Raw genomic sequence first — 576716 nt, 5'->3', positions numbered from 1 at the left:
GAAGTTAGAGACCTGCATGGAACCAAAGGAGAAATGTCCCTGCAGGATCAAGAGGTCCATCAGTTTCAGTTGCCAGTCACAGCAACATGACCATAAGAAGATGGTCAAACCGGTATGTTAGAAGATTTCCCAATCATGAGGTTGGGATGGATGTCATGTGCTACTATAGCACTGCTTTCGGGTTTGACGTAAAATCCAAAAATGTAAGGACCAATCTGTAGAAGAAAGTAAGACATGCTCCCAAGACTGAAAATGGGAAGACGAATGTGACCAAGCAGGACTAGAGGAAGAAGCAAGAAGATGCAACCATGGACCGACACTATGCATTCAATGCACAGGTGATATCTCCTAAGGCTTAAAGGAGATATAGGACCTTAGGGGGATAGTACACTGGACTTATCATTCACCCCCTCAGTGGAAAAGGACAAATGGAAGAACATGATGCTACCGATATAAAGGAAGAAAATGAGATGACAAGTGTGTGTAGTGGCGGCCTTGGCTACACACCTACAAATCAGAGTTGGATCACTACTGCATGTGTCAATAGAAGGAGATTAACAATCAGAATCAGATGCAAAGTGACACAAAATGTTAGGAGTTACAGGAAGGTGCTCCGGTAGTGATGATGGATCGGTATGTACAGGATGTTACCGGTATATATACTAACAGGTACTTGCAGGTTAAGTAAGACAATGAGGTTGGAGATCATTGCATTAGCCCCAGTAGCATGGAATGTGGAGTTTACGTCTCAGGTAGTATTGGAAAATACTTGAATGACATATGTTGGCCCGACTGTTGATCATGCATGCATGCATGCGTTTGGGCTAACCGGTTTGACTCATGGCATGATGATGACATTGTATGGCATTGTGTACATCCAGGATCATGTCATAGGCAGTGGAGGATATAATGGAGCTGAAAGATCTCCAGATAATCACATATGCACAGCCCAATCGGTATATGGAGATGATTGGAGCCCCGATATTGGACCTGACTCGAATTGAGAACCTGAGATTTATGAATCAGGGGGAGTTCAAGGGTTCATATACCGAGCCAACATGCTTGAACTTGTGAGTGTATCGACTGCCTAAATTGCAGATGATGAAAATTGTTGTAGGAATACCTAGGGGAATTTCATGGTTAAGGGTATCTACTTTTCATTTGGTTGGTTCTATCCATAGTACAACCACACTTGATTCTAACGAAATTTTGGATCAGACAAGGGAGGATGCAGTTTGACCAGCAGGTAAGTAGTATTCATTGACACATCCTTCTGCAATTGAGTGCTTTAACAATTAGTATCATATTTGCATGCTCAATTGGTGTTAGTTGATGGTTGAGTCCTCCATCTCAAGTGTTGTGACTTGAGAAGATGTAACAAATGATGGTTGAAGGAGGAGAAGAATCCGGTAGAGCAAAAAGGGGAGAAAAATATTTAAAAGTGATCGGTAAATACAAGGAGGTGAGAGACCCCGACAGTGTCGTTTTCCATTGTTGTCAAAGGGGGAGAAATATTTTGTAGTATATCGCATACTACATGTGTGAGAATCCATTGATTATACAAAGGGGGAGAGTTGGATCACACAAAGGGGGAGAGAGATTATGTAGTATGCCAAATACTACATGTGTTGACATCAATGCCAAAGGGCAAGATTATTAGCATTGTGTTGTCATTGATGTCAACCGGTATAGAAGGACGACTGGTATGGGAGTATTGTTGATGTGCAGTCATTGATGTCAACTAGTGTTGTAGGTCACCGATAAGGAAGAGAATGTCATTCAGATGAATGACCACTGGAGTCGCCGATACACAAGTTAGTGTTTGATTTGTGTGGATGAAATGGATAGGTTATTGGTATAGTCTATCACTGGTAAGGAAAGGGTGTCAACTGGTAAGAGTTGTGTTGACAGTGAGTAGTTGCCAACTGGAAAGCATATGACTAGTGTACAAGAAGGATGAGAAAGATGTTGGCGGTTGACTATGATGAAGAGGCAAAATGTTACCTAAATCACATCAACACAGGAGGAAAATGATGTACAGGTCACCGGTATACTATGTGGATGCAAAATAATAGGACTCCCACCGGATCACATGTGCCTATTTGAAAATATGTTGCACAAATAGGGAAGCCACATGAGTGCATTGCAAGATGCAGATGACAAGGATCCACTACCACTAGTAAGTAGAGCTTATCTCCCATTATCCATAGTGTGCATCATAGTTATGTGAGATAAGGAAGAAGAGGTAAAGGTAGGTGTTTGAAGGCTCACACCAGATCTACCAGTAAAACAAAAGCATGCCTCAAGTGCATGAAATTAGGGTTATGCACTGGATCGACAAAGTAGGCATGATATGTTGCCGGAACAAATAAAGAGTGATGGGTTTCTCTCCTTCACAAACTGGTTGAGATGATGTCCGGTCTGATGATGAAGAGGGCAAGGGTGAGCAACTACAGATAGAGAGTGCAACCAGTATGAAGACACCTCAGATGGAAACAGTTGAAGGTTGATGACATGGTGTCATCAAGGTGTTTATCGGTATGTATGTCCACAGGTAATATGGACAAGGTGCAGATGCAAAAGACTCCCATCTAATGAGGATGTGCATAAGGAAGGTTAGTAAGAGTGTTGACTGGTTGAGTATTCCACCAGAAGAGAATCAAAGTGCAAGGTTGATGATAGACCGGTTAAGGGTTTAACCGATAGGGTTAGTAAACTGGTAGATGAACCCGGTAATGGAGTTGGTCGGTGATCCCATCCATACCGACACAGGGACCACGTGGAGGTGAAGTGGCATGCATGCATAGGTTAGTGTGTTGAGTCGGCGAAGTGTCACACGATGAGTTAGCCAGCGACAAGTCGAATTTTATGTTGACTATATGATTCACGGGATGTGCAATAGGGGTTTGCGGCTCGAGTTCAGATGGACAATAGAGATCCAACATAGGTTGTTTGAGCAGATCAAGGAAGGTTAAGGAAAATGCAAAACCACTCTTGGTGATTGACCAAGAATCCGCTGACAACTTAAAAGTAGATTGCTAAAAATAGAAGGCATGATCAAGAAGGCACGACAATGGCGAGACTGATTGATGAGTTATAGTTCATCAATCTAGGTGATCAGATTGGATGAAATTTGATTGGATTTGATTTGCCTTGAGGACAATGAGAAAACCCTAACTGCTCAAAGTTTGAATTGGTTTTTGGCGGGAAAACAAGTTTATAAATATGGAAGCCAAAATCAGAGAGGGTTGCCGCTAGATGAGAGAGTATTGATGCTGAAGGAGTGAAATTAGTCAAGTGCTCATCAAGAAGAAGAAGAAGAAGAAGAAGAAGAAGAGACTGAGTGTGAGGAAGAACAAGGTTGAAGTGTTCAACCGACATTAGTGAGGCAACTAGTAGTCAGCCACTGGGTTTGACAGAGGAGAGAACTGATAGTGACCATATCAACAGAGGAGAGTTGCAGAAGATTGCAGAGAAGGCAAACAAAGAATCGACAAAAGATAGTACCGGTGGAGAGAAGCAATGTTGCAAAGAGGACCGACAAAGAGAAGAACTGACAATGAACTGAATAGAAGATCTAGTAGAGAGATTTGCAGAAGTGTTACAAAATCCATTTGTAACAAGATTATTACTTTTGTATTTGAATATACTCATTGTAGATCACTAAGTTGAAGCTCGGTGCAGGGGTTGTAGCTGCTTGGGTTGGTGCCCTAAATCAAGGGTTGGTGCCCTAAATCAGGGGTTGGTGCTCCTTGGGTTGGTGCCCTAAACATTGTAATCAGAGATTCATTGTGAGGATGGATTGGAGCAGTAGACTCCAACAACATTTCTCATCAAGGTTTTTCCCATCTTAGGTTTTGCACGTGTATGTTGGTGTTATGTGATGTCCCCTTTATGTGTGAGTTCATTGTATAATCTCTCCTTAGCATACTGGTAGGTTATCTTAGGCTTAGTATGATTACTGATACATATACTTAGGAGTTCAAAAGAGAAGAATCTGAGAACTACTGATTCACCCCCCTCTTAGTGGTACATTGTGTCTAGCACTATACATGTCATAGTCTTCTAATCTTGAGTATCATTAGCCATTTATGCTATTTGAATTATGGAACAACTACTATTTTGTTGTAGACTACTCAAAAAGAACTATATTTGCATGGTCGTGATAGTCACGTATTTGTAGTGTCATTGTATTTCCTCGTTGTACATTGCCCTTTGTTGATTTCATCCTTTTTATTTTCATATCCCTTGCAATAATGCACTATCCTTCCATATTCATCCATAGAGTATGTAAAAAATGGTGATGCTAAGGATAGTCACTACCAACTAACATAAACCAAGAAGTCTACAAGATATAACAATGAATGCATATGTAAAGTTTGCCTTGGTGAATGAGAACAAAACAATATTATGCACCTAATGACTTTGTCAATGTCATGATCTATCTATTGTTGTGGATCTTCTCAAAGAAATATTGTGACCTCTATTGTCATTGTTATCCCTATTTCTCCAAAGGTTATCCCTTGTTGTCTATGAATCTTGATTAGATAAAATCTCTCAAAAAGAACCTCACTAGTTTCATTCCGGCTCTTTGTTGGTGTTAGTAAGACATAACCCCTTGTAATATCAAACTCTTACTCCTTAACCTCGACAAAAAGACAACTACTACCATATCCAAGTATGAAGCTATCATCATAGACAAATCTACCATACTGTCTCTTATAATCCTTAGTTGTCGTAGTATCTGTAAAAGGCTATCATGCATCTTTGCTCCATTCACTAATGTCTAAAAACACTGATGCTCTGCAAAAAGGATTAGAAAATCTGTTTGATGGCAACACACACAAGAGCACAAGAAACAAACGTTAGTGTTAGAAACAAAATATTATCCTAAACAGGCATATCAAGAGAGATATTAAGCATGAAATAGAAAGCATATAAACATAAAATAAAATAGCTAATCAAGATGCTCATAGTTGCTCCTCCCTTGTTCCTCTCCTCTCCAAGTCCCAAATGAGTGTAGCTCTCAGCTTTTAGCACTAGCCATGGATGCCATATGGAGATTCAAGATAGCTGAATATGATAAGCAAATGCTATGCAAGTGTAGATAGTGATGCTATGAGAAAGCTCTATGCTAATGCTAGTATAACAACAATACTCTAATGCTTCCTTCTTTGCTTGAGGAGAAGGGTTCTATTTATAGAAGAAATGGGGAAATGAAGGGTTAAGATTGAATGGTTTAATCAAGGGCCAAGTTTGAAAGTTGGGGATCCATGTGCACAATTGGCACCAATAAAATGGTGACAAGTGTCAACATAGGATTGGGTTGAGAGAAGAGGTTGGAGGCATTAAAGGTCTGAGAAGACCTCATGGTTATCTAGAGGCTAAGGGTCAAGTCCAAATTAAGATTACCCACTGGATTAAGAGTTAATCCAAGGATAAACCTTTGTGCAAATGTTTAAGAGATAATCATGGTCAAAGCATTAATGGCCTGATGAGACCTTTGGGTTGGGTAGAGGTTGAGTCAAAACAAATGTTTTAACCATGTGGGAGGGTTTGAGGTAACCATTAATGGTTATTGGAGACTTTGGGGATTAAGTGGTTGAAGGTTGAAAGCCTTCAATGGTTATCAAAGACTTTGAGCCATTTAGTGGTTGAAGGTTGAAAGCCTTCAATGGTTATCAAAGACTTTGAGGGTTTGAGAAGTGACTTCCCTTTTGCTTAGGAATGTGACAAAGTTTAGAGAAGGGGTTAGGTTATTTAGAAGTGATTAGAAAATTCTAGAAGGGGTTTAGGCATGCAAGTGGATTTTGTAGGAAATGCAAGTGGGAGAAATTTTGGTATTTTCAATTAAAATAAAATCATTTATTTCAATTAAATGGTGTAATTTGCATTTGGATAAATATTCAAATAAATATTAATTTATTTAAATGAGAAAAATGAAGATAAACCATTAAAGGCTTGAAGACTTTAAGGAAAACCATTAAAGTCTTAAGAAGACTATAGAAGGAAGCCATCAAGTTTGAAGACTTTAAAGCCATCAAGTTTGAATACTTTAAGGGAAACCATTAAAGGTTTCAAGTGGGTGAGGATAAATAGGATTTTAAATAAATAATTTATTTAAAATAGTTGTGCAACTTGCTTTTGTAGGAAAATACAAGTGGGTGGAGGATAAAGGTGATTTAAATAAATGTTAATTTATTTAAATGTGAGAGGTGGGATTTTGGGGGATTTAAATAAATACTAATTTATTTAAATGTGAGAGAATATTTAATTAAATAAATATGATTTATTTATTTAATTAATGGTCTGAATTTGGTTAAGTGAATTAAATCAAATAAATTGAATAATTTATTTAATTAATAGGAGAAGAGGGTTAAGATGAATTAATTAAATATTAATTTAATTAATTCATTAATTGATGGTTAAATAATCAAATAAATACTAAGTATTCATTTAATTAAGTGGACAGATTTATGTGACTACAAACACCATTGTTAAGTTTGAGTGTTGTCCATTTCTTCTTCAAAATGGCATACTCCAAAGGAGGACTGGCATTATTGTTCTTCGAATTAGGACTATTTTGATTCATTTGGTCACTGTTGTATATGACTATAGCATCTCACAATCTTATTGGATAGTCTTTATGTGATTGTGATAGCACCATTTCACTTGGAATTTAGGAACCCTGTGGCATTGTGAGAGCTAAAACTCTCAAGGATTATCCTTATCCACTTGTGGGATGCCACAAGTCTTATCAAGTCTTTAATTAATCATTAGACCTTTGTTATGCAAGTTATGGAATGCGATAAGTAGTCTTTCACAAATTTACATATCAACATTACAAAGAGAGTGACTAATTGCAGAACTAACAAGCTTGACATGAACTTCTTGAAATGACAAATTATACTTGATACTGAGCTTCTAACAATATTTATTCAAGTCGAATACAAATTCAGATCTGTGTTTTGACTTTTTTACCATGTTTGGTGGTTCATTATGTGCATGCATATTTGCCGGCCCCTACTTGCAAGACTATCATAATTTCATTTCTTCTTGAAAAGATATCTTTTAGGACTACTATTGTTCATCATTCATTTTTCAACTACCATTGCATTGTCATTGTCTTTAAACCATTGTCTTTAACAATCCATATAGCCTATCAAAATTCACTTCATGTCTTTCATGGTTCAATACTCGAAACAACTTCATGGCATGTGAAAAAAACCTCTAAGATACTAGCCATATGACTATGCATGCTCAAAGGCAATCAATATTCTATGCTACTCTAATTTTAATTTCTCATTCAAACCCCCTCCTCTTTAAATAACTTCAAACAATATCTTTCAAAACACATCATGTTTTAATGATACTTGGATAGTTATGCAATGTGTAAGACATCCCTGGCATAAAATGTGGAAACATACACAAGTTTTACAATATGGGTTGGGCCTAAATGGAACCTTGGAAGCATTTTGATACCAAAATATGTGTCAAATATCCTTTGAAATATTTTCAAAGTGCCTAAAAATCAAATGACCCTTTTTTGGTCTTACACTATTTGTAGAGGACTCCTCCAAATATCTATAGCATGGTTCATAAATGGCAAAACTACTGATTCAAAACCATGTTCTTCTCTTAGCGGCTGCAATGTGGTTTGAGTAGAAACCCCCATTTATTGTTCCTTCACCAAGGATGGAGTTCTTCTCTTTGTCTGAAAACCTACCTCCTTTGGCTATGTTGGTGCAAGCCTCTTTGTGAGGAAACTAGAAAGCAACAATTTCCTCCTTCACGTGTTGCAAATGAGAAAAGGTAGATTAACATATGCAAACACACAAAAAAATTCTTGCTCAAGGATGAACCAAAAAACTCAATACTTTGACCAAAACCTATAAACCAAGCTTTTAAATAAAAACTTCCTTTTAGCGTTGTGTTTTAAGGCTTCTTTAAGACATCTTTAAAAAAAAAAGGCAAAATGAATATATAAAAAAAAAATCAGACCCATACTGGCTCAAAATTGCAAAAATGAGTAACGCCGCCTCCATTGTCTATTCACCTGTCTCGATTCTCTCCTTTAGTTCTCTTTGATGGGTTTGTTGTTTTGACTCTACCTCACTTTTAGGCTCAACCTTTATATATATCTTTATTTGTATTGTATCCTATGACAGCTCTTGGGATGAAGGTTCTATAGATGAAGATGACAGTATGGTGAAATAATAAGTATCTGATAGAATACTGAGAGGGGGGGGGGGGGTGAATCAATATACTGAAAAAATGATACAAATTTCTCAAACTCAAATTCAATCACACAAAGTAAACATATCACAGTCAAGATCAATATTCATAAGAATACTTGACATCAACCGGTTTGACTGTTATGACAACTTAACAGTAAACAACTCCAATCTTATAAACATCAACAATGCTTAATCATATCTCAACATATTCATCTCTCAATGCTTCTAGTTATCACGCCTTATCAAAAGTTAATCAAATCAACAAATAAGATCATAACCACAAAAACATTCACCACATGACACAAATGTTTATACATGGAAAACACAAATAGGTAAAAACCACGGTGAGATGAGACTCACAAGGATAGCTATTTGAACTCTTTTGAAGTTTGCCCTATTAGGAGCCAAGATTGTTAACACTTTACAATAAGTTATGTTAAGAACTAATTCCGGTTAGGAATCACCCGCTTAAGGGATTTACAAATATGCCTTGATGAAAAGCACAATACCCTATTTAGGAATAACCTCGCTGAAGGATTTAAGAATCCAAGCTAATGGACCACCTTGTTAGAGGATTTAATAAGTAACCAAGCTTGTTAGAGCTTACCCGATTAAGGGATTTCACTTCTATTGTAATTGTTAGAAAACAAGATATTTTCTTGATTTGTTTGAATAACACTATATTTGCTTGATCAGATCCTTTTAAGCTTCAATCTACCTTTACTCAAAGTGCAGATCCATTCACCGATTAGGCTACTACACACTCAACAGGTTTCTACCAATCTTGCCAACAACTTCATCGACCTTAAATACAAATCAATTAGGTCGGTAACACAACAAAAACCTAATTCTCATAATTGAGATTACAAACAAGTCGGTACAATCTTGACTGTTAGAAATCATAACAATCTCTTCACATTCTTCAAGAAAATTCCAACCGCTCCATGATCACTGCTTCATCGGACTTTGTAACTCATCACATGCTATGCATTAGATGCAATCCACTTTGCTCCTTCCCTGGACAACAAATAAACACACCAAAACAATCTGAACTTATCCTCATACAATGATCACACGTGTCTCCATCATTACCGCTCATCAGATAATAAACCAACAAACTTGATCAGTTAGGGTTTAACAACTGATAGGGTTTACCAGTTACATTGCATAGAAAGGTTTAACCCTTTACACCAATTTACCAATTCAACTCACAAACTTAACATACCGGTTTACAACATCTTCCACAAAGCTCTTCCTACCGGTTACTAGCCAATATCAAAAACAACAATATCAGCAATAACATGAATACCATTACCGAGTCAATTGACATCAATGACAACATATCATTAATGCAATTTATATGCAAAATGCCAACAATCTCCCCATTTGGCATTGATGGCAATATAAATATCAATGCCTCTGATTGCTGCTGAGATTGGTGAATAGGAATCCTGGTTTACAGTACCAAGTATTAACCTTGCTCTATCTGTCTTCAGCCTACCACTAGTTCACCTAATCAAACACATAATTCTTCTCCTCAATCACATAATTCTTCTCCCCTTTTGACAGCAATGCCAAAGTGAAAGTAAAAATATGTAATTCTACTCTCACTGTGCATGAACAACATACTACAACTTGATGCTCCCAATGTGGAATACATCTACTTATTTATCAATCCATGTAAGATTCTACAAGTAATTCAGGGACTAATGCAATCAACATCATGCTCAACTAACTTCATGAAGAGGGACAACCCCCAATTGACTTTTAAGATACCCAAAAGTGGTCTTAGGCAGAGGTTTGGTAAAGATATCTGCAAGCTATTCTTTGGTAGAAACATGCTCCAAGATAACATCTTTACGTTGAACTTTTTCCCTCAAGAAGTGATGCTTCAATTCAATGTGCTTAGTCCTCACATGCAAAACAAGATTTTTAGAAATGTTTTTTGCACTTGTATTATCACACAAAATCTTTATTGGTTCTAAAATTTTCATCTTAAAACCTTCCAAAATGTACCTCATCCAAACAGCTTGTGTGCAATTCATATAAGCTGCTACATACTCAGCTTCAACAGTAGATTGTGAAGTACAACTCTGCTTTTTACTACTCCATGAAACTATCCTTCCTCCTAGAAAGAATGCTCCACCAGTAGTACTCTTCCGATCATCAATATTTCCTGCTCAATCAGTATCCGTGTATGCCTTCAAATCAAAATTTCCACCATATGGATACCATAACCCATAGTTGATAGTACCTTTTAGATATCTAAAAATTCTCTTGGTTGCCATCAGATGTGATTCCTTTGGATTCTTCTGAAATCTAGCAACAATACCAACTGCATGGGCAATATCCGGTCGACTGTGAACAACATAGTGTAATTTGCCAATCGTTGACCTATATTCCTTTTCATCTATAGACTTAGATGCATCTTCCTTAGACAACTTACAACCTCTAACCAATGGGGTTCCAATTGGTTTACAGTCACTCATACCAAAAGTCTTCAAAACCTCTTTCACATACTTAGATTGAGTAATGAAAATACCATTCTTCATTTGTTGTATCTGCAAGCCTATGAAAAAAATTATTTCTCCTACTAATGACATCTCAAACTCATTCTTCATTTCATCTGCAAAACAATTACTCATGTCATCATTGCCTCCAAATATAATGTCATCAACAAATACTTCACTGACCAGTATTTCATCTCCTTCAGACTTGAGATAAATTTTGTTATCATCACTGGTTCTAGAAAATCCTATCTTCATCATATGTGTATGAAGCCATTCATACCATGCTCTGGGTGCCTACTTCAATCCATACAAAGCTTTATACAATCTGCATACCATGTCTTTCTCATCCGTTAATGCATAACCATCAGGTTGCTCTATGTATACCTCTTCTTTCAATATCCCATTCAAAAATGCAGACTTAACATCCATATGGTATACCTTGAACTTGCTGCAAATGCAAGTAAATTTCTGACACCTTCTAGTCTTGCTACTAGTACAAAAGTTTCTCAATAATCTTCTCCTTCTTCTTGCACATAACCTTTGCAGACTAATCTTCCTTGTTGCGAACTACAACACCATCTTCATTTAACTTGTTTGTAAACACCCATTTAGTACCTATAACATTCTTGTTTACCGGTTGGGGTACAAGGGTCCAAGTGTTGTTCTTCTCAATTTGATCCAATTCCTCCTCCATAGCTTTAACCCAATGATCATCACCAAATGCCTCCTTAGTACTTCTAGGTTCAAAGGTGGAGATCATGCAAGAGTTCTCTCTTATTCTCCTTCTAGTTAGTACTCCAACATCCTTATCCCCAATAATCTATTCAGGACCATGATTTAGTCTAACATACCTAGGAATAACATGATCATTCTCTTCAAGTTCAACTTCTTCATTATATCTTCTTCTGAATTTATTTGTTCTGGTTGAACAAGTACATCAAGATTTTCTTTATCGGTTTTTGATTTAACAATTTCAGGTTCCAAAAGAAGAATGCAAGGATCTTCATCCTCTTTCTCTGAATTAGTTCCTTCTGAAACTTCAAGACATTCATCTACACGAACATCAACACTCTCAACAATTTTTTTTGTCCGACTGTTGAAGCATTTATAGGTTTTAATCTTCGTGGAACGGCCAAGAAATATGCCTTCATCACTCTTAGCTTCAAACTTGCTTATTTAATCACCTCTTTTAATAAAACATTTGCTTCCAAATATCTTAAAATAGCTAACATCAGGTGATCTCCCATACCAGTATTCATAAGGGGTCTTTTCCTTACCTCTTTTCACCAAAACTCGGTTCATTGTGTAGACAATTTTACTTATAGATTCTTTCCAAAATGTTTTCGTTACACCTCCTTGTATCAACATAGTCTTAGCAACTTCAACCACTGACCGATTGTTTCTCTTTGCTATACCATTATGTTGTGGTGTCCTTGGTGCAGAAAGCTACCACTTGATACCTTTCTCATCACAGTACTTAGTGAATTCCTCAGAAGTAAATTCACCGCCTTGATATGTTCTCAAACATTTTATCTTTTTGCCACTCTCTTTCTCAGCTAAGGCCCTGAATGCCTTGAATTTACCAAAAGCTTCATTCTTATCCTTCAAGAATGTGACCCACATCATCCTTGAACAATCATCAGTGAAGATCATGAAATATTTGTCACCTTGAATGCTTCTTTTTCTTATTGGTCCACATAGAGTTGTATGAACCAAATCTAACAAGTGCTCTACTGAGAAGAACTTGCTCTTGAAATTTGAAGAAGTCATCTTTCGTAACTGACATTCTTTACAAAGAGCATTAAGCGATTTCTCTAGTTGAGGCAAACCTCTTACTGTTTTAGACTTTCTCACTTTAACAATATTGTCAAAATTCATATGACAAAATATCCTATGCCAAGCCAGCTATCATCTATTTTTGCAATCAAATAGTTGCTAACTTTAGGATTAAGATGAAATAGATTACTTCTAGTTTGTTTTCTGATTGCAATCAATTCACCTTTGTTGTCAAATGTTTTGCACATACCATTTTTAAACTCCAGTGGGTATCCTCTGTCATTAAGTTGTGCCACACTCAAAAGATTATGATTTAGGCCTTCAACCCAATAGACATCATCAACACTACTCCTCCAACTAAGAGAAATAACTACCTTACCTTTAACCATACAAGGTGAGTCATTGCCAAATCTGACAACGCCGCCATCAAATTCCTTCAAGGAAAGAAATTTTCTCCGATCACCGATCATGTGATGTGAACAACCACTATCAATGATCCAATCATCAGAGTTATCCATCCTGGATACTAGTGCCATCTGATCTGATATTTCTTCCTTAATAGCTACAAACACAATATCTTCACTAGCATCATCATTAGATTCTTCATCAGTAATACCATTGTCAATAGCTACAAGACAATCTCTCTTGCCTTTACCCTAATACTTCTTAAATTTGTCTCTCTTGTATTCATTTTCACCATTAGGGAAATTAGCTACTATATGACTAATCTTGTTGAATGCAAAACATTTTAAAGGTAGCTTACCTCTATATTTATCAGTGCCTCTAGGCAGTCATTTTGCCAACAATGCTTCAAGTTCCACTAAGTTGTCTTCATCATCAACATCCCTGCTAGATCTAGATTCATAGCTATGGCCGATATCTTTACTTCTTCTCACAGATGGGTTAGAGACAGAAGCTCTGAATGCAGTTTCTAGTTTTTGTACACTACCATCATAGTCATTTAATTCAAAAGCAGTAAGTTTGCCAATAATAGAGTCAAGAGATACCTTTGTCTTGTCAATGGATTTCACCTCCTGAATAGCTGCAACTCGGATAGCATAGACCAGTAGCAGGGTTCTCAGTACCTTACAGATCACTATGGCATCTTCCATTCTCCCTCCTGCACTCTTTATTTCACCAACTATCTCTTTTATCCTTTGACCATACTACTGGATATTCTCACCTTCAAACATTCTCATGTCATCAAACTTTCCTCTTAGACTCTCTTCTTTAGCAATCTTAACATGTTCATCATCGCTATAAATCTCTTCAAAAACATTTCATACTTCATATGCAGTTTCAAGACCATGAACATCTACATATTCAACATCACATAGGGAACTGATAATAGCCTCTAATGCTTGGTGATTTTCTTGTTGTTCTTTCTTCTAATCATGAGTCAGGGTTCCAGTCAGTGCAATATACTTAGTTTCTATATGATCCCAATATTGACTACCAAGACTCTTAATGTAAATCTTCATTTTGTCGCTCCATATTCTATAGTTATCTTTGTTGAACTTCGGACCTTCTTTCTTCATCGTGATCTACAAGATCTTTTCCTCAAGCTGTTTGGCTTTTAGATTAAAGAGGACCTGAGATGCTCTGATACCAATTGATGGTATGATAAAAGAATAAGTATCTGGTATAATACTAAGAGGGGGGGTGAATCAACATTCTGAAAAACTGATACAAAGTTCCCAAACTCAAATTCAATCACACAAAGTAAACATATCACAGTCAAGATCAATATTCATAAGAATACTTTATATCAATTGGTTTGACTGTTATGACAACTTAACAGTAAAAAACTCCAATCTTATAAACATCAACAATGCTTAATCATATCTCAACATATTCATCTCTCAATGCTTCTAGTTATCATGCCTTATCAGAAGTTAATCAAATCAACAAATAAGATCATAACCACCAAAACATTCACCACTTGACACAAATGTTTATACGTGGAAAACCCAAATAGGTAAAAACCACGATGAGATGAGACTCACAAGGATAGCTATCTAAACTCTTCTGATGTTATCCCTGTTAGGAGCCAAGCTTGTTAAAGCTTTACAATAAGTCATGTTAAGAACTAATTCCAGTTAGGAATCACCCGGTTAAGGGATTTACAAATATGCCTTGATGAAAAGCACAATACCCTGTTACGAGTAACCTCACTGGAGGAATTAAGAATCCAAGCTAATGGACCACCTTGTTAGAGGATTTAATAAGTAACCAATCTTGTTAGAGCTTACCCGGTTAAGGGATTTCACTTCTGTTGTAATTGTTAGAAAACAACAGGTTTTCTTGATCTGTCTGAATAGCACTATATTTGCTTGATCATATCCTTTTAAGCTTCAATTTGCCTTTACTCAAAGTGGAGATCCATTCATCGGTTAGGCAACTACACACTCAACAAGTTTTTGCCAATCTTGCCAACAACTTTTACAAACAACTTCATCAACCTTAAATACAAATCAATTAGGTCGATAACACAACAAAAACCTAATTCTCATCATCGAGATTACAAACAAGTCGGTACAATCTTGATTGTTAGAAATCATAACAATCTCTTCACATTCTTCAAGAAAATTCCAACAACTCCATGATCACCGCTTCATCGGACTTTGTAACTCATCACGCACTATGCATTAGATGTAATCCACTTTGCTCCTTCCCTAGACAACAAAAAAATGCGCCAAAATAATATGAACCTATCCTCATACAATGATCACACGTGTCTCCGTCATTACCACTCATCAGATAATAAACCAACAAACTTGATCGGTTAGGGTTTAACAATGGATAGGGTTTACCGGTTACATTGCATAGAAAGGTTTAAACCTTTACACCGGTTTACCGGTTCAACTCATAAACTTAACATACCGATTTACAACATCTTCCACAAAGCTCTTCCTACTGGTTACTAGCCAATATCAAAAACAACAACATCAACAATAACATGAATACCATTACCGGTTTAATTGACATCAATGACAACATATCATTAATGCAATCTTTATACAAAACGCCAACAAACTAAAAATGCCAACAAAAGATGTTAAGAGACCTTCTTCTTCGAGGGTGGAGACTTGTGGGGCACTAGGAGTTTGGAGGTAGGAGCCTTTTGCTCCTATTTTTTGTTGTTGATTTCAGCTAAACTAAATTGTGGGACAACCCCTATGAAACTTGTTTGTTTCATAGCTCACGTCCTCCAAGATCAGTCGACATACCTCGTAATTCATGCCATTTTCAATCTTCACTTTGCGTCTTTTCATGTTTTGGACTTATGCTTTTACATCCTCTTACTAATGCACTTCAGGTTTTAAAACTTGAAACACATTGTTTTGAGTATTGAACTGCACATCGGGTTTTAAAACCCGACTTGCAGGTCTTCCCCAGCCTATATGCAGATCGGGTTTTAAAACCCGACCTGCAGGTGACTTTCCAATGAAGGTCGGGTTTTAAAACCTGACCTGCATAGCACACCATGCGAAGTTAAGTGTTTTTAATGCATTTAAAATTAGCTTATAAAGTTGTTTTTAGTCCTTAATTAGCATTTTGATCTTCGATTTGATATTTTTGAGCTCTGCAAGTGCATTTTTGGTAGAAGGAAAGCACACATTCATTTTCCTTGCTCGTCTTCTTCCATTTTGGGGCATTTTTGTGTATTGTCCGCATTTCCTTTTCATGTTTGCACTATTATTTCTTTTGACCAGGGTTTATGGAGTTGTTTTTGTTTTTGAAATGGCATGTCAAGCCATTGAAACCCGACATACCATTTCCTTAAGGACATTCACCTTCGGGTTTTAAACCCCGATGTGCAACCTTGGACATACCTTAGGGCACATCGGACTTGTTTCCCACTGTAGATAGCATGCATGTCAAGTTTTATACCTCGACATGCACGTTGTTGTTTTTTCCCTTTAGCAAGTTGGGTTTTAAACCCTGACCTGCTAGTGGTTTTACCCCTTTCAACATGTCAATTTTTAAGACCCGACATGCTCTATTTTTCATTCTACCCTTTGGGCATATCAGGTTTTAAAACTATCCCAAAAGGCATGTCATGTCCATTGAATTTTGTTAAGGTGCAAGTCAGGTTTTAAAAGCCGACCTGCATCCTTTTGCTCAACCATTTGCAGATCGGGTTTTAAACCCCGACATACAAGTTTTTTCTGCTTTTTGCCTAAGTCTATTTTGGACCTTCAAACTTTATTTTTATCAATGAAGTCATTAATATGATGATGATATTGGTTCATGAACTGATCCATGATGCAAAATTGTAGATCTTTGCAGATGTATGATCCTTCTCCAATCAAATCCGGAGGAAAAAAGATGAAGTACAAGTATCAGAAATACTTGAACATGTTCCTCAAGAGTTCTATAAATTCTAACATGGAACACATTAGGGATACTAAGATCGAACACATCAACATGGATGAGTTTCTGGAGTGGGTTGAGAAGGCACCATCAAAAATGAAAAACCTCATTGCAAGTGGTTTGCACAAGTATGCATCTTTCCCAGCGGCAACTCACGATCCTAAATTTTGTGCTAGCAGTTGTCGACCACTTTGATGCAAACACATGATAGGTTAAGGATGTTGATGGAAATGTAGTCATTCATTTAGATAGTAAATTCTTCAATAGTTGTAGACATTACACCTGCCTCCGCTCAAGATCGCTATGAAAAGAATATGAGTAAGTGTAAGCAAACAATTAACATTGTTTTCTTGCAAATTGCCAGAGCTTCCACAACATTCAGATGGCCTAATTTTTTCCATAGAAGTGATTTCAATGAGGATTAAATGGTTACGCTACTTGCAATAATCAAAGGCATTCTAGATTCACCTCACTTTTAGACCTGGATATTCTTATACATGAACATCATTAGGAAGGGGACTGACAAGATAGATTGGGGAGAACAAATTATTGATGCAATATGTTCTCAGTTAAAGGAGGTCATAACTACTCTCAAATTCTACATGATCTCTTACCTGGTGTATGCAGTTGCCTCCATGAGGCACTTTCTAGGATTGTCTACAAGAGGAGATAGGAGACAGACACCTGTCTCAGATATTACTACCAATTGACCATTCACAAGTGGAGAAGCCATTTCAGAAGAATCAATGATGCATTTTTCGATATATGGAAGTGTCTATTTGATAAGGAACTTCAAAAGAAGAGGCTTTCACAAGTAGCCTATGACAAATTCAATGAGTATGGTTGTGTCTTTCTTCAATTCCCAACCTTCACCTACATCTGTGTTGGTTGTTATTCTGGTGCTTTGTTTATTTTTCCAAGATATCCATTAGATAAAATCATTGTGATGGAGCTTTGCAAATAGTTGATACATGTGCATGAAAGACAATCTGTGTCACATAAGGCCGGTCTTAAATTTCCTCAAGCAATAGGTATGTATTCAGTGTTGACGTCCCCTAAAGACAAAAATATGGAGGATGAGATGCATTGGGTCACAATGAGGAGATTCAAAGCTCATGATAATTTTCATTCTCACAGGATGAAGAACAAATTTAGAGAAGCTATGTGCATATACATAGGTTGGAAGATGTATGGGCAGATTGCAAAGATAAAGAGGATGTGAGAAGATTGGATTTCAGTCATCTACATTGGAACAAAAAGAGAACCTAGATTTGGCTAGGATCCCGAACACAATGGAGGGTACAGATGATATTGTTGATCCTAGGTATTATGAAAGTAATATTGCTAACACTCCTTTGCTTGCTATTCAATGGTCATAGAAGGAAAACAAGTCAGTCTCTACAAGGTTTGCTTCCATTATGGAAAACACAAATGCATGGCTATTGAAGAAAGGAATAAGGATGAAGCAACTTCCAACAAGTTTTGGTGATGAAGGTCTTGTAGGGAAGAGGTTAGAATAAAGAACTAAGAATAAGAAAGACCCATAGGAATCAATACCAATTTCATCTCCTAAGTCAAAAGGGGAGGCTCCAAAATATAGATTCATTGTAAAGGGTCCTAAGGGAGGAGAATCTTCCTCTGCATTTCAAACAACACAATGACCTGCCACTGAAGAACTTGCATCAGAAGAACCAGAAATAGAGAAGGAAGAAGGAGAATTCCAACTTCAAGAAGAGATGCATGATGTGGAGGAGTCAATACCACCACTAGTTAGTGCTTCTTCAGTAACACCACAAGTTACTGTTTCTAGCTCTCAAGTTTCAATCTCATCAGCACATGTCACCAATCATTCTATAGACTGATTTAGATGAAAATGATAATGATGAACAAGATGATGAGGAATTAGCATATGTAGTATCTCGAGGAGAAGGTGAAACTGAATTTGTTTCATTGTCAAGCCTTCCTAGGTTTGATGATGTTCCAACATCAATAATTGAATCTTCCATTTTGGATTTCAAAGAGGCAATGGCACAAATGTCTCAGGGTGAACAATCAGTTTTAGTTCCTACCACCGCCATCACCACAAAGATTTTACCTCTTGTTACTACTATTGTTGTGACAACTTCTCCTACACAAACATCTCAGGTTGAGGTGCTTGCATCAACTAGTCAGAGTACATCACAGGTTCTTGCCTCTACTCAAGCGAAAACCACAACTCTGCCACCATGACCAAATCTTCCACCATGGCTAGATATTTCAGCTTTGAAGAGAAAGAAAGAAATAATTTCTCCCGATGAGTTTGGTTTTGGTTAGTTGGCTCTTGTTAAACCCAAGATGTCCAAGAAAGCCAAGCTTGTGTCTAGGGTATTGGTTGACCCCATTAGTAACGGGAAATATGTCGAGGTTCTAGTGCCTCCTCCATATAAAAATAAGGATGAAGTTCAACCTTCGGACTGTGTAATGCAAACTCTAGAGCTGGGAACAAAGACACATGAGAGTGTTAAGAAAGATACTCAAGCTTCAGTAGATTCTCTCATGCAAAAGTTTGACGAAGAGAGGGAGGAGAAAATAGCATGGAAACAAAAGTGCGAGGATATAACCAATGTTCTCCTCAAAGTTACTCAATCATCAAAAGAAGTAGAACCTTTGACTTCTTATGTGGATGAAGTAGCTCTCAAGAAGGTAGAAGATGTAGGTATGAAGGCCAGAGTGGTTGATGAGTGGATTAATCATCTAAGGTTAGAAGGTTCACATCTTTTGGGTTATGCAGTTGAACTCATGCATGATTTTGAGCTTGTATGAACTCAGGTTCAAGATGTACAATTATTGTTATCCCAAGAAGTAGAAGAACTTGAAAAGGATTTAGCACTTTGGGATAAGATGAAGGAATTCAGGATGGACATCCTTGTGGGAAATAATGTTGTGTTGTCTCAAGGTGAGTACATCCAAACTTGAGAAATGTTGAAGCACAAAGAAGAATTGACAAGACTACTGGTTAAGGATCTAGATCAAAAGATTTTACCCCTTGATACTATTATGTAGGAATTGTTTTCAATGGTGGATCAGTTAGTGGGTGGTGAGTTTTCTTTGACATCACTTGATAATTTGATTGAAATTCAATTCAACTTGGATGATCGTGTATCTGTGTTGAAGAAAGCTAAGAGAGGATATGTCAAAGTCGGAGACTCAATTTCCCACATTCATGCAATCTCCAGCTCAATATCAGCACCAGACAAGTCTGAGATGCAATCTACACTGGCCAGATTTGAAGAATTCCAAAAGACAAATGATGAGGAGAATGGAGAATAAAGTGTCCTCTTGACACTAAGTAATTTAGATTCATGTAGTTGCACTTTTATTTTATGCATAAGTTATTAGCATTTTGGACTCTGCAGTTGAATTAGTCAAGTGTGCCCATATTTTTCTCAACTCCTTCCCTATAAACAGAGGAGCCTCATTTGTAATATTTATCTATTATACGCTTAGAAAAACTCTACCAAACTTTTGTCTCAAGTGAAACTTTGAATTCTCTTGTTTTGAATTTAATTGAGCAAATAAAGAAAGCAATTAGGGGATTCCAAACTTTGAGTTGGATAAGGAATTGTTGCCTATAAGTGGATGTTATTATGTCATTTACTTATATGTGTTCTAGATTTACTTGATGGTATTTGCACATGTTATGTGAGTAAAAGTTCTTTCTAGATGTGAGTATAAACTTTGAGTTATATTACATGTTTGGAGATTTTATTGTAATACAATGATTAAATAGGAGACTTTGAGCTACTTCTAGTTGCTTTCTGTGGTTAATGGTTATATTTATCTTCAATACTTTGGGCTACAAGATACTTTAGTTGTTAGGTTGGAGATAGTATCTTTCTTCACATAAGACTTTGTGCTTATGTTAATTTAGAGGAAAATTTTAATTGTTGTATGCAAGTATAGTTAGTTCTGTAAGAAGATTGTATCAAGCAAAAGGATTAATGTTAGTTCTGAAAAAAGAAAACTATACACCTTGAGCTTAACCCCAGAATTTACATTTCAAGATATTTGAAGTATCAAATTTTACCAGGGAACCTCCCCTTGATGAGAGGAGAGACTTTGTCTCAACATAGCTATGTGTGAAACATATATTTTGTCTTCAGTACACTGGTGAGAAAATATTCACCCAACACTATTGTAGAGGTTTTATCCTTCTCCTCTTCCTTCTTATCAATTATGGGCCAAGATCTTCTTTTGTTTTCTCCTTTGACCAATCTCTAATTATATTAACAAGAGGCACTTCTTTGCTTTTCTTCGACCTCTTATAGACCCTAGATGCTTCTTTTGAGACTCCCTTGTCTTTTTCCTTTTCTTTGGCCTTCACGGTGGCAAATCTTATCCTTTGATGTACTAAAGAAGGAGTGGGAGTAGTAGGGGTGCTAGGAGGATACTTCTTGTTACCAAACTAGGGAGGATTAGTTGGATAAGGTGCCTCTTGATATGTTTTCTTGTACTTTATTTGCTCGTGCACCTTTGAGGGAAGCTACTGCACATGAGGTCTCACTTGTCCCATTGGATTTCGTGGAGCTGAAGGCTTTCTCGAAGAATATGGTATTGAACATTTCTTCCCTTTTATTGTAATAGTTGGTTTTTGTTGTGACTAACTCTCAACTGATAGGATAGGATGCATGGGATAAGGATTGCCCATCCATTGCTTTGTCTAATGCAACACATCCTTCATGCTCAATTCAATATCCCCCTTTACTAGATAGGTATCAACATTATGAATTGGGATATCATAAATATTTTTCTTTTCATGTAAAAAATTTCCATCACCAACTGCCTTGATTTCATCAAAGACCCATAAATTAGTTGCTCGGGATGCCAACTCCAAGCTCAACTTGCAGTAGTACTTAATATGGATTCCATGGTCATCTATACAATCAACCCAATGATCTTCAATGTGTGGCACGTGTTTAAAGTAAGAACCCAAAACTTTATTGAATGTGCCCACATAATCAAATTTATCCTAGTCAATTTGTGGCAAGTCCAAAGAGAAATCAAGTAATTATACTTCTACATTCTTAGCAGTCTTCATATATTAACATGAGTGTGCTCCTACTTACTAGAAGTTGAAAACATGGCTTATGTTTGTTTTGCATGAATTGATGGGTGTCTACTATTTGTTTAGACAACTTAAGCACAATTAATCTATTGCAAGAGGATCAAGGTGAATTGTATGGTGGTACGGTGTGACCAACAACCCTTATATAGGTGAAAGTTTTAAACTAAATGAAAAATCTTCCAAAACAAAAAATTTCCTTGGCATTTTCAAGGGCTAACCTTTTACTGAAATCTCCCTTTTGATCTAATCACTATAAACATGAATAATTCATTGACAACACGATGATATTTCCTATTTTCATCCAGTTGTAGCTAAGGGTAATCACGATAAACAAGTGTATTTGCAAGAGATCGCTCTCTTCTGAATCTAGGGTAAGTGGCCTCGATAGCTAATAGGTATACCACATATGAGTTTGTATAAAAATTTGGATCCGTTTTGACTCTCTATAGGTGCTCATCAAAATTTTCACTGATCATTCTTCCCCAATTAATGTATTCAGTCCTTGCAAGGATGGTTTTAATAAACAACAACATCCATGGGCAAAATTCATTAGCGTCAAGTAATCTTGCCACTCTACTAAGGAGAGTAACATAATCTATGGAATCCAAGTGAAAACAAGATGAATAATCTTAATTTGTTCGAGTTGACTTGGCTTCTTTGTATACTTCATTAATTATAATTAATATAGCTCATTGGGTCCTTTTCTTTATGATAGTAATGCTCTCCCCAAGTAACTATAACATGTGCATATGTATCCTACTTTTGAATATGAAATACATATTCCATAGTACCAAGGGAGATATCTAGGATCACATTATCAAGCAGGCCATAGACCCTTTTTTCATCTGGATTAATTTTAGAAGCACAAGCTATAATCAAGTCTAGAGGTCCTGTAAATCTATCGAGAATCCTATAGATTTAACCAATCTTGATCTAACCAATGAGGTGACCCAAATTAGTTTTCCCATTTAGCCCTGTCATCCTTTGTAGGAACTCATTTAGGTCCACATGTCCTATGTATGTGTTAGTATCATCCCTATCCAAAGAATTCAATTTGGTCAGAGGAAGATAGGAATCAAAATTGTACTTCATTGTGACCAATCTTGATTCAAAACATCACCAAATATGCAATACAAGAAACTAATATTAGGAGCCTTATTACTAAACCCAAAGAAAAAAAAACTAGTAAGACATTGCAAACAGTCGAGTGTTGAGAGTGATGGCATCTTCGATCCTCGCTTGAAACAAGCCTTAGGAACCTTCAAGGGTTGGAGGTGTCATCACCCTCGATGCCCACTTGCATTGAATAGTAGAAACATGTGAGGTTTAGGGATTTCACTATCCTTAATCCTTGCTAACAAAGGTATCGAGGGTCAAGGAAATCACCATCCCTAATCCTCACTTGGATTGTGAACTAGCATAACATCAAGGATTAGGGTTGCACAACCCCTAATTCCTAATAATGGGAATCAGGGATTGAACATACCAAATCTCCAATAGGATTGAACAAAACAAAAGGGTCCAAGGTGAGAATTAAGGATACCCTAGCTTGGGTTTCGAATTTCACCGATCCTTGACTAGTGCATCAATCAACCCAAACAACTTGCAAGAATTAACTAAGACAACAAAAGATACAAACAAAACCCTAAATAATCCAACTGGTAAAAATAAACAAACCAACACTGGGAATTGGGGGCATGCACCCAACTCTTCAGTGTCGTGGAGCAAACCCAAAATAAAATCTTAAAATACAAACCTGAGGAGTAGGTAGAATGATGAGGTTTTGGAGAAACCCAAACACAAAACCATAGGCAAAAGAGATGAAAAGGGAAGAGAAGGGAGAACAAAACCAACCTAAGTTAAGACACTCAAATCTACCACCATGCTCTTCACATTCTCAAACTCACAAGGAGATCACAAACAACTCACAAAAACACTGTAAAGCACAAAGAAAAGTGTAGAAACCTCGAGCAAAAGTGAGAAAATGAGCACGGGATGCAACCTATATATGCCCAAAAGGCTGATTAAATGCACGTAGGAGGGTAGGTGGGACCATTAGAGGTCAAGGGTTGGGGTTCTCAAGGGTTACCTTGGTAGTGGTCCCTAGGAACACTGATCCCCGCTCTCTGACTGAAAAGAAGTGGGGGGTTGGAGATGGATCGACCTCCAATCCCCGATGACCCAAATGGAAATCGCACTAACAAGAGGCAGGAGTTGGGGATTGGGGTTTCTACTCCCTAGAGGAGAAAATGGATATGGAATCCCTAATCTCCAATTCCTAAATGCACATAGAAACAAAGATACAAAAGGAAAAGAAAGGAAAAAGAAGAAAGAGAAAAGAAAAATAAAGAGGGGATGAGAAAGACAACACAAATCAAGAAAAGGGAAAAGGAAAACAGAACAAAAAAACAAAAAATGGGGGGAGGGGGTGGAATTTTTCTCAAACAGAGAAAAAAAGGGGTGTAAGTTGTGGAGGCACAACACATAATAATTTGATCTCTGAAGTATTAAAAGTTATAGTTGATCCATTTGTGTTTTTATTGGTGTTGTTACATTCAACCATTGCAAGAAAAATTTATATAGACTGACCAGGTCTTCCTCTCTATTCTCCATTGTACTAATATGATTCTCCAAAGTAGAGTGTGTGGTAGCACATTTCTTCATTTCTTCATCCATTCTAACTTTTTGGAATTGTAATGTCAGTTATTGTTTCATTACTTTGTTTTGCAATTTGGTATCTTTTACTATGCCATTGATTATAATTCCAAATTGTTGTGATAGTCATTGCGATGAATCCCCTTTGCTCTAAGGGAATTTTCTTTGTATCTCCTTCACCAAATATTTTATCTACTCATAGATCTCCATATGTTGATTTAACATTTCCTACCTTTTTGTTTGATGCATATGTCCCCCAACTAAAATTTATGGAGGGGTGAAACAATCTCGAGATCTACTTGAGACCCTACTAAAGGTAAGTGTAATAACTGTGGAGAGATTGTTGGTCAACTTTATTATTTTTTTGGCTAATAAGTACTTGATGGAATACATAGGAGAGGTAGAAAGGAAAAAGGTGTGTTTGATTGTGGTCCTTGACCTTGTCAGAGGTGACTAGATTTTGAAGAGATAACTTTATACTTTTCTTCCTACTTGTTGAGTTGGTGATATGCCTTTGTAGTTGCCTCCCTAATTTTTGTTTGTGTATTCTCTATTATTCGTGGCTTCTCCAACCTTGGATTGGATTGGAACTCCTTTACCTGAATCTCCATTACTCATTAATTTTGTGATGGTGTGATTACAGGGGATACTTCACCAATTGTCAATTCCTTCAACCTTTCCTCTTCCTTTGTTGATTTTTATCTCCACAACTTAAGTGTGGTGTTCAAGGTGTGCAAGGTTCCCACTCAAACTATATCATGAAATAAAATAATTCTTAGATTTACATAAATATGAAATTTAAATTATATAATTATTGTCGTGTTGGACCCTCAACCCTTCCCAACACCCTACCTCTCTAGTGATCCTCTCATTAATAGTTATAGCTTTTGTTATAGTGTCGGTGATGACACATTCTTACACTCACAAAATTTGATACCAAATTGTTGGTTACATGAAACACATTCATAAACATTAATCTAATCATTAGCTCCTTTTTTATTGTCAAAATAGCCCACTTTAGAACTTGTTGAAGTTCAAGAATGGAACATGAACCATTACTAAGTACCCTCACTTCTAACCTCGTATGAGAAGTCCCTAGTTTAGGTGATAGGAACCTACACAAAGATATACTCACTTTATAAACTAAATACAAACTCTTGATAAGAACTGAGACACATATGTCTCTTAAACAATTTTTGCCAAAAAAAAACAATAATCAATGACATGCATACAAAAACAAAACAATCTTCTTGAACATTTATTTCTGCAAAATTTCATTACAATTTGTGGTTGATCCTTCAAATATTTGATTCTCTCTCACATATTTGACTCACTTCTTAACGTCTCTTCTTTTATTTCCTTCCAAATTGTTCTTGACACTGCCCACTTTGTTTCTTCATAACAGTCAACTTTGTATTGTTTTCTTCCAACCCAATTTGTTTACCTTTCTTTGTTCCTCCGATTAGTCTCGTATTGAATTCGATTTCACTATCTTCATAGCCCATCCATCAAATTTTTCCTTCTTCCTCAATCGACCTCTTCCTTTAGGCTTTACTCTTTTTTTGATCCTCCATGAGATCATTTTTCTTCTTATTCCTTTTTGGCCTTAGGAACTATTTCCTATGAAGGTCAATCTTCAACCATCGACTTATTTGTCCCCCTCTCTTCTTATTGACCAACCATCCACAATCCTTTGTTTCTCCCTACTTTGTTTTCTTACACACAAACGAGCCTCTCTTGTTCTTCAACTCGACATGTCTCTTCACCAATTTGGCCTTCTCCAGTTTTGGGCCTCCCTCCTTCCATTTTTTCATCCCCTTCCGTTCAATTTCCTCTTTCTTTCCTTATTTTTTTCATGCAACTATCATAACCAAGTCTTGCATAAGACCAACACATCTACAATGGAAGATTTTTCATTCAACTAGCACACTTGATTGCCACATGTCTGAATATGATAATAAAAGAAGATCCTACTTTCTGACGAATCAACCTAAAACTAAGAACCAAAACACAAAACTGAACCACACCAACTAAAAAAACCAAAAAAATGACTCTATGCTCCTCCATTGAGCAGCTTGTCTATATCAACAAAAGTAGTGACTCTAATGGGGAGGGTTTAACTCCCACCCTCGACGATTTACTCACGTCGTGGTCAATTATGTTCGATACAAACCTCTTGACTCAAGGGCTAAACTATTGTTGCATGGGAGCCTCAACCATTCTTGGAACCCTAACCTCTTTAGTGGTGTTCTCACTAATAGTTCTAGCTTTTGGTGTAGTGGTAACTAGTTTGTGTTATAAAAACTGGCAAATTTTATGGGGATGGTTTGACTCTCACATGAAATTGCTTACTCACCTTGTGGTCTAATGTGTCCACTATGAACCTCTTGGTTTGGGGTCTAAACTATTGTCACATGGGGCCCTCAACCCTTCCAGACACCCTAACCTCTTCGGTGATGCTCTCACCAAGAGTTCGATCTTTTGGTGTAGTGGTAGCTAGTCTGTGTTAACATGTACTTCATTATTTTTTATTAGAACTATGGGGATTTTTAATATATTTCTTCTATAATTTGAAGAGCTTGGGAGATCTATGGAGACTAGTGGCGAGAGAGTTGGTTTGTAGGTTTTTAGATCATTATTTATGTTCTTTGATACTATGATATTTATGATATTAGTTGTTCCATTATGTGTGATTATTGTTGGTGGATTTTTAGATGCTTTGATTGGTTTCAAAATTTACATTACCCATGCATTGGAAACTCCAAGATGTATATGTATACTTTGTTGGATGTTCTCATTATATTATAGTGTTGAAGGTCTTCAAGTTTTTGGTGAATGTCTATGTGTTGTTACCTTGAAGGAATCCTTGATGCACAATAGTGTATATACATGGAATGGGTTGGATATGTTTGTGGTATAAGGTTTTCTTGTGATGATTAGTATATCCTATTCTTTGAGATATGGTTGGTTGGACACATTAGCAACTAGTTAAGGTTTCTTACAACTATATAAGCTAGTTCTTGTCAGCTAATCATGCCTATTTTTACTATTGGATTTGGAGTTTGTGTTTGGATATAAAGTTGATGAAGGTTTCATTCTTCTATGTGATACTTATTATGACATCTCTTTTGGATTGAATCTTATCTTTTATTTAATGGAATGATAAAGGATGAAATGGTTCTTGATGAGATGGTGGTCATCTTGGTTGTTGTTAATGCATTCATCTTGATAGATTACATAGTATAATTGGATACTTTAATGGTACATGTTGACTATAAGGTCTATTTAATTGATGTTTGTGTTTATTTTTTAGCCTTTATGTGATGTATGCAATAGTTGCGAGAATGTTGTGAAAGTTAGTTGTGCACCTTATATAACATAAAATACTAGTGCTAAAATATTTTATATAATAATATTTAATTGTGGTGCATCTTAGATATGTACACACCACAATAGGTTAGACATTCTTGGGGATACTTTGACTATTCTATGTGACATTAGGATACATATTTAATGTTGTAAGATTATTATTATTACAAAAAATATAGTACCTAATATTTATTTTGGGGTCATGTTTAAATGAACACATAGTTTAAGGAGCTTTCTTCATGTAAATACCACTTTGTGAGTTTTGTACAAACATGTCGTTATAAAATCAAGAGCATGAATGGTTGTTAAGGTTGGCTTGTGTAGCCTTTGATTTTTTGGTTGAGATAGGATTGATCATATCTTGTAGATTGGATATGGGAGTAGAGGAAGCATGGTTTGGAACATGTAACTACATAATTCTCATTTGCTTGTTCATGTGGAGGAAAGAAACTAGGATTTTCAGTGTTTTAGAAGCCAAGTGTGCAGACTCTATAGGTGCATTCTAATTTTGTTCTTGAGATAATATATTAATTGTGTGTTGTTAGGACTCATCTAATAGTGTCAAATGTTCGTTGATGTTAGAAATATTATGGGCTCATCCCCCCAATGGGGGTTTTGGGGGTAGTGCCACTGAAAGCCACATTTTATGTATATATTATTATTGTAAATCTCAATGATTCATCATGAGGTCTTAGATATGATAGTAGAGATTATGTTGGCTTTTTTTTCCCTAAATGGAAACCCTATTTTATGAGGGAATTGTATTATGGTTGTGCATTATAATGTATTGTGATATTTTGATAGCTTTTGAGTTACCTTTAGATCTTTGGTTGGTGTTACTCTTGTGAAAAGCTTGCTCTGCAACTACATTATAATCTTCATGATTTTTAAATAACTTATTAGGTAGTTTTTGGAGTGTGGGGTTTTTATCTCGAAAGGTTTTTCCCCATGTAAATCAATTTGTTATGGTATGAATGTCATTTATGTCTATTTATATAATTGTTATAAGATTTGAAAAGTTTTCCATTACCCTCCTCTAAAGATTAGTGTAGGAATTTGTTCTACTACCTTAACTTCCTTACACCTAAGTCCCAAATTCTTTATGCATTTAGGCCTCATTTTACTCATATGGGTAATTTATCTAAGAATTATTTCAATTCTTTGTCAAGTTTACTTAAGCTCCTTCATCCCCATATGCCTCTAATAAGTTAGAAGCTGCAATACCCTAATAAAATTTTAGGTCAACATGTGTTTTGATCATTTTTCATGTTTTAGTGGAGGTTTAGAGTTTCCCTTCATAGCAAGTGTTTCAAAATTTCTCTTATTGACATGCTATTCTTCCAACTCTTGCATTTTAAAACTTTACATTTTATTATATTTCAAACCTATAGTTTTGATCATCCTCTTATTTGCATGCCCTGTGGTATTATTTTCTTGGTATCCTTGATCCCCAAATCCCAACAAATCACTTCATTCTTCCTTTTTCCTTTGCTTACTCTCTTTTTGTTGGATCTTTATTAGGATTTGGATTATCCTATTTTCTCTCATCCCCTTATCAACTTCTAGTGCACCAATCCTTGTAAACCTTTGTTTCCTCTAACCTCTCCATTTTGTGAAATTCAAAGGAGGATTTAGATATTTTCCACTTTCCATTTCATCCAAATTCTCTATCTAGTTCCATAATATTTCCCTATAAATTCCCTTGGTTCTCTCTTATAGATTTCCAAGATTGACCCAAGCATCTCCCATTCCTTCTTACCTCTGAACCTTATATTACTACAAGTCTTCCCTTTTCTTTTTTTTGTGGGATTTTCCAGCATAATTAGATATTTAGAATCCTTCCAAGTATCTTAATTTATATCCACTTCCATCACCTACTTCTACACCTTTTTTTTAAAGCATGCTAAGGCCTTTTTCTTGCTTATTCTTTCTTACGTGGAATTTATACTTGCATCCAATAGCTTGCATTCCACTTAGACATCTTGTCTTGATGTGCACTCCAACAAATTTCCTTCACACATCCTCAAAATATTCCATTCTTCCCCACTTTATGTGGTCTCTCTTTGGGGCTTCAATATGTTTTCTCCTTATCCACTCCTATATTTGTTTCAAACCTAAAATCCTACACATTTTTCTCATGCCCTATTTCTCGTTGATTTTTCACAAATATTCCATGTCACTCACAATTGCTTAAACTACTTCCACACATACCTAAAACTATCACTAATGCCTTGTTTAACCCCTTCAACTACCAATGGGCTCTTTCCTACCCAAAAAATATTTCTCATCCTAAGGGTGCAAACCTAGGATTCAAAATCAATGGTGTATGATAAAGAGAACCATCCTAACATGAATATAATGGTTCTAAATGCAAGTATTCTTATGTTATCTTAGGCTACCATTTTTAGTGGTTTTCACAAGATTTTGACTTTAAAAATTAATGACACTTGACATTGACTCAAATTGATGTGCGTTAGTGAATAAAACAAGTATTATAAATATCATTTTGTTTCTCATTCAAATGGTTGGTCATTCTTTTATTGCAATATGACTACAATGTCAAGAAAGATCTATATTTTCAATCCCTGTATGTGTATTTTCCATTATACTACCTCATATTACAAACCATGACAATGTATCTATCTTCTAGTAGGTGTGTCTTCTTGGTTAGTTGCAAATATTCATAAAGAATTCCAAGAAATGAAGTGTGATATGTTCTTTTTTGAACAAACTCTGGGACTGAGAGGTGGGGGGGGGGGGGAATTAGTCCCGAGTAAGTACTTAAAATTTATTATGGGTTAATTATACAACCCATGATAAATTTAACCCCTCTTATTATCAGTAATGAAAGATAAAACAATGAAATATAGTGCACAAAAGAACATCAAATTTTAATGGAAAACTCAAACAAACAAAAAAACCATGGTGAGAGTCAACTCATAATATAAGAAATGATTATAATTTTATTTTAGGCTCAGTGCTAAGGAAGCACACTACTTGGAGGACTTGTAGGTTGAGATGAACTATCTCGGGGCAATATGCAATGAACTTGAGAGTTGCGACTCAGTATCTTAGGGCAAGATATATAGCTTGTAGTGAAGACACACTATCTTCAAGAAATGTACATGAATAAATGAATCAAGAATGAATAGGCCTTTGGTAACACAAACTCTAACAATCTCCAAATATAGAGTTGTCCTTGAATCTCTATCTCAAGCAACCAACTTCACAACAAGCACCACACACTTTCTCTATCACAACTTCACATCACTAACTTATGCAAATAACATAACCATGTATGTGCAACAAACATATTGATCCACTCACTCATCACTCCATCAACATGAATTTGATCTTCTATATATACCATCTTCTTGATTGCATACATGAATTAGGTCAATCGAAGTAGAGGACAAACATAGGTCCTATTAAAATAGGCATAAAAATATAAATGTGGTGAATGTATTCCAATGTAGGGGATAGAGAGGATCAAAATACATCATATCACTTCTTTCTAATTAGTTCAAAACAATTCACACACTATCACACATCCTTCAAAGTCAACAATAATGTAACGTGTAGATATACCAAACAACACACCATAAGTCAAACCAAAACATACTTTCAAAATGAACATGCTTAATGTAGATCCCCACATGCAAAGGTAGGACCCACAATCAATGCAACATAGTCTTCAAAGCAAGTAGAGACACCCAAACTTTTGTCGCAAGCAAAAGATATACATATGTAGGCTGAATCAAAGTAGCTAGCTTAAAATACCTATTACAATCACAATACAACATCAAACAGGGCATCTTACATGATGCAGAGCACACTAGAACATTCTTTGAACATTAGACAACATTCTCAAATCTTTCTTTCATCTTTCCATAACAAGATCATACTGACACAACACAATTGATATATAGTATCTCATTCTAGAGAGCTAATCAAACAAAAAAACACATTACCACTAATTTCAGACCATATTAGCACCTAATAATTGAACTAAGATACAACACAAATGTTATAAATATGTCCTCCAAGCTTGAAGACACGAGACATTAATGTGAAGAAATGCAAAGCATTTTCATGGATCAATATTGATAGACAACCGGGTTGTCAACCAACTGCAAACACCAACCATATTAGTTGCAACACCAAGGAATGAAAAAATAGAAGTGAAATGTCTGTAGAGCATAAAAATTGCATTCAAGTCCACAAGGTTATATTAAAATATATGAAGGAATGAAAAGCATTTTTTAAGGCACATATCAATACATAATTCTGCACTAACTCACTTTATCAAACTTCTAAGGACCAAAATGTCCTGAAAACATTATCTTCGCATACAATACAATATCTTAATTCTAATGTCATGCATCTAATCCTCATCTTAATATCCCAAATCATCCACATAGACATCAATGTATATAGACATCAAAAAGGTGGACATCCACATATCATCTCCTTATATACTGGCAATCAACTTTATCATTACTTCTACAATTATCATTGCTTCTCAATACATTAAACTAATTATAGTTGTTAACTAAGAATATTATTAACAACGTATATACACCACTACATATCTAATAGAACAAGCATTAGTGTCACGCAAGACCAAGTATCTTTATCAATTATCTCCAACTGTTACAACAACATCCACATTTTGCAACACTCACCATATCAGTAACAGTCTACACTACCCATAATTATCTATAGTAAACTAGCAGCCTCCATTAAATTACACCATGTGCTGTCATCAGGAAAGATATCAACAATAACCAGACAAAGAACCATCCAAACACCTTCTGAAAATCTATCATGATCTTCCATATTTATTTCAGTCCTATCATACCATATTCATACGATCAACTTCATCACTTCCTCAACAATTGTAGTGGTTCTTTATCTAACCAATAATTAATGACAACACGGCCGAGGACAACATATATTGTCAGACATTAGGTTGACATCATGACAACACACTTTCACATTATGGTGAGCATATGTACTTAGGTTTCCAAAAAAATATGTGTGCTTCTCCTTTCCTCTCACTAGTTTCCTCATCCTTGCACAATCATTATGTGTTACATCTAGCTTGTGTATATTTTAGTCATATTGTATGCTTATTTTAGCGATAATTATGTTTTGATCATAACAATTTTGTATGCACCATGATTGGCATGTGTATAATACTTACTCCCATTTTTGGTGTGAGTGTGTTTGTGGCCCTTTCAATAATCTACTAGTGTTGTGGAGTGGAACTAAGTGTACCACCTAGTTAGGTGGCATGGAACCACCATGTGGATTAGAGGATGTGTTGAATAGATTTGGAAACAAGATCAAGGTTGGAAAATCTTCAAGTTTTAATTATTATATTATTGTTTATAGTGTTCAAAAACATACGATGCAAGATATGTAATTATTAGAACCTTCTAAGTGGAAGGATTGCAAATTGACCATATTAGTGGTATTGATTCTATATTTATTTTATGACGTATCAATATTGGTATTGAGAATTGATAGACATCTTGGAGTGAATGCAATGTGTTTGAAACCTCTTCCCCTAATCTCCCACATGCTTTCTTTTTGTTTTAGAATCCCTTATTGACTTCCTATTCATTTCAAGTTATCTCATTTGTGGGTTATTTTCTTTTTTTTTAGTCTAGATAGTGTCGTGACCCTTTCCCTACCCATCTTGAGTGTTATGATTTGCATATTAGTCTGTATGGGGATTTGATTAGCTCATTGGCCAAGATGTCAGTGCTAGGATAGGTCACCAACATTAAAAAGGAATACAACACATTATTAGGAGATGAAAATATGATCATTGCATACTCTAATACTATACATTGCATTATCTAATAGAGATGAAATTATGATCATTGCATACTCTAATACTTTACATTGCATTATCTATTAGAGATGAAATTATGAGCATTATCCCATTTTCCTTATGCCACAAGTTCTATTTATTGAAGTTAGAGATGTTGGAATACCCTTACCTTGGGCATGAGTTATGAAGTATCCTTGAATCTAAAGCCCTAAATTTTCTCAACGTGTTACCTTATTGTGTTTGTGAGTTTAGAATTATTCTTATTTGCATGCCTTGTGGGATGGATTCCTTGGAATCTTGAATACTTCACTCTCGGTAATTTAATTCATATATCTTTGTAGATTCGGTGATGTAGAGATTTTTTTTTTCTTTTGGAATAAGATGTGAATCATCCTTAATCCCTAACAAGCATTATGTGTTATGAGGTATCATCAACCTTGATCCCCATAAAATATGAAACTCTTGTTCTTGGAATTTTTTACTCCCACTGACCTCCCTACATGACCTACAGTGCCATTAGTGACCTAATTTAACCTACAAATCAATCTAAAGATATTTTAACACCCAAAAATAGATATCCATTTTAGGAGCATAAATTGAAAGGAAATTTTAGTAGTAGAAGGTAAAGACATCCAAATTGTCATTAATATGAAATTTTAAGTTTAACTTCTAATATTTTTTATGCTATCTCTCATATACCATTTTAGTAGATGTCATGGGCTATTCCTTGACATTCACACTAAGAGTTAATGACACCATTAATGTGTGGGATCGTTGTGATACAAAGAAGATTTTTGCAAACCTAAAATACCTTTGGATATCTTGAAAAATTAATTTTAATACAAAGAAATTAAGGATGGAGATGTCAAAGGCATGTATAACCTCTATAACGATATATAAATTTGTCCCTTTTCCCAATGATGCATGAATATTCTAGGTAATATATCATCATATTTTCATTTAGAAAGGATGGTAAATGTATATTACAATGTACGAACTAGAGAAAAACTACTATAAACCACTAGAGTTTTATTTCCTAACAAAGATGATATACATCTAAAATCAAAGCATTCATTTTCTTATACATATAGGCATGAATGCAATAATGTAAAACAAGGTATGCAATTTATTTTTCCTTTCAAACCATTCAAAGAAACATGATGAAGATGATACTAATAGATATCATTAAATAATTCAAAAAGAATCTACCAAGTCATTTAAAATGCAAATTTACATGAGACTAAGTGGTTTATGAAATGGGTTTCCCATCATGACACTTCTTTACCAAGTGGCTACATCACTTTTCCTCAATCATGTCCCCGCCTTCAACACATACTTGTACTTAGTTGTGCATCAATAGGTTAGCCTTCAAAGGCATAGCCAAAGCATATACATGATATGACTCACAATAATATCACAAAAAATTCATTATCTTTTTCATTTGCATTTAAAAAAATAATACTAATTCTAACATATTTATCCATAATAAATAAATCATGAAATAATTAACCAATTATATAATCTAATTTATTGCATTATTAAATCAAGTAAAAATATGGGACGTGACATCCTTCCTCACTAGGAAGAGACATCGTCTTGATGTCGTAATAACTCTCACGAACACAATATAAGTATATAACACTAAATCATAGTAATGGTGTTTATCGTTAGCCTTCTCTCATGTGGTACTATCCCATAAATACACTTTCATCAAAATTAATCTTTTTAATTATCAAATCCTAAAATAGTAGGTGAATTTCATTTTTATCCTTCAATTTCACAAAATATGTTACCTATTTTTGACAACGTTCTCTTCCTCATGATGGTGTTGACCTATCTATAGAACTTCTGGAAATAACACCAAAACCTTGATGTATGTTGGCAACCATGATTTAAAATTTTAAAACATAGATTCCTCAAACTTTTCTCCTTGTCAGAATTTACTTATCCCAATCTTTATAAAAACAAAAATAGTTTTTTCCATGTCTTTTCATAACTTAAGATCATATTCACGCACATATATACTGATGCTTACTATTCCTTAGTGGTTCATTGAGTTGACCATATTCCTCATCAATGTTCTTGACATATCTATGAACACACTTGTACTATTTTTAGTTCATTTAGAAATATATATATGAATAAATTATTTTTACATACCTTTTCACAGGTGATACTTAGGTGTGGCCATAGATCATCCATTCATACTCACAAATAATTAGCAAGGTTAGTATATCCATATTGCTAATTTTTGTGACCTATGCATCATCTCCATCTCGTCACTATCCAATCATGCAATGTAGGCATCATGCCTATCTAGTTGCATCATTCTTATAGCATAAATTCCTCAATATTGACATTGTATTCATACAAAGACTCAAATCTGACCTAGAAACATTGATATATTGAATTCAAGATATAAGTAATTTTCATTTAATGTCTACCACTATAATATTCACATCATCTTATGCATATCGTGACAACACATCACACAACATATCAAACATTTACATCAATGCACGTTCTAATATATAGATCAAACATTTCATAAGAATTTAAGACATAATTCAATCATGATATTATATACAAATATAGGATTAGTATGTTCTCCACAATCTACTCCCTGAAACATTCTATCAGGGTTCATAGTGAGCTTGATATAGTATAACACTTGACAAAAAATACTACTGATGATATATCATGCATTTGGAATAGCCTATGTGAGATTTAAAAGAAAAATCAAGAGGAAGAATTATAAAATTCAACACTAAATTGAATAAAAGCCAACATCTTGAATGATAACTCAAGCGTGACAAGTGCCAAAAAATGAATGGATAGAAGAGTTTGGTGACTAAACCATGCATAAGAAAATTCAAACATATACTATGCTAGTCCTTACATCACAAGGAACATTTCATTCTGTAGCGTCCTAAAATTGTGACACTTGCAATTTCGACTGCATTTCGGTCTTCACGATGGCGACGCAACACGCAACCTGAATGGAGACCCCGAAACCTGATTATGACACTGAAAACTGCATTTTCTTGCACCCTGGCCTGAACCTCCTTTGCACCCTGCTGTCCCGGGAGGTGGGACCAGAGCGCCCAGCGCCCTGGTCCCTGGGTCCTATTTTGGGCCCGGTCTCTTTTGGACTTCGGGTCTTTACGTTTGCAAATTGGAAAATTATCTTTCCTGGTCGGCCTAAGGTCGGGAAAATCAGTCTATCAGCCCTAAATGACAAGTATATAAACTACATTTTCCTCTCCCATTTGGGTAAGAAGAAGGACATATGTGTACAAGCGTGGAAACTATACTCAAGCATTCAAACATTCAAGCATTCAAGCATTCAAGCATTCCTTCTAAGTCTCCATTCAAGGCTAAGTGTTGCATTCAAGACAAGGATTCAACCATTGAAGAGGAGATCACTTACTACATACTACTACAACATACAACATACAACATCTATACCTTCGCACATAAGGATACAAACATCCTTACAACAAGGTATTAGTACTTGTTTTACATTACAGACATTTATATTTACAGCACCTGCTCATTTCTTGGTTAATTCCAAAACCGGGGTTTGACCTAAAGGCAAACCCCTAATCCCTAACCCCCCAATCGTCTTCACTTTTCTGTGTGTAGGTTGCAGGTACGCGGCTGAAATTGAAGATATGGAATCCTTGTGCAGAGACGAACAAATCCCCCTTCGTTTCGCGGATTTTTCGGAGGACCGTGGCGCTCGGGCGCCATCGTCCCGACAACTTTCGCTCAAATTTGCAGGACAGCGTCGTATCGACATTTTACTGCTAATTCCAGGTCCGCAGCTTCATCTTATATCCCGAACTCAGTTTATAAGCGAATCTTTGTCACTTTCTATGCATTCCTAGCTTAATTCTTCTATGCACATTCTTTACAAAAGAGGGTAGCCGTGCTTTCTTAACCCTTGAAACACACTTAGCATCCAATCTTGCATTGCGTGGGTTGGATCTTGTGGGTTTCAACCCCTCTTTTGAATGTAAAGTCTCTCCCCTAAGTGAAAACCATCAACCCTAGTGAATCTCCCTTCTCTCTCCTTGGAGTTGGAAGAGGGCAGAGCAACTAGGGTTCGATCGCGATTTTCCGCTTTACATTTTGGTGAACCCGACGTGAACATCCTTTCTGGTTATTCATGGTTAGATCTGAAAATTGGATTCCTTGATTACATTTCCATGTTTGATCTTTTGCAAAATTTTAGAGGTTAATTGCATAAAAACCCTAAATTTTCTTTTTAAGTAATTAAACTTGTGAAATGTTTAATTGTTAATGCTTGTTTCAGATCTGCCCTTCTATTACAAATTATCAATTCATATCTATGCTTTAATTTTGAAAATTAAGTGGTTAAGTGTCAAAACCCTAATTTTTGAAACCCTCTTGATTCAACCTTTGACTGATAATTTCACTAATCAAAACATTTCCAAATCAGTTGTAACTTTGGATTCCGCAATAAAATCACAATATCTTTCATCCCTGAAAATTTGGAAAAAAGTTGCGAGGACCGTGTGCACTCCGAGCGCCATCGTCCCCGACATTTTTTTCGAAATTTCGGGAGCGAGATCTTACTGTATTTGCCTGCTAAAATCTAGAATTTTGGCTAATTTTATCAAATCTAACACTTTCAAAATTACAGTCAAAGTTGGTCTTGTGATTGCTTGGATTAAGGCTTCTAAACATTCAAAAATCATCGAAATTGAAATTTTGTGTCAAAATTGTGTTCTTACTATCCTAAATCTGAAAAGTGTGTTTGCATTCATTCGAAATTTCAGTGCTTTATTCAAATTCTTGCAATTTGTGACTTTTGAAATTAAGTGCTTAATTACAACAACTTTGATTTCCGCTTTCAAATTGAATTTTGTGTGAAATTCAGTCAATTTTTAAATTTCAAAATTTGCATTGCTCTTGGCATTCCCTCTAAAATCATAACATTCAAAATTTCAGTTTCCCTTTCTTTTTCAAAATTCAAATTTTTGCATTTTTCGACAGTCTTGGTAGGGTTCAATTTTGAGATTGCAACTTTAATTTGGCCTATCTACAGATCGTAAAACCACTCAATTTTTTCAGATTAGCTCTAAAATCATCATAACTTTCATCCCTGCGAATTTCGAAAAAAGTTGCTGGGACCGTGTGCACTCCGAAGCGCCACGGTCCCTGACATTTTTTCTGAAATTTCTGGAGATTGTCCTGATTGTATTTAACAGCTTAAATCCAGAAGATTGGCTGATTTTACTGAAAATTCTCTAAATTCAAGACTTTCTCTCTCTCTCTAGTGCATGAGTTTTACAACAATAAGCCCTACTTACACTATTCCCGTTAGACGAAGCCGTAGAATTAAGTCTTTCCGAGGTTTAACTACTGAGGAGATGGAACCTAATTTGAATAGACTTTTTAACAAGGACATGGGTAATTCCTCTAATCCTCCTAATGATGAAGAAGCTCTCCATTAGGTTTCTGTAGAACAACTTTCGAAATTGGATAACCAATTTGACGATTTTCGACAATGGATGTCTCAAGAATACCCTGATAGTCAAGCTCTTCCTTTAATTGAGGGTCTAAAACGTATGCTTCAAAGTGATAAGAATGGAATTGATATTTTGCGTGGTATTGCACACATTGTGGATTCGAATGTGATGCCTATGAAGAGTTGTGCTGAAAATTTGGGTTATACACAACCTCCTACTCAAGTCAATCATTCTATTCCTTTGATGACTTCTATTGCTAGCATACCTACCTTTACATCAAACATAATGGCTACTTCTACACAAGACATTCCTCCTGTGATCACCAGTCATGGGGGCAACCCTTCTTCTTCAATTAACCCTCTTCCTTCATTTAATCCGACTTCTTCATTCATTCCTTCAATGAGTGTCCCTATTATATCTCCACAAATGAACATGACGCAAGGGGGCAATTCGTTTAACCATTCCATTCCTCCTTGTAGTGTTCCTCCCTTCCAATCATCTCCTATGACTAATTATCATAGAGTCCCACCACCTTACTCTTTACCTTCTTTCAATAACATAACACCTCCATCACAATCCAACACATCTAATATGAATTCTTCGACCGAAGCGACCATTAACAATCTTGCACAAACTGTCTCTTCTTTACAGCAACAAATTGCCTCTATGAATCAATCTAAGTTTAGTGTGCCCACATTTGATGTTGCGAGCCCACTTTCTCTTGATATTGTTCAAGCTATTCCCCCTAAACATGTTGAAATTCCACATTTGGAGCTTTATAATGGTAAAGGTGATCCTCTAACACATGTTAAGACTTTTCAAACAATATGTACTGATTTTGCTTATGACCAAAGGTTGCTTGCAAAATTGTTCACTAGAACATTAGGAGACAAAGCCCTACAATGGTATTGCTCGTTGCCTTCCTATTCTATTACTTCTTTCGAACAACTTGCAAATGCTTTCATTCAACAATTTCAAAACAATATAAGTCCTAAAGTTACTTTGATTGATTTAATGCATTGTAAACAAGGTGTTAAAGAAAAAGTGACTGATTTCATTGGTAGATATAAGCATTTGTATGCTCAAATTTATTTTCCAGTGCCTGACAATGATATTCAAAGAATCTTTATTTCTAATTTACAAAAAGATATTCGAGACAAACTTCTGTTTTCTGAGTTTACTTCTTTCCAACAGTTGTGTGCAACTCTTCACAATTATCAACTGACTGTGAGTCAAATGGAACAATCACATCCTATGGCTCCGAGTGATAAGGGTGATAGCAGTCAACAACCATTTGGGAAGTTTAAACTGAACAGAGATTCCATCAAATTCAATGAAAACATCATCAACAACAATGTGAATGCAGCATCAGGTGTGCCTCCTATTTCTAAATTTTTCAAGAAAGAAAGAAAGTATACTCCTTTGAATGAATCATTGCATAGTATTATGAATAAGTTATTGGAACAAAATGTGCTTACTCTTCCTCCTATAAGACAAATTGATCCTGCAAAGATTACTTCACCTTATTTTGATAACAAATCTTTTTGTCAATTTCATCGTCAGCCTGGGCATGATACTGAAAAATGTTTTTCCTTAAAGGGTAAAATTCAAGATTTGATTGATAATAATACTATCTCTGTTTCTGGAGTGAATGATAAAGGCAACACATCTTTAGCTCCTCCTAACCAAAATCTTCAGATTTTTACTGATCCATTGCCTTCTCATACCTCTAATGCGATTGATACTACTGATTCCTCTATCTCACCTGATGATCTCGTGTCTATGACTCCGAATGTGATTAACTTTGTAGAGCAGCAAGAAAACCCTAAAGAACCTTCCATCACATTTGATTCTAGTGAGACCATTAGGGCACCTGATGGTCCTTTATATATAGTTGCAAAAGTCAAAAATACACCTTGCCGTGGAGTGCTTATTGATCCTTCGTGCATGATTAATGTTATTACTGAAGAATTTCTTTTTACTTTGCAATTGAATCAAGTGATATATGACAAAACAGATGTGATTGTGAAACTATTTGATGCATTTTCTTCTCCTGCAATTGGTTCTATTACATTGCCTATTGAGGTCCATAACAAATCCCTTGATGTGAACTTTGCTATTATTCCTTCATCCGAACAATTTCGTGTGAAGCTTGGCTATCCTTGGCTATCTTCCATGAAAGCTATTGCTTCTCCTATTCATAAATGTTTGAAATTTCCCCATAATGGTGAAGTTGTTACTGTCAATCATAGTCTCTTTAAACCAGCTGAAAGAACTTCTAGCGTTCCTATTGATTACTTTTGGCCTAAACAATTCCAATCTCTTCCTCCGCGAAGTGATCATCTTTTCAAATCTTATCAAAAGTGGAAAAAAGATATGATCCTTTCTCTAAGTGAACCTAGAACACCTAAACTTGATATTCCTGTCATTCTTGAGAAGGAAATTCTTCCTTTGAAAGATAAAACTAATGTCTTTCCTCAAGAAGATTCCCAACCCATTCCTATGGATGTGACTATGCTTATATCTAATAAACTTCCTAAGAGTAGACCTATCCCTCCTCGTCATGATGGACTTGGTCTCCTTCCTAAACCAAATATTCCTCCTTTGTATGGAGCAGTCCCTCCTCCTTCTTTTTATAGAGAGAAGAGACCTTCTTCTTCTCCTATTATCCAACCTAAGAGACCACAACCTAAACACCCAAGTGCTAAGGATGAGAACATTCCTCCTCCTCAATCTTCTCAACTTCCTACTAAGACTAGATGAAATCGTTCTGCACGTGAACGCCGACGAAAGCATCGTCTTAGGGCTCAAGCAGCTGCTTCTCAAACTTTGTAATCTCCAAAAACACCTTCAACAAGCATTATTCCATTTTCTCCAAAATCTCCAAAACATAAGATGCATGATGGTCTTGATCCTGTGCGAGTTAAAGATCCTATTTTTATAAATCTTGATGATGATATAGATGAAAATGTTATTCATGATGAAAATGTTACTTCTCTTGCTTCTGATAGTGAATATGAACTTGTTGATATTGATAACCATTTATCTAATGAATTTTCTAAAGCACTTATCCTAGCTCCTAGACAAGAACAACGTGGCTTGGAACATGAACATAGCCCTTGTTTGGATCTTGTGATAGCTCCATCTGCTGTGTTGGATGTTCCTCCTCTAGCATGTTCCCTACCTTCCCGAAACATTGATCAGCAAGATCGGGGGGTAGATGACGTGCTAGACTAGCTTCATTAGCATAGTAGATTCTCTCCTCCTCTATCGTTACTTCCTCTATATGTTATTCTCATTCTTCTATTTGTTGTCCTTAGTGTTGTCTACTTGAGGACGATGCAAAGCATTGAGATCTCTCAATCTCTCTCATGTTGACTCAAAAGACACATGTGTTCCCTTCTTCTAGGTGACCTTCCTTGATTGGGGAATGAAGAACAATTATGCATACATACATATGATATACATGAATTATCATACAGCATACTGACCCCGAGGAAAGCGAAGTCACCTCGTGCTTTGTGTTTTGTGTCTATTATCCTTGGGTTTATCTCACACTTGGGGGCTAAATCCTTGCGATAACGTGCTCCTTTCCTTTCTCATTTCTTATATGTATCACTACCTTAAAGCAATCACCCTCGGTGAGGCGTGTGCGATCGCTTTAACGTAGGGGGGCATACATCCCGTTCATATCTTTTCAAGATACTTGAAAATTTCTTGGCAAATTTAACCTTGCCTTGAAAATTTTTGATATCTTTCTTGCATGACTCATAGTGAGGGAACCTTACTACTGACAGTCATGGTTCTCCCTCGTGATCTTCCCTTTTACTTTGTCAATCGAAGTTGTAAGATCCTTAGTCCACTGGGGGCTTGGTGTGTCTTGCCTCCTTGACGTGGTGAAAGTCTTTCAATATTGTTTCCTTGTACTTTACTGGAAGTATGAGCATACATACTCCCGCTAAAGTGGGGGCTAAATGTAGCGTCCTAAAATTGTGACACTTGCAATTTTGACTGCATTTCGGTCTTCACGATGGCGACGCAACATGCAACCTGAATGGAGACCCCGAAACCTGATTATGACACTGAAAACTGCATTTTCTTGCACCCTGGCCTAAACCTCCTTTGCACCCTGTTGTCCCAGGAGGTGAGACCAGAGCGCCCAGCGCCCTGGTCCCCCAGAACCATGGCGCCCAGCGCCCTGGTCCCTGGGTCCTATTTTGGGCTCGGTCTCTTTTGGACTTCGGGTCTTTATGTTTGCAAATTGGAAAATTATCTTTCCTAGTCGGCCGAAGGTCGGGAAAATCAGTCTATCAGCCCTAAATGACAAGTATATAAACTACATTTGCCTCTCCCATTTGGGTAAGAAGAAGGACATATGTGTACAAGCGTGGAAACTATACTCAAGCATTCAAACATTCAAGCATTCAAGCATTCAAGCATTCAAGCATTCCTTCTAAGTCTCCATTCAAGGCTAAGTGTTGCATTCAAGACAAGGATTCAACCATTGAAGAGGAGATCACTTACTACATACTACTACAACATACAACATACAACATCTATACCTTCGCACATAAGGATACAAACATCCTTACAACAAGGTATTAGTACTTGTTTTACATTACAGACATTTATATTTACAGCACTTGCTCATTTCTTGGTTAATTCCAAAACTGGGGTTTGACCTAAAGGCAAACCCCTAATCCCTAACCCCCCAATTGTCTTCGCTTTTCTGTGTGTAGGTTGCAGGTACGCGGCTGAAATTGAAGATCTGGAATCCTTGTGCAGAGACGAACAGATCCCCCTTCGTTTCGCGGATTTTTCGGAGGACCGTGGCGCTCGGGCGCCATCGTCCCGACAACTTTCGCTCAAATTTGCAGGACAGCGCCGTATCGACATTTTACTGCTAATTCCAGGTCCGCAGCTTCATCCTATATCCCGAACTCAGTTTATAAGCGAATCTTTGTCACTTTCTATGCATTCCTAGCTTAATTCTTCTATGCACATTCTTTACAAAAGAGGGTAGCCGTGCTTTCTTAACCCTCGAAACACACTTAGCATCCAATCTTGCATTGCGTGGGATTGGATCTTGTGGGTTTCAACCCCTCTTTTGAATGTAAAGTCTCTCCCCTAAGTGAAAACCATCAACCCTAGTGAATCTCCCTTCTCTCTCCTTGGAGTTGGAAGAGGGGAGAGCAACTAGGGTTCGATCGCGATTTTCCGCTTTACACATTCAATAAGCCAAAACAAGTCATCAAATTTGTAACACTTTCACATAACGAAGTGACTAACACTAGTCACATAGAGGGAGTAAAAAGATAGATGACACCCAATAATACAACATTAGAGGTGTGTTAGAGAACACGCCCAAACACAACATAGAAATGAGTCATCTATGACTCTGGTAATATACAACAATTCAAGTACCATTACATGCAACTATGTACTCACTCAACTTGTAAGAATTTTCAATTTTGATTCAACACAAGAAGACATATGCAAAGAGGAAATACATATTTAATGTGAGGGTTAGATTGACTTAGAGCATTGCATTCACTAGGAAGTTGTGAGTACGTGGATATGACATGCAATATCACCTTTACCACATGCTCAAAAAAATAAGGTCAACTATAATTTCAAATATAAGAGCACTATACACATTCATGGAAGATTATGTGGATGATCTGTTAGCCAAATCATTCACAAGAGGACATCTGGATATTCTTGACAAAATATTCCAAAGGCTAGAACAATTTAATGTGCGACTAAATCCAAAAATTTGTGTGTTCGGAGTAACATCAGGAAAACTCTTGGGATACATGGTGTCAGAAAAAGGCATCAGATCCCACAAAAGTACAAGCAATTATCGAGATTCCACCTAGAACTATCATCCAGTTAAGATCTCTCCACGGACGGCTACAATCCATCAGAAGATTCATCGCTCAACCAGTCAACAAGTGTCTCCCTTTCACTCATCTACTCCACAAAAATGTTCCTTTTAGATGGGAAGATAGATGTGAGGAATCATTCAACCAATTAAAGCAGTATCTAATGAATCCACCCATATTGGTGCCAACAATGGTTGTACAACCACTTTTACTATACATATGAGTTACAAAAGTATTTTTAAGAGCTTTGCTGGCACAAGATGACTCTATCGGTAAAGAAAGGGCCATTTACTACATCAATAGAACATTAAATAGATATGAGCTCAACTACACGTTCATCAAAAAATGTTGTTTAATGGTGGTGTTTGTTTCCCAAAACTTGTGGTACTACATGCTTGCTCATACAATCAAGCTAATAGCAAAATCAAACAAGACTACTTTAACAAGAAGACTAGTTAAATGGGTAATGATTTTGAGCGACTTTGACATCCAATACATAGATCGAAGGGCAATCAAAGGTCAAGCAATGGCATATTAGTTGGTTGAGGCACCATTACAAGACAATCATTTGCTGCATGTTGAATTTCCAGACATGGATGTCCTAATAGTCACAACACAACCATAGGTCTTGTACTTTGATGGATCATACACACAACATGGATCAGGTGTCGACATCTTATTCGTCACCCCACAATGGCACACCATCCCAAGATCTTACCGATTAATGTTCCCTTGCATGAACAACATAGTTGAGTATGAAGCTCTGGTCACAGGAATCAAAGTCGCAGTAGAGTGGAAGCTCACTAAGTTACAGGTCTATGGAGACTCCCAATTGGTCATCAATCAGGTAAATAATGACTATAAAACCAAGGATGACAAGTTGATGCCATACAAAAGGATGGTGGACGACTTCAAGAAATACTTTATGGATATCAAATTCGAGCATATTCCCAGGCTGGATAACAAAGTTGCAGATGTCGTGGCAACCATTGCCTCACTCCTACAAATATTGGAAAAATAGAATCGTTATGGGTTCCTAGTGGAGCAATTGTTTTCCCCTACCCACGACAATCTTGAATCCCAAGTCATATGCCACCTAGTCGGTTCTGAGTCCCTACTCTATGGAAAGATCTATACCTACCTAAAAGATAATACCCTTCTGCCAGATCTATCCAAAAACCAGAAACACAACTTTATATGTCAAACAACTTGTTATACCCTAACCACTAATACGCTTTATTGACGAGGTCTTGATGGTACTCTCCTTCGGTGTCTTGATAGTAACAAATCTGAAATCGCCTTGCAAGAACTTCATGAAGGTATTTGTGGAACACATTCAAGTGGTCCTACTCTAGACAAGAAAAATCTAAGAATGGGGTACTATTGGCCAACTATGGAAAAGGAATCCCACCAATTTGTTAGAAAGTGTCCAAAATTCCAAATCCATGGCAATATTTTGCATCCACTGGCACAGGAATTGCATTCATTCACTACATCATGGCCATTCTGTTAGTGGGGACTTGACCTTGTGGGTAAGATCCATCCCTCCTCATCAAATGGACACAAGTTTATAATCACAACCACTGAATATTTTATAAAATGGATTGAAGCTGTTCCATTGACTATTGTTATTGGCAAGCAAATATCTTCGTTCATCATGAACTATATCATTTGTCGGTATGACATCCCAATTCCATTATCACTAATGATGGTAGACCTTTCAAAAATCAAGATGTGCAAGAACTTTGCGAAAGATTTCATATCCAGCATTGCTTCTCCACACCTTATTATCCTCAAGGGAATGGCCAAGTGAAGGCTTCAAACAAAACTATCTTGAAAATCCTAAAGAAGACAATGAACGATGTTGGTCGTGATCGGCATGTCTAATTAAATCCTGACTTCAGGGCATACCGCACTAGCATCTACACACCTACAGGAGCCACACCATATGCACTTGTATATGGATCAGAAGTTATCTTACCCCTTGAGGTCAAAATACCTTAACTCAAAGTATCATTGAAAGGAATCATCCCAGATGAGGAGTACCAAATAAACAGATTGCAAGAATTGGAGTTGCTAGATGAACGTTGTCAACATGCTTTTGATCATCTAAAAGTATATTAGCAAAGAATGTCCAAAATTTATAACCATGGAGTGAAGCCAAGAATATTTCAGGTTGGTGATTTGGTACTAAAAGAAAATCCCTACAATCAATAGGATCGGGAAAAGAAAGGCAAGTTTGAACAAAAATAGCTAGGTCCTTTCGTCATCATATCGGCATATGGATCGAGGGCATATCAACTATCTACATCAGAAGGAGACTTGTTTGATGAACCTATCAACAACATCAATACCAAAAGGTTTTATACATGAGTTATCCAATGCACAAAAGAGAGAGAGCGAGAGAGAGAGAGAGAGAGAGAGAGAGAGAGAGAGAGAGAGAAATCAAGAAAAATACAAAAGAAATCATAAAAATAAAAAGGTGTAATAAAAACTAGTGAAAACTTGGAAACAGACGCTATTTGTGATAGATTGGCTCTCCTATCTATTGATACATATGTCATACATTTTGCATCCATTTCATCTAAGCCATCAACAAGTATTCACAACTCAAGAAGCTTTTTAATGAAGTACAATTTTGGACACACTTAGCGTAGTCACTGTCCTTAATTGTCAAAATAGTCAGCCGCATAATAGCTCACCATGGCTTGGTAATCAAGTATGTATATTCGTATTGAAAGTTGTGTCGAAGACTGGGGGCCAAATCCTAAACTCAATGGGAGCAACTTACTTTTTTGAGCTTAAACAAGCAGACAATCTAACAAACAAAGACATATCTTGCAAAACCAAGATCATAAAATCAATGGTGAACTTCCAAACAAGATCCAAACACACGGGTGATATCTGAAGCAAAACCAAACAAAGATCCATTAGCAAGATGTTTTTATTTGATAAGTGGCTAGAATAAGCGTGAATGTTCATCTTTGGTAGTTTGATTTTTGGTTATCATATCTCCTAAGTGACTCAAGGATGTCTTGAAACTAGAGACACAATGAGGGAGTTTGATATTTTTATTGTCTACCATTTTTGAGTGAATCCTTAATACTATGCAAATTTGTCTCAAGAAGTGATCGGTAACATATCATAGAGGATATTTTAGATTTGCATACGATGAAGGTTAACTCTTGTTTGTTTTAGACAAACAACACTCAGGTTGTCTTGGTTCAATTATACCTTGATGCCGGTGTCATCTTGCAATATCAAAACACATGTAAATTATACTCAGGTCATCATGGTTTAATTATACCATCGATATTTGTACTAAATTTCAACATTTTAAAAGCTCAATGATGATAAAAAGGGCACAAATAATTGACCGACAGAATGATAACGTGGCACAATTAGACTTGCATAGATCATTTTCATCATTCTCATTAGTGCATTTATTTGAATTCATCATCATTATCATTATCATTAGTGCATATAGTTGCATTCATCATCAATATCATTATCATAAGTGCATTTATCATAATTACATTTCATTGCATTCATTATCATAATTGCATTTAGTTGCATTCATTATCATCATTTACATTCATTATCATCATTGTCATCATCATCATCATCATTGCATATTAGTTACATATTGATGAGCTGAAATAATAGCTCTTTTTGTGTTTATGTCTGTTATGTTTTTCATGGTTTAAGTTGCATAATTAGACAATGTTGATGGTATAGGATGTGTTAGAGGTTTTGATCTTGTGCATGATGAACATTAACCGAACCTATCAAACTTTGTATTGTTTTGGCTAAATATATTCATGCAGCTATGTGAATTATTATGATAATTTTATATATGGATGAATGAATGTTATGGTTGACAGAAAATGGATACGTATGTGTTTGTGTGCTTTAACTCGTGATGCGGGAATACTTGGGTAGCTGCAAAAGCGATTGAACCATGCCAGAAAGGCGGATCGTTTCATTCAAGTTGTTAAAGCCAGAGTCAAGGTGGTTGGAAGCATTAAAAGAAATGAGCAAGGCAATAACTGAGCAGCTGAAGAATAGAAAAGCGGTTCAAAACTTATTTATGACTATCTCCAGTAAGCGGAAATCTAGCAGGAACCGTTGTGCTATATTCTTGGATATGAATTGATCAATATCCCACAATCTTTATGGTTGTCTCTTTCTTTTTGTAATAAAAATTTTGCCTATTCTCATAGGCATGGTTTAGGTAGTTAATAGTTTGTTGTAACCTTCTTATAAATAAAGATTTGGACCTCCTCACAGAGGTTAGACAGAGTTTTTGGAGTTAGACAGTATTCTCTTTGTTTTCATAGAATGTAATAGCTCTTGAGATGATGAATAAAGTTATGCTATTTTGAACATATGAGGTAATTTGAATTCTAGACGCACTCATCCAAGGGGGCCCACTTGATGAGCAATCATGTATATCTATTAAGTTAGTTTTCCTTTGTTGTAGTTGTTGTTTTGGCAATTGACTGTTCCTGCAGCCACTGGAACCAAAACCTGTGAATATTCCTGCAGCCAAAGGCAAACAATGTAGTTCCTATTTGTTAGCGTTGAATATTCATGATAATTAGTTGTTTAAGTTACCTTTCAACATTAAGATTTGTTGTGGCATTTTAATCATTATACTTTCACATGTTTATTTTAGTCATTTCATTTGCTACAGTAGAATAGAAAGGCTTTTATTGGAGCTTAGTGCACAAATTGTGCTAGCCCATTTCAAGTAATGCATCCCTGGGTTGACAAGTAAATGGAACCTCAACCATAGAAATGATAGCTATTCAAGATAGATGCCCAATCCCTGAGTTCAAGTTTTAAGCCGATTTATTGTTTAAATTGGGAAGGTCAACATTTTTGGTATCATTGTGGGGGATGGTGCCAAACTAGCAACCTGTCACAGCCATGAGCTTTCAATTTTCAGTTATCTAGTGTTTTGGTAGTCTAAGATAAGTCAAATAATGTTTTTTGAATCTACATGCATAGAAGAAGAAGAGATGCCCGTGACAAATTTCTTCCTAATCACCTCGATATTAGAGGACTCAACCCTTATGAAGCACCAGATGTAAATCCTTTTGCTGCACTTTATCAAGCCCCAAATAGTTTGGACTATCCTTTATTTGAACTTCCAGAAAATGACCTTCATTTTCTTTTTGGACCACCTAAAGAGGATCACTACCCTTTAGTTGCTTACCAAGGACCAATGATGGGATGTGGAGGTGGAGATAATCCTCCCCCTCTAGGAGTGGCAATCCACTTGTTAAACCAACATTTGGATTTCCCATCTCTAATCTGCATGATAATGCTAACCTCAAGAAAATTCCAGCTTCCTCCTTGCCTAAGTTCTATGGGCTAGTTATAGAGGATCCAAAAACTTTTTTGTTCGAATTTGATGTCCTCTATAGGAGCTATGATTACACTACAGATGCCCACAGACTTAAGATATTCCAAGCCACCTTGAAAGAGTCTGCTCTAAGATGGTTTACAAGCCTAGGGAATAGCTCAATAGACACATAGGATGAGATGAAACAATTGTTTCTTGATAAAGATAAGAATTATTGTAGGGGAACCGATTGCCATGGAGATGATATCTTCAGGATGACACAGAAGGAGGATGATATTCTAGAAGACTATCTTGAGAGATTTCTATATTGTGTTAAGAAGTCTAAACACAGTACTTTAAATGAAGAATCTCTCAAGTTAATATTTCTGAGGGGTAATAGTGATGAATGAATTCATGCTCTAGATCTTATGGGAGGACGATATATAACTCAATCACCATGGAATGAGATCAGCCAAATTTGTAAAAAATATTCCAAGGCCACTACCAAGAAGAATAGGCGTTATAGGCCTGAAATATCTTCATCAACAACAAACAATGGAGTTTCCCATATGGAATTAAGCCATCTTTTGAAGGATTTCAAGGAAGATATTATAAACAATATGGCCACTCAATTGGACACATGTCAAGCCAAGAAGAAGCATGAAGAAGCTAAAGTGATGCTTGCAGAATTTTGTCCTCACCGTAGGCAAAAGAAGAAGGACTACAGATGTAAGTTAGTTGCCAATCTTGATAATCATCATGTCCCTGTGTTTAAACTAGTACATGGAGATGATGAACAATTCTTCTATGTTGCTCACAAAAGGCCACAGGCCCCAAGACAAGGTATGACTCCTGATCCATTATCTTTTGTTAGTTCTTATTTGAATCCTTATGCACTAAATAATCAATGGCAACTTCCATATGCCCAAAAAATTGGAAATTTTTCACCTAAATCTTGGTATAACCCCCAAATTTTGTGGTCACATTATTCCAATCCTTCATCCCAATGGAAACAGCCATAGGGAAATTAGTCTTAACCTCAATAGTCATGTCAACCTCCACATGGAAATTGGCAACCCACTTCCCAATGGAGAGGGGGCCAGTAGTGGTCAAATCAACCTTTTGGCTACCTAAAACCACCACAACAACCACAAAAACCTACCATTATGCCACCCCCTACTCCTAATAGTACTCCACCTAAAGCCACTCAGCTGCCATCTGAACCAGTATGAAATCCAAATAGTAAACCCTAGCCACAACAACAAGTATATTCTGCTGATTCTAACCAATACCCTACATATTCTCTTAATATAAGTGATATTCATCTTAGGCCAGGGACTACATTGCCTAATCCATCTTCTCGAGTCATTACTGAAGTACCATCAGAGAAAACAGTATCAGAAAACCCACCAGATCAACCAGTTCAATCTACCCAAGCTCAACAATCTATAAGTTCACCTTCAGTGAATAAAATACCTCAATTTCCTCAGAGGTTACAAGCTAAGGAGACTAAACAAAGTGAAGATGTCAGTTTTAATCTCATTGATCAATTGAAACATATGTGTTAATATTCTATTGTTTCAAGCTATCAAGGATGTTCCCATCTATAGTAAGGTCATTAAGGAAGCATGTTTGAAGAAACCTGGTAGGAAAAAGAAGGATCCACAAACAGTCCATGTGATGGGACAACTAGTTGATATTATGTTAGGTAAGGTTACGATACCTAAATACTCTTATCCAAGTAGCCCTGTTGTGGGAATAGTCATTAATGGTACTCTGATTAAGAATGCTTTAATAGATCTAGGAGTCGCCATTAATGTCATGACTAAGGACATCATGAAGCAACTTAAAATAGCTAGTCTTTGACCTACTCCCACAGTCCTGCAGCTTGTTGATAGCTCTACTGTCCGACCATATGGTATGGTAGAAGATGTTGTAGTTACTTTGGATTCTTGGGAATATCCAACAGATTTCATTATATTATCTCCTAAGGCCATGTTGGGAGGATATCCAATCATTTTAGTAAGGCCTTCTCTTGCTACAACTGATACATACATTGGTTGCCGGTCAGGAGATACGACCATTTCAGATGGGAATTCCACTAAGAAATTAGCTCTTTATTCACCTACACAACCTCATCTTGACCAAGAATAGGTCATGTGGCCTGATGTAGGGGAAGAGACAAAAGAAGAAGTTAACTCTATTCGTCACCTCATGATGATAAATAGAGAACCATTTATACATCTCCAAGATGAAGATCAAGTGCTTTCCAATATTATAGAAAATCAGTATAGCTCAGAACACCAACCAGAGGAGTTAACTTCACGTGTCTTGCTCTAAATTTTCTTTCCTCCCTCCTCATCATAACTTCTTGCAGCGATGGATATATTTCACACTTTGTTACCGCAGGAGGTCCACACTTCTTCTCTCATCGAAGCGGCTCAAATCAACCTAACCACCAAGGTAGAGGTTGCTCCAGACTGATATTTAAATATTAATAATTAGCTTACAGAGGTACAAAAGGCAACCTTGGTTGATCTACTTAAGTGTGATAAGTAAGCTTTTGCATGGGATTATCGAGATATGAGGGGGTTGGATCCTAAGTTGTGTACCCATAGGATATATATCAAAGAAGAATGCAAACTGATTAGACAGCCGCAAAGAAGAATTAATCCAGCTTTAAGGGAAATCATTAAAGAGGAGCTGAAAAAATTGTTAAATGTTGCATTCATCTATCCTATATCAGATAGCCAATGGGTGTCCCCTCTAGTTATAGTTCCTAAAAAGGAGAAAAATGGTGAGTTTGTATGGATTACAAGGAACTCAACTCAGCAAAAAATATCATTTTCCATTACCCATTGTGGATCAAGTGTTAGATTCCCTAGCTGGAAAACAATACTTTTCATTCTTGAATGGATTAAGTGGTTACAATTAGATTCATATTGCCCCAGAAAACTAGGAGAAGATAACATTTACTTGCCCTTGGGGGACATATGCTTACTCAGTTCTTCCATTTGGGCTATGCAATGCTCCAGCTACCTTTCAAACAACTGTCATTAGCATTTTCTCAGACATTTCAAATGATTGCATGGAGATATATGGATGATTTTACCACTTATGGCTAAGAGTTTGAGGAGGCATTGGATAATTTGAAGAAAGTGTACTACAAAGATGTGAAGATTGCAGTTTATCCCTGAATAGTGATAAATGTTTCGTCATGATGCAAGAAGGAACAGTCTTGGGGCATCATATTTCTAAGGTTGGTATTCAGGTTGATCCAGCTAAGATAGAGGTCATTCTTCACCTTCCGTTCCAACCGAGCAAAGGGATATTTGAAGTTTTATTGGACATGTTGGGTATTATAGAAGGTTTATCAAGGACTTTAGTAAGATAGCAAGGCCTTTATATTATCCCTTGTCCAAAGATGCTAAATTTGATTGGACCCCAGCATGTGATGAAAATTTCTTGAAATTGAAAAAAGCATTAACTCAAGCACCAGTCCTCAAGGGCCCAAATTGGTCATTTCCCTTCCGCATTCACACAGATGCATCCGACTATGCTATAGGTGCAGTTTTGGAACAAAAAGAAGCTAATTTAGAAAATGCAATTTATTTCATCAACAAGAATTTATAGGGACCAGAATTCAATTACACTATTATAGAAAAGGAGATGTTGGCATTGATATATGCACTTAATAAATTCAGGCATTATAAAATAGGATATCAAATTTTTGTTCATACAGATCATACAACAATATGATATCTTATGAATAAGTTTTCCATTATAGGAAGATTGGCCAGATAGTTGTCGTTGATGCAGGAGTTCGATATCACGGTTTTTGATAAACTAGGGAAAGCCAATGTAGTAGCAGATTATCTTTCTAGGCTTTAGCTATAGGACATTCTTGTAGCAATAGATGATTCCTTCCTAGATGAACACCTATTATTGATAAATGTACAAACTCCCTAGTATGCTAATATAGCAAATTATTTGGCTGCTAACAAGATTCCTTCTCACTTCTCTCCAAAAGAGAAAAGACTCTTAGTTGATAAAAGTTTCAATTTCTCTTGGATTTCAAACTATCTATTTTATACAGGACCAGATAAAATGCTAAGAAGGTGTGTTAGAGAGGATGAAACCTATGATATTATTCACTCTTGCCATGATGAGCCATGTGGAGGGCATTTTTCTACCAAGAGGACAATAATCAAAATTCTTAATGCAGGATACTATTGGCCAGCCTTACATAAAGATGCAGCTAAATACACTAGGAAATGTGATAGGTGTCAAAGGATGGGTAGGCCTAACAAATATGATGAGATGCCATTGTATCCACAAGTAGTAGTTACACCATTTGACAAATGGGGATTAGACTTTGTAGGACCAATTGACCCCCCTTCCAATGGAAGATCCTACATCTTAGTGTGCACTGATTATCTCACAAAATGGATGCAAGAAAAACAAATGAAGCATGCTAGAGATAACATGGTAGTTGAATTTCTCTATGAAGAAATCTTTACAAGATATGGAGTGCATTAATAAATTGTTACAAATCAAGGGCAACAATTGACCTCCACCTTAATCACAACTTTGGTCAATGAGTATAATATCAAGCATAGGAAGTCTACCCCATACCATCCTCAAGCGAATGGTCAGGTAGAAGTCACTAATAGGGAGTTGGAGGCTATTCTAAGAAAGATAGTAGCTCTACATAGGAAAGATTGGTCAAGCCGACTAGAAAAAGCTATTTGGGCATACAGAGCTATGTGGAAAACAACTACTGGTTTTACTCCTTTTGAAATGATATATGGGAAACTGGCAATGCCGCCCATTGAATTTGAGCATAAAACTCTTAGAACTCTGCACTTGAATATGAATCTATCTGAGACACAAAGAGCTCGAATCATGCAACTAAATGCTCTAGATGAAGTAAGGAAAATGACTCTTCAACACACAGAAGTTGTTCAAAATCAATGTACTCGATGACATGACAAGTACATTAAAGAAAGAAAATCAAAATATGGAGATTGGGCACTTTTATATGATTCTAGGTATAAAGATTCCTTGGGCAAGCTAAAAACTCATTGGCTGGGTCCATATGAAGTTGTTGAAGTTTTTCAGAATGGAGTAGTACAATTAGCAACTATAGATCCTGTTAAGTTTAAACTTCTAGTCAATGGTCACAAATTGCACTTGTATCACAAACCTGTCACCAAAGAGGAATTCCTATAGCAAATTGACATGCAGCCACACGCCACAGTTTTTGCAGCTCATGCAGGGGAACTCTCTGTCCCACAATCTTGAACCACTCTTTGCATGCAACCATAATAAATATTTCCACCTCTCATGGGAATACTTTTATCCATCAATAAATTATCCATCTTCATGCCATCCCATATCTTTTGCACCTCATTTCACTTCCTTTCACCTCACTCCACTCCACTTTATCATTAACTAACTATTCTATTGCTGCATTAATTCACATGTTTCTAGGTATGCATATCATCCATTCTTCTTAACACATGCATTTATTTATTCATAATGAAGATTATCATGTGTGATTCACATAATAAATTTTGTAGAGTAAAGGTCCGTTTCCACGTGTGGACACATGTGTCACCTTAGGTTGGGAGGATATGTTATTATTAAATTTGCAAGTTTTAATGATTGCACATCTTGTCCATGTCATTCAAGCCTGTCACTCAGAGTTTGTGTAGTGAATTTTAAACTTTTTGAAAACATTTTAAAGAGTGTGTAGGATTTATATGACGGCTCGCAGCAGTTGCCACCTGAAATATTTTTCAAGTATACGTTCTTGCTGCCATTTTTATTGTATGGTACCGTGAAATATCTTGTAATAAAGATTTTTAATGAATATAAAGAAGGGCGAAGCAAGAGATATAATATGGTAATGTGAATTGAGAGAAAGTTCACAGTTTTATGTTGAAGTCTCGTAGTGCTCCAACATTCTACGTTTTTGGTGTTGTAGGAATTTATTTGCTTAAGCAACCATGGGAGGTGCACCTATCCACCATGAACCTATTATTCATGATGCTTTGTTGAATGATTAATTATGTGAACCTTATTTCCGGAATTGCAAGTGGATAGATTATTTCTTGAAATTAACAAATTTTAATGAAGAAATTGTGCAAGAATTCACACATACATTCAACAATGGTGAAGCTACAACTAAGAGGCTTCGAGTAGTGGCCATGGAAGAGAAAATATCAGAAGTTATAGGTTTGCCAAGAGATGGGGAATTATTTATTGAGACTAAAGATGCTCGAAGCGCACGCACAAAATTTAATCATCTAGAAGATGGACCTATTATTGTGAACAAGCAAGGGGTGAAGAGAATGTCTCTTCTAGAGATATGGTAGCTAGCAGCACTTCATTTGATGAAGTATCTGTCATGCGAGGGAAGATATTCTAATTTGCACTCCATTTATTTCAAGTTATTAAGTCACTTATGGCATGGGCGGAGAATGAATGTGCCAAATATTTTGTATAACCTTCTCTCCATCAGTGTTGAAGAAACACAGAGAGGTAGCTCACAGTCTGTAAGTCATCATGGTTTGATTAAATTGTTGGTAGAATAGTCCTTAAGGGATGTTTCTCAAATGATTTGGGGAGAATTTGAGGACATTAGAAGGTTCGGGGAATATGATGCCCCTGTTACAGGAGAAGTTCCAACTCAAGAAGGGACCGTCAAAGGAGCCTCGACATCTAGGGCTTCCACGACTGCAGACCCTCCTGTTACCGAATATATTCCACCAGGCATAGGAGAAACCTCGCTTGAACCAAGCACTAAGCCTTCATCAACCCCAATGCAAACTAGGGATTCTACCCATCAAAGGAAGGGCAAATCAAAGCAAATTGTAGTGGAAGGAATTGTTGAGCAACCAAATCTTGCACAGGTTGCTCTTGCAGCCAAGAAGAGGAAAGTAGAAAAAGATGAATCTCCTGCAGCTGACTCTCATACAGTTGATGCTCCTGCAACCACACAGGAACCATCACTAAGGAGAATTTGTAGGATTGGATAGATTTTTCCAATAAAGAGAAGTGTAGAGGTGGTTGTTTCTATTGAGTCACCTGAGCGAGAGCATGGTAGTCCATCGGAAAATTAGCCGCAGAGGAGTCATGGTTCTGAAGGATTGAAAAACCTAGCTAGTATTGCAGAGCAATTAACAAAGACAAGCGATAAGGGTCTGAAACCCCAAGTAACTGCTCACAGTGCTCTCTCTTCTATTACCAGTCTGTTTGTTGCTCTTTCATTTTATAGGGAATGAGAGATAGAGATATAGAATTCAGGTGATAATTGATAAACAATAAAAGGAGATTGAGAAGAAAGATAAACAGATTGTTGAATTGCAGACTAAGGTAGATATTGTGGTAGAAATGATTCTTGAATTAATGCAATGTAGGGCTCCACAAAGGGTTTATGTTTTGTATTTGAAAGAATAACACATGTGTTTTAAGTTGACATGCATTGTTAGAGTTTTAAGTCCCTCCTTGGCAACCCCATGGGAGTTTTATCATGCTTATCAGAATTTGCCTACAACCATTAAATATTACTCTGTGAATTGTATTTACATAATTATGTTGTTTCTTCTGATACTGAATGGAATCCCATGTCATACATTGGAGATATTCATTTGAAGGCGTTAATGTCTTGGATACAAAATGAGATCAGCATGGGGGAACAGTCTAGGACACACAGGGACATGGAGCTTAACCTTCCACTACCGCTTAGGGTTGAGGCCAAAATTCCATGAATCTTGTGCTATAATTGGCAAAATTTGTTGAATAAATCCAAAAATAAGAGTCGAATTATGCCACTCGGTGATGGATTAGCCTTCCTAAAGAACTTAAACATGATGAACCCTATTCCTTACCTAATTATTATGCAACAATACAAAGAGCTCCCAAATATATCCACTTGGGCAGAACAAAAGAGAACAATTGGTTACCCTTAATCTTTCAGCTGCCCATTCTCATGTGGTCACTCATAGGATGTAGGGCTACTGATAAGCCCTATGATGAATTAGTAGAAGAAGTTAGGTGGGCCAGGTTGGATAAATCAAAGGGATTCTACTGGAACCTAGCTATAGGAGGCACATGACAGGGTACCATTGGTGATTTCAGAGTTAGTGCTCAAGTGAGGAATTTTCCTATTGCTGGAGGACTAGCAAGAAGTTAGGTTGGGGAGAAAAATGATGAGCTTGAATAATACCTCTATTTGTGTTCATGCATGTTATGTTTTTCACGGTTTAAGTTGCATAATTAGACAATGTTGAGGGTATAGGATATGTTAGAGGTTTTGATCCTATGCATGATGAACATTAACCGAACCTATCAAATTGTGTATTGTTTTGGCTAAATATATTCCTGGAGCTATGCGAATTACTATGATAATTTTATATGTGGATGAATGAATGTCATGGTTGATAGAAAATGGATACGTATGTGTTTGTGTGCTTTAACTCATGATGCATGAATACTTGGGTAGTTGTAGAACTGGTCGAACCATGCAAGAAAGGAGGATCATGCCATTCAAGTTGTTAAAGCCAGAGTCAAGGTGGTTGGAAGCATTAAAAGAAATAAGAAAGGCGGTAACCAAGTAGATGAAGAATAGAGAAGCAATTCAAAACTTATTTATGACTATCTTCAGTAAGCAACATTCTAGCGGGAACCATTGTACTATATTCTTGGTTATGAATTAATGAATGTCCCACAATATTTGTGGTTGATTCTTTCTTTGTTGTAATAAAAATTTCACCTATTCTCCTGGGCGTGGCTTAGGTAGTTAATAGTTTGTTGTAACCTTCTTATAAATAAGGCTTTGGACCTCCTCACGGAGGTTAGACAAAGTTTTTGGAGTTAGACAGTATTCTCTCTATTTTCATAGAATGTAATAGCTCTTGAGATGATGAATAAAGTTATGTTATTCTAAACATATAAGGTTATTTAAATTCTGGACATGCTCATCCAAGGGGGGCCACTTGGTGAGCAATCTTGTATATTTGTTAAGTTAGTTTTCCTTTGTCGTAGTTATTGTTCTAGCAATTGACTGTTTCTGTAGCCACTGAAACCAGAACGTGTGATTGTTCTTGTAGCCAAAGGCAGACAACGTAGTTCCTGTTTGTTGGATTTGAACATTGATGATAATAAGTTGTTTATGTTACCTTTCAACATTAATATTTCATGTAGAATTTTAATCATTTTACTTATGCATGTTTATTTTAGTCATTTCATTTGCTACAGTAGAATAGAATGTCTTTTATTGGAACTTAGTGCACAGACTGTGTTGGCCCATTTCAAGTAATACATCCTTGGGTTGACAAGTAAATAGAACCTCAACCATAGAAATGATATCTATTCAGGATAGATTTCTAATCCCTAAGTTCAAGCTTTAAGCCAAGTTATTGTTTACATTGGGAAGGTCGACACACATCATCATACATAAGCACATCAAATCACCCTGCTACTCCCCCGGATGCACCAACATCATCACATCTAAATCTACCTACAATGTGATATCAATCGATCAAATATCAATTATCTATCAAATAGTTATCCTATCAACTCCCTCGTGTTTTTAATAAATCTCTTTGAGAACCTATTAGTGACTCTCATCAATCATGAGGTCATGCAATCAATCAACCTCAAACTTATCCTATCAGTGATACAGTCACAAAATCATCAAAATTAGAGTTTCTATCATAAACTCTTATCAATCAAAGGTTCATCAAACCTATCCTATCAGTGGCGTAGTCATGAAATCATCAAAATTGGAGTTTGAAGAGACCTCGATAATAAAAAAGGTCTCAATTTCTAATATCATTATTGGAATGCTATTACAGGAGCACAAGTGGTCACATGGAAAGAGCACGAGCATGCATTGAGTGATAAACCATGATCCGACGACTATAGAAAAGTATGTTATGCTATGGGTTTATAGGGAATGAGAAAGGAAACATGGATTCCATAGGCTAGTAATTTGTGTTATGCTAGGTGATCCATGGAAGAGAAAGAGGGAAAGAACATGGATTCCATAGAATAAAAAGGTGTGTTATGCCAAGTGATCCATGAAAGCATGGATTCTCATGGGACAACAAGTTGTGTTATGTTGTATGATCCACGTGGAAAGAGAAAGGAAGAGTCAAAATAGTCTACAAAGCTATGTTATGCTAATTCCACTCATCTTGAAAAAGGAAAAGGAAGAGTCAAATAGTCTAGCAAGTTGTGTAATGCTAATCAACTCATCTTACAAAAAGGGGTGCCAAGAAAATGTTTCTTATTGCAAGGTGATTGATTTGTACAAATTGAAAGGAAATATTTTTCCAAGTGAAGATTTATAATCACAAGACAACCAATTGCAAAGGTGTTACTGGGACACCACAATAAGGTTAACCAAACAAAGCATTGTATGTGTTGAATCCCATAAAATAAATTGAAAAAGGATAACCAAACAAAACATTTAATGCAAGAAAATCCACCACATGAATTAAAAGAGGATAACCAAGCAAATCACTATATGCAAGGAAATCCATCATATGATTTGAAATATGATCACCTTGAGCAAAGCATTGTATGCAAGAAAATTTGCAACATCAATTGAAAGAAAGATAAGCAAATAATGAATTGTATGCAAGGAAATCCTCCATATGAATTGAAAAGGGATAACCAAGCAAAGCATTGTATGCAAGGAAATTCACAACATGAATTGAAAAAGGATAACTAAGAAAATCATTGTATGCAAATAAATCCGCAACATGAATTAACAATGAGAAAAAAGGAGGCCACATATATGCCCCCCCTTTAGATGTCAACATAGCCTTATGTTGATGTCTAAAGGTGTAAATGAGAGAGAAGCATACACACCTTCAACACCAAGGAGATTTCCTTTAAGCAACAATGTGCACTACTTCCAAGCTAAAGAGGTGCAACTCTTATAAAGAAAGGAAGAGATACCTTTAAAAGAATATCTTGCAACAAGTATAAGGGATCCTTTCAAGGGATGCATAGTGCAATGAGGGAGATATATTTGACTAAATATTTATACCCCAAAAAATAGAGGAGATCTTTAATAAAAATAATCTTTTGAAAGGGAGAGGATACTAAGAAAGCACATTTTCCCCATCATTAAAAAAAGTGGATTCTCAGTGACGGATTACACATAATAAATAAAGAGATATTAATCATAAACAATGAATCAGTTTGAGCAAGTAATAGATCCTAACCAAGGGACACATGTGTATACACATGGAGGACAATTATATGCAACAAAGGAAATAAAGTTATGAAAGATGCAACTCAACAAAGGAAAAGGAAATCCTCAAAGAGAGAGCGAGAGAAATGAAACATTATTCTTGCCCCCCAAGCATGGAAACAAGAATAAGAAAGATTAGGAGAGATTTTTTATAAAGGCTTATACTTATAAAGCAAGGAAAATATCCTCATCGAGAATACTCTTTCCAATAATTGGAATGAGATCCTCGACAGGGATATGCACCCCCACAATCAAGAAGAGGTGATTATTAAAGAGACAACTCCACAAAGAAAAAGAAGGAATGAATGATTGAACAAACTATTCTCTCCCCCCTACATAGAGACAAGAACAACAAGGCTATTATGTTGCTACCCAAGTATGATTTCACATTCAAAATTGTACCACCACAAATGACAAAGAGCCCCTAATAGATAAGCTACTAAGATCACATAGTGAGGAGAAACACAATAGGTGAAAGGAGTGTTATTGACCTATTATTTTAAGAGTAAAATTATCAATGAGTCTTTGCATTTAATTTTGGAAATCAAGACATATTTGTGAGATGGTCATGAACTTGATGATTGTACAAAAAGGGTTATTTTCTTGACCAGGTATACAAATTCTTATCTTTCTTTCACAAAATAACAAGTATTTGAACTTTAAGAAGATCATCCATAGATTTTAAGGTGATAGATTAGAGTATCCTATACCTTTGTGAGGTTGAATTGAATACCAGAATATGAAAATGAACACTAAATTTGGGGATAAAGATGGATAATTAAAATAAATAAACATAAACAGGTAATTGCATATCAGATATGAAGTTGTAATCACATAGTAGATATGAGGGAGGTGGTTAGAACTTATGACTATAAATTGGGCTTGAAAACTTGGGACAAAGTAGCTCAACACAAATCTATTATGGGAATGTTAGATGTTGATGAAATCAACTATTTCAAAAGAAAAATGCTGCTCAAAATCTACCTTAGAAATTTCGTAGGAAATTCGTCACACTATCACTTGGAGTAAATATATCCTCTATTTTTTATGCCTAAAAAAGCTGGATCTAATTGTCTTTGTCTATAATGTCTAATTCCATATTTATAGCTCATGAACCTGTCACCTGCACACATAAAGAGAAGAAAGATGTTCAAAATAGGGGTTTGCCTAAGTCAAACCTTGGGTTTGGAATTAACCCTTTAAATGAATTGAAATATTGAAGTAAAATGATATATAATATACCTTAGATCTACTATAGATGATTGTAGATTGATGATACAATGATCTTTGAATATGATCACAAGTATTGATGCAATAACATGACATGACAAGACAAAACATGAATGACCTCATCAAACATACATGCTTGCATGAAGATCGAAATAATTTTCTTATTACATGATGTAAAGATCTGGAAGAATACTTGAAGGATATGGTGGGATGAAATGTCACCTTGATATTCTATAAAAGCCTGATGATCGAAATGTTTGATAACAAATTATTGTGATAATGAATTGTGAATGTGAAAATGAACTAGATTAATGCTCTTATATAGGGTTCTTGAGGTATTTCCCAAATTAGGTTGACCTCCAACATTCAAAGAGAGAAACCATGTTCCAACGGTTGGAAATGTGCACCGACCTGTTCAAATTTGGGCCCAATTTGGGAGGAAAATATTGTCCACCCCAAAAATAGTGAACAAGTTGGAAAGGATGTGCATATAGCCCATGAGAGAGGTTTGAACCATCATGTGAACAAATGACATCAATAAGGTAAAAGGCTAAAAATAGGCTTGGATGAGAGAAAAAATGGGTCACACTAAGGCACGGGCACACAAAGTGGTGTAAATTGTATAGGTTTAGAATTTACAACACTACAATATGTCATTAATCATTCTACCATTATCACACTGTAATTAAGAAAATTATCCTCTCGATCTTCTCTCTTATGGAAGGCTATTTTTTTTTTTTGTAGGTGATTCTTGGGTATTAGACCTCACTATTAACTCTTACACGGTATCAAAACTCTAGATCTATAATATCCTTATTAAATATAAGAGTGAATTAAGGAGATTTTACTAGGTGCATTTTGGGACAAAAAGTACCTCACCATCGAGTCCATAAGGGCTCAAAACCCTTATTTTAATATAAAACACTTCATATTTTGGTGACAAGAAATTTTTGGCTATTTTTGTGGGAGTTTTAGGTTTGTTCTTGAAAGTTCTGTAAAATTGTATGGTATAGGTCTATACATCATCACATATGATAATAGGTGCAGTTAATAGTCACCAAAGGTATATCCAGTAGAATATTTTGTGTCGATTATGGGTTATTCCAGGTCCACATCATCATTGCTACTATAAGTAAATTTTGTTTTTTTAGTTTAGAATTTTTGAATGCTAAGTGTGCAAAATTATCCTTCTGATGGTTGTGATTTCACCTAGCAAGTGATTCCTGGCAATTTAATGCTCACAAGTAATGTGATGCAATTTGTCACTTTCACTAGGCTCTGTGACAAAAATAATGCAAGATTATTGTTGAAGTGGCTATATTTTGTATCACCACTTAGCTATAGCATGCCACCTAGAGTAGCTAAATCTAGTTGTGTCACTCTCTAATCATCTACCGACCACTAGGGGTCTACTAGAACCATATTTGATGCTCTGATTGGATACTTTTATTTTGGGGCCATGAACTTTCTACTCGAGTATCATATTTTTTACTTCTCATAGTCATTTGAAAGTTAGTTATTTGTACTTTCTAGTGACGTGGTTCTCATTATCATGTTTTTTTTTAACTTAAATATTGTTTTTGTTGACTGAAGTTAATCTCCCATTTTAAACTCGAGTTTCATAATGCTTTACCTATTTATCCAATTTTCACAATTCTCATGGAATTGAAAATGCATTAAAGAGATATTTATATCTATCTATGCACTTTTTAAATCTAATTTTAAATATAGTTTATTCATTTCATTGCAAATATCACATTCTAATCGATCACTTGGATATCTTGACATCTAGAGAAGTTCTATCTTTTTGGAAATGCTTTATTTTGTATAGTACTCATATCTAGGAGTTTATAATTGTTGTTGAGGGTTAATATATTTATAAATTTGGAGATATTTCTTAGTTCGTTATGTTTTGTTTTTTAAATTTCATCTTTCTATGATCATCTTGAAAGAAGGCAAACTACAAGCAATGGATAGATGATATTATTGGAAAGAAAATTGGAATTGCAAAACAAATCATGCCTAGGAATGATTTTTTCCATGTTGATGATGACACTTTGAATTCCATTACAAAAATTGTGTTTCCTCATTCTATTTGGACCAAAATTTGGGAGATATATGGAGGTCGTGATACATCGTCGATAATATGATTCTATTTTAGATTGTCTTGCAACTTTTGATGATTCGATAATAGACCATATGACTATTATGTTATTCAATAGTTTACTTCTTCGAAGATATTTACATATTCAAATGATCAGATGAGTTTTCTTTAGATTCTCCTTCTCATCTTACAAAGATAGTTGTTGATTCTTCACCTTCAATGATTCCTTGTGTAGAATCATTGATTGAGACTCCCCTCATTTTTGTTCAGTAGGACCATCATAGTGTTTCAAATTCATATTTGTGGATGCTTTCTTGAAACGTACGTTATATTTTTTTGTCTCATATTGTAGAGTTTGAAGACACACTTGAGAATATTCATCTCCTCTCCAAGTCCAGTTATTGCATAATTATTGTCAAACCATAATTGTATTTGAAAATTGTTGTTCATGAGTTTCTATATTGTATTAATTTGTTATCTTCATTGAAAAGGGTAGCACCTAATTTTATTTGCAAGCATTGTATTATAGTTTATCTTCAAGCATTTACCATTTATAGTATCTCATTCTTTGCCTCTTTTGGGATCTCCATAATGTGTATCATCTTCTTCTCTTTTTGTAGCTTGACCTCCTTTATAGACAATGACATGGTGTTGTATTATAGATCAATTTTAATTTTGTCACCTATTGAAGTTACACATTTTATTGACAACAACATACCACATTTCATTAGACTAGCAATAATGCTTATGTGTTTCTACTATTATATATATTTCTAGTTCCTTCACTGTGAACACCATTAGTTATCATAATGAATGTCATATGATTGAGGAGGAAGAAATTGATGCTACTATTTGGTAGGAGGATGACTTCTTGGATGGTAATATCTCTATTTTGTTTTGTTTGAGGTCTTGAGAATTCTTATAATTCAGTTACTTACATAGTTATATGAGCATTTAATTTCTTTTTTTATGTGTCCAATATATTATAGGATTTTGGTAATGTCATACTTGTTGTACATCTTTTATTCTTATTTCACCTTCTATTTTTGCCACTTTGAGGAACCTTTCATTTTCCATGTTTAGATTCTATGATTTCCTATGATTAGCTATTGTGCTTTCTTATATTCCATATGTTTCTTTTTTGCTTTCTTATGTATTTAATTTTTTTTATCTGTAATAGCTTGATATTTTTATTAATAATAATAAAGAGTTTACACATATTTAATCAAAATTGGGCTAGAGCCAAACAAAACCGTCTATGTCATGCACCTACCCGTAACTAACTAATAAAGCCACACAAACCAAAAACCACCCCAAACCCAGGACCAAAACACCTTATCCCACATTATCGATAATACATATAAGATTATACAAAACCCTAACCCTGACTATAGAGCCACCACCCCAAAACACTGCAAAACCCAGCCATCCCCCGGAATACCCCACATTTGTTGAGAAGAATGGTGTCTCAACCTTGCATTTACATGAGGTTACTATTTATAGTAATTATAAATTTGATCATGAAATGGTGCAAAATTCACCCTAAAGCTTCTAGTTGGCTAGATAAGCATTTTGGTAAAGTTTCGTTGCAAGATCACAGCTAGTTTTGAAGATACAAAAGTTTTTGTTTTGGAGGGGTGTAATGAAACGTTTAAATATAATTTTGAGGAATTTAGAGGCTCCAAAACACCCTAAAAAGTGGGAATAAACAACATATAAATTTATGAGTTGATAGAGCACTTCGTGAGCTTTCCGACACTTCAAACAATTTGTCAATCGGACACACGGTTCACAAGTTATGGCCTTCGGAAGATTGTACTCCTGAAATAGGAAATATAAAATGCATCAAACTTATAAATAAGATATAAAAGGGAGGGACACATGTGGATGTGTTTTTTGACACATCATAGGGCATTTAGATAGGAGATAAGGTTGGCTCCACTTTATTGGGTGGTTTTAGCCCATGGTTTTGTAATACCGTTTGATGGCTTCTTGCATTGTATCTCCTATATATGAGGTGCGGGAGATAGAGGTTGTGTGAAAGAGTCTTTTGGCGATTGAGTTACCTATGAGTCTCTGATTAGTGGTACTCCTGTGAAGAGATTTCTCTACAATTATATTGTAATCTGTTATTGATTGTTGAATAATATATTGAGCTACTTTTGGAGTGTGGGGTTTTTCTCCCGAAAGGGTTTTCCCCACGTAAATCACTGTGGTAGTGTGTTGTGGTATGCATGATATTTTGTTTATTTCTGTTAAATTTTTGTAACTATTGTAACAATCTGTAAAAAAGTTTGCATTACCGTCTGCTCAAGGTTAGTGTAGGAAGTTGTTCCTCTACTTAACTTCCTTACAAGTGGTATTAGAGTCCAACCACCTTTGGTTCCAATTGTGGGTTGTTGGATTTTTTGAAGTAATTTAGACTTGAGTGGGAGCTTGTGTAGAAGACAATTTTGTATCTTGTTGTAGGAATTTTCAAGTGGCAAGTTCATCAGGGAGAATAGAGGTGGCAAAATTTAATGGTAGTAATTTTGAGATGTGGAAGTTGAAGATGGAAGATTTGCTAATAGATCAAGATCTGTGGGATGTTGTTGATGTAAATGTCTCAAGACCTGCAGATCCTACTGCGGCTGCTTAGTATGATGTTATGGACCAAAAAACTAATGGTCTAATTAGATTGTGCTTGATAGAATTTGTTCTGATTGATGTGCACAAAGAGAACACCGCAAAGAAGTTATGGACTAAGCTTGGTGAAATGTATCTAGTGAAATCCTTATAAAATCAAATTTTCTTGGAAGGAATTATATTCCTTGAAGATGGAAGAGGTTGGAAAAATTGTAGATCACTTGGAAGCATTTAATATGTTGGTGGCTCAATTGGTATCTATTGGTGTTAAGATGGATGTGGAGGAGAAATTTCGGATCTTGCTTTGTTCTTTTCCTGATTCGTGGGATTCTCTTGTTATGGCTATTGATGGTACTTTTGTTGTTTTGAATTCTAAAGATATGGTGGGTGCCCTACTTGGTGAAGAGATGTGGAGGAAGGTATCTATCAATTTGAAGGAAGCCCTAACTGTTTGAGGAAGATCTAAGGAAAAAGACAAGAAGAATGAGAAGCATAATATGTCCAAATCAAAAGGGAGATCATAATCTCCTGGAAAGTCCAAAGTCATATGCTGGAATTGAAGTAAACTAGGTCACATCCGTAAGGACTGCAAAGAAGAAAAGAAGAAGTTTGATTCTGATTCTGAGTCCGAGAAGGAAGATGGTGATGCATTCATTATAGCTATGGCTACTCATGTAGGTAATGATGCACAGTTAATTGACTCAGGTGCATCTTTTCATATGACTTCCAATAAAGATTGGTTTTTTGAATATGAAGAACTTAATGGAGGCAAGGTGTTCTTGGGTGATGATTCACATTTAGACATTTTTGGTCAAGGTAAAGTTAGAATCATATATCCTATTGGTAGAATAAAAAGGATTAGTATTTTGTTGCATATCCCTGGGTTAAAATGAACTTTATTATGTATGAACAAACTAATAGATGCAGGTGTACAGGTAGTCTTTTCTGATGTAGGATGTAAGATAATTAAGGGTGCTATGGTGATTTCTAGAGGTCTCAAGTTCGACACTTTGTACAAGCTAGAGGCATACATTGTTGAGTATAATAGCACTTCTGTAAAAATTAAATCTGTGGATACTTTGTCAGAAGATTTGAGGGTTTCACCTTCAACAGATGGAGATGGATTTTGCGTACCTAAGGTGGCTCTTTCTTCTAAAGCAAAGTTACCTGCAGAAAAGACAATATTATGGCACCAAAGACTTGGCCACACTGGAGAAAAGGGTCTGAGGACCTTGAAAAAAAAAACTTGTTGAAGGTTTGATTGATTGTAATCTCAACTTTTATTTCTGTGAGCATTGCATTTATGGAAAAAAAACCGCGTTCAGTTTTACTTGAGTTCTCATAAATCTTGTGGTATTTTGGATCTTATTCATTCTGATGTGTTTGGTCCTGTAGGTGCTCCTTCGATTGGAAAATCCACATATTATGTTTCATTTATTGATGATTTTAGTAGAAGGACATGGACATACTTTTTAAAGAGTAAATCTAAAGTTTTCAGCTATTTTAAAGAATTTAAAGCAATGATTGAGTTGTAGAATAGAAAGAAAATTAAATGTTTTGTTGGCAACAACAATGAAAGAAAACTAAGGGGGGGAGGGGGGGGGGTTGAATCAATTTTCACCAAAAATAAACAAATTAACCTCAACCTAAGATTTGATCGAGAACAACAATAACAAAGATAAACACCACATCAACAACACACATAACACAAATTTTGACGTGGAAAACCCGACTACGGGAAAAATCACGATGGGAACCTACCCAGAATATGATGATAATTTGCAGTAGTATTTGTAAATATTACAATGGGGAATGCACATGCATTCAGACACATTACATAGAGCTCACTGCTCAAAAACAACAAAGGAATACAACCCAGGGAAGACTCACTACCTTACAAAGATCAGACACCAATCCAGATTACATGAACTGAAAGAATAGCATCTCCAAATGCCTGATCATTGTCCCAGTTAAGCACATTGTTTGCTTTGCAACTCTCTTCTTCACTTTTTCACTCTTTTGAAAGATCAAATGCTTGTTTGCACATACAATATCCTCTAAGAATGCAAACACCCACCTTGCATGATTATTACTCTTATTTATACAAATCATCAACCTTAATTTCAAGGTAGGCTCAACTCATAAGACCTAATTATAAAATTATATCACACGATACATAAATCAATATGCGGACCAATACAATGTCAGTAAGGAAATAAAATGGACCTAAATCAAAACCTCAAACATGCAACACTGCCGAATATCTCACCAAGATCATCCGCAACACACAAGAATCATCAAGTCGACCAAAAAGTCGTATAACATGAAGAATACTACTAGACCAATAAAATATTCAATAACGTGCACAACGATCAATGTGGACCAACAACATGGTTAGAACATGATTGAAAAACATCAACAAGCAACGTGAATTCCATTGCAACAACTTAGATTACAAGAATCATCATCATCTCCCTTCCGAAGCTCAAGAAGACCAACATAACTTACTGACAAACTGAAAGATACACTTGTGAAGTTTTAAATCATGAACCACTTGGAATGAGGACACACATGAATGCCCCAAACACTCTCTTAAATCTGCTCAACATAATGAATCGATTCCAGAGCAATACAAACCAAAAATCACAACTTTGTAATATAAAACCAACAAAAAAACCAGTCATCACACCGAACCTCATAACTTGCTCAAATCACCTTGCTGAGCACTGAAAGTCATGCTAAATCAACTAAAGTATTAATCTGTGAATCCTTAAATCTGTATCAGCATATCTGCAATATACCAACCAAACTGACTCTCTGCAACATCGAAGCACAAGAACACATGATTATGTTGACATCGATGACGACTACACATTCCAACAACTCTAATATCCAAAAACCTCCCCATTTAGTATTGATGGTAACATATGAATGTAAAAAACAATGAATGCAAAGAAATAAATCAACTCTAGCAATCGCCCCCTGAGATCATGCACACTTAGCTCTCTACCTTAGATAGATAAGACATTTTTTCACATGCTTCTCTCCCCCTTTGACATCAATGCAAAAGACATTATTCTTTCTTCCATAGGAAGATAATCTCTCCCTAATCTGAACAACTGAAACACACCACTGATTACTCCATTTGATTAGTATCCCCACTCATCAATCCGAATATTAGGATAAGACTATGAAGTCCACCAGATTGATGCATCTCAATGCATCTAGTTCACATCAAGAGAGGCAATCACCCCTAACTTTTCTCTCAGATATACAAATATATCTATAGGCAAAGGCTTAGTGAAAAATCTGTGATTTGTTCCTTTGTAGACACATACTCCAATGTGACTTCCATGTCACTGACTTTCTCTCTCAAAAAATGAAACTTAATTGATATATGCTTTGTTTTAGAATTCAACACCGAATTCTTAGAAATATTGATAACACTTGTGTTGGCATATGTGTCAAGTATGTTGACATGATGATATTGTGTTGTCATTGATGTCAATATGCTGAAGAGAGAACTGGTAATATGTTGAAGAGTGAACCGATAATATGTTGAAGAGTGAACCGGTTTATTGAAGTTAAGCAAATGGCAAAGTGAACCGGTATATGTGCAAAAGGTGAAGCGGTACGTTTGTCCAAGTGAACCGGTATATGGAATGTTCTCTATTAAGGTTTAATATGGTATGACTACCAGTCGGTAGTCCCAACCTCAGGGTTTCCGGTTGAAGTGTTTCGAGCCTGTGTGATTCAACCGATGGCATTGTGTGATGAGTTAGCATTATAATGGAGATCAGATCATGTTGCCACGTAAGCCTCATGCGCGTGAAGGATCTTGCATGAAGGGGATTGATCCTATCTACCTTAGGAATGTGCGAAGTCCCTGCAAACAATGAAGAATGCGTGATGGGTTATCGCCTCCAAGAAGTGGTGAAGAACGAACAATGGAGAATGTCTTGAGATCTATTCAAGACCGTTGTATTCAAATGCAAAGTGTTTAATGGTCAGGATTGAACCGACTGAATTGCTCAACCTAAATGTTTAGGGTTTAGGGTTTATGCTACTGGCCTATCTGCTTCCTATAAGGTCGATGTTGTGTTTCATGTTGAGGTTGTTGGCAAATGTTGTGCGTGTATCTAAGTGCAGAGATACATGATTCTTGCCAGACCAAATAAGAGAATTGATACCTGCAAAGTGTGTGTGCAGAAGGAAGAAACTAAAACGGATCTGCATTGGCATTGAGTGTTATTACCATATCATTGTAATACCTGTTGATCTCTAATCACTTCAACAGTTGGAAAATCCCTTAATAGGGTAGCTTTAACCAGCTTGCTGTAAATCCTTTAACAGGGTGACTCAAAGCCATTGAGTTCATAAAATCCTCTAACAAGGTAACCTTTAATAGGGTTTAACCCTTAATCGAGTATTCTAGCCATCCCTTAACCGGATGATCTCTAACAGGATCAGTTCCTAACAGAACCTGTTGTAACAGTCTTTAACCGGACTAGTCTCCTAACAGAGCGGACTTCTAAAGAGTTCAAAAATAGCTTGTGGGTATTCATCCCCACCATGGTTTTTCCCAGTTGGGTTTCCATGTGAAAAATATGTGTGTCATGTGTGATGCCTCTTTCATGTGATGTTTTGTTATTTCTCGTTTAGTGGTGAATCATGTTGTTCTAGTAAATTATTGTATCTCTGATGATAGATTATTTGTTTATGCATAAGGATGAAGTGGAAATGAGGGAGTAGATTGTATGGAAAGCTAAGTGTTGCCGGTTTATGTCTTTCACAGTCTCATTATGTTTAACTGGTAGTAATCTGGTTTAGACCGGTATTAGTGTTTGTCTGTCAAGTACACTGTTTGCAGTCAAACCGGTTCAGGAAAAGTTTTTTGTGTCTGTATTGATTCACCCCCCCCCCTTCTCAGTATAGGTTTGGTACTCATTGTTCATCATTGAGTTATCAACTTGAATTATCATAATATATAACAATAGGCTCATTATAAACAACTCTAATATCCTTCAACATCTGCTTCATCCATATTACCTGCGAACAATATTAGCAACAACAATGTATTCAAATTCAACAATAGATAATGATATAGCATTTTGCTTCTTTCTCATCCATGAAACCAACTTCTTCCCTAGAAACCATGCACCACCACTTGTACTCTTCCGATCATCAACATCACCTGCCCAATCAACATCTGTATAAGCACTTTAAATGAAATCATCATTCTTCGGATACCTCAAATCATAATCAACTATTCCCTTCAAATATCTGAATATAATTTTCACAGTAGTAACATGACTTTCCTTAGGATCGACCTGGAATCTTACAACAAGACATACAACATTCATAATGTCTCGTTTAGTCCGAGTCAAATATAATAGTCCACCAATCAGAGATCTATACAAAGTTTGATTAACCTTCAGAAATTCATCATCTTTTTTCATCTTGCATCCAGTTACCATAGGAGTTCCAATCGGTTTGGAATCACCTAGCCCAAACTTCTTCAGCAATTCCTTCACATACTTTGATTGAGATATGAAAATACCTTTATCAATCTGTGTAATTTGCAGGCCTGAGAATAATTTCATCTCACCTATCATAGACATCTCAAACTCTTTTTGCATATCATCAACAAACTTCTTACTCAAAACATTATCTCCTCCAAAAATAATGTCATCAACAAAAACTTCAACAATCAAAATGTTATCATTATCAATCTTGAAGTATAAATTACTATCAACAGTACCTTTATAGAATCCCAAATTCATCAAATACCTATCCAATTTGGCATACCAACCTCTAGGGGCTTTTTTAAGTCCATACAATGCTTTCTTCAATCTGCATACCATGTCTCCTCATTTGTCAATGAAAATCCATCTGGTTGTTCAATGCAGACTTCTTCTTTCAACTCACAATTCAAAAAGGTCGACTTCACATCCATCTGGTATACCTTGACATTCTTATAAGCAACATATGCAAGAAATAATCTAACAACTTCAATTATAGCTACTGGAGCAAAAGTCTCTTCAAAATCAATTCCTTCCATCTGTGAATATCCTTTACATACTAGTCTTGCCTTATTTCTAACAACTTCTCCAACTTTATTCAATTTATTCTTGAATACCCATTTAGTACCAATTACATTCTTGTCTTTGGGTCTTGGAACAAGTTCCCATGTATTGTTCTTCTTAATCTAATTTAGTTCTTCTTCCATAGCTTTTACCCAATTTTCATCTTTACAAGCTTCAACAACATCTTTAGGCTCAATCTTGGAAATCAGACTTGTCTCTTCAGCAACAATTCTTCTCCTAGTCATCACACCTTTGTTTTTATCACCAATAATCTGATTCTCTAAATGATTTAATCTTACATACCTGGGGGTCTTCTGATTGTTCTGATTTTCAGTCTCTTGAACTTCTTCATCGCCAATGACATCTAGATTTATTGACTCTTCCAGATCACTTTGTTTTATGCTTTGAGTTTGTACTTGCTTTGAACTAACATCCTAATCATCAAATTCATATCCACATGCTCTAATTTGTTTCTCATGGCTCCCATCAACCTTCACATTTGTACTTTCCACTATTTTTATTAGTCTTTTGTTTTAACACCGGTAGGCCTTGCTCTTAGTAGAATATCCCAAAAAGATTCCTTCATCACATCTTGCAACAAATTTTCTTATATCCTCGTCTCTTTTGATATAATATTTACTTCCAAAGATTCTTAAATATCTAACTGTAGGAACATGACCAAACCATAACTCATATGGGGACTTACCAGAATCACCTTTTATATGCACCCGGTTGAATGTGTACACAATAGTGCTAACAACTTCTCTCCAATAGATATGCAGAACATTACCTTCAATCATCATAGTCCTAGCAACATCAAAAATAGTTTTGTTCTTCCTTTCAACAACTCCATTATGCTGAGGGGTTTGTGAAGTAGATAATTGTCTCCTAATTCCATGCTATTCACAAAAAGAATTAAACTCACTGGAAGTAAATTCTCCTCCTCTGTCAGATCTTAAACAATCCAGCTTCAATCCTATCTCTATCTCCACCCTAGCTTTGAATATTTTAAATTTCTCAAGTGCTTCAGATTTCTCCCTTGGAAAAGTGACCCACATCATTGTAGAATAGTCATCAATCAACAACATAAAGTATCTGTCACCCTACAAGCTTCTCACCCTAGAAGGACCACATAAATCAGTATGCACAAGATCTAATATCCCATTAAATGTATATTGTTTTCTCTTGAATGAAATTATTGTTTGCTTTCCCAATTGACATTCTTTACACACTGGATTAGTAGGCTTCACTATTTTAGGGTTCACTTATCTTAACCATGCAGTCAAAATTAACATGACACATCCTCCTATGCCACAACCAACTTTCATCAATCCAAGCAATCAAACAACTTTTCTCACCAGCATTTAGATGAAAGATATTACCTTTAGTTTTAGTTCCTAATACAATTTCTATACTAGAGCAATTCAAGATTTTACATTTCCCATTCTTGAATTGTAAATCATATCCCTTATCAACCATTTGTGCAACACTGAAAAGATTATGCTTGAAAACCTCAACATATAAAACATCATCAGTATTATGCTTACCATCAAGAGAAATAGAACCTCTACCACATATTACACAAGCTTTGTTGTCTCTAAATCTTAGTGTAGTGCCATCATACTTCTCTATATTCACAAATTTATCTTTATCACTTGTCATGTGATGTGAACAACCATTGTCAATCATAATTCATCTTTCTCTTCAATCTTAGCAGTGAAGGCTTTCTCTTCAACATTGCATCTTGTAGAATCAACAAGTACCAGATCATCTTCCTTGATAGCAATGAATACAAATTCATCTTCTGAATTCCCTTTCTCAGACTCATCATCTATTACACCTTCAACAATAGCATAATAACACTTCTTCCGATATCTACACTTGTGATTAGGCTTGTGAGGCTTATCATACTTTGACAATCTTTATGAACATCTATAAGAAAAATGTCCTATCTTATTGCATGAAAAATATTTCAAAGGTAACTTCCCTTCATACTTACCGGATCCCTTAGACAATCTTCTGGCAATAAGTGCTTCAAGCTCTTCCAATTGTCTTTCTCGTTCTTCCATTTCTCTTATTTTCCTTTCATATCTGGAAACCCTAGTTGAACTCCCTCCCAGCTCATACTTCTACTTCCTGGATATAGGAGATTTAAATGCAGTCTTAGTTTTATTATGTGATTCTCCAAGTTCACTCAATTCAAAACAACAAGCTGACCAACCAACATGTCTCTTGTCGCAGCTGTCACAATCCAAATATCATCAATAGCAAAAAAATTGTGTTTGTAAGGAGGAGGCAAGGATCTCAACACTTTAGCTACAATATCATCTTCTTCAATGATTCCACCGACACATCTGATGTTCAACATAAGATCATTCACTTTAGCCATAAAGGATGAAATATTTTCATCTTCTCCCATTCTCAGCAACTCATACTTTCCTTTCAAGCTCTGCAATTTAACAAATTTCACATGTTTGTCTCCTCCATACAAGGTTTCTAACTTCTCCCAAATCTCATGAATAGTCTGCAATCCCATCACACAAGTCATTTTTGAATCAGTCGGGGCACTCAACAATGCTTCTTTGGCTCTTATGTTATGTTCAACATCCTTGATCTCATTTGCAGTAACATGACTATTCTGAGGAACATTGTAGACATTCTTTGTGATCTTCCAATAATCTTCTCCAAGACATTTCAAGTGACACTCCATCTGATTCTTCCATATGGTGTAATTAGTTCCATCAAATCTCAGACTCTCCTTCTTGAAAACAACAATCACCATCCCGGATCTCCTCAAGCGGTCAAGCCTCTTCCAGAGGATCTAGCTCTCATACCAATTGTTGGCAACAACAATGAAGGAAAACTGAGAGGGGGGGTGAATCAATTTTCACCAAACTTAAAACAAATTAACCTCAACTTAGGATCTGATAAAGAACAACAATAACAAAGATAAAGACCACATCAACAAGAGACAAATTTTTGACGTGGAAAACCTAGTTAAGGGAAAAACCATGGTGGGAACCTACCCACAATATGATGATACGCTGCAATAGTATGTGTAAATATTACAATGGGAAATCCACATGCATTCAGGCACACTACCTAAAGCTCACTGCTCAAAAAAAACAAAGGGATATAACCAAGGGAAGGCTCATTGCCTTACAAATATCGAACACCATTCCAGATTACATGAACTGAAAGAATAGCATCTCTAAATGCTTGATCACAGTTCTGGTTAAGCATACTATCTGCTTTGCAACTATTTTCTTCACTTTTTCACTCTTTCGAAAGATCAAATGCTTGTTTGCACGTACAATACCCTCAAAGAATGCAAACACCCACCTTACATGATTATTACTCTTATTTATACAAATCATCAACCTTAATTTCAAGGTCGGCTCAACTCATAAGATCTAATTACAAAATTACATCACATGATACATAAATCAATATGCTGACCAATACAATGTCAGAAAGGACATAACATGGACCTAAATCAAAACCTCGAACACACAACACCCCTGAATATCTCACCAATATCATTCGTAGCATGCAAGAATCATCAGGTCGGCCAGAAAGTTATATAACACAAAGAATACTACTAGACTAATAAAATCTTTAATAACGTGCACAACAATCAATGCAAACCAACAACACAAATAGAACATGATCAAAAAACATCAACACACAACATGAATTCCACCGCAACAACTCAGATTACTAGAATCATCATCATCTCCCTTTCGGAGCTCAAGAACACCAACATAGCTTACTAACAAATTGAAAGATACACTTATGAAGTTTCAAATCATGAACCACTTGAACTGAGGATATAAATGAATGTCCCAAAGACCCTCCAAAATCCGATCAACATAATGAATCAATTCCAAAGCAATACAAACCAAAAATCACAATTGTGCTATAAAAAACCAATAGAAAAACCAGTCATCACACCGTACCTCATAACTTGATTAAATCACCTTCTGGGGCACTAAAACTTATGATGAATCAACTGAAGATATTAATCTATGAATCTTTAAATCTGCATCAGTATATGTATAATAAAATAACCAAACCAACTCTCTGCAACACTGAAGCACACGAACAAAAGAATATGTTGACATCAATGACAACAACACATTCCAACAACTCTAATATCCAACATGTTTGAGGACTGATAATGGAAGTGAATTTTGGTCTAATGATTTTGGTAGATTTTGTAAAGACTGTGTTATTAATAGACATAAGACAACTTCGTATTCTCCACATAATGGAGTTGCAGAAAGAATGAAGAGGACACTGATGGAGAAGACTAAGAGTGTGTTGAGTGGTGTTTGTCTAGAACAAAAGTTTTGGGCTGAAGCTATTGCCACTTCTTGCTACCTGATTAACAGGTCTCCTACATTAGCTCTTGTTGATAAAATTCCTATTGAAGCATGGTCAGGTCACAAGCCTTAATTGAGACATATTAGAGTTTTGGTTGTGAGGCATATGCACATGTGCCAAAGGAGAAGCAAACAAAGTTGGAGAACAAGGTAGTGACATGTATCTTTATCGGTTACAATTATCGTGTGAAAGGATACAAGATTTGTGACCTTGTTGCACCAAAGGTAATTCATAGTAGAAGTGTTATTTTTAGAGAAATTAAGTCTCCTTATTTTACATTATAGTCAGAAAAAACTAATCTTGAGAAGATGTGATTCAATTCCCTTCTATGCCTAAGAGAGTTCAATCGAGGCCCCTTGATAGGCAAGAAGTTGATGAGATCTCATCTAGCTCTGAATCTTTAGACGAGGAGAAAGAACCTCCAACTCAGCTTGTTCAAAGGTCTACAAGACATAGACAACCACCTCAAAGATATTAACCTGATGATTTGAGATATATTTTTACTTTGAATACTAATATGGATGAACCCATAGATATAGAAGAGGCATTAGGTATGAATGATGCATAATCCTGAAAAATTGCTATGGAAGAAGAAATGATGGCTTTGAAAAAGAGTGATACATGGAAACTTGTACCATCACCTTAAAGATGAAAGCATGTTGGTTGTAAATGGGTGTTCAAGAAAAATATTGCTTCAAATGGAAGCATTGAGAAGTATAAAGCAAGGTTGGTTGCGAAAGGCTACTCTCAGGTTGAGGGTGTTGATTATAGATATTTTCTCTTGTTGCAAAAATGACATCCATTATATTTTTGCTTTCTATTACTATTGCTTATGATTTAGAAGTTGAGAAAATGGATGTGAAAACTACTTTCCTTCATGATGATTTGGAGGATATTTATATGACATAGCCAGAGCACTATGTGGTGAAAGGTAAAAGTAATTTGGTCTGTAAATTGAAGAAATCTTTGTATGGCCTCAAACAAAGTCCTAGGATGCGGTATCAAAAATTTGATATTTATGTGTTGTGTTTGGAATTTGAGCATTCTAAATCAGATCATTGTGTTTATTATAAATTTGATGGTGATCATTTCTTGTACATTGTATTATATGTTGATGATTTGTTATTCATTGGTAGAGGGAAAGGTATGATTTCAGAATTAAAGTCTCAGCTTGCTGCTAAATTTGAAATGAAAGATCTTGGTGCAGCTAAACACATTCTTGGGATGGAAATTAAAAGAGATAGAATGAACAAAAAGCTATGGCTAGGCTAGAGTAAGTATGTGAATTCGGTATTGTAGAGGTTCAACATGCAGGGTTGTTGACCATTATGTGTTCCCTTCATAGTTGGAACAAAATTATTTGTTTGAGATTGTCCTACATCTCCATCAGAGATGGAAGTAATGAGCAAAGTGCCTTATCAGAGTGCAGTTGGAAGTTTGATGTATGCTATGGTCTGTACTAGACCATATATTGCCCAAGCAGTGGGAGTTCTTTCCACATGTATGTCTAATCCTGGTAGAGTTCATTGGGATGCAGTTAAAATAGTTTTCAGATATTTGAAGGGTACCTCAGAGTATTCTTTGTGTTATCATGGTGTAGTCACACAAATCTGTCCAGCTTAATTAAATAAATATTTGCTATTTATTTGATTAAAAATCCACTAGCTAGGAGTTAATTAGTTAATATTTAATTAATTCATCTTCAAAAATTCTCCTATTAATTAAAGTAAATTATTCAATTTATTTTAATTAATTCATTAAAACCAAGTTCACAAATCAATTAAATAAATAAAATCCCCCTATTCTTCTTTTAAATAAATTAAATTAAACATTTATTTAAATCATTATCCCCCCCCCCCACTTGCATTTTCCTACAAATGCAACTTGCACACATTTATTGAAATAAATGAATTTTTCTTTTAATAAAATCTTATTTTCCCTCACCCACCAAATCCACTTGCAAATTTAATCCCCTTCTAGATTCTTCTAACCCCTTCCTAATTAGCCTAACCCATCCCCTAATTATTGTCACATTCCTAAGCAAAATGAAGTCACTTCTCAAAGACTTTAAAAGTCTTTAAAAAGTCTTTAATGCTTTGTGTGTTCAACAATTTAACCTCCAAAGTCTTCCAAAACCAGTAATGGCTCTTACATGACCATTAATGGCTCTTACATAACCATTTATGGTTATTTCAAACTTGTCTCCCCAAACATTTATTGCTTTGACCATGTTTATCCCTCTTGCCTTTTGCACAAGAGTTTATCCATTGGATAAAAAAGTTTATTCATTCTACTAACCTTGACCTTAACTCCCAAGGTCATGTCAAGCATTTAATGTTTATTCCCTCTCCTCTCAACCCATCTCACATTGACACTTGTCATCCTGGGATTGGGTTGAAAGCCCTCACATGGATTGAATATCATTCAATCCAGGCCCTTGTTGAGATTGCTCAATCTCAACCATCCATTGCTCCATTTTCCCTATAAGTAGAGCCCATTTCTTCATAATCCAGATCTTGAAAACTTGTATGCATTTAATCTATATGCATTTTAGAGAGCATTTAGTATAGCAAACTAATATCTTGTTATTTTGGTTAAAATTAATCATTTTTAATAGCATCTAGTATTTTAGCTTTTCATTTTACATTTGGAGCAAAATACTCAAATCTCAATCCTCCATAAGCATCCATAGTGCAAAAAGCTGCTGAGAGCTACACTATTTTGGAACTTGGAGAGGAGAGGAACAAAGGAGAAGGAGCCAAGAGCATGTTAGGAGGCATTTGGAGATGCCTCATCATATTTGCTTATTTAGTTAAATATTTTTTCATGTTCTTAGTATCTCTTTTGATATGCCTGTTTAGATTAGCTTTTGGTTAACTAACACTAACGATTTCTTGTGTCTTGTGTTGTTTGTTATTTGCTAACCTTGTCCATTTTGCAAAGCATCATTTGGTAAACCCGATGTGAATCGAACACCCAAGAGATCATTTTTTTTTTAACCAATAACATGTTTGAATGTTGAAATTGTCACACAGGTTGCGCTTTAGCGCTATTGATCACGTTATAGCGCTATTGATACTTGTTGTTATAGTGCTATTGTTTACAATAGCACTATTGTATCAAGTTTAGTGCTATTGACATGGTTTGAGCACTTTTGACCCTATTTTGGCGCTTTTGACTCTGTTTGAGTGCTTTTGCCTTCTCTGTCTTTCTTTTTCTTTTAGTGCGTTTGTGTTAAATAGCGCTTCTGTTCAAACACAGACTAGCGCTATTATAACAGAACGTTGTAAAAAAAGACCTTGTAACCGAAAAGGTGAAAAAATTTAGGCTTGTGGAAGGCCCCCCTTAGATATGGATTTTACTAACCGGTTGTTGTTTGTGCAGGTTTAAAAACTCACCTTTTTTAAAATTTAAAAAAAAAAACAAAAAAAAAACAAAACTTTATTTTGGTGTTTTAAAACTTGAACAAACAAACTTTCCCTTGCTTTCTAGTTAGGATCACTTGTTTCTTTGGTGCATTAAAACTGAACAAAACAACATTTGTTTTCTTGCAAGTTAGGAAACACACTTTATTTGGTGCTTAAAATCAACAATTCCATTTTATTGCATCAAACTAAAGAATTTACAATCCACACTTCAATTTTTGGTGCACATTAAATACACAATCAAACTTTTTTTAAAATTTTTTGCAAAGCGATTTTTCTTCATGCATACGTGCTTCAATTTCAGTTGACCAGGATTTCCAAAATTCTAGTTTACTCAAAATCTTTGCATTTGAAGTTAAAAAGAACACCATGAATGTTGGAGCAACATCTCCAAATAGTTAGAACACGTTGCAATAACAGATTAAAAAGAACAAGTGTTTTTCATGCTTGGCACACTTGTGCAAAAAGTTGGTCGAGTGGTCCCACCTCTAACACACACTATCCTCTCCCTTGGCTTTCGTGGTCCTAGGTGCAAGAGAAAAGTGTTAGTAACACTCAAAAAAATTTATCTTTTTAAGAGAGGCCTGCCAAGAGACACATCACTCTTGGGAATGATCTCGCACAGTAAATCCTTTGAGCCGCTATAAAAATCAGGTGAGAGCGAAAGCTGTAGCCTTAGGTATAGTTGTTCCTACAGTGTAACTGGCTGAAAGGACAAATGGGCCCCACCACTAGTTACAAGGCTCTTAAGTGAGTCACTGCAGAATGAACTTATGTCCAAAAACATCGAACATGACTAAACACCTTTAAATAGTAGCCCACCTGTTCTATTGATTGAGGATATTTGCGATATAATTTAGTGCAAGAGCATAGATGGTTTTGCTCCCAAGATACTCACCATACATATTTCCTTTAGTAGAAACATAGCTTTTTGATAAGTCACTTGTGGCTTGATAAAAGTGGTGACTCCCCCATCATAGGGATCATCTATTTGTTATACTCGTGCGAGACTTAGTATATCACATCCTTACCTGCCACGGCAGGATTCATAAGGTATGTAGTACCAAAGTCAAAGAAATATCAAGATGTGGGCTAAATTTATCACAACTGGCCATTTGACCTGAGGGATAAAAAGTGTTTGAAGTGTGTTCATTTTAGTCAAGACCAAGTGCAAATTGAGTCAACTTTAGGCTTTGGAAATACACCTTAAAATACATCTAAAGGAAGGGTCATATAAAAGTCCAAGGATTGGGTTGATCTAGACCCATACTCATTTGTGCCTTTTAGGCAACTTTCTTGTGTTTGTGTGCTTGCTTTGTTTTCTTATCAAAGAAACATCAAAAGAAAAATCACTTCAAAAAACAAAGTATTCATCCAACCAAACATCTTTCAAAACAACCAAAAATACCAAAAACAAAGTGCAAACAAAAAAGAACCAAACTTTATGACCATTCTTCACATCTTGCGAAAGAAGAAGCGTCATCAGAATATCAACTTGAAAAGAAGACCATTGAGCTCAAAGGATTTGATCAATTGGAGGAAATTATTCTATATAAATAGACAAATCTTTGTCTCCCATAGAGTTTTTTTGCGTCACATGTGTCTCTACCTTCACGGCAAAACAAACGAATTTGATTCAGAGTCATTGAACCGCAGAGCTTTTATGCAATATAGAGTTCTGAGTTATCACAAAAAAACCAAGGAGGTAAGATTAATCCCAACTTTTTCCCAAACGTCTATATCACATACAACGTAGCTCGAGAAATACCACCAACACCTGAAAGGGAAGAGGTAGAATTTGTCCCATTTGTGACACAAAGCTTTTATTAAAGTTAAACACATTTTCATCCACTATCTTACTCATACATCATTGCTTCATCATCAATCCGTTCCAACTCTCAAAAACATCAAGAGGTTCTTATCCCAAGTTCTCTTTTAGATATTGCTTGAATCAAACGCATCACATCACTTTTTAGATTGTTTCTACATCTAGGATAAGCTCATCCTAAGAGACACATCTATGTAGGTTAAAACTAGTTCATGAGTGAATCCTCTCATTACTAGGTAGTCAAATCTGTAACACATCTCAGATTTCTCTACACCTTATCACATCCAACCTTATCAAAAACAAACAAGCAATTCAAAAAAAGTAATTTTGGTTACATCTACCTTTAAGTGCTAGAGATCCACATGCAACGCAATTCACCAACCATCAATCTCTCATTTCATCAAAAATTCATCATCATTTTCACACAACTTCAACAAAAGCTTGTAAACAAAATGGCCCAAACCTGATCACAGTCAAGGCAACGAGAAATAGAAATGGAAGAAGAAGGAGAGGAAAATCTCAATGAATTTCAAGAAGCACTTGGAGGAAATGCAAATGACGAAAACCCAAGTACTCCACTCCTGCAACAATAGAAAGGGCCCAGCATAACCCTCTCTTTAACAGACTTTTTGACGAAATACTCAGGAGCAATGCAGATGCTCACTTTTTAAAGCTCGCTCAAGAAGGAGCAAAACTCCCCTTTGACTTTGATCTTGCCCAATTAAGACAAGCATCAGAATGACAAAGTCGCCATGAAGAGGAAAGAGGTAGAGATCCCATCAGATATAACATTCCTCGAGGTAACCCACCACCTCCTCCTCCAAATGAAATAGAGATGTTGTGGCAACAAGTTGAGAATCTCACCCAACAACTTCATAGTGGTGTCAAAACTAACCAATTCTCACTCAATGACATCCGTCCCTATCCTTTAGATAGGAATCTTTATATGCCACCCTTTCCACGAGGATTCGAAACACCCAAATTCAAAAAATATAGAGGAAAGGGAGATCCTCATAATCATGTCAGAGAATTTCATTCTGCTTGTCTCAAAGTGGCATATGAAGACACATATCTAATGTGCCTTTTTCTCCAAATCTTGGGAGGAACAACCACATCATGGTTTTCCCGACTATCAGGTGGCATTAGAACATTTGAGGAACTCATTCAGAAATTCCTCGCTCATTACTCTCATAACATTGAACGCGACATCACCATGGCTGATCTGTGCAACACTAAACAAAAACCAGGTGAACTATTCTCAGTATTCCTGCAACGATGGTGTCAAATGTTTAGCAGACGTTCTCTTCAATTACCTGAACGAGAACTAGTGGAAATATTCATTTCCAACTTAAACGAAGAAATGGAATTTCACCTGGATATTAAAGATACAGACTCTTTTAATGATATGATCACCAAGGGTTTGAAATGTGAATGGGCACTCATCAAGAAAGGACTTATCAAAATCTATAATGAACCAAAGGATGGTCCTCGCCCACGCTTCAATAGTGATAAACCAAGCTTTTGGAACAAAAAAAAGAATATCGTCAACGATGGGGTTGTGGATGCCAGGACTATAAAAAGTGCACAACCTGTGGTTCGGTTTGCAGGACAGAATCCTCCACCTCAGAATAACACAAATGTTCCTTCAAATCAAGGTCGTATCACATCTCACGATGAACCTAGACCTCGTCAGCAAAAACAATAATGAACATACACTCCCTTAGGGGAACCCATTGAAATAGTATTGCGACAACTCATTTCTCAAAATTTGGTCACTCTACCTAAAACATCAAACTATGAACCTCAGGTCAAACCTGCATGGTGGAGAGATACCGAACACTATGATTTCCACCAAGGGAGAGGACACAAGACAAGTAATAGTCACCGATTGAAAGATCTTATTCAGGATCTTATTGACCGAGGAGAAATTGAAATAGAAGGACATGACCCAAAAACAACAAATAATGATCATCTGATGTTCAAAAATCCACTTCCATCACAAGATCAAAGGGGTCCTTCCACTTCCAGGCGAGGCACTGATACCACAGATTATATGCAGGCTGCATATAATTACACTGTAAATCATCTGTATGATGCCAGTGAACAAGTTGCAACTATAACCATCAAAAATCCCAACTCCAATTGCAATGTTGTTACACGACATGGCAAGGTCACCATAAAAGCAGCTCCACAAGGCACCACCTCCATCCCAAGGCAGTACAATCTTGTGGAACAATTAGACAAAATGTCTGCGCTTATATCCATTTTAGAGCTATTGCGCCTATCGCCATCTCATAAAACAATCTTGGATCAAGCACTCCAAGAGGCGTCAGTCCCTGCAAACCTGAATACAAACCAATTTCAAGCCATGGTTGGAAGTCTAAAGTCATCACCTTGTCTCACTTTTTCCGAAAGTGACAACTCTTCCTTCCAGCAACCTCATAACACTTCGCTACACATTGAAGGCTTTATCAACCAACACAGGATCAAGTGAGTCTTGATCGATAATGGAGCAGGTTTAAATATTTGTACACTACAGTTGGTCACAACATTGGGATATGCCATAGAATCAGTGGATCCTCGCAAGAAGATCACGATCAAAGCCTATGACGATGCGGAACATTCATCCAAAGGAGCAGTGGTACTACCAATCCGAGTGGGCCCTGTGGTAAAACACATCATCTGTCAGGTTCTGGACCTTCCTCTGCCATACAATCTATTGTTAGGAAGACCTTGGATACATGCCATGCAAGCCGTTCCATCTACCTACCATCAATGTATCAAGTTCCCCCATAACGGTGTAGAGATCACAATCTTGGGTGATGCAAATCCCTTTGCATATTGCCATAATATCAGCCATCAACCAGAGATTACCGTTCCTAATAATAGAGAAGCCATTTCCTCCACATCATATATAAGTCCCGCCTCTCTTGCTGGTTTGAACACCACTATACCAAAGCAAGAAAAGCTTAAAATGAAAATAGCAGAGGAAGGTCCTAGGGAATACAACTTGAGTCAACTCTTTTGTGTAGGACAAATGCCCACTTCTCCTAGAACACATGGTAAACCACGATAGTTACTCTAGCAACCACTAATCATGCCAGCATGTGCTTTGACGCCTTTCATCTTTGGAAAGAGTCAAGAAGAAGAACCCAAGATGAGGACTTAGCGAAATGGATCTATAAAGATTCCATCACCACTGATATACCGCAAGTTAAGCTTCCTACGGATCAATATGGCAAAGGTCTCCTCATTATGCAAAGAATGGGGTATGATGGTCAAAGTGCTTTGGGATATTGCAAACAAGGACGACATGAACCTCTATTGCCGGAATTCAAGCCCAAAGGTAATACAGGCCTAGGCTTTGAAGAAGAGATCTTTCCTAAACTCAAATTCAAAGGAAAACCCAGCAAACCCTTATGTCAGCCTACTACAAAAAGGACACCTTTCATTATCAAAGCAGCATCAAGCACCATCACAACTGCCCCACCAAGGCTCAAAATCCCAACACCACCATCTACAATACCAATCATCCCACCAATCAAACCAGTAATCCCATCAGCAACAACCATCACATCAATAGTACCATTAGCAGCAGCAACTGTATTAGAACCCGTAGCAGCATCTATGGCACCAGCAGTTCCAGCAGAAGCAACTGAGTCAACACTACCAATACTCCCCATATTGGATTCCTTAATCCCCATCGACCTTCCTGCAGCACCGATCATTTTATCTAAAAAGGTACATCAACCAATCACACCTGCAGTATTTAACTCAAAAGACATCCCAGTATGGTATAGTAATCAGATGCTGGAAAGTGACTTAGAGACCGACTCACATGAATGTTAATTTGATTCCATACACCTTAACACTTCAGATGAGGAAGGCACATCGATACCTCCACCCCGCAAAGACATCCCTGTTTACGGAGAAGCACAGATAAAGACTTCTTGGGTTCCTAAGATGGAAACTTCTTCCATAGACCCTATGTCACATCCTACGCCTGATTCTGACAGGGAGAGTACCATCAATGACCTTCACCATAACGTCTTAACCCTCACTGATACATCTACCACACTTAACCTAATTGATAAAGTAATGCCCATTATTCACCCTGAACTCATTGAATGGAACCAACCAAATGCCCCATGTCTTGACTTCTTCCAAAACGATGAGGCTATCATTGACTTTTTGGAATTAAGGGATAACCTACCAATTGGGGATCACAAAGCTGGATTCGCCATAGAACTAAATAGCGTAGCATACTTCGGGGCAGATGCCAAACCTTTCAGCTGCAAAAATATAACAATAAAACATGGATCTTCCAGTGAAAACCACACTGTGGCACTGTTTGATCCAACAAAAGTAAAAAGAAAGAGTGTATCCAACGGTGAAAACCTCTCTGAGGCGCTTGAGGATGAAGGGTTTGACATCCTCCCTGCTAGTACACAACAGGAATGATCAATGATTCTCATCAAGGAAACCAAAGAATACAATGTGGGGACTCCTGAAAATCCTCATCTCATACATCTGGCATCTCTTCTCACTCTAGAGGAATAGCCTAAATTTATAGAGTTCTTTCAATAGTGTCAGATCAACTTTGCATGGTCATATGCAGACATGCCTGGGCTTGATCCTGATTTAGTCATGCATCACCTCATCGTAGCAGAAGGAGCCAAGCCTGTCAAGCAGAAGCTTCGTAAGATGCATCCTCAAATTGTAGTGCTAGTCAAAACAGAACTCAAGAAAGTCCTAGATGTTGGATTCATTAGATCAATTGATTATGCAGAATGGATCTCCAACATTGTGCCTGTCGGCAAACCAAAAGGGGGCATCCACATTTGTACTGACTTCAGAGATCTGAATAAGGCATGTCCTAAGGATGACTTCCCCCTACCAAATATCGACATCATAGTGGATCTAACAGCGGGACATGCCATGCTTTCACTCATGGATGACTTTTCAGGATACAATCAGATAAAGATCGCACCAGAAGATCAACATAAGACAACCTTCACATGTCCATGGGGCACATATTGCTAGAATGTAATGCCTTTCGGTCTCAAGAATGTAGGAGCAACCTATCAACGAGTAATGACCACCATCTTCCATGACATGATGCATACTATGATGGAAGATTATGTTGATGACTTACTAGCAAAATCACTCACCAGAGAAGGGCATCTCCACATCTTAGATAAAATCTTTGATAGACTCGAACAATACCATGTTCGACTCAACCCAAAGAAATGTGTCTTTGGAGTAACCTCCGGGAAGCTTCTAGGATACATTGTCTCAAGCAAAGGTATTGAGGTCGACCCAACAAAGGTAAAAGCAATCATGGACATACCCCCACCAAAGAATATCAGTCAGCTAAGGACATTACAAGGGTGGCTTCAATCCATCTAAAGATTCATTGCACAACTGGCTGATAAGTGTCACCCATTCACACACCTACTACACAAGAACATCCGCTTTCAATGGGATGCCAAATGCCAGCAAGCATTCCAGATGCTCAAAGACTATCTCATGAATACACCGTTGCTAATCCCACCAGATCCAAATAGACCGTTATTACTCTATATCTCAGCAACAAGTACAACATTGGGTGTACTACTGGCACAGCATAATGCAGAAGGAAAAGAGTGTGTTGTTTACTACATCTCTCGAACACTGGTTGGCTATGAACTCAATTACACACCTATTGAGCGAGCTTGCCTAGCAGTAATCTTAGCAGCCACTAAACTAAGACATTATCTGTTAACACACAAAGTACAACTCATTGCAAAGATTGATCCACTCAAGTATTTACTCAGCAAAGCAGCATTGATAGGTTGCTTGGCCAAATGGGTGGTGATTCTAAGTGAATTTGACATTGAGTATGTAGACCGTAAAGCTATCAAACGACAAGTCATTGTAGATCGGTTGGCCGATGCACCCCTCATAGGCGATCATCCTCTCATTTCCAGTTTTCCAGATGAAGAGATATTCATGATCACAACAACACAACCATGTAAAGTATACTTTGATGGTTCATACACTAGGCATGGCTCGGGGGCAGGCATTCTGTTTATCACACCTCAAGGTGATAGCATCCTGAAGTCTTACAGGCTCACATTTCCATGTACCAACAACATAGTAGAGTATGAGGCCTTGATCACAGGACTCAGGCTAGCCGTACAATGGAAATTACAAGAACTGCAAGTATATGGCGACTCACAACTGGTCATTCGACAAGCAACTGATGAATATCAGACCAAGGATGATAAACTCATGCCATATAAGCAAATGGTGGACAAACTAAAAGCATCATTTACTACAATTACCTTTGAGTAGATACCGAGAGATCAAAATCGAGCTGCTGATGCTATGGCTACCATCGCATCTCTCCTAGATCTTCCACATAATTCAACACGCTACGAGTTCTTGGTAGAACAGCTATGGATTCCCGCTTATGATATCCCTGAATCCGAAATGATATGTCACCTAGTCAGTTCTGAATCCCCATTGTACGGTGAATTCTACACCTATCTCTGCGATCACACCCTTCCTCCCAACCAATCGAATAACCAACGTAAAACCTTCATTCGCCAAACTGCTCGATATACCATTATTGCTGAAACCCTATACCGACACAGTCTTGATGGTACTCTCCTTTGATGTCTAGAACAAGATGAGATAACAAAGACCTTGGAAGAGGTACATGAAGGAATTTGTGGAACCCATGCAAGTGGTCCGTCACTAGCTAAGAAACTCCTGCGCAATGGATACTATTGGCCATCTATGGAAAAAGACTCCTACTATTTTGTCAGGAAATGCAAGAAATGCCAAGTTCATGGCGACCTGATACATGCACCAGCACAGGAACTGCAACCAATCACGACACCATGGCCTTTTTGTCAATGGGGCCTTGACCTTGTGGGTAAAATCCATCCATCTTCATCCAACGGTCACAAATTCATTATTACCGCCACCAGATATTTCACAAAGTGGATCGAAGCTGTTCCACTTACCCAAGTCACCGACAAGCAGATCACCTCATTCATCCTCAATTACATCATCTGCCAGTATGGTGTACCCATGTCCATCATCACAGATAACGATCTTCCTTTCAAAAATCAGGATGTTCGTGAACTTTGTGAGAAATTTCATATCCAACACCGCTTTTCCACTCCCTATTACCCATAAGGCAATGGTCAGGCCGAAGCATCAAATAAAAACATATTAAGAATCCTCAAGAAGACAGTCAATGATGCTGGCTGTGATTGGCATGTTCAACTAAATCCAGCACTATGGGCATATCGAACTAGCATTCGAACCCCTACAGGTGCAACTCCTTATTCATTAGTCTATGGTGTAGAAGCTATCTTGCCTATTGAGGTCGAGATACCATCACTACGGGTTTCCTTGCATAATCTCATTGATGATGAAGCCTATAGAGTATCCCATCTTCAGGACTTAGAGTTACTTGATGAGAAGCCACAAGCTGCATACAACCATCTCAAAGCCTATCAGCAGTGCATGAGCATAAGTTATAATCATCGAGTTAGACCTCGTACATTTGAGGTAGGTAATCTTGTTCTCTGAGAGAATCCTCACAACCAACCAAACAGAGAACATCAGGGCAAGTTTGAATCAAACTGGCTAGGCCCATATGTTGTCACTGCTGTATTTGGGTTCGGGGCATATCAGTTGGCTACAACAAAAGGAGAACCACTCGCAGATCCAATCAACACCATGCACCTCAAACGGTTTTATACCTAAGCTGTACATCAGGCTCCCCTACATACCGATGAAAATACCAAAAACATCTAGATAAATGTCCTGAAGAAAATATAAAAACATCAAAATAGTAAAGAAAAATCATGCATCCAAACGGTGAACAAACACTTCGGTGGCACCTTGGGTAAGTGTGATGGTGAAAACTTGGCAAACAGGCGCCACTCGTAAAAGACTATGGCTCCAGTATCTTTCAGGCTCGTTGCGATCACATTCATGCATACACACATCCATTCATCTAAACCATGGCTTTTTATTTGATCTGTAATCAAAGAAAGTACTCCATGCATCTTGCATCCCGCTTTTTCATATTCATGTCTAAACTTGGGGGCAATGCCCTTAAATCTAGTTGATGGAAGTGGATTCTACATTACCGGTGATTCATTGGGTAAAACATTCAAAAACGTCTCACAAAATCCAAAAACATTCAAAATTGTTTCACAAAATCCAAAAAACATTCAAAAACGTCTCACAAAATCCAAAAACATTCAAAACAATACAAAATCCAAAAACAACGGAAAACATCGGAAATCACACAAAAACATGGCAACACCTTGTACATACTCATCCAAGTAGACACCAAAACAAACATTGACAAATACTCGCACGATGATCACTTATCAAAAATTGACCAACAAACTGTCTTCAACAAGGATGCATCCTTCCTTACCAAAACAAAGACAAAAATGACGTTTTCTTTGACAAGAAAATTATGTTAAGCTATCAAATACTTGGTTGATTTGTGAGTAATTCATTCGTTTATCTATATCAGGATCTTTCAACATTATTTTGTAGTGTTTGCGCATTATTTTCGATGAAGTACTGGGGCATGTACTAATGGTGTCTACGTGGGAAGTTCACCAAGCTACGTGATCTTATGCAAAATGCAGTCATAGATCATTACGGCTTGCTGACTACAGCGTATACCTCGACCATATGAGCATGAACCATTACCAAGGATCCCTATTCTTTATTCTTTATGCATATACTATTTGTTTGCAGGTACATTGCTCTTCCTTTGGTTCCTTTCTCCTCATCCAATTTAGATAAAGGTTTTTATCTCTTATTATGGTATGCACTTGTCTCAGGATATGATCAGCCTAAGATCAACGAGGACGATCCAAGTCATGAATGAACGGAGATAATCCTTGTCTATTCCGCAAGCAATACTCTAGTCGACTTGACCCTTATATCAAGTTGTTTGTATTAACTTGCTATATAAAATCCATGTAAGAAATACTCAGGTCATCTTGAACCATTATGTCAAGATGCTTGTATTCTCTTGCAACATTTTAAAAGCTCAATGATGAAAATAGAGAACTATGGATCATCATTTCCTCTCATCTGTTTATATATTGCATTCCGTTGCATATCACCCATCCATTCACCCATTCATATGTAGGATTTATATGCAAATGTGACCATTAAGCTGGTCTTGGATACAATCACGACCGAGTACTCTGATACATCATCAATTCATCATGCAAAGTCTCAAAAACCTTGCATTCCTCATGGTCATATCATCGTCACATTTAGTTGCATTTTTGCATTAAGTACATTCATGTCATTTTTTTTAACATTAACATTGCATATAGTTCGTTTGGTTTATTGACATTAGTTTTCATTACACATTTGCATCATTGCATAATCATAAATAATTAGATTCATTCATGGGATCAAATTATCCTTGATTATATTAAAACCATTTACTATGCATTCATTTATTATCATTTATCCATCATCATTTCATTTTTATTTATCATTTATCATTTCATACATTCCTTTATCTATTCATTAGTTAAAAGGTGCATTAATTCATCCATTATTAAGTATCTTATTATGTTCATATTTAGGATTCATTCACATTGCATTCATTATCCTTTTTTTAAATTGCATTAAGGTGCAGTTCTTAAAACCATGAGTTGCATTATCATCACATTATCATTTTTACTAAAGCATATTTAAGCATTTAGAATCATAAAAACATTTGTTTCTAAAACATTGGTTCATACCATTTTATATATCCATTATACATATGCATTCATTTAGACATTATCATATAAACATTTTGTTTATCCATATTACATTCATCTAAAAACATCTAGATACATATCCATACATAACATCATTCATTCACACATTGCATTAACATCATCGCATAAATTATCTCATCCTTTTATCAAAATAGGAAACACCAAAATCCTATTCCTAACTCATCATAAACATACATCATCATCATCATGGCATTACATACATAAAGCATTACATCGAAATAAAACATGCACACATGTATAAACCTGCATTCATATGTCAATATCCAACATCATAAATCATCATTAAAACATGCATATAAGAAACATCTCATCAAATGCATACATATACACATATCCATCTAAGCAATAACTCATCATCCTACATAAACATCCATATAAATCAAATGCATATCATCAAAATAGGGGATCTCCTCATATATATCATCTCATATATCAGAGTACAATGAAGTCTACAAAATTGGCTACTAAGAGCCATCAAAGATACAGTCCAAAAATAAACAATGATACAATACATATATGCAAAAATGCTCTCTCAGATGCCACTCTGACCAGATGTTGTACCACCATCGCCACCTGATCTATCTCTCTGTGGAGGCCCCATCAAACCCCCACTCACTCTTGCATCCCCTGATCTCTCCCTCCGTAGAGGACCCATCACACCCCCACTACTCTGCACCCTCTATGATCGCTCTGATCTGGCCTGCCGCATCTATGAATAACTAAGTGCTCGCTGACTAGCCGACACCACCTGCTCATATAAACCGTGCCAGTAGTCTATCTCAGCCTGTGCTCGCCGCATCTCCCTCATCACCTCCCTGTAGGCCCCTGTGTTCCTACTCCAACCTGGACTCTCTCCTGCAGCTCTGCTAATCTCTCCACCACACTATCCCTCTCCTACAGCACTACTGCCAGCTCTGACTCCCGTGCAAATAGCTGCACATCTCTAGCCCCCACCTCCGCCTCCAAATCCTCTACCCGGGTCTGCAAATGTGCTATCATATGATCCCTAAGATCTCCAGTGGCTCCCTCCTCGGTATCCATAGCAGCCTCACCTGTACCACCCTCTCCAGTAGCTCTCTCCCCTCTATCCATCGGGATCTCCCTCTCCATACCCCTACCACCCAGTCTAACTCCTCCCTGTATCAGAGGTCCCTGTGATATCCGTAGTGGCAGTCCACCTCTCCCTCTCCGCTGAATCCGAATCCCCAACCCACCACCTCCTCCATCACCACCTCCTCCACCACCGCCTCCTCCGCCACCTCCTCCTCCGTCTCCACCATCTCCTCTCCCTCCGCCACCTACCCTCGATCCTCGACCTCCTGCCCTCCTCCATCTCCGTCCCCTCTCATCCTCAAAATCGGGCACTGGCTCTGCTGAATCGGATATCCGTAGAATCGGATGCGTCGCCCTATACTACGTGTACTCATCTGATACTCCTGCATCCACAACCCTCGATCATATGTCCCACGGTCTCACCTGCAGCGTCCGAAACTCTGCCAGTGCCTGGTCATACGGCAGCACTGGCCCCCATGCATATCTCTCTCGAATCACCCACGCATACTCCCCTGATCCACTAGGCAGTCCCTGCTGTCGTCCAAACTGCCTCATCACTCTCCCCAATACCTGTCTCTCTACATGATACGAGGTCCTCCCAATGAGGAATCAGGTCATGAATACATAGGGCAGTGCCTCTGCATCATCATCCCAGGGGTCGTACTCCAGGTATGGTTGCCATATGACTGCATCTAGATCATCTAATGCCCGCCGCCACCACTCTAACTTCCCCAGGTGGGGCTGACTCATCATACCGCTATACATAAACATATACGGCTGATCCACTGCGCAGAACCTAAGACTCACTGGTCGAGTCACTAGTAGGTGCTCCCAGACCCAAATATGAAGCAGCGTCACTCCCACTGCTAAGGAACCCCTCCCCCAATAAACCACCTCATGAAGCTCTTGATACAAGTGCGCCAACACGCACGACCCCCAAGCAAATCGGGTCCCCTCAGTAATCATCATCTCGATCACCTACCCCCACCCCATGGCCAAACCATGTGATCGCCTGTCTGGACACAAAAGTCCTCCCACAATGCCTGATTGAACTGCTGGTAGAGGCTCGTATAATGCAGCTATCTCCTCCCACGTAATGGAGCCATCATCAATAAACACATCCTCATCGAAGAACCTTTGTACTACAAGGGTCCCCCAGGATCTGTCATATGTCACCAGCTCCCCCCGAATTGGAATACGTAGGATGCGCCACACATCCTCCAGGGTCACTGTCATCTCCCTCTATGCCAGATGAAAGGTGCATGTCTCGCTATGCCACCGCTCTACTAATGCCGTAATCAATCTGTGATTCATCTGAATCACGTGCATGTGCATCACCTCATATAATCCAGTCGCGACAATACAATCGATCTCCGCCTCTGTCAATCGATCCCGCAACCCTTGTGTTGTCAGATGTCTCTCGCGTAACTGCAACACGCCTAGATCCTCCTACACATCGACATCCATCAATCATCATTAATTGTTTTATTTCAAACTTTCTTAAAGTTTAAACCTAGACTATCAACAGATACTTTGATCAAGTATCTTCAAGTCTCAACAGATAAGCAATCATGGCAACCTAGACTTCAAACAAACATTTATCCTAGAAATAACCTAAGTCTCATCAAGCTGCTATGGTTCGAAACAACTCCCACTTCACATCGCCATCCATCCATCATTGGCATCGAGAGATTTTATTCATACAAACTGGGGCATCTATTTATCCTAAAACAAAAGCGCTACTTTACCAACAAAAGCGTTAGTTTATTAACAATAGCGCTAATCAGCTACCCAATAGCGCTAATCAGCTACCCAATAGCACTCAATCAGCTACCCAATAGCTCTCAAACTCCAAACGCGCTAGAACAACCTCGCAATAGTGCTAATTCAAAGCTATAGCGCTCAATTAAACACTCAATAGCACTTATTAATCAATAGCGCCTAAATTTGCATGCAATGGCGCTAAAACATTTTAATAGCGCTCAAACAATAAGCCAATAGCGCCATTGCGGCACAGTAGTGCTAGTTAATTGGGCAATAGTGCCAAAACCATAATTTCAACGCTATTGCTCTGACTCAACTTGGACTCGGCAAGAAGCGTATCAAAAATGCATAAAAATTCAAATTTCAAATTTGCATACCGCTGGTCCGTAGTCGTCTGGCCGCTAGAACCGACAAACTCGCTCAAATCGGTGCTCTGTAATAGATACCGGCATCCTGACTGCTGCTTGCTCCTCCAAAATGTCACTATCAGAGCTTTGGTTTCACACTGGTCGCGGTCACAAATGATCCTATTTTCACCCCTTTCCCCCCATTTAAACCCTTTGTCGTCACCTTAACTTCCCCCGCCCCCCCCCCCCCCCCGCTCACCGCCGTGGTCCTCGTAAACTTCCCGAGCCTCCCATTTTTCCATTTTACCCCCGATTTCTTCTATTTTTCACCTATTTTCCTAACTTCTTCTCTGCTAACACCCTGCCAATTTTCATTCTTTTTCGAGAGATCGCTCGCTTTTTTTGAAATTTTTTCGGCCCATCTCTTGAGGGGGCATACCACCCATTAAATTAATATTTTATGGGGCATTTCTTTACACCAATTTTTTCTTTCTTTGAAACGACGCGATAAACCGCACCGTGTCAAAGAGGGGCAAATGTAGTCACACAAATCTGTCCAGCTTAATTAAATAAATATTTGTTATTTATTTGATTAAAAATCCACTAGCCAGGAGTTAATTAATTAATATTTAATTAATTCATCTTCAAACATTCTCCTATTAATTAAAGTAAATTATTCAATTTATTTTAATTAATTCATTAAAACCAAGTTCACAAATCAATTAAATAAATAAAATCTATTTATTTAATTAAATCCCCCTATTCCTCTTTTAAATAAATTAAATTAAACATTTATTTAAATCATTATCCCCCCCCACTTGCATTTTCCTACAAATGCAACTTGCACACATTTATTGAAATAAATGAATTTTTCTTTTAATAAAATCCTATTTTCCCTCACCCACCAAATCCACTTGCAAATCTAATCCCCTTCTAGATTCTTCTAACCCCTTCCTAATTAGCCTAACCCATCCCCTAATTATTGTGACATTCCTAAGCAAAATGGAGTCACTTCTCAAAGACTTTAAAAGCCTTTAAAAAACATTTAATGCTTTGTGTGTTCAACAATTTAACCTCCAAAGTCTTCCAAAACCACTAATGGCTCTTACATGACCATTAATGGCTCTTACATAACCATTTATGGTTATTTCAAACTTGTCTCCTCAAACATTTATTGCTTTGACCATGTTTATCACTCTTGCCTTTTGCACAAGAGTTTATCCATTGGATAAAAACTTTATTCTTTGAATAAATTTTTTATTCATTCCACTAACCTTGACCTTAACTCCCAAGGTCATGTCAAGCATTTAATGCTTATTCCCTCTCCTCTCAACTTATCTCACATTGACACTTGTCATCTTGGGATTGGGTTGAAAACCCTCACATGGATTGAATATCATTCAATCATGGCCCTTGTTGAGATTGCTCAATCTCAACCATCAATTGCTCCATTTTCCCTATAAATAGAGCCCATTTCTTCATAATCCAGATCCTGAAAACTTGTATACATTTAATCTATAGGCATTTTAGAGAGCATTTAGCATAGCAAACTAATATCTTGTTATTTTGGTTAAAATCAATCATTTTTAATAGCATCTAGTACTTTAGCTTTTCATTTTACATTTGGAGCAAAATATTCAAATCTCAATCCTCCATAAGCATCCATAGTGCAAAAAGCTGCTGAGAGCTACACTATTTTGGAACTTGGAGAGGAGAGGAACAAAGGAGAAGGAGCCAAGAGCATGTTAGGAGGCATTTGGAGATGCCTCATCATATTTGCTTATTTAGTTAAATATTTTTTCATGTTCTTAGTATCTCTTTTGATATGCCTGTTTAGATTAGCTTTTGGTTAACTAACACTAATGATTTCTTGTGTCTTGTGTTGTTTGTCATTTGCTAACCTTGTCCATTTTGCAGAGCATCACATGGTAATTAGTTTGGAGACATGACTTCCCTTGATATTCATGGTTATGTGGATTAACACTTGGTAGGTGATATTGATAGCAAAAGATCCACCAATGCTTATGTATTTACTTTATTCGGTGGTGCAATTAGTTGGATGAGTAAGTGATAGGCTACGGTTGCTTTGTCCACTACAAAAGGAAAGTATATGGAAGCTACTCATGCTTGTAAAGAAGCCATTTGGCTTAAGAGACTATGTTCAGATGTTGGAATAAAATAAGGTACAATGGTAGTTTATTGTGATAGTTAGAGTGTGATCTACGTAGCTGAGAACTTGACATTTCATGCCCGGACCAAACACATTGATGTTCAGTATCATTTTGTTAGAGATATGGTTGAAGATGACAGGGTGAAGTTGGTTAAGGTAGAAACTTTTATTAATGTTGCACATGCTTTAATTAAGATTGTGAGCATAAAGAAGTTCAGATGGTGTTCGGAGTCTATGGGCCTCACGACCCCTAGCAATTGATTTATTGTGTTGATACTCCCTTTGCTCTTGCAAGGTGTTCGGCAAGTGGGAGAATGTTGGGAAAAATGGTGTCTCAACCTTGCATTTACATGAGGTTATTATTTATAGTAATTTTTTGTTTGAACATGAAATGGTGCAAAATTCTCCTCGAAGCTTCTGGTTGGCTAGATAAGCATTCCGGTAAAGTTTCGTCACAAGATCACAACTAGTTTTGAAGATATGAAAGTTTATGTTTTGAAGGGTTGCGATGAAAGGTTTAAATTTAATTTTGAGGAATTTAGAGGCTCCAAAACACCCTAAAAAGTGGATGTAAATGGCATAGTGGTTTTTGACGCTTCAAATGGTTCGTGAATCGGACATAGTTGACAAGTTATGGCCTCTAGAAGTTTGTACTCCTGAAATAGGAAATATAAAAAATGCATCGAACACATAAATGAGTTGTAAAAGGGAGGGACACGTGTTGATGTGTGTTTTGACACGTCATAGGGCATCTAGATAGGAGATAAGGTCAGCTCCACTTTATTGGGTGGTTTTAGCCCATAGTTTTGTAATATCATTTGACAGTTTCTTGTATTGTATCTCCTATATACGAGGTGCGTGAGATAAAGGTTGTGTGTAAGAGTCTTATGGAGATTGAGTTACCTCTGAGTCTCTGATTAGTGGTACTCATGTGAAGAGATTTATTTGCAAGTATATTGTAATCTATTATTGATTGTTGAATAATATATTGAGCTACTTTTGGAGTGTAGGGTTTTTCTCTGGAAAGGGTTTTCCCCACATAAATCACTATGAAACTGTGTTGTGGTATGCATAATATTTTGTTTATTTTTGTTAAGTTTCTATAACTATTGTAACGATCTATAAAAGTTTTTGCATTACCCTACTCTCAAGGTTAGTGTAGGAAGTTGTTCCACTACTTAACTTCCTTACAAGATTCGGCTAAATTCGGCTAAAGACCCATCAATAGCCATAACAATAACAAAACATAAAAAATCCACCATGTATGAGCCAATCTCCCTATCAAGATCCTTGCACCGTCCGCTGAGCACTCCCGCATGACGAAACCACCTTTCCATCTCGAGTCCTCCCCACCCACATGAAACGCCTGCGCCCATATGCACTTACCACATCGTTCATCACCGCCACCACCATTTCTCGTTGGGCCTCCCAATTCTATATACAATTTTTGATGGTATCCTAGCCAATGAGAGCTTCCACCCTCCTCTCTTGTAATGCCCCGCCACGAAACCCTGAAGGGATTTAAACTAAAACACAAGAAAATAGTGATTTTTAAAAAAAAACTTTAAATAGTATAATGATACATTGAGTTAACATTAAGTTCAGATTACACAACAGAAGACTTAACTAACACCTAAAGGGTTTCCCAACGTGGTTACTTGGTTTACCACTAACTCAACTTACGTTAATTAATCCAATTAAGTTGATTAAACTTAATAACATAATTATACTTAGTCAATGGTTAAATTTATTCAATAGGTTAAAATATAGATAACACGATTAGGTTCATTCATTACAATTTAACCATACATTACATCCACTATTAAATTAAAGCATATGCCATGTATTTAATTTCCATACATACTTTGTTTGCATTATAAGATAAAAAATACATTGCATTTCACTAAACCTACATTCATCATAATCCATATTATTGCATTTAATAACTTCATACATGCATTTAAGATTAATATCATCTAAACTACATTATACATTTTATCTATAATGTCATTCATACATCCAAAATAAATAAAAAACTTGATGAACACATATACCATACAACACCAAATTGATATCGGAGTTCACCCCTAATGGGCTACATCTTCGGGTCTGCTTCAACTGCAAGACCCTTCTAATAAATAATAGGTGCAAAATACATAAGGTTCACATCAATTACATCCTGCCATCAAGGCGTACACAAACAATAATACATATGACCACATGGGGTCCAAGAGATACATGAATGATCCAAGAAGAAGAAAGAGGATCCATTTGAAACATGGTACAAAGTAAATACAAAAGGACAAGTAGAGCACCAATGAAACTAAATCCTCATAATCCATCATAAGTATCCCATGGTCTAACACGAATATCAGGTACTCTCAAAGGCATAAACAACTAGATATGACTCCCAACATAGTGGTCTAAGCGAAAACAACATAAACTACACACAGGTGAACAGAAGGGAAGAGTGTCATCACATAGCTTGGTATGGTTACCCTGATAGGCCTCCATAGGTCCCAACCCCCATCCAATGGGTTATCCTGGCAACCTCTCCCGAACCTCCAACCCCATCCAAGTCTCATGTGGACCCAACACATCCTTTTGTGAAGACAAGGTTGTTGGTTTTCCATTTTAGGCCTTCTCACTGCATCTTGAGTCTATACTAGCACTCATCCCATGTGTGAGACACAATTATCTTACTTAGTGTTTTCTTCTTTCAAACCCCCTAATAATCTTTTAAGTTATCAATTGTTTAGACAAAATTTTGATGGGTTACCTTGCTACCACTTTGGGCGCGACCCCCACTCGAAAGCCACTCTCCCATATGACACTTAACCACAACTCAGACAGACTCCCAAAACCAAGGTATACATAAGAAATAGTACATGGAGTTCAATACGATAGGAAAACCCACTTGGCCAAACAAGTCCTCACATGAGGTGTACTAACTGACGATTCTTTGACTAGAGACATGACCAGTTACAATCAACCACATGACAACATCCAACACTCGCAATTAAGGACTTGCCTTTTTTGAAATCAAATGCGAATACAGAGATTAAACATGCATTTTCATTAATCTATAATGATAATCATTTTTCCATTTCTTTTAAGATACTAATCGATCAAAGTTTCCTAATTCAACTATAATTCAATTTACATCATAAAATAAATATCAATACTTCACAATAAATTTCAACCCAAAATCTCATTTGTATAATTATATATATACTATGTATAAAATATAAATTAAAAACTACAATTGATATTTATTTTTCCAAAATAAATTAATCATTTCCATTCCTCTTTCAAAATCAAATATCTAATCTAATTTATCCAAATCACATATATTTTGAAATATATCAAAATATAAATTTAAAAACTAATATTGATAATTAATTTTCCAAAATGAAATCGAAACAGACAATCTTTTCTTTCATGCAAGACCTCTTGTGAAACACTTACTACTCCTAATTAATACGAAATACATCGTTATCTACAACCTTTCATTGAAATCAAAGTATTAGAAGAAGGCGGAAGAGGAGCTATCAGCTAAATAATACATAATTATGCATGCACATCAAACATGGTTTTCATTTGCACCTTCTTATTCATACTAAGTCAATTATATATATCCAAAAGCAAGTACAAAATTGCATTGTTCAAATAGGTCATTATTTAAGTCTGTATTATGAAACACATTATGAAATCTTTAATGAAAACACATCAACACACTCGTAGCCACTATAACATGATCCCTTTTACACATCTTATTACAAACAAATCAGTTTCACATATCAACTGTATGTACATTATCGCACATGACCTAAAATAAAAATTCATTATGTTACTCCTACAATACACATGGTGAATTCCTTTATGAAAAACATACAATTTCCTCTCAATATCCATCATGATCTTTATAACCCATAGCCTTCTTATTATCTAAATGCACAATAGAATCATTAGGCTCACACAAGGGTTCATGAAGTCACAAACATTCACTGGTAATTAGAAAACATACATGAGTGATAATTACACACATAACAGACATTTTAATTTCTAGAGAGAAAGAGGAGGAAGGATGATATACATTCAACTCACTACATCATATGCACTCAACATCTACCATACAAGTCCTTCAAGTTCACAACACTAAGCCATATCATAATCATAATACAAGCACATTTCATACTTCCAGATTCAAGACAAGCACTGTCCAACCCAATGGGTTAGTCTAAAGAGTACAACAATCAATAAGAGAGGTAAATATGACTCTCTCTGTAATAAGAGTAATCATAGACCAAGATATCTAATAAGAAATCAGAGCACATATAATCACTCAAATGCAGCAATATCAAGAAGGTGAAATCAAGTTGTGAATACCCATGTTACACACAATTAAGGTTTCCAGAAAGAATATGCAAAAAGAACAGAGCACGAGTCCTCAAGATCTTCAAGATCCTATGCCTCAATCACATGCATACAATAGGAGGACAAGCATACAACATAAGGTCTATACACCTCACACCAAATAAGGGTACAAGCTACACTAGAGATCCCAGTGTTTGCAACCTTGGCTCTGATATCAAATGTAATGCCCCACCAAGAAACCCAAGAGGATCACACTAAAACAAGGGAATAAAAGCGGAAATAGTTTTTTATTTTATGGTTTTTTTTTAAAACAAAAAAATCTATATATTAAAGGATTCTGGAAAATTTTTATTTCTCATAATTTTCTCAAAGAAATCTCTGAGTCTTTATATATTCTGTTTTGGGGGAAATTGTCTTAAAGTTAAAAAAATAAAAATAAAAAATAAAATTATTTCCGCTTTTATTCCCTTGCTTTAGTGTGATCCTCTTGGGTTTCTTGGCATGGCATTACATCTCTTCCTTGTCACACTCCGGAGGCCACCGTATAAACGGGATGGCCTCAAACACCACCTTTGCATTCGCATTCTCAACACCTTCGCTCATGTCAAAGCCCTCCCCTGGCACAACCCACTCCAACAGAGAATCCAACCCTTCCAACAATACTTTTCCACAATTGAATTCATAACCCATTTGATGGTGTCAATGGGTTCGCCCAGGTCGAGTCCTCTCGCAATCACCATGTAGACAATGTCCATATTTATTTTATTTTTATGTTTGAGGGAAATAAAGGTGTCCCCTAACAAAATCTCCACTGCATGTATGAACTCGACATTATGAAACAAAAAAAGCCACTTCAGCCTTCAGGTAGTTACCTTCCCATGAAAGACAACCAGAACATGAGAAGTGACCAAAGTAAATTTGGATTCCATCCTTCTCACACCACCTTAAATGCTACTACATTCAACCACATATGTCGCCACCAAGCAATCCTTCCTTTATTTAATGCCACCTCGCACACTTCCTGTCCCATCACCTTAACTCCCCTTCCATGATATTTTCGTACACTTTACATGGCAATGTCATTAATCATTCGGCCATGCAATCTCTTTGAAATCCTCGATATGTATCTCTCCCACTTTAGACAACGATGATGCCCACTTCGACAAGATATTCGCCTCCTTGTTTCCCGTGCATCTAACGTGGCTCAGCGTACATCTTGTTAGGGACTCCATCTCAACTCTGATGGACATAATGTGATTTTGTAGGTGCCACGCCTATATCTCCCCCTGATTATATCATTTAATATAATCAAAGAATCACCCTCCAAGTGGATTGATTCCAGACCAAGTTGTTTCCCCAATCTTATGCCAAAAAGAGCCCCTTCAGCTTCTGCCACATTATTCGTACCATCTTCAATTCGCTTACTTCCCATAGCCACAATGTCACCCATCCAGTCTCTCACCACACATCCAATACCAGATGGTCCCAGATTACCTTTTGAGGCCCTGTCAAAGTTCACTTTAAACTAGCCCTCCCGAGGTTTTATCCATACCACGTCTTTTTGAGAAATAACATCCGAATGAGCTCGGTACTACCCCTTAATAGGCCTATATATTTAAATGTTACGTCCAAATACATTCCATGTTTATCTCTCATGTTTTCACACTTTCTTTGCCATTCATATGCCACATGGTTTTTTATTGAGCTTATGTTTCTCATGTTTACAACTTATGTTATTCACATTTATCTGTTTACGATATTTAAAGGTTTCTAGATAACTATCATAATCATTTCTTATGCTATCATGCTTATACCTACATGTCTCTTATGTTTAAGTGTTTACATGTTAATGATCCTTATTGTGCTTATATCTTACCTCTTACTTATTCTTATGTGATACTTAAATAGTAATATGGCTATCATTATGCAATCATTCATCTTCATTGGGGAACACTTTACTTTTTCTTTATTATATGAACTTTTGTGATCACATCTTGCTTATAGTATTACATGTGTACTATATGATGATATCTTTCACCATGATTTCATGCTTTGTCATGATCATATATTTTTTACTTGTTCGCTTTCTTGCATCTTTTATATACAACTAATTGGAGGGATCATATATGTCACTATCACTCCCTTTGTGAGTTGTGTTTACAATGAGAGACTAATAATCATTCTTGTGTCAAAGGGAGCTTGATCAATTTTTTGATATTATAAAAATCTTTAGTTTAGTTAGAGGCTTTCCATTTTTTACTTAGTTAGAGCTTCATCGTTTTAGCTTAGATGATATCTCTTACCCTTATTTTTATTTTTGCTATTTTCAAAGATTATTTTTCAAGCAAATTATGGTTAGTAGCTATTTTAAAATATATGACATATGCTACTCATTGCACATATTGTTGTTTTGTAGGTTTTGGATAGAGCATTCATTATGAGGAGAATTCAAGAATGATCAACCATATCCATATCATTTTTGAGCATATTCATATCTTAAAGTACATTGCTTGTTTTAATTTGATATGCGTCCCCATGGTAGTTGATAGGTACATCAAAGAGGGTAATATATAATGGTGAAAAATGTATATCCATGCCCTTTTCTCTTATATTTTGGGCCCACTTTGATTAGAGTATCTTTTTGCAATAATAAGTATACAAGTGACATAATCTTGCATAAGTTTGGCTCACGACATTATCATTTCTTGATTCCATCATTACTCACCTCTAGAAACTAGTCTAAATCCCTTGATCCCCCATTCACAACCTTGGATTAAATTGATAGGTGTATAAGTAGCCTAGGTTATTTCCACAATCATAGAGATGAATGTATAATTTTTAAAATTTAACATTCAAATTTAAACCTTGTTGACCTTCTCATTAGTCATTGTGAGCCAAACTAGCTCATAATTGTGTCCTATATTATTGTATTTAAAAGTATTAATTTACTCATTTGAAATCATGCTAAGAACCTAAACAAGATAGATGAATACTAAAGAACATCTATAAGAGAGCATTGCAGTACCATTTACTAAAGTGTACATCAACACACATCATCTGAGGCATCCTTGCATTTTAGCTTACTATCTTTGATCTTGTTTTATGATTGTTGAATTATTTTTTTAGTGGTCCAATGAACAAGAACATGACCCTTATGATCCAACAAATTTCACAAAATTATTTGCAAATATTGTCAATTTCTTAATGTAATTCATACATATAAAAATCAAGATAAATAAATTCTACAAATCAAATTATTTATACGTATACTTATTCATTTCCCACATAGATTAAGTTTACAATTACATATCTAAACCATAACAAAACATAATAAACTTGAAATTAAGATCTAATTAAACTTTAAAATTTAAAACATCTCCAATATCATTTTCCTCTAAACAAATGCCAAAATTAATATATTTAATATTAGCATTTAACTTGAATATCTTTTGCTCTCATTATTTTATTAGCCGAGATATTTTATGTAACTGGTATATTTTCCCATTTTAAAAATTATAATAAAAAAAATCGTGCTCATAAAATGTCATCCATATATTTTTCAGGTGGGAAATTCAGGTGCTTCACTCGTGTTGCTGAAAAGGATGGCAGTGTGCAGGTTATAATGGCATGAAGCGATGCTAACGCCTTCCACCAATTCCAATGGCTCTTCCTCTTTCAATTCCTTCCTTTTCTCTTCTCAGGCCGCTTCACATTTCTGCAACTCCAGCAACGAAATTAACTACCGCAGTTTTCCCTCTCATTTCTCTGTCAATAAGAAAAACTCTTTTAGCCTTCGCGCGCGGGAAATTTGAACAGCACAATAAAAATTGTAGCAAATATATTTATTATGGTTGTGATCACAATTTTGTAGCCAAGACTCGCGCTAATTTTTCCGATGGGACACCCAAACTTACTGAAGAGCAATCTGGTTCTCAACATGAATACGAAGGTGAAAGCGACGTTTCCACCAATTCTTCGATCTCCGACACCCTTTCTCTTGGCATCAAAGAGCCAATTTACGAGGTATTTTTTTTTTCGATCAAATATTTGCCGTGCTTATGTTTTATTATGAACAAGAGAGCTTAAGTCTTTAAAGGATACCTAAATAATCTTACTAAATAATTACTGTACTTTCATTTTTTATATCATTTTGAGGAAGATAGGATAAAGCCTTATATCTTTAAAAAATAAATACCGTGCTTAAAGTAGTAATATTGTCTTCAGTTTTAGTTTTTCTGAATCATCCAGATAACTGTAACGTTTGCAGTTTTAGAAAGTATAAAGCGACAAATCTTGAATATACAATTAAAAAATATTTAGTTTTATTAAATGTTTGAATTTGCAAATTTTTAAATAGTGGTGTAAGGAAATAAAACACTCTCTACATTAATAAAAACAATTAAGGCAATTATATTATTAATTAGACTAGATAAAGAATTTGAGTCTAGATAGGTATCTAAATTTGATAAATTAAACATTGAAACACATAATGGGATTGAAATAAATGTATACTTTGCTATCAAATAGAGGGAGACTCATTCTAACCAAAGATAAATACCTAGAATTTGAGATTGAATTTGGACTTTGAAGGCTTTGACAAATGTGCTTTGTGAAAATTGAAATTGTGAAAACTTACATTTAAGCCATGAGGGCGATCATGATCCTCGAGAGGGCTAGCTTGATCCCTGAATCTTAAAAACCTAAATACTTGTTGAAAAGGATTTGCTTGTTTTTGTTTTTGCAAATAGAAGACTTCATGGTGTTGAGGAATACCATTAGGTCTTGTTATGGCTGTAATGTCCCCTTTTTAGCGCAACATGATATGGGGTGTTGTTAGCCTATTCTGACACGGTCCCGAAGGCTAACAAGGACATTGGTGGGATCCTGAGGTGTTTTGGTCTAGGTTTTTTCAGTTTCAAGCCAATCGGTGCTGCTCTGACAGGGTTTCTAGACACTTACTATTTATAGTAAGTTAGTCTCCAAGCAGTGACTTGAAATTTTTAGTGTTTCCCTGGTTGGCATAATTATCAGTAAAAAATATTTGAAGGCGACAATGATTTAAAGCGATTATCAACAATGTTTTAATATTTAACGATAAAGTGTAAAGTTAAATTAAATATTTAACTTTATCGTTATATTATAAGGTTGGGAATATAAAGTAATGTTTAAAATATTAAAAGTTCCCTTTAATGTGTACATTGTGGGAAATAATATTTTATTCTAAAATGTATTATCCCACTTTTAGGAAATGAAGTGTTTGCATCCAGGAAGAAGATATAAATTGAGGTTGAGAGCTCTCTTTTGGGGTATGCTTGGATGAGATTAATGTTATGCTGTTGGATTTCGTAGAGATCTGATTATTGGGCTTGGAGGACGGAATCCCTCTTTGCTAGCATTCTCTTCGCTGTTGAAAGACACAGTCAGGAGGATTAATGGTGTTTTCATTTAGGAAACACATTGGGCTTCATCTGGTGCTCTCGCATGAAGTTTTTACAGGGGTTTGAAAATGCAGATTTGAAGATAGTGATTTTGCTACAGTACCGCATGAATAGTGTTTTTGTTACAGTAGTGCATGAATAGTGTTTTGCTACAGTACTGCGTGAATAGTGTTTTTGCTACAGTGCCACGTGAATAGTATTTTTGCTACAGTGAGTGTGAATAGTAAAAATGCTACAGTGCCATGAACAGTGCTGCTATAGTGCATGAACAATGTTGGTATGAAGTTTACTTGTTTTTCCTGTTGATTAGAAGTTTGGAAGGCTACCATTACATCTGCAGACCACTACAACATTCAATTCCAGGTTTTTTCTATCATATTTTCATAACTAAGCATTGTAATTGCTGAATACAAACCTGAATAATTGTCGCAGCCCATAAGGCAGTTGAATGTGCACATTTATATTGCAAATCAGTATTTAACAACAAATAAGAAGTTTCGGGTTTTGCATATATTGTTGTATGTTTGTCAAGTGTTTGATAAAATGCCATGTTGATTATTAAGCAATTTAATTGATATCACATAGTAGTTTGCAAGTTTCTTTCAAAATGAAAATAGGGGTGGTCATTACAGTGGTATCAAAGCTATAAGTCCTGCCATCTTGTGGAGGTCTTACAGAGACTTTGGAACAGCCGGATAGAGGGAAAAGTGTTTGACGAAATATCAAAACACTAAAATCAGAAATTAATGAATTAAAAAAACATGCTAAGCATGCATGTTTAAGCATGCAACAGGGGCCTTATAACTTCCGCTATACCAAAGCAAGACAAAATAGAAATTTGAACTCACAGAGTGAGCAGTCTAGTTCATCCGTGTAGGTGGACATAGAATCCAGTCATACAGACATAGAGGAGATATTCTTTGATCAGGACAGTAGTATGGGTGACTGAGATGATAGGAATACCGGTCCAGATCAGGGGGAGGTAATGTTCAGACAGTTACTGGGTACGTTAGAGCAAGGGCAGCGTATGCAGCAGGAGCAGAATAGGCGAATGGACATGATGTTGCAGCTTATGGCTAGACAGATGGGCGTCAATATTTATCCAGGTGATGCCAACAATGGAAACAATAACAATGGGGGAAACGATAACAATAGGGGCAATGATAATAATGGAGGCCGAGACAACAACAATGGCCCTGAGAATAACATTAATGGTAATAATGGACATGGCAACAATGGGAATGAGGCGGATAACTTTAGACACCTTGCACGCCCAGCTCGAACAGCGAGCTCGAGACCTCTTCTACCCACCTTCCCACCTAGGGATCTGGTTCAACCAGTGAACGAACCGCAGATTACTGAGTTACAAGGTCAGTTCAGGAGGGACTGGGAGGCCAGTGGACCCGAGTTTCAGGTAGATATTTCCCTCAGAGATTATATGGACTTGAGGATGAGACATATGCCTAGAGCAAGAGGGAGGAATCAGAATTTTGAGCTGAGAAAGAAAGTTGGAAAACTTTCCTTGCCTTATTATGATGCTTCAGGGAAGATGATCGCACGAGCTTGGGTGCAGAGCATGTTATTGAGCTCTAGGAGGGAGCCAAACCAGTGATGATCACTCCCTATCGTCATCCTAAGAAACATAAAGATGAGATAGAGAAGGCAATTAAGGAGTTGTTGGAAATGGGGCACATCAGGCCTAGCAAAAGCCCCTTTGCTTCATCTGTAGTTCTGGTAAAGAAGAAGGATGGGACAGTGCGCATGTGCATCGATTATAGGGCATTGAATAAGAAAACAATAAAAAACAGATATCCCATTCCTCGGATTGATGAGTTGATTGATGAATTGCATGGAGCATGCTTTTTCACCAAAATAGACTTACGGTCTGGATACCATCAGATCAGGATGAGGGCAGAGGACATTGAGAAAACTGCTTTCCGGTGTCATTATGGTCATTTTGAGTTTCTGGTTATGCCATTTGGGCTAACCAATGCACCTGCTACTTTTCAGAGTTGTATGAATCAGGCATTCCGGGGACAGTTGAGAAGATTCGTCTTGATTTTCTTTGATGACATCTTGATCTTCAGTAGGACTTGGGAAGAGCATCTGCAGCATCTTGAGGAGGTGTTGTTCATTCTAGAGAGGGAGTCATTGTATGCCAAGGAATCGAAACGCGAGTTTGGCATGACCGAGCTTCTCTACCTTGGGCATATCATTAGTACAGATGGTGTTTGGGTTGATCCCGAAAAGATTAGAGCTATAGTAGATTGGCCTACTCCCACGAACCTCACACAGCTTAAGGGGTTCTTTGGTTTATGCGGGTTTTATAGGAGGTTTGTTAAGAGGTTTTCACAGACTGCAGCACCTTTGACAGACCTCACTAAAAAGGGAGCCTTCATATGGACAGAAGCAGCGCAGCGATGTTTTGACCACTTCAAACAAGTGATGTCATCTTGTCCGGTTTTAGCTCTACCAGATTTCATGAAGCCATATGAACTTCAGTGTGATGCTTCGGGTGATGGGATAGGGGCAGTATTGATGCAGGAGAAACATCCCATTGCATTCGAGAGTAGGAAGCTCCGAGGTGTTGAGAGGAGCTATTCTATCTATGACAGGGAGATGTTGGCCATAATGCATGCATTGGCCAAATTCCGATCATACTTAGTAGGTGGACGGTTTGTGATCAAAACTGATCTCAATAGCATAAAATATTTCATGAGCCAGCGTGATCTTAATGACAGGCAGCAAAAATGGATCACTAAATTGCAGGCTTATGATTTTGACATAGAGTTTGTCAAAGGGAAGAAGAATGTGGTGGCCAATGCTTTATCCAGGAGACCGCATGTTTGCGCTCTAGTTGAGATTTCAGGGGATTGGAGAGATCGGATTATAGCAGAGTATGCAGGGGATACTTGGGCTTCTGGGATAGTTGCAGGTACCATACAGGATGATAGGTATATGGTGTTGGATGGGTTGATCAGATTTCAGGATAGGATTTATTTGATTCCTACATCACTGTTCAAGGGGGAAATTTTAAGGGCGTTCCATGATGCGCCTACAGCTGGACATCCTGGGATTTTCAAAACTTACAGGCAGATCCGTGAAAGGTTTACTTGGAGGGGACTTAAGGATGATGTGCAGAGATATGTGAAGGAGTGTGCAGTATGTCAGTAGAATAAGGGAGAGCACACTTTCCCTGCAGGGTTGCTTCAGCCTTTGCCCATTCCAGATAGGAAGTGGGAAAGCATATCCATGGACTTCATCACCGGACTACCTAGAGTACAAGGGCGAGATTGTATATATGTTGTGGTAGACCGCTTGACAAAGTTTGCCCATTTTTTCGCTATACCATCTACTTACACAGCAGCGCAGGTGGCAGACCTCTTTTACAAGGAGATATTCAGATTGCATGGGTTGCCCAGGTTTATAGTGAGTGATCGGGATAACAAATTTTTGAGTGCTTTTTGGCAGGAGCTCTTTCGGTTGTGTGGTACGGAGCTCACACCCAGCACTAGTTATCATCCACAGACGGATGGTCAGACAGAGATTGTGAATAAGTGGGTTGAGGATTATCTGCGAAATTATGTGACTGCACAACAGAGGGCCTGGGTGAGATGGTTACACATGGGGGAATATTGTTACAACACGACATATCATATGTCTATCAGGATGACACCCTTCATGGCACTTTATGGCTATGAGGCGCCGAGCTTTGTTGACATAGTCTTGGGGGATAGCAGAGTACCCAAAGCCCGAGACTCATTGCAGGATAGTCAGGACATCCTGAGGGTGCTCAAGGAGAATATATAGCAGGCACAGAATCAACAAAAGTTGTATGCTGATCAACATAGGGTGGAGCGCAGTTTTGAGGTTGGTGACATGGTGTATTTGAGGTTACAGCCATATAGATAGTCATCGCTCAAGAAGAGCGGAGCAGAGAAGTTGAGACCCCGGTTTTATGGCCCCTATAGAGTCATTCGCAGGGTAGGCGAGGTTGCCTACGAGATAGAGTTCCAGAGGGTAGCCGTGTGCACAATGTGTTCCATGTATCGAGGCTTAAGAAAGCCATTGGTCAGGGTGTGGTGCCTTCAGCAGATTTACCTCCGTTAGACGAGGAAGGGAGACTAGTGCTGATCCCTGCAGCTATTCTGGATGTCAGGGAAAGGACACTGAGGAACAAAATCGTTAAGGAATACTTGGTGAAATGGAGAGACCTGCCAGATGAGGATGCTACATGGGAGAATGAGCAGGTATTGCAACATTCAGGACCGAATTTGCTCGAGGACAAGCAATTTCAAGGGGGGCGGACTGTAATGTCCTCTTTTTAGCGCAACATGATATGGGGTGTCGTTAGCCTATTCTAACACGGTCCCGAAGGCTAACAAGGACATTGGTGGGATCCTGAGGTGTTTTGGCCTAGGTGTTTTCAGTTTCAAGCCAATCGGTGCTGCTCTGACAGGGTTTCTAGACACTTACTATTTATAGTAAGTTAGTCTCCAAGCAGTGACTTGAAATTTTTAGTGTTTCCTTGGTTGGCATAATTATCAGTAAAAAATATTTGAAGGCGACAATGATTTAAAGGGATTATCAACAATGTTTTAATATTTAACGATAAAGTGTAAAGTTAAATTAAATATTTAACTTTATCGTTATATTATAAGGTTGGGAATATAAAGTAATGTTTAAAATATTAAAAGTTCCCTTTAATGTGTACATTGTGGGAAATAATATTTTATTCTAAAATGTATTATCCCACATTTAGGAAATGAAGTGTTTGCATCCAGGAAGAAGATATAAATTGAGGTTGAGAGCTCTCTTTTGGGGTATGCTTGGATGAGATTAATGTTATGCTGTTGGATTTCGTAGAGATCTGATTATTGGGCTTGGAGGACGGAATCCCTCTTTGCTAGCATTCTCTTTGCTGTTGAAAGACACAGTCAGGAGGATTAGTGGTGTTTTCATTCAGGAAACACATTGGGCTTCATCTGGTGCTCTCGCATGAAGTTTTTACAGGGGTTTGAAAGTGCAGATTTGAAGATAGTGATTTTGCTACAGTACCACGTGAATAGTGTTTTTGCTACAGTACTGCGTGAATAGTGTTTTGCTACAATACCACGTGAATAGTGTTTTTGCTACAGTGCCACGTGAATAGTGTTTTTGCTACAATGCCACGTGAATAGTGTTTTGCTACAGTGAGCGTGAATAGTAAAAAATGCTACAGTGCCATGAATAGTGCTGCTATAGTGCATGAACAATGTTGGTATGAAGTTTACTTGTTTTTCCTGCTGATTAGAAGTTTGGAAGGCTACCATTACATCTGCAGACCACTACAACATTCAATTCCAGGTTTTTTCTATCATATTTTCATAACTAAGCATTGTAATTGCTGAATACAAACCTGAATAATTGTCGCAGCCCATAAGGCAGTTGAATGTGCACATTTATATTGCAAATCAGTATTTAACAACAAATAAGAAGTTTCGGGTTTTGCATATATTGTTGTATGTTTGTCAAGTGTTTGATAAAATGCTATGTTGATTATTAAGCAATTTAATTGATATCACATAGTAGTTTGCAAGTTTCTTTCAAAATGAAAATAGGGGTGGTCATTACAATGGCAATAAGGAGTCTTTGAGATTTGCTATAATGTCCCCACTTTGAAATATAATTTAATAAAAAATAATAATAAAATTTAAAATATAAAAGAATAAAAATTAAAAATAAAAATAAAATAGAAAGGAATATAATTAAATTTTGATTAAAGTTAATGAATTGTCAAAAGGCATGAAACGATAAGTTGTGACTCCCCCAAATATGAGGTATAAAAGGGGAAGAGAACTCATTTAAAGGGGGGATAATTTGCGATTCAGAAGTGCAGATGTGATTCAAATAAGAAGTACAGATCTGATTGTGAAAGGTTGTGTCCCTTTCAAAGGGCAGAAATAATGAAGAGTTGCACTCCTTCAAAGGGTGCTAATGGTGAAAGGGTGTGTCTCTTGCCAAAGGGCATACATAATGAAGAGGTGTGACCTCTCCCTCACATTGAGAGATATAAAGGAAAGGAATCAAAAGTATCCAGTGACATCACCATCGATCAGATCAGATCAGAACTGTTATTAAGTTACAAGCAGTAACATCCTTGTTCTTGGTGGTATGCATGGGGATGTGCTTAATATGTATGATTGATTTATGAAGCCTGATAATGTTCTTATGCAGAATTTAATATTAATATTAATATAGACTGCAATATGTATGACAGTCATACTTAATTCTATATACATTCATAATACATTGAAGTTAGTACACTCCTAGCTCATTCCTTAATCACTCGCTATTGCCCCTTAAGAGGATAGGTTGGTTTTGTTAGGGAGAGGCAGAGTAATTCTTCACAAGGTAGGTAAATCCCAAGATGCGGTATGGACAGGTGTTATGGAAACCTTGAGGGAGAAGTCCCAAGATGGGGTATGGACCTATGTTCCTGAAACCTTGAGGGAGCCTACTTATAGATTGGTTTCCAAGCGCCTTATGACAAGTAATTCCCCATCCTCCTTAGGGTTGATGATTAAGAGAGAAGTAAGGAATTGGGGCTTAAGAATAATAACTGTCAAATGTATTATGAATCCTAAATGTTCATTAGTTGCAATAATTGAATCTAAGCATAATAGTTATGTTGAAATATGTTGATCTTCGTAGTAAGAAGTATCATAAACCTTATTTAGTTAAGAGTAACCTAATGCTAATTTGTTATAATTATAATTCTAGGACAAAAATTGGAAGGGGACATTACATTTGCTCAATGGCAATCAAGATCCATTGTTTGACTCAACTTTTTTTGTGATAGAATTGAAAGATGCAACAAGCAACATAAATAGTAGATATATAAGTAGTTGACTAAGTGTAGTAGAATTGAAATGAATGCCTAAGATCTAACTAAATTGGTGGTGTGAGTATGAAAGGTTGAATATAGGGCATTATGAGGAGGATTGGTAGTTGTCTCAATATTGTCTACATGTGCAAGGTTCTTCAAGAAACATCGTTTTCAGATGGCAATTCAAGATTTCCATATAATTGCTTGACTATGGTCCCAGTTGTGAAAAGGCATTCTTTGTACTCTATGATATAGAATATCCTCAGAAATAGAAAGACATATTTGTTCTTAGACCATGCCATTCTTGTTTAACCATGCAGCCATCTATTCGATAACACTTGGCTTAGGAATGTGTCTAAAGAAACAAGGTAATAGGTTTTGCTCATGGCATCGATTCTTGATCCCTTGTTTCTAGGACAAATAGTTCTCTTAATCCCATGTTATAACAGAAGAGCAAACATATCTACTAGAAAGCATGTTGAGATCCCACCTTAGTAGTTAATCAAAGGACCAATCAAAAGGACCCCTAACAAACATGGAGGCACTTTTTACCTAGTGAGAGTTCAATTACTACTTGCCGAAATTTGCAAAGCGGGTTGATTTTGATGTTTTATAGTTGTCAAACAAGGCCAAAATTTTGAAACTATAGATCTGCAGAAAAGAAGTAACAAATAGAGTGCACATTGCAAAGTATGCGAAAAAATTCTGCACATTTAAAAAATTACACTCAAAATGGAGTTTGTATGAGCAAGAACAAATCTTTGGAAGCTTCCAAAACAAGAATTACTCAACAAAACCTTTGAGTAACTATAATTTTTGAAAATCCTTCCACCAACATTAGAAAAATAACCTTACCACTACATAACCACTAAAAAATAGTAAAGTAAAATAATCATGCCAAAAATGGAGTCTGATTGGCTGAGAATGAAGCCTTTGAAGTTGAGCTATTAAATCAAAATGCCAATGCTGAGGGGTAGGGTTTGGGGTCACCAATGGATGAAAAACTGCCAATAGGTACTAAAAAATTGCTTGTAGAAATCCCAAAAGTGCTAGAACAAGGTCAATATTGTGGAAATCGCTTAGAGGTTGTGAAGGTGGCATGACAATTAGGTTTAAATGCTTGATGGATATTTGAAATGGTTGAAAGGGGGAAATATTCTTTGGCTGCTAGTGTTGGTAAAGACAACAACCAACAAGTGTCCTTGGTATGGGGCTGTTGCACATAGGGTATGAAGAATTCTACAGATTTGTCCCCTGCATGTTATGTTCCCTTTTCACAGTTAGTATCATTAATAATAATCCCCTAGCCTTTTTTCTCATTTCCTATAGGCTAGGAGATTAAATGAGGGAAATGATTAAAAATAATATTCTATGTTGGGTCCAGTTACTTTATTTTTAAAAAAGGGCAACTGAAATATTATTATTATTTTTATTTAAAAAAGTGATTTGAAAGGTTTTGGAAGGAGTTTTTAGTAGGGAAAAGGTAATTCAAATTAAGGGGTACAAAATAAATTTATAAAAGGAGTGTGAATTGATCAAGGGCATCATCTATTTTGTTATTGCTATCAAAGTTTTGAAGCTTGAGTGCTTGTGCTTATCTTCTCATTTGAGGATAGAAACCCTTGGTTTGTGGGAATTTGGAGGATAGAACCCCTCTTGGTATCCAATTGGGATTGGAGAATGAAAGCCCTCTTGTCCATTTCAGTGATTCTACCCAAGGATCACATTGATGACTACTTAGCTAGGAGCAATAAGGAGAAAGAGCCTAAGAGAGCTGAGATTTTGTCACACATAGCTAGAGATGAGACAAAAATGCGGATTGCGGATTGCGCAGGTGGCTATTCCCATTGCAGGTGTGACGACAGACATTGCTACTCCCATGGATTTCCAGATTACTTCAGTTTCCCTTGGCCGTACTATAAGAGAGCAGGAATTTCAGGAGGTTGGTGTTAACCTTAGGGAATCAGTTGGAGATTGGATAAGAGATTGAAGAAAAAGAGAAATACAAAGAAGAGAATATCAAACTTAGAGAGTACATTGCAGGGATAAGGCGTGAGAATCCCACCCTTATTTCCCCTATTGCAATTGATCGTGGACTACATTCACATTTTGAGGCAACAAGAGATACACTCTCGAAGGTGGAGAGATGGATTGAGAATACAAAGAGACAGGTGGATGATTTCCTTACTCAGTTTGTCCAGGCATTTGACAGGACAACATGGCTCATGTTTAGAATGCAGTATTTTGGAGGAGTTTGGGAAGAATTTAGACCTATTCAGGAGAAGACTATTCCATGCCTCAGAGCTTTGAAGAAGGTTCCTAAGTCCACATTGGTTAGGGAGAATGTTGTGCACAGTGGAAATAGATACGATTTCCATGGCTGGTATTGTTCATTGGCCATGATGAAATCAACTTATGAGAGCGCACAACTGAGTTGTATAGAGATGGAAGGATCAATTCATGATATTCAGTTGAAGATCCTTGCCTCAAATGAGGAGTTATTGGGGGTTGATGTCAGTGAGGCTAGTGGTTTACACTTAGCAGAATTAAGAGACAAAATGAAATTCATGTATTTTAATCAGTTGGACTCTTTTGAAGAAGAGTCAAATAGATGAAGAGTCAAATAGATGATTTGGTCTCTTTGTTGATTCACGTTCATAGTTCGTAGAAGCTCATGCCAGATTGGGAGAACACTTTGGATGCTTGCTCAGATGCATTGGACATGATTGATTTACAGTAGGATACCTTACCCAACATTTCCATGGAGGGGTTAGATTTTGTATTGGCTAGATTCTTGGAGTATGCTAGGAGAGAGAGAGAGATGTAGGGAGGAATCTTCTAAAAGATTCCCTATTTGATGACTAGGTATCTTTCTATTGGGCCATATGTTGGTGGCTCCATTTTTGATGTAAACCCTAATTAGGGAAATTCTAAGGTTCTGTTGGCATGATCTTGGCCCTTGATTTAGTTTTAATCTTGGCCATCCATTTTGTATGAGACTCTATATATACCTCATTGTATCTCATTTGTAAGAGAGAGTTTTTCTAGAATTGTTGGTATATGCTGCAGCTATTTGAATATAAATCATTGTTCGACTTGATGGTGATTTTGTTTTTTCAAGTGTTGTTTTTGCATTCAAGGTTCTCAATTCCTCCAAGTTCGATTAGAATTTTAGATTAGAATTTGCTTTTATGTTTGTTAGATTGAGTGAAAGATTTGTTGAATATATTTGTGTGGAATCCTTAATCCATACCACTAGCCTCTTGCTGATTGTAAGTGCGTTGTGCATGGTCCATTGGAAATTTATGCAAGCTTAACTTCAAATGCGTCCATTGATATGCATCAACTTGGGAGGTGAATGGCCTAGATGACCAAGAATATTGGCTGAAGGAATTTCCCGCCACCCTTCGAGGAATTGCCATGGTTTGGTACACGCACCTTGATGCCAAGTGCAAGGCGGGATGGACTAATCTAAAAGAAGGCATTCGAAGAAGAGTTCAAACTCTTGAGGGATGACAACGAGATTGTAGCGGAAATCTATAATACCAAGCAGGGTAAAAATGAGAGTGTACACGCTTACAACCGTAGGCTCAAAGAATTGCTTAATAAGATGGAGAACCAGCTAGCCGATAGGTTGAAGAAGAGGTGGTTCACTAAGGGATTGATACCCTCGCTGCACAAGAAGATGAAAGTAGTGCCTCTGTTCTCGTATGCTGATACTTACAATTGGGTGATGGACATTGATGGCACAAGAAGTAATGATTGGGACATAACAATTTTTCTTGGATTTTGTAGTCATCCCGTTGTAGAAGAAGGCGTACGATGCACTACTTGGGAGGGGATGGTTGATTACTGCCAAGGAAAATCATAATTGGAAGCAGAACACACTCTTGATTGAGAGTGATGGGAGGAAGCACGCTATCGACTTGAGGAACCAAGCGGTGAGTGAACAATTGGCATCCTCCGACTCAGAGTCCGAGGGTGGAGATTTTGGGATGGAGGGAGGACAAGAAACAATGGAACCTAATGCCAAAGGGGTGCTCAAACTGGAAGATTGCTCTAAAGATAAGATGATTTCTTTGAACGGATTATTTTACTGGTAGATTGAGAATTACGAAGTCTTCCACCTCGATTGTAACATGTTATAGATTGGCGAAATTGAGGAAGTGCAATGTCTGTATATAGGCCAAGTCCGAACATCATGGATAGGAACAAGCTCGAGGGAATTGTATGGGGCTAGGCTGTATGAGAGGGAGAAGAGAAGTTGGAGGAAGCTATACGAGAGTGGAGGTGAGTTGTACAAACGAGGGAAGGGAAGACCATACATAAGCAACATCAAAATGCCGTCTGATGGGAAACCGTATGAGTTGAAGTTGTATGCCACAAATGTCCATAGGGTAACTTGCACTTCATACAAAGAATGGCTGTATAGGATGGGTGAGGAATCGTCAAGACAGTATGGGGAATAAGTGTCAAGACTGTATGGGAGCATTACACCATACGAGGAGCAGATTGGAAGGTTGTACGACAAGAAGAGAATGAAACCGTACAAGGAGAGGAGGAAGTCGTACGAACGAGGACAAGTTGAGGCCAGAACATACGTTGAAGGGATCAACTTGCCAAACCTGCCAAACCGTGCAAAGGGATACAAAAGTTTGAATCAACATAAGTGTCAAAGACTCCATACGTAAGGAAGTCATATAGGAGAAGGGTATTGTATGGAGGGGTGACACCCTACATAAGGAAAAGCTTTCAGTCGTTCGACAAGAACACCAATATGTCATACGAACAGGAATATACCCAAGCCGTATGTGGGACCAAATGTGCTGTGTCTACATCCTACCAGACCGTACGGAAGACAACTATATGAAATACAAGGTGGGAGAACTTGTATAGGATGAGGAGTGGGTGGCCGTACGTGAGTACCATCAACCTGTACATGAGCATAGCTGTACGGACACAGGCACGGGTGGAAGGTGGTCCTTACGTTGAAGGGATAAAGCCGTACAAAACTGTATGTGAGAGCATCAAACCCTGTGAAGAGTGCATCCAGATTTGGCCGTACATAAGGACAAACCAAGGTTGTACGAGTCAACCATTGAACCGTACAGGCACATAGTTGTGCAGGCCGTACGTGGCGAAGAGCAGATTGTACGTGTTATGTTCCAGACAGTACCTAATTTGTATTAGACCATACGTGACGCATCTGAGGCCGTACTTGAGGTGAAGGGAGTTGTACGTGGTCAAAAGCATGTGGTAGGAGCAAAATCTCTATTTTTTGGTTTCATCAACAATGTTTTTGGTGTCTTAAAAAATCCCGAAAATCGTGTGCCATGGAGTTCCATGTGGTTTTGAAGGTCTTAATTTGTACGCTGCCCCAAGATCCTGCGAGGGGGCGCTGCCCTTCGACCCCGCTAGGGGCGCTACCACTCGAACCTTGTTGGGGGCGTTGCCCCCAAACCCCCATTTAAATCTCTATTTTTTGGCTTGATCAACAATGTTTTTGGTGTCTAAAAAAATCCCGAAAATCATGTGTGCCATGGAGTTCCATGTGGTTTTGAAGGTCTTAATTTGTACACTGCCCCAAGACCCTGTGAGGGGCGCTGCCCCTTGAACCTTGTTGGCGGCGTTGCCCCCAAATCCCCATTTGATTTGGCAGGTACACTACAAGTTGGGGTCGTCCAATCCAAGTCATTGTCTGTCATTAGTGTTCCCAAATATTACTTGATGTTTGCTTGTCGTTTGGAAGACGACTTTTTCTTTTGCGGGGGATGATGTAGTTGGCATAAAATGCTTATTATGTCTGATAATTTTGGTTACCCGACAATGCATTATTTAATTGTATTAAGTGGGTTGTTACTCTCAAGTAGTTATGTGTCGGTTGGTTGACAGTTGTGTTCCTCTCGGCAACTGTCGGGTTCTTTAAATATGTTGTGTATCACCAAGGAAGGTAGTACAGTATAGTCGAGCGAGTTGTAATCCTTGGCCGACCATCTCCGGTCTTCTCAACAATAATTGTATGTGCAAATAAAGATATATTTCATTGCTGTGTCTAGTATGCATTGTCATGTATATTATTATTTCTTGTATTTAATTTATCAGTTCTAGCGGTAAACACGGCTCATGCTTCTAAGCCTGTATTAGCTCGCTGCGAGCAAAAATCGGTTGTAGGAGTCTAAGCATTGAACCTGTAGAGGTAGTCTATTCACCTAAACCATTATTTTGTCTATTTCCACCTTGGGTACCACTTGTCTCACCATTGCGAATAGTATGCGCAGACGTGATGTTTTGGCTCATCCGAGCTAGGAGCTACGACATCATATCCATTATTGTGTCAAATTTCCACTTTGCTCTGGTATTAGGACTGTTTGACCTACCACATCCTTTTTCTTTCTCTGCCATGGTATTTGTAAAATTCTCACTGTCACTGGAAGAACTCCTATGGGTGCCAATAATTCTTGAAACTATTTCACCCTCTGGAACCTATTATGGCTGCCACTAAGAGGGTTTCTTGGTGTAAGTCTGATACTCTTTTTCACTCATAAATCTCTTGGTACATAGGCTGGTAGGAAAACTCTTCTTTGATACCACTGAAAGATCCCACCGCTTTTTGACATGTATTTTTTGGTTTTCGGATTTTTCTTTTTTTTTGTGTTTTTTGCAATATTTTTTTTTTTTGTGTTTTGCATTTATTGAAATTAAAATACAGGGAAAACAAAGGGATAACATAGGAAACAACTTCTACTCACTAAATAAACCAACTCCACAATACCCAAAAAGTTATATTGCATTAATGGCAAATATTGAACATACCCCTTTTGTTGATATGATAAACAATACTCATTTTTCTGTTATGGCAGCAATAAAAAATGAAAGCCAGGCTGATATCAATCTGAAAACACTTTCTTCCAAGCCCATACACCTCTCCAATGGATTGCAGCAATCAAATGCCTATCTCCACAATTTCCTATGCACACAAAAGGGAGTGCTTAACTCTCAACACTCCCATGTCACAGTTAGGAAGGTACAGCTGCAAGGAAAATGGTATGGCCTGCTCTAGAAAGGTACGGCCAGCCAAATTAATACCCAAAAGACTCGTCAACTCTGCAAGCAAGTTCGCTCCTTCAATCTACATTGGATCTTCATCAAATTTTTGATCCTAATCAGCCCCAAACTGAAATTGTTAAGAATAGTTGTAACCCTTAAATGAGATTACCAAATAATAATACCCTAGAGAAATCTTTCCTACCCAATCCTGTGAAGGTTTTCGTCTCCACAAGTTGCTGGTTCAAATCTTTGCTCAGCTCCAAAGCCAAACTCTTCAAATGTATTTGCACATGAATGAATAGAAATGAGCACTCAAGTTCTATTCATTTCTTCTTCCCAAAAAATCCCGCCAAAATGAAAATATACTTTAGCTTCAATCTTTTAATATTTCACTTTATTATTTATTTAACATATTTCTCTAAATTGGGCACCCAACTTTATTATTTAAGTGAAATATGACAAAGTCAATCTATCTTCCTCACTTAGGCGTCCACCATAAAGTGCCTTTTAATTTATTAAAATAACATTAAAGTTAAACTTTATATTTAACTTTAATAATAATGTTATTTTAATATTAACGCTCTTGGACTAATATAACTGTAATTGAATATCAATTCTGGCATCCAACTGACCTTCCAAAAATAGAAAGTTTGTCACTTGACCATGTCAGCAATCCTCCTATGACTTAATAAAAATAGTATGGTCCTGTGACTTACTAAAAATAGTATGGATAAAACACATCTGAGTGCTCCAACAAACTCCCTGCAAGGACATCCAATCTCCGGATGGGTTCCCTAACCATTGAATTAGCCTATGGGAACCAAGGTTAATAGGCTAACCACACGAATCATGCTGATCCTTAGGAAGGGGACATCACAGTGCATTCTGAACTAAAAATCTTTAGGCATTGTACCATGGAGGGGAAAGATCTTTGAGCACAACATAGACTTCATCCTTCTTAAATCTTAATGGCTCTTCTCTTACAACAAGCCTGACCACATCAGATCCTTAATCATCGACTTGCAGGGTAGACATTTATACTTGGATAGAAAGTAGATCAAATGATCTTCAACAACATTCACATTTATTCTACAACATCCAAAAGATTGTATTGCTCCAAATGACAAGTCCAATTGCAATTGGTTTTACCAATAACATTGATAAGCTCCACAACTATGCAATGCCACATTTGACAGCCATCACATGCCACCCATTAAATCTCCGTGACATTAATTCTTTTTTGACATCAATGAAAATGTGACATCAATGATAAACTATCTTGTTCATGTCCTTTTGACATCAATGATCGCAAACCTTGCCAACAATCTCATCCATACCTTTTGAAATCAATGATGACATTGTCATCCATACCTTTTGACATCAATGACAACTTCCAACAATCTCATCCATACATCAATGATACTACGCTTAGACAATAAAACCCTTCGTGACATGACCTTGACATCAATGACAACTAATCCAACAAAATGGAACAAGAAATTGCAAGAAATAGAGAAAACAATCAGCAAAAAAGAAAATTGATATACCCTAGAGAAACGTGCTCGAGGATGAAATCTCAACAAATGATGAGTGTACTCACATAAATCTACTCGAGTATGGAAAATGCAATAGGCTAAGTCACCTAGGCTTGTAATAACAACATAAACCAGTCTTATGTAGACAAGCATCCCATAACTTATAAGAGTAGGAAACTTAGGGAGTTTGAGAGACACTATTCCACTATGACAAAGAGATGCTCACCATAGTGCATGCCTTAGCCTAATTTAGACAATACTTTGTGGGAGGAAATTTGTGGTGAGGATTGTAATGTCCCCATTTTTATGCCACCTTGTTGTGTGAGCATTAGCTAGTTTTTGGGGTCTTCCTTAGGTTCTCAGGTGTGTAGGAAGTGTTCCAATGTTCTTGGAGAGCTCAAGTTACAGTTTCTTGGTTGATGACTACAATGCAAGCATAGAAGAGGATCCCAAAGGTCTGATTTTGGACAGTGATGTTCTTCTTCCTCATTCTTATGAGATTGCTACCCTTACATTTGGAAAAACTTGCGAAGAAGAGTCCCTAAGTGCTGGAACACAAGATGCATGCATTGGTCATGATAATTTATATGATGCATCTCATCATAAGACTGATTTCAGACACTTTCGAGCAGCTTATAGAGTAGTCCCAAAAATTGAATGAAGGATGGTTAGAAAAGGCAAAGAAAGCTAAGATTGTGGCTCAACAAGCCAAGCTTCACCTTCAACATGTTTGTGATATTAACCATTCTTTTGATGATGAGAAACATGAGTTGCTTAATCCAAAGTTTCCATTTGAAATAGTCGATCATTCTCATGATGGTGATAATGATTTGGTTGATGACTCTCTTAGTGGGCCAGCCACTCAAGAGTTGTCTGTGTTGAGTAGTGTTGGCATCCATACTTCATTTTTGAGTTTGTCACCTATTTCACTTGATATGGCAGCAATATCTTTGTTGATTGGTGACTTCATATTCTTCGATTCCTTATGGACTAGTGGCTGTCCTAGTTGGAATCATATGGCATATCTAGACTTCTCATTGTCTACATCAGTTTCCCAACAATACGGGAGTGTTTGGAGGTATACCTTTGGGATAGAGATGGAGTGTGGAGTGATTTTCGTTGATTGGCATTGGTTTGTTGACATGTTTGATATCACATATATTGCTGATCATAGTTATAACAGCGAAGTTGGGTGGCCATTTATGTTGGTTCATTGGCATGTGGGGGTTTGCTTTCACATTGTTTTGATATTCTACATGCTTGTATGGTTACTTCATGGTGATCATTTGACATTCCCCTACTTCATCTCCAACAATAAATTCTTCATTATGATATAGGATCCAGGTATTGATTTGCTTGGCACATTATTCCACACGGATTCCAATATGTTGCTTCATGGTTTGTGGTGCTTGAACATTTTAATCAGAGTGGAGTAGCGGGTTGTTTGGTGTTTGCTTGAGGGCAAGCAATCCCGGGAAGGGAGGACTGTAATGTCCCTTCCTTAGGCATCTCAGACTTTAGTGGAGGTTGGCCTACTCTTAGGGTCCCGTAGGTCAGCAGTGTGGTTTGGGGACCCAACCGGGGGTTGTGGAGCTCAACAGGGAGCTTTATGGGCCTTTTAGATTGAGTTTTGGGGTTGAATCCATGATTAAAATTGAAATCTTAAAGTTGGCCTTAAGGGAATAGTTAAAAGTGAATAGTAACAGAGAAACATAAGAGGAATAGTGAAAAGTTCCCCCCATCCTAGTAACTTAAGTTGTTTTTAAAAGGGGGTCAAGTTCACAATGAGGAATTAGACCTTCAATGTTATTTTATGATTTTTAGGCCAAATTAGTAACCCCAAAATAGATAAAAAGGCATTTTGTCTATTATTTGGATTCGTTCTTATGCTTCTAATTTTCAGATCAGCAGCAAGCTTGAGGGTTTCTGTAATGTCCCTTGGGTGGAGGTTGTCTATTCGAATTTTAAGACCTGCAAACCAACGTTAGTATACAAACAATATGAAAGATAAGTAACATGTATATTTATTTGTGCAATTATAAAAGAATGCCATACGTTCTCCTACATATTTAACAAATAATATTAACTAATTTGTTGTTATCTACAAAAAAGGATGCAATACTTAGTTGGACCTTACCTGGATTGACCCAACCCTCTATTGAGAAATATTTCTCAGTTAGGAGTGTTGGCGGCATTATTGTGCACGGGAATAACATTAGTTAATTACGTGTAATTGTTTTGGTTAGTTGGCAACCGAGGGGTGGAAGTTGCGGTGCGACGGTTGGCACTCGCACCCCCTCGGTACCCTTTTATACTCCGGAATGTAACTTGTAAAACACACTTATTATGAATAGAACATCTGATACACCTTGTCTGATTTTTACAGCATTATTCTGCGTTATGTCCTTTATGTCTTAAGTTATTCACCCGAGAGGGCAAACAAGGAGCAACCCAGGATTTCGTCCCCCTAAGGTCTCTATTCGGGATCTCTATTAATGAGTAAAAATCATTAATGTTCTCAAGCTTGGCAGAGATCCTACCCCTGCTCAGGCTTCTCTATCTCTACATATGCATATGGTTAGCCTCTACAAAATATATAATGTCTCTAAGAGATTCTCCATGAATCTCTCTTTGGATCCCCCTTGGAATCTTGGCATTCACTTATGCCCTCTGGTCTCTATGGCTCCTTTAAAAAGGAACAATTATCTTAGATATTGTCAAGGACTTAAATATGCTTCTATCCTGGAATATCTCAATGGTTTATTTAAGGGTTGATGCAATCACTTCGGAAGAAAATGTAGATGGTTCCTCTCTCCTCATCATATGAAAAATCATACAATCGGGTCATGAACATAGCAAGTGAAGGTAAGATGTCATGTAGTTTGAAAACAAGCAGAATAGGATACATAATGAAGTATTGGCTACTATGTGAGCCCGAGTAGAGAAGGTTGTGAACCCAGAGCCACATACTGAACAAGAGAGACTTTATAAAGCAAGTGTTGAAGCAATACAAGCTATGGATAAGAAACATCACAACTCAAATGCACCTTTGATATATACATTAATTAAAAGGGTATCTCTGTTTACTTATCGACTATGTAGTTTCAATTCGCAGTATTAACCACAGTTTAGGGTAATCTACTTACCGATGCCTTGCTGGTGGTGAATCCTGGAGGTGCTAGTGCGCGTTCCTCTCCATCGGCGATTCCGTTTCCAACGCGGCTTCGTTCCTCCTATCTATGTGCCTGTACGCGGGAGCTACAGGTTATATGCGTTTGGGCGTATATGGGCGTGGTCTCTTTCTGCGGTATCCTTCCTTCGCACCGTCTCCTTTTCTCCCTTTCTTCCTCGCGTGTTTGGCCTGGCGATAAATATGTCCTCTACGGCCATGTTCTTTGGACGGGACTTTTGGAATGGCGTGGTTTGGGGATTATTTTGCCATGTTTGTTATGTTTAATCTAACTTTATTTAATAATTCGATGTATTTGTTAATGTATATGCTACCTCTTTTATTTTTTTAACTTAATTTTATATTTTAATGATTTTTTCCCTATTTATTATTGGTTACTAGTTACTCTTATTAAAATAAGCATGATTTATTATTTGATTTATAATAATCATTATTATTTATCATTTAGTTTACTTACAAATATTAATGATTTAGTATTTACACGATTTGTAATAATAATTACTCTTTATTACTTATTATTACCTAATAATCTATGATTAATGATTTATCATTTATTAATATAACAATTCATGCTTAATGATTTATTATTTTTAATTGATAATGATCAATGTGTCCTTGGTATTTTTATTAATCGGGGGTCATTGCAGTTTCAGCAACTTGGAGCTTCCAGGAACGCAAACTTCTGGAAGAATTTGGAGATTTGGATGAAAACCTATCTCTCCTGGTGATAGATTAAATTAGTATTTAGCTTCAGTGTGCATTTGACAGCCTTCATTGGGGATTTTAGTGCAGATTTATCAGTTTGAGGGCAGGTTTCTATCAATTAATTGCAGGGCAGACCTTCTAGAGGTCATCACCACTCTTTTCCTGCCTATTCTCAACCAGCCGCTCCATTTTGGACATAAGGGTATCAAACCCTAGGGTGTATTTGGGGTGTAGCTAATACTAGAGCTGATTTCTTATATTCTATCTGTTGGAAATTTGTGTCAGACTTTTATGCTCAGTAAAAGGTATGTACATCAGTCCTTTTAAGTGAAAGAAAGTTATCTTAATTGCCTTCTTAATGTGTTATGCATTATTCTATATTGTATCAGCTATTTCTTTCACTTAGCATTCAAAACATTGTTCAAAATTTTTCAAAAACCCAAACAAAACAAAGAAATTAGTCAAACCCCCACTTAACATATGCTGGCCAAAGACTTTATCAGCAAAACAAATAGTTGGTTTGGATCAGATTTGGTTAGAATTGGGTTGGGGATCTTTCATCGACCCTGTTGGTAATTGCCATTCCTAATTGCGACATAGTTTGAAGAAGGTCTATCACCTTGATGGTTATGGTTGTTTGTAACACCTACTAAACTATGTTCTTCTTTGACTATGATCGCAATGATGTACTTGCGGTTTTGTTGGAGTTTATTCGTTCCTTTGCTAGCACTTGTTCTACTTCTGCTCGGGCTTCTTGAAGCCATTGCTTCTCTATACATGGGTCCAAGTACACCGCCTTCTTCATTTGTCCTCTCATGATTGCTAGAACTGCTTCGTCTTGTTCCTCCACATCTAGCATATTAATACCTTTTTGCTTTGGGCAATTAGTGTCTTCATTTTCACCCGGCCACACTATTTGCACAATAATTGTACGTTGTCCTTATTTTGGCAGTCTCTCACAAAATGTCCCCATTCACTACATTATTTGCATTGTATGATAGGACGTCCTTTGGAGTTGTGCTGTATTTGATTTTGCCCTCATTAATTTCCATAACCGCTTGGCAATACATTCTGTGGTTTTGATGGGCTAGACTCTCCTTGTATGAAGAGTACTTGCATACTTCTAGTCTTCAAATTATATGGACACTCCTTTATTGAATGACCCATCACCTGACAAATCTCACAAAACATCTTTTTAGGACATAACCTTTTGTGTGTCCCTTAATTTTGCACTTAGTACACCATAGTTCATTACTTTTTTATTGGTTCCTTTCTCGGCCTTCAATTCTTTCATCATTCTCAACATATCCCATTGAAATGCCTGAAACGTTTTGAATTCTTCATCGTTACTACCTTTGAGGCTTTCATCATTGTTGGTCTTCCTCTTCCCTTGGGAGGATGTTTTGTTTTCACTCTTGATGTCCATCACCTGATTGTAAGCATCGACGTACAAGGATGGAGGCACTATTTTCATCTTCTTGCACAGGGAGGGGTCTATCCCTCAATGAACCACCTCTTCTTCAACCCGTTGGTTGGCTAGTTCTCCATCTTACTTAGCAACTCCTTGAGCCTACGATTGTAAGCTTTTACATTCTTATTTTTACCCTGCTTGGTATTGTAGATTTCTGCCACAATCTTGTTGTCATTCCTTCGCAATTTGAATTCCTCCTTGAATGCCTTCCTCAGTCTGCCCCATGACTCCTTGTGTGTATTTGTCAAATCTATATACCAGTCAATGGCAATTCCCGTAATGTGGCTGGAAATGACCTCAACCAATAGTCTTTGTCAGTGTGATCACTTGCTAGCCATATTGTCATGCATGTCTTGCAGTGTCGTGTAGGATTCTCAGACCCATTCCTCGTGAACTTTGACTGTTTTTTGTCGATACACATTCGGACTTGTCAAAAAAGTCACCATCTTTCTCGCCTGCTTACTCCCTTGTGGGCCAAACCTAGGTGGACTATTCCGATTGATACGTTTTGGTGATTTCCCAACACTCTCGACCATGTGCACGTCCTCTACACGTCCACTTCCAACATCCCCAACACTTCGAGTACTTGCAAGCTCTAACTCATTCCTGTGCTCCCTTCATCCGTGGGTTGGTGGTTGAAATTCTCCAATTCTTGGTTGATAGTTAGCGGAATGCGTTTGTGAGTTCAAGATTTTCCTCTTCATACTCCTTTGATGTTGGTTGTACGGATGGGTTATTTGATTGTCTGACTGGATTTTCCTCAAATGTTTCTTGTAATCTTCTTCTTCCTTCTCTTTGTTCTACAATCCTTAAAGATTGCTTGATCACTTGGTCTTGACCACCCTGTGGCCTCTTCTTGCTTTTATTGGGATCTAAGGGCATGAGTCACGCAAGGTTGACCCAATTTATTTTAAGGCAATGGTGCCAAACGTTTACTGCTATATTTGGTAATTAAAGAGGGAAGTAATATTACAGATGACAATGCATACTAGACACGAGTAAAATATTTCTTTATTTGCACATGAAATTATTATAGAGAAGAAGACCAGAGATGGTCAACCAAGGATTACAATTAATCTGACTCTATCATACTACCTTCCTTAGCGGTACACAACATATTTAAAGGACCCAACGGTTGCCAAAAGGAACACAATCGTCAATGTAATGTCCCCATTTTGCGAGCATCAGAGTTTGTAAGAATTAGCCTATCATTTGACCCTCGTAGGCTAATAATTATTGATAGAGGGCCTCGTGTGGCAGTTACTTGGTGTTTAGAGACATTACTCTTCAGCTGGATTCAGGTTTTGGCCTTTGCACAGGTTTTTTGACTCAGATTGGCACACTTACTATTTATAGTAAGTTACTATTTTGGGAGAGTCAGGGTTCCTATTAATAGAAAGACACCTGAGCAGAGCTTATTGGCAGTGTCGACCTTGATTGGGCCTTTGTAGCTATTTCTAGACTCAGTTCCACATACTTACTATTTATAGTAAGTCACTATTCAGGGTTTCTATTTTTAGACAGGCATCCAATCACATGGAGAAACAGGGAGAGTCGACTCCTGGCTCAGACGGTTTAGCAATCAGACGAGTACATCAAGAGATATTAAAGTTTAAGTGACTTAAGTGATTTATTTAATATTTTAATATTATTATAAAATTCTAAAGTAACTTTATAATAATAAAGTCACTTTAATATAATAAAGTGCGTTAAGTGAATAATTTAATGTGGGAATAAATCTTTTATCCCACATTGGCCAGGAAGGTGTTTGAGCTCTCTCAAGGAAAGAATAAAAGGAAAGGCAGGAGTTCATTCTCGGGATCCAGTTGATGAATAGTATTTTGATTGATTTTTATTGTGGAGCCTAGGGCTTTCGCAATTTTCTTCTTTGATCATAGGAAACGAAAACTTCCTATTGATAGCAATTTTGAAGGTGTGAAATAACACCTGAATTATTGTAGTTGTGGGAAAGAATACTTCAGTTCTTTCATTTGTGCAAATTGGTGAAGTTTTCTACAAGGGTTTGAAGTTTATTGTTGAAGAACATTTATAGTTGGTTGTGAATCATCCTTCTTTGGCACATGGAGTTTGCAAGTTTGTTCTTGCTGCTACAGTGCGCATGAACAGTGCGCGTGAACAGTGCGCATGAACAGTGCCGTGAACAGTGCGCTACAGTGCCATGAACAGTGCGCATGAACAGTGCCGTGAATAGTGCGCTATAGTGCCATGAACAGTGCACATGAACAGTGCGCTACAGTAGTTGGAGTTCTATAGAAGGGGATTTAGAGAGGTTGAACAACTATATATATGTGACAAGGGATTTGCATATGAGGAGAATCAAACCAATATATCAAGGCAGCCATTGAAATACCAGGTTTTCTATCTATGGTCACTGTATTAGAAAATCATTACTTCATTGCATCATTTTCTATTATGATTATATCATGAAATATTTGGAGGTTGCATATGTTTAATGGAGATATAATTTGCATATTCCACATTCAACATTGATCAGCCATTTAGCTTTCATGCCAATTGTTTGATTAAATGCCTAATGGCTGTAGGTGTACTTTGGGATGCATGACAAGTGTTTGTCTTAATGTCAACTAGCTGTACTAGTTAATTTCAGTCATTACATATGTGTGGAAAGGTCTAAAACAGCTAGTATATCATTTCTATAACAACTTTGCATTGTTAGAAGCTTTCCATAACTTCATTTGCAGCCTACAAACCCAAAGAAGACAAAGAAAGAACTCACTACAGCGGCTTCAAACATTGTATGCCAAATGTTTGACAATATTCCTTGGTGTTCAAATAAGCAAAAACAGGGTCAGATTAGCCAAGGGATATTACAGTCAACCAACGGACACATAACTACCTGAGAGTGACAACCCACTTAATACGAATAATTAATACATTGCCGGATAACCAATATTATCAAACATAACAATAGGCGTTTTATGCCAACTACATCTATATATGCTGTTAAGGTCAGAAAACCATTTTATTATATGTTTCAGTCATTGTAAACAGTAAACTGTTAAGTTTCTATTGTTATTTCAGTTATACGGTTGCATGTATTGAATGTCCATTACTTGATGTAAGTTATTAAGCTTTATGAATGATAGGAATGATTAAGTATTGCAAATGCTTTCCAAACCATTAAGATCAGAAATCATTACAGTCAAAAACTCCTCACCAGAGATTGCATTCAAACTGTTTGCCAAATTTTTATTGATTAAACATTGGTAGAATTTGTGGAAAATTGGTTTAGAAATTGGGTCAGATCATTACAATGTTTACCATGATGTTCAATTTAGAATGCAATCGACTATAAATATTATTATAATGGTTTAGGAAGTTGAAAATGCCAAGAGAAACCTACCAAAAATGAAGAGACGTAAAAACTAGAACATTGCAAGAGGCCAAACTGATGTGTAATGAAATAGGCTCTTTCAGAAAATTGGAAAAAATGTTTTCTCTCCAGTGGATTTGTAATAACCCTTGCAAAATTTGTTGTTGGCAAAATTATATTAGCCACCTAGGAAAGTCCTTTCAAAAGCCTGAACTTTTGCATATGAACTTGAAATGAGGTGTCATTTTTTTGAAATTGCATAAATTTTCAAGAGGAGTCAAAACATACGATAATATTCAAAGTTTGATGCTATTAAAGACCTGTTTTTTAATTTATACCATAAATGCTTAATTTGGAACTAAGTGGTAGTGCTCACCCTATGTAAACAAGCCATAAAAACGTGGAAAGTGGCACTGGAGTGAACATGTTTAGGAGATGGAAGCCAATGTTTGAACTTCATGCTCCTTGATCTCTGGATCCATGTAAGGTAAGTGTGCCACAAATAGATATCTAGCGATTTTTACCAATACGTAACCAAAAAAATCAGCTATATAAGATAGTACATGCTTCCAAACAAGAAGATAGAACAAACCTTAAGGACTAGAAAAGTAGGTCTCTGGTAGATTTAACATATTCTGTAACTGATACATTAACAAAACCACTGAGAGAATATATTTAACCTGGATGATTACTCCTGTATTATATGTTCTTTTTATTTATTTTTTTCTTCCATTTGTCTGTTTCCACTTTTTTTGAATAGGATAAACACTGTTTCTGTAGCTTGCCTCAAATTTTTTAGAAATTTTTTAAGATTGCAGTTGTTTTATATCTTCTCTAATTAAGTACATCATATATTGCATCATATTCAATTTATAGCTGATATATTAAAATTATATATTCTGTACCGCTCTTTGTATAGCACCTCTAGTCTTAGTTTCTCCCTAATAGTGTTTACCCTGAAGATACCCTGCACTGAAACATATTTTATGCTAACATGTTGACAGGTCATTGAAGTTAAGCCTAGTGGGGTAGCCTCGAAGAAAAATGTTAGCAGACGACAGTTGCTGAAGTCAAGTAGTATGTGGTTATAATTTTAAACATTTGTAGTTGTTAATTTGCCAGATAAATGCTGTTTTATTATATTGTAATATATATTTCAATTCATTCCTTTGTCTAATTAGGTATCTTGAATTGTTCTATCAAAACATGTACATGGAATGAATACCTATTTGACTGTGGAAAACGAGTAAGGAATTTTTTATGTTAAGAAATTAAAACATGAAAGGTCTAGTCTGAGGTCTGCTTTGTGATGGGTCCTCAACCGGCTTGAGGAGCCTCTTCCAGGAGAGTTTTTATGGATTAGAGTATCATGTGCCTTTCCCTGACCATGTGAAGTTGCCCTTCTCAAAATTACAAAGCAATATAGCTCTTATAATTATGGAAATAATCCCAAAACAAGGAAGAGTGATGATGAATCAAGAGGATTGTTTTCAACAAGGTTTTGTATCCTTCTTAAATATCAATTCAATGATTAAGATGCATTTTTTATATTTTGTTGAGTAGGGAAATGGTGAGACCCTACACACGTCATTGTTGTACATTTCACTGATTGCCTCTTTCTCCAGCAGTCTATTTCTTATTTTTTTGGAGCCTAATTTGTAAATTTTGATATCACTATTAATGTCAAATCATGAATAGCTTTGGATTGTTAATGTGACTATGGAATTTGTAATGAACACTGGATTTTACCAAATCTGAATGAAATACAGAAATTTGAAGTTACCTTCCATTTGCGGGTTCAATTGTGAATTTGGGTATCAAGGTCAGCGTGTGAATGTAAAAGAAATTTGGAGTTTTTACAATTTTGGGCTAGGTATTTAAATCAAAGAAACATTTTCTGAAGCCTGAAGGTGATAAAATATTTTGCCCTATTATTTTGGCTCGGGTTGTTATAGTTGCAAGTAGGTGGTTAAAAATGTAAACCTGTCTTAATGGCTCAAAATATTAAATAATTGCACAAGGTAAATAAGAATATTTCCTTAATTATTGAGCCCAAGATATTACAATGGTACTAGAGTTGGTTTTCCTCCCAAACTGTGAATCATGGGAGGATTCCTCAAATTTTCGTGTGGTGGAATGAACTCTTTGGAAGCCAATGGCAACAAGGACAAAGACTTAGTTTGAGAGGAAGAATATAGTATGATTGCATCTAGTGTAGTCGTGACCAGGGCCCCTTACCAGGTAGCCTAGTCACACAACCAACAATTCATACATAAAACAAATCTAAAAAACACAACGTACTTTCTTTCATTCATTCAAATATCATTTACAATGATTATCTGAAATTTGCTACATTCCATCTTCCTCCATCAATATTTTCCATCAGCAATATCTCCCATTCTTTGGTGTTTTCCTATTAATGTTGTACATGGTGGCTTCTTTGATCATGGTGGTTGTATCCCTTCAATATTTTCCCTTTGTTTTCTTGCCTCTCCTTGCTTCAAAACTCCAATCCTCGTTGGGTAGAAGACCTTGATCGGCCAAAAGATCTCTCAAGTTGACAACTCTTCCATATTTATACTCCTTCGTAGGAAGTTCAACCAGCATTTGCAGTTTGGTCCAATGCCCATGTGCTATGTGGTGTCACTTGATTGATTGTCTGATCATTTCATCTTTCATCGTTGACATTCAACACTTTTGTGTTATCACTCCTTCGCTTGGTCAGATATTGGGGATCATTGAAAACCCACATCAACATTCCCTTTAGTCATTGGGGTTTGGGGGATTGTTAAGCATCCAAACATCTTTTCCTTCAAGTCATTGGGTTATTATGCTAGCTGATAACTCGATAGATAAGCTTGCTATCGGGGTTTCAAGAATCTTAAAGAACCCATGCCTTCACAATTGTTGGGGGTAAGGCATTTCTTGAGAACTTGACACATATTCATGCTTATTAGGGTGTTGGGGTTTATTGGGAACCCAAGTAGTCGCCTTTATTGGTTAGGGTTTCGGATGCCAACAAGAACCTGTTCTCTTTTCCTTGTTGATTGGAGCTATAGGCTTCTTTAGGAACTTGTTGATCCTTTATTGTGTTTTGGGAACTACTTTTTGTTCCAATTTCTAAGCAAGCTCCTTTGGACTTTTGTTGGGACTCTACGCTTCCTTAGGAACAACTACACTCTTTCTTTGTCGGCGATTCCCTACTCTACAAGAACTCCAACAACCCTTTGGCATCAACGATTTCTTCATGAAGTGGAACAACCTTTGAAAATGATTGTCTTCCATATTTAGAGCTTTCTGAGGGATCAAGAACTTATCAAAAAGTTCTATTGTGCCAAGAACCATAAATAACTCTAACCCAAAAATCTTTGGAAGAAAGAATGAAGTCATTCATGTTGATGATCGGAAGTTCCAAGGAACTTGGAACTCTCTCGCAGGTTCCAGGTGTTCTTGGAAATTCTACTTGTTTGTTCTTGGTCTTGTCCTAACCTTTGGCTCATCCTAACTTTGCCCAAACTTGTGCAATTTCCGCCAAATCTTAGACAGAGACATCCTTTAGGCTTTCTAACATGATGGACATTTTATTTAGCCATAAAACCCAAGAATGAGCTTGTTGGCAATTCCATGAGGACCTTCTTGGTGGTTCCAGGGGTTCTTAGAACCAATTGAATCTCCGACCAATTCTTAAGGAAGGCAAAACTGCCAATCAGCTATAACTTAGCCATTTTTGCTTTCTTTTCCACAAAATTCAAACCATGGGAACACTTTAGTGCCTTCCTCAAGATTGAACCCTTACTTGGTTGAAGTTATCTTGAAAATTCCTCAAGGAGCAGGCTTGCCAAAAACTAATAGAAAACCAATCAAAAACTGAACCAAAAACTGAAATCTAACTTGAACTTTTTTATGGGTGATAAATGATCTATTGATGAGGAAGTTTGCACTTCAGTCAACATAGAATAAAATATATTAAGTATATCTTATCCTCTCTTGAATAAGGAAATCTCATATGCTATTTGGGATGATCAAATGAGATGACTTCAAGGTTCTGAATGTCAGGTCTAGATTGTACTTGGATAAACTTAGTGAATGATGTGATTTGATGATAATCACAAAGGGACTTATGCATTTGACAAGTTGGTTAACATCTGATATGGCAATTTGAGTGATGCTTTCTTCTCAAATTGATTGAAATAAAAGTCAAAAGTTAGGGTTCATAGGATCTAAACTAAACCTATTTACTATGACAGTAATGGCTGATGCTATAGATAGATGTATTTCATATGATATCTGCTTACCAAATAACCCACAACGCCACATAAATAGTGCAATCTTCAAAGGAAACAAAAGATTTTCAGATCGTAAACATATATTCAAGTACCCAATACCAGTGCAACTCAAATAAACATTCACAATTGAACTAAGGTCATTGTCAGGTTCAAACTAACCATGCACTGTAACTTACAATCAGTAAATTACAAATGGTATGAACTTGAAATCCATCAAATATCCTTGCATTTCACCATTAAAATCATTGAACTTTATTTAAATTGATGAAAGGAACCATGAAAACAAGAGAAGATAATTGGTAAAACACCACACTTCAATGCTTTATTCATTTGCCTCAAATGTTAGTACGACAATATGTCAATAGCCTATTCTACTCTATTGATTATTGCTATCGAACTACTAACTTTACAATGAGAGAGGCACTGGTCTTTTATAGATAGTATATTTTGAATCAATGGCCAGGATTAAATCCATTCAATGGCCTAGATCTACCTTCTAGAAATCCTAACTTTTATTAAATGATTTTAACCATTTTTAACCACTTTAATTGCCCCCACTACAGGACGAAAGTTTACATGTTCAGTGATAGAAAAAGACAAAAAGTAGCTTTTTGCCACAAAAGGACGAAATAGCCAGTTGGATAAATAACTAACTTTTGGCTTTTATTGTATTACATTAAATTTAGCCAAAAAGTTATTAGTTTAATAATAAATCAATTCCCTTTTTACAATAAATCATTTTCATTTCACGTCTAGCTGTCTTTTTTTGTTTTTGTAAGTTCTTTGTAGCGTTTTTTTAACATTCTTCTGGTAATTAGTAACTAGTTTCTAGATTTCTAGAAATGACAATTCTCTGGATTTCTGCACTGTGATAGTGGTCCTCAATCTTCATACATTCTCTCCAGCTCTGTAGCACATTCTTTATTGGCACAAGTCTGCTGATATTTCCAGATTTTATAGGATGCTTCATTAGAACACCTCATAGAGCCATTTCTCTGAGCATGTTACTTTTGATCTTCTTTAGAAAGGGCCTTATCTTCAAAATTTTGATCTTGTGTTTCCCATTTCTTCTTGGAAACCATGTAGCACATTTGGAAACAACAACCTAAAGTCTTCAAATCATTAGCTTCTTCAAATGATCCTCCTCCATGTAACTCTTCTGCAAACTGCTTTTCACTTTGATCATATCTTCAAGCTTTGCTCTGGATCCTTCATCTTTTGGCTCCTTCTTAGTGGCATTGACCTCCAAGGACAAGTAGCTCTTATTACCCTTAAGGTACTTAAGGGTTTCTAGGGTTAGTATTTCAAAGATTGTTGTATAAAGCAAGGGTCATGATTAAACAATACGCAATATTATGAGAAACATCAATATCAACACCTCAATTCACTTTGCACTTGATCAAAAATCATATCTATTTCACATATTCCTCCTGAAGAATACATCATGAAATTCCATCACTCGGCTTCATGTTGTTGAAGGATTTGTCATCTCTTATAGCTATCTCACTTTGATGGTGTTTGGTTGACATACTCCTCTTAGGAATCTTGATTTGCATACATAAATTGTGGAAGACAAACTAAGGCTTTTAAGGACATCAAGGAAACTTTATTTTAGGAACATCTATTAGATGCTTGGCATTTGGGATTTGGAACTTGGCACTCTATCTTGGAACTCAAGCCTTGGCATAGTAGTAGGAATTTTGAGCACTTGAAACTTGGTTCCAGGAATGAACTTTGGATCTTAGCTTGAGAAACTCAGATTGTGGGAACTATATGGATCTCTGCTCAAACTCATCATGTTTACTTTGCACCTTGTGGTTCCATAAGCTTGGCCATTGGACTGTATTTTGGAAGTCATGTTTGAAGAGGGCCTCTAGGAAACTTGAACTCGGATTTAGGAACATGGTTAGGATCTTTACCCAAGGAAGCAGCTCAGACGTTTACCCCTCACAAGGACATTTGGTCATTGGATTACTCATAGGAAATTTGGTGCTTGGTAGGCCATTGAGTGTTACTTGGATTTGAAAATTTGGAATTTGGCTGTTATGATCTCCACTTATAGAGCAGCTGTAATGTCCCCTTTCTAGCACATGTTGTATGAGGTTGTCATTAGCCTATTTCTCCATGATCTCGTAGGCTAACCAGGACATTTAAGGGATCTTGAGGATATTTGGCCTAGGCAATTTCAGCTGCAGTTTTTGAGATACTATTTATAGTAAGTCAGTTGGGCCAGGTTTGGATTGACAGTGAACTCATAAATAATATCCTCATGATGATAGTTGTTTTTGACTGGAGTTTTAATAATTGTTTCCGATTATTAATTTATTTATCAATAAAGTTAAATTAAAGATTTAACTTTATTAAAGTGGGACTTAAGTAAAGGGAAAACCAAATTGCTGCGGGATGGCAATGGGATCATGGCAGAGATTTGCAACACCAAGCAAGGGAAACATGAGAACACATGAGCTTACAATTATAGGCTCAAAGAATTGTTGGTGAAGTTGGAGAACTAGTTAATGAATGGATTGAAGAAATGATGGTTCATTGAGAGATTAATAAAACTTCACCAGGAATTCATGCATGCTTTAAACTTCATGACTTGATTGAAATCGACAACCTCTTCTCAACTCTTCAGTAAGACGGCTCCACATCTCCATATACTTGTTTTATTTTTTGATTTTCCCATTATGAAACTCAGCCAAATTATAGTAAAATTGGAATGGAGCAGTGATATCAATGGAACTTACGATTTCCTCCTAATGAGAGCCAGCCAATATGAAAGGGAATCTGCTTGCATTTATTTTTACGTAGCTATCAATTATAGATAGTAAACTACACAAAAAATCCCAATAAGAATGAAGTCTGATACCAACCAAACCCTTGATATTCACCTCCTTAACACCATTAGCACATCTCCAATTCTGACACCATGAAATCATGAAGTTACTTTCAAGAGGAATGTTCGTGCATGCTTCATATAGTCCACCATATTATTTGAAGGCAATGACAAATATTGGCAAAATGACTCCATGATTTATTTAATATGCATATACTCAAAGCCCACAACTAGAGAGAAAGATATCTTTAATTTGATAATAGTTCTCTAATAGAAATTCTAAATAACCACTTTACATCCAAAAGAAATCTCCCATAGTGATAATTTGCCCCCCTCTTTAATATTTTGTTCACCCATCAATGTAAACTTTGAATAATAAAAAATCAATATGCCTGAAAATGCATCTTTATTTTTGAACAATTAATCACAGAGAGTACCTTATTCTGAATATCTGGAACAAATCCTTATTCTGAAAATGTGATGAATATCTTGAATATTAATCTCTGAAATTTGTCTTTGAAGAAGACTTTACGAATTTCACCATTGAAAGACCAAATGTGAACTCCGTTGCGAATTTACCACCACTATTAGGTTGGGTTTTCGTCCAACCCTACAAGTGTGAGGGTTTCCGTCCTCCCACTCTTTGAAAGGCATAGCTCTCCAATACTCTCTGATAAAATTTTTCCCGAATGATTCCATCACCTTTCTTCCATCACTTTTTATATTAATTTTTTGGGTAACCGCTCCAATAATAAATATTAAATTAAAATAATTTAATATTAATATGTTACTATAAGTATGATTTTATTTTTTAATTTTATAAGCCACTTTATATTAAATAATTAATTAAATATTAACTGCCTTAAAACAAACTTGAGACAAAATAATAATTTGATTAATTAATTATTTATTTTCAGAACTAGCAAAAACGGTACATTACAACAATTACCAAAGCAAAATGAGATTGAACTACCTCTGGATTAGCCAAGAATTTTGCCACCTTATAGTATTCCTCAAGATAGTGGGTGAACTGGAAATCATCAAAAAACTTGCAAGAAACTACAACTTGCAAAATCCTGTCTGTCTTTCAACCAGGTCTGAATTTTTAGAAACCCTAGCAATGACTACCATCGAACCTCCTTCTACAACGAGGTTCTTGCATCTGACATACTTAGCAAGACCAAGACCTTCAAAAAATGCTTTGCATTGAGCTTCATTGTTGGTATTGGAACTCAAGAAAAAAGAGCCACTGTTAGGGGTAAATAACTTATGTTAGTAAGAATGATTATAATTGTGTTTATGTTGTGTTTATGGTTATGTTGCGTCACCGAGAGGTTCCCGTCGGGTAGTTGGGAGTTAGTGACGGTTGGCAACTTGGCCAACCATCAGGTCTATATATTGTTTGGATGGAACCTCGGCAAGGGAGATTATGTATGGATATATTTTGGATAAATCAATAAAGATATAACTCTTCTGGTCTAAATTGTTATCATTATTACTTATGCTCTGACATATGAATGTACTGGTACATGAATAATTGGTACGTGTGGAAAACACTGTGTTATCCATGAGTTTTACCAACCTACATTAAGGACTAAACATTTTGGCACCGTTGCCTGAACGAACTTGGAGATAACTATGGCGGTAGGCGGAAGGAATTAATGGGTCGGCCATTCAACCAACAATTAATTGTCGTGGACAACGACACACACGAAGAGAGTACCGCGGAAGAGGCACGAGAGGATCAGTTGACGACAAACTTGGTGGAGTTGTGGGACGTGATGGTCACGCAGTACATGCAGAGAGAGGCTCGGGAGAGAGCCGTCTCGGAAGGCATGGTACGTGGTGAACTCATTGTCAGCACTCCCGTCTTTGACCTGCTCGGAAGTATTCCAAGCTTACTCGCCAGAAATTTGATTGCACTTCAAGACTGAAGGGAGGAAACTGCATGAGAACTTCGTTGGCAACAAGTACTCCGAAGGTATGAGGAGCGGAGCTGTATGGAGGAAGAGGAGAGGGAGGCTAGCCGATGCTGTACCTCTGGCACTTGATGCCCCTATGGCCAAACAAGGACAAACATACCACTGCCACCGAAGGAGTAGACGAGGGAACTGTACAAAGATCCCTCCGCATAAAAGAATAGGCCGACCGGGGACGACGGCTAAGGGAGGTTGCTGACTCGAAGAGCCTGGAGAAACGTAGCAGAAGTCGGAGTGTGAGCCGGAGTTGTAGTCGAGAGAGACAAAGGCCGTGTACGTGGAAGGAGTTGGTCGAGGTCGCCAGGAACCTGCCACTTCCAGACGTAGTGGAGGAAGATCTTGCTGACCAGGCCCCACACTCGACATCAAGTGAAGAGGACTCCGGAGCCGAGTCGCAGAGCAACCCGTCGGAATATTCTAAACAAGGAGAGGAGGCGGTACGGGACCTGCACGAAGAGATCGCCACTATTTTTGAAGCAACATTATCTGGCATCAGGAATTTGTCCTTGTCAGAGGGCATCAAAATAGGAGGGTCAGATCCAGAAACCCCGAGAAGGAGGGACTATAGGAGCGAGGGTGACCAAAGCCCTACGGACAGGGGCCCAACCAGACCAAGAGCGTACGGTACCTCCCGGACACACAATACCTTTCCGGCATATAGTCACTTCCAAGCGCTACATAAAACCCTCCAGGCAAGAACAATGGCACACACCTCGGAGAAACAAAAGCTTCCAAAATTCATGGGCGACAGGTCGGAGGACTCCGTACGACATTGTAAGACATGTGTGACCATTTGGGAGGCAAATGGCCAGAACGACTGGGATTATTGGTTGAAGGCATTTCCGGCCACTCTGCGAGGAATAGCCATTTACTGGTATACGGACCTAGATGCCCAATATAAAACGTCCTGGAACAGTCTGAAGAAGGCTTTCGAAGAGGAGTTCAAACTCCTACGGGACGACAATGAAATTGTGGCGAAGATTTGCAATTACCAAGTAGGGAAAAAGTGAAAGTGTGCGGGCATATAGTAGAAGGCTGAGGGAACTGCTCAATAAAATGGAGAACCAGCTGGCTGATGGCCTCAAGAAGAGATGTTTTGTTGAAGGATTGGTACCATCCCTTAGACAGAAGATGAAGGTGGTCCCCCCGCCCTTGTATGATGAGGCGTACAATCGTGTGATGGATATTGAAAGCGAAAATAAGACATCCCGAGGGAAGTGCCGGGTGAGCGATGGTGATAGTACGGATGAAGACAGTGATGGGGAGTCCAAAACCGTGCAAGCACTCCGAAGGATATGATGAGAATGATGAAAGAACTAAAGGCTGACAAAGAAGGTGGCAGGGAAGGAAAGGAGCTATGGTGCACCGATTGCAAGACGGAAGGACACACTAAGGGGAGTTGTCCCCGCAAAGCCTTCTGTGACATCTGCCAAGTAATGGGACATTCCATTAAGGAATGCCCATACAACTTGAAAACACGGAGCACACAAGTGCTCTACGCCCAACCCGACCAAGTCACATCGCCAGCGACACCTCCGAAGCTGACAACAAACTCTGACGCCTCTCCTGGAGGGTACATGAACAATTGGAGGGGTAACGACAGGTCCAATAATAACACGCCAAGGAGTAGAATTCAATATGATGTGAAGGGACGATCCATGATTCAATGCAAAAAGTGCAACGAATGGGGTCACTTTGCACGGGAATGTCAAAACGGGGGTGACGCAGGAAGTTTGCTGTGCAAATGGTGCGGTCCAGGGAATCATGTGGACATAGATTGTCCAAGGCAAAAAGGGGTGAATATGCTGGAGGTGGAAGGACCGAGGGAAGGCGTATTGACAATCACAAGATTGCAAAACAAAAAAGCCATGTATCCTGACCCTCGCACGGAGAAGGAAAGACTACAGGAAGTCAGGGCGGATATCGAGCGGGCGATGGCAGAAGAGCGGAGGGCCTCGCACTCGGCTGCCAGTACACCACTCCGGTCAGGACCGGAAAAAATTATCATTAAGCAGATGTTACAGACCACAATACCCGTACGGGTATCCAACCTTCTACAGACCATGCCACAGTTGAGGATGGCCCTAACGAATGCAGTCGGTGACACCACTGTCGGCCAGGAACACTGGACAATGACAAAACCACATAGTACAGCTCCGATGAAGGAACATGGTACAGATGCCATGGACCCTATGCTACTCACAGTAAGCATTGGACGGAAACCTGTCGTGGTGGAGATGGACATAATGGGACAAAAGCTCACAAACACCATTGTGGATGGTGGGTTCGGAGTCAACGTACTACCGGAGGAAACATGGAGAAGCCTTGGCAAGCCTACTCTTTGGCCACCAACATTCCATCTCGTCGGTGCAGACCAACATGGTATCAAACCTCTCCGTACTCTCATGGCACAAAAGGTAGTGATCGGGACACAGCAATTCATTTTGGATTTCATAGTCATTCCACTGGAAAGAAAAGCGTACGACGCCCTCCTGGGAAGGGGGTGGTTGATCATGGCTAGAGCTAATCATAATTGGAAGAAGAATACACTCTCAATCGAAAGTGAAGGCCATAAGTATGTGATTGACCTGAGGAATCAGTCCGTCAGTGAAGAGCTTGCGTCGTCTGACTCCGACTCGGACGACTCAAACAGATGGGAGTGGGGTTCCGAAGGAGATAGAGGAGGGAGGGAACCCAACGAGGAAGGAGTGCTGGAATTGGATAGACTCTAAAGATGGAACTAGTTCATTGGCCGAACTCTTCCATTGGCAGATGGAGGACTACGAGGTCTTCCACCCGAAGTGCCACATGTTGCAAATATGCAAGACTGGGGAATCAAGCGGCGTTACGAAAGAGGAGTCATTTCCCTCGGAGTACGGTAGGTACCAGGAAGGGATGGCATGGGTGGATGTCACACCAGCACACCGGTTTGAACGAGATAAACCTACTGCAAAGAGGAAGTTAAGGGGGCACCTTAGTAAATTGAAGAGAAGAAATTGAAGCAGACTTGGCAGCAGGACGAAATCGAGAAGAAGAAGACAAGGATCCGCACGACCAGGCACAAAGGAGAGATTAAATTGGTACAATGTATGGACTAACCGTACGGACGAGTGCGGGGAGGCATGGAGGGAACCCGTGGTTGATCCGTACGGCGTACGGATTGCCCGAACAGAGGCGCGTGAAGACCAAGCATCGAATCCGTATGGTGTATAGATTGTGCGTACAAACGCATCAGAAGTCGAGGGGAGCAAGGTACAACGAAACATCTTGTACGGTGTGGCGATGACACCTAACTCGTACGGTTTGTGCCGATCACAACGAACCAGTCCGTACAACATACGAAATTTACAGCACAGTGTACGACAATCACAACAAAATAGTTCGTACGGGGTACATTGCAGACCGTACAATGAGTTGAGAAGTATGTACAGCAGCGTACGGCTGCCGATGCAGAGGAGAAGACTGTACGAACATGAAGAAGAAGACCGTACGGAGGCTGACACAGGGAAGTCCGTACACGCAGGGACTAGGCACATATAAAAATTGAAAGCATTTGTTGGAAAATTCGTGCCATCCGTACAGAGTTCTCTAGCAGAGTTTGCGAAAGTTGAAGAGGTTGTACGGTCATGAGAGGGAAGTGTACGGATCAATCTGTACGGTGGAGAGGCAGCGGCTAGTATAATGGTCCGTACCAATTGGCGAGTCACACTGGTAGACCGTTATAATAACGCCAAGGACGGGAGAAAGACAGGGAAACAGGGCAAAACAGTTGCAGCGCAACCATGACAACTACAGATCCAGCCAGCAACAGGAAGGCCAAAATTAGGCCAAAAGTGGAGAAGGATCCAGAAGGAATCACGACGGAGAATGTAGCCTTTGAAAGTGTGACTGGCAGTGAATGTCGCACTTGGTGGGAGGAAACTTTCCCCGACCATGTGATAAAGGATTCCCTCAGAAAAGCTCAGGTGAACCATGCCATCCAGATGTCCACATTTAACATCAAGGATTTTGAGCCAGTGCTGCGGACTATGGTATCCGGATACAACTCGCAGGAAAGGGCTTCCATTATTCAGTTCCTGGGATGCATGGTACGAGTTTCATTCAAACCATAGGACTTCAGGAGGGTATTTGGCATACCGGAGAAGGGGGCATCTGCAGCGAAACCAACCAAGAAGCTCACCAAGGAAAAAAAGAAATGGCTGATGGATTTGGTATGCAGGGATGACCTCACAGAGGAACAATGGAAGAGTATGAGGGTAAAGTTCACACCTCCAAAATTATCCTCGACACACTTGGTACCGTAGGAAGTGCTTACGGTGGCTAGCCCCGTGGGGGACGTATGACTAGTAGGGGTGCTGTTCCAAAAAATCAAGAAAGGGGAACCACCAGCACAGCGGCGGGTATCATTACCACAAATTAGCTTGGGTATACTTGCAGCAGAAGCCCCAGAGGGTACTAGTACGGTAGACCAGACAGTGGCAGGAAAGGCCGTACCAGGAAAAGACATAACGACGAAGCAGGGAATTGGTACGTGTTGTGTGTATTGCACACACACCCCGTTAGTTGACAGGGGACCCCCCCCTAAATTTTGTCTGCCTGTGCGGGAGAAATAAGACCAAGTCTTGTGAAATTTGCTGGTAATGGGTAATTTGCAAAAGGCCCAAAAGGTCCGAAATTGGCAAAAGGCCGAAAAGGTCCGAAATTGGCAAAAGGCCTAAAAGGTCCAAAATTGGCAAAAGGCCCAAAAGGTTTGAAATTGGCAAAAGGCTTAAAAGGTCCGAAATTGGCAAAAGGCCTAAAAGGTCCGAAATTGGCAAAATGCCTCAAAGGGTCGAAAATTTGGACCGTTAAGTGAAAATGTGGAAAAGTGAAAGTTGGCAAAATGCCTCAAAGGGCCGAAATTTGGACCTTTAAGTGAAAATGTGAAAAAAGGTAAAGTTTGCAAAAGTGCCCAAAATCCTGAAATTCACCATAAGGGGTGAAAATGTCAAAGTTTTTAAAACTTTTCGAACACCCCTCTTGCCCAAAATTGCCAGGAACAACTAAATTCGCGAAACGAGTAAAAGCGTTAAAACTTGGGAAATTTTCAAATGGCCCTCTAGGCGTTAAAATTTGTTAAATTAAATTAATTAATTTTTCAAATTGATTTATTGAAATGAAGTTGATCGTTCGTAGGTCACAGGACGTCATTAGAGAACCAGGAGAAAGACCTGAAACGCAAATCGAAGAAGGATCGCAATCAAGGCCAGGCGCTGAAGACTGGAAAAAGAAAAAGATGTGGGAACACGCTGTAGGAGCGCGAGAGCAACCAAACATTGGGAACCGTCCCGTTGAACAAAGATGAAGTCCACCACCGTGACCAAAGACCAAAGAACACTCTGAATGCTGCAAGTTTATGCCATCTCGAGAAAAAGCACATAGCTGGATTTAATTCCAGGAATTCAATTTCTAAAAAGCTGAAATTGTTTTATTGTAAAACTGCTTGTAGGTCCCACTCAGATATTTTGAAAGAAAGGGGAAACAAGTCAGTTGTGGACAGTTATGTCCAACTACCGAATAGACTCAAATTGAAGCCAAATAGTGGCAGGTAGTTGAAATTGTGGTTGAATGGATGAGTGAGAATTTAATGGGCATGGGCTAGGGCTGCTAGTTTCTGGAGGGCAGATCAGGACCCTTGGATGCAGTTAATCCTAGCCTTTGGTTCGTATTGTAAAATCTATAAAAGGCAAAGGCCTTTCGTTTGTAAAGGTTTAGATAGTTAGAGATTGTTAGATAGTTAGACTCTGGTGATAGAGTTAGAATAGGTTAGATTTTAAGCAGTAACATAGAGATGCTGTAGAAATTGTTGTAATAGGCAGCTGAAATCAATATATAGACATTGATTTGTTTTTTATTGTCTTGTTTTCATCCTGTTTGCATGGTTTCTCTCAGCATTTTAGATAGATCTTTCTATTTTGGGTGTGCAGGTATTTGATAGATTCAGGCTCATACCATTGAGGATATACTGATTGTGTATCCTTTTGTATGGTTAACCTGAGCCTTTAATTGTGCTTAGTTCAATTGCAGGTGTCCGTCTGAGCTGCGTCAGAATTGGGTGCTTAGCCGTGCGTCTCCAGTTTGAAAATCTTCTAAGTCCCTTTGAATATTGCACCGTTCCTGGAAGGTTGTGAGCTATTCTGGCCAAGCGGGAATTGGTTATGTTGAATCCGTCTACCTGCATACCCGTGTTGTTAGTTTTAGATCTCCTAACCCTTTCCTTTTGCTCTTTATTACGTAAGTCGCCTTGTGTTTCCAGCAAAAACACATCAAACCATTGAGTAATCCTGCAGTCAAGACCTGACAAACGAAACCTTGAGGTTATCCCCTTTGATCAAATGTAGAAAATAGCACTAGGGATTTCCTTATCTCAAGAGAGGATAGGATACTCAGCAGGTTTATTCTATTCTGCGTTGGCCGTATGGAGTTTGCAGCAATGCGACTTTAGACACGTCAACAGTACGACAGACTCAGGTTCTGGTATGACATGCATTGGTACGGTACCAGCAGGTACTTGCACAACATCAACAAGTACTGGTACGATACCAACATGTACTAGTACGATACAAGCTGGTATGAGTACGACGTCAACAAGTATTGGTACGGTTCTAGTAGGTACTGGTACGGTTCCGATAGGTATTGGTACAGTCCCAACATGAATTGGTACAGTGCCAACATGAACTGGTACGATGCCAACAGGTGCGGGTACACTATCAGCAGGTACTGGTACGGTTCCAATAGGTACTGGTATGATACTAGTAGGAACTGGTACGATACCAGTAGGTGCTAGTACGGTACCAACAAGAACTGGTACGGGTACTAGTAGGCACATGTATTGGTATGGTACTAGCAAGAACTGGTACAGTACCAACAGGTATTGGTACGGTACCAACAAGAACTGGTACGATACCAATAGGTATTGGTACGGTACCAACAAGTACTGGTACGCCAGGTGCCAGTACGGTACCAGGGGAGAAAGATGAGGTAGGGGATGTGAGGTGCTAGTACGGTACCTCACAGATGGAGCAAAATGATAAGAAACTGTTGGAAGCTGCCCACATGGTAAAGAAGGCAGCTGGTGGCAGAAAAGAACCTAAGACTTCACACCGGACATCAACCTTCTTCTCCGGCCACTACAAGGACGCCTTCTCCCTCTTCTCGGTCCTAGTTTATGTTTTATATTTCAGCTCTTATTGTCTTAGTCGTCTGGAAGACGACTACGTTTTTGGGGGGGCTAATGTTAGGGGTAAATAACTTATGTTAGTAAGAATAATTATAATTGTGTTTATGTTGTGTTTATGGTTATGTTGCGTCGCCGAGAGGTTCCTGTCGGGTAGTTGGGAGTTGGTGACGGTTGGCAACTTGGCCAACCGTCAGGTCTATATATTGTTTGGATGGAACCTTGGCAAGGGAGATTATGCATGGATATATTTTGGATAAATCAATAAAGATATAACTCTTCTGGTCTAAGTTGTTATCATTATTACTTATGCTGTGACATATGAATGTACTGGTACATGAATAATTGGTACGTGTGGAAAACACTGTGTTATCTATGAGTTTTACCAACCTACATTAAGGACTAAACAGCCACCTTCCACCTTTCACAAATTGACCTCCATCATTGTGAATGGATGCTCCAACACCAACGCCTTAGGATTGCCCATAGATGCACCATCAAATTTTGGCTTGAAAAAACAAGGGGGGGGAGGGGTGTAGGGGGGGCATCTCCACAGCCTTTAATGGAGGAATAACATTCCTTAAAATTATGATTGATTATTTATTTTACTTGACAGAGTATTTTATAATTTATCTTCTACAATTCACAAATTTTCCAAATAAGGACAACTTCATGAAATATTTAGCATTTGCCATTGATATTATTTTGAGGTTGGCCTATATTTTTCTTTTTTTTTAGTTTGTGAGATTTTCTATAGCTTATGGGGATCTTTAACTCAAAATTGAATTTATTTTGCATAATAATTTTTGTAACACAAGTTTGGATTTATGCTAGAAAATTACATTTTCATTTTACTCACTAGTTAAAGTTGGTGCATTTCATTTGTATATTAGAAGCTGACATTAATTATAAATGCATCTAAGATTGTAACTATTCACTTTAACATTATAGGCCAAAATAAATGCAATTAGATACATTTTTATAAAGAGCATTAAATAGCACTCTACAATAATGCCTTTTCCAATGGCAGGTTTAAGGTTGCGAGATATTCGGAGTGTAGATCCATCATTATGGGTGACCAACTCCACACCTTCAATATTGGTAAGGGAGTTGGAAATGAAAAGGCTCTATAGATTCCTTTAGTCCCTTTTTGTTTTATGCATAATAAGTACTTGCTAATGTAATCTAAAAAAACTGTACACGTAAAATAAAAATGGTTGCTGCAATGCTGTCTAGCACTTCAAACATTTGCCTTTATATGACACTGGCTCATATTTTTCCATCTTTTCTAGTTCACATTGTTTACGGCTCTGTCAATCATGGTAGTATTTCTATTTGCATTCAAGAGAGTTGTCTTCTCTTCTTAACATGTTAAAACATAAGCATATAGCAGGGATATAACATACTCTTAATAGGTTATTGATACTTTCTAGGATCCACTGCTAAAGGATTATGAACTAAAATGCCTTCGGGATTTCTGGAAATCGCAGTCTTCTCATGGTAAAAATAGCGAATTAAACTTTGACAGGGCCTTCACCAGTAATCTTGGGGCTGCATGAGGTGGGGTCTAATAAGAGACACTAATGTGGAGGTATTAAATTTCTATGCTTTGGATCTGTGTACAAACTCTAATAGTGTGGGGACCATTTAATACATGACAATAGGCTGCTATTAATCTCAACGTTGTTGATGCTAATGATATGGAAACGGACATGGGCTTATATTGTCATTGATGCTGTGATCATTGGATCTTATAACACTTGTATACTTTCTAGACTACAAGAAGAGATAATTTGTCTTTTTGAAAGTGTTACTGAAATCCTCATTTCTCTCTATTACAAGACTTTAAACAAGGCAGCTGATTATCTTGCTAAAAAAGGGCCAGGCCTTGGTAGTAATACATTGGAGTAGAGTCAATCGGTCAAAGGAAACTACTCTAAATGATGAGCAATACAAATTATGTTCAAAACGCATCATAATATTATTTAGATTGACAAAACGAAGTCAGAGATGAGACACAATGTTTAAAAATGGCATTAATCTCATTACAAATTTTTCTGATTTACTATATCTTTGAATTACATGAGCAGTGCAATGCCTGGAGAATTGGAGAGATTGATCAATAGATGACACAAGATGAAAATATAGGATTGTGCAAAACAAATGTGCCAGTTAAAGTCAGCTGTGCAGGCTTCTTAATGTAACCATTGATGACTCAAAATTAAAAGTATCCTATGTACATACATACATAGAAAATAATCATAGACATGAAATAAAATTCCATATATTTATCAATGTATTAAATATTTATATCACAATAACAGAAATCTTATTTCTTGCCTACATGTAGCCTCCCTTTAAGGGTGCTCAACATCGCTCTTGATGATAAGATGTGGTGGCTGGCTTAGAGGATAAGATTGGAGCAGCAATGGGGGAAAGTGAAACACAAGAAACTATAACAGTAAGGATAAATGAAAGTGATGGTGGTGGATTGCGTTGTTGCTCTGGAAAATTCTAGTGCAGATGGAGCCTGCCACATGTATGATACGGGAAATATAGACCAAACTATTCTAACAGTAACACCAACTAAATATACACAATAAAATCCATTCGTATTGAATGTAGAAACACTAATAGAAATGGGGATATAACAAGGATGGAATCAACTCACAAAACCTAGGATAAAATCATTTCATTTATTCTAATTATCATCACTTATGCAATGTAAAATTTTGTAGATATGAACGACAATATGACTCCTTTAATGCTATCTCCATGCTTGTCAAGACTTAAATATATAGGTGAGGCACTGTTGGGAATATTGGTTAGACAATTGTTATTGCCCTAGACACAACCACCTGATTCTAAACGCAATGATTAGAAACATAGTTGCATTATACTAAAGAAACCTGCCATTAATCCTGTTTGATAATGACTTGTAGCATTTTCTGGGCTGTTTTTCGAGTTTTTCCAAAAGTGGTTTTGCTATTGCTCTCTCTTCATATATATATCCTTTTTTGACTCATTTTTGCAGAGAGACCGAAAATACAGAGCAAGGCAGACTCAACATTTTTGGAGTAGATTTCTTTTAGAAGTTAAACTTAACTTTTGGAATTGAATGTTGATGGTGTTAGGTTGATCTCTGCTGATTTCAACTTGAAAATTGTGTAGGATAAAAAACATCAAACTTACATTTGAAGACGACATTGCTTAATAATGTCTGGGCAGGTTGATGATGTCATTGTTGATTGTGTGTTGCTTGATAACATCTTTTGAATTTATGATCTGGTTTCTCCAAAGTATTTCTTGCTTCTTGCAAAGCACTTCCATATCTATGCAAAATGGTATGGTGGAGTTATCTGGGAGAAATTCAAAACCTGGAAAAATATCGATCTCACTCATGTTATATGAATGGTAATTGCAGTTGGTTGCTTAGCTGAATGGAAATTGAAAAATTGAATATGTTCTATTTTTTTTCCCACTTCCCAGTCCATGGGACTAAAATTGAACCTCAAGCATTGTGTTTTGTGCAACAAAATCATATAGTGTCAAACTTTGTCTTTTCTGTTTCCAGAGTCCAAGTATGTTTGTATGGTTTCTTGTTCCCAAAAAATAGCTGGCAATTTGATAATCTTCAAGTGATTTGTATTCACATCATTCTTCCTTGAAACTTGTAGTAGGGTTTACAGATCATCATATTCACCTTCCAATTCTTGTTCCTAGGTGGTCTCTAGCTACCTTTTAGCAATGCCAATGATCCTGAAAGAGTTCAAGCCCGCCTTCCCCTCAGGCTAGTGATCCTCTTTCTTTTTATCAGTTTGGGCTATATAAAACTTGACAATTGAAATATCATCTATCTCCGTTGTGGTATCAGGGACAACTTGCTCTTATTGTGGTTTAGTTTGCTGCTTATGGTCTTGCCTCTTTTGCTCATTTGTCTCCAATAAAAATATCACTATATCAACAATTTGATCTTCCTCCTTGCTTCATTTAATATAGTGGTATCCCTCTTTGGTCCTAGACTTTATTGTTATTATTTCTCTTTGTATTGTGGCATTATGTTAACATCTGGAGTAGGGTGTGTTGTTTGACTAGCAACATTTGACATCATAACTATTTACTTGAGTGTTCTACTTGAATGATTCACATTTAATAAATGGAAGTGACAAAATAACATAATATAACAATAACAATTACTTGCAATAATGTCTTTTTGTTCATTCATTTATCGGATGTGCAATAGATATAGGAACTTCACGCGTGGGCTCGCCAACTACAAGTACAATAAGAAATATATAGCTCAGCCAACATTTGTTGAGAACACCAACTATTGGCAACTATCAACTAACAACCAACTATTGGTGGTGTAGGAGCACCTAGTTCTTGTTCAAATTTTGATTTAATTTTGGGCTAAATGGATAGGGTCTAGGCATAAGCAAGCCATTTTGTGATGCAATAAGGTCCATGTGGACTTCTTTTAATGTATCTGAGTCATTTGGAGTCAACTAGGTTCATGTTGTTAAGTTTTGTCAAAAATGCAAAAAAAATGTGAAGTCGTCATTGTAAAAGTGCAAAATGGGAAGTTGAAAAGACAAAGTTGTAAAGGGGTAGTTGGAGAAGTTAGAAAAGGTGTAGAAGTTATAAATAGGTCCCTTGTGAATCATTTGTACGTGGTTAAGTGTGGAGGAAGGTGGTGAGGATGATTTTGAAGATGAAATGAATAAGAAACCTCATTTTTCTCTGTTTTTCCAGAAATTTGCTGCTGTTTTGTTTAGTACGGCCTGTATGGACGTGATGAGGGTCGGAATATTCTATGGTTGGAAAGATAATTGAATTAAATAAATTATTCATTCTTACCAGGTCAAAAGAAAAGGTCGTTTAAGTGGTCTAATGGTCGAATATTTCCAGTTACCCAGTTCAGAAACTAGGTTTTTCTAGCGTATCAGTCCATTTTTGAGGGTTATGTTCTGAATAAACCCTATCCAATTTTGACATATGTTGTATAAAGCCCAAATGGGTATCTAAAAATGGTTTTAGGTTACTGATATGAGCCATGTACTGAAAATTATGCCCAAAAAACCCCTTTTGCTGTACTTTTTAGACCTAGGCTATGTAAAATCAGTCCAAAGTTGAGTCAAACGTTCCAAAGGAGTTGTATGATCAGATTGGATATGTGTTGTGTCTCCCAAAAGGGTATTCAAAACCATTCCCCTTTGATGGATATCAAGAGTGTGACTAAAGATATGGCAGATTTTGTCTCTGGATAGGGCTACTAGAAACTAGGACAGGTTATGTGGAAATTATGACAGTTAGAGAAATCAGTGTTTGTGGGAGTTGCTAAGGTGTTGAAATGTTGTGTTTGTGTGGATCTAAGGTGATCTTAGTGTTGGTTGAGTCTTGTGAACATTAAATCCTTATTTGCTACTTGTAACCTATAAGGCAAGGTGTCCTTGTGAAGGGAAAGCATGGAGTTTGGGAAGTGTCATTGTGACGGGGTGTTTTGAAACACACCTTATGAGAATCCTTATTCATTCTGAGACATTCAAGTGTCAAGAAGGTTGTCATGGAAAGTAGAAGTGTTCTACATGGTTACATGATTGAGTCTTTGAGTCCATTGTTGTGAAATATGCCTACTTAGTATTGATATGCTTCCATGGTTATGACCTTTGAACCCCACCTACTGCATCAGTTGGGGACTAATTACTTAATTACAAAAAACATTTATTTATTGCCGAACTACATCAATCCCTCCAAAAAAGAAAGTCATCTTCTAGACAACGATTGCCAAATTGGGGATTGAACAATACCAAAACACAAACTATTGAGAAGTGGGATGAGAAGATGTCCTTGAATGTACAGACTATGTAGGAGTGGATGTAGTGGATTGGAGTTGCCAAAGTCGATGGACCTCCTCTGTCTATATGCTTCAAATGGTCTTCCCATGTTTTGCTGTAGATCAATATATCATCGAAGAAAACCAACAAGAATTTTCTTAGCTGTCCTCTGAAAATGTGGTTCATGCAAGATTGGAAAGTGGTTGAGGCATTAGTTAACTCGAAAGGTAGGACAAGAAACTCAAAATGTCCATAGTGGCACCGAAAAGCTGTATTTGGCATGTCCTCCACCCTTAGCCTGCTTTGGTGGTAACCCGATCTTAGATCAACTTTTGAGAAGTAGACTGCTCCGTGAAGTTCATCAATAAGTTCATCTACTTGAGGAATGAGATATCTATTCTTAATTGTTTTTTTGTTTAGTGCTCTGTAGTTGATACACATCCTCATGGTGCCATCCTTCTTTTTTGAAAGTACAACTGATGACGCAAAGGCGCTAGAGATGGGTTGAATGTGCCCCATCTTTAACAATTCTTTTATGGTTTTCTCAATTTCTTCTTTATACTTACGAGGATGATGGTAAGGAGTGGTAACAACTGGCTTTGTTTCCTCTTCTAGTTCAATGGAATGCTCAAAGCCCCTTTTTGGGGGAAGTCCGGGTGGGATATCATTGAAGAACTGTTTATGTTTCCTTAATATTGGTTGTATGTCTATGTGGGCTGCTTTCCCCTTGGGAGTTGTTCTATCCAGAATTAGACACTGAGCCACCCATTCAACTTGGTCATGTCTGAGGGCCTTCTCCATTTTTTTTTGATGAAATCACTCTAGGTGATTCGTCAGATATTCCATGTAAAGTAACCTTCTTTCCTTCATGTACAAAGCACATTTCTAGTTTTGGGTGGTAAAAAATAAAGCGCCCCAAGGAATGTATCCATGGAGTTCCTAAGATTACATCTGTGTCACCCATATCTACAATGTAAAATTTGTCTTTAATTGGATGCCTTACCAAAGTGATTTTGATTTGGGAAATCTTCTTCCTGTTAGAAGTGGTGGATTTGTCAGCCAATGTCACATTAAATCCCTTGTAATCTTCAGTTTTGAGACCCAATTTTACAACTAAGTTTTGATCAATAAAATTATGAGTTGCCCCATTGTCAACCAGGGCTGTTACCTTTTGTCCTTTAATTGTTCCTCGGATCCTAAAAGGATATGTTTGGATGCTTTTGAAATGCAAGCTTCTTTTTCATCATCTTCATCCATCCTTGTCCTTTTGCGTGGATTCACCTCTTCTCCTGTTTCTTGGAGCATGGCTTCAATAATGTGAGCTTGACTTCTTTTCTCACTTGTGTCTTGCTTCCCATTTTTCTTTGCACCGGAAGCATAAGTTTCTCTTCCTAAGATCCTTTTGATTACAAAGATGTCCCAGACCCCATGGTTCCTTGCACTTAAAACATCTTTCCCTCTCTTGTCCTTCCTTTTGCTTACACAAATGACTTGTTTCCCACTTTTCTTTGCAGTCAAAACATAGACCCTTTCTTTGTAGTTCCTCCCGATCTTTTATGGGAAGGTATGGCTTTTTACGTTTGTCCTTCTCTTGGAAGTGTTTGTTCTTTGTTGATGTCTTACTTGAGTGAGATTTCTCATTTGCATGGGCGACATCTATGTTGATGATTTATAGCTTCGGTCGGAGTAATCTCATAAAATCATATGTATAAGTAATGCTGATTATATCATCAATATGATTAATGATTTGTTGATATGAATATATACATATTAATATATGTAATAATAATGAGTGTTCTTATTATTATTATATATATGAATATTTATATATACATAATTTATGATTGAAATATTAAATCATTAATCATGTTGTTGATAAATCATTGAGATTAAATTCATGTTAAATCGATAAGTAATATCGATTTATATTAATCACATTGTTAATACCAAATCGATTATGAGTACCGTATCTATATGATCATAAGTATCGATTATATTGATCAAATGGAATGATCAATATAAATCGATTCTCCACAGTAATAGTTCGATATCATTTATTGTTGTGTATATCGACTATAGTCGATCTCCTTCCAAAAACGATTATGTGAATCGTTACTTGCAGATAACAATGATGACCAACGATTATGAGAATCGTTAACTATTGTTAATCGAATACAAACGATTATGAGAATCGTTGTCTTGCAAATCGGTTAATTGTTTCGGTATGTTGAGAGGCATCTCAATGAAGAGACATGTCTCCACGTACGTGGAGGCATGTCTATTCATCGACATGTCTCCACATACGTAGAGGCATGTCTGTTCATTGACATGCCTATACCGTAAGATATATATTATGATGGAGTTCGATTCTAATACAAAAGTACAGTAATCGAAAGTCCAAGCCATTAGATATCGATCTCCTTCATTTGCAGTCCTGCAAATACTTTATGAATTAAATTGTGTTTTCGTCATATAAGCAGTAGCTTGCACAAAGAGTTCATTGTCATATAGTTTAGTTGTGAACCAAGTATTAGAAATAAATTAAAACTACTCACATATCTAATCTGATCCAAACTTTAATATGGTATTAGAGCTAGTTTGAAGAAAAGATCCGATCAGATTTGTAAAAGGGAAACAACCAATCTCCATTAAAGGTTCTAGAATTCTATATTTGACAAAATGGTGAATGGAGTTAGACTCGAGGACCGACTTGAAGGAGCTGCAAATTTTGTATCATGAAGTTTAGAATGATGCTCACATTAAAGGAACATGAATTGAACACTCTTGTGGAAAAGGCCTTACCCATGCTCGATGAAGAAGACGAAAAACTCCTATGGACAAGAAATAATAATAAAGCTATGAAACTATTGGTGGATGGAGTAAAAGATCATGTTGTCCCTATTATCTCAAAATTAGATACTGCTTATCTAATGTTTTCAACACTAGAGAACATGTTTGAGATAAATAACACTAGTAGGGTTCTTGCTCTAAAACAACAACTCCACCACATCAAGATGAACCAAAGTGAAACTATCACTTCATATTTCATGAGGATAACGAAGCTAAGAAACCAATTATCTACAATTGGTCACACATTCGATAGCAAGGAGTTGACTATGCCGACACTCAACAGACTTCCTACTTCTTGGGAATCGTTTATTCAAGGAATTAGTGCTCGATCCAAACTCCCCAAATTTGATCGGTTGAAGACTGATTGTATACAAGAAGAATCTAGATTGATCACTAGAGGGACTGGAATTAACTCCCAAAATGAAGAGATGCAAGCCCTAAACTCCCAGTCTCACAAAAGAGGAAAGAGGAATAACTCCAAGAAGAGGAGAGGTAAGGACTCAAGTAGGAAGCAATCATTCAAAAGGTAGAGGGACCTATCTAAAGTACAATGCTTTAGATGTGATAAATATGGTCACATTGCTGTAAGGTGTCCTGACAAACCTAAGCCTCAAGTCTCGATCGATTGCTGAAGTCAGTGAGGTCGACATAGACTCTGAAAGACTTGTATTCTACTAAGCTCTATCCAGTCAAGTATCAACCAGCCTTAACATCTGGGTAATAGACAGTGGGGCATCTCGGGATATAATAGGATTCAAAGAGCACTTAGACACTATGATAGAAAAATCTGATGAGGAAGTCACAATTGGGGATGATTCAAACTACCTAGTGAATGGGATTGGAACCTGTACTATTCAACTAAAATCATGCATCGCCCTTCAATTAACAGGTGTACTATTTGTGCTAGGCATCAAACACAACCTGATTTCCATATCAGCTCTTGAAGACAAAGGATATAGAATCATCTTCATGGATGGAAAAGTCTTAGCCTGGCGTAAGAACTCAAACATCAAGAAGGCACACACCATTGGAATTCGACATGGGTGCCTGTATAAACTTTGCACCTCTCCCTCACAAGCACTTATTCATGAATCTTCTAACACTTGTGAATTATGCCATAGAAGATTAGGGCATCTTCATTTTCGTGCTTTACCCTCTATAGAGAAAATGGTGACAGGGATACCTAAGCTGACTCAAGAACATGAAGGAATCTGCAAAGGGTGTGCCTTAGGGAAGAATACCAAGGGCACATTTCATAATAGTGAAAGTAAATCCAAAAATGTATTAGAAATTGTTCATTCTGATTTATGTGTACCTATGTTAGTACCCTCCTTAGGAGGATTTTGGTATTATGTTATTTTTGTAGATGATTATTCTAGGAAGACATGGATATATTTTCTGAAGTGTATAGAGTCTGATGAAGTCCTTAAAAGGTTTAAGGAATTCAAGGCTTTAGTAGAAAATATATCAAGTAAAAGTATAAAGACCTTTAGATCAGATAATGGGGGGGAATACATCTCCGAAAACTTAAAATTTTTTTGTAATAATGTTGGGATTAAGAGGGAGTTCACTGTTCCTTACAAGCCTCAACAAAAGGGGGTAGCAGAAAGGAAAAACAAAACTATAGTAGAAGCAGCCAAAGCCATGATGAATGACCAAAACCTTCATACCTCATTCTGTGTTGAAGCCTCTAGTGCTGCTGTGTATATCCAAAACAGATGTTCACATTCCTTTCTTGATAACAAAACTTCTGAAGAAGCATTCACAGGAATCAAACCCGACATAGGTCACTTAAGAATTTTTGGCTGTCCTGTTTACATTCACATCCCTAAGGAGAAAAGATCTAAATTAGAACTCTCTGGGAAAAAAGGAATCTTTGTTGGGTATAGTGAAACTTCTAAAGCCTATAGGGTCTATATTCCAGGTCAAAAACAAATTGAACTAAGCAGGGATGTAATATTTGAAGAGGATGTTGCATTCAAAAGATCTAAGGATGTTAATGAAACAGATGATTAATCCCCTCAATACAGTGAAAAAGATCACTCCTCTGAGATTCAGAGTGAGACTCACGAATCAATTGAAGGCAACAATCACATTGAACCCATGGACTATATGGATGAACCTAGGGACACTAATGTGACTAAGAAAAGACCACTATGGGCCAAGAAGATGATTGAGGAGGCTGAAAATTATGCAGCTCCAAAAGGAACTTTCAAGGAAAGTAAATGACCTAATAGATTCTCCAGCTATATTGCACTAATGAGTGAAATCATAAATTCAGAGCCTTCTACTGTTGAGGAAGCCTTCCAACATCAAGCCTGGAAAGAAGCCATGACAAAAGAGTATAAGTATATTCTCAAGAACGATGTTTGGGACATTGTGCGTAGGCCTAAGGACAAATCAGTAGTGTCTTCTAAGTGGCTTTTCAAAATCAAACATGCTGCAGATGGAAGTATTGAAAAATACAAAGAAAGGTTTGTCGCTAGAGGTTTCTCTTAGAAAGAGGGAATTGATTATAAAGAGACATTTGCTCCTGTTGCCCGATACACTTCTGTCAGAGATGTGATTGCTATTGTTGCATCAAAGGGATGGAAAGTCCATCAAATGGATGTAATAACTACATTTCTAAACGGTATAATTTAGGAGGAAGTCTATATGGAACAACCTGAAGGATTTGTAGTGCATGGACAACATTCTCATGTTTGTAAATTGAAGAAAGCCTTATATGGGCTCAAACAGGCTCCTCGGGCCTGATATGAAAGGATAGTAACCCTATCTATTAGGACTTGGCTTCTCAAAGAATGATGTAGATCCGAACCTTTACTTCAAGGTAATAAATAGAGATATGTTAATTCTTATCCTTTATGTTGATGACTTGTTAATAACAGGCGAAGATCATCTCATCATCAAGTGTAAACAAGACCTTGCAGCCGAATTTGACATGAAGGACTTAGGGCTTCTACAATATTTTCTCGGTTTAGAAGTATGGCAGCAGATTGATGGGATTATCCTAAATCAAGGTAAATACACTATTGACATTCTAAAAAGGTTTGGAATGATGGATTGTAAGCCTATGTCCACTTCCATGGAAACAAACTTACACAAGTTAAGAGAGGCAACTGCAATTTCTGAATCAGCAGATTCCACCCTCTACCGATAGATGATTGGATCATTGATTTATTTGGTCAATAATAGACCAGATATTTGTTATGCTATGAATGCACTCAGTCAGTTCATGTGTGAACCGAAGCAGTTACATACAGTTGCAGCAAAACACATCTTGAGATATCTTCGTGGAACAGTTGGATATGGCTTAAAGTATAAAGATGTAGATCTAAACTTATATGGATATACAGACTCAGACTGGGCTGGAAGTGTGGTGGATCGTAAAAGCACATCAGGGTGCTGCTTCAGTTTAGGATCAGCTATGATATCCTGGTTTAGCAGAAAGCAATCTTTAGTTGCTCAAAACTCTACAGAAGCAGAGTACATTGCGACATCTATGGGAGCACGAGAAGCAGTATGGTTGAGAAAACTCCTTGTAGGATTGTTTGGACAATCCTTAGATCCTACTATCATCCACTGTGACAACCAGAGTTGTATAATGTTGTCAGTAAACCTAGTATTTCATGACAGATCCAAACATATTGAAATACCTTATCACTATGTTAGAGACATGGTGGAGAGAAAGGTAATTCAGTTGAGGTATATTAGTACTGAAGATCAAACAACAGACATTCTAACCAAGCCTCTCACCAAAACAAAGGTAGAACACTTCAGAGGTAAGCTTGGTATGATTGAAATGTAAATTCCGAGTTTGAGTCTTAGCATTATTATTGTACTAATATATTCTAAAGATGTTTTATATAAACTCTTTTTGGCATTACATGAATTTATGGGCACTTGTGTGCATCATTAAGAAGTGACGACTTCTGAATGATAATCACTTGTACTTCTAGTAGTTATTGGAAGGTGACGACTTTACAATAACTCTACAGTCTATCATGATAGATATCATATGGTTGATATCTGTGAACATGTCATGATAGTTCATATCTCTTAAAACAATTTCAACTGTATATCATAAGGTTGATATCTTGGATTGTTGAGATATGTCATGGTGGATATTAAGTGCTTAATATCTGTGGGTATGCCATGATCTTCTATATCCCTTTGGTAGGCATCATATGGTTGATGCTAGTGCACATACCATAATGGATATGGTGAGTTTTTGGTGAGTATCATAAGTGTTGATATTTGTAGACCATTGCTCCTGATATCATATAATGATATCTACTACACTATGCGTAGTTCTTCTATGAGTACCTTGTGATCCTCCTCCCTAGCTAAGAGGGAGTGTTGATGATTTATAGCTTCGGTCAGAGTAATCTCATAAAATCACATGTATAAGTAATGCTGATTATATCATCAGTATGATTAATGATTTGTTGATTTGAATATATACATATTAATATATGTAATAATAATAAGTGTTCTTATTATTATTATATATATGAATATTTATATATACATAATTTATGATTGAAATATTAAATCATTAATCATGCTGTTGATAAATCACTGAGATTAAATTCATGTTAAATGGATAAGTAATATCGATTTATATTAATCGACTATAGTTGATCGCCTTCCAAAAATGCATGTCTGTTCATTGACATGCGTATACCGTAAGATATATATTATGATGGAGTTCGATTCTATTACAAAAGTATAGTAATCGAAAGTGCAAGCCATTAGATATCGATCTCCTTCATTTGCAGTCCTGCAAATACTTTATGAATTAAATTGTGTTCTCTTCATATAAGCAGCAACCTGCACATAGAGTTCATTGTCATATAATTTAGTTGTGAACCAAGTATTAGAAATAAATTAAAACTACTCACATATCTAATCTGATCCAAACTTTAACAATCTAGGCGGGTGGCTTTTAGGATTGCCTCTTGGAGTGTGGAAGGATCTAAGGCACTTAGTAGGCCACGAGTGCTATCGGATAAACCTTCTACAAAGAGGTAGGTAAGTCTTTCCTCCAATATTCCTGGAACCATAACTGCTAGTTTTTGAAATTCGAAAATATACTCTTGAAGAGTCCCCCTTTGCTTTATTTTGGTCAGCTCCCTAAAATATTTTTTGGGGTTTGTTTGATCAAACCTTTCAATAATCTTCCTTTTGAAGGCCTCGTAGGTTTTTTTGTTTTTATGATCTTGTGTGATCAACCCATGATGCCACTGTGTAATATCCCAGTAATTTTTTTTTTTGATTTTTTAACAATAAGAAATACAAGCAATCACCACAACCCGTTAAGGTTAGCGAAATAATCCAAACTGTTCTATGGATCGTTAGCAACAACAATCAACTGAAATTACAATGCCTGGGCGGCAAGCCAGCCCCTTCTGCTTATCCAGTAGGATAGAAACCAAACTCTTGGCGGTAAACCGACCAAGGGAAAAATGACAAGAAACTGAGATTCAATCACTCTACCGCATATTTCAGTGGGAGGACATTACATTAAGACATCACTCAACCACATATTTCAGCAGGAGGACAATTGCATTAACTTATCACTCGACCACTTATTCAGTGGGAGGACTGAAAATTACAAATTTGCTGAATACCAGGCGGCAAGCCAGCCTCTTCCACTTATTTAGTGGGATGAGAGTTACAAAGATAGAACTGGTTAGTAGTACTACTACCTAACCTTACAATAATAGAGATGAAAGAAGGAGAGTAATGCAGTTTTCTACAATAAGGATATAAATTTCTGTAACAACCAATCTGCAGGCTGAAAGTACAAACCAGCAGCCTATAGAAATACCAAAATACTGATAACTCCCTCATTTTACATCCAAATCAACTCAAACCAGTCCCAAACCCACTGTACATCATAAGCAATGACAACCAATCAAAACCACACCCCAAACAAACCATTATTTATTTTGCACGCATCCCAATGCAACACAGAAAACCCACGCCTAGCCTAAGAATTTCGATTTGGCATAATAAATTCAAAACTCAAACAAACGTTCTATAAACTTACAAAGTTTATTGCCAGTGTCGGGAAGGAAGATAGAGCTGATACCCATAACCGTCAGTCGCTTCAGTAGAGAGGCGTGATCGAAAATATGCTTCAGCCACAGGCAAAACCAGCGAATCTCCAGAATCACTTCAACACCAAAAATGTCTATGGTAAACTCTGAGAATGGAGGAGAATACAATGCACATCTAGGTACTGTATTTCAAGTATGAAACCGGGTAGCACTAGGGAGACGCACTCCGAAGCCTCAAGTTCTGTCGCCAAACCGGCAGCATAACATTACAAATTTTCAAGATGTCTCAAATGAGAGCCCAAGGCTCTTATTTATAACTCTTCAACACCCAAAATCAAATGCAAATTCCTCCAAACGCCACTCCTTCATTTGCATTTCATTTCACCCAAGTGTAGCGCCACTTCTCCCAAGTCAAACCTCACGCCAAAGGGGAAGGGACCCACATTAATTACTTGGCAAATAATGGAGATGCAATATAACATAATATTCCTTTAAAATATTTCGCCATTCCATAGTACACATGAGTTTCGCCAAACAATTAGGATAAAATAGCATTAATCCCAATTTTAATAAATCAGTCGCAAATAATCAGATTAATTAAATATTAAACCTTAGGATAAGGAAATAATATTTAATTATGTTGCATATGACTCCCGTACTGATTATTAACACAACTAGGATGAAACTGAGCCCGGACGACCACAAAACTGTTGCAGAATCAGAACCCTGTCTACTGCCAAAAATAGAATTGTGCCACACTGCCACTTACTAAAAATAGTAAGTCAAGAACTAATGCTCAGAAAAGCATGATCATCGCGTCCAGAGGCAAAACATGGAGAGCTCAGTAGGAGAGTAACACCAGAATGGCCATTCCTTGACTTACTAAAAATAGTAAGTCCTTGTCTCATCAACGCTGGACCCCTCATTCTTCATTCCACCTAGCCTACGGGTCTCAAGAATAGGCTAATGGACCACTGGAAGGTCATCAATGAGAAGGGGACATTACAGTCCGCCCTCCCCAAAATTGTTTGTCCTCAAGCAACTCTAAGGCTAGATGCAATAAAATCTCCTCATTTTCCTACATAGCATCCTTTGCTGGTAGATTCTTGCATTTGATTAAGTATTCTCTGATCACTCTTCTCCTCAAAGATCATTCCTTGAATTCAAGGATAGCTTCCGGAACCAAAACCAACTCTCCCTCCTCATCAAGCGGAGGCAACTCAGTTGAAGCAACAACATTATGTCCCAGAGCCTTCTTAAGGCGAGACACATGAAAAAAATTATGGATCCTGCTGCTTGCTGGCAATTCCAACTCGTAAGCCACTTCTCCAACCCTTCTGTTGACTCTAAAAGGTCCATAGAATTGTGGCTTCAACTTCTCAACCCCACTCTTCTTGAGAGTAGATTGCCTGTAGGGCTGGAGCCTCAGATAAACCATGTCGCCCACCTCAAAGGTGCACTCAATTCCCTGCTGATCAGCATACAACTTCTGCTGATTCTGTGCATGGTGGAGATTGTCCCTCAAAATCCTCAGAATATCCTGACTCTGTGTCATGTCCCCTCTTTAGCTCTGTCTAGCAGAGACATGTGAGTCAGCTTATTATGGGGTCTTGTAGGCTGACAGCGATGGATAGAGACTCAATGTGGTTATACAGTGTTTGGGACTTGGTGTTCTGGCAGTAGTTGATCAGTTTGGAGCAGTTCCTTATTTTTAGGAGACAGTTCCTACATTTATGGAGGATATCCCTACTATTTAGGAGGTTATGACCATACCCAAGGTTGGGTCTCCTTGTGATTATTCTTTGGGTTCAGTTTCAAAGGATTTGGGTTTGTTTCCTAGTTTCTAGGAGCATCCCTAGATTTTAGGGATGAGGTTGCCAGTGGATCCTTGATTTCCGACTTCAGTTACAGACAGGTGGCAGGTTGACTTTCTGGTTTGTGGTGTCATTTGAGCATTTTGCAGCTATTTGGGTTATATTTTTAATATTTCCTAAGTTAGGGTTTATTATTTAAATAAGGCTATGTTTATAGCCATTTTGGAGTAATAAGGGGTTTTTGGCCTCATCTGGATGCGTATCCCTTGGTGTAATAGCTCGTTGGAAAGGTCTTGGACTTTTCTAAATATTTCTCTTTTGACTCAGATCCTTTCGGTGAACGGATTTCTTTATATTTGAAAAAAGGTCGTTTTTCTATACATTTGGCAACTTAAAATGAGAAATATAACTCTTTAACCCTAAACGCCCCATTGAGTCACTTTTAGGGTTCGAGCTAAGTGGGAAGGTGTTAGAAGGAAGTTGTGACCTAACTCTTGGATATCTTGTACACATTCAAAACTTGCTTCTTGCGAATTTGCTCTGGTAGAGCGATTCTTCATCTAGGACGCAAACCCCGGGTTGGATACTGGCTGGGACGTAGCCCCCAACAGTAGTTTGTCAGTAGATACTTCAGGGTGTTGGGCATTGGTTGACAGAGGTTGGGTGCGCTATTGATTGCAGAGGATTCAGATTGCATTCAGAGGGTTTCATCAAGGCAGCTAACCTTATTCAACTGACACATGACTACAGCTGCAGCCCATTGGGAGTTGTGGTGGCGTCATTCTTCCTTGCTGTCCACGTTTGGTTTGTTGCTGATGTGAAGAGCTGGAAATCTGCGTATTGTATCTTGCTTATTCATTGCTGGTCAATTCATTTTGTAGCAGCTCCAAATTGGTAAATGATAATTGCTGGAATACAAGGAAATCAGATTATTGTCCTGGTACGAGTTGTAGTATTTTAGATTTTAAGTGTTCTAATTTATGAACATTGTTTCCATTCTTATTTCGCACTCTTATTGTTTACTGTTTCTTTATATATATATCTTCAAAACTCCAAAACAAAAAGAAACAAACCCCCTTTTTGCACTTCTGTCTATTCTATAAGATCACCAGAAAATTACAAAAAACCTAGTTTATTAAATAAAAATTACAGCAGATCAGAAAAGGGATCCATCAGGGATCTTTCAGTGGTATCAGAGCTACCATCCTGCCAGCCTGTAGGGTTTGTGTGGAATTTTCACACTAGGGTTACATTTTATTCTATGCATCCGGGTAGAGAGGAGATACACAGGTATTATACACGCAGGGTAGTTCAACAGGTGCGTGAGATTAGAATTGAACAGGTACCCAGTATGGCAGATGAACAAGGGGGTGCTAGACAGAACCGGATTGAGGATGAAGAACGGGAGATGATGAGAACTCTCATCACTACACGGCCTAGGATAGTCCAGACACTTGACAGATTACAGGAAACCTTGGCACGAATGGAGTTGGATAGAAATAGGGGCAGACATGGGTGAAGCAGATCAGTTTCAGTGGCAGGCAGTCAGCATAGCCATCAGTCCCATTCATCAGTGGGGAGCTCCCTTCATTCCTCTAGGCGGGAACGCCATCGTACACCTGCTACGGATAGACCTTTGCTTCCTCAGTTTGTACCAGGTGCACAGCCAGCACAGGAAGATCCACCAGAGGTTGGGTTCCAGGACTCAGTTTTGGCAGCCACAACTGAGTGGAGAGCCCTACCCCCAGAGGTTAGGGATGTTTTCCCTCTTCCCCAGTATTGTGCACAACGTAGAGATACAACTAGGTTCAGAGGAGATCGTGGTTATAGACCACCACAGCAGCAGAACTATGACCTCAATAGAGCTACTGGGAAGATCACATTGGCTACATATGATGGCTCTGGTGATACGAGTGCACGAGCTTGGGTGCACAAGCAAGACATATATCTATCCTTGAGGCCCATGCCTGAGCGTGAGGCTATTCAGTTTGCTGTGTTGCATTTAGACGGGATTGCCTATGATTGGTGGCACCATGGATTGGTCACCCAGGATCACGCCTTGGTACGTTCCTATGCCGAGTTCATTGAACGACTTATTACACGGTTTGACTGTAAGGATACAGAGCTCTACTATAGAGAGTTGGCACATCTTAGACAGACTGGGCTTGCAGAAGCTTATATTAATGAGTTCCAGCGTATCGCGGTTATGGTACCTGATATGCCCCAAAGGCGGAGTGTGATGTTATTTATTTAGGGATTGCAGGATAGACTTAAGGGATTGGTACGTGCTTTCTAGCCGACCACTCTTAAGCAGGCCATTGATGTGACATTGAGACTGGATATCGTTCCCACTTCTTATCAGGCAAATAAGAAGCAATTCAGGGACTCTCGGCCTGCACAGAAGTCCAATACTTCACAGAATAAAGGAGGGTCATCATCTAGACCCCCTTGGATGAATCAAGAGACGAGGAACGAATTGAGAAGGAAAAAGTTATGCTTTTCTTGGAAGGAACCTTGGGAACTAGGACACTGTTGTATGGGTAAAGGAAAGGTTTATTTGATTGAGGTGACATCTGAGTTAGGGGATGAGGAGGTACCCGACACTGACACTGAGGATAGCATGGAGGATGTTGAGCAGGTGCAGACACAGTTGGAGTTAGATACCCCCGAGCCTTTGGCGACAGCCAAAGTAACTATGGCTACCCTCTCCAGTTATCCTAAATTTCATGCCTTTAGGTTGAAAGGTACACTGAAGGGCAAGCGGGTCATGAGCTTGGTAGACACAGGTGCCACGCATAACTTTGTTGATCAGAAGTTAGTGGAGAGGCGTGGATTACAGTATGAGGAGTTTGGTGGTTTTGGAGTGAAGGTGGCAGATGGTGCAGTTTTGGGCTGTACTAAACGGATTCCACAGCTTAGTATTCAGATGGGGGATTGTTTGCCCTCTCGGGTAAACGGTTAAATGCAGAAAGTAAATGCACAAAACATAATGGAAATATATTAAATAACCAGCCTCTATATTAATTCCACAGTCCATGTACAATAAGTGCTTATAACATTAATCTGACACGACTAACATGATCCTACTTCGAAGAAAAGGTACACAATATATAATACCCAAAGGGGTGCGACACAACGGTCGCAACTCCAACTACCTACCCGTCGGCTAACTAACTAACCGCTGTAACTCATATTACCGACGACAACATAAACATAATATAACAACATAACATAATGATTATTCCCGGCAACATCATCCCCCCCAAGAAAAGAAGTCGACTCCGATGACTTGATACAAAATAGAGATGAACGGCAAGAACTACTGACGCCAGTCGGGCCCGGATCTTATACACTTGCTGCGTCCTCGCCTGAAAACCCTTTTCTGCTACCATCCGATGCTCAAGTGCGGATTTCACCAATATTGCTTCCTTTGCCATCACAGTCCTCCTGTGCCTAACCCAAACTTGTCTGCAAAACACGTTTTTCAGTCTCAGCTTCCACCAACTGCTACTCAATTGATACTATCTCCCTAGCCAATTTGTCCTCGATAGCCACCCGTGCTGCTCTCCCGGCATCCAACTCCTGGGTACGCTGAACTAAGTCTCACGCGACTATTGCCTCCAACTTGGTGGTCAGCTCCTCCCGAGCCCTCTATGCATCCACCAAGGCAATCTCACGTCCAGCCGAGACATACTCCGAGTTCCTCAAAGCGTACCAGTCATGCCTGGAGGTGGCCACAATCCGCTGGCACAAATGCTAGGAGGCACCTCAAATCCTCCATCACACTCCCCAAAGGCTAAAAACTGAACTGAATAACTCCCTGGTGTCATACAACTGCGCGGACCTGCAATGCCTTCCCTCGAACTCTGTTTGTTCGCAACCTCCAAATCCGTCTCCCTCTACGGCTTATGGCTTCCCCGCCAATGCTTAGCTGCAGGCTTCTTTCTCACAATACGGAAAACCACAACACTTCCCGTGGCCTTCTGTAGCTCAAAATAAACTGGGGGTCTGGGGGCAACGCCCCTAGCGGGGTCGAGGGGCAGCGCCCCTAGCGGGGTCTGGGGCAGCGCCCCAGAAGGGTCGAGGGGCAGCGCCCCCGCAGGGTCGAGGGGCAGCGCCCCAGGTGCGGTCCCTGTCGCAGTACATGGCGGGGTCGAGGGGCAGCGCCCCCGCCGCCAACACCAATTTACAACCCTCAGAACCATACAAAAGTCCATGGCGCATAGCATTTCTGTGATATTTTAAGATGCCAAAAACCCTTCTTTTCCACTCTGAATTTTCAGTGTCCTGGCTTCAAACTCCAGCGAATCATTTTTCAATCCCTTGTCGTCGTTTTTTTTCTTTTTTTTTTTTTTAGGCACTGTAATGTCCCTGATGGCACCCCGGCCATACAACCTCCCTGTACGGTCAACAACAGCACTGGCACCTCCAATCGTGCGGCCACTTTCCCGTGCGGTCGACACCCTTTTTATCGTACGGACACACCTCCGGTCAACAACAGCACTGGCACCTCCAATCGTGCGGCTGCTTGGTCTACCTGTGGCGGTCGTTTTGCCCTTACGTGGCTGTGTGGATTGTGCGGACTTGTTCTCTTTTTTTCTTTTTCCTATTGCGGCTGCTGCGCGTTGGTGTGCGTAACCCTTGCTGTGTGTGTTGATAGGGCCGTGCGGTGCGTGGTCGGGCCGTGCGGTGCGTCTTCCTCCTCCTTTATCCCTTGTTGTGCGGTGGTGTTCGGTGTTGTGTGGTTTGCAGTGGTGGGTTCATGTCTCGGCAACAACCTTCGGTGGCTCCCACCGCACGGTGTGACCGCCGCACGATGGTGTCACCGTTGGTGGTTCCACCGCACGGTGGTGTCACCGTCGGTGATTCCACCGCACGGTGGTTCCACCACACGGTGGTGTCACCGTCAGTGGTTCCACTGCACGGTGGTGTCACCGTCCACCGCATGGTGGTGTCACCTTGGTGGTTTCACCGCACGGTGGTGTCACCTTGGTCCCATCGTACGGTGGCCATTTTCCCTTTTTCTTTCTTTTTTTTTTTTGACCGTACGATCGCTGTCGTTCGACCGTGTGATTTTTTTCAATTTTTTTTTTAAAATAAATTTTTGATCGTATAGTCGCCTGTCATATGACCATACGTTTCTTTCTTTCTTTCTTCCAACCGTACAGTCATCTGCCGTACAGCCTCGTACGATCATCTGCCGTACGACCCCGTGCGGTGGTGTTTTTTTTTCACAATTTTTTTTTTCCCCTTGCCGTGCAGTTAACTGTCTCGTACGACCGTACGGTGCTTTTTTTTTTTAAAGTTGTCTAGAGAGTCTTCGGCTCGAGTCCCCTGTCTCTAGGATCGCTCTTCATCCTTCTCGGTTTTCCTCGCCCAAAAGTCTCCTGCTTTTGTCCCGTGCCTCTCGAGTCGCTTGCCCGGCCTCTTAGGTCCCCTTCCATCCTCTCGGGTCCCCCTTTGGGCTCTCGGGTGTCCGTCTGGCCTCTCGGGTCCCCTGCACGCTTCGCGTGGTAGGGTTTCAATTTGGGCCCGTTGGTGGCAAGTCGATTTTTAATGGCCATCGGGAGACCTGGAACCACAAATTCTATAGGGACCACGGTCTCCTTCCCGTACATAAGAAGAAGAAGGATAATAAAGATTTTGAAGGCTGCGGCCTTCCACACAGGGTTCCAATCGTTGCCGACACTCTTCAGATTATTTACGTCGCCAGGGTTTGGGGCATCTCCCTTCCAATATTGTTTGTATTCCGGCAGATACACCTCTGTTGGTTGCTCTGTTTCCTCTACTTCGAGCCTGTAGCTTTGGAACATTTCGTAATCCTCCATTTGCCAATGGAAGAGCCCGTTAAATGAGCATACCTCATCTTCAGAACATCCCTCCAATTCAAGCACCCCTTCACTGTTCGGCTCCATCGCGTTCTTGCCCTTGCTTTCATCGGGACCCCCTTCCCCTTTATTAAAGTCCTCTGAGTCTGAGTCGGAAGAGGCGAGCTCTTCGCCAACATCTTGGGTGTGTAGGTCCATGGTATATTTCCGCCCTCCCTTCTCCATGGAAAGTGTATTTTTCTTCCAGTTGTGGTTTACCCTCGCGTTGATCAACCACGCTCTCCCCAGGATGGCGTCATAGCCTTTCTTCTTTGAGGGAATAACCATGAAATCTAACAAGAATGGTTGCGTACCAATTGTCACTTGCTGGGCCATCAACAGGCCGAGTGGCTTAATGCCGTGTTGGTCCGCTCCCACCAGGTTGAATGTGGGTGGCCACAGTGTGGGCTTCCCCAGCCGCTTCCATGTTTCTTCTGGTAGTATATTCACCCCAGATCCCCCGTCTACAATGGTGTCCTTCAGAATGGTCCCACAGATACCCATTTCTACCATAGCTGGGTGTCTACCACTGCTCAAGGCTAGTAACATTGGGTCAGTCGAAGGGCTAACGGAAACCTCCACCTGTGGTGTACTCTTCGTAGCGGTGGCGGGAACCCCTATCTGTGGTGCACTCGACGATGCGGTGGCGGGAACCCGTACTTGTGGTGCACTCGATAATGCGGTGCTTTGCACATTGGTGAGGATGGCAGTCCTCAATTGTGGCATAGAGTCTAGAAGGTCTTTTACCTTTATCGGCACCTGTATCTGCAAGATTTGCCCAATGATGTTATTTTCCGCTTCCGTACGGGATGATGTACTCGCCACCTCGTTGTCCCGTCGTTCGGTCGTCATCTCACGTTCAATATTGGCCTTTGCCTCCCGTAATCTCTCCTTCTCCGTACGGGGGTCAGGATAAGTGGCTTTTTTCATCTGGGCGCGGGTGATCGCCAGTACTTCTTTCTCACTAGTCTTCTCAGCCTTCTCAATGTTGAGGAGATTAACCCCTGCCTGCGGGGCAATTTGCATCCTCATGGTCGCCTGGCCCACACCAACGACAGAGGTGCTGAGGGGTGGCTTCCTTCGTGCAATCACGGGCGAAGTGCCCCCACTGATTACAGGCCCTACATTGGATAATTGGCCGGCCCTTGGCGTCATACTGGATATGGCTTCCGTTATTGTTATTGTTGCTATTCCTTCCGCCGCCGCGTCTGTTGTCCCGGTAACCTCCAGATGATGTCGTTGTGTTGGTTTGCGAAGTTCCGACGACCATCTGCTCTTGCGTGAAGAGAACTTGTTGGCTCCTGGTTTTCATATTGTAGGGACATTCCTTTGTCAAATGTCCCGCAATCTGACAAATGTCGCAGAAAGCCTTCTTGGGACAAGACCCCTTGGTGTGTCCGTCACTCCTACAGTCGGTACACCACACGTCGTTTTCTTCAGTCTTACTTGTATTACCCTTCATGGCTTTGAATTCTTTCAACATTCGTTCCATGTCCTTTTGGAGAGCGTGCACCTTTTTACTCGATTCGCCACTGCTGCTGCTTTCCCCGTCAGAGTCTTCATCATCGTCAGATGAATATTTATTAGTTTTCTTCTTCTTTGACGTTTTGTATTCGCTCTCTAGGTCCATCGCCCTATTATAAGCGTCGTCATATGACGTCGGGGGTACAATTTTCATCTTCCTCCGTAGGGAGGATTTCAACCCTTCAATGAAGCATCGTTTCTTCAATCCATCTGCGGGTTGGCTTTCCATTTTACCCAAGAATTCTTTCAGCCTCCGACTGTATGCCCATACTGTCTCCTTGGTACCTTGTTTGGTACTGTATATCTCCGTTACAATTTCATTGTCATCACGGAGCAACCGAAACTCCCCCGTGAATTGCTTCTGGAGATTGGCCCACGTGGCCACTTTTTGCTTGTCCACATCGGAGTACCAATCTATGGCAACTCCTCGTAACGTGGCTGGGAATTGCTGTACCTAGTCATCCTGGTCTATTACTTTGTTGGCGGACCAAATGGTTTCACATGTACGGCAGTGCCGTAAGGGGTCTTCCTTGCCCTCCCCTGTGAACTTTGGCAATTTTTGTTTACTCGCCATCCCTCCACTGGGTCTCGCTCCTCTAATTCCTTGTGTGCTTGTACCTGGCGATCCTCCGCCTCCTGCAACTGAACCTCCACTTGTGGGTCCTCCGGAAAAAGTTGCTGACACCGAACCAAACAAATTGCCTCCCGTATGGTACCCTTGTGCTCCCTCGGCACCTTCGGTCGTACCGTCACCCTCCGTTGTCTCCCTCCGGTTGGTTGTCTCCCTCCGGTTGTCCTCTGAAATGGACAAATTCTTTAGCAAGTCTCTGGTAGCGTCGATCAGGTTTAGACTTCGCCTTGTTTGTTCCACCAACTCTTCGCGGGTTGTTACCCTACGGTGGTATTCTGGCGAACTGTAGAGTTCTCCTTCGGCACCCTCCGTGACTCCTTCTGGCAGCCCTACAACAGTGTAGACAGTGTAGTTCTCTCCGTCTATCTCTGCCTCCGCAACCTCCGTGACACCTCTTGGGTTCGCTTCGGGCAACCCCTCGACCGGTCGTCCCTCGGCAAGCTGCCTTAGCCTATGCCTTCGTTCTATCTGTTGTCTGAGATGCAACGCAGTTTGTGCCACTTCCCATTCGTCACTCTGTATCTTTTTATTTTTGTCCTTATTTAGTCTATTGGGCATAAGTCACTTCCATACACAGCAAACACACGCCATGTACACAAAAAACTTTTATTATTTTTATTTTTATTTTGCCTTTCGGCCACAATTTATATCAGCAGTGTGTCGGGATTATTACAAGGTTCAATTTCCTCCTGGCTTGGCGCCATCTCGTTCCGTTTCCCGTCGGCTGTTCTCTTTGTAGCGTTGCAAGATTTGTTGTCGTCGCTCTTCTTGGGCAATCTCCTCCAGGTGGGCCTGTTGTGCCAGCGATGCCTGTGCAAGCAACCGGGGGAGGTGGTTCATCAACCGGTTTACTGCCGGGCTAACCTCCAGCGCTGTCCACAAGGCACTTGGTGGGATTTCTGCCTCCGCCGCCTCTTGTCGGACGTAGGTCTGAATGGCTACCTGGAGCAAAATTGAAAATTCTCGCGTTGCCGTGTCTTCTCTTGTGCAAAGTTCTGTTCGGGCGTCGTCGGCCTTCGGGTTTACTTCACCAACGGGTAGGCCCATTGTGTCTATGCGCCATCCGTGTCTTCCGTTCCCGAGTACGTCTAGGCAGCGGCGCCAAATGTTTGCCCTCTTGGGTAAACGGTTAAATGCAGAAAGTAAATGCACAGAACATAATGGAAATATATTAAATAACCAGCCTCTATATTAATTCCACAGTCCATGTACAATAAGTGCTTATAACATTACATCTGACACGACTAACATGATCCTACTTCGAAGAAAAGGTACACAATATATAATACCCGAAGGGGTGCGACACAACCGTCGCAACTCCAACTACCTACCCGTCGGCTAACTAACTGACCGCCGTAACTCATATTACCGACAACAACATAAACATAATATAACAACATAACATAATGATTATTTCCGGCAACAGGGATTATACTCTGACCGATGTTTTTTATGTGCTTCCATTAGAGGATTATGATGTGGTCTTGGGCATGATGTGGTTACAGGGTATTGGGCGTTACATTATTGATCACCACCGTATGCAATTAGAGTTCCTTTCTGGGGGGAAGAAGACTCTCTTAAGGGCAGCGTCAGATGGTGGACCTAAGGAGGTGTCTTCTCGCAGGATGGAGACTATTATTAGACATAATGATGTGATCTGGGCTACACATTGTTTGGTGAAGTCCAAAACACCTACACCTCAGGATGGCAGGGTATTTCATGTTGATATTCAGTCAGTGATGGACCGTCATGGGAGAGTATTTGGTGACATACCTTCTGGAGTGCCTCCAGATAGAGGTTTTGAGCATGGTATAGAGATGGAGGATGGAGCGAAGCTAGTGATTACTACCCCATATCGTCATCCTCGAGCCTATAAGGATGAAATTGAGAAGACTATTCATGAGTTGTTAGATATGGGTTTCATTCGGCCTAGTTCTAGCCCCTTTGCTTCTTCTGTAGTGCTTGTTAAGAAGAAGGATGGGACTCTACGGATGTGTATAGATTACAGAGCCTTGAACAAGAAGACAATCAAGAACAGATACCCTATTCCACGCATTGATGAGTTGTTGGATGAGCTTCATGGAGCTATCTACTTCTCTAAGATTGATCTTTGTTCAGGTTACCATCAGATACGTGTACGAGCAGAGGATGTACACAAGATTGCCTTCCGTTGTCACTATGGGCACTATGAGTTTCTGGTAATGCCTTTTGGCCTTACCAATGCACCAGCCACTTTCCAGTCTTGTATGAACCATATCTTCAACAAGCAGTTGAGGAAGTCGGTTCTAGTGTTCTTTGACGACATATTGATTTACAGTCGTACTCGGGAGGACCATCTCAGACATGTTGAGGAGGTACTTAGCATTATGGAGAGCCAGTCTCTATTTGCTAAGTTATCCAAATGTGAGTTTGGACTTAGGGAGGTTTTATATTTGGGCCATGTGATCAATGTTGATGGGGTGAAGGTGCATGAGGAGAAGATTTAGGCGATTCGGGATTGGCCCTGCCCTCAAAACATTACTGAGTTACGTGGGTTCCTTGGTTTATGTGCTTATTACAGAAGATTTGTGAGAGGTTTTTCTCAGTTGGTAGCACCTTTGACAGACCTCACAAAGAAAGGGGCGTTCAGATGGACAGAATAGGCATAGGGAGTCTTTGATAGACTCAAGGAGGTTATGAGCACTTGTCCAGTTTTGGCATTACCTGATTTCTTGCAGCCATTTGTCCTAGAGTGTGATGCTTCAAGTCTGGGCATAGGAGCTGTGTTGATGTAGAACAGACATCCCATTGCCTATGAGAGCCGAAAGCTGCGAGATAATGAGAGGTTGTACTCTACCTATGATAAGGAAATGTTGGCTATTATGCATGCTTTAGCCAAATTCAGACAGTATCTTGTTGGCAGCAAATTTGTGGTAAGAACCGACCACAACAGTTTGAAATATTTCCTTGATCAGATAGAGCTCAATGATCGACAACATAAATGGGTGAGCAAGATTCAGGCTTATAATTTCGATATCGAATTCATAAAGGGGAAGAATAATACTGTGGTTGATGAACTCTCTAGGAAACCATCACTTGCTGCCCTATGTTCGTTGAGCGAGATTTCAGCAGATTGGAAGGCTCAACTTTTGGTTGAGTATTCCAAAAATCAGCATGCTTGTGAGGTCATGGATGGTTTGATAGTGGACGACAGATACAGTGTGGTAGATGATATTATCTATTACAAGGGCAGGGTTTATCTTGTTCCGGGTTCATAGTTGAAGAAACAAATTTTGCATGCTTTCCATGATACTCATACAGCGGGACATCCAGGGTATGTTAAGATTTACAGAGCGGTTCGAGAGAGATTCTGTTGGAAGGGTCTCAAAGATGATGTTTTGCGGCATGTCCGTGAGTGTATGACTTGTCAGCAGAACAAGTCGGAGCATACTTATCCTGCTGGGTTGTTACAGCCCTTGCCTATACCGGAACAGAAGTGGACTGGGATTTCTATGGACTTCATTACAGGTCTTCCTCGGGTGCAAGGGAAGAATTGTATCTATGTGGTCGTGGATAGGCTAACAAAATATGCCCAGTTCTTTCCCATTGCAGTTGATTTTACAACATCTCAGGTGGCTGAGCTATTTTTCAGAGAGGTGTTTAGACTCCATGGTCTTCCCAAGACCATAGTGAGTGACAGGGACAGCAGATTCATGACTTCCTTTTGGTAGGAACTTTTCAGGCTAGCAGGCACTGAGTTGACACCTAGTACTAGTTACCACCCTCAAACAGATGGACAGACCGAAATAGTCAATAAGTGGGTTGAGGGATATTTGCGTAACTATGTGTCAGGGTAGCAAAAAGCATGGGTACGTTGGTTGTATTTGGGCGAGTATTGTTATAATACTACGCACCATATGTCCATTGGTATGACGCCTTTTAGAGCTCTCTATGGCTATGAGGCATTATCCTTCATTGATTTAGCTCTGAGTGACAGTAGAGTTCCTTTGGCTTGGGATTGGTTACAGGAGAATCAGGATATCATGAGATCTCTCAGGGAGAATTTACAGCATGCACAAAATCAGCAAAAGATATACACTGATCGGCATAGGATTGAGAGAGCATTTGCGGTGGATGACATGGTTTTCTTGCGCTTACAGCCATACCGGCAAAGCACCCTTAAAGGGGGGGGGGGAGCTGAGAAGCTCAAACCACGTTTTTATGGACCATATAGGGTACTTAGGCGAGTTGGAGAGGTTGCTTATGAGGTTGAGTTACCACTAGGCAGTAAAATTCATAATGTGTTTCATGTATCTTGCTTGAAAAAGGCCCTTGGACAACATATTACAGTTTCACCCAATTTGCCCCCCATGGATGAGGAAGGTAAATTGACTTTGGTTCCTGAGGAGATTCTTGAGGTGAGGGAACGGCGGTTGAGAAGCAGGGTGATTCGTGAGTATTTGGTACGTTGGAGAAATCTTCCCATAGAGGATGCCACTTGGGAGGGTGAGGCCATTTTACAACATCCAGCATTACAGTTGCTTGTGGGCAAGCATCTCCGAGAGGGGAGGACTGTCATGTCCCCTCTTTAGCTTTGTCTAGCAGAGACATGTGAGTCATCTTATTATGGGGTCTTGTAGGCTGACTGCGATGGATAGAGACTCAGTGTGGTTATACAGTTTCTGGGACTTGGTGTTCTGGCAGTAGTTGATCAGTTTGGAGCAGTTCCTTATTTTTAGGAGACAGTTCCTACATTTATGGAGGATATCCCTACTATTTAGGAGGTTATGACCATACCCAGGGTTGGGTCTCCTTGAGATTATTCTTTGGGTTCAATTTCAGAGGATTTGGGTTTGTTTCCTAGTTTCTATGAGTATCCCTAGATTTTAGGGATGAGACTGCCAGTGGATCCTTGATTTCCGACTTTAGTCACAGACAGGTGGCAGGTTGACTTTCTGGTTTGTGGTGTCATTTGAGCATTTTGCAGCTATTTGGGTTATATTTTTAATATTTCCTAAGTTAGCGTTTATTATTTAAATAAGGCTATGTTTATAGCCATTTTGGAGTAATAAGGGGTTTTTGGCCTCATCTGGATGCGTATCCCTTGGTGTAATAGCTCGTTGGAAAGATCTTGGACTTTTCTAAATATTTCTCTTTTGACTCAGATCCTTTCGGTGAACGGATTTCTTTATATTTGAAAAAAGGTCGTTTTTCTATACACTTGGCAACTTAAAATGAGAAATATAACTTTTTAACCATAAACGCCCCATTGAGTCACTTTTAGGGTTCGAGCTAAGTGGGAAGGTGTTACAAGGAAGTTGTGACCTAACTCTTGGATATCTTTTACACATTCAAAACTTGCTTCTTGCGAATTTGCTCTGGTAGAGCGATTCTTCATCTAGGACGCAAACCCTAGGTTGGATACTGGCTGGGACGTAGCCCCCAACAGTAGTTTGTCAGTAGATACTTCAGGGTGTTGGGCATTGGTTGACAGAGATTGGGTGCTCTATTGATTGCAGAGGATTCAGATTGCATTCAGAGGGTTTCATCAAGGCAGCTAACCTTATTCAGCTGGCACATGACTACAGCTGCAGCCCATTGGGAGTTGTGGTGGCGTCATTCTTCCTTGCTGTCCACGTTTGGTTTGTTGCTGGTGTGAAGAGCTGGAAATCCGCATATTGTATCTTGCTTATTCATTGCTGGTCAATTCATTTTGTAGCAGCTCCAAATTGGTAAATGATAATTGCTGGAATACAAGGAAATCAGATTATTGTCCTGGTACGAGTTGTAGTATTTTAGATTGTAAGTGTTCTAATTTATGAACATTGTTTCCATTCTTATTTCGCACTCTTATTGTTTACTGTTTCTTTGTATATATATCTTCAAAACTCCAAAACAAAAAGAAACAAACCCCCTTTCTGCACTTCTGTCTATTCTATAAGATCACCAGAAAATTACAAAAAACCTAGTTTATTAAATAAAAATTACAGCAGATCAGAAAAGAGATCCATCAGGGATCTTTCACTCTGCTGCATCATATCCTTTGCCTGAGGTGTTATGCTATCACCAAATACCAAATCTACGAAGTTAGGAGCTTCATAACCATATAGTGCCATGAATGGTGACATCCGGATGGACATGTGATAGGAGGAATTGTTACAATATTCCCCTAGGTGAAGCCATCTTACTCAAGTATTTTGCTGCTCCGAGACATAGTTTCTAAGATAACCTTCCAACGACTTATTCACTATCTCGGTCTGCCCATCAGTTTGAGGGTGGTAACTAGTGCTTGGAGTGAGCACAGTACCACACAATCTGAAAATCCCCTGCCAAAAAGCATTTAGGAACTTGCTGCCCTTATCACTCACAATGTTCTTCGGTAAACCATGCAATCTGAACACCTCCCGAAAGAACACTTCAACAACTTGTGCTGCTGTAAAAGAGCTGGTGATGGCGAAGAAATGAGCAAACTTTGTAAGTCTGTCCACCACCACATAGATACTATCTTTCCCTTGAGTCTGTGGCAACCCCGTGATGAAATCCATGGAGATACTCTCCCATTTTTGACCGGGAATAGGCAAGGGTTGTAACAAACCAGTCGGTAGAGTGTGCTCATCTTTGTTCCTCTGACATGTATGACACTCCTTGATGTACTTCAGAACATCACTTTTAAGTCCCTTCCAAGAGAATCTCTCCCGGATCTACCTGTATGTTTTGAAATAACCTTGGTGACCAGAAAGGGGGATGTCATAGAAAGTCTTTAGAATCTTCTCTTTTAGCCTAGATTCAGCTACTATGAAGATTCTTCCTTTGTACAGGATCAATCCCTCAACCATTTTGTACCTTTCATCATGAAAAGCACCTTCTATAAGGCTGGTTGCAAACTGATTTTGGCATAATCAGCAAGCAACAACTCTCTCCAATCAGCAGTAAGCTCGCAAAGTGAGCTTAAATGGGATCTTCTGGATAAGACATCCGCCACAACATTGTTTTTACCCTTAACATACTCAATATCGAAATCGTAAGCCTGTAGCTTACTCACCCATTTCTGCTGTCTCTCATTCAGATCCTTCTCATGCATGAAGTGTTTAAGACTATTGTGATCAGTCTTAACAATGAATTTACTCCCTACCAGATACTGTCTGAACTTTGCAAGGGCATGCATTATGGCAAGCATTTCCTTGTCATAAATGGAATACAGTCTCTCAGGACCGCTCAATTTTCTGCTCTCAAAGACTATAGGATGCTTATCCTGCATGAGGACCGCACCAACACCTTCCTTTGATGCATCACACTGTAGTTCAAATGGCTTGGTGAAATCAGGCAATGCTAAAACAGGGGAGGAACTCATGATCCCTTTAAACTGCTCAAATGTTGTTTGTGCCTTGTTGGACCATTCAAAAGCTCCTTTCTTTGTGAGATCTGTAAGGGGGGCAGCCAACTGAGAATACCCCTTCACGAACCTCCGATAGAATCCACACAATCCCAAAAATCTCCTCAAATGTGTTATGTTTTCGAGAGTAGGCCAATCAAGGATGGCTCTAATCTTTTCGGGATCCACCTTCACACCACCCACACTGATAATGTGACCGAGGTAGAGCAACTCTTCCATCCCAAACTCACATTTGGACTCCTTGGCAAACAGGGACTTAGATTCTAATATGCCCAACACTTCATCCAACTGCTGTAAATGTTCTTTCCAAGATTTGCTGAATATTAGGATGTCATCAAAAAATATCAAAACAAACTTCCTTAATTGTTCTTGGAAGATTCTGTTCATGTATGACTGGAATGTAGCAGGAGCATTAGTCAAACCAAAAGGCATGACTAGGAACTCAAAATGCCCAAAGTGGCATCTGAAAGCAGTCTTCTCCACATCTGAAGCTCTCATTTTGATCTGATGGTACCCCGATCTGAAGTCAATCTTGGAAAGGAACACTACCCCATGTAGCTCGTCAATGAGCTCATCGATTCTCGGAAAAGGATACCTATTCTTGATGGTTTTCTGATTTAGGGCTCGGTAATCCACACACATGTGCATGGTCCCATCCTTCTTTCTCACCAAAACAACAGCCGAAGCAAAGGGGCTTTTGCTAGGCCGTATGTAACCCATGTCAAGCAATTCTTGAATTGCTTTCTCAATCTCATCCTTCTGCTTCTTCGGATATCGGTAAGGAGTAGTCATGACTGGCTTAGCTCCTTCCTCAAGCTCAATAATGTGTTCGGCACCTCTTTCAGGAGGCCTGCGAGGAGGTGGATTTTCGAACACCTTGCTTCTCTTGGTTATCAAAGCTTGAATGTCTTAAGGGTAATCTCTGTGCTCCTTTTGTGGTTCGGAAGGCATGACCATGATCTTGCTTCTATCTTTGATCATTGCTGAAATATCTGAGGAATAGCTGCCCTTATCTACCAATGGATTGGAAGGCATCATCAAACACTCTGCCGCCCACTCCACCTGATTATGGCGGATTAGCCTTTCCATTCTTTTCAAGGATACAACTTTAAGTCCCCCATGCGACATTCCCCTCAAAACTACCTTCTTCCCTTCAGACATGAATTTCAGCTCCATGGTTTGTAGGTTTAGTGTGATCTTACCAAGAGATCTCAGCCATTGAATCCTGAGGACTGCATCATCAGTCCCTCCAATACTCACCACAAAGAAATCATCTCTGATTTCATGATTTCCCAACTTCAGAGACATGTTGGAAATCATTCGGTTACAGGATATAGTGGAGCCATCTGCTACCATGACTTTGAAGCCCTCAACTTCCTCTGCCACTAGTCCCCTTTTTGCAACAATCCTTTCATCAATGAAGTTGTGTGTTGCACCTGTGTCAATTAGAGCTATGACACGATGCTCTCCAATCACACCCCGAACTCTGAAGGATTCATTTTTGTGAATGCTCGAGAGTTGAGCAACCACTCCTCATCTTCTGACCCAAATTCAGGCCCTTCAGGAGCCTCTTCATACTCGCTGTCCTCAACTTCAGTTTGCTGTTCTGAGATTTCAGAATTTGATCCATCTTCTGAATAGCATTCCATCTGATGCAAATTCCCTTTTCCATGGCACCTATGTCCTGAAACCCAAGGTTCTGTGCAAGAACAACATAGATTCTTTCTCCGGAGCTGTTGATGGAGCCCATCATCCATACGTGGAGGGAACCTCTTGGTCTGATTCGTGAACTTCTTCTTGTCCTTTCTGAAGGGGAAAGGCTTGGACTGAATTTTACTCTTTGGGGCAGCCAACTCCATACTTCTAGATTTTTTTATAGCTTCTGCCAGGATGGGCGGATCAAAAGCTTTGTCCCATCCTCTCAAAGGTTCTTCAAGTCCCTTAGTGAAATGGACAACCAACCGCTTCTCTGAGATGCTACTCACCATGACTGACAGGTTTTGAAATTTAGTCACGTAAGTATCCAATGAACCTTGCTGCCTGAGTTGTGCAAGTTCTCTGAACTTCACCTCTGGATCCTTGGTGTCGAATCTCTCAATCAGCTTGTTGGTGAAATCAGCATAGGTGGTGATTAAGTTATGACTAAGGGTGACCAACCCATGGTACCACAATTCGTGGGCCACTCCATCCAAGTGCAAGGTAGCAAACTTGATGGCATCCTCCTCCGGCATCAGCCTCAAGGACAAGTAATTGTCCGACTTTTGGACCAATGCTCTAGTTGTACTATTAGCACTTCCATCAAAGTGTGCTAAGGTCACTCTTCCAAGAGCTTGATGATAATCTCTTGGGGCAGCAGACTTATAGTCATTCCTCCTTCCTCTCTTCATTTTCTGATTCATAAATTGATCCAGAGTTAGGATATCTCGGATCTCAACAGGAAGAGAAGCATGCTCCGTGTAGCTATTTCTTGTTTCATCAGCTGTGGGTATCTCCGTTTCGGCTTGTTGTACTTCTCTTGGCAGAAATACAAGTTGTAAAGGCCTTAGGGCTGAACCTCCATGGTTACTCCCATTGTTACTCTTATTTCCATTGCCTACAGGAGTGTTAGAAGTGCTGGCTTCCGGTCCATTGTTGGGCTGATTAGGGACCCCAACAATGTTCTGGTTGAGCTTTGCCAGCAGTAAAGACATCATGTCCATCATGGCATTGAATTGCCTCTCTGCCTTCTTGTTGGGTGCCTCATTTGTTTCTGTAGTCTTATCTGCCATTGAATCCACTGAATCTGAGGTATCTAGATCCTTCCCTCTGTTTCTCAGTACTTCTGAAAATGTGTCCTCTTCGGGCACTATAGGAATCTGAAACTGTTGTCTCTTCTGCTCTCTGTTGTAGTATCTGACGTCTCTGTCACTCATGGAGACTTCTGAACCCATTGACTCTCACAGGCTGGCAAGAAGACCATCTCTGATACCATTGTAATATCCCAGTAATTTTTTTTTTGATTTTTTAACAATAAGAAATACAAGCAATCACCACAACCTGTTAAGGTTAGAGAAATAATCCAAACTGCTGAAAGGGAACCCTTCCACCTTTTGTTCACCGAGAGGCCAAGCTGGGAAAGTGAGAGCATACGGTGTTCCGGGGATCGTTAGCAACAACAATCAACTGAAATTACAATGCCTAGGCAGCAAGCCAGCCCCTTCTGCTTATCCAGCAGGATAGAAACCAAACTCTTGGCAGTAAACCGACCAAGGGAAAAATGACAAGAAACTGAGATTCAATCACTCTACCGCATATTTCAGCGGGAGGACATTACATTAAGACATCACTCAACCGCATATTTCAGCGGGAGGACAATTGCATTAACTTATCATTCGACGACTTATTCAGTGGGAGGACTGAAAATTACAAATTTGTTGAATACCAGGCGGCAAGCCAGTCTCTTCCACTTATTCAGTGGGATGAGAGTTACAAAGATAGAACTGGTTAGTAGTACTACTACCTAACCTTACAATAGTAGAGATGAAAGAAGGAGAGTAATGCAGATTTCTACAATAAGGATATAAATTTCTGTTACAACCAATCTACAGGCTGAAAGTACAAACCAGCAGCCTATAGAAATACCAAAATACTGATAACTCCCTCATTTTACATCCAAATTAACTCAAACCAGTCCCAAACCCACCGTACATCATAAGCAATGACAACCAATCAAAACCACACCCCAAACAAACCATTATTTATTTTGCACGCATCCCAATGCAACACAGAAAACCCACGCCTAGCCTAAGAATTTCGATTTGGCATAATAAATTCAAAACTCAAACAAACGTGCTATAAACTTACAAAGTTTATCACCAGTGCCGGGAAGGAAGATAGAGTTGATACCCATAACCGTCAGTCGCTTTAGCAGAGAGGCGTGATCGAAAATATGCTTCAGCCACAGGCAAAACCAGCGAGTCTCCAGAATCACTTCAACACCAAAAATGTCTATGGTAAACTCTGAGAATGTAGGAGAATACAATGCACAACTAGGTACTATATTTCAAGTATGAAACCGGGTAGCACTAGGGAGACACACTCCGAAGCCTCAAGTTCTGTCGCCAAACCGGCAGCATAACATTACAAATTTTCAAGATGTCTCAAATGAGAGCCCAAGGCTCTTATTTATAACTTTTCAGCACCCAAAATCAAATGCAAATTCTTCCAAACGCCACTCCTTCATTTGCATTTCATTTCACCCAAGTGTAGCGCCACTTCTCCCAAGTCAAACCTCACGCCAAAGGGGAAGGGACTCACTTTAATTACTTGGCAAATAATGGAGATGCAATATAACATAATATTCCTCTAAAATATTTCACCATTCCATAGAACACATGAGTTTCGCCAAACAATTAGGATAAAATAGCATTAATCCCAATTTTAATAAATCAGTCGCAAATAATCAGATTAATTAATTATTAAACCTTAGGATAAAGAAATAATATTTAATTATGTCACAGATGACTCCCGTACTGATTATTAACACAACTAGGATGAAACTGAGCCCGGACGACCACAAAACAGTTGTAGATTCAGAACCCTGTCTACTGCCAAAATAGAATTGTGCGACACTGCCACTTACTAAAAATGGTAAGTCAAGAACTAATGCTCAGAAAAGCACGATCATCACGTCCAGAGGCAAAACATGGAGAGCTCAGTAGGACAGTAACACTAGAATGGCCATTCCTTGACTTACTAAAAATAGTAAGTCCTCGTTTCATCAATGTTGGACCCCTCATTCTTCATTCCACCTAGCCTACGGGTCTCAAGAATAGGCTAATGGAGCACCAGAAGGTCATTAGTGAGAAGGGGACATTACACACTGATCATGGACAACCCCATCTAAGTGCAATATGGCAAATGTTATGGCATCTTTTTCTGTCACGGGACTAAGGGTTAAATAGGTTTTCAATTTCTGGATCCATGCATGTGCTGTGGTTTTCCCCGACCCATCAAAATTTGGAATGCTTGTTGGTGGCAATATTGTACACGAAAATAAAACTAGTTAATTAAGTTGTAATTGTGTTGGTTAGTTGGCAACCGAGGGGTGGCAGTTGCGGTGCGACGGTTGGCGCTCGCACCCCCTCGGCATCTTTATATACTTCCAAATGTAACTTGTAACGGGGACAATGATGAATGGAATAAGATCTGATATATTGCATCTGATATCTATGGCATTATTGTTCTGCATTACGTGTTTTATCTGTGTGCTTTAAGTTATTCACCCAAGAGGGCAAACATTTGGCGCCGCTGCCTAGACGTACTCGGGAACGGAAGACACGGATGGCGCACAGATGCGATGGGCCTACCCGTTGGTGAAATAAACCTAGAGGCCAACGACGCGCGAACAAAACTTTACACAGGAGAAGACACGACAACGAGTGAATTTTCAATTTTGCTCCAGGTAGCCATCCAGACCTACGTTCAACGAGAGGCGGCGGAGGCGGAAATCCCACCAAGTGCCGTGTGGACAGCGCTGGATGTTAGCCCAACAGTAAACCGGTTGATGAACCACCTCCCTTGGTTGCTTGCACAGGCATCGCTGGCACAACAGGCTCGCCTGGAGGAGATTGCCCAGGAAGAGCGATGCCAACAAATTCTGCAACACTACGAAAAAAACAGTTGATGGGAAACGGAACAAGATGGCCCCAGGCTAGGAGGGAATTGAACCTTGAACTTTTTATATTCAAATAAAAGTGTCATTGACACGAGTTGTATTGGAGGAAATGAATTAATAAAGACGTGTTTTGATTTATGTATTGTGAGTTATGGAAATGTGCGACAATTAATGCCCGACCTATTGAATAAAGATAGAAATAAAAAAGTAGAAATGGACGAGTGGGAGGTCGCGCAGAGGGTCTTGATTCTGGAGCAGCAAGTAGAACAAAGGCGTAGGCTAAGGCAGCTTGCCGAGGGACGACCGGCCGAGGGGTTGCTCGAAGGGAACCCAGGAGGTGTCACGGAGGTTGCGGAGACAGAGATAGATGGAGAGAAGTACACTCTCTACACTGTCGTAGGGTTGCTCGAAGGGAACCTAGGAGTCACTGAGGGTGCCGAAGGCAACCTCTACAGTTCGCCTGAATACCACCACCGAAGGGTAAGAAGTCGCGAAGAGTTGGTGAAACAAACAAGGCGAAATCTAAACTTGATCGATGCTACTAGAGATCTACTAAAGAATTTATCCATTTCGGAGGACAACTGGAGGGAGACGACCGAAGGTGACGGTACGGTTGAGGGTGACGAGGGAGCACAAGGGTACCGTAGGAGAGGCAATTTGTTCAGTTCGGGGTCAGGTGCAGGAGGCGGAGGATCACCAGGTACAAGCACACAAGGCACCAGAGGAGTGAGACCGCGCGGTGGGATGGCCAGTAAACAGAAGTTGCCGAAGTTCAACGGCGAGGGGAAGGAAGATCCCGTCCGCCATTGTCGAACGTGCGAAACCATATGGTCAGCGAACGGTGTTACTGACCAAAATGAATGGGTAACGCAGTTCCCAACCACGTTACGTGGAGTTGCCATAGATTGGTACTTTGATGTGGACAAGCAAAAAGTGGCCACGTGGGCCAACCTACAGAAGGAATTCACGGAGGAGTTTCGGTTGCTCCGTGATGACAATGAAATTGTAACGGAGATATACAGTACCAAACAAGGTACCAAGGAGACAGTATGGGTATACAACAGGAGGCTGAAGGAATTGCTGGGTAAAATGGAAAGCCAACCAGCAGAGGGATTGAAGAAACGATGGTTCGTTGAAGGATTGAAATCCTCCCTACGAAAAAAGATGAAAATTGTACCCCCGACGTCATATGACGACGCCTATAATAGGGCGATGGATCTAGAGAGCGAATACAAAACGTCAAAGAAGAAAAAAAGTAATAAATATTCATCTGACGATGATGAAGACTCTGACGGGGAAAGCAGCAGCAGTGGCGAATCGAGTAAAAAGGTGCACGCTCTCCAAAAGGACATGGAATGAATGCTGAAAGAATTCAAAGCCATGAAGGGGAGTACAAGTAAGACTGAAGAAAATGACGTGTGGTGTATCGACTGTAGGAGTGACGGACACACCAAGGGGTCATGCCCCAAGAAGGCTTTCTACGACATTTGTCAGATTGCGGGACATTTGACAAAGGAATGTCCCTACAATATGAAAACCAGGAGCCAAGAAGTTCTCTTCACGCAAGAGCAACCGGTCGTCGGAACTTCGCAAACCAACACAACGGCATCATCTGGAGGTTACCGGGACAACAGACGCGGTGGCGGAAGGAATAGCAACAATAACAATAACAGAAGCCGTATCCAGTATGACGCCAAGGGCCGGCCAATTATCCAATGTAGGGCCTGTAATTAGTGGGGGCACTTCGCCCGTGATTGCACGAAGGAAGCCACCCCTCAGCACCTCTGCCGATGGTGTGGGCCAGGCGACCATGAGGACGCAAATTGCCCACAGGCAGGGGTTAATCTCCTCAACATTGAGAAGACTGGTGAGAAAGAAGTACTGGTAATCACCCGCGCCCAAATGAAAAAGGCCACTTATCCCGAACCCCGTACGGAGAAGGAAAGATTACGGGAGGCAAAGGCCAATATTGAACGTGAGATGACGACCGAACGATGGGACAACGAGGTGGCGAGTACATCATCCCATACGGAAGCAGAAAATAACATCATTGGGTAAGTACTGCAGATGGAAGTACCTATAAGGGTAAAGGACCTTCTAGAAACAATGCCACAATTAAGAACCGCCATTTTTAATTCCATACAAACCACTGCGCAGGCACCTTTGCGTGCACACGAGCGGAAGTTCCGGTCAGCCCCTCGGCTGACCCAATGTTGTTGGCCTTGAATAGTGGTTAGCATCCTGTTGTAGTAGAGATGGGAATTCTCGGGGCTATCCTCAAAGACACCATCGTGGACAGAGGTTCGGGGGTGAATGTACTGCCAGAGGATACGTGGAAGAGGTTGGGGAAGCCAAAACTATGGCCACCCACGTTCAACTTGGTAGGTGCAGACCAACACGGCATCAAGCCACTCGACACCCTGATGGCCCAGCCGGTCACTATCGGCACGCAACCTTTCATACTAGATTTTGTGGTAATCCCACTCAAGAAGAAGGGGTACGACGCCATCTTAGGCAAAGGGTGGCTGGTTACAGCAAAGGTGAACCACGATTGGAAAAAGAACACCCTTTCTATGGAGAAAGGGGGGCGGAAGTACCCCATTGATCTGAGGACCCAGGTTGTTGATGAGGAACTGACATCATCTTCGGAATCGGAGGGTGAAGGAAAAGGCTACCTGAGGGACGAAGGACGAGGCTACAGGGAGCCCAACGACAAAGGGATTCTCAAACTAGGAGAATGCTCCAAGGATGAGACAGGGTTATTGAACGGGCTCTTCCACTGGCAGATGGAGGATTATGAAATGTTCCAGAGCTACAGGCTCGAAGTAGAGGAACCAAAGCAAGTAACAGAGGAGGTGTACCTGCCAGAATACATAGAATATTGGAAGGGAGACGCCCCAAACCTCGGTGACGTAGATAATCCGAAGATCAATTGTGTCGGCAACGATTGGAACCCTGTGAGGAAGGCCGCAACCTTCAAAATCTTTATTATTCTTCTTCTTCTTATGTACGGGAAGGAGAGTGTGGTCCCTGTAGAATTTGTGGTTCCAGGTCTTTGGATGGACATTGAAAATAGATTGGCCACCAACAGGTACAAATTGAAACCCTACCAAGCGAAGCGCGCAGGGGACCCAAGAGGCCGGCCGGACACTCAAGAGCCCGGAGGGGAACCCGAGAGGATGGAAGGGGACTCGAGAGGCCAGGCAGGCGACTCAAGAGGCACAAGATCACAACAGGAGACTCTCAGGCGAGGAAAACTGAGAAGGATGAAGGGCGATCCTAGCGGCATGGGACCCAAGCCGAAGACTCTTGATAATTAGATTATATATTAAAAAAAAAAAACAAAAAACACCTCACGACAGTTGACCGTATGGTTGATTAAAAAAAAAAAAAAAACCTCATACGCCAGCTGGCTATACGGCATGGGAAAAAAAAAAGAAAAAGTCGTGGGGCCACCGTACGGTGACCACACCGGCGGTGGAACCACCGCACGGTGGTTCCACCTTTGATGGTTCCACTGCCGGTGTGGTCACCATACGGTGGCCCCATGACTTTTTCTTTTTTCTTTTTTCCATGCCGTACAGCCACCGTATGGTGACCACACCGGTGGTGGAACCACTGTGCAGTGGTCACATCGATGGTGGGGCCACCGGCGGTGGATGCCACCGTGCGGTGGACACCCGCATGCCTCACTTAAAACAAACCCCCGCACCACGCAGCCCATGCAAGGAAAAAGAAGAAGGAAACCCCGCACCATGCCAAACAAAAAACGGACGAAGAGAAAAAAAAAAAGGAGAGACGAGCACAGCAACGCAGCACCGCACAAACAAACACAGACATAGTCGTACGGTGGAGGGGTGTTGACCGCATGGGAAGGTGGCCGTACGATTGGAGGTGTCAGTGCTGTTGTTGACCGTACGAGGAGGTTGTATGGCCGGGGTGCCATCGGGGATAGAGGAAACTTAAAAAAAAAAAACGACGACGACCAGATTGAAAAATCATTTGATGACATATGGAGCCAGGACGTTGAAAATATTAGAGTGGAGAAGAAGGGTTTTGAAAAATCATTCGATGACATATGGAGCCACGGCGCTGCCCTTGGACCTCGCGAGGGGCGCTGCCCCTTGACCCCGCTGGGGCGCTGCCCCTCGACCCCGCTGGGGTGCTGCCCCAGACCCCGCGGGGGTGCTGCCCCTCGACCCCGCTGGGGCGCTACCCCAGACCCTGTTGGGGGCACTGCCCCCAGACCCCAGTTTATTTTTGAGCTAAAGTACACTTGTTGGAGTTGGACGGAGGGCATTAGAGATGTCACGGTAAGTGTTGTGGTTTTCCGTACTGTGAGAAAGAAGCTTGCAGCTAAGCATTGGCGGGGAAGCCATAAGCCGTAGAGGGAGACGGATTTGGAGATTGCAAACAAACAGAGTTTGAGGGAAGGCATTGCAAGTCCGCGCAGTTGTATGACACTAGGGAGTTATTCAGTTGTTAGCCTTTGGGGAGTGTAATGGAGGATTTGAGGTGCCTCCTAGCCTTTGTGCCAGCGGGTTGTGGCCACCTCTTGGCAGGAATGGTACGCTTTGAGGAACTTGGAGTATGTCTCGGTTGGACGTGAGGTTGCCTTGGTGGATGCAGAGAGGGCTCGGGAGGAGCTGACCACCAGGTTGGAGGTAGTCCTAGCGTGAGACGTAGCTTAGCGTACCCAGGAGTTGGATGCCGAGAGGGCAATGCCGGTGGCTATCGAGGACAAATTGGCTAGGGAGACAGTATCATTTGAGTAGCAGTTGGTGGAGGTTGAGACTGAAAGCATGTTTTGCAGACAAGTTTGGTTTAGGCACAGGAGGGTTGTGATGTCAAAGGAAGCACTAATGGTGAAATCCGCACTTGAGCATCGGATGGTAGCAGAAAAGGGTTTTCAGGCGAGGACGCAGCAAGTGTATAAGTTTCGGGCTCGACTGGCGTCAGCAGTTCTGTTTAATGTCATCTCTATTTTGTATTAAGTCGTCCGGAGATGACTTCTTTTCTTTTGGGGGGGATGATGTTGGCGGCAATATTGTACACAGAAATAAAACTAGTTAATTAAGTTGTAATTGTGTTGGTTAGTTGGCAACCAAGGGGTGGCAGTTGCGGTGTGACGGTTGGCGCTCGCACCCCTGCGGCATCTTTATATACTTCCAAATGTAACTTGTAACGGGGACAATGATGAATGGAATGACATCTGATATATTGCATCTGATATCTATGGCATTATTGTTCTGCATTACGTGTTTTATCTGTGTGCTTTAAGTTATTCACCCGAGAGGGCAAACAATGCTCAATTTCCCTATCTTGTTTGGATATCCCGGTTTGGGCGGTGGTTCCTTACCCTTTGGGTAGTCTTCATTTTAGCCTCACAATAGGCTGGGAAGGGGATGCTCCCTTTGATTTCTGGTTCAAGCCTAGCATATTCTACGACAAGTGTTTCCAAACTTGGGTTATTAATCTGTTCATATTCTCTTGAGAATCTTTCGCCAACTATAAAGGGAGGCAAGGTTGTCTTGGGGGTGGTTCCATTGTCACTTACTGATTGGTTGGAGTTTTCATCCCTATTGTTTTCTTGATTTGGTCTTAAGTTACGCATGGTATTACTTATGTTTTGCAAGGCTTGGAGCATGGCTTGGTTTGTTTGTTCATTTTTCTCCATAAATGTTCTTAATTCTTGCTCCATAATCCTCTTTCTTTCTCTTTCAAGGGCCCTTAAGGTTCTTTGACTTGGTTGCATCAACTATTGACCCCATAGGCTGGCAGGATGATGCTTTGATACCACTGTAATGCCCCCTAATCAGTTATACTCTAACTTAACTTAAATTGGCCCAAATCTAAAATAGGTAACTAAGTTTATGGGAGTACCTTTGTATACTGTTGTCCTGCAACACAAAATTAGAGAATATATATATGAAGTAACATTTATAATTGAAACATATGCTAATGAAAATGATATAAATTTTAATGTATTAATTACCGTTAGTATTATATTTGTTAGATAAAATCAGATTGTAGGTTAGTTGCTATTCTTTATTATCCAATTTCTTAGTGCACTAGGGTAGGCTAGTTGGATAGGGTGTCCAAGAGATCCTCCATCCTAGGCCCAAGAGCAGATGCTACATCCCTCTTGGCTCCACGTGATAGGTGTTAAGCATCCATCATGGAGTGGCGTACCTAGTGAGGTAACCTATTGTCGCTCCTCCTCATCACAACCACTTCCTTTCTTAAGCCCAAGAGCAGATGCTACACCCCTCTTGGCCCCATGTGGCAGGGTTTAGGCATCCACTATGGAGTGAGTGGCGTACTTAAGAGAGGGTCCCTAATATACCATGAACCATTTGTGATATCCTAATGAAGTTATATTTGTTATTCAATTCATCTCATTATGATAATTAATTATATCTGACATAGTTCTCACATTTCATTGGATTACATTAGTGCCTTTAGATTGTCATCAATGCTTTCTGTTAGTATTACTTTGTATCAGTATTAATCATTATTGCCATTATTCCATTACAATCATTACATTATTCCTTGTATTATTATCATCATATGAATTTACAGTATTATAACAATTTGTGCAAAACTGAATTCAATTACTTTATTTATTCTTGGATTCATTAACAGATGTGTATATATATATATTAAGTCTCACAGTAATGTAGTTTAAATGCTGTTTGAGTAATTGTATGTTATTTGCCTTTCAACTAAATATCATATTAATGTCACCAATTTGATTAAGATCATACACAACTGTTTATATTTAATGATATACAGATAAGATTTTAATATATATATAAGTTACTGGCTGTTATATTCTGATATTAAATCAGAAGTTATTCTTATACATACCTGTCACTGCTGGCTCCTATTTCTTATCCCTGCTGGCAGCCTTGATAATCCCTTTAGCGTATTTCCCAATTGGTATGGGGGGAGGTATTTATCCTACCCCTATCATGGTGGAAAGCCGCGATACTTCCATTAGGTAGCGCCCCTTTTTGAAGGGTCGCTACCCTCTCACCTGATGGAATTAATACCCAGCCACCATTTCATGAATGGTTATTGGGCCTTGGGGAATATAAGGATTAACTGGTCAAACAAACATATGTTTTAATACTAACGCATCATTCAATATTTGTTAATGTATATAATATAATGTATATTGTTGATATATATTGTTAATGCATGTAATGTACCCGACAGCACCCCAGCCGTACGACACCTTCCCGACGACACTCCCAGCCGTACAACACCCCCAACTCTCACCCCGTACAGTGGCTAATAACTCAATGTACGGTACTATACTGTACCGTACAACAAACACAGGCTGTGCTATTCCATACGAAGGCAGTCCGTACGGTGACTACACTAGCATACAGGTCCGTACCAAAGAAGATGAAATATAAATATGACAAATACCAGAATGACGTTTCTCCTACACAGGTTTCCTCTCCTATGGATCATATCAAGGATACAGAAATTGGGCATGTTGACATGTCAGAATTCATCAAAAGGGTGGAGGATCCGCAGGATAGTAATATGCAGCGTTTGTTGGACAGCCACATTCATCATGCATCTTCTTTTCTGGTGGCTGCTCTAGAACCTGAATTTGTTCTTGCTTGCGCTCACCATTTCGACAAGGAGACAAGAACCATTAGAAATGATGATGGTGAGGCAATAATTCGCCTTGATGCGGATACTATTGAGAAAGTGTTCAGAATACCGTTAGCACCTATGTATATGGAGATTTCCAAGGATAGTGCAGCTGAGTACTATGTCAAGAGGGAAAAGAACTGCAAACGTCACATTAATAGATGGATCCATGAGCCACGAGCTGCTTTCACAAGGTGGGCTAAGTTATAACGTTGTGACTTCAAGTGGGAAATTGGAGACATCGTTACTCTCTTCAGTAGAATGTTAGGTCTTGAGCATTCTAATGTTTTTGAGCTTTGGATGTATCAGTTTATCATGTTCACAAGGCAGTCCCACCACATCTCATGGGAGAAATTATCAGTGACGCTTTGTGTGAACAACTTGCAGCAGTCCCTACCACTATGACATTTTACATGAACTCATACTTAGTGTATTTGGCAGCGTCAATTAGACATTTCCCTGGTCTTTCTACCAAGGGTGATCGCTCGCTTATACCGGTGTGGGAGTACTACGATCAACTGCCCTTGAGATCCAGTAGGTTACATTTCAGAAGGGTTCAGGATGCATTCTTTGGTTATTTCATGTGTCAGTTTGACAAGACTCTAAAGAAAAGAATATCAAATGACGCATGGGAAAGAGTGAATGAGTATGGTTGCTTGTTCCTTCAATTCCCGACTTTCACTTATATGAGAGCTGGATGTTACAGTGGGCAGCCATACATGCTCCCTAGATACTCAACTAATAAGATTATTCTTATGGAGTTGGGAAGACAAATCATGGCGGTTCATTCACATCAATCTGTCAAGCATAAGGTTGGAATGGGGATTTCTACAACTAACCCATTGAAGATTGGTCGGTATTGCCTCATCACATCCACCAAAGCCAAAGCTATGGAGACCGAGATGCAGGAGATAAAACTCAAAAGGTTTAAGTCAAGGGCAGATTTTGACTACTGAAGTATGAAGGAGAGAATAAAAAAGTCCTTCATACATGTGCATCGCATAGAAGATATCTGGGTGGAACTCCGTACAGAAAAGGAGGTTCTTAAGATGGATTACTGCAGGCTCACCCTTGAGAAGGTTATTGAGTTGAACCTGGTGGACATTCCGCAAGGGATGATTGATGATGGGAATGTGCTTGATCCAGAGTACGTCTCACGGAGGGTTGATGAAGCCCCACTTCCTTTAATCAAGTGGTCACACAAAGAATGCACTTCCATTCTTGAGAGATTTCAACCCATCTTAGCTAACACCAACACTTGGCTCAAAGGTAACGGTGTTAGGCTCATCAAGATCAAGGTTGGAAAAGAAGATGATTCTACGGGGCCTCTTGGATGTAAGTCTGAGATTCAAATTGACAACAAGGAAGGTGCATCATCTTTAGGCACGAGGATCAAATTGCGGGTTAGTCGGGCAATGGTGCCTCCTCTTGAGGAGGTGACAGTTCGTGGGAAAGAAAAGTCCCAGATTCACATTCATGTGATTGATCCTGATGATCCAGAGGAAGGACAACAATCAGATGATGTTCCTAAGTCATTGGCTTCGGAGTCACCTCATGAGATTCCCTCAGTTTCCATGGAGCTACCTCTATCTCGTCTTGACACAGTAGCATATGACTTCCCTCAGAATGTTACTCCCTTCCAGCAGTTGAGCCACCTCTTGACCATCAACAAGAGAGTTTGCTGGAAATCTTTGAGGATACTCCTGCATCTATTCATTTGTCAGAGATTGATACCTCTACTTCCAGCTTTGAGGAGTTTATGAAACAATCTTCATACCCTTTGGTTACCGAACAAGCCATGGTTGCCATCCAGACAGATACTTCCCCCAAGATGACCACGACCGTTGAAACAGAAACTGCTTCTCCTTTGCTTTCAGCTTCTACTGAAGGAGAACTAATGGCTTTACCTCCATGGCTTAGTTCTTTCACTCCCAAGAGGAAGAAGCAAGAAATTTCTCCTGATGTCTTTGATTATCAGCAACTTATGCACTCTAGGCCCAAGGTTGCTAAAAGAGCCAAAACGATCTCAAGGGGAACAGTTGACAACAACAAGATGAAAGTGGCAGAAATTTTTGAGCCCCTTATAGATAAGCCACACGAGGAAATGCAAGTTGCTGATCAAACGCATGAAGTGGTCAAGCATGATGCCCAACAATCTGTAGCTTCACTAGTACAACGGTATGATGAACTTCTGGCGAAGAAAGACAAGCTAGAAGAGGAGAATAGGCAACTTGTTGTAGTTGTTCATAAAATCACAAAACCTCCTTGTGAAGGGAGTAATCCTTCAAGTTCTTCTGGTTCACAAAAATCAATTCAGGGAGTTGAGAGAGTTGCTCAAAATGTACAAGCATTGGAATCTTAGGTAGATCAACTTCATGATTTATGTGCACAAGTTTTGAGGGAGGTTTCCAAATGATGGTCTAATTGAAGACCATTGAAGAACAATTGAACCAAGTTTCTAATACTTTCAAACAGAACTTGGAAAGGGTGGAAGATAGCTTGACTACTTGGCTCAAATTCCTCAACAAAAGTTGAGTGTTCTTCTAGAACATCAGGTTATTCCTTCGAGAGTTGTGTATCTAGAATATCAGGAGATCTTGGAGAACAAAGCCCTTGTTCTCAAGTCACTTGTTGAAGACATTGATGATACCATGAGACTTCGATTGGAAGTAGTTCAAGATATGGTTTCTTGTTGTGAGAAAGCTTCTTGCAACATCATGGATCATAATGGGGATTTATTGGCAGAAGAAAGGGTTCTCTTAGATCTACAGTTGAAGATTCATCATGAGTGGAAGAGTGAACCGTTTTCAGTTACATCTATTCAAGCCTTGGTTGCCTATCAAGTCTTCTTGCAGGAAATTCTATCTTCCTTTGAGAAGAATAATGCCACAATCCTTCGTTGCAGCGACGTTATTGTGAAAACCATGATCGTGGCAAATAATACCCATGAACCGAATCTTGATGAGTTGCAAATGATCATCCAGAAGTTCGAACGATTCATGTCTTCACATGCTGCAACTTAAGTGTTTTTCAACACTTAGTTGCATTTTTTCAGAATTGTAATCTCTTAGTTGTAGTTTTTCTTTTGACATGTTTACTTGTAAAAACATTTTGTAAATTGCAAGTCAAATCATTACTTGCACTTCTGTAATTAGAAGTAGATGATTAACAAGTTCAATTTAGAATAGGCCTTGTAACTTTGAATAAGTCATAGTTAGTTATTTAATAAGTCTTGGTGGTTGAGATAATTTCTCAAGTTAGTTAGGATCCTCCCACTTTTTTCTCATGACTCCTCTCCTATAAATATTTGAGGGGGTCTATTGTAATTTCTATCTTTGAGAAAGCAAGCAAAAACTCTGCTAAATTTGCAGCAAAGAAGTCTTTGAGCTTTTATGTGTAAATCAAAGAATTGAAAGGAATAGAAGAAAATTACTCAAGGATTGAGACTTTGTGCTACATTCTTGAGTTTGTGTTCAATATTGTCTTTCTTGCAAGTGTTTCTTAAAGGGCTTAATCAAATTTGATTTGCAGACTTTGTGCTGCAAGTATTGGAGATTAATTTTAGTTAGAATGGAAGTTCTATTGAGAAAAGTTGTAAGACTTTGTGCTTACACTCGTTCTTGAGAGATATTAGAAGTAGATTTTATAATAGGAAATAGCTGTGAAACTTTGAGCTCACACTAGTTCTTGCTGTCTTGTGTCGAAAAAAATAAGTTATTTCAGACTTTGTGCTGTCATAATTTGTTCTCGATATCATTAGTATAGAAAAGGGTAGATAGGACTTCACATATTCAAGACTTTGAGCTTGATATTGCTGTCCCGTCCCGAAGGAAGTGACCGAAGTCTTTGAGCTTTCAGGAAACTTCATTTCTTTTCTCTCATTTCATTTCAAAAAGTTGTTACTGTAATGTCCCCGATATAATTAAATGATATTAATTATTGTATGGCCCTAAATTTAATAATAAAATTTGTCGGGCCCCTTTTTTATTTTATTAGTCAAGTTATCTTTGTGTCGGCCCGTTTGTAACCCTTCGGGAACTTTTCGAGAGCCCATATTTATGGCCGAGTCTGTCATTGTTGTAGATATGCGAATTTGGTATTTTTCTTTGTTTGTGTGAATTCCAGTTGGAGTTCTGTGGTCAGCCATTTCGGAGGTGGAAGACACTCCCTACTTGGTATCCGCAGTTTCGGTGGGATTCATACCTCACCCTATTCTGCTCTGTGTACTTGTTCCGGATCTGATAAATCTGGAACCTCATCATTATTCAACCAAATTTTACTTCTAGTTTCATATCTGGTAATCTGGTATACATGCCTGTTAATTAGGAGCTCACTACTTGATATGCATGCGGAAGATCAACCCTTGAAACCGAAGGCAGTCCACTGAACCACCATACGGCTACCATCTCCTTCACCACACGGCGACTAAAGTCCATAGTACCGTTACACCACTGTACAACTTCTCCTCCGTACGACCTTTCCCCTTTACACCACTGTACAACCTCTCCACCGTATGACCATTCCCTCTTCACACCATCGTACAACCTCTCCACCGTACGACCATTCCCTCTTTACACCACCGTATGACCTCTTCACCGTACAACCACCCCCTCCTATGGTTGTTACACTACCGTACGGTCAGGGAACATTTCAGTGGTATCAAAGCTAGGTTATTGTACCAGCCTGTTGGGAGAATCATGGCACCGAGTGATGGATTGATAGATGCGTTGAGGGAGTTAAGAAGTGGTGAGCTGAAGCTCTCTTAGACCCTCGTGAGAAGGCCTGCCATATGTTCTCTATCCCAGATTTCGGTGGATTGGAAGGAACATTTGTTGGTTGAATACTCCAAGAATACTTTTGCTTGCAAACTGATGGATGGTCAAGTGCAAGATGACAGATACAAGGTGGTTGACGACATAATTTGCTACAAGGATAGAATCTATTTGGTGCCTGAGTCCAAGATGAAGGAGAAGATTCTGAAGGAAATGCATGACTCTCCCTTGGCCGGACACCCGGGATACTTGAAGACCTACAAACAGGTCCAGGAGAGGTTTTCTTGGAAGGGACTTAAGAACGACGTTCCGTAGTACGTGCATGAATGCTCCACTTGTTAGCACAACAAATCTGAGCACACCTTACCCGTTGGATTGCTGCAACCATTGCCAATCCCCGACCAGAAATAGGATAGCATCTTGATGGATTTCATTACCGGGCTTCCCAAAGTGCAAAGAAAGGATTGTATCTTCGTTGTGGCAGATCGTTTGACCAGGTATGCCCATTTCTTTGCAATCTCCACCGGATACCGGTCAGCTCAAGTGGCTGAGTGGTTCTTCTGTGGGGTATTCTGCCTGCATGGTATTCCGCAGAACATAGTGAGTGTCAGGGATTCCGGAACATCACAGTGGTATGAAGAACATGCGACAGACATGAGTGTTGCTTTTCAGGAAGAGCGGCATCTACATGAGAAGAATCTGTTGCAGATGAGTTTTGAGATTCTAGACCATCATGGGAAAATGACTGATTGGCATGATGACATGATAGCTTGGGATCCGGGCATCGATGTGTTTGATGATTGGTTTCAGTGGGATCTTGACGACTCCAGGCATGGCAATGTTTATATCAGAGTAGAGCAGTGGAAGCTGGAGGGAGGTTTACTCTTCTCACTTACTTCCATGTGTGGGCATGTGGTCATGTTGTGGCATGGAGATTTCAGATATGGCTATCCATGTCCGTGCTTGGTTTGGGACCCTGGATCTTTGTGGTGGGCAAATCGTTTGATAATGGATTGCTTGAGGGCAAGCAATCTTTGGGTGGAGAGGATTTGTAATGTCCCCGATATAATTAAATAATATTAATTATTGTATGGCCCTAAATTTAATAATAAAATCTGTCGGGCCCCCTTTTTATTTTATTAGTTAAGTTATGTTTGTGTCGGCTCGTTTGTAACCCTTCAGAAACTTTCCGGGAGCCCATATTTATGGCCGAGTCTGTCATTGTTGTAGATATGCGAATTTGGTATTTTTCTTTGTTTGTGTGAATTCCAGTTGGAGTTCCGTGGTCAGCCATTTCGAAGGTGGAAGACCCTCCCTACTTGGTATCTGTAGTTTCGGTGGGATTCATACCTCACCCTATTCTACTTTGTGTACTTGTTCCGAATCTAGCAAATCTGGAACCTCATCATTATTGAATTAAATTTTACTTCTAGTTTCATATCTGGTAATCTGGTATACATACCTGTTAATTAGGAGCTCACTACTTGATATACATGCAGAAGATCAACCCTTGAAACCGAAGGCAGTCCACTGAACCATCGTACGGCTACCATCTCCTTCACCACACGGCGACTGAAGTCCACAGTACGGTTACACCACCGTACAACTTCTCCTCCGTATGACCTTTTTCCTTTACACCACCGTACAATCTCTCCACCGTATGGCCATTTCCTCTTCTCACCACCGTACAACCTCTCCACCGTATGGCCATTCCCTCTTCGCACCACCGTATGGCCTCTTCACCGTATGACCACCCCCTCCTACGGTTGTTACACTACCGCATGGTCAGGGAACATTACAGTTACTGCTGTTTTACGTTAAATTGCTATCATTTTTCTGTGGAGAGAAAAGGATATTGGCTTTCTTGAAAAAAGAAGAAAGACTGCTGTTCCATCCTATTTTAGTTTTAGTATTAGATAGATAGGGGGAGCCTTCCCTTAATTAAGAGAGTTTTACTCACACACTGTGGTTGAAGCCACAATTTTGTATATTTCTCCAAGTGTACAAAATTTTCAACCAACAGTGTCAAGTGTTAGACCTGGTAGAGTTCTTACAAACAATCATATTATCATATCAATTTCAAGAAAATTCACAGTAGAGAGGAGCAGGAGTGGATCACGACAGCAGATAGGTATGAATTTGGAAAAGAGAAATCACTTCCAAGCAAGTGTTGAAGGATAAAGAGAAAGGAGCAGAATTGTATCAGGCCTGAGAAAGACAAATCGGACCTGAGAAAGAGAAAACAGACCTGAGGAAGACAAATCACATGATCATAGAGCAAGATTAAAACAATCACATTATCATATCAATTTCAAGAAAATTCACAATAGAGAGGAATAGAAGTGGATCATGGCAGCAGATAGGTATGAATTTGGAAAAGACAAATCAATCACATTAAAACAAGATTAAAACAACACTTGAGCGCCTATAAAGCAAGATTAAAACAATCACATTATCATGTCAATTTCAAGAAAATTCATAGTAGAGAGGAGTAGAAGTGGATCATGGCAGCAGATAGGTATGAATTTGGAGAAGAGAAATCAGGTCCAAGCAAGTGTTGAAGGATAAAGAGAAAGGAGCAGAATTGTTTCAGACCTGAGAAAGACAAATCGGACCTGAGAAAGACAAAACAGACCTGAGGAAGACTAATCAGACCTGAAGAAAGTGAATCAGATCCACAAGAGAGCGAATTGAGAAGAAGAAAACCAATGATTTACAGGCAGATCTGATCAATTTCTCCACCAAATTCATGAATTTCCAGTTCCGAAAAGGATCATTTCCAGAAAATATTCTAAGATGAAAGTGTCATTTCCAGGTCTTTAGAAGGGTTTGTGAAACGTTTCTTACAAATTATTGATGTTATTTTAGGATGCAATCTGTTTCACAACCTTTGATTGTAGTGAAAACTCTTTCAAGTTCTTCAAAGTGAATTTGGAATGCAGGATTTTCTTACATTAACTTTCCTTTATTTATCATTATTTCTTGCATTCCACTTAAAATGTTCCTAAATTTAACCTAGGGTTTCATTCACAATCATTATTTAAGCTAAGTTCTCTTTTCAGGACTCATGGAAGGAAGCGGATGGAGGTGGATGGAAAAATAACTCAACAATGTGAAGGAGGACAAGATCAAGATATTCAAGAGGATGGCAAAAAGGGAGCTTATTGTGATATGCTTTTGAATTCAACTTTGTGTATTTTATTTGCATCAATGTTTCAAATCACACTCCATGATCCATCATCAAGATGAGAGAGCTGTTCTCATTGTCATGGACCTAAGCTATGTATACTAAAAACCAAAAATAATAAAATCATAAATTGTAAATACAATGGTTCAAATTCCAATCCATAAATCTTTTGTGTACATTTATATTGATGTATTATTTACTAATTATTATACTGATGTATTATATTGATGAATTATTATATTGATTATTCTAATACATTTATATTGATGTATTATTTAGTGATTAATAATCAGTAGTTAATTATATGATACACCAATTTTTTTAAAAAAAATACTAAGTAAATATCCTCTATGTTAATTAACAAAGAAATACTAACAAAGCAACGAAAAATAATAATGAAAGCTAAACTAGAAGTATCGGGCTTTTTTAAGGCAAGCAACTGTTAGAGGGAGACGTGACCTTTATTAAAGCTATGTCTCTCCCCAAAGAGACATCGAACCACTATAAGTAAAGGTCGATATTGCACACGAGGGAGGGAGGAGTATAGAACAATAAAAAGAAGGCACGGCAGATAAGAAGGAAGGGGAATACGGAGTGAAACCAAAAGGAACAGAAGTCACTTGGACTGGGCAGCACTATGGGTATGACAATTGTTGCTCACATGCTGTTGTTTACATTAGGAATACGGTCTAGCAATTTAATACAAGTAAGACTATGAATACAATTTAATATGGTTAATATAACTTGATATTGTTAGACTAATTAATACTAATACAATTCAATATGGTTAGCACAACTAATACATGATAATACTATTGAATGGGTATAACTTAATGGTGCCAAAATAATATAATAATTTGAGGCTACTACTGTTAAATACAATCTGATATGGTATGGCCAATTAGCACAATACTGTTAATATGAATTTAATATTGTTAAAGTAAGACAAACTGATAACATTAAGAACTGTCAATACTAATAACATTCACCGCATTAATAATAAGGTGATATGAAATAATATAAACAATATCCAATACAATAAATCACTTAAAGGATCTAACAAATACAGATATATATGTATCTTGATTCTTTGTTTTTCTCCAGTACTTGCAAGATAGGGATTGTGTGGGGGAAAGGCAGAGTAAATCAGTCACATGGCGAAAATGTCCCAAGACAGGTAGAAAACCTTGAGGGAGTCACATGTAGACTTTGTTATGCGCCCTTGGCACAATAAATCTTCCATCTTATAACGATTAGCAAAATAGGAGAGAGGAGTCTCATACAATCCATAGGAAGCAAATCATACAACAAATTAACAATCTATTCATCTTAATTGAAAATATTTTAACATTTCATTATTGGCATAAGTAAATGATTGATAGGTATGCATAATGTTGATGTGTTTTTTATGCACATGCGAACACAAAATAAAATACCCAAAAGTGTCTTATCCTCTCTTGATCAAAGTCTCTCAAATGCTGAAGATTCGCATAAGGATCACTTGAGACAACTCCAAGGTTCTTCAATCTCGGGTCCCGACGTGTGGATAAGCTCATTGGTTTGATGTGATTATGTTGGAATCACAAGGGGACTTACGTTGAATTGTTGAATTCTTGAATTGTTGGAACTTAGATTCTATCTACTCACTTGGAGAATAAAAAAGGGCAATAGGCATAGGGTTTAGGGAGTCTATTCTAAACCTAAGAATGCAAGAGAAGAGTGAATGATTCGATGGAATCCTACTGGGCAAGGTCTCACCATCAAACTGAACAATTTGACACAAGCTCAGTGCAATCTTCTAAGGGATAATTCAAAAATGTTCGAATCATTATCATCAAACATTGATCACCATTCAAGTTAATGCATAAACAATGGACGTATAACAATTTGAAGCTAAGCTCATATCATTCGAGTTGACCACACAAGGCACACTTACAATCAGCAAGAGGCTATTGGTATGGACTAAACGGATTCCATATAAATGCATTCAACAAATTACTCTATTCAATATAATCAGAATAAGAGCAAATGAATTGAGAAGTAGAGACCATGCAACTTGTTGAAATGACACATTAATTCACCATAACTTCAATGAAATCATCTGTCCTTTACAACAAGGTTTTGGCAACAATCCTTGCCTTCTCCTAATCTAACTTCTACTCAAATTGTTATCTATTATTGACTATTCACTATTGCGAACTATTCTATTCCTTCTTCTATTCTTTTTACTATTAACCTTTACAAATGAAGAGCTTGAGCTTTATATAGAGAGCTCATTACAATGAATGGCTTGGATTGATTTGAGATCAATGGCCGAGATTTTACAATGAAAATCCTAACTAGGGTTTGTTACAACAAACTCTATTTTGGCCAATGAATTATTTACAACATTTTGACACATGTCATCTTTGGAAAACTCAACCAATAGATAGTGGGACTAAGTGCATTGGAGTTTGTGCTTCCATATGATGAGCTTGGTTCATTGAATCTGGACGTGCTTTTGTGGAACTCCTCTGATTGGTGAGTGGTGACTGGGATGACACTTCAACTTGCCCTTGTAGACTTGGTAGATCATCAAGAATGAGTATTGAATAACATTTCTTGATACTCAACATTATCCAGCTTCAACAGTGATGGTGATGATTTAATAACTTTGATTAACTCTTCTAAAACTATCCTCTTGAATGTCTCAATCATGGAGGTGCAAGGTGTAGATATTGACTTCCTCTTAGTTCTGGATCTTGATACCGCCTTGGACTGAACTCGTGATCTGCCTTGAAGTGATTGTATGACTTCTCCTTTTATGAAATGTTTTGAATATCTTGGAGTCCTCTCTTCCTTGATTCTCTTGTGTTTGCTGATGAAGCTTTCCTCTTTTGAAGACATCTTCCTTCTATCTTAACCTTGATGTTGAAATTTCCTCTTTAAGACACTTGTTCCAATCTTCCTCCAACCTGGTTCTTTTAATTTCTTTCTTCACCTCGTGCAAAACAAACAAATGGGCATCAAACACACATGATATATAACCTTTATAATCTCTTAGTTTAGCATGATTCCCCCTTTTATGTGTTGCAGATCTAATATGTGTTTCTATAGGGGAGGTCGCTCCTCTTGATAATTGAATTTGCTGTCTTTTTGATGAATTCGCTTCTTCCTTTGTGAATTTTGCTGTCACTATTGATTGGAGCCGCTGCTTATGTATCAGATTTGATGTTGATGCTAACTGAATTCGCTGTTGATGCTGATGATATGCTTCCTGAATCAAATTTGCTGTTGATATTGATCAGATTCCTTGCCTTGCTGATCAAATTCGCTAGTGAAGTTGATGGGGACTGCTGATCTGCTGATCAAGTTTGCTCTAGGAGAAAGGATTGCTTTGAATTGGTTACTAAATGATTGCTTCAAGTCTCCTTATATAGGTGTCTTAATGAGGAGATGTGTCCTTTTAGGGTGAAGCTGACTTGATCTTGAGCAAATAAAATTGAATTTTCTCCCTAAAGAAGGCCGACCTACCACTTAAAAATATTGTTTTTGGTGCCAAATGTGCTTGGATTGCGCTTGCAAAGGCCAAAACAAGGAATTCACTCCCAAAAGGGGGCAAAGGAAGGACTTTTCACTCCAAGAAAGGAGCAATTGAAGCATAATTTACTCCTAGAGAGGAGCAAAGGAAATTTTTCGATACTTAAACCAAATTTTCATACTCCTCTTCGTTCCATCAACTCACTCCATACGTTTTTAGTCATCCATATGTGAAAAATATGCCAAATTAACCTCAAGAATTGTCTTAAAATCAACTTCGTTCCTATTCATGAGCAAAGGAAGGCATTTTCGCTCTCAATGAGGAGCAAAGGAACAAGAATTCGCTCCTAACAAGGAGCAATGGAAATTTTTGGGTACTTAGTCAATTTTTGCTCTCTGACCATCAAATCTTCTCTTGTATTTAAGTCTTCACATGCAATATTTGTCAAATTCTCTTCACCAAACTTCTTGTAGATGACTTTGCTCCAAGGTAGAGGCAATAGAAGTGAAATTCGCTCCAATCAAGAAGAAATGGAAGGACATTTCGCTCCAATCAAGGAGCAAAGGAAGTCATTGCAATTTGAATACTTAGCTCAATATCAATCACTTACCTTCATTTCCCTGACTCAAACCTTTAGTATTTTAGCCACCCATATGTGAGAACATGTCAAATTGACCCCAAAGGAGGCTCTAGAATCAATTTCGCTCTCAACCAAGAGCAAAGGAAGCAAAATTCGTTCCTGAGAAGGAGCAAAGGAAGTAAATTTCGCTCCAATTAGGAAGCAAAGGAAATGGTTTCAAACTTGTCTTTCATCACTTCATATTTGAGTACTTCGCCATTTATTCACTTGAAGGAGTCAATCCACCCTTGAAGAAGGCTTTGAGATCAATTTCGCTCCCTATCTCAAGAAAAGGAAGGCATTTTTGCTCCTATTGAGGAGCAAAGGAAGTGTTTTTCGCTCCAAAAAGGGAGCAATGGAAATAATCTCACACTTAATGAAATTTTGCCCTTCTTTGACTCAAGCTTGGGTGTTTTGCTATCTATGCAAGTGGAGGCATCAAATCAACTTAGAGGAAGGCTCTTATAAGCAATTTCGCTCTCAAATTCAGGCAAAGGAAGAAAATTTCGCTCCCAACAAGGAGCAATGGAAGAGATTTTCGCTCCTGTGAGATAGCAAAGGAAGTAGGCTTCAAACTCACTTAGCTAGGTTCCATCAATTCCTTGCCTTTGCATTAACTTAGACCTTTCAATTTTGCCTTACTAGTGTGTAGAATCGTAGATGAGTCAAATTAGCTTTAAGAAAAGATTTAGAGAGAATTTCGCTCCTATGTAAGGGCAAAGGAAGTGAAATTCGCTCCCACTGAGGAGCAATGGAAGTGAATTTCGTTCCTAACAAGGAGCAAAGGAAGTCATCTCCAAGTTGACACCCAACTCACTTTTGCTCACTTACATTTACTTTCTCAACTCAAATGCATCAAACCATGCTCAATGTGAGGTCTAGAAGCAAATTCGCTCTCAATCAAGGGCAAAGGAAGTCACCTCGAAATGCATCCTCTCGAGTCTTATCATCTCACACCATAGGTTTAGCTTTCATTCATCAAACGACCTCAATGCTTGCTTTGGATAGGATTTCACTCTCACCCCAAGGCAATGGAAGGGAAATTTGCTCTCAAAGGAGAGCAAAGGAAGTGTTTTACACTCCTAGAGAGGAGCAAAGGAAGTGATCTTAATTTTTCATCTTCCTTCCATTCCCTAGCCAAAATCATGATGAACTTCGCCTCTTCTATGATCAAAATGGTGTCAAAGGCATTAAAACTCACTCCTTTTCCTCAAATGTGCTCAAGAAAGCAATTTCATTCCAAGATGAGGGCAAAGGAAGTGTTTTTCGCTCCTAATGAGGAGCAATGGAAATGACCTCCACACTTGACCTCATTCAAGGTTCCTGATCAAGGATTGAATCCTTTGCTCAAACTAAGGTGTCACATGATGATTAGAGGCAACTTTAGGTGATTTGGAAAGTCTAGAGAGGGATTTATCTCCCAAAGAGGAGCAATGGAAGCAAAATTCGCTCGTAGAGAGGAGGAAAGGAAATTTTTTGACACAACCAAATTTTGCTCTTAGGTCTCACCTCTCATTGAAGTGTTATGGGTCACTCGGAGGATCAAGAAAACGCCTGCATAGTCTACCAGGCTTGGCCTAAGGGGCTCCTCTATCAAACTCTTGACTTGACTCCTCATCTCACATTACTTCATTTCACACCTCACAAAAGGGCTATTCACCTGACTCCTGGCTTCTTGACCAACTATACCTCTCCAATGCAAAGGCTAATAGCAAAAGACTCCAACTACTACCCTAGAAAGCAAAAAAAAAGTAGGGTCCCCATTTGCAATGGGGTGATGTGTGAATACATCACAACACATAATATTAGCTATGGTTGGATAATATGGAAAAAAGTCATTTTGTATTAAGGATGAGCTCCTATTCCTAAATCCTAAAATTATTGCTAATTTATGTTTTTTAGGGTAAATTTAGGAAGGGGTCATTACAATTATCTTGATGATGGACCATGGAGTTTGATCCAAAACGTTGATGCAAATAAAATATGTGCAGTTGAATCCAAATGCATATCACAATATTCATCATGAACTGTGGATTCAAAAGGTCTCTCATCTTGATGATGGATCATTGAGTGTGATCCAAAATGTTGATGCAAATAAAATACATGCAGTTGAATCCAAAAGCATATTGCAATATTCATTATGCAGTGTGGAAATTTAATATCTTTGAAAGAGGGATCTTTTCAAGGATTGCTCTATGATGATGGAATAGGATGAAAGACATCACAATGTGGAGGTGCTTAAAGTCAAGGACATCAAGGAGCAAGACATTGATGGAGGAAGATAGCAAAATAATTTCAAAGATAGAGAAGAAAATGCTCAATGAAGCCTAAGGACAAGGAAGACAGTTTCAAAAGAGTTAATTAGAGTTAGAAACTCATTTGATGGAGATATTAAAGAATGATAAAGATGATGATGTTGAGTATCAATGTTTGCCACATACGGGTAAACGATTAAATGCAAAAAGTAAATGCATAGAACATAATGGAAATATTTTAAAGAGCCAGTTTCTATATTAATTCAACAGTCCATGTACATCAAGTGCTTATAACATTACACCCAAATACGACTATGATGATGCCACTACGAAGGAAAGGTATGCAATATATAATACCTGAAGGGGTGTGACCAACCGTCGCGTCCAACTGCCCTTCGAGACAACTAACTAACTGTCGAAACTCATAATTACCGACGACAACATAACATAATACGACAACATGACAATGATTATTCCCAGCAACATCATCCCCCACAAGAAAAGAAGTCGTCTCCAGACGACTTAATACAAAATAGAGATGACATTAAACAGAACCAAGGTAGAGAACTGCAGGAACTGCTGATGCCAGTTGAGCCCGAAACTTATACACTTGCTGCGTCCTCGCCTGAAAACCATTTTCTGCTACCATCAAACTTGTTTGCAAAACACCCTTTTTAGTCTCAGCCTCCACCAATTGCTACTCAAGTCATACTGTCTCCCTAGCCAATTTGTCCTCGATAGCCACCTGTGCTGCCCTCTCGGCATCCAACTCCTGGGTACGTTGAGCTAAGTCTCACACTACTACTACCTCCAACCTGGTGGTCAGCTCCTCCCGAGCCCTATGTGCATCCACCAAGGCAACCTCACATCCAATCGAGACATACTCCGAGTTCCTCAAAGCGTGCCATTCATGCTTGGAAGTGGCCACAACCTTCTGGCACAAAGGCTAGGAGACGCCTCGAATCCTCCATCACACTCCCCAAAGGCTGATAACTAAACTGAATAACTCCCTGGTGCCATACGACTTCGTGTTCCTACAATGCCTTCCTTCAAACTTTGTTTGTTCGCAACCTCCAAATCCGTCTCTCTCTACGGCTTATGGCTTCCCCACCAATGCTTAGCTTCAGGCTTCTTTCTCACAGTACAGAACAACCCCAACACTTACTGTGACTTCTCGGATGCCCTTCGCCCAACTCCAAAAAGTGTATTGTAGCTCAAAAATAAGTAGGGGGTCTGGGGGCAGTGCCCCCAGGAGGGTCGAGGGGCAGCGCCCCTCGCGGGGTCCGGGGGCAGCGCCCACACCAATTTAACACCTTCAGAACCACACGGAAGTCCATGGCGCACATCATTTTTGTGATATTTTAAGATGCCAAAAACTTGCTTCTCCACTCTAATTTTTCAGTGTCTTGGCTCCAGACTCCATTGAATGATTTTAAATCTGGTCGTCGTTTTTTTTTTTTTTCACGTCACCACCTTTATCCCTCCGTGCCGTGGTATTTTTCCCTTCACGCTCTTTTAAATCGCCGTCGCTGTGGCCGTGCTCCTTCAGGTCTACGAACTGTAATGTCTCAAGCCCGTACAAAGGTTATCTGTCGTACGGTGGCTAAGCTGTATGGCGACTGGGGTCACTCGAAGCTTGGTGTCGTATGGTGATTGGTCTCTTGTACGGTGTCTGGGAAGGTCGAATGGTGGATGCTGTTTGGCTGTGCGGGTGTACGGTAGATGAACACCCTCCGAGGCCGGTGACCTTCGTCGACGGTGGTCCACCGTACGGTGTCCCACCGCACCGCGGTGCTTCGTACCGTGTCCCACCGCACGGTGGTTCGCCATACAGTGTCTCGCCGCACGGTGTCCCGCTGTACGGTGTCCCACCACCACTTTTTTTTTTTTTTTTCCTAATTTAATTGTCGAGAGTCTTCGGCTCGAGTCCCATGCCTCTGGGATCGCCCTTCATTCTTTTCGGTTTGCCTTGCCCGAGAGTCTCCCGCTTTGGTCCTATTCCTCTCGAGTCCCCTTCCATCCTCTCGGGTCCCCTTTTAGACTCTCGGGTGTCGTTCCGGCCGCTCAGGTCCCCTGCGCGCTTCTCGTGGTAGGGTTTCCGTTTGGACCCGTTGATGGCAAGTCTATTTTCAATGGCCATTCGAAGACCTGGAACCACAAATTCTACAGGAACCATAGTCTCCTTCCCGTACATAAGGAGAAGAAGAATAAAGATTTTGAAGGCTGTGGCCTTCCACACAGGGTTCCAATCGTTGCCAACACGAATGATCTTGAGATTTTCTACGTCACCGAGGGTTGGGGCGTCTCCCTTCCAATATTCTATGTATTCCGACAGGTACACCTCCTCTGTTACTTGCTCTGGTTCCTCTACTTCGAGCCTGTAGCTCTGGAACATTTTGTAATCCTCCATCTGCTAGTGGAAGAGCCCGTTCAATGACCCCGTCTCATCCTCGGGGCACTTTCCTATTTTTAGAATCCCTTCATCGTTGGGCTCCATGCAACCTCGTCCTTCGTCCCTCAGGTCGCCTTCTCCTTCACCCTTTGATTCCGAAGATGATGTCAGTTTCTCACTAACCAACTGCTTCCCAAGGTCTATGATAAACTTCCTTCCTCTATTCTGCATAGACAGAGTGTTCTTCTTCCAGTTGTGGGTGGCCTTGGCTGCCACCAGCCACCCTCTCCCTAAGATCGCATCATGCCCTTTTTTCTTTAGTGGGATTACCACGAAGTCTAGTATGAAGGGTTGCGTCCTGATGGTAGCTTGTTGGCCCATCAGTGTCTCGATCGGTTTGATTCCATGTTGATCTGCTCCCAGCAGATTGAATGTAGATAGCCATAGCGTCGGCTTACCCAGCTTCCACTAGGTTTCTTTTGGAAGAACATTCACTCCCGATCCACCGTCGACGATGGTATCGGTTAGAATGGTGCCAAGGATACCCATCTCCACAATGGTCGGGTTCCTTCTAGTGTTAACTGCCAGCAGCATGGGGTCTATTGCAGACCCCCCAGGAACATCTGTGCAGTGGTTGGTATTGGTGTGTGGTTGGGAGAGATTATTCAGCAACGCCGTTCGTAATTGAGGCATCGTCTGGGGGAGGTCGTGTACCTTCACAGGCACCTCCAGTTTTAAAATTTGATTTAGTATAGCCTCCTTTGCCTCCGATCGGCTGGAAGTACCCGTCGTACCCTTCGCCTTCGCCCCCTCTCATATCTCTTTCTCCATTTCTTCCCGTACTCTTCGCTTCTCCGTCTTTGGGTCTAGGCACATTGCTTGTTTAGCTTGGGCGCGGGTTACGGCTGGCACTTCCTCTTCTTTGGTTTCCTCGATATTGAGCAAGTTGACGCTCCTCTTCGGGCAAGTGTCGTCTTCGTGGTCTCCAGGTCCTCACCATTTGCACAAATATTGTGTTGCCTCTCCCTTGGGGCTGTCTTGGGCGAAGTGCCCCCACTGGCTGCATGCTCTGCATTGTATCATCGGTCGGCCTTTGGAGTCGTATTGGATTTGGCTCCTTGTGTTGTTATTGTTGTTTCCTCCTCCCCACCGATTATCTCGATAGCCTCCCAATGTTGCATTGTCGTTTGCCTGGGAGCTGCCGGTACCGCCCGATGTAGTTGGTTGTTCCTGCATAAGCAATACTTGTTGGTTTCGTGTTTTCATGTTGTAGGGGCATTCCCTGGTGGGATGCCCCCATCAACTGGCATATATAACAATAGGCCTTCTTTGGGTAGGAGCCTTTCGTGTGGCCGTCCGTCTTACTTTCCGTGCACGAAATCTCCCCTTCGTCAGTCTTGCTCGGACCTCCCTTCATAACCTTCAGCTCTTTCATCATCCTCAACATGTCCTTCTACAGGGCTTGCACCTTTTTGCTGAACTCGCCATCACTGCTACTTCCCTCGGAAGAGTCATCATCCTCGGACGAGCTATCCTTCTTCTTTTTCTTCTTGGATGTCTTGGTCTTGCTCTCGAGATCCATCGCTCTATTATATGCATCGTCGTACGAGGTTGGTGGAACAATTTTCATCTTCTTCCGGATGGAGTGTTTCAGTCCCTCCACGAACCATCTCTTTTTCAACCCATCCGCTAGTTGACTCTCCATTTTCCCCAACAGTTCCTTGAGCCGTCGACTATAGGCTCGGATTGTCTCGTTCCTGTTCTTCTTTGTGCCATAGATTTCGGCTACTATTTCATTGTTGTCTCTGAGGAGTCGAAACTCTATCTCGAACTCCTTCTTTAGGTTGGGCCATGTGCCGACTTTGGTCTTATCCGTATTGGAGTACCAGTCGATGGCCACTCCCCTTAAGGTTTCTGGAAATTTTGTTACCCATTTGTCCTAGTTGGTAACACCGTTAGCTGACCATATGGTTTCGCAAGTGCGGCAATGGCGGATGGGATCTTCCTTCCCTTCGCTGTTGAACTTCGACAACTTCTGCTTACTTGCCATCCCACTGCTGGGTCTCGCTCCTTTGGTGCTTTGTGTGCTTGTATCTGGTGATCCTCCGCCTCTGCCTCCTGCACCTGACCCTCCACTCGTGGGTCCTCCGGAGAAGGTTGTTGACCCCGAACCGAACAAATTGCCTCCCGTACGGTACCCTTGTGCCCCCCAGCACCGTCGGCCGTACCGTCACCTTCGGTCGTCTCCCTCCGGTTGTCCTTCGAAATGGACAAGTTCTTTAGTAGGTCTTTGGTAGCGTCGATGAGGTTTAGACTTCGCCTTGTTTGTTCCACCAACTCTTCACGACTTCTTACCCTACGGTGGTATTCTTGTGAATTGTAGAGTTCTCCTTCGGCACCCTCCGTGACTCCTAGTTTCCCTTCGGGCAACCCTACGATAGTGTAGAGAGTGTAATTCTCTTCATCTATCTCTGCCTCCACAACCTCCGTGACACCTCCTGGGTTCCCTTCGAGCAACCCCTCGGCCGGTCGTCCCTTGGCAAGCTGCCTTAGCCTACGCCTTCATTCTATTTGTTGTCTGAGATTCAACGCTCTTTGTGCCACTTCCCATTCGTCACTTTGTATCTTTTTATTTTTGTCCTTATTTAGTATATTGGGCATAAATCACTTCCGTACATAGCAAGCACACACCATGTACACAAAAAAAACTTTAATTATTTTCCCTTTCGGCCACAATTTATGTCAACATTGTGCCGGGATTATTACAAGGTTCAATTTCCACTTCGCCTCTTGCCATCACGCTCTGCGTCCCAACGACGATTGTTTTCTTCGTACTGTGGGAGGACCTGTTGGCGTCGCTCTGCACGGGCAATCTCCTCTAGGCGGCTTCGTTGTGCCAGTGATGCCTGTGCAAGCAACCAGGGGAGGTGGTTCATCAACCGATTCATTGCAGGGCTAACTTCCAGTGCGGTCCACACTGCACTTGTTGGGACTTTAGCCTCCGTGGCCTCTCGTCGGACGTAGGTCTCGATGGCCGCCTGAAGCAGGATTGAGAATTCCCTCGTTGCAGTGTCTTCTCCGTCGTAGAGCTCCGTTTGTGCGTCGTCAGCCTCTGGGTTGATCTCACCAATGGGTAGGCCCATCGTGTCTCTACAGCATCCGCTCCTTCCTTTCTCGAGTATGTCTAGGCAATGACGCCAAATGTTTGCCACATACGGGTAAACGATTAAATGCAGAAAGTAAATGCACAGAACATAATGGAAATATTTTAAAGAGCCAATTTCTGTATTAATTCAACAGTCCATGTACATCAAGTGCTTATAACATTACACCCAGATACGACTATGATGATGCCACTACGAAGGAAAGGTATGCAATATATAATACCCGAAGGGGTGCGACCAACCGTCGCATCCAACTGCCCTTCGGGACGACTAACTAACTGCCGAAACTCATAATTACCGACGACAACATAACATAATACGACAACATGACATAATGATTATTCCTAGCAACAATCAAGAGATATTGCCAGAAATGCAAGGAGAATAAAGTTTACAAGATATCAAAGCTGATGTGGCAGCTACTCATCTCAACCAATCAAATAATGGCAAGGCGACATGTTCGGATTCATTGAATCTAACTCATCAACAAGTGTACGTGTGGATGCATTTAATGAAGTGTCATCATCTAATCCTTGTAAATTGTGCCATTAAGGCTATATCATTTTTCCATTGATCCTTTTCCTCAAAAGGATATGAACTCAAGGACTTGCAATTTTCTCATTAGACAACATTAAATGGAAGAGGTGGTAGTTATAACTACCCTCACTTTAGGGTTTCAATGAATTATCTTGGCCATTGATTTAGAATCAATTTGGGCCCTTCATTTTGTAACTCAGTCTATATAAGGTTTGGCCTTTTCATTTGTAAGGTTAATAGTTAAAAATGCAAGAGGAAGCAAGAACAATAGTAGCAGCAGTAGGAGGAGATAATTTTTTTTTGCCAAGACTATGATGGAATAAATACATAATTTTCATTGAAGATATGGTGGATCTTTATGTGTTGTTTCATCATTTTGCATGGTTTCTACTTATCGAGTTTTAGTTGAAGTTCATTGATTGTAATGGAGAAATGTGAAGATATGTGATGAGTTCCTTGTTTCATACTATTTGTAGTTTGTTGATTGCAAATTGTAGTGTATGGTTAGTGTGAACCTCATTTGACAATATTTCGATTGTGGATATTCATTTGGATTGCACCAGCATTTGGTATTTGGACGAATGTTTGTAGTATGAAAATCTTTCACTACCTTAGAAGATGGCGCTCTTTGTATGGCGTTGTGAGCTATCTTTGGTTAATTAGAAAGTAGTTCCATAAGGTATCCGTCCATCTAAAGCACTATCCATCATCTTCATTGTCCTTAGGTTTAGCTTAGATTTCTTAAACCTTATCCCTATTGTCTTTTATTTTCAAATCAGTTTATTATTCTAGTTCTAGTAAAAAGCATAAGTCACTTTGTGATGACAGCAAATCACATCATTCACTGAGTCCATCCATTGCAATGTCGCATTGTAAATCTTGGGGTTGCCTTGATTGATCATTTTGTTTCGCATTCGAGGTTACCTTGTTCAAGAAGAGGATAGAATACTTGATATTTTATTCTGTGTTGGCGAGTGTCACAAAACAAGTATCAACACCTCCCCCCTTGAGTCACTTAGCTCCAGTTTGCGTTTTACACCAAGCATTTCTTACAAATAGTGGATAGTATTATTTATTTCTCTCGCTATCTCCAATGCTAGTAGTCTTAAGGCTTAATGTTTCCCCTTGGTCAATTGTGAGTGTGCTCTCACCAGTTATAGGTTGAAATTAATTGTGACATCCCTTGTTAGGATTGAGTTTTTGTCTTTGTTCTCTTAAGTAGGTGGAGACCAAGGAACACTTCATTTTCAAATTCTCATTCTCAATGAGATTTGGGGAAGATATCATTTCCTCTACAAGGATTGAGGAGACATTCTATTTATCTTTGTATATTTAGATCAATGGTGATTGGCTCTTTTTCTTCGTGAGTCCATCATCCTCTAGTGTAGATCCCTATGGAGGGAAGTTTAGAGGCTCTAGAGTTCCTGCGTTAGTCACCTCCTTTGCCTAGCCCTGTAATGACCCTTACTATAAAGGCCACTAATAAACCCCAAATCTGAACTGAGACAATTTGTCAAACACTTGGCATGCACTGAATTGTTTTGTTTGTGATGTAGTGTTTCAATATGATAGTTGTTTTGAGCATCAAGTACAATTGAGATAACAATACCAATATTGAAATGTAACACAATAAACAATAATGAAACTCTAAATATTCATGCAAGGACTTCAATGCTAACATATCATGAATTTCCCAAATTCTGATTGCATTGTTCAGTAGACTAATTTTCTAAAAATGTATGACTGTTACAAACTCTTACACATGAGCACTGAATTTATGACAAGAGAATGTATAAACTATCACACATGAACAATGACCTTGCAATGCACCTTCTCTACTATATCAATCCAACTACAAGATAGCAATGTCTGATTACAATGGACTGTTTTCTGAATACATATATGACTGTTACAACTGTGCACTTCTATCATAAAAATTGACAACAAAAACCATGCAATGGAACCTGGAAATCGCTCCTTGAACTCCGATTATGAAATGCTGATGAAAGGAGGACTGGATTGTCCCAAGAATGCCCTGCTGTCACTACAGTACTGTCCCTGCTGCAGGCCGTACCTGGGTCGTACTGTGCGGCTGCAGTACCAAATTTTGAGCTGGGATGAATTCAAAACCCTTATTCACCAAATACAAGCCCTCAAATTAACCTTCAATTGAAATCCAACATGAAATGGCTGAGTACCATCTCCAATAACGCAACCCTTCAGAAGATATTTCACTTCCTCAGTTATGCTAATCTAAGGGAGTTATCGTTCCCAAAGATCAATGATATTTGCAGACCTTCAAGCTCCACAAATGCTCAAGTAGATGCATTAGAGAAAATAGACTTCGATACCAAATGAGAGACCCACGGGGTCTATTTATACACATAATAGAATCTTCTAGAAGCCTCTTAGTCTTTCTAGAAGTATCCATAATAGAATCTTCTAGAAGCCTCTTAGTCTTTCTAGAAGTATCCATGACTTTCTAGAAGTATCCATAATAGAATCTTCTAGAAGCCTCATTGCACTTTTTAGATAAAAAGTTACTTCATAAAATAAAAAGTGCACCTCAATAACATTTTGGCCCCAAATAAAAAGTAATAATAAATATAATGTCTCCAAGAGCATAATGCACCATCCAATCACCAAATAAACGCCAAAATGACTCTCTCATCACAACCATCTGCCTACGAGAGTCTGGAATAGGCAAATCCACGTAAAGTGTCATGTCATACTAAAGAGGGGACATGACAGTCCGCCCTTCCTGAAATTGCTTGGCCTCAAGCAATCTCAATGCAGGATGCTGCAGAATGGCTTCAGTCTCCCAAGTGGCATCCTCAACAGGAAGATCTCTCCACTTCACCAAATACTCCCTGATAACTCTCCTGCGGAGCTGTTTCTCCCTACTATCCAAAATAGACTCTGGCACCAATATCAACTTCCCCTCATCATCCAGGGGTGGTAGCACTATGGAAGGCACAACATGCTGTCCTAATGCCTTCTTGAGGCGCGACACATGGAACACATTGTGCACCCTGCTATCTGCTGGAAGCTCAAGCTCATAAGCCAACTCTCCTACCCGCCTAATAATCCTGAAAGGCCCATAATAGCGTAGCTTAAGCTTTTTTGACCCACTCTTCTTAAGAGTAGACTGTCTGTAGGGCTGAAGCATGAGGTAAATCATATCACCAACCTCAAAACTCCTCTCAATCCGCTTCTAATCTGCGTACTGCTTGTACTGATTCTGTGCCCTGGCCATATTATCCTTGAGAGCATCAACAATGTCCTTGCTCTCCTGAAGCAAATCCCTGGCACGTGGAACTCTAACATCAGACATCAGCAAATCAATGAAGTTAGGCGCATCATACCCATATAGAGCTCTGAAAGGTGTCATCTGAATCGACATGTGGAATGTGGTATTGTAACAATACTCACACGAATGAATCCATCTCACCCATGCCCTCTGCTGACCAACCACGTAATTCCTCAAATAACCTTCCACCCACTTGTTCACTATCTCCGTCTGTCCATCTGTCTGTGGGTGATAACTAGTGCTAGGTGTAAGCTCAGTGCCACAAAGTCTGAATACCTCTTGCCAAAAGTGACTCAAAAATCTACTGTCCCTGTCACTCACTATGCTGCGAGGTATCCCATGCAATCTGAAGACCTCTCTGAAGAAGACCTCAGCCACCTGTACTGCTGTGTAAGTAGTAGTGATGGGAAAGAAGTGTGCATACTTCGTCAGTCTATCCACTACTACGTAGATGCAATCATGCCCTTGAGCCTTGGGCAAGCCCGTAATGAAGTCCATAGATATGCATTCCCACTTCTGATCTGGAATGGGAAGTGGCTGTAGGAGCCCAGCTGGAAAGGTGTGCTCTTGTTTGTTCTGCTGACAAACAGGGCACTCACGAACATACTGCAAAACATCTGACTTAAGCCCTTTCCAAGTGAACCGCTCCCGAACCTGTCTATATGTCTTGAAGTACCCGGGGTGACCAACTGTAGGTGAATCATGAAGAGCCCTCAATATAGATTGCTTCACCTTCGATTCTGGGACTAGAAAAATCCTGCTCTTGTAGATAATCAAATCATCTACAAGTGTATACCGGGTATCAATAACTGACCCATCAACTATCCCTGACGCCCATGGGTCTCTAGCATACTCTGCCACTATCATATGTCTCCAATCCTCTGATATTTCAATCAATGCACTGAGATGTGGTCTACGTGACAATGCATCCGCTACCACATTCTGAGTCCCTCTCACATATGATATGTCAAAATCGTAAGCTTGTAGCTTACTCACCCACTTCTGCTGTCTATCGTTGAGATCTCTCTGACTAAGGAAATGCCTCAAACTGTTGTGGTCAGTTTTAATACAAAACTTACCACCCACTAGATACTGTCTAAACTTAGCCAATGCGTGCATGATGGCTAACATCTCCTTGTCATAGATGCTGAAAGATCTCTCTGGACCACGGAGTTTCCTGCTCTCATATGCAATAGGGTGCTTGTCCTGCATCAACACAGCACCTATACCATCGCCGGATGCATCACATTGAAGCTCAAATGGCTTCGAGAAATCAGGCAAGGCTAACACCGGGCATGAGGTCATGATCTCCTTGAACCTGTCAAAGCAAGTCTGTGCCTCCGGTGTCCAATCAAAGGCCCCCTTCTTCAGCAAATCTGTCATAGGGGCTGCATGTCGTGAGTATCCACTAACGAATCTGCGGTAGAAGCCACATAGGCCCAGGAACCCTCTCAACTGTGTCAAGTTCTCAGGAATAGGCCACTCTACTATAGCACGGATCTTATCAGGATCCATCCTTACTCCCTCTGCACTGATAATATGTCCTAAATACAAGAGCTCAGTCATACCCAAATCACACTTGGACTCCTTGGCATACAAGGACTCCTTCTGCAATATGCTTAATACTGTCTCCAGATGCTCAAGATGTTCCTGCCATGATCTGCTGTATACCAAAATGTCATCGAAGAAAACCAATACAAATCTCCTCAACTGATGATGGAAGACCTTATTCATCGTAGACTGAAAAGTAGCTGGTGCATTGGTCAACCCAAATGGCATGACCACAAACTCAAAGTGTCCACAATGACATCTAAATGCCGTCTTCTCCACATCCTGCTCTCTAACTTTGATCTGATGATATCCTGATCTCAAATCTATCTTGCTGAAGTAGCATGCCCCATGAAGCTCATCTATCAGCTCATCAATCCGTGGGATAGGGTATCTATTCTTAATAGTCCTCTTGTTCAACACCCGATAGTCAATGCACATACGTAACGAGCCATCCTTCTTCTTCACCAACACTACTGAAGAAGCAAAAGGAGACTTGCTCGGTCTAATATGCCCCATCTCAAGCAGCTCCTTGATGGTTTTCTCAATCTCATCCTTGAGTCTCTTAGGATGCCTGTATGGTGTGATCATCACGGGTTTAGCACCCTCCTCTAACTCAATGATGTGCTCTATTCCCCTGTCAGGTGGTGCACCAGGTGGAATGTCACTGAACACCCTATCATACCGTTCTCTCAATCTCTGAATGTTAGGGTGATACTCTGCCTTCTGATGCTCCTCCTATGTAGGCATGAGAGTACACATGGCTGCCCATCCAATCCCATCGTGTCTAACCAACCTCTCCATGCGCCTGAAAGAAATAGTTCTAACATCACTATTTCTGATAGCCCTTAATACATGTTGTCTCCCATCAACCTCAAACTTAATCTCCATGTCTCTGAGTCTGAGAGTGACCTCACCCAATGAATGTAACCAAGTCATCCCCAATATAATGTCTAGGTCACCCATGTTAACTACATGGTAATCCGCTGTGAACTCATAATTGTTCAAGCGTAGAGGCATGTTTCTAATCATCCTGTTACACTTAAGAGTGTAACCATCAACAACCTGTACTCGGAGACCCTCAAACTCCTCTGTCTCAATGCCACGGCGCTCAACCAATCGTGCATCAATGAAATTGTGCGTAGCACCTGTGTAAACTAGGGTAATCACCTTCTGTCCTGCTAGAACTCCACGCAATCTAAAGGACCCCTCCTGCTGGATACTGGACAAGCGTGCCTGCTGCAAATGTAACTCTAGCTCATCCTTAGGCTCTGTAGCCTCTGCCTCTACCTCTGGCTCTATGTCACTGTGCTCATCCTCATGTACTGCGCTATCTGAATCTGAGTCCTCATAGTATGCCCACATAACTCTATTGGCCTTCCCTTTAGGCTTCAACGGACAGTCATGTTCCCTGTCATAAGGACCTTTGCAATAGAAGCATAGCTTCTTCCTGCGTAGGTCATTAAGTGCCTCAGTATCCAAGGGTGTGGTGGATTTCCCCTTGGTATCAACCTTCCTCCCCTTCTCCTTATCAAACTTCTTATTATCTCTGAAAGAAGTAGAACTCCTAGGGGTGAATTTGCTAGAAGGTGCTGTAAGCTCCATACTGCGAGCTTTCCTCATGGCCTCCTGTAATGTCGATGGTTCAAATGCCTTGATCCAACCCTTGAGGGGTTCAGACAATCCCTCAGTGAATAGTATGACCAACCGTCTTTCTGATACATCCTGTACCATAACTGACAACCGTTGAAACTCACTGATATACATCTCCAAGCTGCCTATCTGTCTCAACTGTGCAAGATCACGAAAGAATATCTCAGGATCCTTCCTATCAAAACGCTCCACCAATCTGTCTACAAAATCCTGGTATGAAGTCACCTGGTTGTGCTGTAAAGTAACCATACCATGTGACCACCAGTCATGAGCTGCGCCCTCCAAATGCAAGGTGGCGTATCTGATGGCATCTATCTCCGACATGGGCCTCAATGCTAAGAAGGTATCCAACTTATGTATCCATGCCTGTGCTGTCATCCGTCCACTACCATCAAAGGAAGGTAAAGTGAGCTTGCTAGCAGCTCGCTGCAACTCACTGTCATGGCCTCTAGGTCTCCTGTTCTGCTGAGTACTCCTCATGTGCTCTCTCCTCTGATTCAGGTAACGATCAAAATTAAGTAACTCACGTACATGTGGTGGTAATGCCTGCCACTCTGCAGTAGCAGCTCTAAGATCATCCTGAAACTCATCTTGTACATCGCCCTCTCCTGCTTCTTGAGCCTCCTCTCTAAGGAAAGTAGGATGAGTAGGTCTATCCGCTGTCCAAGACCTGTGCCTAGGAGTACCCTGTGAACCTGCTACACTCCTATTGTCATGATCAAGTGTAACTCTACCCTGCTCCTGAACTCTAGGCTGAACCACTCTCTCCATCATAGTGGTCAAAGCACGCAATGACTGGACTATCTCCTACTGTCCAGTAGCCATGGTTCTGAAAAAGTCCCTAGCCTCATCATCCTCATTCCTGGGAACTCTAGGTGGACTCTGTGACTGTCTCTCACCCATGGTAAGAATGTTTTTGTACTCCTGTTCACCCTCTAGTGCTGCTCTTCTGTGTGTGTAGTACCTGTGATGCCCCAATGCTGATGGATGCATAAATGTTTCTTACCCAATAGGATGGCAAGAACACCGCTCTGATACCACTGTAATGACCCTTACTATAAAGGCCACTAATAAACCCCAAATCTGAACTGAGACAATTTATCAAACACTTGGCATGCACTGAATTGTTTTGTTTGTGATGTAGTGTTTCAATATGATAGTTGTTTTGAGCATCAAGTACAATTGAGATAACAATACCAATATTGAAATGTAACACAATAAACAATAATGAAACTCTAAATATTCATGCAAGGACTTCAATGCTAACATATCATGAATTTCCCAAATTCTGATTGCATTGTTCAGTAGACTAATTTTCTAAAAATGTATGACTGTTACAAACTCTTACACATGAGCACTGAATTTATGACAAGAGAATGTATAAACTATCACACATGAACAATGACCTTGCAATGCACCTTCTCTACTATATCAATCCAACTACAAGATAGCAATGTCTGATTACAATGGACTGTTTTCTGAATACATATATGACTGTTACAACTGTGCACTTCTATCATAAAAATTGACAACAAAAACCATGCAATGGAACCTGGAAATCGCTCCTTGAACTCCGATTATGAAATGCTGATGAAAGGAGGACTGGATTGTCCCAAGAATGCCCTGCTGTCACTACCGTACTGTCCCTGCTGCAGGCCGTACCTGGGTCGTACTGTGCGGCTGCAGTACCAAATTTTGAGCTGGGATGAATTCAAAACCCTTATTCACCAAATACAAGCCCTCAAATTAACCTTCAATTGAAATCCAACATGAAATGGCTGAGTACCATCTCCAATAACGCAACCCTTCAGAAGATATTTCATTTCCTCAGTTATGCTAATCTAAGGGAGTTATCGTTCCCAAAGATCAATGATATTTGCAGACCTTCAAGCTCCACAAATGCTCAAGTAGATGCACTAGAGAAAATAGACTTCGATACCAAATGAGAGACCCACGGGGTCTATTTATACACATAATAGAATCTTCTAGAAGCCTCTTAGTCTTTCTAGAAGTATCCATAACTTTCTAGAAGTATCCATAATAGAATCTTCTAGAAGCCTCTTAGTCTTTCTAGAAGTATCCATGACTTTCTAGAAGTATCCATAATAGAATCTTCTAGAAGCCTCATTGCACTTTTTAGATAAAAAGTTACTTCATAAAATAAAAAGTGCACCTCAATAACATTTTGGCCCCAAATAAAAAGTAATAATAAATATAATGTCTCCAAGAGCATAATGCGCCATCCAATCACCAAATAAACGCCAAAATGACTCTCTCATCACAACCATCTGCCTACGAGAGTCTGGAATAGGCAAATCCATGTAAAGTGTCATGTCATACTAAAGAGGAGACATGACAAGCCAACCTAGGCAACATGCAACACAAAATGGCCTTTAGAAGCTAGTACTTCACATATCAGAGTTGAAGATTGGTTAGCAAACACTTATCTTAGCACACCATTTATATTGAGATTGCTTAGTTACCCCAGCTTGTTCTCCCTGAGCATTGTGGTGGTGCTCATTCTTGTCAGCACAACTCAATCTCATAATGGTGATATGGATTTACTACTTGTTGGATGCCCCCTAGATTATAGGTGTAGACTTTATAATGAGTTTCTTTTCTACTATATGAGTTACATTGGCCTTCGATGTTAGGGGAATTTCTAGAGAAGTGCTTTGATTTTTCCCAAGATCTCCTAGTGTGACCTCTTTGACCTTAGACACCCCTTTGACCTTAGACACCCCTCATAGGAATTATTATATCTTTCATAGAGATTGATGCTGGTTTAGATGACTCCTCCATTTTAAACAAAAAATAGGATATTCAATGATCTTTCCTTCCAATCTTCATTGACACATGCACTTGGGGCTCTTGTTCACCCTCATTGCTATTTGTATTTCTTTTTGTTAATGGCACAATGCTTTATATTATGTCTTATGTACTTTAATTGTGTTGCTTCTAGGGTTCTCTCTTCCTAGAGCTTTGTGTTGTTTACTACTATATCCTCTAGTCTCATTGACATTAATATAATATAATTTTATTTTCATTTTTTCATTTTTTTCGTTTCTTTTCTTTTTATAGTATATAATGTGATATGTTGTATGACTTACAAACACAGATTCTGTTAGTGGATATAATAATAATTTTCCTTTTCTTTTACTGCTAAAGCTATTGTTGCATTGTCTGAAGCATCTTATTGCGGATTCTCATTTTAGTTAAGGTTTTTGAGCTGCATTCCTGTTACAATTGATGCCTACTTGCAAACATTGTTCATATATTCACTACATGCATTATTTATTATCCACTCATCCATTCTTGCCCACTCAAATGCAGGTTCGAGAGCAAGCCATTTTGTTGAACCTGGGTTCTTTGCGGGCAATTGCAATGGCTGATAATGTCCTTGTGTTTGATCATAGGAGGTTAGACCTGATCAATTAATTGGATATTTTTCTCTTCATATGTGGTTACTTTCTAAGTTAGTTCTTAATGCTTTTGATTCTTTGAAGGTGATCGCTTTAGTTTTTTTCTTGTAATAAAGGTGAATATGATTAAAACTTCCCGATACTTGAGATCTACTTTCATCATATGTTTGATACTAGATTCAATGTTTCTGCCATATAACCAATCTTTTTTTTCTAATTTTGTATTTGTATCTTTGTTTTTATCTGGTATATTCTATGATAATTTAATAATAAGCATATTTGCTGCTTTTTGATGTTTAGTGGAATATCAATAAACCTTTTGGCTAATAAAATAAATGATTTTGTAGTATATTTTTTTGTTTTTTAAGCTGCATAGTTCAAAGTAACTCGAGAAAAACATAAAGGGAAGGAAACATAAGACACTAAAATTTATTTTGTGTAAAACAAAATCAACTGAAGATGTAATGTAATATGTGTTTATTATTCCAAATGGCATACATTGTAGTAATTAATAATTACCAATGTGTAATGTCCCTAGCAGGAGTGTTAGCTGGATTTCACCAAATTTTAATATCAACACAAACCCATGTTCTTTTTGATCACTAAGATCCCAATGAGGGAAAGTGACCATAAAAAAACCAGGATGTGATCATTAAGCAATTAATTTCAAAACTTATTGGCGGTAAGCTATCTAATTTACAATCAAAGATAAATATGTAGATATAATCAATACCATTGATAGATAATAAGCATATCTAATCAATGCCAAATTGATAGGTAACAAGCAGATCCGATCAATACCAAATTGATATGTAACAAGTGGATCTTGGATAAATGCCAAAATCAATATATAATAATATGCAATTTAAAATTGATCTTGTTGTAAACTGTCCAAGATCTTCTTACAACATCTAGAGAAATCTCTAATTAGTGTTAACCATCTAGTTTTATGAAGAGTTATTATAATATAGATGCTGAATGATATAAATATCAATAATCACAAGGTATACTAGAAATGACAATGCATGATCTATATAATTAGCATCAAATCAAATGATAGGGCTGTCATATAGGGATGCAAACCTTTGAATGATGAATCATTGTGGAAAACCCAACATGCAACTGCTGAAACTAACTTGCCACCATTGAACACTGACATGCAACTACTGATCAGTAACGTGCAACTGTTGAAAACTGATGTGCTGTTAGTTTGTTGTCACTGATGTTAAAGGGCAATTCAGTGGCCAAATTATTAGAGGTTAGATTGTGCCATATTCATGGCACTATTATTGACATATCATTGGGTAAGCAGGAGATAATTAATTTGCAAAAATGATGGTTTATTTCCCACATGGGCCAACTCATGTCTAGCACCCTTTGGGGGAGTTTAAAAATGCACAATAAAGTTAGAAAAATTGGCAGGACCCTCCTCATAGAGTTGCCCCATTTGTGGGTGTTTAAATTGCAAATAAATTAATTACCAAAGGGGCAGACCCCTCCTTGTTTTGGTGCCCACGTTTGAAAGGGGGTTCAAATAAAATAAAATTCATTTATTGCTGTTTTGGCTGCCCCTGTGGGAGAGTCATCCCGCTTGGGTGAAAAGGCACTTTGGCAAGGTATAAATATAGGTTTGATTGAGAGTTAGAAAGCAAGAAATTACTGAATATCATTTGTATTTTAGAGCAGATCTAAAAGAGAAAAAAATCAGAGCTTTGGAGCAAATTATTGAAGACTATAATGCAGATTTGTGAGCAGCTCTATGGAGATTTATGAGCAACTTGTTGAAGATTTTATTGCAGATTTATGAGTAGATATTTTGCAGATCTGTGAGCAGATATTAAGACAGTTTTGATGAAGACTATAAGCAGATTTGTGAAGGTAAACTAGAGCTGATCGAAGAAGAAGTTCCAAATAATTATCATATTGTAGGTTTGTGCCTTGTATCTAAGGAGATTAGGAGGTTGGTGGGTCTCATTGAAAGAGAGTGGTGTCTTTTACTGTGTTGGTGGCTAGTTATAGGGTATTGGTGTCTTTTGTGTGTTGGTGCCTACAAAGCTTTGTAAAAAAGAAAAGTCATCACCAACCAATCAAGTTATTCAGAGTCAAGGCGTCCAATTTCAATGTACTTGACTCATCCTACGAGAGGACAACTATACATATGACATGTGGCACTACATCGAATATTGTTCAATATACCTAACCTCTTTTTTCATTGGTCCACATTCAAGGAGGGACATGTGTCCTAAAGGTTGTAATTTTCTCATTGGTCGAAATAAAAGTTGGTTATAACTAACCCTAATTAGGGTTACATCATGTAATCTTGTCCATTGATCTTAAATTAATACGGTCCATTGAATTGTAATTGGTATGTTTGTATAGGACATTGCCTTCTTGTTTGTAGTGGTTAATAGTTAGAAATTTGTAAGTAGGAAGTAAGTAGAAGTAGAGTAGGAGAAAAAGATAGAAATTGTTGCCAAGATTGTGGTGAAATAAATACTTGATTTCATTGAAGATATTGTGGATCATTGTATGAGTTTTAACATGTTGCATGGTTTCTATTTCTCATAGTTTAGATGTGTTTATATGAAGTTGATTAGTTGAATGGAAGAACCTATTGTTGATTAATGGTGAAGCCTATATTTTCATACCATTTAGAATTTGTTGATTGCAAGTTGCAGTGTATGGTTAGGCTGAACTAAATTAAAAGCTTAACTTCAGTTGCTTCATGCTCATTGTTCATGGTGTTGGTGTACATAAGTGATAAGAAAATCATCCGCTTATCCTTAGGAGATTGACCATCTTTGTGTAGTTGTTTCCTCGTGGTGAAGCAAAGCTTGGTTTGGTTTCAAGTTAGCAATCGTTTCTTACATTGCTAGGTTTAGATTCAATTTCCTATCGCTTTATTCCTTTTATCTTTTATTTTCCAAATTAGTTAAGTTAGATTCCATGTTCCAGTTGTGACTCAAAACATAAGTCCCTTTGTGATTACCAACATTTTCACATCACATACATTGAGTCTATCTAGAATATAAAGTAGATTGTTTGCATTGTAAACCTTAGAGTTGCCTTATTTGATCATATTCTTTAGCATATGAAGTTTCTTTGTTCAAGAGAGGAACCGCCAATAAGATGCTACATCCAAGACGGGATGGGAATCGAATTGTCCATCGACTTCCCTGGTAAGGCTTGGAACAATAATTGATTCCAAGAAGACGGTCATTACAAACTACCTAAGGACATATCCCAATACCTCACCCGTATCCTTTTTATTACTTAAGAATTAAGATTTGTTTAATTAAGTAAATGAAGTTTAATTACAAATTAGATTAGTAAATATATATTTTTGTTGCATTCTAACAGTCTGTTTAGCAGGAAAGGGATCTATAACTAGTAGGGACATTACAAGGCACACCCTCCAGGTCCTTGTAAGTCCATGCAAAAACATCCTTGTACTCTAGGAAAATTTTGAAGGCTGCGACTTTCAACACTGGGTTCCAGTCATCTCCGACCAGGATGACCTTGGGATCACTTGCCTTTCCCAGATTTGTCTCCTTCAACTTGGCTTCTTGGTATTTAATAGGTGCGCCCTTTGGGAACTGGTGTGCGGGAGTGTCATTCACACAGGCCTCCCCTTCCTTGTATTCCCCGTATTCGGGAGGGAATGTATCTGGTTCCTCCTCGATACTCAATACATTGCATGACAGTGTAAACAAGTCATAATCTTCCATTTGCCAATGGAAGAGGCCATTCATGGAGTCCCCGTCATCCCCCGAGCATGCTTCCAACTCTAATACCCCTTCGTCATTGGGCTCCATTCCGCGTCTGTCTTCATCCCCACCCAACTAGTCTCCTTCAGATTCAGACTCGGAGGAGGATGCCAACTCCTCACTCACCATCTGCGTACGAAGATCGATCACGTACTTCCTCCCCACGCTTTCTAGGGAGAGCGTATTCCGCTTCCAATTATGGTTTGCCTTTGCCGCAATTAGCCACCCACGTCCTAGAATGGCGTCGTACCCTTTCTGCTTCACTGGAATCACTACAAAATCCAGCACGAATGGCTGCGTGCCGCTCATCACCCGCTAGCCGATGAGGGTACCCAGGGGTTTAATCCCGTGTTGATCTACCCCTAGCAGATTGAACATGGGGAGCCACAATGTAGGCTTTCCCAGTTTTTTCCATGTCTCCTCTGGAAGCACATTTACTCCTGACCCTCCGTCCACAATGGTGTCAGTCAAGGTAGTTCCCTGGATGCCCATTTCTACCACCGCAGGGTGGCATCCGCTGTTGACTACTAGCAACATAGGGTCGACCATGGGGCTTATGACCTCCTTCGTTTTAGCTTGTGTGGGTACGGAGTTCAAGATAGCCGTTTTCAACCACGGTATGGTTTCAAGGAGGTCTTGAACCCTCACGGGTACCTCTATTTGCAATTTTTGCCGTAGGATCCTCTCTTCTCCCTTCATCCATGACGGGCTTGTGGCCTCGTGGCTGTTTTGCCCTTGTGCGGCCATTTCCTTTGTGATCTCGACCCTTGCTTCCCGCACTCTCTCGGTCTTTGTGCAAGGATCTGGGTATGTGGCCTTTTTGGCCTGTGCCCTTGTGATTGCCAACGCTTCTGCCTTCGTAGGTTCGATGTTCAAAAGGTTTACTCTTGGCTTTGGGCAATTTGCATCCTCATGGTCGCTTGGCCCACACCATCGGCAAAGGTGCTGAGGGGTGGCTTCCTTCGTGCAATCCCGGGCGAAGTGCCCCCATTGATTGCAGGCCCTACATTGGATCACTGGTTGGCCCTTGGCGTCATACTGGATACGGCTTCGGGTATAGTTATTGTTGTTGTTATTCCTTTGACCGCCGCGTCTGTTGTCCTGGTAACCTCCAGATGATGCCGTTGTGTTGGTTTGTTGGGCCGTACCCGCTGGTGCGGATGTTGTGGCCTGCTCAGTGAACAACACTTGTGTATTTCGGGTCTTCATATTGTATGGGCACTCGTTGATGGAGTGTCCCATTACTTGGCAAATTTCGCAAAAGGCCTTCTTCGGGCATGTACCCTTCGTATGTCCTTCCTCCTTGCACTCCGTGCACCACACGTCTCCTTCGGTCCGGCTAGTAGAGCCTTTCATTGCTTTAAATTCCCTCATCATATGCTCCATGTCCCTCTGCAGGACCGTCACTTTCGTTTTCGACTCCTCGTTACCGCTCTCATCAGAGGAAGAGTCATTTTCCTCGGAGGAGGACTTCCCCTTTTTCTTGGACGTTTTGTATTCACTTTCTAAGTCCATAGCCCTATTGTATGCATCATTGTATGACAAAGGAGGGACTATCTTCATTTTCTACTTCGAACTGGGTTTTAGGCCTTCTACGAACCACCTCTTCTTGAGTCCGTCGGCCGACTGACTCTCCATTTTCCCAATTAGCTCCTTCAGGTGCCTTCCGTAGGCACGAACTGATTCCTTTTGTCCTTGTTTCATACTGTTTATCTCTGCCACTATTTCATTATCATCCCGGAGTAGGCGGAACTCCTTCTCGAAGGCTTTCCGCAGCGTGTCCCTGTGGCCACTGCAGTTTTATCAATATCCGAGTACCAGTCGATGGCAACTCCCCGTAATGTCGTTGGAAATTGCGTCGTCCATTCGTCCTGGTTCGTGACACCATTGGCCGTCCATATGGTTTCGCAGGTTCTGTAGTGCCTCAAGGGATCCTCCTTCCCGTCGCCGGTGAATTTGGGCAGCTTCTGCCTATTGGCCATTGATGGGGGTCGTGTCCCCGAGGTGGCTGTTTCTGTCGTGCACCCGCGCCACTCCTCCCCGCACCGGTGGTGTTTCCTATTTGAGTGACTGGGGCTACAGTGTTTTGTACCTGCGTGCTTGGTGTGATGGATCCCAAGAGGGGCTCCTGTCTGCCGTGTGCCTGTGCCTCTTCCCCACCTACGGTCGTACGGTTGCCCTCTCCTTTGTTCTCACCCTCGTCCTCTGTTCGCTCCCTTCAGTGGTCCTCCGTGCGCGGTGTAAGGGATAAATTCTTGAACTAATCCCAGGTCTCTTCGACCAAATTTCTTCGTAGCCTTGTTTCTCCAAAAATTCCTCGTAGTTTCTCACCCTACGGTGTTTTGGCGACACGTAGAAATCTCCTTCGGCTTCTGCTCTTGTACTCTCCGTGACACCTCCTTGGTTCCCTTTGGGCAACCCTTCGGTAGGTCGTCCTTCGGCAAGTTGCCTCAGCCTCCGTCTACGTTCTACTTGTTCCAGAATCAAGGCTCTCTGTGCGGCCTCCCACTCCTCACTTTGTGCCTTCTTATTTCTATCCTTATTTAATATGTTGGGCATTAATTCCCGTACATCTTCATAAATAGCAGCAACACATAAAAAATAGAACACTTGTTTATTAATTCATCCCGTCGGATACAATTTATGTCAATAGTACGACACCATTATTATAGTATAGAATGTTCTTTATTCCTCCTGGAGGTTCAGGGTTCAATTTCCCCTTCGCCTCTTGCCATCACGCTCCGCTTCCCAGCGACGATTGTTTTCTTCGTACTGTCGGAGGACCTGTTGGCATCGCTCCTCACAGGCAATCTCCTCCAGGCGGGTTCGTTGTGCCAGGGATGCCTGTGCAAGCCACCGGGGGAGGTGGTTCATCAACTGATTCACTGCGGGGCTAACTTCCAGTGCAGTCCAAACGACACTTGTTGGGACTTCAGCCTCCGTGGCCTCTCTTCGGATGTAGGGCTCGATGGCCGTTTGAAGCAGGATTGAGAATTCCCTCGTTGCAGTGTCTTCTCCGTCGTAGAGCTCCGTTTGTGCGTCGTCGGCCTCTGGGTTGATCTCACCAACGGGTAGGCCCATCGTGTCCGTATGCCATCTGCTCCTTCCTGTCCCGAGGATGTCTAGGCAACGACGCCAGATGTTTACCCCGTGGGGTGTGTTAGTAATATTGCATATCAACAGTTAGGTAATAACCATAGGATAGAATAGTAACCAGAAACTCAGAGCAATGCTTTCATTAATGCCAAAATGTCTAGTACAATAATCATTCTCCGCATTCCTGTCCCCAACAACAAGTACAAGAGCATATATAAAGACACGGTCGAGGGTTGCGGTTACCACCTGTGGGGAACCATCGTGCAATGGACAACTACCCTCGACGACGCTAACATACTTAACCAATGTAGCTTAACAAGTAATACAAAGCCCATTTTACGACAAACAGTCTCCACAGACAAATGATGGGGTTAGGAGATGTTTGGTTCACTAGGAGGAGCTATACTTAGCCAGTTTTGGAGCTTGGTGAAGAATTATTCAATAAAGTTTATAATAAAAAGCTTATAAAAGCTTATAAGAGTTTATAAGTTACTTTTTTCTATTATTAGAAATTTTTAATAAAAGTAACTTTATAATATTATAACTTTATTTACCCCTTGGCTCAATTCTCTAGGCAAGTGTTATAACTTAAAAAGTGGTCAATTAATCACGAGAGAGCAACCCTCAAGGTGGGCGAACTTTTATGAGGAGAAAGATTCCAAGGAATCTTTTGTTGATGCGTTTAGGGGTTCGATTTGCTTAAGGAGGCATAGTACACACATTTTGGGGCATTCTTTGGTGATTATTTTATTTCAATTTTCTATGCAACAGTCTGCCATTGCAGATACAGCAGCTTGGAGGCCCAAATTAAGGACGAAAACCCTTGGTTCAGGCAGGTTGGATGATACCCCAGCCAATATTCTTACTTCAGCACTCAAAGAAGACAAGTTACAGGCCAATTGAGGGTCGATTTATGCAGATTTGTGAATCAGAATTGCAAGATAGACAAGGAAGATCAGATCTGAGCACTTGGAGTGGTTTTAACAGCAAGAAATAACACATTTATGCCAGCCATACTGTTTCCAGGCCCAGCTGTACCATTCCTTCTTGCTTGGGGTTTTACAGAAAATAAATTGGAGGGTTTTACACCTGGTTTTTTGTGCAAATTTCATTGTCAGCATTAGGAAATAAGAATAAAATCATTCTTTCAGGGTTTTGAGGTCATTGGAGAGAGAGATGAGCAAATCAGTGGGGAAAATTGACCAAATTTGGTGAAGTCTCCTGGGAACTTGAAGGAAATAGCATCAGATTGGTCTATTTGTGCTAGATTTGTTTTTGGTAATTATGAGTTAGAGGAATAAAACTCTTTGGAGCAGTTAGAAATCATTGGTAGCTCTTGTAGCAGCATTTGGACTCATTTCAGCTAATAAAGAAGCCCTTCAGGCAAGGATTGGACTAGTGGTAGGCCAATTCTGGCTTCTGGTGTTTCTATATCTGATTGTAGATGTTTGATAATTTGCTGTAATTTTCTGTCAATAAACCAGTCATCTCTAAGTTCCTATTTCAGTATTAGTTCTTTCCTGCACTACAATTATATTTCATTTTGGATTCCAGATTTCAAGCATAAAACGCAATAAAAAAGTATAAAACCTCACAATTGTCAAAAAAAAACTTCAAACAAATTCTCGCTGTCAAAGATTCAAATTTGCAACAAACCAATCAGATTTGAGCACAGTCCTAAACGGTATCTTTTAGAATTCCACATTGGGCAACAAATTCAGACTTCATCACTAAATTGAAGGCCTATAGCAGCAAATCATTCACCTGAATGAAGCATTTAGAGGCAGAAATAACCTTCTTTAGCTCCCACGTGGCTTCCTAGGGCAGGCCATACACTTTGGAGACCCCTGGGATGCCAAATAAATAAATCAGCAATAATTAGGGTTTGAAACTGGTTTGAAATTCATTGTTAGCAGAAGGAAGCAGCAAATAAATTTCCTTTTCAGGATTATCACAGCACAGGTGGATGATATGAGCAAATCAGTGATAATTGTAGTTGATAAGAATAAATCACTTTGGAGCAGTTGAAACCCTCTAGAAGCTCCTATATTGAATTATTCATCCATTTAGTCAAATAAAAGTACACCTCCAGGTCAGCGTTGGACTCCTGGTATGCCCATTTTGACTCTAGATGTTAAAAATTGTTCATTTCTTGTTACTGGAGTTTGCTGCAATAAAAATCAGAATTCTGATTCCCTAATCGGTCTATTATTTTATAGTAGAAAAGTCCAAATAAGTGTCATTGTTGTGTTTACATTCCATTTCCAGCATTTTATTACTGTTTGGCATCATAAAACTCAAAAATACAAACCAAATCAAAACACTCTCTTTCGCTGGTCAAAGAAAATCAGACAGGAAAACAAACCAAAAATCAGATAATTTCAGGTCAGGGTAGAAAGGGAATTACATGACAATAATAAGAAAGTCTAATACCATATCAAGAATTTTGTAGTTTGATTCTTATTTGAATAATGCATTCAGAATTCCAAATTATTGTTGTTAATATTACTATTAGATCATTAACTATGAATCTGAATCATGATATATTTATTTCTATTCTAATATAGTTGTTGCTATCACTGTTGTCATGATTAACCTAATTGCTGTTATAGTGCTGTCATACTGTATTTATTGTTGCTGTTATAATGCTGCCATGTTGTATTGCTATTATAATGTTCTCATGATATATCTAACAATCCTTTTTTTAATGTTACAAACAATCTTTAATTATATTATAATCATAGATGGCACACTTGCCAAAAACTCGGCGAGTGACAAAAACTCGCTGAGTTTTTGGACCTGGCGAGTAGTAATGACTTCTACTCGCCAAAAAAACTTGCTGAGTTTTTGGCGAATTTTTGCCAAAAGAAAAACTCGCCTGCGTTAGCATAACAGCCGAAAACGGCAAAAAATACATGCATTTTTTGTTTTTCGATATGGTTTTGGGCTGAGAAGGGGGAAACTCACTTGGAAGGGCCACGCCAAGAGCCCACTATGCCCTCAAGTAATCGCCAAGTTTTTTGGTTTTTCTGTCAGGATTCATATATGGAATATAACATTTAAGTATAAGTTATATTCCATATATACTGTCAGGATGTTTGAGAGTGGTTTCGGACCTCTAGGAGTTATAATGCAAAATCTAGTTTTTGGAGGATTCTTCAATTTTCCAGACTTAGTCAAATTTCAGGATCCTTCGGCGATGCCCCTTGACCCCAACTTGGGGGCGCTGCCCCCAAACCCCCGTCAAAAAATATAGGGGGAAACTGCGCTGATGGAAGTAGGGAAAATTTAACCTCCGAGTCTGATTAGGCTCCATATAACAACATAATTAGCATTGAAGAAATCCTGGTATTATACATTTTAGAGTTGATAGTTTGAAAGTATGAGTATGAATGATGAAATTTCAAATATGATGAAAGTTTGAAACTAGTTTTAGCTAGAGTTGGGAAGAGGAAGTTGTATTTACTTTTGGTTTTACATAAACTATTTACTATTTTGCTTCCAGCCATCAGTATTTCTCATGAGGATGCGATTTTGTAGACACTTTTCATTTAAATATATCTAGAATTAGCTTGTTTCTTTTGTGTTATCATTTATTGACTCATTGGATGCATCTTCTCATTAAATTTTGCAAAAAAATGCATTTTTTATTAAAATTAAGCGTGTTTTTATGTTGCCAAGTTTTTTTGAGTTTTTCCCGAGTTTTCGTCGAGTTTTTTTCTCAGGGGCTTGGCGAGTCGGGCCGAGTCGTGAGTAGTTCAACTATGATTTAAACAACCATTATTTACAATTGCTTTGCAATAGGGGGTGCTTGGTGATCCTTGGGATGGTCAAGGGATATTTGTGACGGCCTTGACCACTTTGGGGACGCCTAGGTATCCCTTATGTGTTTCTTGCCGTCCTTGATTTTGGGAATGTGTTTCGGGATGTTTTTGCATTTTCTCAGCTGGAGGGGACAGCCAGGGGATCTCCCCTAAACTACCCTTGTCCTTGAAACGCCGTAGGGAATGGGAATGGAGGTTTGAGGAGTGGGGACGTGTCCTTGTGTAACATAGGTTGCAACCCAAACTTGGGTGCCCAAATGCCACGCCTCATTTTGGAGGGAAAACAAATTAAATTAACTTTTCAAAATTGTTGGCTTAATCCTAAATGGACACCTAGGCCCAAAATTTAAAAATTAGAAATTACATAACAAGGTCCACCCTAAAGGTCTTATAAGAAATAAATTATCTTATTTGAATTGATTTATCCATGAAGTTGAACTAATTAAAAATTGAACATGACAACAAAAGCCAACTTTATTTCTTATTCTTAGGCCGCATAAATGGGGCAACATAAGGTGCTTCTAACTCTTAGTGTTATTTTGATTATTTTTAGATAGAGTTACTGAAACCAGTTTAAAATAAGATTTTTATCACAAATTTTTTTTCCCTCTTAAATAAATTCATGTAGCAAATCAAAGTTCATTGCATTTCATTTGGTAAGCTAAGTTTAATCATTTTTAGTCTCTTTGGTCTCAATTTTTTCTCAATATTGAGGATTTTATGTATGAGTTTCTATGCATGACCCTTTTGTCAAGATTTTGGATTTGGCATTCCTGGCATAACTTTCTATTGAACCTTGCTCCTTCCTTTCCTCTTATCGAAGTTTTGGGCTTTCCGTGCCAACATACCTCTCCTTGCTTCCTTGACCTTTGAACTTCAATATTTTTGCCTTTTTGTTTTATATCACCTCACCTACTTCTCTACACAACTTGATTTTCATCAATGGCTGGTTTTGAAGCGACAACTCTTCAAAGGGTGATTTTCTTGCCAAAAGAAACTCTACTAGATTGGAATATTTAACACCCTTGTAGTTTATTAGAGTTGTGTTTAAAGAACATAGGGTTGTGGCATCAAAATTCTGTGAAGTATTCATTGTTGACAAAATGGAACATTCAACACCTTTGCAATCTAGTTGAGATTGTGTGTCCATGAACTCAAAATTATTGGAAATTGGTTTACCAAATAATGAACTCCTAAGCCCAATTGAGATCAATCTTGTTGATAATATTATTATTCTTAAAAATATAATATTTATATTTATATTATAATTATTATAATATTATATTATTAATATTTCTATAATATTATAGTTATATATTATAAATTATAATGTGATATTTATATGAAATTATTAATAATTAAATAATTATAATAATATATCTATATTTTATTGCAATATTTATAGTATTATTATCTTATATTATTTAAAATGAAAATACTATTATAATGTTTACTATTACATCTGATAAATTAAATATAGGAACTAATAAATAAGATGACAATGCATACCAGATGCAGGAGTAAAACATATCTTTATTCGCACATGAAATTATTATAGAGAAGAAGACTAGAGATGGTCGGACAAGGATTACAATTGATCCAACTCTATCATGCTACCTTCCTTGATGATAGACAACATATTTAAAGGGCCTGACGGTTGCCAAGAGGAACACAATCGTCAACCAACCGACACATATAACTACCCGAGAGTGACAACAACTTAATTTGGACAATTAATACATTGTCCGATAACCAATATCATCAAACATAACAATAGGCATTGTATGTCGACTACATCATCGCCCCCCAACAGAAAAAGTTATCTTCCAAATGACAAGTATAAAGTAATATTTTGGAAAACTAATGACAAGAGTGTAGACAATGAGTTGTATTGGGCAACCCCAACTTGTAGTGTAGTTGACAATCAAATGGGGGTCTGGGGGCAATGCACATGATTTTTGTGATTTTTAAAGATGCCAAAAACAATGCAGATGAAGCCAAAAAATAGCGATTTCATGTCAAAATTTTGATCAATTCGTACTCCACTTCAAAATTGATGGTCGAACTTTCAAAGGATGTAGTATTGTAAGTTGCCGCGCAATAGAGAATGGTCATACGATAGCATCAATGAGATGTACGTTGCAAATTTTTTGTTGTAGAAAGTAAGACGCAACTTGTTTTCTGAAGATAGTATGTTGCACGTTATGAATGCTTCATTGTATGTTGAAAGAGATTTGTCCATAAGTCGTTCCCAGGAGATTAATGCCACTGACAACCACATGATGCACAAAAAGGATGACCGTATGTCCCAAGCAAAGTAAAAATGTCGCCTTATTCCAAAATGAGGGTTGTATGTTGTACAAGTGAGGTCGTACACAAAGAAAGAGGTGCAAATATTGTACGCGAAACAGTTGTGGCTGTACGGTATGAATGCCTTGTTTCTGTCGCCGTATGATACAATCCAAGAAGGGCCTTATTAGGAGCAAGGTCTGTATGGGCTGCTGTATAGGCTATAGTAGGAACAATGGCCATACAAGATGAGTTGGAGACTGTTGTGCACTATAGAAAACATGCCAAAGCCATATGTTTTGTGCAAGGGGAAGCTATACGAATGTTTGAGAGTGTCATACGATCAAGTTGTGTGCAAGCCATATAGATGTATGAGGGTGTTGTACATAAAGATGATGTTATCATATGAAATAGTAAGGTGGTTGTATGGTTGCAAAGTGGAAATGTTGTACACAATGATTATATCGCTGTACAATGTGTCTTTAGTGGGTGCACTCCATTTTTCTCCCGTACCGAACACTTGAAGGGACTGTCGTACATTGCAAAATGATGTCGGCGAGAGTTGCCAAGGCCGTACGAGGAAGTTGGGAGTATTATAATTAGTCTTATAATTTTCCCCAACATTTGATATTTTATTGTCATTTCTCATCTTTTCACCCATACACATTTTTTTATTTTCCTTTTTCTTCCCCATACATTGATTTTCCTTAACAAGTATATGTACACCATGTTAGATATTTTGCTCTTAGTAATGTCAAATGTATCGCACATAACTTTACATGCTTTCCATGGTTGCTCTTCACCAAGATTTGGAGCTTCAAGAAAATTACACATTGACGGGAATACCTCATAGTCTTCCATTTGCTAGTGAAATAATCCATTTAGGGAACTTGTCTTATCTTTAAAACAATCTTCCAATTCGAGCACTCCTTCATCATTAGGTTCCATGCCTTTCCTTCCTTCGTCCAAACCCAACTCTCCGTCTACAGACTCTGATTCGGAGGATGCCAACTCCTCACTCACCACTTGATTTCTCAGGTTGAGGACATACTTCCTTTAATCTTGATTGAGAGCGTGTTTTGCTTCCAATTGTGATCCGCCTTGGTAGCAATCAGCCATACCCTCTCAAGGAGTGTGTCGTATGCCTTCTTCTACAATGGGATGACTATGAAGTCCAAAATGAAATTGTGTCCCAATCGTTACTTTCTGTGCCATCAGCATCCTCGACGGCTTGATTTCGTGTTGGTTGGCACCTACCAAGTCAAAGTTTGGCGGCTAGAGTGTTGGTCTTCTAAGGCATTTCTAGGTGTCTTTTGGTAGTACGTTTGTTGAAGTCCTAGGTATTGCTTGTATTTTTTTCATTTTTTATTATTATTATCTTCTTCACTCAATGAGATCACACATCTCATAATATATATGCAAGAGGTGCCCTTTCACCAAGGGACACCATACTTTATTAAATAATTAAATATTAATGATTATATATATATTAATATATTATTATATTATTATATTATTAATAATTATAAATATAATTATATTATCACAATTAATAATATAATAATTATATTATAACATAATATAATTATATTATCTCACAACTAATAATATAATAATTATATTATCAATATAATCACAAGCTTTGTGTTATTTATGTAGGCCTGTGGATTCCGACCACAACTACAATAAAATCAACACTCCCTCTTAGCTAGGGAGGAATCCTACTTGACATCTTCAATAAGTAATAACACCTTTTTTTTTCAAGGGGTAAACGCTTTTAACCCGGAGCTATGAACCGGTGGGATTTGAACCTTGATGGCAAGAACAACAACACAACAACTTAACCATCACAACATGCCACTATTGGCAATAAGTAATAACACCTTATAGTAAACACAATAGCTCCATTTATTGTGTGAGAGAAAGATATCACCTCACCGTGATATTAGAGGTTATGGCATATCGATGGATATCACGTCACATGATATCCACCATAACCACATAATTTAATATCCACCATTATGGCTTGTCCATATATATCACCTCTCATGATATCCACCATTATGGCATTTAAGGATATTACTTCATGGCATGTCCATGGATATCACGTCACATAATATCCAACATGAATATCTCTTTATGTAATATCAACCATTATGGCTTATCCACAAATATCACGTCTCATGATATCCATCATGATGGTTTGGTCAATCAATATTGCAAGATCGCCACCTTACAATAATGATCAAAAGTACAAGTGTTCATCATTGTGAGATCTTCACCTCTCAATAATGTTCATAGGGGCTCAACAAGCACTGAACCAATGAAGTCATGGAGTCACACACATGACATCCACCATGAACCATATTAGAGGATGGAGATAAGTGTTGCCGGGAATAATCATTATGTTATGTTGTTATATTATGTTTATGTTGTCGTCGGTAATAATGAGTTATGGCGGTCAGTTAGTTAGCCGACAGGTAGGTAGTTGGAGTCGCGACAGTTGTGTCGCACCCCTTCAGGTATTATATATTGTGTACCTTTTCTTCGAAGTAGGATCATGTTAGTCATGTCAGATGTAATGTTATAAGCACTTATTGTACATGGACTGTTGAATTAATATAGAGGCTGGTTATTTAATATTTTTCCATTATGTTCTGTGCATTTACGTTCTGCATTTAACCGTTTACCCGAGAGGGCAAACAATAAGGACTTTCACCTCAAGTCTCTCTCAAAGAGAAATGTAATATCAAATCACAGAAGATCACTAATGTTGAGCCTCCCTCTTAATTAGAGCTTCATTTTTCCATATCTCCAAGCTTGTCTCGAAGGTTTGCATCACCCTTGGTGAATCCCAAGCCCACCAAGTATCCATCCATCCAGGGATATCACATGGAACTCTATCTCATGAATCATAGATTCCTCTAACTGCTACAATTTCTTGATCACTAGAGAAACCATCTTGACATGGTCTACTCCCTCTAAATCAATATGATCAATATCCTTGGAAATCAAATAAAGTAGATCCTCTAGCCACTCCCTTTGAAGCTTGAAGTACTAACCTCAACCTCCTGACCTGCTCGTCCAAGGTTGCTTTTGTAGGTTTGTGAGACTCCCTCTGAATGCTGATTCTTCCTCTTTGAAGAAATGCAAGTAATTATCAAGATTTCCCTTCTTTGAATGCAATCTTTCATCATCCTTATGCTCCCTAGTCCGCCCTGAAAGCATTAAGAGAGATTACTAATAGTTCAAGACTATCTCGAAGAGAAATATCAATGCCAGAATCATACATGATTCACTATCCCAATATCATGAATTAATAATTGCATGAAAAATTCATGAACATTATTCAACCATAAAAAATACTTATCTCTTATAAGTTAGTCTTCAACATTCTTTCCTAATTTCGCTCAGCAACGAAATTTCTGTCCATACGAAAGCATCTAGCGATGATCTAATGGCTGCGTGGCCTTTGGCCCTTGCCATCACACATCATCTATCTTCAACTTAGTGATGACATATTCATGATATCGGCTCCGTGCATAGCTTAAGCATCATCTGAAGATCTGCCTCATCTCGATTGTCAAGAATATGATGTTCTTCAGCACATAGATTGCACAACATCCTTCAATATCATCCACAGCCCTCCGATGGAAGGTTACACACAATCTCTGAACTCGCACTCCTTGCCAGTAGGTAGTCTGGACCTTCTTAGTAATTGTTCAGAAGAATTGTTCCATGTTTTTGCTAACTATGGAGCACATATGTCAAGTCTTAGCCAACTTTCAATACCATCACAATAAGGAAGAACCGCCACTGTGCTAGAACATTGTTATTGACTTGGGGCGAGCCATTCTCTTCTTCAAATTCCTGCGTATTTTTTTCAGTGGTCTCAATAGATGCGTGAACACGTGTCTATGTGCTTTATCCCATTGTATAGTGATCACTTCAGGAATGCTCATTGCTGAAATGATATGAACAACATGAATAACCAATTGTAACCTGATTCAATACACAAGTTGGTGCTCAGAGAATATTGCAAACTGAAAAACGAGTACTCAAGAATGAAGACCAACATTTAAGATTGGAAGATCATCCAAGAACAGACCACTGCCATAAAGTAGTCTCCTTGCCACAATTTAGAGAAATCGCACCAATACTAAAAACATTCCACGAACCCAAATAAGTTGGGCGCTTAGTAGAAGAGAAGTCGCTCACAGTCAAAAGCTCACAAATACCTATTCACACTTTGCTGCGAGAGCCAAGAGGAGTGCAGACTTGCTCGGAGTAGGAGGTCCAAGAAGGAGCGTAAGCGTGCTAGGCTTCACCACAGCATTGACGACGTGAAGAATAGTCATGGTTGTTATGTTGCCCTTGTATAAACCAAGCAATCCCAACAATCCTTCCAATATATCGAGGGTATAGTTAAGGTGCGTAGGTAATGCCCTGCCTTCGATATGGACGTTGGCGTCGACATTTAAGTGCTCATAACGGATTTCGACCTCGGGCAATTGAATGCCGACTCCGTCGATTCTTGTACGTTGGCGATGGAGACAAACGTTGGTTGTCCTCCTCTGCAACTTTGTTATAAGACTCCTTATATGTGATATAAGTTGCTCATAAATCTGCCCGTAGTTACAGATGATCAAGAAAATTGATTCATCTTTCTATTGACAACAACATCCACTCTATTCTAAAGCAGGAATCGAAATAATATATAATCTCTGTTCACTCAATGTGCATTCGAACTAATGAAATCGAGACTTGTTATCCTCACTTCAAACTGTACAAATGCAACACTACCATCTTCCTCGTATCTATAGCCTATGTGATTCTTCTCAGGAAGGTTCCCCATAACTAGACGCATGCTGGAAGGATAATTACTTGTATGTTCATGTGTCTACATCAATATGTCTAGCGATATAAATGGTTAGCAGAATAGAATATATATTCTCTGTCTGTCTGAATAATGATCAGCAACAACTTATAGGAATGTGGTTTCCTGATGTATAAGAGTTTGATGGCAGCCCCAAACAAGCTACAAAACGATTTTCACAATTTCAGTGAATTTAGGCACTATGATTTAAGTGTCCACTATTTCTATTATATTATTATTCTTCCTCCTCTTACTCGAATACACTCTTTGATATGTTTCTCCATTTTTTAATACAGGCCTGGTAGAGAACCCATTCTGAGACCATGTTAAAGTCCTAGGTATTGCCTGTATTTATTTTTATTTTTATTATTATTATCTTCTTCACTCAATGAGATCACACATCTCATAATATATATGCAAGAGGTGCCCTTTCACCAAGGGACACCATACTTTATTAAATAATTAAATATTAATGATTATATATATATTAATATAATATTAATATATTATTATATTAATATAATATTAATATATTATTATATTACTAATAATTATAAAAAATTATATTATCACAATTAATAATATAATAATTATAATATAATTATATTATCTCACAACTAATAATATAATAATTATATTATCAATATAATCACAAGCTTTGTGTTATTTTTTGTAGGCCTGTGGATTCCGACCATAGCTACAATAAAATCAGCAACGTTTACTCCTGAGCCTCCATCGATGATGGTGTTTGTTAGCTTCTTCCCCATTATTTCCATCTCAACGACAATCAGCTTCCTTTCGATTCTCACCGTGAAGAACATAGTATCAATGGCTCGGTTGCTTTAGGGTGGTCATTTGTAATGTCCCTACTAGTTAGAGATCATTGTCCTGCAAAACAGATTGTTAGAATACAACAAATATATATATATATATAATTTAACTTGCAATTTAACTTTAAAATGCTTAATTAACACTAATCACAATTCTTATCTAATAAAAAGGATACGAATGCCATACGGAGATATGTCCTTAGGTGGCTGTGAAGCTTGCCTTCTTGGTACCCATCTTGGTTCCAAGCCATCCAAGAAATCGAAGGTGAATTCGATTCCTGTCTTGGATGTAATTTCTTACACCCAAGCCATCCAGGAAATCGAAGGTTAATTCGATTCTTGTCTTGGATGTAACTTCTTACACCCAAGCCATCCAGGAAATCGAAGGTTAATTCGATTCCTGTCTTGGGTGTAATTTCTTACACCCAAGCCATCCAAGGAAGACCATATGTCAATTCCTTGCCTTGGATGATGCATCTCATCATCCAAGTCCATTAGAGGGGACCGGCCAGATCCGTCTCTTCTTGGATGAACTTTGTCAACCAAGGCATACATATATGCATATAGATATTCAGTATATATACTACCTACCAGGGATTATCATAATCCCTCCATTAGACTAAGGTAGTTTCCTCCCTATAGCCTCCATCATGTAATCACATTTATATGACATTTTACAATTTATTACTATTTTCCATTCCATAATCCACATTTACATATTCCTAATTTAACATGTATTCCCTAACATATATTCAGAATATGTCCATTATCCAATATTCACATTTATTTATTAACATATATTCCTAACTATTCATTAACTTATGTTTATACATATTCATTAACATCTAAGAACCATTCATTAACATATGTATTAAAATGTTCATTATTTATATTCATTAATATATATATTAAACTATTCATTATTTATATTCATTAATATGTATATTAAAATATTTATTACTTATATTCATTTACATATACATTCTGTGACATCCCTTACCTGTCTGCACCCGCAGTAGTAGCTTCCAATCTGTAGTTCCTTTTGCTGTTCGGAGTTTTCCCTTATACCTCACGCTGCCTCCCTTTTTTCCTTTTCCTAATTTACGTCTATATTTACCTTTTCTTTAACCTTATTTCATTCATAATATACTAGTAATGTATTATTTAGCTGTGTTGCCTTAGTTTATATTAATCCACTTATCCTAATCTGACATATGTTTTATTAAATATTGTATTAATATTATTTTACGTTCTTAAATTATATCAACTGTATTATTATTACCAGCACTAACATTATTGATAAATTAACCATGTATGAATGCTTTGTATTAGTTTATTAATTGTCATGAATGCTTGCCTTAGCTGTATTAATCGTAATAACTAAATTAATTTAATTTATTCCTGTTAATTATATTGAATTATATTAATGGTATTAGTTGTATTCAGAATATTGATTGGATTAATCATATTAAAATTATATTAACAGCAAATCATATTATTAATCATTCCCTTACCTGCTGTTGCCCCTTTCCTCTTATCCGTATGCTCCTATTCCTCCTTCCCCTGTCTGTCTCGCAGTAAGCCCCCCCTTATACCCCGTGAAGGGTTGCATCCCTCCATGGGTCCCTTCCGCATGAAGGGATGCGACGGTGGTCGCAGCCCAGGCTGCGATTACTGTCGCACCACTTTGTCCGGGGGGGGGGGGGGGTGTAATCGTGGGGCCTCCTTTTGTATTTTACATAGCTTAGTCTATAGTGTATTAATATTTTAATTTAATAATACTTTTTTCTTAATTATTTAATACATTAACATTTTAATCATTCATTTAATAATATTTTTCTTTATTATTTTATTTAATTAAATACATTAACTTATTTATTTATTTATATTATTATAGTTTTATTATTTATTTTTATTTGAATATTTTTGGAATATTATTAGTAATAAATATTAATAGATATTAATTAAATAATACATTTAATAAATAAATAAATTTCAATTAGAAATTTGTTGTTATTATTATATTAATTAATAATAATTACTTCCTTAGGATATATATATATATATATATATATATATATATATAACGATCAAGGAGGGGACATGACATCATTTCACTGTCAGTTCCTCGTGGCTTAGATTGTTTCTAGCCAACTATGTTGTCACTGGTTGTGTTGGTAATTGCCACTCTTAGTTGCAGCAAAGTTTGAAGAAGGTTTGTCACCTTGATGGGTACGGTTGTCTGTAGCACCTGCTAAACTATGTTCTTCTTTGACTTTGATCACAATGGAGTACTAGCAGCTTCATTGGAGGTTCTTTTCTCATTTGCCATCGCTCGTTCCATGTTAGCTTTGGCTTCTCGAAGTCTCTCCATCTTTGTATGGGGATTTTGATATATTGCTTTCTTTGTTTGCAGCCTGGTGATAGCCAAGACTTCCTTGTTTGGTTCTTCCACAATAAGCATATTAACCCCTTTTTGCTTCGGACAGTCGATGTCTTCATGATTCCTTGGTCCACACCATTTGCATAGTAATTGTACGTCGTCTTTCTTATTTTGGTAGTCTTTCGCAAAGTGTCCTCATTTGCTACATTGTCGGCACTGTGTGATAGGACGTCCTCTAGATTCATGCTATATTTGATTTTGGCCTCGTTAATTTCCACAACCGCCTGGTGATACATTTTGTGGTTTTGATTGAGTATACTCTCCTTGCGTGAAGAGTAGTTGCATACTTCTAGTCTTCAAATTATATGGACACTACTTTATTGAATGACCCATTAGTTAGCAAATCTCATATGGCATCTTTTTAGGACAATCACCTTTTGTGTGCCCCTCAATTTTTCTATTCGTAAACCATAGTTCATCACTTTATTGATTCCTTTTTGGGCCTTGAATTCTTTCATCATTCTCATCATATCCCGTCGTAGGGCCTGAACCATTTTGGTTTCTTTCTCGCTACTACCTTCGGTGCTCTCGTCAATGTAAGTCTTCCTCTACCCTTAAGAGGATGTTTTGTTTTCACTCTCAATGTCCATTGGCTGATTGTAACCATTGACATATGGGGATGAAGGCACTATTTTCATCTTCCTACATAGCAAGGTGATTAGTCCCTTGATAAACCACCTCTTCTTCAACTCGTCGGCTAACTGGTTCTATATCTTACTCAGCAACTTCTTGAGCCTACGATTGTATGCCCATATGTTCTCTGTTGGCATTGTGTTGTCATTGATGTCAACCGGTATAGGATGACTATCGGTATAAGAGATGTATGTGCAACACTGTCATGGATGAGTACAGGATGAGATATTTTTGATATCACCTTGTGTTGCAGAATACCAATAAGGTAAGGAAGAGAATGTCATTCAGAGGAATGATCACTGGAGTCACCGGTACACAAGTTAGTGTTTGACTTGTGTGGATGAAATGGACAAGTTATCGGTAAGGAGAGTATGTCAACTGGTAAGTGATGTGTTGACAATGAGTAGGATGCTTGGATGTTGTTTGTGATGAAGAGGCAGAATGTTACCTAAATCACATCAATACAGGAGAAGAAGGAAGTACAGGTCACCGGTATGCTATGTGGATGTAGAACAACAGGACTCCCACCGGATAGAGATGCAGTCACCATGTGAAGAGATGACTGACAATGAATGTGCCCACACTGGATCACATGTGCCTGTTTGAAGATATGCTGCACAAATAGGGAAGCCACATGAGTGCATTACAGGATGCAGATGACAAGGAATCACTACCACCGGTAAGTGGAGCTTATCTCCTATTACGCATAGTGTGCATCATAGTTCTGTGAGATAAGGAAGAAGAGGTAAAGGCAGGTGTTTGAAGGTCACACCGGATCTACCAGTGAATCAAAGGAATGCCTCAAGTGCATAAGATCAGGGATATGCATTGGACCGACAGAGAAGGCATGTTGAGTTGCTGGTACAGATGAAGAGTGATGAGTTTGTCACTTTGACAAACCGGTTGAGATATGGTCCGAGCTGATAAGAAAGAAGGCAAGGCTGAGGAGATGCAAACAAAGGAAAATGGCCGGATTGAAGATGGAGTCTGTTGGAGGTTGATAACATGGTGTGATCAAGAGTGTTTACCGGTATGTAAATCCACTGGTAATATAGACAAGGTGCAGATGTAGAAGACTTCCCATCTGGTGAAGATGTGCATAAGGTAGGTTAGCAAGAGTGCTGACCGGTTGAGTGTTCCACAGGAAGAGAAGTAGAGTGCAAGGTTGATGACATACCGGTTTGAGGGTTTAACTAGCAGGGTAGGTAAGCCGGTAGATGAACCCGGTAATGGAGTTGGTCGGTGATCCAATCCATACTGACACAGTTGTTCAAGCAGAGGTGGATGCCGACATGGATGCCACGTGGAGATGAAGTGGCAAACTCGCAGAGGTCGGTGAAGTGCTGTGTAGGGATAGGTGTTTCTACAGGTGTGCATTTAATATGGATCCCGTGATTTGTGGATTGGATCAGAAGAGTGCGGCTCGAGGAAGAGTGAACGACAGAGAAAGATGAGGGAGTAGTTGGCACCTGAATCGATGCAAGGAAATCAGATTGCAGGAGGATCTTGAGAAGGAAATAGTTGAGATACTTATGGCATTTTGACAGATGCAGGTCGAGATAGAGGACCATGTTTGCTAAGTTTAGAAAACGTGTATTCGAAGGCATGTTAATGGCGGTGATGTGCAAACAGATGTCTTGGAGATCGGATCGAATAAGATCTGATTGGATTTGGTTTGCCTCGAGGTTGATGAGGAAACCCTAACCCCCTGTGATTTGAATTGGCTTTTGGCGGGAAAACCAGGTTATAAATAAGGAGTCCAAAATCATTGAAGGTTGCTGCTGAAGGGGAGAGTGTTGCTTCTGGATGTGAGAGCAAATCAGTCAAGTACTCAACGAGTATCTGAAAAGAGACTGAGGGTGTGCGAGTGAGAATTAAGTTGAGAGGATCAACCGACAATAGTGAGAAAACCGGTAGTGTCCATACCGACAGAGCTTAAGTGAAGGAAACTGCAGAGAAGGCAAGCATAGAACCGACAGAGTGTAGTACCGGTGAAGAGTAGTAGAGAGAAGAGGCAACCAAAAGAGAGAACCGACAGAGTGAAAGCCGACAGTGAATTGGATAGAAGATCCAGCAAAGAGATTTGAAGAAGAGTTACACAATCCATTTGTAACAAGAAGATAACTTTGGTATCAAGATATGCTTTTGTATTCACTGAGTTGTAGCTTGATGCAGGGGTTGTAGCTCCTTGGGTTGGTACCCTAAATCAGGGGTTGATGCTCCTTTGGGTTGGTGCCCATAAACTGTAGGAGTGGTACTCCTTGGGTTGGTGCCTTAAATGTTGTAACCAAAGTGTTTCATTGTGAGGTTGGATTGGAGCAGTAGACTCCAGCAACATTTCTCACTGAGGTTTTTTCCATCTTGGGTTTTCCTCGTATATGCTGGTGTTATCCGATTTCCTTCTTGTGTGAATGCATTTGTGTTTAGTCTCCTCACTAACCAGTATGTCTTCTTTGAGTTAGATCTTATAACCGGTATACTCACATAGGCTTGTTAAAGGGAAAAGTTTGAGAACCACTGATTCACCCCCCTATCAATGGTGCATTGTGTTTAACATTCTCATGCTTCCCTTGTTTAGTATTGTAGATTTCAGGAACAATTTCATTGTCATCCCTCAAGAGTTAATATTCCTCCATGAATGCCTTCTTCAGGCTATCCCACGAACCCATGTGTTTCTGTAATGTCCCTACTAGTTAGAGATCACTTTCCTGCAAAACAGATTGTTAGCATACAACAAATATATATATATATATATATGACTAATCTAATTTGCAATCAAACTTTAAAATACTTAATTAACACTAATCACAATTCTTATCTAATAAAAAGGATATGAATGCCATACGGAGATATGTCCTTAGGTGGCTGTGAAGCTCGCCTTCTTGGAACCCATCTTGGCTCAAAGCCATCCAGGAAATCGAAGATGAATTCGATTCCTGTCTTGGATTTAATTTCTTACACCCAAGCCATCCAGGAAATCAAAGGTTACTTTGATTCGTGTCTTGGATGTAACTACGTACACCCAAGCCATCCAGGAGATCGAAGGTTAATTCGATTCCTGTCTTGAGTGTAATTTCTTATACGCAAGCCATCCAAGGAAGACCATATGTCAATTCCTTGCCTTGGATGATGCATCTCATCATCCAAGTCCATTAGAGGGGACCGGCCAGATCTGTCTCTTCTTGGTTGAACTTAGTCAACCAAGCCATACATATGCATATAGATGTTCAGTATATATACTACCCTAGGGATTATCATAATCCCTCCATTAGACTAAGGGAGCTTCCTCTCTATAGCCTCCATCATGTAATCACATTTATATTACATTTTACAATTTATATCTTTTTTCCATTCCATAATCCACATTACATATTCCTAATTTAACATGTATTTCCTAACATATATTCAACAAAATATCCATTATCCAAAATTCATATTTATTTATTAATGTATATTCCTAACTATTCATTGAGATGTATTTATTAACATCTTAGAACCATTCATTAACATATGTAATAAAATGTTCATTACTTATATTCATCAACATATGTATTAAAATATTCATTAATATACGTATTAAAATATTCATTATTAATATTCATTAATATTCATTATTAACATTCATTAATATACGTATTACAATATTCATGGGCCACGCAGCCTATTTCGTTTCGTTCGGGTGGCCCCTACTATTCTAAGGGAAGGTGCAGGTGTTCATAAACCGGAATGGACTATTCATTGAGATGTATTTATTAACATCTAAGAACCATTAATTAACATATGTAATAAAATGTTCATTATTTATATTCATCAACATATGTATTAAAATATTCATTAATATACGTATTAAAATATTCATTATCAATATTCATTAATATTCATTATTAACATTCATTAATATACGTATTAAAATATTCATTGATATATATATTAAAATATTCATTATTAATATTCATTAATATATATATAAAAATATTCATTATTAATATTCATTAATATATATATTAAAATATTTATTTTTAATATTCATTAATATATATATTAAAATATTTATTAACTATGTTCATTTACATATACATTTGTGACATCCCTTATCTATCTATACCCACTATAGCAATTTCCAATCTGCAGTTCCTAATTGCTTGCACACAATGATGGACTGCTGTTCCAAATATGACAATAAATATATGCAAGGTCTGGTTGCCTTTACTGATTTCTACCTTTATCTTTTATGCAGCTTCCATGTGCCTTAATGGAAATCTGCTCCTTAGAGCAAACCGAACCGGATTATGAAGAAGAAAATACCAATTCCCCCCCGAATTGAATGATAGCCTTGCCTTCTTATATCTTCTGCTTGGCATGAGGAATCACGTGTAAAGGACATGACTCGTGTCCCTTCTTAATGGCATCATTCTATAATACTTCTAATCGCTGCATTAATCCATATCGGGTTTGTATATAATAGTTAACACACCCATTCATTATTACTAATCTCTGACAATGGATTGTCTTCGCGTCTTTTTGCAAAGACATTAGTTTATGTTTAACATAGATAGTCATTGTTAATCTTATTGATCACTGTGTATTCCTATTCCATGCTGTATTTCTTCTTATGATACCGATTATGGATGATAATCGATCAGTAATGCTGTTTAAATATCGATCCCATCATTATCTTATATTATATTCAGTCCATGCCTTAGCCGATTAGATCTTTGAAATATCGATGATCGATGATCATCTTATTAAATTAATATTGGCATATCTTATAGTTTAATGGTCAATATGTATTTTAGGTAGGATAGATTCTTTCTATTTTTACTTTCAGTTATCAATTGTTTCTTTAGGAAACATCATCTGTATAATTGTCTATATGTACATTCAATTATTTTAATAAAATTATTTTATTATTTATTTTTATTTGAATATTTCAGGAATATTATTAGTAATAAATATTAATAGATATTATTTAAATACTATATTTAATAAATAAATAAATTCCAAATAGAAATTCGTTCTTATTAATAATAATAATTACTTCATTTAGGATGTATATAACGATCAAGGAGGGGACATGGCAGTTTCTATTCTAGTTCTAAGAACTAGTCGATGGCTATTCCCCATAACATTGTAGGAAATGCTATCAATCGATAGTATTTATCTAACTGTCCACTAGCCAACCAAATGGTTTCGCATGTCTTGCGGTGTTGCATAGGATCCTCTGACCCATTCCCCGTGAACTTCGGCAATTTCTGCCAATCCACATTTAGACCTGTTGGAGGAGTCACCATTTTTCTTGGCTGCTTATTCCCTTGTGTGTCGGACTTAGTTGGACTGTTTTGATTGCTACGTTCCAATTTTTTCCTTGCACTCTCAACCATGTGCGTGTCCTCTACACATCCGCCTATAACATCTCCAACACTTCGTGTATTGTTTGCTAGTACAACTAGTAAATTAAATATAGAAAATAAGAATGTACATGACAATGCATACCAGACATGGCAGTAAAATATATCTTTATTCGCACATGCAATCTTTTTCGAGAAGAAGACCACAGATGGTCGGCCAAGGATTACAACAAATCCGGCAATACCATTCCCCTTCCTTGACAGTACACGTTATATTTAAAGGACTCAACAATTGCCGAGAGGTACACAACCGTCAACCAACCGACACATAACTACCTGAGACTGATAACCCACTCAATACAATTAATTAATACCTTGTCGGATAACAAATATTATCAAACATAACAATAGGCAATTTATGCCGACAACATCATACCCCCTAAAGAAAAAGTCGTCTTCCAGACGACAATCAAACATCAAGTAATATTTGGGAAGACTAACGACAGACAGTGACTTCGACTAGACAACCCCAACTTGTAGTGTACCTGCCAAATCAAATGGGGGTTTAGGGGCACTCCATACGGATTTCTCCTTTAGTCAGTTCCGTACGGATTCCTCCTAGCAATTCTGTATTACTCGTACGAATTTCTCTATGCGGTTCTGCACACCCCATACGGATATGGTACAGATGGCCTGATCTGGCTTGTACGGATATGTACAACCCACTTCCCTGTTGCTGTACGACCCTGTATGACCTTGTACAGACTACTTCCTCTGCCTTTATTGCCTTCTCTGCGTTGATTTCCTCTTGCTTCCTGGTTGCGTAATGTGCTTAGAGTGGCCAATTCTGCTTCGTTCTCATGTAGTGTATGGGCTAGGTTCTGCGCGTATCTCTGTGGGTCGTATGGTCTCCTTGCTATGCAATCCCTTACTCTGTAGGGTGTATGGCCGACGTCGTACGACTAAGATGGAATTCGTTGTGGCTTGTACGGTTCCTTCTGTTTGATTTTTCCTCTTAATTCCATATTCTTCGACAGTACGCTTGCATATGATCTGAGTCTGTATGGGTATGATTTCCTTTCGTGCAAGCTCTTTTGTTTGTACGAACCCTATCCTTCGCCGGTGGGCTTTTTCTGTCCACTTTCCATCTTTGTACTACCAAATGTATCATTCATAACTTTACATGCTTCCATCAGTTGCTTTTCACCAGGAGTTGTAGCTTCAAGAAAATTACATGTTGGTGAAAATACCTCATAGTCCTCCATTTGCCAGTGGAATAGTCCATCTTCAGAGCAATCTTCCAGTTCGAGCACCCCTTCATCGTTGGGTTTTATACCATTCCTCCCTCCGTCCATACCTAACTCTCCACCCTCAGACTCAGTCTGAGGGTGCCAGTTCTTCACTCACCGCCTGGTTCCTCAAGTCAATGACTTGCTTCCTCCCGTCACTCTCGATCGAGAGTGTCTTTCGCTTCCAGTTGTGATTCGCCTTGGCAGTAACCAACCATCCCCTCTCGAGGAGTGTATCGTACGCCTTCTTTTGTAACCGGATGACTACAAAGTCCAAGAATTTTTTTTTGTCCCAATCATTACTTTTTTTGCCATCAATGTTCCCAACGGCTGGATGCCGTGTTGGTCGACACCTACCAAGTGGAAGCTTGGCGGCCAAAGATTCGGCTTCCCCAGATATTTCCACGTGTGTTCTGGTAGTACGTTTACTCCCGAGCCTCCATAGACAGTGGTGTTTGTCAACTTCTTCCCCATTATTTCCATCTTGATGACCGCCGACTTCCTCCCGATGCTGACCGTCAGCAACATTGGATCATTGGACTCATTCTCTTTGGGTGATGGTTTTCCTGTCAATTCCTCCTCGTGTGGCTTACATTGTTTCTGGATGACTATGTTGTCACTAATTGTGTTGGCAATTGCCATTCTCAGTTGTGACATAGTTTGGAGAAGGTCTGCCACCTTGATGGGTACGGTTGTTCGTAGCACATGCCGAACTATGTTCTTCCTTGACTCTCGCAATGACATACTTGCAGTTCCATTGGAAGTTACTCGTTCCTTCGCCAACACTTGTTCTACTTCGGCTTGTTCCTTTTCCGTACCAGAGTTTGAATACATCGCCTTCTTTGTTTGTGCTCTTGTGATTGCTAAAATTGTGTCCTCTTGTTCCTCCACGTCCAACATATTAATACCCTTCTGATTCGGGCACTTGGTGTCTTCATGGTCACCTGGTCCACACCATTTGCACAATAATTGTATGTTGTCTTTCTTGTTATGGCAATCTCTCGCAAAGTGTCCCCATTCACTACATTGTTGACATTGTATGATAGGACGTCCTCTGGAGTCGTACTGTATTTGGTTTCGCCCTCGTTGATTTCTATAACCACTTGGCGATACATTCTGTGATTTCGATGGGCTAGACTCTCCCTGTGTGAAGCGTACTTGTGCACTTCTCATCTTCAAATTGTACAAGCACTCCTTGATTGAATGCCCGAGTACTCGACAAATTTCACAAAACATATTTCTAGGACAATTACCTTTCGGGTGCCACTCCCTTTTGCACTCAGTACACCATGGTTCATTACCTTCTTTGCCAGTTCCTCTCTTAGCCTTCAATTCTTTCATCATTCTCAACATATCCCGTCGAAGGGTTCGTACGGTTTTGGATTCTTCGTCACTGCTACCTTCTATGCTATCATCATCGTCAATCTTCCTCTTCTCTTTGGGAAGAGATTTTGTTTTCACTCTCAATGTCCATTGCCCGATTGTAAGCATCAGCGTACGAGGACGGATGCACTACTTTCATCTTCTTGCGCAGTGAGGGTATCAATCCCTCCGTGTACCACCTCTTCTTCAACCCGTCGGCTGGCTGGTTTTCCATCTTGTTCAACAGTTCTTTGAGCTTACTGTTGTAAGTGCGTACACTCATTTTTCCCTTGGTTAGTATTATAGATTTCGGCCACGATCTCATTATCATCCCTCAAGAGTTTGAATTGATCCTGGAACACCCTCTTCAGATCACTCCATCTTGTATTGTGCTGGGCGTCGAGGTCTGATCCCCCTAAGGGTGGCGGGAAATGCCTTTAGCCAGAAGTCCTGTCATCTTGGCCATTTGCCTCCCAAGTGGTTATGCATGTTTTGCAATGTCGTACCGGGTACTCCGACCTGTCTCCCGTGAACTTCAGCAGTTTCTGCTTCTCCTCGGTGTTCAACATTGTTTTCACTCGGAAGGTACGTGTGTATTCGCCTTGTGTGCCAGACCTGGGTGGACTGTTTTGACCGCTACGTTCCGGTGCTCTCACTGCACTCTCGGACACGCAGGCGTTCTAGACACGTCCACCTTTAGCGTCTACAACACTTCGAGTACTTCCAGGTGTGTTGGACCTAAGTGAACTGTTTCGACCGCTACGTTCCGGTGCTTTCCTTGCACTCTCGGACACGCGTGCGTCCTGTACACGTCCAGCTCCAGCATCCCAACACTTTGAGTACTTCTAGGCTTCGACCCGTCTTTGTGCTCCCTCTGGCCGAGGGTCGGCGGATCACCTAATAGCTTGGTCTTGACCACCCTATGGCCTCTTCTCACCTTTGATGCGATCTATGGACATGAATCACTCAAGGCTGACCCGATTTCTTTTAAGGCAACGACGCCAAAATTTTACTGGTACAACTGGGAAATTAAATATAGAAAATAACAATGTACATGACAATGCATACCAGGCTCGGTTGTAAAATATATCTTTATTTGCACATGCAATCATTATAGAGAAGAAGACCAGAGATGGTTGGCCAAGGATTACAACAGATCCGGCAATACCGTTCCCCTTCCTTGACAGTACATGACATATTTAAAGGACCCAACGATTGCCAAGAGGTGCACAACCGTCAACCAACCGACACATAACTGCCCGAGACTGACAACCCACTCAATACAATTAATTAATACCTTGTCGAATAACAAATATTATCAAACATAACAATAGGCAATTTTTGCCGACAATAGGTACTTACAGGTTTTTACTCGTCCCTACTCTCCCTCTGTTTAGGGGTTTGTGGTTTAGATTCTCCAATTCTCGTTTCCCCTAAGATGGATAGATGGTGGAATGTCTATTTGTTCAAGATTTCCCTCTTCGCACTCCTTGTTCGACGTTTACTGTATGGATGGATTGTCTAATTGTTGATTGGATTTTCCTCAAATGTTTCTCATAATCTTCTTCGTTCTCTTTGTTCTATGATTCTTAGAAATCACCTGATTACTTGGTATTGACCATACCGTGGCCTCTTCTCGCCTTTATTAGGATCTAAGAGCATGAATTGCTCAAATCTGTCCCAATTTCTTTTAAGGCAACTGCAGGAAATGTTTATTGCTAAATTTGATAAATTAAATACAGGAAGTAATAAATAATTTGACAATGCATGCTAGATACAGTAGTAAAATATATCTTTATTTGCACATGAAACTATTATAGAGAAGAATACTATAGATGGTTGGCCAAGGATTATAATGGATCCGACTCTACCATACTACCTTCCTTGACGATACACAACATATTTAAAGGACTTGACATTTGCCAAGAGTAACACAACCGTCAACCAATTGACACAATAACTACCCGAGAGTGACAACAACTTAATTTGGACGATTAATACATTGTTGGATAACCAATATTATTTAAACATAACGATAGGCATTGTATGCCAACTACATATAATTAATTATATATCAATTTTATTAACATTTTATAAGGCTTATAAATATTTCTGTAAATATTGAGACTATGTATGTTGTTTCTGCTGTATACACATATGCTTATAATTCTTTTTTTTTTTTTGTACGGACAAACCTAGCCTCACAAAATTTTTTGCTAGATGCAATAGCCAAATTCGCAAACCCAAACTGGGATTGGAACTAGAATTGGTAACATAGCACTAGAATAATAAACAAGATACAAAAATAAAATAATGTACCAACCTTTCATTATAAAATCTATTCTTCTTAGTTAAGTTGTTGTCGATGACTATTATTTAAATCCAGTTCGGTTTATATAGTTTTGGTTATTTGTGGACATCAGTATATTTTCTTTCTTTCCTTCTATTTTTTTACTTTTATTTCATTATATATATTTTTACACTTTGACTTTCTTAATATGCTCAATATAGGTTTCTTCTAAAACTCTTTCCTTGTAAAAATATGGATCAATAATTGTAAAATTTTCTTTTATAATTTCTTGCAGTAAAGGTGGACAAGCCTTCCTTAAAGCTCTCTTGCCTCGTTTGAATCCACGAAATAGTAATGAAGCTCCTAAAATGGCATTTGAACTTGAGGTGTGTTTTATTCTTCGCTTTTCATTAATTTAATGCACTTTAGTTAGAGGCACTTGAATATTCTTATATTTTTAATGATTTTAGTATCATGTTTTTGCTCAATGAATTTTAGATTCCGAATTTTTTTTCTCTAGTTACAAACAGAAGTTGTAATGCCTCTCCCATTTTCTCTTTTGCATTGCATATCTCTTGATGGGGATTTGGCATTGTGCTTATATTTTTACCATTCGCAGTTTGATGATGCAGACATTTGTCTTGCTTTTGGGTTTTTATTCTATGTATCACTTTTAAATGTATTGTGTTCTGTTATGGCCCAGTGATGTATTAGATTGCTTTGTGGTGATCATGATAGTGTTGTTGCATTGAGATGCTTTCTTGCCTTCTTGTGCCTAGGTGTGAGAACTTATGCTCTGTGGCTGATTATGTTCTTGAGAGTGATTGTGGTGTGACATGTTATCTGATTTGGATTGTGAACTTGCTGATGTTGGTGTGTTGGCTTAATGTGCAATAATTGTTCTTTTGACCTTGAGATTCATGTTGAGATAGATTTACAAGTGATCTTTCAAATTGTCAAATTTCAAAATATTGATGTTGTGATTGGAGATTATCATATTCGAGATGTTGATAAAAATGTTGAAATGTAATGATGATTCGATTGAGTATCGGAATGTAACAAGATGCTAATGTTTATCCATGCAATTGATGATATACAGGTTAGATTTGGTAGTTATTAACTTATTATATTCAGTTTGATATGGTCATTATGATGTATTGACGATGCTAATTATGTTTATGGTGATGGATTATGTACTGACCATGTTATTATTTTGACCCTAATTGGGGAATATTTATATATTTGTACATGTGCTTCGGCTATGATGAACATACACAGGCCCGTAATGTTGTTTGAGTGATACAAGTACAGGGAATTGACTCCACTTGGCTTCACAGGTCTAAGCATGTCCATTTCACCAGTGGTGGTTAATAGGAGATAACACATTGGCCAAAATATCTTTGAGGCAAAACTTGATGTTCTTTAAAAAGGACCATTTACTTATGTTTTAATATTTGAGTCTCGATACCTTTCCCCCCTAAGCAACAATTCCACAACATAAAGATGTAAAAAAAAATGGAGAGCTGAGGCAACTTCCAACGGTCGAATTTCTCTAGTCAAAATCGCAGATGGCAATGAGGACGATGGCTTCCATGGAGGCCTCTGCAACGGGCTTGGGAGGATCATAAAGCATGGATAGAGGGAAGCAAAGGTCGTAGAGGAAGGACTAATCCCCAAAACCGAAGTTGGTCTCTGCTAGGAAAATGGGGTTTTGCAGAAGTATTGAAAGGCCGAAACGAGGGTTTCAGTCAAATAGAGAAGAAGTTTTGTCAACCAAAGCAACCAAATAGAGTTATTTCTCAGGAAAAAATACCAGGTGTAGCCAAAAAGAATAATCATTATGAATAGACGATGAAGGATGGAAGGATTCAGTGAAGACTTTGAAAGAAAGTGGCTTCATTAAATGGGCAAGAGAATGGCTAGCACTCCCAAAAATGAGGAAATGGTGTGAGGAAGAATGTGAGAAAGGTATGCTTATTAAATCCTTACCTAATGGTTTTTTTCCTAGTTATTTGTCTAGATCCAAAATAGAAAGATGCTATCTTGAATGGAGGACCTTATATGATCGACGGGATGGGGATATATATAAAAGATTGGGTGCCAAACTTTGATCCATTATAGGCCAAGATTGAGGAAGTCCCCATCTGGATTAGGCTCTATAACTTCCAAGGGAATATTGGGAGACCAAAACCCTTCAACAGATTGGAAATAAACTGGGTCGGTTTGTGAAAGAGGACGAGGCAGTAGATGCAAAAGATGGCAGTTTATACAAGAATTTGTATTTTGTGGTGACCGCTTCCAAAAGAAATCACGATAATAACAAACAAAGGTATCTGGCACCAAAAGATTGAAGTAAAATCAATCGTAGATAGCTGCAAAATCTGTATAGTATATAGACACAAAGCTGAGGACTGCATGAAGAGTAATAGGGGTAAAGAGAAAGTTGGGGAGGATGAAACTAATGTGTTGCCAACAGAGAACATTATATTCCATGGAGACGAGGAGGTACAAACTTTGGGAGGGGAATAGAGGAACTGGAGTAGTGAAATAGGAAATGAGGATAAAGAAATTACAATGGGACTGGAGACTCCACATTTGGATGAGGAAGAGGAGCGAGGTGTGGATAGTGCCCAGTCAAAAGGGGAGGAGAGAGATGAGACGACGACGGTCAACCTAAGCCCTTTGGAAGCCACAAATGACCAAGGTCTGTTTACTGATAATGCTTTGATTGGGAGAATGCCTCTTTAGGAGGTAAGGAGCACGAGAAACTTGAATTAGGAGATTACTATAGGGCAAACATACTAGAGAAGAACACCATCTCAATACAAAAAGAGAGGAAGAAAGGAGGAGAATCCAATCATAGGAGGATAGAGCAATAATACCAATCAATCTCAAAAGGGGATAGAATTGATAGATACTACCCTTGCGGTAATTACCCCTCAGAAGATTTGTTTTGATGGGACCGATGAGGAGAACCAGGGGGGTGATGATTTATTAGATATGGATGAAGAGGAAGATATATGTGAAAAAAGAACCATCGAACAGATGGAAGCAACGACTAAGAGAATCACATTGGGAGAGAATAAGAGTAGAGGAAAGAAGTCAAGAAGGACCCAACTAGAGATGGCGGGGAGTGTGTTGACGTGTCTGAAATCGCATTGCTGCAAACTCCATACGGCCAACGCAGAATAGAATAGCCGACTGATTATCCTACTCTCTCTTGAGATAAGGAAGTCTCTAATGCTGTTTTCTAAGTTTGATCAAAGGAGACTACCTCAAGGTTTCTTTCGTCAGGTCTTGACTGCGGGATCTCTCAGTGGCTTTATGTGTTTATGCTGGAAACACAAGGGGGCTTACGTTTGGTTAGTAATTTCATATGCGAATTCCCAGGGACCTCTTTTGGTTTTCTTTCAGGTGATGTTGATTTATTTGAAGCTGATTTAGCAAGACTAGATTTCTAAAAAAAGGGATAAAATTGGGAGGAGAGAAAGGAAGGGTAGAGAGAGAGAACAGTAAATATTAACTAGGACAACAGATTTACCCAAGCAGACAGACACCTCCAGGAAACCAGGTTAAGCATCATCAGTCATTCAGACACAATGTTTGCATAAACTTAGTGCAATCTTCAAAGGAGAAACCAGATTTTCATATTACCAAATACAATATTAGAACTTCTATATTCATGATATGTGTACTTTTGATAATCGAACTGAATCATAAAATAGCCCAGATTAACCATGCAGAAAGGAAAAAAAGCAATCAGCTATCCTCTAATGGTATGGACTGTGGAGATTCTATCAGATGCTTGGTAAGAACTGCTGTGTAAAATGAACGGACATAATTTAAAAGCTTTCTAATTTAAATGAAGAAGGAGACCATGCACTCACAAGGAAATTTGAAGGTAATTTCAATCCATTGTATTAATTCCTGCAAAATTTCTTCAGAGCTTTCGCAACAATTCAAGAACTTCCTCCTAAATGAGGGAAAACCAGTCCCCTTAAATAGGTTTCCAAAAATGGATGAATGGCCAAGATCTAATCTAAACAAGTGGCCCAGATTCATCCTTACAAAAGAGGGACCCACACTCATAAATAGGGAGATAAATATCTACAACTACTCAAAAAGGAGCAATAACTACCAAAGGATAATTACAACTTTGAAATAATCCAAAAAGGGGAGGTGCACAAAAAAAACTTTACAATATGTTGACCAAAAGTCAACTGTCACCCTTTTGGGACAAAAGTGCACTTTTAAGACTTGGAGGGAAAAAAGCATTTTTGAGAAACTACTTTCTCTATCCTGGTTTCACATTCCTTTTGCAGAAATTGGTCTTCGCCATGCAGGTATTCTCGCCATAAATCACGACCTGCTGCTCGTTCCTCGCGGACATATTCCTGAAACTTGATGCATAATTGGAAGAGGGGATTAAAAGGTGGCATGGGAGGGTGGCGAATTTTGTATTGCATGCCTTCGAGATACTGGTCCACGTGCCTTAAACCGTCCTTCCAGCTGGAGCGATTACGCTCGAAGCATAATATGTCTGAATGGAACTGACCAGCAAAACTCAAGTCTTCAATGGAATAAGAAGCCTTATCTGCTCCCAATCTTCCCTCCCAATCCGGCCGGATTACACTGTCGGACAGGTCATTTATCCACCCCGAAACCATTGATCGGAGGATGGTCTTGCCTAGTTCTTGCATGTTCCCCAGAATCGCCTCACACGCGTCATTTTCTTTGTCAATAATTTCCTGGGCGTCGTTCTTCATGGTGACGGTCCAATACCATTCCTTGAGAACACTGATGCTATGGGGATTCAAGATGTCAGGCAGTGTGGGAATTTGTGTATGTGTCCAGAAAAGAGCTCTTAGGAGTGGAAGGGTAGAGGCCGCTACTTCATGCATGTGAAGGGATTCTCTCTTTACTTCCAACAACCTGACGAGAGTGAGCTCTCGATGGAGAGCCATTTCCTTTACTTCTTTGAGGATCTGTTCTCCTTTTTCTTGATGCCTTGCACCCATTCCTTAACGGCCTTTGCGGTATCCCGGATTCCTTCAAATTCAGTTGTGGTCCTTTGCGCCAATGCCATTGGGGGAATATGGGATTCAGAGGGGTTGTGTAGTGGCCGTAGGAGCTTATCGATGTATCCCTCGGCTTGTTCAGCACGAGCCCGATACATGTCCTTTTCAGCCGTGATTTCCTCGAGCTGTCTGAGTATGTTTTGCACCGAGTCCTTAAATTCCTCCTTTTCTTGCTCTTTTGTAGCTCGTCCGATGGGGACAGTCGTAATGCTATAATCTGCCAGGGTTATTTGATCTGCTAGCTTGTTTACGGGCGGGGTAGCAATATGAAGAGTGCGGTTCCTTTGCCCATCCTTGGTTATCTTAGAGTATGTTCTCGGTTTCTTCTTCCCTTTTGCTTTTGTTTGATCCATTCGTGAGAAGATGTCTTCAAGGTCGATGGGCGCCTTGGTGGCGGCCCTGCGCTGAGCTCTGGCGATCAGCCACTCTTGAGGCACCGTCTGGGTTGAGGATAGGGTTAAGTTAGCACCTTGTGCTCCCATACTTCCAACTGGCTGATCACAAATTAACAGCTGTCCCGCCATCGGAGGGGTGGAAGAAGGAGGAAGCTCTTTGTTTGCATCTGAGTTCTCCCCTATCTCACTGAATAATTGTCTGACATCTTCCTGTGATGGTGGCTCCTTGGTTCCCTCGAGCTCATGGATCTCGTCTGTTCTTTGTTCCCCTTCGACAGTTGAGTCGTCCTTGACTGCATGGAGGAGTAGTAATTCATGGCGGCTCTGCTGGGTAGGTTCATGCACTACGATCCCCTGGGTGGATGGGATTTCTCCTTCCTCTATCTGGTCACCCGGCTTAGTCGGATTGGGGCCCTTTTGCTCGGTGTCCGGCATATCTGGAGCAGGAGGATCATTGGCTTGGAATGCCTCTATGTCGCTCTGGGAAGGCGGAGCAGGTATGCAATCCAAATCTATGGCATCATCGGGCGAACTGGGGTCTGAAGATGAAGTGGTCTCTGGCCTTCTTATGGGAATCTTCTCCCTCCTTGTTCTCTTGGACGTCCGAGTCCCTCTGCAAGCCTTTGTTTTCTTCCTTTTCTCTGGTTTTTCAGCTGATGTCCTTTCATCTTCGGAAGACTGAGAGTCGAAATTGCCCATCAGATGGTAAGTAAACTGGACCCCTTCATGGACTAGCCTCTCGATCTGGTGTTGTAACCATTGATCTGTGTATCTTGCCGGGGCTGCCATGACTGCTTCGAAATCCGTGATTGGGTCTTGAGACCAATCAACGCCTGGCAAGAGATGCCTCATTGCTTCGAAATCCCGGACTTGGAGACAGTTCCCCGAGTCTGTGAGCTGATCCGGGACCCGACGGTACTCAAAGAGTCGCATTTGCTGCACACTCAATCTAGAATATTCCCGTCGCCTGACTTCGTAGTCATCGGAGCAATTTTTCCAGTAATCTTCAATTGACTCCTTTGCTCTGTAGCGCCTACCGTAAGCTCTCTTTGCCAAATTGTCATGATCAAAACATTTTCTTGGGAAATGTTCCTGTAGGCCATAAGAGGCTAGCTCTGCAAGGGACTCTTCTGCTAGGGTGGGAGTTCTCAATTGGACATCATGGTTGCCTATGATCATTGGAAATGCGAATCCAGCCTGCTTGCTTTCTCGTAATAATATGCCGGCAGGGCGTGATTGCCTTGCCACTTCCATGAGGACTACTTTATCGGTTGGGTACCGCGGAAGTCGAAGGGGGGCACCTTCAAAGCCAACAATTCGGATGTAGGAGAATCTTGGGAACTGAATAAACCAGGCCCCATACCTCTGCACTAAAATGGTAGCTTGCTCCGAGAGCCTTATGTGTAACCCTCCCTGCATTAGCCTGACTAGACGCATTGTGAAGGCGTCGTTGACACGTTCGTACTGTCCAACCGCGTAAGCCGGGCTGCTCTTTTCCCTTTGAGCTATATCCTGGTAGTGCAGCTGCGGGTAGCAATCATAAACCTTTACCTGACCAGGCCCATTCCCGATCTCACCTTTCATTATTAATCCTGGCAGTGGCTGGTTCTTTGCGAACATATAGACCAAATAGGAGGTCATGGTGAAATACTTCTTTGTCTCTAGCTCAATCAGCTGAGCGTGGATGTTATCACTTATGATCTGAGCCTAGTCAAACTTAGACTTTCCGGCAAAGACCTGTTCTGTAAAATAGAACATCCATTCTTCAAAGTAGTTGGACTTAGGGAGTCCCATGACTCGGCTAAGTAAGGTGACCATATCGCCATGTTCATTATGAAAGTCACTTCTGGGGGTCTTTTTCACAATCCTGGTGCTTGAAGGCCTTTTTTCTTTGAACCATTCTTCGTTAATTAGTGCCCTGCATCGAGCTGGGTTCATATCATATGCCCCCTGTGCCTCGTCCATTGTTGTAGCTATGGGATTATTTGGAAAGGGGATATCAAATGCATCGCCGATAGCCTCAGGGGAGAAGTCGGCAATAGTGATATCTTCCAGAAGCACTAATCTGGACTTTGGCTCGTAATGCCGAGCAGCTTCCACTACTAATTCATAGTTCTGGATTGCTGGAGGAAAACCTGCTGCTTGGGCGATGCCACTTTCCAGCATTTGCCTAGGTCTGCCATATGCATTGGGTGAGAAGACCCGATCCCTGAAATCCTGAATATCAATGTGGCCAAGGTCGGTGTCACCAATGTTGTCCCAGATACTCTGGACCTTTGACTCTCTTAGCCCTCCCCTCTGATTTCGATACTTCATTCTTTCAACTTTCCGTGGGATGTCTGATTTGGATGCTCGTGAGGTTTCTGCTACAGCGGGTGTTTTTGATGATTCTGCCGCTGATTTAGGCATTTATCCTGCACAGCCAGACACGGATTACAAGGTGACACGAGAATGACGATGCGGGTTAGATAATAACAGAAGTGTTTCAACAGACCGAGATTAGTTTAAATATCACTCTGGGCTAACAATCTGATTAACTTCTACAGCATCATATTCCTGAAGATTTATGACTAAGCATTCTTACTCTCGAATTTTTTTGGATTAATTTTAACAAAGGCAAAACATGAGAATTTTGAAAAGAGATGCAGTTTTCGGCCAAACTCCGGGAATAAGTCCTAAATTTTGGATGCTCGAATGATGGAGATGCAGACTCTAAGCATTTCAAATTTTGCGTATTTGCGTATTTGATCCACACATTTTAAATGACCGTACGCGATAAGGCGTACTTACCTGATCGGAGCGAATGATGGGTGATTGCTCGACCTTGCGGGGGGGGGCGAGCGGATGACCCTGCAAAATTTGAATCCCAACGGTTATCCTCCCTGTTTAAATTTTTGCAGTTTGGAAGATGAAAGAGGATTTATTAATTTCACATGGTTCTGTGTCTAGCAACCTGAATTTTAAATGGTCGATGGGAGGATGATGCAGTGTCTTACCTCCTTGCTTTCGGATTTAAGAGTTCCTTTCGAATTTTGAATTAGAGGTTTTCGAATCTAACCTTCGCGGGTGTGCTCGTCCTGACCTCCGCGTTACACACTGTGCCTTCTGCGTTTAATGTTTTGCTTGCTTTTGGACTTCGTTTTTAAACTTTCACCTTGGAATTTCGGACGCTTAGGGTTCGAAAACGCTGTTTGCCCGATGATGTTGAAGCTCGAACGCGGGGGGCCGAAGTGCGTCTCGATGTTGTTTTAGAAGCTTATACTGTCTTTGTTATTCGGACGCGGGGGTCCGAAGTGCGTCTCGATGTTGCTTTTGAAACACCACACTTTCCCTTTCGGAGCTTAGGGTCCGAAGAATTTTATTTGATATGTTTTAAAACTTACACTTCGCCTTTTTCATTCAGACGCGGGGGTCCGAAGTGTGCCATGCGCTGCGTTTTTAAAACCTCAGTTCGCCCTTTTCATTCGGAGCTTAGGGCCCGAAGTATGCATTTCGACTCTGCTGGAGGAATGCCTTTAAAAACTTACTTCGCCCTTGGTCATTCGGACGCGGGGGTCCGAAGTGCGTCTCGATGTTGTTTTTGAAACACCACACTTTCCTTTTCGGAGCTTAAGGTCCGAAGTGTGTTATTTGATATGCGTTTTTGTTTTTTTTAAAACTTCGCCCTTTTCGGAGCTTAGGGTCCGAAGTATGTATGATGTGCGTTTTGTTTTAAAACTTACTTCGCCCTTTTCGGAGCTTAGGGTCCGAAGTATGTATGATGTGCGTTTTTGTTTTAAAACTTACTTCGCCCTTTTCGGAGCTTAGGGTCCGAAGTATGTATGATGCGCGTTTTGTTTTAAAACTTACTTCGCCCTTTTCGGAGCTTAGGGTCCGAAGTATGTATGATGCGCGTTTTGTTTTAAAACTTACTTCGCCCTTTTCGGAGCTTAGGGTCCGAAGTATGTATGATGTGCGTTTTTGTTTTAAAACTTACTTCGCCCTTTTCGGAGCTTAGGGTCCAAAGTATGTATGATGCGCGTTTTGTTTTAAAACTTACTTCGCCCTTTTCGGAGCTTAGGGTCCGAAGTATGTATGATGCGCGTTTTGTTTTAAAACTTACTTCGCCCTTTTCGGAGCTTAGGGTCCGAAGTATGTATGATGTGCGTTTTGTTTTAAAACTTACTTCGCCCTTTTCGGAGCTTAGGGTTCGAAGTATGTATGATGTGCATTTTTTTTTTTTTTAAAACTTACTTCGCCCTTTTCGGAGCTTAGGGTCCGAAACGTGGTTTTTTGACGTTGCTTAAAAAAACTATAACTTTGTCTCTTTTCGGATCCTAGGGTCCGAAGACGCTGTTTGATATGTTTTTTTTTTTAGAACTTAACAGCTTGTGTTATTCGGACACGGGGGTCCGAAGTATGCTATTGCACTATGTTTTAAACTTAACCTTCACTAAAATTCGGACCTAAGGTCCGAAAACGTTGTTGGGCAGTGTTATGTTTTGAAACTTTAATTTTTTGGAAATTTCGGACCTAGGGTCCGGAATGCGATTGCCACCTTATGCTTTCAAATTTTGAATTTTCACCTTCGGACGCTTACATCCAAAAGGGGGGGGAGCGCACAACGTTTTAAACTTAACGGCTCATCTTGACTTTTGCCAAGTTCGGACCTGGAGTCCGAAAAGATGCTCGCATTGCGTTAAGTTTTGAAATTTTGGAACAAACTCTCGGTATTTACGCCCGAAAGCCAGATCAGTCAAAAGGGCTCATTGGTTCATTACTCCAACGTTGATCAGCTTACGGACTGATCACGAACTCGCTCGAGGAGACACGAGAAACTCTGATTCGATTCTCGGGATGACGATCAAAAAACTCAAAACTGGAAAAGGGGGACCCTGTCGGCGACAGGGGGGGCGTGTGCAACGCACAACAGAGTGCCAAAGGCTAGAGCAAATTGAGATCCGGGAAGGACTTTTCCCTTCCTAGAGGACAATGAAGATCCTATCGTGGAATGTTAGGGGTTGCAATGCCCCTGACAAGTTATGCTTGATCAAAAGAGGTTTTGATCAGGTGAAGCCAGACATAATCATGGTACAGGAGACTGCTATTAAACAGGAGGATAAAGTAATGTTTTTACAAAAATGGAAAGCGTGGCGAGGAGCTCTAGTGGGTGCGGAAGGAGAGTCGGGTGGATTAGGCATCCTCTAGAAACCCTTGCAAAACACAGTCGAAGAACTTTGCCAATATCGACATTGGATGGCAGTTTTGATAAAGAACCACGTGGACAATAAGGAACTCATTCTAATTAATGTGTATGGGCCGACTTTGTGCAGAGCCAAATTGGAGGTATGGGATCAACTTTCGAATTTTTTGTAAACTGTTAGTCATAGGAATGTTGTTTTGGGAGGAGACTTCAATGCAATCAAAAACCCCACAGAGACGTTAGGTGGAGTTGATGGGATTGATATGCAACATATGCATTTCCAGAATTTCATCATGGGGAACTCATTCATTGATCCCAAATTCAAAAATGGGAGTTTCACATGGATAAATAGGCAACTGGGGACTCATAGCATAGCTTAGAAACTTGAATGTTTCCTTGTATCAGATAATTGGAATAATTCATTTGCCGTGTGGGAGGCTTCCATCCTGCCATTAACTGGATTGGACCATTTTCCGATCGTCTTACTAATCCACGAAGATTTAGTTCCAATACGCTGCCCTTTCAAATTTGAGAAAATGTGGCTAAGGGATGACAACTTGAAGGAGAATATTGCTCAGTGGTGGTGTTTAGCATCTATGGGGTATGGAAAAAATGCTATCAAGGTGCTCAGGGAAATTGCAATTTCTTAAGGAAAAACTAAAGGAATGGAACTGTCTTTATTTTGGCAATATTTTTGAGGAAAAGATCAATATTGAAAAGGGAATTGTAGAAATAAATGAAAGGGTGATCCACAGAGGAATGACAGCCCCAGATTACCAAGAAGAGAAACAGTTACATTCAAAATTGGCAGAGATTCTAGCACGAGGAGATATTTTGGTGGCAGAAATCAAGAGAAAATTGGCTTAGGGAAGGAGACAGGAATACCAAGTTCTTTCACAATTCGGTAAAGACAAGGAGAAGCAACAATAGAATCTTAGAAATAAGAAATAGGGAGGGAGTAGTTCTTGATAATGCAAAGGATATAAACAAATCGGCGATTGACTTCTTCCAGAGTCTCTTGTCTGTAGAGGAGAATCCCCAAAGTGAGTACATAGGTGAAATTCTTGGCAATGTCCCGAAGATCATCAGTGACCAACAAAATTGATTTCTCACTCAGGATATTTCTTTGGAGGAAGTTCAGTATGCTGTTATCTCAATGGAAGGAGATAAGGCTCCAGGCTCGTGTAGAAACCCCCTGGTGGTTCTGACTGAAATTTTCAGTTTTAAACACTTAGGAATTTTGTCAAACACTTTGCAAACAACCCCTTCACTTGCTGTTTCTATGTTTCAGTCTGATTTGTTTGCTTAAATGGACATTGAATATAGTTTGAATGCTTGCAATTAACACTACAATGATCAGGTAATGAGCTAGATGCAAAAGCAACATTCCTTTGAATTCTTTAATGCATGTGAATGGATTTTACAAGTAAAATGCACACCTACAGCCAATGGACATTTTGTCGAATAATTGGCATGCATACTGTCATTCTATTCTAGATGAAGATTTGAACAAGCATTTGGCATGTAACTTATAGATCCTAAAAAGAATGACAATTTGAGTTCAATGCTAATATGATGTCTTGAAACAATGCCAAAGTCTGATATGAACTCCTACAGTAGAAAACCTGGAAGTGATGGCTGTGAAGACATATAAGTTTAATTCTTTTTGTTCACAATGAAATTGCCATCCCTGTCTCTGGAAATCAGATCTCTGATATTAAGATAGCAGCCTGTAACCTCCGTCAATTTGTACAGTGATGCACTGCAAGGGCCTTCTGAAGTCGATGCGAAATGAGTAGTCTACAAACAAAATCGTGGCTTCTAATGGCAACATATATGACTGTAATTTAAAAATCGGACTTATAATTTATTCTCCAATCTGCAAATATACTTTTCAATAAAACTCCAATCGAATCTTCTCAAATATGTACAATCTGGACCTCTATATGAAGCCCACAGATAAGCAATAATTCTGTTGGTATTTCACAGCATCAAAATTGCAAACAGATTGAAGAGTTGACATTCTCCAATGGCGGGAAGGAGGCGTAAACCCTTGCCCTCCTCTTTTCAGAACTCAAATGTCATAAACAATCCTCAAGAATGAATTGTATGATTTCATGAAGGAGTATTTATATTTCCTTCTTGGCTCGATTTCCATTTAAAAAAACACATTAATAACATTTAAAATGTTATTTCATTGAGACTTAGGGAATACTTGTAATATCTCATTAAAATTCTCCTTTATAATTAATTCTTCAAATGGCCCCCTTTTCATGATGAACACGACCCTTTCTTTATGAAATAATAATAAGTTATAATATAACATTAAATGGCCTGATAATAAAATTTATTAATAAAGTTATCACTTTATTAATAATCAAATAAGCATAACTCCATGATTAATCAATATTTCTTCATTCTGTCTGCACCGGGGAGTTGACCATTTTATCCTCTGTCCAACCCACTGACTTACTAAAAATAGAAAGGATCCCTCTCAATTGTCTCCTGACTTACTATAAATAGCAAGTATATGAAACTAAGCCCAAACGAAGTCCAATCTGAGCCAAACAAAACCTAAACTGGAACATACTGAATTCTTGAGAAGACAAGAACCTCCATTAACCAAGCCTCTGCCTTAGAAGATCCCCTATCCACAAATATTACCCTACGAGGGTTAGAATGATAGGCTAATCACTCAAGAATAGGAACGAGCTAAAAAGGGGACATTATAGTCCGCCCCTCCTGAAATTGTTTCTCTCGAAGCAATCTCGACGACAAATAAACTCCTCCACTTGGATCCCAAGTGAAGACCTGTGCAATGCTCTTGCTGTTACCAAACAACTTCTGTAACATTGGCACATCGAACCGAATTTGCTGAATCAACTCATCCTCACCATTAGTTGTCACTGGAGTAAGAGTCTCGAGTGGAAGCACCTCAAAACACTGATCTTCTTTGCTTCCCAAAATTGTGCAAGATAAGCTGCCATACATATTATCTAACACATGCACAACTGAACTATGCATCTGAAACAAATTAGGTACATGAGAACTTGGAATGAGACTACCAACGATCCACACCATGTACATGCAGTAATACTCCCTAGTGAACGCAAACCGGAACCCTGATGCACACAAAGGATCCCTCAACATACTGGTGGGTATCCAACATAATATACCGGGATCCTAAATCCAGGAAAGAAGTCTGCCATGTAAACCTCCCTCAAACTTTTGCTGCTCAACATTGATCCCCACTTCACCATGCTAGATGTGGTGAAGCCAACCCATGGGACCTATCCAAACTGCAACACTAACTTTGTCGCGACCTAGATCACGGTGTAATATATTCACACATCCATCCGTATTGTGGAGATAGGAATACCTGGAAACAACTGGTACGCAACATCTCTCCTCAATGTTTGCTAAACTCTCATGGTTGTGATATCCAACTAAACCATCATGCCCATTGTTACCATAATCTCTCTGAAGCCATGTATTTGAAGATAGTCTCTGTGTCATAGGAGTAACAATCTCCATCGGATACACATCAACATGATGGGAAATTGCACACTGCTCCAACAAGTACCCCCTAGCAATCAACTGAGTCAGGTACTTGCAACTGCTAATTCCATGTACTGAAGATGGTAACTCTCCATCCCACAATGGATGGTTTAACCATGAAGCCAATCCACACCGATGCATCATCAAGTCCTCCACGTATGGATCAAAAGAAAAATGATGAGCGCTCCTCACTGTATACTGGCGGTAAAACGCTCCAACCTCAGTCAATGGCTCATCACTAAGCACAATTTGCCTACCTAATGTAGATGAATCATACTCATCCCGCTCTACCCTTGTGTTATCATCGTGGACATCCTCAATGATAGAGGAACTACTGGCATCATTGGATAATGTATCATCACTCTCAGATTCATTGGTCACAATATAGTATGCTTCATCCTGTTCATCACATGAAGAGGCATGATCTATGACAGGAAGTAACATCGAGATATCTGCTTTAACCCTTCATAATGCATGCCTGATGGTCTGTAAGCTTGTCATTGAAACTCCATCCTGAGACCAATGCTGTATGAGATAATCAACGAGTGTGCCAATCCTATCAACTTGGCCCACGGCTTGTGCTACCGCCTCCAGTTCTGGGTACACATTTTCAAAAACTACAACAAGAGTTTCAATCTTTTGAAACTGATTTGCATTTCCTATTAAAGTCTTAACCTCAAGCCTGCAAGTTGTATCATTATGTGGTTTCTTGTCTTCCATAGCTGATTTACAATCAGCATCATGCTCACCTACAACAACCTCGTCGTTGCAAACTGAATGTTCCTGTACCAACTCACCCACTCTAAGTTCATCAACTTCGGTTACTTGTTAGTCCTCCTCACCTGTTATGTCTGAATGTTAGCTGAAGAAGAATGTGACAAAGTTAATATTTGACCAAGCTGAACCACCTGATTTTCAACTTCATGGAGTGCCACTAAGGTAGCCTCTAGTTTGTCCTTAGTATTCTCGAGCTCAAAGTTAAGTGTGTCTACTTCTTCTTCCTTATTTAATGCCTTTGAATTGATTTTTGCAAGATCTATGTAATGTCCTGTTCCAGCCAGTGATCATTTTCTGTGAAGAATAGCCTATTCAGGAGGCCCGTAGGCTATTTTTGGCAAAAATAGTGTTTCCATCTTCCGGGAGGATTTTGAGTGGGAAGCAGTTGGAGTTTGGGACTTCTGATTGTGGAGTTTTTTTGGGTTTTTCAGGAGTTTTCCGACAGCATGACATGCAACTTCTTCCGACTATTCTTTAGCGGGCTTACTATTTATAGTAAGTAACAGTTGGTCCTGGTTTGTGCCCTAATGGAGCTGCGAGTCACTTACTATTTTTAGTAAGTATGATTTTTTAGGGTTTCAGTTGAGCCCGACAGCATCGGCTATTTTTGGCAGTCTTATGGGATGACTCAGCGACTTAGTTCTATTTCTGGCAGGTAGAATTGAGTTCAGAATGCAGTTTATTGGACTTAGTCATTTATCATTTAAATGACAAGTTAATATTTTATTTTGGTTTCATATTCTATTGTTGATGTTGGTGTAAATAATTATTCATATTGGATATTATTAGACTTTACTTAAGTTTACTTAGGTACACTCATTTCATAGTAGTTTGGGTATGAGACACTTGGGTGTTTGTGCCACATTGGGATAGTGTGTGTAGGAGAATTTCCACCTTTTATGGTGTGATCTTGTTACTACTCTATCATATCCACTTATTGTGGAATGATAATTCTACCTTCGGTGGGTGATCCACCTCATGAGGAATATTTTATTGTTTCTCCTACCTACCCACACCTATTTCCTACCTACCCTTGTTTCTTATTGAGCCACATGTCATGTTTGTGTGCTCACATATCCATTTAGCTTTGCCTATATAAGAAGACTCATCTACATTGTACGGACAATCATTGAACATCTTGTAATGATCCAGTTGATCATATTTTGCATCTTGATAGAATACAGTTTATTCCTATCAATATTTTGTTCTCTCTTATTTGTTCTTTCCATTGCCTCTAGATCTTGGCAAAATCTCACATGGTATCAGAGCCATTGGAGTGTCATTGGTTTGTCAATTGAGAGAAATTTGGGGTTGTGTATTTTGGAGCTTTCTATTGCAGGTTATTATTGGAGCTTGTTGGGTCAAATCTGAGGTCACCATTGGATTGAGGAGGTTTGAGAAATTAAGAATCGCCTTTTGTTTCGTCCAAATCCGACATCCGAGGCCAAATCTAGAGCCGTTTAATGGTGGAGGGTGGTGACTTGTCCCGACATCGATCTGCAATTTTGGAGTATTTTTGGCCAAATCCATCAGTGCCATTGCGCGCTTAGAAGGCCTAAAAACCTCAAGATCGATTGTCAATTTGTCGAAATCGGCCTCCGTTACCCCAAGTTGAAAAAAATTCCCCTCTTGGCGCGCCGTACGGACTTGCTGGTACAGGTTTGAAATTTTTATTTCTTATTTTTTCCGTTTTAATTTTTTTTCGGAAAAATAATTTGTTTTTTTTTAATTGTTGGGGTGGTGTTTTTGTTGGTTTCGTTTTTTTTAAAAAAAGGGATCGGAAAAAAATTTATTTTGGGGGGCTTTGTCCGTAGTGTACCTGCAGGTCACTGCAGGCACTATGGCCCCGCAGTGTACTTGCGAGTGTCTGCAGGCACTGCGGCCCCGCAGTGTATCTGCAGTGGTCTCGCAGTACTTTGTGGGTCCCTCCCCGCATGGGGGGGGTACATTGTCTTTAATTTTTTAAAAAGTTTTTTAATAAATAAAAAAAATAACTTTTTCTTATTTTTTTTAAAATAAGTTTTTTAAATAATTAAAAAATAAACTTTTTTTATGAAGTTTTTTTTTTCTTTAATAAATTATTATTAAAGTTTTCTTTCAAAAAAAAAAAACATTGCCTTTTTTTATGTTTTTCTTTATTTTTAGTAAAGTTTTTTTTTGGGGCATAATAAATTGTTGTTTTTTTTTTAGATTTTTAAAATCTTTTAAAACACAAATTTCATTTAGTAAGTCAAATTGGGAACACTTTTTTTCTTGTCACTTTTTACCTGTCTTGCAGTGCTTCTAGCCGACAGTGAAGGGGGGGGGGGTTGATCTGTTCCTTTATATCTCTTGGCCACATCCCAATCAGAGGCGTCTTTTTCTGCAGTATTCTACAGGGCTTCTTGGTGGCATCATTTTCATGTTTCCAGATTTGCACTATCATGTTGTATGCTCTTGCATGAGCAATGTTGTACTCGCACTATCATAAAGTGCCACACCTCTTTGTATCTTGTCATTGTTGACTATTTGATGTAATCCTCTTGTACACGTAGATTAGGAATATCTTGTGAGACTTGGTGCATGGCTCCACTTGAGACTTAGATTGTACACATTTGTGCATGACTCCCGTGAGACTTGGATTGTACCAGTATTTCTGCCATTTACGAGTATCCAGATGATGCTCAAAGCAGGTTGTTTCCATGCCTGATCTTCATTTTTGTTGCAGCGAGTGATTCATCGTCATCGACTTGGTACTTGGTTTTGTCACACTTTGACATTATTGGTGCAGCATTGGCTCTCTTTCTTCCTTATGGGGAGGTATTTTGGTCAACATCTTGGACCATCCTTGCAGGAGATTCGACATTGAGGGGGGGGCTTCATGGTCTCTTCTTCTCATCATTGAGAGCATTGTGTGCTTTCATCATCTCTCTTTTGGGGGAGGGTTTTTTCCCATTGGGTTTTTCTCTCTTTCCTCGTTTGTGGGAGATTGCATTTGCATTTGTACATGGGTACCTAACATGGCCTCGTAGCTGGGACCCATCTTGCATTGCTTAGTTGCATTGTAGACTTAAGTGCATTCCCCTAAGTTGCACTTAAGGGGGGGTGTTGGTGTAAATAATTATTCATCTTGGATATTATTACACTTTACTTAAGTTTACTTAGGTACATGAATTTCATAGTAGTTTGGGTATGAGACACTTGGGTGTTTGTGCCACATTGGGATAGTGTGTAGGAGAATTTCCACCTTTTATGGTGTGATCTTGTTACTACTCTATCATATCCACTTATTGTGGAGTAATAATTCCACCTTCATGTTGATGATATAGCATCAGAAGCAATCCTTCAGGACCATTAAATAGATATCAAATATGAGAATGGCCTATAGTCCTTACATATTTAATAAACCGATTTACTTATGCATTAATATTGAACATATCGATTCATTGGGTTTGTATAATTAATCATTAAAGTTGGTTATCGGGTTTGTTATATAAACATTAGACAATCAATTTAATTAACAGATTGTGTTATTAATCGGTTTGTTGAAAGGCAATTATGAAGAGTCACGTCTTTTATTGGAAAGACATCGGATTCATTATATATGGAGAATACATCCTTCTTATTGATATATCGTGGAAGATAGAAATTAATACTCAGATCGGAAATATATAAGGGGTAGATTTAAAATGATATTTAGTAAGCACACTACATATTCTCTAGCAAACCAACATGTTCTTCTGAAGCAGTCCGACTTATCCTTCTGCAGTTTGTGTTCAGTGAATCTGACAAGTTAAAGAGTTTCCATTCTGCAGCAATAAGAATATGATCCAACATACCTTCGGCAGATTGAGTTTTTGACAGTTCAATTTCTATATTACCTTGTGTGGGTAATTGTTGTGTACATAAAGATTCAAGCAGTGAAGCCATTACTTGTATATCATACTTAGACCTGATTATATAAATAACAATTAATTTTTGTGGCTAGGTTTTTTCACCTTCATAAGGTTTTCCCAAGGTAACATAGTGTTCATACTGTTCGTTTGAGGTAATTTTTTGTTTTCTGATATAATCTGATCATAAATTTAACACTTCGGTGGGTGATCCACCTCATGAGGAATATTTTATTGTTTCTCCTACCTACCCACACCTATTTCCTACCCACCCTTGTTTCTTATTGAGCCACATGTCATGTTTGTGTGCTCACATATCCATTTAGCCTTGCCTATATAAGCAGACTCATCTACATTGTACGGACAATCATTGAACATCTTGTAATGATCCAGTTGATCATATTTTGCATCTTGATAGAATACAGTTTATTCCTATCAATATTTTGTTCTCTCTTATTTGTGCTTTCCATTGCCTTGGCAAAATCTCACAGTTGAAATAATTGTGTTAATTTGGCAACATATTTGGGAAATATTTAGCAAGGACTTTAGCCTATTCTTAGAGTATTTTGACGCCACATTGGAGAGGAAAGAGGGGTTGAATTAAAAGATAAATTTATCTTACATTTTGCCTTCACTAGAGTTGGACGCCCACTTTGGGAATAGACTAATGTTTTATTTAAAAAATTTGTAAGTGTCTTTTTGCTTTAGGTGCCCATACATGAAATGAAGTTTCATTTCATTTGGAAATGAATTTGAAGTGAATTTGGTGAGTTTAATTCTAGAAATACAAGGCGTGGGGCTTCATTTTGATATCTCAGACAATTTACACCATTATGCTGTCGGATTGACTCCAGACAATCTGCGAGGGTGAATACCTCCTAGGGCTTTTGACAGACTTCGAGTGTGAGACATCACTCCTAGCTGTGGTTGGATCTTTTGAATGCATGGTTCGATTTTTGTGGGCATTGTCTAGTTTGGAATCTGTGTGTGGGGTGACTTCTTCCTCAAAAGGGCTCGATTTTTGGTGTGGTGTGTGATTTTTCAAGGAGGTCGTACCATCTTGTTGGCCGTACCCTCCTTCCTGGCCGTATTTCTTGGTTTGTTTGCTGCTGGGCGTGTTTGGTGTGTTGTATGGGCGATTGCTAGTGTGAGTTCAGTGTTTGCTTGCTTCTTTGGGTATTGTGCAAGTCTTCGGTGTTGCTGAAGCTTTGTTGGAGAGTTCTTCAGTGTGTTTGTTGTGGTTCGTGGTGGCTGTTGTGAAGTTGCAGCAGGCTGTTTTTTGTAACAGCAGATTGGTATAGTGGTTTCTTATATTTTGTGTTGTACTTCTCTCTTAGTTCAGTGTTTGTATTAGCTTGTATCTTCTTATTCTATTCCATCTTATGTGATGATTATCGTAAAGCTAAATGGTAGTACCATTAGCTATTTCAGTTTGCTTTCCTCTATGTAAATCTCACTGCACAAGTGGAGGAGGCTGGCCTAGCCGTATTCAGTGATTCTAATTTTTCTTTGTAACTGTCCTTGTGCTGAATAAGCGATTCAGTTGATTGTATGGTGTCATAACCCCTCTTTGGGCATAGGATTAAATAAAGACGATAATTAAAACATTTATTAATTAACATTTAATAATATTGAAAAATTGTCTCATTTATGAGACTTCACGATTTTCCTTTAATATACAATTATTAATATTTATTATTTATGATGATTATTATTTATTATTATCGTTTTACTTTAATATAACGTTCATATTTCAATTACTAATATTATATTAACTATTAAAAGGAGTTTTACCATTAAACACATAAAATAGATATATTGAAAATATGATATAATATTACACTTACCATATAAAATAAATATAAAATATAACAAATATTGTCAAAAATACATTATATTTATTATTTGGACTAATATCGTATTAATACGATATCATTGATAGAAACCTATCTACAAAATAAACAATTTATGACTACAAACTAAACGCTCTCCTTAACCACACTAAGGTTATATTTAAGTATTGCATTATTTATTACTTTTTCATTTATTATTACAAATTACACAAACGATAAATTATATCTTTCCTTGATAATTGAAGGAAGCAGGTTAAGTTGAAAAATAACAATTAATTCAATTTAAAGAAGCAAGCATCGATGGCCAAGGGACTTATGGTAAACATCGATTAGTTTGTTTAAGACATAAGCCCAATCTATTAAGGCAATGAATGACGAATATGGTTTACACAACGGGAATAATGATTAGTTGGTGATCTAATATAAAAAAGAAAGAGATATAATCTTATATCAAGGTATTGGATATGATCACGAGAAGTGATTTAAGAGAGCGATGAAGAACTTGAGTAAGGTCGACTAAGTTTAAGAGAAGTTACATCGATCTAAGTGATAGCCATCACAGAAAGATAAGGATTGCGAGATCGGCTAAGAATAGATAGCAATAAAAGTCATCGACTAATGTTATACTCGATCATATCGGTGGGGATTGGATAGATATCTAAGACTAACGCAAACTAAATAGTGTTAATATTGATTACAATTTAAAGATTAATTATCATGGAATGGTGTGATTAGAAAGTAATTATGAAGACATGAGTTGCGCCTCTACATTGTGACTTATCTTTTCAAATGTAAGTGTATAATAAGGCATTTCTAACAATTCACCAAGGGGGGAGCTCAGAGCAGGTAGTTCTCATTGGAGTCTTTGAACAATAAAGTGGAGATGGTATACGTTCTGCCATATGCAAGGCTAAGACACACACGCACATGGAGTCTATTAATCAGGACTTACGTCAAATGAACCTAGGATTATAAAGCATATATACAGAATGAGCGAACAAAAAGAAAAGATCTTATGGTCTTCATATATATGATCAAATCTTTATTTATTCAACACAGAATTATAAGATTACAGTTATATTGCATTGAGGAGATCCTATTGTTGCATAACCAAAGATATATCAGATTGATATTCTTATCCGACGTCCCTTTTGGGAGAAAAGTTTCAGAATTTCTATCAAAACCATAACTATCGAATGCATGGCTATCAAGACCATATTCAAGAAGGACGAACAGACTAATACTTGTTCCATTTATCTATGCATCGATATCTATCTATAGTTGCAAATGGAGATCTATTACCTCGTCCACATTATTATAAACCAAGTGGATATATTGCTCTGTATAAGCGATATTGTGGATCGAGATAATTCCCATCATATAGCAAATATATTATCAGTGACTTAAAGAATCATTTCAGCACTGTTGTTTTGTAACATAATTCGTGTAGAATTATATTCATTAACTTAAAATAGAAAATAACCTCTTGCAATTGATCTTTGCAAGATAAATGTCCCTATTTCCTAAGCCATAAAATAAGGGGACATTACATATGGTGTCCTCCCGCTGAATAAGCAGTGGAGTTGATAATAATTTTCATTACTAGTCGTCTCGCTGCATAAACGGTAGAGTGATTGTCATTTTTAGTGTTTTGGTTTGTTCCTGGCAGATTGCTGCTAGGAAGTTTCTGAGTTTCCATCTCCCGCTGAATAAGCGGAAGGGGCTGGCTTGCCGCACAAATTTGTAATCAATTTCAGTTTTCAAGCATCTAACGATCCCCTCAATACTATATGCTCTCACCGTCCCAGATTGGGCTTTCGGTGATCAAAAGGTGGAAAGGGTTACTTTCAACAGCATTGAGATTATCTTTCCCAACCTTAACGAGTGCTTGAAGTCTTTGTTGTGTTTAAAAATAAAAATAAAAATTGTTGGGGATATTGCAATCTAGGACATGATCACGATCTGAGAGGAGATGTAGATAATCCGATTTCATTGTTTTCAGCCCTTCTTGGATCACTAGCAAATGTGAGAATTCCTCTTTGAGCCCCTGTTGTCTCGCCTCCAATTGTTTCTTCTAAAGGTGTTTTCCATCATTCAATAGATGTCATCAAAATGTGATAGAGCTGCAACAATTTTATCTTCAGTCACTTTCATTTGACTCTCCAAATTAGGTGAACTAGCAGGTGTATGAGAGAAATCAAATACACATGAAGTAACAGAGTGCCCTTCATCACCCATATCAATGCTATGAATGTCCTCTTTCATGTCCAACAGTGAATAGGAAGTGAGAGCATTACTATGGTCAAAAGTAGATCCGTCCCAAGGAGAAGTCGCACCATAAGTAGGGACCAATTCACCCGATCCAAGATAAGCATCAACACTGACATATGATGTGGAGTCATCATCATCATTGGCTGATTGGAAGCCATTTTCATATGGGCTGTCAAACATAATCTCTATGTCGCCCACCAAGAGAATAGTATAACCTGTACTTGTTGCATCATTGGATTCTTGGTCACGATCTCTAATTGTGAATTGACACAACATTTGATCCATCATCCCTGTTGTAGGCCAAAACATTTATAGAATCAATCTCTGTAATCAGCTGCACATTATAGAATAGACTGCTAGTAGACTTCTCATCTAGAGAAGCAGGTGCTTGATCGATAACAACAACTGGTTCCTCACACAATTGTGTCTCATGAGGAGCAACACAACCATCCCAAACAACTCCTTGAACCTGTGCCTCTTCACTGTCCACCTGATGCAAAGTTTTACTACTGCTGTCATGTAAATCAGAACGGTTATGGGTCAACCTTTGCATGCGATCTTCATTCTTGGCACTAGTATCATGAGTGCCAACACCCAATGTCACTTCCATAACATCTTCTGGACCTGCCACGACTTTCAACTCATCTTCATGCTCAAGTGGACAACTGCTGTCATCAAAATTAGACTTGTTATCATAACTAATAACAACTTCTTGAGCGCTAAAAATGTCCACTTTCTCCTCAAGTTTCACCTTCTTATCCTTTTTCTCTGCATTGATAGGATTATTTTTCTTTTTCTTTGCAAACAAGGGATCCAAAATTTCTGGATGTTGTCAAAACCTTGTTAAATTCCTATCATAGTCTTGAAAGGCCTGCATGAATTCTACCATAATTTCTTCAATTGACTTTGTCTTTCCCATGACTGAAACAATGCAAGAGTGCTGGTCACTCAAATGTCAACCGTGTGAGCTCAATGATTTCCAACCCCAATAGGATGGCAGGAAATCGCTCTCATACCACTGTAGAAACCCCCTAGTGGTTCTAACCTAAATTTTCAGTTTTAAACACTTAGGAATTTTGTCAAAGACTTTGCAAACAACCCCTTCACTTGCTGTTTCTATGTTTCAGTCTGATTTATTTGCTTAAATGGACATTGAATATAATTCGAATGCTTGCAATTAACACTACAATGATCAAGTAATGAGCCAGATGCAAAAGCAACTTTCCTTTGACTTCTTTAATGCATGTGAATTAATTTTACAAGTAAAATGCACACCTCCAGCCAATAGACATTTTGTCGAACAATTAACATGCATATTGTCATTCTATTCAACATGAAGATTTGAACAAGCATTTGGCATGTAACTTATAGATCCTAAAAAGAATGACAATTTGAGTTCAATGCTAATATGATGTCTTGAAACAATGCCAAAGTCTGATATGAACTCCTACAGTAGCAAACCTGGAAGTGATGGCTGTGAAGACATATAAGTTCAATTCTTTTTGTTCACAATGAAATTGCCGCCCTTGTATCTTGAAATCAGATTTCTGATATTAAGATAGCAGCCTGTAACCTCTGTCAATTTGTATTTAAATCATTGCTTGGCTGCTTAAAATGATGCGCTGCAAGGGCCTTGTGAAGTCGATGCCAAATGAGTAGGCTACAAACAAAATCGTGGCTTCTAATGGCAACATATATGACTGTAATTTAAAAATCAGACTTTTAATTTACTCTCCAATCTGCAAATATACTTTTCAATCAAACTCCAATCGAATCTTCTCAAATATGCACAATCTGGATCTCTATATGAAGCCCACAGATAAGCAATAATTCTGCTGGTATTTCACAGCATCAAAATTGCAAACACATTGAAGAGTTGACATTCTCCAATGGTTGGAAGCAGGCAGAAACTCTTGCCCTCCTCTTTTCAGAACTCAAATGTCATAAACAATCCTCAAGAATTAATTGTACGATTTCATGCAGGAGTATTTATATATCCTTCTTGGCTCGATTTCCATTAAAAAAAACACATTAATAACATTTAAAATGTTATTTCATTGAGACTTAGGGAATACTTTTAATATTTCATTAAAATTCTACTTTATAATTAATTCCTCAAATGGCTTCCTTTTCATGATGAACACAACCTTTTCTTTATGAAATAATAATAAGTTATACTATAACATTAAATGGCCTCATAATAAAATTTACTAATAAAGTTATCACTTTATTAATAATTAAATAAGCATAACTCCATGATTAATCAATATTTCTTCATTCTGTCTGCACCGGAGAGTTGACCATTTTATCCTCTGTCCAACCCATTGACTTAACTAAAAATAGAAAGGGTCCATCTCGATTGTCTCCTGACTTACTATAAATAGCAAGTATATGAAACTGAGCCCAAACAAAGTCTAATCTGAGCCAAAGAAAAATCAAACTGAAACATACTGAATTCTAGAGAAGACAAGAACCTCCATTAACAAAGCCCCTCCCTCAGAAGACCCTCTATCCACAATTATTAGCCTATGAGGGTTGGAATGCTAATAGGCTAATCACTCAAGAATAGGAATGAGCTAAAAAGGGGACATTACAGCTCGGATCGATTTCCACCCTCTTTTTTTTCAGAAATTCTAGGAGGTAGTGAAGGCGAACCTTTGCGAGATGGTAAAAGGAAACAAAGGAGAAACGATACATTTCTAAATCCTTGAATAATATCTTCATAACGTTGATTCCAAAAAGTGAGCAGGTGCAGACTTTTGATGATCTACGCCCAATTTCATCTAAGTTACCGGTTCCGGTTCGGATTCAGGTTCGGATTCGGGTTTGGATTCGGGTACGGATTTGCGGATTCGTTAAATTTTTTTTTTTTGGGTACAGGTACGGGTTCATCCGTACATATATATATATATATTTTTAATTTTTTTTTTTATATATATATATATATATGTTCAAACTTCAAATATCAAAATTATATATGTTCACAGTTCAAACATACAAATATGAAACATACAATGTAACTTTCCCATACAATGATACATAAATGATAACAGATAAATCATAAATCATAAATCCATAATTGCCAATGCCAATAAATATTCTGATATTGATATATCGTAAATCATAAATGTAATATCATATTCATAATTTGCAAAAAAGATAATATTCAAGTTTCAAGTTTCAAAATGTGAAAATGTCATCACACAATAAAGTATAAAGTTAAACATTCAAATTACAAGCCATCTATGGGATTTAAATTCCATATTCATCTTCATTTGAAGCATCCAACCCAAGCCCAAGGTCATGAAGTGGTTCAAATTCAGCATCAATTGAACCAATATCAAATGGAATGCCACTCCCACTAGCTATGTCTCTCTTAAATTCCATAACTGCCTCGTCTATAGAGAGTTGGCAAAGTTTTGCAATTGTAGCATCTAAATCAGCACACTTAGGTGCTAGATCCGAATTCCTTGTTACACCCTCACTATATCCAGGGTCCTTATGTGACAACAAACGAAGGTTGGAGTGTACGTAGACCAAATCCTCAGCTTTCTTTGCACCCAAACGATTACGTTTGACTGAGTGGATGAAGGAGTATGTACTCCAATTCCGCTCAGCTGAAGAAGAACTTGCAACTTGTTAAAAGTTAAAACATAATTAGAAATTTATAAATTAAAATTATAAAATAAAAATGTGATAGCAATAAATGGAATTGGAAAACTATAAAAATAAAAAATGAAAAGATACATACTTGGGAGTTAAGTTAAAATTGCAAGAGGCTGCAAGTAAACGGAGCCTTGACCATGTACATACCACCACTCATCAGCATCCATCCCATATCTAGCATTGAGACCTACAACATTATGATTTTTTGCAGATACAAATTGGCCAAACTCCCTCATGACAATATTTCTTGTCTCCTCATCTTGATATATCTTTTTAAAGGCAGCCCTATAGCCAGAAGCAACCTCTGCATCTCTATATGGTGGCACCCTCCTTGGTGTTGCAAGCATCTCTGCACTATAAAATTTTGGCGTCAAAGCAAATGCTAAGAGATGTAAGGGGGTGGTCATCTTGTTCCAACGGTCAACAACAATTTTCTGCACAACTTTGAAAAATGTTTCCGTTGGGTCATTTTCTTTTCTATTTATTACTTCTTTTATTTTTTCCACCATGCAATCCATGCCATCATAAATCTCACCCAAACATGGGTGATCAGTATCAGAATACTAATCATGCTCATGATGGGCTCAGTGAAATTCAAAACATATTCCACACCATCCCACCATTTCTCACTAAGGATCAATGCTCTTACTTTTAGAGCTCTTTCTGTGTGGAACTGCTTCCATACACTCCGCAAGCTGTTGATGACCATAGAACTCAAGGCGTCTCGCACCTTCAGAAGTCGTTTTAAGACGAGCGTGTGAGATGCAAATCGTGTTTCAGCAACCTAACATGACATAACAAAATACACAACATATATCAAATGTAAGTCTATAAAAAATACAAATTTACAACTAAAAAATTAAAAAATAAAATTTAAAATTAGTAATTATAAATTACCTTCAACAACTCCAACTTGGAGAAGGTCTTGAAAATGGCTTGTGAAGAAGGTCTTGAAAATGGCTTGTGACATATGATGATTAGTCACAAACATTTGAATCTCCTCGCCCTCCGCATACAGTTTTTTCACCCAATCAATTTGTGTGCCAAGCTTTTGCATGATTAAATTGAGTGAGTGTACTGTGCATGGTGTCCAAAAGATGTGACCATATGTAGCCTCCACTATAGTCCCTGCTGCCCTACAATTTTTAGCATTTTCAGTTACAACTTGGACAACATTTTGAGGCCCCACCATGTCAATGCATTCTATCAAGATATTGGCAATGAAACTTGCATCTTTCACTTGCCCCTCACAATCCATTGCTTTCAAAAACATTGCTCCTTTAGGACACATTGCTATAACATTGATCAATGGCCTATTTTTACAATCTTTCCATCCATCAGAAACAATGGTCACACCTGTTTGCTGCCATGTATCTTTGATGACCTTCAACTGTGACTCTATGGATGCTTTCTCCTTTGCCAATAAGGTGGTTCTCACCTTTTCATACCCTGGACAAACATAATCAGAAGGTGTATTGCAAAGAGTATGCACCATGTCCCGAAAGTAAGGTGATCTAACAAGGTTGAAAGGAAGCCCATTGCCATAAAGGCAACGTCCAATTTTGGAATCTGCAATCTCTCTCAGTTCATTTTTGAAGGCAAAATCCAATGGGCCTCTTTTCCGTGAAGCCACAACATTCTGATTCTCTACTGCATCAACTGGTGGGTTTTGCATGAAAGGATGTGAACCAGTTGGTCTTGTGGAGCCAATGCTACTAGAAGGCCTCTGAGACATTGAGCTTGGATGGACAAGAGGATGATTAGTCTTTGCTTTGCTACTTCTCGTATCAGCTTCCTCTCGTTCTCTAATATATCCCAAAACTAGAGCTTTTAACAGCCCCCTGCTAGCTGATTCCTTACAAAATTTTATTCCACGCCCAGGGATGAAACAAAGATGGCCTTTCACTCGAAAGTATGAGCTGGTATACTCAGTGCCACAATGGTTGCACTGCCAAACAAAACCCCCACCACCAGACACTGGCTTGATCATTTTTGTATAATGCCGAAGTGGTGAATCTTGATCAATTTTAAAGGGGCTATTTTCAGTTCGGACATTTGCAACTGAACTAGAGCTTGCACTTGCACTTCCAGTTCTAGCCATTATGTATGATTATATGAATAATGCACCTAAAATGAAAAGAAAAAGCACAACATTATTGAAAAAATTTATTAAAATTTCAGCATTATAACCCCATACTATGCATACAAAGTGTAAAAAAATATACAAGACTTCTTTAAAAAAACTTAAAAAAACTTAAAAAAACTTAAAAAAACTTAAAAAAAAAATTAAAAAATTTGAAAAAAACTTGGAAAAATTCTTGAAAACTTGAAAAAAATTCAGATTCACTTACCTTTAATGGCTAAATCTTCCTTCTCCAGTGATTCCTATGCCTTTGATGCGTGTCTCACACCTTCGTAGTCGTCACCTTCGAAGAAAAATACAAAAACTAAGAAACCTGATTGTGGAGAAAAAATCTTCAAAAATGCAAGTAGAACGGGTTGAATGCATGTTTTGATGCATGAAATGCATCATAAAGGGGCGGATTAGGGTTTAGATGTTAAAATAAGATTAAAATTTTTGTTTTTTAATTGTTTTTATTTGTTTTCTAACTCATGGGCCCCGTTTTTGGGAACCCACGGGCTTGGGTTCACCTGGGTCCTCTTGGGTTTGACCTAGGTCCCACCCAGGTCCTGCAGGACCCACAGGGAACCCAGCCACCTGGGCAGGACCCGGGTGGGACCCAGGTCGAACTAGGCTCGGACCAAGACCGGGCACGAACCAGGACCAGGCCATTTTTGGCAAGAACCGGTAACTTAGAATTTCATTATGCAATACTACCTACAAGATCATTGCCAAAGTGATGGCAAACAGGTTAAAGAAGGTGATGCCCGACTTCATTTCAGAAGAGCAAAGCGGTTTCACCCCAAATAGATCCGTAGTGTTGGTTGAATTTTTTTTTCACTTGGGGGATGTGCAAAATTGTGGTTTCAGCCACGGTGTGTGAGTATGATACTCTCCTAATTTAGGGAAGGCTCCCCCTATCTACAAACTAAACTAATCTAATATGGGTGAGACAACAGTCTTTCTTCTTCTTTTAAGAAAAAATTATACTCTTTTCTCTTCACAAAAAAGTAATAGCAACTGGAAATAAATAACAACAAATATAGAAATGAGACATTTTTGTAGGATTTTTGGAACATAAAGGGAAGCAAAGTTTCCATGAAAGCACAAAGACCTCCGTCACTTCCGTGGGACGAGAAAACTGAAATGGCACAAAGTCTACAACACTTGTACTGTCCTATCAACCTTCTCAAAATGATAACAATGTACAACACACAACAACTCAATTTTCTGTCTATATGATGCACTTCACCTTTCATGTACAAGTCTTAAAAATAGAAGCAACACAAAGTCTAGAAGCTATCTTCCCACTTGAGCTTTTTACACTAGCTTCAAACGTGATAAACAACTCAAAGTCTACAAGACCAAGTTTGAAAACCAAACATATAACTCCAAATACAATTAGCAGCTCAAAGTTTGCAAGATTGAATTTAAATCCCTCTTGAACAATAGAACAAAAATCACAATCAACTCCAGAAAATGTCGTCACATAACTTGAATTGGTACAAAGTCTCAACACAACTTGCCTCTTTTATTGAAAGCAATTTCATTTACATCTAAGTTCAAAGTCTTAGAGTGGTCATACAAACTGACAAAATTTTGTTGCCTTGCCAAAAGATATCTATTACATTAGACCCCCTCAAGTATTTGTAAGAGAGGAGCCTTGAGAAAAAGGTGGGAGGATCCCAATTAACTTGAGAAATTCTCTCAACCACCATGACTTATTCCAACTACTAACTAAGACTTATTCAAAATTACAAGTCCTATTCTAAATTGATCTGTAATCAACTTACTTGTAATTATAAAAGTGCAAGTGATAAACTTGCAATTACAAAATTGTTTTTTTACAAGTAAGTTTGTCAAAAAAATATTACAAATACACAATTGAAACTATTCTATGTGTCCAAAGACACGACTATAACTACATCATCCTTTGTTTTGAAAATCTTCATGCTGCTTCAGGATGCTAGAACTTTAAGTATTCAGGATTGGTGAAGACATCTCGAACCAGAACGAGAATTTGCATCCTTAATGATCTTTGTGTCTTTCGCCAACGAACTTCAATCTTATCTTCTTGCTTGGGGTAGTACTGGCTTTTTCAGGAGGAAATTTCTTTGCAAAGCTGAAGTAAGAAGCCTATCTCTCTCTTGAAAACATTCTATACTTTCAACCATTCATATCACTTATTCATCTCCTTGTGTGGAAAAACAACAACATTAACTTGCAATTATGGAGGAAAAACATGCAACTTCATATGTGTAATGGGAAAACACAAGTTTGCACTTGTAATTGCATGCTAGAGACTCATTTTCAAGTGTTTTTGAGTGCATTTTGGACCAATTTCGGGTTCTGGAAGGTTGACTGCAAGTAAGAGAACAACTGCAATTGGGTTTTAAAATTCCAATTGCAAGTAGACTCATAATGGGAAAAATGAATGAAAATGAAATGAATGGATGAAATGGTGAGAAAGGGATTTTGACATGAAGGAGAAGATTGCAAATTTGGATGACCATGTACATGTATGTAAAGGAATTTTTTTAGCTTGACAACTTGGAAAAAGGGAAAAACTTCAACTTGTAATCAGATTTGTAAAACTCGAAATCAAATGAATGAGTCTCATGGCAATTCTTCAACATTTGTAAATTTTGTAAAAAGAAGATTAACTCTTTTCACGAAAGGGGGAAGGTCAACATTACCACAGTTACTTGTAATCGGGTTTTGAAAACCCAACTACAAGTAAATAGGAAAAATGAAAGAGGGGAAAATCTTTCACATTTACAACTTGCATTCAAAGAACTTATTCATTTGGGAAGATCACTTAGAAACCCGAATCCTTGCTTGGTCAAATGCCCTAGACCAAAACAAAGGAGCTTGGGAAGAACCGAAATGCTCCATAAATAGAAGATGGAATAAAAACGTTGAAACCCTTCTTGCATCCAAAACAAACTCGGGCTCAAACTTCTTGCACCAAAAACGACATGCAAAAGAAGGATAAAAAGGCGTTCAAACTCCATGCAAGAGAGAGTAAGAGACACGCCCAACAATGGAGGTAAAAAACGTGGCAAAGAGAACCACCACATGCTGCAAAAATGCAGAAGAAAAGGGTGAATACGTGGCCCGACAACCAGCAAAAGTGGAACAATAACGCCCCATGCCTCCTTTCCTCAACGCAAGACTCCCACAAAAACAGATTCAAAGGAAGAAATCCACAAAACTCGGACCCTTGGAATGAAGAATGCAGGTGGGGTTCTTCATTTGCAAATGCAAGTGAAAAATGCTTTCAAAAAGATGTAATTGGGTTTTAGAAACCCCTTTACAAGTTTTAATTACTTCACTTTTCTCATCACTTAGGCAAATTCGGGTTTTAGAGGAAGAATAGCAAAACGAAATAACAAAACAACTTGTAATAGGGAAATAAAATCCCCATTACAAGTTTAAAAAACATAAAGGAACAAAAAGACTTGTAATAGGGAAATAAAATCCCTGTTACAAGTTTAAAAGGAATAAAAACATAAAAACTTGTAATAGGGAAATAAAATTCCCATTACAAGTAAGACATGACATAAAAAGTTGCAATAACTTAAAAGACTTGTAATAGGGAAATGAAATCCCTATTACAAGTTCTCATTAAACTTGTATTTTAAATTCACTTGTAATTTGTCCGAAATTTCCTAGAACAACTTAAAAGACATAAAAAGAAAGGGGGAAATAAAAAGTAAGTTACATGTTACAAGTTTTAAATACAGTGCATTTGTAATTGTTTTAAAATTTCCTTACAACACAAAAACAGAAGAAAACTCGTAACTTGCAATAGAAGGAAAATTTCCCACCTACAGTCAGGAAGAAAAAAACCCAAAATTGAAGGAAAGACATAGCAAACGAACTCGAAATGCGATGAAATTTGAAACGTGAATCGAGGGTGGACAGAAGATCAGTCCAGCTCACCAAAGAGCAAATTTTTTTTCCCTCGGGAAGTGTGCCTTAAGAGTAAAATCTTCAACTTGCAGTGACTGCTCTGAAACCCGAAATTGCACAAAAAGCTAGGAAAATGAAGACCAAAATTCAGCAAAACGTGGACAATGATGGCAAAGATACCCACCAATTATTTGACACTAACAAATGTGAGTTTTGCACCTTGTAAAACGTGCCATGGAGACAAAAATGGCACATTTTAAGCAAAAATTTGTAGGGGTTGTCACATTTTTGAAAATTAAAAAATGAGGACAACACATAGTAGAGGGGACCATTATCACACATGAGGCGATACACTCAGTTAGTAAGGCTAAAATAAACAGGATGCTGATAAAGTCAGATGTAAAGAAGGCATATGATCATGTAAATAGACCTTTTCTATTAAGCATTCTTTGTCAATTTGGTTTCCATGAAAATTGGATTGAATGGGTGAATAGCTGTATTTCAGCGCTAAGGATGTCTGTTCTAGTTAATGGTAGTCCACAGGGCCTTTTTTCAATGTCTAGAGGTTTAAGGCAAGGGGACTCTTTATCCCCGTCCCTATTTGTAATAATGGCGGAAGCTTTGGGTCGGTTGATCAACAAGTATAGGACAACGAAATGGTGGAAGGGGATAAAGATTGCTAGTGGGGTGGAATTGCTAACACATACTCAATTTGTAGATGATACTTTGTTGATGGGGGAAGCAACAATTAGAGAGGCAAGAGTTATTCGAAACACCTTGGACAAGTATTGTTCAGTGTCAGGTCAAGCGGTGAATTGGAACAAATCTGAAATATATTACTTCAATACCAACGGAGACATTCAAAGAGAAATTGCAAGAGTTTCGGGTATTAGGTTGGGTTGACTACCGAGAAAATTTCTGGGCATTCCCCTGTTTGAGGGAGCTAGTAGATCAAATTTGTGGAACAAGTTAGTGGAGAAAAATGCTATAGCAATAGCAGGATGGTAGGCAAGTGGCTTACTTCACTAGGCATGATTCTAATGTTAAAAGCAGTGATATTTGCTATCCCTGTTTACTCAATGTCATGTTTGAAATTCCTAGCCAAGATTAATAAAGTGATTGAAAAAGGAATGAAGAAATTTCTCTGGAATGGAAATGAGGACAAAGACAAGATTCCCCTTCTAGCATGGGACAAAGTATGCAAACAGAAACAAGGTGGGGGAGCATGATTGAGAAGATGGCATCTGATCAATGATGTGCTGGGGGCTAAATTAGTCTGGAGTATGTATGAAAATCCAAATTAGAAATGGGTAAGGATTCTGAAAAGAAAGTATCTAGATGATCAAAGTCGGGAGAGAATTTTGATAGTTCATAGTTAATCAATAATCAACCAGTTTATATGCAATATACAGATTTATAACATGTTATCACTTCCTAATGTTGTGAGTTGGTACACATATGCAATTTGCTGATGTAGAGGCTTAAACTGGGCAGCTGGATATACACTGCTGATATTTAACAAATACTTTGCACTCAGTGTCACACTTATATCTCCCATGATTTCACCCCAAATCAATATAACAACACGAAGTGGCAGCTATAATGATAAACTTCAATGATGGCAACAAGGATAATGGAAACCTCCAAATTTTTTGTGGCTTACCCATCCTATGAGAATCACCCAACTTACCAATGCAACTTTTTGACTGCAACTTGTGTTTCTGTCTGTTAGCATGCCCTCAAAGTATCTTCATGACCCCACAACTTCCCTTGGTGATATCTCATATGGCCTCACGACCAGCAGATAGGAGCTCTTGACATAGCATAGAAATTCAAATATAGTGCCCAAAATCAATGACTGGTATTGTTTTGATGAAAGATTTTGGACATTATCACTCAAAGAGGGTTCAAGGAGCCTTATTCTAGGGCTTTATATGGCCTTTGGCATAGCTCCTCCAATTCGTTTGCTCTCTATAGTGAAACAAATAACTTGATAAGAATCATAGATAACCTTAATGCCCTGATGTTTGTTTTCTACTTTGTTGTTAAAACATTTTTTTTGAATGAGAACTTCCTTATATAACTAATTATTTTTATTTGTACAGGTGATGGAAGCTGCATTGATATCAAGAACACAAAGATTAGAGCGAAAGTTGATGGAAGTTGAACCTAATGTGAGTATGGAAACATAGTGAGTATATCAATATTTAATAGTTTTGGGATATGCTTTCTTTCTTTTAACTATGGAGGATATAACAATTTTAACTTTAGGTATATTCTCTTTACCCTTGTCATTTAATACATTATATGCATAAAACAAAATTTGAAGGTATAAAGAATGATAGAATAATGAATTTCAAATTTTGTGTAAATAGACATTTTCAAATATGTCTCACCCTATTTAAAATTCACCATTATAATTGGGTGCAAATCCAAAAGAAAGAGATATACAGTGCTTTAAATACTCTTGTAACATCCGTATCACTGATAAGGATCAAAATTTTGTACCGATGAAGGGTTTGGACTATTGAACATTCTGTAGTCGTAGTCTTTTAGTTGTTTTCATTTTAACTTTATTTTATCTACTCGTATTGATATTTGTATTTTTGTGACCCTTCAATGGATCTAGCAATGTGAAAATTACAGTACTTATGCTACAGTCCAATCTAATTGATTAGTTTGTGATCCAAGCTTTCAATGCATATACAAACTTAGAATTCAGAGTGATATGCTGAGATATTAACTCCAACAATTAGGAGTATCAAAATTAAATAACTCATCAGATATTTTCAGTTTTCTAATGAATTTGTCTTTATCCAACAGCCTATTTCAAATTCTAAGGGCATGGGTTAAAACCAAGTTTGGTTACTCATTAGTTCTGACCACAGATCTTAATTACAAATTCTTGTAGGTTTTCTTTTTCTTTTAAAGCTATATAATAGCTAATTTCTAAGCATGGAATCAAAATTCTACTTTGTTCAACTATCCAATATTCCTCAATCTTTTTCTGTTTTGAATTTTTCTTGACTGCTGCCTATAAAATATTACTTCAATGAGCATTGCCTCCTGAATTACTCGTTTAATTCAGATCAATGACAGTAAGAATAAATATATTTATATTTATTGAGAACTCCTTAGCATTGGATAAAGATGCAAAGGGAAATAATCCTGAGAATTGACTTGATGTTAATAACTAAAGCTTCCCTAGGTGATTTTTGTGGAATGCACTTGTTTTCATCTGCAGAACCAATTTGACTGTGTATCTGTAAAATTTAAAGATAGTCATAGTTGACCATATACCAAACTTGCTATTGTTCGAAGCTGAAGAGATGAGTGAACTGGGATACTTATCATAAAAATAACTATTTGATTAACAAGTCTTTTGGGTACAGCATTGATAATTACCAAACTTTGTCACCAGATAAAATGATAATGATCTATGCATTCCTATCAGTTGGCCTTGAATACAAACATAGTTATCACAATGTGGATAAAATTGTAAATAACAAGGAAAGAAATAAATCTCATTATCAGTCATTGGTGGTGGGCTATGGGTAATGATGGTAAATTGACAACTTGAATATTTGGTATCAACAATTTGTAACTTTCCAAAAACAAGAACATGTGTTTCAGTTAATAAAATAAAACTCCATTAAGAGGGGGATATTTGGTTGCGAATCCCTGATGCTAGTGTGTCAAGTGAAAAATTGGAGTGTAATTTTAGTGTTAATCAATGACATCCACGATATGGAAAAATCTTGAAAATCACCAGATGTATAATAACTTTAATTAACAAATGACACTTATATAACAGCAATTGATATTTACTTTACAGTCTATCAAATTTGAATCTTGCAGAATTTTTATCAAAGTCAAAAGTTAGTGATGATTGATGCCAACAGTTGAGATAGGATTTTGTTTGATGTCAGCATTCATAATCGTTTTAATCTGTTGAACTACGGGTCTTGAGGCTTTGAGGCACTGTGTATTATACATGCCACCAATTGTACTTCTCTAAAGCAAATTTTATGATTGAAATTAATCTAATGAAGATAATCTAAGAACACAATACAAAGAATTGAACTGCAGAAAACAAAAACTAATAAATGCATCAAGATTCTTTTTGTGTGGACGAGGGGGCACCACCTCTCAACATCAATTAAGTGTGATGTCTCCATCCAAATTCTAATACAAACCAAGACTTCGTTAGGTATACTGTGGCTAACTTGAGAAAGCTCCTTTTATTATCTTTATAGATGATACAATACATTGTTGGTTGAAAATTTTGTACACTTGGGGAAATATACAAAATTGTGGTTTCAACTATAGTGTGCGAGTAAAACTCTCCTAATTAAGGGAAGGTTCCCCCTATCTATCTACAACTTAAAATTAAAATAGGATGAGACAACAGTCTTTCTTCTTCTTTCAAGAAAGCCAATATCCTTTTCTCTTCACAGAAAAGTGATAGCAATTTAACATAAAACAACAGTAACAACTTTTTGAAATGAAATGAGAGAAAGGAAATGAAGTTTCCTGAAAGCTCAAAGACTTTCGTCACTTCCTTTAAGACGGGACAACAATATGAAGCTCAAAGTCTAGATTATGTGAAGTCCTATCCACCCTTTTCTATACTAATGCTATCAAGAACAAATTATAACAACACAAAGACTGAAATATCTTATTCTTTTCTACATAAAACAGTAGGAACTAGTACAAGCTCAGAGACTCACAGCTATTTCTTACAAAATCTACTTCTAAACCCTCTTAAGAACAGGTGCAAGCACAAAGTCTTACAGCTCCTCACAAAAGAATATTTACTCTAATTTATATTAACCTCCAATACTTGCAACACAAAGACTGCAAATCAAATTCGATTAAGCTCTTAAAGAAACACTTGCAAGAAAGATAATATAGAACACAAACTCAAGAATGTAGCAGAAAGACTCAAAGCTTGAGCAAATTTTCTTCTATTTCTGTCAATTCTTGAATTCACACATGAAAGCTCAAAGACTTCTTTGCTGTAAATTTGGCAGATTTTTTGCTTGCTTTCTAAAAGAGGAAGATTACAATAGACTCCTCGAGTATTTATAGAAGAGGAGTCTTGAGAAAAAGGTGGGAGGATCCTAACTAACTTGAGAGATTCTTTCAACCACCAAGACTTATTCAATAACTAACCATGACTTATTCCAACTTCAGTCCTAACTGAACACAACTTTTAGTTGCTTTACATGTAATTACAAAAGTGCAAGTAAAGACTTGACTTGCAATTTACAAAAAGTTTTTACATGTAATTTGTCAAAAGAAAAACTACAACTAAGAGATTACAATTCTGGAAAAAACGCAACTAAGTGTTGAAAAACACTTAAGTTGTAGCATGTGAAGACATGAATCCTTCGAACTTTTGGATGATCGTTCGTAGCTCAGCAGGATTCGGTTCGTGGGTGTTCTTGGCAACAACCATGGTCTTCATGATGGTATCATGGCATCGAAGAAGCATAGAGTCGTTCTTCTCCAAAGTGGACTGGATTTCATGCAAAAAGATTTGATGTTTCATCAAAACCTGAATTGAGGCAGCTAAAAATTGTTCGCTCCTCCACTCATTATGAATCCTCATCTGTAGGTCTGCGAGCACTTCTTCTGGTATCAACTCTCCATTCTAACTCATCATATTGCAAGAGGCCTTCTCACAATGAGAAACCACACCTTGAAATACTTCAACTCGCAATCTCATTGCATCATCAATCTTCTCAATGAGGGATTTGAGAACAAGGGCTTTATTCTCTAGAAGTTCTTCAAATTCCAAGTACATGACCCTGGAAGGAATAATGGCATGCTCCTGAAGAACACCCAACTGTTGTCGAGGCATTGTGCGCCAAATTGTCAAGCTACCTTTAACCCTTTCCAAATTCTATTTGAAAGTCTCGGAGGTATGATTTTGGTATCAACTCTCCATTCTGACTCATCATATTGCAAGAGGCCTTCTCACAATGAGAAACAACACCTTGAAATACTTAAGCTCACAATCTCATTGCATCATCAATCTCCTCAATGAGGGATTTGAGAACAAGGGCTTTATTCTCTAGAAGTTCTTCAAATTCCAAGTACATGACCCTGGAAGGAATAATGGCATGCTCTTGAAGAACACCCAACTGTTGTCGAGGCATTGTGCGCCAAATTGTCAAGCTACCTTCAACCCTTTCCAAATTCTATTTGAAAGTCTCGGAGGTATGATTCAATTTTTCTTCAATGGTCTCCAACTTAGGCATCATTTGGAAAATGTCTTTCAGCACTTGTGCACATAGATCATGAAGTTGATCTACCCAAGAATCCAATGCTTGTACTTTCTGAGCAGCTCTTTCAACTCCCCGAATTGATTCTTGCGAACTGGAAGAACTTGTAGGATTACTCCCTTCACTAGCAGGTTTTGTAATTTTATGAACAGCTGCAACAAGTTGCCTATTCTGCTCTTCTAGCTTGTCTTTCTTTGCTAGAAGTTGATCATACCGCTGAACTAGTGAAGCTATGGATTGCTGGGCATCATGCTTGACCACTTCATGCGTTTGTTTACCCAATTCTATCCTTGTAACCCTGTAATCAGCAGCTTGCATTTCCTCACATGTCTTATCCGCAAGGGGCTCAACAATTTCTGCTAGTTTCATCTTGTTGTTGTCAACAGTTACTCTTGAGATTGTCTTGGCTTTTTTAGCAACCTTGAGTCTAGATTGCTTGAGTTGCTGATAATCAAAGACATCAAGATAGATTTCCTGCTTCTTCCTCTTTGGGGTAAAAAAACTAAGCCATGGAGGTAAAACGACTAGTTCTCCTCTAGTAGCTGTTGAAGGCGAAGGAGAAGCAGTTTCTGTTTGAACAGTCGTGGTCACCTTGGGAGGAGTATCTATTTGGATGGCGACCATGGTTATCTTGATAACAAAAGGGCATGAAGATTGCCTCATAAATTCTTCAAAGCCAGAAGTAGAGGTGTGAATCTTTGACAAATGGATACATGCATGAGTATCCTCAGGAATTTCCAGCAAACTCTCTTGTTGATGATCAAGAGGTGGCTGAATTGCTGAAATAGGAATGACATTCTGAGGAGACTCCTCCACTATTATGTTAGGAGGAGATAGAGGTAGCTCCATAGAAACTGAGGAGGGAATCTCATGAGGTGAGTCCGAAGCTAGTGACTTGGGAGCATCATCTGATTGTTGTTCTTCTTTTGGATTATCAGGATCGATCACATGAACATGAAACCGGGACTTTTCTTTCCCACGAACTGTCGCCTCCTTAGGAGGAAGCACTATTGCCTGACTAACACGCAATTTGATCCTAGTACTTGAAGATGATGCACCTTCCTTGTTGTCAACCCGAATCTTGGACTTACGTCCAAGAGGCCCTGTAGAGTCATCTTCTTTTCCAACCTTGATCTTGATGAGTCGAACACCATTACCTTTGAGCCAAGTGTTGGTGTTAGCTAAGATAGGCTGAAATCTTTCAAGAATGGAAGTGCATTCTTTATGTGACCATTGGATTAAAGGAAGTGGGGCTTCCTCAACCCTTAGTGAGACAAACTTTGGATCAAGCACATTCCCATCATCAATCATTCCCTTCGGAATGTCCACCAGGTTCAACCTGCTCAACAGTAAGCTTGCAGTAGTCCATCTTGAGAACCTCCATTTCTGTACGAAGATCTACCCAGATATGCTCAATACGATGCACATGTACGAAGGACTTTTTGATCTTTTCCTTCATACCGGGGTAGTCAAAATCTGCCCTTGATTTAAACCTTCTGAGTTTAATCTCTTGCATCTCAGTCTCCATAGCTTTGGCTTTGACGGATGTGACAAGAGAATACCGGCCAATCTTCAACGGGTTTGTTGTAGAAATCCCCATTCCGACTTTATGTCTGACAGATTGATGAGCGTGCACACCCATGATTTGTCTTCCCAACTCCATTTGAATGATCTTATCGGTCGGGTATCTAGGAAGCATGTATGGTTGCCCACTGTAGCATCCGACTCTTACATAAGCGAAAGTTGGGAATTGAAGAAACAAGCACCCATACTCATCCACTCTTTCTCATGCTTCATCTGACACCCTTTTATTCTTTAGAGTCTTGTCAAACTGGCACATGAAGTAACCAAAGAATGCATCTTGAATCCTTCTGAAATGTAATCTGCTGGGCCTGAAAGGCAGCTAATCATAATATTCCTACATAGGTATAAGCGAGCGATTAGCCTTGGTAGAAAGACCAGGGAAATGTCTGAGTGATGCTGCCAAATAGACTAAGTATGAATTCATGTAGAAAGTCATGGTAGTAGGGACTGCTGCAAGTTGCTCGCACAAAGCATCACTGATAATCTCTCCCCATGATATATGATGGGACTGCCTTATGAACATGGTAAATTGATACATCCAAGGTAGAAAAACATTAGAGTGTTCAAGACCCATCATTTTGCTGAAGAGAGTAATGATGTTTCCAATTTCCCACGTAAAGTCACAACGGTACAACTTAGCCCATCTTGTGAAGGTGGCTCGTGGCTCATGAATCCACCTATTAATATGACTTTTGTAGTCCTTTTCCCTCTTGACATAGTACTTAGCTGCACTATCCTTTGAAATTTCCATATAAACAGGTGTTGGTGGTTTTCTTGTTAAGTTTATTCAAATTCTATGATCAAGAGGATAGATGGGATGAATATATAATCTGAAATCAAACTTGAACTACTATAGTGTAATTGGAAGGATGCACAACACTTATCGATTTTGGTATTGTGTTCTTCCTCATTGTATGCGTGTTATATATATGTGAATGAGGGGGTACGTAGTGAAGAGATGTCTTCCCACGTGGGAAGACACATCTCTCCCCTACACACCACTCATGATAACCCAGCACGTTAACACCATTAAGATCATCGTTGATCGTGAGGAAAGCGATTATGAATCGCTTAATCATAGCCTGTTAACATGAAAGGGTGTGACCGGTGGCAAACACCATAATTCGATTTAGATTTTATTTATTATTTGTTGTTAGCGTATATGCTAATAGTTTATCTATTAACATATATGTTAACATGTAATTAATCCATGCATTGGAATTATGAAATTGTACGACTGACATTTCAAGAATTAACAATTCTGAAGACATTCTCAATAGTATCTGCATCAAGGCGGAGTATTGCCTCACCATCACCATTTCTAATGGTTCTCGTCTCTTTGTCAAAGTGATGGGCGCAAGCAAGAACAAATTTAGGTTCTAGGGCAGCCACTGGAAAAGAAGATGCATGATGAATGTGGCTGTCCAACAACCGTTGCATATTACTATCCTGCGGATCCTCCACCCTCTTAATGAATTCTGACATGTCCACATGCCCTATCTCCGTATCCTTGATGTGATCCAAAGGAGAGGAAACTTGCGAAAGTGAAATTTCATTCTGGTACTTGTCATATTTATACTTCAACTTCTTCGGAATGGGAGAGGATGGTAAATCTGACATTGGAGGACAACTTGGTATACTGCGATGAAGACTTAAAAGTGTTAAGGCAACATCATAATCAACTGCAACTAACATTTTTCCTTCTTCAAATGGGAAGAACTTCAGCCCTTGCACTTCACAACTTTGTGAGAGAAAGATGGGAAATAAATGGGAATGTTGGAAATTTGACTTTGACCAATTTCGGATCTTGGGGAAAGTTTCACAAGTATACAAGTGGGGAAGAACGAACATGCAATTGGATTTTTAAAACCCGAATGCAAGTATACTTGTAAAACGGAAAATGGAGAAATGAGTGAAAAATGAGATTTAGACTTGTGGAAAATGACGTAAATGGAAAGTACGGATATAGGCAATATGGAATGATGAAAATGGGAAGATTTTGGGAATGTCATTTTCAAGAAAATGGGAAGAACTTTTAACATGCAATCCAGTTCTAAAAACCCGATTTTGGAAGATGGGTGTTTTTGATCTTTGCAACTTGGAATTCTACCAAAAGATGGTTAAAGTCTTATAACCATAAGGGAAGATCCATTATTTTCATCCAACTTGTAATCGGGATTTAAAATCCCGAATACAAGTAAAGAGGGAAAATGGGGAAGAACAATGCAATTCACAAATTGCTTTGCAAAGGGAAAAATCTCTCTCACAAAACCGATTTTGGGGCAAAACCAACATATATACAAATTTATAACTAGAATGGAAAACAAGAAAACAAGAAAATGAAACAAGAAGAAAAGAAAACATACCTTGCCTCGATCCGAAATGCCTCTTCAAAAGATGAAACAATGTTTGAATGAAGAAGACAATCCCTTAAATAAGCAATAAATCGAACTCAGAAAACCCTAGCCACGTTTTCCAAACTCGGATTTGGAGACTAAACAGCAAAAACGTGGCACAAAATGCAAGTATAATGGTACAAGAACTGGTCAAATCTTCCTTTAACCTCAATGCCTAAGTGAAGGAAGCATAAACGACTTTGAAGAGAAAGGATTCGTGGCATTTTGTGGAAGAAAATCGTGGAGTTTATAAAACAAGTGTTTGCTGTCAAATACCATGAAACCAGCATTCATGATCTCCAAATGGCCTGAAGAGAGTCTAAAAATGCATGAAAGTAGCAATGGATTAACAACGCCTTCTTCCTCCTAGAAAATCTCCATAAAAATTAGTGGAAACTTTTAAGAAAATTGCCTAAGAAGCTGGTCGGGTTCTTGGATGAATGCAATAAGTTTTATTTTTGCATGTAAAAATGAAAATCGGGTTTCTCTTTTCATTTTACAAGTTTAAAAATGTCACTTTTCTTTCCATAAGGCAAAATCGGGTTTTAAGAACCCTTTAGCAAGTTCAAAATGCCTTTATTTTCATTCTAGGAGCAAATTGGGTTTCTAAAACTCAATTGCAAGTTTAAAATGGCACTTTATTTTCATTCTAGGCAAAATCAGGTTATTGAGAGAGAAATCCTTGTTGGGCCTTTGTGCTTGCAAGGCCTTGTGCCTTCGCTGGGCCGTTGTGCTCGCTGATTTGAACAAGTTATGTGTGGGGATGAGGTCCCCCGTTTGTGGCCTCACTGGTTCATAGCTCCAAGTTAAAAGCATTTACCCCTTAATTAAAAAAAACAAAAAAACTTTAAACATGTAATAGGGGAATAAAATCCCCATTACAAGTAAAAAGACTAAAATAAGAACTTTATAAAAGAATTACAAGTGACTTTTTAAATTTGCAATTTAAAATTAACTTGTAACTTATCTAAAAAATCTCTATTATGACTTAAAAAGACAAAAAACATCAAGGGGGAAATAAAAAGTAAGTTACAAGTTCTTTTTCAATAAAGTGCACTTGTAATTAGCTAAAAATTTCCTTACAAAGAGTAAAACAAAGGAAAACATCAAAACTTGCAATTTAAGGAAAATTTCCCACCTGCAGTTAGGGAGAAAAAACCCGAAATTGAAGGAAAGACATAGCAAACGAATCCAGAATGCGATGAAATTGAAATTTGGTTGTAGGATGGATTGAGCAAAATCTTGCCTCGAGAAGCGTGCCATAGAGTAAAATTTTCATTTTTTGACAAAATTTTTATGTAATGGTCCATCATTTTTGAAAACAAAAATGAGGACAACATACATGAATAAGCTACTACAAGGAAATTTAAGCTACTAGAGTAATTGTGCATTTACTTGCAACTTTTGCAGATGAATTACCACCGAATCTAACTTTGCCTCCATTGATTTTCTTAAGAGTCAGAAACTTGCTTTTATCTCTAGTGATATGTCTGGAGCAACCACTATCAACAAACCAAATGTCCTTTTCATTTTGTGGAAGATAGGTTATTTGCACGATCAAGGACTCCAGTGGCACTTGTTTCTCCTTCTTCCTCCAAACTTTGATACTCTCCTTAGCTTTGTCCTTTGAATCAACCTTTTTGGAGAAATCTGCCACACATTTTTTATAAACATTCTCAATGTGTCCAAAGCTATTACACTTATAACATATAATAATGTAATTTCTCAAAGGAGTAAAATAATTTCTATTCATGAGACTGAAATCTCTTCTAGCAAACACTCTACAATTGATTGCCTTGTGTCCAAAATAATTACAAATGTAACAATAACCATAAAAGAAAGAATTGTTGAACCTAGTCATATGTGCTTGTCTGAAGATGGGAGACTGTTGTGTGTATTGCACATCCCACCCAAGAATTGTTGAACCTAGTCATATGTGCTTGTCTGAAGATGGGAGACTGTTGTGTGTATTGCACATCCCACCCCGTTGTTGATAGGGGACCCCCATTTTGTGTTTGGTTTGCCCGCGTGAGGGAGAGGAGGTCCTGACTGTGCAGAGTAATTGTTGCTAAGCATCCTTTGTAAGCCATCAAAATTCGCTGAAGAAAGCCCCCAAATGCCAATGCGAAAGGAAGGAAGAAGAAATCTCGGGCATTTTGCTTGTAAAATCCGAAATAAATCCTCCCAAATCATGCCTTCCAAATGCCGAGGACGGCCCTGGACTTCGTGCAGAGATGATAGGGCGGGAATCTAAAATGAAAGCACGGACATTTTCCTCAATAAGCTCGAAAATCATTAGTGAAGAGGGCGAAATGTCATCCAAAATCGCACATCTTTTCCAAAAGGCCCAAAGTCTGCTAAACTTGCATTTTTGGCTAGATGGCCGAATTCTACAAACTCGCATGTTTCCTCCAAAGTTCGGTATTTTATTAGTTTTGGTTGAATATGTTAGAGAAGAAAGGGCATTTAAACCCATCCAAGGCAAACTTGCATATTTTTCCCTAAAATAGCGAATTTCGTAAAGATTAAAATTTGGCGATTTCCATCCTTTTGCAAGAAAACAATTAAAAGGGAAATTCGCGCATTTCTTGTAAAATGTCCAAATTTTATTGAAGCTAGTGTTTGAAAAGTTTAGAAGTTTCTTGAAATAAAGTTGCCCATTTTAGACAAATAGCTCGAAATTCCTCAGTTAAAAGGGTCGTTTAAAAACCAAGCTAAAATTGCACAAAACCTCCTAAATGGCCGAATTTCGTTAAACAAGCAAGTTAGGCATTTAAATTAAAATCTCTCAAAAGGCTCCTTAGGCCCGAAATTCAAATGAGAGCCTTTAACTTGAAAAGTCGAAATCTTTCAAAAGGCCCTCTACGGCCTGAATTGGCAATGAGCAAGCATTGTGATTTAAAATAAATCTTGAATTTCACCTATCTCGCACGAAGAGATGAAGGACATTTAAACTTAAAACGAAATCTCTCAAATTTGCCAAAAGGTCCGAATTTGGCAAACGAAGGAATTGAGATTAAAAAGATGATCTCCCATTTCATCTAAACAATCCAAAAATCAAAGCAAGGCGTCCAAAAGGTGAAAAGGAAATTCTCACAAAAGGCCTCTCAAGCCCGAAAATTGAAACAAAGGCTTTCTAACTAGAAGTAAAAATCTCACATTGTGGTGAGAAAGTCCAAATTTGCCCAACAAAGGATTATAGCTTGAAAAGGTAAATCTCTTAAAGCCTCCAGTATACTCGAAATTCCAAGACTCAGGTGATTAAAAGGTAAAATCGCGTGTTTTGATCCAAGGGTGCAAATTTCAGAAGTAAAAGTGGTGTTAAAATGGAAAGCCAAAATCTCTCAAAGCATGTAGAAGTCCCGAATTTTGTCCAAGTAAGAGAATGAATCAAGAGCAGGGACCGAACTTCATATTGGAGAAGAGGGGCATTTAAAGATAAAATTTAAAATGATTGTTAAATTAATTTATTTAATTTTTTCAAAATGATTATTAAAAGTGGAATTCATTGTTTGGAGATTGACGACAACCTGAAGCGCAAAGAGAAGCCAGGATTACGATCAACGCCGAGAAGCGAAAATGCAAATAGCAAGATCAAAATGACAAAGACAGGTGCTGATAATGAAGAGCGCATTGCAGAGGATTAAAATCAAGCATGGGGAAGCGCGCCACCATGGACCACAAAAACGAAGTCCACCCTCGAGACCAAAGACAAGGAACACTCAAAATGCTACCAAATATGCATTCTCAGAAGGATACATAGCTGGATTTAATTCCAGAAATTCAGTTTCTGAAAATTGAACTTGTTTAATGTAAACAACTGCTTGTGGGCCCCACCTAATGTATTTTTAATGTCTTAGCTACCTGATTGACTTGAATTTATGTCAAACAGTTGTAGGTAGTTGAGAATATGGTTGGGAGGATAACTGAGGATTAAATGGGCATGGGTTAAAGGTGCCAGGCTTCTAGAAGGCAGATTAGGGCCCTTGGATGCAGTCAATCCTGGCCATCGATTCAAATTGTAAAATCTATAAAAGGCAGGATGCCTCTCATTGTAAAGGGTTAGATTTTGGTTAGATTTTTTTTAGTTAGACAGTTAGAACAAGTTAGAGTTTTTGTAGACAGTTAGAGCAGGTTAGATTGTTAGAAGGTTAGAATTTAGTAGTTAGGAATATAGTAGAACTGCTGCCAAAATTGTTGTAATGACAACCAAAATCAATAAATGAACATTGAAGTATGGTGTTTGTTATCGTGGTTTTCTTTTGTTTGCATGGTTTCCTTCAGCATGTTTAGATAGATCCTTTTTGTGTGTAGGTATTTGTTGGATTCGAGTTCATACCATTGGGGATATGCTGATTGTGTATCCCTGTGTATGCCTTTAAAATTGTGTTTAGTTCAATTGCAAGTGTCCGTCTGAGCTGCACTAGAATTGGGTGCTTAGACATGCACTTGCAGTCTGAAAATCTTCTAAGTCCCTTTGAAGATTGCACTGTTCTTGTGAGGTTGTGAGTTATCCTGGACAAGCAGGGATTGGTTATGTTGAATCCGTCTATTCACACACCAGTCTTGTTAATTTTAGGTCTCCTAAACCCTTCTCCTTTGCTTTTATTTCCTAGTTTGAGAATCGCAGTAGACCAGCTTGTTGCAAACGTAAGGTCCCTTGTGCTCCCAATAAAACACATCAACCATTGAGCTATCCCACAGTCATGAACTGACATTTGGAACCTTGAGGTTGTCCCCTTTGATCAATTAAAACAGCATTAGGGATTTCCTTATACAAGAGAGGATAGGATACTCAACGAGAACACTCTATTTTGCATTGGCCGGAGAGAGTTGTAGTGATACGATTTTAGCCACGTCAACAGAGACCTTTTGAAGGTATCATTTCTGATCTTCAAAGATGAATCCCTTGTATTATTAGCATTGGTCTTTTGCTGTTCTTCTTAAGGAACATTGACCTTCTTCAAGGCCAACTCCGCTCTTATTAGTAGACTGTTTTTGTGAGCCTAAGATGTCATTGAAAGACTGTTTACCACTACAACTAATAAATTAAATATAGGAAATAATAATGTACATGACAATGCATACCAGACACAAGTAAAATATATATTTATTCGCACATGCAATTATTACAGAAAATAAGACAAGAGATAGTCGGCCAAGGATTACAATAGATCCAAGTATACCGTACTACCTTGGTGATACTCGATATATTTAAAGGACCTGACAACTGTCGAGAGTGACAACCCACTTAATACAATTAATTAATACATTGTTGGATAATAAATATTATCAAACATAACAATAGGCAATTTATGTCGACGACATCTTCCCCCCCCCAAAAGAAAAAGTTGTCTTCTAGACGACAAGTAAACATAAGGTAATATTTGGAAAGACCAATGACAAGAGTGTAGGCAATGACTTGTACTGGACAACCTCAAGTTGTAGTGTACCTGCCAAATCAAATGGGGGTTTGGAGGCAACATCCCTAATGGGATCAAGGGGCAGTGCCCCCAACGGGCACCCCTCGCGGGGTCATGGGGGACATCATTTTTTTGATTTTTTGAGATACCAAAAGCAATACTGATGAATTCAGAAAGTTGAGACTTGTAATATCCCTTGTTCGTAAAGGCTTGAAATCAATGGGATATTTTCTTTTGTGACTGCGTATGAGCTGTTTGATACTATCTCAAATTTGTTTCAGATTGATATAGTTCTTCCACACTAACATTATTTCAATAAAAGAACATCTTATATTGCTTATCCTATACATATGATATTTCAGAAAGCATCTATTAACAATTTAATGACAATCCAACACAATTTTGTACTCAGAAATAAGATCATAGACTTGTAGACATTACGTCAGATACTTGGCATGCAACCTCAGTAAAAAATGCAACAAGGTAATAGACTCCAAGGCAAACCTTTAACTCCTTTATTATTGTGATGGGCAAATTGTTACACAAACCATGAACTGTCATAGATGGTCAAATCTCAGACTTCTGAGAACTCCAAACCCGCATCTAATTCTGTTCATTCATACTGAAATTTCACAATGGGAGTTTGGGAAAGAACCTGGACCAATCGTCTTATATGTATAAGCAAGGAATGATGTCAAAAGACACTACCAAGACCAAATCGAAACTTCACACAACCGTCCTTACTGCTGCAGTACTCAGATCTAAGGCCACGATTGTAGACAGCTGATATCACCACGGCTTGTCACAAAAATGATCACTTAGGTTGCATCAATGTAGCTCCATCCTTAATGTTGAATTTGGAGGCTGAATTGGATAGATATGTGCAAAATCGAAGGTGAGGATAGCAGACCTGGTTCGATTTTTCTGACAGCATACATTGGGTCGAATGCACCCCAATCCTCCTTAAATTTACCCAAGAGTGAATCGCCTCAGTCTTTCAAATAACACACTGCCTTTTTAATGAGCCTTTGATGCTTTAGTAATGAGATATGAATAAATAGGGGTTATGGCCTTGAACCTCGAACTTGCTTCAGACTTCAAAATTGGCCTCTCCTTGAATGAGTTTGATTAATAATGATGATCCATTTGCCAACTCTGAAAATTCTTCAAGATAATCACTATGGCTGCAATCAACTTCCTTAATAAGCTCAAATTGGAAGACTGAAAATGTCTCCCACTCTTATGCAAATTTTTCTTCGAAGAAGACTTTACAAATTAGGCACCAATGTAGATTCCGTCATGAACCTACTCCAAAAAGAAGAAACTAGGGTTTCGTCCAGCCCTTCCTCAATCTGCTGAAGGTTTGCGTCTTCAGAGATTCTACTAGTGCCACGCATCAGTCATTTCATCATGTCTAATCTCCAATCTTAGTCTGCTTTCCTTTTCTTACGCTCTTCTATTTAACCTTTTCCATAACCCATCATGAGACACCTTCTAGAAGGGGGTAGGTACACTTTATTTATTTTTGTTAAGTGACTATTAATTATTTTTTTATTATTTATACTTTAGTCACTTATAATTAAATTAATTAAATTTAATGTCACTTTTTAATAAATAATTTATTTGAATGACTTTATAAGAAATTAATTTAATTAATTCCTCCTTATATCACCTATTAGCCTAGCGGCTAAAATTGGGGACATTACAAGACTTTAGAGTGTTAAACCATGGCTCAAGTGGCATTTCCACGTACAGCTTGGAACTTTTTTTCACTTGCGACCTTGACTCATTCCTCACATCATGTCCAGTAGAGGTTGTACGATTAGACTCTCCCGACGTACGGATTCTTCAGCTTGTTTCTTCATATGGTGTTCTTGTTCGTACGATATATTTCCGTACGGCTTGTTGACCTCTTGCATGTACGATTTTTCTTCCTACCTTGGTCCTGCAGTATATGGATGGTGATCCTATACGGTGTGTTTCTCTCTTCTCTGTACAGTATCCTGACAAACTTCCTTTCATGCATCGCACTGTGCCAAGTGTGCAACGCGTACGAACTTATTGCTTCCATGTACGACCAAGTCTTCACCACGTACGGATTCCCTTGTGCCTTGTACGGTTTATTTCCATTGTATGGATTTTTTGTGTATGACCTCTGCTTCTGGATCGTACATTGAAACATTTTCCTTCCTGTGTAGGCCTCTATTTATTTCGTATGAACTCCTCCCTAGTTGCCTGTATGATGTACTCATGTACGTAGTTCTTCTCTTTGTTCCGTATGGCTTTCTCACATGCGACTCACCTAGCACCTCATCTTCTCCCACATACGACTTGTTCTTTCCACATTTTCCACCTCTGTACAGACTGCTCACATGCACTTTCTGTTTGTCCTACATATTACTTGTTCTGATGCTTTGTTGGTTGCTTCTTAGTACATACAGTCTATGCCTGTACGGTATATTCCTTACGTATGTTGTTCTTCACTCCTATGGCTCCCTTGCATATGACTTGCTGAGCTTGGATGGTACTTTATTTCCTCTGTATGGCTTACTTCTTTCCACTCCCCCATATGGCATGTCATCCTTTCTTCTGTATGGCTCTATTGCCTTGCTCATGTACGACCACCCACTTAGCCTGTATGGGTTCCTCCTCCCCCTTGTCTTCTTGTACTACGTATTTCCCACGTACAGCTTGGACACTTCTTCCTCGTAGAGTCTTGACACTTCTTCGTCGTACGATCTTGAAACTTCTTCCCTGTATGATTTTTCACCCACCCCGTACCACCATTCTCCATGTAGCCACTTTCTCTCTCTAGACAACTTGGGACATATGTTCGAACTTACCCTCCGAATGTCCGTGGCATTCAACTTCAGCTCGTGCAGTTCCTTCGAATTTACTTTCCCCCTTTGTACAGTTCTTGTACATAGCTCGTGTGTGATCCTTCCCTCAACCCCGTAAGGTTCCCCAATACTGCTTTGGCCCACATGTGGGTCCATGTACAAATTTTACACTTCCTTGATTTTGCTGATCTATACCATGTTGCACTCAGGGTGGAAGACTTCGTAATCCTCCATTTGCCAGTGAAATAATCCATTCAGAGAATTTGTCTCATCTTCAGAGCAATCTTCCAGTTCGAGTACCCCTTCGTCATTAGGTTCCATCGTTTCCCATCCTCCGTTCATCCCAAAATCTCCACCCTCGGACTTTGAGTCAGAGGCTGCCAATTCTTCACTCATTGCCTGGTTCCTCAAGTTGATGACGTACTTCCTCCCGTCACTCTCGATTGAGACTGTGTTTCGCTTCCAATTATGATTTGCTTTGGCAATAATCAACCATCCTCTCCCAAGGAGTACGTTGTACGTCTTCTTCTGCAACAGGATGACTACAAATTCCAAGAAAAAATGTTGTGTCCCAATCATTACCTTTTGTGCCACCAATGTTCCCAACGGCTCGATGCCATGTTGGTCGGTGCCTACCAAGTGGAAGGTCGGCAGCCATAGTGTTTGCTTTCCCAGACATTTCCAAGTGTCCTCCGGTAGCACATTAACTCCCGAGCCCCCATCGAGGATGGTGTTTGGCAACTTTTGGTGCATTATTTTCGTCTCGACAATAGCCAGCTTTCTCCTGATGCTCACCGTTAGCAACATTGGATCACTGGCCTCATTTCCTTCGGGTGGTGGTTTTCCCATCAATTCCTCCTCTTCTGGCTTACATTGTTTCTGGATGACTGTGTCATTTGTGTTGGTAATTGCCATTCTCAGTTGCAACTTGTGGCATAGTTTGAAGAAGGTCTGCCACCTTGATGGGTATGGTTGTTTGTAGCACCTGCTGAACTGTGTTCTTCTCTAACTCCCGCAATGACGTACCTGCAATTCCATTGGAGGTTACTCGTTCCTTTTTCAGCCCTTGTTCTACTTTGGCTCTAGCTTTTCGGAGTCGTTCCTTCTCCGTACAAGAATTTGAATACATCCTTCTTTTTCTGTGCTCTAATGATTGCCAAAACTGCATCCTCATGTTCCTCCACGTCCAACATATTAATACCCTTCTGCTTCGGAAAGTTGGTGTCTTCATGGTCATTTGGTCCACACCATTTGCACAATAATTGTACATTGTCTTTCTTGTTATGGCAGTCTATTGCAAAGTGTCCTCATTCACTACATTGTCGGCACTGTATGATAGAACGTCCTCTGAAATCATACTGTATTTGGTTTGGCCCTCGTTGATTTCCGTGACCACCTGGCGATACATTCTATGATTTCGATGGGTTAGACTCTCCTTGTGTGAAGAGTACTTGCGTACTTCTAGTCTTCAAATTATATGGGTACTCCTTGATTTAATGACCTAGCATTTGGCAAATCTCACAAAACATATTTCTAGGACAATTACCTTTCATGTGCCCCTCAATTTTACACCCAGTATACCATTGTTCATTAATTTCTTTATTGGTTCCTTTCTCGACCTTCAATTCTTTCATCATTCTTAACATATCCCATCGAAGGGTCTATACGGTTTTGGATTCTTTATCACCGCTACCTTTGGTGCTCTCATCGTTGTCGGCCTTCCTCTTCAATCAGGAGGAGGTTTTTGTTTTCACTCTCGATGTTCATTGCCTGATTGTAAGCATGGGCATACGAGGACGGAGGCACTACTTTCATCTTCTTGCATAGCGAAGGGATCAATCTCTCAGTGAACCACCTGTGATAAACCTGCATTAGCCCCTGATATAAAGTTATGTAAATAATATTAAGGATATGGATCGAGTAAATAAGATTATTGTAAATACATGACTAATACGATAAAATAAGTATTCTATTAAAAAGAGGAAATACATTTAATATAAGTAATATATTAAATAGAGGAAATACATTTAATATAAGTATTATATTAAAGAGGAAATACATTTATATAATAAGGAAAGAATTAATTAACATATCATATATTAACATAATGAAAGAAGTGTTATTTTAATATTTAACAAATAAAACAAAAAGTATTACAGCAAATATAACAAAAGTATTACGTTTAACTTAGTATCATTATATTTAATTTTAAGCCCCCCCCTTGATTCCCCCCTCACCAAAAGGTGCGATGGAATCGCAGCATGGGCTGTGATTGCCACCGCACCCCTTGGTGTGGAAGGGGGATCGTGGAGAGTCACAACCCTTCACAAAGATATAAAGGGAACAGCCACCGCAAGGAAAGGGGAAGAAAACACGGGAGGGCAGCCAGGAGAAGACTTCGTGACCAGTAGGTAAGAGGTAAGGTATAATATATTATAAATTAATATATTAGTATGAATTAATATATGGAAAATAGTAACTAATGTATATTTCATTGAATATTAATTAGGTATGATAATTAATAGATGTTAATGTTAATTACTATATGTTTCATTGTGCATTAATTAAGGATGATAATTAATATGTTAATATTAATTAAAGTACCTTTCATTGAGCAGTAGTAAGATTATATTAAGGCTAAAACATGTGTACATTAAGGAATACAATTAATTAATATACTAATCTGCTCATAAGGAATGATTAAGGAATATAGAAGTTATCAAGGAAGGTGTAATGCACATGTCAACAATGATAGGGTATATTTAATATGAATATATGCTAAAGAATACATTAGGAATGCATGTTAATATAAAATGTAGATTAGGAAATAAAATAGTACTAAATCATCAAAGTGCATTATAAATACAAATGTAAACCCATGTTGGAGGCTATAGAGAGGAAACTCCCTTAGTCTAAGGAAGGGATTATGAAATCCCTAGGGCAGTATATATACTGATTATTGATATGCATATGTAGGGCTTGGTTGATTAAGTTCAACCAAGAGGAGATGGATCTGGCCGGTCCACTCCGAGGACTTGGGTGATGGGATGCATCACCCAAGGCAAGGAATGACACATGGTCTTCCTTGGAGGGCTTGGGTGTAAGAGGTTGCACCCAAGACAAGAATCGAAATAACCTTCGATTTCCTGGAGGGCTTGAATGTAAGAAATTACATTCAAGACAGGAGTCGAATTCACCTTCGACTTCCTGGAGGGCTTGGAACCAAGATGGGTTCCAAGAAGGCGAGCTTCACGGCCGCCTAAGGACATACTTTGTATGGCATTCGTATCCTTTTTTAGATTAAAATTAAGATTATGTTAATTAAGTAATTTAAAATTCGGTGGCAATTTAGATTATATATATATATTTATATGTCTGTTGTATTCTAACAATTTGTTTTTGCAAGATAGTGACCCCTAACTAGCAGGGACATTATAGTGGTATCAGAGCATAATCTTGCCAACCTGTGGGAAGGGTTCTTAGTTTATGATCACGTATCAGAGAAAGAAAGGAGCAAAGGCAATGGCCGATCAATTGGCCAAACAACTTCAGACCTTCATGGAACAGACCAATGAGAAATTCAAAAGAATGAGCCAATTAATCCTCCAAAGTACAAACAGCAACAATAGAGATATGCAAAACAATAGGAGAGAGATATACTCTAATCACGCTGATAACAAACGGTCTCCTCAGAGTTCTAGACAAACAATGCCCGAATTTCTACCTAGAAAGGAACATGTAAGGGAAGAAGAGGAACCAGCCACACTTGGGGTGGAAGAAATTGCCCAAATTTATGCTAGGTTAGAGCTAGAAGTTCAAAGGGTAGTGTCCTTCAGGGACTTCTGTGAATCCAAAGCTAGTGAAGGTAGAAGGAGAAAACCTATGGGTAATGACCTTAAAGCTAAAGTCAACAAAATGTCCCTACCATGCTTTGATGGGACAGGGAAGGATGTCGCCCAAGCTTGGGTACAAAAACTAGACACCTATCTTTCATACAGTCCCATGATTGAAGGAGATGCTATTAAATTTACCATACTACATTTAACCGGAACCGCCCATAATTGGTGGCATAGCGGTCTCATTACCCTAGGACACAAAAATGTCGCCACCTACAATGAGTTCACCCAAAGGCTCATTAGCTGATTCGACCAGAAGGACTCCGAATGGTACTTCCAAGAGTTAACACACCTTAAACAAGTAGGAACCATTGAAGACTATATAGACCAATTCCAAAACTTGTCATTAATGGTTCTCGACCTATCCCAGAAGAGGCTCACCTACATGTTCTTAGAAGGCCTAAAAGACTCTATTAAGAATTTTGTGAAACCCCTGGAATCACAGAACTTAGGAGAAGCCATCAAGAAAACTAGAATTGTTGAATTTAGCGGTCCCAAGAATACCTCAACCAAAACACCATATAGGAATGAAGGACACCAGAATGACCGCAGAGAAAAACCCTGCCGCTTGTGCAAAAAACCTTGGAGTTACAATCACCAATGTAAGGAGAGAGACAACTTGGTGGAGAAGGGGTTATGTTTCAAATGCAAGGCCCCATGGGGGAGAGGCCATGAATGTAAAAGAGGACAGCTAAATAACACAGAAGAAATATAGGTTGAGGAAAGACCATACAAAAGAGCCAGATTTGAAAACAACGAACCAAGTACCTTGGCAGTCATCACTCAAGGGAGTGAAAACAGGTGCTTCAAGCTCAAAGGAACTATCAGAGGACAGAAAGTAATTGCGTTAGTGGACATAGGAGCATCACATGACTTCATTAGCAAACACTTGGCAGCAAAGAGAAGGTTAAAAACTCAAGAATTTGAAAGATTTGAAGTGATTATGGGCAACGGAGTCATAGACAAATGCACTAAAGTTATCCCTCAATTGGAAGTCACCCTAGGGGGACATACAATTATGAGGAACTTCTTCGTGGTGAACCTAGAGAATGACATCATTTTGGGAATGCCATTGATAAATTCATTGGGACGATTCACCATGGATAGTCCAAATCGAGAGATATGTTTCCAACATGAAGGGAGGGAGATAACATTAAAAGGAATTCCCGACGGTTCTCCAAAAATAGTATCTTGCAATAAAATGGAAAAAATTCTTCGACATGATCAAGGAGAGTGGATCGCTCAATGTATGATCTTGGATAAATCTCAATCCGAAGGTCAAAACATTCAGAGTGATATACAACCCATCCTTAGAAGACACAAAAAGGTCTTCGAAGACATCCCTCTAGGACTACCACCAAAAAGGTTATTTGAGCATTCCATTGAATTAGAAGGAGCAAAACCAGTAATTACCACTCCTTACTGCCACCCACACAAATTCAAAGAAGAGATCGAAAACACCATAAAAGAATTATTAGAAATGGACACATCCAACCAAGCAGCAGCCCTTTTGCTTCTTTAGTAGTATTGGTCAAGAAAAAAGACGGGACGTTGAGGATGTGCATAGATTACCGAGCCCTGAATAAAAAGACTATAAAGAACAGATACCCTATCCCAAGAATTGATGAACTAATGGATGAAATTCACGGGGCAAAATATTTCTCTAAAATCAATCTAAGGTCGGGGTACCATTAGATCAGAAAGAGGAAGGAAGACATCCCCAAGACCGCATTCAGATGTCACTATGGACATTTCGAATTTTTGGTTCTACCATTTGGCCTCACTAACGCACCAGCCACCTTCCAGTCATGCATGAATCATACATTCAGGCAACAGTTGAGGAAGTTTCTACTAATCTTCTTCGATGATATACTCATTTACAGCAAGACATGGGAAGAACATCTCCTGCACATCGAAGAGGTATTAAATATTCTTGAAACTGAATCCTTATATGCTAAAGAATCCAAGTGTGAATTTGGGATGAAAGAAATCATATTCCTAGGACACAAAATTAGTGAAGTAGGAGTAAGTGTGGATGAGGAAAAAATCAAAGCCATCAAGGAATGGCCCATCCCTAGAACCTTAACACAATTAAGAGGGTTTGTGGGACTATGCAGCTACTATAGACATTTTGTAAAAGGTTTCTCCAAAAAAGCAGCACCCCTCACCGACCTAACAAAGAAAGGAGCCTTCACAAGGAATGACCAAGCCCAACAAGCCTTCGAACAACTTAAGATAACCATGAGCTCATGTCCCGTATTGGCCATTCCCGACTTTTCTATACCTTTTGAACTACAATGTGATGCATCCGGGGAGGGAATTGGGGCAGTCCTCATGCAAAAGAAACACCCCCTAGCTTTTGAGAGCCGTAAACTCTCCGAAGCAGAGAGACACTACTCTATCTATGACAAAGAGATGCTAGCCATAATGCATGCCTTAGCCAAATTTCGCCAATACCTCGCCTGTGGGAAATTCAGTGTGAAAACCGATCATAACAGTCTACGCTTCTTCCTGAGCCAAAGAGACCTCAATGATAGGCAACAAAAATGGGTGAGCAAAATACAAGCCTATGACTTCGATATAGAATATGTGAAAGGGGTGAATAACAAGGCAGCAGATGCATTGTCTCCCAGAGCCCACCTCAATGCCCTTACCAGCATCTCAAGGGATTGGAAGGAAGAAATCCTTAATGAATACAACCAAGATCCACAAACAAAGGGAATCTTAGAGGGAAACCTTCCCAACAAAGACTTCCAAGTTAAAGGAGGCCTCATATTGTATAAGGGAAGGATATACTTGACCCCTCAAACCGAGTTCAAAAACAAGCTCCTAAAAGAACTCCATGATAACCCCTTGGCGAGACACCAAGGATATTATAAAACTTATAAACACATCAGGGAGAAATATGCATGGAAAGACCAGAAGAGAGACATCCAAAAATATGTACAAGAGTGCCTAACATGTCAACGCAATAAAACAGAGCTCACTCACCCAGCCAGATTACTTCAACCATTACCTATTCCCAAACAGAAGTGGGAGAGCATCTCGATGGACTTCATAACAGGATTGCCAAGGACACAAGGTAAAGATAGCATCTTTGTGGTAGTAGATAGACTCACAAAATATGCCCATTTCTTTGTGGTCTCCACCGAATACAAAGCCCACCAAATAGCCGATTTATTCTTCAAGGAGATTTTCAGACTTCATGGGCTCCCCCTGAATATTGTCAGTGACAGAGATAGCAAGTTTATTAGTCAATTCTGGCAGGAACTCTTCAGAATGGCAGGAACGATTTTGACCCCTAGTACCAGTTACCACCCTCAAACTGATGGGCAAACGGAAATAGTGAACAAATGGATAGAGGGCTACCTAAGGAATTATGTTACAGGGCAACAGACCGCTTGGATCAAGTGGTTACACCTAGGAGAACATTGCTACAACACGACGCACCACATGTCAATCGGGATGAGCCCTTTCCAGGCCTTGTACGGCTATGAGGCCACAAGTTTTGGTGAACTAATAAACCAAGAAAGCAAAGTACCAAAAGCACAAGATTTCATTCAACAAAGTAGGGATATCATGAAGACCTTGAAAGAGAATTTACAGCAAGCCCAAAACCAACAAAAGATCTACGCAGACAAGAAGCGTTCATAAAGGACTTTTGAGGCCGGAGACTTCTTGTTTTTAAGGCTACAACCATATAAGCAATCCTCCCTCAAGAAGAATGGGGCTGAAAAATTGAAACCACGGTTCTACGGACCCTATGAGGTAATTCGAAGGGTTGGGGAAGTAGCTTATGAAATAAAACTTCCCAAAGACAGTAAAATACATAATGTGTTCTACGTCTCCCGACTCAAAAGGGTTCTCGGGCAACACTTGGCTCCTTGCAAGGAACTACCACCCCTAGATGACGAAGGGAAACTCACCTTGTACCTCGAGATCATTCTAGATACACGGCAGAAAGAGCTCAGGAACATAACCGTTACCGAACACCTGATTAAATGGAAGAATCTCCCAAACGAGGATGCTACTTGGGAAAAGGAGGAAGACATAAAGATGCTTGAGGACAAGCAAAATTGAGACGGAGGGACTGTGATAAACCCACATTAGCCCCTGATATAAAGTTATGTAAATAATATTAAGGATATGGATCGAGTAAATAAGATTATTGTAAATACATGACTAATATGATAAAATAAGTATTTTATTAAAAAGAGGAAATACATTTAATATAAGTATTATATTAAATAGAGGAAATACATTTAATATAAGTATTATATTAAAGAGGAAATACATTTATATAATAAGGAAAGAATTAATTAACATATCATATATTAACATAATGAAAGAAGTGTTATTTTAATATTTAACAAATAAAACAAAAAGTATTACAGCAAATATAACAAAAGTATTACGTTTAACTTAGTATCATTATATTTAATTTTAAGCCCCCCCCTTGATTCCCCCCTCACCAAAAGGTGCGATGGAATCGCAGCATGGGCTGTGATTGCCACCGCACCCCTTGGTGTGGAAGGGGGATCGTGGAGAGTCACAACCCTTCACAAAGATATAAAGGGAACAGCCACCGCAAGGAAAGGGGAAGAAAACACGGGAGGGCAGCCAGGAGAAGACTTCGTGACCAGTAGGTAAGAGGTAAGGTATAATATATTATAAATTAATATATTAGTATGAATTAATATATGGAAAATAGTAACTAATGTATATTTCATTGAATATTAATTAGGTATGATAATTAATAGATGTTAATGTTAATTACTATATGTTTCATTGTGCATTAATTAAGGATGATAATTAATATGTTAATATTAATTAAAGTACCTTTCATTGAGCAGTAGTAAGATTATATTAAGGCTAAAACATGTGTACATTAAGGAATACAATTAATTAATATACTAATCTGCTCATAAGGAATGATTAAGGAATATAGAAGTTATCAAGGAAGGTGTAATGCACATGTCAACAATGATAGGGTATATTTAATATGAATATATGCTAAAGAATACATTAGGAATGCATGTTAATATAAAATGTAGATTAGGAAATAAAATAGTACTAAATCATCAAAGTGCATTATAAATACAAATGTAAACCCATGTTGGAGGCTATAGAGAGGAAACTCCCTTAGTCTAAGGAAGGGATTATGAAATCCCTAGGGCAGTATATATACTGATTATTGATATGCATATGTAGGGCTTGGTTGATTAAGTTCAACCAAGAGGAGATGGATCTGGCCGGTCCACTCCGAGGACTTGGGTGATGGGATGCATCACCCAAGGCAAGGAATGACACATGGTCTTCCTTGGAGGGCTTGGGTGTAAGAGGTTGCACCCAAGACAAGAATCGAAATAACCTTCGATTTCCTGGAGGGCTTGAATGTAAGAAATTACATTCAAGACAGGAGTCGAATTCACCTTCGACTTCCTGGAGCGCTTGGAACCAAGATGGGTTCCAAGAAGGCGAGCTTCACGACCGCCTAAGGACATACTTTGTATGGCATTCGTATCCTTTTTTAGATTAAAATTAAGATTATGTTAATTAAGTAATTTAAAATTCGGTGGCAATTTAGATTATATATATATATATATTTATATGTCTGTTGTATTCTAACAATCTGTTTTTGCAGGATAGTGACCCCTAACTAGCAAGGACATTACACCACCTCTCCTTCAACCCGTCGACTGGCTGGTTCTCCATCTTGTTCAGCAACTCGTTGACTCTACGATAGTAAGCTTGTACACTCTCATTTTTACCTTGATTGGTATTTTAGATTTCTACTACAATCTCATTGTCATCCCTCAAGAGTTTGAAATCCTCGAATGCCTTCTGTAGATTAATCCATCCTGCCTTGTGCTTAGCGTCGAGGTTTGTGTACCAATCAATGGCAATTCCCTGAAGGGTGGCAGGAAACGCTTTCAGCCAGTAGCCCTTGTCATCTTGGCCTTTCGCTTCCCATATCGTTATACGTCTTGCAATGGTGTATGGGGTCCTTTGATCCATCCCTTGTGAACTTTGGGAGTTTTTGCTTCTCCTGGGTGTTTATCACTGTTCACTCGGAAGAAATTGGAGAAGTCTTCGGCGAGGGACAAGGTTCTGCAAATTGGTTTCTCACGTACTTACTCCCTTTTGCGTCAAACCTGGGGGACTGTTTTGACTGCTACGTTTCGGTACTTTCCTTGCACTCTTAGCCACGCGCGCATCCTCTTTACGTCCACCTCCAGCATCCCCATTACTCTAGGTACTTCTAGGTGTGCTAGACTTAGGTGGACTATTCCAACTGCTATGTTCTGGTGCTTTCCTTGCACTCTCGGCCATGTGTGTGTTCTCTACACGTCCACCTTCAACGTCCCAACACTCCGGATACATCCAAGCTTTGACTTGTCCCTGTGCTCCCTCAGGATGAGGGTCGGCAGATCTCCTAATTAGTTGGTCTTGAGCACCCTGTGGCCTATTCTCAGCTTAATTGGGGTTTGCGGGCATGAATCACTCAAGGCTGACCCGACTTCTTTAAGCCAATGACACCAAAATGTTTACCGCTACAACTGATAAATTAAATACAGGAAATGATAATGCACATGACAATGCATACCAGACACAGTAGTAAAATAAATCTTTATTCGCACATGCAATTATTATAGAGAAGAAAACTGGAGATGGTCGACCAAGGTTTACGATAGATGCTGCTATACCATACTACCTTACTTGGCGGTACTCGACATATTTAAAGGACCCGACGGTTGTGTTGACGTGTCTAAAGTTGCATATCACTACAACTCTATCCGGCCAACACATAATAGAATTTACTAGCTGAGTATCCTATCCTCTCTTGAAATAAGGAGATCCCTAATGCTGTTTGGATTGATCATTTGGGCGTGACCTCAATGTTTTGGTTGTCAGATCATGACTGTAGGATAACTCAACAATATGATGTGTTTTGCTGGATACACAAAGGGGACTTACAGTTAGCCAGAATTGGTTTTGTTCGTACGAGTTCCCAAGGACTCTACAGTTTTGATTTCATTAAATTTTTACCTTAACATGATGCTATTTAAACTCCAATTTGATAAAAAAAAGGAAAAAAGGAAAGGGAAAGAGATAGAATATCTAACTAATCTACCTAAGACAACATGTTCAAAAAAATAGATAGAAACCTTGAAAAAACCAGATTAAACATTAGAAGCTAATGAAGCAAAATTCTGTAAAATCTAGTGCAATCTTCGAAGGGAGTTGGATTTTCATGTTATTAAACATAAATACAGAATCAGATATTCATTCATTTAATGTTTAACAACCGAACAAGAGCATTAAATTTGGTTCAGACTAACCATGCAAGAGGAAATGACAATCAGTCAATCCTTAATGGTATGAACACTAAGGTTTCTATCAAATATGATCCTAAAAATACCATCTGAAATCAAAATACATAACAGGAAAAGTAAAAGGTGAAGAAGGAGACCATGCACTCACAAGTAAACAAGACAACTTTAATGTCGATTAATTCTGCATAAATTTCACCAGAGCTTCAGCAACAACCTTGTTATCCTCTTTTTTGGATTCTCAAAAATGTGACAACCCCTACAAATTTTTGCCTTAAAGTGTCATTTTTGTCTCCAAGGCACGTTTTACGAAGTAAAAAACTCACATTTGATAGTGTCAAATCAATGGGGGGTGTTTTTGCCATCATTGTCCAAGTTTTGGTGAGTTTTGGTCTTCCTTTTCCTAGCTTTCTATGCAATTTCGGGTTTTAGAACAATCACTGCAGGTTGAAGATTTTACTCTATGGCATGCTTCCCGAGGCAGAATTTTGCTTCGCCCTTGGACTGGCTTAATCCTCAGTCCATCCTCGAACCACGTTTCAAATTTCATCGCATTTTGAATTCGTTTGCTATGTCTTTCCTTCAATTTTGGGTTTTTTCTCCCTTACTGCAGGTGGGAAATTTTCCTTGAATTGCAAGTTTTAATGATTTTCTTTGTTTTAGTCTTTGTAGGGAAATTTTTGGCTAATTACAAGTGCACTTTATTCAAAAAAGAACTTGTAACTTACTTTTTATTTCCCCCTTGATGTTTTTTGGCTTTTTAAGTCATAATAGGGATTTTTTGGATAAGTTACAAATTAATTTTAAATTGCATATTGAAAAGTCACTTGTAATTCTTTTCTAAAACCCCTATTTTAATGTCTTTTGCTTGTAATAGGGATTTTAAACTCCTATTACATGTGTTAAGTTATTAAAACTTCTTGTAGGGATTTTATTTCCCCTTTACAAGTTATTTATAACTTGCATATCTCTCTCCAAAACCCGATTTTGCTTAGAAATGGAATAAAGTGACAATTTTAAACTTGCTATTGTGCCCAAAAAACTCGATTTTCTCCATAAAGTGTAAATTGAGGAATTTTAAACTTGCAATTGGATTTTTAAAAAATCCGATTTTGTCTTGTTGAGAGAAAAGTAACATTTTAAACTTGTAATATGGGAATTAAAACCCGATTTTCACTATTACATGTAAAATGAAACTTCTTGTTCTTTCCCAAAAACCTGACCAGCAATATTGGAGGATTTTGTTGACAATTTCCACCGATTTTTGTGGAGAAATCTTAGGAGGAGGAAGGCGTTTTGGATTCCTTGCTATTTTCATGCATTTTCCAATTCTCTTCACACCATTTGGAAGACATTATCGCTGGTTTTATGGTGTTTTAACAGCAAAAACGTTTTTGAAAAATGCCACGATTTGCCTCATTCAAGTGCCACGAATCTTGTCTTTCCTAAATCGTTTTGGCTTGTCTTGCCTAGGCCTGGAGGTTGGGTGCTTTACTTGACCGATTCTTCATGCTTTTAATGGCCATTTTGATACATATGACGTTTTTTCAAAAACGTGTCTAGGGTTTGAATCTTCTTTTGTCTATAAGAGATTCTTTCTCTTCATGATAGTTATATGTTTTGTTTTGTTCTTGCCTAAAATCAGTTTTCTGAGAGATTTTCCCCTTTGTTCCAAGTTTGCAAAGCAATTTGTGAATTGCATTGATCTTCCCCATTTTCCCTCTTTACTTGTATTCGGGATTTTAAATCCCGATTACAAGTAGGTTGAAAATAATTGATCTTCCCTTATGGCTGTAATATCTTAACCATCTTTTGGTGAAACTCCAAGTTTCTAAATTGGAAAATACCCATTCTTTCAAAATCGGGTTTTTAGAACCGGATTTCAAGTAAAAGTTCTTCCCATTTTTCTTGTGATCAACATAGAAAAGTTCTTCAAAAATCCATTCATAACCATCCACACTTGTTGTTTTTGGTCATAAGCTTCATTTCCCTCATATCAAGATCCCTATTCCCACCATTTCATCCACTCATCTCACACCTTCATTCATTTTCCCCATTTAAAGTCTACTTGCAGTCAGCCATCCAGAACCCGAAATTGGTCCAAAATACACTCAGAAAACACTTGAAAATGAGTTTTAAAGGTCCAATTACAAGTGCAAACTTATAGTTACCCATTATACATATGAAGCTGCATGTTTGTTCCCTGCAATTGCAAGTTAATGCTCTTGTTTTCCCCACGCATGTAATGCAACTTCCAAAGCCCAAAATTCACTTGTGAGCCCATTTTTGCATCAATTTATCTCTTCCCTTGTCAATCCGGTTTGCACACATGATCTACCAAATCAATGGATTAAGGCATGGGCCTTATTTTGCAAGCAGATTTCAAGATTGGAGGATGATACAAAGAAGAGATACAACAACAATTCATGGTTGAGAGCATGAAATGCTTTCAAGACAAAGATGGTCATGACATGAAAAGAGGGAGGCAACCCTTTCACTCCTGAAAAGATAGTACTACCCCAAGCAAGAAGACAAGGATGCAAGTTCCCGTTCCGGTTCAAGATGTCTTTACCAATCCAGAATACTTCAAGTTCTAGCATCCTGAGCGACATGAAAATCATCACAAACAAAGGATGATGCAGTTAGAGTCACATCTTTAGACACATGGAATAGTTTTAGTTATGGATTTGTAATTTTGTTTTGACAAGTTACATGTAAAAAAAAAAACTTTGTAATTGCAAGTTAACTCATTACTTGCACTTTTGTAATTACATGTAAAGCAACTACAAGTTGTGTTCAATTAGGACTGTAGTTGGAATAAGTCATAGTTAGTTATTGAATAAGTCTTGGTGGTTGAGAAAATCTCTCAAGTTAGTTAGGATCCTCCCACCTTTTTCTCAAGGCTCCTCTTCTATAAATACTTGAGGGGTCTATTGTAATTTTAATCATTTTGAAAGCAAGCAAAAACTCTGCCAAATTTGCAGCAAAGAAGTCTTTGAGCTTTTATGTGTAAATTGAAGAATTGAAAGGAATAGAAAAAAATTGCCAAATCTTGTAAAAGATACAAGTGAATTTTCAGAACAACAGAATCAAGTTTGGCAGCTGTTCTTTGATGGATCAAAAAGCAAAAATGGGGCAAGTTGAGGTGCAATGCTTGTATCTCCACAAGGTGAGAAATATTTTTCAGCTTATCACTTTGTTTTTCCTTGTACTAATAATAATGCTGAATATGAAGGTTTGATTCAAGGATTGGAGTGGGCTAGGAAAAGGCAAATCAAATGTTTGCAAGTCTTTGGTGATAGTGAATTAATTGTCAATCAAGTCAGAGGTTTGCTTTCTTTTAAGAATGATGTTTTAAAATTATACAAGAATAGGGTTTGGGATATTATAGAAGAATTTGATGCATTTAACCTTATATCTATTCCTAGAGGCAAGAATCAGCATGCCATAGACTTGTTGCTGTAGGTGCACAATTCAATATTCTAGAAAGTATGGAAAATATGCAGCATCATGTGAAAGTTGTTGTTAGGCCATCAATTCCTAATAACAAGTTTAATTGGCAAGTTTTTGACAGTGATGAGCAGATTTTGAATTTCCTCAAAGAAGAGGATGTGTTTTCAGTTGCTGATCAGAACAAGTTGAATCAGCAATTCAGTGATCAGATTATCCAACTGAAATCGAATAAGTTGCCAAGAGGATTGGTCACTTTGGAGACAATCTTTAATCTAGATGAACAAGGAAAAAGGAATAAAACCAACATACTGATCAAGGAGGAGCACTATGAAGAGGTTGAAATATTCAAAAATAAACTCCTCAAAATTGGTAAGATTAACTCTCATAAAGAAAGTGAAGCTTGTATTGCTTTATTTCGAGAATTTAATGATGTATTTGCTTGGGATTATTTTGACTTATAAGGATTTGATCCTGTTGACGTGTATTTTATACACAATCATACACAGAATAAAATACCGATAGGTATCTTATCCTCTCGAGAAAATAGTCTCTAACTGCTGAAGATCTGCAAAAGGATCAGTTAGATGGACTCCAAGGTTCTTTTAGTGGGGTCTCCACGTGTGGACAAGCTTTTTAATGGTATGATGTGATTTGCTGTTTCCTCCAAGGCGTCTTACGGATTCCAAAGGCTCGAAGATTTTACTAATCTAAAAGGAACTTTCAAAAAAAAAAAAAGCAAAAGATAGGGTTTGAGAGGTCTAATCTAGCCTAACCCTATGAATGACTTAGCATGAATGAAATTTGGCAAGACTCAACCAACTTCAATTTTGCCATAAGATAACAACTCAATTGAAATTAGTGCGATCTTCTAAGGTAATAATGATGTTCAATGCATCAAAGACCAAGGACACTACTACGAAGGTACATATCCTAGATACGAAAATGCTTGAAGGTTAAGGACTCAAAATGTTTTCCAGTCGACCACGCAAGGCGTTCCTACAATCAGCAAGAAGCTAGTGGTTTGGATAGCGAATCCTACCAAATATCAAATCTCACACTTAGTCTTTCAAATTAACAAACTACTTTGATTGAGCGTGATTCAAGTACATCCAACAACCATGAAGATAACTTAAGAAATTTGCAACAAAACACCATAACTTCAATATTTTATTGATTTCCAAGTCATCATATACAACAATTGCTTGAATTTCTCTCTTCAAGACTCAATCTTGCTACAAAATAAAAATTGCTTCTAACTCTAATCTCTCTTACATCAACTATTGACTATTACTCTATTCCTCTATTCTACTATTACCAAATGAAATGAAAAATGGGGGTATAAATAGCATCCCCAGTTACAATGAAAGGTCCAGATTGAAAATAAATCAACGGACAAGATCATGACACCTAAACCCTAATTAGGGTTTGTTACAAATGACCTCCTTTTTACTGAACAATATTAAATACATAGCCAAATATTAAATTCGGCACAAAAATCTAGGAGGTATCAATCAATGAGAAATAAGATGTCATGTCATCTGTAACAACCTTTCATCTAGAATCTTATTCCCTTTCCAATTCTCTTTCTTAGCATATGCAATGAATTTTGTCACGATTCCTTCGATTTCTGTGTTTGGAATCTCGGGAAGATTCTTGATACTCTCTTCTAAGTGGATAACCTGATCAAATGCATCTAGAAGAGCTGCGTCCCAAGTAGGTTCAAGTTCCTTTGTTCTATCAATCAGGAGCATGGTAGCATACATCTGATCATACTGCTCATCTGTAACATCTGCGTCCTTGCGAAAGATGATCTTGATTCTATCCTCAAATTCTTGTATATCCACATCTGTCTCGACCTCGATCCTTCTGCCAAGAATGGTACGAAGTACCTCAAATACTCTGTCCTGTATTGGATTGATCACCTCCTCAACTTGACCACATCTAACACTGATGTCCTCGAAGAGAACACTCTTTATATGAAGTAAGGTTGACCACTGAAACAAACTGTGAGAATCACCTTCTAAGATCCTCTCCTGCGTTAAAATTCTTCTGGATGTGTGTCTTATTACTTTCAAGACAGGGATGACAACGTCCTTGGTATGGGCAAATGCAGCTACTGTTGCCATCAATCTGTGAATAATCTCAAGAACTTGGATAGCCTGATGAATGATCTTCGACATCCTTGTAACAAACTCTATGGCCATTGTATGAGATCTATCCATCCAACTACATGTACGCTGGACCAGGTTCCTGAATCTTTCTGCTTCATTGATCGATTGAAGGGGCAATGCCTGCACTGGTGATCTAACTGGATCCTGACGTCCCAAAGGTTCATTGATGTGACCGAAATAAGTCCTCCATGCACCGACCTCTCTCTCAAGCTTTCTATTCTTTTCTACTTTTTCTCTAAGCTTGTCCTTCAATGCCTCAAATGTGTCGGTGGCATCATCTAAAGTCTGCTCTGCTGTGGATGGTCCTAACTCAATAGTCTGTATATGATAGTCTTCTGCTAGGATCTCACCCTCATATTTGTCTGCTGCCGGTGTAGCTATCTGCAGTTTTCTAGATCCAGTCTCATCTCGAATCATCTTGGACATCTTTGTAGCCTTCTTCTTCTCTGTTGTCATATGTGAACGTCCAACAAGGCTCTCTAAATCAATTGCACTGTCCTCGTCCTCAATTACGATCACCTTAGTCAATCTTTCCTTCAACCAATCTGGGATATTCGATCTTGTCTCTTGAACTTGAATTTCTTTATGTACTATTTCTTCTTGTCTGGGAGGAGATGTTACTTCATTATCTTCTTCTAAATCATAGTCTTGGAGAGATCCATCTGACGAAACATGCTGTGCCTGTCTTTCCTCCTGTCTGTCATTCTGTACCATCGACTCCATGGACTCTTCTACTCGAACTGTTCTATCTTCTGGTCTGGAAGAAGTACCTGGTGTTTGATCTTTGTTGGCACCTAACTTTTTCTTGGAAGGCTCTTTCTTTTCTGATCTTTCCTTTCTCTTCGAACCTCTCGAATGGAGATTGCCCTCACTGGCACATCGAAGGTTACCTTCACCTGAATTCCTAGGATTAGGATTGCCTTCACTAACACTTGCTCCACCTTCGGCTGGTTTATCTTCCAAAGTGAAAGACATAGCTATGCCTTGTTCTCTCAACTTCTGATGCTGAACGTCTACCCATCTGCGAGTACAAGACAAGACTGGTGCCATCAAATCCACTAAATCCACGGCCTCGGGCTCATTCCAATTCAAACTTATTGTTTTGCTTTCTCTATCATATGAAGATTGGATGTGCCTGCCGTTGTCCTGAGCTTGGTCGGCCACTCTGTAAATCTTACATTTCCTGATGAAATCCAAAGGCAATCTAGAATGTATCTTTCGTTTCACTTCGAGATCATCTAGGAGATTCATCATAAAATCTTCAATTTGGTGCTCATGTCTAAATCTTCTACCGACCGTCTCCTCTAAATGTCCATGTGGATCAAAACTATTCCTCCAAGCAAAAGATGAAAAAGAATACAAAGCTAACTCCTTCTCTGCGTCATCCATGGCTAAGACATTAGGACATACCTCAACTGAATTACCCAAAATAATAGGTACCTGAACTCCATTCTGATGTCTGTGTCTGAATGCCTTCACATATGCTGCCAACTGCCTTGTTACTTCAAGTAACACAATTCTGTCTGTTGGGTACCTCGGCAACATGTATGGAGGTAAAGGACATCCATGCACTCTAATGTAAGTGAACTTGGGAAACTGAATGAACCAAGCACCGTACCTCTTGATGAACTCCTGGGCATCCTGAGATAATCTGTTGTGAATCCCTCCTTGCAACGTCCTTGCGATATTCATCGTGAAAGTATCATTGACTAACTTGTAGTTCTTCCCTGGCGGATGATGCAAGTAGGTATAGGATTCACAAGCTCTGACCTCGCCGGGTCCTCTTCCAATCACTCCTCTGTGAGGTAGTCCTGCGTACTCAACGCTCCTGATTAAGGCATAGATGACGTATGAACTCATGTGGAAGGACTTAGTAGCCCTGAGTCTTCTCAACTGTACGTCTAAGCAATGGCTAATTATCCTAGCCCAATGTATTGTACCCTTTCCTTGAACAATCACCTGGATGAAGTAAAACATCCACTTCTCAAAATAGAAGGCATGAGGTGCTCCTGTAACTCTGTTGAGCATGGTAATCAAATCTCTGTATTCCTCCTGGAAATCAATCCGGTGTGGTGTGTTCGGTACCTTGCTCAGACGGGGACGACTCTTGAGTAGCCAGTTCTTGTTGATTATGCTTAGGCAAGCATCTGGATCATCATCGTACACTGATCTGGCTCCTTCAATGCTCTTGTATATCATGTCCCTGTGCTCTGGAAGATGGAAGGCTTCACTTATGGCTTCCTCTGAAAGGTACGCCAAAGTGCTTCCCTCATTGGACACAATTGTCCTAGACTGTGGATTGTAGTGACGGGCACACTCGATCATCAACTCGTGGCACTGAATAGCTGGAGGAAAACTGGCCGCCTTGATGATGCCACTCTCTATTATTCTCCGGGCGACAGGTGATGGCTTGCCAATGTAAGGGACCTCTCGAAACTTCTTCGTGCTAAAGTTCCCCAAGTTTGTATCTCCAATGTTGCTCCACTTAGACACGATCTTGGTCTCCACTTCTTCGGTCTTCTGATCTTCTTTCATGAGAGCCGAGCGGCTGGTGGATGCTCCCGCCTTCGGGGTCGCCATACCTACACAACATTTCATTATAAGAAATAGATTTTGCAATAAATAACGTAAATAAGAGAGATAAATTTTTTAGGAAACATCATGATAAGTCTCTAGAGTTATCATTTCCTAAAAAAAAAACAACGATTGAGCCAAGAGATTCAAAATTTCAAAATTTCAAAATTTGAAATATGACGATGAATGAATAAAGCAATAACAATTAAATCGCCATACCTCGATAGAGAGCTAACTCTAGAATGCAAAAACAAAATTCGCCTAGGCAAAATTTGAGGTATAAAATAGTCTTCAATATGATCTCCTCAAAATTGACTTCGCCACCTCTGTAGAGAACGTGATCTTCAAGTATCGCCTTAGACGTGGTCTTAAATGATCTTCAAATTCGCCTTGACAAATCGCTCAAACAAATCCTCCAAGTCCTTAGCAAATTCGCCTTAATGTATCCTCAAGCTCGCATTTGGTGTGGTCTTCAAATTCATACCACCTTTTGATAACTAAGCGCCACCCTTGGATGAATGAAATTTGCACTACCTTTGGTCTTCAACGCAATTCGCACTCCACACTTAATGATATACTTCGCATCACCTTCGCTTCTCCTCAAGATCGCATGTGAAGGATAAAAATAATGATGTGAAAATGAACATTTCACTCCCCTTATAAATAGCGCGCTCATCCTTTCACCCCTTAGGCCGACTTGACAAATAAAACCATTTTTTAAATGATTTGCAATAAAATAACAAGGCCGACTTGCTTAATTGGGCGTTTCAAATCGATTTTATATTAATTAAATAATTAATTATTAATGCCTTGCGTTTTTTTTAAATGAGAATTTCGATTTTTAATAAAGGCAAAGAATAATTAATAAAAGATAACGCCATATTAAATGCTAAATAAAAATGGATTTTCAATTTTTTTAATCGATTTAGCATTTAAGGAAAATTTGAATTGTTTAATTTGGCGCCAAAACTGGAAAACAAAGGGACGTACCTCATCGCTCTGGTCCCTTGGAGAGGGACAGGAGTGATTCATGATTTTGGTCTTGATTTTGCATTTGTTACGTCCAACTCCTTCATCTTCGCGTTGAAAATCGATCATCATGATGAGCCCTTTGAATTTGATCATCTTGCATGCGTACTTAAAGGCCTCTTGAATGTTCATCGCCCTTGTCCCTTGGAGAGGGACAGGAGCGATCTCCAAATTTCTACGTCCATCTTGCATCTTTTAACTTCGATCTTTATTGTTGGCGAATAACATCTATGCTCATGTCTTTTGCGCTTATTCCATTTGTCTTCATTATGTGTTTGGACGCCTTAAAGGGATCATCGCCCTTGTCCCTTGGAGAGGGACAGGAGCGATCCACGTTTTCTCCTTAACCTTGGCAAGTTTAAACTTCAATCTTCGTTGTGATGTCTTCCAAACGATGTCCCTTACCTTGCTTAACCTTGCCTTGCTTCGTTTTTGAAAGAATATGCGTGCTTTTGATGATATCGCCCTGGTCCTTGCCCAAAGGACAGGAGCGATGTGAGCTTTTACCTTGATTGGCAATGTTTGGACGTTCAACACTCTTGCGAATTATCTTCAAGCGATGCCTTGGACCCTATGCTATCTTATGACGTCTTGACTTAGCTTGAACTTGAAGTAGAACGAGGAATCCAAAGCAAATCGCCCTGGTCCCTTGGAGAGGGACAGGAGCGATATAGTCTCCATGCTCAAAATGATGATCATTTCACGTTCAAAACTCTTGTATATCATCTTTTTATCATACCATGGACCCTCTAGAACATTGCAACATCTTGTCCTTACGTAAATTTTGCATGAAATGGCCAATGCATCTAACATCGCCCTGGTCCCTTCCTGAGGGACAGGAGCGATCTACGTTATAGGGTGTCAATCTCTTCATTTTAACGTCCTTTGAGTGTTTGCGCATGATGAAGACGCCTTGAAATGTCCCTCGCCACCTTGTCTTGACTTATGTCGACCTTGAACTTTGGAGGAACGACCTTGAACTTGCGTAGGAAGTATCATCACCATTGTATCGCCCTGGTCCCTTGGAGAGGGACAGGAGCGATCCTTCCCTTGTGGCCACTATCTCACTTTGCCAGGTTCCAAGTTTATATTCAACGGACTCGTCCCTCTTCACTCTATTCGTCCATGTCTTGACATCATCTGTAACTTTGCAAGAAAAGCAATTATATCAAAAATCGCTCTGGTCCCTTCTTGAGGGACAGGAGCGAACTAGGCATTTAACATTGTTATGGACGTCCCAAAAATCTTCAATTTATATTCAACGCATTTATCTCATGTTTTCCCTTGTTTTTGAACGTAAACTTGCCTTGACCTTTGTCTGGATTTTGCATAATGAAGGAAATCGCTCTGGTCCCTGGGAGAGGGACGAGAGCTACAAGGTACCTCGCCCTGGTCCCTTGGAGAGGGACAGGAGCGATTTGGTCAATATAGGTCATTCTCCTTCGTTTTTGCATATCAAATTATATTCATTTGGCAAAGCATCTTCCATTGGACGTCCTCAAATCATTAAGTTTTCGAAATCTTGCAAGGACAAGGCGAAATTTGAATTGTAGCTCCGGTCCTTCACTGAGGGATAGGAGCGATTTTCCTCCTGGAGGCATTTCTGTGCTCATGAAAATCTTCAATTTATATTCAATGGAAAGATATCGCCGTTCTCCATCACTTCCAACTTGAAATTTGTCTGGACTCTGCAGGGATGATGAAATATTTGAAAATGAGCTCCCGTCCTTCACTGAGGGACAGGAGCGATTTTGCTCCTACAGGCCAAAATAACATGATTTTTCACATTTTAACACTTCACGAGGTGGAAACAAATCAATTCCAATGCCCAGGATCAAAATCAAAAAAAGTCAAAATTTGGTCAAAATATTCAATCAGACAAAAATTCACATTTCACTGTCAACACTTAGACAAATTTAAGCTCTGCATTAACATTCCAATTGAAAATTAGACCATTTTGGCGAATTCATTGCATTCAAAATTTGCATCCTAGAAAAGGAAGCTCAAAAGATCTCAAAAACGACTGGATTTTGGCTTGAAACGACAAAATTTAAAACCCTAAGGCTTGACCCTAAATCCAGACGACCAACTGACTAACAAAACCCTAAAAACGAAAGCAAAAGCGAGCGAAAGACAAGCAAAAAGAGGGGGTCCCCATTTGCGATGGGGCGATGTGTGAAATGGTCACAACAGATCCTCAACTTACCCAGCATACCATTGAGTTAGAGCCAAATGCCAAGCCAATTAGGCAAAAGCAGAGACCCATTAATCCAGATTAGAACCCCTTATGCTGAAAGAATTGAATAAACTCTTTGATAGTGGCATTATTTTCCTATCAAACACACTTCATGGGTTTCTAATTTAGTTCCAGTTAGGAAAAAGAATGGAGAACTCGGCCTTTGTGTGGATTTTAGAGATTTGAATAGGGCTTCTCTGAAAGATAGACACCCATTGCCTTCTATGGAACAAATCTTGCAGTTTGTTTCTGGATCTGAAAGGTTCTCCTTGTTAGATGGTTATTCAGGCTATAACCAAGTCCTTGTAGAAAATGAAGATCAATTCAAGATTGCCTTCACTACCAAGTGGGGCACTATGGCTTATAGAAGAATGCCTTTTGGGTTGTCAAATGCTGGTGCTACCTTCCAAAAGGCTATGGATATGGCTTTTTATAATCTTATGTATAAATTTGTGCTGGTTTATCTGGATGACATTACTGTTTATAGCAAGCAAGCTGATGATCACATTGATCATCTCAGACAAGTTCTTCAAAGATGTAGAGAGTTTGGTATTTCTCTAAATCCTAAAAAGTCTGTATTTGCTGTTCATGAAGGGAGACTTCTGGGATACCAAGTCTCCAAGTTTGGTACTACAGTTGATCCTGAGAGAATTCAAGCTATTTTGGATCTGCCTTTACGAAGCCATAAGAAAGGGTTACAAAGTTTAATTGGCAGAATTAATTTTGTAAGGCGCTTTATACCAGATATTGCTGACTTGTTGAAACTTTTGACAGGAATGTTAAAAAAGAATGCTCTTTTCAGGTGGTCTAAAGAGGGAAAACACTTTTGAAGAAATCAAGAATGCCTTATCTACTGCCCCTACATTGGTAAATCCTAATTTTTCAAAAGATTTCATTTTATATGCTTATGGAGGACTTGACACTATTTCTGCCATGTTGGTTCAAAAAAATGATGATGGACTTGAACAACCCATTGCTTTCTTTAGTAAAGGATTGGAAGAGTATGAACAAAGGTACAGTTTTGTTGAAAAACATGTACTAGCAGTTGTTAAAAGTCTTAAGAAATTCAGACATTTGGTCTCTAATAACAAAATTCATTTGATGGTTACCCACCCAAGTGTCAAAGATTTCTTACTAAGTAGGGATTTAAATGAAAAGAGGGCAGGCTGGATCACTAAAGTGATGGAGTATGATGTCAGCTTTCATGTTACTAAGTTGGTAAGAGGAAAGGGTCTATGTATGCAGCTGACTGATGGGGAAGGTTCGAGTGCAGAATATGATAAAGAAGTTGTCTTGGTTCAAGATGATCCTGTTGATCAGAATCAATCAGCAAGTTGGGTAACTGATATGACCAATTTCCTTCAGACTGGAGAGTGTCCAACTGGCCTTGACAGAGTAAAAAAAAGGTATTTCCGTTTTCAATCTATTCCTTATGTTTTAGTCAATGGAAATTTATTCAGGAAAGATTATAGTGGAATGCTTCTTAAATGTATTGATACTGCTGAAACTCAAAAGATTCTATTTGAATTCCATGATGGATCTTCTGGAGGTCATTTTAATCCAAGAACCATTGCTTGGAAAATTAGAAGGGCTGGTTTTTATTGGCCATCATTATTCAAAGACACTCACTCTTGGGTTAGAAAATGTGGAAAATGTGCTATGTTTGCAGGAAAAGAAAGATTGGTTGTATTCCCTTTGCAGCCTATTTTAGTTGAACAGCCATTTGCAAGATGGGGTATTGATTTTATAAGCCCCATTAATCCAAATTCTAGTACTGGTCATAAATGGATTTTGACAGCAACATAATATTTCACCTGTTGGACTGAAGCTATAGCACTTAGGGAGGCTAATGAGTTGGCTGTCCTGAACTTTTATGAAGATATCATAACCAGATTTGGTATACCTGAGTCAATCATATCAGATAATGCCTTGGCATTTGTTGGTTCAAAAGTCACTGAATTGGCTTTAAAAAATGGCATTGGTTTGAATACTTCTTCTAACTATTACCCACAAGGCAATGGATTAGCCGAATCAACCAATAAGAACCTAATTAGGATTATTAAAAGGACATTACAAGAGAACCAAAGAGATTGGCATGCTAAGCTCAAATCTGCCTTATGGTTTGATAGAATTACTCCTAAGCAGATTATAGGTAATTCCCCTTATATGTTGGTATATGGAAAAGAAGCAAGACTGCCTATTTCAACTGAGTTTCCAGCACTTGACCTTGCTAACCAACTTGTTTTGTTTGAAGAAGGAGATCCCTTGCAGCAGAGATATACACAATTACTTCAACTTGAGGAAGAAAGAGCAAAGTCTTTCAAGGCAATGGAGTATCATCAGCTCTAGACAAAAAGAGCCTTTGACAAGAAAGCAAATTTCAGAAGCTTTAAAGAAGGGGATGTGGTTCTGTTGTGATGTATTCACACATCGCCCCATTGCAAATGGGGACCCCTGCTTTTTTGCTTTCTAGGGTTTGCTTTCTAGGTCTTTTAGGGTTTTGTCTGTTAGCCTTTGGAGGATGAGTGCTGTCGAGGGGATTATTGAATGGCAGGCTCTGTCTGAGCCAGGGTGAGTCCGCAGGGTCCCAGAATTAGGGTTTCCTTGAGAGACTTCCTTAGGGCTTGGTTTTTCTCTTGTTTTTAATTGTGTCTTGCTTGGTGAGCGAGTATCATTCTTGGAGGTCCGAGCTAGGTCAAGCTGGTGAGTGATAAAGTCTGGAATGTCATCCTGATCTTCAAATGCCCTGAAATTTGGCTAAGTCTGGAATGTCCTGATCCTGAAAATTTGACTAAGTCTGGAAAACTGAAGAATCCTCCAAAAACTAGATTTTGCAATATAACTCCTGGAGGTCCGAAACCACTCTCAAACATCCTGAAAGTATATATGAAATATAACTTAAAGTATAAGAAACTTATACTTAAATGTTATATTCCATAAAATGATCCTGACGGAGAGTTCAAAAAGTCAAATTTCGCTCCTGACCCTTCCAAAGGGTCCAAAGCGAATTTCGCTCCTGACCCTTCCAAAGGGTCCAAAGTGAAATTCTCCATAGGACATTCTATTGAACTAACGCATTCCCAGGCAAGAATGAAGGTAAAAAACGCTTGTTTGAATGAAGAAATGTGAAAATGAAGTCAGGATCTTGGCCAAGATTAGGAATTTCGCTCCTGACCCTTCCAAAGGGTCCAGAGCGAAAATCTTTATAACTCTTGTTTTCCTCCTTATTTTGGCTAGGCGTTGGCTTGATGGAAGAAGAATAGCTTGTTTTCGCCTCCTGAAGAAGTTTCAACTTTGAAAAATGAAGGATTTTGGCCTGGAAAGGCAATTTCGCTCCTGACCCTTCCAAAGGGTCCAGAGCGAAATTCCTTATAAACACATTTTTTAGCCTTTCTTGGACATGACATTCTATTCCTAGCACAATGAAAGATGAAATCCCACTTGGCAAAGAGGTTTTAGGGTGAAAAATGAAGGATTTTGGTCAAGATTGAGAATTTCGCTCTTGACCCTTCCAAAGGGTCCAGAGCGAAATTCCTAAAAACAACTATTTTCTTTGCAAGGTCAAAACAATTTTTTGGTTTTTATGGCTTGAATGGGTGTGAGGAAGTGTGTTTTTGCCTTTTGAAGATGATTGAGGTTGAAAGGATTAAGGAATTAGCCTAAGAGAGATTTTCGCTCCTGACCCTTCCAAAGGGTCCAGGGCGAAAATCCTAAAACCTATCTTTTCTTCCAAAGATTGGACTAGACCAAGCTTAGACATGGGTTTGAGAGGACCTTTGAATTGCCTTGAAGAGGAATTGGATTGCTAAGAATGAAAATTTTGAAGCCAAGAGGGAATTTCGCTCCTGACCCTTCCAAAGGGTCCAGAGCGAAATTTCCAAATTCTCCCTTTTTCTTGCAAATTTAGGACAAGATTTAGCTATTCATGACTTGGATGGGAGTGAGGCGTGATGTTCCATGCCTTGGAAATGATTTGAAGATGAAAGGATGAAGGAATTACCCTAAAACCTAAAAATCGCTCCTGACCCTTCCAAAGGGTCCAGAGTGAAAAATCCAAAACCAGTGCATTCCTTTCAAGTTTGTGTTAAGACAAGGCTAAACCAAGCTAAGAAATTGCCCTTGAGACCACCTTTGAGTGGATGTTTGTTCCAAAAAATGATGATTCTAGGCCAGAGAAGGATTTTTGCTCCTGACTCTTCCAGAGGGTCCAAGGCGAAAATCTCAAAATCCCCTATTTTGCCTTGCAGGAACAAACCAAGCTTGGATGGAGTGAATGAAGAAGACCATTCCCTAGCCTTGAGGGGTGGATTCAAGACAAAATGATGAAGGAGTAAGCCTAAACAAGAAAAATCGCTCCTGACCCTTCCAGAGGGTCTAGGGCGAAAAATACAAAGTCACCTTTTCCTCCAAAATTCAAGTGAAACTAGGCCTGGGCTACAATAAAAGATGCCATTTGGAATACCTTGAAGAAATTTAGATCTTCACAAAATGAGAATTTTGAGCTCAGGAGAGAATTTCGCTCCTGACCCTTCCAAAGGGTCCAGAGCGAAATTCCCAAAAATGCAATATTTCCTTCAAAGTTTTGATGAGCTAACCCAGTAATGGAGATAAATGAACCCTGGAGATTGCCTTGGAGGGGGTCAACGATCAAATTAAGGTGAATTTTGACTTAATAAGCAAAAATCGCTCCTGACGCTTCCAAAGGGTCCAGGGCGAAATGTACATTTTCACCTAATTTCCTCATTTGAAATGATAAAAGTTTGAAATGCAAGACTTTGATTAGGTCAAAATAAACATAAGCTCACCCTCCAGGAGATTTTGGAAATGATAAACAAGGTATTCAGGACCTAATTTGAAAAATCGCTCCTGACCCTTCCAGAGGGTCCAGGGCGAAATTCTTGAAAACACCTATTATTCACCTTGTTTAGGCTAGGTTGAAGGCAAAATGCAAAATTGTGATGGCAAACCTAGGTTGTGAAGATTTTGATTCATGAAGCAAACTAGCCTAGATGAGAATTCAAACAAGTCTTGAAATAATTTAGGCCTTCATCACTTTGGATATTTCAGTGCCTAAGAAGCAAAGAGTGTTCATTAAGCCTTGATCAAACCTTGATATTCCTCAATTTTCACTAAATTAGCCAAATTCAAGACATTTGGGGAGTCTAAATCAAGTTCACATGAATTAAGGCATTTGCAATTTAATTAATTAATTTCTAGGCCTTGAAATAATTGAAAAAATCCACCTTTGAGCTTTGGAATTAATTTAAAAAATTAAAAAATTATGCTTGAGCGCTCAAAAATCATTACTGTGCCTTTACAAACAAGTTGGCCATCTTTTGAGAGGAGTTTTATTTTATTTTATTCCCTATTTGCCAAGTCGGCCTTGAGGGAAATCAAGGTGAGCACCCTATATAAGGGAGGTGTATTGTAGCATATTCAAATCATTCTTTCATTATCTCTCATGCGAACTTGAAGAGCATATTTGGAGGTGCGAAATTGAGCAAGTTGGAGAATAATTTCCAGATTTTGGAAGGTGTTTGAAGGCGAATTTCCAGATTTTGAGAAGCTAGTGGAAGGCGAAGCTTGTGGAAGGCGAAGCTTTTTGAAGGCTAATTGAGGCGTAATTCATCCAAAGGAAGACCACAATTCAATCCTTATCTAGCAAAATCTGATCTTCTTTCTTCATTTTTCAAGGTTCATAGTTAGGCTTTCAAAGGAGAAGGTATGAAGAATCCTTTTGAAGTTCTTATTCAAGACTTGTTTTGATTTCATAGCAATCTTTTAAAGTCTAAGTCTTGAAAAATCTAATTTCTATTCATAATTAATTTGAAAATTTAGAATTCTTGAATTTATTTTGTCATTTTCAAATTAATGTCTAATATGTTCCCTTGAAAGGTCCTAGATCCTATGCTATAAGATATTATACTCAAAGACTAACTTTAATCTTTTGTGTAGGCATCAAATGACAACCCCCAAAGCCAGAGGATCAACTACTTGGCAGACCCTCATCAAAGAAGATCAAGTCAGGACAAGGACGATCTCCTCCAGTCTAGCATCATTAAGGACGACCTTCTCCATCTATCTTCCAGTCCAGCATTTGAAGGAAGGCATCACCAAATTGGCATCAACCAAGTGTTTGACAAGGTGGCATCCCAGTCATCACTCCTCCATTCGGATTGGTCCATCTCAGCATGTCCAGATTCAATGTACTTGGCTCATTAAAGATGGCACAAACTTCGATGTACCTACCTCGGCTATCCATTGGTCGAATATTCTAGAGAAGACATGTGTCCAAACAGTGCAATTATTTCATTGGTCAGAATTAAGTTTGTTGTAACAAACCCTAATTAGGGTTTCATTGTAGAATCTTGGCCATTGATCTCAAATTGATCTTAGCCATTGAATTATTTTGTGGGCACTATATAAGCCTTGGCTCCTCATTTGTAAAGGCTAATAGTTAGTTAATAGCTAGGAGGTGAATAGTCAGTTGATAGAATAGCAGTTAAAGTAGAATAGAAAGAGAAGACAAAGATTGTTGCCAAGATGTTGTTGTAAAAGACTTGTAAAAATTCATTGAAGAAATGGTGAAATCTATGGGTCGATTCAACAATTTGCATGTCTATACTTCTCAGATTTGATTTCATGTTATTAGATGAGTGGAAGAAATGTGTTTGATTGATGGTGAAATTAGTATATCCATACTACTAGCAGTTTGTTGATTGCAGACTTGCCTTGTGTAGTCAACTGGAATCATTTAGCTTAAGCTTAACTTCAATTGTCACTTCTTCATTGATATGCATCAGCCTGATGGTGTCTATGCCTGTAGCGATGATCTGAACATCATAAAGCTTTCCTCCGAAGATCGCACTAACCTTGTGGAGATGGTCTTGGGATGTCAAGACAAGACTTAGTTAGAATTTCATCAAAGGTCATTCATTGTTCCTACATTCTTAGTGTCAAAATTAGATCCTTTCCTCGCCTTCGTCCTTTTTCCTTTTTTTTTTCAAAATCTAGACTAGTAAAATCCTGTGATTCCAGCAAATCAGACGTTTAGGTCGTCAAGTGTAAGTCCCCTTGTGATTCCAACAAAATCACATCATACCACAGAGAGCTTATCCACATGTAGAGATCCTACATAACAGAACCTTGGAGTTGCCTCGACTGATCCTTCGGCGAGATCTTCAGCAGTTGGGAACTTTGTTCAAGAGAGGATAAGGTACCTTTTAGGTATTTTATTCTGTGTTTGGTCGTGTACAAAATACACATCAACAGGTTCTTAAGTGGGATGTTTTAAAAAGTAGACCAGGACACCATACTAAATTTTACAATATTTGGACTGGTCCTTTCATGATTGTGGAGTGTAAGGAGCATAACGCATTCCAACTGTCAAAGATGGATGGAGAAATTCTACCAATCCCAGTCAATGAGATTCATCTCAAAGCATGCTTTTGATCCAGGTTTTGCTAATAAGTGCTTTGCACATTTTGTCCCTTGTTTCCTAGTTTTTTAGTTCTGTTTTTGTTTCAACAAGCCTTTCGTCTGTGTTTAAAATTTGTTACCTTACCCCTCAAACTATTCAGATTCAGTATTCCTACTAAATGACTAACTGATGAATTATCAGTGTAATCACACAGCAGAAACACTGGATCTGAATAGATTCAGAGATATGAAGTTTTGTAAGCAAAATTATCCAAGGGACAGGATTGTTATTCTGAAACCTTATAATTACCAAAAGAGCCTCATTGTTAAAGGTAGAGGAGGAATTATATAACAGATTCTTTTGATTCCTAAAGTCCAAAAATGACTGTTGAGAGGGACATGATTAATTCATGAAACCTTTATAGTCATAAATGTGAAAGAAATGCAGTTGGGTTTCTTGTTTTCTTGGTTTTGTTTTCCTAAAAGTGCGCTTGCACATTTGTGGTTTTGCCTAAAACCACTCTAGTATTCTTGTCTGCTGTTTTGTTTTGCTGTCAGCCATGTTTTTGAGTTCCAAGAGTTTTCATTGCTGCTGAAAGCTACAAAATGACTCTATCCGCCCAATGGACTGTTTAGGCTACTGGTTTCCCTATGACTAGCAGGCAGACATGAAGCAGAAATCGCCAAAATTGTTATTGAAATTTTCATGATATTAACAATTTAATGGAAAATTTAAGTACCTAGGCAAAGATTACAATCATATAGTGAATTTCAAAAAAATCTTTCAATTGTTTTTCAGTTCATTACATTTTATACAGTTGAAAAGATTACGAGAAGTAATCTACAAAATACATTTTCTCTCACACAAGACCATGAGAGTGATCCTTATTTTCCTATGCAAAGGACAAAAACTGAATTAAACAAAGCAAATGCAAAGAGGAGATAAGAAAGGAACCAGCCATTGCCTGGGGGTATATGGCTAGCATAAGTTTGCTCTCGAAGTTGTAGGTCTGCATTTTTTGACAACTTTTCCCTTCCAGTCTCCTCCTTGTCCTGAAAAAGTCAGAATGTGAAGTAGGTTAGATCAAAAGATCTAAGCCATGACTAAATGCCTACTGATCTTGCCTATACATTTGCATTATTTAATCAAGATCCCCATGATAGAAAAATAAACATCTTGGAAGACAAATAAGAAAAGGTCATTCTTGTTGCTTGGAGAATTAGTGTTTTTTCTAACTGTTTGTTTAATGTGCAGAGACAGGTAATCCAAAATTGCAGATTTCAGAGGTTTTTATTATGAGTGGGATTAAATGAGGCTTCCACAAGGGTTGAGCCCAGCTCATAGAAACCATATTATTGTTCAGAATGTACTTACAGGTATATACAGTAAGCATAAGATGGTGTAAAGGCAGCCATGGAGATGCAGAAAGAGCCTAAGTTTTGGAGTTTGAAGGAATATACCAAGCAAATATCAATATTGCAAATGGAAAGAAAACCACAGCTATACTGGAAGCACAAGTTAAAGCTGAAGCTATTGTAGCTAATTCTAATGCAACAGTATTGGGAATTAGAATGCTTTCAGAATCTTTTCAATTAAATGGTGGAGTGGAGGCTGCGAGAAAGGAGGATTGTTGAACAATATTTTTAGGCATTCAGTAAGATTGCAAAGGAGGTAAATCTCCTAATGGACATTATGCTACAGTGCTAAAAGTGCAAAAGAAAAACTCACAAATTTTGCAGAGTCCTGTTAAAAACCACACAGCAGATTTTCATTCAAAGGAAAAAGCATATTTTTATTCTTGAAAAGAAGTGCAGATTCTATAGAAATTAGCAGAAATTCTATTCGAATTGCAGAGATCCCCTCTTCAAATTTCCCAGCAAATGGGAAAAGCCCAGAAAAACTAACAGAGTTTTATTGAAGAAATTCTGTACATAAAGGGAAAAAATGCAGAGTTTTCTTTTGTCAAATGCAAAAAACCCCAAATTCTATTTGAATTGCAGAAATTCTAGAGTTCTGTTCTTGAAAACCCATCAAAATTTCGTGAAGGAGAAATTTCCAGAGATACAGTGAATGAAACCCCATTGGCGTCGTTTTCCGTTTTTGCATTTCAAAGCAAAAAATAGCAGAGTTTCATTCAATTAAAAAAAAACAGAGATTTCTTCCATAAAATGCAGAGATTTCTTCTATGAAGTGAAAAGCAAAATACAAATGTTGTCTGAGTTGAAAGAAATTCCCCAGAAAATAGAAAACCTATATATAGCCACCTGTGCATAAAAGGAAACTAACAGAATTTCATTGAATCCAAAAGTGCAGAGATAACAGGAAATGAAAACCATAAATCCATTAGCGTAGTTTCCTATCCATAAAAATGCAGAGACTTCTTCAAAATACAAGCAAAGCTCATGCAAATTGCCGAGTTTACAGTTGGGAAACCAAAAATCGCAGTGATTCTTTCTAAGAATGCAGTAAAAAATACCTTTATTGTTTGCAAATGCGAAAATACTGTGATTTATAAACAATCCCTGCAAGGCCGAAAATGGAGCAGACCGAATCAAGTCTTAGACAACTACCGAAGAGAAGGAGTCATCACGTAGCTTCCATTTTTTTTCATCTCCAGTCCAAAACCCTAACAGTTCGGTAGAATATCTCTTCACCGATGGAAAAAATGCAAAATGAATGTTAAACTTTAGGTTTTTATCGCCTTATTGCCTTTTGTTTTGCTTTTGCCCATTTTTATGGGATTGTATTTCATTTATGAAATGCGAAAGTAATAGATACATGGTGGTCGAAGTTTCCCTAAACTCCCACTTATGTATTAAGATATCTTTGCCTAGCCTTGGGGAGGCTTTAAAACCCCTAAGTCTTTTTAAGACTTATAAAATTTAAAGGATGTAAATTGATTTTTATATTTATTAATTATATTAATGTTAAAAAAAAATTTAATATTTTCTAGCAACATTAATATAATTAATAAATATTCAAATTAATTATTTTGCACATATTAAATTTCCTAACAATATTCTTATAAGGAAATTGAATTTTTTGCATCTTTTAACTTTAGGATTCAATACCTTTCATCCATAGACATATGGAAAATGTAAAATGAATATTTAATTGGATAATCTATAAATCCAATTAATATTTGTTGGTTGTGTCTTTAAAATTATTCCCAATATGCATATGGAGGGAAAATATTGAATCCTAAAGAGGTGAAGTTATCTCAAGAATTTGGGGTTGAATTTGAGCTTGAAATGCAGTTATTCATGAGTTTGGGCTAGTTCTCCAGTAGTTAGAGCCTGATTTTGAGTATTTCATGGGTCAACCTTCAGTTGACCAAGAGTTTACACTTGATTTCACACAATTATGCAGAGTTTGAAGCCTTTTTGTGGGGGTTTCTTTCCCTACTCGGATTTGGAGATATTTTTGATTTGGAGATCACTCAAGGAGACTTTCAGTTGAGCACCAGTCATCTTATCCTTGCCTTTGGAAGGCTTTTTGCATAAAGGAAGGAAGGATTTTAGTTGGAAGAGGTTCTGGATTTTTTTCTCAAGCCTAGCTAAGTTTTTCTTTCTTGTAACCCATTTGCAGTTCTGACTGTAAATTTCAATAAAGATATCAATTTATGCCCTCTCATTTCTGAGTTATTTTTCATTGTGTGATTGAGAGTAATTTTCATTTTTTGTGTTATTTATCAAATAACCTTTCTTGAAGTTTCTGTCTCATGCATGAATCATAGCTCATGCATTGTGGTTTATCAATTTAATTGTTTGTGAAAGTCATTTCCTTTCAATTTTTCTGAGCAATGATCCTTTGCATGAAACATTTTTATGATATGAATTCAGAGATTTTATATGTGTAAAACAGGTGGATTTAGAAGAGTTTTTTTGTCACTTTTCAGATTATATGGTGTATCACCCTATTTAGTTTTCCTTGTATTTTTCCTTTTATCCTCATTTATTCCCTCTCCCTTTTCTCCTGAAGCTGTTCTTCAAGGTCTTGTTAGAGTAGGTGATCCATCATTATCAGGAACCGGCGTATCCGGAGGTCCAATCATAATAATAGTTTACCCACAGACTCATGATTGTTCCCATGTTATCCCAAAGTGCTAGGTTTTAATAGCTTAGTTTTCGGGTGCACTTTTGGGCCTTAACACATCCATTTTTCAAAGTCTATATAAGGGATGGTTTCTCTTTTATTTTTTTAGTAAGAAATCTTGGATTGTTGCAAAAACTTTGCAGAAATACATTCAAACTTAATGAAGATTAAAGCTATTATTGTTTCATGTGAGTGCATGGTTTATTTCTTCACTCTTTGAATTTATGTTATGCATTTTGTTTTACAAAATAATATGTGCAAGTTGATATCTTATAGAAATCTTAGTTCATACCATTAAGGATTGGCTGATTGCCAGTTCCTCTGCATGGTTAGTCTGAACTCACTAGTATGCTTCGTTCGGTTATTTAACATGGAATGTGTGAATGTGTTAAATTCAGCATTTATGTTTAATAACATGAAAATTTGTTTCCTCTTTGTAGATTGCATCAATTTTATCTAGTTGTGTGAATTGTTGGCGAAATAAAATTTGATTTTTGCAAGGTTTCTATCTATCAGCTTGAATGTGTTATTTTTAGGTAGAAGTAATTAGCATCCTCCTTCCCCCCTTTTACCTCTTTTTTCCTTTTTTTTAAAAATTTGAAAGTAAAGTATGGCAGCATCAAACATACTGCAAAATTAGGTGAATCAATTCGTAGAGCCTAGGGGAAATCATGTCTGAGACCTTTCGAGCCAAATTCATCCACAAACATCAGTCCCCTTTGTGTTTCCAGCAAAACACATCAAATTGTTGAGCTATCTTGCAGTCAAGACCTGACAACCAAAACATTGAGGTCACGCCCATATGATCAAACCAAACAGCATTAGGGATTTCCTTATTTCAAGAGAGGATAGGATACTCAACATTCTATTATGCGTTGATCGGAGAGAGTTGTAGCGATACGACTTTAGCTACGTCAACAGGTTTCTTTTAGCAGGTTTAGATAGATCCTTTTGGTGTGCAGGTATTTGATGGATTCAAGTTCATACCATTAGGGATATGCTGACCGTGTATCCGTATGTATGGTTAGTCTGAGCCACTAAAATTGTGTTTAGTTCAATTGCAGGTGTCCGTCGAAGCTATGCACCTGCAATCTGAAAATCTTCTAAGTCCCCTTGAAGATTGCACTGTTCTTGTGAGGTTGTGAGTTATTCTGGCCAAGCAGGGATTGGTTATGTTGAATCCGTCTACTCGCACACCAGTCTTGTTAATTTTAGGTTTCCTAAACCCTTCTCCTTTGCTTTTATTTCCCAATTTGAGAATTGTTGCAAACTGACTTGTTGTAAACGTAAGGTCCCTTTGCTCCCAACAAAACACATCGACCGTTGAGTTATCCTGCAGTCAAGAACTGACATTTGGAACCTTGAGGTTGTCCCCTTTGATCAACTAAAACAACATAGGGATTCCTTATACAAGAGAGGATAGGATACTCAATGAGTACATTCTATTCTGCGTTGGCCGGATAGAGTTGTAGCAATACGACTTTAGTCACGTCAACGAGACCAACTTCTCACATCATGCCCCCTCATTGCATATTAAAGGATGCTCATGAGTTCCTCACAAGGCATTGAAGATTGGTTTTATATATTCATTCATACTTGCAGAACTCAGAAGAGCCATTAGACAACCAAGTAGGAGGGAAGGACACATGCACAATAGGAAGATTTTGTAGAGACGACATCAAGAGGTTGCATGAATACAAATATATTTCAGGAAGAGCAACAAAGATCTGAATTCTAACTATTTCATATCAATTTTGTTGCATGATTATAAGGAGATCAGTCAAGAACAAGGATCTTACCGAGTAAAGATCAAAAGTATACTCTTGTAGCGATAATAAAACAAGTGAAGCATAATAATCTTAGTTCATTCATTGTATATAATTAGCAGACCCATTGTATGTTTGAAATCTATATTAGATTCCAGAACCGACTTCTCTTAGAACAATATATTGGAATTTGTATTAGATAAGGAAGGTTGTATTCTCGTCTATTAGAGCAATTCATATTCATACAAGACTCACTAATTAAGCCCTTCTTGGTATAATTTTTACATAGAAATATTTCCATTATACGTTTCCAATCAAGACCATAAGAATCAGAAGAATAATTGATTCATTAAAATTGCAAAGTTAGAGAAGTTCTTACAAGGGACATTACAGAATGAGAGCGACCCCCAAGGTAGCAATTTTAACATATACATTGAGAAAGTGATAGGCACAGGTGTTTCAATTAGCTTATTTAATTGTTTTGTTGGTTCTTTTGCAAACCATTGTCACAAGAAGCGGATGGCAGTAGAACTCGTTGCCATTGAGGTGTTGGAAGAACCTTAACATAGGTATATAGAATCATTTTCATACGTGTGAGATTTCTTTGGTGTGAAACTCATTGTTGGCAAGTATGAAGCCTCAAAACTATTGTTAGGATAAACTATCAGAATTGATGTGGCATATAAATTTTTGATGGATTTGGCCTTTGATCAGCTCAATAATATTTGTACTAACTCAGAATTCATAACTTGGTATGAACCATTATTTGTATGCAGCCTAATTGGTGATTTTTTTTCATTCTATAGGTTCCCTTTTCTATACTTGATAATTTATAATCATTTTGTATCTAAGTTCACATCCTAGTGTTCCCTTAAATTTGATAGCTTTGAAGAGATAAAATTAATTGAACTTATAAAAGATGTCCAGTCAACAAAATAGAAAGGGATAGAATTGTAGAGTTATTTATGCAACTATATGGTTAATAGTCATTTTTTATTGTTTGATGATTGATCTATGTTGTAGGTAGTAACTTCCTTAAATCAGGCTATATGTTCTATCTTAAACTTTCTCTCGCAAACAACACTTAAATCTGTTGAATACCATAACTTAAATGACCCTAAATTTAAGGGTTTCTTAAACCCTAATCAGTACAGAAATAAACTGTAAGATAGTATCTGCAGCGCTTCAAGTAAAATTTTTATATGCTCTTGCAAAATCTTCCAATTTTTTTTTTGTAGTCTATATGTCATGTCCCCAATTTTCGCCATTCCTTAGTAACATCATTTCTGGCAGGGTTGGTCTACTATCTAGTTCTCATAGGCCAACAGAGTTTGGAGGGAACCAACTCAGGGGCTTAGAGAGTCATGCATGAGCCTTTTAGGCAATTTGGAGCAGTTGACGATAGTTTCCTAAAATTTAGATTCGATCCCTATTTTTTAGGGATTGACTGGGAGTGGTCTATGGGGCATCCAGAGACCTCTGGGAACGTTTTGGAGACTTTGAGTGCATCTCCTATTAATTAAAAAGGGCAAATGAAAACCTAATTCAAAATTAGGGTTTGGGTTGAAAATAAAAGGTGTTCGGGAGCTCATTTTGCATAGCTATGATCGGAAAATTATTATTTTTGAAATCCATTTGGTATTTGCAGGTCTGCAACGTCTATTGCAGGTGTTTGAACTGAATTTGGAGACGGAAACCTTAAGATTTGGGTGAGAGGACGAAATCCCTTTGATATTTAAGCTACCGGTTTTCCTTGGAATGTTTATATTTTGCCAATTCTTGGTTGAAAATTTTGTACACTTGGGGAAATATACAAAATTGTGGCTTCAACCACAGTGTGTGAGTAAAAATCTCCAAATTAAGGGAAGGCTCCCCCTATCTAACTACAACTTTAAAAATAAAATAGGATGGGACAGCAGTCTTTCTTCTTCTTTCAAGAAAGGCAATATCCTTTTTTCTTCACAGAAAAGTGATAGTGATTTGATATAAAACAGCAGTAACAACTTTCGAAATGAAATGAGAGAAAGGAAATGAAGTTTTCTGAAAGCTCAAAGACTTCCATCACTTCCTTCGGAACGGGACAACAATATCAAGCTCAAAGTCTTGATTATGTGAAGTCCTATCTACCCTTTTCTATACTAATTTTTTTAAGAACAAATTATAACAGCACAAAGACTGAAATATCTTATTCTTTCTACGCAAGACAACAAGAACAAGTGTGAGCTCAAAGACTGACAACTATTTCTCATAAAATCTACTTACTTCTAAACTCTAATAAGAACAAGTGTAAGCACAAAGTCTTATAGCTTTTTCCCAATAGAACTTCTACTTTAACTAAATTAATCTCCAATTTTTGCAGTTGAAAGACTGCAAATCAGATTCGATTAAGTTCTCAAAGAAACACTTGCAAGAAAGGTAATATGGAACACAAGCTCAACAATGTAGCACAAAGACTCAAAGCTTGAGCAATTTTCTTTTATTCCTTTCAATTCCTCAATTTACACATAAAAGCTCAAAGACTTCTTTGTTACAAATTTGGCAAAGTTTTTGCTTGCTTTCCAAAAAGATAAAGATTACAATAGACCCCTCAAGTATTTATAGAAGAGGAGCCTTGAGAAAAAGGTGGGAGGATCTTAACTAACTTGAGAGATTCTCTCAACCACCAAGACTTATTCAATAACTAACTAAGACTTATTCCAACTACAGTCCTAACTGAACTCAACTTGTAGTTGCCTTACATGTAATTACAAAAGTGCAAGTAAAGACTTAACTTGCAATTTACAAAAGGCTTTTACATGTAACTTGTCAAAAGAAAAACTACAAATAAAAGACTACAAATCTGGAAAAATACAACTAAGTGTTGAAAAACACTTAAGCTGCAGTATGTGAAGACATGAATCCATCAAACTTCTAGATGATCATTCGTAGCTTAGCGGGATTCGGTTCGTGGGTGTTCTTGGCAACTACCATGGTCTTCACAACGGTATCATGACATCGAAGAAGCATGGAGTTGTTCTTGTCCAAGATGGACTAGATTTCGTGCAAAAAGGTTTAATGTTTCATAAGGGCCTAAATTGAAGCAGCTGAGAATTGTTCGCTCCTCCATTCATTATGAATCCTCATCTGTAGATCTGCAAGAACTTCTTCTGGTACCAGCTCTCCATTCTGACTCATTATGTTGCAAGAGGCCTTCTCACAATGGGAAACAATACCTTGAAATACTTCACCCCGCAATCTCATTGCATCATCAATCTCTTCAATGAGGGATTTGAGAACAAGGGCTTTATTCTCCAGAAGTTCTTCAAATTCCAAGTACATGACCCTGGAAGAAATAATGGCATGCTCCTGAAGAATGCTCAACTGTTGTTGGGGCATGGTGCGCCAGATTGTCAAACTATCTTCAACCCTTTCTAGATTTTGTTTGAAAGTGTCGGAGGTATGATTCAATTTCTCTTTAGTGGCCTCCAATTCAGACATCATTTGGAAAATGTCTTTCAGCACTTGTGCACATAGATCATGAAGTTGATCCACCCAAGAATCCGATGCTTGTACTTTTTGAGCAGCTCTTTCAACTCTAGAATCGGTTCTTGGGAACCGGAAGAACTTGTAGGATTACTCCCTTCACCAGCAGGTTTTGTAATTTTATGAACAACTGCAACAAGTTTCCGGTTCTCCTCTTCTAGCTTGTCTTTCTTTGCTAGAAGTTCGTCATACCGTTGCACTAGTGAGGCTACAGATTGCTGGGCATCGTGTTTGACCACTTCATGCATTTGTTTGCCCAATTCTATCCTTGTAACCCTTTAATCAGCAACTTGCATTTCCTCACGTGGTTTATCCGCAGGGGGCTCAACAATTTCTGCCACTTTCATCTTATTGCTATCAACAGTCACTCTTGAGATTATCTTGGCCTTTTTAGCAACCTTGGGCCTAGACTGTTTAAGTTGCTGATAATCAAAGGCATCGGGCGAGATTTCTTGCTTCTTCCTCTTTGGGGTAAAAGAACTAACCCATGGAGGTAAAACAACTAGTTCTCCTTGAGTAGGTGCTGAAAGTGAAGGAGAAGCAATTTCTGTTTGGACAGCTGTGGTCACCCTGGGAGGAGTATCTGTTTGGATGGCGACCATGGTTTACTCAGTAACCAATGGGCATGAAGATTGCCTCATAAATTCTTCAAAGCCAGAAGTGGAGGCATCAATCTCTGACAACTGGATACATGCAGGAGCATCCTCAGGAATTTCTAGCACAACCTCTTGTTGATGATCAGGAGGCGGCTTAAATGCTGAAATAGGAACGATATTCTAAGGAGACTCTTCCACTATTATGTCAGGAGGAGAAAGAGTCATCTCAATGGAAACTGAGGAAGGAATCTCATGAGGTGAGTCCGAAGCTAGAGACTTAGGAGCATCATTAGATTGCTATCCTTCTTCTGGATTATCATGATCAATCACCTAAACATGAAACTGAGACTTTTCCTTTCCACGAACTGTTGCCTCCTTAGGAGGAAGCACTACTCCCCGACTAACCCGCAATTTGATCCTGGTGCCAGAAGATGATACACCTTCCTTGTTGTCAATCTGAATTTCAGACTTTTGTCCAAGAGGCCCCATAGAGTCATCTTCTTTCCCAACCTTGATCTTGATGAGTCTAACACCATTACCTTTAAGCCAAGTGTTGGTGTTAGCCAAGATAGGTTGAAATCTTTCAAGAATGGAGGTGCATTCTTTATGCGACCATTGGATTAAAGCAAGTGGAGCTTCCTCAACCCTTCGTGAAATGTATTCAGGATCAAGTACATGCCCATCATCAATCATCCCTTGTGGAATATCCACCAAGTTCAAATCCATAACCTGCTCAACAGTAAGCCTGAAGTAATCCATCTTGAGAACCTCTACTTCTGAACGGAGATCTACCTAGATATCCTCAATACGATGCATGTGTATGAAGGATTTCTTGATTTTTTTCTTCATACCCCGGTAATCAAAATCTGCCCTAGACTTAAACCTTTTGAGTTTAATCTCTTGCATCTCAGTCTCCATAGCTTTGGCTTTGACGGATGTGACAAGAGAATACTAGCCAATTTTCAATGGGTTTGTTGTAGAAATCCCCATTCTGACTTTATGTCTGACAGACTGATGAGTGTGCACAACCATGATCTGTCTTCCCAACTCCATAAGAATGATCTTATTAGTCGGGTATCTAGGGAGCATGTATGGCTGTCCACTATAGCATCCGACTCTCATATAGGTAAAGGTCGGGAATTGAAGAAACTGGCACATGAAGTAACCAAATAATGCATCTTGAACTCTTCTGAAATGCAATCTGCTGGGTCTCAAAGGTAGCGGATCACAATATTCCCATACCGGTATAAGCGAGCGATCACCCTTGCTAGAAAGACCAGGGAAATGTCTAAGTGACGCTGCCAAATACACTAAGAATGAATTCATGTAGAAAGTCATGGTGTAAGGGACTGCTGCAAGTTGCTCGCATAAGGCATCACTGATGACTTCTCCCCAAGATATATGATGAGACTGCGTTATGAACATGATAAACTGGTACATCCAGTGCTCAAAAACTTTAGAATGTTCAAGGCCCATCATCCTGTTAAGGAGAGTAATGATGTCTCCAATCTCCCATTTGAAGTCACAACTGTACAACTTGGCCCACCTTGAGAAAGCGGCTCGTGGCTCATGGATCTATCTGTTAATATGATGTTTGCAGTCCTTTTCCCTCTTGACATAGTACTCGGCTGCACTATCCTTTGAAATTTCCATATAAACAGGTGTTGGTGGTATTCTGAAGACTTTCTCAATTGTATCTACATCAAGGTGGATTATTGCTTCACCATCATCATTTTTAATGGTTCTTGTCTCTTTGTCAAAGCGATGGGTGCAAGCGAGAACAAATTCAGGTTCTAGGGCAGCCACTAGAAAAGAGGATGCGTGATGGATGTGGCTGTCCAACAGCTGCTACATATTACTATCCTGCGGATCCTCCACTCTCTTGACAAATTTTGACATGTCCACATGCCCTATCTCCATATCTTTTATGCGATCCAAAGGATAGGAAACTTGCTAAGGTGAATATTCATTCTGATACTTATCATATTTATACTTCATCTTGTTTGGAATAGGAGAGGATGGTAAATCTAACATTGAAGGACAACTTGGTATACTGCGATGAAGACTTAAAAGTGTTAAGGCAACATCATAATCAGCTACAACTAACATTTTTCCTTCTTCAAATACGAAGAACTCCAACCCTTGCACTTCACGATTTTGTGAGAGAAAGATGGGAAATAAATGGGAAATGCTAGTAATCTTGACTTTGACCAATTACAGATCTTGGGGAAAATTTTACAAGTATACAAGTTGGGAAGAATGCACATGCAATCGGATTTTTAAAACTCGAATGTAAGTATACTTGTAAAATGGAAAATGGAGAAATGAGTGAAAAATGAGAATTAGACTTGCGGGAAATGACGTGAACGGAAAGTACGGATATAGGCGATATTGATGGATAAAAATGGGAAGATTTTGGGAATGTCACTTCCAAGAAAATGGGAAGAATTTTTGTCATGCAATCCGGTTCTAAAAACCTGATTTTGGAAGGATGGGTATTTTTCATCTTTGCAACTTGGAATTTCAACAAAAGATGGTTAAATTTTTTTAATAGTAAGGGAAGAATAATGATTTTCATCCAACTTGTAATTGCGATTTAAAATTCCGAATACAAACAAAGAGGGAAAATGGGGAAGAACAATGCAATTCAAAAATTGCTTTACAAAGGGGAAAATCTCTCTCACAAAACGTATTTTTGGGGCAAAATAAACATATACACAAATTTACAACTAGAAAGGAAAAACAAGAAGACAAGAAAACCAGAAAATGAAACAAAGAAAGGAAAGAAATCATACCTTGCTTCAAACTGAAAAGGCCTCTTCAAAAGATGATCTATCTTTGAAAGAAGGAAGAAGAACTCTTAAATAGAGAATAAACCTGTAATTTCCCCTACCTGATCTATTTAAATATACTAAAATTGATAGATTTTCTTCAATAAGTTATTAACAAGTGCTTGTCTATTTTCCTCATTAGTTGATTAATTTCATTATTCATAGTTGTTAATATAGATATGGAACCCTGCTACTACTTCAGTTTTAAGGGAGAAGGGTTTACATATGTTACCAAAGCGCTTAGAGACCAACTACAATAGGTTCCCTCAAAGTTTACAGATCCAAGCCCTTACCTATCTTGGGTCTATACCCTCAAGGCTTATTGGTCGCTGATCCCCACCCTATCTTGGGACTTAACCTATTGCTTGGATTTAGACTGCCCCTCTTTGGAACATCTCAATCCCATCTTCTTAAATACGGAAAGTAATAACATGATTTAGACTATAAGTATATATATTTCTTATGTATTATGAATACGTATATGAAATTAAGTATGACTATCATACATATTGCAGTCCATATTAGTATTACTATTAATTCTACATAAGAACATTATTGGGCTTCATATATTAAGGATACTTATTAAACACATCCCCATGCATACCACCAAGAACAAGGATGCTATTGCCTGTAACTTAATAACAGTTCTGATCTGATCCGATCCATGGTGCTCTTACTAGATGCTTTTAATTCCTTTCCTTTATATCTCTCAATGTGAGGGAGAGGTCACACCTCTTCATCATGTATGCCCTTTGGCAAGAGACACACCCTTTCACCATTCCCTTTGATAGAGTGCAACTCTTCATTATTTCTGCCCTTTGAAAGGGACACAACCTCTCATAATCAGATCTGCACTTATTATTTAAATTAGATCTGCACTTCTCATTTCCAAATTATCTCCCGTCTCATGTGAGGTTCTCTTCTCCCTTTTATATCTCATTGTTGAGGGAGTCAGAACTTTTCCTTTCATGTCTTTTGACTTTTCATTAACTTAATTAATTTTTAATTAATTATATTTAATTATATTATTTTTATATTTTAATTTAATTTTAAATATTTTAATTTTATTATTAAATTTTATTTCAAAGTGGTGACATTACAAAACCGTATTCTAAACCCTTGCCACGTTTTACAAACACGCCTTGGGCTGCAAAACGTGGCAACAAAAGCAAACTTAATGGTACAAGAAGTAGTCAAACCTCCATCAAACCCCAACGCCTTAGCATAGCAAACGAAAACGATTTAGGAGATTGAAGATCCTTGGCAACTTGGGAGAGAAAATCGCGGTTTTGGCGGCAAAAATGTGTCTGCTTATTCAACACCAAAAACCAGCAATCATTCATCCCAAATGGCGCGATATGTGTTTGCAAATGCATGAGAATAGGGAAAAATCCCAAATGCCTTCTATCTCCTAAAAAATCTCCACAAAAAATGCTTCAAATTTCCAACAAAATCGCCTTCCTTAAGCTGGTCGGGTTTTTGGAAAAGGAATGCAAGTTTTATCTTTCATGCAATAGAAATAATCGGGTTTTATTTCCCATATAGCAAGTTTAAAATGTTACTTTTCTCTCAACAAGGCAAAATCGGGTTTTAGAAATGCAATTACAAGTTTAAAATTCCCCAATTTGCACTTTATGGAGAAAATCGGGTTTTTTTGGCAAAATAGCAAGTTTAAAATGTCACTTTATTTCATTTTTAGGCAAAATCGGGTTTTGGAGAGAGATGTGCAAGTTACAAATTACTTGTAAAGGGAAAATAAAATCCCTACAAAAAGTTTTAATAATAACACATGTAATAGGGGTTTAAAATCTCTATTACAAGCAAAAGACATTAAAATAGGGGTTTTAGAAAAGAATTACAAGTTATTTATAAATATGCAATTTAAAATTAACTTGTAACTTATCCAAAAATCCCTATTATGACTTAAAAAGCCAAAAAGCATCAAGGGGGAAATAAAAAGTAAGTTACTAGTTCTTTTTCAATAAAGTGCACTTGTAATTAGCCAAAAATTTCCCTACAAAGACCAAAACAAAAGAAATCTTTTAAACTTGCAATTCAAGGAAAATTTCCCACCTGTAGTCAGTGAGAAAAAACCCAAAATTGAAGGAAAGACATAGCAAACGAACGCAGATGCGACGAAATTCGAAACGTGGTTCGAGGATTAAGCCAGTCCAAGGATTAGGCGAAATTTTGCCTCGGGAAGTGTGCCATAGAGTAAAATTTTCATTTTTGACAAATTTTTTATGTAATGGTCTTTCATTTTTGAAAACAAAAATGAGGACAACACCAATAAGGGCCAAAAACCAGTATTTGTTAGTAGCTACAGTAGGGTTACAGTCTGATAATCAGATTTGAGCACTTGGGCTGACACTTTCAGGAAGTTATTGTTTATTCATGCCAGCTGTAACTCTCCTAGGTCAATCGTACCATCCCAATCAGCCTGTGGGATGCAAATAAATTAATAAAGGGAATTTAGCAGCAGCTATTGGCTGGAAAATCATTGTCGGGAGGTCATTAGGGCAGAACAATCATCTCTTCTGTGAATTCAGGGCACATTTGAATGTTATCAGCAAATTAGAGGGGAAAAATAGGGTCAATTTGGTGATCTCTCCTGGCAATATTTCAAAATAAGCTTCAGAATTGCCAGCCATCCATTCAATTGTTTTTGATAATTATTGTTTAGAAGAACAAAACTCATTGGAGCTGTTGGTGCACTTTGGAAGCTCCTTCAATAAAGTCAATAAAGAAGCCCTCCAGGCAAGGCATTGGACCCCTGAGGGTAGGCCAATTTGGCATGTTAGTGTTGAAATTCAATTATTCTTTGTATTTGTTAATTGCTGTTAATAAATTAGACATTCTGAAATTTAGTTTCAGTGGTTGTCATTTGTCATTGCTTGCATTTCTACATTGCATCATACATTCTATCATCTAAAAATGCATTACACTCAAAACTCCCTCAAAACTCCAAGTTACAATATGCTGGTCAATGATTGTATTTGAAACAAAACAAATCAGAATTGGTTCATCTCCAAGTCGGCATCTTTCACTATATGTGATGCATCAATTTACTCTGTGTTCTCTTCAAATATTGTATTATATCTAGGATTCTAGAGTCGATTATAAACTTTAAAGGGATACATGTAAGTAAGTAGTAATTTACTAATAAAATAAATTGTCATTATTTCTACATTTTGATTTTACTTTGCTAAAATAAAATTTCTATATATGCAAGCTATGCCGTGTAAATGATGGCTTGAACAACACAGAATAAGAGAGTTATTCTATTCTTTTACTGTTATAAAGCTTTTATTTTTCTGTAGATACCTTTGAGTAAGTTAAGTCTGTCCTCTACTGATCAGATTTGATAGTGAATCAATGAACCTTGGAGATATGACATTCCTGCATCATTTTTGACTTCCATTATTTCCTCTAACAGGTAGCTGCCTTACTTGAGATGTTGCCAACTCGGTTGACAGCAGACATACTAGAGCAACTTCGGCTTAGTAAACAAGCTTTGGTATGTAGCATATGTATTCCATGTCCAAAATTTTGCTTCATTAGGAAACGGCACAGAAATATATTCCCATTGTTTTAGATACCATTTTCCAAAAAAAATATATAATCAATATATGGCAGGTTGAACTTGCTTCTAGAGCAGGAGCATTGAGGCAAATGCTTCTTGAGCTTCTTGAAGATACAAGTGCAATTCGCCGGATGACTCTGATAGGTAGAAGTTGTGTTTTGGACAAAGTGGGTGGTTTTGTGGAATGTTCGATTCCATCAGATAAACAGGTTGCTGAAGGTAAAGCTGCTTTCCAAGATATTCTTAACATTTTTGTTAAATCATTTCTTGCACTCACTTGTATTTTTTGAGGTTGCTGATTATTTAAATCATGTATGTGATTCATTCATCAGATGTCATTTTGGTATGCTTAGGTCTGAATATTTCTCAATCCTACATAAAAATGACAATTCAATGTTTAACTATGATATAATACGACTCTACAAATGTAATTTCCCCACTCTGGAATAGAATTTAATAATAAATAATAATAATAAAATTAAAATACAGAAGAATAAATTAAAATTAAAATTAAAGTAAAAAAGAATATAACTAAATATAATTAAAATTTAATTAAGTTAATGAAGGTTCAAAAGACATGAAAGGAAAAGTTGTGACTGACTCTGTCAAACATGAGATAAAAAAGGGAGAAGAGAACCTCATTTCAAGGGGGATAATTTAGGAATCAGAAGTGCAGATCTAATTTAAATAAGAAATGCAGATCTGACTGTGAAAGGTTGTGTCCCTTTTAAAGGGCAGAAATAATAAAGAGTTGCACTCTTTCAAAGGGTGCTAATGGTGAAAGGGTGTGTCTCTTGCCAAAGGGCATATATGATGAAGAGGTGTGACCTCTCCCTCACATTGAGAGATATAAAGGAAAGGAATCAAAAATCTCTAGCGACATCACCATCAATCAGATTAGATCAGAATTGTTATCAAGTTACGGTTAGTAACATCCTTGTTCTTGGTAGTATGCATGGGGATGTGCTTAATTTGTATGCTTAATATATGATGCCTGATAATGTTCTTAAGCAAAATTTAATAGCAATATTAATATAGACTGCAATATGTATGACAGTGTAATAATGCCTTTCTATCACTAACTGTTCATATTACGATTAAGTAAATTATATGATGGAGTCTATAATACCTTTCAATCTCACCACCAAATTATGGAGGGAGCATACAAGGAAGTATAAGCACTAGGCTCTAGCAGGTACGTCAACCCCGAGTGTGGGCCAAGAGGCCAAGTTGACGAGGTCCTTGGTGCTCTTGGGGTTGTTGGAGAGGGATAGACTCGAGGTGCCATGTGTGATTCTCCTTTAGCTCCATAATGGGGACATATGTAGGGAGAGAAAGGGTTGTTGAATCCTTCATATAAACTTTGCAATATATTAAGAATGAAGAATATATGTTCTATCATGACATAATGGAAATGTTGTCTAGTTTGTTGTTCTGGTTCCAGGCCAAGCTTTAGTTGACATAGTGTCCTATTGTTCTCTCTATGTACTAAAATGGTGATTCTAGGACAGAATATAAGAGGGTCCCATTGCGGGACATTACAACAAACCATGTCATGTTAGCATGTTTAGGATTTGAATATTTCGTATATCCTATATGTAAAACTGGCAATCTTAAATTTTGTATAATACAATTTTACAATTCAAGGCTCAAGCTATTGTAAAGGTGAAAGAAAAAGGTTCATTATCTTCGCCATTAATCATGAAAGACATGGAGCTACTTTTGAACTTATCAGAATTTAAGCCATTTAAGTTTTATTTAAGGCTATTTTTAATAAAGGAAAGTTATAATTATAATATAAGAGAGATTTTATTAAAATTCATCACCTTGTACAAGCCATAGAGGCCATAGGGCAGTCGTGTATAGAAAAGCAGGAAAACAGCAAAATACTATTTCCAACTAACACTATAAGTGTTTCAGAGTGTTACATATATAGATTGTCATATTAACTGTGCTTTATTTTTGAGACATCAAACATAAAGAGCTGCAACAAGGATTACTAAATGACAATAAGCAAAAAGAGAAAATTAAGACCTTTGGAAGCCTTTCCTAAAAAGGCAGAATTCTGTTATGTCTCCTTTTTGAAATTATGGAATTAATCAAATAATTAATGTAAGCTGTTGAAAAAGTAACTTCATATTAAAAGATGACATATTAACTATATAAAAAGGATGATATAAGTGATTAAATAAAAGTGCCAGTGGGACCGAAGGTGCAAAAAGGTGAGTGACAAATGACACTGCATTATATTTTTATAATTTTGAAGAGATAATTATTAAAAAGAAAATAATATTATTTTATTTTTTAAAAAATGGTTTAAATAAGAGGATTGTTTTCGAAAAGTTTATTCATGCTTTTTGAAACAATTTCAGTTTTCAAGAATGAACGTGCATTCTTCTTCTTTTCCCAAGGGTGAAAACCCTCCTAGTTCTCAGCGCAATTCTATATAGAGATTGACAATGTGCTCCTTCAATAAAGATTTCTACATCCAATTATTGTTTTCAGTTTGGTAATGTCCAGATTTTGGTGAGAGTTTTTTTAGTTGCAGTTATTTGTTTTTGGTGTGCTGTTTTTATAGTTTGGTGGGAATTATATAAATATTTTACTTTTTATCACTAATTCTTTTGGTGAGTCACTAAGTATTATGTCAGTTTGTAGTATTTAAGACAGTGTTGTGACATTTTCACAAATCGCCCCATTGCAAATGGGGAACCCCACTTTTCGCTTTTGGGGTGGTTGTTTTGTTAGCTTGGTGTCAATTTCTTGGTCTTTAACCTTTCAGTGAGAAGAGGTTATTCGAGTCTGTTAGGAATGGGGATCAAGGTCAATGTTGCTAATGTTGTCAAAGAGCAAGAAATGTTGTCAAAATGTGAAAGTTGCAAAGGTTGTTATGTAACTAGGAAAGTTGTCCAAAGTGCTAAGTTGCTAGGGTAAAATTTTATCGAAATGGTTAAGTTTTGTAATGTCCCCATTTCCTAGGTTAGCCTATTAACAGGGTTTTTGTAGGCTAATACAATGGACAGGGAACCTATTTGGGGTTTTGTAGCCTTTAGAGGTGGTCTCTGTGGCGTTTTTAGAGATCAGAGCGAGTTTCCAATTTTTTAGGGAAGACCCATCCAGGGTGTGGAGGCTTTGTGAGTTTTTTTTTATGTTCTAAGACAGACCCCTATTTTTTAGGGAGGGGATTGGCAGTCGGCTTGTTGACCACTTGGAGGCTAGTGGAGTGTGTTGTGCTACACACACCCCTCCCCCGTCTCTGAGATGGGGATCACCCTTTTCTCTTTTTGCCTTGCTAGTCATGTGAGAGAGAGAGAGCTCTGGGGTATATGCACCAAATCAGACTTATTGTTGTTTCAAGGACTCCTCCAAATGCCTAAGCAAACACCTAAATTCATTATGGACATCCTCAAGTTCGGCTTTGGCAAAGGGAAGAATGAATAAGCCATGTTTTAAAAGATCTTCCAATGCCTAGAAAGGACCAAAGATGATCAAAACTTGAGAAAAAGTTAAGTATTTTCAGAACTTTTGGTTGGAAAATCTTGTGAAAAATCTCATGGAAAATCCCCAAAAGCCAAAGTTGATCCAACCTTGAGAAAAAGTTAGGCATTTTCAGATCTTTTGGCTGGAAAATTCCTAAAAGCCGACGTTGATCAAAACTTGAGAAAAAGTTAGGCATTTTCAGAACTTTTGGTTGGAAAATCCCATGGAAAATGTCGAAAATTACACTGAAATTGGTTGAATTTGAGCCAAATTTGGCAGAAATAGAGCCTTCAACTTGCTGATCCCTTTAAAAATACCGAAGATAATGCCAAAGTTTCTCCTAGGACATAAAATTTTGATGTTTTAGTCTTCAATCCCGTGGTTAATGCCAAACTTTGTGGTGGGTTTTGTGCATGTCTTTCAAGTGCAGCTGTATGTGTGGGTAGGTGAAGGTAAGCAACATTTCTAGTGATCCTTATGATCACTCCTAAGCCATGGTCAAGGCCAATCAGCCCTCCAATGTTGAGGTGGAGTGCGAGCCTTTTCATCTCATGCTAGCATTCAATAATGATGTCACCCCCCCTACTACAAGCGAAAGACCCACTCACAAGGTTGCCCCTAGGGTGCCTCAAGGTGGGTTTGTAATCACAAGGGCGAGATTGAGGGCATCAAGGGCCTTTCTAGTGCCTATTGAAGGCTTAAAATTCAGAGTTCTTCGCCCTCCAAGGTGTTCACCCTGAGCCAATGCAATTCATCACTTCCTTCAAGCCAAAAGACCCTCATAGGCACGATGGTAGAAAAATGTTAAAATTACATGAGGGGGGTAATCAATTTGAATTTTTCTGGGAAATGAGGGAATAATGAAGTAATGATTAATCTTAGACCTATGTATTCATGCAGGATGGAGGGCTCATGGCAAACTATGTTGAGATGCTTGGGATAAAGCACTACCATCTAGAACACCAGTTGAGTCAGACGATTCCCAGGATAAGGCCAAAGAGAGATGCTATGCCAACACCTTGAAGATGTCAATGAGTAGACCCAAGGACAAAGCAAGAGGGGTTGGATGAGCAAGGACCCTTATCACCACCACCAGTAACAAGTTGAAGGCTAGGGCGATAAGTTGAAGGCCAAGGCGAGGGATTGAAGGAAGAATCGCAGAGCATGGTGCTGATTGGTGTTGTTTCCAGAATTCTGGAAGGCATTGACATAACACACAGAATGCTACAGGACATGCAAAACAAAAAAAGAACAGCTGGAGATAACAAGAAATAAATTTATTGTAAAAGCAATTGCTTTATTGTAAGATGAGTACTTGTGCCCCCGGTTTAATGCAATTCAAAAGGGGGCCACAAATTAGTTATTTACCAGCTACCAAGTTTACCTTTTTGTGCTTGGAGCCCAGTGAAGTTTTTTCTTCTAGTGAAATTAATTTAAACTAGTTGTAGGTGGTTGAAAAGTTAGTTGGAGGTGGTTGAAGTCATTAACCAGAAAGCTGCCAGAGCTTCTAGAAGGCAAATCGGAGCCATTGGATGAATTCAATCCTAGCCACTGATCCAAAATGTAAAATCCATAAAAGTCCAATTGAAACAAATAAATAAACATTGAAGTATGGTGTTTGTCATTTTGTTCTCTTCTGTTGGCATCGCTTCTTTTCATCAAATTAGCTAATTAGTGTTCAATGGTTTTAATGTTGAAGTGTGGAGTTATCTTATTTGATTTCAGGTTCATACCATTAGAGGTTTGCTGATTGTAGGTCTCTGTGTATGGTTAGTCTGAACCCTATTTTTGTTTTTAGTTCAACATTGGGTATTTGTCTCAGGCTGTGCCAGAATTGGGTGTCTAAATGAATATCCATAGTCTTTAAATCCTTTTATCCCTTGGAGCTTGCACTATTCCTGTGGAGTTGTAAGTGTATCTCCGGCTAAGAAGGATTTAGTTTATGTGAAATTTGTCTACCCACAACACCAGTTGTTACTATCGTTGTCCTTAGGATTCCTAAACCTATCCCTTTTGTTATTTATTTTTCCAACTTTGAGAATCAAGGCATCGTCAGATGCAGGCCAACTTGTTGTATCCATAAGTCCCCTCATGTTTACCAGCAAAATACATCACCACTGAGTTATCCTAAGTCGTCAAGACTTGACAGTTGGAACCTTGAGGTTGTCCCCTTTGATCATTCATAACAGCATTAGGGATTTCCTTATTCAAGAGAGGATAGGATATTCAATATTCTATTTTGTGTTGACTGAAAGATAAGTGTGCACTTTTCCTACGCCAATAGAGTGTTGGAGGAGGTCTTACGAGAATTTTGAGATGATTTGAGATACTTTCCTATTTTTTAGGAGAATCCCTTTTTTTTAGGAGACGGGTAGTTGTCCTGGTTCATTTAGACATCACCCTAGTACTAGTGGCAAAACCAGAATTCAGTTGGAGGTGGTCAGGTGATGATTTCGGAAATAAAAGGAAAATATTAAAGTAATGACTTTAATATTTTAATTAAATTAATAAAGTGCCTGATTTAATAAAGTTACTTTATAAAAAATAAAGTAACTAATAAGCGGGGGGGAGGGGGGAGGGGCACCATGATGTATGGTCCTAGTAGACATAAAAGTTGTTTTTAAAATCAACTTAATGACATAATAAAGGGGCCCATGAAAAGGTTTGATCAGCCTAGGAGGGGGAATTAAAACTTTAATAAATTAAAGTTTTGCAACCCTAAACTTTAATTAGGGTTAGGGATCAATAAAGTAACATTTGGGGCAGCCATTTGGTCATTCAGGAAATCATTTTTTGCAGCAGACGTGTGGAAGTTGTGTTGGAAAGATTGTCATTGATGTCAAGGCACTTAGTTATGTTTGTTAGATTTCATCATCAATGTCAAAGGAAGACTAAAGAGAGTTTTGGAATGATTACCATTAAGAATATTGAAGATATTCTTATGGGCAAGAAAAGGTTTCAGTATAAAGGGTCCATTTAAGAAAGATATGCAAAACTCTTAAATAAAACAACTAAGATGATAACGATCAGGCAGCAATCACAATTGAAAGAAACATTTTGTATAAATGGAAATGATTAAAGTAAAGACGTTGAGTATATCAAAAAATTGAAATATGGATCAACTTAATCATGATAAAGAAGGTTAATAGATTAGAGTTCCATAATTCTTTCATACATAAGGATGATGCCAAAAGACTGAAGTAGCCGATCTCCGTGCAAGAGAAGAGACGTGCATTTCAAGGAAGCCAAGATTTTGAATCAGAAATCATTTGACTATTATTGTGAAACAAAGTTTGGAAGTCTATACAAAGGTATGTAAACAGATGGTGCTCAGAATAGAACATTAAGGATCATTGAAAATTTACAGAAATGTAATTATTAAGTGGCCAAGTTAAAAGAGATTTGAATAAATATCCACATAATGCCTCATATGAATGATTAAGGCAATGCTTTATTAAAGACAACGCAGAGATATCAAGACAGTTCAAAACAAAGTCAGCGTAGTAACTTCTCAAAGGGGCAGCACAGATGCGATATAAATAAGGATAAATACACAGTGAATGAAGGCAAGAAAATGCAGTGATATTTTATGAGGAAGATGGCGACTTCAGAGTAATTATATGCAGCAACCTCATTAGAAGATACGGGGTTTAGTAATTAATGTTTTATAATTAATAAAACATTATTTCTACTTTTGAGGATGGTTGAATTTCCCTTAACAGAGGCAATGAATCATTCACAAGGCAGTGAGTATGGATTATATATACTTGATCTGAGTATAGAGGCATAGATGAAATTGACTACAGAAATATAACATACAGCGAACCATACAAAGGTCATCCATATGACAAACAGAGATATTTGTGCAATGTTTCTCATAATCGAGTATTCTCATATTCTTATGATTGAATAATTATTGTGTGGCAGCAAGTGGAATAATTTCTAAGAGACATAAATCGTGTTTGAATGCAAACTCTATTCGATAATTGGCACGACTTAGTGGAATATAATAATGATTGGTAAAGGATAATAACCGACTTGTCAAAAGGTTTGTAGAAGGTGTGATCCATAAAAATGACAGGTGGCTAGTTATTGATTAAGAAGAAAATTAATCTGGTTGACTCACTTAAGATAGCCAATATTTTGCATTAAACAAACTAACTATTCATTAGAGATCGGCGACTAAACAGAAATTAAGAAAAAGAAAAGCAGCTATTGGAACAAAGTTTGATTAAATATAAACAAAGTTTGAGTGCAAAAAGCTGATTACGTGGAGGTATGAATTAATCACAAAAACCTGATAATAAACACAAAAAGTTGATTACGTAGAGGTGTTAATAAAACACAAAAAGCTGAGACACAGATAAACAAAAGTATTGATTAATAAGCTTATGAGTAACTAAACAAACAGTCCACGGGGTAATGAACTTAGATAAAAGACAACCATTAATATTATGGTGCATTTTGTAACGAGTCGTTTCATCAAAGGGCATGAGACACGATTTATTAGATGTGACTTATTCGGTGAAAGTAAATGACACTTGGGAACAAAAGATATAAATAGAAATTGAAAATGATTGTGAGTGTGGAGTGTGAAGAATAAAATAAAAAGAATATATTTTGGATGAGTGTGTGGAAGTTTGAAGATGTATACAGCAGAATAAGAAATTAAGATGAAGCAGATATAAAGAGTATATATGCAGACATGAAGAAAATTTATTCAGAAGGAACATGAACAGACTGAATAAGAATATATAGAAGATAATTCCAGCTTTGTGAAGGCTTTATATGGGCAGACTTATGATAGTTTAATGTCAGAGTTATAGAAAAGAATATGTGCAGATTGGAGAACAGAATGCAAGAGAGTTTTGTGGCAGACTTGTGATCATTTTGAGAAGGTGATTGTAACAATTTGAAGAAAAGAATTATAGCAGATTTGTTGAAGACATTATAACAGTTTGAAGAAGGAAATTTGAGAAGAATAGAATCCATCATCTGTTGTAGAAGCAACATTGTCAAGGTGGAAAATCAGATTTATGTGAAGTGGGTTGGTGCTCATGAATTCTAAAGTGGGAGTCGGTGCTTCCAGTGGGTTGGTGCTCATAAAATTCAGATTTGGGAGTTGGTGCTCACAAAATTCAGATTTGGGAGTTGGTGCTTCCAGTGGGTTGGTGCCTCTAGTAGGTTGGTGCCTACGAGCATTGTAAAAAAAGAATTATATAAAAGCATTAATTTGCCGTGGTTTCTTCCGTAAGGGTTTCCACGTATATATCTTGTGTTCTAGATGTGTTCATATTAGTTAGATGAAGATCATATATGAATGTTGGTATGCAATGAATATGTTAATGAGATAAGTTATATACTTGTGATTGAAGTTGAAAAAGTTTAAATTGGTAAAATTGGTTGTTATACTGATTCACCCCCCCCACCCTGTCAGTATAACTGCGTGCTCTTCAAATTGGAGCTGTGGAGATCAGGGATTTAGTAGATCGGGTTGTGGAGACGAAACCTTTCACAAGTTTGGAGGCCTACAGGAGTGCAATACCTCCCAAGGGCTGATTTACTCTTAATTTCAGAGGTAACAGCAGGAGAATTTCATAAAATTCAGATTGCAGCAGTGTAATCAGAGGGAAATCTTGCAGATGGACATTTGAGAGGTCATTATCAACATCCATCAACAAATCTCAGCTAGCCGTACCTTCACCTGAGTCATTGCAGCCTAGCCCTAGCTGGACGTGCGGTTTCAGGCCATAAAATCAGCATGTCAAATGCTAGGATCAGACTGAAATTGCAGATCAGACTTTAGGAGGCATTCCTGGGTTTCAAATTCATGCTCTGTGTGACCAATTTTCTGTTAGATGAAAATCAGATCTGTATTGGAAAATTCTGGGCATGTACTTGTCTCATTTGCTGCAAATAAATGTCAAGAAAGTTGTCTTTTTCTGTACTTAATTTTGTACTTTAATTCCCAACAGATTTCCATTATTTGCAATTCATTTTAATTGTCAAAACTCAAGCAAAACTCTCAAAAAATATAAAAAAATTAGAAAACCATAAGAAGCAAAAAAATCAGCAAATCATTCAAAAAACAAATCACAAAAAATTCAGATCAGCAAGAAGAATCAGAACAGTAGATTGGGGTGGCTTACTACATGTTCTGCAAGATAACTTTTGTGCAAAAAGGTTTGCACTAAGTGCCCTAGTCACCCCTCACATCAACATTCAACTTCGTGCATGCTCAAGTGTAGAATGCACTCAAATTCTAGTATTCCAAGGCACCCTCATGCGATTCAAATCCTATCTCCAAACCCATTCAAGTGACAATTTTGATTCAAGGCCGTGGGATTCGATGGCAGATTTGACTACGTTTACATATGAGCGCATAGTGCATGCTCTTATGGACAATGCGCCCATACTTGTGCACCTCCGATGGCATTTTCCACCACTTTTGTGCATTTGAGAATGCATTGTGCGCTTAGGAACAAGGCAGCACCTCAATCAAAGTTCTACACTTAAAGATGTATTATACGCTTTCCTTTACCGTGCTAACTCACACACTCAACAAGGCAACGAATCTGATTAAGGCAAGTCAGAGAGTAATAATTCATAATTCTTGCTAAGTTTACATCTAGCGTATACTGCAGATGCATGTGCACAATGCACTCAATTATATGCATCTAGCCATGTATAATGCGCCCAAGGTTGAATAGGGGTGTTTGAGTGTTCAAAGTTCCAATCAGTTTGTGCAAAGGATCATGCACCATGCGCCTGGAGGGAGATAGATTGGCTATATTCAAAATGGAGGTCACTTTATGTTGTTCATTCAACCTTACATAATGCGCCCAAATCAGGTTTTGCATTTTCACTAAGAACAGAGGCAAGCACATGGTGCATGCTCACATGCATAGTGTGCCTATGGTTGTGCAGTGGTACATGCACAATGCGCCCTCTTCTGTACACCCACACTTGCATTTTGTGCTCATACTCTGAAGGTGCCCATGTAAAATGTTCTCAAGAAAGGAGGTAGGGGATCAAATATAAAATCAGACTCGAATCAGACCCCGATTAGACCTCAATCAGACCTAAAGGTAGATCAAACGTAACCTGATTTGCTGAGCAGAATCAGACCTACAAACCTTGCAGCATGGCAAAATCAGACCTTGAAAGTTAAGGATCAGAATTGAAAACATGAAAAGACACTAAGTACAAACCCTTTGAGCGCATTATACACCCCAAACTGCACAATGTTCTCTTGTTTGTGCACACAAATTTGTGCATGTGACCTTGCATTTTCTGCCCAGCCAGTTGTGCACAGGACCCTGCACTATGTGCTCAACATCATGTATGCACATGACAATGTGCCCAAGAGGTAGAAGAGATGGACAATGAAAGTTGTTTACCCTTTGGGTGAACGGTTTAGAACATACAAATAGAATATTCAATGCAAAACAATAATCCAACCCTGGTGGTACTGTAGTTCTTCTCGGCTCTCAACAGACTAGCAAAGTAGATGGGATGATCCAACCCATGTCCCCCTTCTTGCGTCAGTGTAGCCTCAATGGCATAGTTTGAGGCATCCACGTGTACGTGGAATTCTCGGTCCTAGTTTGGATAGGCTAGAATGGGTACTGCCACCAGTCTCCTCTTGAGTTCCTCGAATGCTTCCCCTTGTGCCGATTCCCATATGTATGGTTCATCCTTCCTTGTGAGTTTGTCTAGTGGGAAAGAAAGTTGGGCAAAGTTTTTGATGAACTTCCGGTAGTATCCAATGTTGTTTACCCTCTCGGGTGAATAACTTAAAGTATGCAGATACAACACATAATGCAGAATAATAATGCCATAGATACCAGATGCAATATATCAGATGTTATTCCATTCATAAGTCGTCGTCGTCCACAAGTTACATTCGGAAGTATATAAAGATGCCGAGGGGGTGCGAGCGCCAACCGTCGCACCGCAACTACCACCCCTCGGCTGCCAACTAACCAACACAATTACAACTTAATTAACTAGTTTTATTTCTGTGTAACTCCGTCCTCCACCACAAAGGTGGTCTTCAACTTGTCCTCCTCAACTATCGAAATCTGGTTGTATCCCGAAAAGCCGTCGAGAAATGAGTACATTTCATGGCCAGCCACCTCCTCTAGGATGCTGTCTGTGAAGGGTATAGGAAACGCGTCCTTGATGGTGACTGTGCTGAGGCACCGAAAATCCACGCAGATGCGGATCTGATTGGCCTCCTTCTTAAGTGAGACCACAATCGCCGAGACCCACTCACTTGTCTCCACCCGAAATATGATGCTAGCCTCCAGCATCCGTTCGATCTCTTCATTCACTTTGGCAGCATAGTTCTTATTCATTCAGTACGGCCTCTTCCGTACCGGTTGGGCTCCTGGAACCAATGGTATTCGATGGACGCACATTTCTGGCGGGACCCCCTTCAGATCCTTGTAGGACCAGGCGAATACATCCTTGTATTCCATGAAGATTTTGAATGCTGCGGCCTTCAACACCGGACTCCAATCGTCGGCTACCCAGATATTTCAGGGGTTGGTAGTGTCTCCTAAGTTTGTCTCCTTCACGGTGGGGTCTTCGTACCGCATTGGTCTATCCTTTGAAAATTCGTACGCCGAAACATCATTTACTTTGGCGTCTCCCTCCTTGTACTCCGTGTATTCTGGCGAAAACTCCTTGCCTAGCTCGTCCTCAATTTGCAACATGTGACAAGCAGGGTGAAACACTTCATAGTCTTCCATTTGCCAATGGAAGAGTCCATTCAATGAGGAAGTGTCATCTTCTAAGCATCCACCGAGTTCAAGCACTCCTTCGTCGTTTGGTTCCCTCTTGTCTTTACCTTCATAGGAGTCCCACTCCCATCTGTTTGAATCCTCTGAATCCGAGTCAGATGACGCAAGTTCCTCGCCGACAACCTGGGTCCTGTTGTGCGTTGTACACGTTCCCTGTCGTCGACAGGGTCCCCTTCCCTTTTTGACCCTTTCGTCTTCGCCCTGTTGAGTTTCACGCAAAGCATCTCGCGTCCTTTCGAGCGAGTCCGCGACTGGTCTGTGAAGTGGTGATGTCAAAGAAAAGAGCCGATAATTCCATCAAGTTAGTCTAGCCCTCGGGCACGAATGCCAAGAGTTTGTTCAAAATTGTGAAATCGCCTTGGATAGACATAAGGTGATAGAAATTGGCGAAGCCCGCCAAGCTAAGACCAGTGCGTCTAAAGGTCGCACGAGGACCCGAAGTTGCCGTTTTTCGCACAAGAGCGATGAGATAGATTGCATAAGATTTGTCTTTGCGATGTTTGTGGGATTTGAATGAAGGATGATTTTCGCCTGCTGATGAAGGAGCAACTTTCTTGGCCAAAATGCCAAGGTTGACAAACTTGCCCAAATGCCCAAGATCGCGCTTCTCGAGGAGAAAGTTAAAATTGCCAAAATCGCTCTAGGAGTAAAGTTTTGGACTTTCAGGCCAAATTGAGAGAAATTTCAAAATTTGTTAAGATCGCCAAAATGGGCCAAGGGTCCGAAAATGCTTTAGAATTCCAAAACCTCCAAAATCCAAAATTTGTAGAATTTGGCAAAAATTGGTCCAAGGTTCGAAGTTTCACTTAAGTTGCCAAAATTGCCTTATGGGCCGAATTTCGGACCCAGAGGCCAAAATTTCAAAACTTCACAAGGTTAAAAGATTGCCAAAATCGCCCAAGGGGCCGAATTTCGGACCCTGGGGTAAAATTTCAAAATTTCAAAAAATTCCCAAAACTGCCTTAAGGTCTGAAAATGCCTTTAAAAGTTGCAAAAAAAAACCCTAGAGGTCCGAATTTCACTTAATACATCTAATTTCGGACCCTGGGGCTGAAATTTAAAAATTTGTATAAATTTGCAAAGGGCGCGCAATGGTCCGAAATTACCTTCATTTTGCAAAAGACCCTGAATGGTCCGAAATTCACTTAAGTGACCTAATTTCGGACCCTGGGGCCGAAATTCGAAAATATGATAAAATTGCAAAATATGCCTTATGGTCCGAAATCTGGGTAATTTCGCCAAAAGCCGTTTAAGGTCCGAAAACTCCAAAGTTGGCGAAAATCGCGAAAACTCCAAAGTTCTTTCAAAATCGCGAAATTCCAAAAGGCGCTTATGGTCCGAAGTTCATGAATGCTCCGAAATTTTGCCAAAAGACACGAAAATCGCGAAGGGCGCCTTAGGATCCGAAGTTCGTATAGCTTGCAAAGGGCGCCCAATGGTCCGAAGTTTATCTAAATGACAAAAACGTTAAAGGATCCGAGAAAGCAATGGTCCGAAGTTCGTCCTTAGGGTTTAGGAAACACAATTTAAGTTTGCAAAACAACGCCATAGCTCCGAAATTCGCCATAAAACCTCAAAACTGCAACGCGCAGGGCAAGTAAGCAAATTCAAATTTGTAAAACCCCTCCATACTGCCGAATTTAGCGTAAGGAAGGATCACGTTCGATTTTGAAAGGGGAGCAAGAGAGTATAAATTGCATTCAAGGTAAAACGCTGACACAAACCATTCCAATCATTCAAGTTCAGATTACCAATTGCCCAAGGTAAAAATCGCTTAGTCTAAAATGACAAATTCTTTTCCAATCCAAACCGCAAAAATTTGAATTAAAGGATAAACCGTTGAAATTCCAAAATTTGCAGAGCTGTCCATTCGTCTTTGCGTAGCAAGTCGGGCAATTTCTCGCCATCCACTCTCATCAGGTAAGTACGCTTTGCCTCTCTTGATCATCTGAAATACTTATAAATCAAATAGATGTGTGTGCGAAATCTGATTAAAATGCTTAAATTTTCGAAATTCGCATCTTTGTCCGCTTGTAAAACGTTGTGCAAAGCAGTCAAAATTAGAATTTGCTCCTAAGGTTTAACCAGAAATTGCATTTTCAAACTTAGGAGAATTTTTTGAGCCTTGTCCCTATTGAAAATTAATCCAGTAAATGCTTAAGTATAAATTCGCGATCAAAAGCTTCATGAATACTTTGGTTCAAATCAATCAAGCTCTCAGCTAGAAATGTCGCTCCATGTCCAATCTAAATTTTGAATTAATCCTTGAATGCTGGACTAAATTTCTATCTAACCCACCTTACTTCTTTTGTATCGCCTCGTAATCCGCATCCAGTTGTGCAGGATAAATGCCTAAATCGGCGGTAGAATCATCAAAGACGCCTGCTGCAGCCAAGACATCGCGAGCACCCAAATAAGATATCCCACGCAAAGTTGAAAGGATGAAGTATCAGTATCAAAGAGGAGGATTGAGGGAGTCAAAAGTTCAAAGTGTTTGGGACAATATTGGTGATACCGACCTAGGCCATATCGACATCCAGGACTTCAAGAATCGGGTCTTCTCCCCTAACGCATATGGGAAGGCTAGACAGATGGTAGAAAGTGGCATCGCCCAAGTGGCGGGATTTCCTCCAGCAATACAAAACTATGAGTTAGTGGTAGAGGCTGCCCGACATTATCAGCCAAGTTCCAGATTAGTGCTCGAGAATATGACTCTCACCAATTTCACTCCCGAGGCCATTGGCGACGCATTTGACATTCCCTTCCCAAACAATCCCATGGCCACGACTATAGATGAAGCACAGGGGGCATATGATATGAATCCGGCCAGATGCAGAGCACTGATCAACGAAGAGTGATACAAGGAGAGAAGGCTTCCGAGCGCCAGGATTATGAAAAAGACCCCTAGAAGTGATTTTCATAATGAGCATGGGGATATGGTCACATTACTTAGTTGAGTTATGGGACTTCCTAAATCCAACTACTTTGAAGAGTGGATGTTTTATTTCACAGAGCAAGTCTTCGCTGGGAAGTCTAAGTTTGATTGGGCCTAGATCATAAGCGACAACATCCACACTCAGCTGATAGAGCTTGAAACAAAGAAATACTTCACTATGACCTCTTATTTGGTCTACATGTTCGCCAAGAACCAACCGCTACCAGGTTTGATAATGAAAGGTGAAATCGGGAATGGGCCTGGTCAGGTAAAGGTCTATGATTGTTACCCACAGCTACATTACAAGATATAGCTCAGAGGGAAAAGAGCAACCCAGCTTATGCAGTTGGCCATTATGAGCACGTCAATGACGCCTTCACAATGCACCTGGTCAGGCTAATGCAGGGAGGATTACACATAAGGCTCTCAGAGTAAGCTACTATTCTAGTACAGAGGTATGGAGCCTGGTTTATCCAGTTCCCAAGGTTCTCCTATATCCGAATAGCGGCTTTGATGGTGCCCCTCTCTGACTTCCACAGTACCCAACCGACAAAGTAGTTCTTATGGAGGTCGCAAGACAGTCACGTTCGGCCGACATCTTACTCAGAGAGAGCAAGTAGGTTGGATTCACGTTCCCCATGATCATAGGAAACCAGGATGTCCACCTAAAGACCCCCACCCTAGCAGAGGAATCCCTCGCAGAGCTGGCCTCTTATGGCCTATAGGACCATTTTCCGAGAAAATATTTCGATCACGATAATCTGGCGAAGAGAGCCTATGGCAGGCGGTACAGAGCAAAGGAATCAGTTGAAGACTATTTGGAAAAATTGCTCTGATGACTACGAAGTCCGGAGACGTGAATATTCTAGGCTGAGTGTGCAGCAAATGCGGCTCTTTGAATATTGCGGGTCCGAGATCAACTCATAGATTCAAGGAATTGCCTTCAAGTTCGAGAATTTGAGGCAGTAAGGCATCTTTTGCCAGGTGTTGATTGGTCACAAGACCCTATCACTGATTTTGAGGCAGTCATGGCAGCCCCAGCAAGATACACAGACCAATGGTTACATCAGCAGATTGAGAAGCTAATTCATGAGGGAGTCCAGTTCATTTACCACCTAATGCGCAGCCTCAATTCTCAGTCTTCCGAAGATGAAGGAATGTCCATTGCACCCAGAGAAGAAATTGAGAAACTTGAGAAGGGAAAGAAGGCTAAGGCTTGCAGAGGGACTCGAACGTCCAAGAGAACGAGAAGGGACAAGGTTCCTATAAGGGGACCAGAGGTCACTTCATCGTCAAAAGACCCTAGTTCGTCTGACGATGTAGTAGAATTAGATTATATACTTGCTCCGCCTTCTCAAAGTGACATTGACGTGTTTGGAATTGATGATCCTCCCGCGCCCAACATGCTAGAAGCTGAGCTAAGAGCCATTGAATCAACCCAACCGAGTAACCAAATAGAGGAAGGAGAGATTCCATCCATTCAAGGGATCGAGGTGCATGAACCCACCCAACAGAGCCGCCATGAACTGCTGCTCCATAATACAACCAAAGATGACTCTACTGTTGAAGGAGAGCAAAGGGTAGAGGAGACCCGCGAGCTCGAAAGGACTGAAGAGCAACCATCACACGAAGGCACCAGCGCAAGGCCACTACCAAACCACCTATCGACCTCGAGGACATATTCTCACACATAGACCAAGCTAAAGCTAAGGGGAAGAAGAAGCCCAAGGCGTATTCTAGAATGACTAAAGATGAGCAAAGGAACCGCACTCTCCACATTGCCACCCCGCCTACAGATAAGCCAGCAGATTAGATCACACTGGCAGATTATAGCATCACGACTGTCCCCATTGGACGAGCCACTAAGGAGCAAGAAAAAGAAGAATTCAAGGATTCAGTGCAAACAATACTCAGGCAACTTGAAGAGATAACAGCTGAGAAGGATATGTATTGGGCTCGTGCTGAACAAGCCGAAGGGTACATCGATCAACTCTTAAGACCATTACACAATGCCTCCGAATCCCACATTCCCCCGACAGCATTGGCACAAAGGACCACAACAAAATTTGAAGGAGTACGGGACACCGCAAGGGCCATCAGGGACTCGATACAAGGCATCAGAAAAAGGGGAGAACGAATTCTTGAGGAAGTGAAGGAAATGGCTCGCCACCGAGAAACCACTTTGGTTAAGTTATTAGAGGTAAAGAGGGAATCCCTCCATATCCAGGAAGTGGCTGCCACTACTCTTCCCCTCATGAACGCTCTTTTCTGGACACATGCACAGATTCCTACACTACCCACCATCCTAGATCCTCATAACATCAGCACTCTTAAGGAATGGTACTGGACTATCAACATGAAGAATGATGCGAAGGAAATCATCGATAGAGAACAAAATGCATGCGAGGTAATTCTGAAAACCATGCAGGAACTTGGCAAGATAATCCTTCGATCACTGGTTTCAAGATGGGTAAATGACCAATCCGATGAAGTGATACCGCTAGATTGGGAGGAAAGATTGGGAACAAATAAGATCACTTATTCCATTAAGGACCTAGGCTTCGCCGGTCAATTCCACTCGGACATGTGCTTTGAGCGTAATCGTTCCAGTTGGCAAGATGGTCTGAAGCAGGTAAACCAATACCTCGAAGGCATGCAATATAAAATTCGCCATCCTCCTATGCCTCCATTCAGTTTGCTTTTCAAATTATGTATTAGGTTCCAGGAGTATGTTCGTGAGGAACGTGCAGCAGGTCGAGATCTCTGGCGGGAATATTTGCATGAAGAAAGTCAATTTTTGATAAAAGGATTTGAAACTGGAAAAGAAAAAATGCTTTCCTAAAAATGCACTTTTTTCCTTTTTAAATTTTGAAAAGTGCACTTTTGGCCAAAAGGGTCATATTTGACTTTCAAGTCAACTGAGATGTAAAACTTTATGAATGCACCTTTTTGATAATTTTGGATAAGTTTTAATTATCCTTTTTGGGTAGTTATTACTCATTTTGGGGTGGTTGTTGATATTTGCCTCCCATTTATGGGTATGGGCAGCCATGTTTTATGGATGAATCTGGGCTGCTTGTTTAGATTAGATCTTGGCCATTCATCCAATTTTGGAGCCTATTTAAAGGGGACTGGTTTCCCTTATTTTGTAAGAAGTTCTTGAATTGTTTTAAAAGCTCTGGCGAAATTTACAGGATTTAATGCAAAGTTTAGACTGTTTCCAAATTTCCTTGTGAGTGCATGGTCTCCTTCTTCACCAATTTAGAAATTTTTCAGTTATGCTTTTTTCCTTTATATAGCATTTTCAAACAAACATCTGATAGAATCCTCGCAGTTCACACCATTGGGGAATGGCTGATTGCGTTTCTCTCTGCATGGTTAATCTGAACCTTTCATGCTTAGTTTGGTTATTGAATACTCACTATGAAACATCCCTGATGGATCTTTTAAGCTGACAGGCTGTAATTTTTAATTATTTGTTTTAAAATAAATTCTTCCTGTTTATTAAATGAGCTTTCAAAGAGAGACATAAGTTGCAGAAAGGTTGTGTCTTTTGTTTTTGTTTGTATTTTTCCAAATATAGGTAAACAATGAATAACAACAGCAGCAAATATGAAATAGGCTGGAAAATAATGTGCAATAATATAATATTCAGCCAATCCAGACTAGCTACAAATCGTACCAGGCAAAATACATAAATGATATGCCAGCAAAGTATCTACCAACCAAAATAATGTTGCCGGCTGCAAGAAAGACCATCCACGCACAATGAAAAGAGATGGCTGATGAATACCAATCAGCAACCCACGTGCCAGCTGGAAGGAGGCCGTACGGTTGCTGCAGTCACATCCAGGCAACCAAGGAACTCCCACGTGCCAAGCAATATACCCAACATCCAAAGCCAAAGCTCTTCCAATGTTGAACTTGCACTCCAATCAAAGTCTGAAACCAAATGAAGCTGCTGAAACCTTCTATTGGGGTTTGCGTCCGAATATCCAAGCGCTGGGGTTTGCGTCCCAGTTCTCCAGAAATCGCTCCTCAGAGCAAATTCACAAATGCCTAGTTTGAAGATGTAAAAAGATAATAGCCAACATCTCCTTTTATCTCCCTCTCAAAGCTACTTGAACCCTAAAGGGAGAATATGCTTTTACCTTTATTAAATAATGGCATATTCTAAATTAAAAAGGTCTTTATGTATAGGAAAAACACCCCTTTCGTCAAATAACAAAACTCAAGGTGCCAGAAGGTCTGCGGATGATGAAAATAAGTTATAATAATGCAAGACCTTTCCAACAAGCTATAACAAATATGGCCACCTGACCAAAAGAAGCCAAAATCCCCTTATTACTCCAATTAGCTATATAAATAGCTTTATTTAATTAATAAGACGCTAACTTAGGAAGTATTAAAAATATATCCCAAATAGCCGTATAATGCTCTTCTGACTCCACAAGTCTGAAACGGAGCGTGCCACCTGTCTGTGATTGTTGTCGGAAATCATGGATCCTCGAGCAATCTTGTCCCTAATATCTAGGGATGCTCCTAGAAGCTAGGAAACATACCCAAATCTCCTGAAACTGAACCCAAGGAATAGTCTCATGGTAACCCAACCCTGGGTACTGTCAAATCCTCCTAAATAGTAGGAATAGCCTCCACAAAAGAAGGAAATGCCTCCTAAAATTAAGGAACTGCTCCAAACTAGTCCACTACTGCCAGAATACAAAATCCCAAACACTAAATATCCTCACTGAGTCTCTATCCACCACTGTCAGCCTACAAGACCCCAAAATAAGCTGACTCACATGTCTCTGCTAGACAGAGCTAAAGAGGGGACATGACACACTATGAATGTAAAAGTTCTAATGTTGTACTTGATAACATGAAAATCCTATTTTGCTTTGAAGATTGCACTAGATTTATGCGAACATTGTGCTTAAGTAGCTGGTGATGCTTAGTCTAGTTATTTGGAGGTGTCCGTCTGTTTGCTGAATCTGCTATCTTAGTTAGAATTTACGTTTCATGTATCTCTCTCTCCCTATCCTTCCCTCCTTTTTTCCCTTTTTTTATCAAGAGAATCTGCAATCCCATTGAAAACAGTATCAACTCAACTGAAATCTTTTGATAAGAAAGATCATAAAGATTCTAGGGAACTAATCTATCAATCACCCATCTCACCGTAAGTCCCCCTTGTGTTTCCAGCATAAACACATCAAACCACTGAGAAATCCTGCAGTCAAGACCTTACAAACGAAACCTTGAGGTTATCCCCTTTGATCAAACGTAAAAAACAGCACTAGGGATTTCCTTATCTCGAGAGAGGATAGGATACTCAGCTGGTTATTCTATTCTGTGTTGGCTGTATGGAATTTGCAGCAATGCGATTCCAGACACGTCAACAGGTCCTCAGATCAATGGTGTACTTCCGCCCCCCTTTCTCCATGGAAAGGGTGTTCTTCTTCCAGTCATGGTTCACCTTTGCTGTAACCAACCACCCTCTCCCTAAGATGGCGTCATACCCCTTCTTCTTGAGTGGGATTACCACAAAATCTAGTAGGAAGGGTTGTGTGCCGATGGTCACCGGTTGGGCCATCAGGGTGTCGAGTGGCTTGATGCCGTGTTGGTCTGCACCTATCAAGTTGAATGTGGGTGGCCATAATGTTGGCTTCCTCAGTTTCTTCCATGTAGCACATTCACCCTCGAACCTCCGTCCACGATGGTGTCTTTGAGGATAGCCCCGAGAATTCCCATCTCTACTACCACAGGATGCCGACCACTATTTAAGGCCAACAACATTGGGTTAGCCGAGGGGCTGTTCGGAACTTCCACCCGTGTCGCTCCCGAATGTGCCTGTGCAATGGTTTGTATGGAACTAAAAATGGCGGTTCTCAACTGTGGCATTGTGTCTAGAAGGTCCTTCACCCTTATCGGCACCTCCATCTACAGTACTTGCCCAATTATGTTATTTTCGGCTTCAGCACGGGATGATGTACTCACCAGCTCTTTGTTCCGTCGTTCGGCCGTCATCTCACGCTCAATGTTGGGTTTTGCCTCCCGTAATCTCTCCTTCGTATGGGGGTCGGGATAAGTGGCCTTTTTGGTTTGAGCACGGGTGATTGCCAGTACTTCTTTCTCACCATTCTTCTCAATGTTGAGGAGGTTAACCCCTGGCTTGGGGCAATTTGTTTCATCGTGGTCTCCAGGACCACACCATTTGCACAAGTGTTGGGGCGCCTCCTCTTTCTTGCAATCTCGTGCGAAGTGTCCCCATTGGTTGCATTTCCGACTCTGAATCATCGATCGTCCCTTAACATCATACTGCATTCGACTCCGATTATTGCTATTATTGTTGTTGCCTCTTCCTCTCCTTCGGTTACCTCTGTAACCGCTAGATGATGTCATGATGTTGGCTTGAGGCTGCAATGTGCCTGCTGTCGCTGACGGCTTCTCTTGGGTGAAGAGCACTTGGTTCCCCAGTGTCTTCATGTTGTAGGGACATTCCTTGGTGGAGTGTCTCAACACTTGGCAAATATAGCAGAAGGCCTTTTTTGGACAGGAGCCTTTTGTGTGACCTTCCTCCTTACATTTTGTGCACCATACTTCCTCATTTTTGCTAGTGCTTCCCTTCATGCTCTTGAGTTCCTTCATCATGCAGTGCATATCCTTTTGAAGGGCTTGCACCTTTTTACTCAACCCCTCATCGCTGCTACTTCCATCGGAGGAGTCCTCTCCTGAGGATCTGTCCTCCTTTTTCGTAGATGTCTTCCCTTCACTCTCCAGGTCCATTGCTTGGTTATAGGCATAGTCGTAGGATGTGGGGGGCACAATTTTCAATTTCCTTCTGAGTGACGATTTTACGCCCTCCACAAACTACCTTTTCTTCAACCCATCGCCAAGATGGTTATCCATTCTTCCCAACAATTCCTTGAGGCGTCGGCTATATGCTCGGATGGTCTCACTTTTCCCTTGCTTGGTACTCTGGATTTTTGCTACGATTTCATTATCATCTCTGAGGAGTCGAAACTCCTTTTCAAAAGCTTTGTGCAATTCATCCCAAGTTGTCTGTTGGGCTTTGTCAGCATCCAAGTACCAATCGATGGCTACTCCTCATAGGGTGGCGGGGAATTGCACCACCCATTCCGCCCTATAGGCCACGCCATTGGCCAACCAGATTGTTTCACATGTACGACAATGCCGTACGGGGTCTTCTTTCCCATCTCCGGTGAACTTCGGCAATTTTTGCCGATTCGCCATTACGTTTCTTGGCGGCGGTCCAGTCTGCCCTTTGGAACTCGAATTTGACCCTCCAGGAACTCCTCCTCTAGACACTGGTCCTCCCAAGGTACTCCTCCGAGATTTGGTCCGTTGGGTCCCACCAAGTTGCTCTGACTACCAGGGTGTGATGAGCCTGCCCCAAACAGATTGCTTCTACTACTGTGACTTTGTGTCCTCCCGACACCTTTGGTCGCACCAGTATCCTCGGCCTCTTTGTTCTCGGTCTCTGCCTCGTCTTCCCTCCTGGTCTCGGCACCTCTGTATGGTGTTTACGGCTCTATCGTACTCCCGTCACCGATCTTTCCCAATGTTAGGGAAAGGTCCCCCAACCGTTTCTTGGTGGTTTCTATTAGTGTGGAAACTTGGCCCTCGCCAGAGCCATTGCTGCCATTTCTGCCGCTTCCTTCTTCGGCAATCCTCCTGAATCTTCTTCTTCGTTCTACTTGTTGCTCGAGAATTAATGCTCGTTGAGTGGCTTGAGAGTCCCCTATGTATTCCTTCTTATTTTTGTCCTTATTTAGCAGATTGGGCATTAATTCTAAATTCTCCTTATGCACTAGAAGAAGACATCTTATTGAAAAGAACACTTTTATTAATTCATCCCTGGTATACAATGTATGTCACTACAATGGGGGTGTTCTTGTTTATTCTCCTTCGCTCATACACATTCAGGGATTATTCACCCCTCGGTCGGTTTCATTGCGCTCCTCCTCTTGGCGCTTGTGAAACTCCCGTAGGATTTGCTGGCGTTGGTTCTCCTGATAGTTCTCTTCCCTATGGTTTTGGAGAGCCAAAAATGCCAGTGCCAGAAGGTTGGGCGAATTACTCATCAACCGATTTACCGTCGGGCTTGCACCAAACGCACTCCACACATCATCCTCTGGAACATCCTCGGTGGTGGCTTCCCTTCATACGTGTGTTTCAATTGCCACCTGGAGGATGCAGGAGAAATCCTTCGTGAGTGCTAGTTCTCCCTTGAACAGTTCTTCAGGTTCTCGTCAGGGTTACTACTCGTCCCTTCAGCCAATGGTTGTCACATTATCTGTGTGCCATGTAGTATACTCCCGTGCTCCGAATAAATTTTGGCAACGGCACCAGATGTTTACCCTTTGGGTGAACGGTTTAGAACATATAGATACAATATTCAATGCAAAACAATAATGCCATAGATACCAAATAAGATCAAGCAAATATAAGAGATACTATTCGATTCATAATCATGTCTGTCTTTACAAATGACCTTCCATGGTATATAAAGGAACCGAGGGGGTGCGAGGGACAACCGTCACACCCGTAACTACCATCCCTCGGTTACCATACTAACAAAGACAAGTACTACTTAACTAACTACTGTTTTATTCCCGTACAATATTACCGCCAACAAAAGTCAGAACCCAATCAGAGATAGGAGTTAGAGATAAAATCAGATATCCAGATCAGACATGAAATCAGAAATTGTAATGTCCCTGCTAAGTTCTGAAATGAAATCCTAATGTTTTTCACTTAAACATTTCATCAAACACTTGACTATCATGGTCTAATCTGCTGTTCACAGTTTCAGTAAGACTCCAAGGACAATCTAAGACAATTTTAATGAAAGTTGAGCCCCAACAATGATAGAAAATCATAGAAATAATTGTAAAAAATAACCACAACATATCAAGGCAAATGGGGCTCATAACTTCTTGCTGTCATTAAGTCAAACAATTAGCAGACATTCTCAGAATACTGTCCAAAAGATGCAGTCCCAAATCTAATTCAATTCTCATTTAAGACCATTACAATATGCTGTTGAAGAACCAATATATAGACTGATTACAAGGACTAATTCTCAGTTTCTTTTCTGAGGACTTAGGACTGATAACTACCCATACAAATGCAAATGAGAACAACAGATGGAATGCTAGGAACCTGGTATAAATCCGCCAAGGTAGATGATACTGATGCAAGCTAGAATCTTCAATGAAGATATCTTCAAAGTGTAACTCCAAGACCAAGTATGTGCCGTCCCTGCTGCTGCTGATGGAAGTCTGCATATCTGCAGTCTATGGTCTAATTACTCCTCCAAACTGCTCGATTTATTCTCTAGATGACATCGCCTTACTCTTAAAGGGGGTTCCAAGCTATCTTATGCAGCCAATAGGGGAAATCGAAGGGCATGAGAACCACGGACCTGTCTCAGATCAGACTTTCAGTATAATCCAAATGCACTCCAAATCGCCTTCCAAACTATCCCAAAATATCGCCTCTCCTTCCAATGAATTTAGGAATCCATACAAGTCATAATCGATGCATGTAGAGGGAGGTATGAACCAAAATCGTGGAAGTCCAGGTCTGCAACTAATTCGATGAAAGCACAAAATAAGCTTTGATTTGTCTCCAAAATCATCAATGGATATCGCCTAGGTGCCAAAGGAATAACGCTGTCTAGTTTGCCCAAGAGAATTCATTCAACAACGTGATCTCTCCAAAATCTGAAATCTGAAGCACAACCAAGATCTGATATAAAATCTCCTTACTCTCAATATGGAAAGCTGAATGCTGTCCACTCCTTTTTGCAACCATTCAGAGGGTCTTTCACCTCCTCAGTTATGCTGACCAATAGGGAGGTATCGTTCCCCAAGATCTTCTGTGGACAACCTATGTCTCCACAACTCAACAAGAGATAACATAAACAACTCATGTCCAACATGTGTTTCCCCTCTTCTATTTATTCATTACATAACACGTCACATTCACTTTCTAGAAGATAAGGGCAGGTACACTTTATATTATTTAGTTAAACATTGAATTTTAATGTACCTTTTATTTATTAATTAAAAATACACACGTCTCCTGATACGTGTTATCCCTTATAACATCAAAATATCAAATAATAATGAGATATGAAATGAAGCCACCAATCACCACCACGTCGACCCCTTAAACAACACCTTGGCCTACGAGGGTCAAATATAGGCCAACCTTGACACAAGTGCACGTGCTAAGGAGAAGGGGACATTACAGTTCGCCCTCCCTGAAATTGCTTGTCCTCAAGCAATCTCAATGCAGGATCACCTCACATTCCCAAGTAGCATCCTGAACTGGCAAATCCTTCCATTTAATCAAATATTCCCTGATAGCTCTCTTCCTCAACCACTTCTCGCTAACGTCCAAGATAGCTTCAGGTACTAAAATCAGCTTACCCTCATCATCCAAGGGTGGCAAAGTCATGGAAGGAGTCACATGATGCCCTAACGCCTTCTTGAGGCACGAAACATGAAAGACATTATGCACTCTACTATCTGCCGGTAGCTCAAGCTCATAAGCCACCTCTCCCACACGCTTGATAATCCTGTAAGGTCCATAGTATCGTGGCTTAAGTTTCTCGGCACCACTCCTCTTGAGAGTAGACTGTCTATACGGCTGTAGCTTCAAATATACCATATCGCCTACCTCAAATGTTCTCTCTACTCTCTTCTGATCTGCATACTGCTTTTGTTGGTTCTGTGCCTTCTAAAGATTCTCTCGACGGGCTCTCATGATATCCTGATTTTCCTGTAGCATATCTCAAGCACTAGGCACTCTACTATCACTGAACAACAGATCAATAAAACTAGGTGCGTCATACCCATACAATGCCATAAATAGTGCCATCTGAATAGAAAGGTGGTAAGTGGTATTATAACAATACTCACAAAGATATATCCACTTGACCCAACCCTTTTGCTGCCCCACAATGTAATTCCTGAGATATCCCTCCACCCATTTATTCACTATTTCTGTTTGTCCGTCTGTCTGCGGGTGGTAGCTGGTGCTCGGAGTGAGCTCGATCCCACAAAGTCTGAAAAGCTCTTGCCAGAAATGGCTCATAAACCTGCTATCTCTGTCACTCACTATACTCCGAGGTAAACCATGCAGTCTGAATATCTCTCTGAAGAACAACTCTGCTACCTGTATAGCTGAATGTGTAGTGGTGATCGGAAAGAAATGGGCATACTTAGTCAAACGGTCAACCACTACATAGATACAATCCTTACCTTGCACCTTAGGTAAACCTGTGATGAAATCCATGGAAATGCATTCCCACTTCCTATCAGGATTTGGAAGTAGTTGTAGTAAACCTGCAGGGTATGTGTGGTCCTGCTTATTCTGCTGACAAACACGACACTCTCTAACATAACGAAGAACGTTTGATTTCAAACCTTTCCATGTGAATCTCTCCCGCACCTGTTTATGTCTTGTAGTAACCGGGATGACCTTTCATTTGTGTACCATGAAAGGTTCTCATCACTATGTTCTTCACATTCGATCCTGGGGTCAAAAAGATCGTTCCCTTGTAAATGATTAAATCATTCACAATGGTATATCTCTCATCATGAATCGACCCCTCAATGAAACCTGAAGCCCAAGAGTCCTTGGCATATTCTGCCACAATCATGTGCTTCCAATCCTCTGAAATCTGCGTCATGGAGTTCAAATGAGGGCGGCGAGATAGTGCATCAGCCACTACATTCTATGACCCTTTGACAAAAGAAATGTCAAAGTCATATCCCGCTGCCCAAGGAAATGTCTCAAGCTGTTATGGTCTGTTTTCACCGTGAATTTGTTGCCTACCAAATACTGCCTAAATTTGGCCAAGGTATGCATGATGGCCAACATTTCCTTGTCATAAATGTTGTAGCTCCTCTCAAGGCCTCTCAACTTCCTTCTCTCAAATGCAATCGGATGTTTGTCCTACATAAGGACTACCCCAATCCCTTCACCTGAAGCATCACATTTGCAACTCAAAGGGTTTACAAAAGTCTGGCAATGCAAGTACTGGACAAGTGGTCATAATCAGTAAGTGGAGCTGCATGTCAGGAGTACCCATTAACAAACCTGCGATAGAAACCACATAAGCCCAAAAACCCTCTAAGTTGTGTCAAATTCTCAGGTGTAGGCCATTCTACAATCGCCTTGACCTTATCAGGATCCATGCGCACACCGTCCGACTTGTGATGTGACCCAAATAAAGCAGCTTTGTCATGCGCAAGTCACACTTGGATTCCTTGGCATAAAGAGACTCCTTGCCAAGAACACCCAAAATAGTATCTAGATGTGTAATGTGTTCTGCCCAAGTTTTGTTGTACACCAACATGTCATCAACGAAGACTAGCACAAATTTCCGCAACTGAGAATGAAATACCCTGTTCATTGTGGACTGGAAAGTGGCAGGTGCATTGGTTAGCCCAAATGGCATAATCACAAACTCAAAATGACCACAATGACATCAGAATGTTGTCTTCTCAATGTCTTGCTCCCTAACTCGTATCTGGTGATAGCTCGACCTTAAGTCAATCTTAGAAAACATGAAGTTCATCAATCAACTCATCAATTCTAGGAATTGGATACCTATTCTTGATCGTCTTCCTGTTCAACAATCTGTAGTCTATGCACATACGCAATGTTCCATCTTTCTTTTTGACCAAAACTACAGACGAAGCAAAAGGTGACTTACTAGGTCAGATATGTCCCATAGCTAACAGCTCCTTGATGGTTTTCTCTATCTCATCCTTGAGCCGTTTGGGATGTCTGTAGGGAGTGATTATCACTGGCTTAGCCCCTTCCTCCAACTCAATGATGTGTTCAATTCCTCTATCAGGAGGTTGTCCAGGTGGAATCTCACTGAAGACCTTATCATGCTTAATCCTCAGCTCTTGGATGTTAGGTGGATAGATGGGCTTTTTTTGTTCCTCTTGCGTAGGTTTCAAAACACATCCTGCTACCCACTCGACCATATCATGATGCAAGAGACGTTCCATCCTCATGAATGAAATAAACCTGCAGCTGGATTCCCGGAGTGCCTTCAACACTTGTCTTTCCATCCGTCTCAAACCTCATTTCCATCTCACGGAGTTTGAGAGTAAATATGCTAATATCATGCAGCCATGTCATGCCTAGAGCCATATCGGTGTCACCCATATTCACAACATAGAAATATGCCTTGAATTCAAAATTATTCAAGCGCATAGGCAAGTTAGGTATCATCTTGTCACACTTAAGAGTGTAACCATCAACAACCTTCACTCTTATTCCCTCAAAATCTTCAGTGTGTATGCCCCGCCTTTTGACAAGCCTTGCATCAATGAAATTATGGGTCGCACCTGTGTCAAGAAGTGTGATGACTTTCTGCCAAGCAAGAACACCTCTCATCCTGAAAGAGCCCTTATGATGAATGCCAGTGAGGCGAGCTTCTTTGAGTTTTTACTTAGGTTCAACTTCTCTTTCTTGTTCTGACTTCTCTGACTCGGAAAATTCACCATCGGTCTGTTGGTTAGAATCTGATCCTTCATAGAGCGCCCACACGGCTCGGTTTGCTTTCCCCTTGGGCCTTAAAGGACAATCATGATTAGCATCATAGGGCCCCTTACAATAGAAGCACAGTTTATTCTTCCTCTGAGTCATTTAGGGTCTCGCGATCAAGAGGGAAAGTGGACTTCCCTTTAGCTTTGTCGTCCTTCTTCTGAAACTTCTTATTATCTCGATAGGAGGAAAAACCTTTGGAAGAGAACTTGCTGGTAGGTGCTGCAAATTCCATTTCTCTTGCCTTTTTCATTGCTTCCTGTAGAGAGGGAGGGTCAAAGGCTTTCTACCAGCCTTTGAGAGGTTACATTAGTCCTTCAATGAACAGGACTACCAATCTTCTTTCGCTGATACAGGGAACCATGATTGACAACTGCTGGAATTCAGTGATGTATGATTCAAGGGAGCCATGTTGCTTAAGTTGGGCTAGCTCACGGAAGCTTACCTCAGGGTCCTTCATATCAAATTTGTTAATTAGCTTCTCAATGAACTCAACATATGTGTTGATTAAGTTATGACCAAGGGTAACTAACCCGTGGTACCACCACTCATGGGCAACTCCTTCCAAATGCAAGGTGGCAAACTTAATTGCATCTTCCTCCAGCATAGATCTTAAGGAAAGGTAATTATCAAGTTTTTGCACCCAAGACCTTGATGTACATTTATTGCTGCTATCAAAATAAGGCATAGGTATCTTACCAAGGGTCTGTTGATAATCATTCCCAGGTTGATTGTAGTGATCATTTCTAGCTCCTCCTCTTCTATTCTTTTGATTCATGTATTGATCAAAGGTCCACTGTGTTGTGCTCTCACACACACCCCTGGTTCAGGGGACCCCCGGGTTTATTTTTGCAATCTCCCGAAAATCTCAGAAGGAAGACAATCGTGTGAAATACCTCTGTGGGCCAAAAAAGAATGTCCAAAGTTTGCAAAGGGACGTTAAAATCCCGAAATTCACACTAAGGAGGAAAAATGCTAAAATGTCAAAAAAGTTTGCGAAATGCTCTCAAACCCCGATTTTCGCCATCTAAAGGGTAAATCGCGATTTTTATAAAACTTTGAAAAAAGCCCTTAACTCCCGAAGTTTTCAAAAAGTGTAAAATCTTCGAAATTCGCCATAAAGGGCATAATTGTCAAATAGCTTTAGAAGTTTTCAAAATACTAGAAATCGCAGAGGTTTGAAAAGGACCCGAAAATGCCGAAGTTCGGCAATTAGGGTGAAAATTGTAATGTTTTAAAAGTTTCCAAAAGACCCTATTTCACTGAGTTTTCAATGGGCAAAATCGCAATTTTTGTAAAATTCGAAAAACCATTAAAAACCTCGAAGTTTTTACCAAGTAAATCGCGAAAAAGTTAAAATTTGCAAAGTTTAAGAATCACTGAAGTAGCATGAAGTGGAAATCGCCGAGGTTTTATCCAAAGGAAATCGCGAAAGCTTTAAAGTTGAAAAATAGACTAAAACCCCCGAAGTTCGGCAACTAAAGGTGAAATTGCAAAAGTTAGGAGGTTTGAAAAGGCTCATTTATCGCCGAAATTCAACTATTTGAATATCGCGAACCTTTTTTAACTTTGAACCAGGCTCTAATTTCGCGGAACTTTGGCGAAAGGCGCAAAATCGCGAAAAGGTTAAAAATTTGCAAAAGTGTAAGAATCGCTAAAGTTCGCCCATGAAGGAGGTCGAAAATGATAAAGTTAAAACTTTGCAAAGATGGCGATATCGCCGAACTTCGGCAGCATAAATTTGAAAATCACGAAATGTCCAAGCCCTAAATTACCATCTAAGACGCCGAAGTTTGCATGAAGAAGGTAAATCGCGAAGTAATAAGAGTTCACACATGGTTTGAAAAATCATCTGTTTCTTCGAAGTTTGACACTAGTGGAAATTGCGAAATATAAAGTTTGAAAAAGGGTTGAAAGCGCGGAAATTCAACTGGAGGTAAAACCGCGAAGTATATAAACCTTGCAATCGCCCCCAAAGGCTCGAAGTTTGAATAAAGACGTTCAACTTAAAACAAAGTTCGCTCATATAAATTCATGGCCAAGATGATAAACTCGCAAAAGCTTCCAAACGGCCCGAAAGGCTAAGTTGGGTATTGACACTTAAATAAAACAAAATCTCTCAAAGGTTTGATTCGCCTGAATTTCGTTCAAGAGAACAAATTAAAGATCGGGTTTCAAGATACATCTCACAAAGAGCTTCACCGAGACTAAGCTAGACGTTTACAAGTTTAATGTTTTGATTAATTAAATTAATTAATTTTTCAAAATTGATTTATTAAAGCGAAGTTGATAGTTTGCAGGTCGCAGGACGCCATCGCAGAGAACCAACCAAGCGAAGGCCTGAAAATGCAAATCGAAGAAGGATCGCAACCAAGGCCAGGCGCTGGAAGCTGGAGGAGAAAAGATGTAGCGCAGGATCAAAGCGATGAAGCATTCGGAAGTGTGCCACCTAGGCAACAAGTTAAAGTTCACCACCAAAGATCAAAGAACACTCTGAATGCAACAATCGTGCATTCTCAGGAAAAGTACACAGCTGGATTTAACTCCAGAAGTTTAGTTTCTGTAAACTGAAATTGTTTTATTGTAAAATTGCTTGTGGGCCCCACTTAAGATGTTTTAAAACAGACGGGACACAGGTTAGTTATGTCCAACTACCGGATAGACCTAAATTAAAGTCAAACAGTTCTAGGTAGTTGAAATTATGGTTGGTTGGATAACTGAGAATTGAATTAGCATAAGTAAAAGCTGTTAGTTTCTGGGAGGCAGATAAGGACCCTTGGATGCAGTCCATCCTAGCCTTCAATTCAATATTGTAAATTCTATAAAAGGCAGAGGCCTTTCTTTTGTAAAGGTTAGATAGTTAGGCAGTTAGAGAATTTTGTATTTAGAATTTTGTAGTTGGATTTTAGAGGTAGAATAGATTAGATTTTAAGATTAGATTCGGCTCGGGTTTCGTGCCTCTGGGATCGCCCTTTCTCGATTTGCCTCGCTCGAGAGTCTCCCGCTTTGGTCCCGTGCCTCTCGAGTCGCCTGCTCGGCCTCTCAAGTCCCCTTCCATCCTATCGGGTTCCCCTCCGGACTCTCGGGTGTCCTTCCAGCCTCTCGGGTCCCTTGCACGCTTCTCGTGGTAGGGTTGCAATTTGGACCCTGTGGTGGCAAGTCTATTTTCAATGGCCATCCGAAGACCTGGAACCACAATTTCTACAGGGACCACGGTCTCCTTCCCGTACATAAGGAGAAGAAGACTAATAAAGATTTTGAAGGCTGTCACCTTCAACACAGGGTTCCAATCGTTGCCGACACAAATGATCTTGGGATTATCTATGTAACTGAGGTTTGCGGCGTCTCCCTTCCAATATTCTCTGTATTCTGGCAGGTACACCTCCTTTGTTACTTGCTCTGGTTCCTCTACTTCGAGCCTGTAGCTCTGGAACATTTCGTAGTCCTCCATCTGCAAGTGGAAGAGCTCGTTCAATGACCCCGTCTCATCCTCGGAGCACTCTCCTAGCTTGAGAATCCCTTCATCGTTGGGCTCCCTGCAGCCCCGTCCTTCATCCCTCAAATTGCTTTACCCTTCACCCTCCGATTCCGAAGATGATGCCAGTTCCTCACTAACCAACTGTGTCCCAAGGTCTATGATAAACTTCCTTCCTCCATTCTCCATAGACAAAGTGTTCTTATTCCAGTTGTGGGTGGCCTTGGCTGCCACCAGTCACCCTCTCCCTAAGATCGCATCGTACCCTTTTTTCTTTAGTGGGATTACCACGAAGTCCAATATGAAGGGTTGCGCCCCGATGGTAACTTGTTGGCCCATCAGTGTCCCGATGGGTTTGATTCCATGTTGATATGCTCCAAGCAAATTGAATGTAGATGGCCACAACGTCGGCTTCCCCAGCTTCCGCCAAGTTTCTTCTGGAAGAACATTCACTCCTGATCCACCATCGACGATGGTATTGGTTAGAACGGTGCCAAGGATACCCATCTCCACAATGGCTGGGTTCCTTCCAGTGTTAACTGCTAGCAGCATGGGGTCTATTGCAGATCCCCCAGGAACATCTGTGCGGTGGTTGGTATTGGTGCGTGGTTGGGAGAGATTATTTAGCAATGCCATTCGTAATTGAGGCATCATCTGGAGGAGGTCATGTACCTTCACAGGCACCTCCAGTTTTAATTTTAAAATTTGATTTAGTATAGCATCCTCCGCCTCCGGTCGGCTGGAAGTACCCGCCATACCCTTTTCCTTCGCCCTTTCTTGTATCTCTTTCTCAATTTCTTCCCTTGCTTCCCGTACCCTTCGCTTCTTCGTCTCCGGGTCTCGTCAGATTGCATGTCTGGCTTGGGCGCGGGTTATGGCCAGCACTTCCTCTTCTTTGGTTTCCTCGATATTGAGCAAGTTGACGCCGAACTTCGGAAAGGTGGCATCTTCGTGGTCTTGCGGTCCGCACCATTTGCACAAATATTATGTGGCCTCTCCCTTAGGGCAGTCTCGGGCGAAGTGCCCCATTGGTTGCACGCTTTGCATTGTACCATTGGTCGACCTTTGGAGTCGTATTGGATCCGGCTCCTTGTATTGTTATTGTTGTTTCGTCCTCCCCACCGGTTATCTCGGTAGCCTCCCGATGTTGCATTGTTGTTCGCCTGGGAGCTGTTGGTACCACTCGATGTAGTTGGTTGTTCCTGCATAAGCAATACTTGTTGTCTTCGTGTTTTCATGTTGTAGGGGTATTCCCTAGTGGGATGCCCCATCAACTGGCCTATATCACAATAGGCCTTCTTTGGGCGGGAGCCTTTTGTGTGGTCGTTCGTCTTACATTTTGTGCACCAAAGCTCCCCTTCGTCGGTCTTGCTTGGACCTCCCTTCATAACCTTCAGCTCTTTCATCATCCTCAGCATGTCCTTCTGCAGGGTTTGCACCTTTTTGCCGGACTCGCCATCGTTGCTGCGTCCCTCGGAAGAGTCATCATCCTCGGACAAGCTATCCTTCGTCTTTTTCTTCTTGGATGTCTTGGTGTCACTCTCGAGATCCATTGCTCTATTATATGCATCTTGGTATGAAGTTGGTGGAACAATTTTCATCTTCTTCCGGATGGAGTGTTTCATCCCCTCCACGAACCATCTCTTTTTCAACCCATCCGCTGGTTGACTCTCCATTTTCCCCAATAGTTCCTTGAGCCGCCAACTATAGGCTCGGACCGTCTCACTCTTGTTCTGCTTTGTGCCATAGATTTCGGCGACTTTCATTGTCGTCTCTGAGGAGGCGGAACTCTATCCCGAACTCCTTTAGGTCGGGCCATGTGCCGACTTTGGTCTTATCCATATCTGAGTACCAGTCGATGGCCACTCCCCTTAAGGTTGCTGGAAATTGTGTTACCCATTCATCCTGGTCGGTAACAACGTTCGCTGACCATATGGTTTTGCAAGTGCGGCAATGGCGGACGGGATCTTCCTTCCCGTCGCCGTTGAACTTCGGTAGCTTCTACTTACTTGCCATCCCACCGCTGGGTCTCGCTCCTTTGGTGCCTTGTGTGCTTGTACCTGGTGATCCTCCGCCTCCTGCACCTGACCCTCCACTCGTGGGTCCTCCGAAGAAGGTTGTTGACCCCGAACTGAACAAATTGCCTCGCGTACAGTACCCTTGTGCTCCCTCGGCACCGTCAACCGTACCGTCACCTTCAGTCGTCTTCCTTTGGTTGTCCTCCGAAACGGACAAGTTCTTTAGTAGGTCTCTGGTAGCGTCAATCAGGTTTAGACTTCGCCTTGTTTGTTCCACCAACCCTTCGCGACTTCTTACCCTACGGTGGTATTTTGGCGAACTGTAGAGGTATCTGTGGGATTCTTAACACGACATAGTAGAGAGTGTAATTCTCTTCGTCTATCTCTGCCTCCGCAACCTCCGTGACACCTCCTGGGTTCCCTTCGAGCAACCCCTCGGCCGGTCGTCCCTCGGCAAGCTGCCTTAGCCTACTCCTTCGTATTTATTTGCTGTCTGAGATTCAATGCTCTTTGTGCCACTTCGCATTCGTCACTTTGTATCTTTTTATTTTTGTTCTTATTTAGTATATTTGGCATAAATCACTTCCGTACATAGCAAGCAGACACCATGTACACAAAAAAACTTTTTTTTTTTATTTCGCCTTTCGGCCACGATTTATATCAACAGTGTGTCGTGATTATTACAGGGTTCAATTTCCCCTTCGCCTCTTGCCATCACACTCTGCGTCCCACGACGATTGTTCTGTTTGCGCGTCGTCGGCCTCTTGGTTAATCTCACCAACGGGTAGGCGCATCATGTTCATACGCCATCCGCTCCTTCCTTTCCCGAGTAGGTCTAGGCAACGGCGCCAAATGTTTGCCACATACGGGTAAACGATTAAATACAGAAAGTAAATGCACAAAACATAATGGAAATGTATTAAATAACCAGTCTCTGTATTAATTCAACAGTCCATGTACATCGAGTGCTTATAACATTACACCCAGATACGACTATCATGATGATACTAAGAAGGAACGGTATGCAATATATAATACCCGAAGGGGTGCGACCAACCGTCGCGTCCAACTGCCCTTCAGGACGACTAACTAACTGACCGCCGTAACTCATTATTACCGACGACAACATAAACATAACATAATGATTATTCCCGGCAACAGTGAGGGTATCTCTGGCGAAACAAGAACTGGTTTATCGAAATATGTCTACTCGCTGCATCAGCTGTTATCATCCTTGTCCTTACGCTTCCTGAACCCTTCCCTTTTTTATTTTATTTTGTACTCTGAGAATCATAGCAGACCACCTTGTTGCAAAACATAAGACCCCTTGTGCTCCCAGCAAATCACATCAATCACTGAGTAATCCCGCAGTCAAGACCTGACAATCAAAACCTTGAGGTTGTCCCCATTGATCAAAGAAACAACATTAGGGATTCCCTTATCTCAAGAGAGGATAGGATACTCGGCGAGATCATTCTATTTTGCGTTGGCCAGATGGAGTTTGCAGCGATGCGACTTTAGACACGTCAACACACTGGTCCTTCAAATCAGCAGGTAATGCAGTATACTCTTGGTAAGCTTGCCTTGCTTCATTTCCAAATGTGGTAGCAGTAATTGCAGGATGGTCTTCCCTTGGTGTGAAGGTGGGGAAGAGTGGTCTAGAGGCTGATCCTCTAGTAGTAGTCCTTTGGACAGACCTATGTTCTTCAACATTTCTGATGTTTTCATTGCTGCCGCTGTGCTCAGCTTCATTTCTTTGGTAATTGGTTTTGTTGTTGGACTGATGCTCCATCTTGCCCAACAATCTTGACATCATGTCCAACATGGTGTCAAACTTCCTCTCTATCCGAGCATCTTTGTCATCTTCTGCCATTTTTCCAGCGTCTCTTTCCCTCAATGCTGCTGATAATGTGTCTACGTTAGGTACCTGTGGGTTTTGGTACTACTGTCTCTACTGTTCCCTGTTATAGTACCTTACTTCCCTTGCACTCATTCACCAATTTTGATCACAGGATGGCTGGATGAAAGCTCTGATACCACTGTAATGTCCCTGCTAAGTTCTGATATGAAATCGTAATATTTTTCACTTAAACATTTCATCAAACACTTGACTATCATGGTCTAATCTGCTGTTCACAGTTTCAGTAAGACTCCAAGGACAATCTAAGACAATTTTAATGAAAGTTGAGCCTCAACAATGATAGAATATCATAGAAACAATTGTAAACAATAACCACAACATATCAAGGCAAATGGGGCTCATAACTTGCTGTCATTAATTCAAACACTTAGCAGACATTCTCAGAATACTGTCCAAAAGATGCAGTCCCAAATCTAATTCAATTCTCATTTAAGACCATTACAATATGCTGTTGAAGAACCAATATATAGACTGATTACAAGGACTAATTCTCAGTTTCTTTTTTGAGGACTTAGGACTGATAACGACCCATACAAATGCAAATGAGAACAAGAGATGGAATGCTAGGAACCTGGTATAAATCCGCCAAGGTAGATGATGCTGATGCAAGCTAGAATCTTCAATGAAGATATCTTCAAAGTGTAAGTCCAAGACCAATTATGTGCCGTCCCTGCTGGTTTTATTACTCCTCCAAACTGCTCAATTTCTTCTCTAGATGACAGTGCCTTACTCTTAAAGGGTTTCCAAGCTATCTTATGCATCCAATAGGGGAAATCGAAGGGCATGAGAACCACAGACCTGTCTCAGATCAGACTTTCAGTATAATCCAAATGCACTCCAAATCGCCTTCAAAACTATCCCAAAATATCGCCTCTCCTTCCTGTGAATTTAGGAATCCATACAAGTCATAATCGATGTGTGTAGAGGGAGGTATGAACCAAAATCATGGAAGTCCAGGTCTGCAACTAATTCGATGACAGCACAAAATAAGCTTCGATTTGTCTCCAAAATCATCAATGGATATTGCCTAGGTGCCAAAGGAATAACGCTGTCTAGTTTGCCCAAGAGAATGCATTCAACAAGGTGATCTCTCCAAAATCTGAAATCTGAAGCACAACCAAGATCTGATATAAAATCTCCTTACGCTCAATATGGAAAGCTGAATGCTGTCCACTCCTTTTTGCAACCCTTCAGAGGGTCTTTCACCTCCTCAGTTATGCTGACCAATAGGGAGGTATCGTTCCCCAAGATCTTCTGCGGACAACCTGTGTCTCTACAACTCAACAAGAGATAACATAAACAACTCATGTCCAACATGTGGTTTCCCCTCTTCTATTTATTCATTACATAACACGTCACATTCACTTTCTAGAAGATAAGGGTAGGTACACTTTATATTATTTAGTTAAACATCTAATTTTAATGTACCTTTTATTTATTAATTAAAAATACACATCTCTCCTGATACGTGTTATCCCTTATAACATCGAAATATCAAATAATAATGAGATGTGAAGCCACCAATCACCGCCACGTCGACCCCCTAAACAACACCTTGGCCTACGAGGGTCAAATATAGGCCAACCTCGACACAAGTGCATGTGCTAAGGAGAAGGGATCATTACAGAAATCAGGTCACAATTTCACCATCGTTTAGAGTACATATCAGATTCGAGGTTGGCTAAACCTATATCATATGTATTTGATGCCACCCTTGTTTATTTTGTAGGTTTGACTAAGGAGAAAGATGAAGGTGCAGACTGCAAGAAGCATCAAGGAGATTTACTATGAAGGAGAAGATGGAATGCACAGTGTTATTTGTTGTGCATTGCACACGCTCCCTGTTGCCGATAGGGTTCCCCTTCCCTTTTTTGAGCCTTCCGTCTTCGCCTTGTTGAGTTTCGCGCGGAGTGTCTTGCGTCCTTTCGAGCGAGCCCGTGATTGGTCCGTGAAGTAATGATGTTGAAAGGAAAGAGCCAATGATTCCATTATGCTAGTCTAGCCCTTGGGCACAATGCCAAGAGTTTGTTCAAAATTGTGAAATCGCCTTGGATAGGCGTAAGGTGATAGAAGTTGGCGAAGCTCGTTTGAAGGTCGCATGACGACCCAAAATTGTCATTTTTCGCGATGAGATAGATTGCATGAGGTTTGTCGTTACGAAGTTTACGGGATTTGAATGAAGGATGATTTTCGCCTACTAGTGAAGGAGGAGCAAATTTCCTGGCCAAAATGCCAAGGTTGACAAAACTCGCCCAAGTGCCCAAGCTCGCGCTTCTCAAGGAGAAAGTTAAAATCGCCAAAATCGCTCTAGGAGTGAAATTTTGGACTTTCAGGCCGAATTGAGAGAAATTTCAAAATTTGTTAAATTCCCAAAATGGGCCAAGGGTCCAAAAATGCCTTAAAATTCACAAAACCTCCAAAACGTCCGAAATTGCGAAAACTGGCGAAAACTAGTCCAAGGTCTGAAATTTCACTTAAGTTGCCAAAATTGCCTTATGGGCCGAATTTCGGACCCAGAGGCCAAAATTTTAAAATTTTGAAAGGTTAAAAAGTTGCCAAAACTGCCCAAGGGGCCAAATTTCGGACCCTGGGGTTAAATTCTCAAAAATTCAAAAGTTAACAAAACTGGCAAAAGGGCCAAAAATGCCTTTAAATTTGCAAAAGACCCCCAAGGGTCCGAAATTCACTTAAGTCATCTAATTTCAGACCCTGGGGCCGAAATTTGAAGATTTGGATAGGTTTGCTAAATATGCCTTGAGGTCCAAAATTTGGATAAATTTGCCAAAAGGCGTTAAGTCTCCGAAATTTGCAAAAAAACATTAAAACTCCGAAATTCAACAGAAGGCATTAAAAATCGCGAAAACTCCAAGTTAGCGAATACGATAAATGGTCCGAAGTTCATGAATGCTTCGAAATTCTTTCAAAATCGCAAAAGTGTGCCAATGGTCCGAAGTTTATTTAAGTTGCAGAAATGCGCTTAAGGTTCGAATTTGTCTTGAAGTTGAAAAAGGGGCCGTAAGGTCCGAAAATTGGATAAACTCGCGAAACGGGAAAGCCCCAAAAATCGCCAAGGTCTGAAGTTTGTGTGAAGGCGTCTAAGCATGTCAAGGAAAACGTAGTTTAGGTTTCAAAGCCTCCATTCCGCCAAAATCGCGAGCTAGAGGATAGCCGCGAAGAAGCAAAGGCAGGTTTGGCAAAAAGCCAAATGGTGCGAAAAGTGCAGTTTAAGTTTGCAAAACCCCTCCATTCCTCTGAAGATCACAACACCATAGCTCCGAAGTTTGCCATAAATCCTCAAAATCGCAACGCATAGGGCAAATAAGGAATTCAAAATTGGTAAAACCCCTCCATACTACCAAATTTCGTGTAAGGGAGGATCACGTTAGATTTTGAAAGAGAAGCCAGAGAGTATAAATTGCATTCAAGGTAAAACGTTGACACAAACCATTCCAAACATTCAAGTTCAGATTACCAATTGCCCAAGGTAAAATCGCTTAGTCTAAAAATGACAAATTCTTTCCAAACAACAACCGCAAAAATTTGAATTGAAGGATAACCATTGAAATTCCAAAATTTGTAGAACTATCCATTTGTCTTTGCACAACAAGTCGGGCAATTTCTCGCTATCCATTTTCATCAGGTAAGTATGCTTCGTCTCTCTTGATCATCTGAAATGGTTTTTTTAAATTAGATGCATGCCTGTGCAAAATTGATTAGAGTGCTTAAGTCTTCAAAATTCGCATTTTTTTCCGATTATTAAAGCATCATTCAAAGCAGTCAAAAATTAGAATTTGCTCCTAAGATTTAACTAGAAATTGCATTTTTTAAACTTAGGAGAACTTTTCGAGCTTTGTCCCTTTTGAAAATTAATCCAGAAAGTGCTTAAATATAACTTCGCGATCAAAAGCTTCATGAATAAATGTTTTTCTCAATCAAGCTCTCAGCTAGCAATATCACTATGTTTCCAATCTAAATTTTGAATTAATCCTTGAGTGCTTGAGTATTCTCTGTCTAACTCGCCTTACTTCTTTTGTATCGCCTTGTAATCTGCGTCCGGCTGTGCAGGATAAATGCCTAAATCGGCGGTAGAATCATCAAAGATGCCCGCTACAGCCGAGACATCACGAGCATCCAAGTCAGATATCCCACGCAAAGTTGAAAGGATGAAGTATCAGTATCAAAGAGGAGGATTGAGGGAATCAAAAGTTCAGAGCGTCTAGGACAATGTTGGTGATACCGACCTAGGCCATATTGACATCCAGGACTTCAGGAATCGGATCTTCTCCCCTAACGCATATGGCAAGCCTAGACAGATGGTGGAAAGTGGCATTGCCCAAGCGGCAGGATTTCCTCCAGCAATACAGAACTATGAGTTAGTGGTAGAGGTTGCCCGACATTATCAGCCAGGGTCCAGATTAGTGCTCCTCGAGAATATGACTCTCGCAAACTTCACTCCCGAGGCCATTGGTGACGCATTCGACATTCCTTTCCCAAACAATCCCACGGCCACAACTATAGATGAAGCACAGGGGGCATATGATATGAATCCGGCCAGATGCAGAACACTGATCAACGAAGAGTAGTACAAGGAGAGAAGGCTTCCAAGCACCAGAATTGGGAAAAAGACCCCAAGAAGTGACTTTCATAATGAGCATGGGGATATGGTCACATTACTCAGTCGAGTTATGGGACTTCCTAAATCCAACTACTTTGAAGAGTGAATGTTTTATTTTACAGAACAAGTCTTCGCTGGGAAGTCTAAGTTCGACTGGACCCAGATCATAAGCGACAACATCCACGCTCAGCTAATTGAACTCGAGAGCAAAAAGTACTTCACTATGACATCTTACTTGGTCTACATGTTCGCCAAGAACGAGCCACTGCCAGGTTTGATAATGAAAGGTGAAATCGGGAATGGGCCTGGTTAGGTAAAGGTCTATGATTGTTACCCACAGCTGCACTACCAAATATAGCTCAGAGAGAAAAGAACAGCCCGACTTATGCAGTTGGCCAATATGAGCGCGTCAATGACGCCTTCACAATGCACTTGGTCAGGCTAATGCAGGAAGGGTTGCACATAAGGCTCTCATAGCAAGCTACTATTCTAGTACAGAGATACAAGGCCTGGTTCATCCAGTTCCCAAGGTTCTCCTATATCCGAATAGCGGGCTTTGATGGTGCCCCTCTTCGACTTCCACGGTACCCAACCGACAAAATAGTTCTCATGGAGGTCGCAAGGCAGTCACGTCCGGCCGACACCTTACTTAGAGAGAGCAAGCAGGCTAGATTCGCATTCTGCATGATTATAGGCAACCAGGATGTCCATCTGAAGACCCCCACCCTAGCAGAGGAATCCCTCGCAGAGCTAGCCTCTTATGGCCTACAAGAGCATTTTCCGAGAAAATATTTCGATCACGATAATCTAGCAAAGAGAGCCTATGGCAGGCGGTACAAAGCAAAGGAATTAGTTGAAGACTATTGGAAAAATTGCTCTGATGACTATGAGGCCCGGAGACGTGAATATTCTAGGCTGAGTGTGCAGTAAATGCGGCTCTTTGAATATCGTCGGGTCCTAGATCAACTCACAGATTCAGGAAATTGCCTCCAGGTCGGGGAATTTGAGGCAGTAAGACATCTTTTGTCGGATGTTGATTGGTCGTAGGACCCGATCACCGATTTTGAGGCAGTCATGGCAGCCCCGACAAGATATACAGACCAATGGTTACATCAGTAGATTGAGAGACTAATGCACGAAGGAGTCGAGTTCACCTACCACCTAATGGGTAGCCTCGATTCTCAATCCTCCGAAGATGAGGGAACGTCCAGTGCACCCAGGGAAGAAATTGAAAGACCCGAGAAGAGAAAGAAGGCTAAGGCTTGCAGAGGGACTCGGACGTCCAAGAGAACAAGAAGGGTGAAGATTCCTATAAGGAGACCAGAGGTCACTTCATCGTCAAAGGACCCTAGTTCGTCTGACGATGTAGTAGAATTAGATTATATACCTGCTCCGCCTTCCCAGAGTGACATTGATGCGTTTGAAGCTGATGATCCTCCTGCGCCCAACATGCTAGAAGCTGAGTTAAGAGCCATTGAATCAACCGAACCGGGTAACCAAATAGAGGAAGGAGAGATTCCATCCATTCAAGGGATCGAAGTGCATGAACCCACCCAACAGAGCCGCCATGAACTGCTGCTCCATAATACAACCAAAGATGACTCCACCGTTGAAGGAGAGCAAAGGGCAGAGGAGACCCGCGAGCTCGAAAGGACTAAAGAGCGACCATCACACGAAGGCACCAGACAATTGTTCAGTGAAGTGGGAGAAAGTTCAGCTGCAAGTAATGAACTTGGCACCTCTTGCACCCCTCCGGTAGCAGAACAGCTGCGAATCTGTGATGAGTCGGCTGAAAACATCAAAGGACAGAATGTAGACTTAACCATATTATCAGCCCAGGCAGTACCTCAAGAATGGTTGATTTCCAGAGCCCAGCGCAAGGCCGCCACCAAACCCCCTATTGATCTGGAGGACATCTTCTCATGCATAGACCAAGCTAAAGCTAAGGGGAAGAAAAAGCCCAAGGCATATTCTAGAGTGACCAAGGACGAGCAAAGGAACCGCACTCTTCACATTGCCACCCCACCTGTAGACAAGCCAGCAGATCAGATTACACTGGCAGATTATAGCATCACGACTGTCCCCATTGGACGAGCCACTAAGGAGCAAGAAAAAGAGGAATTCAAGGATTCAGTGCAAAACATACTCAGGCAACTTGAAGAGATAACGGCTGAGAAGGATATGTATCGGGCTCATGCTGAGCAAGGCCGAAGGGTACATCGATCAACTCCTGAGACCATTACACAATGCCTCTAAATCCCACATTCCCCCGACAGCATTGGCACAGAGGACCACAACAGAATTTGAAGGAGTACGGGACATCGCAAGGGCCGTCAAGGAATGGATACAAGGCATCAGAAGAAGGGGAGAACGAATCCTTGAGGAAGTGAAGGAAATGGCTCGCCACCGAGAAACCACTTTGGTTAAGTTATTAGAGGTAAAGAGGGAATCCCTCCACATCCAGGAAGTGGCTGCCACTAGTCTTCCCCTCCTGAACGCTCTTTTTTGGACCCAGGCACAGATCCCTACACTCTCTGACATCCTGCACCCTCATGGTATCGGCATTTTCAAAGAATGGTACTGGACTATCAACATGAAGAATGATGCAAAGGAAATCATCGATAGAGAACATAATGCATGCGAGGTAATTCTGAAAACCATGTAGGAACTTGGCAAGATAATCCTTCGATCAATGGTTTCGGGATGAGTAAACGACCAATCCGATGAAGTGATACCGCTAGCTTGGGAGGAAAGATTGGGAACAAATAAGATCACTTATTCCACTAAGAACCTAGGCTTTGCCGGTCAATTCCACTCGGACATGTTGTGCTTTGAGCATAATCGTTCCAGTTGGCAAGATGGTCTGAAGCAGGTAGACCAATACTTCGAGGGCATGCAATATAAAATTCACCATCCTCCTATGCCTCCATTCAGTCTGCTTTTCCAATTATGTATCAGATTTCAGGAGTATGTTTGTGAGGAACGTGCAGCAGGTCGAGATCTCTGGCGAGAATACTTGCATGAAGAAAGTCAGTTTTTGATAAAAGGATTTGAAACTGGAAAAGAAAAAGTGATTTCCTAAAAATGCACTTTTTTCCTTTTTAAATTTTGAAAAGTGCACTTTTGGCCAAAAGGGTCATATTTGACTTTCAAGTCAACTAAAATGTTAAACTTTATGAATGCACCTTTTTGGATAATTTTGGATGAGTTTTAATTATCCTTTTTGGGTAGTTATTGCCCATTCTAGGGTGGTTGTTGATATTTGCCTCCCATTTATGGGTATGGGCAGCCATGTGTTATGGATGAATCTGGGCCATTTGTTTAGATTAGATCTGGGTTGTTCGTCCAATTTTGGAGCCTATTTAAAGGGGACTGGTTTTCCCTCATTTTATAAGAAGTTCTTGAATTGTTGCAAAGGCTCTGGCAAAATTTACAGGATTTAATGCAAAGTTAAGACTGTTTCCAAATTTCCTTGTGAGTGCATGGTCTCCTTCTTCATTAATTTAGAAATTTTTCAGTTATGCTTATTTCCTTTATATAGCATTTTTCAAACAAACATCCGACAGAATCCTCATAGTTCACACCATTAGGGAATGGCTGATTGCCTTTCTCTCTGCATGGTTAATCTGAACCTTTTATATGCTTAGTTCGGTTATTGAATACTCACTATGAATGTAAAAGTTCTAATGTTGTAGTTGATAACATGAAAATCCTATTTTCCTTTGAAGATTGCACTAGATTTATGCAAGTATTGTGCTAAAACAGCTGGTGATGCTTAATCTAGTTATTTGGAGGTGTCCGTCTGTTTACTGAATCTGCTATCTTAGTTAAAATTTATATTTCATGTATCTCTCTCTCTACCCTTCCCTCCTTTTCCCCTTTTTCATCAAGAGAATCCGCAGTCCCATTGAAAACAGTATTAACTCAATTGAAATCATTTGATAAGAAAGATCATAAAGATTTCAAGGAACTTATCTATCAATCGCCTATCTCACTGTAAGTCCCCCTTGTGTTTCCAGCATAAACACATCAAACCACTGAGAAATCCCACAGTCAAGACCTGACAAACGAAACCTTGAGGTTGTCCCCTTTGATCAAACGGAGAAAATAGCATTAGGGACTTCCTTATCTCAAGAGAGGATAGGATACTCAGCTGGTTTATTCTATTCTGCGTTGGCCGTATGGAGTTTGCAGCAATGCGATTCTAGACACATCAGCAGTATTCAAATTCAAAGGAAGTAAATTAAAGATTTTCAAGACTAGGGATCTTATTCACAAAGGAGAAAGGTCCTCAATCTGAAGAGTTCAACATTGCAAGAGGACGTATAGATACACAAGCATAAGGATGATTAAGTGATATGAAGAGAAACTTCATAACCTTGAGAATGTAATCACCACATGGAAGATGCTTTACAAGACAAAGAGGTCAATATGTCAAGGCTTAAGAGAAGATTTCAACAAGGATAATTAAGTATACATAATGGAGATGATAGGAAAATGTTTGCAATCTTGGATTTCCTCCGGAAATTGAAGAACCATCGCTAGTGCAACAAAGAAGGAATCTCGGCAAAGAGCACCAGGATTAGAGGATTCAAGATCAATACAAGTATAAAGGATGAAATGCATTTCACAAAGAAGGAATTCCTGAGGTAGGAGGCGAAATTGTGTAAGCAGATCAAGGGGATAGTTCTAGAAGAGTTAATCAAAGTTAGAAGATCGACTTGATCAAGTTGATACAATTTGGGAATATGCCTTCACCTACATCACATTGAGCTTGGAGATGTTGAGTATCAAGAGATATTGCCCAAGCTATCAACAGTCCTTCATGATGAAGTATCAAGTCTACAAGGCAAGTTGAGGTGGTATCTAGTCATCATCAACCCAATCAGGCTCTTCCAAGTTAGACGTCCACATACAATGTATTTGACTCATCCTATGGAAGTGCAAACTTCAAGATACCTAACCTCATATTTCATTGGTTCACATTCAATGTAGGACATGTGTCCATCATATTGTAATTTTCTCATTGGCTAGAGAAGAGTTAGTTTTAACTAACCCTAGTTAGGGTTTTTCATGTAATCTCGACCATTGATCTGGAATCGATTTGAGCCTTCAAATTGTAATGAGACCTCTATATAAGGCTCAATATTCTCATTTGTGAAGGTTAATAGTTAATAGATAGTAGTGGATAGATAGAAATTAGATAGCAAGTAGAGTAGAGTAGGAGGAAAGAAGGAATTGTTTCCAAGACTTGTTGATTTTAATACATGATCTTCATTGAAGCATGGTGGATTTCTCTGTGTAACATCTATATGTTGGATGGTTTCTTGTTACTTCTCAAGTTTTAGTTGAAGTTCATAGATTATGATGGAGAAGTGTGTGGATGTTGATAATTCCTTGGTTCATACTTTTTGTGGTTTGCTGAATGTAAGCTACAGTGCAAAGTTAGCTTGAACCTTGTTATTGTGCGAAGTTCAATTGTGGATATATGTTCAAGTTGCGCCATATTTGGGTATTTGAATGGATGTTCATGATATGAAAACCTGTATCATCCTCAGAAGATAGCACTAGTTTTGTGAAGTTGTTCCTAGCATGACAAAGCAAAGCTTAGTTTAAGGAATGTGTCCATCCAAATATCATCAATTGTTATCATTGATCTTAGAATTAGATTAGTTTGTCAACCCTTAATTCCTTTTTCTCTTTGTTTTCAAGTTAAGTAAGTCTTCATGTTCCAACAACATTCATGTTCAACGTAAGTCTTCTTTGTGATTCCAGAAATATCACATCAAACCATTGAGTTATCCACACGCGAAGACCTGATAGTAGAAACCTTGGAGTCATCTCGTATGATCGCATAGCTTAGCATTCGAGACGATACTTGGTATTTTATTCTGTGTATGAAGTGCATAAATAACACATCAACAGACAGTTTCACCCCTTTTAAATCTCAGTACAACTTTCATAGTCCCAAGTCTGGTCATACTACTCAATTTAGGCCGTATCTTTGCAATAGTGTTGATGGAAGGTGCCAAAGTTTGTAAAATCTGATCAAATAATTTATAAGTTATTATTATTATTATTTTAGATTGTTGTCTAAGGGTTTGTTGGCCATACCATCAGTAAAGTAGACTGTACTGTCTCTACTCTCTACAGGTCATACAAATGAAGAGAATGATGATTAATGTTAAGAGTTTTCTATGTGCCTACATGATGACCATGGAAGCTTCCTAATATCTTGTCATGCAATTCTGATTTAAGGCAGATTTCTGACTATTTCTTTCCAGCAGGTCATACCTGCTTTTGTCAGGCCATACCTTCTTTTGTCAGGCCATAGTGTCCTTTTCTGGGTGAGATTATGCTGGAGCTATGCACTGGGTTTTAGCATACACTTTGGCCTTTGTGAGAAGTCGCCCTTTCGATTGAGGATGTACTATGATTATGAGTTCTTGAATAGCTAGATATCAGTTCGTAAATTGCAACAAAATGGTCGTACATATGCAATATGTGAAAATATTTCTTGTTAAAAGAAGTGTCTGGACACTATTGTAATCACCTATTTCATGATAAGTGAAGTTGTATCATTGTTTGGAGAGCAGTTCTTCCTACGATAAATGTTGCAGCTGTTAATAAATTTTAGAGTTCATCCTTACAGGAAATTCATATGCCAGTCTAGGCTGTACACATTGGAAATGAACATAATCTCAAACAATATTAAGTTTGGAGTTGCATGTCTTTATCTTCAGTGTGACATCCCCAAATTGGGAGGCTAGGGAAATGACAATATCTCCACTCTTTTTACCATAAAACATCTATTTCTGAACTTCTCAAATTCCTAATGCTGCTGTGTATTGTTCTAGAAATTTCAGATTCGATATGTATGTCTATTTGATGCATGCAGTTACTGATATAAAGCATAAATGAAAAGAGATAATTGCATAACCAACATAAAATCATAATAGCAATCTGAACTTATATATACTCTTGAGGGGCTTCAATGCAATATAAGAAGTCAGAATAATTCTGATGTAAATCCGAGCACAAAAATCTCTAAATTTGCTGGTCTCAAAATACATAAAACAGTCTAAAATCACAGGTTCTGCACTCAAACATTTACACAGTAGCTCTTTTATACAACTGGAAATATGGTGACAGTAGACACTTAAACAAGTGTAAGCAAACATCCTTATATCAGAGACCTACAGACTTGCTAGCCATAGGAGAAATCATAGAACTGCCATATGATACCTCAATACGGCAAATATCTTTATTACTAGAACAACTCTAGCCCTTACAAATTTGTCACTAATGGAGGATTTACAAATTTGCCCAGTGAACTTCGTCACGAATCCACCCTTTAGGAAAAGTTAGGTTTTAGTCCAACCCTTCTGTCAATCTTCTGAAGATTTCCGTCCTTAAAGATTAGCTTATACAAGCATCAAACATAATCAACATTTCAAAAATCATAATCATAATCATATTTCACCGAGCCTGCCTCCTTATAAAGAACTCTAGGAAACATCTAGAAGAATAGGAGGATTAAGAATCATTCCATTTTTTGTTACATTCCGTATTTTTGCCACAGCTGGAGAAATTTGAATAGTTTCCACTTTGTCACAGCTGGAGAAATTTAAAGACTTTCCATTTTGTCACAGATGGAGAAATTTAAATACTTTCCATATTTGTTACAATTGGAGAAATTTAAATACTTTCTATTTTTGTCAAATTTAAATAAAGTGACTTATTTTATTATTTATTATTTTCACTTTATTTTTAATTAAAGTCATCCTTTAGAAATAAAATTAATTATTTGGACAACTTAATCAATTAATTTAATTAAGTCACTTTATAAAATATAGGGACATTACAGTCCTTCTTGCCCAAGCATTGCTTGCCCACAAGCAATTTGTTGTTGCACCATCAAGATTCCAAACCAGCCATATGAACAACACTACAACACTCTGCTACTCCACTCCGATGCAGTCAGTATTGCTGAAACCTATGACACTATCATTCAGAAGCATTCCCACTATCAAACTGATTAATGGATTCCAAATTTTGGATCTATCATGATTTCTAATGGAAGAATGATGATTCTCTCTTATCCATCCAGCATGCCCCAAACTTGGAAAATCAACTGGTAAGGCTGCCCACTCAATCACATCATGATTGTTCATAATTGTCATCATGTGCGCTGATGCTACCATTGGTGCTTCATCCACCAAAGCCTTGAGTGTTATCTTCTTCCCATTCACCGTGAACTCCAACTCCATCTACTAGAAATCTTGAACATATCGTCCAAGAGAATGCAACCATTGAATTCCTAATATGTTAACGGACTCAGTGATCCTAATTGATGGTGTAGTCATGGAACTCAACACTCATTTGTGGTACCCTCTTGTTGCATCTCATCTTAAATCCATTTGCCATCATAACATGGAATCTTGCAAAATCCTCCATTGGCAATCCCCGCCTTGTCACCAAGCAATCACTCACAAAATTATGAGTTGCACTGCTATCTACCAAGCATGTCACTTGCTGTCCATTAACAACCCCTCTTATTTTAAATGGTAGATACTTAGTACCTGGGAGTAAAGTTGTAGCACCATGTGCTAAGGCTGTAGTATCTTGCTCCTCGTTGTCACTCTTTGAAGTATCAACAATTGTGTCATAACATCGGATGTAACTTCAATAAAATCCAATTTACCTTTTCACCGACAACTATGACCGGACTCCCATGGCTCTTTACAAGTGAAGCAGAACTTATGCAGCTCATTCTTGCTCTCAAAATGTAGCTTCTTATCATCTTCCTTGCATGGCTTGGCTAGAAATTTTAACTCTTGAGATGATTTCTTTCACTTGGTATTGGAATCCTCATGATTGTGCTTTCCCTTAGGGGTAGAAAACTCCATGTGGCGAGCTCTCTTGATGGCAGCAGTAAGAGTAGGAGGATCAAAGGCTTTAACCCAACCACGAAGTAGCTTAGTCAGCCCTTCCAGAAAAAGTACAACCAATCTATGGTCTGAAATGTCAGTGACCATAACTTAAAGCTTTTGAAATTCAGACACATGCATCTATCAAGCCTACTTATTTCAAATTAACCAACTCACAAAAATGTAATTCAGAATCTTTCTTGTCAAACATATCAATCAATCGTCGTGTGAAGTCGGCATATGAAGTAATGTGAGCATGTCCTAAGGTGCCCAATCCATGGTACCACCACACATGTGCTTTGCCATCCAAGTGAAGAGTAGCATACTTGGTTGCCTCCGACTCCATTGTCAGATTCAACTGGAAGTATGTATCCTACTTCTGCACCCATGAACGAACAGTGCAATGGCTAGATCCATCAAAGTTCGGAATGGACAATTTGCCCAACTTCCTCTGCAAATCTTTTGCCCACAGTTGGCTTCTCCCATTCCTGGGTCTATTCCTATAATGGTGCAAAAATCTGCTAAAGACATCACTACGTGAAACTCGTCTCTAAGTGCTTCATACACCCTTCAATAGTCTTCAAAGGTCTCCCGTCTCACCATCTTCCTGTTGCTGTGTTGCTCCTCTATGTGGTTCTGCCAAAAATGTGGGCATTAATGGCCTGGTACTTGTTCTAGTTTCTGCCCTAAAAGTTTGATTTCCTTCTCCTTGAGAATAATAAAATCACTATTTTCTAATTTGGTCAAAATTTAATACTTTTTTAACCAGACACAATTTTGGCATACACAAATGACAATAAAGGAGTTTCTTGTAACACAATCAGGTTTCAAATTGGGTACAACACATAGCAGCAGTACTTGTTGCTATATTGTTTTTAAGATTTTATACATTTTGTCATTTTGTAGTTGTAGCCTTATTGCGTTTTGTTGTACATGCAAATTGCCAATGAAAACTTAGATGAAAAAAATAATGTTTGTTAATTTGTATGTGAATTCTCAAGTCAGCTCTAATGTTATGTAATATGGTTATGTAATGAATATGGTGAATACTTATCATATGCATAATTGAAATTTTCTATATTTTAATCTTCATTCCCCCCAAAAAGGCTTCATGTCTTTTACCATGTCTGAAACACTTCCTCATGTTTCTTGCTATCCCCATTGTAGAAACAATGTGAAACATATAATATTTGTCTTCCAAGGACATACTGTATGATAATATATTGCCTTGCATCAAAAGCGTCAATAGATAAAAAGAGGACAACGTGTATGGTAAGAATCTAAGATATTACCTTCCTATACAAATCTTTACTATTTTCGTTGGTTCTTTAACTCAGGTCAAGAATATTATAAGAAATGGTGGTTCTCATTTCTTGTAAAACTAGTTTGTCTTGTATTTATCTCCTGTGAAAATTTATCATTTTGCGTGTATTACCTGTTCTAATGGAAAATAATTTCTAGTTAGGAAACTTTTGACCTGATGAAAATATGGAAAACCAATTTTTTTTTTTTTTAAATTTCCAAAATTCTCTGAATGTTTCTATATCTTGTCACGTGCAGAGGAAGAGGAAGAGATTGAAATGCTTTTGGAAAACTATTTGCAAAGGTTCTTATTCTCTCTCCTTCCAATTCTTTTGGATGTATGCATAAACCAACTTCCTTTTTGAATAATAATATCAGAGTTGGCCTCAAGCTATGTGAAAGTTAATGTTTGTGAACAACTGAGACATGAGAGTACTTAAGAGTTCACATTGTATGTCATTGAATTTCCCTGTCTACTTTCTCTACATGTCCATCCACTAAAAATGTGTAAGTGATTCCTTAGTTCCTTTATTTCATAAAATAATTAAAATTAGATGCCATGCATGATAACTAGATTTCTATCTCACAAGGTTTGAAATAGTTCCATTTGATCACTAAAACAAATCACCCGAGGAAAATGTCATCGTCCAAAAGCATAGCATCCCAAGGACATTTCATGTGTTAAAGTAGTTAAGAATAAGACTATCGCTGTCCAAGAAGAAAGAAATCGGTTTGATCAAGAGTTAATTAATTAATTAATGATATTGTTAGTAAACAAGGAAGAGATCCAATTAGACATGACTAATTAAGTTTGTTTGCAAGGGACATGGCTGTTGAGAGCTACAACTTCTCACATCATGCCCATTCGATGAATATTAATGGAGAATCGTAGACTCACCAAGAGGCATCTAGATTTGTTTTATACATTCACTTTAGACTTAGAGCACTCAAGGGAGCCATCAAACAGCCAAGTGAAAGGTGGTGTTTACCTACCCATTTGCAAGGCTAGGGACACATAAGCTGCTGTCTCAATTTTTGAACTTTCAAAAATAGGACAACCCTTAAATTGTTTTACTGAAAATTCGTACTCTTTGCCTCTTAGATGCATTTTTCAAGGCAATAACTTCTTCTATTGTGTGCATATAGTCATGTGCCCATATTATTGTCATCTTTCTGTAAGTTTTGGTTCATTTTTGTCATCTTTGTTTTTCATAACCATGCATTTTCGGGTTTTTGCTTAGGGGTTGCAAGTAAGGGAGCTTTTCTTGTATGTTGCAAGTTATATGTTAACTTGTAATCGGGTTAGGAAGACCCGATTACAAGTGTATTCATAACGTACTTGTAATCAGGCCTTCATAACCCAATTACAAGTTTATTTTAAATGTTATTTTTTGTTTTGAAAGACAAATGACTCAACATATTTGCAATCGGGTATTCATAACCCAATTACAAGAGTGTTTTGCATAAAGCGAAATGAGCCATATTAAACTTGCATCCAGCCTCTAGAAGCCTGACTTACTCTTCATTTTTGCTCTTCATAAAGACTCCATAATTACACACATACATGATTATAAGGACATCATTCAAGAAAGGCGATCGGATCAATATAAGGACCAGAAATTATACTCTTTCTTATATGGATTATAAACTGTAATGTCCCCTATTAGGAGGCTGCCAATTTCCCAATAATCAACACCCATTACTTAATATTATCATGCCTTAAATTAATTTATTAAACTAGATGACCATATATATTCATAGTACAATTGATAGTGGCTATATTCAAGCCCCAATTCTTACCTCCTTTCTAATCCTCAACCCTGGATGGGGATTTACTTGTCTAGGGCATGATGACACCACCTCCATAATTGGGCCCAGGTATTAGGAACATCCGTCCAGAACACCCTTGGGGCTCACCTAATTTGGGATGAATTTACTCCACCTCTCCTTATGGGCAGGGGGAATAGAAATGATTAAGTAATTGGGTGATGATTATACTAACTTCTCATGTATTATGAATATATATAACCCGGGGGTGCATCCCCGGCCTGAAAACCCTCGTCCCAGTCCCGAGGATGTTTCGGGGACTTGGGGACGGCCAGGGGACGTTTCCCCCCATCCCCAAATTGCCAAGAATTTAGAGGGGACGTCCTCGAAATGGGGGGATGTCTGCCCTACTTGTGGGGGACGTCTGTACGTCCCGAGGACGACTAGGAACGACTGGGACGTCCCCAATCCGTCCCGGGGACGACGAGACGTCTCCCACATCTAAGACTATTAAAACATATTAAAAAAAATTAAAAATGTCATATTTTCAATTTTTTTTTTTAATTTTCTAAAATGGGCCCCTATGAATTCAAATTGCTATTAAAAAAATTAAAAGGCAACATTAATTAAATTTTAAATTTATTAAAATTTAATTCATATCAAACCTTTAAATTAATTCATATTATAAATAGAAAATATTAAATTGTTAAATTAATTGTTAAACATTTAAAAATTTAAAATTAATAAATAATAAATTATAAATAGGAAATCAAAATAATAAAATATTAATTCATTAGTACTATTTTGATTTTCATATCGTAATTGACAATGAAACTATATGGCAACAGTGTAGCCTTTGGGCATTTTGACATTTTGTATGTTATTTCTTTAATATCTATTATGATATGCATATTGACAATGTGATTGAATTGAAATTCTGAATTATGAATGCATAGTTGCATATAAGTGAATGGAAATCACTTTTGCTGTATGTGCAGATGATTTGGAAGGATTAGAATTCAGAGTCAGTGTGTTGCCACATGTCACAATAGAAGAGGTTGATCGGATTGTGTCCAAGTTCATTGAATTCTCAGCTTCTCAACAGGAGAAGGGGGTGCAATCTTAAAAAATAGCACCTTGTGCCATTTGTCTTACATGCACTTGATATTAGTTTTATTTTGGGAAACCCTAATTAGGGCTAGGTTGTCTTAATCTCGACCATTGATCTTAGATCGATCTTGGCCATTCATTTGTTTTCAGAAACTCTATATAAACTCATTCTCTCATTTCATTTCATTGTGGAGAGATTTATGAAATTGTTGCATAGAGCTACTTGGATAATAAAAAAATCATTATCAATATTGTTTTGAAGTCTTATTGTTATCAAGTGGTTGCATGGTTGCATATTTTCTTCAACACTTAGAATAGATTTACTTTAAGTAATTTGCTTTGAAGTTAGATGAATGAAGGATTGATAGTTGAGATTGGTGAAATTTTGCTCATATTTTTGTTGGATGGATGATTTTCATTCAATGTGTAAAGTTAGCCTGAGCTTTTGATGTGGATGTTTAACTTCTACTTTGAGTAATATTGTTCAATTGTTGGTATTATTCGTAAGTGTGAAAATCTTAAGTACAACCCTAGAAGATTGCACCCGCTTTGTGTAGTTGTCCAAGTGTGACGAAACAAAGTGTCGTTACCGGTTTCACCCAAACTTTACCGTCTCTTGAGTTCATAGGAATAGCTTAGAAGTAGCATAGAATTCCTGAACCCTTATCCTTTTATCTTTCTTTGAAATCCCAAATCAGAAAATCCAAAAACAAAGAGCATCTATTGATAAATTCGCCCAAGTTCGGCTTGTGAATGATACTAGTTGTCAAGTGTAAGTCCCCCTTGTATTTCAGCACACACTACCCAAGAAGCTATCAACATAAAGTCGCTCATTCACACATATAGACCTTGGAGTCGCCTTGTAGTCTTTCTCGCAATCTTGGCACAAGTAGTGATTTTGTTCAGGAGAGGATAGAGTATCCTTGGATATTGTATTCTAATGTTCGGTATATTATAAAACGTACACCAATAGTTAGCTAAGTTTGTTAAAAGGACACTCATCCTATCACTGAAAATACCCCTGTTGTTTCAGAACCCAAGAACTTACCTAATAGCTTGGTGGCCATTCCATCAGCTATCTCAAGAAAGATAGAACCTTTCTATATTTCTCTACTAATTAATGGTTTCCAATTGAGTAATTGTGTTTTGGATTCTGGTGCTTTTGATAATGTTATTCCAGCTAAGGTAGCTCATGCCTTAGGATTAACCTTGACCAAAACTTTTGGTCATTGTTATTCTAGTGAAAATAAACAAGTGCCTCTAATTGGTCAAAGAAAAGATGCACAGTTCACGTTTGTAGCTTTTCCTGAGAAGAAGATTAAGATGAGTGTCCTAGTTGTAGACGTTCCCACTTCTTATGGAATGTTACTTGCTCGTAACTTTTGTAAAGATGTTGGGGGTGAGCTCAATATGGACATGACTTAAGCAAGGATACCTGTTAAGGGTATTGTGCTGAAATTAGTGCCTGAAAGAGAGACTAAGTACACGATGGTCAAGTCAAATGATGCCCACACCCAAATCCTTCTTGAATCTGCTGGATTTGGAAATTACTATCTCCATATTAATGAAGTTTTTGAGTTTGCTAAAGATTGGCCATCTGATGGTTCAAATTCTTCACTTCTTTTAGATAGTGAAAGGTTTGTTGATGCTAACGAGGATCAAGCATCAGAATAGGCTCTACCGAGTCCTATGTCATGGTTGAAGATACTCAATCTTCCTTTTTAGTGGAAGATGTTCAATCTCTCACTCAAGGAGAAGAAGTTCAGTCGTCTACCATGGCAAAGATGTTTCAATCTCCCACTGTGGTTGAAGAAGATACCAGTCCTCCTCAAGTTCCTTAAGATTCAGAAGAAGCAACAACCAGTAGCTCTAATGATACTAGTAGCTTTAATGATGTTTGGACCCTGGAGTTCGATGGGAGTTGTGCTAATGGGTTAGGGGCTGGAGTTGTTCTTATTTCTCCCAAGGGAGAGATCTTTCCTTACTCTTTTAAGCTACAGTTTGCAAACACCAACAACACAGCTGAATATGAGTCACTCTTGTTGAGTATGGATGTTGCTCGTAAAAGAGGAATCAAGAATCTTCATGCTCAAGGTGATGGGGAGTTGGTAGTTTGTCAGGTAAGAAATGTGTATCAGACAAGGAATGACAGGCTCAAGCACTACCGCAACCTAGTGTGGGATAATATTGAAAGTTTTGATGCTTTCAGTATCTTAGTTGTACCTCAGGAATATAATGATAGAGTTGATTCTCTTGCAATTTCAGCTACTCCCTTAATTCGACATCTTGATTTGGGTCAAGATAAGTATATCATTGAACTAATTTGCAGACCCAATGTGCCTGATAATTGGGATCATTGGCAAATTTTCAACGGTGATAAGCAAATTATAAATTTTCTACAAAATAAGGATAATTTCAATAATTTGTATTTTGAAGGAAGCAATTCTTCTTCTTCTTCTTCCAATTCAATGTCAAATACATGATTTGAATCAGATGAAGTGATCCTTCAATTGAAGGGGAATAAAATTACTAAAGGTCTAGTTTCACTTGAGAAACTGTTTTATAAGCATGATCGCTATATCAAGAAATAGTAGCAAGTCAATCCAGATTCTTCTATGGGATATGAGAAGTACAAAATTGGATCAAAAGATGATCCAAAGTTTGTTAATATTGGCAACAATTGCACTCCTGAAGAGAGAGATCATTTTATTCAACTCCTACATCAATACATGGATGTGTTGGCTTACTCCTAAGATGATCCCAAGTCCTTTCATCTTGAGGAAGTGCAACATGATATTCCTCTGAAGGCTAGGCAGTACTTGTCAGGCAGAAGCAGTGCCAATAAAATCCTAAAATCTCAGGTACTATTCTCTCATAAATTCAGAAGATACTGAACACACGGATTATTTTTCCTATCCACCATTCAGCGTGGGTAACAAATATAGTTCTAGTGCATAAGAAGAATGTAGAAATATGTATCTGTGTTGATTTCAGAAATCTCAATCACCTGTCACTAAAAGATAATTATCCTTTGCCAATAATGGATCAAGTGTTGCAAATGGTGACAAGAGCTCAAATGATGTCCGTGTTGGATGGATTTTCAGGCTACAATTAGATTGAGGGAAGTGAATCAGATCAGCACATGACTGTGTTTACTACTCCTTGGGGTACGTTGGCATATCGCAGGATGCCCTTTGGATTGATTAATGGAGGTGCTACCTTCCAAAGAGCTATGGACTTAGCCTTCCGTGGTATGGTTGGTAGGTGTATTGTTGTATATCTAGATGATCTCATTGTTTTCTCCAAAGATCGTGAGAATCATCTTTTTCATTTGCAAGACGTGTTGGAAAGGTGTCACAAGCACGGTATTTCCCTTAATCCTAAGAAGCCAATTTTTGGGGCTATAGAAGGTAAACTCCTTGGACATGTTGTGTCCAAAGAGGGGATCAAGATTGATCCATAAAGGATTAAGTCTATTCAGAATCTTCCTTTGCTTGCTAGTAAGACTGTTGTTCATTCTTTCTTTGGAAAGGTTAATTTTTTGCGTAGGTTCATTCCTGATTTTGCTAAGAAGACCCGTCATATCGTTGATATGATGAAGGGTAAAACTACTTTCTGCTGGAATCCAGAAGGAAAAGTTGCATTCGGTGAAATCAAGGAGGCGATAGCCCATGCACCCGTATTAGTTTGTCCAAACTACTCAAAGAATTTCATCATGTATAGTTATGCTTCTGAGCATACTATGTCTGCTATTTGGATGTAGAAAAATATAGAGGGAATTGAATCCCCTATTGCTTTCATGAGTTGTCTTTTCAAGTCTCATGAACTTAAGTATTCCACAGTTGAAAAGAATGCTTATGTTGTGGTAAAAGTGGTGAAGTATTTCAGGTTTTATATTTTGAATTCTCATACCTTGGTCTTGGTTCCTAATACAATAGTTAAGTCTATTCTTATGTAGCAAGATTTTGGTACAAAAGGAGGTAATTGGATTGCTAAAATCCAAGAGTATGACTTGGAAATCAAGCCTACTAAACTAGTTTGTGGGAAAGGGCTTTGTCAACTCGTTGTTGAGAATAATTTGGAGGAATAAGAGCAATATGTTTCAAAAGATCTTCCCAGAGTATTGTTTGTTAGTACAACTGATGAATGGTGTTCAAACATAGCCTATTTTCTAACTTATGGTGAGTGTCCAACACATTTGTCATTTAAGGAAAAGAGGAATATAAAGCTCAAAGCTGCAAACTTTGTTCTTTGGGACAGTGGTTTGTACAAGCGATCTATTGATGGTACTTTTTGTTGACGTGGCTAAAGTCGCATCACTGCAACTCTATCCGGCCAACACAAAATAGAATGTTCTTGCTGAGTATCCTATCCTCTCTTGTATAAGGAAGCCCTAATGCTACTTTTAATCGATCAAAGGGGACAACCTCAAGTTTCCAAATGTCAGTTCTTGACTGCGGGATAACTTAACGGTCGATGTGTTTTGCTGGGAGCACAAGGGGACTTATGTTTTGCAACAAGCTGGTTTGCATTTCAAGATTGCGAAATAAAAGCAAAAGGGAAGGGTTAAGAGACCTAAGATTAACAAGACTGGTATGCAGGTAGACAGATTCAACATAACCAATCCCTCCTTGGTCAGAATGGCTCACAACCTCGCAGAAACGGTGCAATCTTCAAGGGGACTTGGAAGATTTTCAGATTGCAGGTGCATGCCCAAATACCCAATTCTAGCGCAGCTCAGACGGACACCTGCAATTGAACTAAACACAAATTTAAAGGCTCAGACTAACCATACACAAGGATACACAATCAACATATCCTCAATGGTATGAACCTGAATCCATCAAATACCTGCACACCAAAAAGATCTATCTAAATTGCTGAAAGAAACCATGCAAACAGACTAAAACCAAGATGATAAACACCAAATCAATGTCCATTACAGTGATTCTAGCTGCTTGTTACAACAATTTCTGCAACATTTCTATGCTATTCCTAAAATCTAACTTTCTCCAAAACTCTAACCTATTCTAGCTGCATAAAAATCTAACTCTTTACAAAAGAAAGGCCTCTGCCTTTTATAGATTTTACATATTGAATCAGAGGTCAGGATGGGCTGCATCCAAGGGTTGCAATCTGCCTTCCAGAAGCATGGCAGCTTTAACCCATGCCTAGTCAATTCTCAGTTATCCCTTCAACCACCCTTTCAACTACCTACCACTATTTGGCTTCAACTCGGTCCACCTAGTAGTTGGGGATAACTGACCTGTGTTCCACTTTGTTTCAAAATACCTTGAGCGGGACCCACATGCAGCTTTACATTAAACAATTTCAGTTTTTTAAACTGAATTTTTGGAATTTTTTCAGTTGAATGTTCTTCAAAGAATGCACATTTGTAGCATTTTGAATGTTCTTCGGTCTTTGGTCTCGGTGGTGGACTTCAACTCTGTTTGGTGATGGCGCGCTTCTCCGTGCTTCGTCTTTTCGACCTTGCGCCCTGCAACACGTTCTTCATTCTTGCTTCCTGGCGTCGCTCACGGTTGTGTCTCCAGTATTTCTTCCTTTGGTGTTGGTCGTGATCAAGGCTCCTTGATGTTTCAGGCCTTCTCCTGGTTCTTCCAGACGATGCCTGCAAACAATCAAGTTCTACCCGGATCAATCATTCTAAAAAATTAAATAGATTAATTTAACAATCATTAAATTTAACTTTAAATGCCCCTTTTCTCCAATATGAAGTTTGGTCCTTGCTCTTGATTCGCTCTCTTACTTGGACGAAACTCGGGCCTTCTACATGTTTTGAACGATTTTGGCTTTCAAGTGAAATGTCCAACATGCTCGGGTTTTCGGACCTTTGAAGCTCTTTGAGGGATGTTCATACACACTTTGCAACACTTTCAGAGTCAAATTTTGAGCTACGTGGTCTTTTTACGAGATTCGGAATTTTGCTCTTCCCTTTTGGTTTATGAACTTTCTTTACGCGATTTTGGTCTATAAGACTAAAACGCGAGACCTCACTTTGTTTTCTAGTTTTGGCTTAGATAGGAATTTTGAAAGTCTTATCTCACATTTTGACCTTGGAGGCCGATTTTAGCCTTTTTCTAATATTTCTGACGTAGTTTGCCAATTTCGGCCTAGAGAGGCTTTGCAAACTTCAAACTTTGTTCTACATTTCGGCCTAAATGCCGATTTTGCAAGCTTGTTCTAGTTTTCGGCCAAGTTAGACCTTTTGCGCGACTTTGTTCTGTATGCCCTTCCCCTCTTGATGAATCTCGGCTTACCTGGTGAAATAGTGCAATTTTAGCTCTGTTTTTTTGAATGCCCAACCCTTGGAATGCAATGTCGGGTTATTTCTTGGCGATTACAGGCAAAGAACTGACTTTACCCTCTACGTTCTGCCTTCATCAACACCAAACTCGAGGTTTTCAGGAGAAATGAGCGATGTTGCTGCAAATTGCGTGACTTTATTTGCAAACCTTGAACACCTCTCTTACCTCATGAAATTCGCGCATTTCTCATCTCCTTTTGCGCGATTTAGGTTTTGAAGACTTTCAGTCAAATCAGGGAATGCGCGAACTTGAACCTTGATGTTTTTTGGCCAAAGAGGTGAGATTGCACGATGATAACCTTCTCATTAGTCTTCAAACTTCGGGCAAATTGGTGTCTTTGCGCGACTTAGACATCTTTTCGGTTTCAGCCAAATGAGCTTGATTGCGAGATTTGGCGATTTTCAGCCTTGATAGTCAAAATGTGTGAACTTGAAACTTAATGTTTTTTGGCCAAAGAGGTGAGATTGCATGATTTGGGAAGCTTTTGTTATATTCGGCTTTAAAAGCCGATTTTGGGAGCCATAGTCATTTTTGTATTTAGGCCTTAAAGAGTGTTTGAGAGTCTATCATTTTCGGCTCAGGAGCCAAAATTGTGAACTTAACATTTTGGCTTGTTTGTGCGAACTTTCTCCTTTGTTTATCTTTGTCTTATGAACTGATATTGTGAACTTAACATTTTTTAATCTCCTTTTCGGCATTTTCGACTATATTGTGGGCTTTTGCAATTTTCTTATGTTTTGCCATTTTCGGCTTAGAGGTCGATTTTGTGAGTTTTAGCCGTTTTCACTTTTTCGACTTAGGAGATGATATTTTCGCGATTTCCTTATTTTGTCGTTTTCGGCCTAAATCATCATTTTGGGGAGATTTTGAACTTAACGTCTTTTGGGTCTTAAGGAGAGACTCGGCAATTTTCGAACTTTGGCCTTGGAGGCCGATTTTAATTTCTTCCTATTATTCCGACCCTTTAAACCGATTTTAAGAGTTTTATGACTTTGCAATTTTGCTTTGTAGGCCGATTTTGCCTTCAATGTTGGAATTTCAGCCTTTGGGGCCGATTTTTTAGGGATTTAGTTCTCACTTTGGGCTACTTGGCCGACTTATGAGTGGGTTTAGAGACACATTTTCAACTCGGCTTCAGGAACATTTTGCACACTTTTCAAGACTTCAAATTTCGGGCCAAAAGGCCGAATTGCAAGATTTTGCCTTGACTTAAGTTTTGAGTGATCCTCATTTCTCAAGTTTAATTCCTACTAGGTTAACTTGGCCATCTGGTTTAGATGTGAGATCTTGCCTCCTCCCTTTCAAAGTGTGAATTCTTCAGAATCTAAGACTCAGGCTAGCTCAACCTTGAGAAGGATTGCTTCCTTAATGCCTCAAATTCTTAACTGTTGCAACTCCTCTTTGCGAATTACTAGAACTTCCTACTCAAGACCTGAGCGAGGACGAGATGAGAAAACAAAGAAAGGGGGACCCTATTGACGACGGGGAGTGTGTGCAAGGCACAACAAATGGCGACTCTGCTAGAGAAATGTTTCCAATCATTTTAGGGACGTTAGTCTGGATCGAACCCAAAATCTTTGGTATATACCCCACAAAACAACCCAAATGAGAAAAGACAGATTCAAAGTAAAAATGAGGTCGCAAACTAAATCAAGTCACCAACCTTGAAAATCAAGTGTGTGCAGTGAAGTTCATTCCAGCTTGAAGAAAATTGAGATATCATCGTTCAATCAAGACAAGTTATGCGGGACAAGTGTAACTTCAAAAGCAAGCTGGATATTGCCTTGCTACCAGCGAGTGTTCAGAGCCCCGATGAGGTTATCGCCTGTAAGCTCACATAGATTGCTCTATTTCCGGTAGATATATATTTTTTTGTTTTTCGATACCGACAAAGGTGTCTGCATTCCCAAAGCCAAGCATTTTTTATATTTCTATGCTTTTGATTTTTTTTTTCTTTTTATTTTTCTTTTATTTTCACTTTTTCACATTGGTTGGTAAGCAGCAAAGCCTACGTGGGATTGAGCGTTACAGTGGTCGCTAAAGCAGAGCTTCAAATTTTCACTTGTGATGATTTCCCTTTGATAAAATGACAGACCTAAGCGACTTTAAGCGTTTAAATGTGCGGTGATCACAACATTGGCGACAAAATGCAGTAAGCAACTAGATTTTTAGAACAACAAATTCTTAAACCAAATGGACCAACTACGGGAGCAACCGTCAATTAGGTGCTCTACCAAAGTCGACAGCCAAGAAATGAGCTGGAAAAACTTCCCGACTTTGTACGCCAATGCTAGGAAAAGCAAACAAACCCCTTGCAAAATTGATAGGAAGACAACCTTTTCCGAAAGGACACCTACACTACAGCAAAGCAAACTAACTAAAGCAGAAAAACAGGGAAACTAAGATAGCAACATAAAACAAACTACTCTAAAACAGGAAATAAAATCCTAAACTAACTATGTACAAGAGAGACTGGCTGTACAAAATGTGGACTATATGCATGCGTTCCCGACCCAGGATGATTTCGCAGTATGTGTAGCAATAACAGGGCAAGGGGAACAGTTCTAAGTCTGGCTTGTTTGTCTTTATACTCTGAAAAGAAAATTTTTAGTGGGCCACTCTCGAGTTTAACCAGGACATAGGGCAAAATTATCAGTTGGGGAAGTTCATTAGGTCTGTGGTTAATCCATTTACGAGTTGTTTTCCCAAAATATTCAAAATCAAACTGAACATTTTCAAAATTAACAGCAAGAGGGAAAGAAACAACCTGGCATGTTTCTGAGTCGTGCAGGGTGTCGTGCGGTGGAAGATCTTTAGCAGCTTCAAGAGGTCGCCACTGGTGGTGCAGCATCCCGCTTGCATCCGGCTCATGCAAATCAGCATCAGGCTCTTCATTGGGTTGCACAGGTTGAAAATCAGTCTGGACTACGAACTTGAACTCAGGAAAGATGGGTGCATTATCCATCAGTGCATCTTCAGGTTAGTTCTAAGTTTGGCTTGTTTGTCTTTATACTCTGAAAAGAAAATTTTTAGTGGGCCACTCTCGAGTTTAACCAGGACATAGGGCAAAATTATCAGTTGGGGAAGTTCATTAGGTCTGTGGTTAATCCATTTACTGGTTGTTTTCCCAAAATATTCAAAATCAAACTGAACATTTTCAAAATTAACAGCAAGAGGGAAAGAAACAACCTGGCAAGTTTCTGAGTCGTGCAGGGTGTCGTGCGGTGGAAGATCTTTAGCAGCTTCAAGAGGTCGCCACTGGTGGTGCAGCATCCCGCTTGCGTCCGGCTCATGCAAATCAGCATCGGGCTCTTCATTGGGTTGCACAGGTTGAAAATCAGTCTGGACTACGAACTTGAACTCAGGAAAGATGGGTGCATTATCCATCAGTGCATCTTCAGGTTGCATGAACCATGCGGCTTTATGCACTTTTGTCAGCATATCCTCAAATATTACGGACTCTTCGATTGATTGGTCCTCAAAAATGTCTTTAACGGACTCTTGGACTGCATCGTCCATTGGCAAGGCTGCTGCAAACCGCTCTTTAGTGTTTGGCTGCTCTACGAGGTGCACTTGATCTGCATCTTCAACACTGTCTTCCTCAGGTGCAGGGACATCACAGTCATCTTCTGTCACATCTTCCTTTGGCACAAGGACAGCAAAATCGTTCACTGCCATAGTCTGATTGACTGGTTCATATTGCTCAGCACTTGGTAACTCCATCTCTAAATCATCAGGGAGTGCGGCACTGTAGTGATTTTGCGTCCGTCTATACTCTTCTGCAGAGAGGTAGGCACTCCACACTTTGTTGGTGATGCTCTCCTCTGGCTCTTCTGGTAGTTCATATTGGGCTTTAACTTGACTAACTACCTCCATGCATAGCGAGCAGTTGAAGATTGAAATTCAAACTCAAATGCCTCCAAATTCCCCCTCGAATTTGCATTTCATTTCCCCCATGGTGGACCCAAGAATGGCGCCATATCCAAGTCAAAAACACGACTAGGAAGAAGACCACGATTTTTGGCATGAAAGTATATTTTGTCAAATAAAATGAAGTCCCCACATTCACTTAGGTGTCCCTTCTTAACACAAAATAATTTGCCTAGGCACTTAGGAAAAAATCATATTATGCACAATTAATATCAATAATCAGTAATAAAATAATTAAATATTAAACCTTAGGATAAGGAAATAATATTTAATTAAATAACTTATAACTCCAATACTGATTATCACAAAAATCAAGGATGAAGCTAAGCAATGAAGACCTGAACTGTGCTAGATCAGGACCATATCCAAGACTGCCAAAAATAAAAATGCCCAAACTACCACTTACTAAAAATAGTAAGTCATGAAATACTGCTCCAACAATCATGATCTTCGCACCCAGAGAAATAGCTTGGAACTCAGTGAGACTATACCATCCCGACAGCCAAACCCTAACTTACTAAAATTAGTAAGTTCACATTTCACCAAAGAGTCAACTGCATGTTATGCCACACTGGAGTCCATGGAAAACCTAGAAGGAAACCACAAGCAAAACTGAAGAATTCCCTCCTGACGAACCCTGACAAGCTCGAGCAGAACTCCACAAAAGATGGAAACCCTAATTCTCCTTTCCACATAGCCTACGGGTCTCCGGAATAGGCCAATGGACCACTGAATGCATAAACACTAAGAAGGGGACATTACAGGAGGCCATTCCGGTGAAGCATGCTACTTCAGAAGTGGTATGTAGATTTCTCAAGGAGAATATTGTTTGCCCTCTCGGGTAAACGGTTAAATGCAGAACGTAAATGCACAGAACATAATGGAAATATATTAAATAACCAACCTCTGTATTAATTCAACAGTCCATGTACATCAAGTGCTTATAACATTACATCTGACATGACTAACATGATCCTCCTTCGAAGAAAAGGTACACAATGTATAATACCCGAAGGGGCGCGACACAACCGTCGCGACTCCAACTACCTACCCGTCGGCTAACTAACTGACCACCGTAACTCATTATTACCGACGACAACATAAACATAATATACCAACATAACATAATGATTATTCCCGTCAACATCATCCCCCCCAAGAAAAGAAGTCGACTCCGACGACTTAATACAAAATAGAGATGAACGGCAGGAACTACTGACGCCAGTCGGGCCTGGATCTTATACACTTGTTGCGTCCTCGCCTAAAAACCCTTTTCTGCTACCATCCGATGCTCAAGTGTGGATTTCACCAATATTGCTTCCTTTGCCAGCACAGTCCTCCTGTGCCTACCCCAAACTTGTCTGCAAAACACGTTTTTCAGTCTCAGCTTCCACCAACTGCTACTCAGATGATACTGTCTCCCTAGCCAATTTGTCCTCGATAGCCACCCGTGCTGCTCTCCCGGCATCCAACTCCTAGGTACGCTGAACTAAGTCTCACGCGACTATTGCCTCCAACCTGGTGGTCAGCTCCTCCTGAGCCCTCTGTGCATCCACCAAGGCAACCTCACGTCCAGTCGAGACATACTCCGAGTTCCTCAAAGCATACCTATCATGCCTAGAGGTGGCCACAATCCGCTGGCACAAATGCTAGGAGACACCTCAAATCCTCCATCACACTCCCCAAAGGCTAAAAACTGAACAGAATAACTCCTTGGTGTCATACAACTGTGCGGACCTGCAATGCCTTCCCTCAAACTCTGTTTGTTCCCAACCTCCAAATCCGTTTCCCTCTACGGCTTATGGCTTCCCTGCCAATGCTTAGCTGCGGGCACAACACTTCCCGTGGTCTTCTGTAGCTCAAAATAAACTGGGGGTCTGGGGGCAACGCCCCCAGCGGGGTCGAGGGGCAGCGCCCCTCGCGGGGTCCTGGGGCAGCGCCTTCTTCCCTTTACCCCTTGCTGTGCGGTGATGGCGGTGTGCGGGGTTGTTTTGTTCTTCGTCGCGGTGGTGTTGTGCGGCGTCTTTGATGATTGGCGGCGTTTTAATCTTCCGCGGGCTGCTTGGTGACCGCCTTCGGTGGCTCCCACCGCACGGTGGCTCCCACCGCACGATGGTGCCACCGTCGGTGTTTCCACCACACGGTGGTGCCACCGCCGGTGATGCCACCGCACGATGGTGCCACCGTCGGTGCTTCCACCGCACGGTGGTGCACCATCCACCGCACAGTGGTGTCACCTTGTCACCTTGGTCCCACCGTACGGTGGCCATTTTCCCCTTCTTTTTCTTTTTTTTTTTTTTTTTTTACCGTACGGTCGCTGTCGTACGACCGTGCGATTTTTTTTTCTCTCTCTTTTTTTTTTAAAGTTGTCTAGAGAGTCTTCGACTCGGGTCCCCTGTCTCTGGGATCGCTCTTCATCCTTCTCGATTGTCCTCGCCCAAAAGTCTCCTGCTTTTGTCCCGTGCCTCTCGAGTCGCTTGCCCGGCCTCTTAGGTCCCCCTCCATCCTCTCGGGTCCCCCTCCGGGCTCTCGGGTGTCTGTCCGGCCTCTCGGGTCCCCTGTGCGCTTCGCGTGGTAAGGTTTCAATTTGTACCCGTTGGTGGCCAATCTATTTTCAATGGCCATTGGAAGACCTGGAACCACAAATTCTACAGGGACCACGACCTCCTTCCCGTACATAAGAAGAAGAAGGATAATAAAGATTTTGAAGGCTGCGGCCTTCCACACAGGGTTCCAATCGTTGCCGACACTCTTCGGATTATTTACGTCGCCAGGGTTTGGGGCGTCTCGCTTCCAATATTCTTTGTATTCTGGCAGGTACACCTCTGTTGGTTGCTCTGGTTCCTCTACTTCGAGCCTATAGCTTTGGAACATTTCGTAATCCTCCATTTGCTAGTGGAAGAGCCCATTAAGTGAGCATACCTCATCTTCAGAACATCCTTCCAATTCGAGCACCCCTTCACTGTTCGGCTCCATCGCGTTCTTGCCCTTGCTTTCATCGGGGCCCCCTTCCCTTTTATTAGAGTCCTCTGAGTCCGAGTCGGAAGAGGCGAGCTCTTCGCCGACATCTTGGGTGTGTAGGTCAATGGTATATTTCCGCCCTCCCTTCTCCATGGAAAGTGTATTTTTCTTCCAGTTGTGGTTTACCCTCGCGTTGATCAACCATGCTCTCCCCAGGATGGCATCATAGCCTTTCTTCTTCGAGGGAATAACCACGAAATCTAACAAGAATGGTTGCGTACCAATTGTCACTTGCTGGGCCATCAACAGGCCGAGTGGCTTAATGCCGTGTTGGTCCGCTCCCACCAGGTTGAATGTGGGTGGCCACAGGGTGGGCTTCCCCAGCCGCTTCCATGTTTCTTCTGGTAGTACATTCACCCCAGATCCACCGTCCACAATGGTGTCCTTCAGAATGGTCCCATGGATACCCATTTCTACCACAGCTGGGTGTCTACCACTGCTCAAGGCTAGTAACATCGGGTCAGTCGAAGGGCTGACGGAAACCTCCACCTGTGGTGTACTCTTCAAAGCGGTGGCGGGAACCCCTACTTGTGGTGCACTCGACGATGCGGTGGCGGGAACCCCTACCTGTGGTGCACTCGACGATGCGGTGGCGGGAACCCCTACCTGTGGTGCACTCGACGATGAGGTGGCGGGAACCCCTACCTGTGGTGCACTCGACGCTATGGTGCTTTGCACATTGGTGAGGATGGCAGTCCTCAATTGTGGCATAGAGTCTAGAAGGTCTTTTACCTTTATCGGCACCTCCATCTGCAAGATTTGCCCAATGATGTTATTTTCCGCTTCCGTACGGGATGATGTACTCGCCACCTCGTTGTCCCGTCGTTCGGTCGTCATCTCACGTTCAATATTGGCCTTTGCCTCCCGTAATCTCTCCTTCTCCGTACGGGGGTCGGGATAAGTGGCTTTTTTCGTCTGGGCGCGGGTGATCGCCAGTACTTCTTTCTCACCAGTCTTCTCAGCCTTCTCAATGTTGAGGAGATTAACCCCTGCCTGCGGGCAATTTGCATCCTCATGGTCGCCTGGCCCACACCAACGGCAGAGGTGCTGAGGGGTGGCTTCCTTCGTGCAATCACGGGCGAAGTGCCCCCATTGATTACAGGCCCTACATTGGATAATTGGCCGGCCCTTGGCGTCATACTGGATACGGCTTCCGTTATTGTTATTGTTGCTATTCCTTCCGCCGCCGCGTCTGTTGTCCCGGTATCCTCCAGATGATGCCGTTGTGTTAGTATGTTGGCCGGTACCCGCTGGTGCGGATGTTGTGGCCTGCTCCGTGAACAACACCTGGTTCGTGCTTCGGGTTTTCATATTGTATGGGCACTCCTTGGTGGAGTGTCCCATCACTTGGCAAATCTCACAGAATGCCTTCTTCGGGCAAGTACCCCTTGTGTGTCCGTCACTCCTACAGTCTGTACACCACACTTCATTTTCTTCTGTCTTTCTTGTACTCCCTTTCATGGCTTTGAATTCTTTCAACATTCGTTCCATGTCCTTCTGGAGCACGTGTACCTTTTTACCCGATTCGCCATCGCTACTGCTCTCCCCGTCAGAATCTTCATCATCGTCAGATGAATATCTATTACTTTTCTTCTTCCTTGATGTTTTATATTCGCTTTCTAGATCCATCGCCCTGTTATAGGCGTCATCATATGACGTCGAGGGTACAATCTTCATTTTTTTTCGTAGGGAGGATTTCAATCCTTCCACAAACCATCATTTTTTTAAGCCGTCAGCCAGCTGGCTCTCCATTTTACCCAAGAGTTCTTTCAGCCTCCGACTGTATGCCCGTACTGTCTCCTTAGTACCTTGCTTGGTACTGTATATCTCTGTCACAATTTCGTTGTCATCACGAAGCAACCGGAACTCCTCCGTGAATTCCTTCTGTAGGGTAGCCCATGTGGCCACTTTTTGCTTATCTACATCGGAGTACCAATCTATGGCGACTCCTCGTAACGTGGCTGGAAACTGCTGTACCCAGTCATCGTGGTCTGTTACTCCGTTGGCGGACCAAATTTTCTCACATGTACGGCAGTGCCGTAAGGGGTCTTCCTTGCCGTCCCCTGTGAACTTTGGTAACTTTTGTTTTCTCGCCATCCCTTGCCGTCTTCCTGGAGACGGTTGTGTCTGTGTCTGTGTCTGTGTCCCTGCGCTGCTACCTCCGGTAGTGTTGGTGGTGTGTCCTGGAGGTACGGTGTTTTGCCTGTCGCCTGTGGCACCTACACCCGTACTGTTGCCCTCCCCTTCGTTTTGACACACTCCTACTCCTGCTTCCCGTTGGCGATCTTCACTCCGTGGCGTGAGGGATAAGTTCCTAAACTGATCCCGAGTCTCCTCGACTAGATTTCGCTGTAACCTTGTTTCTTCTAAAAATTCTTCGTGGCTCCACGTCCTACGATGATCTGGCGACGCATAGAAATTTTCGTCGGCCTCTGCACCTTCCGTGACACCTCCTTGGTTCCCCTCGGGCCCCCCTTCGGCAGGTCGTCCTTCGGCAAGTTGCCTCAGCCTCCGTCTTCGTTCTACTTGCTGCTCCAGAATCAAAGCCCTCTGCGCGGCCTCCCACTTGTTCGTTTCCGGTTTTCTATTCCTATCTTTATTCAATAGGTTTGGCATTAATTGTCACACATCTCCATAACTCTCAATTCTTAAATCAAAACATATCTTTATTAATTCATCTGCTCAAGTACAACTCGTGTCAATGACACTTTTATTTGAAAATAAGTTCTTCACAGTTCAATTCCCTCCTGGCCTGGCGCCATCTCTCTCCGTGTCCCGTCGGCTGTTCTCCTCGTAGCGTTGCAGGATTTGTTGTCGTCGTTCCTCCTGGGCAATCTCCTCCAGGTGGGCCTGCTGTGCCAGCGATGCCTGTGCAAGCAGCCGGGGGAGGTGGTTCATTAACCGGTTTACTGCCGGGCTAACCTCCAGCGCTGTCCACACGGCACTTGGTGGGATTTCTGCCTCCGCTGCTTCTCGTCGAACGTATGTCTGAATGGCTACCTGGAGCAAAATCGAGAATTCTCGCGTTGCCGTGTCTTCTCCCGTGTACAGTTCTGTCTGCGCGTCGTCGGCCTCCGGGTTTACCTCACCAACGAGTAGGCCCATTGTGTCTGTGCGCCATCAGTGTCTTCCCTTTCCGAGTTCGTCTAGGCAACGGCGCCAAATGTTTGCCCTCTCGGGTAAACGGTTAAATGCAGAACGTAAATGCACAGAACATAATGGAAATATATTAAATAACCAGCCTCTGTATTAATTCAACAGTCCATGTACATCAAGTGCTTATAACATTACATCTGACACGACTAACATGATCCTCCTTCGAAGAAAAGGTACACAATATATAATACCCGAAGGGGCACGACACAACCGTCGCGACTCCAACTACCTACCCGTCGGCTAACTAACTGACCGCCGTAACTCATTATTACCGACGACAACATAAACATAATATACCAACATAACATAATGATTATTCCCGTCAACAAATATAATTTTTAGTTTTCATGTCCCACATAAGATCGTGATTGATAATGGAACTGCTTTCTCTTCCCATGAGGTAACCCAGTTTTGTTTTGATTATGGTATTACCTTGGCTAATTCTTCTGATTATTACCCTCAAGGTAATGCTCAAGTGGAATCAAGTAATAAGAATCCAGTTACCATCATACGTAAACTTGTGGAGGAGAATCAAAGATCGTAGCATAAGGCTCTATATGATGCTTTGTGGAATTACACCCAAAAGAGCTATTGGCATGTCACCATTTCAGCTTCTTTATGGGATGAATGTAGAGATACCTATTACTCTAGAGCTTCCTGCTCTAAAGTTAGCTAAGGCAATTGACGATGAGACATTTGAAAGTGCCTTAGATATGAGAATAATGTTTCTTTCTGTAATATCCCTTGCTAAATCTGATTTGAAAATTTCTGATTTAAATGCTCAAGGAATACTTTCAAACACTAGTCATGAAACTTCTATACTTGCTGATTGTGGTTTATTTTTTGCATTCTGATTTATGAGATGATAATATGCATTCATTGAACTCAAATCGACATATATCAAAGTCTGAATCTGAATGAGAATGCAATGTAACGCCTACCACTAACCTTTCAATGACAATGAGTGATTGAAATTGCATGATATATGCATCTACAGCTGATAGACATTTCTACAAACATTTGGCATGCATTCTAAGAGACTACTCAGAGTATATTGACTGAAAAAGCACCTACAGTTGCTAATCATTTAATCAAACATTTTCGATGCAATCTAATTATGCAGTAAGATCATCTACAGCAAGAGGCATTATGACAAACAATTGTCATGCAATGTAACAACTGATTGGAATGCTCTGAAAATGAATATGAAATGCAAGGAAAACCTGGACTAATGAAGCGCCAACCCTTTGGAAGTAAACTCGCTGCCTTGTGAGGGCCCTATGAGCAATATCGATCTTCTCCAATAGTGTTGTTATGAGGTCTGAAAATATATCAGATCTGAAGCTTCTCCAAATTGCCCTCGAATGAAATATGATAATGCAATCAGCAAGCTGATAATGAATGCAAATCGACCTCCCTCGGATGAAATGATGACTGTAACAATAATTCAGATGCTACAATCCTATAATCCTTAGAATACTATATGCAATGATATTTTCTCCAATAAGATACAATAATATATTAGCTATTGTATCCAAAATCAAGGTGCAATAAAGCCTCAGCTATTGCACTAGAAAACCCTTGCAATAATACAATAGCTATTGCAAGCTTCAGAAACCCTTGTTCTTTCCAGCAATGAAGCACCAATTAAGCACAAACATGACCTCTGAATAAAGCCACCAGTCTTTGCACAATCAAAGAGAGGCTACGTTCTCCAAGATTGAATTTACAGCAAAACCCTAGGTTTCTTCTTCAAAGCCAAAGCTTCTCTAGAAAAGACAAATGTTGAATGATTCAAGAATGAATGAAATGAAATCCAAATCCCCTTTTATAATGTTTAATTTGCATTTGTCTTCATCTCTTTTAATTTACTTTAATTTCATATCTTTTTTCCCTCCTTTTTGGTGCACAACATTAAAATATAAAGTATACTTTATTAAAACACTTATATCTCCCCTTTAAATAACACTTTATCACTTATTATAAAGTATTCTTTTAAAACATTTAACCTTTTAAATAAAGTCCACTTAATTAATCAATGATATGCACTTAATAATTAAATATTATTAAAGTATAACTTAAATAATAATTATGACATTATAACTCCATTAATCATTATTTCTCAATTCCGACTGACCCTGGGAGTTAACCATTGTATCCACTATGCATCCAACTGCCTTACTAAAAATAGTAAGGGTCCCTCTCTATCAACCACTAATTTACTATAAATAGTAAATCCCTCATTATCTAATCAAACTAGTTGTGCTAGGGATCGACATTGCAATCATAGCCTGTCCAGGTGCCCTCCTATAAATAAAAACCATGACTTTCCTGAAATGATGACTTACTATAAATAGTAAGTGTACCAAACTGAGTCCAACGAAGGCCAAACCTGAACGTATGCTGAACTCTGACAAAGAATACACACTGATCTCTGCCAAAAGGGGACCCTCTATCCAACTACCTTAGCCTACAAGGGCTAGTGATAGGCTAATCCAACAAACTCTGATGCTCGCAAAAATGGGGACATTACACTTTCTCAGCTAGAAGAACAAAGAACACAAGTGGTTGATTGGATTGTTGAACATTAGAAGCAAGTCAAAGTTCTCTTTGACAAGAAAGCAAAGCAAAGAGAATTCCAAGTTGGTGATCGTGTTCTTCTTTGGGATAAAAGAAGAAAACAAAAGGGTATGCATGGGAAATTTGAATGCCTTTGGCAAGGACCTTTCACCATTCATCAAGTCACTGGTGAAAACAGTTTTTTGTTGGCATATCGAGATGGAACTCCATTTGCACTGCCCTACAGTGGATAGTATCTAAAGCATTATTTCGAATAAGTTCCAGATAAGTTTTGTACATAAGTCCATGTCTTTGAGTCTTTTTTGTTTCTTTTGATCTTTTTTTTTGTTTTTGTTTCGATCGCTTGACTCTGTTGCCCAATGGCTGGATAAAGGCACTTAGAGATCTAGTTTCTATTCCTCTCCTCTTTCTTAGGGACGAGTGAAAGAAATTCCTTAGTCAAAGCCAGCTGTTGTCTCAATATTTGAATTTTCACGAAAATAGGACAACCCCTACGATTTTTTACTCAAAATTCGTAGTCTTCGTCTCTTAGATGCATTTTTCAAGGCAAAAACTTCTTCTAATGTGTGCATCTAGTCACATGCCCATATTATTGTCATCTTTTTGTAAGTTTTGGTTCATTTGTGTCATCTTTGTTTTTCATTACCATGCAATTTCAGGTTTTGGCTTAGGGGTTGCAAGCAAGGGAGCTTTTCTTGTTTTTTGCAAGTTATATGTTAACTTGTAATCAGGTTATGAAGACCCGATTACAAGTGTATTCATAACGTACTTGTAATCGAGCCTTCATAACTCGATTACAAGTTTATTTTAAATATTGTTTTTTTGTTTTGAAAGACAAACGACTTAATATATTTGCAATCGGGTATTCATAACCCAATTACAAGAGTGTTTTCCATAAAGCGAAATGAGCCATATTAAACTTGCATCGAGTCTCTAGAAGCCCGACTTACTCTTTGTTTTTGCTCTTCATGCCTGCGTTACCTCTTCCATCCTAGCAATTTTAATGGAGCTTGTCCTCAAGACATCATGGCGCATTAGGTGTATTCCTCCTCATTTGTTTATTTAAGCTTGTTATTAGGAGCTTTGAAGTCATTTTCTTCTTGAAGCAGCACGAGAGTCTAGCGAGTTGTGTTCCTTTTTCTTAGTATTCCTATTTTGAGGTAAGTGTAATATACCCCCTCCCCACAAGCTGTAATTTTGTCAAACAGTTTGCTTGCACGTGAATGACTAAGTTTTTCTTTTTTTTTTGACTCATTTCTTAGTTTGCAATGATATATGTTTGGTGATTTATATTCACTGAGTGACTTCAGATTACTTCCATTAAAAACCACACATAACAAGTTTTTGCAAAATAACCAATGAAATTAAATGCTGATATTACTTAGTTAATTCAGACTTCATAAGAAAATTTGTCAGTGCATTACAAACTGACTTAACAATACTGCAGACCTGGAAATGTTTTCACACAAAATATTGACGTCCTAAGTATGCTCCAGACTTCACCAGCAGTGATGTCGCCCTAAACATTGATAACAGTGAAAACGCCCACCAATAACCGCTGCCCAGAACTCAGTTCAAACCTCATACGACCCCCACATAGCATGTACGGCACATATAGAACAGCTGCAGACCTGTACGTCGTCCTTTCTCAGTTGTTACCAGACTGGTACAGCATAGTACTGTCGCATTGCAGGCTGGTATGTCCCTGTATCTTTGGGTTTCAGACCTGTGCACTCCATTTGAACCCCTTCAAACTGGTGCAGCTCAGTCCTTGGGCTTTCTCAGACCTGTACGCCACATCTTCAAGTGATTTCAGACTCGTAAGAACTCTGCAGATGTATTCCAGACTGGTACGACCTTTCCCCAATGGATTTTAGACTTGTCCCAATGTCTAAGGATGCTCACACTTGTGCGAAACTATCCCAGGTTTGTACATAATCTTGAACTTCCAGCAATGATTAGTTTGTGCAATCAGCAAGAGGAGATAGTTCATACGTTTCCAACCCACACACAACCCCCAGTTTCTCAAAACGTCCTCCTTAAGGGACTACAAACTTTCACAAATAGAACTGAATGACTGAATATATAAATCAGATTTTACCTTGTTGCTCCATTAAATCTCCAGACTGTGTCTTCCAACAGTGTAGAGATTGTTGGCAAAGAGGGATTTTGTCCTTGAGGCCCTACAATTAGATTCTCCAGTGAAAATCCAAAAGAATAGAAATATAAATCAACCAAGCATGCTCAAGAATGAGCTCTTCAATTCATTTTATAACTTCATCTTGGAAGTTGCCCATCTGCCTTGCCAATGTGGGATAAATAACTTTTCCTTTATTTATTTCCCCTTTTTAGTCACCCACTTAAGTGACTCTTTAATAAATATAAAGAAACATTAACTTATGTCTCCCAAGTACCCCTTTATAAAATCACTTTATAAATTAAACTTCTTTTTTAGCTCCAAAAATGATCTCTTCATTAAAATAATGAAAATTTGTTATGCAAGGTCCCTGTTTTGTGCTTCCAAGATTTCAAACTCCTTCCCCCAGTTCCGACGACCTATCACACTAAGATACATTTTAAATATTTTAATTATTTTTTGCAAATTTAGTAAAATACTTAAAAATAAACTATTAATGCACCAATTTGACGAAAATTGTTGAAAAGCATCGGAATCGAAATCTGATTGTACTAGAGTGACCCTGATGAGCAATAATGACAAATGGAGCCAATCGGGTGACTTACTATAAATAGACACTCCCTCCAATTATCTTGGAGCCCAAACCGAAAGCTGGAAATAACATCTGAAAGCGTCATATGACTCCTCTAAACCAACTGAGCTCATTGGTAACACCAAATTACCCCCTTGAACATGCTAACACAAACCCAGAATGTCAGCAACAATTGGACTGCTAGAAAAACTGAAAATGGGGACATTACAGTAAGTGCGTTTCTCTTTCCTTTCTTTCTTTCCATTTTTCTCCCTGGATGTGTTTCTTTCATTTTGTAGTTGTTCCTTACAGTGTTTTAAGACTCGTGGACTCGCCACGAGTCTCGCGAGTCCATGGGAGCCACGAGTCGACTCACGAGGCGAGTCCATCTGAAAGACGCGAGTCTTTTGCACGGACTCGCGAGTCTTTCAGATGGACTCGCACAACCCAGAAAAAACGTCATGCAAGCTTTAAAAGTGAGCTTTTTTTATTTTTTTGCCCTCATTTGGCATTCTTGCTTCGTTATGACAGGTTTGAAGGGTGTGAAGGAGGAGAAATACAAAGAGGAAGATGTAGTCTTCTCTTTAATTTGTTCATTGTTGGTTTTCACATTTGGAGTTGGACATATCATTATATGTAATTTTGTAAACATTTATAAACTTATGCTGCTATTATACATTTTAGAGTTGAAACTATGAGCATGAATGATGAAATTTCAAATATTGCGTGTTTGTAGATCATATGACGTGTGTAATGTTTCAATTATGGCTCTTATGTTCTCTAAATGCATTAATTTCTTTATTATTTTTTTGTAAAACTATGGTTTTTTATTTTGCTGAGTCCTTGCCGAGTCTTTCGCGAGTCTTTCATGAGTCCGAGTCCGACTCCAAATTCTGTGGTTTGTCAAGTCCGTGGCGAGTCTGAGTTTTAAAACTTTAGTTCCTTCTAGTTCAATGGCGAAATGGATGCATTATTAGCAAATGATAATCTTTGTGTTGTATTTTTGAGTGCCAAACCTTCCCTTATTCGGGCATTATTCATGCATTTGCAGAACTTTTTCCATCACACAGTCAATTGCTCCGCCGCATCATTCCCTCTTCCGCCTTTTTCTTCCATGCAAGCTAGAAAGCTTGTAATCAGGCCTCAAGGACCCGATTTCAAGCTCAGATTTCCCTTTAGCTGTTGATTATTAGCAAGCTTCGGACTTTCTCATTGCAATCACACATATGTCAAGTTTGCTAAGTCATCTACTTGCAATTGGGTCCTTGAGGCCCAATTACAAGTTCATCTTTGCATATTGACTTTTCCTTGTATACTTGCAATCGGGCCTCAAGGACCCGATTGCAATTATTCCATCCATCGCCTATCATCTTGTAATAAGCATTGCAAGCTTTTTCCCTCCATCCATAGGCAAATACATTCACTTGCAATCAGGTCCTAGAGACCCGATTCCAAGTGAAAATTTTTTAAGTCTTTCCCTTATTATGCCTTGTGCGCTTACAATCGGGTATCCAGGACCCGATGACAAGCCCTTTATTCACCACCATTTGCCTGCAATCATGTGTCCACTCACAATGTACATCTTTAAAATTGAATTGCATGCCATTCATATGTAATCAGGTCTTGGAGACTCAGTTGCGAGCTTTCACTTCCATTCATTTATAAACTATGTACACTTGCAATCGGGTCTCCAAGACCCGATCACAAGTGCAAAGTATACTGTTTTCTTATCATCACAAAGGTCATTTTTGTTGGTTGAAAATTTTGTACACTTGGGGAAATATACAAAATTGCGGTTTCAACCACATTGTGTGAGTAAAACTCTTCTAATTAAGGGAAGGCTCCTCCTATCTATCTAAAGCTTAAAAATAAAATGGGATGGGACAACAGTCTTTCTTCTTCTTTCAAGAAAGACAATATCCTTTTCTCTTCACAAAAAAGTGATAGCGATTTGATATAAAACAATAGTAACAACTTTCGAAATGAAATGAGAGAAAGGAAATGAAATTTCCTGAAAGCTCAAAGACTTTCGTCACTTCCTTCGGGACAAGACAGCAATATCAAGCGCAAAGTCTTGATTATGTGAAGTGCTATCTACCCTTTTCTATACTAATTTTATTAAGATCAAATTATAACAGCACAAAGACTGAAATATCTTATTCTTTCTATGCAAAACAGCAAGAACAAGTGTGAGCTCAAAGACTCACAGCTATTTCTCATAAAATACTTCTAAACTCTTTTCAGAACAGTGTAAGCACAAAGTCTTACAACTTTTTCCCAATAGAACTTCTACTTTAACTAAATTAATCTCCAATACTTGCAGCCCAAAGAATGCAAATCAGATTCGATTAAGTTATCAAAAAAACACTTGCAAGAAAGATAATATGGAACACAAACTCAAGAATGTAGCACAAAGACTCAAAGATTGAGCAATTTTCTTTTATTCCTTTCAATTCTTCAATTTACACATAAAAGCTCAAAGACTTCTTTGCTGCAAATTTGGCAGAGTTTTTGCTTGCTTTCCAAAAGATAAAGATTACAATAGACCCCTCAAGTATTTATAGAAGAGGAGCCTTGATAAAAAGGTGGGTGGATTCTAACTAACTTGAGAGATTCACTCAACCACCAAGACTTATTCAATAACTAATTAAGACTTATTCCAACTACAGTCCTAACTGAACACAACTTGTAGTTGCCTTACATGTAATTACAAAAGTGCAAGTAAAGACTTAACTTGCAATTTACAAAAGGCTTTTTACACGTAACTTGTCAAAAGAAAAACTACAACTAAGAGATTACAATTCTGGAAAAATACAACTAAGTGTTGAAAAGCACTTAAGCTGCAGCATGTGAAGACATGAATCCTTCGAACTTCTAGATGATCATTCATAGCTCAGTGGGATTCGGTTCGTGGGTGTTCTTTGCAACAACCATGGTCTTCACAATGGTATCATGAGATCGAAGAAGCAAAGAGTTGTTCTTCTCCAAGATGGACCAGATTTCATGCAAAAAGGTTTGATGTTTCATCAAAGCCTGAATTGAAGCAGCTGAGAATTGTTCGCTCCTCCATTCATTATGAATTCTCATCTGTAGATCTGCAAGAAATTCTTCTTCTGGTATCAGCCAATACCTTGAAATATTTCACCCCGCAATCTCATTGCATCATCAATCTCCTCAATGAGGGATTTGAGAACAAGGGCTTTATTCTCCAGAAGTTCTTCAAATTCCAAGTACATGACCCTGGAAGAAATAATGACATGCTCCTGAAGAACACTCAACTATTGTTGGGGGCATGGTGCGCCAGATTGTCAAACTATCTTCAACCCTTTCTATATTCTTTTTGAAAGTGTCGGAGGTATGATTCGATTTCTCTTCAATGGCCTCCAACTTAGACATCATTTGGAAAATGTCTTTCAGCACTTGTGCACATAGATAATGAAGTTGATCCACCCAAGAATCCAATGCTTGTACTTTCTGGGCAGCTCTCTCAACTCCACGAATTGGTTCGTGGGAACTGGAAGAACTTGTAGGATTACTCCCTTCACCAGCAGGTTTTGTGATTTTATGAATAGCTACAACAAGTTGTCGGTTCTCCTCTTCTAGCTTGTCTTTCTTTGCTAGAATTTCGTCATACCGCTGCACTAGTGAGGCTACAGATTGCTAGGCATCGTGTTTGACCACTTCATGCGTTTGTTTGCCTGATTCTATCCTTGTAACCTTGTAATCAGCAGCTTGCATTTCCTCACGTGGCTTATCCGCAAGGGGTTCAACAATTTCTGCCACTTTCATCTTATTGCTATCAACAGTTACTCTTGAGATTGTCTTGGGATTTTTAGTAACCTTGGGCCTAGATTGTTTGAGTTGTTGATAGTCAAAGACATCAGGAGAGATTTCCTTCTTTTTCCTCTTTGGGGTAAAATAACTAAGCCATGGAGGTAAAACAACTAGCTCTCCTTGAGTAGCTGTTGAGAGTGAAGGAGAAGCAATTTATGTTTGAACAACCGTGGTCACCCTGGGAGGGGTATTTGTTTGGATGGCGACCATGGTTTGCTCAGTAACCAATGGGCATGAAGATTGTCTCATAAATTCTTCAAAGCCAGAAGTAGAGGTATCAATCTTTGACAAATGGATACATGCAGGAGTATCCTCAGGAATTTCCAGCACACCCTCTTGTTGATGATCAGGAGGCCCCTCAACTACTGAAATTGGATCGGCATTTTGAGGAGACTCTTCCACTATTATGTCAGGAGGAGAAAGAGGCGTCTCAATGGAAACTGAGGAAGGAATCTCATGAGGTGAATCTGAAGCTAGAGACTTAGGAGCATCATCAGATTGTTGTCCTTCTTTTGGATTGTCAGGATCGATCACATGAACATGAAACCGAGACTTTTTCTTTCCACGAACTGTCGCCTCCTCAGGAGGAAGCACTACAGCCTGACTAACTCGCTATTTGATCCTGGTGCCTCAAGATGATGCGCCTTCCTTATTGTCAGTCTGAATCTCAGACTTACGTCCAAGAGATCCCGTAGAGTCATCTTCTTTTCCAACCTTGATTTTGATGAGTCTAACACCATTACCTTTAAGCCAAGTGTTGGTGTTGGCAAGAATAGGCTGAAACCTTTCAAGAATGGAAGTGCACTCTTTGTGTGACCATTGGATTAAGGGAAGTGGAGCTTCTTCAACCCTTCGTGAAATATATTCTGGATCAAGCACATGACCATCATCAATCATTCCTTGCGGAATGTCCACCAGGTTCAGATCAATAACCTGCTCAACGGTTAACCTACAGTAGTCCATCTTGAGAACCTCCATTTCTGTATGGAGATCTACCCAGATATCCTCAAAACGATGCATGTGCACAAGCACCCATACTCATTCACTCTTTCCCATGCCTCATCTGACACCCTTCTGTTCTTTAGAGTCTTGTCAAACTGGCACATGAATTAACCAAAGAATGCTTCTTGAAATCTTCTGAAATGCAATCTGCTAGGTCTCAAATGCAGTTGATCATAATATTCCCATACAGGTATAAGTGAGCGGTCACCCTTGGTAGAAAGACCAGGGAAATTTCTGAGTGACGCTGCCAAATACACTAAGTATGAATTCATGTACAAAGTCATGGTGGTAGGGACTACTGCAAGTTGCTCGCATAAAGCATCACTGATAATCTCCCCCCATGATATATGAGGGGATTGCCTTATGAACATAGTAAACTGATACATCCAAGGTTCAAAAACATTGGAGTGTTCAAGACCCATTATCCTGTTGAGGAGAGTTATGATGTCTCCTATTTCCCACTTAAAGTCACAGCGGTACAACTTAGCCCACCTTGAGAAGGCGGCTCGTGGCTCATGAATCCACCTATGAATATGACGTTTGCAGTCCTTTTTCCTCTTGACATAGTATTCGACTGCGCTATCCTTTGAAATTTCCGTATAAACAGGTGTTGGTGGTATTCTGAAGACTTTCTCAATTGTATCTGCATCAAGGCAGATTATTGCTTCACCATCATCATTTTTAATGGTTCTTGTCTCTTTGTCAAAGCGATGGGCACAAGCGAGAACAAATCCAGGTTCTAGGGCAGCCACTGGAAAAGAGGATGCATGATGAATGTGGCTGTCCAACATCCTCTGCATATTACTATCGTGCGGATCCTCCACTCTCTTGACAAATTCTGACATGTCCACATGCCCTATCTTCGTATCTTTTATGCGATCCAAAGGAGAGGAAACTTGCGAAGGTGAAACTTCATTCTGGTACTTGTCATATTTATACTTCATCTTCTTCGAAAGAGGAGAGGATGGTAAATCTGACATTGAAGGACAACCTGGTATATTGCGATGAAGACTTAAAAGTGTTAAGGCAACATCATAATCAGCTACAACTAACATTTTTCCTTCGTCAAATGGGAAGAACTCCAACCCTTGCACTTCACGATTTTGTGAGGGAAAGATGGGAAATAAATGGGAATGGTGGAAATTTGACTTTGACCAATTTCGGATCTTGGGGAAAATTTTACAAGTATACAAGTTGGGAAGAGTGCACATGCAATCAGATTTTTAAAACCCGAATGCAAGTATACTTGTAAAACGGAAAATGGAGAAATGAGTGTAAAATGAGATGTAGATTTGAGGGAAATGACGTGAACGGAAAGTACGGATATAGGCGATATGGATGGATAAAAATGGGAAGATTTTGGGAATGTCATTTCCAAGAAAATGGGAAGAACTTTGGACATGCAATCTGGTTCTAAAACCCCGATTTTAGAAGGATGGGCATTTTCTTATGTCATAGTGGCATATTTCCTACATTTGCTTGAGGTTGTAGCTAGATTGTTGAAAGGAGCTTTAACCTGATCTCTTGCAAACTTTGTGTTGCAAATAGTGAGGGTTGAATTAGTTTAGTTATTAGTTAAAATCTGAGAAGAGTTGCAAGACTTTGTGCATGTGGTTGTTCCCATTTCAAGTAGTGCATCATACTTGTAGACTTTGTGTTGTTATATGTTGTATATTGTTCTTGTCTTAATCATTTTGGAAAGGTAGATAGGATAGTGGGAATTAAGACTTTGAACTTTGTTTCCATTTTCTCGTCTCGGGGGGGAAGTGACGGAAGACTTTGAGCTTTCACAGAAACTTCACTTCCTTTTGTATAAGAATTTTCTTATTATTTCTCTAAGGTGTTGTATTTTTTTCCAAAACCGCTATTTCTTTTCTAGGAAGAGGAAAGAATATCGCCTTTTCTGAAAAAAGAGAAAAGGATGCTGTCCCACACGAATTAGATTAGGGGAGCCTTCTCTTAATTTAGGAGAGTTTTATACTCACATGCTGTAGTTGATTCCACAAATTTGCACATCTTCCCAGGTGTACAAAATTTTCAACCAACATAAAAAAACAGAATTCAAATCAAAGACAGCATCAAGAGACCACATGAACGTAAAGAATATATTTTGGAAGAGCGATCAGACATAAAGACTCCATAATTACACACATGCATGCTTATAAGGACATCATTCAAGAAAGGCGATCAAATCAATAAAAGGATCAGAAATTATATTCTTTCTTATATAAATTATAAACTGTAATGTCCCCTTCTAGGAGGCTGCCAATTTCCCAATAATCAACACCCATTACTTAATATTATCATGCCTTAAATTAATTTATTAAACTAGATGACCATATTTATTCATAGTACAATTGATAGTGGCTATATTCAAGCCCCAATTCTTACTTCATTTCTAATCCTCAACCTTGAATGGGTATTTACTTGTCTAGGGCGCGATGACACCACTTCCATAATTGGACCCAGGTTTTAGGAACATCCGTCCATAACACACTTGGGGCTCACCTAATTTGGGATGAATTTACGCTGCCTCTCCCTAACAACACAACGCCTCTCGTTATGGAGGTGAGCAATAGAAATGATTAAGTAATTGGGTGATGAGTATACTAACTTCTTATGTATTATGAATATATATGAAATTAAGTATCACTGTCATACATATTGCAGTCTATATTAATATTACTATTAAAATCTGCATAAGAACATTATCAGACTTCATATATTGAGCACATCCCCATGCATACCACCAAGAACAAGGATGTTACTGCCTGTAACTTAATAACAGTTCTGATCTGATCTGATCTGATCGATGCTGATCTCCCTGAATGCTTTTGATTCCTTTCCTTTATATCTCTCAATGTGAGGGAGAGGTCACACCTCTTCATCATGTATGCCCTTTGGCAAGAGACACCCTTTCACCATTAGCACACGTTGAAAGAGAGTAACTTTTTTTTATTTCTGCCCTTTGAAAGGGACACAACCTTTCACTATCAGATCTGCACTTTTTATTGAAATCAGATCTGCCCTTCTCTTTCCCAAATTTATTCCTCCTTCAAATGAGTTCTCTTCTCCCTTTTATACCTCATATTTGGGGGAGTCGCAACTTATCATTTCATGCCGACCATTCATTAACTTTAATCAAATTTTAATTATATTTTAATTTAATTTTTAATTTTATTATTATTATTATTTATTATTAAATTATATTTCAAAGTGGGGACATTACATAAACTAGGTGAAGCATAATACTCAGCGCATTCGGCATATAAAACCATCCTTAGCAGACCTCTTTTATATCTATATTAGAATTCAGAACAGACTTCTCTTGGGACAGCACATTAAGATTTGCATCAGACTTTATTACATAATGAAGGTTATATTAATATCTATTAGCACAATTCAGATTCATATAAGGCTCACTAATTAAGCACTTTGCAAATCTAATTGAAGTTATTCTTGGGTTAAGTCTGACATCAATATCCCCATTATACAATTCCAATTAAGACCTTCAAAACTATAATCTTAATTGATTCAGTAATTGGAAAAATTCTAAGAGCTTCCACAAAGGCTATTACAAGGTTACCAGGAGACAGGGGTACTTGGAGACTCCAGAGACTAGTATCAGTACCGATACAACTAATTTTCAAAAATGCGAGAGGGCGGTACTTGGAGATGCCAAATTTATATAATATAAATAAATAATTTTAGAAAATATCATAGAAGATAGCAGATAAGAATCGGGGTTTTTTACAACACATTATACCCTAATTTTTCTAGTGGGAGATGTCAATTTATAGCCGGGAGACTTCAAAGATAGCAGGAGACGGAAACTGTAATGTCCCCTTTTCAAATTAGGATTTAATAATAAACAATGATAATAAAATTATAAATATAAAAGAATAAAATTAAACATAACCATAACTAAAATTTAGTTAAGTTTAATGAATGGTCAAAAGGCATAAGATGACAAGTTATGACTCCTTCAAACATGAGATATAAAGGGAGAAGAGAACTTCATTTGGAAGGGGGATAATTTGGGAATTGGAAGTGAAGATCTGATTTAAATAAGAAGTGCAGATTTGACAATGAAAGGTTGTGTCCTTTTCTAAGGGCAGAAGTAATGAAGAGTTGCAATCTTTCAAAGGGTGCTAATGGTGAAAGGGTGTGTCTCTTGCCAAAGGGACTCCATAATGAAGAGGTGTGAGCTCTCCCTCACATTGGGAGATTTAAAGGAAAGGAATCAAAAGCATCCAGGGACATGACCATCAATCAGATTAGATCAGAACTGTTATTAAGTTACAGGAATTGGCAGCCTCCTAGTAGGGGACATTACAGAAGCCAAAAGAACCTTGGGCATTGAGATGTTTCTAGGGACGTTTCTGGAATCTGAGACGCATCTCCATCTCTGAGATGCGTCTCGGGGTGTAGGAGACGGGTCTCTTGGTAACTATAATTCCTTTTATATCACATGTGCATACAAAGACTATGCACTAACCATGTATAGAACTCAATGTTCATGCATAAAAAGTATAAACTTCCATATATGCGGGGACCAACAAGAATCAATACAAATTCCATGCCTAATTCATGGGTAATGAGTAATATATAATGCTTTAGAATCTTAGATAATAACCATGTGAATGACACACATTTACAAAGTAGTAGCTAGAAGGTACTTGCTCTTGTGAGTAGCACAAGGCATGATACAATTCAAATATATATATTCTAACTTATCCATTTCTCTTTTGTGTAGGTAGCCTATTGAAAATGGTAGATCAAACACAAATAAAATTATATCAAACCATTGCTGCAGATAAAGAACAATACAAAATAATATATTATTGAATCCATTAGGATAATATTTGCATGACATTCCATTTGCGTTTACAATTGTTGATTTTATTGTGCAAACTACGTACAGGAATAACTTCCCAAAAACTAACTACTAAACTACTAACATATATTTTATCTAACATTATTTATTTATTACTAAACTATATACTAAATAAAAGAGGTAATAATCCAATATTCCCCACTTATTACATCAATCTGAAAAAAGTACATAACATTGCAAAAGTTGATCAAAGCAACCATTCTAGAGACTTTGATGAAGTGCGTTCACCAATTCTTCCTGCTAACCTAAGAAACACCAAAGTGACTTCATCAATGAATATCTTGACTATAAAAACTGCAAGACTCTATACAACATGAGAGAACATAAAGTGTTCCCATCCTCCTTGCATAATGGGAGAACAACTTTCCTCTGAAAGTCCATATCCTCTAGTGTTGCACATGAGAGAACAACACTCCTTCGAGAGTCCACATCTCCTCCGACTGTGTCAATATCCCTCCTCAATGCTATGGAAACAATCCCTCCTCTAATGTACAAAAGAACCCCAACCAATGTATATGCATTAACTACACCCACAAGAAATTTCAAGATAAGCCAAGCCCCTCGCTTCATGAAAGGACACAAATAGAAAAAGGTTCTTCTCATACAAGATACCATCTTTGAGTGAGAACTTGTAATGTCCCCTCCCTAAGCCTAGACAAATGGTGATCATTAGCCTATCCCTTAGGTTCCTGAAGGCTAATGTGGTTGGTTAGGGAACTCCTTGGTTCTCGGTGTCATTGCAGCTCTGTTCTTTCAGCAATTTTATTGTTGGCTTTGAGCTCAATTTTCAATGTGCAGAGATGCTTTCAGAAGTGTTTTCAGCCACTCGGGTTGAGCTCCACATTTCTTGGAGCCCATGCTATTTATAGTAAGTCACTATTTTGACTTCAGTCATGTCTCCTTATCCTCAATGACACCCTAGCATATTCAGTTTCGACATTTGATGCTTTGTTGGGGTTTCAATATTTGAGAGGGGGTGATTTTAATAAAATGCTTAAAGCTATGACTTTTATATTAAAGTTTCACTTAGCATTTAATTATTTATTAAATTGACTTTTACCTTGGAATGTGTGCCCACGTATTGGGAAAATGAAATATATTATTTAATCAAACTTATGCTTGGTTGGGCATTGATTTTTGCGAGACATAAAGGATTCAATAAATTAATATTTTATTTATCCTTGGTGCATTGGGATTCGGGAGAAATATATAAGGGTTTTTTTTTTCAAGCTCATTTTGCATGTGTGAATATTTGGGGAAAGGATATGTTGTTGGGGTTTCTGATGCAGAGGAAGGACCTTTAACATGACAAATACTCAAAACTTACAGAGGTTCTCACTAACCCCAACATAGGTGTAGCCTATGTACTCTTCTTAGACCACTACTATTGGCCTACTTAGGGCTCTTTGAGCATGCATGCCTTGGACTCTTCAAAATTACATGGAAAAACTTGTTATGTGGCTTAAAAGATCAGATGCAACTCCCTTTTATTGACCAAAACAATGTAATGACTTTGCTTGATAAAACTCTCCATTCGCTGTCCTACAAACTGTCAAACACTGTTTCAAACGGAACAGTCAATTTTAACACGTTCAAACCTTAACTCCAGACCCTGCAACTTGGGAATATTAAATAACATGTCAACACAGACCTATCCACCAATTTTAGAATTTTCCACCGTACCAATCAAGAGAAATGAATTTTTTTGTGTTGCTGGAAACCCTAGGCATGGTTCAGGACAATTTTCACTAAAAATGCCATAACTTATTCAATTCTTCATGAAAATTGTTCAAACCACTTGCATTTGAAAGATAACTCAGTTTTCTAACTTTCCCTCATGTCTGCAGGTCTGTACTATTCACTTACAAGCCGTACAAATAACGTTTTCAGACTGTAATGTAGGAAAATGAAAGAAAAACCAGTCCTAACGATACCAAAATTGCTATATCTTTCACAATACTCAATGAATAATATGAAACCACTTTCAAAACAAAATTTAATTCATTTTTCTAACATCTCCAATCATTTTTTTGTCATTTCATGGACATACAGTCCTTACAAAGACAAGAGAACAGGCTGCAACATGGAGAAAAAGATGGCAAAACAAAAATTCCTTGTTTTTTTTCTTCCTCCAACCCGTCAATTCGAGTTAAGAGTTCATATTTATGCATTACAATCACATTTTAACTGCCCAACCAACCATAACTCCCTTTGTTAAGACTAATGACACTTTTTTACAAAGTATGTTGCATTTTGACAACTTTACAACTTGGCAATTTTGACAATTTTGACAACTTTGCATGAAACTTTCCAAAATGGATTAACATGATCCCAAATGGCCTCAAAGGACCTTATTAGACTCAAAACAAACCAAAGCAAGATATAAATCAAAGTTTTGCAATATGACTCAAAATGACTCTCAAGATGACTATAAAAGGGTTTTTCTTTTGAGCTCATTTTGCATATGTGTGAATATTTTGGGAGAAGGATATGCTGTTGGGGTTTCTCCAAGAACTTCTTGAGGACAAAAATCTTCAAGAAGAATATCATTTGCAGTGGTGAAATATCCTCCCTAGGTGATGGCAAATAGTCTCACACAGAGGTTATGTTGGTGTTTCGAATGTGGTGATTTATATTGTGGTTTTGAGTCAGTTTTCAGAACAAAATAAAGATCTATATGGTATTTTAGAGCAGATTGAAGGTTTTGGTGGTATCTATGGCATTTTGGATTTGGTGTTTGTTTAGTTGTTTGGAGGTCTTTTTCTGAGCTAGCCGTCCCCATTTTTCATGCTTAGCATCCTTCTATTTTGGAGATGGAGACGAGTTAAATTTAAAATTTTCTAGGCATTGTTTAAATTTTTTCCTCCAGCCTAGGCGTTCCTTTTGCAACAGATTTGGAACTTATTGAGGGAGGTTTTGAATTTCTAGAGCTAATCGCCCTAATCAGCTGGCCGCTTTGCCTCAAGGAAGGTCGATTTGGATGAGAGTTCACTTTCAGTTTTCTTTGGAGTTTATTGTCATTACCTGTGGTGGCATACAATGTTATTGCAGTTGTTTTGATGATTTACTTGCAGATTTTTGGAGTTGGAAGTGAGAAAAAACAATATCTAGCGAATTGCCCTCATTTGCCTATGCTCAGTTGGCTGCAGCAGTGACTAAGGTTGACTGTTCTGCCTTGAAGGTGACTAAATTAGTGTATCTAACTCTGAAATACTGTTCTGAGGAACTTGGAGGTGTCGGTTCCCTGTTTGGAGGTGCATCATAGTTCTATTGCTGCCTTTGGAGGGGGTATTTCATGCTTGAAAAGGCCATAAAATTTTCTTCTATTGACTGTCCAAAATCTGAGCCTGTTCACAGGTCTGCAAAATCCAGTACTGCCACTTAAATTGAGGTATTTTGACGTGTTTTGTCTGCTAGTTGAATGTAAAATCATTTTATGTTGATGTTTCAAGTTTGGAAATGACAATCGTCCAAGTGAATTGTAAAAAGCATTATGAATGAATGTAGAATCAATGATCGGACCTTATCAGCATTTAAAATCAGTTTTTGTGTTGTCAAAAATATTTCAAAAAAGAAATCAGAGGTACATGTTACAGAAGCTCACTCAAGATGATAAAAATACCTCTATCCTCCAATGCCTCCAACCTCCAATTGGACCCTTTAGATCTTAATCACCAAATACAACATCAATGGTTCTGAATGAATCATTAATAAATGCATAAAAGTGCTCATACATAGAGATGTCGGATTCAACCATCAATGCATCCATTGCAATAAAAAAATTTAATGTATTTGGGATGACCATTCTCTTTTTCGATGAGGAATTCCTACATAACCCTTTAGCATAGTGAGCATTAATTCTCCTTTCTTTGTGTTATGTAAAATTATTTCTCTTATTGTTGTTATCGGGAAAAAGTGTATAGTTAGTAATGTTAATTATCAATAGTTAGTTAGCCGACGGGTAGGTAGTTGGAGTCGCGACGGTTGGGTCGCGCCCCTTCGGCAATCATATATTGTATCACCTCCGGGTGTTGTGGTGTGTAATGTTAGTCGTGTCAGATGTATTGTTAACGACGGATATAATATGAACATCCTTTGACATTAATGGAAAGCTTATTCTGGTACTTCTTTTATATTTGCATTGTACATTGCTGTTCAATTTCTGTATTCTTCCTGTTTACCCAGTGAGGTAAACATTTGGCGCCGTTGCCTAGACGAACTCAGGAATGGAAGACACGGATGGCGCATAGACACAATGGGCCTACCCGTTGGTGAAGTAAACCCGGAGAATCGACAACAGCAAATTTTACGAGAATTTCATGAGCGCCAGGATGACGGACGTAGGGAAGACCGACGAAGGACAAATAATCCTTAAATTGTGAAAGGAGAGAAATAAAGAACACTGTTAGAAGCAGAAGAATTATGTTGATTGTATACAAAAGAGTGAATTAATAAAGACGTGTTGTGTTTTGATTTATGTGTTGAGAAACATGAAATTGTACCACAATTAATGCCCAATTTACTGAATAAAGACAGAAATAAGAAATTAGAAACCGACGAGTGGGAGGCTGCGCAGAAGGCTTTGATTCTGGAACAACGTGTAGAACGTAGACGGAGGCTGAGGCAACTTGCCGAAGGACGACCTGCCGAAGGGTTGCCCGAAGGGAACCAAGGAGGTGTCACGGAAGGTGCAGAAGCCGAGGGGAATTTCTATGTGTCGCCAGACTACGGTAGAGCGAGAAGCCTTGAAGAGTTTCTGGAGGAAACTAGGTTACGGAGAGAACTAGTTGAAGAGACTCGAGATCGGTTCAAAAACTTATCTCTCACGCCACAAAGGGAGGATCACCGAAGGGAGCCGGGCACGGGTGACGACGAAGTGCCACAAAGGGAGGATTGTGATGGCCAAGGAAGCCATATTGGTGAAATCCGCACTTGAGCATTGGCTGGTAGCAGAAAAGGTTTTCAGGCGAGGACGCAGCAAGTGTATAAGATCTGGGCCCGACTAGCGTCAGTAGTTCCTGCCATTCATCTCTATTTTGTATTAAGTCGTCGGAGTCGACTTCTTTTCTTGGGGGGGATGATGTTATCGGGAAAAAGTGTATAGTTAGTAATGTTAATTATCAATAGTTAGTTAGCCGACGGGTAGGTAGTTGGAGTCGCGACGGTTGGGTCGCGCCCCTTCGGCAATCATATATTGTATCACCTCCGGGTGTTGTGGTGTGTAATGTTAGTCGTGTCAGATGTATTGTTAACGACGGATATAATATGAACATCCTTTGACATTAATGGAAAGCTTATTCTGGTACTTCTTTTATATTTGCATTGTACATTGCTGTTCAATTTCTGTATTCTTCCTGTTTACCCAGTGAGGTAAACAATTGTTCTCCTTATTTTTCAAATACAAAGTAAATATCATTTTCAAAACACTCAGCCTGATGAATCAATAATATATTATTCTGTATTGTTCTTTATCTGTAATAATAGATCGATATGATTTTATCTGTGTTGGATCTACCATTTCAACATGGTATCAGAGCACATTGATATCTCTAAGACTGTGAGATGATGAGGCATGAAGAATAAGGAGAAAACCAGCAGGTCTTAAGATTTATTGAGGCATGAAGAATAAGGAGAAAACCAGCAGGTCTTAAGATTTATTGAGGCATATTGATTTCTACCAAGTTGCAGATTGCAGTCGCAATAAAATGGCGATAACAACGAAATTAAAAAATTCAAACAATTTTGGAAAGATGGTGAGGAGAACAACATAGCCTAGTGTCACACTAAATTTAGATAGATGACCATGGTAATCCATAAATACATAAAATTTCTATTCAAACCAACCATATTGATAATTTGAAATTAATTCTCTAATTGGAGTTATCACTTATCAATATAGAGCGAGAGGTCTAGGTGGCAACTTGAGTTGTGCCACGGGCCACCATTGTCAGTAACTTAGCATCATACAAATATAACTATTTATTACTAGCATGCTGACCATAACTCCATCTCTATGCCACATGTACCGTCCCTTGAACAAGCTAGTGCCAACATCTGAAAATGGCAATAAAACGTAGACTAAGCTACTAACAAAATAAGAACCATTCTACCTTCAATAATTATTCCTATTCATTCTTTTCCAGTGTAAATTGTTCAAATATGTATTGTATCAACCTAGAGGCTTGGAACAAATATTCTAGATGTGTTATCACACATATTTGTAGCTGTTTCCATTAAGTTTTGCACAGATTTATTCAATAATACAATTTCTTAATTGCAGTTCTGTTTCTTGTGCCAATCCATGAATGGCTATTATTTTCTCTGTTTTTGTTGTGTCAAGGTAAAATTATGATTGTACTAAAAATAAATTAAACTCACATTTATAGGAACAAATTTCATATCTATGTGAAAATGTAACATAGAGAATTTGTATAATAATATCAAATTGCTTTTTGAGATAGCTTAGATACTTATTGTCTATTGTTTTCCTTAGAAGCGAGTCATGTCATGGTCAAGCAGAGCGACTTTTGGATACTGCTAGGGAAATGGAAGACTCAATTGCTGTAAACTTGAGGTATGAATATAGTTGTCAATAGACACCATGCCAAGTTGACATTCTTTTACTAGATTCAGTACACAACAAAGTTTGTTGTTAGGAATTGCACGAGTTCATTATATAAATAATGTACAATATAGTTGATTTCTTTCTTAGCTATTACTTTCTATCTATAATTTCACTCCAGATTGAACATTTTGTAAATTCATAATAGTTCTCTAGTTTATATCAATAGATTGTAAAGGACATGTACTCTGTATGTAATGTCCTCTTTTCAGTTATGAAAATTTTGGAGACCTTTAGTCTGTTTAATTCCCATAGGCTAGTTGGGATGTGGTAAGGTAACTATTAGTTAGTTAAATTTAGTTGTCTAAAGACATTCATTTTACAGGCAACTTATATTTAATTAATTATTTTATTAAAGTTGGATAGTTTATTAAAATGTAAAATCAAATAAAAAACAAATTTCAAAAGTCACTTTAAGAGCGAAAATGAAATATAATACTTCAATTAATAAAAAAAGGTATAAAAAGGACAGTTTGCAAAGAAAATATATCCTATAGTCCATACACATTTATCAAATCCCAACTTGTGAAGATTGGAACTTGTTCATTTATTCTGTCCTAGGATGAAAACTCTTCAACAAAAGCTCGTCACTTTTGGGTCATTTACTGTTATTATCATATTAAAAAAGTTGAGAGTAAATCCCATAAAGGCCATGTTAGATAGATGACTGAAATCCTAAACCCACGAGAATCACATAATTTGTTATAACTTGGAGGCTGGAATAATAGCTAGCCCATGAAATCAAGCGAGATATTATGAAATGAAATAAATAATGGAATAAAATATGCTTTTTAATTATTTAAATATTTTATTTGTTATCTTAATGTGGTTGAGTGGAGATAAAGTTGGATGTAGTCTCAAATGAGTGATGTCTTAGGGCTATGAACATGAAAGAACACCCATCTAGTAGATGTGTATTGGTGATGGTTTTCAGTCACATCAGTCTAAGATGGTTAACTGTTTTGAGAGTTGTTTGTTCACTGCAATGGATTGAAACTTTTCTCCCTAATGATAATCCCAGCAAAGAGATCCAAAGTGTTATTAAATTTGATACATTAGAAGATCTACAAATATTTAGAAATGGTTTATTTTACTAAGAGATGCAGATTGTATTGACAAACACTCTAGCCATTTGTGCTGTATCTTGTTGTTAGGTGAATGAACGAGTGAGACAGTTCATAGCACTCACTACCCAAATGGGGAAATTGTGTTATTGAGATCATACTAGGGCTTGCATGCTGTAGTCAGTGTACAATGTCTATTATTATGTTTGATAATATTGTTTATCTGCCAATGTATTTGTTGATGTGTTTTTAAGGACACCTCATACATAGAATAAAATACCAAGTATTCTACCCTCTCTTGAACAAAGAAACCTCATATGCTAAATAATGCGATCAAATAAGGCAACTCCAAGGTTTACAATGCAAACAATCGACTTTATATTCTAGATAGACTCAGTGATTTGATGTGATAATGTTGCCGATCACAAAGGGACTAACAATTTTACAAACAACTAGAACGTGGAACACTAAACTAACTTGGGAATTAAAAGGCAAAAGGATAAAGGGTTAAGAAATCTAAGATAACACCCAAGGACAATGATGATAATAGATGATGCTTTGATAGACATACTCCTTCAAACTAAGCTTTGCTTCGTCATGATAACATGGAATATCCCTTTAAATTTTCTCCATTTTAAAGCACAAGGATTTGCACCCGTTAATGTTAGCATAAGAAAATCCAGCAAACTCAACCACTTGTTCAGCAGAAGTATTAGATAGCAACTTGGAAAAACATACTGAAAATGAAAGGGAATACAACTTGGCAATGTAACCAACCACTTCCACTTCTTAGCAGGCAATACAAAAAACTAAACTCGACCACTTTTTTAGCGGGAGTGTTAATATCAAATGCTAGAAAGTAATAAAATAAGAAATTGGCAATGAACCGGCCACTTCAACTTGTTCAGTGGGTAACAAAATTAGCTTCAAAGTCTGAAAATTAAGGAACGTTGTTTAGTACTACTAAATCAGCCATGAGAAAACATTGCTATTATGATTCAAGAAGTTAGAGAAACAAATCCAAACTCAATGCTGATAAATTATGCTAAAAAACAAGAGTTTAGAGTAGCAAAACCCAATCTGATATGCACCAACTGCAAACTGATCTTTTCAACCAGCAACCCAAGAAAGCTTCAAATGATCATATCTCCCTCGATTCTTCTCCGAAATAGCTCAAACTGAAAGCAAAGACACCACAAAGGCTAGGCATCCATCGTCCCAACCAGCAACTAGGGAGATAGCATGAATCCCAATGCAGCCCAAGCATGTAATGTCCCCACTTTAGCAGTTGACCAAGCATATGTGCGTTAGCCTAGCTCTACATGGTCCCGAGGGCTAACGAAGGGTTTAAAGGGATCCTAGAGTGTTTTGGCCTAGTCATTTCCAGTTCAGGCCAAAACGGAGTTGATTTACTTAGTTTCAGGCATACTTACTATTTTTAGTAAGTCAACAAGACACAACGGAGGCTAGTTTTGGTGATTGGATTCGATACTCCTTGGCGAGAGCTTTCCGACGAGTTATCAGTCGCGCTATACGGAGTCCGATTGCTAGTATATTTTAATGTCTGAAGTGTTATTAAAGTAACATTTAATTGAATTGTAAAATATTAAAGTGTTACTTTAATATTTATTTTATGGGGATGTGTGCAAATCAAAGGGGCATCCAAGGGAGACATAAGTGAATATTTTAATATGTTTTATATTGCACATGTTTTATCCCACATTGCTTAAGTGAGTTGGGTCGACCCTTGGATAAAGAATAAAAGGAAGCTTTTGTGGCTTCATTCAGCATGTTGAATTTGAGAAGAAATTGATGAGTGAGTTGCAGATCCTTTCTTGGCATTAGAGGACGTCTATCCTCTCGTGTGACATTCTAGACGTCATTCCCTTGGGGTTTGGCCTTTGGAATCCATTGCTTTCAGCTTCATTAACAGGCAGATTGGGTGCATTCTGGGTGCATTTGCAGCTACAGGCAGCAACACTATTTGGGTGTGTTTCTAGCTACGGGCCGCAACACTATTCACACAAGCACTATTCACGCGGTACTATTCATGCGAGCACTATTCACGCGACACTATTCACGTGACACTATTCACGCAGCACTATTCATGTCATTGTAGCAGCAAGATTGGAAAACATTTGGAGCATTATTGCTGGAGTATTTAGTGAGTTGAAAAAATCTGCTATGTATTTGATTAATTCTGAAAATAATATCATATCAGCAGTAGTTCAATTTTCAGTTGCATATTATTGTAGTTTCATTCTTGTTCATATTCTGTGATTTCAATTCCATGTAAAACAAACCCACATTTCATTTCTGGAGCCATAAGGGAATTTAAAACATTAAACAGAGAAATAAGGAGTTGGATGCAAATTGTTTGATAAAATTCCTAGCAGCAGTTGGTATGGTTTTTGGGCATTCCGGGGTGTCCATTATAGTGGTATCAGAGCTTGTTTTTCCTACCATGCTGTGAGGGTTTCATGCGTCCAGCACATCAGTATTACTTGCGGAGAAACAGGTCAAACACAAACCTACAGAATTCACCAGAGATTGAAGAGGAGGGTAACCCTTTTTCAGCACCAGCCATGGGTGACAGAGATGGGGAAAGGGGAGAACCTAGCATTAGGGAGATGCTCAGTGATCTTGCTAGAGATCCGAGGGAGCTCCAGGCTACATTGCAGCAGATGGCTATAGCATTTACACAACATTTGACGAGAGCAGATCAAGGCAATAATGCCAACCGAGGTAATAATGGCAACCAAGGTAATAATACCAATCATGGTAATAATGCTAATCAGGGAGGTGGACAGGGTTGTAAAGTTATTTCAATTTCAATTAAAGAACAAGTTATGAACTATGAATGCTATATATGGATATGAGGAATTATGTCAATGTCTAATAATTCTGATTTTTATCTGCAGGTCTGAAGGAGAGAGATCATTTAATATTTTCTATGTCTTCTCCAAATGAATTCAATTGGCATATATATCATTTAGGCAACCGGTCAATTGGTGTATTGACCGATCATGCCTTTTAGGCATGACCGATCAATGCACCCATTGATCGGTGCCTTTACAATTATACCATTAACACAATGCTGATTATCGGTTCAAAAACCCCCGATAGCATATTGTAATATCATAATATAATGACTGATCAATATAATGAATCAGTTCATATAAACACCGATGATTCAAAGTGCACGATGTATATAATCCAACCGGTGCATTTGTTAACCAATGTTAATGCCAAATGAAGCGGTGTATTCATTAAACCCGATAACAAATATGCCCGATATAATTAAGCCCGATAAGAGATGTGAATCGGTGCCAATGTTTATGCACCCGATAGCAAGTATGTATCGGCAAATTTAGCCCGATAGCATAATGATAAGCAATGTTTGTACAATCCGATAATCATATGCAATATAAATCAGACATGAAGCATGTAGATAAATAACAGAACAAGGAAGGTTAGGAAGATCTTATCTTGCATAAGCTACCATGCATTAACACTCCCTCTTAGCTTTGGAAGATAGATAAGGCAACCTGCATCACATTTCCTTTTCATAACTAAGATAATGTCAGTCAGCAAAAAATAATTTATACATGAGAAGTACCATCAAGACATATGATACAAAATATAAGAACATCACCTGAGCATGTGACATAAAGTATTATTTTTACATGTGATAAAAGTAAGAGAATCATCACCTGATCATGTGAGAAATCACCAAAACATGTGATCTGTAAGATTCATCAAGATATCACCTAACACGTGATATCAGTATTGCCTAACACGCAATACTTAAGGATAAGTCTATGAGAAAGGTTAGTTTCTCATCATATCCGAGTTGTGATAAGTGCAATAACATTTATAAATGTTTATCACAACATAGTCATGGCACATCCATGACTTACCAGAGATCCAACATGATCAATGGTTTAGATATCACCTACACGTGATATCAGTATTGCCTAACACGCAATACAAGGATAACCATATGAGAAGTGCTTAAGTTCTCATCATATCCAAGTTCTGATAATGCAATAACATTTGTACAAATGTTGTATCACAACATAGTCATGGCACATCCATGACTTACCAGTGATCCAACATGATTACTAGTTTGACTATCATAAGATCGTCACCTTATGATGTCTACATACAAGTGTTCAGTATCTGAAAGATCGTCACCTCTTAGATATGAACACAGGTGGCAAGAAGCCAAGAGATAGTCCAAACATGACAAAGAAGTTTACACATTAAACATCTTAAATATATGTAAGTATAGATTACAAAGCAGATTACCTTTCTATCATACCTAAACCCTTTCTGAAGTGATCAACCTCCACTCTGGAAAGTGGTTTGGTTAGAATATCTACAGTCTGATCTCCTGTACACACATATTCTAACTTTATCACATTCCTGTCAACCATATCTCGTACATAGTGATATGGAATCTCAATATGTTTGGACCTGTCATGAAATACTGGATTTACAGAGAGTTTTATACATCTTTGATTATCACACTGAATGACTGTAGGTTTCATAGGTTCTCCAAATAATCCCACGAGCAATTTCCTTAGCCATACTACTTCTCGGGCAGCCATTGAAGCTGCAATATATTCAGCCTCTATGGAACTCTAAGCTACTGAAGATTGTTTTCTGCTGATCCAGGATATCATGGCTGACCCTAAACTGAAGCAGCACCCTGAAGTGCTCTTTCTGTCAGTTACACTGCTAGCCCAATCTAAATCGGTAAATCCATGTAGATCTATGTCAACCTTTTCATATTTAAGACCAAGCTTTAGGGTACCTTGTAGATATCTCATTATATGCTTTACTGCAACCAGGTGTATCTCCTTAGGTTCACACATGACCTGACTTAAGGCATTAATAGCATAGCAGATATCTTGCCTTGTATTTACTAGATACATCAGGGACCCAATCATCTGCCTGTATTGAGTGGGGTCAGTAGGTCTTGATTCTGCTACTGCTTCTTTAAGTTTATGGAAGTTGGTTTCCATAGGAGAGGTCATGGGTCTGCAGTTTAGCATGCCAAATCTTGTCAATATGTCCAAGGTGTACTTCCCTTGGTTCAGTACAATATTATCAGAATTCTGCCATACTTCCAATCCTAGGAAGTAATGAAGAAACCCCAAGTCTTTCATATCAAATTCGGTGGATAGATCTTTCTTGCATTGATCTATTAGGTGATCATCTCCTGTGATTAATAAGTCATCAACATATAAAATTAATATTAACATATCACCTTTATTTCTTTTGAGGTAGAGATTAGGATCTGAATCATTCTTAGAGAAACCCAGCTTTGAGAGATAGGTGTCAATTCTTTCATACCAGGCTCTAGGAGCCTGTTTGAGCCCATAGAGAGCTTTCTTGAGTCTACACACATGAGACTCTGCATCATGAATTTCAAACCCTTCAAGTTGCTCTAAGTAGACTTCTTCCATGATCTCGCCATTTAGGAATGTTGTCTTAACATCCATCTGATGTACCTTCCACCCCTTTGCTGCTGCAATGGCTAGGACAGCTCTTACTGATGTGTACCTGGCAACAGGTGCAAATGTTTCTTCGTAATCTATTCCTTCCTTCTGTGAGAACCCTCTAGCTACAAATTTGGCCTTGTGTTTTTCAATACTGCCATCTGCAACATGCTTGATTTTAAACAACCATTTAGAAGACACAACAGACTTCTTGGTTGGCCTAGGAACAATCTCCCAAACATCATTCTTCATAATGGACTGATATTCTTCAGTCATGGCATCTATCCATACTTGATGTTTGAGTGCATCTGAAACATTGTTAGGTTCAGCTTTAGAGAGATCATTCATAAGTGCAACATAGTTAATGAATTTATTAGGCCTCTTTCTTTCCCTGAAGGTTCCTGAAGGAGCAGCGAACTTCTGAGCTTCTGCTACAGTTTTGGTGGCCCATAGTGGTCTTTTCTTGCGATTATCTATAGGTGGGTCTTGTGTTTCACTCATAGTTTTCTCAAGATACTCCCTCTGAAGCTCAGGAGTAGGTTCTTCTAGGTTAGGAGTAGGATTATGAATTTCAGGTTCTATTGTATTTTGGGCCCTTTTGAAGGCTAAATCTTCTTCGAAGATTACATCCCTACTGAGTTCAATATTTCTTTGCCCTTGTACATAGATTCTGTAGGCTTTAGAAGTTTCACTCTATCCTACATGTATTCCCCTTTTTCCATAGGGTTCTAGTTTTAGTCTTTTCTCTTTAGGTACATGACTATAGACCAAACACCCAAATATCCTAAGATGGCTGATATCTGGTTTTGTCTTGGTAAAGACTTCCTCAGGAGTTTTATCTTCAAGGTGTGAATGAGGACATCTATTTTGTATGTACATAGCAGTGTTAGTTGCTTCTGCCCAAAGGTTCAAGTTTAGATTTTGATGATGTTGAGTGGGCAGCAGAGTGCTTGATTATGCCAGCATCACCAGAGCCACAGGTTAAGAGTCATCTGCCTGAGATGCAGGACATCCTTGATAGACATGCCAAGGTATTTAGCAGTATTCCACATGGCGTTCCTCCAGATAGGGGAATAGAGCATGTCATTGAATTAGAAGAGGGGGCTAAGCCCATTATGATCACACCCTATCGTCATCCTAAGAAACACAAGGATGAGATAGAGAAAGCCATCAAGGAGTTGTTGGAGATGGGGCACATTAGGCCAAGCAAAAGCCCTTTTGCTTCAGCAGTTGTTTTGGTTAAGAAGAAAGATGGAACAATGCGCATGTGCATTGACTACAGGGCCTTGAACAAGAAAACCATTAAGAACAGGTACCCCATTCCGAGGATAGATGAGCTACATGGGGCATGCGTCTTCACAAAGATAGATTTGAGATCAAGGTATCATCAGATCAGTATTAGGGCAGAGGACATTGAGAAGACAGCTTTTCGGTGTCACTATGGTCATTTCGAGTTTCTGGTTATGCCATTTGGGCTAACCAATGCTCTTGCTACTTTTCAGAGTTGTATGAACTAGGTGTTTAGGGGGCAATTGAGGAGATATGTTTTGATTTTCTTTGACAATATTTTGGTCTTTAGCAAATCATGGGGGGAGCATTTGCAGCATCTTGAAGAGGTACTATCTATTTTGGAGAAGGAGTCCCTGTATGCCAAGGAGTCTAAGTGTGAGTTCGGGATGACAGAGCTTTTGTACCTTGGTCATATTATCAGTGCAAAGGGAGTTCGGGTGGACCCTGAAAAGATTAGAGCTATTGTTGATTGGCCCATGCCTACGAACCTTACTCAGCTTAAGGGGTTCTTTGGCTTATGTGGTTTTTATAGGAGGTTTGTTAAGGGGTTTTCTCAGACAGCTGCTCCCTTGACAGATCTTACTAAGAAGGGGGCCTTCATGTGGACAGAGGCAGCACAGAGGTGTTTTGAGCATTTCAAGCAGGTGATGTCTTCATGTCTAGTTCTAGCTCTACCAGACTTCACGAAGCCTTTTGAGCTTCATTGTGATGCATCAGGTGATGGGATTGGAGCAGTATTGATGCAGGAGAAGCACCCCATCGCTTTTGAGAGTAGGAAGCTCCAAGGTGTGGAGAGGAGCTATTCTATTTATGATCGTGAGATGTTTGCTATCATGCATACCTTGGCCAAATTCCGATCCTACTTGGTTGGAGGGAAGTTTGTGATCAAGACGGATCACAACAGCATAAAGTATTTCATGAGCCAGCGAGACTTGAATGATAGGCAGCAAAAGTGGGTCACTAAATTGTAGGCTTGTGACTTTGACATTGAGTTTGTCAAAGGGAAGAAGAATGTAGTAGCTGATGCCTTATCCAGAAGACCTCACATTTGTGCTCTTGCAAAGATTACAAGAGATTGGAGGGATAAGATTATAGCAGAGTATGTCGGAGATACTTGGGCTTCTGGTTTGATTTCAGGTACTATACAGGATGATCGCTATGAGGTGATAGATGGATTGATCAGATTTCAGGACAGGGTTTATTTGATTCCGTCATCATAGTTGAAAGAGGCGATATTGAGGGTATTTCATGATGCGCCTACAGCTGGGCATCTAGGGGTCTTCAAGACCTACAGGTAGATCCGAGAACGGTTCTCATGGAGAGGGCTCAAGGATGATGTTCAGAGGTATGTCAGGGGGTGTGTAGTTTGTCAGCAGAATAAGGGAGAGCACACGTTCCCTGCAGGGTTACTACAGCCCTTGCCCATTCCAGACAGGAAATGGGAAAGTATTTCAATGGACTTTATCACTGGGTTACCACGAGTGCAAGGGAGAGATTGCATCTATGTGGTGGTAGACCGCTTAATGAAGTTTGCTCACTTCTTTGCTATTCCGTCCACTTACACAGCAGCACATGTGGCAGATATTTTCTTCAAAGAGATATTCAGGTTACATGGGCTGCCTAGATTCATTGTCAGTGATCGAGATAGTAAATTTATGAGTATTTTCTGGCAAGAGTTGTTTAGGTTGTGTGGCATAGATCTTACACCCAGCACTAGTTATCATCCGCAGACAGCTGGGTAGATAGAGATTGTGAATAAATGGGTGGAGGGATATTTGAGGAACTATGTGACTACACAGCAGAGGGCTTGGGTTAGATGGTTGCATATGGGAGAGTACTGTTACAATACTAGATATCATATGTCCATCAGGATGACACCCTTCATGGCACTTTATGGTTATGAAGCACCAAGCTTCATGGATGTGGTTTTGGGAGACAGCAGGGTGCCCAAAGCCAAAGACTTATTGCAGGATAGTCAGGATATCCTAAGAGTGCTCAAGGAGAACATACAGCAGGCTCAGAATCAGCAGAAGTTGTATGCTGATCAGCACAGGGTAGAACGCAGTTTTGAGGTAGGGGATATGGTGTACTTGAGGCTACAGCCATATAGGCAGTCATCGCTCAAGAGGAGCGGAGCAGAGAAGCTGAAGCCTAGATTTTATGATCCCTATAGGGTGATTCGCAGAGTGGGCGAAGTCGCCTATGAGCTTGAGCTTCCAGAGGGCAGTCGAGTACAGAATGTATTTCATGTGTCTAGGCTTAAGAAAGCTATTGGTCAGAGTGTAGTACCTTCTGCAGATTTACCCCCTTTGGATGAGGAGGGGAAGCTCGTGTTAGTACCTGAGGCTATTCTGGACACCAGAGAGAGGAAACTCAGAAGCAGGATAGTGAAGGAGTATTTGGTCAGATGGAGAGACCTGTCGGAGGAAGATGCTACATGGGAGAATGAGCAGGTGATACAGCAAGCTGGACTGAGATTGCTTGAGGACAAGCAATTTCAAAGGGGGCGGACTGTAATGTCCCCACTTTAGCAGTTGACCAAGCATATGTGCGTTAGCCTAGCTCTACATGGTCCCGAGGGCTAACGAAGGGTTTAAAGGGATCCTGGAGTGTTTTGGCCTAGTCATTTCCAGTTCAGGCCAAAACGGAGTTGATTTACTTAGTTTCAGGCATACTTACTATTTTTAGTAAGTCAGTAGGACACAACGGAGGCTAGTTTTGGTGATTGGATTTGATACTCCTTGGCGAGAGCTTTCCGACGAGTTATCAGTCACGCTATTCGGAGTCCGATTGCTAGTATATTTTAATGCCTGAAGTGTTATTAAAGTAACATTTAATTTAATTGTAAAATATTAAAGTGTTACTTTAATATTTATTTTATGGGGATGTGTGCAAATCAAAGGGGCATCCAAGGGAGACATAAGTGAATATTTTAATATGTTTTATATTGCACATGTTTTATCCCACATTGCTTAAGTGAGTTGGGTCGACCCTTGGAGAAAGAATAAAAGGAAGCTTTTGTGGCTTCATTCAACATGTTGAATTTGAGAAGAAATTGATGAGTGAGTTGCAGATCCTTTCTTGGCATTAGAGGATGTCTATCCTCTCGTGTGACATTCTAGACGTCATTCCCTTGGGGTTTGGCCTTTGGAATCCATTGCTTTCAGCTTCATTAACAGGCAGATTGGGTGCATTCTAGGTGCATTTCCAGCTACAGGCAGCAACACTATTTGGGTGTATTTCCAGCTACGGGGCGCAACACTATTCACGTGGGCACTATTCATGTGGGCACTATTCACGCGACACTATTCATGTGACACTATTCATGCGGCACTATTCACGCGGCACTATTCATGTCATTGTAGTAGCAAGATTGGAAAACATTTGATGGAGCATTATTGCTGGAGTATTTAGTGAGTTGAAAAAATCTGCTATGTATTTGATTAATTCTGAAAATAATATCATATCAGCAGTAGTTCAATTTTCAGTTGCATATTATTGTAGTTTCATTCTTGTTCATATTTTGTGATTTCAATTCCATGTAAAACAAACCAACATTTCATTTCTGGAGCCATAAGGGAATTTAAAACATTAAACGGAGAAATAAGGAGTTGGATGCAAACTGTTTGATAAAATTCCTAGCAGCAGTTGGTATGGTCTTTGGGCATTCCGGGGTGTACATTACAAAGCAAGATAGTACAGCCAGCAAAAAGGTACGACCAAAAGCAAAAATCAATATCCTCATCAAAAAACATGAAACCTTGGGCATAGGAGTTCCCAAATCTCTGGGAAAGAATGAGCCAATACCCACAAAAATTGGACCAAACCTCCAGACAGGATGAGTATAAATTTGAATCAGCAACTAGGGTTTTTACATTCCAAAAGCAAACAAAACCACTCACACACCAACTAGAAAACATCAAATCCACTCAAAATTGAAATCTTGAAATGTCCCCAATCCTAAGACAATAATTCCAACTTAAAGTGAGAATTGTCATCTATTAGAAAAATATAATTTTATCAAAACGAAAGATATTTTTATTACAATATTTAAAAATTCTAAGATTAATTCGGAAGGTAGAACTTATCTTCACAATCAATACTATCAGTTTTTCTTCTTCAAAGAATGCTAGCAAGACTACTCATATCTATGTCTCTCCTAGACGTGTCCAATGTCTTTTTGCATTACCCCACCTTTCCCAATCAATTCTTAATCTCTGTGGACAATAAGCATTGCATCCCTCTATGAACCGTGGGACACAACTTGTCAAGCAGTCTTCTTAACAAACCGTTTAGTTTTTCTTAATCAAAATCATTGCCATTTATACTATTTGTCATGGCCACGTCTCCTAATACGTTGAATATATGTGTAATCGCTGACTTTCTTAAGGTTAGTTTGTAGTCCACAATTGGATATGAAATAGAAATAAGAAAATGTTCCCCTGTTTGATATCCGAAAGACCTTATAACACGAAACTCAAGTATTTCACTTGCAATAGACTCCCGTCCACAATCATTGCAATTTTACTATGAATGGTGGGCGCTGGAAGTGTTTGCATGGGTGTAAGAAAATCCACAGTCTTCCCGTGTATTGAAGTGCACCAATTGATGGACCATATTCTACAATTCCTTTGATTATCGGAGTGATGATATGTATCGAACGGGCCTCTAATTATTTGCTATCAAGTATCAAGTATATATATCACGATGTGTGGTGTCTTTCTTCATAACAATCACTGCCTTTCTTGTCTATAGTCTCAGTCTGAGCACTATGGTCGCGATGTCTTTTCTTAGATCCTTAAGCCTCTTATGACTTCCACTCTTCCAATACTGCCATAATAACCAAAGTTCGATTTAGAAGAGTCTGAAGTTTCATTGCATCTTGATTGATGTTTCCATGTACGAGTGTTCTTATGTTGCCAAGGGTGTGTTGCCGAGAATAATCATTATGTTATGTTGTCATATTATGTTTATGTTGTCGTCGGTAATAATGAGTTACGGTGGTCAGTTAGTTAGTCGTCCCGAAGGGAAATTGGATGCGACGGTTGGTCGCACCCCTTCGGGTATTATATATTGCGTACCTTTCCTTCGAAGTGGCATCATGATAGTTGTATCAGGGTTTAATGTTATAAGCACTTGATGTACATGGACTGCTGAATGAATACAGAAACTGTTTATTTAATATATTTCCATTATGTTCTATGCATTTACTTTCTGCATTTAATCGTTTACCCGTATGTGGCAAACATTTGGCGCCGTTGCCTAGACATACTTGGGAAAGGAAGGAGCGGATGGCGTACGGACATGATGGGCCTACTCATCGATGAGATTAACCCAGAGGCCGACGCCGCGCAATGGCAAGAGGCGAAGGGGAAATTGAACCCTATAATAATCCCGGCACACTGTTGATATAAATCGTGGCCGAAAGGCGAAATAAAATTAAAAAAAATGTGTACATGGTGTCTGCTTGCTATGTACGGAAGTGATTTATGCCAAATATACTAAATAAGAACAAAAATAAAATGATACAAAGTGACGAATGGGAAGTGGCACAAAGAGCGTTGAATCTCAGACAGCAAATAGAACGAAGACGTAGGCTAAGGCAACTTGCCGAGGGACGACCGGCCGAGGGGTTGCTCGAAGGGAACCCAGGAGGTGTCACGGAGGTTGTGGAGGTAGAGATAGACAGAGAGAATTACACTCTCTACACTGTCGTAGGGTTGCCCGAAGGGAACCTAGGAGTCACGGAGGGTGCCGAAGGAGAACTCTACAGTTTGCTAGAATACCACCGTAGGGTAAGAAGTCGCGAAGAGTTGGTGGAACAAACAAGGCGAAGTCTAAACCTGATCGACGCTACCAAAGACCTACTAAAGAACTTGTCCATTTCGGAGGACAACCAGAGGGAGATGACCGAAGGTAACGGTACGGCCGATGGTGCCGAGGGAGCACAAGGGTACCGTACGGGAGGCAATTTGTTCAATTCGGGGTCAACAACCTTCTCCGGAGGACCCACAAGTGGAGGGTCAGGTGCAGGAGGCGGAGGCGGAGGATCACCAGGTACAAGCACACACGGCACCAGAGGAGTGAGACCCAGCGGTGGGATGGCAAGTAAGAAGAAGCTGCGGAAGTTCAACAGCGACGGGAAGGAAGATCTCGTCCACCATTGCCGCACTTGCAAAACCATATGGTCAGCGAACGGTGTTACCGACCAGGACGAATGGGTAACACAATTTCCAGCAACCTTAAGGGGAGTGGCCATCGACTGGTACTCAGATATGGATAAGGCCAAAGTCAGCACATGGCTCGACCTGAAGAAGGAGTTCGGGATAGAGTTCCGCCTCCTCAGAGACGACAATGAAATAGTAGCCGAAATCTATGGCACAAAGCAGAACAAGAACGAGACTGTCCGAGCCTATAGTCGATGGCTCAAGGAACTGTTGGGGAAAATGGAGAGTTAACCAGCGGATGGGTTGAAAAAGAGATGGTTTGTGGAGGGACTGAAACACTCCATCCGAAAGAAGATGAAAATTGTTCCACCAACCTCGTACGAAGATGCATATAATAGAGCGATGGATCTCGAGAGCAACATCCAAGAAGAAAAAGAAGAGGGATAGCTCATCCGAGGATGATGACTCTTCCGAGGGAAGCAGCAGTGATGGCGAGTTCGGCAAAAAGGTGCAAGCCCTACAGAAGGACATGCTGAGGATGATGAAAGAGCTGAAGGTTATGAAGGGACGTCTGAGCAAGACCGACGAAGGGGAGCTTTGGTGCACAGAATGTAAGACGGACGGCCACACAAAAGGCTCCTGCCCAAAGAAGGCCTATTGTGATATATGCTAGTTGATGGGGCATCCCACCAAGGAATGCCCCTACAACATTAAAACACGAAGCCAACAAGTATTGCTTATGCAGGAACAACCAACTACATCAAGCAGTATCGACAGCTCCCAGGCAAACAACAATACAACCTCGAGAGGCTACCGAGATAACCGGTGGGGAGGACGAAACAATAATAACAACAATAACAATACAAGGAGCCAAATCCAATACGACTCCAAGGGCCGACCAATGGTACAATGCAAAGCGTACAGCCAGTGGGGGCACTTCGCTTGAGACTGCCCGAAGGGAGAGGCCACACAATATTTGTGCAAATGGTGCGGACCGAGAGACCACGAAGATGCCACCTGCCCGAAGTCCGGCGTCAACTTGCTCAATATCAAGGAAACCAAACATGAGGAAGTGTTGGCCATAACCCATGCCCAACCGAGACACACAATGTGCCCAGACCGGGAGACAGAGAAGCGAAGGGTACGGGAAGCACGGGAAGAAATTGAGAAAGAGATACGAGAAAGGGCGAAGGTGAAGGGTATAGCGGGTACTTCCAGCTGACCGGAGGCGAAGAAGGCTATACTAAATCAAATTTTAAAACTGGAGGTGCCTGTGAAGGTACACGACCTCCTCCAAATGATGCCTCAATTACGAACGACGTTGCTAAATAATCTCTCCCAACCACGCACCAATACCAACCACCGCACAGATGTTCCTTGGGGGTCTGCAATAGACCCCATCCTACTCGCAGTTAACACTGGAAGGAACCCAGCCATTGTGGAGATGGGTATCCTTGGCACCATTCTAACCGATACCATCATCGATGGTGGATCAGGAGTGAATGTTCTTCCAGAAGAGACCTGGCGGAAGCTGGGGAAGCCGACGCTGTGGCCATCTACGTTCAATTTGCTGGGAGCTAATCAACATGGAATCAAACCCATCGGGACACTGATGGGCCAGCAAGTTACCATTGAGATGCAACCCTTCATACTGGACTTCATGGTAATCCCACTAAAGAAAAAAGGGTATGATACGATCTTAGGGAGAGGGTGGCTAGTGGCAACCAAGGCCACCCACAATTGGAAGAACACTCTGTCTATGGAGAATGGAGGAAGGAAGTTTATCATAGACCTTGGGACGCAGTTGGTTAGTGAGGAACTGGCATCATCTTCGGAATCGGAGAGTGAAGGAGAAGGTGACCTGAGGGACGGAGGACGAGGCTCCAGGGAGCCCAACGACGAATGGATTCTCAAACTAGGAGAGTGCTCCAAGGATGAGATGGGGTCATTGAACGGGCTCTTCCACTGGCAGCTGGATGATTACGAAATATTCCAGAGTTACAGGCTCGAAGTAGAGGAACCAGAGCAAGTAACAGAGGAGGTGTACCTGTCGGAATACAAAGAATATTAGAAGGGAGACGCCCCAAACCTCGGTGACGTAGATAATCCCAAGATCATTTGTGTCGGCAACAATTGGAACCCTGTGTGGAAGGTCTTCTTCTTCTTATGTACGGGAAGGAGACCGTGGTCCCTGTAGAATTTGTGGTTCCAGGTCTTCGGATGGCCATTGAAAATAGACTTGCCACCAACAGATCCAAATTGAAACCCTACCACGAGAAGCGCGCAGGGGACCCAAGAGGCCGGAAGGACACCGGAGAGGATGGAAGGGGACTCGAGACGCCGAGTAGGCGACTCAAGAGGCATGGGACCAAAGCGGGAGACTCTTGGGCGAGGAAAACCAAGAAGGATGAAGGGCGATCCCAGAGGCATGGGACCCGAGCCGAAGAATCTCGACAATTAGATTAGAATAAAACAAAAAAACAAAAAAAAATGTACAGTCGTACAGCTGACCGTACGGCAAAAAAAAAAAGAAGAGAAAAAGGCGCACGTACGACGGTAGCACCGTACGATAGCACCGCAGGTCACCGTGCGGTGGCCTTATAACCGAATGGTGGTCAGTTAACGCACAAGCAACATTCACCGTACAACATTCTCAGACGCTGTACGAGTTCACTCCATCGTCCGACAGATAACGTCAGTACGGGCTCGAGACAATACAGTCCGTAGGCCTGAAGGAGCATGGCGGCGGCGGTTTAAAGGAGGGTGAAAGGAAAAATACCACGGCACGGCAGGGATAAAGGTGGTGATGGCAGGTGAAAAAAAAAACGACGACCAGATTGAAAAATCATTCGATGACGTCTGGAGCCAGGACGCTGAAAATTCACAGAAATGATGTGCGCCATGGACTTTCGTGTGGTTCTGAGGGTTGTAAATTGGAGCGCACCTGGGGTGCTGCCCCAGGACCCCACGAGGGGCACTGCCCCTCGACCCCGCTGGGGGCACTGCCCCCAGACCCCCAATTTATTTTTGAGCTACAATACACTTGGCCGAAGGGCATCAGAGAAGGCATGGTAAGTGTTGGGTTGTCTTGTACTGTGAGAAAGAAGCCTGAAGCTTAGCATTGGCGGGGAAGCCATAAGCCGTAGAGGGAGACGGATTTGGAGGTTGCGAACAAACAGAGTCTGAGGGAAGGCATTGCAGGCACGCGAAGTCATACGGTACCAGGGAGTTATTAAGTTCAGTTATTAGCCTTTGGGGAGTGTGATGGAGGATTTGAGGCATCTCCTAGCCTTTGTGCCTGATGGTTGTGGCCACTTCCAGGCATGAATGGTACGCTTTGAGGAACTCGGAGTATGTCTCGGTTGGACAAGAGGTTGCCTTGGTGGATGCACAGAGGGCTCGGGAGGAGCTGACCACCAGGTTGGAGGTAGTACTAGCGTGAGACTTAGCTCAGCGTACCCAGGAGTTGGATGCTAAGAGGGCAACGCCAGTGGCTATCGAGGACAAATTGGCTAGGGAGACAGTATCATTTGAGTAGCAGTTGGTGGAGGCTGAGACTGAAAAGCATGTTTTGCAGACAAGTTTGGTTTAGGCACAGGAGAACTGTGATGTCAAAGAGGCACTTGAGCATTAGATGGTAGCTGAAAAGGGTTTCCAGGCGAGGATGCAACAGGTGTATGAGTTCCACGCTCGACTAGCTTTAGCAGTTCCTGCAGTTCTCTACTTTGGTTTTGTTTAATGTCATCTCTATTTGTATTAAGTCGTCCGGAGACGACTTCTTTTCTTGGGGGGGATGATGTTGCCGAGAATAATCATTATGTTATGTTGTCATATTATGTTTATGTTGTCATCGGTAATAATGAGTTACAGCGGTCAGTTAGTTAGTCGTCCCGAAGGGCAATTGGACATGACGGTTGGTCGCACCCCTTCGGGTATTATATATTGCATACCTTTCCTTCGAAGTGGCATCATGATAGTCGTATCGGGGTTTAATGTTATAAGCACTTGATGTACATGGACTGCTGAATGAATACAGAAACTGGTTATTTAATATATTTCCATTATGTTCTGTGCATTTACTTTCTGCATTTAATCGTTTACCCGTATGTGGCAAACAGGGTTGATCGGTACCATTTTCCTTGGTTAAAATACGAGTCCTTGAGTGCTGCAAATATGTAGTTATGTATTACTATGATCAATGCTTATCTCGTTGATCTGTTGTGGTATTGATATTGCTCCTTATTGAGTGTCCGTGGAATGTATGAATAAGGGAAATAATAATAATAATAATAATAATAATAATGTATTTGTTGCATTTTGACATTTATCATCTTTCTTCATAGCAGCCACATTGTTTTCTATGAAGAAGCTCCCATACCACAAACTTTCTAATCTATTTGATATTGGATGCAGTCCAAGTATTGATTTCTTCATTATGCTTTAATATAAATTCTATTGCTTGTAACCTAATGACAATTCTGATCTGATCTCATTGATGGTTACTGATCTATATGCCTTCCTCAATCTGTTCTGTTACTGATCACCGTACTTGATATCTTCTAACCATTATCGATAATATAACTAGCTTCACTATTGTCTAATGAATTGTAAGCTATCCTTAAAGATAATAGAAGGAGCTTTCTCAATATTACTAATACTGGATAGAATCTTGTCTGGGGACATCGCAAATCTCCATTGGAATACCTTGGCAACTTCTGGATGAAGCTGCATCACAATCAGCTAGGAGTTATCTTTCAAACTTGAAATTGGAAGAAGCTAGGAGGCATACAACACCGAAGCAAGACTCTCTGAAAGTATTTCAGTGGCACTTTGTTATCAAAATAATAGCATACCCAAATGAGCCTCTCAAACTTGCTTTTACAGCCTTTCTTGAGGAATCGACCCTCTTCTCCAGGCAATGTGGGATCAAAAGTTTTACTTTATTTTATTTCCCTTTTTCAGGTGCACTAATAACTTAATAAAAATTATTAATAAACCCAACTTCGACGACCACATGGGAACATCTTTTAAGAACAATTAAAAGTCATTGAGCCTAGGCATGGGGGTCAAAAAGCAACTTGAAATTATAAAATCACTTCAGTTATTACCTTCCAAAAACGAACTCTAAGAAACTTGAATAAACCACCCCTCAAGCTGGACTGCCAGAAATAGAAACCATGTGTTACATGATTACATCATACTACTAAAAAACAAATCTCCTCTAATGGAAATGCATGTCACATCACTCGGAAGCTCTTCAAAAACCCAAAAAAACCTAGAGAGCAAATTGCCAAACTCCTACAAACACCCCTCTGGAATCCACCCTAATTTAGTCTTTGATTAACCTACGGGTTTCCAAAATAGGCTAAAGATCCATCTAACAGTCTAGAGCTGAGAAGGGGACATTACATAACAACAACTACACAATACTGGTGCGGTCTCCAAAGGTAATGGAAGATTTTCATACTGCGAACCATTCATTCAAATACCCAATAGCGGCGCAATCCAAATGAAACATTCACAATCGAATTGTTGCAATAATGAGGTTCAAGCTAACTTTACACTATAGCGTACAATCAACAAACTGCAAAAAGTATGTAATGGACACCCTAGAATGCCCAAAAACTAAACCAACTGCTGATAGGAATTTAGTCAAACAGGTTGCATCCAACTCCTTATTTCTCCATTTAATGTTTAAATCCCCTTATAGCTTCGGAAATGAAATGTTTGTTTGTTTTTAAGTCTTTGTATAGATTTGAAATCACATAACATGAACTAGAAGGAAATTACAACAATATGCAACATGAAGATTCAACTACTGCTGATATGATATTATTTCCAGAATTATTAAAATCAAATACATAGCAAATTTTTCAACTCACTAAATACTCCAGCATTTTTGACATAATATTCCAGCAATGACTTCCCATCTTGCTGCTACGGTAACATGAATAGTGTCGTGCTACAGTAACATGTATAGTGTTGCACTACAGTAGCATGAATAGTGTCGTGCTACAGTAACGTGAATAGTGCTGCGCTACAGTATTAATTAGTCTTCAATCAGTCCAATATCTTCATAAAATCATCCCTTCAGAATGGCATAAGCATTGGTCAAGAAGTGGAGAAGGTATGAGCAAAACACCAAATTTGCCTATAGCTGGAGATGCACCCAATCTGCCTGTTAATGAAGCTGATAGCAATGGATTCCAAAGGCCAAACCCCAAGGGAATGACGTCTAGAATGTCACAAGAGAGGATAGATGTCCTCTAATGCCAAGAACGGATCTGCAACTCACACATCAATTTCTTCTCATATTCAACATGCTGAATGAAGCCACAAAAGCTTCCTTTTATTCTTTCTCCAAGGGTCGACCCAACTCACTTGAGCAATGTGGGATAAAAGATGTGCAATATAAAACATATTAAAATATTCACTTATGTCTCCCTTGGGTGCCCCTTTGATTTGCACACATCCCCATAAAATAAATATTAAAGTAACACTTTAATATTTTACAATTAAATTAAATGTTACTTTAATAACACTTCAGGCATTAAAATATATTAGCAATCGGACTCCGAATAGCGCGAGTGATAACTCGTGGGAAAGCTGTTGCTGAGGAGTATCGAATCCAATCACCAAAACTAGCCTCCGTTGTGTCCTACTGACTTACTAAAAATAGTAAGTATGCCTGAAACTAAGTAAATCAACTCCGTTTTGGCCCAAACTGGAAATGACTAGGCCAAAACACTCCAAGATCCCCTTAAACCCTTTGTTAGCCTCGGGACCATGTAGAGCTAGGCTAACGCACATACACTTGGTCAGCTGCTAAAGTGGGGACATTACAGTCCGCCCCCCTTGAAATTGCTTGTCCTCAAGCAATCTCAGTCCAACCTGCTGTATCACCTGCTCATTCTCCCATGTAGCATCTTCCTCCGGCAGGTCTCTCCATCTGACCAAATACTCCTTCACTATCCTGTTTCTGAGTTTCCTCTCTATGGTGTCCAGAATAGCCTCAAGTACTAACACGAGCTTCCCCTCCTCATCCAAAGGGGGTAAATCTGCAGAAGGTACTACACTCTGACCAATGGCTTTCTTAAGCCTAGACACATGAAATACATTGTGAACCCGACTGCCCTCTGGAAGCTCAAGCTCATAGGCGACTTCGCCCACTCTGCGAATCACCCTATAGGGACCATAAAATCTAGGCTTCAGCTTCTCTGCTCCGCTCCTCTTGAGCGATGACTGCCTATATGGCTGTAGCCTCAAATACACCATGTCCCCCACCTCGAATCATGTTCGAGAATTCTTGGTGATACCTTGCATTGATCTTGGACATTTTGACTCCTTCCTTGGACATTCTTCATGATGTTTGGAATTTCTTGTGATGCTTTTCATTTCATCCTCATGTTAGGGAATTCTCCTTGTGTTGTCCCTATCTCGTATTTATCTTCATAATAACACAAATTCATCTTCCTTGGTGTAACTCTTGAATGTGAAATATGCCCTTGATGTGATTGATCTCCTTGTAGTAGTTGTGAAATCCTTGGTTGTATCTTCATCCTTTCGAATTTGAACCTTGATTCCTTGATTTGTTTGACATTAGTCCTCATGTTGAACTTGGGATCTTGGATTTCTGAAAGAAATTGAAGATGGTTGTAATTGTATCCATCCTTACACTTGCTTCGTTGAGGTGTTCCTTTGATCGCCCTCTTCTTGAACGTTGTTCTTTATGAATGTCTTGAATATGGATTCTTTGGTGTCCTTAACCTTGATGAGTTCCATCCCTTTGATGACCCTGTCCATGTATCTCATGACTTGCACTAAACCTGAAAAGACAGTGATTTTGTATCAAAACACTAAGTAAAAAACGAAAGGAACATAGATACGCTACTAAACACGTAATCCTAAAACCTTCCTAGTCTGGAAATGATGATTAAAACCTCTGAAAATGCACCACTTAATCCTAAAGAACTATTCCCTTAGGTCTGATCCGGAAGTTTGAATTAGAGCTGCTGATAAGATTTGCACTGATCCTGGCCCAAAATTGATGGAAATGTCTGCTTGCATTTTCGTTTGTGGAAATGTAAAGTTTCAAGTCTGATTCCTTTAATTAACTTCTGACTTTGATCAAATCTGTCCTGAATTCGCACTAAGTCTGTCTTGAAAATTGGTGAAATGTCTGCTTGATTCACACCAAATTAGATCCTTGCAACTTTGCCTAATGTCTGATCCATAGATTTTATCTCTGCTTGCATTCTTTTCTGCTGTTCTAATTCGCTCAGGTCTGATGGAATTCTCCCTAAGATGAATGAAGTTGATGCCTCTGAAATGAAATTGGACTCCACCTTTATATCATCTTTGGTCCTTGAAATTGCCTTCCTAAACAGTCAGGCCGACTTAGGCATCTAAGGATTTGAAATCAAGTGGATTGTAATCCCTTTACGTCGGCTTGGGTTATTAATATTATTTTTAATGCTCCCTTTAGATCAGGTCAGCATGTTCAGTACCTGATTTTGCACTTTGAATGCCTATAAAGGCAAGGTGAGAGTGCACCCAATCAACCACCTCCTCCTTGCATAATATATCATTTTTCTGCTGTGCAAATAAGTCTGATCTGCTTCTGAGTGCGAATTGTGTTTGAATGAATAGTTTTGATCCTGCCTTATAGCCTCCCTTGACACTTGAAATTGCACCCATTCAGCTAGGCCAACTACCACCAACATGAGCCGACTTGGTTTTGGGTTTTAATTTTGATTTTTTTAAATATTTTACTCACCATTTGAAGATGGCCGACTTGAAGTTCAATCCATGCTAGCGCTACTTATATGGGGTCAAGAATTTGAGATGAGCATTGATCCATGAATCAGCTGGAATCTAGGGTGCAATTCCTAATCTTACCTAGACATTTGAGTGCTAAAACCCAATTGAGCTGGAACTTTGGGCTCTATTCCTCATTTTAGCAGGACTCCTATGCCCTTGAACCAAGTGGAGCTTGAATACTGAGCACAAATCCACACTTGAGCTGGATTCTAGGGCACCAAAATGTGTTTGAGCTGGATTTTAGGGTGGAATTTCATGATTAAGCCAGATTTTTGATGCCTTGAACAAACTTTCCAAAGGACAAAATATTGGTGAACGAATTCCAAGTGAAAACATAGAAATTTTGCTAAGGAAAAACAATTTTGATTTGAAAATCCACAAGTTAGTTTTGAATTGCACTACTCACAAAAATTTTCTTGCACTATTTTGTTCAAAGTTTTTACAAGATTTTTCTCATTACTTCTCTCCTATCAAGGTCGGAAAATCCAACCTGGACATGGAATCCCCTTGTCTAGGGATCAAATTTCCAAGTTTTCCATAGTTAGCATTTCAAAACCCCAAATCCTTAGCAATTGATGCTAACAACAACTTGACAACATTTTTGCATTATTGAAAACTTTTACAACATTTAGCACCTTTGACAACATTTAGCAATTTTGACAACTTTTGTCAAGATTTTGCAACTTTTCTTGCTCGATGACAACATTTTGCAATTTTGACAACTTTTAGCAATTCAACCTTAATCCTCAATCTTGACATTTGTTCATGAATCTCAGATTCGAAAGATGAGTTCCTAACTTCACTGTACACTAAGGACAAGACACGCCAAGTTACTCAACATATCCAACCTAGACCGACAAGACAAAACCCTTCTCACAAGCAAAAGGCTAAAAACTATGACTATTGGCAAGCTAAAGATGACTACGCAAAAAAAACCTATGCTATCAAGCAAAAAGTGGGGGTCCCCATTTGCGATGGAGTGATGTGTGAAAATGTCTCAACATCTAGCTCCAATTCGAATAAAAAATTTTAAACATTTCAAAGATAAGACTCATTCTGCACCTAGAACCTCTGGATAATTCCTTCCAACCTATCAATAGACTAGGAAACTGTAATGTCCCCAACTTGGTTCAAGACAGTTTTAATCGTAATTAATTGATTCCAATATATTAACTCAATCGATTAAGAGACAAAACTATCTTAACATCAATCCAACCTAGGATGTTCTACCTTTTTTGTGTGTCTATCAAGTACTAGCTATCTTACCATACTAAATAATTAATCCTAATTTTGATTGATAAATCATTTATGCATTTATTAATTTTTAATTAATAAATACTTTTATTATCAATTAATTAATAAATACTTTGTTTTGGTGATTTAATAAATATTTATTTATTTACTAATTAATAACTACTTTTTATTATATTAATAATAACTGTAATTATTATATTAATATTTATTATTATCCATCTTTATGTTATCCCTCATTGATCATTCTAATTATATAGATGCATAAATAAGTAAATATAGTAATGTGGTAGACAAATCTGACACATAACAGATCTGGTCTGCCATTCTTATGTTCTATACATTGGCTTTACATATGTTTCACTCTTATACTAGTATTATGTAATTTGCCTATCTGGGAATTTCCTTTATAAGTCTGCTGAAGGTCAGTCTAAAAGAATAATTTCTGAGTTATATTCCCACGTAATATCATTACACTATATAATAATTATAATTACAGCTTTATTATTATTATTAAAACTATATTATTATTATTAAGTTTATTAATTCCTACATGTAATGTCCCCTACTAGGTTTAGACCTATTTTAACCCTAATTAGTTCATATCAACATACTTATGACTTAAACCCAATTGATTAGGAGACACTATCTTAAACATCACCTTTGATCTGATTTATAATCTTATATTAACTTATTCGTTCAAATTACTATTTCTATATATATTTATTATTTATTTTCAGTCAGTATATATATATATATATTATACTAGAGGGCAACTCTTATAAATTATTATAATAATTACAACCATTATATCATTCCCTATAATTATATTATTACTTATTTTAAAATAGTATTATAATATTTGTTGTACTGCAGACATTTCATAAACAAATTGTAATAATTACAATTTTATTACTATTATTATTTTTATTATTCTTCTAAATTAATTTCATTATTAATTCTGTATAAGAATGCAATCGTCTTATATATTAAGCATACAGATTAAGTACAGCCCACACATACCACTAAGCACACCAATATTACTGTCTGTAACCTACTAATAATAGTTCTGATCCGCTTAATAGTTTGAGTATTATTGCAAGCAATTGTGCTGTTTCTGATTGTTGTGTTTGAACAACATACAATAAGGGTGCCATCTCTGATATATGCCCCTTTGGGATTGTGGATACGGTATTTGGGCCTTAGGCCTTCCTAAGAACTCTTCCGACTGGAATAGAAAACATTATATAAACCCCCTCCATGCCCTGTGGCAATGACATGATTAATTATATATATTCCATCGGGTGTGACCATTTGAAGATAGAGACATCTTTATTTGCTAAGGTTGTAAACGCACCACTTCATTATACTAACCGATGTTCTTATCTTTATGTTGATCTCCTCTTCCCATATGTAATTGGTTGGCTATATAAATTACGATTAGCCTTCTTGCCAATCGGGGTATGCTGGTAATTAATCACTATTGTAACGTCTCATAATTGCTGATCATAATATTACTATACCTAGTATAGTGTAAATTCCGTATAGCTAATATCTTAATAACGCACACCATCGAATCTGAATCCGCACATAACAATGGAGTGCATATGAAAGTTTGAGGTGGTTATGCAAAGTAAATACAAATAATATAAAAATAGTTATCTTTACTTGTATGCACTCACCGGATATTTATTTTATTATTATTATTTATTTACATTACTTATATTATTATTATTTGATAAATATGAATTTAATATTAAGAAATATAAATTTTATATTAGATCTTATTTGTTATTAAAAAATAATAATCATTTATAACAATAATAATAAATAATAATAAACATTAATAATTATATATTAGAGGAAAATCGTGAAGTCTCATAAATGAGACAATTTTCCAATATTATTAAATGTTAATTAATAAATGTTTTAATTATCCTATTTATTTAATCACAATAATCCAATGTCCAAAGATAAGACTCGTTCTGCACCTAGAACCTCTGGATAATTCCTTCCAACCTATCAATAGACTAGGAAACATACTCAAAAGGGAAGAAAAATCACAAACTAGATCAAGGCACCTTGTCTTTGATTACCCAAGTGTGTGCAAATGTATTCATTCCAACTCATAAGAACATCGTGACTCCTAGAATCCATCGTGACGAGCTACGTGAGGTCCTATTGACGTGTATTTTGTACACGACCAAACATAGAATAAAATACCTAAAGGTACCTTATCCTCTCTTGAATAAAGCCTCCGAATGCTGAAGATGTCGCGAAAAGGATCAATCGGGATGACTTCAAGGTTCTTTGCTGTAGGATCTCTACGTGTGGATAAGCTCTCTATGGTATGATGTGATTTGCTGGAATCACAAGGGGACTTACACTTGATGACTAAACATCTGATTTGCTTTGAATATTACTGGAACACAGGATTTTACTAGCTAACTGGACGACAAACAAATGGCAAAAGATGCAAGGTTCAGGAAATCTACTCTACTACCTAGAATGCGAGAAGATGGATGAATGACTAGGTGGATTCCTATTGGGCTGGGTCTCACCATCAGGCTTGATCAATTCGACACCAACTCAATGCGATCTTCTAAGGGGTGCTTCCAATATGTTCAAATCGTACACCATCAGACATTGATCACCATTCAAGATAATGCATGAAAGAATAGACGTGTAACGACTTATGATTAAGCTCATTTGTTCCAGTTGACCACGCAAGACGCACTTACAATCAGTAAGAGGCTAGTGGTATGGATTAAACGAATTCCACACAGGTGCATTCAACAATTTCCTTCATTCGATCTAATCATCTACCATCTAGAATTGAAGATTCAACAAGAAACCATGCATATTGCAAGAAACGACACACTTCACCATTACTTCAATGAAAATGGAGTTTGTTTACAATCAATGGCAACAATTTCTTGCCTTGTCCTCCTATTCTACTCTAATTGCTATTCTATCAACTGACTAATCACCTTCTAACTACTCTCTATTCACTAACTCCTTTCTATCTTCTCTTAGCTTTTACAAATGAAGAGTCGGGGCTTATATAGTGCCCTTATTACAATTCAATGGCTAAGATCAATTTGAGATCAATGGCCAAGATTCAACAATGAAAACCCTAATTAGGGTTTCTTACAACCATTACATAACATTTAATGCTTGACCAATGATAAAATTACATCTTCAGGACACATGTCTTCTTTGGAAAAATCGACCAATGGATAGCTGGGGTATGTACATCGAAGTTTGTGCCACCTCCCATGAGTTAGGTATATTGAATCTGGACATGCTGAGGTGAACCAATCCGATTGGAGGAGTGATGACTGGGATGCCAACTCGTCTGACACTTGGTTGATGCCAATTTGATGTTGCTAAGAAGCTAGCTTTAATTAACTCTTCTGAAACTATCTGCTTCTTCAACGAAGCCTTGCTCTAACTTCTTTTGTCTTTGATGTGCAGGATGATGATGTACCTCGCCTTGGAATGCTGGATTGGAAGAGGTTAGTCATGATGATGCTTGACCGAAGAAGGCCGTCCTTGTTGATGCTAGATTGGGGGAGGTCGCCCTTATCCTTGCTTGATCTTCTTTGATGAGAACCTGCCGACTTGTAGATCCTTCGGACTTTGGAGTTGCCATCTTGATACCTACACAACATTTCAAAATTAGTAATATATCTTGAAGTCTAGAAATTAAACTTAAAGGAAGATTTAAGATTTTAATTAGGAAACTTCATGATAAATCTTGAGTTATCATTTCCTAATTAACCATGTAATACTTAGATTTTTCCAAAACAAATGTCTAAAAATCAAACCTTAAACAAGGGTGTCAAGATGATTTTGCCATACCTCCTTTTGAGTATTAAACTCTAAGAAATGATGTAAAAAATAGGTTTCGCTAGGCAAAGTGTAGATCAAAGCCATCTCTAAGATGAATTGCGCCTCCTCTAGCTTGAAAAGAATAAACCCCACTTCCTTCTAGCCTTCAACACTTGAAAGAAATTCGCTCCAAACCAGCACTATTTCGCACCTCCAATTAGCTCTCCAATTTCGCACTTAAGGCAATGATTGAATGATTTGAAATGTGAAACAAACCCCTCCAATAAATAGAGTGCTCACCTCTCTTCTCTCCAAGGCCGACTTGCCAAATAAAAGGTGAAATAATAAATAAAACCTCAAAAGAGTAGGCCGACTTGTCAAATAAAGGCAAAATAATGCCTTGTGCACTCAACTTGTAATCTTTTATTTTTTTAAATTAATTTTAATACCTCTAAGATGCTTATTTTGATTATTTCAAGGTACAAAATTAATTTATTAAATTAAAATGCCTTTAATTTAATGTGAATTTGATTTAATCTTTCCAAAGACTTCGAAGTGAGCAATTTCGAGGAATTTGAGGAATATCAATGCTCAAATATGGTAAAAATAAAGAATGCTACTAACTTCGCCCTAGACCCTTGGCAAGGGTCAGGAGTGAACTTTCAATTTAGGCCTTGCATACCTCATTTTTCTTGTCCAAAACTTCATCTAGGCATTTAAATGGCATCTCTCATTGGGGTTTTGAATTTGATTTCATTTGATCTTTAGGAGGAAAGTGTATTTAGGGTTTTTTCGCCCTAGACCCTCAGAGAGGGTCAAGAGCGATTTTTCAATTTTGCTCTTAATCCTTCATCTTTCTAATGTCAATCCACCTTATAAGGGTAAGCAAAGATCTCCTTCATCCATTCCATGCATGTTTGATTTGTTTTTGTAAGGCAAAATAGGTGCTCCAAAGATTTTCGCCTTGGGCCCTCAGTAAGGGTCAGGAGCGACTTTTGCAAATTAGGCTAGGATCATCAAGCTTTGGAGGCAAATCCTTGTTCATCATGTTTTGGAAGACCTTCTCTACCTTAGCACAAACTTGGGAGGAAAATGTTGGTTTTGTAATTTTCACCCTGGACCTTCAGAGAGGGTCAGGGGCGATTTTGAGTCTTTTGCACAAATTCTTGATCATTCCAACTTCAAATTACTCTTAAGGCGTAGAGCATCATACTTCACTCCCTACTGAGCCTTGAGAACAAAAATATCATCTCGAAATGCAAGGAAAATGGGCATACTTGGATTCGCCCTGGACCTTCAGAGAGGATCAGGAGTGATTTTCCCCATTGTCATCAAAATTTGCACTCTTAGCATCTCAATTCCACTTCAAGGCATTTCAAACATTGTTTCAAACTTGTGTCTAGGCTTAGCTTCATTCAATTCTGGAGGAAAAGGTTTGATTTTAGGTTTTTCGCCCTGGGCCCTCTGTGAGGGTCAGGAGCGACTTTTCAAATTCAAGCTTATCTACCTCTTGTTATTCATCCAAATTATCTTTAATAGGTGAAACACACCTTTCCACATCCATTTCAATCATGAAAATCATTTTGACCTCGCAAGAAAATGTGTCTTTGAAATTTTCGCTTTGGACCCTCAGCAAGGGTCAGGAGCGATTTTTGCTATCTGGACCAAAATTCTCCACCTTTTTCTTTGAAACTTCTTTGCTAGGGAAGACTTCACCTTGTTTTGTGCTATGAATAGGTTTTTATGTCCAACAAGGGATAAAATAGTGTGTCCACAAGAAATTCGCCCTGGACCCTCTCTGAGGGTCAGGAGCGATTTTACCTTTCCTGGGCAAAACTCCTTCAATTCATCATCTTCAATCAAGTCTGGATACTTTATCATGCTTACTTCATCCTCCACCATGCCTTTGACATCTCAAATCGACCAAATAAGGCTAGCAATGACCCCTATAAGATTTTTCGCCCTGGACCCTCTCTAAGGGTCGGGAGCGAAATTTGACTTTTTGAACTCTCTGTCAGGATAATTTTATGGAATATAACATTTAAGTATAAGTTCTTATACTTTAAGTTATATTCCATATATACTTTCAGGATGTTTGAGAGTGGTTTCAAACCTCTAGGAGTTATATTGCAAAATCTAGTTTTTGGAGGATTTTCAGTTTTCCAGACTTAGTCAAATTTCAGGATCAGGACTTTCCAGACTTAGCCAAATTTCAGGATCAGGACATCACTCCAGCAGGACCTGCTATCCAGGTGATCCCCCTTGGCGACACTCAAAATGCAAAGGCTAACAGACAAAACCCTAAAAGACCTAAAGAACAAACCCTAAAAAGCAAAAAGGCAGGGGTCCCCATTTGCAATGGGGCGATGTGTGAAATGGTCACAACAGGTCCTAACTTCTAAAGCATCCTGGATAGAGCCTCATTGCCAACGAGAAACCATAGCCTTGACGAGGTTATCGTTGTAAACTCACAAATATTGCTCCATTGCCTGTCAGGTGTCCATAGCCCCAATGGAGTTACTCACATGTTCCTAAAGCAAAATCTTTGTTATTTCTTTTTCATTTCATTTTTCTATTTTCTCTTTTTTCTTTTGATATTGCTTTTTCTTTTCACGTATTTGCATTTGGCTCATAAGCAGTGAAGCTCATAATGGGTTCGAAAATTACAGTGGCGCTGAAGTAGGATTTAGGGTTTTTCACTGGCCACAACTTCACCTGAGAAACCACAATGACTTAGAGCAATTTATTATGTGTGTAAAAATATAGTAATCAAGATATTTTAGTATCAAGACATAATATGTGATTCCCTTCTGAGTTGAGGACGAATCCTGACCAAATGATAAAGTTAGAGAAGAATAACCTCGAATTCTAAAGAACTTCATAAATAGTTATCGAGGAAATGGACTGAACATAAGATTAGTCGTAGCTCTGTAGTGCTTCTAGGTATGAATGTAGTTGGACCCTATTTGAAAGCATTCATACGAAGAAGAGAAACATGTTGACTAAAGAGTGCCTCAATGATCTTGTTGTCGTGTAGTACAACCTTTGCCTTCAAACTAGAAAGGTGGAGGGTGCGTCACATGATTCCATCAACTTGGATGACATTGATCCTTATGGTGAATGGATTGTCAATGAACAAGATGTCCTCCTTATTGATGAAGATCTTACAGAGTTGGATAGAGGAGCAACAAAAGCAGTAATATTGGATGCAATGGAGTAAAATGAAGACACTTTTGAAGAAACAATCTATCATCATTTTGATACTAACTTACCTTCTAGTTTGAGGCCAAAAAGATTAAGTTACTCTAGAGGGGAAAGAGGAAGATGTAGATTGTATTTGGTTGTTTCTTTCATTATGACATATCATTATATGAAAACAATTATAAATTTATAACATTGTTATACATTTGAAACTATGAAATTTCATATTTTGAGAGTTTGAGGATCATATGACTTGTGTAATGTTTGACTTATCACAAATTGATAATCAATTAGGCTTCTATGTTCTCTAAATGCATTAATTTCTTTTTTTGTGTGATTATAAGTTTTATTTTTTATATTTTCTAGCAAGTCCGTGCCGAGTTTTTTGCCAAGTACCCAGTCCGAGTCAAAAGTTTGGGCTGCCAAGTCAAGTCCAAGTCCAAATTTTCAAACTATGGTTTGCATGTCATACACCAAAATATATACAATGGAGAATAGTAATAATATTCATAAAAGACAAAATACAATAGGTTCAAATAAAGAACTATATTCAAGAAAAAATGATTCATATAATTCTTTAGAGCAAATATCCAAAGCATTTAGAAGCTCTTATATATTCTTTTTTGGTTTAATTTTATGCCAAGTTGGGAACTACCACTAACAATGGATTGACTAATTAGTTTTGGGTGGTTATACATTAATGATACATAAGATAAGAACATGATTTACCTGATATAAGTCCCTAATATCTCATAAATTTAGTATTTCTAATGTCAAATCATTGTAAAATTTAGTATACTTTATCCTCTTGAGATCTGAAGATTACTTGGTCCAGTGCAGAGAATTTGTGTTATGTATGACTTCTCTCATGTCTGGTTTTGATTCTTTGCTTTTCCATGATTCTATTTACTGTTTAGTTTGCAGTTATGTCTTTTATTTAAGGCTAATTGAAAAGCTTGGTTGCAGTTCTCGACGCCTAGAAGTGAGCAGATTGGAACTACTACTCCAGGTTGGAACATTTTGCACAGCACTTGGAGCTCTGATTGCTGGTGAGATATTTGATATCTCCTTTCATTTGCATTTGGTTTAAGTTTAGGAATTTGCAGATTATTATGATACTCTTAAAATCATCTTTCCTATTCAAAATGTGAGGGAATCACATGTCACCTGTATGATTGTATCTGTATATTATCAACTTTATCTATTTTATTGGAATATGTTTGGTTTTGTTGGTCTGATCTTTAGTAGTAACCTTGTTACTGTCAATAATCCAAGAATCTTGGCATCTCAGTGGACTCCCGAATTGACATTCAAGTGCAAAGGTTGCAGTCAAATCTACTGATTATCATTTCTTGTCCACATGGAATGTTAATAGATGAACTACATGAATAATAAATCCTTATTCATGAGGAGGGAATCCATAATTCAACAAAATGTCTGAGTTTCAGTATTGGTAGTCAAATCAGCTACTTATGTTCTAATGGGTATGTTCAAGGCCATTTCAGGTCTGAGTCTGCTATCACATGAAAGTAATCTTCTTATGTTACCTCATGAGTTTCCTATAAGTATTGATATAAGAAAGGGCCATTGTTTGCACCAAAGAAGCATTAATCGTTTGGGGAATTAATCGGAAAAACAAAAGTGTAAGATTTTTTGAAAAAATCAGGAAAAATCAGATTTACAAAAATATGTAAAAAATTGCAGAAAAACAATCAAAAACTACTTTTTTTATATATTTAATGCCACTTCCATAGCATAGATATATTGTAGGCAAATAAAATAGACACTTCAACACATGAATTGTAGAAACTAGATTTTCATTGTTTATATTCATATCACTAATTACATTGCACAAAACATACCACAACATAAATAATATCTAGATGGTGATAGATGTCAAAATGTCGATTACATTATAGTTTGCAACTTTCTACAAAGTCAACCTATAAACTAAGTAAAAAATTCCAAAAAATCAACTGTAGGCAATGACATGCTAGAGGGCATGAGGCCTTGATGATGAAGTTGTTGGGTGAGAGCCTATCCTAGCTCATTCAATCCATTCACGATCCCAGTTGGATTTCCTCATGAGATCAAAATCTTCAGGCTCAAGCGGAGTATTGTCATCAACATCATCATCATCAACAACAACAATCAACTCAAACTCTGGATCTATCTCCTCATTCTCCCATGTGGCATCCTCAACCGGCAAGTCTTTCCACTTAACCAAATACTCTCTGATGGTCCTCCTCCACAACAATCATTCTCTGACATCAAGGATTGCTTCTGGAACTAGCACCAATTCTCCCTCTTCATCCAAAGGAGGCAAATCAGAAGAGACTATCACATTGTGCCCAAGAGCCTTTTTGAGGCGTGACACGTGGAAGGCATTATGTATTCAGCTACTCGTTGGTAGCTCCAACTCATAAGCCACAGCTCCCACTCTCCTGATGACCCTGAATGGTCCATAAAAACTCAGCTTAAGTTTTTCCGCTCCACTCTTCTTAAGAGTAGACTGTCTAAAGGGCTATAGTCTCAAGTAGACCATATCACCAACCTCAAATGAGTGCTCAATACGTTGTTGATCAGCGTACAACTTCTGTTGGTTCTATGCAATTTGGAGGTTGTTCTTCAATGCCTTCAAAATATCCTGACACTGTTGAACCATATCCCTAGCTTGGGGTGCTCTGCTATCTCCAAACACCAAGTCAGCAAAGCTAGGGGCCTCGTAACCATAGAATGCCTTGAAAGCAGACATCCGGATGGACATGTGATAAGTAGAATTATAGCAATATTCACCAAGATGTAGCCATCTTACCCACGCCTTCTGCTGTTCTGAAACATAGTTTCTCAAGTAACCTTCCAACCACTTATTTACTATCTTCGTTTGTCCATCTGTCTGAGGATGGTAACTCGTGCTTGGGGTGAGCAAAGTACCACACAGTCTGAAAATCTCCTACTAGAAGGAGCTTAGGAACTTGATGTCCCTATCACTCACAATGTTTTTAGGCAACCCATGTAGCCTAAACACCTCACGGAAGAACAAATCAGCAACCTGAGCTTCTGTAAATGAGCTAGTGATGGCAAAAAAATGAGCAAATTTATTAATCTATCTACCACCACATAAATACAATCCTTCCCACTAGCTTTCGGCAACCCAGTGATGGAATCCATAGAGATACTTTCCCATTTTTTACTGGGAATTGACAATGGTTGCAACAAACCGGCTGGTGCAGTGTGCTCGTCCTTATTCTTCTGATAAGTATGGCATTCCCTAATGTACTTCAAGACATCTTGCGTCAACCCTTTCCAAGAGAATCTCTCTCGGATCTTCTTGTAGGTCTTGAAAAACCCTTGGTGACCAGCAAGAGGGATTTCATGAAAAGTCTGTAATACCTTCTCCTTCAACTTAGATTTTGGTAGAAGAAGGATCCTCCCCTTGTACAAAATCAATCCATCAACCAAACTATACTTTTCATCATGAAAAGTACCTTCAACAATGCTGGTTGCAAACTGATTTTTGGCATATTCAGCAAGCAACAAGTCCCTCCAATCAGCAGTGAGCTCACATATAGAGCTCAGATGGGGTCTCTGTGAAAGTGCATCTGCCACTATGTTGTTTTTCCCCTTGGCATACTCAATGTCAAAGTCGTAAGCCTGAAGCTTACTAACCCACTTCTGTTGCCTTTCATTCAAGTCTTTCTGGTGCATGAAGTGCTTAAGACTGTTATGATCAGTCTTAACAACAAACTTACTCCCCACAAGATAGAGCCTGAACTTCGCAAGGGCATGCATTATGGCAAGCATCTCCTTGTCATATATTGAATATAGCCTTTCAGGTCCTCTAAACTTCCTACTTTCAAAGACAATAGGATGCTTGTCTTGCATAAGGACCGCACCAACACCTTCTCCTGATGCATCACATTGTAGTTCAAAAGGCTTGGTGAAATCTGGTAAGGCCAAAACAGGCATGAGCTCATGATCTCCTTGAACTGATCGAACACTGTTTGTGCCTTTTCTAACCACTCAAAGGCTCCTTTCTTAGTGAGATCTGTGAGGGGGGCAGCCAACTGAGAATATCCCTTCACAAACCTCCTGTAAAAACCGCATAGACCCAAGAATCCCTTCAAGTGAGTTATGTTCTTAGGTGGTGGCCAATCAAGGATAGCTCTAATCTTTTCAGGATCCACCTTAACACCTTCTGCACTGATGATGTGCCCCAAGTAGAGCAACTCCTTCATTCCAAACTCACACTTAGATTCTTTGGCAAACAATGATTCAGACTCCAGAATGCTAAGAATTTCATCTAAGTGTTGCAAGTGCTCCTTCCAAGACTTGCTGAAGATGAGGATGTCATCAAAGAATATGAGCACAAACTTCCTCAACTGCTTCTGAAAGATCCTGTTGTTCATGCAATACTGAAATGTGGCAGGAGCATTAGTCAAGCCAAAAGGCATGACTAGAAATTCGAAATGCCCAAAGTGGCATCTGAAAGCAGTCTTCTCAATATCAAATGCCCTCATTCTGATTTGATGGTAGCCCAATCTGAGATCTATCTTGGAGAAGTACACGGCGCCATGCAGCTCATCAATGAGCTCATCAATCCTCGGAATAGGGTACCGATTCTTGATGGTTTTCTGATTTAGGGCTCGGTAATCCCCACACATACGCATGGTCCCATCCTTCTTTTTCACCAATACAACAGTCGAAGCAAATGGGCTCTTGCTTGGCCTAATGTAAGCCATGTCTAGCAGCTCCTTAATGGCTTTCTCAATCTCGTCCTTTTGCTTCTTTGGGTATCGATAAGGAGTAGTCATGATAGGCTTAGTGCCTTCTTCCAACTCAATGATATGTTTAGTACCACGCTCAAGCAGCCTACCAAGGGGTGGATTCTCAAACATCTTACTCTTCATTGAAATCGAAGCTTGAATGTCATTAGGATAGCTTCTCTTTTCTTCAAGTGAGTTAGATGGCATGACCATACACTCAGGAGATCTTCTAAGTGGTGGATTTCCAAGGACCTTGCTCTTGTTTGTGATTAGAGCTTGAATATCAGTAGTGTAGCTATCCTTGTCTTCTAATGGATTTGATGGCATTATCAAACACTCTGCTGCCCACTCCACTTGATTATGACGAATCAGCCTCTCCATCCTCTTCAGGGATACAATCCGTGGGCCTCCATAAGACATCCCTCGCAAAACCACCTTCTTTCCTTCAGACATGAACTTTAACTCCATGGTGTGCGAGTTAAGAGTGATCTCACCAAGTAATCACAGCCGCTAAATGCCAAGGACCACATCATCAGTTCCTCCAATATTGACAACATAGAAGTCATCCTTGACTTCATAGTTACCAAGCTTCATTGGCATGTTTGACACCATCCGTTTGCAAGAAATGGTTGATCCATCAGCCACCATGACCTTGAAGTCTTCAACATCATCAGTGATAAGGCCTCTCTTGGCAACAATTCTAGCATCGATGAAGTTGTGAGTTCCTCCGGTATCAATTAGAGCAACAAGTCGATGCTCTCCCAATGCTCCTCGAACTCTGAATGATTCATTCTTGTGGAAGCTAGAGAGTTGGGTAACTATACCTCTATCTTCATGATCACTTTCAAGCCCTTCTGGAGCCTCTTCATACTCACTTCCCTCCGAGTCAAGCTATTGTTCTGAATTTTCGCAATCTGATCCATCAGCTGAATATGCTTCCATTTGACGAGCATTACTCTTCCCATGGCATCTATGACCCGGAACCCAAGGTTCTTTGCAAGAATAACACAAGTTCTTTCTTTGGAGCTCTTGACACAGCTCATCGTCCATCCGAGAGGGGAACTTCTTAGGCTGATTAGAAAATTTATTTTTGTCTTTACGGAATGAGAAAGGCTTTGACTGAAATTTAGAATTAGGGGCAGCCAACTCCATGCTCCTAGCCTTCTTGATTTCATCATCCAAGGTGGACGGGTCAAAGGCTTTCACCCAACCTTTCAATGGTTCTTCAAATCCCTCAGTAAATAGGACCACTAACCTCTTCTCAGAGATACTACTAACCATAACTGAAAGACTTTGAAACTTAGTTATGAAAGTATCTAAAGAGCCCTGATGTTTGAGTTTTGCAAGCTCTCTAAACTTTGTTTTCCCTGTAGGTTGTCATGTCCCCTTTCTAGAGTGGACATCAGAGACAGAGGAGTTGGCCTATCATTGGAGTCTCGTAGGCTAGCAGAGGTTGATTGGGACTCATTCAGTGCATATAGTGACTGGATTTTGGCTTTACAGGCAGTTTGGAGCCAGTTTGGAGCAGTTCCTAGATTTTAGGGGATATCCCTAAATTTTAGGAGGTCGTGACAGTTGCCAGTCGTGAGGTTATTCATGACCTTTCAGATGGTTTCAGTTTTAGGAGATTTGGGTGTGTTTCCTAGTTTCTAGGAGCATCCCTAGATTTTAGGAATGAGATTGCCAGTTGATCCATGATTTCCAACATCAGTCACAGATAGGTGACAGGTTCAGTTTCAGGCTTTTGGTGTGTTTCGAGCTTTCTGTAGCTATTTGGGTTATATTTTTAATATATTTAAATATTTCCTAAGTTAGCGTTTTAATATTTTAAATAAGGCTATGTCTATAGCCATTTCGAAGTAATAAGGGGTTTTTGGCTTCATCTGGATTCATATGCCCATGTGTTATAGCTCGTTGGAAAGGTCTTGAACTTTTCTAAATGATTTTCACTTGCCAGGGTCCTTTTGGCGCTTGGAATTATTTTATATTGAAAAAGTGGTGTTTTTTCTATACTTGGGCACCCAATATTGGGAAATATGACTTTATATTAAAGCGCACTTTTCATATATCTTTAGGGTTCAATTTGGAAGGAAAGAGATATAAGGAGAAGGAAACCTAATTTCTCATTATCTTTTACATATTGAAAACTTGTTTGGTGCGATATTGCTCTGGTAGAGCAATTCTTCAATCTGGGACGCAAACCCCATGATTGGTACTGGCTGGGACATAGCCCTCAGCTATTGATTGGCAGTGGATTCTTTTGGCATTGGCATTATTGGTCAGAGTGTTTGTGCTACTCCTTGTGGAGATTCAAATTGCTTGGTGAGGGTTTCAGCAAGGTGGTTGAATTTCCCAGTTGGGGCGTGATTGTTTCAGCTTGATGCCACCATTACAGCAGGTACACTTTACGTTGGAAGTGGTGAAGACTTTCATTCAGCCATAGCTGGTGTTCTTGGTTTGTCTTCATCATCTACCCTTCAGTTGGTGCCATTATTGGATGTAAGCACATCCCCAGTGCGTAGGGAATAATCTGGATATTATAAATCAGAAATCTGCCTGGTACGATTTGTATCAATTCTGATTTAATTGAATGTTCTTACTTGTTTTTGCTTCCTTCCTTATTTGTTGTTCTTTATTCATTGCTTGCTTATATATTCAAAAAAATACAAAAAGAAACCAAACATTCTGCAATTTCTCTCTATTCTGTAAGACCATCAACAAAATCACAGGAAAATATAGTTTATTATTTTAAAAATTACAGCAGATCAGCAAGGGGATCCATCAGGGATCTTTTAGTGGTATCAGAGCCTACATCCTGCTAGCTTGTAGGGTTTATGAGAAATTGTCACATCTGGGTACTGGATAAAAAGTTTTGATAATTCATTCCAGCATCTGGGTATTTGATAAAAGGTTTTGATAATTCATATCAGCAACTAGGTAGTTGTCAGCCTACACATTTATGCTTACAGTTGACAGCTAGTAAGACAATACGTTGGCCAAAGTCCCAAAATTGTGGAGAACAAACTTTATTTCGACCTTTGGGATCCGTTGGGATATCAATTTAGTTACAGGTAAATACCATGGCTAGAACTAAAATTGGGCAATCAAAAGTTTCATCTTCTCCAACACGTAAAAGTAGGATGCCTCCTGCCAAGATATTTAATGATACAGTTATGAGTAGCTATCATCAGTATTGTTGTCTTCCTAAGATGATACGTGAGCTCCTTTCCTTCACACAATTTATGGGTGTACCTGGAGCAGACGAAGATAACTTGGTAGCTACAAGTTCAAATCAGTGGCAAAGAAGGAAAGAAGAATCAAGGGTGCAGGAATCAAGAATGGACAGAGAACTTTCATTTAGGGGTAATATACCTCTACATAAGAATGTATTGGTGCCCTCAAGTTCCAATGAGTGGGACAAGAATTTATGTGATGGTTTTGTTAGACATGTGAATTCAACTCAAGGAGACATTAGGACAGCTTTGGATAATGAATTGTCCTCACCTTCCATGCAGGGGGATTTCCCAAGAGACAACTGATTTAGAGGTTAGCAATTCTGATTTTCATGACAGCAGTGAGGTACCTTTGCATCAGCTTGAGGTATCAATGTCTACACTTGTACAAGATGGTGCCAATGGGCTGTCACATGAAGGTATTCAAAATTCAGGTACCAATGATGCTTTGAATGTTGAGAACTCATATCATGATGATTCTGATTTTATAGATCAGACCTTAGAATCTAGCCCAGTATGTTCTCTTAGTAGCATTGGACCCCAGGATCGTGAGCCAGTGGGTTGTGCGGACACATGGGATGCAGAAGAGAGTGATGAAAGTGCATTTTCAGCAGTATCATCATTGATGGATGTGGTGTTCTCAAAGGCACAGAGCAGCAGTACTTTGGATGAGGTTGTATCCATGGCCGAGTGCATACACGATGTTGACTACAAAGAGGTACAGGATACAGATACAACTTCTTTCCACAATGTAGATTTTGAGTTTGTACACTTACAGGAGAGCCAACACTCTCGGACTCCTCATCACCTGATTGGACCACTCAAGGTTGATGACAGGAGTATAGACACAGTTATTGAGCATTTCTATATCGCTCGCCAGTTGTTGGCTACACATAGTTGGAGCACCCTCATGATTGATGAGCAGGGCAGCAGTGATTTTTCCTTACCAGAGTTTCATACTCTTTATGGAGCCATTGGGATACTGAAGCATGAGTATTTATAGTTAGTGGCTGACCGAGATTATCTCCTTCAGAGGGATTTTATTAGTTATGGTGCTTTGTTGAGGGAAGAGGAGGAAGTTGATATCCTCTCTCAGGAGCTTGAGGCAACTGTTGTTGCATGGGAGGATACCCAATTGTCCCTTTAGGAAGCGAACTCCAGATTGGAGGAGCTTTCTGATAGATTGAGAGTAGCACAAACATCATCAACAACAGATACAGTACAGTGTTCTACTGTGACACTGCAAGATTCACCAGAGAGTTGTGATTTGACTCGCGATATTACTCCATCATTGTTTTCACAGGCAACTAGCAATTTGTCAGTTGGTTGGGAGTATGATACTCCTGTTGACTTGTTTCCTTCTCTGGAAAGCAAATCTTCTTTTACACCTCTTACAGCTGACGAGGGAAACCAATATGTTTCACCGCAGAACCATAGTGCTCAGTTGAGGTGTATTTTGGATTTTGGATCTCAGACATATGAGTTGTCTTCGGATTCATGGTTTGAGAGCAGTGGGAGTGATGATGAGTTTGATGGACAAGATTATGACACAGAGCCATTGAGCAACCCTACGAGAGTCCATTTAGATTACCTCGCGAGGAGAGCACTTCATTTCTCTTTTAGTCCGATTGTAGATGATTGGATGGCTCGCAGATGTGAGTTGGTTCGGGACTTATACTATCCGTGTTGCGATAGTGCTCTCCCATCTTCAAAGGATACAGTTATTGATTGCAAGCACCTGATCCAGCAGTTTGGGATGGATTGTTTGCGGGATCAACAAACAATCAACCGTTATGATCAGTAGCAATCGTCAAAGTTTTTCATCTCCTTGACACAGAGACTTCATCTAGGATCATGGGGGAAGGATGATGCATGGATTAGCAGGTGTGTTGTTGTGGATGGTTATCACAGGTGTGAGAGTTTCACAGTGGCTGTAGAGAGACACGGTATCGAGGATGCCTCTTACTATCATTGTCTCTTCATGACAGATGGATGTGGATTTAGTTTTATTTGGGATCCAGGTGTTGATTCATTTGATACAGCATCTTATAGGGATTATAGTATGTTGCTCTAGATATTAAGATTATATGGCATGTATATTAGAGGAGAGCAACAGGAGCAGTTTATGTCCTACAGGTGGTTTGTGTGGGATCATGGTATAGACATGTGTAATACCTTTCTTTCGTGGATCCTACATGGGTTGCTTCACTTCAGATGTATAGATGTAGTCGTGGGTGTACAGTGGTTGTTGACACTTGGACGGTATGTTCGGAATTTCACGAGGATGGAGCTGGAGTTTACCCACTATCCATCTCAGTTTATCGAGCAAAGTGGGACAACAGTTGATCCACGGGTTGATTGTCATCAGATAGTTGACATGGATGAGTTATGTGATGTTACTCCTAGTGAGTACTTTGAGCCAGTTGATGTGGCAATTTCACCTGATTCTCTTGACAGGGTGATTGTTTCATTGCTGGTTGGTGATTACATATTTTTAGATGCCAGCTTGGACAGTGATGATTTTAGTCAGTATTTATATATTGTCTAGTGAGTTGGCATTAGATCTTCCGGCACATTAGCAGTAGTGTGTGGCAGTTGTGTGTCACTTGTGGCAGATGGGGTCAGATCACAGAGGGTCTTCCATGGATTGGCATTCATTGGATATTATGACGGATGTTATGCATGTTGGTGATCACAGACACACTAGTGATCTTGGCATTTATGGATATTTGATCTATGGAGATGATATAGTTTTCCATTGCTCACTTGGGGTATTCAGCGGGAGCTATGCTTCGCTCTGGGACCCAGGCAGTGTTGATTTGACAGCACAGGTGCTTCAGCGTTTTGAGGAGCCATTCCAGACGGGGGTATTGCATGTTGTTTATATCAGAGATGAGTAGCAGTTACATGCAATGATTTGTTTACGTCTTATTTGGGATGGTGGAGGATTGGTGTTTCAGTTGCTTGTAAGCAAGCAACTCTGAGAGGGGAGGATTGTCATGTCCCCTTTCTAGAGTGGACATCAGAGACGGAGGAGTTGGCCTATCATTGTAGTCTCGTAGGCTAGTAGAGGTTGACTGGGACTCATTCAGTGCATATAGTGACTGGATTTTGGCTTTACAGGCAGTTTGGAGAAGTTCCTAGATTTTAGGGGATATCCCTAAATTTTAGAAGGTCATGACAGTTGCCAGTCGTGAGGTTATTCATGACCTTTCAGATGGTTTCAGTTTCAGGAGATTTGGGTGTGTTTCCTAGTTGTAAAATCCAAAATAAATTTTGTAAACACAAAAAATTTAATATAAATTACTTAAGCTTTCGGGGGGTAAATCCGAGTGTGTTCCTTCTCAACTCAGTGGAATCCAAAGTCCACCGTCGATGTCTCAGTCTCAACCGTCAATGACTAAGTTACCTCTGCTACCTCAGTCGTCAACCTCTTAGCTCAACTATTTGTCGGCAAAATTTTGCTTAAACAACAACGTCGGTGATAGTTCCCTGCACTTGTGTGGCATTTCAGTGAGGTTTTGTGCCTGTTTTATGCGTTTCTAGGGTTTTCGCGCAATTTTTCATTCACGATTTAATGTCGATTAAACCCTAAATTTTGTCACATTTTAATCGTGCAAAAAATCGTTGAAAATTGCATTGACCGATTTTTGCCAATTTTTTGGGGGAATTAATCGGGAAGCTCCACGATTGCTGATTAATCACGAGTGATCGCAATTTTTTGCAGATGTTTGCTTCCTTGTGCACATTGTAAAAGGGCAAAGTGGCTCTTTAGAGACTAATTTTAATTGACTCTTTTCAAAGAATAATATTGTATGTGTTCCATTATAATACAATTCTTGTTAGTTTGTCAATTATTCAAAGCATAGTTTGCAAAGTCTACAAGTACTCTTTGAGTTGTCAAGTACTCTATGTTTTTTTGTTGCACAAGCTTTTACAAGTTTAACTTGCAATTTTTTATAGACATAGGAAAAACATGGGTAAAAATGCTGATGCGGGTATAAAAGCTTGTTAAATATGGATTTTTCACATGTTTTTGCCATAAAACCATGCATTTTCTCTTTTGAAATTTTAATTTTTAATTTAATACATTTTGTAATTGAAATTTGCAAAAAAAAAGTTCTTCTTTAAGAAATTTTAATTTTTAGTACATTCTAAGTTGCCAATTTTTTGTGGAGTTTTTGTAGAGTATGTCAAAAATTTTGGGCTTTCCGAGTACTCTTTGAGTTAGAGTCTGCGAACTGTTCATGTACTTGTTACTTTCTGTTTTCTTCTTGTAGTCTGAGAACCCACACTGTAGGGAGTAAACATGGTTCAAAGGATGCAATCTTGTATGAGGATGATTCTATTGTGCTAGATGCAATTTCATGATTCAAACTGCACATGCACCTTTTTAATGATGATAAAATTTTATTACACTAAATGTAAAATGAATTGCTCAACCTTGTTGTTTAGCCTTGTGTAAAATTATACAAGTTACAAGAATATGATTAATAAATTCAAGCTTTGTACTGAGTTGATTAATTATGAGATAGTATGTCCTCCCTACTATGCTATTCTCAATTAATCTTTAATCAGCAATCAGTGATGCATGTAATGTCCCCATTTGGGATTTACCTCAATTTATTCTTGAGACAACATTTCTGACTTAAAGTGAGAATTGTAATACATTAATAAATATAATTTTATCAAAACTAAATACATTTCATTATAACATTTAACATAAAATTCTAGAAGAGTTCAGAAGATAGAACTTATCTTGATATCTTTTTCTGATTTGTTTACTTGAAACATATTCCTCCACGTTATGAATTTTTGCTGCTCGACTGAGCCTTAAGATTAGATTAATAATAGAATAAAATCTCCCCCGAATCTTCTATAAAGTCTTCCACCCACCTAACACAGAATAACCACAATAACCTCTTTCAAAAGTCTGCAATAATCTCCAAGAATGCATTCCCTTAACTTGGGGTAAATGATTGGTCTTCACTGATTTACCATAACTCTCTTCTGCAATCTGCAATAATTCCTTTCTTAAATCTGTTATAAACTGATTTTAAATTTGCCAATAAAATAATTACAAACTCCTTATGAGTTTGTCATAAAACTCTTCACTATCCCCTCATATAATCTACAACTAATCTTCTTATAATTTGTTCTTCACCTGTTGGTGTATATTTTGTATTTTTTTTGTCTTTTTAATCGCCCAATCCTTTTTATTATTTCAAAACAACCTTCATAAATAACATGTTGAAAAAGTAGCTTGGAAGATTTTTCCAGCCTAGAACCGTGTCACCCAAGCTGGAGCAATTGTGGAGAAGGTATCTCCAATTTCTTGATTTTTCCTTCTGATCTCCTATACGCTTGCCAATTTGGCAATTTCCTTTTAGAAACAACTTTGTTTTATTCTAAGTTAATCTCTGTTTTATTCCACCGCTGGTGAATAAGAGGTTATAAAAGGAGATTGGTGTGTGTGCTGGATATAGAAAAATTGAAGGTTTTTGCAAGGAATGACACAAGAGAAAGGGAGATTGGAGTGAACAAAAGGAGTTGAGACATTATCTAGGATTGCGGTATTGCTATGGGTTTGGTAAATTCAACCCTAGACAATTCTTAGGATCAGATTATGCCAAGTTCTTGCAGTTATTGTACAATTCTGCTTTTCTACTATAATAAAATCTCTCATTGAATGCTGGTTTTTCCCCAGAGTTAGTGGTTTTCCAGGGTAAATCACTATGTCAAAGTGCGATTGGTTTTATCTAACTTCTATTGTGTTTAGTATTTTGTAGTGAATGGTGTTGTGCATGCTTTAATTCCTTGTTTCTGTCATTTGATTTTTGTTATTCAAATCTCTAAGTTTAAACAATAGTGAATTTATTGTTGGGTTCCACAACAACGATAAGGGAGGCGTATTTTTCACATAGTATCAGAGATTAATACTCTGAAAGAGAAACCTAGGGTTTAATCACATAGATGCAAGTTTTGATTTTCTTTTTGTGTTCAGGGAGGTTTAAGTTCAAGGGTTTCAATAATGACAACAACCTGATTAAGAGATTCGAACAAACTTGAGGGGGCTTCAAACTTTGGTGTGTGGAAAGCAAGAATTCTTCTATTACTGGAGGAGAATGGTCTGAAGGAATACACAACCACTTGCATTACTGTTCCGATAGATGCTATGCTATTGGCGACCTACCAAAGAGAAGATGCTAAAGCTAGACGCATCGTTATGGATGGGGTGAAGGATCACCTTGTTCCTCATATTGCAAAATTAGACACCTGCAAAAAGATGTATGATGCCATACTCAAGTTATACTAGAGTTCAAATTTGAATAGGCAGCCGATTGTCAGGGATAAGATGAGAAACACCAAAATGAACAAAGGGGAGAGCGTAGTGGACTACCTTACCAGGATTAGAATAGTAAAAGATGAGCTAATAACTGTCGGGGTAGCAATACCAAATGATGAGGTTGTCAGGATTGCATTGGCAGGATTCACAAAAGAATGGGACATCTTAATCAAAGTTGTATCCGAATGGCAAGATATTCCTGATTGGGATCGTTTGTGGACTGTTTTCACTTAGGAAGAGTTACGAATGAGTTATGTTAATGGAGGCAGCGGCAATGGTCATAAGGTGAGGTGGAAGAGAATGTTGCTCTTGCCAACAAAAGCAAAGCCAAGAAAGGCTCAAGCAGTGAGTCTACCTCCAAAGGCGACAAGAAGAAAAAGAAAGATTTGAGCAAAATTAAATGTTATGGTTGTGAACAGCTAGGACATTATGTCAGTCAATGTCCAAATTGAAAGAAAGGAGACAAGAAGATGAAGCAGACAGCAGCTTCAACAGATGTTGATGAGCTATCCTCTAGATTAGAAAATGAGTTTGCTCTTATAAATTGCTTATCTAGCTCGAGCACTACAGGAGTCTAGTATATTGACAGTGGTGTGTCATGCCATATGACAGGAGTTAGAGAACACTTCTCCAACTACAAAGCAGAAGAGATAGGCTTCCAAATAAAAACGAGAAACAAGTCCACATGCACTCCAAATGGGAGACGAACTGTTTCATTTCAGAGGGAGTCAAGCAGTGATATTAAGATCACAGATGTATTGCATGTGCTAGGGATGTGCATGAATTTGATTTCAGTATCTGCCCTTGAAGACAAATGGTACAACATACTCTTTCAGGGACAGAAGGTGTATTTAAAACACAAGGACTGGAAAAAGGCAAAGCAGATTGGGGTTATGTTGGTTGAAAATTTTGTACACTTGGGGAAATATACAAAATTGTGGTTTCAACCACAGCACACGAGTAAAAACTCTCCTAATTAAGGGAAGGCTCCCCCTATCTAACTACAAATTTGAAAATAAAATAGGATGGGACAGCAATCTTTCTTCTTTTTTCAAGAAAGACAATATCGTTTTCTCTTCACAGAAAAGGATAGCGATTGAATATGAACAACAATAACCACTTTCAAGTGAAATGAGAGAAAGGAAATGAAGTTTCTTGAAAGCGCAAAGACTTCCGTCACTTCCTTCGGGACGAGACAGCAATATCAAGCTCAAAGACTTGATTATGTGAAGTCCTATCTACCCTTTTCTATACTAAATTTTATAACGAATAAAAGATAATAGCTCAAAGACTAGAATAATCTATTCTTTTAACACAAAGACAAGAAGTAATGCAAGCTCAAAGACTTGTTGCTATTTCTTATCAAACAGTAATTTTTCCTCAAGAATAGACGCAAGCTCAAAGACTTGCTGCTCCTTCTAGAGATTTTCCTATTTTAATTAATCTTCTCTACTTGCAGCTCAAAGACTTCAAATCAGATTGGACTAAGCTACTTTAGAAACACTTTGCATAGAAGAAATAAAAAGATTCAAACTCAAACATGTAGCTCAAAGACTCAAAACTTGAGTGATCCTTCTTTATTATTCTTCAAAACCTTCAATTCACATACATAAGCTCAAAAACTTCTTGCTGTAAATTTGGCAGAGTTTTTGCTTGCTTTCCCAAAAGATAAATATTACAATAGACCCCTCAAGTATTTTTAGAAGAGGAACCTTGAGAAAAAGGTGGGAGGATCCTAACTAACTTGAGAGATTCTCTCAACCACCAAGACTTATTCAATAACTAACTAAGACTTCATTAGCTAACTAAGACTTATTCCAACTACAGTCCTAATCGGACACAACTTGTAGTTGCCTTACATGTAATTACAAAAGTGCAAGTAAAGTGTAACTTGCATTTTACAAAAACAACTTTTACATGTAACTTGTCAAAACAAAATTAAAAATGCATAACTAAAACTATTCCATGTGTCTAAAGACACGACTCTAATTGCATCATGCTTTGTCTGTGATGATCTTCATGTCATTTCAGGATGCTAGAACTTGAAGTATTCTGGATTGGTAAAGACATCTTGAACCGGAACGGGAACTTGCATCCCTGTCTTCTTGCTTGGGGTAGTACTAGCTTTTCAAGAGGGAACGGGCTGCCTTCCTCTTTTCATGTCATGACCATCTTTGTCTTGAAAGCATTTTATGCTCTCAACCATGAATTGTTGTTGTATTTCTTCTTTGCATCATCCTTCATTCTTGAAATTTGCTTTCAAAATAAGGCCCATGCCTTAATCCATTGATTTGGTAGATCGTGTGTGCAAACCGGATTGACAAGGGAAGGGATAAATTGATGCAAAAATGGGCTCACAAGTGAATTTTGGGTTTTGGAAGTTGCATTACATGTGTGGGGAAAACAAGAGCATTAACTTGCGATTGCGGGGAACAAACATGCAACTTCATATGCGTAATGGGTAACTACAAGTTTGCACTTGTAATTGGACCTTTAGAACTCATTTTCAAGTGTTTTTTGAGTGCATTTTGGACCAATTTCGGGTTCTGGATGGCTGACCGCAGGTAGACTTTAAATGGGGAAATGAATGAAGGTGTGAAATGAATGGATGAAATGGTATGTACAGATGATGGAAATGAATATGAAAAGATTTTGGGAACATCATCTTCAAGAAAATGGGAAGAAATTTTCAACATGTAATCCGGTTTCAAAAACCCGATTTTGAAAGGATGGATATTTCTCATCTTTGCAACTTCATATTTAAACAAAAGATGGTTAAATCTTTTATCCGTAAGGGAAGAACAATGATTTTCATCCAACTTGTAATCGGGATTTAAAATCCCGAATACAAGTAAAGAGGGAAAATGGGGAAGAACAATGCAATTCTAAAATTGCTTATCAAGGGGAAAATCTCTTTCACAAAATCTGATTTTTGGGGAAGAACCAACATATTTGAAAACAAGAAAAATGAAACAAGAAGAAAATAAGAAAAATGAAACAAGAAGAAAAGAAATCTTACCTTGGTCCAAACTGAAAATGCCTTCTTCAAAAAGATGATCAATCTTTGAAAGAAGGAAGGAGAATGTAAATTTAAATAGACTGTTATTACTTTTTGAGCAATCAGAATTCTGAGACAACTAGTTTAGAAGTTTTAGCGTTGGATATAAGGAATGTAAAACCGATTTTATTAGTCTTATCGATTTGCCTCTGCAGATGAAAAACAAACGATTATATTTATTACCGATCACTGTATTGTTTTCTTCTATCGAATGTCTTATAAACAAAGAGGGTAGCGCATATATATCTTTTGTTTCCATTGGATCGTGCCTCCACAGGGGGTCACGATCCTATGTGGAACCATGTGGTTCCACATAGCGTCGTGACCCCTGTGTGGAGCCATGTTCCTTCTACACCGGCGATTACTTCCTTACATAAACTCAACGATACATAGCATAGCAAATTTGTTAGTTAATACTAACTAAATTTAATCAAAATTAAATCGCAAATAACAGACTTAGTTTCTGTGCGTTGATAAAATAAGGAGATAGATTTATTTTCCTGAGTGTTACGACTGAGACTATAATTAACACTCCCTCTTAGTCTTAGGAGTATAGACCTAAAACTTAATTGAGCTCACCACTAATCTCATGAGAATTACATCACCTAGATGTGAAGTATCATCGTGTGATACTTAGGATATACTCACTTTGATATCCAGTTTTAAGTATCAGCCTGTGATACTAAGGATATACTCACTTTGATATCCCTATTATAGTATGTGCACTGACATTAATCCGGTTACATAATGTCTACTATAACTTATCATATTACTGATATTCAAATTGTCTGATTTTCAGTTTATATGATCTTCCAAACATTTATAAGATTGTCACCTTACAATGTTAAAATACAAGTGTTCATTAACTAAAGAATCGTCATCCTTTAGGAATGAACACGGGGAAAGGTTACATACTTCATATACTCAAATATATGACCAAGAAGTTTATATAAATTTTAGACATCAATTACAGTTTAACCATACCAAGATACCTCCTGAAGTGATCTATTTTCACTCTTGCTAGGGGTTTGGTGAGAATGTCAGTTGTCTGATCTCCTGTATTGACATATTCCAGTCTTATTACCTTTCTCTCTGTCATGACTCTTATATAGTGATATGGGATCTCAATGTGCTTGGATCTATCATGAAAAACTGGATTCACTGAAAGTTTAATGCAGCTCTGATTGTCACAATGAATGATAGTAGGCTTCAGACTTTCACCAAACAGTCCTACTATCAATTTCCTCAACCATACGGCTTCCTTAGTTGCCATGGATGCACCTATATATTCAGCTTTTGTGGAGCTCTGAGCTACGGATGATTGTTTTCTGTAGATCCAAGATACCATGGCTGATCCTAAGCTGAAACAACATCCTGAAGTGCTCTTCCTGTCTATCACGCTTCCAGCCCAGTCTGAATCAAAGTATCCATGTAGGTTCAATGCAATGTGTTCATAATGCAGTCCATAGTCCAAGGTACCTTGTAGATATCTCAATATATGCTTTACTGCAACCAAATGTATATCTTTGGGTTCAACCATGTGTTGACTGAGTGCATTTACTGCATAACATATATCAGGTCTGGTATTGACTAGGTACATTAATGATCCAATAATTTGTCTGTATAATGTTGGATCTGCAAATTTGGAATCTGCTATAGCTTCTTTTAGTTTATGTAGGTTTGTTTCCATAGGAGATGACATTAGCTTACAATTCATCATTCCAAATCCCTTCAGAATGTCAATGGTGTATTTACCTTGATTTAGATAAATACCATCTGGTTTTTGCCATACTTCTAATCCAAGGAAATAATGGAGTAGACCTAAATCCTTCATCTCAAACTCTGAACCTAGTTCTTGTTTGCATTTTGCAATGAGATGATCTTCGCCTGTAATTAATAAGTCATCTACATATAATATGAGTATCAACATTTCACCTTTGATTATTTTGAAATACAAATTTGGATCAGCAATGTTCTTAGAGAAACCTATCTCTAATAAGTAACTGTCAATTCTTTCGTACCATGCTCTGGGAGCTTGTTTTAATCCATACAGTGCTTTTTGTAACTTGTATACATGTGTTTTAGCATTATTTACCTCAAATCCCTCAGGTTGCTCTAGATATACTTCTTCTTCAATTGTTCCATTCAAAAATGCAGTTTTTACATCCATTTGATGAACTTTCCATCCTTTAGATGTTGCTATAGCCAGGATTGTTCTGACAGAAGTGTATCGTGCAATAGGTGCAAATGTTTCTTCATAGTCAATTCCTTCCTTCTGTGAGAAACCTCGAGCAACAAATCTTGCCTTATGTTTTTCTATACTGTCATCAGCAACATGCTTAATTTTAAAGAGCCATTTAGAAGATACAACTGATTTTCCTTTAGGTCTAGGCACAATTTTCCACACATCATTCTTTAAGATAGATTGATATTCCTCTATCATGGCATCCTTCCATACTTGTTGTTTAAGAGCCTCTTCGGCACTTGAAGGTTCAGCATTTATGAGGTCTGTCATTAGAGTAACATAGCTAGAAAACTTTGAAGGTCTTTTGCTTTCTCTAACTGTTCCTCTAGGTGCTGCAAAGGATTCTGCTTCCTGTACTGTTTTAGTGGCCCATAGTGATCTCTTCCTGGGATTCTCTATTGTAGTGTTCTCAAGTTCCAAGGTGTTATCCTCAGGATGCTCCCTCTGAGTTTCAGAAAGAGAATCTTCTTCCAAATTAATGGAATTAGTTGGGATTTCAGGTGTGATGGAACTCCTTGTTTTGTTAATAGCTATATCTTCCTCAAATGTGACATCTCTGCTTAATTCTATTTGTCTTTGACCAGGGATGAATATTCGGTAGGCTTTAGATGTTTCACTATATCCTACAAAAATCCCTTTTTGTCCAGTAGGTTCTAATTTAGTTCTTTTCTCCTTAGGTACATGAATATAAACAGGACATCCAAATATTTTGAGATGGCTAATATCAGGTTTAATTCCATTAAAGACCTCTTCAGAAGTTTTGTCACCAATATGAGAGTGAGGACATCTGTTTTGAATGTACACAACGGTATTAGTGGCTTCTCCCCAAAGTGCAGTTTCTAGGTTTTGATCTAACAACATAGCTCTTGCCACTTCTACTATTGTTTTATTTTTTCTTTCAGCAACCCCGTTTTGTTGAGGATTGTAAGGTAGAGTGAACTCCCTCTTAATTCCAGCATCTTTACAAAACTCTTTAAACACTTCTGATGTGTATTCCCTACCATTGTCAGTCCTAAGAGTTTTGATTTTCCTACCAGAGTGATTTTTTGTAATAGATTTGAACTCTTTAAATTTCCTAAGAATATCTTCAGATTCTTTACTTTTAAGGAAATAAATCCAAGTTTTCCTAGAAAAATCGTCTATAAAGATTACATAGTATAATGTGTTTCCTTGTGATGGTTCAGACATAGGCCCACATAAGTCAGAGTGAACTAGTTCTAGTACCCCTTTAGTTTTCCTAGCACTACAAGGAAAAGAGCTTTTAGTGTTTTTCCCTAGTGCACATCCTTTACAAACATCTGAATGAATTGGCTTTAGTTTAGGTAGTCCTGTGACTAATTTCTCCATAGAGGGTAGAGCACGAAAATGTAAGTACCCTAGTCTTCTATGCCAAATTTCTGCTTGATCTATGACTTCATGAAGTAAGGTTTGATTTGGCTCATTACACAATTCATATAGATGCCCTTGTCTGTAACCAATCACTTGTGCTCTTTTGAAGGTGGTTGTTTTTGGCCATGCCATTACCTTTCCTTCTATGAATGAGACTCTATATCCGTCATCCTCAAGTGCAGAGATAGAGACTAAGTTCCTTTTGATGCCTGGTACAAATAGTACCCCGATGAGTTGGATTGAGATTCCAGACTTCAGTCTGATTGTACATGTCCCGACACCCTTTACAGGATGTGCAGAGTCATCCCCTATTGTTACCTCTTCATTTGATCCCTTTTCCATTGAGTCTAGTAATTCTCTGAATCCGGTGACATGTCTTGACGATCCACTGTCTATCACCCAAGTGTTAGACTTGTTTGAAGCTTGACTTGATAGTGCTGAATATAATACAAACTTCTCAGATTCAAGTTCTGTGTTCCTCTCTACTTTGGCGAATGATGCCTGCTGTTTTACTTTGTCAGGACAGTTAAATGACATATGTCCGTACTGATCATATCTATGACATTGGATTTTTGACATGTCTTTCTTATGAAAGCTTTTCCCATGATGGGATTTTCTCTTCTTGAAGTTTCTCTTCTTGCCTTTCTTACGGGAGTCTGTATTTAGAATGTGGAAGTCTTCATCTTTAGTTTTGTGATTTCCCCCTTTCATTTGCCTTGATTCTTCAAGGAGACAGTCATCCCTTAGTCGATCAAATTCTATGAATTTATCCCTTGCATTTATGCCTTGTTTGAATGATTCCTAGGATTCAGGTAATCCGTCTAGGGTAGTCATTGATAGTTCTTGCTTCTCGACATGATAATCAAGTTTTTGCAGTTGATCTCTGAGTGAACCTATCCTCATGAAGTATGAGTTTATTGTTTCACCTTTATTTATACTTATGTTGTTCAAGTTTCAACTGTCTTTTTAGAGCTATGGTTTTGCTCGGATTGTTTATTTCATATGTCCTTTCAAGGGTTTTGAACATTTCATATGCGTTGTCATATTTTAATATAAGTGGTATCATGTGATCCCTTACTGCATCTATCACGATTTTTACAGCTTTATCATTTCCTTCATTCCAAACAGTTTTCTCGGGTTCGTCTACAAGTTCGGACTTGTCTTCTCTTATGAATTTGATTACTTTGTTCTCTTTTAACACTATCATAATTCTGACTTTCCAAGCCAAAAAATTTCCTACTCCTTCGAGTCTGTCCTCGAATCTGATTGTGTTTGCCATTTTAGAACTTTTCAATTTTGTAAACTTCGCTTTCAGTCTATTCGGATCTTTAAGTAGTTAGGCTCTGATACCATGTAAATTTAAATAGACTGTTATTACTTTCTGAGCAATCAGAATTCTGAGACAACTAGTTTAGAAGTTTTAGCGTTGGATATAAGGAATGTAAAACTGATTTTATTAGTCTTATCGATTTGCCTCTGCAGATGAAAAACAAACGATTATATTTATTAACAATCACTGAATTGTTTTCTTCTATCAAATGTCTTATAAACAGAGAGGGTAGCGCATATATATCTTTTGTTTCCATTGGATCGTGCCTCCATAGGGGGTCACGATCCTATGTGGAACCACGTGGTTCCACATAGGGTCGTGACCCCTGTGTGGAGCCACGATCCTTCTACACCGGCGATTACTTCCTTACATAAACTCAACGATACATAGCATAGCAAATTTGTTAGTTAATACTAACTAAATTTAATCACAATTAAATCGCAAATAACAGACTTAGTTTCTATGCGTTGATAAAATAAGGAGACAGATTTACTTTCCTGAGTGTTACGATTGAGACTATAATTAACAAAGAACTCTTAAAAAAGAAATTAACCGCATTCCAAAACCCTAGCCACGTTTTTTTTTAAAATGCCCAAAACTGAAAAACGTGGCAGCAAATGCATGAGAAATGGCATGGAAAATGGCCAAGACTCTTTCTAACCTCAATGCTTTAGCATACCAAGCCAAAACGATTCATAACATTGCTGATTTGTGGCATTCCAAATGGCAAAAAAATGTGGTTTTTTGAAAAAACGTGGCTGCTGTTATAAAGCTAAAAACCAGCAATCTTAACCTCCATGTGGCATGAAAGGTGTTTGAAAATGCATAAAAATAGGGAGGAAATCCAAAACGCCTTCTATCTCCCAAAAAATCTCCACAAAAATTTGCCTCAAATCCTCAAAAAAATGTTTTTCCTTGCAATTCGGTTTTTTTGGAACCAATAACAAGTTCGAAATGCATTGAAACAATGAAAATCGGGTTTTTTAGAAGATATAACAAGTTTAAAATTTCACTTTTTCAACATGTTGGGCAAAATCAGGATTTTTTGGCCAAATAGCAAGTTTAAAATGTCAAAAAATGCACTTTATGAGCAAAATCGGGTTTTTTAGACCAAAGTGCAAGTTTTAAATTGTCACTTTTTCACTTTATAAGCAAAATCGGGTTTTTGGGAACAAATAGCAAGTTTAAAATTGTCACTTTTTCATTTACAAGGCAAAATCGGATTTTTTAGACCAAACTGCAAGTTTAAAATTGTCAAAAATGCACTTGCAAGGCAAAATCGGGTTTTTTGGAGAGAAATGCAAGTTCTAAATACTTGTAAAAGGGAAATAAAATCCCTACAAGAAGTTATACTTGCTTGCACATATGTAATGGGGATTTAAAATCCCTATTACATGTAAAAACCATTAAAGTAGGGGTTTTTAGACCAAACTGCAAGTTTACTTGTAATTTAGCCAAAAAATCCCTATTTTAACTAAACAAGACTAAAAACAATAAAAAAGATAAAAACAATAAAAGGGAAATTTAAAACAAATTACAAGTATTCATCTTTGAATAAAAGTGCACATGTAATAAGCCAAAAATTCCCCTACAAAGACCAAAACAATGAATATCATTAAAACTTGTAGTTTGAAGAAAATTCTCCACCTATAGTCGGGGTTTTAAACCCCGAAATTGAAGGAAAGACATAGCAAACGAACCCAGAATTCGACGAAATTCGAAACGTAGTTCGAGGATGGACTAAGGATTAAGCCAGTCCAAGGATTAGTCAAAATTCTGCCTCAGGAAGCGTGCCATAGAGTAAAAATTTTCATTTTTTCACAAAAAATTTATGTAATGGTCCTTCATTTTTGAAAACAAAAATGAGGACAACAGGTTAGAAGTGACAATTTATACAGGTTGCAGTTTGAAACTCCAAAGGCACTAGTGAATAGTGACAGTTGCAAGTAAATAGGAAAGTTATGGCATAGGCAGGGACATATACACCATGGGGCATTGAAATTGCGCAAAGAAACCGTGATAGGAATTCTAGAGTTGAGTGCAGAGCACGATGACACATTTAAAGGATGTGCACTCAGGAAATTTTCAAAGGCAGCCTTTCCTAGAAGTGACAGTAGAAGCAAAGGTGTTCTTGATTTGATACATTCTGATATTTGTGGTCCCATGTCTACTCGGTCCTTGAGGGATTATGAGTATTACGTAACCTTTATTGATGATTTCTCTGGGAAGACCTAGATATATTTCTTGAAGGCCAAAGATGAGGTCTTTAGTCGCTTCCAAGAATTCAAAGCTCTTGTAGAGAATATGATAGGCAAGAAGATCAAGGTTCTTTGGATAGACAATGGGGGTGAGTATAAAAGCAAAGCTTTCCAAAAGCTCTGCACAAGAGAAGGAATCAAGAGAGAGTGGACTATTCCTTACAACCCACAACAAAACGGGGTTGTTGAGCGTAAGAACAAGGCAATTGTTGAAGTTGTCAAGGCCATGATGTTTGATCAGGATCTACCTAAGTATCTTTGGGCAGAGGCTTGCAGCACATTAGTCTATATTCAAAATAGAGTACCTCATAAGATTTTGGGGGAAATGACACTAGAAGAAGCCTTTACAGGGAAGAAGCCTGAGGTCGGACATTTTAGGATCTTTGGCAGCATAGCATACGCTCACATACCATCATAGAAACAAACCAAGTTAGATTCAACTGCAGAGAAAGGTTTCTTTGTTGGATACAACGAAACCTCCAAGGCATACATGATCTTTATTCCAAGGACGAGGAGGTCATAGTGAGACGGGATGTGAAGTTTTTAGAGGAGAAAGCCTTCAAAAAATCTCAGGATTTGCCAGCAATTAAGTAGAGCTAGCAGATTGAAGCTCCAAAAGTGGATCAGGAGTCTCAGATACAAGGCAGTGTGATAGGAACAAATGTAGATACAGGTACCTTGGGTGAGTCAAGTCCACAGGATCTGGAGCAACTGAATAAGGAGAGGCAAGTTCCACCTAGTGTTGTATCTCCTACCGGCGGGAGAAGGACTAGCCAAGTGGAAACTTAGATTGTGTGAGACGCTTAGAGTTAATGGGAGCTCCTAGAACGAGTGGTAGGGAGAGGAGACCACCAGCTAAATATTCTAATTATGTGGAATTAGTGAGCGAGCTCATTGACAGTGAGCCTTCCAGTTATCAAGAAGCTACACAGCAACAAGTTTGGCAGGATGCCATGGTGGAGGAATACAACTCCATCATGAAGAACGATGTCTAGGAAGTAGTGCCAAGGCCTTTAGATAAGGCAGTGATTGGTTCTCGTTGGATTTATAAGATCAAGCATGCTACAGATGGTAGCATAGAAAAATACAAAGCCAAGTTCATGACCAAGGGGTTCTCTCAGAAGGAGGGAATTGATTATGACGAGACATTCGTGCCAATGGCCAAATATACCTCCATACGAGTTGTGATCTCATTAGCAGCACAAATGGGATGGTAGATCCATCAAATGGATGTCAAGACAGCATTCCTAAATGGAATCATAAAGGAGGTGTACATCAAACAGTCGAAAGGTTTTGTGGCGCATGGGAGTGACTCTTGTGTTTGCAGGCTAAAGAAAGCACTATACGGACTTAAGCAGGCACCCAGAGCATGGTACGAGCGCATAGATAGTTACTTGCAGAGCATGGGATTCGTGAAGAGTGAAGCAAACTTCAACCTTTACTATCGCATGGTGGCAGGTAAACCACTCATTCTAGTTTTGTATGTGGATGATTTATTTATGACAGGTTCACCTAGGCTCATAGAGGATTGCAAGAGGGACCTAGCAGCACAGTTCGAGATGAAGGATTTGGGGTTGATGCACTATTTTCTGGGACTAGAGGTGTGGCGGATAGAGAGAGATTTTCCTTGGTCAAGGGAAATATGCTTTGGAGATCTTGAAGCAATTCACAATGCTAGACTGTATACCGATGTCTACACCGATGGTTATGCATCAAAGCAGCAAGCAGTAGAACCCACCTTGTATAGACAACTTATTGGATCATTGATGTATTTGGTCAATACGAGACTAGACATTTTCTTTGCAGTCAATTCTCTTAGTCAGTTCATGGTAGGACCAAAGAGAGTACATTGGACAACAACAAAGCATGTGTTGAGGTATCTAGGTGGTACAGTTGAGTATGGGATAAGATATACTCGGGGTGATGGTGTTAGGTTGATTGGCTACACTGATGCAGACTGGACAGGTAATGCAGTCGACAGGAAAAGCACTTCGGGGTGATGTATTAGTATGGGATTAGGGGTTGTCTCTTGGTATAGCAAGAAGTAAAGGTTTGTTGCATTAAGCTCTACAGAAGCGGAGTACATGGCAATGAGCATGGCAAAATGTGAGGCCATATGGCTTCAAAAGTTGTTAGTGTCATTGTTTGGTCAAAAGTTAGAATCAACCATCATTCACTGTGGTAATCAAAGTTGCATAAAACTCTTTGAAAATCTTGTGTTTCATGATAGGTCGAAGCATATTGACATTAGATATCATTTTATCAAGGATTGTGTACAACGTGGATTAGTTCGACTACAGTATATATCTACAGATGAGCAAGTTGCAGACATCTTAATGAAGGCCTTGATGAAAAGCAAATTTGTCTTCTTCGAGGACAAGTTAGGTGTAGTAGAGAACACCTTCCTCGCTAAAAGGGAGTGTTGAAAAAGTAGCTCGGAAGATTTTTCTAGCTTGGAACCATGTCATCCAAGCTGGAGTGGTTGTGGAGAAGGTATCTCCAATTTCTTGATTTTTGCTTCTGATCTCCTGTGCACTTGCCAGTTTGGCAATTTCCTTTTAGAAACAATTTTGTTTTATTCTAAGTTAATCTCTTCTTTATTCCACCGCTGATGAATAAGAGATTATAAAAGAAGATTGGTGTGTGCTGGATATAGAAAAATCAAAGGTTTTTGCAAGGAATGACACAAGAGAAAGGGAGATTGGAGTGAACAGAAGGAGGAGTTGAGACATTATCTAGGATTGCAATATTGCTATGGGTTTGGTGAATTCAACCAAGGACAATTCTCAAAATCAGATTATGCCAAGTTCTGGCAATTATTGTAAGTTCCTCTTTTTTGTTATAATAAAATCTCTCTCATTGCATGCTGGTTTTTCCCAGAGTTAGGGGTTTTCCAATGTAAATCACGGTGTCAAAGTGTGATTGAAAGATCCCAAATGGATCCTTTTGTTGTTGCTGCTGTAAATTCTTAATTAAACATACTATATTTTTGTAATTTTCCGATGATCTTATAGAATAGACAGAAGTTGCAGAAAGGGATTGTTTCTTTTTAGGTTTTGATGTTATAAGTAAAGTATGTGATAAATAGAAACAACTATGAAATAAAACAGTAAACAATGTTCATATGTAAGAACACTTAAGCAATCTGAAAATACTGCAAATCATACCAGGCAAATAACCAAGTTTTGTATTCAGCAAGAATCCATACGTTTATTTGGAGTTGTTCTCAATCTGGATTGATGCCAGATGGAGGAATATTACTGGCAACGAACAAGGAAGACCAAATGAGCTGAATACAATCCTTCAAGCCAACATACAAACAAGGCGTGGTTGCAAAGGAGGTGTGGAAGCTGCTGAAAATCACGTGCCAGCTGAAATAGACCAGCCGCCTTGTTGAAACCCCCAATATGCACGCTGAATCTTCAGGCCAAGAAGATGTGTCTTCTACCTCTGACAATCTCTGTGCAATCCTAGATAAATCCACTATCAACTGCTGAGGGCTACGTCCCAGCAAGCTCAGACTTGGGGTTTGCGTCCCAGACCAAAATCACTCTTCCAGAGCAATTCCCAAATTCGCAAGTTTCAAAATGATCAAAGATGCTATCAATTAGGTTTTCATCTCCTTATAACTCCTTTCCCTTTGCAAGTCGAACCCTAAAGAATAATAAAGCTTGCGCTTTATAATTAAAGTGACACTTTCCCAATTATGGCGTCAAACTATAGAAAAATATCATTTTACTACGAATTAATAGCTTCAAGCATCCAAAAAGACTCTGTGAGGTGAGAACCATGTAGCAAAGTTCAAGACCTTTCCAACGAGCTATAACACAGGCATATCAAACCAGATGAAGCCAAAAACCCCTTATTACTCCGAAATGGCTATATACATAGCCTTATTTTAATTTATTTAATCACTAACTTAGGAAATATTTAAAAATATTAAAATATTTCCATAGATCCAATAATAGCCCAAAATAACCAACCAAACATGAATCTGACTTCATCACCTGTCTGTGACTGATGCCGCACAAGATGGGCCAACTGGCAGTCCCATCCCTAAAATCTAGGGATACTCCTAGAAACTAGGAAACACACCTAATTTTCCTGAAACTGAAACCATGGTATGGTCCCGTGGAACCTCAAATATGGAAACTGCCACAACCTCCTAAAAAGTAGGGAATTGCCCTAAAAAGTAGGAACCTCTCTCCAAACACCTGTAACTGCTCAAAAGGATCCTGCTCTACTCCTTGGTCCCCCAGGTGGTCATTCAGTCAACTGCCAATTCTCCCTAAAAAATAGGAACTGTCGTCTGAAGGTCTATAATGGCTCACAGAGCCCCTGCAAAGCTCCATGACCCTCAGAATGAATCCCTTAACCATGTCATTGACCTACGGGAACTCGAATGGTAGGTCAACCCTTGCTCATCTCATGTCACCTAGAAAAGGGGACATTACAATCTTCCCTTCCCGACGATTGCTTGCCCTCAAGCAATCTTCACCTACGCGCTAAAAACCAATTCACTGGATCCCATATCAATCTAATAAACGTTGCTTCACCCAACCGCTGCGCTACTCTAATATATACATTTTTATACCCAAAGTGAAATAACTCATCATGGATCCACTGAAGGAATACACCACACATGTTTTCAACATTCATAGGTACCACTTAATCCCTTGTAGCATGTTCATCAAATTCCTCATAGAGATTTTTACAAACCTCATTTATGGATGAGTCAATCGGTTCTTCTCTTTTTATTTGCAGCTGATATGAATTCATAGCATCTTCAGCTTCATCTAGAATACCCATAAATTGGGAGAAGGTAAGCATATCTTGTAGCTTTTTTGGAAGGGAGGAATACCTATGATAGTTGCTTATGACTGTATCATTGAATGTTTTAACAAGGGGCCTCCTTGTACTTTTAAATGTAGTTGTACCTCTAGTGTGTCTTGAACTCTTTGAAGGTGTTTGATCAAATTCCCTTCCTGCTTGTTTATTTTTACATAACCTTGTCATGATGATTCTTTTTATGTCCAACTGAAAACCAAATCCAATCACACCAAGTGAATGCAATTTGTAATGTCCCCTTTCTAGGTGACAGGACAAGAGTAGTGGGATGGTCTATTATTTGGATCTCGTAGGCTGGCAGTGGTGGATAGAGACTCATGCAAGGTATTCAGTATCCGGAGTTGGCATTTCAGACAGCTTGAGGGCCATTGGGAGCAGTTCCTTGATTTTAGGGAGATTCCCTATTTTTTAGGAGATTGTGGTAGTTCCCATATTGGAGGTTCCACGAGACCCTGTCATGTTTTTAGTTTCAGGGAGTTCGGGTGTGTTTCCTAGTTTCTAGGAGCATCCCTAGATTTTAGGGATGGGACTACCAGTTAGCTCAGCTTTTCCGGCATCGGTCATAGATAGGTGACAAAGTTATATTCATGATTGTTTGGTCATTTTGGGCTATTATTGGATATCTGGAGATATTTTAATATATTTAAATATTTCCTAAGTTAGCAATTAAATAAATTAAAATAAGGCTATGTATTTAGTCATTCCGGAGTAATAAGGGGTTTCTAGCTTCATCTGGGTTGATATCCCTATGTGTTATAGCTCGTTGGAAAGGTCTTGAACTTTGCTACATGATTCTCACCTTTTGGAGTCTTTTTGGATGCCTGAAGCTATTTATTTGCAATTTAGTGTTATTTTCCTATAGTTGACGCCATAATTAGAAAATAACACTCTTTTCATAATGCGCCAACTTTACTCCCTTTTAGGGTTTGGCTTGGAAAGGAAAGGAGATATAAAGAGATGAAGACCAAATTGTTCATTATTATCTTTTACACATTTTCATCTTTGATTTGGAGAATTTGCTCTGGAGAGCGATTCAACATCTGGGACGAAAACCCCAGGGTCTTGCCTGTCTGGGACGTAGCCCCCAGCACAGTGGTTATTTGGTTCTTGCATTCAGTTTTCAATGCCTTAGAGTTGGTACGACATCTTTTCTGGAGGATTCAGTGGACAAAGTTAGGGTTCAGCGTGGAGATTGGGGTTTCCAGCTTGGCATCACCTAACAACCGTACGGCTGTACTTTGCAGCCATTTCTCTTCCCACCTGGAGCTATGTAAGAGCTTTGGACGTTTGCGGCAGCCTCCTTATTAATTACAGTATTCACTCTTCATCCAGGTTGGACTCATTGCTTATTGTAATCTTCCTGGAATTGTTTGGAATCACTGTCTGGATAATTATTTGATTTAAATAATCAGAAATTTGCTTGGTACGATTCTGATTTGGCTGTGTATGAACAATTATTTCCAGTACTCTTTTCATGTACTTGTTCTTCAATTATTACTTGCTGAAAAACTATCAAAACATAAAAAGAATTCAACCTTCTGCAACTTCTGTCTATTTCTGGAAGATTATAGTAATAAACAGGAAATTCAATTAAAAATAATTAAAAGACTTACAGCAGATCAGCGAAGGGATCCATCAGGGATCTTTCACAATTACCACCCCACAGGCTGGCAGGATTAGGCTCTGATACCACTGAAAGATCCCAAATGGATCCTTTTGTTGTTGCTACTATAAATTCTTAATTAAACATACTATATTTTTGTAATTTTCCGATGATCTTATAGAATAGACAGAAGTTGCAGAAAGGGATTGTTTCTTTTTGGGTTTTGATGTTATAAGTAAAGTATGTGATAAAGAGCAACAACTGTGAAATAAAACAGTAAACAATGTTCATATGTAAGAACACTTAAGCAATCTGAAAATACTACAAATCATACCAGGCAAATAACCTAGTTTTGTATTCAACAAGAATCCATACATTTATTTGGAGTTGTTCTCAATCTGGATTGATGCCAGATGGAGGAATATTACTGGCAACGAACAAGAAAGACCAAATGAGCTGAATACAACCCTTCAAGCCAACATACAAACAAGGCGTGGTTGCAAAGGAGGCATGGAAGTTGCTGCAAATCACATGCCAGCTGAAATAGACCAGTCGCCCTATTGAAACCCCCAATATGCATGTTGAATCTTCAGGCCAAGAAGATGTGTCTTCTACCTCTAACAATCTCTGTGCAATCCTAGATAAATCCACTGTCTACTCCTGCTGAGGGCTACCTCCCAGCAAGCTCAGACCTGGGGTTTGCGTCCCAGACCAAAATCACTCTTCCAGAGCAATTCCCAAATTCGCAAGTTTCAAAATGATCGAAGATGCTATCAATTAGGTTTTCATCTCCTTATAACTCCTTTCCCTTTGCAAGTCAAACCCTAAAGAATAATAAAGCTTGCGCTTTATAATTAAAGTGACACTTTTCCAATTATGGCGTCAAACTATAGAAAAATATCACTTTATTGCGAATAAATAGCTTCAAGCATCCAAAAAGACTCCGGGAGGTGAGAATCATGTAGCAAAGTTCAAGATCTTTCCAACGAGCTATAACACATAGGCATATCAAACCAGATGAAGCCAAAAACCCCTTATTACTCCGAAATGGCTATATACATAGCCTTATTTTAATTTATTTAATCGCTAACTTAGGAAATATTTAAATATATTAAAATATTTCCATAGATCCAATAATAGCCCAAAATAACCAACCAAACATGAATCTGACTTCGTCACCTATCTATGACTGATGTCGGACAAGATGGGCCAACTGGCAGTCTCATCCCTAAAATCTAGGGATACTCCTAGAAACTAGGAAACATACCCAATCTTCCTGAAACTGAAACCATGGTATGGTCCCGTGGAACCTCAAATATGGAAACTGCCACAACCTCCTAAAAAGTAGGGATCCGCCCTAAAAAGTAGGAACCTCTCTCCAACACTTGTAACTACTCAAAAGGATCCTGCTCTACTCCTTGGTCCTCTAGGTGGCCATTCAGTCAACTGTCAATTCTCCCTAAAAAATAGGAACTGTCGTCTGAAGGTCCAAAATGGCTCACAGAGCCCCTGTAAAGCTCCATGACCCTCAGAATGAGTCCCCTAACCATGTCATTGACCTACGGAAACTCGAATGGTAGGTCAACCCCTGCTCATCTCATGTCACCTAGAAAAAGGGACATTACAGTGATTGGTTTTCTCTAACTTATGTTGTGTTTAGTATTTTGTAGTGAATGGTGTTGTGCATGCTTTAATTCTTTGTTTCAGTCATTTGATTTCTGTTATTCAAATCTTTGAATTTAAACAACGGTGAATTTATTGCTGGGTTTCACAACACTGATAAGGGAGGCGTATTTTTCACATAACCATGTCTCCATGAGGAGAGACATCCTTTATTAATGGTCATAGCTTTTTATTGCCACCTTTTCCTTAATCGCAGCCTTTCATACCTTACAGCTCTTATCTTTTCATAAGTTACTGTTTTAATAATCTTAAAGAAGATCGCTGCTTTACAAATGTATTAAGAACCTTTTAATTTGATGTAAATATGATCACACTCTTTCACATCCTTAAGATCGTACCTTTTCATGTGTTAATTATATCGTGTGTTACATTAATCACGGTTCCTAAGATATCTTTAAGCACTGCCTTTCTTTTATCGAAATACTTCCCTTCTCTTGCCAGAATCGCTGTGTAATGTCCCCTTATATAAGTTCGCTACCTTCATAAAGTTAATTCCTAACTTTACAAAAAGTAATCGCTGCCTTTCTTTTTTTTACTCTACTACTTTGTTTTATTCAACTTTTGTCCTATATGTTTTTGTCTTTTTCTTAAGCTGTCTTATGTGACTTTTTTTTCTCTTTCTTGCCGTTAGGAAACGAACTCATTTAATTATACATATCTTTTATTATCTCTGCATTTCCTTAATTATCTGTTATGCCTTGTTCTACCAGAAAATTTATTGCTTATGTAATATACTCCTGCTGTTAATGTATGAACCATCTTGATATATAAATGCTGACTTTTAATTATCTTAATCGCTGCCGCTTCATTACCATTACTCACTCTTTCATTTGTATTCCTTTGAATGCTCCTCTGATATTATCACCTTCTCCTGTGTTATCATTAACAAGCTGATCTGCAATTTGTAATGGCACAATCATCCATGGCTTAACTCTGTCAAATCAAAGTCTGGTTGATGAAATAGACTTTCAAGGTAGGAGATCCATCTGATGCAAAACTGAAATGATCTGGAGCTTGCTCATATGTATATGTGTTTAGGGAAAGAAGCCCATTCTTCTCTTCTCATTGTCACTGCACTTTTCTCCTCTTACAAACCACTCTTCTTTCAATCTTACAAACCTTCTCTCTCACTTCTTTGACATCACTGAATATTTTCTAAAAATTCCATGTCTTCTTATCTTCCTTTTGTTTAGTATGATTGATGCAACTCCTCAAATCCACGTATATAGTCGATGCAGACAGCCTTGTTTACACTAATTGCTGCCCCATAGCATTCTTTGTAAAACCACTGTATATAACTCTACTATTTGTTATAAGATTACTGTTCATGTTGTCTTCTTTAATGGACATGACAACCACTACAGGGGTTCTAAAAATTAAAAGCAATTTTCATTTACGTATCCCATGCTCTTAAAACCTTCATATCGTACATCATATCTGTCAACTTAATGCCAACCAAGGAGAGTTTCTTCTGGACTATTTTTAATGGATTATTGCTCATTAGTGAATTGTTGGCTCCATTTCTATCGTCCATGATATCCATCGATCAATTGCTGATATGTCATGTTGTCTTGCCACTATCTTTGATGAATCACTGTGTAAGGCTGAACCATTTTTTAAGTCTCACAGACTTATAATCAATTCTAAAGATAATACAAGGAGCTTTCTCAATATTAACAATACTTGACAGAGTCTTGTTTGGAGACATCACAATGTAAGTTCATTTTTCCAAAAAAAAGCCAAAAATAAAATTAAAAAAAATTATGAAGTATTTAGTAACCGTTCAGTTTAAGCCTATACAAAGGCCTAAACATACTGCCTTGCATTTTCATTTTTATTTTATTCCAAACCCAGAAACAAATCTTGTGAATATTATACATTTTGTACATAGTTTTGTATGTGTTTTGAATGAGGAAGCTGTCTCTTTCAAACAAAAAGAAATCACGTCATTTTTTAGTGATCTTCCCACACACTACCAGTGAAAATTGCCACTCTCCATTGTGTGAATCGCATACAATTTTTCACATAGTAAGAGGTGACATATCAAATACTAAAAGGCCTCTTTAAATATTTTGTTGTCTTTTTTTATTTGGAAAGTCCGAATCATTGTAATGTCCCTACTTTCAAATATAATTTAATAATAATAATAATAATAATAAAATTAAAATATAAAAGAATAAAAATAAAAAAATTAAATTAAAATATAAAAGAATATAATTAATTAAATTTAATTAAGTTAATGAATGGTCAAAAGACACGGAAGTAAAAGTTGTGACTCCCTCAACAATGAGATATAAAAGAGAGAAGAGAACCTCACTTGAGAGGGGGACAATTTGAAAATCAGAAGTGAAGATCTGATTTAAATAAGAAGTGCAGATTTGATTATGAAAGGTTGTATCCCTTTCAAAAGGCAGAAATAATGAAGAGTTGCACTCTTTCAAAGGGTGCTAATGGTGAAAGGGCGTGTCTCTTGCGAAAGGGCATACATGATGAAGAGGTGTGACCTAACCTTCACATTGAGAGATATAAAGGAAAGGAATCAAAAGGATCCAGTGAGATCAGCATAGATTAGATCAGATCAAATCAGATCAGAACTGTTATTAAGTTACAGGCAGTAACATCCTTGCTATTGGTGGTGTGCATGACGATGTGCCTAATAAATGATGCCTGATAATGTTCTTATGAAGAATTAAATAGTAATATTAATATAGACTGCAATATGTATGACAGTCATACTTAATTTTATATATATTCATAATACATGAGAAGTGTGATGTTCCGACGGCAAATCCCTACCGTACGGTAACCTCATATGCCCAACCGTACAGTGTAAATTTTCTCACCGTACGATCCAAAGCTGCTCACCGTATGGAACAGAATGGCAACTGAATTCGTACGGCCTGACCTAACCGTACAGTCTTCTAGCACTCCCATACAGTGATGTTTTCCACTTGACGGCAACGCGAGTGATGTGCTCGACGGCACACTCAACACCCTTCGGTACGCTCGGCCCCCTTCGGTACGCTTGGATGTGATAGACTTCGCAGTGCGGCGGTTTGATCTTTGGCAGAGTATCGCAGTAGCACAAAATAGTATAGCTAGTAATATTATGTGGAACGATGGATTAACACAGGAATAAATGAGTTGTGGCCACCAGAGTATTTGTATTTAATAATATCTTTGATTTCATCAATCTGATAGTGAAGTACAAAGTGAAATATCATAAATGATATCTCCAATGGCAGACCGGGGTGGTTGCTAACCACCAAAACTACAAATACCAAGTAGGGAGGATCTTTCACCTCCGAAATGGCAAACAATTGAACTCCAACTGGAATTCGCACATACAAGAAAAATATCAAATTCACATACCCACAACAAAGACTAACTCGGCCATATATAGGGGCTCCAGGAAACTTCCCGAAGGGTTACAAACGGGCCAACACAGCAAATATAATTATATAACTTAACTAATAAAATAAAAAGGGGGCCCGAAAGATTTTATTGTTAAATTCAGGGCCATACAATAATTAATATTATTTAATTATATCGGGGACATTACAAGAAGTTAGTATACTTATAGTCTAAATCATGTTATTACTGTCAGTATTTAAGAAGATGGGGATTAGATGTTCCAAAGAGGAGCAGTCTAAATCCAAGCAATAGGTTAAGTCACAAGATAGGGTGGGGATCAGTGACCCATAACCCTTGAGGGTATAGACCCAAGATAGGTAAGGGCTTGGATCTGTAAACTTTGAGGGAACCTATTGTATTTGGTCTCTAAGCGCTTTGGTAACATACATAGACCCTTCTCCCTTAAAACTGAAGTAGTAGCAGGGTCTGATGCCATGTCCCTCTTTAGCTCTGTCTAGCAGAGACATGTGAGTCAACTTATTTTGGGGTCTTGTAGGCTGACAGTGGTGGATAGAGACTCAGAGAGGATATTCAGTGTTTGGGATTTGGTATTCTGGCAGTAGTGGACCAGTTTGGAGCAGTTCCTTAATTTTAGGAGGCATTTCCTTCTTTTGTGGAGGCTATTCCTACTATTTAGGAGGATTTGACAGTACCCGGGGTTGGGTTACCATGAGACTATTCCTTGGGTTCAGTTTCAGGAGATTTGGGTATGTTTCCTAGCTTCTAGGAGCATCCCTAGATTTTAGGGACAAGATTGCTCGAGGATCCATGATTTCCGACAACAGTCACAGACAGGTGGCAAGCTCCGTCTCAGACTTGTGGAGTCAGATGAGCATTATACGGCTATTTGGGATATATTTTTAATATTTCCTAAGTTAGTGTCTTATTAATTAAATAAAGCTATTTATATAGCTAATTGGAGTAATAAGGGGATTTTGGCTTCTTCTGGTCAGGCAGGCATATGTGTTATAGCTCGTTGGAAAGGTCTTGAATTATTATAACTTATTTTCATCATCCGGAGACCTTCTGGCACCTTGAGTTTTGTTATTTGACAAAAGGGGTGTTTTTCCTATACATAAAGGCCTTTTAATTAAGAATATGCCATTATTTAATAAAGGTAAAAGCATATTCTCCCTTTAGGGTTCGAGTAGCTTTGAGAGGGAGATAAAAGGAGATGTTGGCTCACTATTTTATTATCTTTTTACATCTTCAAACTTGGCATTTGTGAATTTTCTCTGAGGAGCGATTTCTGGAGAACTGGGACACAAACCCCAGGGCTTGGATATTGGGACGCAAACCCCAATAGAAGGTTTCAGCAGCTTCATTTGGTTTCAGACTTTGATTGGAGTGCAAGTTCAGCATTGGAAGAGCTTTGGCTTTGGACGTTGGGTATATTGCTTGGCACGTGGAACTTCCTTGGCTGCCTGGATGTGACTGCAGCAGCCGTACGGCCTCCTTCCAGCTGGCACGTGGGTTGCTGATTGGTATTCATCAGCCATCTCTTTTCATTGTGCGTGGATGGTCTTTCTTGCAGCCGGCAACATTGTTTTGGTTGGTAGATACTTTGCTGGCATATCATTTATGTATTTTGCCTGGTAGGATTTGTAGCTATTTTGGATTGGCTGAATATTATATTATTGCACATTATTTTCCAGCCTATTTCATATTTGCTGCTGTTGTTATTCATTGTTTACCTATATCTGGAAAAGTACAAACATAAACAAAAGACACAACCTTTCTACAACTTTTGTCTCTCTCTGAAAGATCATTTAATAAACAGGAAGAATTTATTTCAAAACAAATAATTAAAAATTACAGCCTATCAGCTTAAAAGATCCATCAGGGATCTTTCATCTGATATCTATATTAAGAACTATGAATAATGAAATTAATCATTTAATGAGGAAAATAAATAGCACTTGTTAATAACTAATAAATTGAAGAATATCAATGACTGGCTTCATTATTTAATCTCTCAATCAATTTTAGTATATGAAGTAGATTAATTATGTTAATCAGGTAGGGGACATTACAATCATGTATCTTAAATAATGAGTCTGCTTCAGACAGTTTAATGTTTTCTCCAATGATGCCAGGAAATAACGAACTATCTAGTTTAAGAATTATTTTGTTTTCTAATGCTTAAGGTTGCAAAGCTTGCTGATAATAGATGATCTTTGTAATACTTCGCTTCAAAGTTCAGTTTTCAAATGTTAAATTATTTATCTAATTTGTGTGATTAATGAATGATTTTAGCAATTTATAAGTAGGGAGTAAAAGTATTGAATTCCACCAGACCTCCTTATATCTCATTTTAAAATTTGTCTGTCTTCAGTTTTTTCTTGATCCCAATCAGACCCTTAAGATTATTTTGGGGTGGTTTTTCTAAGGAGTTTGGACAAGCCAATTTGAACAAATTGACTGCAATAATATACCAACAATCTTCAATAAAACATATATCATAAAATTTGACAGCTGCACTCACCTACTTAGAAGTCCAAATTAATCTAACTTCAAAGCGAAAGAGATCTACTTAGCATAAAAAACCATCAGCAGAGCTGGAGAGAATAGTCTCCGTTTGCTTAACCAATTTCAAGTGTGCTTAGTGCAGCTGAGGTTCAATAGTGATGGGTCAAATTGGATTACTCACGCTGACAAAACCTGAAACAGGTGGAGTCTGTGAAACAGTAAACAATTACAATTAAACCTGCAATTAGCCACATGAGATTACTGGGTTGGTTTCTCTGAAAACTTGTTTTGATAGCCTCGTGATCCTAACTATATTAATAGAAAACCTAAGGATCCTATTTTCTTCTTGGCTAAAACTCAAGGGTCCTTTACTCTCAAGAATCCCAATCCAACCATTGGCAAATTCTCCTGTGTTCAGAGTTGCAAACAGCTCAACTATAGATTAGTTTGTGTTTTCTTGGGGAGCTTGATCTATCAGATAACTTTAGTCTCCAAAAGAACAGTACTAACTTCCTTACATAGTATAAATGATAAAATGAATTTATCAATATATTCAATAATACGTTAGAGGAAACTTGAACATGGGATGTAGATAAGGATGTTTAGGTTCCAAATAGGTATTTGTTTGTAGTAACATAACCTTCAAAGCATTGATGCTGGACTTTCACAATGCCAGTAGATTTTGATTGTTGAAATTCCTCAAAACTTAATTATAAGAATTTAAATGGCATTAGAGCAATCGTTCAAACATTCAGTTTTTTATGATGGGTAAACAAAGTTTACAACATGGCTATCAAGATTAAGCCAAGCTTCATTCCTATTGTAACTACGGGATATTGTTGTGACAATGAAGCTTAGAAATATTTTTTGTCTTAAAAGTACTTGACTGCATCGTATAGGTAGGGGGTACCCACAAAAATTCTAGACTCATTTTTCTCATTTATAGGAAAAAAGTAAAACATGTAGAACTCGCATCACTTCAAGTAATAACATTTTTTCTTCATTGGCTTCTCAGGTATATTTGGAATGAATTTGAAATCCTACTTGGAGGAGCGTGCGGTATAGCAGCCCCCTTCTCTCCTTTTCAAATATTTCTCATATTCTGTTGGCATTTTAGTTTTGAAAATGTTATCTAAAACCTTTTGGTGACTTGCAGTTTGCTTTCTGGCTTACAACGGGTGGAATTATCTTTGGTGCAATGGCCTTGTTCGTGCTTATGCATTCATATTTGAAGAACCGCAAAGTATTGTAGCAATCTTCATATAAAGACGTGCCAAAGCTTAGTCTTATGCAGTGTTTTACCTGCCTGCGAAATATGACCGAGCAAAATCACTTGATAGGGTTAGCATTTTCAACTAGTTATTAGTTATTAATGGTTCTTCTGCATTATAGACCAAATGAAGTGAACGTGTACTTTTTAATAATCTGTCTTTAGGACTGAACAGTCTACACGATTCGAGAACTGTTCAGCAGGAAACAAAATCCCAATCAGCAACTATCCCCTATTTTTTAAGAGGAAATTTGTATAATATAAACAAGACCTTTGGCATGAGAAAGCAATCCCCTACAATTTTCGTAGCTCGATTAATAAAGAGAAAAAGGGTTACAATTTCATATCAACATTTTTGTTTACCTCCAAGCTGCAGCCAAGGTGGGGAGATTTTTTATCTCCAAGCTGCAGCTCTAGGGGAAAGAACTATTGCATTGAGGAATAATGCTTTTACGTTGATGCTAGTATGTCAATTATGGCTGAAGAGTCATATAAACTAATTATTCAAATTGTAGGTAACATTTTTATATTTACTATTTTTAGTTTTTGTATTTGACATTTTTAAATCTATTTTCGAATGAAATGTATATTTTGAGTTTAATTTTATAATATTATTAAAACTTGTTGTGATGTATGAAATGTTAAATTTATTATCAGATTATTATTTCTTCATGTCTATTTTTGTAAAATAAAAATGTTAACCCTTCATCATCAATGTGGAACACTCCCAATATCAAGCCTAATACCTTAATTAATTTATCCCCATGATCAATTGATAGTGGTAGAACACCTTCAGTTTTTAATGATTATCAAATCCGCTTTATGAACAAACTTGGCATAGTACCCATTAGGTACTGAATCCACCCTAAATTGAAAACATTGCCTAACTATAAAATGGACTCTAAATCAACTCTTTGTATTCATATATATTTAATTGTTATTTAAAATCATTTCTAGACATTTAATGGCAAAACAAATACAACTAAAAGCACATGCATATATTAGATCTATATTTCATGGCACAAGGATTAGACAATTAATAACTATAAGAATTGAAGAATTGGACTTATTTAAATATATCATTTCAAAGGATGACCAATCCACACACATAATCCCTTGTAATCATGATTTATTAATTTCAATAAATAGATCGAACTCTTAGAATATTGTTTCTATAATCCAAGAGAATTCACAAAATAGAGTGCTTGCAATAACACCCATGGCTTGTAACAATAGTAACATGTTTCACAAGATTGTAATGTCCACAAGTCAAAGGTAGCAAGTTGATGTACACTAGGGCCAATAGATTATGTGTTGGGTAATGCATAACATTCCCCTTCTTCTAGAGTAACTTGTGGGCTTTTGGATCAAACCTATTACATGTTTGGTGCAAGGCTTCTTCTTGTGGCTGACTTGTAGATCCAATACTCTTGTTCTAGGCCGATATATGGAAGTAATTATCATTGTAATTCATATATATAGTTCATCTAGGCTCTTTCCTAATGTTTTATTTTGATGAATATTCAAAAGGTGTGTCTGAAGTGTGAGTATGCAGTTAATGTTGTGTGAGTAGTATCTCAATCGTTAAGTGCAATTTCACTTGAAGATCATATGCACAATGTGAGGAAATTTTGAAGTTGATCAGATCAAAAGAAGTTGAGTATTCAACCCTCAAGGATTGTATTTCATATTTATTGTATTTTGATGAGATTGGTGTCTCACATATTGAGTTGGTGCTCAGATTCTGGATTAGGGGATTGGTGTCTTTGGTAGGTTGGTGCCTACTTCATATTATAAATTCCTTATTATATTCTCATTTCTTGCGAGATTGGATTTGGCAGTAGATCTAAGCAGTTATTCTCACCATGATTTTTTCCTTTCAAAATTTCCACGTAAATCTAGTGTTTTCTTGTGTGAATGTGTATTTGTGGTTTAATAAGTTGCATTATTAGTAAGGATGGATTACTAAATGCTACTATGTTGATTTGGTTTCATTCATAGGAAGTTGTTAACGATAATTAATGTTCAATAAAGTTGAAATTGGCATATACTGATTCACCCACCCCTTCCCCCCCTCTCACCATATATGTGTGCTTAACAAAATATTGTCTCAAAGATGTGCATGTTAGTGGTCATGGTTGTAGTGAGGGCATGACTAGTTTGTCTAGGCTTGTATCAATGTCATTCATGATCCATATGCCAAGTTGGGCTCATTTGAGTCAGATTTAAACAAAATCTCAAATGTCACAATGACCTTCATACAAGATCTAGTATAGATTAAAGCTAATCAAAACCAACATAATGAGGAAGCCAACTACTACCTAGTAATGATTGATTTCAAGAAAAAGGTCAAGTTGGAATTAATGACTACACTTGAAAACACACTCTGAACAAGAACAAAATCATTTATAACAAATAAATGGTGTGACAAGCATGAAATCTATGGTCATTCTAATGAGTTTCATGCTTAAAATAAGGTGCTCATAGTGGTGAAAGTTGGAGATGTTGATGTTGGTCCCTCAAACGAGATCACTAATGCAAAACCTAATGTTCATGTTAACATTTCACAAGCAATAACCCTCAAATGCCAAAGGAATTTGAAGCCAATTGACCTTTTTGGTCATAAATGTGGGTCATGGAGCAACCTCTAAACTGCATGATTGATGTTGGCAATATGAAGAATCTAATATCTTTAGAAGCCATTAAAATATTGAAGCTACTAACAAGCCTCACACACAATCCTACAAATTAAGGTAGGCTAACTCCTACAACACCCAAGGTATAAAATTATCTCTCCAAAGTTACTTTGCATATTCATCCTTTTAGAGAAGAAATATTGTGAAATATAGTGCCAATTGAGGTCTATAAAATACTCCTTCAACATCCCTATATCTATAGTCATATGTGTATGTATAGTGTAAACTGTCATAGCATGGTTGTAATAGTAGGTGGTAAGAGAGAACAAATTCTAGAAGTGAATTCATAAAAATCATTTGTTGCATCAGCACCAAAGGAGATTGTGTCATGTAGCTAGCTCATACTCAACACTCCACATCTCACCTCTTGCTAAAGATTAATCTATAGCACAAAAGCATATCCAATCTTGGAAACCATGTTCACTGGGATCTTTATGACTATATACAAAGTTGGTAAGGAAGGCCAGCTCCCATAGCAAGCAAAGTGGTTCACCAAGTAGAAACTAGAAATCTAGGAACCACACCTACTTTCCAAACTCAAAGTAATTAGGACTATTGCTTCACGATGAGGGGTGACTGATACAAGAAAATTCACCAAACAAAATAGATACAATAACACCCAACATATTCTCATGGTTCACAACTATGGGGATCTTTCTTGGGTATATAATATACTAAAATACCTCCCAAATGCTCTAGAGAACATAAAACCATTTCCAATTTATCAAATGTCATGCATGCTCTAATAGTGATGCAATGCACTTTGCAAATGAATAGAAATTTGTCACAAACATGCTTCAACCAATCAACCTATAGTTTTGCCAAATCTCTAATAAGATCCAACACACCTTCTAGAAAACCACAACACCTAATTCATGGATTTTTTGTCACGATGTCATCTTTGTTGAAATATAGGGTAAACAATGCAATGGAAGAATGAATGGTATAGAGTTTAATTTGATTATAATGTGATGAATTCAATAAACTTATATCAAGGAAATAATGGAGAAGTGATATTACAAATTATAAAATGCATAAAATACAAGTCATTACATAAGATATACATGGAGAAACTCTTACAAGAAAAAGTATCACCCGAAGGAGACTTGAACTTGTATTATTCTCAAAATCTGGAGAAAAATAATACAATAGAGCGATTGCATAAGAGTATCTACAAACAAGTATATCTCCACTATCTCATCTCCATTATATATTAAAATATTAGAAACAAGAAAACATCAAGTGGTATTCAAAACGAGGAGTCAAACTTGGTATGTAACTCCTCTTACATTGCATACACATCTAGATATCATAGATTTGGTTGTTCGGATCAATTTGACCAAGATCTCAATCTCAGGTGCTCCATGAGATTGATTACCTTGCCAAATATTCTTTGTAACCTCTATTAAACTATTTGCATGATGTCTTAAGTATCTCAAAGAATAAATAAATATCCTCCCTTACATGGGTGTCCAACTTCAGCCCATTGCATGATGTTTGGAAGATATATATTATTTATCAACATAATCAAATTACAATTACAAGATTATAACTTACAAGTTGAATGCCACGCCTAGTCCTAACATTATCCCACTTGACATTTGCATTACATGACATTGGAAACTAAAAATAAATGAAACTTTTAAAAAGGCTAAGCTCATGGCCTCTCTACACCAACTAAACTCCATGCTCACTAGTTTAGTAATAGAATTTACAACATTAATCAAAGTATAAACCTTTTGTATCATGGCTCACCACCCTCAACCATCTTGCACATAGAGTAATATTGAAGATCGATATATTTCATGTGAGAAGGGTATATTGGGTTCTTCACTAAACATAAGGCACTTTGACTATCATATACAATGATGACTTGCTTACACTCAAAGTCAATACTTAAACATAATCTATGCAACCACACTATCTTTTCAATAGCATGTCTTATAGCCATGTATTTGCTTATGTAGTGGGCAATGCAATTGTAATTTGCCACTCACTCATCCAAATGATAGCTTCTCTAAATAGAGCACACATAACCACTCATGGACCTCCTACTATCCAAATTACTAGCCTAATTTGAATCAAAAATATCTATACATCAATCATCTTACCCATATCATCAATCCCATGATAGCAAATACAATAATTAAAAGTCCATTTCAAATATCTAAAAATATTTTTAACATAAGTCGAATGCTCTCTACTAGAGTTAAACATAAAATTGCTAGGAAATCTCATTGCTCAAGCAATCGTTGGCCTTGTACAAACCATTGTGTACATTAGGCTTCATATGGCACTAGCATAAGGAACATCAAAATCATTATGTATCTTAGGACATTGATCTGATGATAAGCTTTGGTACTTATACAATTCCTAATAGCCATGTATGTGTTGGACACATGGCAATACTTTATGCACCATAACAAGTTCTTGTATCAAACTATTAATTCAAGACACCATAGGCTTATAATGCTTTGGCATTTTTGTGTAAATCACCAACCCAATCTCAATCAACAAATCTTTGCAAATCAATCATCTCACATCATCCATCTTCTAATAGAAAATATAACAATCAAAAGTGTCACACAAATATCTAAACATGTTTTTTCACATAAACAAAATGTTCTCTACTATGGTTCAACATAAACCTACCAAGAACTCTCATTTCTTGGGCAATGTTTGGCTTTGTACAAACCATGGCATATGTAAGGCTTCCTATGATACTAACATAAAAATAGTAAGCATATCATCGAACATTCATCCAATGATAACTTGGCATTAACATGTAAAGGGATATTAAATGACTTATAGTAATGCATCGTGAACCTTTCCAAAATAGTTTGAACATATTTATTCTTGTTAAGATAAAACTTTCTTCAACCCAATCTATTTTGATCTCCATTCACAAAATGTACTTCATGGCCCCTAAATTCATCATGGCAAAGGCACCAAACAACTAATTTCTCTCTTTAATCATTTCCTTTATTGTTTTTTATAAACATATCATCAATATATAGGACAATGATTAGCAACTGATTCTCAATTAATTTAAACTAAATATGATAATTGTATTTTCTTCTTACAAACCCAAGGTCCAATGCAAAAATATCAAACTTTCGATACTACATTTAAGGTTGATGATTGTTTCAACCAACAAACCAAGTTTTCTCTCCCATTTACCATAAAACTATTTTTTTTTACATCCCCATGCAAGAAAATAGCTTTAACATCCATTTTCTCTACCTCTAGATCATAATCAACAATATATTAAGTAGAAATTTGGTAAAAGTTAGGTTTACATGAGATTTTTTTTTTATCAAAGTCAACTCTCTTCACTTGGGAGTACTATTGTTCCACTAGCCTTACCTTATACTTTTCTAACTATCCATCTATTTCAAACTTCTTTGTAAATATCCACTTGCAACCAATGATGTCTTTCCCTTAAATAGGTCAACTAGATGCCAAAATTCGCATCTATTCAAGCCATCATCTCATCTTACATGGCCTATATCCAAAGACTCATGCTCCTTTGAAGGAAGATTTTCTTTCACATATCTAGGATTATTGTCAATACAAGATAAAACAAATACTCAAAATCTAGTGGGCTAAGCCTGTCAACTATTTTTTGTTACCTTTATGGACCTACAATGTATTAAGAGGTTCTTTGCATTCTTCATCTAAAAACTTTGAATTTAAACATTGTTCTTCATCTACATCCTCATCTCCAACTCATTGTTCTTTCACTAATGCATGCTCTCACTTCTCAATCTTATTTGTAAAAATGGGTAGTTTTCTAAATCTTAAATAATTTATAAGATATTTGTTATCTTTGGCATCAAGAAGTATTGCTCATAAAAATAGATAATTGAAATAGACCAAAATAAAATAAAATCAAAGGGCTCCAAATACAACCAATCCAAAGGGGATTGCAATGAGATTACATTTCTTGTGTGGTCGCTGAAATATCTAAAAATGGATCAAACTTACCCTAGATTCCTTTTTAGGGTTTTTTATTATTAGCTTATCTTATAGGTGTATGTTTTTTTCTAATTCATTCAAATTTGAATGTTTTAAAAAAATATCAAATTTTAATAATTTATAATATTTTTATTATAATTTGAAGATTAGATTGAATGAATAAATGAATGAATCAGATTTTTAGTGACTATCAGATCAAGCAGTTTATGGGACTTAGAATTGATGACAAAACAATGATCACAAAAGAACTATCAGCCAACAAAATCAGGAAGCAAACGTGGGTCTTTATCCTTGCTAATCAAGTTTCTAGGATATCCTTATATTTGCTTGAATGTCTTCATAAGCAGACCAATCCATGATGTAATGCCATTATGTTTCTACGGATCCAGACGTGCAAAGAAAACAAACAAGCCCATTCTCGTGGGTGCTAGTTCTTAGTTGGGTTATTAGCATTTTTCTTTGCTTTTTATATCGCCTTCTATGTAAAGCTTATGTAAAACTTTTGTTGATGTTCATATGTGAGATGTTTGACTTAGTATTCTCTTTTTCTCCCAAATTGTTCTTGACCATACCACCACTTTGACTTTTTCTTCTAGCTTTCTACTATCTTGATGATTAGCGGATAGACTATTTTAACGTGGGCATAACCCACCGGAAGTGTCTCACGCTTCGTCAAGTTTACTTTGCATTGACGGTAATTATATAATTCTACCGGGAAATTTAGATAAGCCGTGCCGGATTCAATGTTTATACTGCACGTCAACTTTGTTTTTGTTAAGTGGTGTGCACTGTGAAAAGGATGGTCTTCTATGTGAGAATGAAACCGTTGGTAGTGGAAGAGTTGCCTGGAGAGCGACAGATTTGACATTTTCGATATCATGAGACAAGTCCTCTGTTAATAGCACTGAAAGATAGATAGGGTGTGCATGCTACCAGTAACAGATACAACTCTTTAGTCCTATCATCCATCCTTCATCTATGAGGAATGAAAGACCACCGTCCAACCCTTACCAGTTGAACAAAATGCAAATAAAGGCAAGGAACTTTTGTTGGGGGCTGCTGAAACAAGCACCTGATATCTACCCTCGCGCTGCTCATAAAACTTCTGCGATCATTCCTGTCTTTTTTATGAAATCCACATCTCGTCCACCCCACCAACACACACGCATATATATTCCTTGAACAAAAGAATCAGTAGAAGATATGGCCTTATTGGTTGCATTATGTATATTTGCATGAAATTCTATGAGGCGGTCATGCAGTCCATTAATCATGTTGCTACAGTAATTCACATTAACACACTTGTTTAATGAGCAAGAAATATACAGAATAGTTACCAAGTTTCCACACCATTACAACAAGAAGGATTTGGGGATTGTGCCTTTTGGGAAGATGTTGTGTAATTGCAGGACAGATATTGCATTAGCAAAAAAAAAAAGTTTTGTTGTGCCATGGACTGTATTACAAAATTATATTTCAAAAATGGAAAAATAGGGTTTAGGTCAAGTTCTTAAAAGTATTATAGTGTCTAACACAATAAAAAGAGTTTTATTTTTTTTATAAGTTAAAGAATTTTAATAAAATAATGTTATATCAAGGAGTTCAATTTTTCTTATAATTTAAGATATTTAGTATTTAAAATAAAATTGTTATCAGTTGTAAATAGTTCTTATTTACATGTAATCATAAGATTAAAAATTAGATTATTAGATAAATAAATAGAGTGAATAAATAACATTAAATTAGTATATGAAAAATGCAAATTTTTCAACTAATTCAATATATCGACATTCCTTTAATAATGATAATCTTCATATAATTTTAAAAATCATATTAGTTTTTAATAAAGTTAAATAAAAAAATTTAATATTATAAATGATTGTCTATTCTGAACAAATTTCTCACATTCTTGTAATTTGTACTTGCCAATATACTATTTAAAGTATATTTTAATATCAGCCTACCCATTGCATCCACTTTGGGTGCAGGTTCAAGGATTATGCAAATAGTAATATATGCTAATTTTTTTGGAGTTTTAAATAGGGTCGAGTGTAAATATATTTAGAACAATGAATAATATAGAATGTTTGTATGTAATATAAGATATGAATCACTGTGTTCATAGAGTTGGGTACAAAATTAGTTATTTCAAATTTATTCTATTTTAAAGATAGGATGAAATTTTAAAAAAAAAATTAATTGGTGTGATAATTTTTTGAAATTAAAATAACATAACCTTTTACTTATTAAACATAAATGCAAATGAATTCAGACATTTCAAAGATGAATTGAAAATATTTCATATTGTTGATCTTAATAAATTTATAAAAGACACTCGTAAGATATAGCTAATCATATATTCATTGTATTCTGAGTGTACAAATTGTACTTATTAATGTTAAATTTGTGTTAAAGTATGTAATCTTTAACAAATATGTCTGGGAACACTTGATATGAATTAGTGTCCACCTATGATAGTATTATCTACATAAAATGGAGAGGTGAGATAAAATGGAGAGGTAAGATTTAATCTCGAAATATTTTCTGAGCACATTTTTCTTTATGGGTAGCTTTCATTTTCATCTTTTAAAAATAGGCATTGTGTACCTGTGTACCAATGTTGTCCCAATTAATTGTATGTCAAATTCTTCTATCTTTTAATGTTTTTATGGATGTTTGTTTGTGTTAAGAGTAAGTGCTGATCTCTAATGATGTAAGTAAAACGAGCATTTTGAATGTCTGAAGGCTTAAAATCAAATTTATAAATTGAAGATTTAACAAATATCTTTTTAAGTTTTTTAATTGAAACATTATTTGAAATAAATCTATGTAAAAGACGTCGGGGAATATTAAATTACTCAAATTATTCTATTTACATTTTAAAGTTCAGATCCACACCAATTTAATAAATAAAAACTTTTAGCTATTAAAAATATATTTTACTATCGGCTAAATATTGCAACATGATCTTATAAAGTTTTCAAATTTGATGATTTTCAATGATTCAAATTTTTCATATGTTATTTATTATAATTTAAAAATTAAATTGTGTTATAATTTTTTTAAAGCTTTCTATCATCTCAATGAGGTCATCACAATCATAAAAGAATATGAATGAATGAATGGATGGATAACGTCCACGAATGATTTTGTTACACCAAAGCTGCAGTCCTCTCTTTCGCAGGAAAAGTGTGTGCAGATATACCCAATGTTGGAAAATACTCTGCTCTGGTTCAGTAAAATATGACTGCTTTCTTTTAACCAAAGCAACGGTTATCTTTCCTTCAGGGAGAGAAGTGCATGTACATCTATTGTTGGAAAAACCTTTGTTTATCTGACAGTTATGTATCTTAACAACATGCAATGAATGCTAGGTATGCCATGCATTTATTTCTTAGCCAAATGTTCAGCTGAGTTGATGGAAAGCTCTTTCCTTTTCCTTCTTCCATCATGTACAAAACTGGCAGCGTATGCACAGTTGCATTATGCTTGCTTGTTGGATACATTTCTAGGTTACTTACTACACCTTTCTTGCAGGCCTACATCTGAACCTGTCACCTACTGTTTGAGCTTTGTTTCAGTTGGCTTGTCACACCTACTCTCTGTATTAAATGTCCTGCTTTCTTTTAAATGCACTGCATGTGAATTGAATGGGAATTTTATAGTACTACTTATCTTTACTTCTACTCAGCAAACTTTCTGCTTATTGTACCTTGTTGTACCTATTCTTGTCTGATCTGATATGATATTACTTGCCACTTGGATTCGGGTTTAATTGGTGTTGTCTGTATTCAGGAGACTGGCCTTTAAATGAGTGCAGATGTAGAGATTTTATTAGCAGTGAGAATTTCTTAGCTTCTGCAACATGTGTTATTCTAAGTGTAAATGCAAGCCATTTGGATTTCTACTGTCTCTCCCTTTTGCTTTGACTGCATTGGTGATTTCACTTGTGGGTGTCATAATATGGATGCTTGGGTTTGTATCTCCATTTTTTTCTTTTTTCTTTTTTCTTTTTTATGTCTAGAAGGTTTCTCAAAATGAAATTCTGGTTTTTTTACATGTTTTTTTACAATATTTTATTGATCAGAGTAGTGTAATTTCTACAGTCTTTCATGTTAGATTTTTTTATTTCTGGTTTAAATTGTGTGATACTTTTGTATTATCAATATTTCAGATTATATTACATGATCCATCATCAGGATGAAAAAATTAGTTAGAGAGTAGAAAAATCTGATTATAGTGCATTCTGTGAGCTAAGACATGAGTTCTCTTGTTAGTATGAAGACATGGACATTGTAGTCATATATGATTTCCACTGTCCATGATGTTATTGTGCTGAGCTTTTGGTGTTGACGGTGTATTTATTTCCTCCATATTTCAGATCAAACTCTATGATCATCATCAGGAAGAAGAGAGCAATTCTATTTGTGTGTCTTTCTCTCTTCTTCCTGATGATAGATCATAGAATTTGATCCAAAAAATTAAAGAAAGAAAAACACACAATTAACACCTGAAACTAAGCACGACCGAAACAGTGATTCATTTTATTATTATTTTTGAATAAAGAGATGGGTTGAAGTCTTTGTAACAATGATTTATTTCCAATAGATTTTGTGCATTACTACATATGGGGTATACTGCAATTTTGCAAATAAAATTACCAGGCTCAATTTATGCTGCATATATGTATTCTCATGGAATTTTTACTATTTGCTTATGTTGTTTTTTTGTGTTATTGCAGGATTCTTCTGAGTGTGCCATGTCCCTGTTGTGTCTGTGTTAAATTCATTATAGAATTTGGGTTGGAGTTAATCAAAACTCCTGCTTATATAGTAGATTGGTTCATCATCAAAATTCCTTGTTGAAGAGAAGGCCTTGGGAGGCCTGTTCTGTAAAATCAGTCGATTAAGATTCATGTTATTTTACTGTTGTGCATAGTACGAATCCAGATTGACTTCAATAAATCTCTTCAGCTCTAATTTCATGTTGTATGAATAACTTTGGTCATGTTTGTTGATTTATTCAAGCCAGTCTGTCACACAACACATCTTGTCTATATGGAATATACTGTCATAATAAAGGTGATTGTGTGTGCATGTATTTATTGCCACATATTCTATTCAGTTACCATTTTTGTAAGGTTTTGTAATATTTTGTTTAAATATTTTGTCTCTTGAAGTTTTATAGTTATTTTTTCTACATTTTTTGTGTTTGGCTGTGTTTTCATTTCTTTTCTTAAATTTGCTGATTTTGTAAGGTTTTGTAATATTTTGTCTGTTGGAAGTTTTATAGTTGTTCTTCCTACATTTTTGGTGTTTGGCTGTGTTTAGATCTATTTCCTTCTGGTTCTCTTTCCCTTCTGTTCTACCTACATTTTTGGTGTTTGGTTGTGTTTCCATCTCTTTCCTTTTGTTTGGTATGATAGTAATAGATGGCAATTTAAAATCTTGCTTACCTAATCAAAAACATGAAAATTAAATTCATGTTCCAAGCATGATAATAATAGATGGCAAAAAATTGAAATTTCATTTGTATTATTTTTTTTTTTTTTTTTATTTTCTGTAACTTTAAATTAAATACATTTCATATATATTTTAAATGTGGGAATGTGCCCTATATCACCATTCACAATAAAAGAATTATCTAAGACACATTTTTATAGTTTAAAAATAAATGTTTATATTTTTTATATTTTTAAAATTTAAAAGATAATATAAACACCTTCATTAGAAATAAGCTATATTAATATTAAATTTGTAATGATTTTCTTTAATATATAAATCTTTTTAATTTTAATTTAAAATATTTTTTTTATCTTTATTATATTTATCTATATATATTTTTAGCTCAAAATGAAAATATGCTTTTTTGAAAACAAGACAATGGTGATCACCTAAATTTATAGGTAATATTACATTGACATATTAATGAAGTAAGGTTCTTAATAATAAAGTTCAAGGTTCCTTTTAATAAAGTTTATTGTTAATATATAGCAATTTCAATGGATTTGAGCTACTTTCAAATTTAAATATAATAAACTATTATAGGGAAATAATTGTATTTTATATTAAGATGATTTGAATTTAAATTTTGATTAAATCAAATTTAGAATTAGTGAATCAAGATAAAGATAAATCAAATAATTTAAAGAAAAAAATATACTATATGGTATATGATGTTGTCCATTTTGAAATCTTTGATTGATCATACATTATAACAATTAACTAGAAACAAAAATATAGTGTTGAAACAATCATCATGAGCTTATGAGAGTGAAAAGAAGCCAAAGTCTAAAATAATGCTTCCAAATGCTAAATCTAATACGAGAGAAGATATAGAAAATTTCTTACAAACTCTTAAACTATTGTAGATTAGATAAACACGTGTACAAAGCTAGATTTAAACAAACCAAACTACAACACTTTTGAAGTGTGGTTTTTTTTTTTCCTATAAGGGTTTTCCCATGTATATCCACATATTTATAGGGCTCAACACAAGCAAAAAGCACTCATAGTTTCCAAAACCAACTCCAACACCAAAGAGGTATGTGGTGTCAAGAAGAACAACTTGCTAAACTCATGACACGTTGCACATAGAAACTTTCAATGCAACAATGCATAACAATAATAGTCACCTTGCCATATGCAACACCTATCTCACACCACTTGTTGAAAGAGAACTCCACTATAAAATATCAATTGTCAAATAATTACTCTCCATGACTCTTCCACCAAACTAGTAACTGTCATAGTCATAATAGAAATTCATCATAGTCTCAACATAGCAACCTATGAGACTAGTCTCCTAATTTTAGGGCTTCCAAAGTAGGTGAAAATAAAATATATTATTAAATAAGCATGTTTGGACTCTAAGATTGAGACACCTTAATCCCAATAGAGAGATCCTTTAAGATTTCTAATGATTAGGATGTTGCACCCACAATTTGGTTGTAGGACATTTTGTTCTCACATAGAACAATCATTTGTTCTTGTTGACTTGTGAAATATATTTGCATGTATTGATACCTATTTTCTAAGAATTTTTTTATGTTGAGAAGTGCCTTTGCGAGCTTATTATAGAGAGGGAAGATTTTTATTTTTTTTAATCAAAAAACTTATGTTTGATGTAACATTATTGAAAACATGTAAAATAAAGAGAGAAGAATAAATGGACATGTTTTATAATGATAGATTAACTTATTAAAATTATAGGTGTGCTAAAATAAGTCATTCTATCCATTCAAGTGACATAGTGCAATGCATGCAATTTAATGCCTTAAATCTTAAAACGCTTGCATCGGTATACATGCAAATCTATACAAGCAAGCATGCCAATGCAGAAATGAAATAAATAAATTTATTAAAATTGCAATCTATAAAAAATAGAACGCACATTTCATACCATAGTTCATGAAAATTGTAGTTTAACTTTTTTAATATTGATAATTGTTTACAAATACTCAACACTTGCAAGCACAACAAGACAAATACTAGCTCCTTTTGAGGAACCACACTAGAAACCACCTATGGAAGACTAAGAATCACAACTTAAAAATCCACTTATGTAGAAACCACCTCCAAACTAGAAGCTAATTATGGAAGACCAAGAGTCACAACTTAGAATTCAATATTAGATATTTTAGTTGGCAAAAACTGCTTATTGTTATATTTGATAATATTTGTTATCTACCGAAGTATTAATTATTTGTATTAAGTGGGTTGTCACTCTCGGGTAGTTAGGTGTTGGTTGGTTGACAATTGTGGACCTCTTGGCAACCGTCTGGTTCTTTAAATATATTGTGTACCGTCAAGAAAGGTAGTACGGAATAGTCGGGTGAACTATAATCCTTGGTTGACCATCTTTGGTCTTCTTCTCTGTAATAATTGCATGTGTGAATAAAGATATTTTTTACTGTTGTATCTGGTATGCATTGTCCTATACATTATTATTTCATGTATTTAATTTATCAGTTGTACCAGCAAACATTTTGGTGTCATTGCCTTAAAAAGATATCGGGTCAGTCTTGAATGATTCGTGCTTGTAGACTCCATTAAAGGTGAGAAGAGGCCATCGGGTGGTCAAGACCAAGCGATTAGGTGATCCGCCGACCCTCGACTAGAGGGAGCACAGAGACGAGTCGAAGCCTGGAAGTACTCTGAGTGTTGGGATGTTGGAGGTGGATGTGTAGAGGACACGCACGTGTCTAAGACTGCAAGAAAAGCACTAGAATGTAGTGGTCAGAACAATCCATCAGAGTGTTGGGGACGTTGAAATTGGACATGTAGAGGACACATGTGTGGTCGAGAGTGCAGGGAAAGCACTAGAACGTAGAGATCAAAACAGTCCACCCAGGCTCGACACACAAGGCAAATACACACAATACCTTTCGAGTGAAAACAATGGTGAACACCCAGGAGAAGTAGAAACGGTCAAAGTTCACGAGGGATGGATCAGAGGACCCCGTACGACACTGCAAAACATGTATAACCATTTGGGAGGCAAAAGGCCAAGATGACAAGGACTACTAGATGAAGGCATTTCCCGCCACCCTTCGGGGGATCGCCATTAACTGGTACACAAACCTCAATGCCCAGCACAAGATGAGATGGAGTGATCTGAAGAAGGCATTCCAGGAGGAATTCAAACTTCTAAGGGATGACAACGAGATCATGGCTGAAATCTATAATACCAAGCAAGGTAAAAATGAGAGTGTATGCGCTTACAACCATAGGCTCAAAGAACTGTTGAACAAGATGGAGAACTAATCAATCGATGGGTTGAAGAAGAGGTGGTTCACGGAGGGATTGATACCCTCACTACACAAGAAGATGAAAGTAGTGCCTTCATCCTTGTACGCCAATGCTTACAATCAGGCAATGGACATCAAGAGTGAAAATAAAACCTCCTCACGAGAGAAGAGTTAGACCGATGATGATGAGAGCACTGAAGGTAGAAATGACGAAGAATCCAAAACCATAGAAGCCCTTCAACGGGATACGTTGAGAATGATGAAAGAATTTAAGGATGAGAAAGGAACCAGCAAAGGAGGTAATGAGCTATGGTGTACTGAGTGCAAAAGTGAGGGGCACACAAAAGGTAATTATCCTAGAAATATGTTTTGTGAAATTTTCCAAGTGTTGGGGCATTCAATCAAGGAGTGCCAATACAATTTGAAGTTGAGAAGTACACAAGTACTCTTCACATAGGGAGAGTCTAACCCATCGTTATCACATAATGTATCGCCAAGAAACTATGAAAATCAACAAGGGTGAAACTAAATATAGTACAACTCTAGAGGACATCCTATCATACAGTGCCGACAATGTAGTGAATGGGGACACTTTGCGAGAGATTGCCAGAACAAGAAAGACAACGTATAATTATTGTGCAAATGGTGTGGACCAGGTGACCATGAAGACACCAACTATCCAAAGTAGAAAGGAGTAAATATGTTGGACGTCAAAGAGCCAAATGAGGAGGTACTCGCAATCACGAGGTTACAAAGTAAAAAAGCAGTGTACCCCGATCCTCATACGAAGAAGGAAAGACTCTGAGAGGCAAAGTTGGATGTTGAACGAGCAATGGCAGAGGAGCAAAGGGCCTCATATGATGCCGCCAATTCTCCACCATGGTCAGAGTCTGAGAAAACTATCATAAAACAAATGTTGCAAGCTACCATACCAATACGGGTATTTAACCTTTTGTAGACTATGCCACAATTGAAAATGGCCCTCACAAATATAGTTAGCGACAATATCATTGGCCAAGAATGCCACAAGCCGAGGGAAAAATCACTTGGCACATCTATCATGGATCCACCAGTGGAAAAACCATCTAGCACATCGGTCGCGGAACCCATGTTGCTCACTATGAGTATTGGTCGAGAGCTACTTGTAGTAGAAATGGAGATCATGGGACAAAAGCTGACCAATACCATCACAGACAATGGCTTTTGAGTAAATGTATTACCGAAAGAAACATGGAGGGGTTTGGGCAAACCAACTCTCTGGCCACCAACATTCCAATTTGTAGGTGCCAACCAACATGGTATCAAACCCTTGGGAATACTTATGGCACAAAAAGTTGTTATCAGCACCCAACATTTCTTCCTCAACTTCATCGTCATTCCACTGGAGAAAAAGGCCTATGATGCCCTCCTCCAAAGAGGTTGCTTGATCATGGCGAAAGCAAATCATAACCGAAAGAAGAACACACTCTCCATCGAGAGTGAAGGGCATAAATATGTGATTGACTTGAGGAAGTAGGAGATGAGTGACGAACTGGCATCCTCCCACTTAGAGTCCGAGGGTGGAGAGTTTGGTATGGACGAAGGGAGGAAAGACATGGAACCCAACGATGAAGTGGTGCTCAAACTGGATCAAGCGACATACATACATACATACGTGTGTGTGTGTGTGTGTGTGTGTATGTGTGTGTGTGTGTGTGTGTGTGTGTGTATGTGTGTGTGTGTGTGTATATATATATATGTATGTATGTATATGTATGTATGTATGTATGTATGTATGTATATGTATGTATACATATATATGTACATATATATATATATACATATATATGTATATATACATATATGTACATATATATGTATATATGTACATATATATGTATATATATACATATATATGTATATATACATATATGTACATATATATGTATATATATACATATATATGTACATATATATATGTATATATACATACATACATGTATACATACATACACACACACACACACACACGTGTGTGTGTGTGTGTGTATTTTGGTCTTTATTTCTTAATGACCATTGAGAAGCCGTATGAAGTGAAAGTTTCACGTACGGTTTTGGAATAGAGATGAAAACAGTGATGTTTTTGTCGACTATAATTATCCAATAGTTCAAGTACAATTGATATAGTTGAAGCACAATGCAGATACCTTAGGGATAATTTTTTTCGCTATTTTCTTCTGAGAACCCCCCCATTCCAGTGCTCCTTTTCTCCATGCATAGCGGATTAATGAACTGCTCGAATGTCTTACTCTAGCAGGTTAATTAATGAAGGTTGACTGGGCCCCTAAAATTCTATGCGGAATCTATTATTGATCTATAGATTAATTAATCAGTACGAGGGACTACCCAGGGAGGAGATGCCTCAACTAGAATTCTCCTTCCCCCCATCCTGCCTATTAGAATAGTTAAATTAGAATTCAATTTAAAATCAACTTTTTTTATTTCTGCTTTACCATGGCATCCATGGCTGAATGGTTAAAGCACCCAACTCATAATTGGGAAGTCACGGGTAAGATAGGAACAAAATGACCACAATTTTAGGTATTCACCTAATCTTGCTAGGTGTTGGTGCTTTTCTCCTAGTGTTTAAGGCTTTGTATTTTGGTGGCATATATGATACTTGGGCTCCTGGTAGTGGAGATGTAAGAAAAATTATGAACCTTACGCTATATATATCTCTGTGTGTGTGTGCACATATATATATATATATATATATATATATATATATATATATATATATATATATATATATGTATCTGTGTGTGTGTGTGTGTGTGCACATATATATGCATATATATGGATACATATACATGTATACTTACATACATACATAAATCTATACATATGTGTATGTGTATGTGTATGTGTATATACACTAATACTATACTATAAGTTTTTTATAAAATTGACATTATAGTTTAGTTGTTGATAACATGTTGAAAAATGAAGTTATATGGGATGTCACTCTTTATATAGTATTTTTTTTCCTACAATTTTTTTGTGTATTTATAATTGAGATTTCAATGTATAATTTTTTTTTTCCAATTTTGATGAATATATTTTTTCAAATAAATATTAAAACATATGTATATTTAAAATAAAATGTTTCCATTCAACATCACCTTTTGACTTAACAATTTATCTAAAATAAAAAAAGAATTGTATCATCTTAATATGAAATATTTTATCTAGTGCATCATATTTTTAACAATTTTTGAATAAATTTTAATATTTTTGTTTACATGATAACCAATCTTATGTTTTGGTGCTATAGCCTACTTTTATTAAAAATAAAAGATAAATATTAAATAAATTAAAAAACATATATTTTTGAAAGCTAAACTTATAGATCTACAAAAGGTTTTTTTTTCAATATTATTTACATGAGTGGGAGTTGTTGAAATGTCAGGTATTTAAATAATTTTATTTTTTTGGTAAATTGGCCTAAAAGTGATGCTACATATGTATTTAATGAATAGTTTTAGTTGAAAAAGTTGTGGATATATCTAACTTGGCTAGAATGACTTTAACTACCTCACATGTTTGACCAAAAATGATTTTTAGTTAGAAATACTCAAATTTACTTATACTGACCGATAGTGTGACACAACTTTACTTTGTATTTTTACCCAAGCAACATGCATCCAAGTTAAACAACAATAAGGTTAGTCCCTAGATATAAACTAGCTCTTATTAGACACTCTCTTTTGCTCACTTCAACTTGCACAGCAAATTAAAAACATGGTTCAAAACATCACAACTAGTCATCTTATGCACATGGCCTTTAAAATGAATCTCTAATTAATCTTCTAGGATCATCAATATCTCCCAAAGAAGTTGGAAGAAAGACGGAAGTAGGAGAGAAAATAGGGGCAAAGACAGAAGGAGAAGCAAAAATTGGAACATGAGTGGAAGAAAAAGACTCTCAAACTAAAACAGAAGACTCATCCTCGCTCTTTTGTGTAGAATCACATTCTGATGCAGGAGCATCCCTGGTCGATGAGCAATATTGCATCAACCAAAAATATTTCCTTTCAGTTTTGTTCTTGTTTAGTTCATTGTGCAGTTTTCTATGTTCTTACCGATTGGTACTAGTAGTTGCTTGTTTATTCGTGGTAGATCTTATTTTTGGTTTCCAGGATGGTTCATGTGCTTAATTCCAGATTTTTAGTTCATTTGGGTTCTTTTCCGCTCAGTTATCGCTTCCGGTTAACCGTTTCTAGGTTTGGAGACAGTTGTTGTGCTTACTGGTTGGTTTTCCTTCATTATCGACGCAATTCTTGGCATGTGGATCTATTTCGGATCTTGTCCAATGTTCTTTGGCGTTTGGTTGACCTTCCTGCCGAACCGCACTTCATGGTTGTTATTTTCTGGAAAGATTTCTTTAATTCTTAGGGCTGACCTAGTTACACATTTCATTTTCCTGCATTGGTAAATGTAATCTTATGAGGCCAACCCGGATATGTTCCGGTGGGTATAAATCTGATATTATATAATCATTTGTAGGGGCAGAGGAAGTAGAATTGAGAATAAGGATTGAGATTCGAATTTTGTGATCCAGTTGATTCTTAGAGTCTCGGTTGGATTGTATCTGGCTGATAGCCTGCATGTAACTAGTTAACTACCGAATGTTCTTTGATGATTATATGATGATAACCAGATGGTTGTCAGAAGTTCTAAAGCAATAATATGATTTGTTTATGTAATTTGGTTATGTTTCCTTACTGCTTTCATTGTGTTACTCTTGTTGCATAAACCGGTTGATTATCTTTGAGGGTTTTATCGATTATGGTTGCATCAAGTGGTATTAGAGCTGGTTATGGACTGGCTGGTGGAAGAATTGTTTGCAAACATTGAGGCATTTCTTTGGGTAGACAGATCGCCAATTGGAGGTAGGTTGTGCATGTGTTCAATATATCATCGAGGGGAGGCAATTGAAACCAGTAGTCAGATCGCCAAGTTGAGGCAGTTCACCGAAGTGGAAGAGGAGATTCCGCCTAGAAGGACAAACCCTTGGAGGGTAGAGCAGATGATGGACGACTTCAAGAATAAAGTGAGGAACAAAATCTGGAATGCTTTGGCTGGTTTGTAGAGAAACCCAAAATCTGAGGATGAATATGAAGAAGTCGGTGAAGATATTAAAGAAGCTGAAGGACCGGAAGATGAAAGAGAGGAAAGATTCCTGAGAGCAATGGTGCGAGTGAGTAAAGTTCATAAAGTTGAAGTTTCCAACTTTTCTGGAATGTTGAACCCGAAGGATCTGATCGATTGGATCGGAGAGTTGGAGGGCTACTTTGAGTTTGAGGATGTCAAGGACCCACAGAGAGTCTGGTTGGCACAGACTAAGTTGAAAGGGCATACTGCCTAATGGTGGAAAGAATTCCAGAAAGACAGAGTGGAGAATGGTGAATTGAAGATCACCCAGTGGAGACAAATGGTTGCAAGATTGAAGGCCAAGTTTATACCGTGAGACTATGAATTGGAGTCGTACAATAAGTTGCAGAACCTGAAACAAAGAAACATGAATATGAAACAATATACTAAGGAATTCTACAAGGTGGTGATTAGATCTGGACATAGAGAGATGGACTAAGAAAAGGTGGCAAGGTACATCAATGGACTTGCATTTAACATTCAATATGAGATGAGTATGTTGAGGTTTTCCACAGTTGAAGAAGCTTACTAGTATGATTTGAAGGCTGAGGAGAAGATAAGAAGAAGACAACCGAATAGAGGAAAGGAGAAATTCAAAGGTCAGATGAGTGATAGTATGAAGAAACCGGTTGAGGAAGATGAATCAAAACCTAAGTGGAGTAAAGAACGGGAACATAAAACTTAGAGGAAAGGCACTGGTAGTACTGGTAGAGAATTTCCTGGCAAATATTACAAATATGGAGAAACTGGGCATAGATTCTATGAATGTAAGTAGGGAATGGCAAGAAGTTGTGTGGCAAATGAGGAACCGGAAGGTGAAGGTACTGGATCTAACTGTGCACTGGAGCAAGGAGAATCCCTTATGTTCAGAAGAAAGGATATTGGATCTACTCAGAGGAAGAGTCTTTTCCGGACTGTGTGTAAATCAAGTGGTAAGTGTTGCAAGGTTATTGTAGATAGTGGAAGTATTGACAATTTGGTATCTGAGGATATGGTTGTGAAGCTTGGATTGAAGAAGCTTGAGCATCCTTGTCCTTATGAGGTAAGTTAGTTGCAAGATGATCAAAAGATAGAGATAAAGGAGCAGTGTTTGGTGAATTTTAACATTGGGCCTTTTAGAGATGAAGTTTTGTTTGATGTTGTATCTATGAGTGCTTGTCATGTCTTCTTGGGAAAACTTTGGCAGTTTGATAGAGGAGCTATTTATGATTGTAGAAGAAACCTAGTCACTATTGAGAAGGATGGGCAGAAGTTCACATTGATTTCTTTGAAGGAGAAAGAGAAGGAGGTGAAGAATCTGAGTCCTGAGAAACCAGTTGCAAAAGTTATACCAGAAGGTGACTTGAAGAAAGATCTAATAGAACCAATTGCAGAGGTTATATCAGAGGGTGACATGAGTTTGCAGAAGGATCTGGCAGATGATCCTAATGGACCTGGATGGAACCAAATAACAGAGAGCTGATGGTGACAAACCGGATGAAGTCTTGTGGCAGAAACAAATCAAAGTTGTAGAAGAAAGTGAGCAGTAAACAAAGACAATGTACAAATCTGAAGCAAAGGAAGAGAAACAAAGATAGTCAGATGTTAGAGAAGTTGGTTGAGGCACCAGAGGAGCTAAAGCAGAGGTTGGCAAATAAAGAAGATGTTTGGATCAGAAATGAGCATGGGGTCTTTATTCCGAATCCTTTTAGATGTTCATGAGTTGCCTCTCATGGAACATTTTTTTCTACCTGGGTTGTCTGATGCAAGAGCATCCCTAGTCGATGAGCAATCTTGCATCAACCAAAAATATTTCCTTTTAGTTTTGTTCTTGTTTAGTTCATTGTGCAGTTTTCTATGTTCTTACTGATTGGTACCAGTAGTTGCTTTCTTTTTCATGGCAGATCTTATTTTTGGTTTCCAGGCTAGTTCATGTGCTTAATTATTGATTTTCAGTTCATTTGGGTTCTTTTCCGGTCAGTTATCGCTTCCGGTTGACTGTTTCTGGGTTTCGAGACAGTTCTTGTGCTTACCGGTTGGTTTTCCTTCATTACTAGTGTGATGCTTGGCGTGTGGATCTATTTTAGGTCATGGCTGATGTTCTTTGGCGTGTAGTCGACCTTCCTACTAAACCACATTTTGTGGTTGTTATTTTTTGAAAAGATTTTTTTAATTCTTAGGGCCGACCTAGTTACATGTTTCATTTTCCTGCATTGGTAAATGTAATCTTATGAGGTCGACCTTGATATGTTTTGGTGGGTATAAATATGATATTATGTAATCATTTGTAGGGACAGAGGAAGTAGAATTGAGAATAAGGATTAAGATTCGCATTTTGTGACTCGGTTGATTCTTAGAGTCCCAATTGGATTGTATCTAGCTGATAGCCTGCATGTAACTGATTAACTATCAAATGTTCTTTGATGATTATATTATGATAATCAGATGGTTTCTGGAAGTTCTAAAGCAATAATATGGTATGTTTATGTAATCTGGTTATGTTTCCTTGCTGCTTTTGTTGTGTTACTCTTGTTGCATAAGCCGGTTGATTCTCTTTGAGGTTTTACCGGTTATGGCTGCATCACATTCTCAATATATTGCATGTTGGTGCCACTTACACTCACACACAAGCTAGTTCTGACACATTTGGGGACCAAGAGTGGAAGCAGAAGATTCAGTAACATTTGATCCATTGGAAAATTTATCTTCATGGTCATTGTCAATGGAAGAGAACACTCCATAGATGGAATAGGAGGTGGTTCAGAAACATGGACCTTAGCTACAACCACATGAACCTTTCCTCTTTCCACCTTTGGGGTAGGATGAGGAACAATAGAAGCCCTTAGAGGTTGAGGCATAGGTGTTACATGTGAAGGACCAACTATAGAAGAATGCTTACCCATACCATATAGAGTAGGGAAAGGGATACAACATAGGTGCATTTCCTTTTCTTATATTGGGCACATTTGAAGGAATAGGAGTCACCACTGGAGGTTGTAAAATTTTAGATGAATAGGAAGATCTACTTTGAGGGAGTGGCCTTATCCTTAACTCGTGATGAAGAAGACATAAGGGACAAAGAACACTACGATAGAATAGAAGACTAAGGAAGAGGGATTGCAAAAGAAGAGGAAGGAAAAATAGAATCATTCTTTAAACCCTCGGTCTTCTATCTATAGTGTGCTTTATATAAGATATCACTTTGGGTTAGCATGGACCCTACTGAAATAGGCTAGAAATAATCAAGGAAAAAGTCCCCATGCAACACTAGTGTTTATATCCAATATCTTTGATTGTCTACATAGTGCCATCATGGGGAGATTTCAAGCACTTGTGGACTATAGAAGCAACCGCATCAATGAAATATAACCAAGGAATACCTAGTTTCACTATAAATAGGTCAAATTTTGGAATCACGACAAATATTGTAAACACAACCTTAGGTCCCACTAAGATTGGCAAAAAATAAATCTAAGATGTAGTATAAAAAGGTAATCATGAGTGCAAATAATGGCCTTAGACTCATCATATCTCATTCTATGTTGATCATCAACAAAGAATGTTTCCTCCATTATAAGATTAACCCTACAAGTACAATCAACCATAACATTGGTGATAGCATTATCATTATATCGAGAATGGATGTACAACAATGAGTACACTCCATGATATGGCAAGTCACTAAATGTGAAAGATATGTCAAGTAACTTGACCTTGCGAGTTGGAGGGGAGATTAGAGTAATATTTACCATGTTTACATACTCACAACCATTAGGTGTAGAAGTGGAAAAATGTATACATATGAAGTTAAAGGAATAAGCCAAAAAGGGATCCATGTAGATTTGTAGCTGACTATTGGCTTTAGAAACATATTTACTCGAAGCTTGTTTCCTATCATCAAGTTAGATAGTACCTTTGTCTATGTGGTCTTATATCATGTGACGTAGATGCACACAACACTCAGTAATATGACCTAGAACTCGGTGATATTTACATAATTTAAAAGCATCATACTAGCTAGGGTATGGCTTGTTTTTAGGAAGCAGTCTAAATTTCTAGAGGGTGATCAAATTATCCTTTAGTAGTTTTTGGAGCACACTCAAATAAGAATCAGATAACTTGGTAAAGATCCAATTTTGTTGAGATCCAAGTGTGTCTTTCTTAGTTGCTTGAGGAAGTGTTATTACATTCGTTATTGCTTTGTTCTTTCTAGACCCCCAAGAAGAAGATGTGTCTCCATAATTATCAGGATGCAAGGATGAGGCAAAAGCCCCATTTTGCATCAAAGTTTGTTGATAATATTGCAGTGAAGTACACAATATAAAGGAAGGGTATTTCATTAAAAAAGAACTCTTTCCCTCAACATCAGTTGCAGATTTCCCATGCAGATACTTTGGATGTTAGAATTTGATAAGGCATACCGAATTTGTGAAGATATAGGTTGATACCAAGAGAAGAGAACAATTATCCTCTGATTAGGTTGTTTCTTAAAATGGACTAGATTGACAATGGTGACCTTGGATCCAATGTTATCCTAAAAACATTGTAGGAACAAATTCATAATCTACTTGAAAGGTAATATAGAATTGTTAGGTATAGAGAAGAACCATGCCAATGTACTCTCCTTAAGGGGATATGGGAATAACAATGCTAACAGATGATCCTGATGTAAGAAATTGTTACAAAGCACAATGAAAGAATTAGCATGCACCTAAGGATCTCTCTTGCTCGTGTATTTATCAAAGTTTGGTATCTTGATCCCTTGGGGCATATGTGCATTTAGGATAGTTAAAGGTAGAGGAATCCAATAATAGTAAGGTGTCGATGTAGATTGGGTCACAACATTGGTCTAGTTGGTGAGCTAGGACTACATTTGACCCATTTTTTTCAACCAGGGTGTTTAGAATGGGATTAGATGTTGGGGGAGGCAGAGACAGATTATCCATTGCAACAAAATTTTGATCTATGGAAACATTATTTGTGGAAGAATTCACTATGGAAGTTGGATTCGTAAAAACAATCGAAGTATAAATGGATTACTCCAAAGGATTCTAAGACACATTAATACTATGAATAATGGGTTTTATGAACATAGTGTTTGTATTATTAGCAAAAGATATAGGAGTCACAATAGGATTTGTGGAAATAGTAAACTAAGTGCCAATGATATCGAAGTGAGCATCACGAGGTTGAGACAAAATAGATGTGTATGTAGGCACGTGTCTCAACTATGTTGGTCAATACATAAATTAACTTGAGGCCCTTGCAATCTAAGATAAGCAAGTCTCTCAAATTACTGATAATAGGGGTTGCCTCAGTGAGTAGTTTATCCCTCAAGTTATCTTTCGAGGATGACACCTACTCAAAGAGGACCCTAAGAGTAACCTCATGGTAAACAAGAGGAGACTTAGGAGGAGAATTTGTTTGATAATTTGGCTCAGAGTTGGAAGAATTTGAAAAATTAGGATGAAAATGAGGGTCATTATGAAATGTAGAAAACATTGGATTGGGTCTAGTAGGATTGTGTTTAGTTTTATAAATGTTTAATCTTCTATCTACATTCATAGAAATCATGGACTAGGTTGTGAAGCTCATAGAGATTTATCACAACATGCGGTCTTACAAAATTTGGAAAGTGAGAGAAAAAGATTTGAGAAAGAAAAATTATGTTTGTATTTGAAAAAGACTGATTGTTTTAGCAAATTTTAAATCTAGAGGTGAGATCACATCAAGTTCACAAAAATGTAGAGTGGGAATAATGTATCACTACGAAGGACAATCAATCCTTTGAGAGCTCAAGTTCCAACCCTCCATTTTGATAAATCTAGAGTTAATTGCAACCTTTAGGTTTATTTTGTCATTATCAAAATGTAAGATTTTTAGTGTGTTCAAGGTTTTATATTAAAATTATCATGACCTCAAGAAATAGAAGCATATGTGACAAAGGTCTCCCGAATAGCCTGGTTGAATCTTTATCTAGGATGATTATGTGGCCCAATATATAGTGTGGTGCGCTACCATCCCATATGGACAAGGAGTAAGGATTGTCACAAAAAAACATAGAACAACTTGAACATCTTAAGTTTGAGAAACACTAAACTATAACTAGATAGAAAACTAGAATAATAAAAAGAAATGCTTATAAATAAAACTAAACTATTGAAATGACAAAAGACGGGAAATATATCACTAGATAAACATGAAAACTCTCTCCAAATAGTTCATTCTCTAGCATCTACACATAGAAGATCAAAGAGATGTGTTGGGGTTGTTTTATAAGGGCTTGCTACAATCAAACTCCTATTTTGGTGTTTCCACCTCCATAGACAGCCAAGGCAACGATATGGCTAATCGACATAAAAGATAGAAGATAAAATGAACATTATGCTATCAAAGATGGAAAGACAATATGCTCAATAAAATTTTACACATTTACCACTCTTCAAACACAAGAAGTAAAGCAACCTGCAAATGCAACAAAGAAGTAGTAATGGCCTCCAAAACCATAATGTTATTCTTCGTGTGATGACAATAATGCTTCAAGATATCTTTGTGATGAGGGAATGGAAAATAATCGAGTGTGTGTAGAGATAAAAGAGAGTGTTGTTGTGAATATGAGAGTGCAAGAAGGTTGTTCAATAGTGCGAGAATGTTAGAAGTTGTATAGAATGAAGAGAGTCAATAGAATCTAGTTCAAAAGTTGTTCTTGGAGACTAAAGGGAGAGTTTTGAAGCCAGTTAGAAAATTTAAATTATTCCAGATCTGAATGTAGGTTGGCAGAGGCATTACATTGTTGAAACGCAACAAGTGTAACATCACGAATAGCATGATCATGATTTTTTGTGGGATGCTAGCATGTCATGTGAACGTATACATGAGGTTCATTTGTATGGATGAAAACTGCACCTAACGGTCAAAAACACAAACATATTTGGTAATAAAGATTATTTTATTATAAGTATTAAGGAAAGAGACCATAATTGTCTTAATTGTGACTAAAGGGAAAGCGTATGTGATGTGAAATTGCATAGGATGTAATTTATAATATTAGAAGAACACCATGCAAACTAGAAAGCACTATAAAACAATTTGCACCATGACTAGAGATATTTTGTTAAATTTTGAAAATAAGTTAAAAATTTATCCACTCTACAACATTTTTAGGAGGAAGCCAATTATAATATTCAAAAAAATTGTCATGTTGTTAACCAATAATAGATAGTCAAGAATTGTATGCTTTAAATTGAGCATAATAATTACACTCTATGGTTTTGTGGTTTTGGAATGAAAATAATCATTATGAATGCATATAAAGACATCAATGATATAAACAAGTCTAGAAATAGTTGATGAATAATGAAAGAATGTTGCTTCAATAGTAATGAAAGTACTTAATCATATGAGATCTTAGGGGTTAATTAAAGTTAAAAATAAATTATAACTGTTGATAAACAACATCAATGAAAGAACTAAATTTGGAAGTAACTAGTGACTTGTGTAGGAATGTAACTTCAATATAAAATGAAGGGAAACATTGCTTCCTAAGAAATATGGTCAACTATATTCAGCTCTATATGACAATAAACATATAAGTGAGGTGTCGGTTCTATATGGAGGGAATCCACTTAGCTGACCCAAATATTTAAGCAATTATGTTAACTACTATATTTAGACAATAATGATTGAAGAAAAGGTGAGGAATTAACTTGTTACTAACTTGATTTTCTAGAAGAAAAAAAACATTGTAAGGATTTCTACAAGTGATAGGAGTCATCCTTGACTTCTTTCCTCTGTAGAAGTTAGTGTTACTAGCTTGAAGATGCAATCAATTTTGAAATTCAATTTGCAACACATTAGTAACAAATTGTGTTGGTATTTCAAATTATGGTTTGATTTGGAAAAGAATATAGTTCAATATGGTGATTCATGATGTTAGATGTTTGAACTTTTTGATGAATTGCATGTTGAAAATAAGTTATGCGTTGTGGTTGATAAATATATCACTAGCTTATGTTTGTAACGGATTAGAGTAATTGTTTAGCTATTTCAAGATCTATGTTAACTACAATAAATGAATAGAAGGTATCTTATTTTTCAATATTGTAAATATAACAAGCACGAACTTGTTAACAAAAATACTAACCAAAAAATCCTAGACTGTCACAAGAATCCTAGAAATATAGAATCCAAGTGTCAACATTTTGTAATTGAAATGATTTATATTGGAGAGTTGAACTAACAGAATGCAGTGTAAAATTGCAAGGTGTAAAATTTTTAAAGCTATAAGAAAATAATTATTATGTTCAATTTAAAACATACCACTCTTTCGTATTTGCTAGTGTTTAAAAGTTTGACAAAAAAAAATCAATATTATAATGGCTTCCTCCCAGTAATACAACAAAGAAAATAAATGTTTAACTTATTTACAAAGTTTAATAAAACATCTCATGTCATGGTGGGAATCTATTTCATAGTACTTTCTAGTTTGCATGGTGTGTTCTTAACAACTTATAAGGTATTCCTTATGTTGGCCATTTGGTGGAATTGATTATGTGTTGCATTGATGTTTTGTTGGTTGAAAATTTTGTACACTTGGGGAAATATACAAAATTGTGGTTTCAACCACAACGTGTGAGTAAAACTCTCCTAATTAAGGGAAGGCTCCCCCTATCTAACTACAACTTTGAAAATAAAATAGGATGGGATAGCAATCTTTCTTCTTCTTTCAAGAAAGACAATATCATTTTCTCTTCACAGAAAAGGATAGCAATTTGATATAAACAGCAGTAACCACTTTCAAAATGAAATGAGAGAAAGGAAATGAAGTTTCCTGAAAGTGCAAAGACTTCCATCACTTCCTTCGAGATGGGATAGCAATATCAAGCTCAAAGACTTGATTATGTGAAGTCCTATCTACCCTTTTCTATACTAATGCTATAAAGAACAAATTATAACAGCTCAAAGACTGAAATATCTTATTCTTTTCTACTTAAAAGAATGGGAAGTAGTATAAGCTCAAAGACTTACAGCTATTTCTCACAAAATCTACTCATAAATTTCCTAAGAACAAGTGAAAGCACAAAGACTTGCGGCTTTTCTCAACAAAATATTTGCTTTAATCTATATTAACCTCAACTATTTGCAGCACAAAGACTGCAAATCAGATGTGATTAAGCTCTTTAAGGAACACTTACAAGAAAGATAATATAGAACACAAACTCAAGTATGTAGCACAAAGACTCAAAGCTTGAGCAATTTTCTTCTATTCCTTTCAATTCTTGAATTTACACATGAAAGCTCAAAAACTTCTTTGCTGTAAATTTGGCAGAGTTTTTGCTTGCTTTCCAAAAAGATAAAAATTACAATAGAACCCTCTAGTATTTATAGAAGACGAGCCTTGAGAAAAAGGTGGGAGGATCCTAACTAACTTGAGAGATTCTCTCAACCACCAAGACTTATTGAATAACTAACTAAGACTTCAATAACTAACTAAGACTTATTCCAACTATAGTCCTCATTGAACACAACTTGTAGTTGCCTTACATGTAATTACAAAAGTGCAAGTAATGAGTTAACTTTCATTTTACAAAAATACTTTTACATGCAACTTGTCGAAAGGAAAACTACAACTAAAGATTACAAAAGCGGGAAAATACAACTAAGTGTTAAAAAACACTTTTGTTGCAGCACGTGAAGACACGAATCCTTTAAACTTCTAGATGATCATTTTTAGTTCCTCAGGATCCGGTTCATGGTTGTTCTTGGAAACAACCATGGTCTTCACAATAGTATCATGACACCGAAGGAGCACAGAGTTGTTTTTATCCAGGATGGACTGGATTTCATGCAAAAAGACTTGGTGTTTCATCAACATTTGAATTGAAGCGGCTGAGAATTGTTCGCTCCTCCATTCATTATGAATCCTCATTTGTAAATTGTAAGGAAGTTAAGTAGCGGAAACAACTTCCTACACTAACCTTGAGAGGAGGGTAATGCAAAACTTTTTCAGATCGTTACAACAGTTACAGAAAATAGAAATAGATATAATAGCAATCATACCACAACACAATGATTTACGTGGGGAAAACCTTTCGGGAGAAAAACCCCACCCTCCAAAAGCAGCTCAATATTTTATTCAGCAATCAAAAACAGATTACAACATACTTATAGAGCAAGCTCTTCGCAGGAGTAGCACTAATCAGAGATTCAGAGGCAACTCAATAGCCATAGGACTCTTACACACAACCTCTATCTCACACACCTCATAAATAGGAGATACAATACAAGAAACTGTCAAACGGTATTACAAAACCATGGGCTAAAACCACCCAATAAGGTGTAGCCGACCTTATCTCCCTTCTATGACATGTTAAAGCACACATCAACACGTGTCGCTCCCCTTTACAGCTCATTTATGTATCCGATACAAATTATTTTTCCTATTTCAGGAGTACAAACTTCCGGAGGCCATAACTTGAGAACCAGGTGTCCGATTGACAAACCGTTTGAAGCGTCGGAAAGCTCGCGAAGTGCTCTATCACCTCGTAACCCGCTTCACCGGTTACGGCCACTTTTCAGGGCGTTTTGGAGCCTCTAAAGTCCCCAAAATTAAGTTTAAATATTTTATTACACCCCTCCAAGACGAAAACATTAATATCTTCAAAACTAGCTGTGACCTTCCGATGCAACTTTACCGGAATGCTTATCTAACCAACCAGAAGCTTTAGGGAGAGTTTCGCACCATTTCGTGCTCAAATGAAAACTTACTATAAATAGTAACCTCGCATAAATGCAAGGTTGAGACACCATTTTTCCCAACAAATCTCCCACTTGTCGAACACCTTGCAAGAGCGGAAGGGAATGTCAACACAATGAATCAATTGCTAGGGGCCATAAGGCCCATAGACTCTGAACACCATCTAAACTTCTCTGTGCTCACAGCCTTAGTTAAAGCATCTGCAACATACATCAAAGTTTCCACCTTAACCAGCTTCACCCTACCATCTTCGACCATATCTCTAACAAAATGATACTGAATATCAATATGTTTGGTCTGGGCATGAAATGTCGAGTTCTTAGCTAGGCTAATTGCACTCTGACTGTCACAGTAAACTGTCACTGTACCTTGTTTTATTCCAATATCCGAACACAGTCTCTTAAGCCAAATGGCCTCTTTACAAGCATGAGTAGCTGCCATATACTCTGCTTCAGTAGTGGATAAAGCAACCATAGCCTGTCGCTTACTCATCCAACTAATTGCACCACCAAACAAAGTAAACACATAAGCACTGGTGGATCTTCTGCTATCAATATCACCTGCCCAATCTGAATCCACATAACCATGGATATCAAGGGAAGTCATGTCTCCAACTGAATTACCATGATAACACAAAGAGTACTCTGAAGTACCCTTCAAATATCTGAAGACTCTTTTGACTGCATCCCAATGAACTCTACCAGGATTAGACATATATCTAGAAAGTACTCCCACTGCTTGGGCAATATCTGGTCTAGTACAGACCATAGCATACATCAAGCTTCCAACCGCACTTTGGTAAGGCACTCTACTCATGTCTTCCATCTCCAATGGGGATGTAGGACAATCTGAAATAGATAGTTTCATTCCAACTATAAAAGGAACACTCAATGGTCTACAATTCTACATGTTGAACCTCTGTAACACTGAATTCACATACTTACTCTGGCCTAGCCATAGCTTTCTGTTCACCCTATCTCTTCTAATTTCCATCCCAAGAATGTGCTTTGCTGCACCAAGATCTTTCATTTCAAATTTAGCAGCGAGCTGAGACTTCAGTTCTGAAATCATACCTTTCCCTTTACCAATGAATAACATATCATCAACATACAATGCAATGAATAAGAAATGATCACCATCAGATTTATAATAAACACAGTGATCTGATTTAGAACGTTCAAATCCCAAACTCAACACATATGTATCAAATTTCTGGTACCACATCCTAGGACTTTGTTTGAGGCCATACAAAGATTTCTTCAATTTACAGACCAAATTACTTTTGCCTTTCACCACATAGTGCTCCAGCTGTGTCATATAAATATCTTCCTCCAAATCACCATGAAGGAAAGCAGTTTTCACATCCATTTGCTCAACCTCTAAATCATAAGCAGTAGCAATAGAAAGCAAAAATCTAATGGACATCATTTTTGCAACAGGAGAAAATATCTCACCGTAATCAACACCCTCAACTTGAGAGTAGCCTTTTGCAACCAACCTTGCTTTATACTTCTCAATGCTTCCATCTGAACCAATCTTTTTCTTGAACACCCATTTACAACCAACAGGTTTTCGTCTTTCAGGCAATGGTACAAGATCCCATGTATCATTCTTTTTCAAAGCTGCCATTTCTTCCTCCATAGCAATCTTCCAGGATTCTGCATCATTCATACTTAATGCCTCTTCTACAGATTTCGGTTCATCCACACTAGTATTCAGAGCAAAAATACATCTCCAATCATTAGGTGAATACCTTTCAGGTGGTTGTCTATGTCTTGTAGACCTTCGAACAAGCTGAGTTGGAGGTTCTTCCTCCTCTTCTGAAGATTCAGAGCTAGACGAGCTCTCCTCAAATTCTTGCCTATCTAGGGGTCTCGATTCAACTCTTTCAGGTGTAGAAGGAAGTTGAATCACATCTTCCTTTTTAGTCTGTTCTGGCTGCAATGTAACAGAAGGAGACTTAATTTCTCTAAAAATAACACTTCTACTGTGAATTACCTTTTGTGCAACAGGGTCCCAAAGCTTGTATCCTTTCACACCATAACTATACCCGATGAAGATACATTTCACAGCCTTGTTCTCCAACTTTGTTCGCTTCTCCTTTGGCACATGTGCATATGCCTCGCAACCAAAAACTCTAAGATGTCTCAATGAAGGCTTGTGACCTGACCATGCTTCCATAGGCGTTTTATCAACAAGAGCTGATGTAGGAGACCTGTTAATCAGGTAGCAAGCAGTGGCAACAGCTTCAGCCCAAAACTTTTGTTCGAGACCAGCACCACTCAACATACTCCTAGCCTTCTCCATCAGTGTCCTGTTCATTCTTTCTACAACTCCATTCTGCTGTGGAGAATACGGAGTTGTCTTATGCCTGTTAATTCCACAGTCTTTACAGAATCTATCAAAATCATTAGAGCAAAACTCACCGCCATTATCAGTTCTCAAACATTTTATTTTCTTTCCAGTCTGCAACTCAACCATTGCTTTAAATTCTTTAAAACGATTAAAAACTTCAGATTTACTCTTTAGAAAATATACCCATGTCCTTCTACTAAAATCATCAATAAATGAAACATAATATGTGGATTTTCCAATCGAAGAGACATCTACTGGACCAAACACATCAGAATGAATAAGATCCAAAACACCACAAGTTTTATGAGAACTCGAGTAAAACTGAACGCGGTTTTGTTTTCCATAAATGCAATGCTCACAGAAATCAAAGTCAAGATTACAATCATTCAAACCTTCAACAAGATTTTTATTTTTCAAGGTCCTTAGACCCTTTTCTCCAATGTGGCCAAGTCTCTGGTGCCATAACATAGTCTTCTCTGCAGGCAACTTTGCTTCAGACGAAAGAGCACCCTTAGGTACCCAAAAACCATTTCCATCTGCTGAAGGTGAAACCTTCAAATCTTCCAGTGAAGTATCTGCAGATTTACTTTTTACAGAAGTGCTATTACACTCAACAGTGTATGCTTCAAGCTTATACAAAGTGCCAAACCTAACACCTCTAGCAACTACCATAGCACCCTTAATCATCTTACATCCTGCTTCAGAAAAGACTACCTGCACACCTGCATCTATCAGTTTGCTCACAGATAACAGGTTTCGTTTTAATCCAGGGATATGCAGCACACCATTAATCCTTTTTATTCTACCATCAGAAAACCTGATTCTAACTTTACCTCGACCAACAATGTCTAGATGTGAATCATCACCCAAGTACACCTTACCTCCATTAAACCCTTCATATTCAGAAAACCAATCTCTATTGGAAGTCATATGAAAAGATGCACCTGAGTCAATTAGCCAGGCATCATTACCTGCATGAGTCGCCAAAGCCGCAATAAATGCATCACCATCTTCCTTGTCGGACTCAGAATCAGAATCGAACTTTTTCTTTTTCTTCTTCTTCTTTTCTTCTTTGCAGTCCTTACAGATGTGACCCGGTTTACCGCAATTCCAGCAAATGACTTTGGACTTTCCAGGAGATTTTGATCTCCCTTTGGATTTGGACTTGTCGCGCTTCTCATTCTTCTTGCCTTTCTCCTTAGGTCTTCCACGAACGGTTAGGGCTTCCTTTGAACTGATGGATACCTTCCTTCGCATCTCTTCACCGAGTAGGGCACCCACCACGTCTTCAGATTTCAAAACAACAGAAGTACTACCGATAGCCATAACAAGAGAATCCCACGAATCAGGCAAAGAACAAAGCAAGATCTGACATTTCTCCTCCTCGTCCATCTTAACACCGATGGATACTAATTGAGCCACCAACATATTGAATGCTTCCAGGTGGTCTGCAATTCATCCACCTTCTTCCATCTTCAAGGAATACAATTTCTTTCTTAAGAAAATTTGATTTAATAAAGATTTCACTTGATACATCTCACCAAGCTTAGTCCATAGCTTCTTTGCAGAGTTCTCTTCATGGACATTGATTAGAACAGAGTCTGCCAGGCACAGTCTGATTAGACCCTTGGCTTTTCGGTCCATAACATCATACTGAGCTGCCGCAGTAGGATCTGAGGGCCTTTGGACATTCGCATCAACAGCATCCCAAAGATCTCGATCTATTAACAGATCTTCCATCTTCAACTTCCACATCTCAAAATTACTTCCATTAAATTTCTCCACCTCTATTCTCCCTGACGAACTCGCCATCTGAATATTCCTACAACAAGATCAAAAAGTGTCTTCTGCACAAGCTCCCACTCAAATCTGGATTAGTTCAAAAAACCCAACTGCCCACAATTGAAACCAAAGGTGATCAGGCTCTGATACCACTTGTAAGGAAGTTAAGTAGCGGAAACAACTTCCTACACTAACCTTGAGAGGAGGGTAATGCAAAACTTTTTTAGATCGTTACAATAGTTACAGAAAATAGAAATAGATATAATAGCAATCATACCACAACACAATGATTTACGTGGGGAAAACCCTTTCGGGAGAAAAACCCCACCCTCCAAAAGCAGCTCAATATTTTATTCAGCAATCAAAAATAGATTACAACATACTTGCAGAGCAAGCTCTTCGCAGGAGTAGCACTAATCAGAGATTCAGAGGCAACTCAATAGCCATAGGACTCTTACACACAACCTCTATCTCACACACCTCATAAATAGGAGATACAATACAAGAAACCGTCAAACGGTATTACAAAACTATGGGCTAAAACCACCCAATAAGGTGTAGCCGACCTTATCTCCCTTCTATGACATGTTAAAGCACACATCAACACATGTCGCTCCCCTTTACAGCTCATTTATGTATCCGATACAAATTATTTTTCCTATTTCAGGAGTACAAACTTCCGGAGGCCATAACTTGAGAACCGGGTGTCCGATTGACAAACCGTTTGAAGCGCCGGAAAGCTCGCGAAGTGCTCTATCACCTCGTAACCTGCTTCACCGGTTACGACCACTTTTCAGGGCATTTTGGAGCCTCTAAAGTCCCCAAAATTAAGTTTAAATATTTTATTACACCCCTCCAAGACAAAAACATTAATATCTTCAAAACTAGCTATGACCTTGCGACGCAACTTTACCAGAATGCTTATCTAACCAACCAGAAGCTTTAGGGAGAGTTTCGCACCATTTCATGCTCAAATGAAAACTTACTATAAATAGTAACCTCGCATAAATGCAAGGTTGAGACACCATTTTTCCCAACATAAATCAGCAAGAACTTCTTCTTCTGGAATCAGCTCTTCATCCTGACTTAATATGTTGCAAGAGGCCCTTTCACAACATGAGACAATATCTCAGAAAAATTCACCCCAGAATCTCTTTGCATCACCGATCTCCTCAATGAGGGATTTAAGAACAAGGGCCTTGTTTTCCAGGAGCTCTTCAAATTCCAAGTACATGACCCTGGAAGAGATAATGGCATGCTCCTATAAAACACTTAGTTGTTGTTGGGGCATGGTACTCCAGATTGTCAAACTTTCTTCAACACTTTCCAGATTCTTTTTGAAAGTATCAAAAGTCTGATCCAATTTCAACTCAATGGTTTCCAACTTAGACATCATCTGAAAAATGTCTTTTATTACCTGTGCACATAGATCATGAAGTTGATCAACCCAGGAATCCAGTGCTTGTACCTTTTGAGCAGCCCTTTCCACTCCACGAATTGATTCTTGGGAACCAGAAGAACCTATGGAGTTACTCCCTTCAGTAGTAGGTTTTATGATTTTATGAACGGCTGCCATAAGTTGTCGGTTTTCCTCTTCTAGCTTGTCTTTCTTTGCTAGAAGTTCATCACACCTTTGTACCAGTGAAGCTACAGAAAATTGAGCATCATGTTTAATGACCTCATGTGTTTGTTTTCCCAACTCTATCCTTGTAACCTTATAATCAGTAGCTGACATTTCTTCAAGTGGCTTATCTGCAATGGGTTCTACAATTTCAGCTACCTTCATCTTGTTGTTGTCAACAGTTACTCTGGAGATAGTCTTGGCCTTCTTAGCAACTTTGGATCTGGACTGTTTCAGTTTCTAATAATCAAAGGCATCAGGTGATATTTCTTGCTTCTTCCTTTTCGAAGTAAAAGAGCTAAGCCATGGAGGCAAAGTCATCAACTCCCCTTCAGTAGTAGTTGTAGGCAAAGGAGAAGCAATTTCTATTTGAATCACCGTGGTCATCCTCAGAGGAATATTTGTTTGGACAGTGACCATGGTTTTCTCAGTTACCAATGGGCATGTAGATTGCCTCATAAACTCTTCAAAATTAGAAATGGAAGTATCAATTTCTGACAACTGGATGCAAGTAGGAATATCCTCGGGAACTTCCAACACACTCTTTTGCTGATGATCAGGAGGTGGCTCGTATGTTGAAATGGGAATAGCATTTTGAGGAGATTCATCCACAAGCAAATCAGGAGGAGAAAGAGGCATCTCAATGGAAACTAGAGGAGTGATCTCATGAGGCGAGTCTGAAACTGGAGACTTAAGAGCATCATCAAATTGCTGAACTTCTTTTGGATTATCTAGATCAATCACCTGAACATGAAATCGTTATTTTTCTTTCCCACGAACTATTGTCTCCTTAGGAGGAAGCACTACAACCCTACTAACTCGCAACTTGATCCTTGTGTCCGAAGATGACGCACCTTCTTTGTTGTCAACCTGAATCTCAGACTTACGTCCAAGAGGCACCGTAGAATCATCTTCTTTTCCAACCTTGATTTTTATAAGTCTAATAGCATTATTTTTCAGCCATGCGTTGGTGTTAGCCAAGATAGGCTGAAATATCTCAAGGATGGATATGCACTCTTTGTGTGACCATTGGATCAAAGGAAGTGGAGCTTCCTCAACCCTCTACGAAATGTATTCATGATCAAGTATGTGCCCATCATCAATCATCCCTTGTGGGATATCCACCAAGTTCAAATCAACAATTTTCTCAACAGTGAGCCTGCAGTAATCCATCTTTAGAACTTCGACCTCTGTGTAGAGATCTACCCAGATGTCTTCAATGTGATGCACGTGCACAAAGGATTTTTTCATCTTCTCCTTCATACCCCTGTAGTCAAAATCAACTCTAGGTTTAAACCTTTTGATCTTGATTTCCTGCATTTCAGTCTCCATAGCCTTAGCTTTCACAGATGTGATAAGGGAATACCAGCCAATTTTCAATCGGTTTGTTGTATAAATCCCCATTCCAACCTTGTGTTTAGCTGACTGAAAAGTGTGGAAAGCCATGATCTGTCTTCCCAGCCTCTATAAGAATGATCCTATCAGTTGTGTATCTAGGAAGCATTTATGGCTGACCACCATAGCATCCAATCCTCATATAGGTGAAGGTGGGGAACTGTAGAAAAAAACATCCATATTTGCACACCCTTTCCCATGCCTCACCTGATACTCTTTTGTTCCTCAGAGTTCTGTTAAACTGACACATGAAATATCCAAAGAATGCATCTTGGACTCTTCTGAAATGCAGTTTGCTGGGTCTCAAAGGCAACCGATCATAATATTCCCAAACTGGTATAACTGAGCGATCACCCTTGGTAGAAAGACCTGAAAAGTGTCTAAGTGATGTTGCCAAGTATACCAAATATGAGTTCATGTAGAAAGTCATGGTGGAAGGGACTGTTGCAAGTTGTTCGCACAAGGCATCACTGATGACTTCTCCCCATGATATATGATGTGATTACCTTATGAACATGATGAACTGGTACATCCATGGCTCAAAGACATTAGAATGCTCGAAGCTCATTATCCTGCTGAGAAGGGTTATGGTGTCTCCTATCTCCCATTTGAAATCGCAACGGTACAACTTATCCCACCTTGAGAAGGAGGCTCCTGGCTCTTGGATCCACCTATTGATATGTCACTTCCAATCTTTTTCTATTTTCACGTAATACTCAGTTGCACTTTCTTTGGAGATTTCCATGTAAACAGGTGTGGGAGGTATTCTGAAAACCTTCTCGATCGTATCCGCATCAAGATGAATTATTGACTCACCATCATCATTTTTTATGACTCTTTGTCTATTTGTCAAAATGGTGGGCGCAAGTGAGAACAAATTCAGGTTCTAGGGCAGCCACTAGGAAGGAAGATACATGATGGATATGGTTGTCCAACAGTCGATGCATGTTGTTATCTTGTGGATCTTCCACCCTCTTGACAAACTCTGACATATCCACATGCCCTATTTTTGTGTCTCTAATACGATCCAAAGGGGAAGAAACTTGGGAAGGTGCCACCTCATTCTGATACTTGTCATACTTGTACTTCATCTTTTTTGGAACCGGAGATGATGGCAAATCTGGCATTGATTGGAAACTTGGAATATTGTGATGAAGACTTAAAAGTGTTAAGGAAACATCATAGTCAGCTGCAAATAACATTCTTCCTTCTTCAAAATGGGAAAACCTTTGATTCTTGAACTTCACGATTTTGTGAGAGGAAGAGGGGAAATATATGGAAATGGGAAACTCTTGACTTTGACCAATTTCGGATCTTGGGGAAATTTTTGCAAGTATACAAGTTGGAAAGAACATACATGTAATCAGGGTTTTAAAACCTGAATGCAAGTACACTTTTTAATTTGCAAATGGAAAAATGGATGGAAAATGAGAATTTGACTTGCGGAAAATGACGGAAATGGAAAGTACCGATATTGGAAACATGAATGGATAGAAATGGGAAAATCCAGGAATGTCATTTTCATGAAAATGGGAAGAACTTTTCAACATGTAGTCCGGTTCTTAAAACCCGATTTTGAAAGGGGGGGGTATTTCACATCTTTTCAACTTGGAATTTCAACAATAAATGGTTAAATCCATTAACCGTAAGGGAAGAACAAAAATTTCCAGCCAGCTTGTAATCGGGATTTAAAATCCCGAATACAAGTAAAGAGGGAAAAAGAGGAAGAACAATGCAATTCAAAAATTGCATACCAAGGGGAAAATCTCTCTCACAAAATCGGTTTTTGGGGGAAGAACAACATATTTACAAAAATGCAACTAGAAAGGAAAACTAAGAAAACAAGAAAATAAATGAAACAAGAAAGAAAGGAAAACATACCTTGAATGAAACTGAAAATGCTTCTCCAAAAATGCAATCAATCTTTGAATGAAGAAGAATATCTCTTAAGTAAACACAAACCGCAATCCCCAAACCCTAGCCACGTTTTTGAAAAACGTCATAAACTGAAAAACGTGGCAGCAAAGGCAAATAAAATGGCTCAAAGAGGGGTTGAATCTTCATCCACCTTCAACGCCTAGGGAAGAGAGGCAAAAATGCCTTAGGAGTTTGTTTCTTTGTGAAGGAAAAACCGCCTAAAACATGGATCCAAAGAACCACGTGTTTGTTGATATAGACAAAAAAACAGTAAATGCAAACCCCAAATGGCGTGATAAGTGTTTACAAATGCATGAGGATAGCATGGAATCCAAAACTCCTCTCCTTCCTAGAAAATCTCCACAAAATTCGCTTTGAAATGTTCAACAAAAACGTTTTTCTTTCAAATCAGGTTTTTGGAGATGAATAACAAGTTCGAATTTGCATGAACTTGTGAAAATTGGGTCTTTTAGAAGATATAACAAGTTCTAATTTTCACTTTTTCCTCAACAAAGCCAAAATCAGGTTTTTTGGAACAAAATGCAAGTTTAAAAGTCAAAAATGCACTTTATAAGCAAAATCGGGTTTTTTAGACCAAAATGCAAGTTTTAAATTGTCACTTTTTCATTCACAAGGCAAAATCGAGATTTTTTGAGAGAGATGCAAGTTTAAAATCACTTGCAAAGGGGAAATAAAATCCCCGCAACAAGTTATAATTTACTTGTACACATGTAATAGGGGTTTAAAATCCCTACAACATGTAAAACCCATTAAAGTAGGGGTTTTTGGAAAGAACTACAAGTTTACTAGCAACTTAACCAAAAAATCCCTATTTTAACTAAAAAAAGACAAAAAACCATAAAAACAACAAAGGGGAAATTTAAAACAAATTACAAGTTTTCATTTCTTAAATAAAGTGCACATGTAATAAGCTAAAAATTTCCCTACAAAGACCAAAACAATGGAAATCATTAAAACTTGTAGTTCAAGGAAAATTCTCCACCTGTAGTCGGGATTTTAAAACCCGAAATTGAATGAAAGGTATAGCAAACGAACCCAGAATGCGACAAAATTCAAAATGTAGTTCGAGGATGGACTGAGGATTAAGCCAATCCAAGGATTAGTCAAAATTATGCCTCGGGAAGCATGCCATAGAGTAAAAAATTTCATTTTTTCACAAAAATGTTATGTAATGGTCCTTCATTTTTGGAAACAAAAATGAGGACAACAATGTTTTGTCATTGATGCCAACACTAGCTGTTTGGAATATTTACTAGCACCCTTATGGTCCCGGTAGGTGGTTTCTGGTTGATTTGGATCCGGCATTATCCTATAAGCTCCAGTATGATTTGGTTATGGATTTGGCTTGTTCATGATACTCATGCTTATATTCAGTATGTTGGTTTTGGTCTGGTGATTGGATGTTATCCTATTTTCTTAAAAGCTTGGTTGTTGGTTCCGGCGAGGGTTTCACCGGCAGAGATTTTGATGAAGATCTTTGATGAATTACATAAGTGGTGTTGGTGCAGCTTCTGGTGAAGTTTTTGGATGTTGTTGGTGATCATGTTCGAGACTTGGTGGATGGAGATCATTGTTGCAGCGTGTGGACCTATGTTGGGTCCCGGTTGATCTAGGTTATGGACCAGCTTTAATGTAACATGTGGATTGGACCTCTCGATGTGTTTCTGGGATATCTTATGTGTTGGATATTATTTGTTTGGTCTAAAGCCGACATGGTTTGTAATTATGTAATTGGTTTATTATCTGGTGGCCGACCTAATTGTTTACGGTTGAGGGTTTGTATATATAGATGTAATATATCATTGTAGATCATACGATAGAGATCATGGTTATGGGAAAGGAATGTAATGTGTGAATAATGTAATATCATTCAGGAAGAGGATTTGGTCGATCATTGGAGATCAAATTGGGTTTATGTAAGAGGATTTAGTCCTCCGATATTGAGCTTAACCGGAACTGTACTCAGGCATAGGAGATGCTATTTTTTGTAGTTCAACGCTTCTTCGGATTGTAGTTTGGATTTCTATGTTGTCAATGAGGCTCCTTTTGTGATGAGCAGTGTGCTCTAGGTTGTTGGACTTCCTGCAAGTGCAGGCCCCTCGATTGTAATTCACATACTTACTGCAGAAGTATTATCTGACTGTGGGTGGGCTTCCCATCATGGTTTTTCCCTTTACTGGGTTTTCCACGCATAAATCTTGGTGTCATGTGGATGGTATTTATTATGTGATTATTTTTTATGCTTAATTGGTTTAACTTCTATTCCAGTATTAATGTTTTGGATTCCGGTATTAAAGTTTTAATTGCTAATGGTTCTGGTAATCTGTGACAACTGATTCACCCCCCCCCCTCTCAGTTGTCTTCCAAGTATTTTAATTGTCTAACAATTGGTATCAGATCTTTGGTCCTCTATGCAAAAAGCTTAACCGCTTGAGGAAGATCCTATGGTGACTAATAGTTCAAGTTCATCTAGTTCTTTTGAAGTTATCTTTCGGAGAGATATTCCTAGGCTTGATGGAACAAATTACACAATATGGAGGATTCAGATGGAGACTCATATGAGATGTCTTGGCAAGGAGATTTGGGAGATCACCCAGAATGGTGTCACACCTTATAATCTGGGAGCTGACAATTCTCCTCCTGCAAACCTGGATAAGGAGATTGAGAATGATTATAGAGCAAGAGAAGCCCTCTTGTGTGCACTTTCTTATCAACAAATAAGGGGATTAACTGACAATCATCTAGAAAGGCTATATGGGATAAGTTGGAGACTCTTAATGAAGGTGACCCTATAGTGAAGATTGCTAAACTTGATGGTTACTGGGTGAGATATGAAAACCTGAAGATGGAAGAAGACGAAAGGATTACTGCATTCATGGAAAGGATAAATGAGATTTTCATGGGAATTCAATGTTATGGTGGAACTCTGAGTGAAGATGAAATTGTTTCTAAAGTTATGAGAGCCCTACCACTGGCTTACAAAATGAAGGCTACTGATATTAATGAGTTGAGAACAATGGATAAAACATCTGTCAACAGAGATACCTTGGTTGGGAAACTATCTCCTTTTGAGCTTGAATAATTTGGACCTTCTGGAGCTGTGAAGACTAAACCTGCTTTTCATATATCATCTACAACCGGTAAGCAAGATTGAAAAGCTTTGTATGCAAAGGAATTGGAAGATATGAAGAGAGAAGATGATGAGTTTGAGCAACTTGAAGCACTATTTTCTGAAAGAGTACCTAAAGGTTCGGTAGGAAGTAAGTATGAAGAAAAAGCACCTTTTAAATGTTTTGCATGTAATAAGATTGGTCATTTTGCATCTAGATGTCCTTAAAGGAATTCAAGATTTGAAGAAAGAGTTAGAAGATCTTTTAAGCCTAACCCTGGATATCATAACAAGTATAAGTATAGGAAAAATAGAGATAAATCATGCTACATAGCAGATGAGGAAGGCATTACTGATTCTGATGATGAACCAGCGGAAGATTCTGCTAGTGGTTCTGGCAATGGGAAGGAATGGGTGACCCTGGCTATCAAGGAAGATGATCCGGCACTGGAAGAGAATGTACCTGAAGAGAAGGCACTTGCTGCTAAAATTGAAGACAAGGATGAATGGGTAATTGACAATGGTTGTTCACATCATATGACTTGAGATAAAGGGAAGTTTCTATCTTTGCAAGAATTTGATGGTGGTCTAGTTAGATTTGGAGATGACAAAGAATGTATGATCAAAGGAAAGGGAACTATATCATTGGATGGTAAGAACAATACTGACAATTTTTATTATGTTAAAGGTTTAAGGCATAATCTGTTGAGTGTAGGACAATTGGTGGATAAGAGATTCCAATTACAGTTCAAGGATGGAAAATGCAAAATCATTAACAGGTCTGATTTGGAGATTGCAACTGGTACACAGACAAAAGGTAATAAATTTCATTTGAATTTTGGTGAGAAGACATGTTTGATTACACATATTGATGAGAGTTGGATATGGCATAAAAGGTTGTGTCATGTGAATTTTGATTGCATTGTAAAGATCAGTTCAACTAAGGCAGCTAGAGATATACCTAAGATTATGAAGCCCTATAATCCGGTATGTAAAGAATGTCAAATGGGTAAACAGGTCAGAACCTCTTTTAGGAGTATACAAGATAAATCTAATGATGTTCTTGATCTTATTCATACTGATTTGTGTGGCCCTCCTAGAGTTAAAATTTTTCAAGGTGTTAGATATTTCATGCTAATCATTGATGATTATTCTAGAATGATGTGGATTACTTTTTTAAAAGAAAAATTGGAAGCATTTGAAAAGTTTAAAATCTTTAAGGCTAAAGTAGAAACTGAGATAGGATTGAAGATTAAATGTTTGAGGTCAGATCATGGTGAAAAATTCACATCCAGCGAGTTTAATAACTTTTGTGAGAAGCATGGTATAAGAAGACAATTTTCTACTCCTCGGACACCTCAGCAGAATGGAACTGTGGAAAGGAAGAACAAAACTATCTTGGATGCTGCTAAAACAATGATGATGGAAGCTAGTCTACCTCATATCTACTGAAGAGAAGCAGTGAGCACAGCGGTTTATACATTCAACACAGTACATATCAAAGGAGAAACTGGTAAGACACCTTATGAATTATGGTTTGGCAATACACCTAGAGTTAAGTATTTCAAAAAATTTGGTAGTAAATGTTATATTAGGAGAGATGATATCATTGGCAAATTTGATCCTAGATGTGATAAAGGCATATTTCTTGATTATTCTAATGAAAGCAAGGCATATAGATGTTATAACAAGATATTGCAGAGAATTGTGGAGAGTGCTAATGTCAAAGTAGATGAGTTGAACAGAAGTCAAATTAGAGTTTATGAGAAGGAACGGGCAATGCAAATGATTATATCTGAACCGGTAGCACCTTTACCAGAATAGAGTGTTGAACCAGTTACTCTGGCAGTATCAGAGAATTATACAGTGACTAAAGAACAAGGAAGAAGAACAGAGAGTCAGAGGAATCCTAGGTATGTGAGATTGAATCATTCAAAAAATCAGATCATTGGGGATAAGAGCAATGGAGTGATGACAAGAAGAAGACTGGAAACTAATAAGGTATGTTTAATTTCACAAGTTGAACTGGAATCAGTAATTGAGGCATGTAAAGATGAATATTGGTTGAAAGCTATGGAAGAAGAATTACATCAGATTGAGAAAATTAATACATGGACTTTGGTTCCCCGGCCTAAAAATAAAAATGTTATTGGAACTAAATGGGTATTTAGAAATAAATTGAATGAGGATGGTCAAGTTATCAGGAATAAGGCTAGATTGGTTTATAAAGGATATTCTCAGAAGGAAGGAATTGATTATGGAGAGACTTTTGCACCTGTAGCTAGGATTGAAGTTGTAAGATTATTTCTTGCCTGTGCTTCTTATAAAAACTACAAGGTTTATTAGATGGATGTTAAATGTGCATTTTTGAATGGGGATCTTGATGAGGAAGTTTATATTGAGCAACCTGATGGTTTTTCACTATCAGATGATAAAAATATGGTTTGCGGGTTAAGGAAAGCTTTATATGGATTAAAACAAGCACCCAGAGCTTGGTATGCAAGGTTGGATAAATATCTTTTGAAGCTTGGTTTTACAAAGGGTAGTGCTAATAGTAATTTATATTATAAGATCACTGATGATGATATACTGATTATTGAAGTATTTGTTGATGACATTATTTTTGGAGGTGAAGATAAGTTGTGCATATAATTTTCAAAGAATATGGAGAAAGAATTTGAGATGTCTATGATTGGGGAAATGAAATTTTTCTTAGGTTTGCAAATTACTCAGACTTACAAAGGTATTTTTATCTGTCAAACTAAGTATGCTAAGGAATTGTTGAAGAAATTTGGTATGGGAGATTCTAAACCAGTAAGTACTCCTATGGTTACAAGTGAGAAATTGACAAGAAAAGATGTTTCTGCATCGATAAATCCTACAAGATACAAATCTATGATTAGAGATCTTCTTTATTTGACTCAGACTAGGCCTGACATTATGAATGGTGTTTGTATTGTTTCAAGATTTCAGAGTGATCCTAGAGAAAATCAAGAGATTACGGTGAAAAGGATTTTTAGATACTTGCAAAGTACATCGCAATATGGTTTGTGGTGCCCTAAGGATGATGACTTTACTTTATGTGCATATACAGATGTTGATTGGGCTGGAGATGTTGATGACCGGAAAAGTACTTCCGGTGGAGCTTTCTTTCTTGGAAAGAAGTTGGTTTCATGGATCAGCAAGAAACAGTCATATACTTCTTTATCTACTGCTGAAGCTGAGTATGTTGTTGTTGCTAATAACTGTACACAAGTTTTATGGATGAAGCAAATGTTGAAGGATATAAAGGTGGATTGTGATGCACCAGTAGTTATTCACTGTGATAACTTTGTTGCTATTGATATATCAAAGAATCTGGTATTTCATTATAAGACAAAGCACATATCTATCAAAAACAACTTTTTGAAGGAAAAGGTGGAAGCAAATGAAGTTGGACCGGTTTATGTGAACACTAAAGAGCAGAATGCAGATATTTTCACTAAATCTTTGCCCAAGGAATCATTTGAGTACCTAAGAGACAGATTGGGAGTTTTTGCCCCTCCGATAGAGACTTGATTGATACGGTTTGGCATCAGTCTGGTATGCATTATCAGAGATACTATTCATTCTGGCACTAATGTGGGGATGCTACTGCTTAGGGGGAGTAGTCAGCTTTGTGATTCAGTGGTTTATGTTTTTGCTTTGATATTTTTGTCAAATTTATGGCATTGATGTCAAAGGGGGAGTGATATTGATGTGAAAAAGGAAAAGGAAAAGGAAAAAGAAAAAGGGAGAGATTCGGAGCTTTACAGAGATATTATTCACAAGGGAAGTTTGGTCCTTATTTCAAAGTTGTATGCAGGAGATTGTTGGTTGTCTTCCATTGGGAGAGACTTGTTCAGATGTTTTTCACATATAGTGTTGCCATCAATTCCAAAGGGGGATATTGTTGGCCATTTGGTGGAATTGATTATGTGTTGCATTGATGTTTGTTATTGATGCCAACACTAGTTGTTTGGATGCTTTACCGGCACACTTCTGGTCCTAGTAGGTGGTTTTTGGGGTATTTGGATCCAACATGATCCAATAGGCTTTGGTATGATTTGGTTATGGATTTGGCTTGTTCATGATACTCATGCTCATATTCAGTAAGTTGGTTTTGGTCTGGTGATCGGATGCTATCCTATTTGCCTAGAAGCTTGGTTTCTAGTTCTGGCGAGGGTTTCACTGGCAGAGCTTTTGATGAAGATATTTGATGAATTGCATAAGTGGTGTTGGTGCAACTTCTGGTAGATTTTTTGGATGTTGTTGGTGATAATGTTCAAGACTTGGTGGATGGACATCATTTCTATAGCGTGTGGACCTATACTAGGTCCCAGTTAATCTAGGTTATGGACCAACTTTAATGTAACGTGTGGATTGGACCTCTCGATGTGTTTATGGGATATCTTATGTGTTGTATATTATTTGTTTGGTCTAAAGCCGAAATGTTTGTAATTATGTAATTGGTTTATTATCTGGTGGCTGACCTAAATGTTTATGGTCGAGGGTTTGTATATATAGATGTAAGATCTCATTGTAGATCGTACGGTAGAGATCATGGTTATAGGAAAGGAATGTAATGTGTGAATAATGTAATATCATTCGGCAAGAGGATTTGGTCGATCATTGGAGATTGAATTGGGTTTATGTAAGAGGATTTAGTCCTCTGGTATTGAGCTTAACTGAAACTGTACTTAGGCATAGGAGATGCTATCTTTTGCAGTTCAACACTTCTCCGAATTGTAGTCTGGATTTCTATGTAGTCAGTTAGGCTCCTTTTGTGATGAGCAGAGCCCTCTAGGATGTTGGCCTTCCTGCAAGTGCAGACCCCTCAATTGTAATTTGCATACCTACTGCAGAAGTATTATCTAACTGTGGGTAGGCTTCCCACCATGGTTTTTCCCTTTACCAGGTTTTCCACGTATAAATCTTGGTGTCATGTGGATGATATTTATTCTGTGATTATTGTTTATGCTTAATTGGTTTAACTGCTATTCCGGTATTAATGTTTTGGGTTCCAATATTAAAGTTTTAATTGCTAATGGTTTCGGTAATCTATGACAAATGATTCACCCCCCACCCCCCCCCCCCCTCTCAGTTGTCTTTCGGTTATTTGAACTGTCTAACACCTTAGTGTCATATGTCTATCTAAAATTTGTGCATTTGTTGATTTGAATGGTCGATACTTATGGTGATATGGAATTTATGAGGCTTATTTGCTTTATCTTATCGATCTTTCATGTGTGATTGTGGGATTACATTTTGTTGGTCGAGACTATGTTTTGGCAAGTAAAAAGGATTTGTGGACATTTGTAAATTTAAACCCTCACCACTCACTAAGGATGAAGAATAAAACCCAAAGCAACCTTTGCTCCAAATTTTGGAGCAATCTATACTTTGAAATGCATGTTTTTTTAAAAAATTATATGAGACCACATTCCCCAATTTTGAAGGGTTGTAATACCAGCCTAGAGCCCCCCCTTGATTGTTTCACATAAGAAATAAAGCCATGGTAAAATGTATTAAAATTGATTGTCATAACTCTCTCCACTTAAAGTGGATTTTCCAACAATTTGCTAATCAATTTGCATATTCTACGAAATGAATTAGTTTTTTTTAGCTTGAATGCAATCAATATTTCAAGAGTTTAATTTAAAGCTTTCTACAATCATTTCTATGACAAACAAAAATTCAACAAACTATACTCCATGATATGAAGCTAAAAATTCTTACAAACAACAAATATATATTTAAGGTGTCATCTTATACACGATTCCATCCACCTTTAACAATATATATATACAAACTAAAATTTTATTTAAATAATTACAATAACCCAAAATTATATTTTGGCTAGCTAATTGTTGACATTGAAATACTAAAAAAGACGCATACATACTTGTTGATACCCAACAAAACCTGGAAAAAAAAACTTTAGAGATGTCACTACAACACAATAAAACCTTTACATTAAATGTTAACAAGACTTCCTCAAATTCTCATTGCCATAGTTGTCATAGTGTTGTCAACTCCTCTCTCTTTTCAAAATGCAAAATAAATGAAAAATGGAATAGCATTAGAGTTTTGTATATTCTCAAAATTATATACACATATTCTTGCCAAATAAATACCATGCATATACACATGCATATATGTCCTATAATAGAGATATTGCATTTCCCTTCATGGGTAACATAAATAATATAAAAAATATTAGACAAAGGAAAGTCTATACAACCAACCTCTACATAGAAAGCTCCACCATTTGGCCTTACAAACCCTAAAATGGTGTCATATGAGCAACTGTGCCACCTAGTATAAAAGATAAAGAGAGACACCTAGATAATGAAAATGGGGTTATAGATTGTGTAGCATCCTAAATTGTACTCCTTTACAATTATGTATGTATTTGAGCCCTCACCTTGGCGTTCGCGTTGAGGCTTGAATGGGACTTATTTATGCTCTTGCTATGCAATTCTATCACCATTTTCACTTTCCACATCATCCTACACCTTGATTTTGGTCTCTGATTGGGCAGCACCAGGGTGTGGAGTCCTGGTTCTCCCAACTAGAACCCAAATTTGGGCCTCTTAATGGTCATGTGATTTGAGCGGGAATTCGAGCTTTGCATCGGCCCATGTCAGAAAAGAGGTCTACCCCTCTCATTTGATAACACACACACACATCAAATTCAATTCAACATCATGCAATCAAGCATTCAAGTTCAAGAAAGCAAGCAATCAGTCTTCATTCAAGAATTGGAGTAGAAATAAAGTCAATATTCAAGCATTGGAGTTGACATCCATGTTCTATGTTATTTAAGACTTAATGAAACCCTGATTCCATGTGGAGACAAACAAAAATTCACAAAGAGGTATATTATTTATGTTTCAGTCATTATTCAGCATCTCCCTTAAAAGGAGAACATTTCCATTACTGCAATTCAATCAAATTTCAAAGTCGAGGTTTGACTTAGGCAAACCCCTATTCCCAACTTATTTCCCTTGTCTAGTGTGCGCAAGAACAGGTTTGGAGTTGTGATCTTCACGATTATCTTTTAATTTGCAGAGACAAATCGATCCCTCGTTGGAGTGTGAAAAGTTTGGAGGACCAGAGTGACCGTCACACCGATCCCAAAAATTAGGAGATCCTTCTGGGAACATATCTGAATCCTCTTACAATCCTCGGATCCAGATTTGTGGATCATTTCGATGACTGTAGCTTACTAGTTATGAATTTTTACATCAATTCCAACACATTTACCCTAATTTCAACAAATACAACAATTCAATTCAACTTAAGGGAAAGAAGAGGCACACTCCAAACCCCCTAGAATTAGATCACTATTCAGACCTCTAATTTTTAGATCTATCTAATTCCTATCTTTTCCTAATGTGTTGGTCCCCAAGTAAAAATTAGCGGTTTTCATACATCTAATGATGGAAACCCTAATTTTTCACCAATACATTTTGGTGAACCTGGCGTCTTACACCTCTAATTCTGATTTATGTTCTTAGATCTGAGTGTTTATGAATTTCAAATTCAAATTTACATTTGCAAGTTTAAATTTTCATTGAATTTTAAAAATTTAGAGGTTAAATTCATAAAAATTGTAATTTTTAATTCTAAAATTGAGCTTGTGGGTTGTCTAATTTGGATTTATCATTTCAGATCTAATTATTCATTTAAATTAAAATTAAAATTTTCCCTCCTAGATATCATTTTCAAATTGAATTATATAAATTTAGTGGTTGAATTTGTTGAGAATAGGTGCCTCAAACTCAGTGGTTTAATTCTCGGTCATATGGCATTTTCTTCCTATAGTGAGCAGTTTAGTGTGGACAACGTTTGTATTATATACCCGTCTGGAGAAGCAGCATTTAGAGAAGTGATTTCAGTGTAACATGTGATTTCAGCAAGATGTTTCAAGCTAGTAGCTGAAGTCACTTCTCTGAGTGATAAGCTAGGTGTCGATATGACTTTCGAGTGTTCTTGGTGAAAGAGACCATATCAGTAAGACTTTGCAGTTGTCTTGGCGAAGTGTTGTTTTCGGTATGACTTAAGGGTTCGACAAGACATTTCAAGAAGGATGTTGAAGACTTAACTCTTGTCAATGGAGTTAGTTTTGATAAGACATCATTGTGAGGAGCCTACTATCGGGGATTGGAGATCGAGTGGAACAAAGCTTGGAGAACTACTGAGTTACACTTCCATCAGGTGGCAATCAACAGATAAGAGACTTGTGAGGGGCCCACTATAGGGGATCAGAGATTGGGTGGAACAAAGCATGGTGGCAATGAGAACTAGTAAGTTACACTTCCATCGGGTGTCGATATGTCGATAAGCTGATAAGATGGTCTTGGTGGGGACCATGGCTGACTCATGCTAAGTTGGAAGTCAGTGATTGGTCTGTGTTGGAGTATTTGTCGATAGCCCTTGAGATTCAATTGGGACTGTGATATACTAATGTTGACCTGTCCAGTTGTCTATTGATGATTGGTAGAAACTGGAATGACTCAGAGGAAGTGATGGAAATAACATGGTGTGTTATCGACAATCTGAGGAAGTTCGACCGTTGGCGCCATGTAACTGAAACGAACCGTTTTCTTGGCAGAGAGGTATAAAATTATGAAGAAATGATTGCGAGTGTGATGAGACAAAAAGGGAGAGGTCTAGAAGACTTGTTGCAAAAACATCTGTAACTGAGGTCAAAGAGATGATTACCCTGCAGACCAAAAGTCAGTAATGATTGATTTCGATGGTTGGATGTTGAGGTTGACGATTGGAGGTTGATGAGTGGTTGGTCTATGTTGGATGCCAAATTGCAGAACATTGTGCCTGTTGCCTGTGTTGCGTGGGTTGAATTCTATCTGTAGGTTGAGTGCTGCTAGAACAAAGACTGTGTAAGGTATACATGAGAGATAAATTTGTACCTTGTATGTAATATACATTTTACTGTAATACAAGAGATTGGCTTTGGTGGTGGGTTTTTTACCCCTAAGGGTTTTCCCCCATAAATTATGTGTTCTCTCTATGCTTGTGTGAATCTTTTGTTTTCTCTATTATCTTGTTAATGTGCATCTTAGTGACTATAATCTTAAATTGAAAATCACCTCTTCTACTCTCCCCATTGAATTAAACACGGTGGAAGGCATTTCTGCATTGTTCTTTCCTTACAAGTGGTATCAAAGCTTGGTCTATGTGTTATCCTTGTGGGTAGAACGGGTTGTTTGTGTTCATTCTGTTGTGGGAGTTTTGCAGATTGAGATGCCAAGCACGTCAAGAAGAGTAGATGTTGAAAAGTTCAATGGTAGCAACTATGAGTTGTGGAAACTCAAGATGGAAGACTTGTTGGTTGATAGAGACCTCTGGGTTGCACTGTCAAGATCGAAACCATCAGGCATAAAACAAGAAGATTGGGATCTCGCAGATAGGAAGGCCAAAAGGTTGATGCCTTGCGGATTTTGTTCTATTGAATGTTCATGAGGAGAAGACAACGGCTTCTTTGTGGAAGAAATTTGGCGATATTTATCAGGGAAAGTCTCTAGTAAATAAGTTGTTCCTGAGGAAGAAGTTATGCTCCTTGAAGATGAGTGAAGGGAAATCTCTAGCAGATCATTTAAATGCTTTCAACACGATAGTCACAAAGTTAACTTATGTGGGAGATAAGATTGAGGATGAGGACTGATGTATGATTCTATTGTATTCCTTTCCGGACACATGGGACCATCTGGTGATGGCTATTGGAAGTACAACAACCACTTTCAAAATGGAAGATGTGGTTGCTTTGTTGTTGTCAAAGGAAGCATGGAGGAAATATTCTGAAATGGTCAAAGAAGCTCTGGATGTGAGGAGCAGATCAAAGGAAAAAGGCAAGTAGAAGGACAGGAGGTCCAAATCCAAGTCACAGGGGAGATCAAAATATCCAGGAAATAATTCCAAGGTGAGGTCCTATAATTGTGGGCAGACTAGCCATATCTTAAAGGATTGTGAGGAGAAGGGAAAGAAGAATGATTCCAACACTAATTCTTCTCAGAGCAATGCTAGTGTCTGTAGTGCTACCTTGGCAACATGACATCTCAATAGAGGCAAGTCTTGGTATTGAGTACATTCGTCATTTGCTTTGAGAGATTCATAATGGTGCATCATTGTGTTGAAGATTAGCATGGTTTGATCATGGAGTGCTCTGGAATACCAAGAGACTTGTGGATCTAGTGAAGAACTATTTTTCTAGGCCCTGTTTCTTTGGGGTGGTACTAGATGAGATAGTTGCAGTTCTACATGCATACTTTGTGCATGGTGGGAGGGGGTGAAATGCTTTCTTTGCATGGGGATTTTGATAGTGGTTACTCACTTAGCATTTATGTAGTGTTGCTTGGTGGATTAGATTATGGTGCTCAAAGTGGACATGATTGGAAAATCGAATGTGTGTTTGATTTGGTGCTTAGTTCATGATTGTATGCATGAACTTTCTCTTTGAGATCTCATTTTACATATAGCTAATGTGATAGTGAGTTTGTGTGTAGCTGATTGGATCTACGAGTTATGCGGTTGTGTGGGTTGATCAGCTATTCAGTTGCAGTGGGATAACTTAGAAGTGGACAGTTTATATCCACAAGGTTTGATCCAGTGCTTATGCAGACTTGTTAGTTGGCCTTGTTTGTGGTCACTTGTGCATTGGTGTAGTTTCTTTGAAATAAGAGAATAGATGATAATTGAGTACCTGGATAATCAGTTATGGGGTCCTGTAGCATGTTGTATTTTTCTTGGTTTGGAGATCTTGGTTTCACTTGGTGTGAATGACAGTACACCTGTGTGTGTGGACATGGAAGATTTTTAGATTGGGAGATGGTGTATCATGATGCTTGGAGATCTCGATACCGCAGTTTAGTGGGAGCTTGAGCAATGATTGCGTATTCATCATTAGATGATGAATGATCTTCTTAGTGTGCAGATGTTTGTAGGATGCCTTAGATCTTATTGCAGCAGAAGGGTCTTTCAAATTTATGATTACACTTGTAGGAAGATGTTAATCTTCTTGATATTTCAAAATGTTGACATCTTGAGGGCTCAGGGAGTTCTTGTTTGAGGTGTTTTTATGCTTGATAGGTGATGTTGGTTGAGAGTATGATGTTGTTATGTCATGGTACACTCTTGAGATTAGTTTAGAGTTTTGGCATGATACATTGCTCTTGAGACCATGGTTTGTTCACTTGGAGCATGTGATCTCTTAAAAGGGGATGTCTAGATCATGATGTCATGATAGGTTCTTGATTCTGTAGATTGGAGCTTTGATAATGGTCTGGTAAGTTCTCTTTGTGTTGGGTGCATTGGTCTTGTGTCTAAGAACTTCCTGGGAATATATAAATGCATTTGGAGTTTGGCATGGATTGATCAATTTTTGGTACTCATGGATACATAAAGACTTAGGTGAGGTTGTAGTTCATTTGAGAAGAGAGATGTATGCTGAGATGGTTAATCTTGATGAGATTTCAGCTGGAAATCCAAGTCCATCCTACACCTTGGTTGAACATGAGTTCAACAGATACCTATGAGGAGATCCTCTTGGATGAGTCATGATGACTTGGAGATCTGGAGGGGCGTTCTTGTTCCCCACTCTTGGTCTACTCATCAGTTTGTCACTTGGGAGGTTTTTCCCATTGTCTCTCAGGAATTTTATGGTTTTCTTTCAAATTTATGGATCTTGAGCTGAGTTAGATACTTTTGGAAGGTTCGTTGTGAGAGATGGATAGCATGGTTACTTCTTTAACATAGAGGATGGTAGTGGGCTAATTTCCTAAAATGGGAAATGGAGTAAGTTGATCTTCTTTGGGGTTGTAAAGGAGATCTTACTTGTCACGGCTGATACTTAAAGGAGTATGTTTCTTGCAGCAGTGTTGTTTGCAGGATGTGCTTTTCTTTGTGGATGGTCCTTGGTACTACATGGTTACTTCTTCTATGTGTTATGATTGGTAGACTCTATATGCTTTTTTATCTTTCAAATTCAACATTACCCATGCAGTGGGAGTTTATGGATGTATTTAGTCTTCATTGACTGAGTTACGCATGGAACTTGTGGTCGTTGGTTATGGGTTGGTTATGTTGGTAGTATGGGTTTACTAATGATGGATACCTTTGTGGTATGAGTGATTGGATTTCTAGCATTTGTTGTGGGTGTTATTTTTCAATCATGTGGATTTGTCAGTTAGATGGAAGTAGTTATCTTGGTTATTTGTCCTAGCTAACGTTCAGTCTTGAATGTTTTGGAGATGCCAGTAAGTTCTTCGTCAAGTGGGAGAATGTTGAGGATAGGTGCCTCAAACTCACTACTTTAATTCTTGGTCAAATGGCATTTTGTTCCTACTATGAGAATTTCGGTGTGGATAAAATGTCCGTGTTATATACCCACGTGGAGAAGTAGTGTGCAAAGCAGTGATTTCGGTGTAACATGGTATTTTGGCAAGATGTTTCAAGTCAGTAGTTGAAGTCACTTCTCTGGGCGATAAGCTAGGTGTCGATATGACTTCCGAGTGGTCTTGGCGAAAGAGACCATATCGGTAAGAATTTGCAGTTGTCTTGGCGAAGTGTTGTTTTTGGTATGACTTAAGGGTTCGACAAGACATTTCAAGAAGGATGTCAAAGACTTAACTCTTGTCGATGGAGTTAGTTTCGATAAGAATTCATTGTGAGGGGCCCACTATCGGGGATCGGAGATTGTATGGAACAAAGCTTGGAGAACTAATGAGTTACACTTCCATTGGGTGGCAATCAACCGATAAGAGACTTGTGAGGGGGCCACTATCGGGGATCGGAGATCGGGTGGAACTAAGCAAGGTGACAATGAGAACTATTAAGTTACACTTCCATCAGGTGTCGATATGTCGATAAGCTGATAAGATGGTCTTGGTCGGGACCACGGCTAACTCATGCTAACATGCTAAGTTGGAAGTCGATGATTGGTCTGTGTTGTAGTATTTGTTGATAGCCCTTGAGATTCAGTTGGGACCGCGATGGACTCATTTTGACCTATCCAGTTGTATGTTGATGATTGGTGGGAATAGGAATGACTCAGAGGAAGTGATGGAAATAACATGGTGTGTTGTCGACAGTCTGAGGAAGTTCGACAATTTGAGTCATGTAACTAAAACGAACCATTTTCTTGGCAAAGAGGTATAAACTTCTAAAGAAATAGTTGCAAGTATGATGAGACCAAAAGGGAGAGGTCAGGAAGACTTGTTGTAGAAATGTTTGTAATTGAGGTCGAAGAGACGATTAACTTGCAAACTAGAAGTTAGTAATGACTGATTTTGAAGGTTGGATGTTGGGGGTGACGATTGGTGGTTGATGAGTGGTTGGTCTGTGTTGGATGTCGAATTGCAAACGTTGTGCCTGTTGCCTGTGTGGTGCGTGGGTCGAATCATATATGTAGGTTGAGTACTGCTAGAATAGAGACAGTGTAATATATATACATGAGAGATAAATGTGTACCTTGTATGTAATATACATTCTACTATAATACAAGAGATTGGATTTGGTGGTGGGTTTTTTACCCGTAAGGGTTTTCCCACGTAATTTATGGGTTCTCTATGTGCTTGTGTGAATCTTTTATTTGTTCTATTATCTTGTTAATGTGCATCTTAGTGACTGTAATTTGAAATTGAAAATCACCTCTGCTACTCTCCCCATTGAATTAAATGTGGTGGAAGGCATTTCCGCATTGTGCTTTCCTTGCGAAATTTACAAAACCCTAAATTATACTTCTAAAATTTACCATGTGGGTTGCTTAAATTTTCATTTTAATTTTCCGATCTGATTTTTATGAATGTTATGCTATGATCTAGATGTATTTACCTCTCAAATTCACAAATCAAATTGCTTAATTAATTGGTTAATCAATCATTTTCACAAAAAAATTGAATTGCTTAATTAATTGGTTAGTCAATCATTTTCACAAAAAATTGAATTGCTTAATCATATTTTTCAAATTCAAATTCAAATTTCCCTCCTTTGTGCATGAGTTTTACTATTATTAGTCCTACCTATAATATTCCCGTGAGGACTTGTAGAATTAACGGTTCCCAAGGTTTAATTACTAAGGATATGGAGCCTAATTTGGATAACTCATTTTATGAGAATGCGGGTGGTTCTTCTATTCCAACAGTTGATGTTGTTTATCCTCATTCTTTACACAATTCTCATGATGAGGGTGAATCACTAACTAGGGTTTTTGTTGACCAATTGGAGAAGATTGAAAATGAATTTGAAAATCTTCAACAATGGATGAGTCAACAATACCCAAAAAGTGAGGCTATCTCATTGATTGAAGGATTAAAAAGAATGGTTCAAAGTGATAAAGTTGGCATTGATTCTTTGAATGGTCTTGCTCATATTATTGACACTAATATCATGCCTTTGAAAAGTTGTGCTAAAGTCCTTGGTTACACTCAACCTCCTAGTGAAGTTAATCATTCTATTTCTATGACTACTTCTATGCCTATTATGCCTACTTTTACATCCAACATCATGGCTACTTCCACACAAAATGTTTTTCCTACACATGTTAGTCAAGGGGGCAACATTGCTAATCAAAAAAATTTCATCCCTCCTTTTGTAAGTCTTCCATTTGTTACCCAATCATCTCCCATACCTACATATCATAGTGTCTGACCTCCTTATTCTCAACCTCCTCCTTCATTTAACAATGTTACTCCTCCATCCCAATCAAACATGTCCAATCTCAACCCATCCATTGAAGCAAATATTAATATCCTATCTTAAACCGTGTCATCCTTGTAACAACAAATAGCTTTCATGAACCAATCAAAGTATAATGTGCCCACATTTGATGTAGCGAGCCCATTGTATAATGAAATTGTTTGTGTTGTCCCCCCTAAACAATAATTTGATTGGTAGACATAAGCATTTGTACTCTCAAATTTTTTATCCTATGCCTGATCAAGATGTTCAAAGAATTTTCATTTCTAATTTGCAAAAAGACATTAGGGATAAGCTTCTCTTTTCTAATTTTACTTCCTTTACGCAATACTTCATAACTATCAGCTTCAAGTGAGTCAATTTGAACAATCTCCTGCAATGGCTCCGGTTTATAAGAATGAAAGTACTCAACACCCTTTTGTGAAGACCAAACAAGGGATTCATCAAGTTAAATGACAACAACACCACTCAGGTAGCAGCTACAACAATAGATGTACCTTCGTTATCCAAATATTTTAGAAAAGAATTTACTCCTCTTTCTAAATTTGTGCATAGCATTATGACACAATTGTTGAACAAGAATGTGTTTAAACTTCCTCCCATCAAACCAATTGACACAACCAAACCTTTTCCACCTCATTATGATTCCAAATCTTTTTGCCAATATCATCGTCAACCCGATCGAGATACTAAAAAGTGTTATTACCTAAGGAATAAGATTCAAGACCTTATTGATAATAATACCATATTTGTAGCTGGTGTGAATGACAAAGGAAACAAATCCATAGCTCCTCCTAATCAAAACCTTTACTAATCCTTTGCCTTCTCATTCTACTAATGTAATTGAGTCTGAACATCTTGCCTTTTCTCCTAATGATCTT

At 38.5% G+C, this 576716-nt stretch overlaps 1 protein-coding gene and 1 long non-coding RNA gene across 3 annotated transcripts; both read left to right on the top strand.

The window, feature by feature from the left end:
• The first annotated feature begins 106627 nt into the window (after positions 1-106627).
• LOC131041883 (magnesium transporter MRS2-A, chloroplastic) lies at positions 106628-517895 on the top strand. Of its 2 annotated transcripts, none has more exons than XM_057975112.2 (13): positions 106628-107126; positions 133717-133789; positions 150060-150130; positions 224604-224689; positions 257035-257125; positions 291534-291602; positions 354321-354401; positions 354521-354686; positions 405805-405850; positions 446374-446451; positions 478600-478682; positions 517291-517334; positions 517432-517895. In XM_057975112.2, exons 1-13 carry the CDS (start codon positions 106764-106766, stop codon positions 517525-517527), a joined length of 1347 nt encoding a protein of 448 aa, XP_057831095.1. In that variant the 5' UTR covers positions 106628-106763; the 3' UTR covers positions 517528-517895. The 2 variants fall into 2 exon arrangements, with proteins under 2 accessions (XP_057831095.1, XP_057831094.1); XM_057975111.2 differs by having other exon boundaries at positions 106630-107126; positions 446371-446451.
• Positions 517896-528053: 10158 nt separating this feature from the next.
• On the top strand, positions 528054-529198 carry LOC131041992 (uncharacterized). The gene is made up of 2 exons (XR_009105102.2): positions 528054-528194; positions 528961-529198. It is a non-coding gene; the product is annotated as an uncharacterized LOC131041992 (long non-coding RNA).
• Positions 529199-576716: the final 47518 nt, after the last annotated feature.

Source organism: Cryptomeria japonica, chromosome 1, assembly GCF_030272615.1.
Source record: "Cryptomeria japonica chromosome 1, Sugi_1.0, whole genome shotgun sequence".
NCBI classification, from domain to species: domain Eukaryota; kingdom Viridiplantae; phylum Streptophyta; class Pinopsida; order Cupressales; family Cupressaceae; genus Cryptomeria; species Cryptomeria japonica.
This window is presented reverse-complemented; position numbering and strand designations above follow the sequence as displayed.

Excerpts from the sequence above, each read along its gene's own strand:
- LOC131041883 (XM_057975111.2), top strand. The coding sequence starts at position 106,764 with ATGGCTCTTCCTCTTTCAATTCCTTCCTTTTCTCTTCTCAGGCCGCTT. Across the intron at positions 150,131-224,603 it reads ACTCCACACCTTCAATATTG|GTTCGAGAGCAAGCCATTTT; the intron begins GTAAGGGAGTTG and ends ACTCAAATGCAG. Across the intron at positions 405,851-446,370 it reads TTGGAAAACTATTTGCAAAG|AAGCGAGTCATGTCATGGTC; the intron begins GTTCTTATTCTC and ends TGTTTTCCTTAG.